This window comes from Rhea pennata, chromosome 1 (genome assembly GCF_028389875.1).
Source record: "Rhea pennata isolate bPtePen1 chromosome 1, bPtePen1.pri, whole genome shotgun sequence".
Lineage (NCBI taxonomy): Eukaryota > Metazoa > Chordata > Aves > Rheiformes > Rheidae > Rhea > Rhea pennata.
The window spans coordinates 13,806,224-14,369,506 of NC_084663.1; the positions used below are offsets into that span (position 1 = coordinate 13,806,224).

Consider the following 563,283-nt stretch of genomic DNA (forward strand, 5'->3'; position numbering starts at 1 on the left):
CTGCAAATTGTTTTTTCAGAGAGCTATGAAAAAGGCCAGTAAATCTGAAATAAGTCTGGAAAAAGAACTTCAGAGATATGCACCACTAAACTCGGTGCAGTCAGACTGTTAACTTGAAATATAAAAGTTTAAATATCAACATTAGCAATTTAGCTGCCTGAGTATTTGAGCAGGAATATCCAACCAGTGTCAGCCTACATTCCCAAACTCCTTCTGCTGCCTTCTCAGGTTATAAAAGCCCCAGCTTCCTCTTTGCCAGCTATCTGTCAACAGCCAGAGCTTTTCCCTTGATAACTTCTACAGCATGGTTATTTGTTTCACAAAAATCAATGCAAAATACAGATGCTGCACTCTCTTCAACCCTATGTGTAAGCATCAAAAAATAAATGTAATATAAATAACAATGAATACTTGTGATCATTTTATTTATATTTAATTAATGACAAGAACTCAATATTTAAATTTAAGTAAAGATGCTGCAGAATTTACAGGTTGTTACATTAAAATGCTCGAGGCCCTTACAGAATGTAAGCTGAACTTGTTGTGCCCCTCAGTAATTCCATTTATAATCTGTAATAACAGCCTCTAACAGTTGAATAAAATATATGGATGCAATTTTTAGGTAAGGCAAGCTTGGGAGAGCTACTAGCTTGAAGCTCAGGATAAGATTTGTTTTGCCTGAAGGCAGCTTCAGTCTGGACCTGCTCCTCTGCATCCAATGGAGAGAGAATAGCGGGTAACTATACATTTAGTATACTGCCCGTTGTGAAGAGTAGCATTAATAGCATTGTTGTGGGGGTGAAAATCTGTTTTCCTTCAACAGATTCTTAGGAAAAGATGCTCACAGCATTGTTACCTGAACAGCGTCTGAACAAAGAAAGAACCACGAATTACAGGATCGTGTGATGGGGCTCTCTTAGCTCCTTGATCAGGTGCTACTATTTTCAGAAACTGTCGTAACTTCAGTTTGCAGAAAACAATAAAAAGGACTGATTTCTAGCATCCTTGTTTTGTAGTGAGCCTGCTAAAAGCCAGGGAGAAACCTGTTTTGCTAATTCAGAGGAACTTTCCCATAGGAATTTCCCATTCAACTATTGCATCAGACTGAATCTTTCATTTAGCTCTTCCTTCATGAAAAAGTGTGTTGTTATGAATTATCCAAACGCCTTCCGTTTATCATTCTGGTACATTTTCAGAATTCAGGTAGGAAGTTCTTTGGTACTTAAGGGGAGAGGTCTCTCTCTCATTTCAGCTTGTAAATACCTATGAGAAAAAGAACGTGCGTGCAGACAGAACACTTGAATATTCTCTGAAGAAAGTCTTTAATCAGTAGCTTCAGAAGAGTGCTCTGTTAATGAGCAACCAAAATATTGTTATAAATTCAGGCAATAGTCTCTATGTTTAATTTAGACAGACTTCCTTACAGCTCAAGAGTACAAAAGACCAATGTCCATGGCCTACAGGCCCGTGCAGTTATTGCCCGGTGATGAACCATGGGAAAGAAAAGCTATCTGCAGTTTAATTAGCTGGAGGATAACCTATAGATAATAATGATAAAATAACCAACTAGATGCTAGTGACCAGCTGGCATAAAAGTTGTACAACATAATGTCCATAAAGTTTGATTTACATACTGCAAAGATAATGTGCTACGTATATTACGTACTACAAAATAAAACTATTTGCAAAAAAAAAAAAAAAAAAAAAAAAAAACTCTGCAAGAAAGTATCATTTCTTTAGCCTATGTTTTTAGGCTCTTTTGAATTTTGCTTGCTTGGCTAAGCTAAAGGCAATCCCTAGCAGCAGTATTTTGGCATACTCATTAAGTTCAATACTGTATCATCGCTTTAAAAGTATAGTGGATTGTAAATAAACAGTGAACATGATGACTCTACAAAAAGCAAACACAGCACTAAACAGTAGTTGAGCTGAAGGCAATTTCAATTGTTAATGCTTTTGCTGTGTGCTGTTTTCAGCACTTTTGAAGGTCTTTCTCCTGAGCAGTGCAGTTCTGATACTCAGCTGCTGTGGCCTGTTTTGGGGGTTGTATCGAACTTTTAATTCAAGACAGCTCTCCCAGACTATGTTTAAAGTAACCCAATCATGGTAGTGTGGCTTGCTGATGTTAACTTTATTTCTTAAGAAATATTTTATCTAGTTATATAATTAAAAATCATTGTGATGTGATCGTGCTTTGCTTTATCAAGACTGTCACTCTAGTTCAGAGCAGTTCTGGTTTCTAAGTATTGTGTTCAACCCCCATGTTTACACCAGGCTACATCTGCATCCGGTGTGTATATCAGTTTTCTGATTTATGTTCCTTTCACTGCTACTAAGTGGATTTTTTTATAAAGTGGAAATATTATTCTATAAGCAACCTGATAGATCTGTGGATGCTGGAACCAACTGAATCTTTTTTTTTCATATTGGGTATTTATACAGTTTCTCCCCAAAGCGGATTCTAAAAATGTGTGTGAACTTATACCACAGCCTCTTCCTCAACTGGGGGATTTATAGGAGGTCTCCACTTTGCTGGCCACTTATTTTCATGAAGCATAGGAATGGAAGTATCTTTGAGAACTGTGTCCAGTTCTGTTCTTATTGTACAGTAGTGTGAAAATATATTAGGAGGGGTAGTGTGAGCACAGAAACCTCATTTCCTCAGAAAATAAAATGAAATATTAAATCAGACTGTGTTTTCCTGCTGCTTTCGGTATAGTTTCTGACCAGTTTGAATGGCAACATCCGCTTAAAAATTGAAAGTGCCATTTGGTTCTTTTCCAGAGCTCTGTTTACCAGAGATGCTAATCCAAAATAGCTACTTAATGTAAAATTCAAAACACTTCTTACTTGGGGTGAAATCTGGAGTCTGGATTTAAAGGAACCAGACTGTCAAGCTGAAAACCTCACAACATCAACCTGCTTCATAAGGCTACATGGCATGATGAACTTGGCATGCAAGTGTTTAAGTACCATGCTGATGCATGTAGGATACATTTCCAGGATGGTGTTCAGACAGAGCTCCCCTCTGCTAACCCCAGCCCTTCTATTTCATTGTTGCTTAACGGTGGATGCATAAGATCTGCGGAAAGGGATCTCATTTTCTCCATCCGAATGCTGCAGATAATGCTGTTTACCTAAGCCAGAGGGATATTCTGAGTATTTGTTATATAATAGTGTATTTCTGAATAATCTTATTAAAAAAATTATTAAAACCAAAATAGTTCTTTACAGGAGTTTACTAAAAAATTTTTATGTTTAAATATTCAGATAAACTGTTAGTACACCAATATTTGCTTTATTTTATTGCATTTTTAGCTGAATAACATTTCTTGATTTAATCATCTAATGACCTGTGCTAGATGGTAAATTTCAGATTGCATTTGCATATGAGACACAGCTATTCTGTTAAGCAGGAGACATATTATGAAGATAATCAGTTTATCTTAAGCTGTAATTCTATGTCTAGCAAGGATTCAAATTTCTAGGATGGCTAATGGCTTAGTGAAGTCTGGTAAAATGCCTTTGAGATAAATCCCAGCATAATGAGATCAGTTAGATCTAACTGTAAAATGGAAGAGACACTTAATTTTAATTTCAAAATGCACAGCTTAGATGTGCCTTTTTATTTTACAAGTTGACAGAGCTATATTTAAAATAAAAAATATGCTGAAACTGGATTGATCTTTTGAATATGCATAAACTAAAAGGGGAGAAACTAAACTTTAAAAAGAAATGGAAAGAGAAGTAGTTAGCTTTATGTAAGGTTAGATTTGGGCTACATCAATTCCACAGAAACTAATTTGCCTCCAATGTAAATTATCTGGAGAACAGATGGGTCTACTCCGTAGGTACAAGATGCTTCTTATATATGAGTACTTATGTGTGAGTATTAAAATAAAATGGGCAGCAAAGTAACAATAGCAATTTGAGTCACAGGAATCTACAGCTACATACACAATCAAGGGGTCCCTGACGAACTAAATGCCAGACATCTTTTTTTTTTTTTTTTTTTTTTTTTGCATGTAGTTTCATTTTTTGACTAATGTACTAACAAGTTTCTACTTTCATTTTTAAATATATGCAGTTTTTCTGCTTTTTATCATTTTCATGCAGTTTTAGTCTTCGTGATAAAAACTGGGCAGGTCCCTCTGCAGGATTAAAGGTCCTGTTTAAGCACACAGCATATACAGTGGCAGTGCAGACTTTTCAGGACTGTCAGTACATTTTCATTCTGAATTGCTAGGGGAGTAAGAAAATGATTACATGCAAAAACATTTCAGAAAAAGTTAAGGAGTATATTTAAAATATGATTGTTTTTCTGAAGTTGCTCCATATTTTGGAGTCTGAGAAGATAAATAGGTAAATCGTTATGAATAGCTTTCTTAAGCTTTAGCTTCTGAGGCTTAATAACAACCGTCACTGTCATCACAGTCCTGGTAGTTTTCTAACCCAAAATTTACATGTGATTGGCAATGTTTAAGAGGGAAGGGAATACCACTTCTGACAGCTCTTCTGAAATAATTCTAACAGGATCTTAGCAGATAGGTCATACTGAGGCAGAAAGATTCTCTGTTCCCACCATTTTTGAGACTCAACATACAAGTAGAGCTCTAGGGAAGAGACAGAGTTACTGAGGGCACCTTTAGCACCAAGATCTTTCAGAAACTAGTTTTATATATTTAAAAAAAAAAGGGGGGGGGAGACAAAGCATTGGAAGCCTAGAAGACAGGCCCTGAAGGACCAGGGGAAAAGGTGGTACTAGATCCAGAGCCCAGGATCCAAGAGCATCTGCCTTCTGATCATCTCTCTAGAGCCCAGATTTTTCTGATTTTCTGGAACAGAGAAGCACAGCAGAAGTTTCATAACATACGTACTCAGTAGAATTACTGAAGCAGAAATTGTCAGATGTACTCTGCTGTGGTTTAAGACAGAGGTAGTTTCTGGGTCAGGAAACTAGTACCAAAACCTAGTATTCCTTTCCCCCCCCATCATATGCAGTACAGATTTTTACTTTCTTTTTTTTGAAATAGGACTTTGTTTCTTTATACTGTGTAGCATTTAACACTGGGGGACTTAACGCAAATATGTAATTTCATCTCTGTTACATTTTGAGGGAGTATCTGAATGGTTAGCGCAGTAAAAAAAAATAAAAATTTTAAACCAGAACTGAAACAATAGCACAAATTTCTGGGATGGCTCTGCTTACAGCAGTGCAGCGCCCTGAAGCAACTGGCACCGCCAGGGCACCGCCTGCTTGGGCCTTGCCTGCACCAACACCCAGCAGCCGTGAGCTCTGCCCGCAGCAGGTTACAAACTGAAGGGACGCCTAACCCTGCAGCTACGCAAACTGCTAACGATGGCTTATCGGGAGGCAACTCAACTTCCCTGGACCACGCTATCCCGTGGAATAGACTTAGAAAAGCAGGGAGGTGAGAACTTTGCCCCATTTTACAGTTCTTTGCAATTAATTACCTAGCCCTGGATTAGCATCCCACAGAAAATTCTGATTATGGAGGGAACGGCCCTCTTGCGAGGAAAAGCCCTCTTTGCGCTGCTCGCACAAGGGAAGACGCTGCCCCGGTGAGTGGCCAGGTGCCACCCCCTCCGCCGGGCCGGCACCCCGCAGGCCGCCGCGGCTCCACGCAGCCCGGCACCCGCGCGGGCAGAACCGCTCCGGGGCGCGGGGACCACCGCAGGCTGCGCCTTGGGGCCAGGCTGCGCCTACGGGCCAGGCTGCCATCGTCTCGGCGCCCTGACCGGGCGGCGCGCCGCAGGCCTCAGCGCAGCCGTGGCGCAGCTCGGCGGAGGGCGGGGGGGGCGGCCCCGCGCCTGCGCACCACTCGCCGGAAGTGCGCCGCAGCGCCGCCTCTCCGCTCACGAAGATGGCGGCGTCTACAGGTCGCATAGCCGCTCGGCGGCTTTTCTTGCCGTGGGCTAGCCGCCTCGTGCGGGAGCGCACCCCGGGGAGCCGGGTAGGTGGCAGAGGAGAGAAGCGGAAGGGCTTGGGGGGGGGGGGGGCCTGGCGGCCCCCCGGCTCCTTGTGCTGGTGCTCAGCCTGCCGGAATCGGTTGTGGGGGGTCGGTAATGGCGGCCGCACCGAGGTGCATGCCGGGATTTGTAGTCCTAGGGACGGCCGTTGGGTTGGGGTGGAGCTGGCTGCCGCGGTGCGCTCTGGGAGTTGTAGTCGCAGCGCGGCTGAGGGGAGCGCGAGCGTCCCCTCGGCGGACCCAGCGCTCCGGGGCCGCGGTGAGGGGCGAGCCTGGGTGTTGCAGGTCCCCCAGTGCCAAGAGGGGTCTGTGCGGGCCCTGTGAGGAGAGGCGTACGGAGCTGGCTTGTTCAGCCCGGACAAGGAGAGTCGAACGGAGAGCTTTGGACTAGGTATAAGGAAAAGGTTTTTTTCCCACGAGGCCAGTCAGGGAGGTTGTGCAGCCTCTCTCCGTTCCGGGAGGTTTTTGAAACCCAACTGGACAAAAACCTGAGAGCAACCTGGTCTGACCCTGTAGCTGCCCTGCTGTGAGCAGGAGGTTGTACTGGAGACCTCCCGAAGCCCTTTCCAACCTGAATTATTCTATGATTCTAAGATTTACCTGAGTTTGGAGAGACCTAGTTTATTGGGATTCAGCTGCAGTCTCCTACCTCTGAACCTTGGTGGATGAGAGGTGGATTGTCTACCTTAAGGTTCAGAACAGTCACAAAGTGAGGGGAATCTTTTAACATTTACATTTTAAAGAACCATTTTTTTTGGAATAGTTTATTGTTTGAAGTACTCATTTGGGATACATGTTTAAACGTATTGCTCATTTTCAACATTAACAAAAAAAAAATTTTTTTTTAATCTTCCTTTCTCTCCCACCCAATTTGATTAATAACTTGAACTTAGGGCTACAAAGATGATCAGAGGGCTGTAGCACCTGCCCTATGAGGAACGGCTGCGAGAGCTGGGCCTCTTCAGCCTGGGGGAGAGAAGACTGAGGGGGGATGTGATCAATGTGTATAAGTATCTGAAGGGAGGGTGTCAGGGGGACAGAGACAAACTCTCTTCAGTTGTCCCAGGTGACAGGACAAGAGGCAATGGGCAGAAATTGAAGCACAGGAAGTTCTGCCTGACCGTGAGGGGGAATTTCTTCCCTGTGAGAGTGACGGAGCACTGGCACAGGTTGCCCAGAGAGGTTGTGGAGTCTCTTTCTCTGGAGATCTTCAAGGCCCGCCTGGATGCAACCCTGTCTGCCATGCTCTAGGTGACCCTGCTGAGCAGGGAGGTTGGACTAGGTGATCTCCAGAGGTCCCTTCTAGCCTGACTGATTCTATGAACTGTCAGACGATTGCATAAAAGGTGGTGATTTCAACTCTGGCCCTGATTTGAACAAAGGGTGACTGCAGTTTGCAGTCCTCCTCATGTAGACCATTGAACTGTATCTAATTTTCCTTTGGATACCAGGTACCCAAAAGGATTTCAGATGCGAAGGGACATACTCAGTGTCCCGTAGGCTCTTACTGGCAGAAGTGCAGTGTGACTCTGGGATGGCTGGGTGGTAATAATTTTCAGTAAGAGTGCTTTGCCAGAGGGAAGCTGGCGCACTCTGCTCCTTTTTAATTCCCTTCATGCTTTTCCTCTGAGTGAGGTTAGTACAACCCTAATGTGAAGTAGTGGTGAATAGATCAGTGTTAACTTAAATATTTTCTTAACTTTTTTTCTTAAATGCATGCTTAAACATAAATAAGTACTGGATATTTTTTTTTCTTTTTTTTTTTAAGTTCAGGAATATACTTTCCAGAAGATTTTCCTACAATCTGAGCATAACAGATGCTTTTTCCTTACAGTGTGTACATATTGGAACAGGCAGGTTCAGAGCTTCCAAGGCAGCAACAAAAGTAGTCTTAAATGTTCCTGAAACTAGGGTGTCTCCTCTGGAAAATGGCTTGCAAGTAGCTTCTGAAGACTCTGGACTCTCAACATGCACAGTAGGTGTAACTTATAATGAGACCATTTTTCATAACCGTATTACTGTATTTTGTTTTCTTGTGGAATTAAGATGAATGCTTTCAGTTTTTGTTAAAGAGTTGCTCTTAAAAATTAAGCAGGGAAGTGGGAGTCTTAAGGCTTTTGTAAAGGATTTGTGATTAGATTTTTGTTAGTATTAGATTTTTTTTTCCGAAAACCTGTTTTTTTAAGGGAAAAGCCATTACAAAATAGGTCTTGAAAATCTAAGTGTAGTTCGTACAGAAAAAGGAGCAGAGCCACATTATCATATAGTAAGATTTTTTTTTTCTTCCATGAGGTTGGACTTTGGATTGATGCTGGAAGCAGGTATGAAAATGAGAAGAACAATGGAACTGCTCATTTTCTGGAGCATATGGCTTTCAAGGCAAGTATGAATACTAATTCTGCAAATTTTAAAGTGACTATCTGAGTTATTAGTCTTAAAAGATCAATGATAAGAACTTTATCAGAATCCTGTAGTAAGTTTTTTTCAAATCGAGAAAAAAGGAAATGGCTTAGATTTTGCCTCCAATCAGAGAGAGAAGATAAAGTCCTTGTCTTGCTCATACTCAACAGTGAATTAGTAGCAAAAGTCTAATTTTAAGGAACTTAAACTTGTTTTAATATTCTTAGAAAACACACAGTCCTTCTTTTGCCAGCTTTCTGTTTTCATTTGGGAGTGCAGCATGTTTTATATCTGACTTTCCCCTTTTGAGATATTAGTGTGCTGCTTTCTTTTTTTTCTAAAAGATTTTTCTGTTTTTTGTCCTTGGCCTTAACTTATATAGACAAAGTGTAGAAATAATGGAAGAGGGGTTCAAGGGTCTAGTTTGACTTCCTTATTGTTTTATTTCAGGGGACAAAAAAGAGATCTCAGTTAGACCTTGAACTAGAGATTGAGAACATGGGAGCTCACCTGAATGCCTATACATCCAGGGAACAAACAGTGTATTACGCAAAGGCTTTTTCCAAAGATTTACCAAAAGGTAACTGTTTTCATTCATCAGAAAAGCAGCAAAGAATGAAATGCTTACCAGGCTCCTGATGAGGTAATGCAGGCTAATGATGCTTTTTCAGTGTAACAGTCCTTTCCTTAAAGGAGGAGAAGTTTCTTCTTGAGCTTCATAGGAAATATCAGAATGCAAGTTTGGAAAGGAGCATGCCAGCAGTGAAGCTGATACCTGAAATGTCTTTGCTAGTTTTGCAAAATAAAATACCCTTTGGGCTTCTCCCTTCCTGAAGAGCAAGTCTCTTTTCCCTTCTGAAGAAAAACTTCAGTATTTTTAGCATCCTGCTAAGCAATTAAAAAAAAAAACTCAAAAAACCTTAATTTTGATTAGCTAATCTTGGGCCATCTGAACTTCAGGAGTGGGTTTTACTTTTGAATCAAATTTTTCTAGTAGTCTGAAAATAAACTTCACATTTCCATCTCTATTTTCAATTAGCTGTGGAAATTCTTGCTGATATAATTCAGAACAGTACCCTGGGAGAAGCAGAGATTGAGCGTGAGCGAGGAGTTATACTTCGAGAGATGCAGGAAGTTGAAACCAATTTACAGGAAGTTGTCTTTGATTACCTTCACGCTACAGCCTATCAGAAAACAGCCTTGGGACGAACAATTTTAGGACCCACTGAGAATATCAAGTATGTCCAAATGTGCCTACTTCTAATTGTGTGGTAACTTTGCATATTTGAAAGACCCTGAAAATGTAGGGGACAGCTTCAGTTCTTATTTTTTTCCTGGAAGGTAGTCAAAGTTGCATTGGCTATAACTGTAAGAATTTCCCAATTGCTTTAATTCCCCTTTATGCAGGCATCAAAGGGTATGTGAACTTCAGATATCTACTGCATATCTTCATTATTTGCCATATTTTCGTTTTGTTTTTTAATAATTTATCTGTCACAAAATTAGAAACACTTTTTTCCCCATCAGTCTGGTGTCAGTCACTACCATAAATACTGTTTACACTGCTCATTCAGCACTTGCTTATACCAGTGCGGACCAGGAGACTGTAAATGTGTTGTTTTAAAACTGTCATGAGATCAGCAGTAGATACTGTCTGTACCTGAGTGGAGTTGAACAGGGAGGACCCTTGTAATTCCCACTCCTTTGGGAGAAGCAAGAAGATCTTTGAAAGATCAAATGAATCAAGCACCTATTTGCTTTTTAGGAAGTCAGTCTTATTCTAGTTGCCTGCCTCCACGCACTGTGTGTTGGCAGAATTTAAAGTTATTCTAGTATTGGTCTGTGCATGAATCTCTTCTTCCTGTAATAAATTCTACTGACAGTGTAATGATGTTTTTGTTTTCCTGGACTATTTTCAGATCTATAAACCGTAATGACTTGGTGGAGTATATAACAACACATTATAAAGGACCCAGAATAATTCTGGCTGCTGCTGGAGGTTAGTATGAGACATTCACCCTGTGAAGCTATATTTAAAATCAAGGTCTTTTAGGTTTTCAGGAACAACAAGATGATTTGCCCATTGTTCAGTAGGTCCTGGAAGCACGTTGTTAGCCCAACACATTCTGTTTTTGTTTTCCTATCTTTTGAATTTCTGTTCCGTCTTTCCCTCGGTAGTATTTCAGAAACATTCTTAAGCTGATAACTAGGAGCGAGGGGGCCTCAGTCATTCTACCATGTGGGCAGGAGAAGAAGGGCCTAGAGTTCAGCACAAATAGGGGAGTAACAAAAGAAAGCACAGAGAAAGACAGGGGATAATACTGAGGCTTGAAATTGAGAGCAAAGAGCTTGATTTGCTGTAATACCAATAGAAGGCTATTGGAGAGAATTAAGGAAGGTGATCATGATGATCTTACTCAGCACAGTAATGGAAGTGAGGAATCTAGAAGTGTGTTTGACACGGGGAAATCATAAATTACTACTTAGTTGAGACTTTAAATTGCATAATAACCATTTACAGAATAATGTTAACATGTATGTGAAATGTCTTTGTTCAGGGGTCTCTCATGATGAGTTGCTTGATCTAGCAAAATCCCATTTTGGTAACTTACCCTCTGCTCCAGAAGGAGGACTGCCAGTCCTGCCACCCTGCAGCTTCACGGGGAGCGAGGTAAGCTCTTAGATGGCTCGGTGGGCTGGCCTTAGCATCCTCTGTGAGCATGACTGACACAGGCTGTCTGCTGAGGAGAGCTTCTCAACCTCGTACACAGCAGATTTAAAGGTTTTGAGCCTCCAATGAGGGCAGCTGGAACATTGCTTTCCAGAACAGTTTCTTCCAAACTTTCCTGGGCGAGCCTTACTGCCACCACTTTTTCAGCCTTGCCAGTTCCTGAAAAAAAAGCTCCCTTACTTCTGCTGCTACTTCCCCTTTTCTCTCTTGCCTATGTTAGTGCAGCATTTTCACTTGTTGGGAACTAGTATTTTAAAGGACGTGGCTGAGGACTGAGGTGTCTGCATTTCAGTTCCAGCTCTGTTCAGATTTTGAAAAGTCACTACCTTTCCTCATAAGACTCATGTTAAATAATACAGAATCAAGAATTAAAGCATATGAAGTATGTGCATGGTTTATGCCACGCATGTAATGGAAATATCTGTATCCTAACACTTAACTTTCCGTGTATATTGCTGCGTGCAGGTTGTACTACATTTACTTTCATGTACTCCCACAGATCCGTATAAGAGACGACAAGATGCCCTTGGCACACATTGCAATAGCTGTTGAAGCAGCTGGTTGGTCTCACCCAGATACAATCCCCCTTATGGTGGCAAATACTCTGATAGGTAACTGGGATCGTTCCTTTGGAGGAGGCGTGGTGAGTGACCCTGCACGCACCTTCCTGGTTTTAATAAGGCTGGCTGACTGGTGAGACTTGTCTGATTTGGGTACTGCCAGTGTGAACCCATTCAAACATCTGATGGTGCTACTGTTGCTACATGACTTTGTGGCCCTTTATTGGAGTGGGGGAAGGGAAACCAATCGGGAGTCTGGGAGAAGTTGTTGCCCAAGATCTAGGAAAATCTTAGCAAATAGTGGTGAAGCCTTTGAAATGTGGGTGAGTTGGGGTCAGCCAGCCCTGATGCCAAGTGGAATGTTTCATACCTATATGCCATGAGAACTTGGGGGTATCAATAACCATTCCCTTTCTTGAACCTGTGTAGCTTTACAGTTCTGTTTAAAGCCTGACGTAAAGAATCATAGTGTGAGATTACATACAAGGAAAGAAGCTGTCTCAGATGAGAGCTGATGCTTAACCTTGGAGCTTCCCCTGGAGTGTGTGATGCTACTGCCTGTTCTGTTACCATTGAAATGAAAACAGTGGGGTGTGGAGGAAACTAGTGGGCTTTCAAGAATCTTCATGAAATGCACTTTCTCTTGCCTCAACAGAATTTATCCAGTAAACTTGCTCAGATTGCCTGCCATGGTAACTTGTGTCATAGCTTCCAATCCTTCAACACCTGCTACACTGATACAGGGTTGTGGGGACTCTATATGGTTTGTGAGCCATCCACTATACAGGACATGGTGCACTTTGTTCAGAGAGAATGGTAAGTACACAACTGCTTCTCTGAAAACTTATTTTCAGTGGAGGAATTCTATTTAAAGATGGTAACTATTTAAAGAGAATACTCTTGCTTCTCTGTTTAGATCTGCCTGGAAAAAACATATGGATCAAGTTCTGAGCTTTGATACTGCAAAGCAGCCAGCAGCCAGTTTTTGGCAGTCTTATTTTAATGGAAGGTTTAGCTCTCCTCATGGAATAAATACTAACTACAGTTATTGAAATAGGGCTCCTCATATAAGAAAACATAGCAGTGACTTCTTTTGAGTTTCAAGTGAAGGAGTTATGGAAATACCTGTCAAACCTTTTAGCGTACAAAGTCAGTATATAGCATCCATGAACTGCATGTAAGACGATTGGAAGAGTACACATTCAGAGTAATGAATGTGTAGTTACCTTCAAATCCCATTACTAAAACCATTCTGTAGTTACTATCCCACATGACGTACGAGGTAGTCACCTGTTAATTAGAGAGCTCTAGTGAGAGTACATATCTTTAGCAGGAAATGATTTCATTTTCCTAAGCTGAAAAGATGTGCATAGGTACAGCTGTAATTTGATTGAATTGCAAATGTAATAAGAAAGAGATGGGAAATCCATACATTATCTAATGGGTATGGACTGAAAGTGAATGAAGTTGAAAGAAAACTTGAAAATGAGTTTCTTTAATCACTTAGATCATTTTTCTATACTATTATTGTGTAAAATCTCTGTAACCAACTTTTTGGGGAAAAAATGACATTGCTCTAGCTGTTTGCTTGCTAAAACTTAGGACTGGAGAAATTCTTGTGCATTCTTATTGCATTTTAATAATTAGAATGCATTAAAATATTTAATGTATCCCTCTGTCCTTCTAGTAATGGTTTCTCTCCTACAGTATGATGTAGTTGAGACAGTTCACGGTCTCACCAAGAGCCAGGCAGCAGCAGATGCCTCTGGGTTAATTATCTATAACTGTTTGCTTCCTATTTTACAACAGCCCTTATCAAGATAGTAAGTACAGACTGTACTTAAGCTGTATTTCATTTAAGATATTTTATCTAAGGAGGAAAAATTGGTTCTTTGGTTGAATTGGGGGATACTTCCAAATTCACTACTCTTGCACTTCTTCTTTAAATCCTATGGCTTGTTTCTATATCAAGTGCTATTTGCTGTCTGTAGGAAAGACATGCCTTGGTGGATGTATGCAGTTCTTTATCACAGGCAATCTTGTGTGCTACAGATTAGCACTATCTGCTGCCTTTGTGGATTTAAACTATTTTTCAGGATAAGACTTTGCACCAGCGTTACAGAAAATGAAGTAGCTCGAGCCAAAAATCTTCTAAAGACAAATATGCTGCTACAACTTGATGGTGAGACTTAACTGGAACTTTTTATTCTTACTGTAATTGTACGCTGATAACTGAAGCATTTTCCCCCTTTTAGGGTCTACACCAATCTGTGAAGACATTGGAAGACAGATGCTGTGTTATAAGCGCAGAATCCCAATTCCAGAACTTGAGGCAAGAATTGAAGTAAGTGGTGCTTTCGTTATGATTCTTAAGTTACACCCTTACTGTAGCAGTTAAATTTCTAATTGTTACAGGAAATGACAATACAGAGATTAGATTGTTTTCCAAGGAAAAGATTTCAACTGCTGTTGCCTGTACTTCTGGGTTATACAGAATTAAGATCGGTAGCTCTTAATACTTTTTCAGCCAGGATGGGTAACAAAGGTGTCTCTCCAACCCTTTTAGGCTATTGATGCCCAGACTCTTAGAGAAGTTTGCACAAAGTACATCTATGATAAGCACCCTGCAGTTGCTGCCATAGGTATGTTGTAATACAAGTTCCCCTACTCTCCCATAATGTCACACCATTCTGTGTAAGTTTAGCATGTGTCATGGCTGACTTTCTTTAACTTCCAGGTCCAATTGAACAACTTCCAGAATATAACAAAATCTGCAGTGGCATGTACTGGCTTCGTGTTTAGTGAATAAAAAGCATTTTCAGTATGCTTTTAAAACTCTTAAAGACAAACTCACTCTTGTTCAACAGTTTTTGACTTGGAGAAATCCATTTGAGAAGATTAAAACTCAAGCACGACACATATTCCTGTGCATCTGTATAATTAAGGAAAGAATGAAAGCATGTACAGTATTTGCATTTTTATTATAAAACAAAGATTGTCAGTAAAAGTCATTTCCTGACTTTAGTAGCATTCATCGCTTGTTCTTGAGCAGCTTTCTTTGCCTTGACCATTTCAACAAGTTCCTGGAGGATTTAGAAAACAAACCCCACTTATTTAATGTGTAACTAGTTAACTCTGCTCTATTTTGAATGCAGCCCTCTCCCCCCTGGACAGAGGGATGAACTTAGGCAGTTTAGTGTCTTACAGCTATTTCTCTTAGAAACACAAATAAATGAAAACTGACATCTTTTTGAGGGTAAATGCTTATTTTCATCCCCTGTAATATAACAAGAGGCTAGGACAGGACTTCAGCATCTAGAGAAGTTTACTACATCTAGCTACAAGAAGTTTACTATGAAACTGCAAGAAAGCTTTCAAGAGGCAGACTTGCCTACTAGCTCCCAGGTCCACTAATTTCACTGAGAATATATGAAAACTCTAAACTGCTCTTTTTTGTATTAAGTGTCATATCAAAAAAGTATTTTGCCAAAAGGCTCCACCTTACACCGGAGTTTGCTGTTCTTGGATGCTGTTTATGATAGGGACAGCAACACTTAAAAAGCAATGGACTCTGACAAAACCTGGCCTAATTACAATCCTAGAAGGAGGTTGGTGAAGAACTTTACCTTATATCGTTTCATACAGTCTTTTTTTGAACGGCCTGGAACAGCTGCTGCTATTTTCTCCCATCTTTCAGGAGTATTTACTGGATAAGTCTTCAGTGCTTGTTCTAAAAGCTTTTGTTCTTCTGTAGTCCAAGGAGATGAATCTAAAGGTGAACCTGTTTTTAAATGCAAAAATGACAGTAAGAAACAAGATATTTAATAAGGCAGTCCACGGTCATCTTAAAATATTGTAAAAATTACAGTTGTAGTGTAACACATCTTTAGGGTGCAGTTTTGTGATACTCCTCCCTGGTGACATAGCTCCCTCTGAGGAATGGAAGAGCTTGAGGAAGAAGTACCCCAGAAGTCTTACCTCCTGCCCCACCCAGAAAGTGTTCCAAACCATCAATAACTGCTTAATTAACCTTGGTTTGTACTGTGTGTGCCAAAAACATGCAGACAAATCCAATAGTTTGGATCTTTTAATACATAGGTAAGTTTGTAAGCTAGTAGTGTGCCTGTAAGAAAGTAACCCAAACTTGCTTAGACTCACACTATGACCAGGGGACAGAGCTCTGCAAGAAGAGCTCTATTTTCAGCCTTACCTTCAAACCGTTCCGAGGGGGCAGCACTGTCCATCTGAGGCACGACACCATGCTCTTTTTTGAATTTGTCAAATGCTTTCTTGTTTATATCATCTTTTTGATGAGGGTCTATAAGCAACAGATATTTAAGAGCATAATTATTGCAAAAACATTAAAGCCATATATAATAATAAATACAGTATGTAGCAGACTATCCTAAAATGGATATTCACACAAACAAAAACCACTCATCTTCATTTTAAAAGGTTAGTGAAGAGGATGGTAGATAAAATCTTTTAGGGCACAATACATTTTGCTAAGTGTGAGGCTCTCCAATCCCTATCCTTCTTTATATTGTTCAAAGGAATACTTTGTTCATGGCCTCTTGAGCCTGAACCTGCAACTTCAGTTGCAGTAAAGGTTGCCTTAAGTAAAGATTGCAGCACAAAACTCATGCATTATCCACAGTGGCAGAGGGGTAGTCAGGAACACCAGGAAAGTCTAGGTCTTCCTTGAGCAGCTGTGTGGTTTGGAATGGAGAAACCTCTTTGAAACTTTTTTCCCCTGTAGTAGAATGTTTTGATTTTTCTTGAGAACTTGCTTCAGAACCTATTCTCAGTATCCCCAGCTCTCTAGGCTCTATTTACTACAAAAGGAAGTAAGTCACGCTAATTTAGGAGTCCCACTCACTTTTTAAAAAGTATGTCTACAGAATCATCAGTTACATTTATTTTAGATGCTGTCTCCTTAGCAGAGAACTCTTCCAGAGCGAGACAAACCGGCCTATGGGTACAGAGGAGCCCAGGCAATTAATTTGGCCAATGCATTTATCTATGCAGTAGGATTAAAAGAATGCCTGATATTCACTCATCAGGTGGTTACTTACAGCATAGCTACTAATATTCCATGGCTGAAAAGACTGGGTCACAGAAATACTCATCTAAAGCCTCCACCTGAGCTACATTTGTTCTTGAGATGTATGGACTATCTTGGAAACAAACAAACAAACAAAAAAAGCAGCCATATAGAAGGATGCAGACCATCTTATTACAAAAATAAGATGATAAAGATACCGAGTTTTTGGAGGCTCTTTGCTTTATTGATGACATCTTTTGCTGTTCGTTTTATTCCAGTAGTAGAGTGCAAGTTCATATAATTGGCAATAACTTCCCACCTAAAACAAGAATAGAAAGGAGAAAAGAGCAATTACATAATAGGTGATCTTCCTTCAAGCTTCTGCACATAGGTGAACAAATTTATAACAATTCCTAAGTAAGTATAATCATACTTAAATATGTATACAACTCACATTTTGGTGATATTCAAAAGCTATGGACTTTAATATAATAACGAACTTTCACATTAATTCATTTACTTTCCAAAATAATTATGTCTGACATCCTTAAGAATTCAGTCAAATAAGTTGGGTGAGCCTCTTGGGTTCTGATACAGAAAAAGGAGGCAAAAGAATACAGATGCCTGAATACAAAATCTTCAAAACTCTGCTCAGCTGTTGCTTACCTTATCATAAGCACCTCTGACATGAAATACTGCTGCTGCACTGAAGGGGCTGAGCAGATGTTAACCCTGGCCACGGCCCCCAAAGGACTGCCCATTCATCAAGTAAAGGGGCTTCAACAGGAGCATGCTGGAACACCACTAGTCCCAGAATTGCTCCTAGTACACTTAGGAGGAGGAGGAGGAGGATTTGCATCTGCTCAGACAGCAGAATCTTACTTAAAGCTAGGTCCTAGATAAGTACCTGCAGTGTAGAAATAGGTACTGGTATCACCTCCATCATCTGTGAAGAGTATGATTTTTTTTAAAAAAATAAAAGGTTTTAGTACATTTAATAAAGGTTTTAAGTCTGTGAATCCTAAGTAGAAGGAGGCATTTTGCCATGAGAAGGAACAATATTCTACTCTGTCCTTAAATTTTATTAGTAAGCTGATCACACATGCTACTTGCTGTGAACTCTGGCTTTTCTCTTTTCCTTGACCCTCTCCTAAAGCTCATAGCTCTGAATGTTTTCCTCCTATCACACAGGAGGAAAACCAACCTCACATTTACCGTGGAGCTGGTGCAGAGATACAGAGTAGCTAATACACTGCATTCCTACCCAGCTGGATCACTCTCACTGTTCCAGCTGTGCTTTAAGGACTGGAGCCTACCGAGCAGACACACCCGTGCAGGCATGTGCCAAGGCACAATCTTGCTGATGGACTGAGGCTTGAACAAAGTTCAAGGTAGAAACAAGACCTAGGGCTAGGGCTATTGCTAGTCACAGGTAGTGCACACTACCAAGAGAAAACAAACCACAGGCTGCTCAACAGCCAAGACAAAGGAAATGTAGGGAGTCCTGCCAGTCCTACTTCAGAAGGCCTGAAAATAAGTGGTACTGTGCTTGTTATTTAATTAAAAATTCTTAGTAGGGCTTTTAATACTGAAAATGAGAAGTACCTTGAGTTAGTCCCTGCTGGGAAGAGGTTCACAGCCTTAATTAACAACTGTAAATCATCTTCTGGCCAGTTTTTGCTTCCCCCTCCACCACCACTGGTTGACTTTTCTGAACTCTTTGTTGCTTGGCGCGTACGAGCCTCTGCCTCTTCTTTCTCTCGCCTTATTTGTTCATTTATTTCTTCTATCTGAAGAATGGTAAACATGCATCATTTTTTAAATTTAACATTTACATAAATCCCTTGCTCTATGATTGCTATGAGCCTTGAATTTAGCTTTGTTTCTGCCCTGTATATTATACTTATGGAAAACGAGCCTACCTGCCCCAGTATTATTTTGCTCTATCACATGTATGGATTTGGACATCCCAAACTAGCAGCTACAGCAAAAATCCATCACAAATTCATTAGCAAATGAAAAGAACACTCCCAGGACTTAGGCAAAACTGCTGAATATAATGGGAATGTCTGTGCCACTATCTGACACTAAGGGACAGATCCACAAAAGGATTAGGAACCTGAAGCTACAGGTGGGCACAGTTAAACATCCATCCAAAACAATAACCCCCAAATCCTCCAACATAACTGCTACCTAGGCTTGGAGATGCCAAAAGTCTGCAGTTGCTATAGTTGCATGGAAAGTGAAAGCTGCAGCAAATTAGCTATATTGATCACAGATAAAAGTATTAACTACAACAAGTTATATTTTAGCTTCTAAGTACTTACTCAAGGTTTGGTGGCCATATGTAGCTTGTTAGCAAGCAATTCAGCAGAACTTAAGTTATCTATCGCATATCTTTGGGAACTGTAACCACATCTCGAGACTGTAATGGAGACATATCTTTAATGCAGCTTCTTCTGAGTATGCCCACTCACATTTTGGTGATATTCAAAAGCTATGGACTTAAGCCCATTGACAGTATGCACAAAGTAGGTTTCTTGCTATTATCTTAATCTGGCAAAGAGGAAATTATCTCATAGATGATGACGATGGTTACTGCAAAATGGAACAGCTCTAACAGAGAAAGAAAGTTGAGTGTCCAGTATTTGGAACACTCTCCTGGATACTGGGAGATTGGATTCAAGTCACCTGAAGAACAGGAGAGAGTTGAACCTTAAGTCTTCAGCTGAGTAAACCTGACCCTTGGACAAGCCACAGGCTGTAGCATTTAAGTCCTTTTGTGGATCCAGCCCTGGGTCACGGACACTAGATGGAGAATCTTTCTTGAGTAACAGGTTAAGACGGTTCTCCTTCCCTTCTACGTAACTGCTACCCATTGCTGGGGAAACCTTAATTCCTCTACTGTTTCTATACACTGCACAAGTAGTGGAAAAAAGCACAGACTTTCTTCAGCTGGTGCTTTTTTATTTTACCAGTCCTGACCTCCACTAGGTATGGAGCAGACAACAAGTCTGTCAGGGGACTCTGAATCTCAGGTCTTTATGTTTAATAGGCCGGGTTCCACAGCAACTGTGTTGTTTCTTGTATCTTGTTTAGATTCAGCCAGGTAAATTTTGCAAGTCTAATTATTCTATTATTTTGATCTGTCACTCAGCATAATTACCTGTTTTACTACAGCCGCCTTTCCTCCTTCCCTTGTTGTGGATGTAAGTGCTTCATTCAAGCATTGCAGACTAAAAACAAATTATTAAGTTACATTGGATAGCTAGTAGAAAGATGGATATCAAAATGAGCAGAAATCAGAGTCAGGAAGACTTACCTTGCTAGTTCAAGGCGATCACAAAGCTTTTCCACCTCCTCCATCATTTTAACACAATCTGCCTCATTATCAGAAAAGTAATTCCAGTTCTGGAAGCAGAAATACATGTTCTACCTTGAACTGTATTGTCCTGTATCTTCAGACAAAGGCTTCACACACAAGCATTCTTCAGACATTTGGACTTATTTGGCCAGTTTTGCTCATAACTCAAAACTATATGATAACTATGTTTTAGTATTTTGCTTTTTAGTAAACTCAATTTTCATACCCATCTCTGGCCATAAGAACAAGCATGTGATAGGGTCTGATCTAAGCAAGCATAACAACTTCACTAATGTAATCTGTATTTCAGTATAATAATATTTAAATACCTTGCATGTTGTTCTCAATTTTTGCCTTTCTTTCTTGATCGCTTTTTTCTGTATCTCTTTTTCTTTTTTTGCTACTAATGCTTGTTGCCTAACTTCTTCTTCTTCTTTTTCTTTCGCTAAACGTGCTGCTTCTAATTCTGCTTGTCTTTGCTGCAATCAAAGGAAAAGCAAAGGAATTTCACACTGTTATAGGTCATTCAATCATTCAATATTAATATGTGCAGTTTCCATTGTTTGGAATATATCAATAATTTAATGTTTGTTTTTTCAAGCATTTTGAGAGAGAGTAAAATATATACTAGTTGGCATTAATTCAAATGCCTCACTCACTATAAGGACTCTTAGTTTATTTTAAAGGAAGTCAGGATTTATAAAGACGTGAAACTATATGATATTTCCTATACCAGCCCCCAAAGTACTGCTTGGAAAAAAGCATTGGTTAAGCATTTCTGCTGCACCACTATTAGCATAATGCCTTGCAATTTTCCAGTTTTATCTAAGTTACTTTTTAGCACCTTATATTTTCGGTACTGTTTTTAGAGCCATCTTTTCTAAATTGTTCTTCTTATCAGGTATATTGTTACCTCAGAGTTTCACACTAATCAACCTATAAGGTTGCATACCTATAAGGAAAGCAGCTGTGTCCATTTTATGAAAGTGGAAACCAAGCCACAGATGTTAATGACTGCCTTTAAACCAGAGGATGTGTGTGCAACAACAAAACCTCAAATTTAGAAGTTTATTGTTTCAGATTTATGCTCTGTGTTTTCATCCTATTCTCAAAAGGCTCACTGGTACTCTTGCACTGCCTGTTGTACAGGGAACAGATTAAAGACAAAAGATCTGTAAACCCCAATGTAATTCTAACAGTAGTTTTCTGACACATCTAGAAACTGAAGCAGTGGATCAGGTGTGAATGAATTAGGTTTTTTCAATCCAAATTAACCAAGTTAACTTACTTTTTCTTTTGCTTCCTGTTCTTTACGTTTTGCTTCTACTTTTGCTTTCTTCTCTGCTTCTTTCTTTGCCTTTTCTTCTTCCTTAAATTTCTTTATCCTCGGATCACAGCTGTATGCGTTGTCTGGCAGAAGAAAGGCAGGCATCATGCAAGAACAGAAAAATAGAGATTTGTTAACTAATAGCAGAAATCTCCTATTTTTAAAGAGTAGTTTGTATGCTTACCAACAAGTGTCCTGATTCTGTTCATTTCTTCTTTTTTTCTCAATGCTCTGGCAGCTCTATTCTGCTTTTCAATCCACCTCCTTTCATCTCGACTAAAAAGGAAAAGCATAGTTCACCACTAATATCTTAGTGTCTGCAATGATCAGAAATTCGTCAAACATTTAAATAAAGTTTCTCCACACATATGCTTTTCTCTAAATACTTCAAAAATAGAATAATAGTAATTAAAAAAAAAAAAAGATAAAAAAAGTTCCAGGCCCCAACCTCATGTTCAAATGCTAGGTATTTGAACAAACAAACATTTCAAAACACTTGACAACACAACCAGCTCAACTGGCATTGCAGAGAAAGAGATCATGGACTTCCAAAATACAAACCACTTGCTGACCAACATCTAATCCACACAAAACAACAGAAATGCTGGTATACAGTTTTATTAAAGGACAGCCTATTATTTTAATTTTACGGAAAATAGGTCACATCAAATAAACCTGTATACACAGGATACGTTTAATGCTTTCCATGAAGTACCATGACACTCTGGTAAACTCATGACTCAATATAGCTCAGGTTAAAGAAATTAAAAATGGCTGACAATAATCTGAAAAATACTTGTCAGTGCTGTCATGAAAGACAAAAATGCTTAGGCTACAGATCCTTATCTATGCAGCCAAATATGGACCAATACTTGTAAGAAGAAAAACACCTGTAAGAGAATAGGGGACTTCTGTCCAGTAGTAGACTGAAGGATAAAAAAAGACAAGCAACATAACCTTTGAAAGAAGAGATGACAAGTATCTTAAATACCTAATAGAAGAGCAGGAAGCAGAAATGTAGTTGTATCTCTAATTATACCACTTGACTGAATATTTTTTTGGAAAGGACACTGAATGACAATAATAAAGACAAAAAGAACTATATAAATAACTAAGAGTCCTTCAATGAAAAGCCTTGAGCTTCATCTGTTCAATTTTTCAAAACTACAATTGATACAGAATTAACTGTACCTTCATAGAAGCTTTGTGAGAGAGAACACTCGGTACAAAGGGACTAAAAAACTCTAATAGCAGGATAAGGTATAAGAGGAACAAATGCCTAAGTAAAATCTAAAGAAAAAATCATAATGGAAATAGAGCAAAGATTTTAGGCACAAAGCAACTAATCGATCTAATGACAATTGATTTCTGTTCAAACCTGGATGCCTTTCTTGATAAAGAGGTTTCTGTAATGCAAGCTACTGGTCTGACTGAAAGGTAGTGCTGTGTGAAATACAGGGTAGACTAAGTGATCCAGTGCTTTATTCTAACTTGAACAGTCTGGGTTTATAACTATAGGAAGGATGAAAATGGAATGTAATTTGCAACTGCAACACGAACTAATTCAGCTACTCCACTACATCAAAAAATATGCAATATATACATCAAGCCATAAGAACTAGTCTCTCTACATTTTAGAAAGTATCACTTGTCTCAGCACAGTTTAATATGGAGTTGGGGAGAAAAATGATACCTACTTACTCATCAACTGGTCTAGCTCCAGGTTTAATTTGGAGCTTGCTGGAGCTGCAAGTCTGAACTGACATGAACACACAGGATGTGTGTTTATACTCATACAATCTTCTGGTAAAATGATTTCAAAGCACCTCAGAAACACTTCCGCGATGCAGGCAAGAATTACTCCAATTACACCGATTAAGAAACAGAAGCCCAGAGTCAGTCCAAGGTTATTCAAATCTGTGACTGACTTCTGGGCTGAGTGAGTGGAATTCTATTTCTTAGTTCAGTCTCTACCTTCCTTCCTTTGACTTAGAGTCTAATTGCAAGTTGAAAAAAAATCTTGCTATATTTGCTGCTATATTGACTGCTATGACAGTCTCCTGTCAAATTTCTTTTTACTTACGTACCATTCTGCCTTTTCTTTTTCCTCTTCATCTAAATAGGAAAATTCTCTCCAGGAATCGAAATTATACCTACAGTAAATGTAAAATTAGAAGTGAGGGGGAAAAAAAAGATGACAGCAAAACTATTACAACTACGGTATCTTTTAAAATATTAGTTTTTTTTGTAAGCAATTATACCATTAGTACCTAAACCAATTTCACTGTGTTAACTGAAAACGCAAAATGCTATTCAAAGTAACAACTCACATCTCTGACTGTGTAGGAAAGAGGGTATATTTTAGGATGGGATTAACCTCACCAGTTTTTAAGTGTCTCCAGAGCAGTTGTCTGAGTTCCCACTATAGGCAATTGAGATATAATGCTGTTTACAGAAAAATTCATTCCGTCTTACATAGACATCCATGTTTGGCAGATGAGTCAAACTCTAAACTCTGTTGACTTTACTTGACTAGACCTCCCTTTAAGAGGAGATTTTAAACACCTAGCAGAGATACAGACACCTCCACTGAAAACACAGGTCAGGTAAGATGAACCCTGCTCTTGTCTCTGAGCCAACTCAGTTCATAGCCGTTCTGGTCAGAGAATCATCGAAAGCTCCAACTGTAACTGAACTTACAATGTGGATGTATTAGCTAGGAGAAAACCAGCTCAGTTTGTGGAAAGCACCGAACAGCTGGGAGGTAATTTCATGGCACTGGCTCTGGTCTGTTCTGACCTAGCAACAGCCTACATACAGAAGGGTGTGGAAAAGCCTTTATATCACTCATCTTGAGTGGCTGTACTGTGAATAGAAACTGAGGTATCAGCTAACTTACCAGAATGAATAGAACGCATCTACCTCTTCAAATGAGGAGTTCAGGTCCCCAAGTTTAGGAACATTTTTCTTATTTGACCACCTGAAAATAAATTGATAAGTTCAAGAAATATTATATATAATATAAGCGTACTTCAAAACATGGTATGTGTTAAGTATAGAGTCAAAATACTGAAATAGAGGTTCCATCCCAGAAAGCATCTGGGCAGAGGAAGAAAACAGAAGCTCCCTCTAAATATTCTCCAGATTGTGCATTCATGGGGGAGCTCCCCCAAAAAAGTAAACTCCTCCTCAAGTTCAGTGAGCACACAAGGAGGGCCGATGGAACACAAGCTAGTAAACTAGTAACAGGGTGTCTGTTCTCCACATACACTCTGCTGGTAGAGGAGCTTGCAAAAAGTGGACAGAAGGAGTTCTGTAAATAACTCAGTTCTGTGGTAGGCTACATCTCCCACATATTCTGTGCATCCTGCCTCTATCTCATTTCTTTCCCCACAAAAAGGGAAATCTTCCGTAGGTCATAGGATTTATTATTTGATGATATGGCATCCCATTTCTAAGCAGAGAAGGGAACAACCCATCTGACAACCACAGATCTAGAAGATCCGAATCTCTGGAATATTTTCTAGAGATTCAATAGATCTACTTAAAATAAGCAAAAGATTGTTCAAAATGAGTTGTGAAGTGCATCACACAATAAAATATTTTTTTTCATACATGTAAAAACAAATAAACTTGGTTATGGACTAATATTTTGACAACCTTCATACAAAATTAATTAACAGGCATGAATCAAATGCAGAAAAAAAAACATAACACATCTTGAAAGAGAGAATCACCAAATACTCTGGTAGTTAAATTTTCTCCTCTTACCTAGCTAAATCATGACTATAACTACTGTCCTATCTTAATGTCTCATCCTTATGAGAAAATCATTAAAAAGGATTTTTTTATTCAGTAGCATATACACACTTGGTATAGTAAATAATTTTAAGATGAAACAATTTGTAATATGAAAAAGAAGCAACAGGGAGCTGAGAACAGACTTAGTCCTTTATTTCATGGGTCAAACTCAATGCCATCAATGTACCAGTTAAGATTACTTTAAAAGAAAATAATTGAGAATGTACTATTTTAGCTGTATTAAATTTCTGTCAAATTAATGCACTTTCCAGCATCCCTTAAAATCACACTTGTTACAAACTCAGTGCCAGAAGAGTTGGCAAATGCTGGTTCTCCAGCAACAGCAAAGGCAGTCTGACACAGCTTACCTGGCATTTCTTTCAAAAACTGGTGAAAAAACTTCAAAGAAGTTTTCTTTTGCTTCACTTTTGGAAGGTACAGAGTTATCAAAAGTAGGATCTATGCTGTTAAATGCTCGTCGTTTCACAGGATCAGATAGTATTTCATAAGCTGAAAAAAACCCATAAAACTTGAGACTAAAATGAGTCTTCCTAACAAGGTTGGAATGTTACAGACAAGGTCCTAAGTCTTGAAAAAGATGCTCTTGGATATGTGTTTGATTATCGTTCTGTATTCCTTTTTATTTAATTATTTTGATGATGTCTTAAATCACATTGCTATTAATTCCTGTTAAACTAAGTAGAAGAAAATACTTACGAAAAAATGACACATTTAACCATTAAATAAAACAAACTAGATAATACTTCAAAATACTTTTCTGTAGTAAATTTAGTTCAGTGTCTGGGAGTGTGGGCATGACATCTTCAGGCTTTTATCTTGCAACTAGACTTTTGCAGGTAAATTCACAAACCTGTTTATTAAGGCTTGCATTAATAGGACTTCAAGATTGGCAAGAACAGGAGCCATTCATTAGAATTTTTGCAGGGCATGACAAGATCGTACCAAGACTTTGAAACAGCATAAAACAACAAACTGCTATTAGCCAGAGCACACGAACTATCTCATCAAGCCTTCTTGCTCTTACAATTGTGCAGTTGGTGACACTGCACACTGTATTACTGAATCATAACCTAGAAATCATATGTTCAGTAGCTTGGTAAACTCATGGCTTTTTGCAAGGAAGTGTGAAATTACTGTGTCTGTCAGTTCTACAAATATCCACTATTTCTCAACAAGCGTGAAAATTGATCAAAGGAATGAAATTCATGCTGCTATCATTCATGGGCTTCTCTGGCTGCATCCATAGAGAGAGAATACTTGAAGGTCAGATTTAGAAAAACTGACCTCATTGCACATGTTAATTGAGAAAGGGAGGAAGGAATGCCCAATGAACTGCTGTGGGCCAATCTTCCTTCCCCTCTGCTTCACGGACTTCCTTCAGCTTCCCTCTGCCAGTGCTCTGAATGACACCAATTATCCTCTCCATTATAAGCTAGAAGCCTCATATACTCTGATGACATTTTTTTTGATGCAAGGAATTCTGTGCATATCCATGTTTCTTCTTCCACCTAAGAGATTTTGCTTGCATACAGACCTCCAGTTCCACTCCCACATATTTAGTTCCTCTTAGCACTGCATCTCCCATTCATTCCTTCATCAGTTCCATCTTTGGACCCCAACTACGTACACTTCTGCCTTTCCAAATTTCTTCTCTGTGTTCCATTGCCAAATACACTCTCCTATTCCACATTCCCCTTTCCTACCACTGCATTTCTTTCCTCCATGGTACTGCCTAGAAGTATCGCTCACCTTTTATGCTACTTTGTACTGTCCTCTCTATTTTTATATACTTCAACTGCACGCTTTGGGAAACATGTTTTGCTCTTTGCAGGTTGAACACATAGCATATACCTGAATTCAGCTACAGAGTATTCCAATTATAGATATTTACCAGCTTCCTTCAGGATCAAAACTATGGACAAATTTTTCTCTTGGCTAACTAGCCAGCAACAGGCAACAGCAATTCTGAAATTCTGTGTTGCCTTAATTTCCCTCTGAAGCAGGCTTTCCCAATGTTCTAATAATAGAGGTCAGTAGAACAGGTGGGAAACAAGTATCACCATTAATTTTCAGATATTAGAAATTTTCTCTTTCAAATTGAAACGAAGTCACAACTCCAGTAATATTTATGAACAGCAGCTCACAAAAAATCTGGTTTCAGTCAATTGTTGTTTGTTTCTTTTTTAAACATCTTACTATATCTCTAAGAAAAGGCTGCAAACATAACAGCTTAACATAATATCATCTAACATTTTAACTGGAATTATAAGAAGTTGTTCAGGGAAAAAAAGTTTAAAACATGCTGATGAATTGTAAGTTTCTTTTTCCCCTCCACAAGTCTTATTGATCCAAAAAAAGTGTTAAAGAAAAAAAAAAGGTGAACTCCACAGCAATTCTAGAGAGATAAGCTTGGTTACATCCAGAATACTTCCTAACATTTTGGAATTGGCCAGCAGTGGTGTTTCAGGCTATCATATTACAGACAAGAAAGGAAAAGCTATTCAATTGAGCTCACTCAGTCATCTGTAGGCCAAAGAGAGCAGCTAAAGAAACTGCTATCTTGGATAAAATCAACAGATGCTCTGTTGGCAGAAAAAGCACATTAGAATTCAGATTTTCCTATTGCTATTGGCTTCTTCCAGTAATTAGTTTATTTTATAGCTTATCAGTTTATTCCAGATATGTGGCTACCTCTAGTGGTTCATCTTTGCACATACTGCTACCAGTGTTCACATTAACTATTTTGTCTTACCACAAAGCAGCATGGCAAACCAACAGCTGCATTCTCATGCCATTTCTAACCCAATGAAAAATATAACAATGTGACCTCTGTTTACTGAAGCAGTAAACAGGGATGTACTGAAATGGAAAAGAGCTTCTTTGAAGAAGTGTTAATTACTACAAAGCTAGAAACAGCAAGAATGATATGCCTAATAAAGCACTATAAATATGTCTCATGTTAGCAAACAGATTGAAATAGCATCTAATAAGAAAAGTTCAATACTTACCCTTAGTTATGCAGGTAAAGTAATCATTATCACCTTCTCCTATCTGCTCCCCTGCAGCTTTTCGCTTGTCTGGATGATGTTTCAAAACCATGGATTTATCTAGCAAATAGAAATGTGACATTTATAAGTGTTCTATCACGAACACTTTTTAGATTTTAGGAAATTAATATAATCATTCAAATGGGTATTTCTCTAATTAGATGTTTTTCCCCATCAGGAAGGTAACAGAAATAAGTAATGAACCTGTGTATTCGATGTGTAATCACACTGAAAAAATAAAAACAACTAATTAATATAAATTTAGCTGTTACTTCTAATTAAAAGCAAAGTAGTTCAGCTAGAATGCATTTTATTTTATACCTTTACTTAAGTTCTGAACACAATCCAAGACAAAATTTTACAAGAAAACTACAGCAATGAGCCTGCAAGAGTTGTTGCACATTCCTTATGGGTCTTAAAATGGATAAAATTAAGCACACACAGAGGACTTTTTTGAGCTCAACTTAATACTCTGTGTAGGCCTTAATTCCTAAGTTATAATTAGCACATAAGTTCCTACCAATGCTATCTTAGCATTAAAACAATGAAACTAGATTTTAAACAGGCTTCTTTGCCAAAAGGTCTAGTGGCAGTACTCATGAAACATAAAATGTACCTCCTTGGCTGGCTATAAAATATCAGAATAGTTACAGCCACCTGCTTTTTGAAAAATCAGTATCCCTTGTTAAAAACAGGAACAGTACAGGATATACTAGTGAGAAAACTCACATCACTATACCAGCATGTACTAACTCAGTGCTGTTAGGATCCTAAAGACAGTCCTTTCTCTCTGTGCTAAGAGAGCACTAATCAACAGAAGACGTGCTGCTCTATGTTCATGATTAACACGCGATCGACAGGAGCACTACTAAAAACTCAAACACATGATCAAGTATCAGAGTTAACATAATTCACTGTGCATACACTGTAATAAAAGTTTGTAATTCACCAAGCATGCTCTAAATACGCTCCAAACACAAGGTAACACAGCTGCAGATGAAAGATGATTTTGTTTGTATGCTTTTAATGACCACACATAGCTGCTTGCCACAGTTTTGCTAGTAGATGATATGCTGGTACATTGCCATAACTCATTCAGTGGAGTCCAAAGGAACCTATCCTCCATCCGCTTGCATTTGGATGTAACTTGATCTACAGCTGTGGTTTCACCAGAGATGGTAGTTATACAGTTATACACACAACCATGTTCATAATCAATTCACAAAACCATCAGCTTATTTCATAAAGGTCACTGAATAGTCTTCAGAGTGCTTTTAAATCTTCCTCAGTTAAATACTTGCACTCCTCTTGCAAAGTTGACTCTTGGTCAGATTGCTTTCTAGAAAAGAATATATCTCTAAAGCCTGACACGTTGTTTTTTGATATGCAAACACCACAAAATGTCCCACATCATGACTGCCTTTGTGACTCATGCTTTGTGATTTAAGACACAGGTCCATTATATCATTAAGCAGCATACTGACACTTCCAAGCTTTATTCGCTTACTTATCTGAAATGCCAAGGAAACATAACCTCACAAGACTAAACAATTTTTAATGGCTTGATAACACCCCAGAAATCCAGCCACAGGAACCGAACACTTATCACCTGGCAAAATGACCAAAGCAGAGCAAAACCAAGCTTCTTAGTGATCTAAGTAGTAATACAGTATTCGATTTCATGAAAATCAAAGAGCTACTGCTCTATTCCTATGGAACACTCAGTCTACCAATCAAACTAATAAAAGTAATATACTTTTTAAACATTCTGTACTATTAACATGGCAATTAACCATGATAAGAGGGCTTCAAGGTAACTACCTGTTGAAACAAACAGGGCATGACTAGTTTTTTTCTCTGTCTCTCTCTCTGAGTCTGGCTGCAGACTCAAAAAGGCAAAAAGGTACAATCCTAGTCTCAAGGCTGTTGAGAAAGACACAAGAAAGCTTAGATGTGAACTCTGGAATTTTTCTGAATTAACTAGTTTTCGGTCTGTGAATTTTGGAACTCTGATGTGAATTTAAAAGTTTGGCAAGCAATACAAATCAAACAGTAGGCATTTTTAAGCCTGTGGGAATAGCACAATACTCATTCATGACACATATGTGTTTATATGTGAAATATAGCTCCGTACATCTAGGAGAAAGGTATGCTCATGAACGAAAGGTACTTACGAGCTGCTTTGATTTGTTTCTGAGTAGCCCTGTATCGTATATTTCCCAGCCCAAGAACAGCATAATGGTCTTGATTCTGAGGGAAAAAACCACACCTTTATTAAACACTGATAAACGTGATCTAACAGGCCATAACACAGGCAGAAAAACATTTCTGCCCTCCCCTGCCCACCAACATTTTAAAAATAAAAGGCAGAATTCTCTCTCTAAATAAATCTTAGAAAAGGCTACAGAAACAATTGTCTTAAATACCATAATTAGCGATTTTTTAATCAACAGGGTAAGTCACTGTTATAGAAATTCTAGTGGCTTAATTGAAACTAGATTAAAACACTGGATCCTGCAAAATTCAATTAAAAGAAAACTGAATTGCTTAATATTGAGAAAGTTGATGTAATTTCAGAATAAAAGAGGTGCTGGCAGGGGGTAGAGACACTTTTGCTGCTTACAGGAACCAATATGAAAAATAACAATTGAAGACTAGGATCTTACTCTGATGTGCACTTGAGTTTGTCCTCATCAGCTGATTATGCATGGAAAACACAAACCCAGCTGTAAAACTAGGGATGCAGAACAATTCAGATTTGGGGTGGGCAGGTCAAGGAAGGGGATTTTTAGCAGCTGGGAATGGCAGATAGCTTTGCCAGAATGTTTCCCACAAAAATAATCAATACTATCTGTATCATATGAATACCTTCCAGTCTTTTGGATCAAGTGTTTTTAACATAGGAAATTCTTCAAGCTGCAGTTCTTCATCCCCTGATTCTTCAGAAAGTTCTTTCTCATCTTCTAGCTCCTGGAAAGAGGCAGAAACATTTATGTTTCTCCTCTTAATAAACGCTTCAAACCATCTTCCCACAGGTTCCACTTGACAGAGCACTGATGCTATAAGCAAAAACATAAGAGCAACTTAACTTCACTTCTGTGGTTTACATTTTTCTTCCCAGTTGAAGCCCATAATCTCTAGTACACCATTCCAGAAAATTACAAATTGCTGTATCTTCTAATTTGCTTAAAAAAAACACCCCACATTATTATTTTAAAGATTGCAAAAATCAGACCACGTGTTTACAACATGGTTTCTTCCAAACATATTACTGTATTCTCAAATCTTGAAAAGGACTTTCAAGTTAAAACACGCACATTAAATTACACAAACACCTTCCTTCAGCTTTTGTAATACAAGAGATAAAAGTAGCAAAAACATTAAACTTGCATCGACTGTTACACTCAGGCTACATCTTTTACAAACCACTTCCTTTAACAACGAAGTTGGACTTGTTACTTAAACACTGGGTTTGAACAGGCAGCGAGGAAACACCTGAGCGAGACACGCGACGGGACTACGTAAGCGTAAATAAAGAGGAGAGTTCTGCAAGGCGGAGGAGGGAAGTCTAACTTCAGCGATGCTACAGCAGGCTCCTCGGGGTTTTTCTTGTTACTTTTTTGATCGCGTTAAGAAAAAGCCCCAGCGCTGCCAACAGCCGCGCGAGCACCTATGTTTCTGCAGGCGCAACCGCTGCCAAGCGAGCAGCCCGCGGCCCCGCCTCGGCCCCACCGCGCGCGCCAACAGCCCCGCCAACGGCCGCGCCTCGGCCCCGCCAACGGCCGCGCCGCGCGCGCCAGCGGCCCCGCCGCGCGCGCCAGCGGCCCCGCCTCGGCCCCGCCAACGGCCCCGCCGCGCGCGCCAGCGGCCGCGGGAGGGGGCCGGGAGGGAGCGCGGGCCGCGCGGCGCCTACCGGCGGACAGCGCTCTGGTGACCGCCGTGACCTGCCCCTCCGGCGCCCCCCGCAGCATGGCGGCGCGGCGGCGGCTCCGCGGGCGCGGCGCAGGGAAGCGCAGAGCTCTCGGCCCCGGCGCCGCTCCCCGCTCGTCTCGGCTCGCCGGTTGCCAGGAGCTGGCGCATGGAGGCGCTCGGCGAGCGCTTCCGGGTCGGCCGCCGCGCGCCGCGCGCAAAGCGGCCCGGCGGGGAACGCGGCCCGCCCCGAAGTGCCCGCGCGATTAGCGCCCCTGGCGCTGCGCTGACGCAGGAGCCGCCCTGTGTCCCGCCGGAGCCGCCAGCGCACGGCGCGGAAGCGCTAAGGTTATTCATGCTTTATTCGAGTCTGCGCCGCGCTTGTGCTGAGTGCGGAGCAGCCGCCTCCGGAAATCCCGCCTGAACCTTGGGCGAAGCCTTGGCAGCCATAAACCGCCGGGCAGCGGAGCCAGCGCCGAGGCGGCCGCGGTTCCGGGCGGGCGGAACCCCCGCGGCGGCGGCGGCGGTGCCGGGGGGAAGGAGATACCAGCAGCACGGCGCGCGGCGAGCAGCGCCCGGGCCGGGTGCACCCTCGAATCGCGTCCTCCGGGCGCGCGGGCCAGCCGGAAGGGACCCGGCGCTGCTGCGTAATGCTTCCGGGGTAGGGCGGGGCGGCGCGGCGCGGCGCAGGAGGGCCGCCGAGATGCCGGACTACCTGGGCGCCGACCAGAGGAAGACCAAGGAGGAGGAGAAGGAGGATAAACCCATCCGCGGTGAGAGGCGCGGCTGGGGGCCAGCTCCGGGCCCTCCGCCCTCCTCCTGCCCCCTCGGGGAGGGGGGTGTCCGCCGTTACCACGGCAACGGGGCGGCAGTTCACACCCCCCTCCCCCCCCGGCGCCATCGCGATCCGGGCGGGGGGTCGGTGCCCCGGGGAGCCCCCGGCGCGGCCCGGCGGCCATTTGGGCGCAAGAGGCCGCTCGCAGGCCAGGGGCGGCGGAGGAGAGAAACGGAGGAAGAACCGGGGGGGAGGGGGGAACGGAGAAAATCCGTTTTTAACCCCCCCAAACGGTGGTTCTGGCGCTCTCGGAGCGGCGTCCCGCCCGCGAGCGCTTGCACGGGGGGAGGCAGAGCTGTGACATGTGGCGCAGCGTTACCTTTATTTATGCGTTCATTTATTTATTAAAGATTCTAAGGAAAACTGAGGAAATGCCGGACCCTAAAGGCTGATTCTGGGGCTTTGGGATAAACTAGTAGATAGCACAATAAAGAATTGAACTGGGGAGCTAACTAATAAATATTGCATCGAGGGGAAATTTGTCAGTGCTCCTCAAGTTTTTTTGAAAGAGCCTCTGAAGATGTGGGCTGGAGAGCCACACAGTACAGTCTGGTTTGGCTGTTTTCAGGGCTTTTCAAAGCTCTTATAAAATTTTCTGAAAAGCCTAAGTTGCCATGGGTGAATGTCCTTTGTTGTTTAGGGATTAGTTAAAAAGTTGGGAGCACACTAAGGAAAAAAATTTTTTTTTGTTACATCTTTGGAGGAATCCTGCAGAGCTCAGTGCCAAATACTGTGCAGTGCTAGCACATTCCTAAGTAACTCAGTGGAAGTGGGATAGTTTGGTGGCGACTGTTGCAGTGATACCAGCATACTGAAAGCTAACTGTGAAAATTCCCTCTGGTACCTTGTATTGTTTGAATTTCATTTGCTGTTTTATTTTATATCAGTAAATGTTAACTAATACATCTAAAGGGGAAAACAATACTGTGTGTAATCAGTGATGGACTTTGAACTGTTCCCACTCAGGAAAGAGATCTTTAAAATACAACAACTCAGTGCTTAGTAGATGTGTCAATGGAGTGATACAATTAGGAAAAAAAAGAGGGAACAACATAAAAAAATCTTTTCGAAATAGTGTATAATACAATATCATACTCACATCTTCAACACTGCATTTTTTTTTTGCTCCCTTTGTCCTAAAAAGACACAGTAGAATTAGAAAAGATACAAAGTGGGAGTGCCATGGATGATTAAAATGAAAACCAGGACCCTGGAAAGGGGTGACTTTAGCAGATGGGAGAGGATCTGTTAAATTACAGGTTGTATGGAAGTAAATCTGGAACAAAGTTAAACAAAGTTGTATTTTTGTTAATCAAAAGAGTTCACTGGAGCAGTCCTGTGGAACTTTTATGGTAAAGCTTATGCGTTTAATAGCTGATGCTGCTTGTTGTAACACAAGAATTCCAAGGCCTGAATAATGTTTTCAAATTCCAGATTTAAGACACGTGAATCGAAGCACAATTAGTTAAACTGGGGGATTAGTTCCTGCATGTTGTGCCAAAGGTTGCCAAATGTTTACATGGATTCAAAAAGTTATCAGAAATATGCATGTTAACAAAATCTTTTAAGAGCTGATAATAGCAAATATCAGCCCTGCAGTGAGGGTGTGTGAATGGAGGTCACTGTGTATTTGTCACATTTGTAGCCATTTCTTGTTGGAGAAAGGATATTGGATCAAAAAACTGTTTCTCTCCTCTTTAATGACAATTATTATGTTTTGCATTTTACAATATTAAAACTTAGTGTTACGTAAATTACTGGTTCCAGGTTTTGTACACCTCCTTTAGTAGTTCCAGTAGCTTTTCAATATACAGAAGAGGGAGGTGTATGATTTATGGGACGGCTGCTGAAACCAGCTTGATTTGATTGCCACGCTCCATTCACGCTGGGCATTTTTGAAAGAGAAGAAAGTGTTGGAAATTATTTTGCTTGTAATTCATATTTTTTAAGCATCAAGAAACAGAAAGTTAAAAAAGTAAAGTTTTGACTTCCTCTTCAATTCCTTTTCTGTAGTCACAGATTGATAAGCTGTTTTGAGCAAAGTAAAATTTAAGTGGCTTGCTTGCTCTGAGCTCTGGGCAGTACATACCTTTGATCCGAAAGGAGTAGTTGGAGACCCTGTTTTGTTTTTCTTTAATGTCTATCTGATACTTTGGGGGTTTACTTTGATTTAGTGAAAAGACATAAAATAATCTCTTTAAAATGTTTATTTTCCTCTTTAGAGGCAAATTTGGTACTGCTGTTTCTATTTTTGAAATTGGACACTAAGTCTTTTCTGTCTTGTTTCAGCATTGGATGAAGGGGATATTGCCTTGCTGAAAACCTATGTGAGTACACAGACACATGTGAGGGTGTTAAAGAAAAAACATGAGACTCCCGTTACGAATTCAATGCAAATGTGGAGGGATATTTATTTGCCTTTCTGTCCTGCCAAAACCTTTTCTCTCTTTTCCTTCCTGCCAAAAATAAGTAAATCCAACCCCCAAACTTATTCCCCAAACCTAAAGATAATCCAGTAGTATTGATAGCCTAGAACCAGTGAAGTATTTTCTTATGTTTGTGTTGTATCTTGTAGCTGATTGCCATAGGTGTCTGCTGATCTTGTAATGTTCTTTCACTGACCAACTATTTTCCTTATTTTACCAGAAACAGTATGTTTAAGACCTGTCCGCCCTGTCAAATTTGCTTGTTATCAGTCATCAGGCTAAAAGCTGGTAGTGAGGGTACGCACATACTATCCCAGATAGTGTGGTCTTGGAAGGCCTGTTGCATGTTCAGTAAGGCTTAAAATGCAAGTGTCCTCTGTCCATGGAAGAGGTACTGTGGGTCTGTGAAAGACCTGTTCATAAAAATAAACCTTACAGTTTAGTCTGTTCCTGATTTGAATATGTTTGCCAGAAGTCTGAATTTTAATGACACTAAGACTCCTTTACAAAACTCTCAAAACTGTGGAAGGACTGAAATACATTTTGTGCCTACTGTGGCTTTCTTTGTTGCCAAATTGATGTGAAGGAGTTCTTAAAAGTGGAATACAGATCTTCTCTGCAAGACAAGATAGTAAAGCATTTTATCAGATGTGAGCCTGATTTTGTCAGGCTTCTGATTTAGCAGTTTGCCCAGTGATCTTCCTGCTATCTTCTGTGGATGGTGGGGAGGTTGGGCAAGATAGTTAAAACTGTCAAAGAAATAATTTTTCATTTTTGTGCTATTTAGATAATGCATACAGAACTTCTTTTATGTATAATTTTTAATCTATCTTTTTTAACTTTAGAAAATTTTTAAAAATGAAGTTGAACAGTTCTTTTAAAAGGAAAAACAAACCCTTGAAGCTTACATACAGGAAAATTTCCCCTCAGATGGTGGTCAGAATTGTGTAACAGTACTTTGTAACTCCGTATTTTTCATGAACGGATATGTTGTTGCTGGAGCTCATGCTGTCACTTTTGGCTGTGATCAATAGCTGTTAACAATCTATGGAACCTTTTGACACTAAGTGGCTATTGGCATTTTTTTCTGAACATAAAATAATTTGAGTTATGAAAGTACACAGTTGCTCTTCTTTTTCAGGGCCAGAGCACATATTCAAGGCAAATCAAGCAAGTAGAAGATGATATTCAACAGCTGCTTAAAAAAATCAATGAGCTTACAGGTACTCTTCTTTCTTAAGATAATTTTCAGTAAAATGTACGTCAAAACGAGTGTTTTAAGAAGCTGACTTTAGGCAACAATTACCTGAGTTTATTATTGTTATTTTTCCAAAAAAGGATACGTTTCTTTATTTGGTAATCATGAAACTTTTGTTTTGTAGGTCATGACCTTCTTTTTAAATAACAGAGCTAACTGATCTGTACATGTGATTAAGAAGTTTTGTGCTTTAACATATTTTTATTCAAAATGTTTATGTATTATGGTAGCATGTAACGAATGGCTCTTCCTGTCACTGTGTAACTTGTGATTTGCCTCCAGCTCCATTTGAACGGTAATTGAACTTCAGTAGACTCCAGAAAACCATCATCTAACTAGTGGTGCTGGTCCTTATATAAGGAAGAAGAGTGTATCAGAACACTTAGCATTTAAAATCGGTATGGAAGACTTGCCTATAAGACCAGAACTTCTTTTTGAAGTGAACCTCCTTTATTCTTTTTCATGTATCATGGAGATGGTACCTCTCATACCTGTGTCTTGGAAGATTTATGATGTTTCCAACTGTGTGAATTCCTTAGGTACCTTGCACTAATGCCTTTCCCTCAGTGAAAGCACTTGCAGAGTTTTACTCCTTTTCTAAAACTTTTAGAAACACGTTTATCCTTGAGGTATTTGTAAGATTTGGTTGGGATAGTCCACACCGCAAATTTTTATCAGGGGATGGATAGACTAGTGTCTGCGTGTTCAGGTGGACAGTCACTTAGACCTTTTTGCTTTAGAAAATCCGTCAGAGGTGTTCATATGTGTGAGTGTGTAAGATCTTAAAAAGCTTTCTGCAGGCTTATGTGTAAGGTCTTTGGTATGTGAAGGACTGCTGAAGTTAGCTGCTTCTCCCTTAGCTTGTCTGTGTTTTGTATAGGAATCAAGGAGTCAGACACTGGCCTGGCTCCCCCGGCCCTTTGGGATCTTGCTGCAGATAAGCAGACTCTCCAAAGTGAGCAGCCATTACAAGTTGCGAGGTAGGTGCACTATTTCCTTTTTTCAATGGAGCTGCTCAGCAATATGAATATGTGACTTATTTCTAGCCTTTTTCTTTTTTTTTTTTTAAGAAGGTTCAAGTCCTACCCATATTTAAAGTGCTGTTTACTGTTGTGTGTTGTGCTTGATCATGCATTACATATTTTATACTTGTACTTATTCCTGCAACAGTTTCACGATACTATAATAATAATAATAGAATCACAAGTACAATAACTATTTAAGTACATTTGGACAATATATAGAGTGTTTCTAACATCTTTTTCTGGAGGCTTATGCAAATAACAAGGCAGTTACCTTGTTTACTATGTGATGCTACTTGTATGTTCTGGGTTAGGTGTACAAAGATAATCAATGCAGACTCCGAGGATCCCAAATACATTATCAATGTCAAGCAGTTTGCTAAATTTGTGGTGGATCTCAGTGACCAGGTGGCACCTACTGACATAGAAGAAGGCATGAGAGTTGGGTAAGTAAAGTCTTTGTATTAGCTTCAGTCTCCAGTACAATTTCTCTCTTATTTGATTGATCAGTTTGACACGTCAACAACTGTTATCTGATATTTCTGTAGTAGTTGAAATTCCAACAATAATATCTTGCTGTTAGAAAACAACTCTCAGAAATCTGAAAGCTCTGCTAGAATGGTTTGATTTTGATGTCATTCTGATGAAAACAATGCATCGTGGACCTAAAGCTTGCAGTTCGGGCCCACAAGAGCTTCAGGGAACCTGAATGGCCTGGTTTCTCTTTGGCAGTCTGTCTGGACACAGGGTGTCTACGAAAAAGTTTGCTTAAGAGGTGAAGCCAGTCCTTTTGACTTTCTAGAGTCAATATTTTTTCCCGTTTGCTCTGTTTGATATTTGAAGTTTAATTTTCAAAACATTTTGGAATTAATATTTTTGGAAACCTTTTACTTTCCTGCAAAACAGGAATTCCAGTTTCTAGCCCATTCTGACTGTTGGCTTTTAGGGTTGGGCACCCTTGATGCCAGAGAAAATAACAGTTTAAGAATTCAGCTTCTTCAAATGTGAAGTTGTTTCTTCATGACAGTTAATTAACATGTATTAATATAATGCTGTTTATGTCTTCTAACCAGGGTGGATAGAAACAAGTATCAGATCCATATCCCCCTGCCTCCAAAGATTGATCCCACAGTCACCATGATGCAAGTGAGAACTGCCTTTACTTATTACGTTTTTCTACCTTGTAATTTTGATTACTTTGGCTGGATTTTGTTTTGGTGTATTGAAAGCCTGGAGAGAGAGGCAGCATCAGGTTGTTGAACTGATCTCTTATCTTTTTGTTACACAGGTAGAAGAGAAACCTGATGTCACTTACAGCGATGTTGGTGGTTGTAAAGAGCAGATTGAAAAGCTGAGAGAAGTGGTTGAAACTCCTCTGCTTCACGTAAGCAACCTCCAGATTGAAACTGTTCTTATTATAAGTATTTTGATCATCTTGTTATTGTCCCTTGTTTTTTCAAGTGCTAGTATAGCTGAATGCAAACAACTAAGTGAAAATGGGCTTAGTTTTAAAAAATGAATACCAGCCTTGCCTGGTATAAATTTCTTTTCATTGCTTTCTGTTTACCACCATTACAGCCTGAAAGATTTGTTAACCTTGGAATTGAGCCTCCCAAAGGAGTACTTTTGTTTGGGCCACCTGGAACAGGCAAAACACTTTGTGCTCGTGCTGTTGCTAACAGGACTGATGCTTGCTTCATCAGAGTAATTGGATCTGAATTGGTGCAGAAGTATGTGGGAGAGGTAAGAGCTGATACTCCATGGAAGGTGGGTTGAATTGCAGATTTCCCAGTGGTGGTGATCAGACACCATAATGGATGTGATGGATGAACGTACTTGCATGCTGGAGATGCAAGGCGGGTGGAGGAACTGTCAAACAAATCATTGCAGAATATGAATCAGACAATGAGTTATAAAACCTAAACTACGCTGTCAACAGTGAAATGGACCTTGCAGTACAGAATTTAATCTGTGATGTAGGAGGACACTAGGATTAGGATTCTGTTGTCAACTATGTCACTTATTTTTCAGTTGGCCCTGAGTAAATCATTTCATCCTATACCTCTCCTGAATTTAAATGTAGTAGTCTGTCTCTCCTTTGGAAATTGCTTTAGGATTTATGAATGTTTGGTAATACATACTTGTACAAATAAGAGTTTTGTCATTGGAAATTAGAATTGTTTGGAAGCACGAAAAGTTTGGTTTTGGTATCTTTCCTTGAATGGACCTTAACAAAATCTTGATGTTGCTTTCAGGGAGCGCGAATGGTTCGTGAACTCTTTGAAATGGCTAGAACTAAAAAAGCTTGTCTTATATTCTTTGATGAAATTGATGCCATTGGAGGTATGTTTATAGCATGCATAGCTCTAATCTTGTACGAAAATCAGCCAAATTGTCTTTTCACATTGTAATTCTGTATCTGGATTGCTGCATTTCAAGAATGTGCATGTAATTACCTAAATACTTAGTAAAACTACTAACAGCATGGACGCATCTACTGTTTGAGAAACTATTGAAGTGGTTTATATAGCTTGAAAATATTTAGCCCAGCTGAGAAGTCACTTCTGCATATTTGGAACACTCAGTTGATTTAAATTTTAGCTGAAAAATCTCTGTAAAGCGTTCCAAAAAAAAGTACTGTTATCTTAAACTTGCTTCAATTTATGGACTGCATACTTATTCTTTCATATTACCTGAAAATAAAATGAATTTATTTCTCCAAAGGAAGTACTTTAGCTCTTTGGGAGCAGAACTGTTTTCACACAAACAAATGGGGAACAATTTTGGTTGAGAGGAGGAAAAAAACAAAATACCAAAATAAATTTCAGCAGCTTGGTCAGTTGATAGAAAGGGAGATAGGCCCTTCAGTATTAAGGGTGAGGATACAGTGCTTACAACCAGAGAAAATACAAATCACTTTTTGGTTGAAATGTGTCATTTTCTGATAATCCTCTAACACCTTTTTTAAACTTGTCACAAATATTTGTTTGTAACTTAAGGTATCTTCCGTGTTATCTTCTATACAGCACCTGTGGTGACATCTCTGCCACGCTCTGAAGGTCTCCCTCTTATTTTGTAAAACACACATGTCTTCTCTTTGCAGGTGCTCGTTTTGATGATGGGGCTGGGGGTGACAATGAAGTGCAACGTACCATGCTGGAGCTGATCAACCAGTTGGATGGGTTTGATCCACGAGGCAACATTAAAGTGCTGATGGCAACAAACAGACCTGACACTCTGGATCCAGCACTGATGAGGCCCGGGAGGCTGGACAGGAAGATAGAGTTCAGCCTGCCTGACCTTGAGGTTGGAATGCTTTCTTCTCGTTGTTAAGTATATTCTGATATCGGAGTTTTAATTCACTCCAGACATTACTGTCTGGAACCAGTTTAGAATAATTAACAAATGTGGCACCATTGTGTTAACATACATGGAAATTTAGGGGGCTAAGGATATTTTGAACAGGTTTTCCCACACTGCATAGATTCCATCCCTGTTGGGGAAGCCATGGAAAATAGTATATTCACTGTATATTTCTGACTCAACAGATCAAGAATCCTTTAACCAGCTCCATGGTTTAGTTCTGAAGCTGGAATGTGGTTTGTTTAGTTTCTTTGAGAGAGATTTCTTGTGGTACTTCTACCATTTGAGCTCTCAGGTTTTTTCTTAATTTTGCTTCAGTGACACTAAGTTTTCCATTGCTCAAAGATTCTAGTCCAAACACAGGAAATGGTAGTTAGGCAACAGATAGAGTTTTACTTTCCATCTGCTTTTGCTCTGGATGTGGAGAACTGTACACTGTGAGCAGGTCAAATTATTTCCTCATCCACAGCGTGAACATTTCTATCTTCCAATCTTTTCCAGGGAAGAACTCATATATTCAAGATACATGCTCGTTCCATGAGTGTTGAAAGAGACATCAGATTTGAGCTGTTAGCTCGACTGTGTCCTAATAGTACAGGTAAGCTGATCTTTTAAAACAATTTTTGTGTTTCATTTCCACGTTTGGTCAGCGTTGAATTCATTCATCTCTTTCTTTGAAAGGAGCTGAGATTCGCAGCGTCTGCACAGAGGCAGGCATGTTTGCCATCCGAGCACGTCGAAAAATCGCAACGGAGAAAGACTTCTTAGAAGCTGTCAACAAAGTCATTAAATCGTATGCGAAATTCAGTGCTACCCCCCGCTACATGACCTACAACTAAAACCTTGGAAGGTTTTTCCTATTTCTGTTGTTACACTTTCTGTGAAACAAAAAGTCCACGTGTAGTAATTCATACCTGGTTTGTGGAAACTAGAAATAAATGGAATATTCCAAACAACAGGTGGGAGTTCATTATGAATGTGTTCTACACTAGTGGAGTGTTGCTACTCAAAAAAAAAAAAAAAATCTCAGTGAAAGGCCAATGCCACAACCAGTGAGATATTTTTAAACCAGATATCTGAGCACCATTGTTAACTGTGAAGTTTAGATTCCCATATACATCCCCAAAATTACCATGTATGCAGGGGAAGCACTGAAAAATCCCTGTGAGGACAGTGATTCTGGTGTGCTCAGAAATGCTTGCTAGATACTGAGCAGTGAGGTACAGGTGTAGCCTGAAAGAATTGTTAGAAACTGCACAGAAGAACTGAGGAGGAGACACTGATACCTCAGCGCAGGTGCTTAGTGGTCAGCCCAGCTTTTGTTGGGGTTCTTCTGTTTTTTATGAAGTTGGTCAAGAGGGAGCAAAAAGTGCATGTGATTTCATAGCTCTGAGGAATGAAGGATTCCTTCCTCCCATTCCTGCTGTAAAAAAATTTGAAGTTTGACATCAGTCTTAAATCCAGTAGTAAGCACTTTACTGTATCACATGGCTTGTCTAAGGTGCTGCTATGCACAGAGTATGATCCTGATAGTACCCTGATCATGGCTGGGCAAATAGCTGACAACATTAAAAGGCTGATAAATAAAAATGACATCTATGGTCATCTAGGCGTGTTTCAACAGCCTTTCATTTTGTCTTCAAGCGTTGCATCTAGCACTGTGGAAAAAAATGGATCTTTTAGCAGGTTACAACACAACTGATAACAGTTTATCAGGCTCAGATTGTCAGATATAACTTTTTTTTTTTTTTTTTTTTTAATGGGGAAGTGTGTATTATAGGGAAAGAGTTTGTGCTATACTCGACTCTAAGGTTTTTGGCTCTAAGGTGACAGTATCTTGATAAGCAAACTTGGGTAGTCTGGTGGTTTTGTCTATACCTGCTTGAAAAAACTCATCTCAACAGTTACATGTTATTTTGGAAAGAGCGTTTTGGAGAGGGGTGCAAGTTCGGGAGCAGGATGGAATGTTTTCATTTTGAGTCTGAGAGGGAAGAGAGTCAGAAAGAAACACTTGATTGAATATCTCTGTCCATTTCAAGAGCTGCACTTGGTAAATACGGTGTACTTTTTACTTAAGAAGGGGAAATGATGTATGAAAAAAGAGATGGGAACTTCCAGTGGATCCTGACGTATCACATAAAAAGGGAAAGGCGGGAAGGACTGCTATCCTGCGTATTAAGTGGTCTCTATATCGAACAAAAGCAAGGTCAGTCAGGGCCATCTGCTGGAGACAGGGCTTCAGCAGCGAGCGTGCAGAGGCACAGGGTAAGTATCTATGACTGCCCCAGGCAAGGGCTTTCAGCACCCCCTCTTCCCGCCCCCCATTTCAGCAGCTCCCCAGGAAGTGCAGATGTTGCTACTGAAATGCAAAAAGGAGCATTAATTGCATCCTTGTGGTGGCTGGCAGAGGAGAGGGATTCACAAAGGTAGGGGAACCAGGAGCAACAGGAACCTGAGCCACAGGAGAGCAAACTGAAGCGCAGTTACCCATCAGCATAGTCCATAGCAGTGTTTAACTAGAGCTGCTGTTACGAAGAACACAAGGAGAAGGATGCTAACACCAACACACGGCCCAGTTCCTCAGTTCTAAACTATGGGCCGTGTAGGCCTAAACTTGTAAAGAAGAAAACACTCTCCTATTGCATCTTTATCATGTTTGTTCCCTCCCCAAATCTTTTTCTGTGATTCCAGAAGCATACAGGAAATCTTCTCCAGTAGGGGACTGAGCTTTGGTTCAGCCGTTAGCCATGCCAGATCTCATCCAGAGACCCAGCTGTAGTGTTGTTTTAGCCCAGGTGCACACAGGCACACGCTTGTTCAGTTGGCGTTACATACACAAAGAGCCAGAAATTACAGCAGACTAGTTCTAAGGAAAAGCGTTAGTTACCTCAAGGGCTCCAGCTTGCTTAAGCACAATGCTAAGGCCATACTACGTCTACAGCTTACCCAGAAGTCACAGTTACAGAGCCAAAGGTGCACAATTAGCAGGAGGAGAGGAAGGAAAATGCACACCCCCCCTCTCCCCCCCCCCCCCCCCCCGCTAGTTACCTAATGAAGATCAGTCTTAGGGCAGTGCAGGCAGCTGAAGACACTGTTACAATGAGGGGGTATATGAGACTACCTACGAGGTGTTTTGTCACCTATGTCTTAGAGAAGGTTTTGTGTTTTAAGTGAGGCTGTTTTAGGTTGCCTTCTCAGGAGCACATATTTATTTATTTATTTATTTGCATGCCTGATTTGATGTCTGGAAGGTTGCACAGAGGTAGCCCCTTAAGAGCAGACACTTGCATCTCGGGACTTCAGCTGGTCCCACGTACAAGGTCTTGCCAAGACAAAGCGCAGAATATGGACAAGTCCTGATAAACACTTTATTTTAGAAGTTGACACAGTTTTGATGTGAACTGAAGAGACTATATAGTTAAAAACAAGCTGCAACAAGCTGAAAGTAGAAAAATATACTGTATGTAGATACAAAGGCTTGTTAAACTAGTTAACATTATAAAATGTACCAAAAGTTGCTTAAATAAACACAGACAATGTATTCATATAATGTAACTGCATTCAATCCATCCTTTGAACTCCAGCTAAGTGGTAACTTCTGATGCAGAATGCTTCCTATCCCTACTGGCAGGGGAGACTGAGGAAAGAAAACTTCTTCTCCTACTGCCCCCAGGTTTTGGGAAACATTGTGTGCCTGAAGCAAGCCCTGACTGCAACAGAATCGGAAGCAAAACCCAAGTATTAAGTTTGCATTCAGAGAAGAGGAAGTCGTTTGAATTCCCTTGTGCACAGGCCCTTTGATTTGAGAGCACAGAGTGACATGTCACTGACACACCACTTCCCCTGTGCTGTTGAAATAACCACACAGAAACACTTTCATGTTCCTACCTGCTCAGTTTCCTAATGACTTGCTAGGCAAAGACAGCAGTTGCAGATTTATTTCCTGTTTGAATTACTCTTCTGTTTCGGTTCTCACACTGGAAGTCAAGCAGTACCATAGCAGCTGCTTGTAAAGACAAAAACAAACTAAGGTTTCATTAAAAAAAAAAAAAAAAAGGCACTTTACATTTTTGAGTTCTACTGAAATCTATTTCACAAAGCACTTGAAAGCTGAGGCCGGAACAGTAGTGGTAGGAAGACAGCTCAGGCAATGGAAAAATACTATTTAAAAATATTTTTGGCCTATTGAGACTTCAGACTTTGCCTACCTGCTTATTCCAACTTAAAAAACTGCATATAGGGCATCATTTCTTAATTTATTAGACCCGATTCCTGCCTTAAACCAGTTTAAACCTTGAAGTCAAATTAATTCTAGCTTCAAATCAATTATATTATTTTCTAGAAAGTATAAGTAGATTTTGGCAGTGAAAGTACAATGTTGATAATGTAATAACTATAACAAACTACTGGATCCTAATTTGAAATTCACTTGGAATGCAAATTTTCAGGTAACGAGTAGATTAGTATTTTGAAAAACGTTAGAAACTTCAAAAAAAAAAAAAAAAAGTGTACCATTCAGGATTAAAAACAATAGCAGCTAATGCCACCAGTTTGAATTCATTAATTCAGCTGATATATTATTCTAACCTTTATATAAATCTGTTGTATGCAAATGTTGACATCAGGCTTTCAATATGATTTAAGAAAATTCTTTCAAGACACTGGTACAGTGCATTGCAATTGCAGAACAGTTATTTCCTGCAAGATCCCACTTTGTAGTGAGTTAAAGTGCCCATTTTCTCAACAGGAATAGGAATGTCACCTTGTCTATTCTCTACTTTGTGTTTCACTATTTTACCTGCAGCTAGTTAAGTGCAATCAGCTCAATGCAGTTATTCCCTCTGCCACAGACTGATTTGGACTGTAGCAGAACATACCACATCATCTTCAGTCTCACATAATTTTATGCTTGTTATGTTGCAAGGCTATACCCTGATTCAGCAAGGAAAAAAACTGAAGAGCATAAAGGCTTCCAACTCCTTGTCCACTATTCCTACTGTAAATAAGCCCCCAGCCTTAACCCACAGATGCAAATAGCCTTAGGCTCTCCTTAAACTGTGCAAAATTAAATATTGAAAGAGTCTCTATCAGCATAAATTATGACTTCCATTCTGCCAGATGCCACTCTTCAGAGGTCTCCGGCAGTCTGTGAAGCAGATGTGTCTTTCACATGACAAGCAAGGACAGCATCATGAATGCTGTGGAAAAATAAATCTCTTGTTGCACTGTTCTCAAAAAAATTCAGTCTTGTCAGCTCATTCATAACAGGGCCTGCAAAATAAAAACCAAAACATGGCATCAGTGCATAACCTGAAGTACAAAGACGGAAGATCAAGGTATCTGAGGAGGAAGACTTATTTTCCTAGCTTCAGGTTTTTCAATTCACAAGGAACAAGTTGAGACAAAAGATCCAAATTAAGTTGTCATTACTCAAAACATTTAAAGTATGAAGGGAATCATATGATACTTGCATTCAGGAAAGGTTGTTCTTTATCCAACCATAATACAGAAGCCTATCTTATCCAAGTTGGTACAATTCTGAATGTCAAAAACTAGAAACACTGCAGGCTTCTCTCCTCATGACATTATTACAACAATTTCAAAAGATTAAGCTAGGTGGGACATTTACAATTGGTCAGCTGAAATAAATGGGAACAGAATCTAGGTCTCACAGGACTCGTTATTTATTCTCACTAAAGTGAAGGCTCTAATAAACATGGCTTTGCTTTTCCTGAGTCTATTTTATGTGAAATGAGCACTGATACTACTGAAGTACCTGGCAGCAGAACATCCAGGGCCAGAGGGGAAGAGATAAAAACACCAGTTTCTCCCACAAAGCTCATAAAAAATCTGCACTCACCATTACAGCCAGCAATGTAGACACATACACCAACTTCTTTGTATTCTTTTATAATCTGCAATGGAGTTAAACTGAGGTTAAATACAGGTATATCACTGTACACATTATATTTCTGAAAAGCACAAGCTAGTTACTTGTGAGAGCTGCAATTGCCGCATTCCCCAATATTTAGCTGAAACTCACAAAGCTACAGAATTAAAGCTAATTATGTGAGACCCAGGGTCTCGCTGGGTTACACTTCATTTGTCATCTATATCCCATGTACCTCACTTACAGATTTTCTATTGTTTGGAGATGGAAGGAAAAAAGCCTACTTACTGATTTTAATGTTTTTGCTCCAACTGAATCCAGGAAGTTCACTGGAGTAAAATCCAGAATTAAAGAGTGGACATTTGTTTTTGGCTCCACGAAGTATTCCAGTTCATCAGGAGACCTGTCTTCTACACTATCATCTACAGATGTGAATTTTCCATTTACAGGTAACTCATCATCATTTGCTATCTCATGTTTTACACCCGCTTCCATATCATTAGTCTGGGAAAGAAGACAAACACAGCTTAATGACAGCCAATACTTCTTCATTGTTGAGCCTCTTCCTCCCCATACACATCTGTTCCTTCAGCCTCTAAAAGATGAAAAACTTTATTACAGAAACTGACTTTACACACACACACACACACACAGACAGACAGACAGAGACATTGATACCTGTTTATATACCTCTGCTCCATTTCCTTGCCTCACCCCTGCTCATCCTGTTGAGGTCTATCTATTTAAAAGAGCTAGCAATCAGTCTCCTAACTCGGACATTCGGTTGGTCTCCCAGGGTAATGAGCACACACCAGCAGCTCCTGTATTTGGGATGAATTTTAAATATGCACAAAAGCACAGTGCGTTTCAGGCTCTTCTCAATGCACCTATCTCACTTATCCATGCCAGAATCAGCAGTGTGGATGGTACCTTTTTATTACAGGAGCTGCTAATCTGAGTTAATTTTATTTATCTTATTGCTGTATGATTATGCCGAATGTGCTTGTACATTTGGCATAATAGGGGCCCTCCACCTTCTAGTGACACCATTGTTGGAGACAGCATGGAGTCTGGGAGGCTCTGCTCCCCAGTGTGGTGCCTGAATATAATCAAGGTTTAACACACTTATCCAGTCCAGCCCTTGTGGGTAAGCCTCTAATTTTAACATTAATCTCAGCAGCCTGTTCACACTGTACAATGTATGCTTTCTAAGCCTTTCTATCTAAGTAGCACTTTTTACCTTGTACAAACAAGAATGCTAACACAAGAAAGTGTATTAGGTGATAAAACAGAGGTAAATATTTACGGAAGAACTCACTAGCTTCAAGACAGCTTTCTTCTTGGATTCGTTTGCCTTCTTCATTGCCCTGGCATGCCTTTTCTGGGCTTTTTTCCTTGCTGCTAATATAACGCAAGGGTCCACTCCAGTCTGCCATGAAAAGACAAGCATAATCAGAAGAGATTCAGCTCGTTAGATGGCATTGCAGTATCAATTAGCACTAAATTGATCACTGTCATAAATTTAAGACACAAGCCTGCATTATTCAGCTTCCCTTGGTAGGAGTGAGGGTAGTGTAAAGTAAGAAGGAATTATCTTTACAAGCATTGTGTTAACAAGATGAGATGCATCACATTCCTTTCTTGAAATCAGAGGGTATCACGTTTCAACAGAGTGCTGATTCGAGTGCAGAGAGCAAAGGAGAGAAAAGTGCTTTGGGACACAAATTGCTAATACCTCTTCCTTTGTGAAGGTAAACACCACCCACCTGTTTCGTATAAGACTCATCAAGGGAGCTACAGAAAAATTTTTCAGAGTTAGTAAGGGTGCAATCGCTGCTGGGTCAATAGCTCCCAGTTCTAGGAGGCAGTTCTGTCCTAGCTAGTTCCGTTATCGTCATTCCCTCCCCATCAAATGTAGGCTGAGTTTTCATAGGAGGTAAAGTAGCCTCTATATGCAGGTTATTTGTTGCTCAGGAGAGGCATAAAATGCTCACAGTATTCCATGGTCTTATACTCCAGCAATGTTTATTCCCCAAAGGAAGCCTTTACTCCTAGACTTTTTGTTTTCAGTCCAACAATTATTTACTTTCTGAAAAAAATGTGTTGGACTAGCTTGTGCTGTGCCCACCACACTTAACTTTCACTTACGAGAAGTTACTATTAGCCTACATTCACTCCCACCATTCTATTGCTTGCTAAGCTGATTTTCAGTTGGCAGGAGGGTCACCTTCCAGCAGCTCACCGATTACCACAAGCTGAGAAACACTGTACCAGGGGCTAGGCTAATGGGGATGAAAGACGATGCACAGAAGGCTGAGCCTTGAGCGTGTTTCAGAAATCAGTTCAAGTTTTCCAGACACAAGACATAAGAAAAAATTGCTTTACTCACTTTTTTCTTCAGTGCACTCGCATATGACTCACTATTGGCAAAATAAAGAGATGTATTAGCTTGAAATATTTTTATTCCGGGATGTTCTTTAATCTAAGGAAAAGAACATTGCAGTGTGCACAGTTAAGTACTGCCCATTCTAGAAGAAAAGCAAATATTTATATCCCTGCCACCCACTTGATCACAGGACAAGGATACCTATAAGTACAAAGCCTAGCCTGAATGGCTATGAGCATGCAAAGAGGGCCAGCACTGTCATGAGCAAAGCTAATTAAAATATTAGAGCCTCCACCTTCCTAGAAAGGTAATCAAAATACTGCACATAATGTCATGTAATGTTTCTCCTTCTCTTTGTTGCAAAGAAATGTACAATCATGAAAAAATTAAATATCTGCAGCTCTTTAATGTTGTTATCTATAGCTGATACTAATGCAAATAAATCAAGCAGATCTAGAAATGCTCCTCTGAGCTTCCTTTCTTCCTACAGGATTAATGATCTTTCTCTCTCCCTCTCTATGTATGTATATAAATAGATATTTCCTAGAGTTTTCAGCTATCAAAAATGCACCTTTAGTTTCAGCCTTTAAGAAATATCTTTTAAAATAAGGCTTCACACAGGTCATATTAAAATCACTTCTTCCCTTTGCTTTAAATGAAGTAACCTTTAAACAGTCATTTGAACTCTGGCATTTTAAAGGAAAATGACCTGGCCTGTCGCAGAGATCTAGCCTGTTCTATGTGGCTAACACCACACTTACACAGGAGGAAGAAATGCTAACTACATTCACTACAGCAAAAGCAAAGACTCCTCTACTTTGCACGTGGCTATACACATATTTACCTATACTTCTGATTTTTATCATATTCAAAACAGAACTGTGGGTAAGAGAATGTTTTTGAATTCCAGCATCATCTTTTCACACACATTTAGGACTTGATCCTAAGCAGAGAGAGCAGCCTTCCCAGCGACTTCTCTGAGAAAACATGTCAAAGAACGCTGAAAAGTCCTGGTTGCTGCTTCTGAATAAATATAGCATGTTTATGTCCACTATACTGACAAAATCAACCGCCTTCACCAACTTTTGGTTGAACAAAATTGCATTTACAAGAATTGAAGTGCACAATAAACAGTCGGACTATTAAGCACACATGTTCAATGAGCAGGGAAAGGGAGGAGGCAGGGAGATGCTGTTTTGACCAGCTTGTGCAATTTTAAAGAATACATCAGTTTGGGTCCTGGGTTCCACGGATTTTACACAATACAGCTACACAGGAATTAATGAAGCTGGCCTTGTATGTGTTGGTATAGACAGCAGTTTTAGCAGTTCAGCTAGTTCAGTTTCCTACAAACCTTATCCTTTTGTACTGGCTAGTACAATGGAACTCGTTGAGCCTGACTGACTGCACGTGTAGTACAAAAACTAGTAGCAGAAATTATTGTGCTCAAAACGCTAAATTTATCTTTTTCCCCAAAGCGTAAGTTCAGCAAAGATGCATGCCAGGCAGACAGCACAGTATGACAGAGTTAAGCAGCAAATTATCCCAGTAATCTTACTTTGGTCCAATACATAAAACTGTTCAACGCAGGAGAAACACACTCCTACCTCTTCGTACTCTTCCACATCACAGTAAATGTCAGTGTCAGGAAGCTGACCAAGGATTCTGTACTGAGGGCTGGAGAGAAGTGGAAGCAAATATGTTTCAGTATTCGCGTTTCCAAGGTGGGGGAGTTCAATACATATTGAAAACTTATTTTAAACGGTCATTTTGCAGTGTCTGGCTGGTACAGGCTTATCTAAACATGGTCAAACGCAGCAGAACAGTTTATGGAGGAAACATAACAAAGGGAGCATTGGGGACTGCACAAGTTTGCTTCTGTCAATATGAAAATAATTGAGAAACTTAGCATTGTAATGTCATTTTTTTGAAAAGCATTAGCCAAGCCATGTAAAGTCACAGGGGAAATTCTCTTTAGTGTAAACCCATACAACTCCATTAACTTTTTGTAAATATGGTAGCTCATACCAGGAAAAAACATGTTACAATTTCTAAAAACTGTTCTGCTTTCAGGGCAAATGTGCCTGAGAAGATGAGCATTCCTAAGTCACAAGCAGTGTGACAGTGTAATACCAATATTATTTTGTTTGCAGGGACAGAATCACAGAGGGCTGGCATAAAAACACTTACTTATGCAGAGTTGAAATCTCAGAATTTAGTTTTAATTAAACGTATACAGAAACCAACATTTTTGTACATTTTCTACCTAGACACCCAAGGTTTTGAGCCTAGAAACCTTATGTCACAGGTGAAGTCCTACCCACGTATGCCTATTCCTGAGGCCTCTTTTACCTATAAGGAAAATATTCCATTCTAGACTTGGGAAGTTTCACAGTAAAAGCTTTGCCACTTTGAATGGGGGCCGAGGAGAAGTGGTTTGAAAAACCAGAAGGGCATGGAGACTTTTCTCATGAATTAAAACTTTCTTACATAAAACCTAACCGTTTAGCTATTTATACCATATGACAACTTGTACTTGACCAGGACAACGAGTGCGCACAGAATGTAACCATTTACTGAACCCAGCGTTCAAACATGTCTGAAGTTCTGACCCCTAGGCCTTAAAGAAAAAAAAGTAACAAGAATATTTCACAATATAAGAAACCAGAAATATTCTTTTTATTACAGAGATCGAAAGTTTGGTGCCCTCTCTAGAAATTCTGTTTTCATAAAAATTATGTTTGAACCTTGGATCACAGCCATACATCATGCCCTGCGTGACCTACCTGATGAAGCAGATTCTATACTGTACACAGTAGAAGTGGGTGGAAAGGTCTTCTGGCTATCTGTACCCTTTGAACAAACAAAACCACCCAGAAGACCAGCAAATACTGATTTTAAGAAAGAAGAAATCTGACCTTTGGGTTCTGTAAATAATGGTTATCATTGCAAACGTTACTGCAGTAAGTAAACCATAGTCTAGTCCCAGGAAAAGAGAAGCCACAAAAGCTACCACCCAGATGGCCTAAAAAATACAGGAAAAAAAAATAAAAAAAGAGAGAGAGAGAGAGAGAAGAGAAAAGCTCTGAATTATTATGATTATTATGAATCCTTTTCTGTTAACAACAAAAATAATAGCATGATTCAACCTGAAACATATGTGATCACTTTTAGGCTACAGTGTAATTCTTCTTCCTGAAAGCACACTGTAATTTTCTTCATCTCCAAGGAAGGCATAAATGCTCAAGACACACTAGCATATTATCTGACAAACTAACTGTCACATATTAATTAATGAATTTAAATTATCTTCTTCAAATGATACCATGTTACCATTGGACTCACAACAGCTTAGAATTTAAAGGAAAAAGGGAAAGGAAAAAGGGAAAGGAAAAAGGGAAAGGAAAAAGGGAAAGGAAAAAGGGAAAGGAAAAAGGGAAAGGAAAAAGGGAAAGGAAAAAGGGAAAGGAAAAAGGGAAAGGAAAAAGGGAAAGGAAAAAGGGAAAGGAAAAAGGGAAAGGAAAAAGGGAAAGGAAAAAGGGAAAGGAAAAAGGGAAAGGAAAAAGGGAAAGGAAAAAGGGAAAGGAAAAAGGGAAAGGAAAAAGGGAAAGGAAAAAGGGAAAGGAAAAAGGGAAAGGAAAAAGGGAAAGGAAAAAGGGAAAGGAAAAAGGGAAAGGAAAAAGGGAAAGGAAAAAGGGAAAGGAAAAAGGGAAAGGAAAAAGGGAAAGGAAAAAGGGAAAGGAAAAAGGGAAAGGAAAAAGGGAAAGGAAAAAGGGAAAGGAAAAAGGGAAAGGAAAAAGGGAAAGGAAAAAGGGAAAGGAAAAAGGGAAAGGAAAAAGGGAAAGGAAAAAGGGAAAGGAAAAAGGGAAAGGAAAAAGGGAAAGGAAAAAGGGAAAGGAAAAAGGGAAAGGAGAGAAAAAGAAAGAAAGAAAGAAAAAAAAAAAAAAAAAAAAAAAAAAAAAAAAGCAGTTCAGGGCTTTCCAGTAGCTCTCACATCCATTTTTTACTGAGAAGTAAGTTTGGCCATGTTGCAAGGACTGATATTTTGCAGTATGCATTGTGTATATAATACTGTGAAAACACGCAAAGAGAAGAACAGCTATAAGAACTCCAGAATGATCATCTTTGTCTCCCTGGAAGAGACAAACTGCTGCATGGAAAGGGAGTTAGGAAAAAGTCAGAAAGGCTTGGTATTGAAAAAGCTAAAACCTGAGGCTTCTGGTAAGGTCTGTGTGTCATGCTCCAGCTGCACCTCTGAGCCGGCAGGATTATCATCCAGTTCTCAAATCTCACTGAGCAGCTCATACAAGTAGGCCATTTGCTTCTGATCCTCTCAAGGATATAGCTGTCCAGTTGTCAGGAATCTTAGAAATCATCATAGGTATGCCAGGCGGCTGCAACCAACTCTTAAGGTTATGCATCTACTCCAGAGGGTCAAAGACTACCTGTAGGTACTTTGTGATCGCTGTCTTGTTTCCAGGTTCCCCCAGAAGCAAGCATGGCATTTTCAACAGCTGCTCTTACAACTCCCAAGTCTTCTTGGTTTGGGTCAGTAACAACTTAACATGTTGCCAGTTAATCCAGGAGGAGCTGCTACTAAAATGTTCCCTGTGATGTGCTCTTAGTTCTGGTCCACTCTCGCTATGCTTTTGTTTTGTTTTAAAAGATTACAAACACTCTCATGTACTTTTCCTTGTTACTGTGTATTTCAAATTCTTCTCAGACATTCCCACAGCCTTCAGTGAGCTTACTGTAACAACACTGCAGCAATACTGGTAGCAACACTACAGAAAAAGCCGTGCTTTTATTGCAATCAAACTACTTCTGAACTGTGTAAATATCAGTTTGTTATACAACAGTAACAGTCTTGGCTGCAACAGATCATTCTCCTGGCATACTTAAAGCTCCATGTCTTATGCCCATGTGCAAGGCAACAGCCAATCTTTATCCACTTGATAAGTTTCTACTTTGTTTTGGGAGATAACAGGGAAACATATTTATTGTAACAATATATATGCATTGAACCGTGCGCTACTCACCAGTTCAATCTTACTGATTCTCCAGAAGTGTGCGACATCTCCAAACTGTTTAAACATTCCTTTCAGGTTCACCATGACAATTGCAGCTAGCACAGTCTAGGAATATTGCACAAATGCTATTTTCAGAAGAAAACAAAACTACTGCCAAGAAAGAATTTCAAGGCCAACATAACCATATTTCTGTGCTTTGTACAACTGGTGGAATTCTACTAAACATATGTTCCATTTAAACAACAAGTTTTCAAGTAGTTCAGTAAAGATATGCTTCTACTCTAGCCACAGAACTGGCAAGCCAGAGTTAGTATAGCTTGATTTATTTTCTTTCTTGGCAAGAAGAAATCACATGCTCCTGAGCTCCAAGGTGCTGCAATTACACTGTCTGTAGTGCCTGCAGCAGCTAGACTATAATCTCAAATTCAAGTTCCTATACAACACACTGCAATGCTTCCTGCAATAGTCCTGTAGGCAGAACTCACATTACATCTCCTACCAAAAACCAGGAAGTGTGTATCATTTTATGTACAGGTCACCAGAAATAAGCCCTTTTTTTTTTTTTTAATATCATAATGTATTTATTCAAGTGAACACATTTTTATACAAATGTAAGTAAAATTACATAAGCAAGAACAACTCATTATGCTGAGCCATCACCCAGCCTCAACCTTTACCCAGCTGATCTACTGCTTTAACTTCTTAACCTCTTCCCAGAATTTCTATGCTGCAAACAAAGGCGCATTATTTAAAGAGATTGCTTATGTTCCAGAAATAGAATCCAGAATGGCCAATGTTAAAAACAAAAACCATTCTGGATCCTTCAAAATATTCATTAATTTCTAACTTAACTTAAGGCAAAAATGTAAACAAAATTTAAAGGTTTCCAGATTGAGGCCTACTATCTTTGCTTACTAATCACCCTGCAATCTCCATTTTAATCAATAGGAGATGGTTTTTGTTCACTGACATGCAATGCCTAGCAGGCAAAGTTCCCTTACCTGTGGAAGTGGTTCGAAGAGGTAGCCAATAGCCACAATTACCAACAGAACCATGATTGAAGAGAGTGCACCTGCAATCTGAATGAAAGAGGCAAGAAATGATGTCCAAGTAGTACCCCCAAAGGGCAGTACTGATTACTTAACCCCTACTGTGTGTTCAAGTGGCTTTTGATACCTCCCTCTCAATTTGTTCACTTTCACTGTCACGCAGCCTTCTATCCCGGCCCAATCTGGATTTGAAACATGGGAAACTAGTTACTTTTTCTGGCCTCAAACAGACAAACCTGGCAATCAAGCCTTAGCTTTGGAGCTGCAAATAGCAGACTTTGTTTGGCTCAAAATTTGAATTTACGTACCTGAGTTTTCCCACCAGTGCTTTCCTGAACAAGACTCCGAGACATTGAGCAAGTGACTGAAAAGCTTTGGAAGAAAGATCCCACAGAGTTGCATATTCCCAAGGCAATAAGTTCCTGTGTCAAACAATACAGCAAAACAAGAGGTAGTTTCACTTAACAACTGTATGAAGATGGAGCTATGCAAGCATAGTAAGAAGTGGGGGGGGGGGGGTTGTTTGTTTGTTTGGTTTTTTTACTTCCATCACTTTCTAGCAAGCTTATTGTAGCTTATATTTATGGTTCACATATACGCACAAGTTGTTGCATGCTAAAATCATCTATTAAATAAAGTATTTGATTAAATGTTGGAGATATTTGCCATCTTTAAAAGTTACATTACAAAGTCAGATTGAAAGCTAAACTGAATGACAGAATTGCTTGTTTTAAGGATTCCTTCAGCTCACAGTTAGCCTGAATTCTAATACTGAAATTACATGGAAAACTATTCTTACACAAATGCTGTTCTCTCCTTCGTACCTTATACTACCTATTTAGTACTAGTAAAACCAACAGTAGCTTTGCCTATGTTTCTTCGGGCAAGTGATCTGTTGCTGAACATAAAACAAAACCAACGTGTGTACATTGTTCCATTGGGGAGATTCACAAGAGAAATGCTATTGTGAGCCAGACCAGAGCTCCATCTACCCCAGTACTGTGTTTTTCACAATGGCCAAGAGTAGATGATTAAGAAATTATATGCTTGTGATGTAATGTAATTATTTCCTTTAATGGTATTTCCCCAGAACACTCTGCCCTGTCCTTTGTACCTGGGGGCATTTGAGTTGTAGGTATTTAACAGCTCTCCACGGGTTTTTCTTTTTGAGTCTGTTCAGTCCCTTTTTGATCCATTTAAACACTCAGCATGCATTATATTCTGTGACAATGCTAGTTTAATAGCTGGGTGAAATAGCATCTGGCACTTCCCAAAGAAATAGATATTTAACTGGAGTCAGTGACGATTACTTTAGCTAAAGTAAGTAGAGCTGTGTACACTAATGCTAACTGTGGATTTGTCCCCTGATCTCTTTGGGTGAGAGAAAACAATGAAGGATAAGATTCATCTGACCATTAGCAGAACATTAGAGGTAAAAGTCATTTAAACTCCATTTATGGTCAGAAGACGACAGCCACTTTGAAAAGAGGGAACAGTTCAACTACGGGATTATTATGCTAACAAAGACCAATTATTGCCCTAAAGGATGAGAAGCCACCTGTTTGCAACGTGTGGAAAGAAAAAGCAATGTCATTTTGACGGACTTCTGTTTAGACGGAGTAACACTGGAGATCTCAAGCATTTGTAAGGTATCACTTGAATTTCTAAACCAGAGATAATAATTCTCTGGTACATAAAATATTGTATTTATCATGTGGGAACTCTATGCTTTGCTTTATTACAAGAAGTAGAGAGGAAGTAGCTGACTAATGAGCAGCTACAAAGCACCAGGGATCAGTACACAACTTCACTGAAGACAATTGAAGACTGCTAAGAAACAGCAGTCCAGAAAATAACATTCATGCACATTTCCAACTTTAACAGAAACAAGTTTCTCAAACCAGAGAATTAGAAATGAATTTGGACAGCCTGAAGAATTTAAAATTCTGATCTCATTCCACAATGAAAGAAAAGCTCAATTTTGTCTAAAATCTCATCCTAGTTTAATGATGAAACAAAGGTGGTATTGAGAATTTAAAGAAACCCAACACAAATATTTTTACCTGATTCCCGTCAATGGTGTAACCATGTTTAAGTGCAAAGATCTTGGCCATTGACACAGCCATTGAAAATCCAACTATTGCTATTGCTACTGCATCCACAAATATTGTTGGAATGAGCTGAATCTCAGGAACTTTGGGTGCACGTAACCTTGGAAATAAAATTGTTATAATTTAATATAATAAAAGCTACATGATATACGAAAAAGATGTATTTTGAATAAGAATGTATCACTCCTACCCTTGAGGAATATCCCCAACAACATCCACTCCATATGAGTCAGTCAGATTCATTCCAGCTGAAACTGCTGTGCCAATAATTACCTGAAAATCCACACACACACTTGCAAACATCAGCTAGAAAGATACAAAGCCATCTGAAGCAATAACAACAGCTGAGTAGGGATAATACATATATGGGTTTGAATTTGTCAATCAGTTTAAGACTTCGTGGGGAGATAGAGAAATAGATAAAAAGGGGGAAGTTCCCAGATCTTCCCTCCACCACCTTCAATCCCCACTGCTTTTATGAAGTTATTTTGCAAACAGTGAAGTGGAACATGGTATAGTATCATCCGAATCACTCAAATCCCTTTGCTTGAGTCAAACTCAGAATACCGCGCACACAGTAGTATTCTAAAGGAAATAAAATAAAGGACAAGCCAATGAGGTCTGTACTGCCATATTTTCACGTGTATAACCTGCACACATTTGGTAAAGACAACTGATTCAGCAGCAGTGACAGTTACAGGCCTAAGAAGATCTCCTACTGCTGCCTTACTATCAAACAATGTCCTAGCAAATCACCACCATCATCTCTCAATAACACTCCTTTCTCTGTTCCTTCTACCTCCGTTGTACCCACGCCTTCAGTTGTTTCCCTTCCTCAGCTGATTTTGTGCAAACTGTTTGACAGCTCTAGCTATCTGAGAATGCCTTTTAAGTTCAAGTATTTTTAAAGGTAAGTTATCTGAAATACAGGCTTTGTGTGTACTAACACATTTTTACAACTGACTGCAGCACTGATTCTGTTTTCAAGGACTGCCCAAAAATACATGGATAAATGAGTCTCAGAAACAGAGAAAGGAAGGTAAAGAGAGTAATACCCCCTACCAGTTCCTCCTCCTATTTCCACCACTGCATTTCAAAAAGAAATTCAAGCCCTGTAGAACCTTAGAAACAGGCATCCATAGTATCTTTCTTGAGGAGAGAGATTCTGAACTCTTAGGACTCTAAGTAGAAAATGCCACTCAGGAATGTTTTGCAGAGACTCACTCAGGTGCCCAAGTTCCAGGATAGTGGGGTTTTTTTTTTTGACAAAAGTCTCCCTAGCCATTGCCACAGGGGATGGTGTCCAACAGAAGTTATTCTACAGCCTAATTAAACTTGACAGATCATTTCTACAGCTTCAGAATAGTTGCATAATTTAGCCACAGAACTTACATTGCTGCATTCCGTGCAGCTTCCTCTTAACATGACTTCTCAAAACCAAAGTATCATAAACAGAATGCATGTGCAGAAAATAAACATTCACAACTGATTTACCACAATGATCTCCATAGGAATAGGAACTGGGAGCTTCTTCTTAAACCGGAGATTGATTTCCTTGCCAATCAGCAACATAACAATGCATGTAAATCCAACAATCAGTGAAGCAATATTGGTTGTCGTGATTTCTGAAAGCAGAGCAGCTATGCTCTGTAACACAACAGAAATATCAGAATTATTCATTCATGAAGATCAAATTAATTTATTTTAAGAGCTCTTCCCTAGCTATTTGTCACAAAAGAACAAACTATGTACTGCTGTTTAGCTGAGATTTTATTCTGTGCTTACCACCATAGTGAATCAGTGCCTCACCAAAACCCCCACTGTCTCCATAAAACACAAAATTTAGGGTGTCTCAGCGATAGAGATGCCCTTACAGCCAATTATAAGATCAATCTTCCCAAAGTGTGACAAAAATTCAGAGAAAATTCTTTATTGTGTGGAAAAAAACGTAAACTAAACCATATCTTTTATCCTCAGCATTTTCACATGTTATTTCATACTGGCTGCTACCTCAAAGCAATAAATGCCAACCTCTTCTAATACTTTCAAATATTCTTTGGCAAATCACATCTATTTAGAGCTGCATTAATCATTCTAAAACAATAAAACTGCTGTAGTAACCTCATTGGTTTCATCAGCAATATGGTTAAGTAACTATGATCTTGCAACACTGCTAAACTGGCCAATATCCCACATAACTTTTAGTTGAAAAAAATCCATTAAAAAGGGTGTTAGGAAAGGAAGTTTGCTGGAACACACAGGTTGCCATAAAGTAAACAATTTCTCCTCCTCCCACAGCATTTCAAAAAAATGAAATAAATGACCTCTACAGAAGTCTTTGGAAGAAGATGTACACACTCTTCTTTAAACAGAAGGTAAACTACAGCAACCGTCAAAAGGATATTATCAAAGTCCTGGCACTACATCTTGCATATACACCTTCCACTGATGGTTACTAATTTTGGTTTCTGCATTAGTGAACTAAACAGCAAATTTCACCAGTGAAGACTTCCACAAGTCTTCATCACTGTCACTGAAATACTGAAGCTTCCTTACTGCTGAGCCATCAACCTACTCAAAAGCCTGGACAGGCATCAGAGATCCGCCCTACTCCTCCACTCAGGATTTTTTGCCTGTACGATCAGAGTATTGATTCTCTGAAAACAACTTGGGGCTTCCTAGACTCATAGGATCTTTTTCAAAGCCCAATTGTCAATTTTAAATTTATGTGAACATGAGGTTTTAGTTTTACTTAAGTTATACTGACCAAATCATAGTTTTTTACTGCATGGTCTCTCTCTTTTATCATTATGTATTAGAGAGAGAGTGAGTCAGAGATTAGGCTATGAGCTATGTCAAATACTGGATCACCATATGCTCCAAATGATCAATTTTAATGCTTAAGGTCTTTAATTAATAGTAAATGTTTTACATTGAAGGCCTTTCTTTCAAAACAGTTTATTTTCCACTACTCCAAAGAACAGATATATTTTGACAACACAGCACATTGGGTTCAGCCACACTACACCACAGATTACAAACCGGTAATGAAGAATAGATCCAGAAGAACTCTCTGTGAAATTTTTTAAAAAAGAAGAAGAAATGCACAGAGCGGCCAAGATTCTGAGAATAAACATTTTCTAGTTTTGTGAAACATGTCAGGTTTATAGGGTAATATATTTATTTTGGAGGATAGGTTCTTTAATCGCACATCACTTCTCCCAAAATACACAACAGATTCACTCCAATAGGCATCTGCTAATGTAACAAAATTATATCCAATAGAATCCAAAAATCTGCCCATCTCAGTCTGTGCTGATCTATCACCCACCAAAGCTGGACTTCAAGATGCTCTTACATACTTATGACACTCAAATATTTCACATCCAGTTTTGAATATTAAAGAGTTATTCTACTTAGTGTTAAGAATTTCTTTAAAAAGAAAAAGCCTTAAGTATCAGGGAATACTGGAAAACAGGGAATCGATATTTTTAATAAATACAGTAACTTACATATACAACTGAGAGGGGTCCACTGTATCGTTTAGTCTTCACTCCAAGTAGATACTTTAACTGAGAAGTAAAGACATGAACTGCTGCAGCAGTAGTAAATCCTCGTACCAGAGGCTCTGTTAGATATATTGCTACAAATCCAAACCGAAGAAGACCTAAACACAACTAATGAAGAAAAGAAACATGAACAATGTGACTCCCTGGTGCAGCCTGAATAGCAGCACTGTACAGAAGACAGACCACAGGATACTTTTCCTTAACCTTGATGCCCAAGCCAGCTTAGGCAAACCTTTCTATGGCCTGTTAAACTCAGCCTAAGGCCACAGTTCAGTGTTCAACCATCCATACCCCCAATCTTCCACGCCACTGGCTGGTGCAGCAGGAGATATGGGTAAAGACAAATGTTTGTATGCATTTATAGACAGCTTGGGGACCATCAGGTGAAGTTTTTCTGACAGGGGATAGGAAGACTGAAGGCAGAGGTCTCATATTTCCCAGCCAACCTGAGATGCCCAGATCCAAACTTGCCTCCTGTTTATCCATCCCTTGTTCTGGTATCTGTCTGGCATGAAGCAAAGTGTTTTCTACATTGTGTAGCACTGAAGCACAAATCTACTGACAAAGGAACCACCACAACTGAGCACCTCTCGCAATGGCAAGTCTGGTAGCAGCACCTGAACTTGCCATTACAGCAAACAGTAAGAATGTACCTGGATAATTCCTGAAAGAAGGGCGAGAGTCACAGCTACCTGTACCCTCTTGGCATCTCTAGAAGCAAGCAAATCTGTAACATTAGTAGAATTATAACCCACAGAAACCACTTCATCAGGCACTACTCTCACAGCAACTCCACCGACCATCATACTAATCACAGCAAAGGTGCCTGAAATAGAAAGAGAGGAAAATAATTGGTTAAAATTCCCTTTTTTTGGGGGGTGGGGGGAGGGGAGGATTTGTTTTCAGGAGTAGTTCTAGGCTTCCTTACTAAGATTTGCACAGATCTGTGGAATTAAACTGTTATAAAATTTTTTATCTAAATGTTGTATTTTTATTTCCACTATTTGCTCTAGTATTCAGTATGAACAAAACAAATGTTGAACAAGCACCTTTAGGGTGTCTAAGATCATTTTTTTCTATCTGAGTTTCTATTATGCAGAGTAAAGAATAACCCTGGTCAGACAGTTGTCTACAAGTTGAAATTACAGCTCAGGAGTTCACAACATACATTTTCACATCTAACCCAATATAAGCAGCTATTTTATTCCTTCCTAAGTAGGAGAGATAAATTAACAATAGAAATACTGCTAATTTTTGACACATTGATGTTTCTCTTATTCACTTAATTTGAATTTATTGAAAACAGCTACACTTTCTACATCTCCAATTCTATTTTTTACAGTTTTATTAAACTCACACACATACAGACACTTTCAGTCATCCATACAGATATACCTATTGATATGTGCCTGGACGTCCCAAAAAAAGTATAGAGAAAGACAGGATAAAACGAAGAATATAGGCCAAATACTGGAGGAACAGCTGCCAACAAAGCATAGGCTAAGCCTAGAAAACAGACATAAATACGTATATTAGGTAAACAACAGAAAGAGAAATCATTTGAAGAAAAAAAGATTTAAGCCTACTAAAACTGAATGTATCTAATATGAATACTAGTGACACATCACAGGTTAAAAAACATCTTGCAAGGAACATTCTTAAATATGTATATACACTGCAGGGCAGTGCTCATGAAACTGAGTAGTTTGATTCAGGAAACCAGAAGTCTGTGACTACAGACTTGCATGTGTATGTACATATGTGTACATGTAAACACATATGCTTTAATGTTCACTATGTGTGTGTGTACGCACATGCTCACAGTGTTGTCTTCGTGGCTGGTAGGTAACCTGCTAGCTGGTAACTTCTTAACAGCCAGCAAACTCCGTTGCTTTTGTTTTCCTTTGTCAGAAAGATTTATAACCATCCCCTCAGCAGAACGTGTCTGGTTTTTTTCCTCCTCCTTCACATATGATCTTCACAGTGATCTATGATGAATAAAGCATTTTCTTGCCCTCTCCCCTCACTCCAGAATGTGAGATGACATATGGTTTATGCTTATACAAAACAAGCTCCAAGATGTAAAATAAACAGGGAAGCATTGTTTATGTAAGGTGATGGAGCTAATATGGTCCATCACTCCTCACAATGTTCAGAGAATGAAGCCCTTTATTCTTTTATTCTTAAGGCATATCAAGTCTCACGCAGTCAATGTGGGATCCCTGAAATTTCCAGTTGCAGATGCAGCTAGCAAGCATGGGGATGAACTCATGGGAGACCAGCCTGGAGGTAAGCCTGGCAGGGACAATCCCCACAGTGCTCCTCCTGGAGCCGATCGAGCACATGCCTATCATGGGACAGGGCTCATAAGCAAACCGCGAGTGCCACATGACACAGTGCCTCACTATCCTGAGGAGGTCCAGCAAAATTGGTAGTTCTACCTGACTCATACTAAGGATTACACATCAGAACTGAACAAACGGGCCTCAGCCAAGGAGGAAAACACCATATTCTGGCTTGGTTTGATTGGACAGTTCACTTTGTGAGTGCAAACTGACAGATGAGACATGAGGAAGCTGGGTGCTCTTACCATACTCAGGAGGACTGGTCCCATTTGGGACTGAAAAGCTAGGCAGCCCAGCAAAAATTAAAAGAGGAGGCCCACAGTTCACTCACAAAGGAGAACTAGGTGATGCTTTATAACACTTCACCATATTAATTTATTTTTAAATGGAGAGATGAAGCTTTAGGTTACAACAAAATGACTAAACCAGAAAGGGATTTTCTGGGTCATCCCTTGTGCAGTTTAATAGTCCACAGGGTCTTGTTCATGCCCTAAACATCTGAGACCTAACCAAGAGCTCATATCCATAACAGAATTGGACTGATGATATCATTTATTCTGCTGCAGCAACAAGCTTTTCAGTAGATACTGCTGAAAGTCATCCCACGTATGTTCCCTGGTACAGGGGCCACTTCATGCTAAGAGCAGTAGCACAGCACCCTGTGTCATAACAGCTTGCCCTTTGATATGGTGCTGGAATTATCAGTAAAAATGACTAAAAGGGAAAACTAGTCTTTTCAGACAGGAATGTGGATCTATGCTGAATTTCTGATCTGAATATCCTTTTATTCCCTTTCCTTTTTATTTGTATTGGCAACTTTTTTTTAAGAGTTGTCAATGCCAGGAAAATAAAGATATTGACATAGCAAGAGTTCACTGCTCAAATTCTCTGGTCACCACAGTTCTGCTTGGAATGATTCCCAGGCTGCTTTGACCTTAGACTTGCCATTAGCACATCTATTTCAGGAAAAAAAACATAACAAAGCAAAAATCCCTGCTTTTCTTTTGTTAAAAAAAGGAAAAGATCAGGAGTAGTTCAAGTGCATGTCTGCAGTCTCCAAAGGAAAGAATAATGCTTAGTTTAAAAGGAGGTCACAAAATTAAGAATAAGGTTCGCTGCTGACCTCTTAAATTTTAGCACCCTTATCTGGTCACAAAGTTGTCATCACACAAACTGTGTTCCAACATACAACTGGTAATGCTTGTGCCTGAATACTTGACAGATTTTCCAAAAATTCCTCCAGTTAACCACCAATTTATCAGTTTAAGATAAATTGATGCTGTATCTGTGTAAGAAAAAATATCCTTAATTAAATTATTTAAAAGAAAAAAAAAAGCAGGAAGCTGCAAAAATAAAAGATGTTGGCACAGGCTAAGTTAGGGTATTCCATTACTTTAATAGGTTAATGCCTATTAAAACCTAGTTTTCTCAGATCTTTTAATTCCTTCTTTAGGCCTGCCTCAACCTGAAGAGGAATGTGTGAGATGGAAATATGATACAGGCCTAAACACAAGTAAATTCATGTACACTTAACTGCCTTGCACTTCGTATTACTGGAAAATCCAGAGGGCCCAAGGAAGAGGAGGATGCCACTGGACTGGACACTGTACAAATTCAAGAATTCTCTCCATTCTGAGATTTCCTGAGAAATCCACTGGGACTGTAGCAGCAGTTGCAGGGCTGCCATTCCCAAAGCAGTGGTGACACACCAGAAAACCGCTGCAGTAAGCATGCAGCGAATTTCTAACTCCACAGCAGCTGTGAAACAGCTGACAGTAAAGTCTTAGTTGAATAAAAGGTTCCACTGGTCCCGTCAACAAGAACCAAACAGCATAGTAAACACAGAACTCGCCCCTTCTTCAGAGCCTGGCTCCACTTAGGGTGAAACTTCCAAGTAATTTAATAGAAGTGACATAGATTTGCAGCGTTACTATAAAAGCTCCTCTTGACTTATTCCCATCATGTAAACTGTTGCCTGCTACTATGCTCAAACTGCTGACTTCTATCTCCTAAGAAAGTGCTCAGTTTCCGATTTCTTTCACATTCTTTTCTTGTTTAATTTAGCTGGGTTGCTTTGCAACACTTGCTTCCCTGATAGGACACCATCTTCCTGATGGAGTATGTCTACTATTAGATACTGGTATGCTCTGCAGGGAATTTTGTTGCAGCTTTCATAACGAAGAGATCATAAAACATTTGATTATATTCAGCAAAAGATTAAATGTGCATTTAAACTGAAAAGTTGTTCTGTCAGTGAAAACTGTGGGTATTGGTCAGAGGAGTAAGCTTCTTCCGTACTACTGACTTGCAGTTCCAAGGGAATCATCATGGGATGGTTTGCAGAATACAGTACTGAACTTCATGCACATGTCTGAAATGCACAGCCTGTTTTCGTGGACAGCTGTTCAGGAAGCTAAGCACTTCCATAAAAGCATACATGGGAAAAGCAGAAAAAAAAACCCAACGAAAACAAAAAAAAACCCAGTAAACCCATTAAACAAACCAAAAAATACTTACCTTGAGGAAGCTGCATAACCCCAGTGCTTATACCTGAGATAATATCTCCTAACAAATACTCCTTCAGGGGGTAGCGGGGAAGCCATTTTAAAATTGGTAAGAAACTGTAAAGATGAGACTTGGCTTTCTTAGAAGAACAACTAAAAGTAGAAAGCAGAAATAAAAAAGTTAGATACTTGCAGAAGACAAATGGTGAAAAGAAATCGTATCTTTAATCCCTGTCCAGGGAAAGAGCTCCATTAAAGGCATGCTCAGAACCCTGATTACAGTGATTTCTTGACTAAGCTTAGGCAAAAACAACCATGGTGCCAGTTAATTTAGTCTTTTATCACATGTTGGCTGCTGCTGACAAGTCTTATGGAACTGGAAAAGAAAATCACAGTCATATGATTGGATTTCAGTTGGAAGTTAAATTATTCAGATCCAGGCAGAACTAGGCAATCATATAATACTTTTTGTAGAGATCATTTCTATAGCAACAATCCTTTGAGGATAACTTGCTTTTTGATGGTGTTTTTCACTCACAGACTCATAGCACTTCACAATGCTTTTCACTACTTTTATTTACTTTATGTATGCTTTTAACTATTATTTTTTATTATAGTATTTTATAATATTTTTACCACTATTTTACTAATGCTTTTACGGTTGCTGATACTAATAGGCTAATTTTAACGCTGTTCAAGTACATAAACCTTTTTTACCCTGAAAAGAAAGGTACTAAAGTCAGCAACATTGATTCTTGTGTCTTGTAGTAGAGTTATTAACCTTTTGAAATCCTGGGTCATTACAAATGATTAGAGACAGGAAATAAAGTTCTATATCTATCCAGCACCATTCCATTGTTAAGAAAATTTAACTTTGAGTAAAAAATATAGCACTAGAGGCATACAAATCCTTCATTGTGTAGGGGAACTGCAAGAGAACTGCAAAGATTTGTTAACACGTTTCCAAGTTCTTACTGCACTAAAGGATACAGTGAAAAAATCTATTGGTCCATGTGAAAGAACCAGAGAGGCATCCATGCTTCTCCTCCTTGTGTAAATGGACTGAACTGCAGGAAGTCATAGGTCAGGAACATTTTGATTTATTTGGGATAGACACATTTTCTTGAGGCGAATTTAGGTGCCACTACCATTGGAACAGTCACTTCATTAACCCAAGCAAGTCTTCAAATGTCAAGTCATGTGAACTGAAATATTTAACAGATAAGCCGTCAGGCAGAAATTATTTGTTGTCTTGCATAGCAAGATTCAGACACCAAATTGAGTCAATTCTAGAAATGAAGCATTGAAAAATTTAAAGTTAATGAAGACTTAACTAGCAGAAGTTCCTCTTCATTCTCTTCTGGTTCCAAAGGCACGAGAGCGCTACACCGTTTAAAATGTTATATCCTGCCTAACCAGATGATATTTATATTCCAAGGTAATTTGTTAAAAGCAACAGAGTATCTCTGCGAAATTTTTATTAGACTAATAATTTAGATTTCTACACAGCAATCATATGTGAAGCACAAATTCGGCCATATATTTCTGCATAAAAAGGCCAGATACTTTTCTGGCTCTTGTATTTAAGGCTTATGAATTCATGTGTCAGCTGACTTGACTAATACTTTAGATTCCGATGCTGCTTATTTTTCCTTTTCATTTTGACAAAGGCAATCAAATTAATTTATCCAACATTGTGTACTATAGCACACAAAAACATGTAGAACTTTATCACAGTCTTGCTGAATAAACTATTTTTATCTTTTAGGTTACTTCAAAGGAATTACCAGCTATGCATATGAATCAATTAAGAATTACTTTGTCTGTTAAAACCATAGTAAAGATTAAAACACAAAACCCTACCGACAAGAACGTGCAATCCTCTCTCTAAAAGTCTGAGGTGTTCTTTCCCGTCTGTGCAGCTGTCCTTGCAGAAGCTCTTGGTTATATATTGGTCTCTCCACATGATACTTCTGGATTTGCTCAAGACATGCTTCATGCTCTTGAGCATGTTCCATAGTTGATCTCAGTGAGCAGGAACAAAGAAGGAAAAGTTCTATGATCTCCTTTGAAAAACCTGGTTGCATACAAAAGGTTTGATTATTGAATGATAGTTTTCGAACCTCCAGTTTGGCATTTCCTTTTAAAGAGCATATTTTGACAAACTGGATACAAGTATTGTGAATGCAATTTAAATGCACTGACTAGACAGCCTGTGTAACAGCAGTAAGTAAATAAGTCACACTCAAGATCTTTATTACGCAGGAGCCATTATTTTTATGCCTCTCTTATGTAAAGAAAGCTTTTGCTTCAATTGCTCTGTAAGTAATTACAGAAACACAAAATTGGAGGGTTATATTAATGATTATTTGCTGTCTCCCTCCTCAGTTTTTAAAACAAATTTCAGTATCTAAGGGAGATTACTTTATTGCTGAGTTACTTCCTGCTTACTTAAAACTGTCACATCCATCTCCAAAAGAGAGAACTCCTATTTTAACACTGAAAAAGCCACTTGTTCTTTCAGAAAGCCAGTTGCTTCCTACAAATGTCCACCTGCCTTCTCCTTGTGTTTCAGGAGGTTCTTTCACCAGACAGCAAGTGTCTTGAGGAGACAAACACCCTTACTTTCAAAGATTTATTCTACTAATGCTTGCACCATTTATTGCTATTCTCAGTCCTGAACCCACTAAAACGGGAGTCAGAAGATGCACAAAAAAGCCAGAGAAGTAGCAAGCCAGAAAGTATGTAAACATCCATTCATCTGATTCATCGCCATGAACATCTGACAGTCTTCAGGAGACACTCTGTTAATTCCTTGCTCTGTGTTGGCTACTTCTAGAAATATGGGGCAAGAAATGTAGCTCTGAGTAAAATGATAGGACTACTATATTACTAAGTAGAGATGCTGGCTAATACTACATCTGATTATAAGACAGTCAGCATAAAGTGATAAGGTGAAGCCTAACAAAAAGCAAACTTTGTAGCACTCTGGAAGGTCTGTCTGTCTGTCTGTCTCTCTCAACAAGCTTGGAATTAAATGATAAGGAGAAAATACATATATTTTAAACTGAATCTTACCACAGTTATTCTAACCTAGATCAAGTTACAGCTTGATCTATTGAAGTTATGGGAAATAGAGCCATAATTTTGAACCAGGCTCTTGAGCTCAAGTCCAGCAAGGCACTTAAGCATATGTTTGCCTTTAACCACGACAGCTGACCCAGAGGTGCTCAGTTTTTAGCTGTACATCAGTACTTTCCTAGAAAAGGGTAACTGCACAGAAATTAAACAAACTATCAGCTAAATGCTCAAGTAAAGCTTCCTGTGATTGGTTCAGAGGTCTGACTCAGCAAATACAACCTGCCCGGTATCAAAGTATTACCGCGTAACCCTTCAGTGTGGAAAAGGTGCTGGAATTTTCCACCCAGGGCTTACTGTTCTTTCCCTTTTATGAGAGATACGGCCTAGCATCTCTTCGGTTATCATTTTCTGACTATCTAGGCAAAATTTGGCTTACAAATTATGATATTTTTAACCAAATTATGTCTTTTCTTTATATCATATTCAAATTTACCACAGTTTTATCCCAAGAAACAAGGTCTCTACCAGGTCAAGAGTACTATCAGAGCTGTTACCTAGTTACATTACTTTTGTGCTCCTGAAACACATTTTCAGCTTCTTTTGCATTTTTCGATGGCTTCAGCTCACTGGGAAACCTGAATGATACTTGTGACACTATTGTTTAGCAAATAGTATCTCTTAGCATCACTATATTACACAGCTTTTTTTTCGACCTGCAGGTTTTGATTCAGTCAGCATTAGAGTAGGGTCATTCTAACAGCAGTTCCCATCTGACTAGCCCTCTGTTCTTTTCTCAACTCTGTATCACATAGATCTTATTTCGTATTTAGAGCAATGCCTTCCATATATCTGTATGTTTGATTTTTTATATCAGTGACTAGATAACTGCAAATACTCCTTCCTATTTTCTCTTACAGACAACGAGCTACTCCTGAATGCTAGTGTATTAACTCCTGGCCAGTGAGACCGAAGAGATAAACAGTAGACAAGTTTATCTTATAAGAACTATGAGCATGATTTAATGCCTACAGAAACCCTCTGTGGTTACACTATGAGTTTACACCAACATAACTGTTTATCTCAGTCTATTTAAACAGCAGAGATCATAGCATACATGTAGCTTCACAGAAAGAAACAAATTCAAAGTGATATTTTTAATCTAAAGGAGAAAGACAGAACCTCTATCAGTGGCAGAGCTGAAGCTAAGCGAATGAGAAGAATTCTTGCTCATTTAGAAACAATGAGAGAGATTATCCAGCTAAACAGTCTGCTAAGGTGAGAGATAGCTTCAAATCAAGACATGCTTCTGCTGGATCATGTTTTGCCTCAATACTCCTGTATTAAGCCAAGTCTTGAGTGCTGCAAGGCAGAGCAGGTCAAAACGAAGGATCTAATGGGAGCCCAGGCAGCTTTCTCCTTGACTCTACCATGCAGGGGAAGGGCTTGAACGGGAGTAGCTGGATCCAGCAGGTCAACAAATGGTTCTATGGCTGGCATCAACAATAGCGATTTGGCTTTTAAGACCATGGGATCGACTTTGAGGAATGAGCACTACTTGGAAGAGATTGGATTCACTTGATCAAGTGGGGCAAAAGCATCTTTTCCAATGGGCTGGCCAACCTGGTAAGGAGGGCTTTGTGTCATATTCAAAATCATCTAAGAAATGATGGGGAGGAGGGATGGTGACCAACAATCAAATGAGGAATGATGGACTGGGTTGGCAAGTAAAAGCTGCAGAGTCATGTGAATAAGAGAGACCACATGCTAAAAAATACAGGGCTGAAGAGCCTCCTCAAGTGTATGCACATAAATGAGCGCTTAAATGACAGTATCATAGGGAAAGCACTCATACCTTTTCTGACAAGTAAGCACAACTGGGTGTCTCTCTGAAGTGCCTGCACATTGATGCACACAGTGTGGGGAACAAACAGGAAGAACTAGAGGTCTGCATGCAGAGCTACGATCTCACTGGAATCACAGAGACATAGTGGGACAGCTCACACAACCAGAGTGCTGCAATGGATGGATGCAGGCTCTCTAGGAAGGACAGGTCAGGAAGGCGAAGAGGCCCTTTGTGAGGGCAACAGGAATGCATGGAGTTCCACCTAGGGATGGGTGAAGGGCCAACTAAGAGCTTGTGTGTTAGGATTAGAGGGGAGACCAGTGTTGCCAGAGGGCAACATTGTGATGGGTGCCTTCTATAGGCTACTTGATCAGGAAGTAGTATATAAAGCCTTCAGACAATAGTAAGAAGCCTCACATTCACAAGTCTTAGTCTTCATGGGTGACTGTATGCACCCTGGTCCACTAGATACTGGAGGGGCAACACAGCATGGCATAGGCATTCCAAACATCTCTGGAGTACACTAATGATAGCTTCCTGACACCAGTGGTGGAGAAGCCAATGAGATGAGATGCTCTGCTGGACATTATAGTCGCAGAAAAGGAAGAATTGGTCAGGGGTATGAAGGTTAGGGGCAGCTTTGGCTGCACTAACAATGAGATGGTGGAGTCAGGATCCTGAGAGGACAGAACACCACAAGTAGCAGGATAATAGCCCTAAACTTCATAAGATCAGACTTTGGCCTGTTTTGAGACCTGCTTAGCAGAAGCCCATTAGACATGGTCCTGAAGAGAAGATGAGTTCAGGAGAATTGTTTGATTTAAAGGATCACCTACTCCAAGCTCGAAAATGATTCATCCTGATGAGCAGAAAGTCAAACAAGAGTGGCAGGAAGTCTGCATGGATGAATAGAGAGCTCCTGACACATACAAGAAGTGGAAACAAGGACCTGGAAAGAACACAGAGACACAGTTCAAGTGTACAGGAACAAGGCCATGAAAGCCAAAGTCCATCTGGAATTGAATCTAGTGAGTGAAATGAAGAACAACAAGAAGGACTTCTACAGGTGTATGAGCAGCAAAAGACTACAGAAAACATGGGACCTCTGCTGAACGGGGCAGGGGGCCTGATGACAAAGTATATGGAAGGTATCCAATGCTTTATTTGATTCAGTCTTTACAGGCAAGACAGGCTTTCAGCAATCCTATGTCCCTGAGACCAGTGGGGAAGCCTGGAGCAAGAAAGACTTGCCCTCGGTGGAGAAGGATCAGGTTAGGGAACATTTAAACAAACTGGATGTACACTAGTCCATGGGCCCTGACAGGATGCACCCACAAGTGCTGTGGGAGCTAACCAAGGCCACTTGCAATTATCTTTGAAAGGTCATGGTGATCAGGAGAGTTCCTGAGGACTAGAAGAAATGTCATTCCTATCTTCAACATGGGCAAGAATGAAGAGCTAGGGAACTCCAGGCTGATCAGCCTAAACTCCGCTCCTGGGAAGGTGGTGGGGCAAACAGTTCAAACATATTAAGGGCTAGAAGGTGACTAGCAGTAGTCAATATGGATTTCTGGAGAAATTATGCCTGATCGACTTGATAGCCTCCCACAATGAGATGACTGGCTTGGTAGATGAAGGAAGAGACGTGGATACTCTTTATCTCTAATTTAGCAAGACTTTTGACACTGCCTGCCATAACACCCTTATAGACAAGCTCATGAAGTGCAAGCTAGCTAAGTGGACAGTGAGGTGGTCTGAAAACAAGCTGAAATGTCAGGCTTAAAGGGTTGTGATTAGCAGCTCAAAGTCCAGCTAGAGGCCAGTCACAGGTAGTGCGACCAAGGCTTGATATTGAGGCCAATGCTATTTAACATCTTCATTAACACCTAGATGATGGGACAGAGTGCACTCTCAGCAAGTTTGCATACGATACAAAACTAAAAGGAGTGGTTAATGCATCAGATGGCTGTGCTGCTGTTCAAAGGGACCTTGACAGGCTGGTGAAATGTGCAGAGAGGAACCTCATGGAGTTCAACATGTGGAAATACGAAGTCTGGCATTTGGAGAGGAATTATCCCATGCACCACTAGAGACTGGGGACAGACTGGCCAGAAAGCAGCTTTGCAGAGAAGGACCTGGGAGTCCAGGTGGACAATTTGAATATAGGCCAGTAATGTGACCTTGTGGCAAAGCAGGCCAACAGCATCTTGGGCTGCATTAGGCAGAATGTTGCCAGCAGGACAAAGGAGGCGATCCTTCCCCTCTATTCAGCATTGGTGAGGCCACATCTAGAATATTGGGTCTAGTTCTGGGCTCCCTAGTACAAGGAAAATATTGTCATTTTGTAGCAATTCCAGGGAAAGGCTAAAAAGATGATTAATGGACTGAAGCAGTTCTCATACAAAGAAAGGCTAGGAGAACTGGGACTATTCAGCCTGGAGAAGAGAAGGCTGAGAGGGGATCTTTTCAACAGGTATAAATGGATGGATGGGAGGAGGTTAAAAAAAAAAAAAAAAAAAAGAGGGATTCAGATTCTTCTCATTGGCACCTAGTGACAGGACAGGCAGCAATGGGCACAAACTCAAATGCAAGTAATTCCAAACATGCATCTGAGAGAGATTCTGAATCTACCAAACGACTGCAGTTGGATGTATCATTTGCTGGATTCTATGCCGTGCTACTAAGTCCATTTTAACAGCCCCCCAAAAATCACATACTCTGACGATCATTTTCAACACTAAGCAACGGATGATACAATGAAGTTGAAAGTCTAATATCACCCACCTCTTTTGCAAAAGTGAACACAGAACAAGGACAGAGAAGCTTGAGTTTACAACAGACAATATATGCCTTCACAGAGCATCAGATTAGCAGCATTTTGTGATGTTTGGTAGTGTCTCCAATTGTTTTCTGACAAATCATTATACTGCTACTTAGCAAAGATATTCTGCAAAGATGTCCAAGGCTTAGAAATTCAGCCCTGTCCATCACTCCCAATATGCTTAAGGAAGAGCAAAAGCAGCCTTTTTCATGTCTGTTTTCATTTCCATGAGAATTATTACCTCTGAAAACTCCCAGACCTGCCCAAAGCAAGAGAGAGGTGATTGTTGGGCATTTGTGGGTCTGAACTAACAGTGGAATACTGCTCTTGGACAACTTTTGAACTTAGCAGCAAGGATTAAAATGCCATTAACTTTATCAGCCAGATAAGAGTTGAGCTGAACTAGTTAAAAGCTGTATGCAAGTGTTGGTTCTTTATCTGACTGATAAAAGCCTGTTCTTAAGTCTTTACTGCTGTTATCAAATCGGAGGTGCTAAAAAGAAAAAAGAAAAAAAAAAAGAGAGAAGAAATATTACTTTACAACACCATCAGTAATAATTAAGTACTTTCTCTTCCCAATCTTAGACAATAAAGCAGGATTGTCAAGCCAATAATTCTTGTAGCTCACAATGATTTGGTCTGGTCTACATAAACAAAAATACAGCCATAAAATTTCTATGGACCATGACACAGACACTGTGAACATTCAAATATTGTAAGCTCTTTCTTCAGATTCAAAATATTACAGGCGATAAAAAATTATGGAGTCATGAGAAGGGTATTGTGTACTTTAGTAGGCTTATAACTACAAAATGGGGCAGTTTTGTTCCTCTGAACGGCACACCCAACCCAACTAGTAGGTAGATTCATTGACTTTCCTATCTTAGGAGAGCAGAAAACCTTTATTCTGGTGGCTAAGCAGAGCTGCTTGCTACTTTAAATACTGGAAGCTGTGGGTGAAAAGTACTCGTACCTTGTGTTATATTAGAAAAATATATTTGTGCTGGGGAAACCTATGAACTGCAAAGTTTATGAAACATTTTGTATCTAAGTTTACAAGTAAAGGTGACTGCCATCAGCAAAGGACTGTCACTCTGTAAAATATGCTCTCTCAAAAGGATATCAGAAAGTAGAGTTACTGTAAGATCCATTCCTGGTGTCCAGACAGGCCAGACACAGAAATCAAGGAAGTTTTAAGACCAGATTCTTTCATTTATTTCAGTTCTCTCTGGCCTTATTCCCCAGTACCATATGCCCTTCCATTTATCACCTTTGAGTGATCCTAAAACCAAGCTGGAATAGAAGGGTTGAAGTCTTTTTTTAAAGCACAAAGCAGGTGAAAATGATTGGGTGGGGTCATAAGGAATGAGATTGCTTAGTTTCCTTGGGTTGTGCTCATCTTCCCTTTTCCTTCTCTACTACTCCCACTAAATCTATAAATGAATAGTAGGTTTAGATCTATAGACCTTCATGTAAAGCTTCACAGTTCAGAAATAACTTATGAACCAAACAGGATTTTCCTTGAGTAGGTCCTAAGTAAAGAAATTAACTCCAGGAGACATTTTTGTGAACCTCTGAGGAGGGGAAAAAACAAACAAACAAACAAACAAACACACCTCCCCACTCCCACGACTTTGAATTCCCACTCAGCCTTTAGACAGGCAAAATTTCCATTCTAATGCACATATAAAGTGAGATTACTATACGAATTCATCTCTTATCTACCGGCAGGAGCATAATAACAATGTGTGAGGTACAGAGATACTTATCTTAGAAAACAGTAGCAAAATACAACTAAAAAAAGATCATGCAACAGATAAGGGTTATTTTATGCTTCAGGTGCTTGCAAAAAAATAAAATACTTTAGCCTCTAACCATTTACTCCATGAACTAACGAATTCATTATCTGTTATGAAATAGCAATCCTGTGTTTGTTTGCAACAAGGGAATGCTTCGGGAGCATATGATTATTGAGGTGTTTAATCTATTTCACACAAGTCAAACATCTGGAGCACTTTGAACAGCAAAACACTGGTCTTTCCTCCTGTCAGATAGATAAGAGATGGCCTCCGTTTCCAGTATACACATTTTCACAACCATGTGAACCTATGGAAACATGATCATTCATATACCTGCTTTTTATGGCTTTAGTGACCTTGGTTTTGAATTTGCCATTCCTATCCCTATCACAACATTTCTTTTCAACTCACAAAGCAGTAGCTAGAGATAACGCAATCAGATAAGATAACAGTATGGTACCACGGCTGATGAACCCTCAGTCATGCTCAGCTCGACTAATCAGGATGTAAAGCCTTTTATGCAACCAGGATGTAAAGCCCTTTATGTACCACATGGACAGAAAATCATTAGCCAGGTGCTCATTTCCCTAGAGGCAACCTACTCCCCAAAATTTGTTGAAAGCCGTCTTCATTGTAGACATCCAACTTCCAGAGCAGAGGAGAGAACATAAAATCAAGATCACCACATATGCAAGAAGCTAACCCATAATGATTTTTACAGTCCACGTGACCTCAGTGAACCAATGACCTCCAGCAGCTGGACATTTGTAGTGTTTGCGACTCAAAAGAGCTAAGCCTGCCTGGCACTCTTTGTCTATCTTTTCTTGCAAAACGAAACAAGCAGACACCAAATGAGTGTCTGACGGTGCAGAGAGACTTTAAAGACAGACATGATACACCTTATTTAGTAGTGAGGCCACATAAAGAGCCCCCCCTTCTATGCCACAGACTGTTTCCTCAACCCTGTTTACACACACCACAGCCTCTCAAGTGGCTGCATCAAGCTAAAAATAAACCTTGAAGAAAAAAAAAAAAAAAAAAAAAAAAAAACAGAAGGCTATTATTTATGAACAGAATCATTTCAGTGATCATGTTTATAGTGCAAACCTCTCAAGTCATAGGACAGCTGAGGGATAATGAACCACAGCACAGCCATGGGAAGAAATGACTTGGTGAGGGAGAGGGGAGAGGAGGGGGTTAGGCTGAGTCTCAAGTTTTTATTTCAGTTTCACTCCTGAAAACAAGGCATGGCTACGAAGAGGTTGGGAAATCTCTCCAAGAATCTTCTAGCAGGGTTTCTTCCCAGCAGTTTCAGAAAAGATTTGCTGCTTTGCAGAACAGGCTACAGCCACTGCTATGCCTGAAGAACTATCATTTCTGACCAAGCCAACAAAGAACTTCAGCACAGGGTACATATTCTTTACTAAAGTAGTAAGGATAACTATTTTATCCAAGCTATAACTTCCTGCTTTTTTGAGGCAGAGGTTCAACTTCCCTATCAAGGTGAGGATCTCCATTTGAAAGAAACTTAGTTTTTTGGCAGCTGTCACTCCTACCTTATGTTTTCTGAATATGCCTTCTGTATGCTAAGCATCAAACCAAAGCTTACACGAGCAGTGAGTGGGACTTGACTTGTTATTGGTCCTGCTCTCATTCATGCAACTGCTGTTCGGTTAAGATCATGTTATCCAAGCAATAGCGTCTTCCTGTCTCCTATGTGCTTAAGGGTGTTGTCTCATGTCCTGAAGCTGATTACCAGCCAGTGGGAACGTCCTTCCTCAGCACGCTCATGCCAGGCGTGCACACACAGGTCATGAGTGTGCAGCAAACTGCCTAGCTGCCTTTTTCTTGAAATTAACATTCACAGCAAGCAGAATGAAGACATAAAGAAGCTTCCGAGATAAGTGGGAAGCTGCACAGTCCCCTGCTTTGATTGCACACCTTACGACTTCACATTCTTACAGTTGATGATATAGCTCACACAAAAAAGCACTATGAGGGCTGACACTCCTTGTAAACTGAAACACCAGCTGTCACAGAGCAAGCAAGCACAGCAGCCCTTTGTCTGTTCCCAACCGCAAAAATAACCCTCTAACCTTTATTAGCTTATTACTTTTTTAAAATGGCACCATAATCTCAAACAGTGCTACTACATAACATAGACAATATACAGAAGCTGCTTTGGACTGGCTCTAAGTTAGCACTTCACACTGAACACTTTCATATGTTAAAGGTTCTTTGGTAAAGAGTAGAGAAATAATAAAACAATCTAACTGGCTCTTGCCCTGGCAATCATACTTCAATCTGAGCAGCCTATTGAAGCACAGGATTTTCAGATTTGACAGGTCAGATCTTCATAAATCAATAGCATATATTAGGTAGAACTGAAGATACGTATATTCACTCTACGAACAGCTGTAAGAGAATAGCAGTGATCACCATCCAAGCATGCAGAAAAGTCACTCATCTTTATGAATTCTGTGTATGTGATATTTTAATGGATACATTTTCAGCTGATGAGTGACTTTCTTGCATGATAAATGAGGGTGTGAATCCTGCTACATAAAAACAAGATGCCCCAAATTCAACTTTTGTAATTAACTAGCTAAATCATTAATTCGATCTGGCCCTATTATGCTGGACTCCAACAAGGATGAGAGACATTGCAATCTTTGATTTCTGTCCACATGTTTTAGTCATAAGATCTTTTCTGAGAAGTCCTCAAAAGCCTCAGTCCACCTCAGAACCCAATTTCAATGAAAAAAATGAACACAAACAATTTGACATTTGCCCAGTCCAGATGTCAGAATCATAGGTTTTAGACCAATAGATTAATAACTAACAATCAGCTTAAACAAAACACACACACACACAGAATCCAGTAAAATTGGACATACAAAATGATAGGCAACAGTCAAAGCAGAGCAGCAAAACTAGGAAACTTGACCCATCATCTGTGCAAAATTGGCAACAATTCTTTACTGAAGGCTGGAGGAAGACAGTTAGTCCAGTCCAGTTAGTGAAAATACAGATTCATTGTCAAAAAACTCTCCAGGTAATCATACTATTGTCTGTCACATGGAAGGTCTTGCCAGCTTGCTATTGCACAAAATGAAAGAAATAGTCAATGCAAGTCTTGGAGAACAGCAGTCTGAGTTGCTGCACAGGGTAATTCAAATATGTATTCTTATGATCACTAACAATACCTAGATCTTATTAATGTAATCAACTCCTGAAAATCACTTAATAGCCTGCACAAACTTACAGTCCTACCCCTCATAGCAGGGATCTCATGGAGATACTTGACATAACTACAGATAAACAGAGACATTGGTATTACATGGGCACATGTGAAATAGTTGGAAGACCTGGATTTTTCTGCTGATGAAACACTTCTGAAGAATAAAAAGCTATATACAACTTCTTAAAAATTGCAAGTAGCAGATCCTGCAGCGGTACTAAGAAACACTATCAAGACAGTTGACAATCTAGTTGGACAACAATTCTAGCTGGCTAACAGGAAATACACCAAGATAAGGAAAGTATTTATTTCAATTACGTTTAACTGGGATATCAGAAGATCATATTAAAAGAAAGCTTGACAATTTTTAGGTTCAGCATGGTCTTCTGGCTCTGAAAGTTATCAATCTACGAAACTATCATCAGATAAAAAAAAGAAACATGTGCTTTAGGAAAACAGTTCTTCTATGGAAAGATTCTATCAACAATATAATGTAAGAAAAGTTAGCAGTCAGCAGTTCATCTGTACTAGATTTGGAAGGAAGTGAATGCTGCATGATGGAGAGATGCCAGCAAAAAGACCTTTGTATAAAGCTATTCAGAGATAATTGACTCGTACGAAGCAATGCTGGCACCTGTGAAAACTACTGAACCTTGAGATGTTAAGTAAAGCAACTTGTTTCAGTGTTGGAGAGAAGATGGCTTAATTAGTAGACAGGAGTGAAAGACCCTGGCCTTTTCCCTGTACGCTACTGTTGGTGTATGAAGAATGAACACACAGCAGAAGTAACACAAGCTATTCCTAGGACTTTTGCATATTATGATTTAAATCAAATCCACATCTACTGTACATCCTCAAATACAGTGCCATCATTCCCTGAGATCAATTGTCCTTTCATTATTTAAATAAAGGTCAGCTCTGACTCTATCAGATGGGACAATAATTTGAGAAACTGTCTGGCTATCATTAAGAAGTTGTTAGGAAAATTACCATAGTAAATGCTTCAGTCACTGTACATTCACCTTGGGGACTAGAGGGCAGAGATACATCAAACCGTAATAGCTGCCAGAATAGCGCCAGACACAATTCAGGTCTAGTTATTTTCCCAAATTATTCTGTTGTGGTCCAATTCTGTCAGGTTTACAACACTGCATGTAGCTGCTGCTACAAAACTGGGGGTTATGAATCTTAGCTTGGTCATAACCAGCACAGTCAAAGTCAAAGCTGAGCAAACCAGCTTGGCTAGCATGGCTTGTGTAGGGGAGGGCTACAGCAGAGAAAACATGGAACAAAAAGGTATTAGAATGGAGGTTTATATTTTCCAGGGGAAAACTTCCTGGAAACAAAAAAGCAATGGGCTTTAGAATCAAGAATTGCTTTGTAACTACAGGATTGACTTAAGTAAAGGATCAGCCAAACCAAGGATCAGCCAAACCAAATGACTGAAAAGATACTGTGCTTCTCCAGGCAACCCATCAGCTACACAAAAGATTCAGTCACATTTAGAGGCTACAGCTCCAGTCCAAATAACAGTCTAAACAATGATATTGTATACTAAGACAGCAGTCTTAGTATACAACTAAGCAGATAAATGCATGCTTTTTTCATCCAGCTTTTCTTTTTCATATTATTAGCAAAAGAACAACGATGTTAAAACTTTGTGCTAGACTTATGCATCTGTGTTGCATGGTTTTAGTATCATGTTAAATAATAACCAAATTTCACATGCTTTTGGAATATTTATGCTCTAGAAACACTGCATCCCTGAGGACAGACTGTCCCACCTTTGAAGAGCAGTGTGCTAAAGATATGATTTGTACTGCAACAAAGGATGAGAAACTCCAAACTAATGGCAATATTTGACCCCTGCTTAGTGCCTTAGGTCTTAACATCTGTTGGCTGGAGCAGAAATAAGCTTGTTTTTTTTTTTTTTTTTTTGTATGCTCAGCCATCTTCACCATACTTAAGTGCAAGTATATTAGCCTTTAAGCAAACTGTTACCCTATACACAGGAACTTGTACCATGTAATCAAAAAATAAACACAGTTAACTCAGAACAGATTACTCAGGCAGAGGAAGTATGGCTTAATGATCAGAGTCCATGACTGGAAGCAGCATCAGACCTTTTCCTATTAGGCTTAGGACTTTTCCTCACTGAAGGATTGTTCCAGTTCCCCCTATAAAACTCATCTAAGTGTAGTGAAGCTTTTAACTCAAGATAACCAAGTTATAAAACATCAAGTGTATACCAGGTATACACTGTCCTAAGTGGATATGTTTTATCAGCTACCAACAGCTGCTCTGCATGGGCAAGTCCCAATTTCTAGTGCATTGCAAGACAATTCACAAAATAGTTGAGTTTGGAAATACTGCTAAATGCAGTATGGAATCAGAACGCTTGGGAGTGCATACCCCAAGTATTTCAAAATTTGATTACTACAACTTGAGGAAGGCCAGTATGAGTTGATGCTCATAGAGTTAATACAGGGCAAGTCATCAAAGCATGCTTGCTGTTTGAAGTTATACAGTTAATTACCTTAGTTTCTGCATGTCTACAGCAGCTAGTAAGATAGCAGATTACTTATGAAAATTCTGTAATATAAATTAAAACATCTGCTAAATCTGAATGTATTCTATTAAACATTTAGTATAAGGCATCTTTAAAGGCCTTCTGGCAATTTTATCTTTCTTGGTGAATATTCTAGCAAAAAAAGATCCAGTGGCTGAAACTGCTTTGTAAAGTCTTGAACCAACTCTGTGCAACTGATAATTACAAAGAATTATGAATGTATACACTCTGCCAAGTCATCATTTAACCGTAGCAGTAATTGCTCTGATCTTTTTTTATGACTAGGATGTCTATAACTGCCTGCTGCAATAGCCCTTTAAGTTATCTGCAGTTTTGAAGCATCCTGACAAACTTTCTATCATATGCCAATGTCAGATGCTTAAAAAGTTTTGCAATAGCAGTGTGGGCGCTTGTCGAGCAGATTTAAGAGTATTTACTTTTATGGTTAGCTTTTCCTAGTTCCTTTCACTGATCCCTTCTAAGGGGTTCAAAATGTTTCCACAATTTTTAGACCAGAAGTTGAAAAATACCGATGTGGGAATAACCATAACCCTATTCCCTACCAGGAAAAAATGGGAAAAAACCCCACAGTTTAGTGAAGCGTTTTGGGAAGGTTGTGAAGATCTCTGGGGTTGAAACCACCAACGAAAGGCAAAGCAGTTGTTTCTCGGCACTACGTTATTCTCGGGCAGTTTCTCAGCCCTGGACAGCCGGTTTGTGGCTTAGAGTCACTTGGCGACAGCCGCTAGATCAGGAAATGACTGGTCTCCCGCCGCGGGGACCCTCCGCTGCTTCCCCCTTTCGCTTTCCCCGACGAGCCTGCCGGGGAGCTTCGGGGGCTTCACGCTCACCGGCAGGCCGGGAGCCTGTCACGGCGCGCCGCAAGCGGCCCCCGCCCTGCCCGCTGCGGAAAACGCCTCTGCGACCCGCGCCCGCGGCCCCGCAGCGCCCGCGGCCCCGCAGCGCCCGCGGCCCCGCAGCGCCCGCGGCCCCGCAGCGCCCGCGGCCCCGCAGCGCCCGCGGCGGGAGGGACCCGCGGCGGCGGGCAGCGCTGCCCGGCGCCGCCGCCGCCCCTCGCCGGGACCCCCCGCGGCCACCCCGCGCGCGGCGCTCACCTCCGCCAGCCCGGCCGCGCTCCGCGCTGCGCTCCCGTCCGCCCGCCGCCTCCTTCCACCGCCCGCCTGGCCGCGCACCAGCCTCCCCTCCGCGCCCAAGGTGAGCGCCAGGGGCGCGGGCGGCGGGGCCGCGGCCCCCGCCCACCTCCCGCCGGCCGAGGGCGGCCGCGGCCGCGCCTGGGACTCGTAGTCCCCCCGCCCGGCCCCCGCCCGGCGCGCCGCGGGCGCGGCCTACAAGTCCCAGAATGCCGCGGGCCCGCCCGCGCCCGGCGCGCGATCGCGGGGCCGGCGCGCGCCCCCGCCCGCGCCCCGCGGGGCCGTTGCGGGGGGCCCCGGGCGGCGCCTAACGGCCGTGGCGCCTGCGCCGGCGGCAGCCGCGGAGGGGGGCGGGGGGCTGCGCAGGCCGGCGGCGGCGGCGGCGGGGGGAGGCCGTGGGTCCTTGGGGTGGGTGCCGAGAAGTCATCTTTAACTGGCTGCGGAAACCGCGTTTGCCTGCCCGGCTCCCTGGGAGAGGGAGCGGGTCGATAACCGGTGACTGACAGCGGGGACGGGACTCGGGGGGCTACAGAAGTGAGCCCCAAATGTCGGCCATTCCCCAGCCTCCGGCTCTTCCCCTGCTATCCGGACCCTCGCGTCAGGTCTCCTGCCACCTGCTGCAACCGGCTTTTTTCCCCCGCTCTGCTCTCAGTAGGTAAAATAGTTACTGCTCCGCCGTCGCCAGGCCGAAAGTGCGGGTGAAAGCTTGTGCCTCGGGTCCCTTGCAGGACCACGCGAGTGATTCGGTGTGCTCTCAGCTGGGAGAAAAGCGGCCAAGAGCTCCTGGACTCTGCAATTCCAATGAGGAAGCCTTAATGCTTGTTTTTATAGCCTAAAATCAATTTGAAAAAGCAGTCATCGATGCTTTGTCCTCTAACAAGTGTAGTACAGCAGACTTCATACACAGACGTGTTCCAGTTGTGTAAAGGTAAAAATACATCATATTGATTACACACTTCAAGACCTTTAGTTACACAAATGTTTGTTTCTGAGAGGAGTAAATTTTTGTCGCCTCTGCTGTTTGAGAACCACGCTTGTCCGGCTGGGCCTTGGAGTTCGGACCGTCAGTCGGACAAGTGACTGGACACAGTGTTTTATTTATTTAGGGATACTCTGGGGATGTAGGTATCAAATTCCGTGTGAATAAACTGGAATTAGTGATTAAATATTTTCATAGATCTTTCAGTCTTTGATTTGTAAATGTTTCCTAACCCAACTATAATTCTCACTTGTGCTCAGCAGAAAATATTTTTCCCGTCACTCAGAATATTTGAGATTTTGTTTTTCTGTCTAGCACTAGCAGGAAAAAGTATTTTGAAAGGTTATGAAAAAAATTGTCAAAAATATTGTCTCCACTTATTTTGAAAGCCTCAAAAAAGGGCATTTTGGCCCTTATTAGATTTTTTTTAAGGGTAATGTAATTAAAAATTAAGTGCATTCCAACTGAAATACAATACTTTAAATTTCAATATTGTCAAAATAGAAAATTTCAAAGTCAAAGCATTAAAAAGTTTCATTTTAAATCAGAGGTTCATTATAACCAGTATTCTTCACAATAGCTTGTAACTAAAAGAGCATTTTGAAGGAAATACCCATTTCAAATGAATAGATTAAATAGGCCACATATATCAGATTTCATGTGGAATGGTGCTGGATGCCACTTTCTTCTACCAAGCTAGATAACTGAAGATCCATTGAGAAAGACATCTCCTTTCAGTCAGTCTCTTCTGAAATCTTGTGTGATAGATCAGTTTATCCAGAAAGTATTTTTTTGACCTCGGGCATCCATACATTGTTCTAGAATGCAGGTGTAATTAGCTTATGCAGCTGTTGTGTCATCTTTGATGTACTGGAATTCTGAAATGCTTTATTACCAATTAAGCATATATTGCAGTAATTGCACACACACACACACAGATCTGTGTGTGCATGTCCCACACAAAGAGAAGGGAAAGGAGAAAGCTTAAAACATGACAAGGAATAGCAGTATAAGGATTTGTTGCTAGAAAATTCCACAAAGATAAATCATTTTGAATGCTACAGTAATACACACTGGGGATTATGTTAAACTAATTAAATACAATGGTTATATTTAAATATATGAGCTGGAGCTGGTTTTAATTTCTTGTGTACATTTTAGCATGATCCATTGAGAAGGTTAATAACTCATTTCATTACTTCTTTCCAGCATTGTTTAAAATGGTAAAACATACTTCAGCAGTTCAGCTCAGAGAAAAGGGCAGGGATTAATAAGTGTGGAACTGGAGGAAAAGAGAATTTTTAGTCAAAACAAAAAATGGGAGTGGAAGTTAATAGAGAATAAATAATGTGGACAAAGGGAGAGACTGAAAAACCACCCATGGAGGATAATTGTGGGAGATCAGTTAATGGCACACACACACCACTTGAGTTGTGTGATGACAAAGCGCTCAGTGTGAACTTCAGCAGCTCTTGCAGCTCGCAGGGGAACGGAGCAGCAGGAGCCATTGCTCTCCAGCCACGCAGGGAAAGCTGTGAGACACTGTCAGAGACCAGACTTGTTGCTCGCTAGGCTGGCTGGCCAGTCATCGGACCTTTCACCTGTGAGCTTTTTGCTACCTTTCTCTTTTCCTCTCTGCCCCAAGATAATCACTGATAATGAATAAATATATAGGAGTTAGCTGGGGGGGCTGGAGATTGTGGAGAGTTTGACAATTCTGATTCTCTCCTTTGGATGGACTTTCCTTATGGGACAGGTAGCAAAGCCACCAGTCCAGCCTTCCCAAAATAGCAAGCTGTGTCAGATGGGCTCATCCACTGGGTCACTCCCACCCTCACCCTCGCTGCATTCAAAATTCCTCTAATAATGTGATAGCTTTCTAAGGCAGAAGAAAAACCCTATATATATCTTTGTCCATGGAGTCTGATGGAAGTCCTAGGATAGGTCAAAAAGCTCAATTAATAAATTTGAGATGGACATTTAGTGTGAAGTAAAATGCATTTAGGCTGACAGGATTTTTCCTGCTGATTTCAGTGGCAGTTGACTAAGTTCCTGAAGTGCTCCTGTTAATTAGTTACTACCCATATCCTGTACAGATACATTACTCATGTCAAGCTTTATTGTTGTCTATGATATTGCTGTAAATATTTTTTAGTAGACGCCCAGCAGTTCCCTTCTCACCATGAGAAGTTCCTTAAAAATGTATATATTCATAGCCTTTAAAATGCCCCATAAGAAAGATGTGATTTTAAATGAACCAAGTTGAATGTCCATTGGATTATATGCTGTTGTGAATATAAACTAGCTGAACTGCTTTGCACATGCTGTTCTAGCACACCTTGAGCAATCTGCTGATCAGCAGAGAGCTAGTACATACGCATACAGTCAGTGTGTAGGGAAAGGGAGGCCTGGGAGCCGACAGCTCGTTGCTGTAGGATAAGAAATAGTATACTAGTGCAGAATAGGCCCCGCTGGACCTGTCGTTGTCTAATAGCTCCCAGAGTCCCACTTGGGCACAAAAGCAATCACAGAAGTAGTCTTGCCCTCTGAAAGAACTTCTTTGCCGCTAACTTTTTCACAGATCTTCCTTGATCAGCCCAGCTCAAAAGCACAAACCACATACTTTTTTTTCTAAAGCAGCATTAAAAACTTGTTTCCTTCCAAATGTGACAGAAATTCAAACTATAAACCCGGCAGTTACGAACCTCCTCCAGCACAGGAATGCTGTTTCTACTGGGCCCCTCCTTGTTGGGTGCAGGTTTAAACTATTCCCATCAGGCTCTACAGAAAATGATTATGATAATTAGGCACACACAGGCCTAAGACCTTAGGCTGACTGCCAGGTTTGTTTTTTTCAGGTCAACCAAGAAGAACATGAAGAATAAAAAAGCAGCAACCATAAATTAACAGTAACTAAGGAGAAGGCAAGGCAGCTCCATCTTCCACAAGCTGCTTGTATGACTTTGGCACCCTCATACCTCACAGACATTTCTTACAGGAGCAGATCCCTCACCCACAGAGCAGGTGCTCCATCTGCTCTCTCAGAGGAGATGTGCTGCTGTCCTCAACTGCCCTTGAAGACCTCTTTGAGGCTATGCTCAGATAAGCAAGCTCTTTTACTGGTCTAATTTGGTTTGAGGCTCCCTCAACAGCTCAGCACTAAGGTAGCTCCCCTGTATAGCTAGCTTGTTCATGTTTTTCCAGTGAAGAGTTGTGTTTAGCACAGCCTTGCTGCAGAGTGGACTTGTGTGTAGTTTGCCTGCTGCATGTCGCTGGCTGAGCACTTCTCTTTGGGTGCCTGCTGCTGGCACCAGGCTGCTCAGAGCAAGGACTCAAGGGCTGCTGCTGAGCTTTCTTCAGTGAGGCTTATAGAGCCTTGCAGCATAGATAATATCCAAAATCCATCTCCCACCGACAGAGGTGACACTGTAGCAGCATTCCTGTCCAGTGACATTTGCCTGAATGATTAGCAAGTAAATAAAACATAGTCTATAAAGCCAAGTTAATTTTTTCCTACAGCGGCTTTGGTCAAGTGACAACAGCTTGACAAGTGTGCTCATGTGCCAGACTGCTCCTTGGCACTTGAAGACATCAGAGGGAGTCTCAGGGCAGGCCTATGCAGCCACAAAGGTCTCTGGAGTGAGCTCACTGTTTCCCTCTGCTCCTCTGGCCCCCAAAGCAGCAACTAGTTTCAATTCCTTTCACAGCCTCCTGAGGACTGAGGTCTCTCTCTAGAAGAGTAGCACATAATTGCTGGCCTGGAGGAGTGGTGGGAGCCCCTGGCCTTCAGAAGCCGTGTTCCTGGGTGAAAAATGAAGCTGAATGAGGCTGGCAGAAAGCCCCAATGTGGGGCTCCAGCAGCAGGGCACTGCTCTGGAGGAGCCAACACCAGATTTGTATTCCCAGCTGTGAGGCTTGTTGGTGTTTCTGATCCTTGTTTATGGCTGTTCTTATATCTTTCCCCAAATCTTCTCTTTTTTAGACTAAACAAACCCACTCTCTCTACTTGGAAGGTCATATTTTAAGGGGCTTGTTTCTTCTGCTGTACTCTGTAATCTCTCCAATTTGTTTACATTTGTCTTTAAGTGAAGTGCTCAACTGCTGGTAACTGCAGTCTGCTCTACCAGCACTGACAGCTGTGCATGTATTTCCCATATTTTACCGTAGATACTTTTATTAAAATAACTCAAAATGACATTGTTTCTTTTCCCTAGCAGCTTAATGCCATTGATTCTCTTCCTGTAATAATTCTTGCTGATACCCAATTTGCTCTTTGACAATGTATTGTTCTTTATTGGTTTTACTGTGTTATTTCCACCCATTTCTCTAAATTGTCAAGTTCATGCAAAGTCTAATTCAGTTCTTCAAAGCATTTGTCATCTTCCGATTTCTTCCCATTAAGGTAACATTACCACCTTTGGATGAAGCAAGGTCAAGAGAAGAATATTCAGGCAAAATTATGAGAATGCAAATTTTACTTAGGATGTTCCTGGAACTCCAGCAGGTAAGAGTTTTGTCTTTCTGCCTTTATTTTTTTTATCTCTTTTATGGTCTCTACTGGAACATGGGTTAGTGAGCTGATAGGAAAAATGAAAAAGACCATAAGGCATAATAAAAGTATCAGTTTTCATAGCTATGCGTGCCAACATTTTATACCAGTAGATAAGCTTATTAGTACAGTTTATAACTATGTTGCTATTATATTCTCATTAATTATGTGCTGTGTCACCTTTGCTATTTTAACAGCTATTTAATGTCAACTGACTCATTGTTCTCAGTCATATGGGAGGAAAAATAAAGCAGTATATACAGAGTACACAGTATGCACATGCTACCTTGTGTGCTATGGAAATGGAAAAAAATATAAGCAAGAACTTCCTGGAATCTGGAAAGGGCAAAGAACAAAAACTTTGGAAACCACAAGTGGGATGATTTTCCAGAGAAAAGCTTATGCGCTTTACAAGTGAGCTCTGCTGAAATGCCTCAGTGGATCCCCCAGTAGTCATGATTACATATTCAAGAGAATTATCTACAGTTGTGAAAAACAGCTTCTCTGAATATACTAGTCTCTTATCTAGAATGTGATGAAGTCAGATTAATTGCCTCATCCTATGTATATTGAAGTCCTCAAAATAAATTATTTCCTTAGCAACACGGTAGCTGCCCACACACTTTGACATTGAAATATCAGCCATCTGTTGACATACTAGGCTAAAGAAAATGATTTTTTAGGAATGTTTATATCTTGCAATTTTGCTTGCTCAGTGAGGGAAACTATTATAATATTTTAAAATCTCCTGCCAAAATGTTACAGTATTATTTTTCTGTAATAACATCATTCATTTCTTCCCACTTTTTATCTGAATAGAGCATTTATCTTGTTCCAAGGATTGAAAGCACACATAGTATTCTCCAGAATACTATGTACAGTATACCCAGTACAACTGGGTTTGCAGCTGTGGGAAGCTGGACTGTTGCAGTAAGTTTCCAGTTTCTCCAAAGGTGTGTTTCGTAATTTTGACCAAGGCAATGTTTTGACCAGTTGATCACTGAATGACCTGTTTTTTTGTACTGCTCAGGTACCTTTGATCAAAAACCCCTGAAAACCTGAAAAAATTTGTAGATAACTGAGCATGGATTTATAACAAGCCTGTATTGGCTCAGGCCAGTTGCAGTCAGTGCCCAGATCTTGCTTTCTTGGGCATCTGCCCAAGATGTAAAAACACAGCAAGCATGCATGATACTTCTTTGTGATACCTTCTCAGTCTCACCACCCAACTATTACTGGTTCAGGGGTTTTCCTGAACATGTTGTGGTTTATCTGTTCAGCGACCCACAAAGATTTCTCTTCCAGGTACTTGTTCAATCTCGTCTTGCACCAACCAAGAGAAACTTTTTGCAACATCATTTAGCAAGGCCTGCCATGGATCTGGCACCCACTATGTGAAGAGTTAGCTTTTTTTTTTTTTTTTTTTGTGTGTGTTTTCAACCAGACTCCACATGTGCTGTACTGTAGTCCGCTGATTCTCGTAACAGACAGGTATCTGTTCTCAAATATTGACTTGTGTAGTATTCTTTGCCACTGAGAGGTATTATGCACATGCAAAGCTATGGATTGTAAACTAACACTACTATAGAGCTACGTAACATCTCTGTGTTGGGATATGCAGATAAAGCAAGTAAGAATGCATATTGGTCCATGGTCCGTTTTATTTCTTGCACCAATCCTGTTACACCTACATGTGGCACTGTGAAGATCTCTGGATTTGTGCTTGTAAGCACAAATGAGATTGTAAGCACACTGAGATTTTCAAAGTGCTATTGAGTATGACATACTAAATATTAAAAAAAAAAATCAATGTTTGCATTAGAATCTGTGTGTTTAGTAAAATAATTTGGTTTATGATTTCATTTAAAGCCTACATGGCTTGAAAAGTCTGACATCAGAATTGTTTCTTGACATTATCTTTATTGAAGCATGGATCTTTAGCTTGGTTCACCATAAAGTGAAGCATTTCATTTATGATAATAGACAGGTTAGGGCTATAGGGGCATTATAACGTTGCTGGTGTAGATACAACTTTATCAGAAGATACAAACATGACCCGCGATAGAAACAAACACCTAAGAGAACACAATGAAACATTCACTGTTTACAAATCACTTCATTACTACAGACACCAAATGGCAGTTACTGTAAGTAAATCAGTTGCAGAGAACTGACTACATTTAGACAAGGAAATGGGAACTTCTGTTTGGGGCTTCATCCACAACTGCTTAGTAGAAAAAAGTTTAATGTCAAGCATTCTTTTTGTCCACAAAACAATGCTAACCAACAGACATATCAAAGAATAAGACTGAAGGATATGTCTTTACAACTACTTTTGCAATTATCTTCTTGATTAGGTACTTTGATTTAATACACATTGTCAGAAGGTAAATAGCCCAAAAATCAGCAGCAAAATATTACAACAATAAAACAAGTAAATACAGTGCCAATGTGTCATGTTGTAGAAGAGAATACAAAGAGGACAAACAACGATAACTTAATCATATAAAATGACACAGAGCTGAAATACAGTGCACTTAAATATCTATGTGACAAATAATGTTAAATTCTGTACTTAGTATGTAGGTTTTTTAAACATAAAGTCTGAAAAGTCTTTGTGCTTAAACTTCTTTTCTTGTTAAAAAGAATTAGTTGCTTACTTCCAATACTGCCACTGTAACTGATATTACAACAGATCACAATTTTCACAGACACATCAACATTAAAACATTTACCTATGAGAAAATAAGTCACTTCTCATTAGTTCACAGTGCGAAAAAAGTAGTGTACACTCTGTCTTGAGAAAGGCTTTCAGTTATTCATCAAGCCAGTTGCAGAAAAGTCCTGATACCAAATGCAGTGCTAGATTTAAAGAATGGAAAGCAACACATCACATGTTGGGAAGAAAAAATAAATTTCTAGTTTCTTCATGGATATCGTCTAAGTGACCTTCGTCTTCTGTTGTAGAAATGCCTGAGCCCATGTTGCCGTGAAAAATTCATCATGTAATTTTGTTTGCGAGTGCTGTTAAAATTAAGGGGGAAAGGAGGAAGAGAAAAATGTCAAATTTTTAATACGTTCTTTAAATTCTTTCTGATCAGTGAGCTAGTGGGACAGATTCTTCTTATTCCTTGCATATTCTTTCAAGATTTGTGTAAAGCAGTGTAAAATGCACCTGCTATACAACAAGGTACAAGGCAATTGAGAGTCTGTTCCACTTTGCTTTTATTTACAATTCATTATCTTAGGGAAAAGTGAAGCGCTCTCAGCTAATTAAAACTTGTTCCGCCTAAGGCCAGATTCACTAAAGCTGTATGCACGCCATACCCTCTCAGTATAGGGCATTTCTGCACAGTGTATTAATACTCCAATTGTTCTTCTCTCTTAGAGCTTTATTTAGAGAACGGAAGAAAATCTTTAATCCATGATGTTCTAGTTTTACCATATAGGAAGTGAAGTATAACACTTCTATGCAGACTTAACATTTCCCTCCCCTGCCCCCCTCCAAATTTCAAAAAAGATCTAGGAAATAAACTGAACAGCGTTGTCAGTTCTGGCTGCAGCCCAGCTGAGGGAGCAGAGGAAACAGAAGGTCTATCCAACCTACCTGAAATTTCTACTTCTCCCATTGAGGGAAGAAAAAGCCAGGAGAGGGCAGCAATGTACAAGAGTGACGCCTAGAACCTAGGTACCTCAAACCTACCTAACTCCTAGATAGGGCCATGTCTCACCTTCAGTTTCCAAAGGGCAGAAACTTTGGAAATGAAGCTGTAACAGCTGTGTGGCTTCCTTGTGATTCTACTCATGGAACATACAAACTTGCATATAGCTTGGAGAGAACTGCATGTACAGCAAAACAGAGACTCTATATGTTATTGCCTGTGGCAGAGGACTGCTGAACAGCCAGAGCATTTCATCTAGCTGTAACTTTTCTTCGTCCCCTCCACCCTCAGCACATACACAGAAATACAGGTCCAAATAAATCTACAGCCAAACTACATTCAGAATTATATGAGAATACTTTGTATTACGTAGTTTTTTAAAAAGATGTCTCCTCTCAGACCTACTACTTACAGAGTGCTTGGCCAGCCATGTAAAGCAACTGAGACCTGGCTGTAAGAGACAGTCAGTGTTGTACACTGGGCTGTCAAGTCCCAGGATGTGGGAAAGAACTTTTGTTCAGAGCACTATTTTTAAAAAGAAAAAGGAAAGAGTATCACATGTTGCAAACAGACTCTAGAGTCACTTGAGAGCCCCTTTTTCCATATGGAGGAAATAGTATATTAGAATTCGTATATATGTAGCTGTAGAATGCAATTTCTCTCAGCAGAGTGGAGCAACATTGACCATGTAGACCCTGAAGACAGCTCCAACAGACATAAGAAGCTTCACCCAGGATGAGCTGCTGGTGACTCTGCTGCCTCATTTTCTTCCGGTTTCCAGGAGAAAGGAGCTATGAAGTCTCAGTGAGTCTGTACAGTCTCAGACTAATTTCTGCCTCCCTCTTCTAGTCTTTCCTACCCACTTTGGAGTATGGCCTTTCTAGCTTTGTCCTGCAGTGGGAAAAAGATGCTTGGCCCAAAGGTCTCTGCTCCAAAGGGATTGAATGTTACTAGGAGCCTCCAAACCAAGTAATCCACTGGATTTTAAACGTGATATGTGAAATACAGGCCAGTATTAGACATTACAGTCAACAAATCTTCCATTTGTAGAAGCAAGGCAGATTTTCATTTGTGATCTTTCTCTGTGAGTAAAAAGTGAATACTTATATAGTAATCAGTCATACTTTCCTCTCTGGTGCATAAGCTTATTTTTAGTGAATATGGCCCTTACGGAAAAGAAATAATTGCATGCTTTGCAAAATAAGTACGATCTCCCAGAAGCAATGATAGCTTTTGCTATATAACTTAATCTAAAGTTATGTATAACTTAATCTAAAGTTACTTTATATAATAATCAATGCTGTACAAAGTCTAAAGTTATGATAAGTTAATCTAAAAAATGTGTGTAACAAAATTATACCCTTTTTAACAGCTAACCTAGAACATAATTGTCTAGAATAGAATAAAAGCAGTTGTGTCAAAATCTAGGATATAAAATGCCAAGCAATTCCAAGCTGCTTCCCAGCTAGTTCTCCAAGGCTTTGCAAATTTCTTTACCTAATTTTACAGGCAACTAAGACTTATTTTCTTGCCACTGCAATATCTATACAGAATGAAATAATATCCATTTCTCAGTGACAATGAATGCACTTGGTGCAACATTTTGCACTCTTGCAGAAAGTTAGTGCTCTAGAGCATTTGGCAATTATGAGAGTGTTTAATATTCGAGCTTGACTTCTGACTTTCACTGGGATTCAGGACAGTCAGTGCTCAGACCAGAGCAAGCCACTGGAGGCAGCAGGTTAAGCAGCTGGCAAAGGCTACTGCTCCTAGCCGACCGGGAGTGCTGGGCATAGGGATACGTTTTAAATCCTGCTAAGGGCCTCACTGGCAGCTGGCAAATCACAATCCCCAACTCTCTGCAGAAGCAGCTGCCTTTGGTCCTGAGGCTGAGACTGCCTCGTCTTTAATTCGCCAGGCGCTGCAGCCACTGCCTGTGAAGAGGATACTTTGTCTCCTTGAACTCCCACCTCTCAGGAGAGTATCCTAACCATGAAGTGAGACAGGATGGAGCACCTCTCTGCCTGGAAAAGGCCACTCAGCAGCCAAAACACAAGAGATAGGACTGGAAGAAGAAAAAACAGCCTGCCTCTGAGTGGCCTTACTGTATGTACATGATTTTGAGTGCCCTCAGGGAATCAGCCTGGTGTTAACAGGAGCCACTTGAGATCAATCACAACTCTGATCTCCTGAGGGGAAGTACCGCTTCTTCCCTCATCTTTCCGGAAAAAGGCCTAACTAGCACTACCTTTGTGAATATCCATCCTTTTGAGATATGTGAGACCAAAGGGAGCATGCCAATGCTTTGGGCTGAAAAATTTGCCATTTCTGGAGCTGATTAAATTTAGGACTGAGCAAAGCTGTGAGATCCTTGGCTTGGGCAAAACTTTGGCCACTGGGGTGCACTCTGAGCTGTATTGCTTTGGTGCCTGGGGGCCTTCATGTTTCCCAGCGGCCTCCTTGCTGGTCTGATCTGCTCACTTTAGGAGATGATAGCTCAGCAGAGATAGTCAGGACAACCTATTTGGATACTGCTAGATAAACCTGGCCTATATTTCACTTTAAATGCCTAAGCATTTTGTATCTGGCCTTGAAGTTATGATGAAGACATTTAAAGCAAACAAACAAACAATAAGAAAAAGAAAGAAAAAGAAAGAAAATAAAACAGGAAGAAAGAAACAGTTCCCTAATATCTTAAAAGAAAGAAAGTGACTTACTTATTTTGCTACATATTCAATCTATTTTGGTATTTTATCAGATGGTCAGTTTGCTGAATGTTATAAGCAAAGGGAACAGACATATTTATTTCCTGTATTATGCTGAACACCACAGAAAGCAATGTGTGAGAAATAAGAGAAGTCTAAATTCCCAATAACCAAATGCTCTGTTTCTTACTTGCACTGACATAGTCTGAACTCATTCCCACCAAAGTCTGAGGTAGCTTTTCCACTGACTGGGATGGAAGTCACTTAAAAACTTCATGCCCATTGTAGAAAATGGCATCATTTCCACCTTGTTATAGTTAAATGTCTATACGCTATGAGGGTATAAGTTGGTATCCACAAAATGAGGCTAAGTATATATTTATTTTTCTAGAGTTAATTTTGCATATTGATAGGAGAAAAATACTTTATAATTGAGTCCAATAGTGCTTTTTAAGATGACAGTAAGAGTTATGTAATAAAGTTTGCAGGAGGAGCAGTTATACAATTCTTGCATTTGGTGGATTTAAAAATACTTTCAATACTATTAATAATGAATTGTGTTTGTATTTTTATAGCCTAATAAAAGGCTTTAGTTTGCTTTTTCTGTTATTTACTTGTTCAAAGTTCTTAAAATGTGCAGGGCAGCATCTAGCTGCATTAGGAATAAGGCTCCCTGTCCAGCCTCTGTAAGAGTGGATGTGGAGGGAACTCTTGTTTGGAGACATCACTGGAGACATCATCTTGGAGAAGTATGAAAAGGACTGTCGGCGTATACTGAGCCTTGTACTTTTTCACTGCACTCGCTAAACCTTTAGATGAAAAGTACAGATTCAAAATATCTCTGTATTGCTCATGAACAGCAAGATAAGCAATTATGAGGAGCAACTACTGCACAATCTAATCTACAGTTTTAAATGCCTTAATATAAATTAATAAATTAAAGACAATACTGCTCCAATTTACATAGCAAATCCTAAGTAACTTTCCAATGAAATCGTTGGAGTTATACTGTTTTAATACATACAATAAAGCAGTTAATGAGAAGGAATCACCCTGTATTTTTAGGCTTGAATAGAGCATTCTGATTATTGTATTATATGTTTCCTAAAGCACAGTTTGACTACACAGTCAGACTACTACAGTCTGCAATTTAAGAAATATAAAGATGGAACATAGCCAAATGGAATAAAAATTTCATGTAGAAAACCCAACATATTCTAATGTCATTGGCTATTTTCACATATTTGTTTTTAGCAATGAGAAAAAAATGGGACCAAAAATATTTGGATACCAAAACCAAACATGAACAAAGCCTTAGAAAACAGCAGAGGCACGCCTCTCAGGCCTGGGCTTGGGGTAAATTTTGTGGTCTATAAGGATAGTCCTCTAATTGGAAAAGTAACATAGTCTGAATTAAATCCTGTTTGCTCATATCAGTGCCAAACATTTTTTGACTCTGGTGAAATTAAGATTTGAACCCACAGCTCAGGTTAGCGGCATCTGTTAACTATGGCAGCACAAAGCAGCATGGTTACAAGAAACAAAATAACCACCTAGCAAATACGTGCTGTTGTTTTTAGGTCTAAAAGATCCTTACGACTTTGCTGTCATACATGTTCACTGGCATACACTGTGCGGCATTGGCTTCCACTCCTTGGTCGTTATTTACAGAAAAAAACGTGAAGTGCCTCTTGGAGCTGAGAGCAACATGCTGAGGCACCCTCTGCTCCCCAGTCCCATTGCGCTGCCACAAGCACTCATACTTGCTGGCAGGGGAGAAGCCTAAATGACATTCCCACCACTCCCCACTGCTGCACATGACCAGCAGCTGGACGAGGTGCTGGAGGTGCTGAACATGCTCTGCTGAGCTTAAATACCCCTGACGCTGCCTGAGGAAGAGCTGCAGGATCAAGGCCTTGCAGAGCACATCTCACAGAGTACAAGTGGTATTCCACAGACCCATCATGGACAAAACTTTGGGAAAGAACCGTATCTGTAACAGTAACATATATTTGTTATGGATTCAGGGAAAGCACTTACCTTACTCTAGTGTAAAACCAATGACAGCAAACAATGAAATACAACACAAGTTAGAAAATGCCTTTCAATGCATGCAGCACTGTGATTAGTCATAAAACCCTGATGAGGTTTAGAGGCAATATAGGACTTTTCATCTCTTTTGAAAATAAAAATTGAAAAAATTACTTCCTAATATTTCAAATCAATACTTATATTTTTATTTTCTATGAAATTCAGCATGCACTTTTTAGAAACATAATAGAAATGTTGTAAAAGCACAGACTGCATCATATTAAATTTGGCATAAATGTTGTGACTATTCAGATAATTACCTAATATTTGAACTCTTTTTCTTGTTTTTTATAAATATCTTGATACCCTTTAATTAAATGTATTTTTCAAATCATTGCTTTTTACTAGAAAAATGAAGCAGATGAAAATGCTTTTTCACATGAGCACTCTCTGTTAGAGCTAGAATATATAATTTGTATTTTAATGTTGCAAAATAGCATAAACATTCTTTGCACCAAATGCAACGTAAGTTTCTCAATAAATCATTTGTGCCAAAAATGTGAGACTATTTTGACAATGAAGAGCATGGAGTGATAGCTATGGAGGTATTAGTTCTTTTACCCAACAATTAACCATAAAAAATTCGTATGAGGGGAACCTTCTTGCATTCCTTGCACAAATCAAATTCCCATGGATTACACCACAAGTTTTGGGCTGCAAAGAAAGCAATATCAGACCCTTAGTTTTTAGTTTATTGTTGCCCTTTAGTTCTAAATGCCTTTGATTAGAGCTCAGTTTTTGGAGGTTACTAAGGGCCCACTTTATACACAAAGAGCAGGACTAAAGGCACATGCGAAAACCGTGCGTGATATTTGTGCAGCAGACAGGCTGAGTTGTACTCAGAAAAACAGTGTGCAAATGAAATGCAGAGTTGGAAGTGGGCTGTTCTTAGAGCATAAGTACACTGGCACAGAAAAGTACTCAAGATTTCTTAGGTCTGGGGTAAAATATTTCTTTATCCTAAGAAGAGCCACAGCCATGCAAGATGTGAGAGTTCTGCTCAAAGCTTTCTTTACAAATGAAGAGAATAAAAATGCTGCACTAACAAGGAATAATTGACTCTAGTTTAAAGGGACAGGACAACTTGATAACTAGCACCCTCTCCCCACCACGTGACAGAGATCAAGTATTCCTAAAATAAGGTGGTGAGTGGTTAGTTGGCAAGACTAATTCAGTGTAAAATTCCTATACTCATATACAATACCTATACTCAAAATAGGTTCAGTGTTTCACCTATTCAAAACATGCTCAGCTGAAGCACCATTTGCGGCTGCATTACAGCCTTAGCAATACTACTTTTTAATGAATGATTCAAATAATTCATTAGCAAATGGAATGACTCTAGATAATAAATGAGGCATCTGTCTGGCCTTTCTTATCAATGCCATGTATTTTGCATGTCCATATGATCTGCAAGTTAAAATAGGAAGGTTTTTTCCTCCAGCTAACTATCTGGGGACCAGAAAGGAAACAAAGGAGTTGCATTCAGAGAATGTGTTTGGTGGTTAGAGGATGACGTCCTTTGACTCAGAAATCAATTTGACTGAACACACTGTGATGACTCCGGCTATGAATCAGCTATAAGCTGTATCTGCACTGCAACTTGGCAGCTGGGCTCACGACAGAATAAATTTCAAGTGTTTGAACTGTCGAGAAGAATTGAGTTTTCTTGTATATTCTCAGATATTCACAGATTCATCCCTGAGAACGGGCAGTCTCTGACAGTCACAGGACCATCAGGAGGGCAGGGACCTCTGAGGAGCGGCAGGGAATAAAATCATGAAAATTCTTGGTAATGATGCATCTCTGCAGACAGCTGGCCCTGCAGGCAGGCGCCTTCCCAGCCTGCCTTCCTCTCCAGCTGCTGGCCCAGCACCTGAGTGTGCAGCCCTGCACCTCGGGGTATGAAGGCAACCCAGACAACAGAGGGTGCCCGGGGGATCTGGGAAAACTAGGCCCCTTTGTCAGCTCGGAGGATAGTGCAAAGAACAGGAGAGGGGTGTGGAAGCCAGGAGTTTCTCTACACCTGAACCCACACCTCCCTGGGTATGTCAGCTTACTCCTGCCACTAAAGCAACTCATCTGACTCTGAATTTGCCTCCCTTGGCCTCCCTGCCATAAGGAAAGGCAGCTGAAGGGTGATCAGACCACACTGATAGCGTACAAAAAGGCTGGCGTACAGAGCTTGACAGTTTGTACGGGGTATATATGGTGTCTGTGCACCCCTGCCTCTGTGCCTGAGAAAAGGACGTGAGAGCTTGCCTGCTGCAGCCACGTGGATACACAGATCACTTACAGACATGAAAATCTACGACTTCTGTGAGCAGGGCTTGAAATGGGGCAAGTGAGGATAATTTCGATGGTGCCCAGAGAGGTATTTGTCTATGTTCATTAGCTGGAGTCTCTTTTAAGTGTCTGAAGGAGTGTAAGGATTATAAAGGAGTTATGAAAGGACAGAGTGCAAACCACACTAGATGGGGACCACCAGCAGGTACTGATGCCAAGGGTGTTCTCAGCTTTCTGAGTCTAGGTAGGAGTGCTAGCAAGTATGACTTTCAGTTTGGGAGGTACAAATATTTCCCAGGCTATCTCTGCTTTGGAAGGATGAGCCAGGCAGAAGCCTACTGATTCTCCAATGGGTCCCTGTATAAATATTGGAAGCAGGTAATTACATCATCAACCAATTGCTTGGTTTTAGTTTCTCTCTGCAGCCATGCTGGAGCAAGCCCTGGGTAGCTATTGGCCACAAAACTCTTCTCTGGGAATGCTGGTGGATGGGATATGGCATGGTCAGAGTACCCACAGGGCAGTCCCTGCTTGGCCTCTTGCTAGAGAGCTAACCTGGCGAGTTGGCTTGTTCTTCCTGGGAGCAGGCAGGGTTTCTGTGCAGAGCGAAATAGCAGAGCTAAAAGAGATATTCCCACAGGAGACTTGGGTTCTATCTACAAAGAACAGCAGTGCTTCCTTTAAGAAAGCTTTACAAACACTTTCTCAAACTTTTAAAAGTTTTAAAATAGAACTTAAGAGCTCCACAGAATATTTTGATGAATTGGAAGCTGCAGCTAGATCTTAAAGAACAGAAGAAAGGTCAAAGCTGCCTATAAGGGCTGAGTGCGTGCTGGACGTGTAAACCAGATGTGCCACATTGTGTAATCCTGCTGCTCCAGAGGCAGCACATCTCACGTGCTGTAGGCAGCAGGGACTGAAATTCTTCACCTGACCTGCTGGTGGTATTCTGCCGTGGCACTGTATTTAACAGTATCTGTTAAGGGAGAAATCTGTCATGGTCTATCTTCCTTTGTGGGCTGTGCCTGGCGTCACACACAGGTTGGCCAACGGAGGATGCACATCCAGCACACGGAGCGCAGAGTGGAAACTCTGTTTCTAGCCTGACTTTTTGGCCAACATCCAGAAGACCCTCAAATCTCTTTAACAGGAGAAAAAGAAGAGGAGGAGGGAAGAGGCACTGTCTCTATATATGGTTCGTCTTCTAGGCAAAATATGATTGCTTGCTATGGCATTTCTATTGCTTTCTCCATTCTAATTTAAAATATCTCACATAACTGATATATCGCCACTCAGCTTGTATGTCTAGTCTACAGCTTGGTAGATCTCATTGTCAAAGAAGCTCTCCAAAATTCAGCTTAAGAATTCCTTTTTTCAAACTTCACCTTATTTCTATGTACATCCCCAATTCAATGCTCAGATTGGCAAGTAATATTATACTATTTTTTTCCAGCTACTTTTTCATTTTATTTCCTTTTTTATTTGCAAGGCAGAAAAAAATGAAAATATTTCAGAACTGCCTGTTCCCTTCTCTATGCTTCCTAAACACAGCGAACCTCCTGTAGGTTCACACTCTTTCATATCTTTATCTATGCATCACCTTACCGCCATTGATTAACTAAGCCAGGAATCTCATCCATCCCTCTGTTCCTTCAAGCTTTAAGCTTAATGTTATGGAAGCAGAGCCCAGCAAGGTGTGTAAAAGCAACACAACATGTACAGCTACCCAGGGTGGGACCAGTTTGGTTTGTGGTTGATATGAATGCCATGCAAGCTGGTGCTTCTTGGTGGAAAGAACAACAGGGCTAACTAGTGATCAAGTAATCCACTTTGCTGTTGTTACAAAACATTACTTGCAATGCCTCTGCTAATTCAGATTTTAAGACAGAAACCTCATGGTAACAATTACACAGTCTGGAGGTTATCCAAGCCTAATTTTGTCATTGCTGTTTTTTAAATTTTTCAATAAAAGGAATGTTTGAACCTATCTATGGAGCAGACACGCTTCTCTCTGCCAACCACTGTCAGCGATGAGCTCCCGCCCGTCAAGCCACTAGCATTTCACTTCTACTGGAACTAAATTGTTAGAGAAAAAGCAGGTCATCTCCTTGTGATGTAACACCAGAAAAACGGGTTAGCTGCGAGTGAAACCCATCTCAGGAATGGGAAAATCAAGAGGGTGAAGACACTTGGTAAAATCTTGACAAGGGGATGAATATAGAGCTTGGACCATAGGAACCTGATATAGTGAACCCTGTTTCTGAACAGTATCCGTCTTACTAAAAAAGGAAATGAATAAGGCATTAGTTGCTAATGCAGATTTTTCAGAGGCTGATTACATAACAACATTACCCTGCACAAAGAACAACACAGCGGAGTATTTTGTATCTTTGAAAGGATATAAACTAGCCTTATATGGCAGCATAGTGGTGAACACAAATATCCTTTCTTATGTCCCAGCACAAAATATTTCACAGTTGCTGCTGCAGGACTGGAGGAACACACCAATGCTTGGAGGTGACAGAGCCCCGCTTTCCCTCCTGCATTTCTCCACTCTGCACAACCCGTACCCCTGCTGGGCCACTGCATCTCACGACTGCCTTGACCATTGATGGTTGCAGTCAGGGCCGAGTATGAGCCAGCACTGGTTCTCAGAGGCTTCCCTGTGCCACAGCAGTTCTTACTGAGCTTAACCCTCGAGCCACGCTGAAGGAAGGTCAGTGCTTTCTGGGGTGGGGTGGGATGAGGTGAAGCTGATACTTACAGGACGACTTCTACGTGGTCCAAAGCCCACTGATCATGACCTGTTCCGCTGTGCCGGGGCTGCCACCAGCGCAGTAAGACTCCTTTCACTCGTGCCTCCCTGCAATCGCAAAGGCAAGAGCCTGTGAGAGCTCCTGGCTGTGAGCGGTTTGTGCCTCCCCATCTCCTCCCCAAACAGGAACTGAGAGCAAAGTCCAAGTATCATCTCTACACCACTAAACATTAATACACCATACACATGGAAGATTTAATGACAAAAAATACAGTTCAGGTGGGATTTTTAAAATATTTTTTCTCTCATATCTTTAAAACAAATATTTGATATTTCTTTCAATTATAGTGATGAACACTAGACTGATTTTTTTTAATCAGCCTTCCCCTTAAGCTTCCTTCTACTCTCTCTTCAACCTTCATTTTCCTGCACAGTGATGCCAGATAGACTCCTTCCTAGCAGAAATACATCTTGTGCATTCAGAGGTAATGAAATGAGACTGGGTACTCACAGGGGAACATTATAAGACACTCTTTGGGCTTGTATAAAGTCCTTTGGCTGATGCTGTGCAATTACTTGCCATGTAATTCCATTATTTACACTGTACTGGAGGAGCACTGCCTTGTCTACAGTGTTAGGATCACTCAGGTTGGTATTGCAACTGTCTGTTTGTGAAATACTTCCAATTTGCAAAACAAACATGATTTTGCTGTAAAACACAAAGAGAAAAGGTATTTTCAATATACAAAAAGTGGTCACACAGGAAAAATAGCATTTTCAGGTTTATTGTAGTCACCATTCTAAAATTGTGAGCATTCTCCAGAATCATTACTTTTAACAAGCAAATAAACTTTTCGCACGTTTCTAAAACACAGCCCTCCTTTTAAGGTTATAATTTACTTTGTATAACATATTCCATATATTTGGAGGCTATCAATACAATATTACATTGTTTCTGCACAAAGCTCAGATGAATAAACAATATAATAAGGAAACAAGTGTATAAAAAGCTTAAAAAGGGAGAAAGAAAGCCTAAATATAAAAAAGTACCTAAAAGATTCCTAATATTCTCCCTGGGTGTTCAAATAACAAATTAAGAGCCTAATTTATATCTGGCCCGTTTGCTGATCCATCCTGTTTCTAATCACAGTTTAGACAATTAGCTAGCTATGAATCCAGTCCAGTGAGCTGTCGCTCGGGTAAGAGCCAGCACGGGCTGCTCACGTTTGTTATTCCACAGCCAAAGGGACTCAATAGATGAAAATGATACTCCGGCTCGTTGGCAGCTGAATACAATTTTCTATAACAATGGAAGAAGAAAATGAGTCTGTAATTACTGACAGCATTGCTCCTCATGCATGACTGCTGTGGAGGCACGGAAACACGGGATTCGCCTTATCAGGCACTGGCCCAGGCAGTCTGGTGTCCAGGCTTTGCCAATGGCTTCAGCTTCAGCGCTGGCTTACAAGGCAGCGCTTTGTTGCACATGATGAAAACATCTGACCCTTTCATCTGACATTGCTTCCTCCTCACTCTCCAACTCCCAAATGAAAGCCATGAAACATTTTGCCAGCCCTAACATTTATCTGCCAGCCAAGCCCGACCACACGGTTCAGCAGGTCAGCCCATCCTCATCAATACTGGACCACACGACTTCACGTGCCTATAAAGTTTGTTTTCTCGTGAACTCCTAAAAGAGCATTTTAGGCGCAGAGTACTACCTTGCTCGAGTGAGATCCAGAGGCTTAGTCACAGCTTGCCGTATTTGACAACCATTAAAATACAGCGAGTCTCCATGGGCATAGGGTGCCAGCTGTCCACATCCATTCCCTATCACTCCCCCTTGAATGGTTTCCCAGTTTATTTCAGTGACTCTTTCAGATTCAAAATTATCTTTAATATAACTGGGGAGATCATGGCTAAAAACAGAGCAGTCGTCACCTAGAAATGACATAGTGAAGTTAAAAAACACGCAAAAAAAGAATAGAGAAAAATCAGAAACAGTTCATTGAAATTCCATTCAAGGTTGTGGCCCAATACACAGTGTGACTACAGGCTGGGTGTATTTTGGCAGAACCATGAATAATGTGCACGTAACTGTACAACATTCATTTCTGGAAAGTTGAGGCTTCAAGTCTGTTCTTATTTACAGCAGCGTAACTTCAAAAATTGCAATAGGATCTCTTCTCTTATACATCGGTGGAAATAAGAGAAACCTCAAATCACCACATGAATGGAAATACCTCTAAAACAGGGAAGGATTTGAACCTTGTAAAGTTATGAGACTGTCCTGGAAGACAGTAGACATTCCAGCTCCACTCCCCATAGAGCATCTATAACAGTGCAAGTCTGTGGAGTCTCCTTCTCTGGAGACAGTCAAAACCCACCTGGAAGCGATCCTGTCTAACACGCTCTAGGTGACCCTGCTTGAGCCTGGAGGTTGGACTAGATGATCTCCAGAGGTCCCTTCCAACCTCAACCATTCTGTGATTCTGTGATAATGTCATGGGGGCACCCAAGTACTGCTGGTCATGTGCCTAACGGACGGGGAGGATTCCAGCAGAATAGTCTGTCTTTATATTGTGCATTTATATTGTGCAGAACTGAATCCTTCATAAGTGACAATCTACAGTCTGGTCTCCACACACACATCAGCTGGAAGTGAAGTACCCTTGGAAGGAGGACAGGTGGGAAAGCCTTTTCTGGGTAAGCAGGTAGCCACAGTATGCCTTCAAGGAATACAGTGCCAAACAACAAAGAGTATTGATTCAATCCAGAAATAATAAAAGGAGGGAATATCTACTATTTGCAGTCCTTTCAAAATATGAATTTGTAATCTGTTACTTAAGTATTCCAGTGGTGAATTTAGACAGGCTCGATCACTCTTTATCTTTTTCTTTAGTTTTGAACTAGATTACAGAGTATCACATGTATAAAAAGGAACTGAAGAAATGAAACCTTGGTAGCCTTCATCACAAATGCAAACAGCTCCTGTTGTGCAATATCCGTGACCACTGCAGAGCTTCGGGCACGCTTCCCCGATGTACACGTGGTCAATTGCCCAGCTTTGCTGCTCTAGTTCTTCTCCTTTCTGAATCCACCTGAACTGGGTTGCACTTCAAATACAAAAATACAAACACCATATTGTGATATATCTAGCAATCAAACATGTCTCCACAGTGACATTGAAACACGCAGGCAGTAGATGACATGAAAAATGTTGTATGAAAGGGTGGTGCCTGTAATAACTGGAAACACCCAGGCCAAGTAGGTGGCATTAGGTCATTGGCAGCACCACTGCTATTAACAAAAAGCATCTTCAGAGTCATTAATTATGTATCAGATCTAAATCCAGCAATGAAGAAGCATTTTTTAATTCAGGAGTTGATCCAAACTAACTGTGCTAGTGAGACAGCTGACGTTGTTACAGGCCCGCAGTGAGCCGACCTTTCGGTAACCTACCTGGATGAGACATGATCAGGCAGCTGGATCGTTATTCTTTTCCACATAGAGCTATTGACAGAGTTATAGATGGTAGCTTCGTGGAACTGAAATGGGGAGCAGCCAATGCTATTAGATGAGGAAGGAAGACAGTGTGTCTGGACGAGCTGCCATGAATCTGTCCTGTAGGGAGCAAAGAAAATGTGTTTTTAGAAGAATCAGAAGAATAATGAAGCTGGCAATCTCTGAGGTCATGATATTGGTTATCTCACTAAGCAAACCCAATAGATTTGCAGCAATAGTTTCCATGCTTTGTTGCCACAAGAAGTGAGAGGTTAAGGCCCCTGTGCAGCTACGAAGACTTTCCAGCATCAGGCGTAAGCGTTCTGAATCGCATGCTGATGGCGCTTTGAGCAGAGTCGAGCCCAGTGCTCCTCTGAGCTGCTTCAATACAAGGACTTATTTAGCAGGCAGTTCCCTAGACCCTCTCTTGCAGTGCCCAAAAAAAGAATTTGGCAGAATTTGCTCCACCTTCACCCATAAGCATTTGAGCACAGACTATAGCTTCACTTTTGTGAACCACAATGCACTATCACACTACAGCACAGGAAACAGAGTCATTAGTTCGTTGCGAGTTAAAGAACAAATTAGTTACGCATCTTCCTCTTTACTGTGGCTTGATCTTAAATATACAGCCCTGTACCATACTAAACCAACAGTTCCTTATGACCATGGTTTTCTGTAAGCACATTTTTAACAGGAACATGCTCGCAAACTGCTGGTGCAGGTTCAAAGCTAAGACCCTTCCCACAGCTGGGATAAATTATGAAGAGACTTTACAGGCGTTATGTAGATAAATCCCAGTGCTTGCAAACTGGATTAGTTCAGATCCTGTTACAAGAGGACTATTGAAGTGATTGTTTTAATAAATAATAGCACTCTAGGTTGATTTGGGCCCATTCAGCTCTTGTTTACCTGGCGTCTTTAGTGTACTCCAGCATCACAGAATGGAGGTCACCACATGAAGTTGCCTCACAGCCAACCACAATCTGTAGCACAGATTAAAAAAAAAAAAGGCTGCTGTAACAAGTCAGGTAGACATTTAATGTGATATATAACGAAGTTGTGCTCTCCTTTTTTCCTTAAGGGGGATATAAAAGAGATTGCCAATATAGATCTTGGAAAAAAGTCTGGATGGAAAACAAAGAAGGTAATACTTTAGGTATTGCTTTTACTTAACTTTACTTTATTGTTACCGTTATTTTCAAACAGAAGCCAAATCCTAAGATCCTAAATATCAAATTAAATACCCAAACAAATGTTGTTTCTGAAACACTAGGATCTGGTAGCTCCTCAGCGTTTCAGAAAGTGAAGTACCTAACTAGGCATTAGTTACCCATGAAATTTAGAACCCATAATACTAAATGTGGGAGGGAACCTCAATTCAATCCAATTTAAAAACAGAATTGTTCTGAGTATTTGGAACAATAAACAGATCTGTGTCATGTTAAGAGTGGAAAGATTACAGCTAACGGCACAGTACTGAACAGCCAACAAACAGCTGCGTTTCAAGAGCTTCAAATGCAAACGGCAGCCATGCACTACAGCTCAGATCTTGGTTTAGAAATAAAATATTTTGTTGTGATTGGTGTGGAAAGAGGAGAAAGTCATGAGAAAAGCTTTGCAAAGAGAGCTTAGTAATATGAACCTCCCAATGTTTACGGGTTGTCATAAATATAAGAAAAAGGTGATTGGAGTAAAATAAGCAGGCTGGGGCATCTTAGTATGTAGTATTACAAGGCAGGTCAGACTCTTCTTTTATGTAGTTTCAGCAAAGAAGGTATGCTGTGCAGGTGGAGCAAGCAACGAATATGTTATACAGTTAATATAAAACAGCAAATGTTAAGAAAGGGTGAAAATATTGATTAATAGAAGATGGCAAATCCTGAACCTGCCTTGTTAGACAGAATAGCAAGAAACAAACATAAGAAGGAAACAGATGATTATTTTAATGACTTTGCTTACATATTAGTTCCTGTCTTATTTAAGACTATATGGTGCTTGGGGAAGGGCCCAGAACATTTCTGGACAACAACTGCATAGATATTCTGGCTAGTATTCAAACATCACTTCCTCCAAGCTCAAGAGCGGTGCATCCCTATGAGTAAGAAGTGCAGCAAAGGAGGCAGGAGACCTGCATGGGTGAGCAAGGAGTTCTTGGCCAAATTCAGAGAGAAGAAGAAAGTACACAGAATGTGGAAGAGGGGACAGGCTCCTTGGGAGAATTACAGGAATTTAGTCAGAGTATGTGGAGCTGCGTCGAGGAAGGCTAAGGTCCAGATGGAATTGAGTCTGGCAAGGGATGTTAAGGACAACAGGAAGGGCTTCTTCGAATACATCAGCATCAAGAGGAGGACTAGGGAAAATGTGGGCCTGCTACTGAATGGGGCGGGGGCCCTGGTGACAAGGGATACAGAGAAGGCAGAATTACTGAATGTCTTGTTTGCTTCAGTCTTCACTGCTAAGGGCAGCCCCCAGGAATCCTGCAGCCTGGACGTGAGGGAGAAAGTCTGGAGAAGGGAAGACTTTCCTTTGGTTGAGGAGGATAGGATTAGAGACCTTCTGGGCAGGCTAGACATCCACAAATCCATGGGCCCGGATGGGTTGCACCCACGGGTACTGAGGGAGCTGGCAGATGTTGCCAGGCCACTCTCTGTCATCTTTGAAAGGTCCTGGAGAACTGGAGAGGTGCCTGAGGACTGGAAGAAAGCCAGTGTCACTCCAGTCTTCAAAAAGGGCAAGGAGGAGGACCCAGGCAACTATAGGCCAGTCAGCCTCACCTCCATCCCTGGAAAGGTGATGAAACAGCTCATTCTGGATGTCATCTCCAGGCATATGGAGGAAAAGAAGGTGATCAGGAGTAGCCAGCATGGATTTACCAAGGGGAAATCCTGCTTAACCAATCTGATAGCCTTCTATGATGGAATGACTGGCTGGGTAGATGAGGGGAGAGCAGTGGACGTTGTGCACGTTTACTTCAACAAGGCTTTTGACACTATCTCCCATGGCATCCTCCTACATAAGCTCTGGAAGTGTGGGTTAGACAAGTGGACAGTGAGGTGGATTGAGAAGTGGCTGAAAGGCAGAGCTCAGAGGGTCGTCATCAGTGGCGTGGAGTCCAGTTGGAGGCCTGTGGCTAGTGGCGTCCCGCAGGGCTCAGTACTGGGTCCCATCCTGTTCAACTTCTTCATCAATGTCCTGGATGGAGTGGGGATGGAGTGCCCCCTCAGCAAGTTTGCAGATAATACCAAGCTGGGAGGAGTGACTGACACACCTGAGGGCTGTGCTGCCATTCAGAGACACCTGGACAGGCTGGAGAGTTGGGCAGAGAGGAATCTCATGAGGTTCAACAAGGGCAAGTGCAGAGTCCCCAGGGGAAAAATAACCCCAGGCACCAGAACAAGCTGGGGGCCGACCTTCTGGAGAGCAGCTCTGCAGAGAAGCACCTGGGAGTGCTGGTGGATGACAAGTTGACCATGAACCAGCAATGTGTCCTTGTGGCCAAGAAAGCCAATAGTCTCCTGGGGTGCATTAGGAAGAGTGTCGCCAGCAGGTCGAGGGAGGTGATCCTGCTCCTCTACTCAGCCCTGTGGAGGCCTCATCTCGAGTACTGTGTTCAGTTCTGGGCTCCCCAGTACAAGAGAGACATGGAGCTACTAGAGAGAGTCCAGCATAGGGCTACAAAGATGATCCGAGGGCTGGAGCACCTGCCCTATGAGGAACCTGCCCTACAAGAGCTGGGCCTCTCCAGCCTGGGGAAGAGAAGACTGAGGATGGATCTTTTCAATGTGTACAAGTACCTGAAGGGAGGGTGTCAAGGGGACAGGGACAAACTCCTTTCAGTTGTCCCGTGTGACAGGACAAGAGGCAATGGGCAGAAACTGAAGCACAGGAAGTTCCACCTGAACACGAGGGGGAATTTCTTCACTGTGAGAGTGACGGAGCACTGGCACAGGTTGCCCAGAGAGGTGATGGAGTCTCCTTCTCTGGAGATCTTCAAGGCCCGCCTGGATGCAACCCTGTCTACCATGCTCCAGGGGACCCTGCTGAGCAGGGAGGTTGGACTAGATGATCCCCAGAGGTCCCTTCCAACCTTACTGATTCTATGATTCTATATTTTGTTATGACCATTTACTGTATTCAGAGCTCCAGCTTAAAGGAAAATGCTGAGAAATTTTGATTATTTGGATCATTTTCCATGACAGAAGTAAGTTGAAGGGGTACTCTTCTGCTCTGCACACGTTTGTGTTTCCAGTAAGCCATCCCGCTCCACGCTGCTGCTACCTTGCTTGTTCATTAGGCTGGGGGAAATGGCGTGTAGGTGTTCCAGGCTGCAGACTGCATTCTCTTCATCTTGTCTGCATTTCCAAGGTCTGTGCAAGTCTCTCTCTCTCTCTCTCTCTCTCTCTCTCTCTTTCTTTCCTTATTTCTTTTTGCACTACTGCTGTGGTTCCTAGTGCCAGCTATTTTCACTTTAGGAAATAATTCCCACTGTATCTTATGATCCAGTTGCCAATAATTTCAGCAGACAGGGATCAGACTCCCAGTCCATCTCAGTAACCTCCAGAGCATACAGACAATCAACACAACTTGACATTTAACATTCATGCAATTTTTCTGATTCCTATTACCTACACTTTAGAATTTCCTTTAAAATCTAATAAAAAGGCATTATTATTTATTCATCCAATTGTGCATCCTAGCTGGAGCAGTGAGAATTTCTGGAGACAAATTAGATAATTTTTATTGCATACTTTACTTTGGAGAAAAAGAACATTTCTTACTTTAAACTGCATCATGTATCCTGGTTGTATAATTAGCTCCCTGGAGGACAGGATGTTGTGTGTTTTATCTTTTTTCTTATTTGGCCAGTAGAGATGAAATGATGGATTTCCACAGAAACCTGCAGTCCTGACTGCATTAGGGTAAAAACTCCAATTTTCTTCATGAGAGGTGCCTTCTATTAACATGAGTGAGATACAGTTACCGCATTGTCTCAGTAAATATCAAGGCTTAATAACGAACTCACAGAATCACTAGATATAGTACTTCAGAAATATAAACACTACATTTATGCTAACTATCATGACACAGAATAAATAAGTTACTAACAGACCTAACAAAAAATCAGCTCCAGATAGGTAATTTAGATTGTTTACACAACAATATTTAAAAAGATAACATTAAATAAAACTTTCGTATATAAATGATTTATATATTGTCCTTAAATGAAATGACTTGGACTAAAATAATATTTTCTACCTTTCATAAAGGTATGTATATACTGGTGTATACCAATATTTACATCTCTCTCTCCCCCCCGCCTCGTATTTGTGCACCCCGTTAGTAGCATGCAGAATAGTATATAAACTCAGTCTTAGTCTACGGTATAAAAGATTTGCACAGCTAAAAATAAGTGTTCTTGCAAGCTCATAGAGCTACATTAAATGAGATAATGGCAGACTACAGAGTAGTTGTCACAGCCTGTCTTACCATCATCAAATGTATCTACCAGCTGGCTGGGGTTGATCTCTGCTCCTCCGATCAGAACGTTGTCCAGTGCCCACTGCGCACGGTCGGGGCCGGAAACCACGATGCCATTGCTAATGGTAAAGGGCTGCCACCAGCGTAGGCGGGTTGTATTGGTCAGAGCGTCTTCGGGGAGGAGGATGTAATCATGCCTGACTGAAATGTATTTTTGGTAATCCATCTCATGAAGCAAAGTCCAAGATATTCCTAGAATGAAATGATTGAGGCTTAGCAATAAAAGCAAACGTACAGTAGAATCTTCTAAAAGATCAAAGGAAGACAACAGCAAAACAAAAATAATAGTTATGGTCTTTTGAAAGAAAAATCTTAACTTCCAAGGGTAGCAGGCAACTGCCTTGCAGAGTAATCTTGTAATCATATAAGGGGAACAAATTGACTGGAATCCACTGATTAATAAAATCTGGCAGGAGGATTAGGGAAAACTTCTGAGTAATAGATGAAAATTTTAGATGATGAAAAACTTTACAAAGACAAAAATGCCTTTGTAATTAAAAGTTATCATTTTTGATCCTCTCTGAAGCCTTCTCAGATGCTTACGGTGCATGAATAGTGCATGAATACACAACAAAGTTGTAGCTAAGTTGAAACTACAACAGGTACTTGCCTCCATCAACTGAATAATCTAGCAGCACTCCCTCCTTTCTGCAAGTTGGTCTGTGACATGTTGTCATGTTGTTTTCACTCCCAATTCTCCCCCAATACTGTAGAAATCTAAGGGTAAGCGCACTGATGGTTACTCACAAAAAACATCTGTTAAAGGTATGCACAAATCAACAAGTTTGCTTTCTATTGGCAGATACACTGAAAATGTTTAAAATGACAACACTTTCAAGCAAGTGACACTGATCTATGTACAGAGCTACGATTTCTAAAAACACTGCCTAATGATTCCTACAAAGCAGGCATATTTAAGAGTAAGCATGGGAATTTGGGTAATTAGTTTTCTGAGAGTGACTTCAAGCAAGGAAATGAGAGAATTAAATAAAATAATATTTTTTTCACTAGAACTCAAGGAAGGAAGGAAGGAAGGAAGGAAGTGTGAGAAAACAAGCAAAAAGTTTTGTGAAGATTTGCCTCCTCTGATGAAATGACAAAACACGTGGATGAGGAGAGAGAAGTGGTTGTTGTCTACTTTGATTCTAGCAAGACTTTCAACATGATCTCCTGCAGGGTCCTCGATTCCAAGTTGAGATATTACAGTTTATTTGGGTAGACTATTAGATTGATGGAAAACTATCAGTTTTTTGGGGCTTTAAGGTTTGTACTCTGCCTCTAGTTACTAATGGACATCCTCAAGAGTCTATCCTGGGACCTATCCTGTTAAATATCTTATATCAATAACCTGGAGGATGTGATAGCTGTCACCATCAAGTTTGTGGACAACACCAGATAGGAGTGTTGATATACTTGAGGTCAGAACTGCCATTTAGGAGGACCTAGAAGGGCTAGAGGAATAGGCCAACAGGGCTCCTCTGCCTCCAGGGAAAGATGCCTCACTTGCTCACCCCTGTGGTATGTCCTTAAACCTTCCTCTGTGCTCACTGTCCTGGCAGGAGAACTATCCTTTTTGTTAAGGGTATTTTTCTGTCACAGTAATGAGTTGAAGCAACTCTTGGAGGGACCTCACAGACTCCACAGCCAGGAAGAGGTAAGTGGCAAGTGGGGGGATCTGGGCTGGGTGCAAGTTGGTGCTAGTGTTACTGAACCATTACCTTACCTTAGCCTTGTCTGAGGATGCCCTTTGGGTCTAAGGCTGGTGGTGTAAATATCTCCCTGTGTCACCACCAGGGTATAGCCACCAAAAGCTATTAGATATTCAGTGAACCCCATGCTTTCCTGGTTTTCAGTGAAAAGAAGTTTCCTCGGCCATTCTGCAGTATTAAATACTTTCCAATCACTTCTCTAAAATCTTTATGAAAGCCTCCAATAAGGCATGTAAAGCACATAAATGCACTGAAAAACACCTATGGATTGCTGCAAACATCCTCCTTGCGAATGCCACACGAACCTTCTTGAACATGGTATCAGATTAAATCCAATCCTTTCATAATCCAACTTTACTAGAAACAGTCTGCATTTCTGATATAAATATTTTTGGTAACTTTGTCATCTTAGCTTTCTTGTTTATTGACATGATCCCCAAAGCCTGTTACTTTCCATCCTGAATAAGCAAAAGCAGACACATTCTGCCCCCAGGACTCACCAATTTCCTAGCCCCTGCCAAGATGGCATGAAGCTAAGGCAGACAGTGATGCAGTCTCCAGCCCTGCAGAAACCGTACTAAGATTCTGAACGCAAATTGCCTACCGAGACTGCAAACTCTTTGACTTCTATTCACCGAGCAGCACAAGGGATATGACATAAATAACAAATGATAACTGAGCTCTCAGAGTTGAGTTAAAAATCCCTTGCTCATGGAAACAATGAGTAAAATGTATCATTGCCATCTTTGGATATATCTCCATATCTTATGGAGATAACTCCGTATTTGTGGTGGCCCAGGATTTCTCTAAGCTGTATCATCTGCCGCTTTGTCAGAATTTCCCTGCTAAAATGAATGTGACCAGATAATGCATAGTAGTAACGTGACATACTTTGCACCCCGCAGGTCCAGATCTTGAGTGACAGCCTCCCTCACAGTTGCACCTCCAAAATACAAGGCTGTGTCTTCTGCTAGAATCCCACACTCAGTACAGGTACTTCCACCTTCTAAGGACATCCATAAATCTGGTTTAATTTCTTCATTGTCAAAGCGCTCTTTCAGGAAAGTCTGTAAAGCAGGTGTATAACATAAAGCACAATCACAAGTAATTCTGATCTTAAGTCTCTCTGATGATCACAGCTGGAACTGACCTTCTAAACATGCTTAAAGGGCACAATGAACACTGTAAAGATTTTTTTCCATTGTGACTGAAGGATTAGACATAATACCTTTCATCAGAGTTGCTCCTGAAATTAATATATTACATGTGAAAATACTTTAGGGCTAGATTTTAACATACTTGGGAGGTAATTCACCACACTAGAATTTGCATGCACAAATGAATGGGTCTAATTAACAACTGTGGTTATTTAAAACTCCATAACACCACACCATAACATATTTAATATGCATGGGAGATACCGCTATTCTGTATTTTCTCCCCAGAAAAATTTGTACTGCAATGAAATTTTAGGGTTATTGTAGTGAACACGCTTCTATGCAACAGTCTGCACAAATATTTGCAGTAAAAAACATCTAGAATATATCTCTGATTTCCACTTACCTCCAGCTGTGCAGGGTATGAAGGGAATCCTGGCATGAAGGAGAAAATAGTAAAATTCTCCTATACTTTAATAGAGCCAGGATTCTATCCCAAATGTTTTTAATGTGAGGAACACATTACTAATTAAAAATGGCAAACAGATAATGACATTTATTCATGTAATTAGTATCCCAAATGAAAAACAGAAGGTCTTAACAGTTAAATGACATGAAAACCGAAATGTTAAATAGTTATATTCTCTTAAGAGAGAATGCTGCTTAACTTATTGTTTCTGTGCAGCACGTACTTACTCTGTTCCCATCTGGTAATGAAAAGACGAAACAGCAAACCATGAATTTTTAAATAATTTGGAGTTCCTTACGTATTCTTTTCTACATATTTTAAATTTTCTAGATATTTTAAATTAGCAGCATTTAACTACATTTCACTCTCTTGTTGTATGATAACACTAGTAACAGCTAGGTGAATTAGTTTTATGTCAACTGAAGTTCAAGCCTTTTCTTGTGTTCCCTACTCTAATAAAGTCCTTCATGATAAAGATAAACTTGCTACAGATATTTATCAAATATGATCTTATGTGCAAGGGTGATCTTTTTCTAATGATAACCTAAGGATGAACAGGGAGCTTTATTAATGCAATATCTAAGAACAAGTGTGTCCATTGGCAAATGTCCTGAAGCTGCTGTGACAGGTTTGTTGAAAAATTGGTAAGAGGGCTGGGCAGTTCAGGTCTGAAAAGCTGTTTGTATATCCTCAGACTGTCACGAATCAGAGCTAAATTTCCAGCATGATCAGTTTTTCTCTGTTTCTCTCTTTCCCAGCAAAACATATGGCAAAGTTCACTCATTAAAAAATGCAGTAAAATTACCTTCAGTGTTTGGGTCAGGTAGCAGTTTGGACCCGAATACCCAGGATCACAGATGCATTGCTCTTTCAGGCAGTCTCCATGACCTCTACAGTTTTCTAAACAACCAGGGCCCAGATAGAAATTATCGATGGCCCACTGCATATCTGAGTATTTCTGGTAGAACCGAAACCTCACAGGGCTGTATATAAAGGAGGGAAGAAAAACAGATATATATAAAACAACTTTGCTCAAATGAGAAAAGGTAGATGAAACATGATATACTTATGAATGTGCTGTTATCCAGGCTTCTACAAATAGTATCTGGCAGCCTCTGTGGAAATTTCTTTTATGATATATCTATTTCTTCTTCTACATGCACGTACTACCTACAATACCTGGATGTATTCCAGCCACTGCTGAAGCTGGAATAAAGCTATTTTGGCTTTGGGAAGGTGAATTTCATTTTTGGTTACACTTTCCGAGCAGAATACTCAAAGAATATAATTAAGACATCTTCACTTGCAGAAAAAGACAAATGCTTTGCATATGGGCAGACCACTGCAGACAGTAAGGGTAATTTTTCACTCAGTGAGGTCGTAAATCTACTCTATAACTGAATACATCTGTCTGAACACATTAAAACGTGCCGTACAGAAGCAGACTGAAGAGAGGCCACGATAACTTTGCCATTTGTTGGGCCCAAGATTCACGATCATTCAATGCAAAACGACCGTGCAACCTACGTAACGAACATTAATGCTGCTGGTCTGCACTTGCCTTGAAAGAAAACGAGCAGGCAAACGTATATCTTGTTCTGCTTTTCAGGATGTGTTGAACTGAACCCAAGACAAAATGAGTAGCTAATTCATACTTACTTGCCCACAAGGTTTTCAGGCAGCGAGTAAGTTACTCTTTTCCATCCTTTTGTGGGGAAGAAGACAGATGGCTGTGAAACACTCCCAGAACATTTTGGATCAGCTGGTAAACACTGAGGTACTAAATAACTCCAGCTAACACCAAAATCAGTGGAATACTGCACATGGACCTGATTTTGTGCAAGTTTTTCTGACGTTTTACATCCAACAGAAATCTAATAGAGAAGAGAGCGTAAGTAAATTGAAATTGACTGTGGTGGTGATTAGAGCTTAAAAAATGTTGCAAGCTGAAAACTGACTTCAGATTTTTGTTCGGAATTATGTCAGTAACGGTGCTTGCATGGTACTGGGCAGCTGCAGGTCTCATCAGTATTCCAGGATCCAGCACAGGCACTGAATTCAAAGTTTCATTTTATCTAGTTACCTTATATTTTGGGATTTTTCAAGTTTTGTCACCTGTGCACCATACCCTAGTAGACCTGCACTGATGAAGTTATTCTTCCCTCCCATCACAACCCAAGGTCTGAATATCCCGGGGGAGAACGAATAATGAAGGCTGCTTGGCTCAGTTATGACCAGTGGACCTTCTTTATGGGAGAGATGTGCAAAGGGCTCTAGCACCTTCTGTATGTAGGTTAGTATGTAGGTTAGTTATTTCTTCAGCTTAGGTAAATTAGCTTCACCATACCCTAGTAGACCTGCACTGATGAAGTTATTCTTCCCTCCCATCACAACCCAAGGTCTGAATATCCCGGGGGAGAACGAATAATGAAGGCTGCTTGGCTCAGTTATGACCAGTGGACCTTCTTTATGGGAGAGATGTGCAAAGGGCTCTAGCACCTTCTGTATGTAGGTTAGTATGTAGGTTAGTTATTTCTTCAGCTTAGGTAAATGGGCATATGAAAGGTGTTTTTGTTGCAGGTTTGGTGTGAATGCATGCTGAGTTAAGAGCAAAGCTTGGCAAAAGCAGTATGCAAGGACACCAGCATCCATTACAGCCTGCTGGTGGGAGAAATGGTCATGGAGCAGCCTGCCCCTGAGCTCATGCACCACACAGGGATCTCTAATGAAATCTGGTCCCTCCAAGCATGGGGAAAAGTGAGTCATGTGCTACATTTGAGTGGCTTTCCCTTTACCAAACAGCTGTGACAAAATAGGCACCATATATGTGTAGTAAACCTCCTTATTACATGTTGGCCACACAGCTGTTGTGCTGAAGACGAGCACAGTGCCTGTGCACAACGGTCTGCAGTACCAAGGCTGACCAACCTGTGGTAGATGAGACAATAGAGGATGGACTAATAATAACACTTTTCCCTGCTGGGAGTGGCTTGCATGTTGGCTTATGCATCATCCTACCTCCCAAAAAATCTGCCTGAGTACTTGAAACAAAATGGGGCTTACAATAATTATGTAGCAGATTTTACCTTGAACTGCATAATCCAGCCATCTGTAGGAGTCAGGTCATGAGTGACTGCATAAACCTCTCTGCCATCGTGGCTCCCACAGATCATGACACCATCAGGAGAATCACAAAATCTCTCAATTGAGCAATCATCGTGGAATAACCAGTGTTCATTCACTTGAAAATAAATATGAATATCACTAACATACAGTGACAACATGAGATAAGGAACTCAGTCAGGGAGCTACTAAAGATTCATGACTCAGTTTCTCAGTCTACGTAACTATTATTTATTATTGCTCCAGAGAATGTCAGCATTCCGTCTTTCCCATATATATTTATTATATTTAGTGCTCAAAGTACCTCTTACTACTCTCTTACATAAAGATTATAGAATTACTTTTAATGCATAAGAAGTAAGAATCTGAGACTTATTCAGAACATAAGGTTTTGTTGCACTGGACATTATAGGAGAACTTTCTAATGGGTATTGCCCATGTGACTGTCCAAATAATACCTCAGCAACGTTATTTCATAAGCCTGCTAAACATGCAGACATACTTCCTCTTTTACAAAATCTAGCTATAAGATATAACTTAACTCCCTTAAAGAATGTTTAAAAAAGTTAGGAAATATAAAACAATTAATCAGATTAAGAAATCTGCTTGGCAGAGCATTTTTTCATTCTTTTCTCTTTCCTTGAAGAGAAATTTATCTTCTGAGTAAATTCACTCATTAAAAAAAAAAAGTTACATTATATGTTTTCTTTTTGTATTTTGTAAACTAAGAAAGAGCCCTTTCATGTTGTGCATGTCTATGGCATCTTTCCTACCGAGACAAAGACTCAGAGGCCTGGAAAGATTTAGAAATCGCTGCACTGACTTCTTGCTGTTTAACTCCAATCCACACAAAACTTTTACCTGTAGTTTTGTCTTCCATAAACATGTCAAAGGCGATCCTCCCGGTGGGCCCTGCATCGGCGGGCGAGCGCTCGTGCTGCGGTAGCGGGGCGCTGCTGAAGGTGTCGAGCATCACAGTCCTCTGATCGGCCGAGCCCGAGATCAGCACGTTGTCGATAGCCCAGTCGTTCTGGTCCAGACCGTCGTGCTTGGGCTGCCACCAGCGGAAGCGGGTCCCCACCGTCTTGGCGTCGTAGGGAAGGAGGATGTTCACAAAGCTGCAGCACAACGCGGGAATAAGACATGTGAAAGCCATAGCAGGAATACGCTTCTAAGCACTCTGTGCCAGGTGTTTTCACCAGTCCACTTCTGTTGTCTCCTGGAGCAAACCGAAGTCGGGAAAGCAGGGAGAGGGACTTCTAGCCTACCTTCCCCTATGGGAGATCACCAAAACAAAAACCTTCCTCATGAGCCCCAGCGTCACCCCAGCACAAGGCCTCAGAGAGAGGTGGGGAGGGTCAGCGGCCAGGCCAGGCAACGGGTTGAGTGACCTCATGGGCCCAACAATGCTTTAAGAGACCAAATCCAATGGTCCAGACTGGTATCTTGGATACCTGGATATCACCGGCAGCTTCTAGTGGTTTTAGATTGAGGCAGAGAACTGTAGGCTGCAATGTTTTTTTATTAGTAAGTGAAATTTTGAAGTAAAATTAAGACTGCTATTTTCATCCTGGAGCCATTCATCAGATGGCAATGCTCCAGTACAATTTTCTTATTTCCTTTACAACAGTAGATGAGAGTACCTGTAAATATTTTGTCTAATTAAAGTGTCAGTGATTTCTTGGTGTATTTGAATAAAGCACCAGACAGTGGGTTCCCTCTCAGCCCGGTTTTCTATAATTCTGTGAAGTTATCAGTGGGGATAGAGCCCGAGCATGATTTGGGTCTCACCAAAGTCTGAAAGCAGGGCATGAGTGCAGTGCAGACCTCTTGATGGGCATATGCAGAAATTCAGCTTCTCCTCTCTACACCAGCCATTTCCTAACTAGTTCAAGCAGGAACCATCTGCTCTTGTCAGTAAGAAACTAGACTGCAAATGAGGAGAATCTTAAGCCTTAAAGAATAGGATGGACATCTTTTTAGAGTAGCTATTCACTTATTTTCCCAGTAATATGCAATCATTTACAAATCTAACTGCCATGGACTCCTTATTACCCTTGTATTTCAGGCCTAAATATGATCATCAGGTGCTCAAGCACATGCACTGAAGGTATTCATAAATGCTTGTATGACTGGACAGGTCAAACTCTTAAAGATTTTTACATCCAAACCACAACATCAATAAATCAGACAGGTCCTTCTTGGACATTCAAGACCACTTCACCTTAGCACAGGGGTTTTTTTTTGCAGAAAAACACATCTACAAACCCAGGCTTGCTGAACTGATCATAGAAAATTTCCATTAAGAGGTTCCAGGTGATTCCACCATTCACAGAGTACTCCAGCAGGACACCTTGGTTCCGGTTATTGGGCGTTATCAGACATCCATACATGAAATAAAACTGGATGAATTCTGCAGTAGTGAGGTTCAAATCCACTGTAACTAACAGACGGCTGCAGCCCTTAAAAGTAATGAAAAAGTATGACGATGAGAACATGAAAAGTAAAAGATTACACAGTCACTATTAATATAAATTCATTTTGTACAACTTTCAAAAATAATTGGAGAATTCTACAAATTACAACAGAGATAAAGCCACAACAGAGCAATAAATGACTTGCACAGAGAACACAGTTTCAGTAACATTTCATCTTAAACATACCTGCTGAGTATTCACACACACACTTGTACTTACAACTTGATATATTCATTATTAGCTACATCTTTGTGATGAGTACAAGAGCAGCAAAAATCCTCACCTCCAGTCTAAAACATGAGGTTTTTGACATAGAGTTAACAAATCACTTATTAATTACACACTAGAAGTCTGAAATATGCAAACCATCAAATAGCAGAGCACGTCTATTATCTGTACATGCCCATAATCCCATATATACTTTGCACACTCTACTTAGTCTACTAGTTAGAGATGCTTACTAAGTGCTGTTGGAAGGATGGAGAGAGCTAATACTTCTGTTAGTTTATTTTAGAAAACATATTTCTGTTTGAACCTGATTATAAATATACAGGAAAGAAAGCTAAGACCATGAAGTTCACATATTTCTAAAACACTATTTTGTCCTTTTGTATAATACCTAGGTTACCCACAAGCAAACTGTAAGGCAAGAACTGTCTGAGTTACGTACCTATAGAGCAAAAATGAAATAAAACATGAAAACATGAAATTTTACTCCAAGGTTACTCTGAAAAAAGCCCAGTCATGGAGTATCTGAAGGACGAAGTTACACATGGACTTATTTTCTATGAGCAAGTACAAGTTATGCACATGGAAATATATAGTTATTAATATATCTCTGTGATCAGATAAGAAGCTGCACCAAACTCCGATGCTCCGTGGAATTTGTAAGTACTACGAAGAGCCTAATGATTAGTGCGTGGGACTGAACGTCTACGTACTCAGGCTGAGCTCTGCACACTATTGCTCATTTTCCAGGAAGCAACGTAAGCAGGAACATGGCTCTCTACTTTCCCGAGTGTTTCTGGCGGTCACTAATCTGTAGGACCTGTTAGACTTTGACCTCCAGCCAGGCAACAGATATCAGATTGTATATTTTTGTATTACACTCCTGTTTATTCCACTTTTTTTTTACTCCTTCCCGTTTACACCATGGAAAGGCACAAGCCAGCCTCAGTGCTGCACACTAACCCCACTGAAGTGAAGAGCCATCCCGGAGGCCACTGCTCCGCAGACCGTGCTCAGCTTCCCGCCGTTCACCGTCAGCCAGTTCTGGTTAGATGGCGACCGGTTGAAGTTATCTTTCAGCTGGGTTGGAAGGGGTGTCTCTGGCTCGTCGCAGTAAATCCCACCCCAGTGCTCATCGCACCTTTGGAGGAAAAAAAATATAAAGTGAATTCAGCTGGAAATGGCTCTACGCAGCAGTTTCATCAGTGCCGTGTTAGTCCATAGTAGGGTGCAAGCCTAAAGGCTGTCTCCGTTCGACAAGTGTGTGCACTAGCACGCGCTTGGCTTAGGGAGGTTTCAAACTTCTGCCACTTTTTCAAGATGTTGAACAAAAATAACATCAGGAAGGCTAGTATTATGTATGTGCTTTTCATTCAAGCTGATAATACAGAGTACACATCTAGCACAGAGTGCTATCAGTTAAATACATTGTACTTTGATAGGTAAACCTAAGAGAACATGCCAAGCCAAAGAAAGTCCTACTAGTGCTACATTTTCTGTCAAATTTAAGTAGATGGATATTTTTCTGTTGTTCCTTTTTACAATCCCCATTCTTTTTCTCCTGAAAAACCTTATAATGTCTCAAAGATTGGCTAGAAGCATGGAAATGTGTTCTGCTGCTATGCAAATTCCATCAGGGAGATTATCCCTGGGTGCTTCAGTGATTTAAGGACAGAGGACACTATAGTAATAGCTTGTTCTTCCACGGACTATATTTCAAACATAGTTGCAGTACAATTATATAACTATTCTCCCATTTCTCTTGCCATTGGTGGCTGGAAAAAAACAATACATCCATCTGGAAGATACTTTCCTGTTGCCAGAGATAAAAATTTACAAAGTCCTAACAGTTGTTTATTTAGCTCTGCAGGACTCCATGTTTGCTGTGGCACGGAAAGCTTGAAGATGGAGCCAGTCTGTATTCACAGGCAAATGCCACCACGGAGCAGAAGCATCAGGCCACCGATGGAACGAGCACCAGTCCTGGGGCAGAGCTGGCGTCCGTTCTTCCTCTTGGCAGACCCGTCCCACCAGCAGCCCAGCTGCTCTGCACCCCGTGCCAGGATGTGAGGCTGGCATGGAGCAAAACCCACTCCAGGACCACGGTCAGCTCCTCCTGGAGGGGCTCCAGGGCTGCACGGCCCTAGTGGCACATGCAGCCTCGAAGACGCCCTCCTTGCTGGTGCCGGGAAGGGAGCTGCACTGCAAAGGAGGCAGCGGCACAGCTCGTGCATTGCCCTGGGGAACGGGCTTGCGGCAGCCCATGTGGCAGGCAAAGGGGCAGCGAACTGGCAGGGAAAAGCAGAGCCCATGGCAAACAGCCCGCTCGCTTGCCCTTCCTCTTGACTTTTCCGTTCCCAAGTGGCCCCGATGCCCTGCAGTTTTAAAAGTGAAAGCCACCCTCCTTTTAAAAATTACCTCCCTTTCCTGCAGTTTCCTTAGAAACACTCACAGCTGAGGAGGAGGGAAACGTTACAGTGCTGCGTAGGACAGGGCAAAAACTGCACTTACACACAGTTGCCTTGCGTGCACTTGCCATGGCCGCTGCACATGTCTATACAGCCGTCCCCGATGTAGACGTTATCAATTGCCCATGTTTGCTGCTTATCGAAAGGAGCAGGCTGGTGCCAGCGGAAACGAGTTGCTTGAGACCTTTGGGAAAGAAAGGAAAATAGAAAGGTAATATTTCTAGCTAAGCTAATCTTTACTTTTGACTGAAAGAAAATTTCAGTCTTGAGGCTAGAGTGCTCCTGGAAGATTTATTTGACAACAGCACAACCCAAGACTGATTTGTGACAACCACAAAGCCCCCCACAAAAGCCAGGAAGAGTGTTCCTGGATGCCATGGTCCGCATTTTGCGAGCAGCAGGTATGGGCAGATGATCCTGCAGCTGGCCCTGCACGGAGTCCCCCCAGCTCTGCAGGGATCCAGGGCCTGTCCTGTCTGCCGCTGCGGCCCTCGGTGCTGCCACGGGGACATGCTCGACCTGTCCAGCTGTAGCAAAGCCAAACAGGTTTATGTGGTTTGACCAGCATGTGAATAGATGGAGGAGCCATCTGATTCCTGACATTTCTAAAGGAAAGAAAGGTCCTCTCCACGAGTCTTAGGATAACATGGCAGATGACAGAAGCACAGAATGAAAAAGAGCATGAAAAATGACATTCTAAAGTGATACTGGTCAACAAATAGCGAAGAGTGGTCCCCATGGCACTCTGGTTGTCTGTGGTCCAGTTGCCGTCTCTAGCACAGCAGAGGGAGGTTTAAGGCAGGATCTGTCTGTAGACAACCGGACCTTTATAGTGCGCTTCTCTCAGCCTTGAAGGGCAACGGGATGGATGGAAAGCAGGAAGCGGATCATGCAGACACATCGCAGGACAGAGTGTGGGTGCTCAGTGGTATGGTGAGAGCACGGGATGTGGGAAAGGGATCCCCTCGAGAGCAAGGCAAGTCGGTCGTGTTTGGTGTGGTGAAGAAGAAGGTGGGAAGAAGAAAGCTGTGTGGCCAAAGAAGCCAGGAATCTCTGACTAGAGCTGTAACTGCTTCCTGGCTGGGTCCCGGCACAATCCGAACCCAAAGGTTAGCTAGGAACTGGATCCCGGCTTTACAACGGCCCCATCCTCCCTATGGTGAGCTGAAGCAAAAGCCCGCACCAGAGGCAGCCCCGAATTCTCCGTATTTCACCTCAAGTCTGAGCTTTATTGCTTCCACCCCAAAACTGGCTTGGCTGGACTCCTTCTCTATGAAGTCTCCTCACCACTGCTAGGCAGTGTCGCTCTGCGCAGTGGGCTGCTTCCCAGGCGAGCCACTGCTGTTCCTAGCTGGCGAGAGCACCTCATACGGTGCTGGTGGGACCCGGCAATGTGTGACTCCGGCTTTGCAGCTTCCTCCCTCCCCGCCACTCAGAGCCTGGCTGGAAGCGTTAAGGAAGGGTCTATGATGTGATCCTAATTCCTTGCAGTAGGCTGTTTTCTTTCTTTTCTTTTTTTTTTTTTTTTTTGATTAAAGGTGAAATTTAACTCCTTATTCAAACACCTTGCTCTGATGCAGCTGTCTGTGTGAATTAAGCGTCTTAGCTCCCAAACCGGATGATGGAAATCTAGCCAAAACAGGCAGCGGACTCCAAATAGGTATGCAGCTCACTCAGCAGTATACATCTACATTTGAATAGCTGAGCTTCTATAACTGTTCAAAAACACCATGTAAAATTCAAGCTGGTCCATGTTTTGTCATACAGCACTAGATGGCAGCATCGAACTTTGCATAGTTGGTTTGTTTTGAAACTCAGGAAGAAATCATGATTATTTTAAGCTCCGAAACAAATTAACAGCAAAATCCCCCAAATTTATTCAGCATAAAACCAGAACTTTTATGATAAGGTCAATCTTATTCTGTGAAGCAGCACCTATATTGCACACTGGTGACTTAAGGTTTGGCACTCTACTGATAATTTATGGAGCTGATGCTTCTGGGAGAAGTTTTGTGTTTGGCTCTGCATTTCCAAGCCAGCTCTGAGACTAACATAAAACATAACTGTTCATTACCTCCTACATGCCACAGCTTATACAGCACTCTGGGGTACAGCTGTGCAAGTATGGGTGCTGGGCGCCAGGCAAAATTATTGACTAGGTAGCATACAGGTCCCTAAAATACACAGGTACGAGCAGGCAGAAACATACACCTGCTATTACACGGTTTGAAATAGTAAAACAGCATAAAATGTATGTAGATTAAAGTGCCTATTAGCAGCACTATTCCTTATTCTAAAGCTTATCTTCTCCCTTGCTTATGAGCTAATATTGTAATAACCTCTCTCATGCAATCCTTATCTTAACTCCTTTGAGATATGTGATGACATGGGCTGAGAATTGTAGTTATTGGATAGGATGGTAGAGCAATTTTTGCCTCAATTGGGGCATCAGACTTCTACCTTAGAAACAGAAGGTGTCAAAAAATTCAGTCTTTAAAGCACAGTTATTTATAAAACTGAATTAATCTCAGGCTGTAGGTTCCTTTCAGGTCCGAATTTAATTGGCTCGGAACACCAACCCAGTCTTGATTTAACCTTTTCAGCCTAGAAAGCCCTTCCTGAAGACAAATTTACAGACATTATACACGGACTGTTGGGGTAATGGATTTTGCAGACAATATATGGTGAAGCAGTACAAAAGGGTAACCAGAGAAGAAGAGATCAATGCTGACAAGTCCTAAAAAAGTACTATTACCTGACATAAAGCACTGCAGTGAAGATAGGGAAACAGTCTAGACGCCAAAGACAATTAGTAATAGAACACGGAATTTTCCACTACTAGTTCCCAAACTTACGGCAACTGCATCAGTGCTTGGTACATTTTTTTAAAAAGCAAAGGTCAATGCTTCCGAACTTTCATGTGCATTAGTTTACTGCTTTTGCAACAATCTTATCAAAGAGACAGGATATAGCTGTACTGTCACTACTCTTGTGCCTGCAGCGAATTCAGCATACGCTGAGTGGGGCTAGGCAAGAGGAGCAATGCTGTGGAGTGAAGCAGGCGGTGCTGAGGGCCTGACATCCAGGTTTGGACTAGCTGCAGAGCAGCCTTGCGGGCTGAACACCCATTTGTGGTAGGAGGGTCTCTTCCAGTTTTGTTTCACCCCAAAGGAATCTGTGTTCTCCAAGACCACCTCCTGATGCGGACGTAAGCGTAAGCTGGGACACCTGGGAGATTTGCTGCCAAAGCGGGTTTCTGATTCACACTGAACGCTAAGGTAGACATAGCCTTAAGAGTTACCATGCACACTCTGCCGAGCGCGGGCACCACCGGTGGTGTGGCTGGGACAGCAGGGATCTCAGATCCTCTCCTGTGCCAGTGCAGTAAACAGGGAGGGGATCACAGGGTCTGGTGCATGACTGCTGACTCTGTTGGGTTAGCTGTTTGTGTGCCTCCCAGCACTGCTCTGGCCTGAGGCACCAGCACTGTCCTGGACAACGCTTCAGCAGGCGCTAAGGTCAGTGCAAAGCAGCGGCTCTTTCTAGGAGGGAGCTTGCATGAGGCCACCCGGTTCTGGGGAGGAAGAGCATTTGCTCATTTGGATACAAGATCTGTTGTACCACTTGCCCTTAAAGACAAAGACTGGCCTAGCATGGACATAGTAAATGTGGTCAGAAACCCCCACCTGAGAAGCTGCTCGTGCATGGCACTATTGCATCTTTGCAGGCAAGCAAGTGCATGGTGTTACTGAAGGTTTTACATCAGCAAAGGTAACAGACTACACAGGGACCAGGCACGTTTGGTACCACTGCGAAACAGGTACATCAAGAAGGACATAGACTGCAATTTTGAATTACCAGCTATCACTACATGGATCATTTTGGACAAAATTTCAGGCAGTTTTCAGGGCATCATAGTGAAATGTTTCCCTGACAGTGCTACCACTAGCACTGTCAGTGCCGAACAGCTCCTTTCGCTGCGCAACACACTACTTCCCAACAACCACTGCAATTCTTCCTTCCTTCCCCCAAAACAAAAGAATGTACAAGAGGAAGAGGAGGTGAAAATGGGGCTTGTACAAAAACAATGACGAGAGTGTGAAAGTCGAGACAGACACAGAGGATACAAAGAATGTACAGAAAAACAAGAAGCCTAAAAAAGTTACTTTTAAAACACTAGTCCATAGCCAACAACAGCAAGAACAGGATGCAGGTGAGGATTCAGACAATAGAATTAGCCAATAACCACCAAAACAAACTGAATTTTGTGATGATGACAATAACATTTGATTCTTTAAAAAGTTCTTCCTGCCCCTGTCCCTCCCAGGAGACAACAGAGAAGGTCCTCCTTGCCTTGTAAGTGAACCACAAGACATCTCTTGACCTCTTTTACCCATGTAGAGGCTCACCAGAATATCCACTGTGCATTCCAGCATGTTCAAGTTACTGAAATTTAGCACCTCCTGAGACAAAAGATGCCTTGGAGGATGAGGAAGAGTTAAAGCAAGGGCCCATCTCACACACAGTGGCCAACAGAGCTGCAGAGCACAGGATTGTAATGGGGGCGCATGATTAGGAAACCTAAGGAAATCAGCGTGTTTATTCCTTCCAGAGAAGAAGCAAATTTTATTCCCATCTCAAACTGCACCTCTGTCACGGTCACACAAAAGAGATAATTGTAGGATACCCTAGAGAGGAAGGATGTACATCGTAATTGTTCTCTAGCTGCTTTTTCCAATTGTGGTGGTTTAAAATACAGTAAGTATAAAGGAATTTCCTATCTCTAGATAACAAGCAAACAAAAAAAGGAAATGCACATAGTAGTTCTGCAATCTTTAGGCAAAGCAGGAGGATAGGGGGTTCATTTATCCGTATGGTCACTGTATATATGGACTGAACAAAAAGAACAAAAATGGCAATGTTCATCTATTTTAACACTATGATATCAAACCTCAGTACATAGTTACGCATTTAGATTAATTCTGCAGAAATCCAGTGGGAGATACCTAGTATAGGGTGGTAGAGGCAAAGTAATCCTGGTCCATTTGTTGAAAGTGTCTGACACCAGAATCCTCTGGAGATGGTTCCTGCTGCACTCTACGTTAGTGGGAAGACAGTCTCTCAAAATCGGGTGCCAGGTCAGTCCAAGATCCACTGAATATTCCAGTTCAATAGCTAAGGGTGGAAAGACAACACGTTAGCTAATTTAGAGGCTTACATCCTTAGGTCCTCAGTAACCTGGTAAGCCTGTAGACCTTTAGTAACAAGTCTACGCTATTTTGACAAAATAACCACTTGAAACTTTTCAAACCATTGTGTCTAAAACGTGAAGATCCCCCCCCCCGCCAGTGGCAAGGTTACAAGACATGAAATGTTGCTGAGCAGGTGTAACTAAGGAGAAAGCTGCAGTACACCTATGTACCAGCCACCTAACTCAGAGGAGCTCCACCGAAGACAAGCAATGTCAGGTTGCTGTGATGAAGTCAGGCCAATTTTTGTAGCTGCAGCATGCAAGAAAGTGATGTGACAGCATCATGACCAGCAAATTCTGCATTTCTCAGGCTGAAGGATGAGTTCTGGCTCGATGTGACCTTTGTGTAAGTCAGAGTAACTCTCAAATTCAAATTTCTGGATTTGTAACAAGATCCAGAAGTCACTCTTCCACATCAATCGAGACCAGCTCAGTTTAGTATCCAGCATAAACAGTTTTAAACTGTGTTTGTCAGTGAGCTTGCTTTCACTCAAACATAATCTAGATATATTATACTAATGTATTCATTTCTCATCAGTTCCACTGTTTTGCTGTTCATGGCTTATAAATTTTTATTACGAAAATAAAGGGTAGTCAAGCTCACTAAATACTTCAGCTTAAACTTTTATGTAGCCATTAAAAAGCAAATAATAAAGGCGCAGAGCTGTAACTTTACATAAATGTCCCAGCTGCCAAGCGTTCTGGTGGTGTAAAAGATGGAGCATGGTTGCAGTGGCAGTAGTGGTAAAACTACTAGCTTTTTTGATTACTACAGGCCTGTTTCTTCTGTCCTCATGCACAGAGGATGACCATCAATCGGTCAGCCAGTCCTACTCGACTTGTCAGCCCAGAACACCGTGTTACATAAATACAGCACAAGTGGATGCAAACAAGGGTAAGTGGGTATTTAATGATAAATCTTGATCTCCAAAATGAAACGCTTTCCTCACCGTAACTGGAAGCATCATTAGTTAATGCTCTGTCTAATTTCATACAGAGTTAAGATAATGTTAAATGTAGTAGACGAAGAAACCAAATAGAAGGAACAGTTTCTTTGCTGGTATATAACTAAGCTGTCCAAACACTCTTAAACTTAACAGAGATGACCATAGGGATGTTGTAGTGGTTTTAAGACTAAAAGAAAAACAAAGTTCTTAAGCACATGAGTAAAATATCTCATTTACTTCCAGGTAAGTTACTTTAGAGACTTAGTGTAAAACTATTTTTCTATTTTTCTGTGGAATCCAGAGGAATAGTCCTCAACTCCATGAACGTGCACATGCTGCCTGCTCCGCCATATTACATTCCGCTGCTCCTAAAAATCTGTACCCCAAAACCGTAGGCTAAAAGAATGTAAGATGTACAAACAAGCATTCAAAAGCTAGGAATACCCATTTCTGAGTATTTTAAAATTCACATAATGATGGAATCTTTAGTTACATGATTTTCTTATTTTTTTCTGTATGATTGTTGGCATAATCCATGCTTTTTTTCTTATATATGTATTTGTGTGTGTATATATATATATATATGCGTGCGTGTGTGCATAGATATATGTACACACACACATTTATATGTGTATATATGAATATAGTTATTTTTTCATATGGATGATACAAATTTTTGTATTCGATCCTGACTTGTGTCAATGTATGCTGATATAAATGACTTCGTTATACATGTACAAGTGAGACCTGAACTGAGACATCATGAAAAATGCAAACTCACCAAACAAGAAATATGTGTTGCAAACACCCAACCACTTATTGTCAGAATTACATTACCATCTCAAGAAGAAGGATTAGGTTAATGTTATGTTATGCTAAACCGATTTGAGTAAGACAGCTGTTAGTCTTCTAAATGTGTTGGATAGCAACTTAAATGCCTGGAGGGAAGAACTTATTGAACACCTTAGTTTGTCCTAGGCTTCAGATACCAACAATAAATGCTGAAATTGCAATTCCTGTTAGAAACATGCAGATTTCCTTTGTTTCTCAGCTTTTTTGTTATGACGGATAATGGAATCAGAAAACAGGAGAACTTTCCTGTCCAAGAGAAGAACAGGAAGGGCATGATACACTAAGAAGTCATTACCATAACAGGACTCTGTGACAGAGCAGGATGCTGCAAAATCTATTTGCAAGAAAGAGTCTTCATTGACAACGATGTCAGTGGTGACAACGTAGCGGGTGCTAGCTTTCTCGATGAATACTAAAGCATCCCCGGTAGACCCACAGACGGGCATCTTTGTCCCACCAGGATGGAGCAGCCACTTTCTACTATCCAGTGTAGTGAAATCATCTTCTAATACTGTATTACCAGAGATGTTTCCTCCAATAAGAATCTGAAACGTTAAGAAAGGAACTGTTATTAAAAAAAAAAAAAAAAAAAAAAAGGTTCAGAGTCTTCACATACGTTCTAGAATCCTAGGGAGGAAAAGCTGTATTGACCTACATGTATATACTCTGCTTGCCCCAAATGAACAAATTTGCTTTGTAAAGAGTTCATGTTATGAGGAAAAGGAATAGTTTTTCCTATAAAGGGATCCTCAAGTGACTGGCTCAGCAGTAAAAATCTAAAGTTCAGGGAGCTGAACTTGGGTGAAGTAAAACTACTCAAAAGAAAAAATGTTGATAGGAGCAAAATGATTATATTGTTATTTTTCCCACTGACTGTTCAGTTGTACTCTAATGCACTACTATCAGAGAGCATCGGCATGATGATTTGTGTTATGCATTGACTTCAATTAACCAGCATTTTACTATTCAGCTGGAAGCAGGGTAGAAATAATTTTTATTTGTTATTCTGAATTCAGTTTTTGATTGTTCTGAAATAATTTAACTAGCTACATTCAATGAAGATACAGGAATGAAAGAATAAGGATTTTTTCAATTTTAAATGATGGGAAGGGGTTTAAAGCGATGGAAAGGAATATTTTGTAACCCTGTTATTAAACATGGCTGGGAGCTCAGTATCTGGGTATTTCCAAAGACTTGTACCAATTATTATAGAAAACATCCACAAATATTGAAGAAAATTGACCTTGGATCATCCAACAACACTACTTCGAATGCAATGACTTTAATGGAGTTTCTTCGGATTTATACCAATTCATAAAAAGTAATTTCTGGAATACTTATAGAAATAAAAAGCATTTTGGTTGGCCCAGTGAAATGACATACATCGACATCATGGGAAACATTAAGACTGAAGATATTCTAAAATTATATTAAAAAAACCTCTAGCAGATTACTTACCTGATCGATTACCCATGGACTGTAGAAATGCCCGTTCTCAGATGGCTGCCACCAGCGAAGTCGAGTGGAGCCGGAACGAGCCTTCAGGGGAATTTCTAGGGCAATGTATCGGCCCACGTTGCTCGAGTTGCTGAAGAGGAACTCCTGAAGAAGGCTCCAGGTGAGGCCACCGTTGAGTGAGTACTGTAAAAGCACCGGTTGGCTTCTAGGGTCTGGGACCCCCTTTCCGCATCCCAGTCTCATGAAGAACTGCACAAATCTGACAGTGGGAGCAATTATGGTAAAAAATTTTTTTTCTGGAACATACTAGATAATCAACCAAGGAGGCTTAAACTTCGTCCAAGTCAGTTTTGTTTCATTCGTTTACCCTGGGGGACATTATGCCAATATAATATTTGGATTACAGACTCGGTAGCTATATGAAGATTTGCCAGCTCAAGACTTCCTAATTTGAATATTCTTATTTCTGTCTATTGAGTAGCCCAGTGATTCCTTGGTATAAGGCTTAGCTTTCGGAGATCTTGTGATTTCCTTTCCAAAGCCTCCAGAACGTAAGTAAACAGCCAGGTGGGCTGGCTACAGCTCGTTCTGCCTGTGTGGAAGTCCGCCAGGTAAAAGGAGCTGAACAAAGCCCGTCATTCACTTTTTGAGCTTTTGTCTGTGTAGCAGATGCTGCTGCAAATATCAGAAACATAATCCTGCGTGAAATTCTTATCCTGTAGCCTGCGAACACAGATTTTGGTGGCAGAAAGGCAACAATGCCTTAGGTAGATCAGGATTTGCTATGAATTTACTGAAATGCTTCTATTTAAAATAAGCATCCACTGGCAGGATTTAGATAAAATCTGGACAGGTGAACAAAATACATTTCACTGTCAGGGATGATTTTGTCCGTTTGCCTGAATGGTCAAACGCGCTGGCTTCCCTGAAGCCAATACGAGAACACCAAGGGACACGAGCGGTTTCATCCTCTTTTTAACTAGCTGCTCCAAAGACGGACAACAGGCCTGGATTAAACTGGGAAATTCTTCCTGTTAGCTGCTGCTTATAAGCAGCACTCTGCTGTACACGGACTGGAGGGAAGTGCTCTTGTAATGGTATTTACCTACCTGACTCAGAGGGCTATTACAAATATTAATTCATGTTTGCACAGCTTTTGCACAGCCTTAACGTGTTGTATCTGTTCTAATTATTCTTGCATTAGTGCTGCCTGGCTCCCGGTTAAATGCAGCGCTGCGTCTCGAGTTTCGTGTCAGAGGCCTTACTCTGTTTTGATCTGCAGGCAGATCTGCTGGGAGTGGAGGCTGCAAGTGCTGCTGAGGAGACCCAGCTCCCGTACGACACCGTACCAGCAAGTCAATTAATTCCAGAGCTCGCTGCGACTCGTGGTTTCTGTTTGTGCTATATATAACTTCTTTCACTATAGATTATATCCAGCTCTGTGTCCCAGACATAATGTATTGCTTGTGCTATAAAGAAACACTGGGGACCCTCGTGGATCAACATATCAACTGTAATGGATTGGATTTACTGCTGGCAAGTCTTTGTTCCTCTGCAGATTCACTTTGACATTCACCATGCAATTTAAAGGAAATAAACCCAGGTGACCTTGTCTCTGCTGATCTGCTCTCTACAGATTGCTATTCTTTTATCTGAATTTTTTATTAATAAAGTAATAGTCCAGTCAGACATAGGTAACCTAAAAAGTTGTACAGATTAAAAAGTAATTTTAAGCTTCTCTTTTCCAACTCCACAGATATTTTTGGAAAGGTTCTACCTATTATGACATAGAAAATCAAAGTTTTTGTGTAGCTGCAGTAGCACCAGAAGATGAGGATATTCTTTTAGTAACTCAGAATTGAAAAGGGTTTGATCAACTGTGATACTTAAAATATACTGTCCCCACTGATATCTCACACTGTGTAGTTTCAACTCCCGGCACCTCCATAATACACTGGCCCTTATGTTAAATTCTTCAAAATATACACTTGAGGAGACAGGATACTGGATTAGAGAGTCCACTTAATTTAAATTCCCGATGTTTGCAGATCAAAGTATTGCAGGGGGTCTGCTGAGAAGAAGGGAGGCTTTTAATGTGATCACCGAGCCTAGTCCTCTTTAAAAGAGCTGTTAGAAACTCTGGTTCTCTTCACTTCTGGCATAAACTGATACTACTCCAGGTTCTTTGTGGAACTTCCCATGTCTGTGCCAAAGCCAAACCTGTGGTGGCTCTTTGTAGGTGGCCTACAGAATCAGCCTGGAAATTTAGAAAATCCCAGTGCAATTGCTTTGGGATGTTAAGAGAACAGCCACCAGCAATGAGTTTAGAGTCTACCTGGCTGTTTAGAAGAGAATATACAGTTATTTGGTGAACATTTTTCATAGCATATACATATGTTTTTCTTTTATTTGCACCGGAGTTGTTTAATGTCATGTAACACTCCAAGGTCAATATGTGCAAATCCAGCTACAGACTGTCATGGAGAAGAGATCAATGACAGTTCTTTGAACATGAGTGAGAAGGAAAATATGTCATTTAGTCTAATGGAGCTACTTACAAATCTCATATTTTTTAATAAATGATCTTTAAATTTCAAAACAGCCTAGGAAATCAAATTACTATAGAAGTATTGATGTTCATGCTGACCAAGTTCTGAAAAGTTTGCTTTGAGTAATCTCACAAATTCAGTACAGGGACCTCTAATATTACCCTTTACTGAAGGTTAGCTAATTGCTTATCTAAAAATGTAATAGTTAGAAATTAAGCATCTGTATTGGCTATGAGGCTCTGCAATGAAATCATTATTAAAGCTGTAATGCTAAAGAAGACGAGTCAAAAGGAGATGAAGTGTCTATGAAAGTGTTTCCCACAGAACGCTAGAGAGGAGTAGTGTGTTTGCAAGAGATCAGCAGGAAAGTCTTAGAGCAAATACAATCTCTCAGAAATAATAATGCAAGAATATAAGCTAAGCTACTGAGTAAATCAGAAAACATTGGCTGTTTGTTAGTTTGCACACAATTAGGATGTGGCTTAATTTGCCCTGGCATAACTTCTTTATGTGGCTTGTATAGCATTTCTCCCTCATCAAATATGTCCTCTGCAGGCCATAATAATACTGCGCAATCTCGAAGTACACTAAAAATATTTTTCAATAGCTATGCTCAGCATGGCTGGTGACAACTTGATGGGGATTTCTCAGTGAATTATTGGAAACAAATGTGCACAATAAGAAGAAATTAAGCTTCAGAAATTAAGGAATGATGAGATGATGAATGTAACAGTTACACTGGCAGCAGATACTCCTGCTTCAGCAATGACTCATAGTACAACAAACTGTAGGACAAATGGAGCGTGTGACAAACAACCAGTTTTCATGTTCTGCATTTAAGAAATAAAATACTTGCATAAACTACTCAATATATAGTGTTAGAGCCTGCAGCTCCTATTCCAGAATGATTAATTCAATTAAAGTTCAAGTTAAAATTAATTTAAAATGGTTACAGTGGTTAAAATGGAATACTTGCTAGACTAAGCACTGCAGGATACATCAGCTTGCCTTTGCAACTGAAATATCATGTATATATTATGATTCTTCAGTATATTATTCCTTCAGTGAAATCCTAAAAACATTTTAAAATTGTATTACCTTGCTTGTGACAAGTCTAGATCTCGAGTCATCAGCATACGTAAGCCTTCTTCGTTAAAGAAAAGGTTGTTTCCTCCAGAAAGGATACCACACTTCCTTGATGGCTTTCCCCCACTCACAAGCAGGAATCTGTCTGACTCTAGCTGACCTGAATACACAGTAAATACATATTTATGATTCATTCTGAAGCATTCCTATTGCATGAGTATTATTTTTAGAGGAAGAGAGTTAAATTAAACATTATATGCTGAATGAAGTGAATGAAGCATCCTTCTCTACAGAGAAACTTTGGGTGCCATGTGCTAGTATGTATGCAAAGCATGGACAAAATTCAAATGAACAGTAGCACTGCAAAGGGAGGATTTTGACTCATGGGTACTGCTTTACATGTTCTTCTTGCCACGCTTGTTGGCAGAGGAAATCTCAATGTGCTTTTCAAGGTGCAGGTAGGCATGCACTGGGGTTCGCCTGGGCACAACGAGGGGCTTTGAGCTCCCTCCTGGCACCACTTGCTTGGGGTCCCCACCTGCAGCACATGCTCTACAGAGGCCCTCACCGTTGACACAAGGTCCGTTCTGCAGACATATTGGCGATACTAAGACTACTTAGATGTCCTTTGCAGTGGGACACTCCACAACCTGGAGCCCTTTTTCATTTGTCTCACTTGTGTGCATTCTGTCTGTGCTAAAGTCAAAAACCCAAGCAGCATTCACTTCAGTAACAATACATCATTTTATGAGAATTAAACTGACATACCTTTAATTGGAAACTCTGTATGCTATCATTTTCTATTAAAATTATTTTCTACATGTAGATTTTCAGTGAAGATTTTGTACTTTAGCATTAACAATTTGGCAAAGAGTCAGATATTCCAAACTGACAATTCACAGCCACAAACCACGCTGGAGAATTATGTCTACCCAGCTTGATTCATATGAATACTCCCATAGCATAAATTAAATTCAGAAACATGAAGAAGGTGAGGAAGATTCACTCTTTGATCCCTTTAGCTCTACGTTCCACACTGATAGACAGAAATCAGAGTGAAAAGAGATACCTTCAAAATCATCCTTAAGAAAGTCAGAATTCTTTGTGCTTATTTTGCAGGTTGGCCCAGAATATCCAGGGTCACAGATGCACTTTGTCCCATTGATACAACTGCCATGGCCATTGCACATCTCCTCGCACTGGGGACCGATGTACACGTTGTCAATGGCCCAGGTCACTGGCTGGGATCCAGCAGGATAAAACCCTTGGTACCATCTGAACCTTGCCAACCTGAAAAAGGTGTAAAGTGTGTGTAATTTAAGTCTTAGTTTTGTATTTTTGAATTTGTGCAAAATATGTATAGGCATATGCTTTTCTATCTATATATATGTGTATATAGATACACACACACACACACACACACACACACACACACACAGTGTTCTTTTAGTTAGAACTGGCACGGTAATTAGTTTGATTCTAGAAATTAACTGCTATACCCAATTCAATCAAAATACTTGGAAGGTTGAAATGAGCAAAAATTGTCATTTGGAAGGATGTATGGGTATTTGAGGAAAAGGTAAAGGGTCAAATAATTCTTTTGGGGTAAAGCTGAAGGACAGATGAGTTTTTGCAAGATATGGTTAACTCTTCCATGCTTGAAATGTTAACTGTCATAAAACAGAATATTTGAGTTTAAAATTTAAAAAATTTCTTAAACTATTAAACATCCAGGCTTTCCAAACTTGATTTTCTTCTCTCATTTAGGTCTTTTCATACTTTCAGAACCACAAATTCGGTTACTTGTTTAGTGGAGGGGCCACTACACACACTAGACTCATAAACAGAGCCTCTGGTTGCAAACCCCATTTTCATTCATACATGCCACAGTGCAATCCTTAATGATGTGATCTTTTACATAAATTGAGTTGATACTGAAAGATAGGATTTTCCATGAAAAAGTAAATGGTACTCCTTATTACTTTGAAAAGTTAAGTATTATTATGCCTGCTAGCATGTACTATTTTTCTATGCTATATCTGCTATTATCCCACCTGGTTTGTACCACAAACTTTAAGTGTTTTGATTAATAGACTGCAGCAGTTAATTTCACAAAATCACAGAACTGTGCAGCTACAAGAGACCTTGAGAGTTTAGATAAGTCCATTTTCTTACACTAAAGTAGAAGCAAGTTAAGACTCCCTCACATTTTACTGCATCTTCTAATGAATCTCAAATTTCATGCAAGAATACCCTTGATAAAGTCAAATGACTAATACACTTATTGCATAGAGGGCATTCAAAGAACTTAACAGAGTCACTTTTCCATTATTTTACTATGCAATCCACTTTCACAAAAATGTCAGCATAAGATACAGATAAATAGTGAATTACCTGTGTTTATCCTAGAGAAGCAAGATTGTCACTTAAAAACTGTGTTTCAAAGCATAGACTGATAAGTAATTGGGATCAAACCCCACTTTCATTAGGAATACAGCAGTATATGATTAAGTAAGACATGTTTTGGGGAATCACCTGAACATGAGCTGCTGCTCAGGACAAGAAATACAGAAAATGGGCCATCTGGTTTGTCCCAGCATGGCAGTTCCTACAGGCTGCTCTTGCGCTGGCAGAACATTTTGGATGGGAACCAGAAAACAAACAAGCAAGCAAGCAACGAAGCATAAATAGGAGCAGGACACTTACCCACACAGATGCAGTTTTCCAAAGTGAATGACCTCCCTCCTCCAGCCTTGGGTAGTGCCTGCGTAGTAAGTGCTACTTGGGTGATGTTCAGTGGAGCATAAGGAGCTGAGGTGGCTGCTGCTACTGTAGCACAATGGGAGAAGTTGGTGCCAGGTTGCCCCCAGATCTCGTGAGAACTCCAGTTTTATTGGGTCGGTGGAGGAGCTATCGGTGGTGCATCCAATATTGATCTGAGGTCCAAGAGATAAAATGGAGATGACATACAGACAGATTGTGACATCTAATCACTATTAATCTCAGTCAGCCTCCCTCATCTGGTGCAGAGTTTATTTGGCCTAGGAAAATGATGATTTGGGAACTCATTCAACAGCTGGAATGATGAACTCAGGACGTGCAAAAGGGAGAGACCTCTTCTGTATTGCCCTACCTGCCCATGGTATGCGTCCATGTCCATATTGCAATCTGGCTGGTAATAAAATAAATGGAACATGAAATCCACAAACACTTCCACTCAGAGAAAAGCATGAACTTTATTAGACAAAATCCCAAGGGAGGAGAGCTGCTAATATGGCTGAAGTAATTGCATCAGCTTTGGTAGTCCTCTGGCAGTGATTGAACTAATTATAGCACCAGAAGAATGTACATTTTAAAATCCAGAAATATTAAAACCAAATGTGCAAACATAAACCTTTTGTTAAATTGTTCAGCTGCACTATGGTCCTCTTTTTTGTAACACTTCCAAAAAAAGCTTAATGACACAGGAATTACCCTTCACGGTATACACTGTATCACTTCAATATGCTCTTCAGCTTTCATACTCACTACCCTTTTTTGCTCATGTATTGCAGCAAAGCCTTAGGAGATAGATTTGAAAAGAGTAGCATGGCTGGATTTGATTTAGATTCTAGGTCACACCAAAAACATAGCTTGGTAGTGTCAAACTTCTCAAGGTGTTCTTACAAGTTCTTAATATAAAGAACAGTAGGAAATGTAGGAATCCTACATGATCCTACTGGTTCCAATTGATCCTGAAAAAGATTTAGTATCCTGAAGCTAGTACTCTGAAAAAATGAAAGTTTTGTACAGAACTTGGTACCTCTTAAGAAATCATTTTTGTGCCCCTAGTTTGCTTTCCTTTCAATGATTTTAAGATATTCTTTAGTTTCAAACTGCTTATATAAAAGAAGAAGAATTAGTTCTGTTACAGGATGAGTTTGGCATATAAAATACGATCATACAATAAATAAAAACTTGCACAGGGAATGCAAAGTATATACTAAAGCTATGAAATTTTGTATCTTACTTCTCTTTTTAGTGAAAAGTAAGTGTCTTTCTAACATATTGTTCTGTAATGAAAATCTAAATTTTCCCAAATCCAGTAGTATACAGAACTGTGCACGAATGCTGCAAATGTATCCTACATCAAACTTCCTTCATCACTCTTCACCGCACAGAAGAGTCATCAACCTACATTTGACTAGGAGGATTGTCTACTCATCTGGAAGCTTAGAGAGATGCTTGACCCAGTATAGCTTTTTACTCTAGAGACACAGAGAGAAACTCTACTGCATTATGCATAACATCTTCATTTATACTAATGCTCTCAAAAACGTGAGCTGAAGTAATTTAACTTCCTTCAAACAATGTTCTTACCACATGGAAGTATGGAAGTATGCATGTAGGTTTTATGAGGTTAAGGCTCTGAAGACTTATGAATATCTTAAAGTAACCTCAAACATTTTTGTTTTACAGGCTGTAATCTATATTTTAAAACAGAAAATGGTTTGCATTCAATAATTTATGAATTAGCTGCATGACAAACTGAAGTGTGCATGAGTACACAGCTAAACCTAATTTTCTTGGAAAATCCTAAATATCATTTCAGTAATTGTTTATAAACTAGTATCTTTTGCTGTTTAACACTACAGCATGCTACAGTTGTGATTAAAAGCAGACTGGCAATTGCAGCATGGCAATTTACATGAAAGATTCTTCTACAATATCTTAATGCCAATGTAATTACCTCTCTAAACTGATACATAGTAGGCTGAAATGGTTTTTCCCATCTGCAGTTACCCTAGGCTTCCTTGATGAATATTTGGGGAGGGGGGCTTCTCCAATGCATGATTTAGATTTAGGATAAACCAGAATCACAGTTTAGTTTAGACTATGTGTTGCCTTTGGGGATGCCAGCTTCCACTGAGAAGCAAAAAATATATACTCTTTATTGATGAGCTTCAAATAACTGCCTAAGATAGAGTGAATTCAGGCTGAAACAGGCAAAGAACAGCTTCCACTAGAGCCTCTATGAAAGGATAGGCAGCAGCAAAAGGAAAGCTCTCTGAGATAAGCATTACCACCACTGCAGTTAAACCAGCATGTAGGAAAAATTAATTTCTGATGTCGTAGTTGATACGTATGTTTCTGGGTCAGCTCATGGAAGTGTTGCAACACCTCTTCAGAGCAAGTTGTAATGTGGAGTCTAGACCTTCGTTATATTTTGGTGCTCATCATCTTATCTGCCAGCAGGGACCCTCCAACCTGTAGGACATGGGCTCTAAGGCTATCAGTGCAAGTATGAGTGCATGGAAAAAGTGGTAATTTAGAAAGAAAATAGACTTTGAGACAGAAGTTTCCCCTATCTATGTGATAAAACCCTCACCCACAAGAAGGAAAGTAATATCAAACAATTTCAGGGGAAATTTGGCAGACTTCTCTGCCTGACAGTTGTAACAGCCGGGCAAATACACCCAAGAACAGAACCCAAGGGAACAAAACTCTGTAAGCAAAAGGAAAGGTAACTTTGTGAGGGCAAGCACCTCAAACTGGATTATGGTGTTCTCATTTACACTCAGGTCCCGTGTTGTAATGGAATGTTCTCCAACTTCATTTGAAACAAATACCATAGCAGAATCTTCCTCCCTGTAAAAAAAAGTAAAAGGTATTTTAGACTCAGTTTTTTTCATAGTCACTTTTTTCTATCTATTGCTGAGAGATGCTTACGGTGCTCCCTTAGACGAATACGGGCAGTAAAGCCCAATGTTTCCACCAGGATAGAAAAACCAATTATCCTCTTTGGGACCAAAGTCAAACGTATCCAAAAGGATCATGGGATTCTTTAGGTTATTTCCATCAATTATGAAGTCATCAATAATCCAGATTTCTTCTTTTTTGCCTAGAAAGAAAAGGGCAACATTCCTATTACAGACTAGAATAATCCTGGAAAGCAGAACAGGAGCCAGTACATGCGGATGACACTGAGCAAGGAGTGCTAATGGGGTGGCCTCGCAGGTGATATTGGAATCGTTCCACGAAGAGTGTTCCCGTGCTGCTCCAAGACTGTGCAGCCTGACCCTACACAATTAACACTCATTCCTCCAAAATCTACAAAAGCCACAGCAGCTGAAGGGTGACAAACCTCTGTTGAGCAAGTCTCATTTAAATCGCGTTTACTTTGCAAACTCTAGTATCAATGTCTTCTTTAATTTAGAGTCATCTAAATGAGCTGCTGCTGTAATGTCCAAGTGGCCTAAATGGATTATTTCATTCTGTACCCTTTCCCTGGCACTCAGCAATCTGTGTGTGCTAGCTGGAAGCTCTCTGAGAAGGGAAGGGAGCGACCTCCTCTTAAATGGATTATGGAATTCAAATGCGTTGCGTAATGGCACAAGAACACTTTCAAATGGGAGAGGAAGGATTATCTTGCCAGATCTTTTGTGTAACATTTTTCTCACCTGCATGAAAGCCTTCACATTGATTAGAGAAGGCAAAAGATTTCTCTTAGATGAATTTCCTAGTTAAGGATAATGTGTACAAGGAAAGTTTAGTTAAATGTTTTAGGTAAGACTCATCAGAAGAATGAACTGGGAGAAGATTCTTAGGTCTGGATTTGAATTCACACTTATTATTACAGGAGAGCTCAGCATTTGCCTGAATTGGAGTAAGGGTTATCATATGACTATGTCTAAATTATCACTGGCATCTTTAGTGCTTTTAAAGTCAGCTCCTGCTGAGGATCATGCACAGAGTGAGAAGAGAAGAGATTTCTTCAGCTGGTAGCTGTTTTGTAATCAGGAGAAATAAGCTACATTCCTCTAGTGGATTTATCCATTCCTATACAATTTAAGCAAAAGGTTAACTGTTCAATGCATTCTTTCTAATTGGGGTTGTAATGCCTAGCTAATTCTGGGCAAGAAAGGCCCAATTCCTGTTTCCACTTGGGACATTTTTATATAATTGGAGCATTGTAATGGAGCCAGAGTGTAAATGACAAACAGGTCTGTTAAAAATAATGAGAAGAACTTGAGTAAAGTTAACCTTATGAGTGTTGCTTGGTCTCCCCATTCCTCCAGGGCCAATGAAGCTGCTAGTCCTCTGCACCCAGTCTAGGGGTAGGTTAAGCTACTTTTATTATATAACACATAGTAGTATTATAAGACATTTAAATATTATTTCGTGGTAATTTTAACTGAAGGATTTGAAATATGAGAAACAAGATTTAAGAGTCTTAATTCTTGTTGAGTCCAGCCCCTCATAAACACACAGCTATGCATGCGTGTGCCTGGAGACTCAGGGGGGTCGCTTCCTTACCGTTGTTGTAAGGTTGCCAGAGCCTGAAACGTGTCGCGTTGGCTTGGGCTGTGTGCGGCAGTGGAACATTAATAAAGAGAACATCCGTAGTCTGTGTGAAGTAAAACTCATCTATTAGGTGCCAAGTGATGCCACCACTGATGGAATATTGCAGCAGAATGGAGTGAGACCTCTCCGGGGTACCTAGAGCAGAGGGGATATGCATTTATGTTCATTATAATCTGTTTTTAGAAAGCATTATCTCTAAATGTTCCTTCAAGTGTAAATATAATTAGATTACTCAGACATCTATTACCAAACACGGCCTTGTTCTCATAACAACTTAAGCTGTTACATGTGTATTATGCATCTTGAGCTTTTCCTTGCATGTCTGCCTGAGAAATGCTAATGAATTAGGCAGTAAATTTACATTGCTGTTGATTATATGTTTGGTCACAGTTAGTTTATTTAGATGAGAAGCTACCTAAGTGTTATAATTTTTTAGATCAGAACAGATCAGCTCCTTGCACCATAGACATCTTCCAGTAATTCAATATTTATTTGTTTGTTGTTCCCAGGTACCAGATATTATCATCATTATCTGTAGCATCCACAGATAAAAACATAGTCCTTATCTTCACAAATTTATAGTCTATGGTTCTGACTACACTGATGAGAACATAGTCATGCCCAGAAATCATAGAATTAGCAGAAAGCTCAGATCTTTATTATTAAGTTTTAAGAAAAAAGAGCAGCAAAGTTTGGCTCTAAAAATCGGTGGCAGAACAGAGAGCAAAATCTACGCTTTCTGACTACCAGTTCCTCCTCCTTTTATTAACGGCTTTAAAAAGTCAGCAGAGGCTGTTCGCAGCCCTCGCTCGCCGCCGGCGCCCCTTCGCTGGGATCCCCCGGACGAACCCACGCTCCTGCCGCCTCGCAGCGCCAAGCGGGGACCAGCTCGGCGCCAGGGCAGCAGCCGGCAGCTCAGCCCCCGCCGCGGGGGCCGGCTGCTCAAGCGCCGCCTCGCCGGGCGGTGCGGGCCGAGAGCTTCTCCCCGTCCCGCTCTCGGACCGCGGGGCTTGCTCGAGGCAGGGCGCAGAGCCCGCGCGCTCCCGCCCGAGCTCGCCCGCCGCGCCGCGAGCTACGAGCTCCCTTCAGCTTGTGCGTGGCGATTAGCAGCAATCAACACGCCGCTTACGGCTGAGATACGTGCCAAACGGTATTAATCTGCGCTCAACATTAGTGAGCTTGTTGGGTCAAGGTGCCTGGATTCGGGCCGAGGACTCGCAAGCAATGCAGACTTAATCCGAAAAGATTTTGCCTGCAGTTTCACTGCTTCACTTCCTGTGAGTCAAGTATCAACATCCAGCCTTGAGCCGTTGCCTATTTCTGCTTTTTGGAACAATATTTTTGCTGGTAACAGTTTTAATATTGTAGCAATGATCATATTTAAAAATATTTTCAAGGGCTAGTTTTGCAAAAGAAGCCTTCACAAAAGATTTTACTTTTAAACATGGATTATTGCACATGTTATTGTCTTAGGACATGTCATATTTTTGGTTATTAATGTTTTCTCTCTTTTCCACAAAAATTTTGAACAATAGTAATAAATAGACAAATGTATGTGATTAAATGTCCATTAAATGGAATCAAACTGAATTCTCAAAGACCTACATTTTTAACTGCTCAGACAGATTTGTCTAAGATTTTTATTTAGGAAGAAAGATGGTTCAAAACTGTTTTCATCTTGTCCTTTGGCAAAGGAACAAGTAAGTTAGGGCCTAGTCCTGCAGAAGCTAAGAACATCTTTCATTTTCCATCAGATTTGCATGCAAACATGCCATTCCCATAGGGGTTTTGCATGCTGAGCATTCAGCCTTGAAGCCATAGTTTTATGAGAAACTCAAGGAAAAAGGTCTCAAACTACATGGAAGTGATTGAAGCATTTTACCAAGTTAGTGGTTCCCCACTGTGTAACTCCTCACAGATGAAAGTATTTGACAAGCCCAGAGAAGGCAGATGCTTGGAACCGGATAGGAGTGAATTGGTTGCTTGAGCATATTCATACTAGAGAAACTGCCTCGGGCTGGTTACACCAACTTGTAAATTTGGCTTGTAAATGTCGCCTAGTTTTCATACACAATTAATTAGAATTGCATAGTTTTTACTCATGTATACAGTACCTGCTAGGAAGTCAAACGGGAACAATATTTAATCCACTGGGCTGACATTTGCAAATTGCTTACCAGTCCCTTAAGCAATTTATCATTGGCACCATCTTTTGAGCTTAAAAAATTGATACATGCATGTCCCAACATACTGCAAAATCTCCAAAAATCTTGAGCTATCCTGTTTCTTTTGTGCTCAAAGAAAGGGCTAGTTTTGTTGTTTTAGAAACCACTTTTTTTCTTAGAAGCTGCATATATGGTTGATGACCTAGTCTGGTAGCAAGTTCTGTATACTAAACTGGCAATTGTGCACTAAAGTTGAAAATGTAAATCCATACTTTTCTCTGTGATGCTACCAAGTACAGCTAGAGACGTGATATGAAATCAACAGTGATCTTACCTTTGGCTATAAACTTAAACGAAAACTGGATGTACATGGTATTAGTGCAGTCCAGATCTCTCGAGACAAGCATTCTCAGTCCTTCCTGAAAACACAGAATATACAGTGCAAATCTCAGTTTCCCTTACTTGAGACATTCTGCAGCCTGCTATTGCCTGGACATTGTCTGTTAGCGACTGCTGGTCGCAGAAGAAGTCAGCTCTTGGTCCCACATTTTTTCCCAGACAGAAAATGGAGATAGTGAAACTTCTTGCAAAATGAGATGTAGTAACAGCAAATGCTCGATGTAGGTGTGAGATAACTGCCACAGGCCAGCTGCGTGACCATGTTCAGACAGTTGTACACCCATGCAGTTCATGCTGGGATGTGATCTGTAATCACAGCGGCTGACTTAGGAGGACATCAAGTCCAAGCCAGGACACTCATTTTTTCTGCAGAACATATAGTAATTAAGTGCCCTTATTTTGAGGCAAGAAGCCTCCTCTCCAGGCACCCTTTTCTGTATATGTTTTGTACAAATATCCTCTCCTCGGGCAACCTCTTGACTTAGCATCAGAGCAGTATAGAAAAGGAGCAGGCACAAAACCTCATAGTCAGTCTCAAGGCCCCGTCCACTTAAACAGAAGAGCTCGATGTTTTGCGGATCCTGGGGCCAGACCTGGTCCCAGTTCTGCAGAGGGCTGGCAGACGCAGCCTCACAGAGCTTCCCTCTTTCTCCAAACCCTTTCCCTGGGAGAACAACCTACAGGAACAACCAATCCATGCTGAAGACAATTCACATCCTCAGCTGTAATTTAAATTACCTAAGAGGATGCTCTGGAGCTGAAGTTTCACAAAGAAATATTTATATAGAAATAATTTCTATACTCAAAGTTACAATTACACTTTGTTTCAGAGGCAATGGATTCAGTATCAAATGAAAAACACTCATATGAGAACACAAAATTTGTGTGCTTACAGGAATAAAAGCTTTTCTTGGGGACAGGTATTTTCCTGTTTTGTAGAAGAAGTGAAAGGTTTGGAAAATATGGTCTTTTCTGGCCCTTTTAAACCTTTAATTTTTTAAAAAAATGTATAAAGAGCTAGAAAACTTTAAAAAGATAAAATTAAGTAAAACACATTCTAACTACATAAACATTAATTAAATAGACTACAGTGCTGTCTAATCTGTATCATTCAAAATATTCAAAAGCCAATCAGGGGATTTCAAGACACAAATGCCATTGATTGTAATGTGTACCATATTTCCAAATCAGTCACTTGGCCTCAAAAATCTCAAGCACAGAGTTTCATTCATTTCTTTTGATGGTTAAGGAGGAATTTATTAAACTTGACATCACAAATGAAATTAATAGCCAAAAATGAGACAAAAAACATTTGTTCATAAAAAAAAATGTGACGAACATGGTGCATATTTGGGGCAGGAAAACATAAGATGCCAAATTTTAGCCTAAAGCCTTTGAAATAAATGTATGAGGAAAACAATGAAAAATATAAAGTATATTTTTAACCCTGCTGGTTTTCATTCACTTTTTCAATATAAGTAGTTTCTGACCCCTTTAAAGATGAGAGCTGTTCCAGACTTGATGGTATCACCGTTCAGGTTTCCCCTCTCGGCGCCGTAGACCTCAGGCCAAAGGTCTGGATGCAAGTTACCATTGAAGTCATCCTTCAGGACAGAAGGGAGAGGAACGACAGGGACGCAGTACGGACCGCCAAAACCTCTGTCACACCTAGCAACAAATTGGCAGGAAAAGGTATTATCCACCTGCCCTAAATAAAAAACAACATCCTTTGTATTAGGAATGTAGAGCAGGTTCCTACTTACACACAGTGACCTGCATCACAGCTGCCGTGGCCTGAGCACATCCAGGGGCATCCAGTAGCCAGGACAACATTATCAATAGCCCAAGAATCAACGCCGGGAGCATAGTTGTATTGAATCCATCTGAACCGAGTTCTGGGAGAGCTAGAAAAGCAGAATGAATGTGTTTCAAGCTTCAAAATGTCTGCTCAACACAGCGCTTAATAACAACTTCCACAGGCTTCAGGAGAATGACAGTGTATTAACCAGCCTGACTCCTAAGCATGAGTCAGGTATGAAAAGGTGCTAGAATCACATGAAAATCATATTCCAGTTGAAATTGGAATGACTCCTCAAATTAGTTTTCAGACAAAGTTCAGCAGACTCTAAAGGAGATGCCTTGAATGAAAACCGAGAATGTCACCATTACTGCGACACTTACAGGTCAGCAAAGTGATTGAGCAAAAAGTTAGCTACATTAGCATTCAATAGCTCTACACATTGCTAGCAGGGTTAAAACAATATAGTTACTTTACTAAAGTAAGAAGCAATAGAAGTTCATTTGTGTTCAGTGTCATGTAAAGAAGAAACAACGTTAATATATGTTAATATATACATATAACAACATATTCATGAATATGTATGTACAAATATGCACGTGCATGCACAGTGCTGTAATTTCTGACTGCCTTGCTATGCTCAGATGGGGAAAGCATTTTGGAAAAAAAACATCTATCAAAATGCTATTGGTTAGAGCATCTTAGATTTCTTTCAGACAAGATATGTGCTGTGAAGCTGACCCTGGACCAACACAGCCAGAACTACCCACTGATTTCAACAGGACCAGGATGTCATTATTCTTGGGAAGAAGACTCTTGGGAAGCAGATGCATGATCTTGTGGAGTGAACTATGGGATTAGAAACTGAGATGTTAATCCTAGCCCTGGCTCATCTAGTATATGACCTTCCGTACCACCATATTTTCTAGGCGGTGAAATTTATAGCAATAATGTGTAGGATGCTTTGAAGATTACAGAACTATTCTGAGTAATGTTAAGAACTCTCATTGTCATTTGGTATTTCTGAACTTGAGTATGGTTTATCAGAGAGGTAGATGTCAGCATATCTGTCACATCCATTTAGAACAGTGTAATGTCATTAAGAAATACACCTAATTCTCCTCCCTGTGAGAAGACTGGAGGTGGCGCATCCAGTAAAGCTGAATGTCATGATTAAAAGGCCTAAATCTTTGATGACAAATAACATTAGACCTTATGTGCAAAGACAGAAAATACTTTCAAATGAAAGGATGGGTTGGTGCAATAATCCCTGCTTCTTATTGGGTAAATCTTAATAAAAGAATCTTAGAATCTCAGAAAAGCTTAGTTTAGCATTACAGCTCTTGCTGTGATAGAAATGTGGTACTTCCTTAAATTCCTGCATTCTATCTGATGAAATATTTTGCTGTGATATTTAAGAGTCTGGTGGCGTGACAACACACATTTAATAATTTAACAGACATGCAGAAAATTCCCAAGCTAGTGGATGTTTGTTCAAATTAGATCAGCAAAATCTATGTCATGTTAGATGGCCAGAAGAACACTGCTCACTTAGTTGCGGGTGGAAGGTAGACCGTAATTCTCTTCCAGTTTTGGAACCTTTCTGAAGTGTAGGTTGAGCTCTCAGTGTAGTGCTGACAGCCGATGGTTGGTGGGACACACTCCTCTGTCACCAAGTGCCAGTCTCTTCCATTATTTAAAGAATACTGCAGGTGGATGCTATGGGAATTGCTGAATGGCTTGCTGCAACCCATGCTCAGCTCAAATTGCAAAAAAGTGGAAGCTGATACATGGAAATCCCAAGTCTCAGCATAACGAGGTTTTCCTAAAAAAAGAAAGAACAAAAGAATGTATATATACCTTCTTCATATACTTTCACTACTATCATTCACATTCCTATTCGTAATCTGCATTTTTAGCTTCTTTTTCAACCTTTTCTTCCCTGCAGATTATTATGTACTTGAATGTTTGTATACTTCCCATCTTGTAAAAACGTATTCTAGCCACAGTTTATAAAACAGGCACATATGGATGTAGCAGTGTTTGGTGACACATACCAGTGTTTTCACTGAACATCAGAGCAGTATCCATAGACAGGCAGTCGATGTCTACTTGACCTCCTTGTATTCTGTACCAGCTTGCTTGTAAATCCACAGTTCCATCAAATTTCTCCTGGAAACCAGTCTGAGAACTGTCATTCATTCCTATAAGGACATCATCCAAAGCCCACTGGGCTGAATGCTTCCCTATAAACAGACGAACAGGCAGGTTAGTGGAGTCCCTGTCAGTTATTTGTTATGCCCACATCCTGCATCCAGCTCATGAGCAGTGTTCAGTCAGTCAGAATCGTTTTGTTAGATGTGACTAACACATTGCTCAAGGATTAACCTTGACTCTAGGGTATGTTTCTATTTCAGAGAAACACAGATATTTTCCTCTTCATTTCTCAAGCTTGAATGCCTTTGACATCATGCACTCTCTCTAATTTTGAACAAGACACTCCTTGAGCCCTTCGATTGGGAGGTTTCATTTTGTGGGTCGCAACTTTTGCATGATGCCACACAGCTAAATCGGAAAGGCCTCTGTCTAGCTCCTGAAGTTTTTTACTACGGAAGAGGATATCTCATGATGAAAATGCTGAAAGCTCTTGATTTAGATGATATTCATAGAAGCATTGTTCACCTTCTTCTTGGAAACTTCTCTCTTCTTGCTCTCCAGCCTACAATCCCCATCACCCCAATCCACCTTTCTACTGGCACCCTCGAAACATCATCTTACTTACTTACATCCACTGTCATTCCTTCACAAGAGAAGAATATACATTACAATGAAATGTGAGCTCACAGCTATGTGCCAGGGCTACACGCCATGACATGGGTCATGGGCTTTAAGGCCACTCTTCACTGAGTTATGATAAACAAAGGACCATCTCTGAAAGAACTAATTTCTTTTATGAGAAATGATTGTCACCTATTGGCACTGGTATAGAGAGAGTGGTATTTCAGCCTCCAGTCATAAACTCCATCTTCTTTACTGGGAACTTCAGGCCTGCCATCAGGTTGTCTCAGAGTGACTGGTCTCAGCAAGGATGGATGTCACCCAGGAGCCCCACAGCACAAGTGGCCACTGGCAGGACACAGGTAGGGAGCATCAGGACTGACACTGCACCACTGAGCAGTGCAAGCGATCATGGCAGAATGATGGTCTGTGATGTATCAGTTATTGTTCAGCATTTTTCCCAAATGAAGCAGCTTCTTAATTAAATCACCTCCCTCTTGCCTTGTCTACTTTCTTGCCTTGTGAGGACAATTAACTCTATCACATAAATCTTAAGCAAATGTACAAATTAAAAACAGCCATCAAAATGATAAATGATATCCAAGAAGCTACATACCCTGATTACCTGACTGTAAGCTGTATGTTTTTTCCCCAGAGAATTGCTGTAAAATGTACTTTGCTATATATTTGAGTATCACCTTCTATTTCCAGATGAAAAACAGGGATCTGGGAGCTTGCACAAAGGTTGGTTGCTTAATCAGGATAGTTTTAATAGTGGCAGTTTGCCCCCATGCAAGGTGGGCGCTCTCACAGCAGTTGTGGAAATCAGTCAGCACCAGGGTTTTGCTTTCAGCTAAGGATGTGGGAAATGAGCCCTGGCTGAATGGGCTTTGGCTGAGCTGCAGAGGGAGCAGGACTCGGTGACCCTGAGACAGGGGACAGTGGTCTTGCTTTGGAGTGTAGAGATATTAATAGAGGGAGATGTCAACCACTGGGTAGGCAGACTCAAGGCCAAATTACACCTCCTCTTCCAAAACAGACAAAAAATGAAATAAAATGTGTAGGCTACTTTGCATTCAAGGTCATTGCATACTTAGGTAAATCCAGTAATCTTCTGGAGTATTTTCTCTGTAGTCTTTTCCCACTTTCCCCTCTCTGTTTTCTCTTAGGGCTTTTGGTTTAAACCTAGCTCTGAAACAACTTTAGTCTGAAGCCCAATAAGCCATTTGGTGCAATAGACTGTGACTCAGCTAAGCTTAAATACTTTCAGAATTTACTTTCAAAAACCCTTTCAGAATGCAGACTGTTCATCAGAATCTATTTTGGTAAGTTAAGATTTCTGCAGAACATGTCCATAGGGAGAAGTGTTGCTTAATGAATTTTCAGGACTGCTTTGCTTACCATGCTGGGGTTGCCACCACCTGAAGGCAGTTGCGGGGGTTTTGGCCTCCCGAGGTAAGTCTATTGAAACAATCTGGGGTTCCAGGTAGGACATGAAATCCAGCTCCCGCAGCAAATGCCAGGTGATCCCGTTATCAGTTGTGTACTGAATGACAAGCCCTGTATGCAACATTAAGGAAGTTACTCAGACTGAGCAGAAAAATGGGGGCAACACTTCATCCCGTGTGCAGGAGCTGCCAGCCCCAGGCCACCACATGCCACCTCATGCAAGTGTCTCCTCTGCCCATCCAGCAGCTCCTGGTCCAGGAGCATTTTGGGGACAAAGAGTCCTGTTGGAAAGATGATACAACCTTACTGGCTGCCACAAGTTGTGCTGCCTATTCTCACCAAACTCAAAAGATCAAATCTTTTTTGGGGGTGGGGGGGAATGACAATCTCAGTGAAACTAATGATTGTGCCACAGAAACCATAGGAATAACATGACTTTCTTAATATAGCCAGTATTTAGTCCATGTCGGGAATCCTTATGGTTTGTGTGGGACACTAGGTTGTAATTCTGATAGCTGAGCTGCCAGTACGGTTAGTTCACAATGCTCATAATACCTGCACAAGCTCACAGCATTCTTAAAAAAAATCTTAATATTTAGATAATTTAAGATAACCCTTACATCTTACTTATAGCACTGCAAAACTGGACCAAAACAGAGTTAAGTCACTTATGAGCCCAGAGGACAAAAGAAACAGCACTCTTCCTGTATATTTCTTTTCTCAAATCTGTTTTAGATTGAAGTATTTTCCAAGCGAGTTGTTTTGCTTGTGACTTATTCTGTTGTACATGAGAGGAGAAGCAAATCCTCTGAGTAATCTCAGTTGAAAGATGGAGATAAGACTGCCATAAGTTAGCAAGCAGTCACTGATGCTAAATGATTTATACTGAGAGGAAAATGAGGTTTTGTCATCTACCAGACATCACTGATTTGTCTTCCTACAATTAAACTACTTTACCCAAGCAGAGAATCTTCTCCCCAAATTCTGCTGAGCATTCCCAGATCCCCAAACCATCCACTCTCATCTCCCCAAACCATAAACATGTGGATAAAATAAGAGGGGATATGGCTAGGAAATATTTTTTTAGGCTAAATATATTTACAGCTACAGCTTTATAACTTTGCACTTGAGGTAAATCTCACATGAGAATGGGGTGAAAGGGAGTCTTTCATTATGCAGTTGAAAAGATGAACAACTTTTCAGGCATACAAGCTCTCTTCAGGTTGGAAACAGAAGCAAACTTTATCCTGAACTTGAAGCCTTGTTTCAGACCAGAAGAACATCCTGTGTGTATGTGCCAATTTACTTGTTTTCCTATCAGTTAGTACAATTAACCTCTTTTTACAAATCCCGTCTTTCTTAGACTACCACAGCTCCAATAAGTTACTCTTATGGATAAAGCAGCAGCAGGCTTGGTGGAAATAAATATAAATACAAACTTGAAATTAGAGTAAATAGTTTTACTAGTTAACTTCTGCCATTCACTGTGAAAAGTGAAGAGCTAACTGATCTGTATGAAAAAAAAAACCCAATCTTTTTGATTTTGTAAAGCTGCTAGAAGGTAAATACACTGTAAGAGACTCAAAATGCAAAATGCTGATCATAATGAAAAGAGGCTTTACCTTCGTTCCTGGCTCTGGGTTTGTTGCAGGCATTCCCAATAGTCTTGCTTCCAATCTGTACATAAAACTGAACTAGCCTGCGAAAAAAATCAGGGTAGATGAGAAGAGTAATGAACTTTGGCTAGGACAAGATCCATCCAAAGCACCCTCCCCCTCCTGCCTGATGCAAGATTTTCAGCTCAGCCATCATTCCAGGCTCAGTGGTTAGATAGCTAACATTGTTTCTACTGAAATCCAGTATGGTCATGGTAAGCAGTGGAGGACTCAAGGTGTAAGAGTTGATGTGGCTCATTGATTCTGCGCCTCATACGTGAGTTGTTGGACGGAGCAGCAGTGTAACAGCCTGGTTCACACAAGGCACAAGAACTCCAGAGCAGGCAAATCTGCTCCTTACACCAGATCTTACCTTGACCGCTTACAACTGGAAATTGGTTTAGGCCTTAAAATGCCATGTTAAAGTTTTTATTCTAATTATTATATCCTCACTAAATCTCCACTCTCTTTCTGATCCTTAAATCCTTGGCATAAACAGCTTCCAGTGAAAATGATTTCCAAACTTACATTGGACATTTTGTGAATTAGTCCCTCTGATTTTGAATCTCTACATCTTAATTCCATTGAATGTTCTCATGTCATGACACAGGGAGAAGAAACTTCCCGATCTGCCTTCCTTGCAGTCTTCTCTGCAGGTTGTACTTTTATCACTTCCCTGCCTTCTCCTCCTCCTTTCTACATTAAACCATGCGAATTCTTTCATCTTTCTCTCTATATGAAATTTTTTCCATCTTCTTGATTTTTCCCATAGCCATTTTCTGACACTCCTCTAAAGCTGCAATATCCCTTCGAAGACAGCATCACTGATTTTATTGACAGAATTTTGGATAAGCCTGGAAACTCTTTATTCATCTAGACTTGAAGTAATCTCTACCCCATTCTTGTGCTCCCTAAAATCTTACCAATTTTTTCCCCTCCGACAGTCTATAGTCATGCCCTGGTACCATTGCTGAGCTGGTATTTTTAATTGTGACTCTATGGTGTAAGACTAGCTTATGTCTTCTCTTCAATTTGCATTATTTTGATAATGGCAGCAGTTAATTTTAATTGATGTCCTGCTGCTCACTCATCAAATTTCCTTATATGTCTCCAATATTCAGCTGAGGCGTACCTGATTATAACTAATGCAGGCAGCATCAAGATAACTGGGAATGCCATCACCCCTCATGATCCTCTCATAAGCTCAGTCATGATCCTCTTCTGCTTCTAAAAGCATCTTCTGTTGTCAAAATCTATGTCTCACATGTGAGATGCTTTGCATGTCCATAGGAACCAGGATGAGCTAGAATACGCTCATCAGTCTGATTCATAATAGAATCCCATAGCTCAAGAACAGCGACGGTCACAGCACACACTATTTAGCCAGGTAGGTCCTATTGCTTTATGCAGCCCTGTTGCCTGAGACAGCATTCAGGCAAGCACCAGGCAGCAGTCTCAGAGACTTACCGTTCTATGATGAAAGTCTGTTTTATGATTACCAAATGTAAAGATCAGTAAAAATATAACATCCCCCCCCAAATACCCCTTTCTGCAGAAGGGTGAATCAGCCCATCTGGTCTGTAAGAGTTTGACCCAAACCAGCTCTCTGAAATGGTTGTACAGTCATTAGCAACAGAGTCTGCAGCACAGATGGGAGCCAAGTCAGCTAACAAGCCAGATGTCATCACTGGGAAAAAAAATGTATGTATTCCACAGTTTCTATCTAGCTACCACAGCTGCCAGGTAGGTGCTGTGTGCAAGTGCGCTCACTAAACAGGTACTGAAGAGTGTCATAAGGGAAAAGTCATTCGAATGGGAGGCAGCAGCTAATCAGTAACCAAAAGACATCCAGGTATCATGCTGTCAGTCAGGAGGATGAAAATACTGCAGGAAAAATTGTGCCTTTGGCATACAGGTCCATGCAAGAGGGGAGGGATGGAGAGACTCCAGCGCGTTTCCGAACTGCAGGGCAGAAAATGGTCTGGGTGAAATGAATTTTGACACTCTTTTTACAGCTCTGTTAGCACTACCGGACAACCTGCTCATACCTACAAAAAAAAGTGTAATCGTTCCAACAGAGGAGTAAGGAGATGATAGGGAAAACAAAATTAAGACTCATGACAGCATTTAACATATTGTGCTAAACATAAGAGTGCATGTTTAAAATCATTAGCTTCAGGGAACAGACTTTAGTTTTAAATGCTTTTAGCATTAAACCTTGGTTTAGTAGTGCCCTGTGAGGTTGCATTCCTGATCAGCACCAAACTCCTCAAGCTGATAACTCCCAATCTCTTAGGAGTAGGGCTAGCTGGGAGCACAGGGCTTTGGTGTGCCCTGCTCCCTTGGAGAAAAGAAGGATGAGAAGGAGAAAGGTCTTTGTCCTTCTTACAAGAAAAGACAGGAATTTACTCTACATAAGAAAAGCTGTAAGCGAAGCAAGATGATACAGAATATGCACAGGTAGGTCTGCAGGAACTTGGAATGAAAATGAAACTTTAATGTCTTTTACAATATTTTTGATTTTTTTTTGCTATTCTATGCATGATTTAATGAAACAAGATCTTAAAAGGTCTGGGAAAATATTATTAACCTGAAAAATAAGAAGCTTAAAAAGCTACAGCAGGACTTTCAGGCTTTCTATTCACAGCCCTCAATCCATAGGTCTAATGGTATGTCTTTAAAAGCATATTTTGCTCCTGTTTACTCAGTCACCAAAAAAAGCCCAACCAAAAAACTCACACACAAATAAAAGACAGCTATGCAAGGGCTAAGGTGACCCCTAATAAGATAACCTAATTCTATGCAAAGTATTAGTAAATACACAAAATAATACGAAAAAGGGAAAAAGTGCTTCCCTCTAATCTCCTCTTTCAAGTGACATTGACTTTAGCTCCAAGAAAAGAAGAATTTTTTAGGCTGAGGTGTGATTTTTTTAAGGCTCGTTCTTTCAGTTAACCCCTCACGCTCTCACAAATTTAGTCTGCTCTTGCCTCTAAGAGAACATCCAACCAACATTACAGATATTCCCAAACATTGAAGTGGGATTCATAGGTTCTAAACAAAGCCCTTAAAAGCTGGATGTCTAAGTTGTACCTGGCCAACCTAGATTTCTTTTATAATTAATGAAAAAAATACAGTCTTCCAGGGTATGAGGCACTTGGCCTTTGCTAGACCCTATTTTAGGATGACTTGAATTACCCTTTGGAAGTAGCTATTTCTCTCATTTGAGTATAAAAGAAGCCTGGGGAAATTACCTTTCTCTAAGGGTCTACCTTCGGACAAGCTGCCTGATTTGGATCCCACCCGTGAGTATTGGTGGTACCACTGCACACTGGTAGCTGAAGAAACCAAAACATTAATGTTAATCCTGCTTGTGTGTTTGAGATGACTGGTGCATTTGTTCCATTTAGTAAACAACTCAGGGATGTGGCAGCAACTTCTAGTCATTCAAGGAACTTAACCTACTCGCTGTGATGCTTATTAAGAAATTTAATACTAGTTTATTTTGACAAATTGGTCAGTCTCAGCAGGAGAGCTGTCCATGCATTGAGCACATCTTCAGAAGAGGGATCTTGCTTTTACCAGAAGTGGTGGCTCTGGCCATTTAAATCATTGGGCAGTTTTGAGACACCATGTTCTCGTGCAAAATGGAAGTACTAAAAGATTAGAAAAGTCAAGAAAGAGCATTGCTCAGTATGCAAAAATTTAAAACTTCTCTTGGCTTCTTAAATGGCTCAAACTTCGTAAAAATGTAAAGCTTCCTTACACGTAATTACTATATAGTAATGTGGAAGCTAAAGAAAATCATTTTGTTCAAAAAAAGATTTATTCGGGAAAGAGGGAATAACTCACTAGCATCATTTGGACATAGGCTTCTTGAAGATGTGGTCACCTGTGATATTGTATTTCAAAGGATTAACAATGTGAGATTTAAAAGGACTACAGAACAGGAAAAAAAGTGCTCAGACCTTCCCAGAGTTCCAGTGCAAACATGTGCTTGTCAAAAGCATATTTGCCAAACAATGAATTAATTAAATTATTAAGTAATTATTATATAAATAATTCAAGTTATTTGTCAGAAGAGGATTTGTCAGAAGCATGGGATGCAGAGGAAAGGCAGCTGGAGCTGCGCTGTACTGGGGAGCAGTGAGGGGTCTCCGGAAGCCCACAGCACCTGTACTGCCCCAGGGAGCAATCTCTGAGCTGCAGAGGGCCAGCACTAATTCATGGCCACTGCCTGCTAAATGATCCCACAGATTAAATAATGCAGCAGATCACTCCATTACGTGCTCTTGAAGCAGTATTTGTCAGGAGAAATATCGTCTTATTAAAGCAGCTGATAAAACTGTAGAGTGGACAAGGTTTCAGACACTTGCTCCCTCCTGAGCCTGGACAAAGCAGCAACAAACTCCAGGCTAAAGAATGTTTCTAAATAATAGCTTTTGGTTTATCCTAAGTACATTAATCAATCAGACAGTTTGAGAGAAAAGGGATCTATAGCACCAGCGGGGCAGAATTCTGCAGGAGCAGGGAGAGAGGTGAAACCTTGTTAGCCTCTTGACTACACAGAAACTATCCAGAATCCACTTTTTTTTTACACTATTTACAAGCACACTAATTCACAACATCCAGCCAGTAAAGCGTGCCTCATTTGCTATGCTGTCAGGATATCTGGAATTCAACGCAGTGTGTGGACAGGGAGTTCTGTCCAGCTGAGGGCAGTCTTAGGGTTCCAAGGGTGGAGTTCCAAGACCATATCTTCTGCCTGTCCATCTGGAATACAAGGCTAAGCCGTCTTCCCAGAAAATGGTTCGTGTTTTCTATATTGCAATTCTGTATGAATTCCATTCTGTTTCTAACCTAAATTTTCCCACCCAAGAAAGGCAAGTATTGGGCCAAAATTAATGAAAAAGTAATTTCTCTGTCTTTGAGATGTATCTTACCGGTTGCAAGCACCAGAAAAATATTTCACACGTTCTCTTGTCTATACTTGTAATAGCAGAGAGGAGACAACGTTAATACATAGACTGTTCTGAGAAGCAGCATTCATAACTCATTCATAACTGACCTGATATTTGTGGTGTCCAGTGGAACGGTCCTTGCTTCCCTTTTGCCTGGTCCATTGAAGTACAGAGATTTTCCATCACTGAGCACTCCACAGCCTGTTCCAACCTGACCTCCTGTTATCTTGTACCAGAGAGGGCTTAGCTTCCTCTCAAACCTGTCGAACATCTCACTGTGATTAGGTACGCTAGACACACAGGTTCCATGTGATGCTTCAAGAGAAAAGAACATATAGGAGATGCTTTGTTGAAACCGCACTGAACAGCGTAGAGGTCAGATATAGTAAATCGGCAAATTGTTATGTTGCACCCATATATGAGAAAGTACCATGCTTTCCTGAGAAAATGCCTTGATGACAGGATTGCACCTTTCAAAATCCTCTTTATAAATCTTTGTAGGCAGAAAAAGCCTCCTTCCTCTAAATTCTAAAATGGCTTAATTTAATAGGTGAACAGCAGCTGTGTTTTATATTGATTTCTTATGTAAACAGAAAAATATTATCCTTTTATTTCATTTTAAAGAAATTGAACAAAAGATGTTAGCTTATTGCTTTGTTGGTACAGAGGGTTCAAAAGAGCAGAATATGCAACTGGTCGTGTCAATCATTGTTTTTTCATTGGGTTTTGGGTTTTTTTTTTTTTTGTTTCAGCATAAAACCACAAGTGAGCAGAATTTGCCACAGAAGGCCTGTCAGAACATATGTTCTTTGCTGGTCCCATGCCATCTGAAGGCCAGCGGACTGAAAAACACCAGGAATCCTTTTGAAGTTTGTCCAAAAGTTTTTAAGCAGGCTTTTCAGTTTATAATATTTTATTTCGTTTTCTCTTTTATTGCTGGTCCCTTCCCATCTGTACAGATGGTGATGTTCAAAGGTCTCAGTTGTCAGAAACATCACTGGTGTCTCATGTCTTAGACTGCTCTGTTTTGAACTCTTTTACTTAATTTTTTTTTTAACTTAACTCTTTTACTTAACAAAAGGAAAAGATTCTAGCTGGCAGCCCACAAAATTTATGTCATCATATATTTCTCTGGTATATTGGAGAAGAAATACAGGATGCCTGATTTACAGAAACAGCTCAGCCAAAGTCTACTGCAATCACAACTAGACAGGGTTGTCTTACCTGTATAGCCCAAGTCACAAAAACAGACTCCTGAGACACAGTCCCCGTGACCATTGCAGTAACTGGGGCAGGGCTCAGAAATGTAAACGCCGTCTAAGCCGAAAGGAGGCACGTTCTTGTGGGAGCTGCTCTCCTGGATCCACCGGAATCTGGTCTTGCTGCAGAGGAACGAGAGCGAGAGGCACCGTATGACCATTCAGTGTTCCAGGACCTGCTGCATACTTCATGTGCTCTTTGTTTAAGATTTAATGGAGCTTTTACTAAATAAGCCCTTTGCAAGCAAGATGCAAATGTATACCTGGAAAATATTTCTCACATCCCAAAGTTTATGCAACTTTGCATACAGATATTTTTTCCAGAATATTTTTGTGTATTTCTCTGGCCCATATCCACCAATGTGGTGCAAAGAACAGATTACATGGTTTCATCAGCAAAAGTGAAAGATTAGACATGACTGAAGATGCCTTTCACCGCTCAGGTCAACCTGAACTGCTCAAATTGCATTTTAAAATCTTAAAGCTCCATTCGTCACAGGACTTACAAAAAGAACACAGCAATGGCAGTGATGCGGTTTACTACAGGATCATATAATCTTGAGTAAAAAATCTTGAAGTAATTTGGATAGAGGAAAAATTATTCATGATCTACAATAAAGTGGTCTGCATAAAAAGTGAACAGAAGCACAAATGTTTTAGTTTTGAATGACAACACAAAATTCCTGAAAAACAGTGATCTTATCCTTAACTTCTACAGCTGAAACTGCTTCAGGGACTTCAGCGAGCGTATGCTAAGTCACATCAGCTGACTCACTGCGCAGGAAATTTTTTCAAGAAAAAGTATTTTGAATTTTAATTTTAAGCCTTCAACTTTTAGATAATCCATTTTATAGGCCCTCCAGAGGGATGAACTGATTTAAAATCTCATTACCAATCCAAAGGATTAACCCAAATCCTCCTTTCTACCCTGCCTATGGAGTAACAGAACCATTGCTTTTTCTGCTCTCCGCAGGGACTGGTTGGAGGCGACCATCCTGCAAGAGCTTTGCACCAGCTGATGGAGCAGGATGCTCCTTGGGAAACCCACGAACCGGGATTTCCAAAGTGACCCATAACCAGTTCAGCGTTCAACACGCCGGGAGCCTCGTTGGGCTTGCAGTGCTTGTGCTTTTAACGTATTAGCGTGCGCTCCTTACTCCCGGTCACGTTACGGAACGTAATGCCAAGCAGATTGCTGCCAGCGACCCCGCGCTGCTTGTTCTGGGTGAACCGGGTCGGCTGGCGGCAGCTCTGCGCAATTCGGCACCTGCTTTCACTGGTCGTCGCTCCGTGACACGGCCCCTTGCCCGGCAGCTCAAACACCCTGCTAGGGCTTCTCTCCCCAGCAGCAACTGCTTGTAGAATTAATCCTGTCGAAACGGCTTATTTGATTCAAGTGACTTATCGCTCCCTTGCTGTGTCTCTGACCTAACCGACGAGTGTAAAGAAAGGCAGCGCCATGATGAAGAGATTTATGTCAAATTAAAATGTTATAGGGCTTTTTTTATTTATTAAGTAAGTTCCTTGCTACTTTGTGATTTAATTTATGGGCACTTCTGACACCTTTAAAACAGAAAGCACTGCCCTGCCGTGGAGACCACAGTATTTTCCTTCTAGAGTCTGTGAATTTTTAACACCGGTTTTATTCGCAGCTTGCAACAGCTTCCTAACGTAGCCTCAAAGAACAGGCAGCGAATTCACGGTACCACCCCCATCGCTGGCCGCCAATCCACGGTACCTGGCCGCGAGCGATCTTGGGATGACGATGGTAACTCTTGTCCAGTCCTCGAAGTCGCCGGCGTAGTAGACGGTGGGCTCGCCCAGCTGCCGGGCGCTGCCCTCGCACGCCCGGCTCCCCGGCGACGCCGGGTAGCATCCCTCCCGGACCAGCGACCAGAAGAGGCCGGCGTCGTGCGAGTACTGCAGCAGCACCGGGGCCGAGCCGCTGAACTGGCTGGTGCAGCCGATGTTCAGCTGCGAGGAAGCAGAGCGGGAGACGTGAGCTGGAGCAGCCCGCCCCGCTGCCGGCTGCAAAGCACCGTTTCCCCTTGCCCGGCTCAGCCGCGAGCCCTGCTGGCAAGCTGGGACCTGGAGGCCAGGACACACCCAAGATGCTGCACAGTAAATACCCACTACATCTTCCCTAAGTTCACCAGCTTCACCGATAAAAGGCCTTACCTCCTTTCTCAAAAGTCCTGGTGCCAAAATAGCACCTGCTGGCCCCGGAGGGGTGGGAAGACCCGTGTCCTGGTGGCCCCAGCCTCCCGCAGACCCTCCCCGGGGCTCCCCCTCGCAGAGGGACGCGATCCCTGACCGCGCGCTGGCTGCGGCCGAGATCGCCTGCGAGCTGACGCTCGGAGCAGAGCCAACCTTCATGGCATTAAAAAAAAAAAAAAAGAATATTAAAATGACAGCATAACCAAGGCAGAAATCTGCTGCTGATTTGAAGTTTCCAGCTTCGGCTTTCAAACTACTGGAAAAACGTTAGCTTTTATGATTTTCTTGCAGAAATTCTATGTGAACTATGAAATGCAAAATATAAAACAAAATCATTCATGTAAAATGAAATAATTTTGATTTATCAGTGCAAAATTATTCTAGGCAGCTGCTTAAAAGCGAAATTTTACAAAGTCAGGAGAACATTCAACCATATGCTTAAAATTAAGGCATGTAAATAGGACCAAGACATTTAGATGCAGGCCATTTTGAAATCTTTCCTAAAGAGAGATGAGTATAAACACTTCTTAATTAAGGGCCAAAACAATAGATGCTATGAAGAAAGAGATCTCACTGTTTCATCTGATAATATTGTTCATGTTTGTTTATGTTACATTGCCAAAGGCTTCACAGATGGAAGGTGTATAAAATACTTCTAAGTATTTCCTTTTTAGACTAGACATTATTTTGGCATTGCTGTTGAAGAAAAAATGTACAGAATGAAGATTTAGTCACCAAAGTGGAGAAACTGGTCAAAAGGTAAATAGCATCTTTTTCAGGCTAAATGGTATTTACAAATTGAAGTATTTTTGGCTTTTGGACATTTAAAGATATAAAACTACAAAGAATACTGACTCAGGAACCGTTCTGCAGCCCTCAGGTTGCAGAGTGCTTTCTGAGCCTAACTATAGAGGAAATGAGATTATTTTACAAATCCCATTATTTCTAACTAACTTTTCCATTTATAGAACTGTGGGAATTCTAGTTGAAAAGCTGCCTGTAAACATCTGATCTCTTTAATAATTCTACTTGTAAATTATTCAGTGTCTGTATCCACCAATTATGTAAGGACCATGTATTTGTGGCCACCTCATTAAAATTGCATTGCAACCAACCTCCAGAATTCACCAATGGGATTTCATTATAAACTCAATAAAATTTTGATTAGGGTTCAGAAACAACTGCCTGTCAAAGCAAATATGTTTTCTTTGGAGCCTGTATTCTGATGTATTGTCAGACCACTGTGGTTTTTGTGAGCCCCTTAAAGAAGAGAATGCTAATTGGAGCCCATATTCATTGACACAATAAAAGTAAATTATTTGAAAAATCCCACACTGGAGTATAGAACAGCTTGTAAGTCCTTAAATAGTTTAAAACACAAAAAATGTCCGCAAACCACATTGAAGCTTTTGCAGTCATGGAGCCTCAAATGGGATAAATCCTTTTTCCCTCGACAGTGTAGTAGCATTTCCTGATACTGGCTAGAATATAATGACAGTCACTTCAAACCACTTCTGAAAGTCATTAAGGAACAGCAAGCCTTTAAAAATCCTCTAGAGAGGGAGAAAAAAGCCCTGGCTGTCCTGCGCCAAGGTTTTGGCTATCTTTTTAGAAAGCAGCATCATATTTCATAGTGTATGAATTCATACTTGTGCTCTGGAGGGTTTTTTCCACAGTGCTAGAATTCATTGCCTTGTTTGAACTGTGACCCCAGTGACATCCTGCGGCTATTGAATCAGTTGAATAAGGGCAATTTCACTGACCTGGAGGGATGTGTACTTAAGGAAGCCATACCTTAAACTGCAGGACATAGCCGGGTTTCAGAGTTAGATCTCGAGTCACTGCAAACCGGTCTCCGTCTGATTTACCAAAGAGCATGGCTGAGGGGGTGGCAGAGCAGAAACTTTCGTTTTTGGTCATCCCTTCATTGGCCAACATCAGCCACACGCTCAGCTGGTTCATAGGGTAATCAAATGCTGGCTTCTCATAAAAGTTCTGTTAGAAACAAAAAGGAACAAGCAACAAAACCAATACTATTACCTTGCAGTGTGACTTCGGACGTTTTGGAATTTATTCTATTCTAATTTTCAAATTTTGCAATTTGCATTTGTTGTAATTTTCCAAAAGCTGTAACCTTCAAAATTTCTGTCCTGATTTCTGAGGAGATGCGTGGTTACAATATCCAGTAAAATGATTAGGAGTCTGATGGTGTTAAGAGGAGCCTGAGGAGTACCATGTAGAGAGATACAGCTGCAAGAATTGTAGATGTTTCGTTAAATATACCCTATATACTCCAAGAAGGCTCAGGAAAGGATGGCTCCAGTTTTGTGCTGACTTCCACCAACTTCGCTTGCTTATTACCTGTGGTAAAGTTGGATTAACAACGGGGATGACGTGCTTCTGCTTCTCTGACAAAATGATGATGTCGTCGATGGCCCACTGATCATAGCCCTCTCCCGAAAACAGCGGCTGCCACCAGCGAAACCTCGTGCAAGGAGTCTTGGCCGCAGCCGGCAGCTCCAGATAGACAAACCTGAAGAACAAAAATCCAGCAGGACTTCAGAGAGCAGGGTTTGTAGAGAAATGTGGGAAATGCCACTGAACAGAGAGGTGAGCTGGGAAAGCTAATATCTGTCTTACATGTAGATCCTCTACATCTCTGGCAACCTATTTATAAGCAGCATATCAAGAAGCTTCCTTTCGCTTTGTCTTTCTTGCCCGTTGAGACTCTAAGGTCTTTAAGAAAACAGCTATTTTTTACTATGTATTGGTATATTGCCCAGCACAACAAGGAGCTGATTTTAATTCTTCAGCTTTGAATTAAGCTGCTCAGCTGATCCATGTTCATCAAGTCTTAATACTCTTTTGGTATCAGCAAATAATAATGAAATATGCTGGCAAATTCATTTCTCATCCTCCTCTGCTGGTTGGTCCAATTTGGAGACAAAAGCATCCTTCTATTACTGTGAGTAACTGCAGTAGTTTTTAGCAGGGTTTTCTGCTGTGGGTAAAAATATTTTAGCCACCCATATGGATCTTCATAAGAGAATTTTGGTGTTTTAGGATAGATTTTGCTTTATTTTCAACTTAGGAAACACTTTACAAAAATGATGTTAAATACAGGTTATAGTCTCAGTATAAATCATACTTAAGTTAAAAATGCAAAAATTAAAGTTATTTGTGCAGTCCTATTCCAGATACCCTAAATTTACGCATGTGTGTGTGTATATATATATATATATATATATATATATATATATACATACACACAAATTCTTTCATGTATTCTTTCTTTTATACCACATATTATTTTTATCATAGACCTGCTTCACATGCTGTTTCAGCAGGCAGAGCTGAAGGAACCTTTCAGGGCTGTAGGGAACTTTATTTGCCAGAGGAGTCCTGGATTTACATGTTCCAGAAACTTAAAAATAAAGAAGAGCCGGACCACATTTGGAGCAGCAATACAAAAACTAAGTATGTGTAGCTGCACTGATGACACAGTAAGTGTCATCAATAACAGTTACTCAAAGGGGAAAATGTTTTGGCTAAAAATAAAGTATTGGATGGTGCAGTGATGAAGATTTTAGTGGGTAGCTGGGGCACCCTCCTCTGTTGGATGTTTTCTGTGGTTTTGACAAAGTAACCTATTACACTTCAGAAGAGGCTAAACAAAGGTCAACAGGTTTAAAAATTTCAGGTGCCTAGATCACTTTCAGAAAAGGACAGGTGCTAAATTGCAGAAGTCCTTCTGAAAACATTGATCATTGAAATGCAAAATGAGGATATGTGGAGACAAAATTATTTAAATATTGTGAGAGACAAGCTATTGCAATAGAAAACATGCTAATGCCTACACAAACAGATGCAATTTAAGTTTGCACTGACAAGCTATCTTACAGCAACTTCTAAATGCTGAAGTTGATTTTTTTCTCAGTTTTCTTTAAAGTACTTTTTATTGTATGTGACACTAATACATGTTCATGTTTTCTGAAGCTAGAGTTAGGGGAAATAATAGATTTCTACACCTCTTCTAGATAAGTTCTGTATTTGCCTGCTAATGTTTTGCATATATTACCATTTTAGTCATGTTTCACATTGGCGCTAATTGGAAACTTGCTATTTCATTTCAGGTTTTTTTAAGACCCTCTTTTATCAAATTTTTCATTTCTAGTGATAGGAGTTTAAGGCGGCAGCCTAGAGGAGTTTCCACATAATGAGGGCTTTTAAACACTATAACTTGAAATGATTTTTCATGTTTTGACAAATGGAGAAATAGTATGTTAAAGAGCTCCTGCAGTACGGCTTGAATTTAGACCAAAATTGTACCTGGGTTTGCTGAAATCTGAGAAGTACATTTCTGCTAGGAGCTGCCAGTTGATACCGCCGTTGTTGCTGTACTGCAGCAGCACGCCTTCCTCCCTGCTGTCCGGTGCGTTGCAGGAGGAACTGTCCCCTCCGATCTGGATGTAAAACTGGACAAAATCCACCCAGGTAGTGTCCAAATCCCAGCTTACCAGCTGTCTTTTTCCAGCCTACGGTTCAAAGATTGGGGGAAAATGGTAGTAAATGTGACATCTTTACTGTGAATAGATGTAAAGTCAAACACAGATGAATATTGTACGGAAAACTGCGCAACAGGAAGGGCATTGGATTTTATGCTGACGTGACATTTTTCATCTTTAGGACAATGATTCTTCTTGGTTATTCTTTATGTTTTAATCTCTCAGGTGTCTACTTGCAAGCTCTTATCCTGCAAGCATTTTTATCACTACAGACATATTTCAACACATATTTACACATATTAGTAAGCTCTGAAAATCATTTCACCTTTTTCTTTTCCCTCCTCATTCCTTCAAATTGCCATGTACGTCCAGAAAAGCAGCCACAGAGCCTACCACTGTTGAATGTTTAGGTGTTCCTATCGCTTTCACGTGATAAAGCATACAGCGGGAACAAAACTCCTCTGAGATCTCAGTTCCCCAGTCAAATCTTACACTGCACAGGGTGGCCAGGTGCTCTGCCTTCACAGCTCTGCTCAGGCATTGCTTTTCAGGAAAGGGGTTTGTATTTAGTGTCTCAGAAGAGAAGAGCTTGAGCTTTATTCCCATTTTGTTTTGCAGTTACCTGGTAATCAAGCCTACCTCAGTTACAATCAGCTCCTTGCGTATTGTAGTATCTTCACATATTGTAACCTCAAATTAGCTTGAACTCAAGTTTTAGGCTCGTAGAGCCTCCAAAAATACACACACTCACTCAGACACACTTTTCTCTCCTTTTCACTTGCATCTTTTCCTAGTGTTGGCCCCTCAGCCCCAGAAACAGTCTGCTGGCGCAGATGGGAACTTCACCTCCAACTCGCAAGCTTTTCCTTTTTCCATTCACGGCACTCAAGGTGCCATTGCTATTTGATCCTCCCTACAATTACTTGGCATTCATTTCCCAAGTCGTTAACCCAATGTTATCTGAACAGAACAGTCTCTTTCCAGCTCCTCCCCACACTCGGGGATCAGCATATTTGATAGATTTGCTTCCAGTTGCCTCCTTACAAAAACAGTGTAGGAGAGATTTACTGCAGTGAAACAGCTCATCTCCTATACAGGAATAAAGGGAGGTGCATTTTCTCTTCACTTCTCACGTCACTATGATTTGTTCATACACAAAATGATGTTCTTCCCCCAATAAATATTGTAAGTCACTCAATTAAAACCTGTGGATTTGGTTTCAGGTTTACCCAAGCATATCTGAGAGAAAAAAAATAGCTTCATAAAATTCAGTGAACGACTTTCCCAAAGATACTTTTCATCTTAGCAGAGAGTAGCTCTGGGGCATCTATATTGTGGTTAATGAAGTCACTCTACGCATGCTACCAAAGGAAGACAGAGCGTATAGGAGACTTCTGGTGGCAGCTGGAATTGTCCCTTTGCGCCCAGCCACCGGAGGCCGAGCCGCGGGCTTGCAGCGCGGCGGGGCTAGCTGCCCGCTCCGCGTCGGGAAGCCCCACGCGGCAAGGCACGGCCCGAGGCGAGAGCAGGGCAGCGGGACCAACCCGACTTGGAGCAATGCTCCGAAAAGGACCCAGGCACGGAAGGGCACCGGGGAGGAGGGAAGGCAAGCTGCGGCTCAGCCCGTCACCCGAGCTCAGAAATACTCTCAAACACTGACTGATGCTCCCTTGCCATAAATAGCTACAGGTCAGGCGCAGGCAAACACGCGCAGCTGCAGAGAGAACACAGGGGCCCTAATTTCTGCATTCTTTAAAAACAGCTATAACTTGGCACTGCCTAAGTGAGGATCCCTAACAAAATGCAACAGAATTGATAACATTCCTACTATTTTTAATACCCTACAAAACCATGGGAATCCTGCCCATCTCCAAGCACAAAGAAGCATCAAAAAGAAAAACCTGGGCTAAGTTACAAAGGTGATGCTACATTTCAGGTAATATTTATGGTTTTCCCTCTTTTCTCATGCCTAGCCCACGATCCTCCTGACAAATTTCCAATATAGGCATCTAGTGGGACGTAGGTAGTAAGATTATAAGTACTAAACTGAGATTTAAAATGTCATCTGTTTTTTATAAGACAATATTTGAATTGAAGCCCTCATCCATTCACCACCACTGGCCCCTTCCCACCCAATTCAGAGTAAACTCGGAACAGATAAATGTCTATGCCCTACTTTTGCAGGACATTTTCTTGTCCTACTACTCAATAGCGTCACAGCCTGGTTCCATAGCTCTTTCGTAGGCTCTACCAAATATGCCACTTCACGCTACTAGCCTAATTCTGGAAGCTGAATGCTTATGCTTTTGAAACTCAGCTACTTTAAACCACCAGGGACACTTAAAACCTACAGAAAATCCTTTGACCCCGAAGAAACTCACCTGGGATGTAGTGATATTGATTCAGTCATGAATTATGCTGTTTCAGTTTATTATTTGGTTTATCTCTAGCTGAGTAAAATTCTCCTGGACCATGCCATGACAGCAAGACGGGCACAGTCTGCAGTGGAGCCCGGGTTTCCTGCGGCAGCCCCAAAAGGCCGGTGCTGGCCCAGGGCACTGTGTGGTGGCCCTGAAAAGTTCTGGTTAGTTTGCATTCATAGCTTCTTTTGGAGGAACTTGAAAGTCTCTTCATGAAATCAAACTCTACAGGCTAATAAAGATGCAAACACCCTTGCTGTCCAGCGGGCAGGGGTGTCCCGGCTCACTGAGGGCACCCAGCTTACTAGCTCGCAGTGGGTTGGCTCTGGTTGTAAAACTATGTGGCGCAGGTTTCCTACGACATCCCTACCCAAAATCTGCTCTGCTGGCAGAGGGGTTGACCAGGTTAAGCAGGAAAGGGCACCAGTTACATAAAACCTCAAAGGAATTGCAGGGGCTAATTCAAAGTCCTCTGTATGGCAAACACACCTACGGCTCGTTAAAATGAGTTGTAAAATGGAAGACAGAGGTTCAGCAGAACAAAGCCAACATTAATTCTGGAGGCAGAGATTGATCACGGCAGTAAACATTAGACATTCAAATAACAAGTAGCTATTTGAGCAAACACAAAGAAATAGAGCCTGTGTATATGAGCTCCTGAAACAAGGCACAAATGTTGTTGGCAACTATAAAAATAATTTTTATAACATCTATCACCATGGCCACTAGATACCTTGAAAAAGATCTGAACAGAAATTAAATAAGCCACCTTCAGCTGATGGCACACAGACTGCTACTACTCAAGAAATGAATGATAACCTAACCCTTAGAGATCAATAGCAAGAAGCCAAGAATTTCTAAATGAGATTTTCACTCCTCCTTAGCAGAAATAAGAAGAAAGATCATAGCAGGTTAATTCTAATTTAGCAAACTACTTTGAAAAGCTTGGCATAAAGAACTGAGCCAGAAGGAAGAACATCTATCAGAGAAGACAATTATATATATAAAAAATCCAATTATCACAATTAGCTAGTTATACTGATTGGTCTATTATGAAATTTTCAGCACAGAGCTGCATTTCCAGGGGAGCTGGATGTGAGACTATGTAGGAGTTCTGAAAATTATTTGATGGGTTAGATTTTTGTAATGAGGTAAACAACACACAATTACACAGCTTTGCATATTGGGTTGTTCTTCTGGGACTAATCGGGCTTTCATGACAGCAGTGGCAGTTTGATCAAACCCTTAAAAGAGAAACACATAGCTGCATTTACACTCTTCCTTTCAATTAAAAACAAACCCAAATCCCAGTACTAGACCTGAGGAACAACAATGAAAAATAAATCTGTGATTACAACCTGTAATCCTACATCTGGTCATAAAAATCTCTCTCTCTCTCGTATTTTTAGTTGTAGTTGTTATTAATTATCAGATTTGTCTATATCCTTTTCCTGCTCTATTATTTTTGCCTGCAAACCATCCAAGCCATGCAGCGGAGCATTCTCGTGCAGGCTAACCAGGCGCTTTCTAAGAAGGTCTGGAGGGGTTGCTTTTTCACCAGTTTGGGTCCTTTGGCCTCACAATAGCTGCTTGCCTCCTCTGAAAGCACGGCTTTTTCCGTGCCTGGCCAAGGATATCACAGAATAGAGACAAATGGGACTCGGGGGCTGCTAAGAAAGAACCCAGTATGAAAGCAGAAAACGCACAATTAAGACAGTATTAATGCGCACACTTCTCAGCGCACTGGCAATTTTCTGCCTTCCATTACAGCTGGTTTTTCTTGGAGACATACTGCACATGTCACTCCCCGTTTCTTTGGATCGCCTTGCTGGTTACCTGCAGAGAACAGCTGCGCGGTTTCTCGCACTTCCCACACTGTGTGCCGCTTTGTCTCAGGTCTTTTTCTAAAACACTCTGCACCTTCCTCTTTCTGCCATCTAACAACATCGTGTTCTCGGCCAGCGGGCCTGACGTGCCTCCCTCGCTTCTCCACCCCGCGCTGTAACGTACCTTGCTGAAGTAGAGCGAGGAGCCCGAGGAGATGACCCCGCAGCCCTCCTCCGCCTTTACGATCTCTCCCCCAATAACCTCCTGCCATTCCGTCTTCAGACTGCCGGGAGTCTCAAAATCGGACATGACCGTGGAGGGGAGGGGATTTTCAGGTTGGCATTCAGTACCCCGAAACCCTGCGTCGCACCTGGGGGGAAGCACAGACAGAACAAGCTTTTAAGGGTGATGTTCACAATTGACTGAGGTGGTGCAATGACCTTCTAAAATTGGATGTGAAATTGTAAATTGCTCTGAAATCGCAATTTTGGATCCTGGCAGGATCAGGTCAATCCTTCTTTCTTTTTTTTTCTTTTTTTTTTTTTTTTTTTTTTTTAATTAAGGATATCTGTATTGTTAATGGCCACATTTGTCTGATTCACTGTTAGACATTTGGATACGTAGCCTCAGGTCTGCATAGGTCCGAGCCCCTTTTGCTCTAATCGCAGGAATAGTACTCTGCACAAAAAAAGATTTCTGCACTCCTGCTCTCCTGTGAAGAGCAAGCCTGTGAGGCTGGAGCACAACAGTAACTAGTATGCAGTCATGAGCTTTTTATAGTATTTTTTACAGTGCAGATAAATTACTTTTTTCACATATGGACCACATATATTGAAAGAGAAATAACTGGAAATAAGCTATATTCTTTTTCCAAAAAATCTGCAATGTGTGGAGTTAGAGACTGCAGTCTGGCCCTCGGTACTGCACCCAGCAGCGGTGGTGGCTGTGAATGGCGCTGCGCTGGTCCCCGGGGTTCATTCGACACAGCGAAACACCTCCTCTGCGACGGGCACGCTGAGAGCCAGGGCACCCATGGCTGGCTGCCTGTCCGCCACCGGAAAGCTGTCCCACAGCCTGGATCTGCCAAGGTTGCGGGAGATGCGGAGCAACCAGCTTTCAATGGGGCTTGAATAGTTTAATCCCTACAATGGTTATTTTTTAAAAAAAATAATATCCAAAAATAAGAACAGCAAAAAAAATGTGTACAAAATAACAGCATACCTGAAGTGCCAGGAGACCAAAACCTCATTTTAAGAGGAGGTGGCCATTGTTTGGTACCTGCAAATGCCATGGTCGCACCAGCCGTGTCCGTTACACATGTTGGGGCACTGCTGTCCAATGTAGATGTTATCCAAAGCCCACTCATCCTGCACCGTGTAGTAGCACTGGCTCCAGCGGAAACGGGTGGCACTGGACCTTAAAAGCAATGACAATGTTTTAACTCATGATGCTTTATTGAACTATAGGGAAAGAGATAAAATGCAATTATAAAAAATAAAGCTGATATCACAATCGCAGCCCAGCCTGCAGAGATTAACACAATCAAAGACATGTTTTTGTAAATGAACTTTACAGATAATACCACTAATTGCACAGGGGGATTTAATGGACAATCCAGTCATTAATGACTTTTCTGAGGAATGCTGCAAAGGTGCTAGAGGGACTTTCTCCTTAATGGGCACATTATTTTAAAATAAACCAACCAGTGAGTATTATCCGATTTTTATTCAGCGCCGTTCTGTGAGAACAGCATGCAAAGCTAGAACTGAGCACCTGGAGTGCCTTTTGAGTTTACATGTTGCTCATAGTTAACCCTTTGTAAGTTGTCTAATAATTCTTTCTTCCGGTATTTATTGTAAAAATAAGTCTGTGAAATTAAGGTTCTTTAGTCCAAACATTTCTTTTCTTTGAATACTATTTCCATCCACCAGTAGTTGACTGTTTTTTACTGGGTACAAAATATTCTTTTTGACAAGATGATTCTAAGCTAGATTACGATCGCACCAATGGAATTTGAAAATCAGTTTTTCAAAAACACTCTATTTACGTAGCACCTATTTATTTCCATATTGTAAATAACCTGTCAACTACTCAGATAAAACCTGTAATGCCGGAGGGCTTATGGTGATTGGAACCAAGGAATCATTGGATTAGATTACTTGCCTAAATACAACTGAGTATTTTTAGATATTTTTAGCTAGATATTTTCAGTATTGTTTAAGCTGAAAAATCTTCCTGTAGTTTCTCCTCTCTAGTTAAATAGTTTCTTTCCAATAGCTTTATTTTTCTTTATTGCAGTGGGGCAGGTGACATTATTTGTTGACCAAGTGCTTGACGCCGGCCTGGGAGGAGATACTGTGTCCGCTGCTACGTGGACATTTTCCGTGCTGAGAGGCTCCCCGCCTAGCCAAACCTCAAAGACCGAGGCTCAGGAAGAAACAAAACTGTTCGAAGAGTGCTTTTCGTCTTGGAAGGAGCCCTTCCAACTTGCAGTGGAAATCTGAGCGGTTACAGGCATTCGGAAGAGGCAGGAGCAAGGGCTAAATTGTGGGGAGAGGGCCAAAGTTTGGGCCGAGGGCATATTCCCACCCAGATCCTGACCGGCGCCGCAGGTCCGTATTAATCTCATCCGTATTAATGCAGGGAGGAGGAGAGCTGCTGTCGACTGCCGGTTACCGTCTACAGCAAGTGGCGCAGGTCAGTATAGAAAATCGAAATCTTTCCCAGCTCGTTTCTGAGCCATATGGCTATAGTATGATGGCATGAGATATGATTTTGTAACTTGTCAATTAAAAAAAGAAAAAAAAGAAAGCTTGGGATTTTTTGTAGAATAAGAGCTGTTAAAATGAATATCCTAAAGGCTTCTGAGCCAACCACTCATGGGTATGGAAATGAAGGGAGGAATACAGGCGGCACGTACAGCAGTTCACCACCCGGTCACGTGGTGGAAGAACACGAAGATTTGCTTAGGACATGATTGGAGAAATTTTTAGAACTTCACTACTAGAATTTCTTTAAAAAAAGAAGCGAAGATGCCTAAGGGCTTGGTTTTTGACTGAAACGGCCGAGGTTAAGAGCGAGGGCGCTTCCGCGGACGCGCTCGCCTCGCCAGACACCTATTGCAATGGAAAGTGTAATATAGAAAAGTTAGGAAAACATCCTATTACAAGCACAACAAACCTCTCCAATTTTTCATATTTCTTTCCCATTTTTTCTTCCACATGGCTAAAATGCTACTGGCAGATGATCTGGCTTTCTGATGGCATTATATTTAAGTCAGGTTGATGTCAAATAAAAGTCACTGCTGTTGTGTCATTTTGCATAAGCAAAGGAAAATCAGATTGAGTCCCGGATGTATTGCAAGTGAAATGATCTTCTCCTTATTACAAATTTTTTCAGATATGTGATTTAAAATAAAAAAATCGTCTTCTCTCCTGATATTAAAAAACCTAAGGATCTAATGCAAATCTGTGGCTGATAAAATTATGTTTGCTACCTTCTGAGTTACTATAATTACATTTACTCAATTATGCTGAAACTCTCCTTCAGTCATTAGGTGTTGATTTGTTTATGAAGTCAGCGACTGACAGCTGCTTGTATCTCATTAAGGCCTGTTCATATGTAAATGTCTCCCATAAAACTGAAATTAATTTTCATCAGTGCTAGAAATGCGCAGTTCGTGTACAATAAAATTTCAGAGAGCAGGTGCATACATTTCATTTCTCCAGCAGAACTCGCGCTGTGACAGCAGATTTTCCAACGCAGCAAACCTCAGCTAACGGAGGGACCTTGCAGACTCGTGCTTGCCGGACGCAGAACAGCCACAGATGTATGTGCCGGCATAAAAAACCCAGCACGCTCGGAAAGTTTTACAACGGACGCAGGTTATAAACAATTTTCCAGGGGCGCAGTAACGCTACCCACGCGCCGAAGGTGCGAACTCTGCGGCAGCAGCTGTGCGTGCCAGCGGGACCTGCGTGCGGCGGGGGCAGAGCCAGCCCCGACGTGACGAGGGCGAGCGGGGCGGCGGACATCCCGGGGACACCGCTGCTCGCATTCCTGCAGCCGGGGCACCGCGGTCGGTCCCCGCTCTCCCCCGCAGAACGGGAGGTGCTTTGCCCAGCCACTGCCCGTCTTCGCCCTTGGCGCCCGGGGCAGTCGGGAGCGGGTGGGGAGGAAGGAGGAGAGGGCGCGGAGCGCGGCTTCCGTGGGAGAGCTGCCAAGCTGAGCGCTACAGCGCAGATTCGTCCACAGTCCACCGCAGGGGCTGCTCAGGACAGCCGAGCTGGTGGAGGAACTCAGCACGCTGCCTCCGCATGAGCAAACCCTGCCGGACGATAGAAACCTGCCGCTGGGCAGATCTGGGCAGATGCAACCTGTGTTAAAACCAAACAACGGACTGAGCTCTAGCTGGGCTCCTTGCTGATGGAGAGGAGAGTGGCTGAGGCCAGGCTGGAGCATCAGGTCAGGTTGGCGGAGAGCATGCAGTCAGCCCTACCTTCTCTCCCCACCACGACCAGCTCAGGTAGTCAGCCCTACCTTCTCTCCCCACCATGACCAACGTGCAGTCAGCCCTACCTTCTCTCCCCACCACGACCAGCTCAGGTGGTCAGCCCTACCTTCTCTCCCCACCATGACCAACGTGCAGTCAGCCCTACCTTCTCTCCCCACCATGACCAGCTCAGGTAGTCAGCCCTACCTTCTCTCCCCACCATGACCAACGTGCAGTCAGCCCTACCTTCTCTCCCCACCACGACCAGCTCAGGTAGTCAGCCCTACCTTCTCTCCCCACCATGACCAACGTGCAGTCAGCCCTACCTTCTCTCCCCACCACGACCAGCTCAGGTAGTCAGCCCTACCTTCTCTCCCCACCATGACCAACGTGCAGTCAGCCCTACCTTCTCTCCCCACCACGACCAGCTCAGGTAGTCAGCCCTACCTTCTCTCCCCACCATGACCAACGTGCAGTCAGCCCTACCTTCTCTCCCCACCACGACCAGCTCAGGTAGTCAGCCCTACCTTCTCTCCCCACCATGACCAACGTGCAGTTAGCCCTACCTTCTCTCCCCACCACGACCAGCTCAGGTAGTCAGCCCTACCTTCTCTCCCCACTATGACCAACGTGCAGTCAGCCCTACCTTCTCTTCTCACCACGACCAGCTCAGGTAGTCAGCTCTACCTTCTCTCCCCACCATGACCAACGTGCAGTCAGCCCTACCTTCTCTTCTCACCACGACCAGCTCAGGTAGTCAGCTCTACCTTCTCTCCCCACCATGACACAGTAGAGTAACACAGTCAGACTGAAAATATATTTTATGGACAGCTAAGTAATATTCAGAGGTAATTTGTACCTTAATTACAAACAAAATGCTGCTAACAGACAGCAATCCTTTCAGATAGAGGATGGCGTGAAATGTTTATGATTTGTGCACAAAAACAGCTATTGCTTTCGCTGGCACAAAACAGTAACCCAGCTGTTATTCCATCATAACTTTTCTCTACGGTCACCTAAATTAAAATGAAACTATCTGCTTCTGTCACCTCACATGTTGGGAAAAATTACAAGATTCTAAAGGAGAAAAAGGTCCACAACACTGGTATTAACATCAAGTATACTGTGTATAATAATGACTTCTAGTAGAATATATATCTTGCAAATTTAAAAATATCAACCTACTTTGGAATGCATCCTGCAAAATCCTGGACGCTTTTCGAACAGACGTGAGTCACAGATCTTATAGCTGACAGCACTCAACAGCATGCAAGACTTAGTACACTACAGTCTAACTACTGATCAACTATTCACACATTTAGCTGTGTCCTTTGGTATTATCTGACCTGATAATACGCCGAAGCAGTTCTATTTTTGTCCCTGATGTTTTGTCTGGAATATTGGCTCCACAGTACAAGTGGCGGCGGGGCAGCGAGCCTCGGAGGAAGGCATCGCCCTTGGGTGGGCGGTAGAAACAGGCTGGGTTTCGGCCACAGAGAGTGCGGAAAAATGGTAAAGCCCAGGGAAGCACAATGAGACGTTAGTGGGGGCACGTTTCCTTCCAAGTGCTGCGAGGCACTCGGGTTGGACGTAAGCAAGGTGCAATTCTAACCAGAGTAATTTAATTCTCAAACAAAGGAAGCAGTGAAGATTAGTGAGAATTAGGACAGCCTCTTATTTTTATGTTGTTGAAAAGTCATTAAAATAAATAATGGAAGAAACCATCTAGTTAAATAAAAACATTAAGGCAGGCAAAAAAAAATCAGATTACAAGCAAAAGAATAGGACTTTGTTTTGTTTTGTTTTTGTAAAAGAGAATGTTATTCTGGAAGATATTCTATAAAAACAAACAAGAGGTAAAAAATTCCCAGAAATGAATCATGAGTTAATGTTTATACAGTGCTTTGGTCTGCACGTGTAAACAAAAAGGAATTTGCAAAATAAAAATGAACAATTTGAGCAAACCCTCCTCCAATAAGCAGTTTACAGACAAATGTCTCTATTTTTGGAAAGACCAAAAATTTTCTAGAAGAGTCATGATATGCCTTAAAAATAATTCAAACAGTTTTGGGTGATTTCAGTAACATTTCACTCTCTAATTACGTGAGGAAAGCATTTTATGCTAAAACACCTGCAATTCAGTCAGCCCCAGTACTGCTCATCTCAGCATCCTCCGACTGGCTGAAATACAATCTACAGAGAGCTTGGTCTTTGTGACAGCAATGTAAAAGTAGGGGAACTATCTGCACCAAAAATAAAACAACAACAAAAATTGCTTACCAAGTCTTCTGTGGTAAAAGGACCGTGATTCTCCTCCACTGAGTAAATTCGCTGGAGTGATAAATACTTGCTGATGTGAACTCCTGACAGCTTGGCATACTTGGAAGACATTCCTTGAAGCAAAACAACCAGATTTAATGTTGAGGCAGAATTAGGAACAGAAGTGAGAGTTAAACATTCACTGAATCAAGAGCTTATCTGGGTCCATGTGTCAGAGAAGACCAAAAAACCAGAAAAATTATGGGATGATCCAGACAATTTTCCCAGAATACTAATGACACTACAACTTAGCACAGAAGACCACCTGACGCATTTAGAGAGGTCGGTTTAATGTTAGTGCGTAGTCATTTTTTGTCTTACTCCTTGAGGATGTCTAATTCATTTTTTTTGCTACCCCAGCACGCGGTGCTGACCAGGCAATACGCCTGCCGAGGTCTCCGTACCATCCATACCATCGCACCGTGGGCACCAGCCCGAGACGCGTCGCTGGGGACGCAGGCTGCCCCGCTCCCCACGTGTGCGATGGAGAGCGGTGGGGACCTCGGGGGGCCAAGGAAGAGCTCTGATTTAGGTAGGCCCTCACCTCCCGTGTCCTTCAGGGGCTCCGGCGTTCCCTCTGGAGGCCCTTATTTGCTCCCGACTATATTAATCTTGGCACCTAGGGCTGTGAATTTCCCCTTCCCACACCTACGATGCCTTTCTCTAATTACTCAGATTCCAAGAGGTGTGTGACCAAATTTTTTATTTTTTCTTCTCAGAATGTGTGATCATTATTATACCTTTTTTACAGCAAATACAAATGCAATTCATTATCACAGCTTCTTGCAGTTTTCCATGCCTGCACTTCCCTTGTTACTCTGCTTTTCTGAAGGATTTCATATATCTATTTATTGCTGGAACAGCATCCAAAACTTCATGCTTTGGTTTTGATGGATGTATTAGTAAAGTACTTGAATGTTGTTCCCAATCTGTAGGTCACTTCTCTAGCTCCCTATTTAGCTCCATTCTGCCACTCCCGCCATAGCATAACAGTTTTTTTGATCATTAATGCCTCTCCAAGCATCTTTTCTTTTCAGAGTTTACTCATCCCTGTGTGTCATGTCTGACGTAAGTGGGATCTTTGGGACTGCCACTCATCTGCGCATGTTCTCTGAACACTACGAAACTAATAATAAAGCAATGACATGCCACAGTAGTTAAAGCAATTAGGAATACTTATGTAGTTAAATATAAAGAAGGCAGAATATATTATTATTTTACAGAGAAATTTATTGTTCAAAAGTCCTAGAATATTAAATGAAGATCTGATAGCTTATTCTGTTTCTTTTTCCCAGTAGGCTTTCTAAAGGATTAGTTTCCTTTCCAGCAATTTTCAAACATTTTTGTTTGATTCATCTCCCATAAAAGATCTTATAAAACAGGATCTGATTAGTGAGTGTGAAGCAAATAAAACTTTCAAACATTTTAATTAATTAGTGTTTTGTATATTGGCCAGATTACTTCCTTGAAGCATACTACAAATAGCCTTCTCTATTACTCTTTTATCATGGCGACATGGGTGGTGTGAGAAAAATGATTCAGCTGCAAGCTCTTTCTGAATTCAGCTCCACTGGGACAGGAAAACAGCACTAAAATCTACAGGAAAGTGATCTCTTATTAATGGCAAGGACAAACTCCAAACACCTACCACTAAGAGCTATTCTTGGACAGCACAATGATGCCTGCTAACTAGAAAGACATGAACATCATTTAAAATATGGTATATGTAGTTCTCTCTGAACTCTGTTAAAGGTAAAAAAGCAATTACACGGAGCTGCAATGCTGAAAAAATCAGTTTTTGCCACTTTCCTATTGCTCTCACCAAAGCAAACATGACAAAACATAACATGGTAAAACATAACATGAACAGGAAAAGGCTTTCATTGCTCATAAAAGATGTTGGACTGGAGCCCTGGACATTCAAGTCCCTCTGTGTATCTGCAGAACAGGCACTGCAAAGGCACCGGGACGCGGCTCCCGGAGGGCCTCCGAACCTGCCGGGGAGGCAGCCGAGGGACGTGTTTCTTAGTTCACTCTCAAGCCACTGAGAATCCGGCTTGCCTTCTAAAATGGAAAATAAATGCAAATTATGCGAACAAGTGCAAATGATGGCCACATGGGCTGTTTGTGCTGAGACAGGGCTGGGCCACGGGGGGACATGGCGGAGAACGGTGCTATTCGCACTTCCAGAGAGGGTGGAAACGGTCGGTCGGTGGGTCGGTTGTTACTGCCCGGGACTGTGTGAGCTGGTGTGGGAGACGAAAAGCTCTGCATTACAGTCCCCCGAAGGAATGCGCTTTTCATTTACGAAATGACTGCGCACAAGGACAAAAAGAATTTCTATCCATTTAAATTCCAGGAAACTGTAGATGCATTTTACTTGGAAAAACAAAGCAATAGCACAGGAAAGGTCTCGGCCGTTATTCTGTAGCTTTGGCTAGTGCCCCAATTCTTTTCTAAGGCTTGGTCCATTCCTGTCACTGTTCTGTGCTTCAGAAAAAATCATTTACCTCAAAATATTATGGAAAACAATTTAAATCACTCTACATGTCATTTTGACTGGCTGCAACTGAGGATTTCTGCATAAAAAAGGGAGGGAGGAAAAGATCCTTGCCCATACAACGCCGCAAGTATATTTTAGGTGATCTTTGTATAAGCAGAGTTTATGGAAGACAACAGTCCCAGCCGGCCAGCCTCACCTCCTGAACAAGATGCCAGGTAAGGCCGTGGTTGGTGGAGTACTCCAGTTTCACCTGGTTGTCCATATGAGGGGTAAATTTCTGGCCGCAGCCCATCACCAAGTTGAACTGTATCATATACGAAGCTCCAATTTGCATAGACTGGGTTTCCACATAACGCATGCTAGAAGCTAATTTAGAATCACCTGTAAAACTGAGAGATGTAAGGAAAGAATCAGAATCCATTTCCAAAATAATTCAGAGGGGAACACTATGAATGTGTTAAATATAATGTTGCCTCTTTTTTGTTCTGTAGACTGGCACAGGATGAGATGACAAGCAGGACCTCCTTTCCATCGGTAGTTCCTCAAATTACCAGGAAGGCCTTGACGTATCCTAGACTGTGAAATTCTGAGTTATGCTATTGGTTATTATCATATGCACTTTGTCTTAAGGATGAAGTTAGGTCAGCAAAGGATAAGGTATGAAAAAAGCAACAAAAAGAAAGTTCTTTCCCCAGGAATGTCCATTGCCTAAAGTCATGTCGGAGTAACACCTATGATTTCATTCACACACTGGACAGTGAAGATGCTAAAATTAATTTAGTTAAAATACACTTATTACATAGCTTTCATTACATTGATTTTCAATGGGTTCCATATGCAAAGCATTCACTGACTTTGGACTGTGCTTTTCAGAGTTAGTATCTCCTACCCTCAGCTTTCTTCATGCGTTGTCCCATTACTTTAATGGAATTCTTGGTTAGAGAAGGCATGCAGGATGTACTGATCTAAGAGTTATAGCAGGTTATCTAGTGGATTGGGCCAAATAATTCTGTCAGTAGTGACTCTTGCAGGACAGCAAGCCTCATATATGAGACAAAGTATATAGGATACAATCATCACTATTCTGGTAATACAATCTAAAATTTGAAATTACAGGATTATTTCAATTTAAGTGAAATTATTTTTTTAATTTGCACTATTAAAAATGAAGAAAAGAATCAAATGTAAGAGAGGTTCATAATCATTTCAACTTCGAATCCAGCACAGTGTCCTTCTAAATAGAATGATTTTAAGACAGTTCAAGTAGAATGAAAACCCCTCCTTAGTTAGCATATGTTGTTAGTGTCTTCAGAAGAATCTTAGTCCTTTCAGCTTGAACATTTTACAAGACTGTGTTCTTAAATGTGAATAGGACAGGTATTGCAGCTTTTTAAAGAAAATCTCTACAAATCATCATGCAACTATAAAGGACTACATTAAGTAACAACAGTGATGAACACAACAATCTAAACAAGGGTTGTTCTTATGGCTGACTAAGTTACAACTCATCAACCTAGTTGAGAAATTCCTCACCTATCAAAACGTAGAGTAAAACATAATAGCTTTTCCCCCTGTAAAACTCAAGGTCAGAAGGAAGTCAGTATAAGGGCTAAGATTAGAAGTCAGAGCTACTTAGCACTCTGTTTTAATGTGAGTTCACTGACCCACACTGTTGTCTACAGTTTCCTTTCCTGGAGAGCAATTATGCTTTAAATGGCAGCCTTGTACCTTAAAGCTTTAGAAGAAATTACTGAAAGTTGACATGAGTTTTGTAATTATCAAATTTGCTGTTATTTGGAACAAGTTTAAGCTTCAGGCTCCTTTTCACTCTTTGACCTTGCTCTTCTGTGGTTTCATTTCCCAAAGCAAGATCCATCTAATGATGCCTTGTTGATCTACGTAGATCAACATCCATTAATTGACTGAGAACGTTCTCCAGGCCTTCACCGCTTGAGCGCTGTCAAGGTCTGGCCCAGAAAGCAGTAAGCTGCCCTCTTGAGATACTGTATCTCAGCTCTATGTTTGGTACCCAGTCAGTGTCATTAGGCTTTTTCTTCTCGATAGAATGGATTATTTTCAATTGAGCAGGGGATACACTTATCAACAGTCCAGCTGACAACCTGCAGTTTGTGGCTGCATTTTCAGATGCATTTAGAATGTGTCTCAGAAGAATTTGTTTGGGTAATGTCAGAATTTCTTTTTCTTCCAAACTTTATCTTATGCTTTTCAAAATGACAAATATCATCAATTTAAAATTTAAAGCTGACTTGGGCTGACGTGGTTTTAATTTCTATAATGCAACTTGAAAATAGATGACTGAAGTGGGAAATCAAAGTTTTACAGAAGCTATCTTGGGAAATCTGCCAGTACATCCATGCCTTTCAGTTAGGTAGCAAAAATTACATATATCAATTATTTGGATGATTTGACATTGCACACAGAAATCTGAGGACAACAGACCAGAGTTACTTAAAGTTCAACTGAACAGAATAAGAAAATTGAAACTAAATAGTCTGATTAGGCATCTGCTTAGAAGCTGTCTTCCCCAAAGGCATAAGTACACACACCTAATAAAAAGTGAATGTTTAGCACTCAGCCTAGGTGCAAAAAATTAAATTTTTCATGTTGTCTCTGTTTCCATAAAAGCTTCTCTCTATTCAGTAATAATCAGAAAAATAGTCTCATTCTCTGCTCTTTTTTTCATGGTAGCAGTCAAATAATGATTAAAACACTTTAAGTTTAGTATTCATTTTAATGTAATAACTCAGCCACTGGATAACGTTCAAAGTACATTAAGGAAGCATTTTTTTAAAATCAAAACAGCTCTTTAAAATGAATATTAAGAAAACATGAAAAGGGAAGCTAGTGAGGAGATGAAGAGGACAACCTGTGATGTTCCGTAAGAAGCAGGGGAGGAAATTATGGGGGGAATATTATGGGTTCACAAAGTCCTTCATCATCCACAGACTGCCTCCAGCTGAACAACGCTAGCATTAAAGGTGTGTGCGCCACCTTACCTGCCACTTCTTCATTTGCCAATTCTCCTGTGGATATGGTTAGGGCAAGGCTTTTCTGCTAGAATATCAAATGTTTTCTTTCTTTGTTCTAAGAAACACATAGCTGGAATACATACCCACATTGTACAGAAAGCAGACTAACGCTCCTGGTGTAATAATAATTAGCTAAAAAATCTTCAGAAATAAGAATACAGAGGATTTTTTTTTGTATAAATATTTAGTTGTGGGCTGATTTCTAGTGGGTATATAATGAGACCTGTGCAGGCAGGGGAGCACAATACCCACCGGTGCCTGCAGAACCATCACTCCACCTCTGAGCGCTGTGAACTAATTGGCACTTCTGGGAATGATATCACGGCAAATGTCAGCCAATCGTCCTTTCTCTAAACTGCTAGGGGATTCCCAGATTTACTACATTTTCAAGGCCAGTTCTTTCAGGAATACTGAAAAGCCACACAGATACAACCAATTTTGTAAAGCTTCACTGAATTTTCACGACAGGCAGAGTCCAAACACTCACACTGGTCCCATTTCTGCTTTCATCAAATGCAGGGGAAGCTTTTGTCTTTTTGCATCACATCATACCTTCTGCATTAGGTAACTCCTAATTGTAATGCTATACTTTAAATATATTGTTTACTTGAAAGAAACATTCTGCATATGGTGGAGTATTAAACAAACTAAAAGACAAAATATTCTATAAACATGGGTAAAATATCAAGCTGATGCAGTGCAATGGTATTAGATTGTCCCATACTGGTAGTTCATTATGAGCCAGCCTGTTCCAGGGACACTCTCATAATGACTCTCATAATGCAATAGTTAAATGCATCTCAGCAAGTGACTGTACAGATTCCAAAATACTCCAGATGTATTTGGGTTTAAACCTTGCCTGCATAAGAGCATTTTGGAGAGGTATTGACATACACCATAAAACACTTTGTGTCCTGGAGTCCCTTCAGTGTACAGACTACACTTGCTGTAAGCAAGTGTTAAGAACTAATGTCAAACCAAATATTGATGATTACCACCAAATCAAATGACTCTTCCAGTTACAGACCATGACAAAACAGTTGCAAATGCAACTTGCTTAGAACCTGTGTATATTAACAAAACCACTCTTTTCTAAATGCCATCAGATACTGAAATGAACAACCTTCCCCTCAACAAAAATAAAAAATCCCCTCCTCATTTTTCTCCAATTTTAAGCAGAAATACTTTAGGTTTACAGATTCTGAAGCTGAAATGAAGGCCTAATCAAAGGTCTCCTAGTGAAAATGAGCCTTGAGATGACACACTGTAAAATGACTTATAGGATATTTACTATAGTTCTACTAATGAAAAAGCAATTGTCAGAGTTTTCTCAAGAGGATGGTTTCAGTGCTACTGCAAACTCTGTTCGTAGAAAGTCATGAGTTAGAAAATGAGAACCAAATGGACTCACAGCTGGGAAAAGCCAACAATAATTAATTTAACTACCAGCCATTTGTACAGACTCTGTATAAGTTTAAAAATTTCCCTTGAGACAAACAAGGTCAGTGAAGGACAGAGTTCATGTCTTCCAGTGATAATGAAAAATACTTATACATAAATAGTAGGGAAGTATTGCAAAGGCTTTATTTCTTTATTTGACGCATGGGAAGATCAACATTTCCACTATGACAGAACACTACAAATCCCAGACTGTATGTGGAACAGAGAATTTAGCTTAGCATTTATTATTTTGATTCTGATTTAGAGTCATAGGAGGAAAAGAAAGAGGAACTTTAAATAACCTACCCCCCTATCATGATAAACTGGTCTTACAGGAACAGAGAGAAAATAATGTCATTAAAGGGCTTTCATTCCAACTCTTTGATTAAGAAAATGCAAACAGTTTGAGCCCTAACACATTGTTTCATTTTAATGAGCAGCGAGTACCTTCCCTGTCCTTATTAAAGTGGTTAATGGTGCTTCTACTGCCTCATTATCACCACGAGAACGCATTCGGTGTTGTTCCTACTGCTAAGCCAACGCCTTTTAGTTTGAGAGATGATCAGAAAGTCAAATTAGATTGCTCACTCATACTTGTTAATAAAACTCCTATGGTATTTTTCTGGATGCCCATAGGGATGTTACAATTACTTATATTTTCTTAAGGTTTCTTATAATCACTACAGTTGTACTTTCTCCAAATAAAAATATCCATGCTAATTAAACCCATAGTAGGTTTAAATGTTGATCAGAGTAAGATGAAACTACATTATCTGGATTTAATCAAAACACAGAAATTAAACTGAGGTTACCTTGTATTGAATCCAAACATTACATTCATGTACTACAAAATTTAATTTTTATGAAACAGCTTGGCAATTTACTAAAAGAGCTCATTTCTGCACAACGCTAACATATTTTTCTTTTTCATTTTTTTCTTTTTTTTTTTGTTGCCTTTAAAGGTACATGCTTATTGTTTTAGGGCAAGTGACATTTTCTTGCTTTCTGTTTGTAAATACACTGCACATTTTGGATATAACTGTGATGCATGTGGTAATGTTGATCACAGCACCAGGCAAAATAACTACAAATGGCTACTTACAGCATTCTGCCAACATTCTGCTGTCTTTCCTATTTTGAAGTGTAATATAATGTCCACACAAACGGACAGGAATGTTACTTATAAAATATTCAGAGTCTATACTTTACAGATCATTTCATAGCCTGTATTCCTGAATTAATCTAGCTGGATTTTAAGTGATAGTTACAGATTTTTTCCATATTATTTATATTGGGATCTCTTTAAATATTTTCTGGCGGAAGAAAAGCTACTTTCACAGTTCCCATCAAACATAAATCTCTGTGCAATGAGGTGTAAAAATTTACTCCTAATTGCAATTAGATCAGTGACTGTATTTTTGTTCCTAATGTGTGGATGAGACACAATTACTCTGAATAGCTGCCAGAAAGACTCATTTGCAGAAATCACTTAGTTCTTAGCAGGGTGAATAGACAAAGAAAACAGAAGTAGAATATAAATGAATAAACGTTCTCACCAAAGCGTCCAGTCATGACCACAGTAAGGCTGAACGTTTCCCAGGTAGAATCCCAGTGACTGCGTAACTTCAACTAAGTTGGTGAAGTCCAGGCTAATGCTATTGAAAAGCACAGAGGTCATGATGATTTCATCAATAGCCCATACGTCTTCACCCTGAGAAGAGTGATATGGTTGCCACCATCTGAACTGAATGCCAAATTGTCTTGCATCTTCAGGCAGCTCCACAGAAATTATTCTGGAAAATAAAACAAAATTATTATTGAAAGTCTTGCTGCATGTAATAATACCAGGAGGGCATATTTTACGGTTCTTTTTTCCTATTGACTCTAAAAATTATAGGTTAAATTCAGCCTCCAAATATCCTAGCTTCCACTGGCATAGCTTCTGCTGGTGACAGGGGCAGGAGAATCATTACAGTTCTCTTGGTAGAAAGAGAGGTTCCTCTCTTGGAAAAACAACCACGTGCAAAAGCCACAAAGGGTTTCCACAGATACTGCACATTTTGCTTTTACTGTGGATCTTTGCAGATTTTACAGTTGCTCTTCCTTGCCAGAAGAAATCTGAATGCCCTCTAGCTGAAACCCAGCCATAATCCAGTGGCTTCAACTTGCAAAGGGGAGAGCTATTAACACTGACTTACAAATTGCAGCTCCACTTTCTCAGACTCTGTGATTCCTCAGATCAGGATTTTGTCCTGATCTGAGGAAATGCAACTTCTTAATACCCGTGCTTGATTCAGTACAGCACCTATTTCTTGCCTATGTGTCTCTTGTCCTAGAAGAATCAACCCTTGTAAATTGTCCTATTCAAGTAGAAAAGGTTCATTTCGTCAGGTAGCGCAATTTTGTGTAATCTTTTATGGTGCACACTTTTTTTCAGTGGTTGCATAGAGATGCTACTGTAGGTAAATCTCAGGAGCTTATCCTGGTATGCAAGGTCACCTGATTTGTCATGGCAGCTATGTCAACAAACCTGTAATTGACAAACTGCAAATAAAATTAAGAGTAATATCTAATTTCCAGCAGCAATTATTGTACACAGCAGCAGGGAGCATGCATTAATTGCCACAGCAATGACACGTTCTTGAAAGCTCCATAAATCACCAGTACTGTGATGCCCTGTGCAACACACATGTGAAACAGGGTGGCAAAAGGGACATTTGTCTCCATTGGTGTGTAATTAGATGCTGGCAAAAGCGTTTTCACCAAACTCATCGTGTAGCTGATATTTTTTCTTTCTCTATTAGAGAAGTAAACAAACAAACAAAAACCGTCTTACATTTTGCACCAAGTATTTCCAGATTTAGTGCTTTCTAAGGTGTTTGTTTTGATGCTTTATTCCATGTGTATGAAACAGTCTTGTGCCTTTGGCTTTCATAGTGCCCAACCATCCCAACCATGCTCTTAAAAATGACTTGCTAACTATCCTTGTAAAGATGAAATTTATGATACAATGTGTAATGACACACTGATTTTAAAGAAGAATGTGTTAATCAATTAGCCACTTGACTAATCAAGTGGGAAGCACTCAGAAAGTCCTGACTGGCTACGAGAAGCTTTCTGCTGGTTAAGAGAGCAGCATCAAGGGACTGTCAAAGAAATGGGCTGCAACGTCCCAGTGGCAATGGATCAGTAGCGCAAACCCTCTGGATGACAGATATATTTCTTTTGCCACTCAAGTAAACTTCAGACCTTCAGACCCCTCAAAGGAAAAGACCCATCGCTCCCAGGCACACAACCACGAGGCTACTATTTCTTCCTACCAAGAGATGCCTAATTAGCGTCAAAGCTCCAACTTTGGGGGGTCAATTTTTAAAGGTGCAAATGACACTAAACTGCCGCCGATGCCAAAAGGAACCGATGCTTTGGTCTTTCATTGGTGTGAAACCGAGGAAAGCCGGTCTCCCGGCTGCCAGGAACGCTGTACGCAGCACACGACTTTTGCAGCCACCTGTGTGAGGTAATGCTCCTTTCTGGTCCTGGACACATTTCTCCCTTAGTGGCTAACTGCTCCTGTATCTTCCCTTTAACTCTTAACTCTGTCATAAGCTCACCCACATGGAGACTTATCCTCATTGACAAAAATTTACAGAAAATCCTAAGTTATAACACGTACCACTGGTACACAGATAGATTGTTAAAATGTTCAACACATTAAAATAAGCTTCTCATCCCAGGGGATCAAGCAAACACAATTTAAAAACGCTAGTGTAAACCACCGTGCACGGCACATATGTTAGCATGCAGAACCTGGCTACAACTACAGTTACAACAGCTTCTCTGTCTGGCTTTGATTTGTTGGAGATAGATGGAGGGGGAGGGAGATTCTTGCTAATGACTTTTCTGCTGCAGAGAAGAAAAGTGTTCTTACTAACATTACCAGCTACCATTAGATTTCTTAAAAACCAGCTGGGAGACCTTTGCTCTGATCTCGTTTTTTCAAGCTACGCGCATACCTAATATTGAAAAGCCACCGCTGTTTTGCTCAGAAGAAAAATGCAGCTGTCAAATGTTAGCAGATTAAATGCATCTTTTCAGCAGAACATTAAATGTGTAATTATTTTTTGTGTGACTGAAGATTAATTACATTTCTGGACACAGATTGATTGTCAAACTTTACAGCAGTCCATCTATGTTACCAAAAATACTGATATTTTTAGACAACATAATAAAAAAAGGTGAAGCTATCTTCATGTTCTTCATCATAATTATTGCCAGCATTACCTTCAGGTTTGTATGTCTGTCATTTTTCTATCTACCTGGAGCAGACTGTACATATCCCAGGGCAAAACCTTCCTAATCTGAGTATGTTACACTTACCTCTTTGCCCTGTCAGAACAACAGAAACTAAGTGTCTCATACTGAATCTCCAAAATCTAGCATCAATATAATTTACTACATTAATATCTTAAACTTCATTAAAATAAGTCACCAGAATGTGTATTTTCCTTTTTGTTATAAAAAATTAACAGTGCTATATATTAAAAACCTTTAGAGAAATATAATTCCTACAGCTATAATCTTGAATCTAAGAATTAGAAACAAGACAACATAAAATATCTATGTGACTCTAATAAAGGACATGAAAGGAAATTTTGAACAAGTTTTATGAATGTTTCAGGTCATAGGGTATTTCCTATGGTAACATTTAAAACTTCAGAAATTAAAGCCCACATACAGTCATTCCACTAAGATTCCACTAAGATAATAAATTTCTTATTGATTCTAGGAAATACATCAACTGATATGATTTTTTTTCCATTAGAATATTCTTAATCACCTTTTGTCCCACTGAGTTATTAACAAGAGGAGGAAATTTAATCTTTTTTTTTTTTTTTTTTTTTTTTTTTTTTTTTTGATACAGGCTGATCTGAGTTTGGTAAATGTAAATTATATGTAGCTACATCTAGCTGAAGTGAATGCACACCTGTCTGAAGTCCCATACCTGAGGTTTACTCAGGCCTTATCCTGCAGCTGGCTGGAGAGGAACAGCGCAGGACGCAGGGCAGCACCCCGCGGAGCAGGACTCAGGAGCAGACACACTGGCAGGGACCTGCAAAGTCAGCTTAGCTTTGCCCCTCATCCAGCCCCTCACGGAGCCCCTCCTTTCACCCAGATTTATTTATTGGCTTGGTTGCAGGGTCTCATGAAACTCTGCTTCCCGATTTGAATGAGACCACGCAGGGCCAGCCCGAACAGCTCCGGGCTTGCAGCGCACACACACTCACGGAGACTCTTGATTCCTTCTGCGTGTGCATGATTCAAGTCGGTAGACAGCTTCACAAATGCAACAATAAATGTATTCTTCCCTGCATATGTTAAATATGGATAAATATCTCTAAACTGGAGCCATATGCAGGTGCTGCCAAACATGATGAGCTCTTTGTTTGGCTTCCTCATGATTTGCAAAGCTCCCCAGGAACAGACGTTGGCAGGTCCTCCCAGATCACTGAATCCAACCCACACTCACAGGCACAAAGTCGTGTAATCCCTTTCATAAACACAGCAGGAGCAATTTCCCTGCAGACCTAGAGAAACCGTCATGGTCAGACTTCATTCTGCTGTGCCTGCAAACTCCTAATCCCAGGAGATGTGGTAGTAAAGGTATCTTTCGCTTCAAAGCTGCAAATAATTTATGTTAATTTTTTGCTACAAGTAGCTGCTTCCCTGGGAAGCGACGTGCCCCTATTTCCCACCAGTACATTTCTTCCTCTTCATCCCGCGCTGCCTCGGCTTGTTCTGCCACGTCGCCTGAGAGCTGGACCTCATTAAATCCACAAATTCCTTGCTACAGAAGCAGGCAAAAAAGGGGGAGTGATAGCTCCTGGTGTGCAACCCTCACCCGGCTCGCGCCCGCACCAGGTGCCCCCGCCTGGGCACGGACATCTCAGCGCAGAAGTATTTATTCTCAGCGCTGCCGCGACTCCCACGACCAGGATTAACTGCATACAGATAACACTCCTCGTAACACCCACGCACACACCTGGGCTCGTGGTAGTTCAGGTAAGAATAGTGCTCCAGCAGTTTCCAGGTAATGCCGTTGTCGTAGGAGTAGTGCAGTAACACTCCCTCGCCCGGCTGATCGGGTGCTTTGCAGGTGCTCAGTACCGACTTGCTTCCCAGGCGCAGTGTGAACTGGAGGAACCTGGACCAGAATTGCATTAATACTTGTAAGGTACCATTTACACAGTGGGTTTTTTTTAACTACCCAGGTTTGCTTTCTGATCTCCTCAATCCAGACAAATGTTGACAAATATCAGTTATGGGCTTTTGTATGTGCAATTTGCTTTTACTGTCAAGTAATGCAATGTGGCACATATTTTTTAAAAATGCCAATTTTACAGCATTTAATTATTTATTAGGCACTGAAGAGGAGGCAGAGATAGTGAATGGATCTAATCAGCTGCCACAAGCTGTCAAATGAACAGAACCTTATAAATAATTAATTAGCGCTTGGCTTTGACACTCAGGTTTGATATTAACATTTCATATTTTCCAACCTGGCTGTTCAATAACTTCCCCCCCAGTCTATTTTAGGCCCTGTTGTTTACAAAGCTGGGAAGAAAGGAAATGCTGCATGGGAATTAAATCACAATTAAAACATGGAATTGAGAGTTTTCTTTAAAAACTTCTCTTCCTGCTAAAATGATTGGCTTAAGAACACAGCGGTTTGTGGCCGAAAGGGCAGGGACTCCTATCGCAGCGCCGTTTCCCCGTTCCTTTACATCGTATCGCCACTCTTTCCTACTCACCTGGACTGGGAGCTGTCCAGAAAAGATGTGATGAGCTGGCGCCTCCCATCTTTGTTAAAAACCAAGGCCTTGCCGCTTGCTAGGACCCCGCAGCCAAAGCTGACCTCAGCACCGCGGATGGAGTAGAAATTGTGGTAGGAGGAGAGCCGGGAGCTGGCGAAGCTCTCCGAGATGAACATGGGGAAGGTCTGCGAAGCCGTCTCGCAGGCAGGCCCTGAGAAACCAGGATCACACCTGGCGGCAAGCAGAATGAAATAACATAGTTGGTGCCATCTTTTCCTTTTACCCGTCTTCTCCTGTGGCTGGTTGGCAGCCTAGAGGGATGGTTGGAATCTTTCATGATCTGAAGATGATACCTACAAAGCTCCTCTCAAATCTCAGAACCAAGAACCACTTTAAACTTTATTTAGGTATTTATTTAGTATTTTACAGCTAATACCATTCTTCTAGTCATAACATTTTTTTTTCAATCTAAAAAATCAAGATTATGCCTTAAAAATACCCAAACAGTATCTACATACGACATACCATACAGGAATTTTTTTTTAGTTTGTCTTTGGTACAAAAATATCATTGACATAATTTAGAGTTCTTCATATGTGAAGTGATTAATTTACTTTTATCTGTAGCATGTCAGATGTGATTACAGGAAACTGTAAAAGAACACAGTGCATGGTGGGTCAGACTTGGTTTAGAACCTGAAATTAGTTATATCAATACTTTGAAAGTGCTTACTGATCTGGAGTCAGTATCTTTATTTTTTAGCTGAAACAGTTTTAACAAGCCTAACTCTAAACCCTCTGCACCTTAGGTCTATTAGGCTATGGGATATTAGAACTATGAAAATAGAAATAAAATATTTCTGCAATTTAGTATAAATTTTTTTATAATAAAAAAGTGAACTAGCTCCAAATTTCCTGTAAAAGGGGTATAAAGCACGCATCGCTGACATTTCAATGTACTATGTAGCTCGTTTTAAGGTGAACTGGAAGTCAGATTCTCTCCTGAAAGAGAATTATAAGAGAATTATAGAATTTGCTGCTGTTTAAAAAGATTGATCTTTCTCACTTATCTATCATGTGAGTTTTAGGCATTCTAGGAGCTATGTTAGTTTTATATTTAATCATCTCCAAAGGCAAATACTGAAATGAAAACACTTCAACTTTCAGATCATCAAGCGAACTGTATGACAGAAATTGAATACAACTGTTGAGTTATAACTCTTACTTGCAGCCATTTCTGGTGCACTGTCCTCTCCCTGAGCAGAATTTGAGGCAAGATGGACCAATATAAACTGCAGAGAAAAGAAATTAGTTAAATAGAGGGTTATGTTACGTGATAAACTGAAGAGCAGCAATACAAGAAAGTAGATGGGCCTGATCGTACAGTTACTGCTTTTATCCTAACCCCCCTTGATGGCATAGGTTTACAAAGGATAAAATGCATTTGCTCGTATCTTTCTGTAGAATCCTTTGCTCTGTGTCAAGGATAGCCAGGGATAATTTATTATTCAATGGGTAATATCTATCTGGGGCTTGAGGCCCTGACGATGTTTTAATTAATGTACCTGATTTTTCTAATTTTTCTGTTTTTCTGATATTGTGAAAGAGAAGATTGGATGAGTTGCTTTGTACTGGCCATTTTCTTGCTTTCCCTTTTCTTCACCTTGTTTTGGGGATATTTTCACATTCCAATTGTATGTTCTTGATATAGGCATATATTCCAATTACATGTTCTTGCTTCTCTCACTGTAGTCAACATAAATTCATTGTTGGATTTTTTTGTTGGATTTACTGGAATCACAGTCCACCCTGATTTATTTTAGGGAAACATTAAACATCATGGATTTTCACTAATTCTTCAGATGAAATAAAAATTCAAATCATATGTGCTGAAAAATATTTTGTGCTTGTCTTACTCCTTTATTTCATTTCCTCCAATGATTCCTAATCTTTGTTGATATTTTGTGAAAAATATTAAGGCTGGAAAGATTAGCAAGCCTCAGCATAATCTGCACCTCATTGCACTATCATGAAGACAGGTATTTATCTTGCAGTCAGGAGCTGGGTTTCATGTAGGCTTGATGCTGAGAAACCAGCAGCGTTATCTGGACCTGGGTATAGTCCAAAGCAGTAACGTACTTGTGGACAATGTTCTTTTAACACCACATCCTGATAAGCATGGCTTCATCTTGGATAGTGTCGCCCTTTCAGCGACTGTTACTCGGAGTTACCCACTTGTGTTGTGGCTTTTGGATCATCATTCAAATACCAAACAACTTGAGACCATGTACGACCACCTGTACTTATCCCTGTCTCATAACGCTGCCCATCACAGCAGTGCGTCAGTACTCCTTGGCAGATGCCCTCCAAATCCGTTAGTTACTCCCTGTAACTAATTCCCCATCAGACTTCCTGTGATCTCCAGATTTTCTCACTTTTCAGAGTGCAAAAATTCTGTTCTGTCTGCTTGATTTATCTGCCTGTGCTGAGGTCTCTTTGAGGAGGTGGGAAAAGTAGAAGGGTTAACGATGTAATGATGTTGTTCACAATGAAAAAGCTTTACGGAGGTTGGCAGTTTTCCAGTGTTTCTGAAAGATGGCCAGATTCCAGATTTCACTTAGAGCTTAATTCACATTAGAAAACTGTTCTGAAGCTAGAAGTCAGAGTGCTGAACCCTTGAAATTCTTCTCTCTATTCAAAAATTTCAGTAGTTTGTTAATACTTGCAGGTCTTTTCCTATCACTGTTCCCATCACTTGCTCTTATTTCTGTAAACCTTTCCAACAGCTCTAATCTGCATTTCATTAGGTATCAACTCACCTTTGCAAATGATCACAGACATCAGTGTTTTGATGCCTTCTTATGTAGATATTCAAATATTTTTCCTTCATTTTACTTTCCTTTTGACCTCTGTCATCATCTCTAAAGACAAGGATTAGTACTGTATCCAGAATGTCTAGATGATACTGTACCCAATTAAGGTGAGCAAGGGAGCAATTTTCATTACTTTTTGTGAAAAACTTTAATTCGGGGCATTACATTATCCTGGCAGTTTCAAAGATTTTTTTTTCAAAACTAGGCATTAATCTACTTCTAAAATTTTGTGAAATGTATTTACCATTCCCAGGCTTCACATCAAACCTTATTAGGATTCTCTACCAAATTTCACAGGCAATTTCACATCACTATTAATCTTTATATTATGTATTTAATTGATTCATCTAGCAAAACAAATTCTAGGCATAGTTTACTTCGTTCCAAACACGTCACGCCAATTAGAGAGCTAAGAAATTTACACTTTCTCAAATCTAATACCCATAAGCATGATTTCAATCATGATTGAAGCATGATTTCTAATAAGCATGATTTCAATCATGCTTATTTCTGCATTTCATATAATGTATATCTTATATCTTGTTTTCCTAAAGTACTTTTTTGTATTTTAAAATACAAAATAGCCCAGTGTAGTACCTATTTATGTAATTAGGACTAAGCAGTCAAGAAGAAATGTTATAGTAGGCCCTTGCCTCCAGTATCTTTTTCTGGAAAGCATTCAATTAAAAAAAGTCAATAATTGAGACAGAAGATTTTCTTTTCAAATGACAGGATTCCCCTCCAGATTGAACACATACTTGTTAGCAAGTGTATAAAAAAAGAAAAGGAATAGAATAAACTGAAAATCTCGCTACCTGTGATTCTGGAAAGTATGCTTTTACTTGAAGCAGTGCATAAAAATTTACTCATATGATGTATTACAACCGTGGATAAGAATACTAACTATTATCGATTGCCCACATATTTCCAAGGATTGGTCCTGTCTGACTCCATCGAATCCTGGTGTCACTTGTTAATGCTGCATTGGGAAGGGGAACAGTTATTCGGCTCCACCTGAAATACATATAACATAAATTCTAACATTTTAAACTGATAGTTGTTAGAAAGCTGTATATTTTGCAGATGTGTTTACTTTTATAGAAAGACATTGTTAATCTAAAATTGTTTTAATTTTACAATTGTTAATTCTAAAATCTGCTCAAATGAATCACTGAAGTCACTACAGATTTAGAAAGCATAAATGAAAAATAAAGAATGTGGCTCTTGGTATTTTCATACAGTATGATATGAATGTTATTTACTGCATTATAAAACCCAGTCTTTCTCTTTCTGTATGAATGCATGAAGTCAACAAAGATCACAAGCTACTTTCCTACAGTGACTTCTCCATCACAATGAACATCTTTTAAATTGCATGTAGAATTAAACCTTTTGATATGACTGATCTCTGCTGGGTCGAAACCCCGGGGAATGAGAAGAGGGCCATAAAGGATTTGGCCTACTCTCCCTCTGGGCTGTCATTCTCATGTCCTCCAGACGCTGTACCTGTTACACACACCAGCGTTAATGGCTTCTATGAAAATGACACAGAAATGGGGGGGGTCACCAGATCATACCAGTGCTTCCACTACACTTTCTTCTCGTGGTCATACGCATGGCATGGTACTACTCTGAAGCGTCTATAGAAAGTGGGATACAGTGAGATATACAATCATAGGATTTGCTCTATGCAAGAAGTGTTCACAAGTTCATTTTGCACTTAATGGTACCAAAGATACTTAATAAAAGCAAGGATTACTATAAGAATGCAATCATAATAACAGTGTCCATCTGCTGAAATACAGAGGATGTCTTTCACTGTAACCCAAATATTGGGATTCCAGGTGAGTTAAGATGTCTGAGCATGTAAACAGGGTTTTGACTGATGGTTTTTCTAAGAAGAAAACTTTTATGGCTTTGACAGGGTATAACTTTTCTTTTAATTACTAGTATGTTGTCCTCAGGGCTTTTGTAATTTATGTCTAGAATTACAAAAATAATATTATACCACAGAAGCAGCCTCATATATTTTAAATTTCATTACTGGGCAGCCGGAGAGACCAGAACACTCCTTTTTTTGCTGTCCTTAGCTAGTCAAAAATGAAAGATTACAGGGGGGTGCACGCTTTGCTGCTTTCTTGTGTCACCTATAATTCACATCCTTTTCTAATCTTACATTTCAGTTATTTTTGCAGACAATACTCTCACCCGCTGTAATTTTCCGAGGCGTAGACTGTGCTGTGAGGAAGATGAGGTCCAGCACATAGCTCAGGCAAACACTCGCTATGAAGCAAGGACCAAGAACGACCATGATTTGTTGAAAATTCCAAGCTGACACTAGGGAAGGAAAGAAAGAAAGAAGGAAGGAAGAAAAAGGAAGGAAGGAAGACAGGAAGGAAGGGAGAGAAGGAGAAGGAGAAAGGAAAAGGAGAAGGAGAAGAAGAAGAAAGAAAGAGAAAGAAAAAGAGAAAAAGAGAAAAAAAGAAAAAGCAAAGGAAAAGGAAAAAGAAAAAGCAAAGGAAAAGAAAAAGAAAAAGAAAAAGAAAAGGAAATGAAAAAGGAAAAGGAAAAGGAAAAGGAAAAGGAAAAGGAAAAGGAAAAGGAAAAGGAAAAGGAAAGAAGAAGAAGAGAAAGGAAAAGGAACAGGAAAAGGAAAAGGGAAAGGAAAAGAAAGAGAAAGAGAAAGAAAGAGAAAGGAAAGGGGAGAAGAAAGAGAAAAAAGAAAAAGAAAAAGAAAGAGAAAAAGAAAGAGAAAGAAAGGAAAAAAGGAAAAAAAAGTGAGTATACTTGGCATAAATATGAATGTAGAAGTATCAATATAGAGAAACCCCCAATTCTACTATTGCTGATAATTGATGCAGAAACACGGAAGAGTTTGACTATTCTCAATAGTCCTTGAATAGAAAAGAACACAACATGAAACAAATCTGACTGATCAGATACTTAAAGGGGAACCTGTATCATACACTGAAGACTGACTGAACTTTCATTTCAGCCCTTGTTTGGCCACTAACTAGCTAGAGCTTTTATGCTGTGTTTAAATAAGCTGGTGTTACTCTTACTTCAGCTACAACTGTATTGAATTTTCCAGAATAATGAGGAAAAATTTGGGTTCACCAGAGCCAGACAGCGTAACGCAGGGACAGGACTCCTCTGCCAGCTATGGAGCGGTTTCTATCTGCAGCAGGGGCACCAGCTATTTATGCACCGGTTGTCTCTTCCCCTCCTTCGCTGACAAATACCAGCTTCCCCAGGCTCCGTAGTCACCTGCCTCCTGCAACCGTCATGCCTAATGCAGGTCAGCAAAGGACCATGGACCAGTGAGACCGGCCAGGCCCCACCGGGGACGGCAGGTGGTGGCGGGGGCCGCAGGAGGGGCACTGCCCGGAGAGCACCCAGCGCACCAGCGCGCGTAGGAGCCGGGGCGGCCGCCCGGCTGCCGAGCCCTAGCGCCCTGCCGAGGGGGCCTCCCCCCTCGAAAAGCCTGCAGCAGTTCATGGAGACCTTCACGGCTCAGAGGGACACAACCGTGCGAGAAGGCTCCAGACTGGCCAGGAAAGAGACATGCCTCCGCTGGTCACGTAGACCGGCAATAAACCAGACCATCCACATCCACATCCACAGAACAGTAGGAAATCTCTGAGACCATTCAACGAGTCTAGGGCAATGGATTATTAAAGCCGTACTCTCAAGAGTTCTTTGAAAAGTTCAGTTTTCAAGAAGCTATTACTAGAATTTTTCTCTCTGCATTTCACTGTAATTTATTTTAAAAATATCACGTTTACAATATATGGTTGAAAGGAAAACCTTAGCTGTCTTACATTCCAAAGATCATCAAAAAGTAATATAAGCAAGTGCTTAATTTATTAAGGATTCGGTATTATACTGCAATACTCTTGTAATGTAATTTCTTCCATATAATTAGTTTGCAATATTCTGTTTTATTTTAAGTAATATCAATGAAGCTTTATAAAAGTCCTAACTCATCACCTCAATGCTAAATTATTGGATTATAACTTTTCATTTTCACTGTAATTGGCTGAGAATATTACTTTATTAAGTGTATGATCCGTGTGCTATCATAAATGTGTACTAAAATTGTGTATAGAGGTTTTGACTAATTCATTTCAGTTTTAATCATACTGTTATCCTGAAGGGCTATATTTACTGAATATATTCTGTGCAATTCTCTTACATTTACAGTAACTAAAGCATTATGAATAATGCTATACACCAGGAGAGAGGAAGTGTTACAATATTTGTGAACTGCAGATAGGGTTTATGGGGAGCTAGTGATTCTTTTGTTATGAAGAAGCTCACTTCTGCTTCAAAAATAGTTTACGTGAAGGAAGAATATTAATCTTTCAAAATACACTAATTGCCATTAGTAATGGAATATTTAAGATAGAGATTTTATATATATAACATGTTGACTGGCTGAGTGTTTACATGCAATCTTTTCACTTTCTGTGCATAAAAAATGTAATTGTCTTCCCTTCATATCAAATATGAGTGTGATGCCTTGTTTTTTGCAGCCCCTTGAGTTCTGCTGCCCTACAAGTTACTAGGACTGTCATGCTAATGGAGCTCTTTGCAGACAGAAGAAGTTGCCTTGGATCATGGATATGATAAGAATTTACAGTCTGCTAGCTACTTTAAACCTGTGGCATGGCTCTTACTCCAGAAAAAAAAATATATATATAAAAAAAAAGAAAAGAAACATCAACAAGGATGGCAGAGAGAAACTCCTTTCTAGTGGCAGGTTCAATAACAAGGGGCAATGACCATAAAATTGTGGCTTGAAAGGTTTGGACTAGACATTATGAAATACTTTTTTACTCATTGTGTAGCACTAGCGTAGGTCACCCAGAGAGCAGTGCAATATCCTTCAGTGAAGATTTTCAAGTCATGGATAGACAAAGCCTTCATGACCTGACCTGTGCTGGTGATACTCCTACTTCTTGCAAAGGTCCCTTCCAACTACCACTTCTGCGATTCTGTGCAGAAGCAAATGACCCCCTTCTTTTCCATTCCCTGTTCCTTAACTCCATGGAAAAAAACACACTGAATCCCTTTGTAAAGGAAAGCCAGCGAAAGAATTCTGTGGCCGGTCAACAGGTAGTGAGGTCCTCCCACTGATCGTCTTCAGGATGAGGGCCATTTATCACCAATCTTGCAGGAACTACTTTTGCTTGTGGCATCAATAATCTCTGGGAGGTCAGCAGGTGAAGTTGCTACTGTTGCCTTTAATACCTTCACCCCTTCATCCGTATTAAGACGTAAATCTCAAATTCATTGGTAACTGGCACAGAAGTCCCTTCAAAATCACGGGCATATTTCAGAAAAATGCATGTTTCAACCTGGAAATCTGTTGAATACACTTCTTATTGCATGTGAGACACAGAAACCTGGGCATGTGAAGGTCAAGAGAAGAAACATTTGCTTTTGAGTAGCATGCATTTACAGTTATTAATTGGTTTTCTACTTTCCGAGAAAAAAAAAATCCAAACAATTAAATAGATGCTACAAAACAAAATATATCAGAAAGCTGATAATCAAAAGAGAAATCTATCCTGTTGTACCTGTTACCAGGCTGATAAGTTCCACAACCCAGATTGATGGAAAACTGGATCATGTGAGTCACAGTGGAAGGGAGCACTGGAAGGACATGGAAGTAATCCACAGCCCAGACATTCCTGTTATAGCCTTGATGACTTTTTTGTTTCAAACAAAACTTGGTTGCAGGAGTCTGCAGGTCCGGACTAATGACAACAGAAACCAAAGATGGAACCTTTAATAGAAATTAAATCAGTTAGGCTTAAATAAAACAAATAATAATAAAAAGTTATACAGAAAAGTACTATTTAAAATAGCACTTCAATTACATTGAATTAAACATGCCCGTTTTTCTCCTTGTATCATTTCTATTAACTTTTCTTTAATGATCTTTTTCCACAGAAGATCCAAAATAAAAACTTATTCATATTGCGTGCATAGCTATATACACTCTGGGCACCAGTGCTGATAATCACATTACTGGGATCAGTCTGAAGATGACGCTTGTTCTGAAGTCTTTCAGCGCACAGTAACAAAGCAATGTAACTACACATCCAGCCTAAATACGTGAGAATGGAATAACACTACGAGTTCACAGGCGTATCTGGGGAGGATGTTATGTTGCTGAAATAAATAAACTGCTTTACGAAGCTTAGCCTTTGTCCTAAAGCAACGTAATTGGACCCTTATTATGTTAAAAGAGGATGTCAGCTTTAAAACTGGTTGTTTTTAAAAAAACCCTCCACAATGAATTCAGTGTAATTTCAGATCCTATCTTTCCCTGAGTTACCCAATTAATTTTTTTACTATTTTACAATTACAGTTTCCTTAGTCTTAAAAAAAGTTCTACCCTGTCTTTCACACAGAACCAGGAGACGAGGGAAACCAACTACAATGAAACAATGCAAGTGACTCAACACAAATTCTGCCCAAAACTTACTGTAAACATTGGTTCTCTCAATGTTCAAATTACAGTGAAAATGTAGACGTTTATAGACATGTGGTTGAAATCAGCTGCATTTTTAACACCATATTTCCTACATATTGTATGAACATATTCAGCTTAATTTGCAGCACATGCATCCGTGCAAATTACATGCATTTTTGTGTATTGATTTTTGCCATCTTTTTGTGACGGCTCGGTAAGGGCACTGCACAGCTGTGTTACTTTGGTAGCAGGGTACATGTGATCTAAGTCATTCCTTGTCCTAGACTGAAAGGATCCTGACAGCGATTTGACTTTATTATTTTTCCTGCCTGGAAGTGGTGATGGGAAGTTGAACGTAGTTTGAAGGAGGCTGTGTTGAAAGCAGAAGGGAAGCTGCCTGCATGCGCTGTCCGTAACTGCTTTCTGTTGCTTACAGACTTTACGCCTGTATCATTGCAGACCCTCGCAAGGGGCACATGAGAGTATTTAAAAATGGAAATAAGAAGTGTAAACCATGCAGTTTTTCTCTTTGTATCTCAGGAAACTACCCAACTCCTTATCACGTCAGGGCATGTAGATCTGGCCATCGAACCGGAGGCTTTCTAGGGGGTCAGTGAATGGTATTGCACCAAGCACAACAAAGACACCCAGGCATTTCTGAGTAGCTTTCCTCCTCGCCACTTCCCCAGCATGACAGACCCTTCCAGGATGTAGTTCCTGAGTATAAAACTGTGGCTAGCAAGAAGGAGCCTAAACAGAGATGAGAGTAATTACTTGGGAGGAGATGTTGCCACTGAAGTTTCCAGCTGATGGCAAAAGGACGCACCATCCACTCTGTGGAACGAGTTCACATGCATAAGAAGGCATACAGAAATCCACCTAAGAAGGCTTACTGGCGTCATATTTGATAGGGATTAGCTGACTTTCATAATTTCTTTCAGAAATATCCTACCCTTAAACCTCTGCCTTCAACTCCGTAGATGATGCTGATGAACTGAGTATGTGAATGCTCCTCTCAATTTCTTAAATGCTGACAGGAGTTGTATAACCCTGGCAGGCCTCAGATGAAAGCATTTGGCTCTAGTATTCTCTGATAATTAATATTGTAAAGGACTTCTGGGAAATCCCATCGTTCTGGCACACAAAAAACAAGACCCTCAATTTCAAGGCCTGCTTCTGTTCTCTGAGTTCAACACCAAAGCTTTGCTGACTGTTAGATGTCTGCTACACCTAGGCCCCCCACTGACCTTTGAGCAGTGCGGCTCTCCATTAGGCAAGGCGAGCTGTGCTCCATTAGCAGGGCTCCTGCATGTTCCCATGCTTGGAGGTACTCTAGCAATCTGCCCGCTGCCTTCACGTCTGCCTGCTCTCCTGGCCCTAGCTGACATTGCAGGACTGCTCAGGGGTTGAGTAACCAGCCAGAACAGCAGAGTTGTGTTGCACCTTATCATTGCAAGGTCTAGACATGATTTAGGTGCTTGGGAAGCTCATGTTTGACCACCTGTGTAGAATTCAATATACAACATTGTCACGCTGGTTTAAAAATAGATTGCCACCTGGCTTTCCCAACCACCCACTTGTGTTTAAGACAGATTACCTTGTAAGCAGCATAGGTCAGGGTATCGAGAGCTATGTGTTCCTTCCTGCCTTCAATCTTGGCGTAAAGTATGACATCATTTTCATGGGAATCTCCAGAATCACAAGTTCCTCCTGTACAGCACACATTTGAAGGAGAAAAAAGTAATAATTGAAACTTTTGTTATTGGAAAGTAGAATCATATTACACTATCATAATTATGGACATAATTACAATCAGATGTTATTTAACTTAGGGTATGAAACAAAAGAACACAAGTCCTAAGGACACAGTGTATAAGAACTATTTGATCAGATAGGCCATGCCAGAGATCAAGGGCCTGACAATTTTGAAAGCCTCAAGTAACTCTCTTAATCAGGATATTAGAACAGTTTTAATAGAAAATACTGCGGCCAAAAAATCATACATCTATCTGTATGTTTTAAATCCTATTTACATGGAAATACTCTGCTCTTAAATATTTGAGTTCTCATGTGTTTGGACTAGATCAGTGATTTATTTAGTACTCACATCCACTCACATCTTATGTGAAGACCTGTAGAAACTTCTCAGTCTGATTCTTTGCAGCTGAGAACCTCCTCACAGTAGGATACTAGGGAAACTACTTTGCACCTTATCTGATGTGCTTTATCTTCTACTGTCTGCACCACCATCTCAGAAGGAATAGATGGAGTTTGCTCTATCACACAAAACTTGTGACATGGTCACCTCACTGGAAAGGGGCAGGATTTCAGATATCTTCATATCTGTAGAACCCAAAACACTTTTTAAGCTTATTTAGAAGAGGAAATGTGTTGGTACATTTGAGCATAAGCGCTGCTTAAAGTTACAAGATGGGACATCGTCACACTCTGTTGTTCTGGAAGAGGTTTTTAAAACAAAGTATCTGTAATTGAAACAGGAAGCTTGTCATTTTCCTGTACACTAATGGGATCACAGGTATTAAAAATTAAAAAAAAAGAAAAAAAAAAAAAAACAGGATGAGGAAGCTTCTTTGAACGGTCCATAAGGTAAAAAGGCTGCATATACGAAACATTTTCTCTGTTTTTTTGGCTGAAGATGGCCAGTTGCTAGATGGAATAGGCAAAATGTGATCTATAGAGCTAGGTAAGATGTTCATCTTTGATGTGAATTCTGACGTAATAAGGAATATCCATGTGTCTATTCAAAGTCTCTGTGCGCCTTAATGTTTAAACTAGTATTTATTTAATTTACAAGTAGGTACAGAATAGAATTTAAATGATATTCCACTATCCCCTGTGCCTGTATGCGCTGACAAGTTCTCCCCTAAGTTCATAAGGTTGAGAAAATTTCTTTCCTGTCTCTCTTGCAGGTGTTGTAATGCTTGGAAGATCTAGAAAAAAGCATCATCTTTTTCCTGTGCTTTACTGGTAATTCATGTAACACAGAGGAGATATGCGACAATTCAGGACAACAACATGAGGACTTCCACTCATTAAATACAGCTTTTTTTTTTTCTTGTTGATTCAGAAGGTTGCTTGTGGAGGTCACAAGTTTAGTCTCTGCTTCCTCCTTTATTATTCCATTATTCTCTACTTTTAAACAAAAGTCCCCACCACCTCTAAACATGGTGTTGAGAGAATAACCTTCTCATGCAATTTCCTTTTTGTGCAAAATAAAAGTTCTGGAAAAACACTATGCTCATACGAATTTTGGTTTGTTACAACACCTAATTAACATGCTTGCACTGACAGCAACTGTGGGGAGAGACAGTGGCAGGATAGCTTCTTTTCTGATTGCCTTCTTAGCCCTAGTAGATCACTGAGGCTGCACTTCATCCCAACAGGGAAGGTCCACACATGATCGTAGCACCACATTAGTGCTTCTCATGAGGAATGCCACACGTAGTCCCTGTCTTCATCAACATGCTGTAGCACATTTGAAATTTCCTTATACTACGGGAGAGCCAACCCGTGCAGTCACTGGAGTCTAGAGAGCTGTTCATGTGGTCTATTAGTGATGGCTCAAGTTGAGCTGAATAGCTTTTTCCAGGAACTGTAATGACCAGATCTCCTCTGACTCTAAGGAAAATTTAGACATTGACATTGAATAAAGACACCTTTATGTGTTTTAATCTGGACCTGAATGTATGTAACAGTCAAAAAAGGGCCAGATATAAATTCATGAAAGAAGAACTCACCAAGAGCTACTAAATCCAGAACACCCTATCTGGCTCAGAAAGGTTTTGACATGCAAGTCATTGGAAGGAGTTTGAATGCCCACCATGTTCTTGTTCTTGTGTGGGCATCCAGCAAGGCAGACTCTTAGTCTAACCTAAAGTGATCCATTTTACAGTCTTATGGGTATCGTAGCCATGAATCAAAGCTATCCTCTTTTGAGGAATATTTAAAATATTTATGCAGGCTCTGCAATTTAATTCTAATCTCAATCATTTCACATCTTCTGTTACATAAGGAGTACATACTCACCCATACTGAAATAAAATCTTAAGTTCCCATAACTTGTAGTGTCCATATATGGAGTGCATATTTTTCTTTCTCCGTCTCTGAGAAACACCATAGCTGAGCCAGATTCCAGTGTCCCACACTCAGTACTGATGATGGCTCCAAATACATCCCACCTGGAGGGGTCAACAGTGGGCAGTGAGGGTGCAGACATGTTACTGGTAAACTCGTAGAAAGGAGTTCCTTTCTACACATAGTTGCTGCTTCAGCTGAGGATATTAAAATGCAGCTTTTCACATATGATGCCTACAGCAACACTATTTGCATATTAAAAACTGTCTTTTCAACTCAAATAAAACAAATTATCATAAATATTTCAAATAAATGGGAAAACCCACAAATTTCTAAAAAGATGAGACTTTCAATTCTATTACCAAATATTTAATGATATGTTGCTCTATTATCTTCTTTATTTTCATGGCTTAAAAGTAAGATATAACTGCATTCTGTTTCATGTTGCACAATGTAAGGTTTATAGATCAGTGAAACTTGAAAAGGAACATGTCCACCATATCTGCTATGTAATTATTAAATTTGTAGGTAATAGCTGAAAATAACTTCTTTTAATCTTTCTGAGCATTTAGGATAATAGTTTTAAACTAACACATGAGCAGAGTATAAAAAGACTGCTGTGTTTCTGATATGTGATGATATGATCTTTCTCAGTTTTTCTGTACAACATTTTCTCATATTTTTTATTCAGTGATAATTAGAAGAGCTGTTGCCAAATTTTTCAATTAAATATTTTTTTACTGAAAATATGTTTTCATGATGAAAGTGTTGGTTTCTTCAAAACTCAATTAAAATATTTTGAAAGATTATGAACTGTTGAAAGCTTGTACATTATTTTGGTTTGATATATTATTTATTCTTGTTGAAATCTTAATTAATTCACAATAAACCATTTTAAAATTACAAGGATGATGAAGCAATGAAATTATTCAGAATCACTAAATTCTGATCATCAAATAATTTAACTAGCCATTGTGATTCAGGATGAATGAGAAAAATATATAAATTTTGAAATCTTTGTGAGATGACAAAGCCACTTCCTGTCCAGTCTTAGCAGAAATGATCTCTAGCAACAATTTGCTGTAAGAAAACTTCAAAAACCATTATGACAACAGCCTATTTATCAGTTTAATCATTTAAATTATTTCAAAATGCATGTATAGGATCTTCTCAAAGGCTGCCAGTCTTCCTATTGATCTAAATCATAGAAGCCAACTACGAATCTGTTTAAAAACTCTGCTTTAAAACTTTCAGTTGTTTACAAAGGAATTAGCAGATTAGCCTTACTGAAACACTTTTAGGCAACCAACACTGTTATGTTAATGGAAGCACACAGAACTGTATATGAACCACACTGATCTATTTGGTTGCAAAATTATGGTTAACCTGTGCTGTGATATACATAAACAAAAAAGTGCTGTGTTGCAAGGCTCTTCAGTTTAACATAACGCTAATTGTGAGCTATTTTAGTTGGGCAGACTTTCTAGAGGTAATGTGAAATATAATCAAAATACAATTTTGAAAATGAGTCTCTTGGAATTAAATAATTCTGCCTACTTTATTTTATACAATAAAACCTCACACTGGTCCATTGGTCCTTTTACATGCTCTGTGTAGCTCAGTTAAAACACTCTTTTTGCGTAGTGAAGGGCCCACACGACCCACACAACAACTTGGGGCCATGAGTGATGCAGACCACGGATGTTTCTTGGGATCATTCCCTTTTAGGGAATGCATTTTGACATAGCTTTTAATAACACAAGTAGACGATTGAATAAAACAGATATGCCTAGTGCAGTGGAAAGTTTACTAACCAGCCCCACCTTGTGAAAAAGCACCCACTTTTTTTCTTCTTGGAAGTGGCTACAAAATGTTTTACTTATTTCCTGTCTCTGGAGAGAATTTGATACCTTCATTCCTGCTTTATATGACTGAAATGGCCTGACAACGACAGAGTTCAGTGTCGTCTACGTCATGGGTTGGTTATTCAGACTGGGAAAGAGTTCACAGTGAGTATTTTTTCTGTAAGCCTAAAATAAATGAAGTGTTCAGAGGACACGTTAGAACGTGCCGTGAAAAGGTCTCTTTACCTTAGACACAACACAGGCAGCGCTGGAATCAGCTGTTAATGATACGAAGTATTTTGTAGGCTGAAACCAATGGTCGGTAGAGACTCACAGACTACCATGTTTTTCGTTGTTGGGTTTGTGTTTCACTGTGTATATGTGTTTCATTCTTGTTTTTCGTTGCCCTAGGGTTATGGCAACGGACAAATTTTTTATTTCTTAAAAATAAAAAAGAATTAAGACTACACTGAAGTTGTTGGCTATCTTCTTTTTGTCAGAATTTATACACTGAAGTATATAAAATAACAAAATATAAAGTCACACTTATCCACCAGGTCACTTTTTTTTTCCCCCCTACTTCAAAAGCTCAATTACGTTTTGGTAAAAGTGCTACGACTTCCAGCTTTGCTGCTCTAGGTGGTTTCCCTTACTTTCCGGACACTTGCAGCACCCTCGCAAGCTCAGCCGCTACAGGAGACCTTCGAAGCCCCGTGCAGGGTTTAAGGCACCCGCGCTCTCGCGTGGGAGCCAGGGTGACCTCGGCGCTGCCCGCTGCTCTCCGGTGCAGCGGCGCGGGGACGCCCGCCTGGCGCGCTCGCCGTGCCGGGCGCTCACAGGAGGCCGCCTCGCTCTCCTGCCTGCCCGTGCCTCGAAATCCTCCTCCTCCCGCAGCCCTTCCGGCTACCCCGCCGGCTGGAGCACACCTGCGCCGACGTGCCCCGGGCAGGGACCCAGAGGGAGGACGAGTTTCCCAGCGGATTTGATCTGACAGGGACAGGAGCTAGCAGCAGCCAGGTGCGACCGGGTGAAACCCAGAGCAACCTCGCGTTTCCGCGGTCCCACAGCACAGCTCGCAAGCAGGACTTTCTTCATTAACAGCTTTGCTGAGAAGGCAGTCTGGAGACAGACTGTTCCTCCGGGCCTTTCTTGACGTGTTCATTCCTAAAACCTGTAATTACCTGTTACTTCCTGCACTGCTGTTTTGTTCCCTCTAGCAATCTTCCGCAAACACACCGCAAAGACGAGCGCAGCTCTCAGTGAAGGCCGCTCCGGCTCGCCGGAGCACCGCGGCCGCACGCGCGCCGCCCCGCGCGGCGAGGAGGCGCTCACCCTTTAGGCTGGCTCTCAAACTCTTCTGCCCACTGCTCCTGGGCGTCCTCCGTGGAAAGGTCCACGTCTCGCGTCGTGGCAAAACTGAATTCGCTGCCAGCGGTGCCGTGGAAGTAGATGGAGTTTCCATCCGATTGGCAGCTATGCTAGGGATGAAAGGAGCACAAGGAGGGGATGTTAGAGCGGCTCGCGAGGGCAGCCGCCCTGCTCACGCACCATCAGGGCTGCGGCAGAGCCCTTACGCTATCCAGCAACTCACCAGCGCCTGAAACAAAATGAAGATAAAACACAGATCGTCTCCCTCGCTCTCTCTTGGACCGCACTCAGCTCTCACCGCCTCGGGTCTCGCGCCTGCGTCCCTACCAACGCGTTTCAGACCCTTGTAACACCGGGTTTGCTCGGAAAAAATACGTACCGTGTGGCCGAGCGGTAATTGCTTCTTAATGCATTACCAATTTGCCTGGCTTGGCAATAATCACAGCTGCATGTACAAGAAAAAGCTTTAGTGGAATATCAAATATTGCCACGGGTATTTTGTCAGCCTAAGTGGTTCATGCTGGGAAACACGCCGGCTCTCCGTGCCTGACTTTTTGCCAGCAGAGGTGTTTGCCTGAGGAGTTGTTACGTGCTGCCAGAGGGCAAACTCCTGGCCGGAGGTGTATGAGCGAAAAGGCTATTCGTTACACTTAATGCAAATAACACACTTCTGTCCTGTGCCTAATCCTTCTCAGGGTAAAAGCGAGCGGCTGAGCGGAGAAGCTCTCTTCGAGGAGCCTTATGCCATTGTTTGTATTGAAACAAATAGAGATAAAAGCAATAATTAGCTCCATGGCCACATTAAAAATGAGAACTGAAATAAGAAATGATTAATTACAGAGATTCCCCATTTTTACCTCAGTTCAGCATCTGAAAAAGACACACATTAACGCTAAATTGCGTTGACCTTTTCAGTTATCACCTATATAGTGTGCTCTTGTCTGTGCAAGCCTTCAAAACTTGCCAAGGGAAAGTATGATGGTCAGCTCAGCTGCATTTAAAAGGTCATGGTAGTGGCACATCAGTGAATAATTAAATTTTAAACAAAGGGAAAGGTGTGGCATGAAGTAAAAACTGTCCAATACATCTTTGTCTATGTGATTTTATGAACAATGTAAAAAATGACACATTTAGTCACATTCTACAGCTCTTCTTTCATTTATCACTGCAAAAAAAGGAATATCTGAAGTTGTTTGTTGATGATTTTCAAGTATGGTTGCCTCTAACTTAACAACTAAATTCACATTTAATAATATATGACTTCTTTTTTAGAAGTGTCAGTGGACATTATTATACAAAAATCTCAGTACTTGAAATCTGAGTTTAGTATATGGACTTTCTGGCATATAGTTGTACGGCAACAGCTATGTATTTATTATCACTGAATATCACTTAAATAAATACACTATAAAAATGTAAAAACTGCTTCAATTGCTCTTAAAATATTTTTCCTCTAAACAAAGGTCAAAGCAATAGTAAGATTTTGAAATGCTGACAAGTCACTGGTTATATTTATCACATAAATGATATGGATTTTGTCACAATTCTTCCTCTTCCAACTGCAGCTGCTAAAACTGAAATGGCAGAAAAATATAAACATATTTGGAATCTAGGAAAAACACTGAAACAGTTTTATATTTCACTTCTCTTTGAAGAATACTTTTGTACTATGCAGTTTTCTATAATTGAATGGGAAATGACTTTAGTTCACTGATTTAATAATTCTTCTTTCTCACATGTATTGATAGCATCAGGAATTTAAGAATAATTTCTTTATTTTGCTCCTTGCTTTTCAGACTGTTCCTCATTTGCTGAACAGAAAGGAAAAAGGCCTTTATCTGTCAATCAATCTGCCGCAAAATGCCTTTTATCCACAAGCAGTCAAAATAAGCAAATATAGTAAAAATAAATATTCAGGCTAAACTTCCGATAATTCGAGTTTTATATGTAAGCATTCATCTCCTAATAAACAAATAAATCTTAATGAGATATTTACTGCATACAAGCTTTGGCCACTCCTTTATAAACCTTACATATTTTTCAGGTACTAGCTTACACGTAAATACATACTTGATAGCTGTGCATGCCATTAGTAATTTCTTGCTTGAGGAAAGCCAGCTATTTAAATAAAAACAAAACAGATACACCCCCATTACCCCTTAACACTAGTATGCTCCTCTACTGCCTAGCAGAATATTTACTGAAATAAGTCTGTAGGAGTTTCCTTTAGGTTGTGAAGATAAATAAACAGGCAGTTTGGCAAAAGGACAAACACATAATTATTTACACGGTGGGGTACAATCAGCCTTTTATGAAGGCTCAGAAGGATACAGAAGGATCATTTACTTCATTAGTTCTATAAAACTATCTTTATGGTTTTACCTAAAGCTGCCCTGCCTTCATGAATATGCATTTCACACCTAATCTATGTATTAATGAACCGTACCGTTTGTGGCTCACTCAGATCAACCTCTGCTCACGCTCACTTTGAATCTCACGTAAAACAGCTCCACAGACGATGAAGTTCAAACAGGGGTTAACTGCTTTCGTAATTCTGATTACTGATAAAGGCAGTAATACACTCCGTTATCTTTAGAAAGAGTGAGAGACATGCTCAAAACACAGATACGGCTTTTTATGGAGTTCTGAGGAAGGGCCATCATATCCTTGTCCCTTTTTGCCCAGGTGCCATGATTTGGGACCTGACGAAAGCGCTCGCAGGAGCAGTGGTCAGGGATCGGTGGAGCTCAGCGAAGGGTGAGAGCTCCTCTGCTCACAGCATCAGCCTCCCCGCCCGGCCTCCGGCTCTCGCTGGGATGACCAGCTCCCCCTGGTTGAGACTTAGCTCCCCGTGTCCCCTTTTCTCCTATTTTTCAAGCCATCACCATCTGTGGCTACCCTCACTTCGCTTTTCCATCCCACATGCTGCAGAGTGGTGAAGAGCGACACAGAGCTCGGAGTCAGATCTTCCAGGGGCGAAGAAGGCTCTTCGAGGCCGTCCCTGGCCCGCATCACCCCGGCTATGTCATCAGCCCTCCTCAGCACCCAGAAAACTGCTGACTCTGTTGAATTATTTTGTGGTTTTGTAATAGGGCTTGAACAGATTAGGGAAAGAATTGAAACCATCAGACTCATTTTCTCTTGGGTTCAACCCAGGATGTGAATCCAAGCCTTTAGAAAGTAAATCTAAAGTATAATTTGCATACTATGCTGCCTCTTTCCCAAATTAAAGGCTTTATACTCGCAGTGGCAGTATTTAAGAACTGAATTTTGCAGTTTTTTGTCAGCAATAAAAAAGCTGAAATGAACAAGTTTTTTGAAACTAAGTAGATTAAATTTTCCCTAAGCTGTAAATACTGCAGGTATTTCTTATATAGACATAGTTATCACTTATCAATTTAAGATTCAGTTTGTTCTCTGCTTTGTTTTTATTTACACTCAAACTACTTATAAAATAAGAACAAATTAGGCTGCTGGGTAAAATCTTTGACTAAAAGCAGCATCATGTAGGATATTTCTCCTCGTTACCACAGAAGCTGCAGTTTCAAAAGCAGATTCAATTTTGTAAGCACGTGAAACACTTAGTTTGTCCTTCCACAAATTCCAGCACCAGAAAGTTAACTACTTCACGAGGTAATATTAATTTAGAGAATAAATCCTTTGACAACTCCAATAACCTTCATTAAACAAAGTTTTCCCTCAAATTATCTACACAATAGAAAGCGACACTTGCAGACACTTGAAGCAGACACTTCAAACCAGTAGCTGCTTCCTGTTGTTTCCAGTAGAGTGGGACTATGCAATAAAGCGGGAGCTTGCGCTAGATAGACTGTTGTGTTCCTAAAGAGACAACCCTTGCCTGTCGCCAAAAGGAGAGAAGCCAAGTTGTGTTCAGGGACTGTGGTCATCCCAAGGGAGGGGAAAAAAACCCCACATCAGTTAATTTAATCTGGCACAACCAATACTATTATTCACTAGCTGCAATTGTTAAGCTATTGCTTAGTATGAATAGGGCAAAATGAAAATTGGTTGGATGTATTCCCATATCTCAGCATGCTTGGAGTTGCTTTCAATTTAATCTTCACTGTGAATTTTAGGGTTTTTTAAAGTTTGTCTACTGAATAGTTATAATATCGCTGCTTCTCTCCCTACTTTCAAGGCCCTGTATGGCATATTATCATCTACCTCCACCATCTCGCACATGCACCATCACGTGGATTACTTTTCCTGCCTGTTGATGCTTGCTACTAGGTCTGCTGATGAGATGATCAAACTTGCATGCCCTTGCCCATTCTGCCCATCACATTTGGCAAATGCCCCAGAAGATACCGTCCTTTAAACACCTCCTTAACAATTTTCTTAACAAAGCTTGTCACTGACTAGACTGAAGAATCTGCTGCTTATCAGGATGAGCACTGTGGCCTCTTCCTTGCCCTGTTTCTTTTCACTCTCACATCTCTCTAGTACCAAACCTTGTTTCTTGTTTTATTAATGGATTCTAATTTACTGGAACACAGAATATCTTTTTGTTTTGTGCCTGAAGAGCAACACAGGTATATTCCTTGGTCAGGGCTCCTTGATTCTGCAGCAGTACTACTATGACTAAAAAGAAAAATCAGGCTGAAATTGCTGGTATGTCCTAGTTCAACATGGATTTGAGTTGTGAATTGTTTTGCTACAGGTAAATGGATCTATTAAACCAGCCTCTTGGACTGCAGCAGTTTTATTATGCTGTACCATGTTGTATCACATGGCAAAGCAGCATGGAACAGCCAAATCTTGAACAAACAAAACATTTTGCTTTCAGAGTGGATTCCACCATCAGTCTGTCTAGCAAATATTATTCCAGATTGTCAATGCACAAGGCATTCCTCTAAAATCAAACAAATTATCTATGTGTATTTCTAGTCTATGAGCACAGCTCTTAGCCAGTATGTCTTTATGAGAAGGCAAGTGTGATTAATTTGGGTGAACCTTCTGTTGTACAGTATGAGAGCAGTAGCTAACAATTTGAAGATATGTACCATCGGAGGGAGTACTGTATGATTTCAGAATTAACTGTGTTGGACTCACCCTTTCTGTCCTACTCTATTCTCCTTACAATTTACATCTTCTACAAACAGTTTTCACCTTCTTTTGGTAGGTTGTTTTAGGAAAAGCTTTGATCATCTGAAATTCAGAAAGGTTTCAATTAGGATTGCTCAAAACTATTGGGTTTCTGTTAGCAAAAGTAGAGAAACTGGATTTACTATTGACGAAGTCTATGCTTATGTAAATAGATAATAATGATGCTATTTTTCAATAGCTCTTAGATGGCTTAGGGGCCCTATTTTTAAGTGAGATCTGAGATCCTACATCATATAAACATAGCTGAAAAATCTCCATATTTTTATTGATTTTGCAGGACCACACCATGCAAGATACAGAAGATATTTGCTATGCTTCATGGCTGGGAGGGATCTCTGGGATCTCCAGTTCACCCTGCCACATTAAATAGTTCAAGCATCTACAACTAGACCTCAGTCAACAGCCAACCAACAGCCAGTGCCACAGTAGGAGCTACAGTCCCTGCCCTAAAGATTTTTAAAAACTCAAAGACAAAGATTGGCAACAGCAATAGAAGCGCTGAAGTTCATCAAAACAGGCTTCTGTCCTAGTTGTTTAAGTCAAGCTTGTGAATCAACAAATACCACTTGGCTTTACAAAGTGGAATTTCTTCACTTGGAGAGCAGACCAGAGCACAACTAAATGATACAACTGTGCCATTCAGAAAAGCATCAACAGGAAACATCAGTGTCAAATTCCTCAGTGGAACAGATTTTTGGCTGAAGTACTGAATATCATCTTCCCAAGGCTGATCCTTGCACTCTCGTGTAAATGCTGTTCACCTCTGTGTCTTTAAAGTATTCGGAGTCATCTTTACCACTATTTAATTAGGTTTCTATCAGAGATGAATAGTGATGCACCTCTTCATATTATGTCTCCTGGGCCTGATGGCCCTGATGATTCTTTCAGACAGTGGTAGCCCCAAAATTTATTTTTTGGTGACATTTCTTGCATTGGAATGAGTGTGCTGGGCATTTGGGCAGTGCCAGCTTGCAAAGGGCTAGTGGCAGATGGAAAGAAATGTGCCCAGTATGCCTTCACCTCTCCATGAGCAGAGCACCATCAATTTCCTCCATTAAGGAGTTGTCACGCAGCCCACCCAGCTGGAGGAACATCTCTGATAGCCAGACTGGCTGGCGTATGCTATTCAAAAACAAAGTGCACTTTAAAAGGAAACTAAAATATCATTTGTCGGCAAATTGAAAATGCATGGCTTTGACCGCAGCCAGTTTTTTAATGAGTGTAATATTTTAAGTGATTATTTTTGCCACTTCAGATTGCTCCTTAGAGAGGAGAGGTTTTTTTAATTAAAATCTAGGCAATGCAAACAGATGAGATATGAGAAGCAGAGGAAAAAGAACTACAATGAAGAAAATTAATTAAAGCAGCATTGTCAATGGAGCCATAAATTAGACATTGTGTCTTTCTGGGAGTGAGTTATGTAGTTTTCTGAAATTTTCAGATTTTGACATGTTAACAGGTAGAGTAATAGATATGGTATTGATAAAGTTGTAATTTGCATATAATTCCTTAGCTAGGAACAGTACGATTGACATAATTTAGAAGGGATTCTAAATATTAAATTCTGTGGATTTGGCCATTAAGATTTCTGGTCTGCATCCCTTCTTCAAAATCACAGTGTGATTAGACTAGTTTCCCATAATAAAAAAAGAATTTTCATCTTTCCCACATCGTATTTATTTAGACCATTTAATGTAGGTTACTGAAACTGCAGGCCAGGTGCAGAGAGAGTTGTAGTGCACCTTCCCTTTTCAAAACAATGGGATGAAACTTGCCTATAATGAAGTAAGAAGTGGTTTATAAAGTGTGTTTGCACTCATCATTCCTGATTATACGTTGTCATTCAAAGGCAGGGGTTCAAAACACTTTTCTTGTTTATGAGGCCCTGGGACATTTCCTGATGCTTGTATAACAGTACCGCTACATCAAAAATTCTGGCTATGACTAATTATCTTCACGAGTCAGTCAACTGGCACGCACTGAAATTTCAGGGACTATTGATGTTTCTGCTGTTCTGTACTGAGGATGATTCCAATCATCTCACCTGCTCTTCTGAAAATAATGACAGGATATTAACATCTCCTTAAAACTACAGATAGAAAAGAGTCAACCAAAGTAGAATTTCCTACTCATCTCATGAGCCAATTCATATTGCTTTTTTTTTCTTAATGTGCATCTCTCAGTCACCTACGAAGTCCAAATCCTTTACCATAAGCCAGGGAAGTCAGCTGTAAGAACACCCTGGGTGTTTTTACACTAGCACAGAGATAACCTTGGCTCCTTGCCACCCGTCACCACACTTCTGAGCCACGGGAAACTGGCATGGAGAAAGGGTCAGGCTAAAGCATCGCTGCAGTATAGCTATTCTCAGCTCTAAGAACAACTCAAAGCACCACAGTCAGGGAGCCAATGAGCCCTTAGGCATTGTATTTAACTATTAATATTTTAATTAAAAGTGTGAGTCTTAGCAACAACAAAACAATCCAAACAAGAGCAATTCAATGTCTCCTTTATGGGCACAGCTCAGAGAAGTCCAATATTATCACTAAAGGGAGCCTGTCGACAGGTTTTGTGCCCCCTCCCGCTCCCCTTTCTTCATCTCTCCTCTCACACTCCTCCTTCACCCACAGAGAGGCAGAAATGGCTCCACAACTGGGTGCAGTAGGAAGCCTGGTGTCCTGCTTGCCTCTTCCCAGGTGGATGTAGTGGACAGCAGCTCCTGCAAGTCAAATCAGGTGGCTGAAAGGCTGGTTGGCTCATAGACCACTACTAAAACTACCTTGATACATCTCACTCAAACAAAGACAAGATCGTTGTCAGAAGCATCTATATCTGCGTAACTTTGTCCAATGAAGGGTCGTAGCAATTTCAGTCTGCCATTTTCACTCTGGCATAGCTAAAGCATCAGCCTTCCTTCTGCAAACAAGTATATTCTATCTGATGCAGAAAACTGGTACCTCAGCCCTTTTTTTAACATGAATATAATACTCCAAAACGGAAAAACGGAAAAACTATGTTGTTCATTTCAGCATAAGCCATTCAAATTGATAAAAATATTTATGGGATATCAGGATGTTATTTTTGATAGAAGAATATCCGATGCCATTCCTATTAATTAACAGAGCATTCACAGAAGATTTGGAAACCTGCTCTGGAACTGGAGTTGTGAAACAACTTACTCAGCCTTTCTTTTTGCCAGTCTCCTAACTCATGTGCGTGTCTTCTCTGCTCAGGGATACACAACAACACATGTTCAGGAAGGACTCATAGATCGAGGATGTGCATGGCTCTAATGTTCTCAGGATGTGTTGAAAGGTCATGGAGTTTGACGAACGCATTTTCAATATATTTTTCTGAGTGGGAGTGTTCAATTCCCCTACTCTTATCTAGTTATCTCTTCTGCGAAGGTGGCATGCAATTTGGGGAAATTAAAATGAATTCAAAAGTGGTGACCTGCTATTTAACCACCATCAGTAGGTACAGCCTCATGGTACTAATGTACTGAAAGGCACGTAACACAGCTATTCCAAAGCTAACAAAACAGGGAGCATGCTGACTTGGAGACTATCTCAGAACAGACTTGAAATCCACTTTTAAAAATTAGTGAGTTTATAATGCTCCTCACATCTTTTACAACAGAGACTTATTTCATCAGGACATTGTTCTCAGTTTCGGCGGGGCTATGACTTTGGTATCATGTTAATTTTAATAACACTGATTACCAGTGGCTGCCTAGTGGTGATCGGCTATTTGCAACAAAATTTTCTTGAAATGGACTTAGCAACATTTACTAGACCACATGTGTCAAAGTGATGCAGCTTTGGAGGACCTTTCTGGCAATATTTGCTATAAAATGTACACATAATTTTTTCCCCTCCTGTACAGAATTTCCAGAAGAAGACAGTGAAGATATGGCTTCCTCTGCCATGCAAGCTCCTTTTACTATCCTTGTCAAGTCAGGATTGCATTTTGACTCAAAGGAAGAGGAGAGGGTGGGTGGAGAGTAGGAATGTCCAGAATCTCTCCCAAAGAATTAATTTGACAAGTAATAAACACTATCTCAGAAACACTGTACATATATCCCCACTCATGAGCTAGACCAACAAGCAATATCTCAACGATGGAAAGCCAGAGAGAGGAAGGCCAAAAGAGCTAATCAAACCGAGCATTGCACATCAATTTGCTGAGACTGTGTTTGCATATATAGTTCTGAAAGTGTCTAGTCTATATACTAGTTCTGCAGATCTTAATATCAAAGCATACTACAGTCATTGCGCTAATGGAGTGTGATCTAAAATCTACACATTATTTAACAGAAACAAAAATTGTAGCAAGCAGTCTGATGTTTATAATTGTCCAGACACAAACCAAAGAGGTTAGGGGAACTATGAAATGCTTTTGTCTTTCAGGTACAGTACGGTCAGATCTCAGACCATTTAAATAATGTAGTTTTAATTCATATTTGTATTCATACATGTAATTCATATTTTGGCTAATATGGAATTTTAATACACTTTTTGGACATAGAATGAGGATGGAGCATGACTTTATGTTTCTGAAACAGTGAGGCTTGCCCCACTGTTCATGTGTGCACATCACTCACTTGCCTGACCAGCAACCTTGTGAGCAATTATGCTGGTCACCAAGACAGTGAGCAGTCAGCCATAGGCTTCAAGAGACATTTCAAACAGTTGAGATCGCATAACGGAATCATTATTTTTTCCAATATATGAGCTGGACCAGTTCATTAGAAAAATGTTTTGACTGAGCAGTGTGTAAAGGACAGATTTATCACCATGAAAGCGTGGTGTGCTTAAATATTTCCTAAATGGAAGATACATAAGGATTTCTCACATTTGGCTGAGGTAGATACTCCAGATTAGTATGAATTAAATCAGCCCAGAAATCTCATTAAAGATCACAGTATTTATAGTTGGCTGTTGTCTTCTTTAAGTAATGTTTACATGGAAAAAGCAAGATTTTTCAGGATTAATTGGTGATGTGCTTACTAGTGAATAGAAGTGTTCAGGTATCATTCTCCAGTCAGCACAGAATGTCCCTTCCTCGACCATGTACCCAGGTGTCCAACTGTGTCCCTCCTGCCCTGTCTCTGGCCTGGGTGACCCTCAAAGCATGCACAAGTGTGTTGGCTGGGCCAGGCCAAACCGTGCCAGACTGCACACTCACACCTCAACAGCATGGACAGCTGGTGTGGTCCCTGAGTCCTGCTGACCAAGGGGACACACCAGAGGACCAGGTCTGGCAGGTAAGTCATGTCATTTGGATAACTGAACCGTAACTCTGCCAGTAGTCTGGAGGCGCCTTGTACAACAGCACGATGATTTCTGAGACGTCTATATACAGTTTTTGCCAATCTGGGAATACACAAATGAGTGAAAGGGATGAGAAACTGATACAATTTCTGTTTGCCTCCACAGAGAACGGGAAGTACTTTAGCACTGTGTTTGGTGGGAAGTGGTAGTATTTCAGGAAACGCCAGGGGCTGATGACACCTTCTCTCACCAGTTTCTTTCCTGATTCTTTTTTGCTATTGTGTCACGTAAGTGCTTAGCTGAGCAGCTAAACTGTTATCCTCATCCACCAAGCGCAGAGCTGCTGCAACTATTGTGTGAGACAGCAGTTCTATAACTTGACTCTTCTCAAAGCTGAGAAGTGTCACTGAGAAGTGTCACATCATAGCCAAATACATCGCAACCGTATTGTCTGTGATGATATATACCACTTTTTCCCAAATGTGGAAAAATTTCAGAGACAGATGGGTTGGCTTACGATCTACTTTTCATGTAATCAAAAGTACTACAGAGACCTGAATAGCAAGACTGCTGAGGTTGGTCCCCTTCCCCTTCATGTCTGTTGCTGCTTTTGAGCTTGTGCACCCAATCTTGGACTGGAGCAATCAGAAAAAAACTTGAAAATTTAGCAAATGTTGGATCTCAAAAGACAGTAATTTCTGGTAAAATATCAAGATATACAAAGTGCCCACTGAAAGATGAGATCACGCTTCTATTCTTTAGGAGTAGAGATCCAAGAAGCATTACTGAAGGAAGATTTCATCTTTTTCCCCAATTAGCTACCGAGTTTTGAGGCCCCAAAATGTTTAACAGCACTCAGACTATAGACCTGCTTCATACATTTCGGCATTCTCAATCACCAGTGCAACATCAAAACTACTCTTGGTTCCAAGGCTGTGCTCACACTCGGTGCTGTCACTGGAAATATTGAAACACAGTCAGGAATTTATCCTGTTCAACACCCTTCCACACAGTCCAGCATAGATAAATATGTTCCAGTAGATCCAATTAATCTCCTAAGGATTGTTTGGCCTTGCTAACAGCATCTTTCTTGTCTTTTACTGTCTTCTTTGGAACTGAATCACACAAATTCAGTGGCTTATCTCTCAGCTTGTTTCCTACCTCAGTAGCCAGGTCCAGCTGCGTCTGCAGCCAGGCATGTGCTTTCAAACTAGTAACAACCAGCTCCTGAGTGCAGCAAGAAATCTAATCAAATTCCAGGTCCAGGCTTAAGCAGACCAGTAACGGAGGAGAAACTGCTTCCCAAGCTGTGCACAGGCAAGCTCCCACAAGCGCTTATTGAAGAAGATGCCATCCAATTCCATCAAAGTGGAGTGAACAGACCAATGCATAATTATCGTTAATGCTGTCAACTCTGGTGACTGAATCCATCACAGAACCTAATCAGGCTCTATCTAAGTACTTCATGATAGTACTTTTCCTTGTTTCAGTTGCCTTTTTACTTTATCCTTTATTAATCTGAGTGGCCTTGCCAGCAGGACTGTTGAAATTTTTAAGTTTGCTATTTATTTTAGCCAACCTCAAGTACTACCACAGTAAGCTTTCTACAGAAAAATATAGATATAAAACAATAAAGACAAGAAATAAGGACTGTAGCTTTCTTTGCAACAATATGAGGACCCAATGTGACCATTGAAAGTTAGGAAAAGCACCAGATATAATAAATAATTCTTAAAGCCACTACCTCTAGAACTAACAGAAAAGGAACTAGAAGAATCAGATCTAAGGGCATAAGCAACAGCAACATGTATTTTAAACAGCTAACAAACCATACCGTAATGTCGACATCTACTAACACAATAGTTAGTAGTAGTAGTAGTAGTAGTAGTAGTTAACACAACAACAACTAAGGCAACAAAATGTTTTTCAGTGAGAATTCCCTTAAAATGTTTGTCATTGCTAGGGAAAGGGTGAGAGGGGCACCACTGTACCATCTGCTAAACTTGTAACACTGATGAGATAGACCAGAATGAGTAACATTGGCCTTGACAGCAAATGACACAGCAGAGTCCACCTGGGTATCCACCTGGGCAAACTCCATCTCACCAAAAGAGTGGTGTCAACCCTACTTGCCCACTGCAAGCAGGCCCATAACTGTGCATGCCTTGAACATAACGGCTGGGAGACAGCACAGGTCAAAAACAAGCCAAGTAGTGCGGCAGCAGATGAAGGTGTGCAAGGTAGTGACAGTAGATGAAGGTGTGCAAGGTAAAAGTCTACTGCTCATGTTCGCACCCTCGGTTGCTCCGTTGCTGCCCTAGGTATGGAGCCTCCCTTGAGAAAGTTCCACCATTTGAACAACAGCTGCTGGTGTAGTCCAGAAGTAAGAATAAAAAACACACAGGGGGATTTCTACTCCTTTTCAATCAGAAATAAATACATACTATTTCCTCTTCCTTCAGCACAAGTATTTATATCTCAGACTGCAAGTGCACTTCCACCTGGGAAATATGCAAGTATCAGTCATTCCACATAGTGAAAGGTGGTGAAATAGAAAGGATCGTTACAAAAAATAACCTCAGTAAAAAAGAGACATTTTTAAAAAGTCTTTCTGGTTTTTTTTGTGTGTTTTTCTTAATATTTCACTCTCTTAGTCCAGTGCAATTACCTATCTTTATAGCATAACTCTGGAAAGGAATTGATGCCCCACAGTTTCATGCAAACCAATCAAGACTGAGTTAAACAACAAATAACATCCAGAAATGTGACTGTTTGTTGACATTGTCAAGGAAGCTAGTAAGGAAAAACATTGAAGAAAGTCTGTAAAGAAGTTAATACAGGTTTCAAGAAAGAAGGCCAGCTTACCTAAAACACTTATTGACAGAGGACAGGAGGATGTGAATTGATACTTTGTGTGAATTGTACATTGCACAAACAGGCTTGAATGTCAGAGAAAGGTCTATCAGTTTGAAATGGAGTTTAGCATAGTGGAAGACTGAGTAGGGGAACTTATTTTGAAAAAAAATGTAGGTGACAGTCATAAAAGGTAACACAGCACAGCAGTGAAATTTGCTGATCCTGCAATAAAAGCCTAAGTAAAAAATTAGAATTACTATATAGAATTTCTGAACAAACTTCAGGACTATTTTGCAAAGTTTAGGTATGTGGGAACCAAAAGGACTTGCAAGGAAAAGAGAACTAGAATTAGGTTCAGTGTAAGCTATCCCTGTAGTAGTGTTTCTTCAGCATTATTTTGGAAGTCAATGCCTTTGATTACATTACAGAAATCTTATTTTAAGAGTTTCCCACAGTTTCTATTAATTGTTTCAACCTGAGAGCTTTAGCAAAATTGGTACTCCTGCGTAGACGTGCGACCAGTTGCTGCCTTCATTCTGCCTTTATATTGGCCAAGTTACCAAACTACTATGAAATGCTCTTAAAACAGAAGTGCCTGATGTGGTTCTGGCAATGGTGAGTTACACTTAAAATGTGGTGTAATATTGTCAGTGCAATGCACAAAGATTCTCAGATTTGTATTTATAAAACATGATATGTTTATAATGAACTGAGATTAGAGCTATGTTCAAGAGTTTAAACAAAGTATAAAAAGTTCTTGCTAAATTTTAAATAATGTTCCAACTCTGAAGAGCATAAAACTTTGTAAAAAATTTGTTCTTGGTGTTACACAGCTATGACTGCCTCTATATTGAATTCGTTGCAAATTTTGATGCAATTTATGGTTTTAGTTTTGACATAACATGAAATTCACATCAATAATCTGTTGAAATCGTATTTGGCAAAATTGCTCCTGAAAATTTGAGTTAAACAGGAGGAAAAAACTTGAAAATGAAATCTGAGTGCAGGAGTGCAGTGGTGAGAATCCAGAGATGCTAAAATTGTCCAAATAGCTACAGAGCCCAGCGAAGACCCCAGGCTAAGCCAGGCTGGTGTGACCAAGTGTCGGCCGGGAGCGGGCTGCTGCCAGTTTAACTGACCTCCGAAGCAGCGGCCAGCCTTGGGGGGAGGCTGGGGAGTCCGCGCTCTCCTCGACACAGGGCTGGGGCCCGAAGGGGGCTTCTGCTGTAAAGTGCTCAGTGGTCTCCCTGTGTGTCCCAGGTCCCCCATCCCTCAAGAAACCGTAGTTGTGTATGGACCCTAAGCTGGCAGAGTTTAGCCAGACAAAAGAGCGAGCTTTACCCGCGGGGATTTTAGATGCCGTTTTGTGCATGTTTCAGCAGGAGCAGGGGTTGTCAGGCTTTGTCAGCGCAGAAGTGCCAGCCGGGCTCATGGCGCATTTGTCCTTCCTTTACTTTGACGCTTCCACATGTGTGAACTGGATTTTATTTCAAGATGCAGAGATAAGACTAACGACACCGTAAACACGAAATGCCCATAGAGAATTATTTCATTAAACAAGCAGGGCATGATTTGATTCTAAAATCTCAAGTAGTGATTTTGTAATCACTATAAATTAGATTTTAGAATTAGAAAATCACTATATCTCTAGATAAATGAAAAAGAAGCTATTTTCTCATTGTAGCTTAAACAGTCTTAATGAAATAAAACAAATCAGTGCGTGGGTACTATGAGCAGATTGCAAAGAGTATTTATTTCTAAAAAGATTAATTTGAGGCCACTCAGATCAGATCATGTAGGAAAAAGTTGAGGCCATAACCAAAATCACGCTACCCTCAAGATTCAACATCTGTTTCCTCTGCAATTGCCAAAAACATTATCAGCATCATAAATGAACCCTGTCAACAAAACTGCCTTTTTGTGAATGAAAAATAGGCTGAAAACAGAAAATGATCTGCTATTTAAGTTCTAGCTGCTTGGAAACACAACAAGCTGGAGACTCCCTGATCTCTAGGTGTTGAACAACTTTGCATTTGAAGGAACTTTGGGCCCAGAGATCTTGCAAGACTCCTTAGAGTTTTTCCCAACGTATTATGATCTTGATAGAGCTCATATATTAAAGTAAGATTTTGTTGGAAAGGAAGCTTTTAGAGGAGCAGCCATTACTTTTATGTATGCTGCAATGGAGATGTGATATTCACAGTCAGTAAAAGTAGGAAGATAGAGATATTTGTGATGGTTTGTGATGAAAAAGGTAGTAGTAGCCAAATGAAACTGAGGCAAACAAATTTCAATACACCTAATGGAAATACTGGAATTTATTTCAAGAGTATTGTACTGTTTTGCTAAAAGGAAACAGTTTCCCAATTTCTGCTATATGATCTTTGACATAACAATAGTTATAAACTGTCATTTGATTTTCGTAATGACAGAAAAGTTGCATTGTTTTAGAGAACCTGAGGGACAGAGAAGAGGTCAAAAACACAGCGGAAAGAGTCCAATTCTACAAACAGATGGAGTGGCCTAAACACAGTTCTTTGTTAAGAGTTTGGCTAGGTGTTACTATCTTCTACATAAGAGAATGATAATAACAATAAAACATAGAAAAATCAAACTAACCTTAACTGTGGCCCCAGGAAAGAAAAGCCAGTTGCCAGTATCCACAGGATCAAGATTATCTTCTAACACAACCTTTCTATGAGCAGCATTTATGATCAGGATGTTGTCCAATGCCCAACAGGCTTCGTAGACGTCACCAGCAAGAACATAGTCCTGTTTCCATTGAAAATGGACGTTCTCTCCTTTAGCATCTTCAGGAAGGTACAAGATATGGATGATTGTGCTGACATTGGAAGGAGCGCTGAAAAACAACAGCATGGAATTAAATCAAGTCTCAGACCCTGCCAGGAACACTTTCTTCCCTCATTTAACACATTTACCAAGTGAGATGGAGTTATGCAGTTGATGTCCCTAGGTATTCTGGTGGATATTGGAAAATATATACTGTGCAGTATAGCCCCACTGTGCTAGGCAATGTTGATAGCCAGAACAGAAGCAACCCATGCCATGGAGAACTTGCCAGCTAAGGCAATAGGTGCAGATGGATGCAGATATTTGGAGAGCAGGAAGAAAAAGTCTGACAACTTCCATGCTTGATGCTGAACTTGACTCACTGTCATGTGTTTTCTAGATATGGCAAAAAAAGGGAGTATTAAGGAAGCATTTGATAAAAAAAAGGTCTTCCAAAATTTGATTTTTCCATGAGCTTTCACCAAAAGAAAGTCCTGACTTCTGGTACTTCACTGCCTCACAGATGATGATGGAGCAGAATGGCAGGAGGGAAAAGCTGGGAATTTTCTCTGACAAACTTCCCCTTCCAATGAAAGGTTAAATTCACCCGCAAGTGGAATGCTGCTTTGAGATGTGGTCCTCATTCTCCCTGAGGACTCTGTTCACATCCAGCACCAGCTTCCCCTCTCTCTCCCTTTGCTGCAGATCCAGAGCTGAAATCACACCACCCCACACCAACCATCCCACACAGACACCTTCCCTTCGTTGCACACTGACCGTTCTGTTGGCCTGTGCTAACTCACCCAGGTTCTTCCACCATCCACCATGGCTGCCTCTAACACAGTGAAAGCAGCTGAAGCACATTTAACTAAATACTGTAACTCGTAAGAGCCACGTAAGAAAATAATGTCCTTTCATAATTCATCTTCTTCTCTGCCTTGCATGACGTTGCTCTATTGACCTGTTTTCTACCGACAGCTGAAGCAGTCAGCGTTAAAGCAGCATGGATCGAGCTGTAAATGCATTAACTTTATAGCTTTTGGGTTTCCAAGGCTTGTGTTTGCACCATCACAACTGAGCTTCCTGGCTTGCAGAACTATGGCAGTGACTGAACTGATGCTATGGTCTGGGCTATCATTTTGCAGCAATGTGGCTGCTTGAACAGCTGCTTTGTGGTAGTGCCAGCGGCGTGGCTTCTTGCTCCTCTTGGTTGCTCTTTCTGTGAGGTAACGATCAGCACCGTTTGTTTAACTGACATTTTTCCTAATTTTTACCTTTGTCAGTGAAATCATAACCAGGCCCACAAGGAGTGGGAGGATGAGACACTGAAATCCAGAGGCTTGCAGCTAGAGTTTTGTCTACTTGTCAGAAATTTAGTAGTCCCTTACTCTGCGAATCATCTCAATGGACATAAACAGGCTCAAGTAATTTACCTGTGTAGAAAAGACATTAATAAGGCAATGCAACAAGGCAGACTGAACCACTCTGTGGACATTAAATACACACTGCAATTTTTCTTGCCTAGTTGTATAACTTTGTACATATGCCAATGCACAAAATAACTTTCTCCATATTATTTAACAAAATGTTTACTCTGCTCTTAGAAGAATCTGTTTCCAGAGCTGATTCTCTCTTTAAAGGTGTGCATATCGCAATAAAAGATTTTAAAATCTCCATTCATAATCCTTTGTCCTTTCATGTAAACCTGCTTGTTTAAAAAGCAAGACATATCTTACCATAATCTTATTATTATAAGAGTGTTAGGAGCCAAGTGTTCATATCAAATGGTAAAATATTTTTATTGAACATTTTATTCTATCAAAAGAGTAACCTGCAACATTATAAGTTATTTTTCTTGCTGAGATTGAAAGCAGTGTTAAAATGCAAAAGTAGTCACAGTTTTGGATTGAAATAGAGCAGTCACGAAGGGAGCACAATGAATCTATATTTCCTGGAGTTTGGTGGGGCAATAGAATGAAAAAAGAGTGTCTATGAATATGATAAAGTGCTTTACTTTGACTTAAATTTTATTCTTAAAGATTTCACTCTGTTCACTAACTTTTGATTTTAAAAATACTTTAACAGTTAAAAGTTCATTAAATGTTTGATCTGAAGTTCACTGTTATCCACTGGTTTCAATGAGTTTTGGAACAAGCTCTTGATGAGGACTAGGAATATAAACTGATTTGCCCAGCATCACATAAGCAGCTTGCAATACAATATGGAACAAGACCTGAACCTATGCATTATCAGAGTTGCAGTTTAATTCTAAAGTCATTTCCTTTCTTACCACCCACATAATCAATGGATTAGATTCTGATTTACCAAAACCAGTGGCAGCTTTGCAATTAGTTCTAGTGACCGTATTTTCACCTCCATTTTTTAAAGTGTCTAAATAAGTGGGAATTGTGAAGTTTACACTCAAAAAAAGTTCTAAACACAAGTTTTAAATAACACCTGCTGAGTCAGAATGCATGAAAACATTTAAAAAGCTGTAACAAACCTGATCTTCTCCAGCTGGGTCCAGTCAGCAGAACTGTTCTTACTGTAGGACACTGTGATGCTGGGATCTGAGTAACTAAAGCGACATGAACCTGATCCTGTGAAAAGCAATAAAATTAAAATAAAATTAGAATAAACATGAAGCCATAAATGATCCTCCAATAAGTTGTTACTGGAGGACATTGCTATGTCAACATCATCGCTTCTCCGTATTTTGAAGTTCTTTGATTGATGATGAAATTTCCTGTGATCTGTTGCTGAAAGTAAATACAAAATAATGTATGTTTTATGAGTCAGAAATAAAGCACAAATGATAAATCACAGCAGTGCTATGTAATCTCTGCAAAATTCCCAAGGGAAGCCAAGTAAATTACTTAACACTCCCCACTGCAGGAAAAAAAAAACACCATATAATGTTTAAACAAAACCTCCTTATTAGAGAGTAAACCACATGACATTATTTAAAGGGAAACAGCGAAAGACTGGTTTTATTATGTTGCTATATAGAAAAGAAAAATTCCAGAAATAAAAATACAGGGAGTCATAGGAAGACGTACACAGAATTACTGGAGCCAAGAGTAAATATGGTCTAGGAATTAAAAAGAATAAAGACGTTACAAAATCAGTTATTTCAAGGATAACCAAAGAGAATTAAATTAAAAAATAATTCCATATACTCACTAGAGCCTATAATTAATAATAAACATTTGATGCTGATCTGGGAATCTCAGAACGCTTTGCAGAAATGCACTAATTAAGCCTTATGGCACCCCTGCAAGGTAGGGTAATACATTTACTTTTGATTTATAAAGGCCGCCTCTGGGTGTTGTCACAAAAGATGAGCTTAACAATTAATAACGGGGACAGTCAGGGTAACAAAACCCGGGACTGAGGAATTCACCCTACGAAGCAGGATAAACAGCCCAGGAGGCGATCGGCTGCGGCTGCGGCACCAGCGGTAGCAGCAGCGGCAGCAGCAGCGGCAGCAGCAGCGGCAGCAGCGGCAGCGGTAGCAGCAGCGGCAGCAGCAGCAGCAGCAGCGGCAGCGGCACCAGCGGTAGCAGCAGCGGTAGCAGCAGCAGAGGCAGCGGCGGCAGCGGCAGCAGCTGCAGCACCAGCGGCAGCAGCAGCAGCAGCAGCGGTAGCAGCAGCAGAGGCAGCGGCAGCAGCAGCAGCGGCAGCGGCAGCGGCAGCAGCTGCAGCACCAGCGGCAGCAGCAGCTGCAGCACCAGCGGCAGCAGCAGCAGCAGCAGCAGCGGCAGCAGCAGCGGCGGCGGCTGCAGCACCAGCGGCAGCAGCAGCGGCAGCAGCAGCGGCAGCGGCAGCAGCGGCAGCGGCGGCGGCGGCAGCGGCAGCGGCAGCGGCGGCAGCGGCAGCGGCTGTGGCACCAGTGGCAGCAGCAGCGGCAGCAGCAGCGGCAGTGGCGGCAGCAGCAGCGGCAGCAGCAGCAGCGGCAGCAGCGGCGGCAGCAGCAGCAGCAGCAGCGGCGGCAGCGGCGGCAGCGGCACTGGCAGCAGCAGCAGCAGCAGCGGCAGCAGCGGCGGCAGCAGCGGCGGCAGTGGCAGCAGCAGCGGCAGCAGCGGTGGCAGCGGCACCGGCAGCGGCTGTGGCACCAGCGGCAGCAGCAGCGGCAGCAGCAGCAGCAGCAGCAGCGGCAGTGGCGGCAGCGGCAGCGGCAGCAGCAGCAGCGGCAGCGGCTGTGGCACCAGTGGCAGCAGCAGCGGCAGCAGCGGCAGCAGCAGCAGCGGCAGCAGCTGCGGCAGCGGCACCGGCAGCAGCGGCAGCAGCAGCAGCGGCAGCAGCAGCAGCAGCAGCGGCAGCAGCGGCAGCAGCGGCAGCAGCGGCGGCAGCGGCAGCAGCGGCAGCAGCAGCAGCAGCAGCAGCGGCAGCAGCGGCGGCAGCGGCAGCAGCAGCAGCAGCGGCAGCGGCAGCAGCGGCAGCAGCAGCAGCAGCGGCGGCAGCAGCGGCAGCAGCAGCAGTGGCAGCAGCAGCAGCAGCAGCAGTGGCGGCGGCAGCGGTGGCGGCAGCGGCAGCAGCAGCAGCAGCGGCAGCGGCAGCGGCAGCAGCAGCAGCGGTGGCAGCAGCAGCAGCAGCTCCCGCTGGCCGCTGCCGGCGCGGGGGGACGCCCGGGACAGGGCCGCTGCTCTGCGACACGCGTCCCACACCGCTGCGGGAGGGGAAAACCCCCAAGCGCGGGATGAACTCCGTCTCCTTCGAAATCACCGAGATCTCTAGTTTTGCCCGATGCCTCAGAGCGTCAGCACGAACCCGGGTAGCTGCGCACCCCTGCAGCGGTGCCGAGCGCCCTCGGCTACTCCGACGCGTATGTTTGCCGTAACGAGGCAGAGAGTAATTAGCACCACCAAGCCGGCCGGACCCTGAACGACCCGTCGTGCCCCCCAAACGACTGCCAAGCACCCGCCTGGTTACTGCCTACCCACAGCGCAGGGGTTTTCCTACCGCAGGAAGAGCCTTTACGTACAGTATTTACCCATCTGCTTTCCTGAGTGACACCCGTCGTCGGGTCCTACTTCTGTGGCATGTCTGAGTTCCAAACTTTAACCACACTCAGCTATTTCCCTCAGAATTACCCGACGAAGATAAAAGTTACTGCTCCAAAGAAATGGAAGTTCTGAGGGGGGCGTTGTAAGATAGATAGGTTATTCCACGTATGCTGTTGGAAAGAGAGCAGTGGAGACAGAACGAAAAGAGGGGAGTGAAGTGCTATTTTATCATTATTTTAATAAGCAAGACTGGTTGTATTAAGATCAAAATTACTTTGGGAAAGTCATCAAGGTCAGTGTAGGTAGCAGTTACTGGCCCTGAGGACCAATAATTGTGTTTTTATTCACGTTCAAACTCTTTCATGAACATTCTGAACTCAAAATCATTAAGACAGCAAGATTATTCATCATTTAAATATCTAATTCTCCAAAACCCTAGCTGACAATAAAAAAGAATGAAATTCATTCCTCTGGGGGGAAAAAAAAAACCAAACCATCAATGAGTATCAGATATTATTCATTGCCATTAAAACTATCTTTTTAAACATACAAATAGTAGACGGATCTGGTGCTTGCATCTTTTTCAGAACCAGCATTCATCCTAGCCTACATTAAGAGGTTCTTAGCAAGGTTTTAGCTGGGGATGCCCGGGTTAGAGCCGGCTGCGGGAACCCGAGGCGTGCCTGGTGGCGCCGGCGGGGAAGCCCGCGCCGGCCCGGCGCTGCCCCACGCGGAGCGTTTGCTCCTCAAGCCCCGCACGCCGCAGAGGCGCTGGTTGCTGGCCAAATCTCTCCTCCTAAGCGTTAGCATTTCACTTTCAATATTAAAGGCTTGCACGTGCAAATTACTATCTATTTGTGAAAAAAAGAAAAAGAGCAAAACAAGATTAACCCCTTTCTTCTTTTACTATAGGCAAACGCTTTCCTTGCATTTCGGAAACAAAGTGTTTTCTTCCTTATAATAATTCACTCCTTTTGATAGGCCTCCAGCTGAAATTCACAGATATCTAAAACTTGTGATAAAACCTGAAGTAGAGACAGCCTCCACAAGTGTATTTTAAAATGCTATATTTGAAGGTAATAAAAGCTCAGTAATTGTTGTCTGCTATCCAAAATATTTAAGATAATTTTACAGTAATCACTGTAGCAACTATGAATGGTAAAACATCTCCCATTATAAAAACCAACTATTTTCATACACTGAATATTCTAAAATACAACATTTTCTGGCCTACACCTTTCTGTGCTTGGATTTTGCCCAAAAGCAAATTTAGTAAAATGGAGGTTACTCAGCGTTGAATCCGGACACAAGCGCTAACAGGAGCTGGTTCTGGCTGGCGGGGCATGGGAGTAAGCAGCTCCAGACTGCTGCTTTATTTATTCTACCTGAATCAGACAGGGAAGCATAAAAAGGGAAACAACAATACGCTTCCCGCACTGCCTGGCTACCTGTCCGAAGGTCCCCATGTGAGCCCAGCCCACGGCGCAGCTCCGGGAATACCTCTTAGTGACTGAGCACGGTTTTCACCCGCAGGTGTCGGGATCCAAGAGGACACCGGCAGGGAAAATGAATTCAAGACTCAGGACGGCTTTGCCTCCGACTGCGTCAGATTTACAGAAGCCCGAGTTGGATGGCTGCTGCTCTGATTTCTTAGCAGCGTTGGTTGGAAGCTGCTGTTTAGCTGAGATAAAACTGGGTGCCATCTGCAAGGGAAGCAGTATTTCGCTCCGTATAGACTGTGATGTCCTCGGCCTCTTGACAACCTCTTGACAGTTCGTGCAAGTGGTTCAGTGGATAAGCAGAAGAGATATCTAATGCTGGGCTTTAAGGAGAATGAGTCTAATGTGGAACTGTGCCAGAAATAAATTTGCACAGAAAATTGCAGAACGGCTTGTATTGTGTTACCACTGCGGTCTGAAAAATAAAAGAGAGCTCAGAAGAATCCTGTTTATCTAATACTAGGAGATTGCTTTTATTCATTTTGCTAATGTGATGAATGATGATTAGTCTTTGCTAAGTATTATGATTTGCTGATGTCCCTCGAATTAAGCCAGACTGGATAGTATAAATTATTACTGGTCAAATTTGGCTGGTTTGTTAATAGTTTTGTCTTGCTTTCATTTCCAAGTTAATGAACCATGCAGTCTGGTATAATAAACTCTGGATGCTTATTTTTTCTAGGTATATGTTTATATTGGCTTCCGTTCAAGAACAGATGATCTCAACCTGGTTAAAAGACAGAACATTTTGCCCTGGATGTACTAGAAGCACTGGGACAAAAATGTGCAATTCACTGTTCATGTCATACTGTTCATGCTGAAAATTTCCTCGAGAAAAGGTGGTGACAATATTTTAATTTCTCCTTGAAGTCACAATTCTGAATTAAGTAACAAATGTGGTTTTTGATTTAACACATTCCAGATTTTTAGACTTGTTTGTAAAAAATGTTTCTTATAGAACAAGTTTGGAATACAAATAATCATTTTCAGTGTAAAAATCTTTAAATTAAAAAATATTTAAAGAGGAATTTAAAGAGTCTGTCATTGCTTTAAACTACCCTTTAACTTTTTTTCCTATAGGTAAAGGAAAAATTTGCACATCAATATAAAAATATTTTTAAACAGGAAAAGCTTGCTTGGCCCTCACAACTGGTAACATATAAAGCTTCAACAAACACCTTAAGCTTTTGCTTCTTGGAAAGCAATAGTTTTTTTGTTTGCAAGTATTTTCTTTTCTAAGTTCAATTGATCTGTTTAAAAGGTTTCAATTTCTGTGTATCTTTCTCCTAAAAAAAAATTATGAAATATCTCCCAGAAACACCAGGGGTGCAGATTTGACTATGTTCTATTTTGTAATTTTAGCCTACATTTTCATAGAAAAAAATGAAGTGCTTTTACTGCTGGCTTCTCCCCACCCTCTCACCCCGACACAGGAAGAGGAGTTTGACTATCTCGGCCCTGCGCATGTTCTGCTATAGCCTGAAACAAACACCCAGCACATCTCAGAAAATAAAAATGTCGGTGGTGTTTGTCCTTGGTAAGGCTCAGACATGCTCTAACTTTAGGGATAATCCTGAATTTTGAAATGCAAAGTCTTAACTGTTTGCTCTCAGCAGATTTTGGAGCGCAGCTGACTTTGGTTGCGCTGCAGCTTCAGACTGGAGCTCTGTTTCGGAAATACTGAGTTCCTGTATCTAAACTGAACGTTGACAAGCAGCAGAAAAGCCTTCCAGCATAAAACTGCGAAGGATTGGAAGAGTAATCAGTACATATATTTGATAAAAATTAATCAGAAGGACTTTATATCCCTGATATGATTCTTTATATCCTTGATATGATTATTATAAAAAAATCCTCCTTTTTTGCTGGCTGGAAGTCAGCTGGCGGCAGCGAAGGCCAGCCCTGGGCTGTGCAAGCCCAACTGTGGGCAGCTGCCGGTGGGAAGCGATGGCTTCTCCTTCTTCAGCGCGAGGGCGACCACACGGAGCCAGCCGTGTTCAGCTTTGGGCTCCCCAGCACCCGGATGACACCGAGGTGCTGCAGCGAGTCCGGTGGCCTCCAGGACCGCTGGAGGTACAAACAGAGACCGACCCAGCGGCTTTGCTCCACCTGGAGAGGATCTCCAGAGGATCTTCACCCTTAGAGAAGGCCAAAATGCAATGGGACGGGGCCCGAGCACCCCGACCCCTGCTGGATGGTGGCCCGGGGCTCAGCTGGGAAGGGGAGTGCTGGCCTGGACAACCTCTGGTGGGACAACCCACCTACATCGGTCCCCGATTTCAGCTAACTGCAAGGGCACTTTTGACGAGAAGTGGAGGCTGAGGAAATACTTATCCTGCTCAGCTTCCTTCTGGTCTATTTATATTTGAAGATATGATGTGCTTCCTGCCTTCATACAAATTTGTATTTGTACTTTTCTAACGAACAAGATTAGACCCCAATTTACACCGCCTCTTGTGCACAGAACATCAAGGAGAGAAAAATAATTGAGGCAGAAAGCTGTATTTTCCCTTATGCCAGTTTTCAGCGTATTCTGATGTAAACAGGCTCAGCTGTTTACGGCGTGTCTTTTCGAGATACAGCCAGCAGGTAGGTACTTGAGTGATGTGTCTGTTGCCAAATGAATAATTAAATGATGCTTCTAAATTTAACCATGTTCTTTAATGCACTAATATTGTTTCCAGTCCCTTGCTGAAGGCAAAGTGAGTAAACTCAACAGTTACCTACACACTTGTTAGGTAGGTAAATGACACCCACTCATCACGGTGATGGAAAAAAGAATATTATGAGCTCCTCAGAAATACTCCTACAGTGGTTCTTGAATGACTGACCAAGGAGTAAACATTTTCTACCTGTATGCCATTACTATATGCTTGAACACTATTGCCACTAAATGCTTAACATCGGTTCCTATATTTAGAGACCTTCTAAGTGAGAGGGTCCCTTTTCAGTGAAGCTAGGAAAACTTAAAATTGCACAGTCTTAAAGTAGTTGAGTCATTAATCAGCACAGTGACATGTACCCATGAGTAGTAAGAGGTCTTTCGTTTAACTCTAGGAGTCTGGGTCAGCTGTAAAGGCCAACAGTCAAGAAAAAGTGCACCATAAGAAAAGGGTATTAAATACTGCAGGAAGATAAATGACATTTTATTCAGACCCCTGTAGTTAGTCCAAATTAGAGAAGCTGTATAGAAAATGTACACTGGTCCCAGTAATTGCTATGTAAAATTGTTAATAACAAGCTCTTAGAAGAGTTTCCTTGTTTGTCTGCTTTAATGCAGTTCCCTGTCATCAAGAAAATCTGGGAAGTATTTTTTCTCAAGCCAAGTCTTAAGCTAACGTCTCTCTCTTTTCTGAAACCCTATAAAACAGATTGCCTGCCTTTAGCTTTGTATGTAGGTAGATAATTACCGGTTGGGTGAAAGCTTTCTTTTGCAATGCCTGATGGGCTTTCTCTATTTTTATCTGCTTTTGCTCTCACGGAAATCTCTCTCCCCACGGCTCCCCATCCCATTACAGAAAGACCCGGGCGCATTTTACTGCGTTGGGAGCTTCTCTTTTTACCCCGAGAGCTACAGATGCTTTGTTGTTTGAGTTAATTCAAAAATGGACAATTTTAATCATACAAAAGTGTTATCCTAATACAATGATATGAGCAGGATTAAGATGAAAGTCGGTCTGTAATCCAGCATTTATTATTTTCCGCACCCAATTCCATAATGGTCTGCATTCGGCCACAAGGAGGTGATTCGCCATCTGCCTTAAAACAGCATCCTGCCATTTGTCTCTCTTTATCTTTTCTGCTGCTCTCCATAGAGTAAATCCGTAACACTCGCAGTTTAATTCGTAACAGTGGCAGGGAAGCTCTGGCACAGGAGTAATAAAGACAGTATTTCATTGTAACCTTGGACTAGCCAAAACAACATAAATCATTTCACTACAAGGCCATTAAAATGTCTTTCAAATACAGTATTAACTTTAAACCCTGGCTTCCATCTGCGTATCTAGGCAGACTCTTCTTTATAACTCAGCAAAATCAGTAAACACCACCTAACATTTCTAGTCATGCTATGTGAAGTGTGTTAGATGATGTTACTTAATTTATAAACCTATACATCTATGCAAAGGACTTCTCTATAAAGAGGTGAAAAATAGTAGGTTTTGTGTTGGGCAATAGCAAAAGATATTTTGTGTGGAGAGTCAAAAAGAGTGGAAAAAAAATAGCATTGTTTTATCAGTTGAAAGTGAAAAATGAAGTAAGTAGAGGAAATGCGGGGTGGCAAATTACAACAATTTTTACATTTAATTTTATCAAATTCTCAAGTTCTTCTCAAATCCATAGGAAAGAAATTAGGACAAAACAAGTTCTTATGCACTCAGTACGCAGTGTTGGCTCGTAGTGGGATCTGGTTCAGGATATAACAATCAAGTTTTATTTCATAATCTTGATTTCTGACAGAGACCTTAACCCAAACTATGGTCATTAAATTAGCTAGTTTAAAAATGGATTTTATGCACTTTTGAAACTTAATTTAGACAGGGCTCTAAGATATTTTTATTAGTCTGCTTCACAGCAATGAATTTTTTTAAAACCACATGCTAGCCCAGAAGTGCTCCCACATCTGCCTGGTGCAAGATAATCTGTCTGCCCAGTGCCTGGCAAGGTGGAAGATCGTCCTGGAGATGGTAGCGGCCATCTCCCTTCGATCATTGTGTTCCTGAGGGGATTCTTGGCCTCTTTCTCTGTTCATATCACTATAAACCTGACTGTATGAATGTACCGTATAAGCACCACAAATCTGGTGTTTCCTGGGAGGCATCAGAGTAGGAGAAATCTGGGTGGCTGAAGGAAATCATCCATGCAGATGACTAAAGTGAAGGAGGTGGCTCATCATGCCCAGAACTTTTGGCACCACAGATTCTGCCACAGGGCTGTTTGCATCCAACTAGCAGGGAAGTGAGGGATTGAAAAGGTCAAGCTGCCTTCAGAAGGGGCCTATTTTTCATTTCATGATTTCTCTAGAGACATGTGAGCAAAATTTCATAGCAATTCTGAAGGAAATTGCTCATCTCTGTCCAGTTCTGCTGAGGGCAAGTCTAGTGCTACCTCATAAAATGGCCATGACAATATTTATCAGGCATTTGATATCTTCTGCTCACTGTAAAACCAACTAAACAAAATGCAAATTAAGTGTAAATGACTAATTATGGTTCCTGTGAGCCACACCAAGGGCCTAGTGAACTAAACATGTTTGGATGTCTGATTTTCAGTTGAATGGTCTCAATCTAAGCAGAGGGTAACTAGATGACATAAGAAGAGCAGTCAATATAACAACTGCCACCAGAACTGAAATCAACAAACGCGAGAAAAATACAAATGATAAATATCTTCAGACTGTTACACGGGGCCAAATGCCTTCGTTACTGTTCACGCTGCCGAGCCAAGCAGTGTAGGAACGTGTCGGGGCGGGAGGGGAAGGAGCCCCTTCCCGTGCGGATGCTCTGCCCAGCCCTCCAGATGCTGCTCTGGATGACAGGCTGGAGAGACTGCTATGTCCTCCAAAGAAGTACAGGGGGTTCAGCGAACTTGCAGCACCGTTTATGTAATGAGGTCGTTCTTGTTCATGGTGTTCTTTTATTTGCTGAGGTTATCAAGGGAGTAAATATATTTTCTGAAGCATAAAAGCCTGGCAGGTAAGAACTAATCCGAAGGGTGCATTTTGAGGCTCTGTTTAAAATAATAATAATAATAATAATAATAATAATAATAATAATAATAATAATAAAATCTAGGTAGTTTGAATATCTATCATGGCAAAAAAAGAAATAGGTCCACTATCAATTACGTTTTATAATTCAATTCTGTGAGACTCCCACTGGCAATAAAGTCAAATTGCCACTAAAAAAATGAAGAGAAAACCCCCTAAGCCTGAAAAGTTGCATTTTTTTGCTTAAATAATAATAATAAAGAAAAAATAATTAAGTAATTAAGCAATGAAGAATAACAGTGCTTTGTCTTCTGCAAACATCGTGGAGATCCTTAGCACATGGATTTGCTGAGAAAAACAGCTCTTGTCTTGACCCTAGAGACCTCAGTGGTTCAGAAAGAGGAATAGCGGCTCCTGGGTTAATGACCCACTAACCCGCTGTCTTAGGGCAAGGCCGGGCAGGACATGAGAAGCCTTTCAGAACCGTTATGTCAAGGACCTGCATCCAAAGCAATGACCTTTACTCATATGCTAATCAAAAGCAATCAATAGCACATTTAAAATCATTTCCCTCATTAAACTTGCCAAGAACCGTGAAACCAGCAAGCATTAAAAATTTGACTGTAAATGCCCTAAACCACTTGGGAGTTCTTGATATGTGTGTTGCATATGCACCTTTCCTCTTAGAAAAGAATGATACTATAAATATAAAAATCCTCACAGACAACACAATTACTCTTCAGTTAAGGACAGGCGATGCTCTGACAGATTTACAAAGCTCAAGAAATTCAAAGCGATAGCAGGGGTGATTACTCCACCAGAAAATAAAGTTGCAGGAGTAGGAAGTGTGTTGAGCAAGCCTGGAGAAACTACTAGTTTTGTTACCTGATTTTAGTGATGAGTTTTTCAGTGAAATATTTAAGTATTCAAGTAAAAGTAGAAAGTTTAACCTTGTATTTCCTTTGGGGGAACACAAACTAGGAAGAAAGGAGGTTCACTGATAAAAGAGCACCTGAGTAATTGTATCCGCACACTGAACTAGCAGGGATTCATCCTTACCAAAAAGTCCTGAATAGCTGAATATCAGTAATCACCTTTCTTCAAAAATATTTTAACCTTATTAAAATGAATAGACACACTTTTTTACCCTGCTACAGGGTTCCATTGGGAAGATATTAAGAGATCCTGATGTGCTGCAGGTACCAATAGTGGTTTTAATAAAACTTGTTTTATCCCTATGGAACCCTTAAGGTTTGATCCCTATTAAATATCATAATATACATTTGTAAATGTATTTTATATTCTATTTATATACTATATTTATAGAAATATTTAAAATACATTTTTTATCAGTAAATTTGGTTGTATCATGGATGTTTGGACAAAATATGTTGGAATAGTGGAAGGAGCAATAGCAACATACAATAGAGCAGTGACTGAACAACTTGAAAGAAGCTAATCCAGAAGCAGCAAGAGAAAGGAGCCATTCTGACTTTACGAGAAAGGTCCAAATGATTCTTACTACAGACCAGTGTGCAGATCTCAACTAGGTGACCTGACTTTTGGATAATACCAGCTGGGATTTTCCTGAGAGGACAAGCAGAGTCCATCTGGCAAAATCACACGGTACTGTGCTACATTAAACTTTACTACTAAAACCCCACACTGAAAAATGCATTTTCTAATGAAGATTGATGAGCTAGTTGCATGTTTTGCTTCTTTCCGGCTGTAGCAGGGATTAAATACTTGATCCAGGCAGCAAAAATATGCAAAGAAATTCCAGTCTCAAGATCACTGGTTGCTGAGCCACCGAAGATCACCTTTGCTGCTTAATCTTGCATCAAGTCATTCATAGTTGCAGTGAATAGTCCTCTCAGATAGCAGCACTTTGTTTGCCAGATCAGTAATATTCTCAGTGATTACCAGACCTTTGGAGACATAGTTTTATCATTCAATTAATTGCATTATATTATAGATATTCAAAACCTGCCTGGATGCAATCCTGTCTAACACGCTCTAGGTCACCCTGCTTGAGCTGAAAGGTTAGACTAGATGATCTCCAGAGGTCCCTTCCAACCTTATTGATCTTGTGATTCTGTGATTATCATTTTATTCTATGCATTTTATCATTTGATTAATTGCAAAGTTTCTCTGAATCATACCCAGTTTCTTGCAAGGTGTTTCATGTGTCATGGAGAGCCTACACTGCATTTTTTTCAAGTATCCTATGGTCTTGCTGCTTCAAATCAGAAGCACACCTAATAGGAGTTGACAAAGACTTTCTGTAAATCCATTGCTGCGTGCCAGGAATTCTGCCATAATCACTTCTCTGAGCTAACAGAAGGGAGGTTCAGTTATTTGTATCAGAAGTATTGCGCAAAACTGTTAACAGTCTGCTGCTAAGCAATTTTATTCTTAGGAGCTCATGCATTTTTTTTCCTTTGCTTTACCTCTATATTAGTTGACACATTTTGCATTTCATTTCAAACTCTCTTTTGAATTAAACTAAAGCCAATGTTACACACATGAAATAACCATAACTCAGCTAAAATCAATTAGGGAAACATAGTTTATAACCAGAATAAAAGGGAATAAAAAATTGCAAGTCACTTATTTGCCTAGAAAGATAGTTTTGAGGTTGACTGAAAGTAATGGCTAATAATTGATCTGAAGCAGACTGCGTTAGATTTGGAACACAGCTTCCCCAGAAGTCCCTTATCATGAGGGTAGGGATGATTTTCTGGATGGCAGCATCTTTATATCAAACTTGTTGTTTGATATAAAATAGTGTGTGTGGGGGGGTGTTTTTGCATTTTCAGATATGCCAGCAAACTGGGGGGAAAAAGTATTATTAACATGCTCTAATAATGACAGGATTTTTGTACCAGTAGCATGAAAACTAAAGGAGAAACAATTCTGAAGAAGAATCTTGCCTACAGGCATCTTATATTTATCCAGTACACAGTACTGTCAAAATCATGCGGTTCTCAGGGGAGTGTTCAACTGTTTTCATATACAAAGCTGAAGAACAGGAATTTTTCTTATCAAGTTATTCCAATTTAAACATACTGTTCAACAGCCAAAAGTGATCTAGACATACTAAGACACAAGGAGAGAGCTATGGAACAAGTTCTTCAGGGAAATGTAATACTTTAAATTGGGTTTTACATTATTTTCACATTGCTACATATGTAGCTCGAGGAGCACCTGCCCCGCCGGCCAGGGTGAGTGTTTGCACCCATCACAGCACCTTGGGCTTCAGCTTCATTTCTGACAGTGGAGGAGGGAGAAATGCAAGTAGGCTGCCAAGGCGAGTGGCCCTGCAGAGCATGCACAGCCCCGTCCAGCAGCCCCGGGAGCACATACTTTGGTGAGGACACCCGGGGACAGTGCCTCTCACAAAACTCATGCCTTGGCATCCCTCCCGTAAAGCCTTCCTCTCCTTCTGATGGGATTTATAGGGTCTCTTTCTTTGCTGGTTGAAGTCCGTCATTAATCTCTCCTTACTGTGAGTCACCTTCTATCACAGTGGCCTATGGGACGGGCAGATCATGCTCTGCAGAAGTTCAGGGATGTAGCTCGGGGGAAAAGCCAGAGCTTTGAGGTGAAAAATAGAGAATATTTTAGCTAATGAATCAGACTATATTTGTATGGCAGCTGAGTCCAGAGGCATCTGTGCAATATCCAGCAACCCCAAACTGTTGAATTAGATGTTCTGGCCTGAGAGAGCCCAAAGATATTGCTCTAAATATCTTGATTAACAGTCCTGTTGGATATTAAGGAAACTGCTAGACTTTGTCTTTCACATATCAGTGTTTAGTCTTAAAGAAATGTAGTCATGGATGATTAAGATAGCTGAAGTAATGGAAATTTTCTGCATGCTTGGGCAGACAGTGCATTAATGTAACCACCATCCAGTCCCAGATCAAAAGGCAACGCCACCGGCTGCACGTGGCTCACAGTGAAAGCAGCACGGCAGACAACTACTCTTACTCAGAAGGGCTGCTGCACATTAATGTTATCCTATGTGCTAAATAGGTCTTACTCATTATCTCTTCATCTAATTAAGCCTTCATCCTCAGTGCTTCTCCTTTCCAACCCTTTCGCCCTTCAAAGGGCAAGGCCACCAATGTACCAAGGGTGGTACATTAAGGAAGTTACTTAGTATATCACCTAATGAAAAATTCACTAGGATGTTATCCTTCCTGACCATATAGTTTAAAAGGATCTGGGATGTATGATGAAATCAAGACCATTTTATGCTTCATTTCCCAGTCCTCATCTGAGTATCTAGCTGCAAATACAAAATTCATTCCATTGACCATTAGGAATAACAGAAATCAAAGGATATGCACTTTAGTTGTGGCTAAAGCTAGGTCACAAATTTAATATAAAGGTACTCCCAAAAGAATATAGCTTAAGCTATTCCGAAATAGACAGAAAGTGATAAATAGTCTTCAGAAAAAAAAAAAAAAAAAAAAAAAAAAGAGCAGTCCTCATAGATGAATCTCTAAATAGGCTTATGATTAAACTTGACATTTGGGAATAAGTCAGAAACTGGCAAATATCTAGCTTAGATTTATGAATCTGAAGCCAAGTACTGCTGAGTTCAGCAGCAGTCTCCCCTGGCTCACTCAATTTTTTATCAGTCACAAAACTAATCTGCAGTGTACTTCAAGCCTAACCTAGGCACAGGGAAATGTGACACATTTTGAACTTCAGGCTGAAATTTGATTTACTCAGACATGCACCTACCCTTCTCCTGCTTTATCATACCAGGGTTTTTACTCATTCCTACTGGTAGAGAGTACAGTATTCTTACCATATAATCACGATAATCTTGACATATAGCATATTTTCTGCTCATCCTATTCTTTTTCTTAAACCTTCCCCAACTGGGAAGTACACAGGCCACCAGTGAAATTTTTAAGTAAGTCCTATAAACTTCTGGAAGTCTTCACCCTCCATCAGTGCAGCTGCAGTAGACACCAGCTGCAAACCTGTGACAGCTAACACCTACCTAACCAGCAATTCAAGCTACACTGCTATTAACAACTCTGGGTCACTATGAAAAAAGCCATATCAGATTTTTTGAAAATTTTTCTAAAAAGCAAAATTCCTTCTTCATCCCAAACTTGCAGCATTATAAGCCATGGATGCTTGGCCACTGCCCAGGTGGAATGGCAAAACAGAAGCACCAAGCTTTAGGAGAAGTGGGAAAGCTTCCGTGGGTGAGTGGCCAGTCCTAGCAGATCAAGTGAGCTGATTTGCTTTCACTGACTGCAGGAAAATGCAAAATATCACCAGGCTGTTTTTTGTTAAAGGTGCCAAATATTTACAGAGTCTTTCAGCTTAGGAATGGACACATTTTGCTGACTTTCTAGAAACACTGATTCAAAACAAAAAGACAGATACTGATCCTTAAAGCTAATTACAATGTAATCAATTGCAGTGTGACAAGTAATGATGATATCAAATAGAAAATCAAATGAGTAACTTAGGGTAAAAACAAATTTAACCGACATATTTCTGAGCCTTCTGGGATTCTGATTTTAGATCTATTAAAAAAGCAAGCTGTTAGAGGTTTGCCATTCTAACTGACAGCTCTCATTTCCAGCTGAGATTCCAGACTTTAATCACACCTCTGCTGAGATGCTTTGGGAGAATTACCTTTTTAAAAAATGAGAATATAATTTGGAAATCCATTTCTAGGAGTCCCTGGAGGAGGAAGGCCAAATTATTTGCTTGCTTTTTATTGAACTATTTGTAACATAATAGGATTTTTCCTACATATTTCTTATACTGAGATATGTTCTAAGAAATTGTTTTCCTAATTTGCTTCTCAGCCCAAGCCACAATTGCACTGAAAATCTGCAATAATTTATAGCAGATATTTTAAGTAATACAGCACAGATACTTGTTGTTAGTCATTTGAATCAAATAGCATTTAGTCTTGGTCTGCCTTAGCTATTCTGTTTGTACAGATGTGTTAAAAATAGTACTACCTAGCTGCAATTTGGAAGACACTGAGGTTTTAAAGTATTAAAAAAGAAAAATCCACTTCTGTTAATTCAACTTTTAGGAACAGTAATCACACTTAAAAGAAAGAGCAAGTCACCACAATGCTATCCATTAGGTTATAAAATAAGTGCAAAAAAAGAACCCCACTACTATAACTCCCATCATCAGACTATCCACTGAATTTGTTCCTTTCCAAAGTTTCAATTAACAGCTCTACATATCATCAAGAAGAATAAATGTGCTGCAGGTTTTAAAAGATTTCTTTAATCCCTCACATCACGTGGAACATTGACCAGAAAGGTAAGCTTAAAATTGAGGGTCATTTTCCATTGCAGCAACGACTTTTTATGCTTTTTCAGGTGTAAGGATGCGGTAAACTTACCAAGGGAAAACTGAAGGACAGATGCAGTAGTTGTGTTAAGGCCAGTGGTGGTCTGCAGGAAGAAAAGCAAACAACAGCGATACTGTGTTAGATCACCAAAACAATACATTTATTGCTTTTTTTGAAAACATATAATTTTCTTGGTCTCCAGTACATAAACCTATTAATTTCCAGTCCTTTCCAGTTGAGTGGTCATGGATATTTCTGTTCTGTCATTTTGATTATTGATATATCATCATATATCATAGATGGAAAATTTTTTCTTTCTCTATATTAATGTCTGCAAAATCAGCATTTATTTCATGTACTGTTCAGTGTTCTAAACACCGATTAATGTTTAGAAGATTAAGAAAAAAAAAAACCTATTGCCAGCTTCTTATAAATCTATATATAGAGATTACTTCTCACATAGAACAAGAACCAAAAATAACCATAAATAATAAAAATAATATTAGATTGACCTAAAATAATGAAATAAAAAATTACGAGAGAATAATAGAACCTAAATCTTTAACAGCAAAGCAAACAAAAACTTGATGATGCTGCATAACATATGCAATGAAATTTTGTACTTGTAGCTGTACGTTGTTGACGTCTATCAGGACCTAGGAACAGGAGCGAGCGCACAGAGCCACTCCTGGGGTGCAGCATGGTGCCTTCCTTTGATGCCTTTCTTTCACTCTTCTTCGCTAAAGAGGTAATATCCTACTAGCAATATTATTTCAAACTACTTTTCAATCCATCTTGAATGTTGGAGTTTATGATACTACTACATAACAAACGAGGCAGAAGCACTGCCTAATAACACTGCCCAATCTTTTCATTTTCTTGGAGGGCTGAAATACCATACAGCTGTTGGTGGAAGGAGCAAAGAGAGAAACAAAGGGGAGACTCAAAGTTTGGTTCATTTACATTAGTAAAAGAAGATCTGGAAAACACAAGGTTGCTGCTATAAGCATATTTTAGAGACTAGATCCAGGAAGGGAAAATATCTGAGATAAAAGACAATGGCAGCATTAGATCAAAAGAGAAAAGGAAAAAAAGCCAGACAGTAAGTTTACACTAGCATTAAAAAAGTCTTCTAATTAGAAGAAGAGTGACAGTAAGCATCCTAATGAAATTCATCTGATATTGCTGCCAGTGATGCCTGCAGCCTACACTTCAAGCCCATGGGGTTGTCCTCCTGAGTTAGACCCTGTACACCGAGAATTTACTGCATTTTGTGTGAGAGCAGCAGCGGACTCTCCCCTCAAACATGCTCCTGGGCTGGAAGTTTATGGTCTATATTTTGTAATGATGCAGGTACAATTACTGCATAGCTTCCCTGAGACACATGGAGAAAACACAGTTTCTTTGCTTATCAAGCATTCCTGATCGTTTAATCTCTTATCTATTATTTTCTTAAAAAAAAAGGTAGATAAACATGAGAAAATGGAGATAATTCTCCTTCATGTCTGAACTCCATCATTGCCCTGTGTGCTACTGCATGACAGAACAAAAACTAGTGCTAAATATGAGTGCTTTCTGACTTATTACGACAGTGACACAAGTGGTACCTCTCAGTTACCTGTATAGGCTTTTCTATCTTTGGAGACTTTCAGACGAATTTCCATATCTTTGCAAATGTATGTACAGAATGTATGTGCATAATGAAATGTATATTCTGAATAATAAACTCTTAGTCTTAGGGCACTGACATTAGCAGCCTCTCAGAAACAAACAGAGCATGGTAATACGATGTTGAAAATAGGCCAGTGTTGCTACTATAGTCATGGTTCCACCAATGACCTGGACTTGTGTCCACTTTTCACTTGCAAAGTAATTGATTCCTGTGTCAGAGAAGATCAGGAGCTGAGGAGGTAGCACTGTGGACCTCAGGAAGCTGCAGCCCAAGTTCCCGGAGGAGACTGGCGCTACCTGTGCCAGAAGCAACCCGGCGCTTCCCCAGCCCTAACCCTAACCCTAACCCTAACCCTAACCCTCACCTCAGCTCTGCCTCCACACCCTCCCATGTGCTAACACAAGCAGTTGTGTGGATGCATGTTACATCAGCCTGAAGGACTGCCTGGAGTTAAACTAATTGCCTTTTTCCTTTGCAAATGGGTTTTAGGCTGGATTACTTTTCTGGCGTGGCTGCCCATGTGCCCCCCTGGGGCTCCTATGGATACAGGCTCTTGAGGCTGGAACAAGAAACAGTGCAGAAGCAAGAGGACAGGATCTCTTCCAGCACCAGCATGTGTTGGTTTAAGGTATCTGTGAAATTATGCCTTTGCAAGAACCAACTGAGACCTGCAAATAGATCCCTGGGCATGTGCTGGTGGTTTTTATGCCCTGATACCATTGCTGTGGTATCAGAGCATCTTTCTGCAGACCTGCGAAGGGCAAAATTAACAGCAGTCAGGTCTCTGGTTTCTTTGCTCCACTGAGGGGAAGAAAGGTGTCCAGGAAACTGCTTGTTTGGGCAGCAGTTTTTGGTGTGTTTTGTTTGTTTTGTACATACATATTACATACAGAGTGGAACTTACAAACGTTAATGAATGTGATCTTTCTCAAAATGCACTGAAGATAATCTGATAACAAGACTACATGTGCCTTAGGAGGGCACATGCAAATTTAGGAGATTTATCACAGCTCTTAATGATCTGTGAATGAAGATAGATTCAGCAGGACAGATTCCAAAGGCTTCTCAATCATGTCAGACAACAGCTTTAAAAACTCTCTGAAAATCTGGCCTTATCTGCACATAATGGTTACTGAAAATATAGTTTTCCTCCCTTCAGAATATTCCTAATAGACACTTTTATTTCTTAAACAAAAATAGGGAAACTGCTTTTACATAACTCCTTTGAAAATACGTTCACTTCTCTATCTATGTCAATTCTGTCGGGATTGATTCAGTATTAGGTATCACATTTATCATGCCAAATAATAAAGTACATTCTGACTTGAGTTATGAGTAGCTATTATATTGGTTTACATGCAATTAATTATGTTATGCAAGTTCTAATTTAAAAATGAAACCCTTTATCAATGTTCAGTGGCTCATATCACCAAGAAATTAAATGTATCAGATATCTCAGAAGGGGTGTTCACAGAGAATTAAAAGAGACTGTGTTGCGATTTATCCATTTAACACCTTTGGTGGGGAAAAAATTCTAAGAACTTTCTGTAAAGCTCTGCAAAGGATTACTAAGTTCAAATACTGCAGATAGGGAAACCTACTTTTTCTAGGATGTTTAGGAGTTTTAAGTAGCTATTTTCCTCTGCTTGCAACACCTCTGAAGCTATAAATCTCTCCAGGATTTTTCCTGTGGTAAATTCTCACCAACAAACATAGATAGTTGGCATTGAAAACCCTCCGTCTGCAGTAGCAGACAGCTACTGGGAGTCAGAGAGGAGAGAGAGGTCAAGGAAGCAAACCAGTAGCTGCCACTGTTATCGATTTACTACATTTTGCAGATTTAACTCTTCTTGACTCAGTATTTTAAAGCAATAATAGAGCCACGGACAGGAACGGAGATTTCAAAGGTATTTCACACAGGGACAGAATGGAGCTCAAACAGCAGAGGTGACAGAATAAAAAGCCTAAAGACTGGAGAAGTGAAATAGGTTTTAAAATTTGTGACATGAAGAGATTTATTCTGCAATAGTTGAAACATGACTAGGAATCAGAAAGAAGCTAGATTTAGGAAAACTGGAATTTAAACCTATGTCTGTACTCAAAAATAAAAATAGGTCAGAGCTCTGGCTTGGACGCTGTCCTGTGATCGTCCATAATGTTAAACCATTAGCATGCTCCTTCGTAAGGATTTGGTTTTCCTGCAACACTGCCACAATATTTATAAACACTTTCATTATAAGGCTGCTAGCTGCTCATAAGCATGATGATTTGTAAGCTGATTATTTAATCACACCACTTTGGCATCAGAATAAATCTTTCCAAGTCCCTGATGCTATCGTAGTGCTATATTACCACACGGTAACATGACAACTACAGTCCAACCCTGGATTTTGAAGCCAATTTGCAATTACTGAGGATAGTCTAAATTACATATCAGCAGGGAGAAGACAGCTAATCAGTGACATTTTAAAACCTTCATATCTGGGACTTTGGATTTGCTATCTATTTACAATAGATGTTTTTTCAAGAAGTATTTCCTAGGCTCAATAACACAAGTGAAAAAGAGTAAAAAATTGAGGGAAATATCCAAGTTGTGTTGCCTCATTTTTGCAAGTAAATATAAATTTATAAATACAAAACAATACATCTTTTCTCAAGGCAGCTAATGAAGCAGAGCACATTCAAACAGGATTCAAAGCAGCAGAGAGGCCGTTCAGCATCACTACCAGGATTCCCCTGCTGGCATCGGCTGTAAGTGAAACCGCTGATGTTCTGTATCCATAAAACCTATGAATTAGTTTTAAATGTGTTTATAACTTCCAGTTCCACAGCAGCCATAACTACACTGTGTTGGTGGAATTTCACTTTCAATTAAGGGTGTAAAATTGATCCTGATAAAAGAACTTGCAGCGTCTGAAATGAAGAGAACATGCCAGGCCAAAACTTCTGTTTGACGTGGGCCCCTCTCCCATGCACCCTCTTTAAACAGCTCTAGAAACCTAATCAACCTCTCCCTCCACTCAGAAGACCTGAGAATACGAAAATTAATTTTGAATTACGCAGGCGTTGAGTTGGTCTTTCAATTTTTCGGTCCTTTCTCAACCCCCCGATCATTTTATTTATATCCTTGCAGCTCGCTGCCTAGGGCCAGCCGTGGGATGTGGCCATTGCTTATGTGTCTTTCAATTCATTCTCCACACCCAGATGATCCCGAGTTAATGCAAATTACACCATGTTGTTTCTTATGGTAATTTTACAACCAAACTACACCCAAATGAAATTAATATTGTCACCTTCATCATGATTTAATTTGTTACATACACTTTTCTGAGACTGGCAGGTGCTTGCTCCAGGCTGCATTTAAGTCTGTAAGATGCATTATTCACAAGTGATGTTTTACAACCAAATTAACATTTGTCAACAGCAACAACAAAAAACAGGACACAGCTAATTAAATAAGATGAGAAAAATGAACCTTGTTTTTATTTCATTGTCGGAAAGAAAAGGAGAATGATGCCAGTTGAAAAACACACTTCTGTTTCCTTGCCTTTCCTGTCTTTTGCAAACATTTTACATAATTTGTAGGCATGCTGGATCAAGAGCTTTTCCTTTTTCTACTGATAAACAGCATGCAAAACATTGTGATAATTTTAGGTTAACATCTATAGTTGAAAACACGGGAATGCTATTCTATGGCATTATTGCCTTGCTCAAGAGCTGCTCAGCTGAACACCAAACATTCAAAGCGCACTGACATCTCTGCAGCTGATGCAGTCTGAATTCAAAGTCTGCAGTCCCAGGTCCCATGCAGACAAGCCAATATTCACTTACCAATTCCCTTGGACCATATGGCTCACAGAAAGTGACGGCACTGCCGTGCATAATCACACCGCACTGCTCCCCAACCTCACAGTTGCTACATTCAGACCTGCGGGAAGAACAGAACAGATTCAAAATGGAAAATAGAAACTGCACATTGAGATGATATCAGGCTTGCAAACCGTAAAACAAGATTGTTAAATTTTGGTGCTCAGATGAACTGGACTGTTTTGCTATCACAGTGCAGCATGTAAAGGTCGGGCAACTGTATGTTTGACGCACCAGAGCTGCCTCCTGAGGAAGGACCTTGTGAATATTTTCTTGCTCACTGCTCACAGTCCCCCCACAGCGCTCAGAAGGAGTGTCCCTGGTTGCTGACTGCAAAACATCACACTAAGGGAAATCAGGTTGGACTCTTGTATATATTTATCCTACAGTTCTAAAAGTTTTACTACACATTTAATTTATCATATATAAAACCATTGTTGTAGAGTTACTTTACAAATAGCTCAAGAGAAGTGGCTAAGATCAGTCTGGGAGTACAAATAAATCAGTGTTGTTAAGTGACTTTATGATGACAGTTAAGATCACAGGTACAACAGGTAATTCAGAAGCATTCCAAGTTTGCAAAACTCCCTGAAACAACTGGGCACGAGCCCTCAGCATCATGGCCTGCTGTCAGCCATGTCATCGCCCCCAGCTTCCCAGAATCATTCCCAGCTCCTCTGAAACTTTGGCTCCACCATCATCCCTCAGCAATAGCAGAAACCTCATCCAGGCAAACGAGCAGAGCAAACTGAGCACACTGCTCAGGTTGGGACAGAAAACCATGAAGCTCCACGTCATCAGTAGATGGTGGCTCCTGAGAACCCCAGTGCCACACAGCCTGTCCTCTGCCCTCTATCACCCTCAGGTGCTGCTGGCAGGGGATGGAGCAGATCTGGCACAGGGCTAAGCCTCAGCACAGCTCCCCAGCTCCTCAGGACAACCCCAGCACCCTCCAGATGGGAGTAGGTGGAGACACTGCAGAAGGTTTTGAAACCTTGACCTCCTTGTGCCTGCGAGGCCATGGCAGTGAACAGGACAGGGAGGTGGCACCACAGCAGGCAGGACTTCTCCTGTCTAAGGTCTGCCTTCCAGGTGAGGAGACCTGTCTTCCTGGTGGGGTTTGGGTTCCTGCCCAGAGGAGATCCTCCTTGTGGGCTCATTCACTGGAGAGTCCACCCGAAACCGGGCACGAAGAGGGGCCCGGCACCGGCACTGTCCGCAGCTCACCACCCGCGGGGGCTCGCGGCAGAGGAGGCCTTGCGAAGGTGCTCCCGGGCTGGCGCGCGGCCGCCTCCTGAGCTCTCCCGGCTCCGCCACCACCGCGCGGGAAGCGAGTCCTGCGTGGCGGCGCGAAGGGCACGAGGGCGAGGGCTCCCTCGGTATTACGGGGAGCAACTCAGCTCTGGCAGCTCGTTTATGCAGTTACTAGGCAACTTCTCTCTTCAAAACAGAGGTGAAGAAAGGAAGGAAGAGTATTCAGAAGTCACACATATGTTAGACAGTAAGATGTTTCCCAGAGACAATTTTAAACACATTTCTTGCTGCTACTTTATGAATAACAGGCTATTTCTATTTGTCATATTCCATATTCCTGATAACAGAGTGTTGCTGCTCTTTCCAAATTGGAGGGGGAAAGATATGAAGAAAATCTCAGGAGTCGGCCGAGTGCTACGGGGCTAATTAATTACACCTCTCTCCCCGCCAGACACTTCTTAATTTGACACGCAGGACCTCACATGCAGCCTGGCTGCCGAACAGCAAGACGTCAGGGTCAGCGTAGCAGCTTTCCGTGCGAGCAGAAGACTGCAGAGAACCGCGGAGACGCTCCGAGCGCCCTGACGAGCGGCCCCAGCCTGGCCTCAGCCGCCGCGTCCTCGGCCGCCCAAACTGAGCTTTAGCGTCGAATGCAAGACGTTTGCTCCCGAAAGAGCCCCGCTGTGAGCAGCGCTGGACTCGCTCCAGCCCTTGTCATCGCTGGCTGATTTCTGCCTGGACTTTGATAGCGGGTATTTTTAGACTTGTAGGTGTAATGGACGTACCTCGGGCTTACGTAAGGGGTGTCCGGGCAGCGATTTCTTTGGCTTCACCCACTCGGAGCGCCTCACGCTTGGCCACCTTTTCCGACTTTTCACGCCGCCAAAACACACACCTAGAGCCCAGCGGCAGTTTAACAGTCTACGAAGGTTTGTGTGTTCTCTTTTCCTTCCACGGTTAATTTTCTGATGACTTATCTTGCAAGAAATCCCAAGAAGATAATGACATGTTGTCAACGTATGTGATAGACATATATGATAGTTCATCGGATCTGTCTTATAGACATCCCTGTACAAACGTCCTTCCTTTTTTCACCTCTTTTCCTAATTTATATCGCTTGTCTGTCTTCTCGTTAATACGTGTTGCGTTAAACCTCCGTGAGTCTTTTTGCAAGCTGCTCGGAGCAGCACTACTCCTCTCGCGAGCGCCCGAGAGCCCGCGGCCCGGCCGGCGCTGCCTTCGCAGGGGCCCGGGGGCCCGAGCGCGGGAGGGAGGGTGGCCGCCGCCAATCCCAGCAGCGGGTAGAAAACACGCTTAGGAGAACGTTTGAAGTGCGCATTTATCTACGTTGCGGTCTGCTTCCCGCCCGCCGGCCCCGGGAGGGTTTTCCAGGGCGGTAAACTGCGGCTGACCGTTTTGCAGAACGGGTTAACTCCGCGCAGAACACAATACCCTGCAGGTTCACGAGTGTTAAGCTGCGCTGAGTGATTGATGTTAGGTTTTCTGATGCATAGATGTGGTGAATAATTTATTACACTTGTTATTTTGGGGCTCTTCAGTTGGCCCTGGGTCAATTTAGCACGGGGCTGGCTTTCCTAAGGCTAAGTCCATTACAGAAGTCCAGGATGAATGCCTCTTTTCCACTTTCCAGACTGTGCCCTTATTTTGATTTATTCTTGAGGTTAATTTCAGTTCCACTTCCCCAAACAAAGTGAGAAGTTGTAAAGAATCCTAAAGCTCTTTTCTGTATGAACGTGTCACTAAACTCCTTCAGCAATTCACATGGATAGTATTTAGTATTTTGGTTGTACATAGAAAAATTAAACCCTGAAATAAGGTAAAAAGTAGTTGCTATTGACTTTACTGAGTTAGTACTCAAGTTATTTTTGTGAGCCACAGTTGGCCCACAATATCATTTTTCAATATAGGACAAGAAGAGAGTGCATGTGTGAACAAAAATATACTTTAAGAGAAAGCACAGAAGTGAAACTTGGTTTCATCTCTATCTGAATTTCACTTGATCCCTAAACTCTGACAGCTGAAGAACACAGGAACAGGAAGAAGAGCACTTGGGAATTTCACAGGATTCTGACAATGCAGAATGAGCATTACTTTCTTTACCTGCTCCTAAATTTGGGGGTTTTATGACTAAACATTTGCCTAAATTCTTGATATATGTAGAGAGACCAACAGAGCAGGAAAACTGCCTATTAATTGTATATGGGGAATACTTACACACTCTTAGGTGGACATGCTACATAATCCAAGACGTATTTTAATTTCGTATTTTGCATATTTCAAGGAATATAAAATGATTCTACTCTACATCTGCACCTGTTCTACTTCTGTAATGTGGCCTATGAACGTGAAGCGTTCTGGAAATCCAGGCATGCTCTTCTTCTAATTGGACGACTGTTGGTAATCCTGATTCAAACCTTTGCACTCTCTTTGAAATGAATTACTTGTGACAAGAAATTGCTCAGTAGCATGACCAGAGTGCATGAACAGCAAGATAATTGATCAGTTGTTCCTAGATCATCGCCATCATATGTGTTTAGAAACAATTCAATTTGCTCCTGTCCTGATGCAGACAGTGAAATTAATTCCCTTCCCATTCATACAGACAGAAGAGAGTATTAATTGCCCTAGTTAGGTTCAGCTTTTTACGTTCTTTTTCACCTGCTCAGTCTAAAGGCTTTACTTAGCATATTGGAATCACTTCAGCTTTCTCTTCGTGGCTGGTACTCGCTGCCCTGTTGACGTGTCATATTCATCTAGATGTCTCCTCCAAAGATCTGCCATCGTTCTCATCTCTGAGTTAGAGTCCCACCTCTGTCTGTTATTGCCCTGCACTTTGCTGAAGGGGAAACATCTGCTGTTTCCTCATCGCTATTTGTCATCTTGTTTCCCTCTACAGTACCTTAGTTTGCGGACGTTATATTGACTGATGTCTTTTGTGACGTCCAGACTATAAAGAAGATAAACATCTCAAGCTGCCAAGTGATTTTTAAACATAAATCTTTCTGAAGTTTAATTCTGCAGTTTTAGTGCAATTTGGAAAACCCTTTAGGACTTTTCTCTCCTTTCTCAAAGCTTTCATCCACCTCTGACACTGGAAATACCACTGTACCTCTTCATTTCTCATAGGCTATGAATAAGTGATGGAAACTATTTCTTACTGATTGGTTTTATATATTCAGCTTTTCTTTATGTCATCTTTGAAGAGTATTTCTTCTTTAAGTGATTGCTGTTTGGAGTGCTGATGGGCTTTGAGATGAAGCATGGTAGCAAGCTGGGAAGGAGAGCTGCTGGAGTTCAGCCAGCAAAATCTTCCCTTTTGAAATGTACTGAATCTAGTAGACTCTTGTCTACAGTCCTGCTCTTAAAAAGGAAGTGTGTTATACCGAAACATATACTGACATCAGCATCTCTTCTTTACTAACTTATGCATCTTTTTTCCCATTTTCTTCTGATATTAAATAATTTCTTGTAAGATTAAACATAATATTTTTCTGGATATGTACTTGTTTGGCCTGTTTTAGTTGTTATATAGCACCTTTTTAATACTCTTCTCTAGTAACTTTTTTGAGGCTACACGGAGGCAAGAGGATTACAAAACCAGGCACCCTGTGACCTCTTCCAAATACTACCCATATGTGGCCTTTCCTCATGCAGCCATTCCATGGTCTTTTCTCTCCCAAGGCACAGACTAAATGAGTTTCAGAGAAGTTGAACAAAACGAGAAAATTCCCCCTTCTCTACTGCTGGTACAAAGTAAGTGTTTGAACCTCAGAAAGCAAATAAAATTTCAAGAAGCTGGTCCTTCCCTAATGTGCAGTCCTGCCTTCAAAAAGAGTAGGAATAAGCCTTACCTCCCATAAAGGCTAAGAAAGCAGGGCTCTTCAATGCAAAGGCTCCCAGCATTTGTGAGACAAGTAGTGCATGATGCAGACGTCCTTTCCCTATAGAGGAAATCAGCAGTGGTGCTCGGCTTTCCGAACTAATACACCCCAGCCAGCTTTCAACATGTCTTATGGACCACCTAGCACCTGTATGGTGGATACCTGCTAATGTGCAATGGTGGATATTTGCTAATGTGCAGAGCATGTCTGATTTACAAAGAGGAGGGATCTTTGTAAAGAAAGTGGCAAATGAGAAGCAAGAAATGAGGAAATCTGTGCTTAGCTTTAGAAATAGTCACCTTCTTGCATGATTACACCCTGGAAGAAAAGAATATAAAAACCAGCACTACTTGAGAAAATCCTCATGGTGGCTGACTCCTGAGCAACTGAGATCAGTGGTAAGACAAGTTCCAGCTCCTGCATTCCCAGCACAAAAATCCTCCCTGCTCCTTCCTTCTCCTGGTGTCTCCTTTCCTGCTGAAGCCTTCTCTCCTCTCTTCCTTACCTATGTTAGCAATTCCTTTTTTTTTAAAATCTCTTTTACTAATTTGTTATTTAGATGAGGAACCCATACACAGCTCCTGTGATTTTTCTGTTTATAAGGGTGCCCAACGCAACCATTCCTTTCTCCTCAGCTTGCAGCACTCCTACTGTCCTCCTGCGAGCCCCTGACTAAACAGATGGTCGCTGGGATGTGTCTTCTAATGCATTTGAAAGAACAGAAATCAATAAAAAAACAGGCAGTCACTCTTGAAATCATATAGTGCCCTTGTGCAAAATAGTTATCTGATGTGAGGCTTCCCCCAGCGATGGAGTAACACATTCTGGCTCTGCTGGGACTCATAAAATTAGACACACACATAACCTATAAAATGCCCTGGTTGCACACTTGGACCGTACATCTCTGGCATTAGCTGCTCATGCCAAAAAGGGGATCAGGAGGAGTGGGACAATATCGATCACATAGAAGCCAGCATTGTTATATAGGATTTGGGAAGAATAGGCCACAAGAAAATACAGATACCCCTCTTTTCATCTTTACACAAATAATGGCTTCAGAAATTATTAGAGTGGCTTAGTTGAACTGGCCCCTAGTGAGTAGCCACCACTGGAGCGTCTGCACACGAGGCAGCTGCTGCCACACTCCGAGCAAAGCAAATCAGGGAAAGAACAGGGCTGGAAATCCTGCTCTAGCAGTTACAGCAATTGTTTGTGATAAAGGCAGGATCTTAGCAGCTGCCAAGGGGAAAAATGCAATTTTAGGGTGGATGGCGTAAACTCTTAATAATCCCTGATTTTACTCCCACTAGACAATCAAATGAGAATGAGCTCGCTGCCACTAAGCGGGTCTTCACTGAAGAGATCCTTTATGCAGAAAAGCTCCTGACACCTTATTATAGTTTTCTTTTATTTGTGCTCCACTTCTATTTAGCACTGCTGAAAGTATTGGTTTTCTGGTGTTATTACAGGACTGTCTCAGGACTGCAATGAATTTTAGGACTCTACTCCAGCAGAACGTGTTGCCCTGGCACACGCTTCCCTGTGCACTGACCCACCGATCAAGGTGGGTCAAGGTTATTCTAGGAGGACCAAATCTCAGGAACAAAGGGAATAGGAGACTGGTGGCTTTTTTAGCCTGAAATTTCTCTGCTGAGGCTTCTAAAAAAGCAATGATGAATTTAAAGATAAGAGAGCAATGGATAAATAAATTATGGAGGCTCCCAACAGACAGGCCCTCTGTGAGTTATGAGACATCTGCAGGGAAATAATGCCTCCTCTCATTTCTTTCCACTCAAGTCCATTTAACACACTGCTGCTAAAGCTATCTACCTTGGCAGCTATTCTGTAGCCCATTAAGAGGCCTTGATCTATTCATTCCCATAAAGAAAGAGGTTTTTTTTATTAGAGTATTCCAGGTCCTTAATGCATCTGTCCAGAAAAACATTTAAAGAGATCTTACAAAAGGAATAAAAAGAGGAAAATAGTAGTCACATATTAAAAAGTATCATCATAAGTATGTGTGAAAGAAAAAATGTCCCCAAAATTCCATAAACAGCAATCTTTTTACATGAGATGTTTTGCTTATGGTGAAACTGTGAAAGAACTGTCCAGAAGGAAAACTGCCTGGCCTTAGTAAGAAGGAAAACGAAGTCAGATTTCACAGAACATAAATATTCTTAATAAACAAATGCAAGTAGAACAAATGTAATTGCTGAGCAACAAATTAAAAGCTGTGGAATAGCTTGTCAAAAATTTAACTAGATGAGATCAAAATATTTCTGTGACTTGTAGGAAGTAAATCAGTAAAATGAGATATATTTATGAAAAGGGATAGGAAAGAGTAAAGAAGTCAGTAATGATCCCATACAAAAAAAAAAAAAAAAAAAAAAAAAAAGAAAAGAAAAAAGGAAAAAGAAACTCCAGCTTTGAACAACTTCATATGAAGACTGATCAATGTGCTTGTGTATAGAATGGTTAGTAGACATATTCACTATGCAGAATAGTATCACTTTTTTACTGTGCAAGGTCTGTAACTTCCTCCTTTGCTAAAGATATACATTATGCTGTTCTGTCACTGTGATAGTTTGTTTGAAAATCATTGGCTAAGCAATAATAACGACCTGTACTTTCTATTTCAAACATTGATTTTGACAGTATGCCTGACCTCTAATCAGGAATCCTGTTGAATGAAATAACCTAGGAATTAGGAGATGCTGTATAGAGCTTGGCAGGGAGCACTCTTCCTCTCCAATACAATAAAAGGCTTTTGAAAATGTTTGCCTTCACATCAAAAAAGGAAAAAATAAAAGAAAGAAAAGAAAACCAATCTTAAACATATTCAGCAACTGAAAATTAGATAGAGGTATTTAATTCTAGTGGAATTTTTATTTTGGACAATTTGAAAACATTTGATTTCAATTTAAATTGAGATTTTACTACAGTTTTTCCATAAATACATGCTATATGAGCAAGAAATGAAAAAAAATCATTGAAAATATAAAGTTTGATTCTTGAAATTCATTCAAATGAACCATTTCCATGAAAACGTTTGTTTTCAAGAAATCAACATTTGCATACAGAAATGTTCACTGAGTTTTATTCCTTCATTCTATTGGTGGATTAATTCAAAACTTTAAAGTCAGTGAGAATTTGCCACTTACTTCAATGGCCTTAAAATTTCTCTTAGCCATTAGTCATTTAGCCATTAATCAATCAATTAATTTAACTAGTGTATTTAGGTCCCAGTAGAGCAAAGACACACTTAAGGATACCTCAAAGTGAGCTGACGTATCTATGCTTTAGTATCATACAAATGCTCATTACAGTAAGGAAAATGTTTTATATAAAAGGAAGCAGTAGTGGGAAACTTACCACATATTAGGATTCAACTCTTGCTGGTGATAAGAGTCAAAGTCATCTCGTAAAATAACGCTGTCACTGTGCATTTCAGCTGAAAGGAAGAGAAAGTGCGGTTTGAAAAACCCTGGTATAATCATCCGGTGTGCCTCCTAGCTCTGACAACATGCTGCCTCACCTAGAGCTAAAGTAATGTAACGTTAAAGGAAAAAATCAGCTTTAAATATGCTAGTGCCTAAAGTAGGGTTTTCTCATTTAAAAATTTTTTCACTTACTCTGGCTCACAGTAGCACATAGAATTAAGGAATCTCCTATCTATTGGCAAAGTGTAATAACTATTAAAAGATGCAATCATTGAATATACATGAATGTCCGAAGACCTTTTGCTCCAAATCGCTAGCTGTTCCGAATGTTCAGAAAAATGCCTCTAACTCCAGGATTTAGCCAGGCTGGCACAAGGAGGGGTGAGACGCCCCAATGGGTATATTACATTTCTGATAGTCAGGGGCTCGATTTTGATAACTCTTAGGCAAAAATCCTTGAGTTCATTAGAATTTCTCAGCTGTTCTCAGTGGAATTGGGAGCAAAAGGCAGGTCAGTTATGGAATATGAAGTAAGTGTGAGCAATGTTATGTAATTTTTTTCTAACCATTAGTCTTGAAGCCTTGGATTCTAGCTTTCCCTCTAACTTCGTTATATCATTTACATACGGCAAAAAAAGAAAAAAGAATAGACCCAGTACTGGAGCTGTACTACGCAGCCCCTTCACAGCTCTGTGAATCCTCCCATTACGCGGACTAGACGGCTGTCGCCTGCTCTGCGGGTAGAGCCAGGGCCCCGAGGCGGCCGGCTCCGGCTGCCCACGCGCTCTCCCGCGCGCCCGGTCGTGGTTCAAACACGGCCTCTAACGCCGGGGAGAAAAGCTCCGCGGCACGATCTGCTCACACTGCGAGGCCTCAAAGCCAACAAAGGGCAACGAAAATCACACTGAAAAAGCAACTAATCGGAATTAAATGTAATTCAATTCACGCTGTAGGAGTCTCTTATTTATTTGAATTCCCAAGAGCCAGTTTCATACGACCTTACAGATTTTTTTTTGCTATAATAAAGTTAGTGCCATGGAGTTTCAGTAACAATAATGTCAGATCACCTACCCAGGTGAGGATGTAACGGAGCCTCTGTCGGAGCTACGGAGAACAGAAAGACACAACACGTGAATATCCTCAGTGATAATATCGGCTTAATTACAGCACTGCAGAAATCGGTTCGGCATAAAACAGACTGTAACAGTGTATACTCTATTAAGTCAACTATTCAGACATTTTAGTTACGAAAAATGTGGCACACATTAAAAATCATAAAAACGTGATAGAAAAGAAAAAGAAAAATATTCTCGAATTAAAATAAATCAATAATAAATGAATGCCAGAAAAAGCAAAGTAAGAAAGAACGCTTGTAGTCTAGAATTATGAGATATTATTAGAAATAATTTAATGAGTAAGATTCAACAGATTAAAGATTGATTAAGAGAATGGGAATTAGCCTGAACAAAAGAAACATCCACAGGAGGCAAAAATGCCACACTTGGACCATTTATACTTCACTGGATTATCAGTTGTATTGCTGGGAAGAAAAACCCTAGTCTCCCTAGGGCGATAGGTAAGGGATTGACTCAACACACCACTGAATCAGATGCTTCTTTTTGAGCACATTTTTACATGCACTGCTGAATCGATGTCTTTTCCTTCCAAGAAACAGTAGCATGTTGTAAAGACATGAACAAATGACAAACTTTATTAAGTAGTCTTTTACTAACACTTTGTAACGGGTATTTTTGTGGACACTACACAAATGTAAACAGGAATATCTTTAAGGGATGGCACATGGAGGGAGTTATGGGGGAGGCGGCTACACAGTGTGCTAGACACTCCATGGGAACTACTATATCCGTATCCTTACCCGATGTTAACCCAAAGTAATTTACACCTTTAACCCAAAGTAATTTACACCTTTTTCATAGGGGCAAATAGGATGCATATAAGCAGGTCCTAGGCAGCAGTGAACTTGTCTGCAAGTAGCTGTAGCTCCAGTTCTATTTTGTACTTTGATAAAAAGAACGCAAAATAAAGAGTAAAAAAATTTTTGAAGTCAGAATTGGATGATTCTTTGTCTCTTGTTGGGCACTGGCCTAAATTTGTATCAGGACTCCTGATACAGCATATTGCAAAAATTACTGAAGTAGTTTCTTTTAATAATTACTCATTTTTTAACGAAGTAATTTCTGTCATAACATTTGACAAATTAAAAACAGATTAAAAATAAATGTAAAAATGAATGCAACAACCTGTGTAGAGTCTGCACAGGTAATCATTAGAATACTGAGTCCAATACAAATCTCAAAAATTTTATTTTTCTCTTCCTGCTTTCTCCTTGAATGCTCAGTTTGCATGGAGGCATGAACTTTTCTCATGAAATTGCAACATCTCATGTCAATTTGGTGATTGTAAAGACTGAGCAAGGAACACTTGAGGTATGTGCAAATCAGAAAAGGATGGCCAGCAGTCTGGCTTTAGCCTAGAGAAATGCCTGTGGTTTACCTGACCTACAGTTTAGAAGACTGTCAGCTTTTACACTAATAACCTTATGCACATACAGACAGCCTTGAAAACAATCTCATGAGCCAATGACCACTGCAAACTTTACAGCAGCACAGAACGCTGCCATTCTTAGGAGTTCGACAGGGAAAAGATCCTTTTCCTTATGCATCTACCTTGCCTCGTTTTTATATAGGAAACGTATCCATGTAAAGATCTGATCATTCCTTAAAGGCAGCAGCCATCCTATCTTTTCCAGTAAATATGCCAACAACGTGCTCTAACAACAGCCAAAACATCTCATCACTACTTTTCAAAGCTGGAACTATAAGGCTCCAATTGCAAGATGAAGCTTGCCACTTCCTCCAGAATAACACCGAGCTGCAGTGGTTGATCCTGCGCAGGAAGAGACTGCATTCGTCCCTCACAGCCCAGGCCTCGTTTTTCTGCGTGGAAGCATCCATACATTTATCTACAAGATTTAAAACCCCTTTGCATACAAGAAATGGATTAACCTGGATTAAGTGAATCATTTCCCAGATGGAGCAATGCAGCTGTTCTGGATTTTGCCTGTGTGGTAGTAGAGGAAAAGTAGTACATTATGGCATGGGATTTGAAATACTCTTGATGTTAGAAGTGGTTAGGCTTAAAATAAGACCGCTGTCTCTGGTGCTCTAGCTGTCTTACCCTTTTCATTAATTCCAGATCATCATTAAGCAAAGATTAAGTGATTTGTGAGGACCGATATGGTTAACAGTGGCTCTGTTAGTGCTCATGTCCAAGGAGGATGGTGCCACCAGGCCAGGTCACCACCAGAATCATTAGCTGCCTGAGCAAATTTCATTAGCCTTCAAGAGTAATTCAATTGAAATAGATCTTACTCCCCACCGAGAGATCCTCTGACCTCAAAATGAAAAGGAAAGACTAGATTTTCCTTCATTTTTGGCTGCTTGGCATTACTTTTTTGGAAAAGGCTTACTGTGGAAGGCAGTCCAGCCTGAGATACACTGAACATTAATGACACTTTCTGAAATTATTTTGCAAAACTTCAGCATTCAACCAAAATTCACAAGGATAGCTCTAACCTGACGTCTTTCAACTTGCAAATTCCTTTGACTTCAGCAGTGCTGTTTGAAATATAGCTAGCTACTATATGATTAAAGAATATAAAATTGGGACACTAGTATTTTTAATGAAATGGCTCTTCAGTTATATGTACGGTGTACTGCAAAACAAAATTTGTGACATGACACATTGCTTGCCAATAAATTGAAATAAAGGAAATTATTCATAGACAAAGCAGTACTACTAATCATTCATTTAGGAACCTAAAGCCAGAATTAGGCAAGCACTTAATGCTGACAAAAGGTCGTTCTTACAAATATGGGTTTATGTGGAGAAGGAATACATTTTCTAAATATCTACACTACCTGAGAAACCAAGCATTTTTGCCTCAGGAATTCCTCCATCTAATTTGTAATTCAAATTCCACAGCTGATTATGACAAAAGACTGTGAAGTTACCATTTAATGAATGATGAACCTAGACTTTGATCTCCCTAGGAATAATTTTTTTATTACATTTAATATTTTATTGTAACACAGCCCAATGTTGACCTTCAAGTATTTTAGTTAAGTTTCCCCAAATATTATAAATATTGAGAATCGTACAAAATTAATTGTAGTAGGTTTAAAATTTTCAGATGTACCTTTTTATCAATTCAAAGGACCACCTATTTCTAACCGATATAGATTGTACAGAAGGCCATACAAAGTGACTGGAAGTCTAACTGAGCTTTCTTGCATAACATGACAAAACTAGCAAAATAGGATACGCTACTAAAACATTTACAATTTTTTAAAAGATTATACAACTCTTGAGGCAGAGAGGGGGAAAAGGTTATCTTAATATGTGTTTTAAAAATGATTCACTTTCTTAGAGGCTTCTTAGACATATTTGGATGGTTTCAAATCTAGAATAGATATGGCATGGGTCATAATTCATATTAGCTCGAATGAGAACATTCCTTTTCAAAGAAGTAGAATAAATGAATTTGTTATTTGATTTTTAACTAGAACCACGGGTATATACAGAACTTAACAACAGATGAATTGTACTAAGCAAATAATAAAAATTGAGCTCAACAGAGTTCACAATTTAAGAGGCATGAGCAAATACAACAAGAGAAAATGTAAGGAAATGTAGGATATTTGCCTTGCAAGGACTAGCAAGGCTATCCCTTTGGTAAGGGAAAGCACAGGAAAAAAGCATACAGTACAAAGTGATTCAGAGAGAGAAAGGACACAGTCAAACTGGAAGCGTGAGAAACTTGAAGAAAGCAATGGGGAATTCAAAAGTCAATGGGATCATTGTGGGTCTCTGTGTCAATATGATGAGACAGAGTGAAGGCATCTTTTGGAGTAAAAGGTTAAAATTTTCTGTGGATGATGTAATTTTAATGGAAATTAAGAACTGCTAAAATAATAGAAATGTATGGCCTGTTTTGGATAAACAAGACAGGAGGGAAATAGGAGAGAGGTGGGAAAGGAGTGCCCATTTGTGGTAGAAGATCTAGGATATGAGGAGGGAAGTGAGATTTGGTGATGGTCCAGGCATCAATGGAAAGTTAAGAATCAAAACTGTAAAACATAGTGATAGCTAACAGGTAAGCAGAAAGAGTCTCCAACCAGAAATTAAAGTTAACATAGTGCAAATTAAATATATGCTCCACCAGCATTGGTTTATACTACTGACATCCATATGCCATAGGTCTGAGTGTTTAAGCCTGTGTACAGGGCTAGGTAGGGAATATCGCATTAGAGAACATTCCCAAAACTCACTGGAAAAATAAACAAACTTTTTTTCAAAGCCCTTGCAGCTAGCAGTCTTGGACTTTTGAAAAATATATAAAGGAAAAGTGAACTACAGAAAAACAAGGACTTGCTTGTTTTGTACAGAAAAACAAACACTGAGCTCAGAGTTCAACAGCCAGCAGTCATTAGCTGTTGCTCATCAATTCACTGCAAAGGAAATGTGGAGAGACGTGTATTATATTTTGCCGATTATGAAAAAGTCCAATCTCCTTTCCATTAGCAGCCAAAGAGGAAAAAGAAAATTAATGCTTTTATTTAGCCCGCTGCCAATACTTTCTCCCTACTTGTAAGCAAAGTTGCTGTTGAAACACAGAAGCTGAGCATCCGTCTGGAGAGTCAGTGTGCTGCCCGAGGGCTGCATTGGTCTCCCTGGCACACGAGCCAAGGAACAATACGTCAGCTCCGAACTCAAGTCGTCTCTTCTGGAAAATACTGCTTTGGTCAAGCCTTAGAGCCTGCAATCTGTTTTCTGATTGTTTTTCAAGATGTTTTTAAATCCATATTTACAAGGTACAAAACATGCCTAAAAGGTCCTCCATTAATATTCAGGTACAAGCTATCAAACACAAGAGAATTTGGGCTGATTCCCAGGACAGACGTTCATACAGAAGCCTCTGTCAGACCACAGAATGGTTTCTTAAGGAAGGAATCTCAGTCCTGTAACTTGTGGCATTAAATACTAGATCGTATAAAATTCTAGAAATTTTGCTGAAAGGAATGATTTTGCACTAGTAGGGAACAAGATTCTTCATGTTCTCTGTCTCTGTTTTGTGCTTCTGATTCTCCTCTGGTCATTCAGAACTAAATTACACGCTCACAGATCTTCCTGGTAAGGTCCTTAGTCCAAAGAAGGCCCCTGCTGGCACCACCTTGCATAGTGTAGAAGGGAGATGGTCTCCTTATCCCCTTTAAAACCACTTGGTGCATGTTTGCAGGCTTGTTTGTGTGATGTGAGGGCCAGCTGCATCCACCTCCATGTCATGAGCTATTTCTCCCAACAACATTGGAGTTTTCATACACGCCTAAACTCTTTTGAGTTCAATAATGCTATGCAACCGGATTTGATGTTTTGCCAACTCCATTTTAATTCTACTGGTGTTTGTTAATGTATGTTTTTGCTCTACCTGAGCCAAGAATAAATATGAATCAATCTGTACAGTAAAAAGTTGATCTTATTTCCCATTTATTTTGCCACTAAATCAACGAATTAAAGATATTATTAATTAAAGATATTATTAAAGATAAGAATAGCGGCAATCATTAATATCAGTATTCACCCCTACATGTATATACAAGCCATCTACCTTTTCTGTCTGTTTTTGTTTTCTTGCATATTTTTGCTGGATTAACTTCATTTTTTTGTCTTTTATTTCTCACACCTCCATTCTTCCTCAAGCCCAGTAAAATTCTTACAAACTTTAAAGCTTACATCAGTTAGCAAATATCTATCTGGCTTCCTAAAATATTTATTACATGTTGAAACCCAGAGTTTTTCAAGCAATTATCTTACTTTTTTTGGTAGATTTTCCCTATGGCACCATTTCTCATTCCCTTTACATTATCCATGAAGCTGTTTTTTTGGCGTGGTCATCCCTTAATGCTGACCTGTATCTTTCTCTAATTCTCTTCAGAATAAGAACTATACTTTCCTTTCACTGCACAAAGCCCTTTAACTCTATTTGGATTTACCAATACATGTTTGAGGCAGGACAGCCACTAATGATCATAATTTCTGAGACTGATTGCTACTTTCATGTCTTCATGTATATCCTTTGTACTATTAATACAAATTCTGGTATCATCTCCAGTGAACTTAATTATTAAAAATATGCGCTGTAGTAAATCTGTAAAGTTGCCCTGTGTTTTTATTTTCTTTACTTAATATGTCCCATTACTCAATACAACCTTCTAGTATAGTAATGTTTAGGGACAGAAGCAGACCATAAAAGCCCATTTATGTCAATCTACCTTGCTGATTTGCATATATAAATCTTAATAAATTGCTTCTGCATAAATGCACCAATTGTTTCTAAAAGAACTCTTTGTTTACAGTAATAGCATTGCTGAAACTGTGATGGTCTTCATGGGATAAAGGAAGTGAAGTTTGCTTCAGAGAAAGTATCTTTTATTTGAAGAAGAAAATCAATCGTAATAGTACAAGAACTGTAAGAGCATGGGCAGTGAGTGCAAGGCAACGTGCAGTGGTGTGTTTGACCAGCTGAGTTAAAAAAAAAAAAAAAAAAAAAAAAAGGTTTCTGAGATAAGAACTGAAGCAGAGAGAGGCTTTGGTGAGGACAGAGACAAAATTAAACTGCAAAAAGCCAAAGCGATATTTGGCTTCTAGCCCCGAAACTGAAAATGTAGGTTCCACCAAAGCAAAGTGTTTTATAAAAACCTGTGAAAAGGACAAGAGGAAGCTCTGAGAAGCCTGCACATCAGTATTTCAGGCAAATCTGATGAATCATTACACGGCTGTCATCTGGTGCTCATAAAACTACCTCTGAATGATCCTTGACTAAGTCAAATCTGATGTTTGCAGAGTTATGACAATGTTGTCAAATATCCTGGAGAATTTTGGAGAGAGGTGGGCTGTAGATATTAACATGGTTACTAAAGTGACTGTGCATATATAGCAAGAAGATTGCTGGGAAAGTCACAAGAAATACAGAAGCTGTGAGGATGGCAGAGACTAACACAACGGGATGAAGCTGGAGGCACCTTCAGGGGTGTGGTGCGGGATGTGGCCATCAGTGGCCAGGTGGGAGAGGACACAAAGGGACTTTCACACTGAGAAGCCAGCACAAGCACAAAGATGGCACAGCCTTACATCTTTCATTCTTCACACGCAACCAATACACAAATCCCATGTTCTTTATGTCCTTCGGTCCCAGTAGTTACTGTTCCAATCAGTGCAAGTAATGGTTAAATTTAGGGCTAGTTTTTGTTCCAAAATTGGTGAACAAACAGTTCTCTAATAGTTTCAGCTTGTTTGCCCTTAGCTTTCCCCGTGTTATCACTGCCAGCTCTCTGACTCTCTGCCAATATCTCTTTCTACTCTTTCTCTTTTCCTTACCTATTCTCTCTATGAGAATATGTGTCTCACCATAGACTATGCCTCTGGCTGTGGTATTCTCATTCTCAGGTTGAGCTTTGGAGAATTTCTTTTTATGAGGCTTTTCACCCTTTTATGCTAATGATTCTATTGATATTTCCACTCTTGATTTGCGTCCATGCAGCATCTAGTCTTTGTGAGAGACACCATCAAACCTAGCATACTCCCAACGGTGGTGGTGTCAGCATTTCTGTTCCCACATCCCCCTATACTATGTCACAGAAATACTACTCTTCCATACTCACATTATGGGGGTCATACACATTTTTCTCATCTCTTGCTCTGAACACCAAGTACATTCTCATAATTTCTCCATTTCTTTCTTTCCAGAAAATAAAAACTCTGATAGTTCAATCACGTCCTGTTTAGATCACTACAACACTCCTTTCTCAATGCCAGCACCTGCTTTGCACTTTTCTAATTTGTTCAAAATGTAGCTAATTCTAACTTCATAGCTTGTTAGCTGACAACATCAGTCACCTCTCTGAATCCACTTTTACTTTCCATTTAAATAGTAAAATACTGAGTAGTGAAATACTGAAACTGAAAATTGAAATATTTTGTCCTCACCTTCACAGAAGTATTATTCACACCTCATGCTTCAGTATATGCTCTTGACATAATGTTGAAAGGCTTTTTATTACAAAAATCTTTGCACACATATTCTCGAATAGGAAAAGATCTATAGCTCTAATGCCCAAAGGGACATACTTTGAAGGATTTTTTTCTTTTTTGGGAATATGACAACACATTTCTTACTTTGAAATTTCTTATTTTAGATTGATTTGGCCCATGTTTCACTACCTATTTTCATATGGAAATAGTGTCACTGGAGTTTTGCAGAGAAAGCTAGATCAGCGTAGAAATTCCTTTCTTTCCCATACCATAAATGATTAATACCTTCTCTCATTCCACTGTTTTAGTGAAGTAGGTTTATAGTGTACTGTTTGTAGACAATAGCTCACACGGTAAGATTTTTTTAGGTCATTCCTCAAAAGGATATATATGATAAACTGTAGGAATAATTAGATTTTTAAAGTTTGTATAATTCAAATATTCTTGCTTAGCTATAAAAATGATCAAATGTTGTATCTGGCTGGCAACTGATGATCTACTTTTGCAAAATGGGAAAGCAGGTTCTCCACAAAGACACTAGAGAGATGGATGGTTTGCTGTAGACGTATTGGGTACTTTGCTTATAGTTAATACAGTGATAGTTATCACTTGTGCTTCCAGCAAAAGCAGATATTAGTTGCTACAGGCTGATTTCAGACAGGAGTGTAATGCAATAGGATTTATTTTAACTTTTGTATATTCCCCAATGTTTAGCAGGAAGACATAGCTTGCGGTTGCCTGGTTCACTAACAGGAGGTGTGAAAGCAAAGAAAGTATCAGTTTAGATAAAGCAAAGATCTTGACCCTGTTTATCTACAAAACAGCTTCTTGTGATGAGTAACACTGACATGTAAGCACAACGGAAAACAATATTCGCAAGGTATTTTTAAAATAACAATATCTCTTACCTCCCTGTTCACACAATTGTTGTGCTAAGGCATCCTTGAATATAACTTGGCCCCTATGAGTAGCTGTAGCCCTGTGAACATAAGAAAGACAACAACAAATAATGTAGCATTCTTATTTATATATGCATATGTATATCTATATGCATGACTAATCAGCTCAGAAGTCCCATTCTCCTTACTTCCTATGCTCCTACGCTCCTCTTCCCTTTTTTTTTTTTTTTTTTTTAATTCGTAGGATAACTGTTGTAGCTGTCTGCCAAAAAAAATGATGACCTGCTTTTGCAAAATGGGAAATCAGGTTCTCCGCTCATATGGATTTCTTTGTTATAAAGACCACAAGGATTTTTTCTGCCCATAGTAAAAGTTTCTAAATCAAAATTGCTAATTTGTAGTAAAGGCATTACGATTCAATGAATGGCACAAGATTTTCATTATCACATTAGTAAGAGTAGCTACATCACAAAACTAAGCATATCACTTTGCCTGAGAAGGGGTAACTGTGTCAGAGAAGAGCAGAAGAAATATTCACAGAGATGCTTCCTTTGTAAAATCAATAGTCCCATGATCCAATAGGCCTCAGTGAAAGTACTACTTTTGAAGAGGTGTCCAGAAATCCTCCCATGAAACAAAAAGCGAAACAAATATACCCTTATTGCCTGAGCTGTTTGTCAAGCCAAGTCCTTAAAAACCTCCAAAGAAGGAAAATCTACAACATTTCTAGGTAGGCTGGATCGAGTTTTACTGTGAGTGCAGCTGTTTCTTCTTTTTATTCCCTCATTGTCCAGGGGAAAAATATTGAATTGCTGTCTCTCCTTTTTTTTTTTTTTTTCTTCTTTTTTTTTCTTTTTTCATTTGGGAAATCATCATCATGCTCTTTCCTTCATCTTTTTTTCTACAACAAACAAGCCCAGTACCTGCACAGTGTTCTGCCTTCCAACCGTACATTTTCTGAACAACATACTGTTTTCTTGCTTTCCTCTGATCTCTATCAATTTGATTCTGTTTTTGATAAAGTGATATGCCTATAACTGCTCATAGAGTTTCTATCCTTTAGGCCTCACCAATATTGCCTAAAGAATGATTATTTCCCACTAATGACCCACATCTAACAGACCATCTAACATACCACACAGAAAGTTTATCAATTTCCTTTGTCGTAATCCGCTAGAGATCCAAAGTATTTTCAGATCCTCTTCTCTCAGTGTTACCATGCTAATGATGCTACTTATTTCTGGTTTCTGATTGTTCATTTTCTCTCCCCCTTCTAAATGTACTTTTAACTTAAATTTTATCCTGTTGATTTCAAAACCTTTCAGCATTTGTCAGCATTGCCTTTCAATTCTGATTTCTTTCAAAGAAACAACATAGCAGTCTAGAATCATACACAGTCTTCATATGTTCTGTATTCTTTCTCTGAATCAATAATGAAAATAATTGGCTCAAGATAGATCCATATGAACTCTTTGAACTCTCAGTTCAACAGTAAAACATTCAAAGTAACTTTATGAATATGATTCTTCAGCCAGCTCTGTACCCTCTCTAATGGACCACATGTAGCTTGCTTATGAAAATGTCAGGAAGGACCATAAAGGAATGTCCATAAAGTAAAGTCAAGACGTCTCCTTTCTTGCTTGTCCAGTAGGCCACTTACTGTGACAAAGAAGGAGAACAAGAGGAATATGTATAAAATTGTTTTACAGATACAATGGATTCTCAAGGTAAAATGCATCCACAAACTTCTAGAGTTCAAACAGAAGTGAATGAAAACTTCTTCCATTCACTTTGGGATCGAACTTGCTTCCTGTTCAATTAAAGAAGCTCTATTTACATCAGGTGCAGCTGCACATGTGTGTCCATAAGTGCCTTACATATTAGCTGGATTAATGGAAAATACCTGTTTATATTGGTGATATTTGGGATTTCATATTCATTTTCGCAATACTATGGCTGCATGAAGTTCTCAGGACACCCCTTTCCCCTGCTTATGGGAAGGAGAGCAGTGCCACCCTTTCAGGCTACTTAGCCTTTCGGATGCATTCAGCCTAGCAGGGTCAACAGCAACGTGGCCTTAGGCAGAAAACATCTTCCCATTAGCCAGAGAGTATAATCAAGTTTTGAGGCTTTGTGATGAGCAACATGTCTTTGGCAGAGTGGATCCCACAATGCTGGGATCACTTTACCAGCATGAGACTTTGGTTGCCATCCCTGCCAGGTGCATCAGTCCTTGACCAACTGCAAAGGATTACAAAGGAAGAAAGATTTGCCCTGGCTGAATTATCAACAGACAGTTTTCACAAATGTAACTTTAAAAAATGGTGGAATAATTAAAACAAACTCTGGAGGTCTCATCTTCCTGTCTCGGGGACAATGACTGCAAGCTGTCACCACACTTTCCAAGGCAAAAATAATGCAAAAATAAGCCCTAATAAAGTGTATGTGGAAACTATTTTAGGATTTCAAATACCTGTATAAAATATGGCAAAATTTCATGCAGCAGTTCTGCATTAGTGTTTCTTCATCGGCTATTGTGACCCAGCACCATACTGAGTACAAAATAAAATAAGAATAAAAAAATAAAATAAAAACAAACACATTACTTCAGCACATAAAGACACACAAGAAAGCTAAGAACTGTAAATCTCATTTAAAACATAGCCTAAAGTATAGAAAGCTTTCAATAAAGCTAAAGCACCACCATGCTTTGGGAAATCACATTTAACAATAAATCTTACGTTCTGCTCTAGTGAATACATAAGACAGTATGATCACTATGTACATTTCTACATGTCCCCACTCAGCTGTAAGCAGACACACAAGTCAGAATGAGACCAAACAAGTAATCTGTAAATTGAACATACACGCAGGCTTCTTGAAGAGGTCCTGATATGGTGAGTTTTGCTACCAGACGAAATGGCAGGACATCCTACAGGCAACCTTAGGTGGGAACCAGCATGAACAGGTATGTTGGGCAAATACGTTTCACTGTGGATAAGTTCTGACCAAAAAACCTGACTACCATTGCTCCTTGGCACATACAAGAAAATGCCACAACCAAGGCACAGCAGATAGTTTCCATGACAGTTATATTATTCTCCCCGTCGAGCAGAGTGGAAGAAGGCCCTTTGCAGACATTGAAAAAAGAAAATTTATACTAGCAACGCAATGAGACTTCAGAGAAGCTCTTTATGCAATAGCCCAAGATATAAGTGAGGATATATGCAACAATGACAGCAACCACAAAATTTCTTTATGGAACAGATAAGAACAAAAATTCAAAACATTGATCATATGCAAACAGGCACTTGAGGTACGCGCCTGAATGCAAGCAGATACCAAATAATACCAGAGTACTGTTTACTGGAGCTCTGCACACATGTGAGAAGATGCTACAGAACCATCACAGAAATGGTAGCAATGATGTGCTGGAAGCTGCTGGAGGACAACGGCAAATGTGAGGGTAGGCTACGAGAAAGAGGCCTTTCAGGTACATTCATGGTTAAAAAGAAGCTTAATACTGCAAAGGAAGAAAATATCTCCTGTTCTTTGACTCCTACTCTGCATGAGGAATCAGAACTTCTCAAATATTTTTTGGAGGAATGCCCTTTCCCATTATCTTTTTATTTCTAAGAGGAAAACTCACAAGACAAGAAGACGAGTGTTAGCTGATTGTTTGGGCAATAGGTAGTAAAAGAACTGTAAAGGAGTCCTTGGGGACAGAGTCTGCAGTCGGTAGAGCAACCTGCATCTTTCTGTCCATACTGTCCCTTACTTGATAGCGATGACTATGAGCCGATTATTCCTACTCCAGGATGACTCCAGTAGGAATCATCTGTGCCTTAGGGAAGACCAGTGCTGCGTGTTAAGGGCACTGCTTCCTAGAACATATGCTCACATTACCGTTAGTTTTGCAATGGGTATATGCACCAGTGCTGCCCCTACCTGTGCAGCTTCACAGAATTATTAATGTTACTGCTTCTGTCAGTTTTTCAGTGTTATCTACTTGCTTTTCTCTGTATTTATGCTTTATTCATGGAGCAAATGGCAATAATGCAGTGCAATTATGTATGAAATAGGCTGCTTTTAGAAAAAAGTGCAAAATATACTTTTTCTTTCTTTATTTTTTTTTTATTGGTGATATTCCTATCTGATGGGTGAGATGAATAGAACAGGATCATGAATTTGGATTTTTCTCTTTTAAGGATAATGTATTATATCCATAAAAGCCTAGTATCGACACTCAAGTCTAAAAACTACATGATATTTATTTCAATTATAATATAAATAACATTGGCAATGTCTGAACATGACTTTTAGCAAAATAATAGAGAAGGATAACTGTTCAACTATTAATTATGATGTTCTGTTTTCTTGATATGCATATCCATTAAGTGATTTCTGTGTTGTTTTAAAAAAGTTTCTATGTAGTCTTTGCTTAGGTGAAGATACTTACTAACTGGAAATTGGTGTTCCTGCACACCAGTCTAGTCCTATTTTGTCATCGTATCCTGTTTATTTCCAGCTAAAGGGCAAGTGACTAATCAGAAATAACCTGCCAGCCAGTCAAGAAGGCAGGATGCATGCTCCATACATGCCCAGGGATAATTCTAGGCATGAATCTTTCCAAAGGGATGATAAATAAAAGAAAAACAGGAGGAAACAGGAACATCCTCACATGATAAGTGAGAGCTTTGAAAGAAACTTAGAGGTAATAAGGTTCCCCTTTATGTTAACCTCACACATCCGTTAGCCTTGACGTACCTGTCTGCTTGGATCTATGTAAGAGAAAGAGAAAAACGTGTTTTCAAAATAAGTAAGAGTAGAACAAACTGCTGACAGAGGAAAGAGGTCTGAATATATCTGGTGTCAATCACAGTCAATTCAAAGCATTATAGACTAAAATGCCATTATTTGATTACAAATATTCTATCATAAATAAATTGCTTCTTAAACTGGAATTATTTGAGCTGAAATCAGGCACCAATAAAGATTTTTAGATCTTTTGTCACTGAAAAGGAAAAACAAAATGCAACTTCTTGATTCTCTACTTGAACCGTATGTCTAGGTAATGCCACCTGTGAAAGAGGACTTGAAATGTCACCCTGCCCAAGGGCTCGCAGCTTATTACAGCCTGGAGCTCACTCCTCACTCTGCTACTTACAGGGTTGCTGAGCATCTGCCCCTTTCCCGGGTGGGAAAGACACTGTTATGAATTCATTTGGGAGGGATGCGGGAAGAGCCAGGTTTCCTACAGTAACACACCCCTCTCATGATACCACCACCTAGTTTTTCAACACGACCATGGGAAACAAGGTCATTCTTTAATCCTCACTAGTACAGTTTAACTGGGTGCCAGCTGCTAGCAGCAGCATTGGCTACAGAGGTTTATGACTGCTTCCACTGTGGGAAATCCAGAAAAACATCCAGAAAGCACTTAGCCAAGATTTTACTCCTAAACACCAGAGCCACAGCGCTGCCCTACCAAATCAGATATGATCCACTGACAACATGGACTGTGCTTCCTTCTTGACACACTGGGGGAGATGGTCTATGCTGCGGGTCTGAAGAGTCTGTGTTAGGATGGAAAATAAGGAAATACATGGAGAACAGTCATTGACACGATTTTATGTTGAAGCAGCCTTCATTTTACAGTATATTTGGATGTTTTGCTAACATTTTTTTTTTCTACAGGCTGCATTTTAAAGTGAGCATTTTGGCCAAGAAGAGAATGACAGATGAAGAGGGTACGTGGGACTGAACCATGCAGAGGCTCAGCGTGTGCTGCCTGCGCTCTGGCAGCTCTCTGTGCCTGCGAGGCAGCAAGACAGCAGCAGGGAGAGAGGAAAGCAGGCACAGGAACAGCCAGAGTAAATATTTGCCCTCTTGAGCTAGCTAAAAAACAAGAAGTTAGTTGGTTTTTAATGCATTATTATAATTGTGTAAGTATCTCTGCTTGAAGCATTGACCTATTTTAACTATTCTGTTTAAAAAAACTCATCCCCCTAAATTACAGCTTAATTAGGAGGTCTTCAAATAAAATAAGCTCAAAAGCAAGGCAACGAATAGACCTGCTGGAGGCACACAGGGCAAGTGTGTCCAAACTTTCCTGGTGGGAGTGTGAAACACATTTTTCAAAGTGCACTGCGAAGGTAGTTTAGTGGTCATTTACTGTGCACGGCAGGATGTGATGCCAAGGTGGTGTGCATTTCAGCCTGCATCTCTTACCATGGCTGAAACTGCTGGTGACAACTTCTTCAACGGCAGCCAAGACTGACAGACTAAACACACTACCCCAGCTGGTGCAGACATTGGGGTGAGCAGGGCAGAGCACTCATGGGCTATTGATCCAGACACCTTTCACACTGGAAGGCCTTCAATTGTTGGTTAAATCACAAAATCTCAGAACAGTTGAGGTAGAGAGGGACCTTTAGGGATCATCCAGTTCCCCTGCCAAAGCAGGGCCACCTACAGCATGTTGCCCAGGACCCTGTCCAGAAAGCTTTTGAATATCTCCAAGGAAGGAGACTCCACAACCTCTGTGGGCAACTTGTTCCTGTGCTCTGTCACCCTCACAGTGACGAAGTTTATCCTCATGTTCAGATGGAACTGCCTATGTTTCAGTTTTTGCCCATTTCCTCTTGTCCTCTGAGAAGAGTCTTGCCCCGTCATGTTTACACTGTCCCATTGGATATTTAAATGCATTGATAGGATCTCCCTTCAGTCTTCTCTTCCACAGGCTGAACAGTGCCAGCTCTCAGCCTGTCCTCATATGAGAGATGCTCCAGTCCCTCCATCATTTTGGCACCCCTTTGCTGGATTGCTTCAGTAAGTCCATGTCTCTCTTGTAGTGAAGAGGCCAGTATTGGACCCAGCACTCCAGATACGACCTCATCAGTGCTCAGCAGAGCAGAAGGATCCCCTCCCTGACCTGCTGGCAGTGCTCTGCCCGATGCAGCCCCGGAAGCTGTTGGCCTCCTTTGCCACAAGGGCACATTGCTGGCTCATGGCCAGCATGTCTACCAGGACCCCCAGGCCCTTCTCAGCAAAGCTACTTTCCAGCAGGTCAGCCCCCAATCTGTACTGCTGCATGGTAATATTTCTAAGTTGTTTCATTTCATTTCTACTTGGCATTAACACCAATGAATGAGAATTGAGTGTTTTAAAACACACATTTTTGAACTTGCTTTTGCCTCCCGGTCTCCAACTGCTTCTTTCACAATGTACTAAAAATCATCTGTCCTGACCATACTAAGCAGATACTGCCAGGGAAATTTGGCAAGTAAAGTGCAATTATTTAAAGACATTTGCTCAGGGGACTGAAATTACCATGCTTTGCCTAAAAGCCTGGATCAGAAGTGAAAAGACTACTGAGAGAAGGGATTGAAATGGTCAGAAAAAGATAGGATATGCATGAAAGGCCAAATAGTGATCAGTTCATTTGCAGCAGCTATCTTGGACTGAAGTTTGTGGGCCACATCCCTAAATTATGCTTATAACTTCATGTGGGCTTAAGACTGCTCTGCATTCTTGTAGAGTAAATATGAGAGGAACAAGAGCTACTTCACTTTATCTCTTGTCTCTGAATTTTTCTCTGGAGACTACCCACATGGGAAAACAGGCTAGAAAATGAACCTAAGGATGGTGAGAATATTTTTGTTAAAATACTGAAAATAAATAATGAAGTGTAAGAGAGAGAAAATGCAGAATAAATTTCAAAGACCTCCTTATCAAGATTCAATAAATGTCAAGGAAAGAAATCAAAAGTCTGCTTTTGAGAATATCGTTGATATTAAAGTGACATTTAAAACTACATATGTGCATTTATGTGTATGGAAGAGCATGCGTACCCATATTGACCAGCTTGAGCTGAGACTATATTGGCATTAATGAAGCGTGCATCAAAACACTGACACGGCTGGCAGAATCTTTCCCTAGTTGGGATGAAAAACACCGTGGGCAGAGAGACGAGCTATTTCCCCCTCACAGACACTATGCACGCACTCGGAAAAGCTAGTTGTAACTCCTTCTGCATTACCAGGCTCAACTCAAGTAGAGCTTGCCTTGCAGAGCTCTCGTTCAGTGCGCCCCATGCAAAACATGCATTTTTAAAGCCTCCACTTTAAGCACGTTTCAGATGAGGCACTTGTAAAGGGTGCAGTGGTCCATGGGCTCCTGCGTGCGTTGCCCTGATGCGGATACGCTGCTGTACATACACATGCTCCAGTGCACACTTACAAGAGATGCAGAGAACTGGGCTCTTTCCCTAAATAGGTTCTGCACGTTTTTTGTAATGTGGCTGCGCTACCATGTGCACATGTGTAAAACGTCTTCTGTCAGTCAAATACTGATCACAATGTTTATATAATTAACCATTCATTTTAGTCCACTTTTACTTTCTTGTGATTAAATTACTACTATGATTTCATATTTAATCTCCTCTAGTGCTGTTGGAAGAGTTGCTTTGTCAGTAAGCTGAGTTAGCCACCCTCCACCTTGAGAGAGGAGTTTTGAGCTAACTGTAAAAAAATTTCCATTTCATTCATTAAGGTGAGGGATTTTTTTTGTTGCTGTCTTTGGGGTTTTCCAAAAAAAATATTGTCTGTTTGAGAGAGAATATGATGATTCTTCAAAAATAAATTTGGGTAAACATGAAGGGAGGAACATGGCTCAGTTAAATGGTAACATCAGCTCAAGATCAAGCGGATTTAAGATTTTACAATTTAACATATAAACATGTGCTAGGCTGTGTACACATGGCAAGGGCTTTTCCAGTTAGGGACTGATTTACGTACACGTTTAAAAGTACTCTCTTTACCAGAGTTTTGAATAAAACAAAGATTCTCAAGTAGGAAAATAAATGAGATGAACATATAATTATAGACTGTATTGAGAACAGATTTAAGGCTATGGCACTGAAAGCAGAAGGGTGCACAAGCAGCCTGAATCCTTACGCTTTATAATTCATGAGAACTTTCCTTTGTTATCTTTAAAAAAAATGCAAGACTTTTTCTTGGTTACTGTTTACTCAGGGTACTTTAAGGTGTGACTACGAAAGAGGGATACAACTGAACAGTAACTATACATTGTGAAAGAGAAAAAAGGGAATTAACATTTTAAACTGTATATAAGCATTTTCATCTTCCTTTTCCCCATATCTCAAATTATAAAAAGATTTTTTTTTCACTTTTATCTAGTTTTATGTGAATGGAATGATTCGAAGCTCTTGTTGACTGAGAGCAGTTTATAACAATACTTGCTTCCCAACTACAGGAAATCCAACATTTTCATTAGTATTTTGCACTGTGTGATTATAAAGGAAAGCAAATTCTGTTTTTTCTACATTAAAAAAAAAAAAAAGCTTATTGCAGTGGCATCTGCCAAGCAGTCAGTTCACATAAATAATAGAACAAGCTTCCATTGTCTCTCCACCGACACAATGCCAACCACTAGCTCCACTTTTTTCACCTTTTCCAGTATTCAGGAGGAGATGCAATCCTTTTCTTAGGTTTTGCAGTCTAATCATCCTGTGAGTTCCTCTTGAACCACTGACTGTATGGATTTTAGATGTTTAATGCATTGAATATTTATAAATATTTAAAATCTGTATTTTACCCTAGCCTAAGGAATATATCACATCTTTTGGTATAAAAAATCTGGTTTGGTATAAAAAACTAGTTTTACAAATTTTGCTTGTGTGGTTTTCCAAAGCCTGTATTTAGTGAAGATACCATCCAATCATGTACTTCAAAAACAAAAACAATCTTTGTCTCTTCCTGAATCACAGGAAGAAATATTACAGTTTACTATGGATTTTCAGTCCCTGATATCTCTAAAGGAACATACCAGTATTAAGCAAACGCACTTAGGACATACAGCTATTTTCTATACACTTCTACAGTGAGTACAATTCATTGCTTAAGACGGAGTACTAATCATGCGGTAAAGTCTGCTAAACTGGCAAGTTTGATGACACTGATCATCTGAAATGAGTTTAGTCAAGCAACAGTCAGAGGTCGGGGCTAGAGCACTTGCCCTGTGAGGGGAGGCTGAGGGACTGGGGCTCATCCAGCTTATGGAATAGATGGCTTCAGGGGACCTGACAGCAGCCCCAGTACCTACAAGGAGGTTTTCGAGGAGACAGAGCCAGGCTCTGAGCCATGGTACAGGTGGGAGGACACGGCAGAATGGTGCGTAAGTTGAAATGAGAGGTTCAGGTGGGGTATAAGGATAAACTTTGCCCTATGAGGCCAGTCAGGCAGCGCAACAAGGAGTTTGTGCAGCCTCTTTCCATCCCGGGAGGTTTTCAAGACCCAGCTGGACAAAGGTCTGACCAACCTGGTCTGACCTCAGAGCTGGCCCTGCTATGAGCATGATGTTGGACTAGAGGCCTCCTGAGGTCCCTTCCCACTTCCCAATTATCTAAATTGTGTCCAACCTACTTCTACAGGGTTGTTAACACCTCAGCCAGGGAGTTAAATAAAAACAAATTAAAAAAAAAAACTACATCCTCGCATAGGTCCTGTCTTCCAGCTCTGCCTTCCCACCCGAATTACCCTGTGATCCTGTGATTCTAAGGTTTTAGATGTCATGCAAAAGAAAGAAAATGAAAGAAAGCCTTGCATCAAATCAGGTTCAGCAGCAGCTGCTCGAAGAACCACTTCTCATAGCACAAAAAATCAATTGCTCCATTGCATCCAACACTTTGTCATTTAGACTATGATACTGATTCTGTCCATATATGAGCTTATGGCTCTGTATCTCAGAATATCCACCGTAAGTGGAAACGATTTGGTACAGTTCTACAAAATTTAGAATTTGTGAATAGTTTATGTTAGTTTTTTTGTGATGTGACATGGTCTTACAAAAAAGCGGTCAAGAAACAAAAAAGCTGTCATGAAACAACATTCAGACAATATGTTACTAGAGAATAATTATAAATGCTTAAAATCTGAAAGCGTAAAATCTGAAACAGCGTGTAAGAACCTATGGTGAAAATAAGTTTGTTTTTAAAAGATTCTAAATAATGGAAGCAGAGATGATTTTAAAGCTGCCTTTTCAGTTCACTGCTTCTGTGCCATGTGTATTGCTATCCACTTCACGGTTATGGTTTGAGCAGCCTCTGTTCCCAGCTGAGCTGCCCTCAGTGCCCAAAGGACTTTACTAGCAGCTGCAGATGAGTTGGACCATGTAAGAATCTGGAACCTCATCCCCTGTATTCGCTTTGCAATGCCCACAAAGAAATCCTTAAATAGCCAAATGAAGCAGATTTCTTAACAAAACACTCAATTCAACTTTAATTACAGAGATGCAATTGGTGCATCCATAATGTGCAAAGCAGTTTACAAGGGAAGGATAAAACCTGCCTTTTTAGCCTAAAGTTAGAAAATATTCCAGTAAAAATCAAACTGTCCATACTGTGTGGCTGCAGAAGGCTGCACCGCAATGCACATAGAGCAGGTCTCTATTTTCTAAGGCTTCACTGAACACTGAAATATTACCTTCCTTGTATAATGTTTCTTTGTATTCTTCCCATAGTCCTAAATGTTTTCAGAGGACTGAAAAGCAAATGAAGTCTGCAAGCCTTTCACAGATTGATAAAAATAAATTTAAGGAAGTACCTGCTACAATTGTTACTGGAGAAGCGTTATTCTCCCCTTTCCAAGAGGAAATTACAGATCCTGCTTGCCTCCAGCACACTGGGAATATGGTGAACCTTCTGACAAACACAGAGGGTTACTAATCATACAAAGGACGGTTATTTCTCCTCCATGGTTTTTAAATTTCATCTAGATTTATGTATTGGAAGAAAACATATATCCCTTAAGACCATACCAGTTTACAAGTAGAAATAGGCAGGTGAAATATTGCCTTAGGAGAATAATTAATTCCACCAGCCATTGAAAAAATGACAAATTTGTTAAGTATCACAGAACTCCAGCCAAAAAAAGCAGGTGGAACGACATCAGGAATACGGCACTAACTGCAGACATTGTGGTGAGGAGGTCTGGCATCAACAAAAGGAGCCGAATGTCCTGGGAAGGGGGCTAGAAGGTATCCTGGGAACACCACTCCTGGGAGTACTGTGGGCGCTACGGGACATAATGCCCAAAGATGCAGCAAACCAGGCTTCACGAATTGCACTGCTCATGGAATATCTTGTTGCTTCTTCAAGAAAAATGTCTGTTTGAGAGACGTCCATTTAGGTAGTGCCTTAAGGTTCAGACTGAGAGACATGTGCCAGTTGTAATTATCTAAGTTGCGTCCAACCTACTTCTGCAGGCTTGTTAACACCTCAGCCAGGGAGTTAAATAAAAACAAATTTAAAAGAAAAATCTACTCTCTACATCCTCACGTGGGTCCGGTCTTCCAGCCCTGCCTTCCAACCCAACAAATTTTGGTGGCTTTGGGGGCTGAACAATCATCTTGTAATTCCCAGCAGCAGTGCCCCATTATCCCCTGATGCCTGGCTCCACTTCTCCAGCTGCCAGGAGCTCCGTCCCCTGAAAGATGGCACTTGTGGCAAGGTGCCTTCCTTCCACCCCCTTCCTCGGCTCCAAAATGGGAGAGTTCAGCTGCTTCTGAGCCAGGGCAAAATTTTTTATTCCTCCATCCAGGAGACTGCAGCTTGGCCACACAGGTTCATTTTCACTTTCCAGATAGGATCAGAGGATTTTAGGAAAATGAAGGTTGGAAGAGAGCTCAGGTCTCTTGTCCAACCTCCTCCTCAAAGCAGGGTCAGTTATGCTAACAAACACATACAGACCTCTATGCCATTCGTCACATTGCCGAACAGCATGTCCAGATGCACAATTCTGGTGTCTGGGAATGTTTTTATGTGATAAAAACACTAACAAAGATATTAAGATAATTTTAAACAAAAACTGCTATGTGAACTTTACCTTGAATCGGTCAGTCACTCAACACAGGCATAAATAGTCCCAATTTACAACTCATTCGGACAGCAACCTCCCAAATTGTATGCTATTCCAACAGTAATGAGTTTGAACCCATGTTCCTCCGGAGGGAACAGTTCATGATGTATCTCACTGAGAAATAAATCGCTTATTAAGCTACACTGACATAATACCTCCTTTTGACACTGTGTTGATAATAATTCTTTAAGCCTATTATTAAAAACCCCCCACCAAACTCTAAAAGCCTTTCCTTTAATGTAAAGTACTAATAAAGAGATTTATAACCACAGACTTGAAAGAAATCCAAGGAAATGAATACGTTAATGTAAGTACTTCCAGGATAGATGGTTGGTCTCAGCTCTTTATTACTGACTCATTTTTCCTTTGAGCATAGATTTGTTTTCAGCAGCCTTTGGCAGAATGAGCACACCATGACTGAATCTTTATAGGACAATATCTTGTTGATATTATGGGAGTCTATAGCACAGTCCCAGCACTGGATTGCCTATTACTCCGATTAACAAAAAATGGCAGTATTAGGTAAAATGCAATCCCGTCTTCCACTCTTCCCTTATTTCCTAATGACAGATTCCAATCAAACGGAATGCATTGGGAATTCAGTTCAGTAATGCTGTGAGGAAGGTGAACTTCTCAAATAAAAACAAATAATTATGGCTCCGTTAAATGAAATATTGCTTGGGGTCTTAAATTACCGTGTCTGGAATCCCAAATACCAATCATTACAAATGAAGGCATTCACTGGAGACATGCACATCTGGTACTGTATATAACAGAAAGGTACTGGAAATTAGAGAAATTCATGTGTAATTTGTTTATCTAAGAGGTTTAATTTAAGTTTCATCAATGAAACAGCAAACCTGAGGGAACACATGATAAAATAAGCCTTTTCTCAAAACTGACATTCTAACGAACTTTTCAGTATGTTACTTTTTATTTAAGAAGTTTTTATAAAATTACTCTAAATAAGAAAAAAAAAAGTTTTGTTTCCTTTTGCAATTGAACTAAGGAACTTGAACTTAGGTAGTAAATTCACCACTGGATTTAGTAGAAAAAGCCCCCAAGCCCTGTGTCATCAGGTAAGACACATGTCCCCTAAGTTGCTCAAGGCAATTTCAGAGGAGTGTCTCAGGATAAGATAGACAGAGATTTTCTAATACTGTGGTGCTTCTGAGCAGTCCCTTTCCAGATACATCATAAGTGCTGGAAGCAGTATTGTCTGCCCCTTGAGATAAATCTTCCTGTGCAGTATTAAGCGAACAAGACCAGACATCTGAGCATCATCATTATGAGCAGATTGAGCACAGACAATAGATTTAGGTAAAATGTCTAAGGCATTGCAACTATTTCCCATTTCGAACAGGAATTCCTCATTTTGAGCGTTCACAGAACACCCTCTGTAAAGAAAATCACATGTCTGCACAAAGAATGGCTGAAATCCTGAAAAAATACAAAGACCAAACAACATATCATAAGCCATGGTACCTTGCCCCTGCGGATGAAATGATTGCGCCTGTAAGCCAAAGATCTGAAGCAAGATCCATCAAACAGATGGAAAGAGCAACAGTAAACTGTTAATTGGTGAAGGCATATGGATGACAGAGACACAATTATCAATTTTGAAGAAAATAAGCCATATCTGAGAACAGCATCTAAAAACAATGCTGTAAAAATAGCAGCCCTAACTATACAGTGCCACGTGTTTGGCAGATCCTGGAGGGAACACACAGAATTCATTCATTGGCAAAGATTAACTCTGTCATGTTATTCGAGTAGAAAGATTGTGAAGAACAATGTATTGCCAACTACAGATAAAATACTTTAACATACAGCTGTTGATCTATGCCTTTTAGCTTCTAGGTCCATCTAACTATGGGGCTCTTTCTATCAAAACAGCTTATAATATGTTTAGATTCCTTGCATGACATTCCTCCCATTTCCTTCTTTTTGTTTTATTGACTTTAGGCCAATATCTTGTATTTAAATTGAAGACCAATGTTATAATACTAATAATACTGGGTGGAAGTATTTGTCACATATACCTTTTAACTTCAGAATTGCAAATGAGGTATATTTATTTCTATTTGACAATATGTATTGCACCTAAACATTCAACTAGCTGTATTATTGACACATTATTGATACAAAATGGTAAGAAAAATTGTCTGAGTTCCTAAACAAAGAAAAATAGAAACAATCATAAATATCTTTAGATTCATTTAGTCAAAGAGAAAATGAATCTTATCCAAGATTCTATTCAGAAATTGTTTCATCTATGCTCTTACAAAAATTTCCATGTTGTCTTGTTGTAGGGAAATACCTTCCTTTTTTGCAGCTGTCAGAACTGTTGTGCAAAATTGCTCTTCTGTATTTTAAGAACTGATATTTGGTCTTTGAAAAGGTTTTCCAATGTGAACAGCAAAAAGAATTTTGATTTTGTAGTTTTAGAAAGCATAATTGAAGCTGTTCCTTTTCCAGACTACTTCATACAGCTCATTATGCATAAAAAAATGTTAAATTTCAGAACAGATTTGTTTTTCAAGCACTGAGAATTATTCTCTAGAGCATAAAAAAAGGTACTGCTGGACTGTATTTTAGAAGAATTGCACCTATATACTTTAATACGCTATTTTTAAACATGGTTCATGCTTGGAAAAATATTCACAAGAACTAACTTTTGAAATTAGCATGAGAATAAAAAAATCCTATTTTAAATTTTTGGGAACATACTTTTTAAAAAGGTCCTCTTAAAGTCTTGCATTCCTGGTGTTAGGAACCTGTGGCTGCATTCCTGATGACAAGTGCGCTGCAACCTACTGCGCTGTGATTTTAAAGCTAGTTTTATTGAATACTGGTTTAAATTAATCCATTTTACCGTGCGCTGGTATGCAGTGGAGCGTGCACACCGACAGCTCCTGCATCTCAGGTAAGGAGAGGTCACTTCTAAGCCACAGAAACTTAAGCACTTGCAGCCATGCTAGCATCGTCCCACATCTCGACCTCTCCAGTTCTGCTAAAAGGTATATCTGAATAAACAGATTCACGCACGTAGCATCGGGGCGACGAGAGTAACTAAAGAACGGCGTTTCGCAGGAGCGCTGGGTAGGCGAGCGGGACTGGCTGACCGCACTTTGGAGCGGTGGCGAAGCCCCGCTCCCGCTCTCTCAAGTTCCTCCTGGCTGGCTGGTGAAACATGTGCCCTGGCTGGAGCTCCTCGCCAAGCTTGAGGTGCCCCGACTTCCTTTCCCTGTCATCCCATCATATACAATAATCCTCTCCAGTGTTTCCTTCAGCAGGGCTTTCTGTATCCAAACCCTCAGAGTTAAATGTATTTAAGACCCCCTAAGCTTCTGTCAAGCCTCATGTAGAGAGAGAAGGGATGGAAATATAATCACTCCAGCTATACGTCTTAGTCCGCCCCCTCCCCAAATTAAATGCCATTTCCCCCGATGTTTTCCTCTTCCTGTTTTTACGGTGCAGGAACCCTTTGATGATGGCAATCTTTACTTCGAGGCTGTCTGAAAATCGGTCCGTGCCCAGGGCTGAATCTGTTCTCCCTTGTCATGCCCAGCATTTTCCCATTTTAAAACCTAATCTTTCTAATCAAATGACATACGAAATTATGAAGAAAAATTACTCCAGCTTTTGTTATTTTAGAAGTAATGAAAGGCGAAATTCTGAGCTTGCAATCAGTTACTAAGTTATTAACCTCTGCTCTCGAAGGAATTTTGTGGTTTTGAATACACTGCTGTCATCAGGTAGCAAATGACTGCCCCTTACTGCCGGCCCTTACACCCTGCCTGAGCATGGCACCGCTGATGGCAGTTTTCCTTGTGAAACTGAAGAAAAGCTGCCTTAGGCTTACTTTTTACAAAGGAGACCTTGCTTTTATGCCTCTGAGATACTGCTTGGTACCTCAGTTACGGTGCTCCTTGGATGTGAAGTCTGATGCCCCGGAGCATCTCCGCAGAGAGCCCACAGGGCAGTGTGAAGTGCCTGCTCACCTTTCCTGTGTGCAGAACGGGCCTTGCAGCTATTTTTTGGGCCACTCAGGTAGTTTTCCCATAAAGGGAGCTGTGGGGGCCCCAGTGCTCAGAGGCCGCTCCTCGGGGTAGTTGTCTTGGCCTGGGTACACAGCCCTGGCATCCTGCACACCAGCCAGCGCTCGCCCTGGCAGGGGTCTGAAAAAGCCACCAGTTTCCCCATCTGCAAGTTTTCAGCTTCATCTCTGTAAGTATTTGTCACCAAAAAAAAAAAAAATCAAAAAAAAAAAAAAAATTAGAAACCAGTCTGGTACAGCTTATGTGACGGCTGCTTGCAGAGGCGAAAGGGATGCTGGTCATATGCCATAAGGAAGACTTGGAAACCTGATCTCCTATGAGATCAAGGGACCCCTCACTGTCCAGAGGTCCAGAGATTTTCACATTATAGTCCTTTTGAATAGTCTGATTTGCAGGTAAAAAGATGATATGAAGCTAGAAAATTCTTTTCCAACATATTGTTATGTGAAAATGAAAAAAAAAATGCTTCAAACTTTGTATACTTATTGTTTATCACATTTAAATAGATTTTTCAATTGTAATTTTTTTCCTCATTCTAACACAACTGCTCTTCTAATCCCAAAGATAGGTCAAATATTGCCAGTTAAACGAACATCAGGTCCTTTGTGGACCTAGCCTTCTAGCTGGACCTGTAAAGAGAACAGAAATGCCATTTTATGAGGCACATTAAGACCCTGAAACGTGCTTCCTTTGGCCCTCAGAATGAAATCCAGACAATCCAAAATTTACATCGAAAGAAAGAGGATATTACTTAGAGGAGAGAAAATATTTTGTTTAAAATTTTGCACCTTTTATCACAATATAAGACATATTTTGCAATAATTTTTAAAAGGAAGGTGAAGAAGAAGGAAAAACCTCCCGTGCTCGTTTTGGCAGAGTTCCCACGGACGTCATGCTTCCGCTTGCCATTTGCGGTCCGGTTGCCGGGAGCAGAACTGCCGAGCGAACCCCACGGGCGACAGCCCCAGCGTCGCCGGGAGCAGAGGGCGGTGGGGCAGCTGCGGCCACTGCAACGCCACGCGGAGAGCAGGCAGCTCCGATACGGAAAACGGGGGATAAAACTCTTTTCCCAGTCGATCCATGCTTATTCCAAGTATATAAGCTGCACACGGAAGGGTAGGGCAGGAAAGTGGCAGCATACGGAGTCTGAGCTCTGATTTTTCTCCCTGCCCAGCGATACAAGTTGTTTTCCTCTCTTTGTTTTATGGGACCTTCTTTTTATGGAGAACAAGCTTAGTAAAGTTTAAAATGGTGAACAAAAAATATCCGTCATTTATTTTCTAGTTTTGATTTAGATGTAAACATTAACATACACTCATAAATGTAACTCCTGGTAGTCATAAATTAAAAATAGGCGATGGACATTTTGGTACCTCCAAGAAATGTCAAAGAGAACATGCATGAAATGAATAAACTTACAGCAAATGGCAACCCTGGGGTCATCCATAAATCTTGTATACTTACTACTTCCAAAAAACTACATCAAGAGCACAACGATTTTTCAAATTTACCATTACATGTGACTCATGCAGTTAAGATTTTATATATACTTTGAGAAATATTGAGATTAAAGCATGTTTTCAAGTCAAATCTGTTTCTAACTTTAGGCTTCGTAAAAAAAATTACAAAATGTAAAGTGGGCAGAAATATTTCCATAAGATTAATGAGAAAATAGATACTAGATAAACATTCCTGTAGGGTTTTCAAAGCATTGGATTTCTGTGTACTAACTGAAGAGGAATTTAAAGAGATGTAAAGTAAATAAAGACTAAAATGAAGAGAGGGTTTATTTACATTTCTGCATGGAGAGAAATGAAAATAACAGTAATAAATACAGGAAAGTGTATTAGGTTTTTTAAAATTTAATTTAAGTAAGCAGCAGTAGGATTTGTTGCGTAGAATAGGTAAGAGTTGTCTTTAAATTTATAGATTTCCTTAAGAATCATTTTAAGTATAGTTATGTAAATATATTCCTTTTTGTCTTGTGGTAAAAATAATGATACCATTTGTACTCAAATAAATAAAGCCACAGATGTTATTCACTTGACAAACTGCACTGCATTGCCATATATTATTCTCATACAGAACATAAGGGCATATCGACAGCGTCGGAATGCAATCAGAAGAGGTATTGTAAAGTATATTTTTGACACTTTCTAGCCCCACCTACACCTAAATGAGACTGGTGCCTCTTATGAATTAAACATAATTCTTGATTTATGTTCCGTTACCCTTATATCAAAAACCAGAGTTCCAGAGCAATGTCACTGTGAATTCATTTAATGATATTGATGATGCACCTAAGACAGAGAATACAAAGTAACAAGCAGTGCAGAGCATGGCTTTATAAATCATTTGTACAAAGCACTAGGTAATAAATAACAAGCCATTAATTTACTCTAAATTATGCTAAACTACTTAAACTGCTTGTGCACCAAACTACAAATACCTGTCATTTCTTTTAAAAGTGTACAACATTTGAGAAATAAATTTTATCAAATCAAATTGTACATATCAGACTTCAGTTTAATAGGTTTCGGATTAGACCTTATTTCTTTAAAACAAGAAGCAAATTGCAAAGAAAATATTGCAGGTATGTCATCCTTGACATTGCGCACACTCCAACAACATAACACGTCCAACCATTTCTGTCACCTGAGCGCCTGAGTTACCCGCTAGGTTCTATGAATAAGGGAGTTAACTGAAGAGGCATCTATCCAAACAGCTAACAGTGCTAATTTAGCACTTCTGTTAACCAACCAGGTCCTGATATCTCACTCGTCTTCAGTTATCAGCACTGCATCTCACAAGCAGATCATGCGTCTTGTGTGTAATTTGGTGCTTGTACTTATCTCAGTGAGACTGAGGGGAGTACGGTAATAAGCAGTGTAATTTAAAATAGCAGAATCTGGTCTAACAGAGATAGGGAAACATTTTCCTGTATGAAAATTAAAATTAGAGAGCAATGAGTGCATAACTTACACCTGTTTCTGAGAGCCTAATTTCTAGTATACGGGGGAGCTTAGTTTCACATGTTGTCTTTTCCATAATCACTTAGCACTGGTTATACGTCTTTCTACCTGTGCCTGAGAAACAGTAATACCATCTTCAGTTATACCATATCAACTATACATTTCTGGACGCTTTAGAGAGCCAATTTCATAACCTATGCAGTTTGAGCTAGGAACTATACAGCTGGATTTTGTGACCTTATTGTGTAGGCAGGGAAAGGAATCATAGGAGATACAACCAAACCAGAAGGCAGGTTGTTTCCCCAGAAACTGTGACGTACTCCTGGCATTTGACCACAGCAGGGAAGCTCCCCACGTGATGTTGTGCCCAAGCATCTGTCTCTCCCTCCCTGTTGCACGGGCTAATGGCTGTGGGGGACACAATCAAGAGAAGTAATTGTGCTCAAAAGAGCAAGATGAGAAGCCTAAGGAATTTGGTTAACGTACCACGCAGCTGACCATCCTGGCTGATGCCCAAATACGACTCTTCTATGATCTTTGCCCGGCTAGTCAAAAAAGGGAAAAAATAGCAGCCTGACGACCTGTTACTCCGTTCAGGGTTGCTGTCTTGGCCTTTTGTGAGTCTATGAACGTGAAGTACAAATTGGAAGGTACAAACACTCAGTGAGGAAGCCGAGGGCTAGGGCTGAGTGCACAGCCACCGTCCCCATTCCATATACATTATGATAAATCACAACCACCTTTTATTTTAGTTGCCAAAGGTTGCCACAAAAGGGCACAAAAAAGATTCCATATTCATCTATATTTGCTACTAGAAAAAACAGGACAATCTCAAGTATGTACACACCATGATTTAGATTAGCTATTGCTGTTCAGGAAAATTACCTCAGAGTCACTGTTTTCCAATATATCAACCTGATGCTCAACAGTGCTATAAAAGGAAATAAAATTCCTTGAGTTATTAGAACAGGATCTGTTTCAGGCCCTGGTTTGGGCTTTCCTGACCCTGTTTCAGCTCTTTCACCACTGTCCCTCTCCCCAATAAACTGATGATCTCCTATTACTATGTTATATTGTAATCCATTTGTTTGTTAGCGGAGATCTGAGGACTCACCCAGCCATATAAAACTAAGCAAAACTGTACTAGAAGAAAAATGAGGCTGTTATTCAATGTTTTTTGTTTTTGTTTTTCCAAAATTTCTGTAGGCAGGCTTCTCACTTCCCACAAAACTCTTCCAAACCCTGGCTTAACCTATATCCCCATGGACTTCACTGTCTCACCACAAGCTCACTCCTTCTTTCATTTCCCAGGCTGTTTTTTCTGTTCCCATCCAATTTTGTATTTCCCTAAATAATCCTAAGGTTTGCCAATGTGAAATACAATGAACATCTCTTTCTAAGTCTGGAATTATATCTCCCATTTTAACTTTTCCTCTGAAAAGAAACCACTTAGTCTAACATTGTTGTAATTATGTTTTTAGAATAAAAATGTAATTACACTTTACATATACGAACACCAGTGCTAACATTCAGCTTCATCCACCCATAACTGCATCAGTCTCTGTGAGGCCAAAGATTATGGTACTCGCTGTAGGTCTTCCCCTTGCTTTTTTCTTCAGTAATCTCCAGCAGCCCTTTACATACAAAGAACTGCATAGTGCTTTGGATCTTTAATTTGTTTCAGTAGCTGCATGAGCAGAGTGAGGTCAGTATAGTGCCCTCAGCACTGCTAGTGGCAAACCACTGGTGTTACGTACACCAAGTCCAAGATTGCCACAGCCCAGGCTTTCTCACATAAAAATCCTGATTCTGACCCAGGTATCCAGGCTCAGCATATGTTATTCCGTATGTAAAAGAAATGTTCCCAAAGAAACTAGCAGCAAAACCTAATCTGAAATATGCAGGCACTAGATGATACAGGAGAAGCATCAGGTGTTCAGTTTGCAGAGACCTGGTTCAGTTGTGAAGTTTGTCAAAATGGAGCTTTACAAGATCGAGATAAGCACAGACTTAGGCGAACAATGACAGTCCAAGTCATTGCTGTTTTTCTAGCTATTATCTCACATTTTCTGATTCTAACAAAGCCCTGAAATACAGTGTTACTAACAGCAAAAGTTATGCTTTTCCTGTTTTGCCTTAGTGGACCAGTAATGACTCTGTAGCTGAAGACAGCTATTCTTAGTTTGATGCTATTTTGGTAACACTACTGCTGATTTAACTTCATCCATACAAATTCTCTGAATGTGTAACCTCACATATGTACAGCAGGCAGTAAACTTTCAGCTGGTGAATTCTCTCTAGTGTGCTGCCCAACTGTGGTTAAAAGTGCTTTCAGTCTTTGGCAAGTGCTTAGTAAATCTGCAGGAATGCACAAGCATGAAAGGTATTATTACATTGCTATTTGTTATGCTAATTTTTAAGGGTCTGTCAGAATTTCATTATAAACCATATTTTCAAGCGGTTCATAAATCAACCATGAAATGTATTCTGGGCTCAAACTTCCCACACAGACAGTAAGTCCTAATGACATTTTTATAATTCCATTTTAAAATAAAAACCAAGGTTTATTAAAATTCTGTTTATCAAATTTTCAAGTAAAATCTGAAAAATTAAAAGTATTAGGAAAGCACTGGTAGGAAGAGCAATGCAAAGCTTCCAGAGCTGTCATATGCTGAATTTCACCACCTGCCTGACGGTTTTGTTACTGTATCTGAAAATCTAATGAAGTTCATGAAAACTACAAAAACTTGGCCTGTCATGTTTCTGTGGAAGTTTGCAATCTTCCCTTTCCCTCGGTCACTGGATGTTCAGTGCTCCTGAACCTACCAGCTACACACCAAAATATGCACAGCCAAGAGCCCCACATGCACACCAGAGCCCTTGGAGGCTGGGGGCATGCACAGCTCCAGGGCAGGCTCTAAGTGAAAGGCCATCAGGAGGCCTCCACTGCTCTTTGGAGGCCTCAGCCTCCCTCCCTTTCTGTTCAGCTGGGAATTCACATTACAAGTCAGATTCCGCACCAGAAAAGCCAGGGGTGGGACAAAACCCCAGCTCTGAAACCAATCTTAATTGCCTGTAAGAGGGTTGGAGATCAAAAGCCATGAGCCCTGACTGCTCAGCTGGCAGGGACCTCACGGTGTCCCTGGGCAGAGGAGGCTCAGGAGGCTTCTCCTACCTTTCCTCACCCTACAGACCAAATGTGGAGGGGGCTTGGAAAGTTTCTTCATCTGTACTGGAGGGTGTTTGATAATAACACATATCTCTCAACTACATTTATTGACAAATGCAATAGGCAAGGTGATACCCAATTACACAAAATCTATCAGGCTACAAAAACTGCTGTTTTTGCAGGAGTTTCTTTTTCTTTCTTCTCTTAGCCCATTGGGATTTGTAAATATTCCAGAAGTCTGAACCAAGTTACAACAATAATCTAAGCTACTGGTTAGATCCTTGCTAGGTTATAAATAAACCATGGAAATATCCTTACAAATGTGTATGTAAGCATTCCTGACATGTCCTAAATGGTAACAAGAGTGAGAGCTATTTGCAATTTTGATTTCATTCAGCTAAAATATACTAACAATTTCTAGCCATAAAGTGCCTTCCTGAAATGCTTATGGTTTTTGCATCACAACAAAGCATTAAAAGATCAGTCCTTAAGAGCTTAACACTGAAAAAGGCCAAGTGCAAGCTATATGCATTGAAACTACTAAGTTTTATATCAATCTACTTATCTACCATATCAGTGGGGCAGTCTAATGCATGGAGTCCTAGAGTCTTAGTGCCTGTAGGTTATGCCATATGGCACTGGAGAGTTAGATTTTTTTTTTGACTTGAATATCACAATGACCATCTCTTTAAAGGCACAAATAAATGTACTAATAGATACAGAACTGTATTCATTTTCTGAAAGTACTCAAAAAAGATTATACACATTTCTAAAGTATGACTCATTTGTGGGGACCAGAGTGGTCTACTAAGCTCATGAAATTTTTCACCTTTGACAGATACGTCACTACTAAAGAAGAGCTACCAATGAGAAGAAGACAGAAGTAAGAAAAGGGAACCAAGGATTTTCTGTGCATTATCAGAAAAAAAAAAAAAAAAAAAGAGGAAATGATGTTAAAGAAAACATCACAGAATCTTTGCAGAAAGAAATTTGTGAGCGCAAATTTCATATATTCTAATAAAATGTACCGAAATCCTCGCAAGGGCTGGAAAAACAGACTGTATCTGTACTTTATTTCAGAACAAAGGCAGTGTCATCTTTGACATCAGAAGAATCTTTTTCTTCCTGTAAAAATAATGTGGACATTCCTCTTCTTTCAACATGGACAACTGCTACAGAGCTGAACAATCGATTCCCAGGCAAGAGGCACTTTATGTGGCGTTGCCAGGAGGACGAGGGATTAGGTCGCTGTTTCCTCCCTTACACTGGCAACCTGAATCGCTGGTCTGTGCCGACGGAGGAGCGCAGGAGTCCCCACAGCACAGCTGCTGCCTCCTGTTTAGATGGGCAGAGAGGTGAAGGAGTCCAACTCTGTCCCGCAAGGTAATGACAGTCACAGCCACGTTAAGCTACTGGGAGAGGGACGTGAGTCAAAAAATCCTATTCCAGTTTGCTTCTCTGCAAATCAGAAGCAGGCAGCACAACTGCTTGCTACTCTAGGGGGCTTTTAGGCAACTTTCTTTTCCAAGACATGCCTTCTGTCAGCTGGAAGTTTGGCTGAATTAACCCAGTAGCTGGATTCTCTGCAACCTCGGGGCAAGAGTGACAGAAGAGTGCCTTTCTGTTGGCTGAATTTCTGGCATTCATGGAACTGCTAAAAAAACTCCTTACATGTGCTGCACATACTGCATCTAGTAACCGTACCGGCAAAGGTTGTAGGCTGTACCCATGCCCTCACACAGATTTCATAGTCTAGTCCTTCACAACTCCTTCAAATCAAAGTTGCAGTACAGAGTAGAAAGCTGAACTTCTCTCCTACTTTGCGTTAGTTGATAATGCAAAGAACGAGTAACACGGAGAAAGATCTTTATGATCCCTTTACTTATATGACTCCAGGAATCTTATTTGGTTAACAAAGAAACAAAAAAATCCCAAAGCAAGTTAAAGACTCCGTGGAGTAAGACTCCTCTACCTCCCTACTACTGGGAGACACAGCACGATGGTCTGAAGCAATGTTGTTTACTAATTTTAAGTAACAATGGAAATTCAGCCTTTTGGAACCTGTTTGTGCTAAGGTCACGCCAAAATAGGCTTGTTAAAATAAAAAAGACAACAATTTTCAATAGATAATTGGAATGATGACCTAATTACCCATGCTATTTAAAACATAGTGTTTTGGCTAAAAATATCTATGCAACCTACTCAACAGTACCAACACTGGGAGCTAAGGGACTTTAGGGCACTTCACCCAAAGGGAAGGTCAGCTTTCCCTGGCAAGCAGGAAAATACCCAAACAGATTTTGTGACTGCTGGCAAGGCAGACTGAGCAGGATACAAAAAAATCATTCATCAAGCACACAGACCACAGAATTTCCAGTTACCCAGGCGTTTCCACATCCACCCTCATAGCACAGAAGGGAAGATGACTATTTCAGGCAGCAACACCTGCGCAGGTGTACAGGGCCCTGTGTAAGTGTACGGGGCCTATCTAAGTGTATATGGCCCTTCTCCTTTGTGCACAGGCAGAGGTAAGGTGGCTCCAACACCCCCATTTTTCACTCTTCACATGCTCGTTGAATAATGGCAAACAACAAAAGTACGAATGTCTCCCTCCACTTTGTCTCTTGCAGAGTCTTGAAATTTTTTACCTGGAATGTTTTCTAAGGGCTAAAAAATGTCTTGCCTGGCATCTCCTCCTTGTAGTCATTCAGGGATGCAGTTTCCAAGGTGAATAGTTTGCCCTTACAGACATCACAGTTGAAATTTAGGATGATTTCAGTGTGACACAGAGCCTACCTGAGGCCTACATTGGGATTTGGTGGTCTGTAGGGCATGAGTCCAAGAGAGCAACCCAGAGAGCCCGGTTCCAGCTGCATTGGAGGTGCCTAACCTTCCCTAGCTGAAATATTCCTAGCCTAACCTTTCCTTTCCTTTCCACATTCCGGCACATGCAGTTTCCATGGTATGATGAAGGCAGAGAGATCTCTCCATCCCCCAGAATGGACACCTGTGTCTCATTAGAGCTGCTGACCAGGCATGCCCCTACACATTTACCTCACCGATGTCCTCACATCCAGCCTAAAGCATCGTCACTTCAGGAAAACATGCCTTTTAGTGACCCCTTCATCCACCTTTTCAGTGATGGTGCAAAAGGTAAAGCACTCAGCCAGGAAACAGCGTAGAGCGACACAACTCCTACCTTGACCCAAGAGTGGGAGGCCACAGAGCAGTGCTCTCCCCACTCACGTATAAGCTAATAGAGTAGTAATATCACTTCCATTAAAGCCTGGCCACCGGGCAGCTGTGAATGCCGGAACAGGCAGTCGAAAAAATCAAAGAGGAAAAGTCGAGCAGATAGTTTACATGCGGTTACAAGCTTAGGCTACACAACAGCAGAGATTCAGCTTAGAGCAGGTACTCCCCCAGCACCCATAACAGTGCTGGAAACCGTAAGGAACAAACAGGTATGACTTACTGGGCAAGTTCAGTTCCACCAGGAATTTGTCCTAGGGCTGGAAGCAGCATTATTAGCTGAAGTCCTCCATTATCCAAGGTATGAAATCTCCTTATTACCTCCGATAATGAAGTGTTGACTATGCCCAGTAACACCCTCTTTAGACTTGTTTTTGCTTTAGTAAAGACAGTTACTGCAAAATTAGCACACTGCAAAACCACTAATGTTAGCTGATCTTATTTATAAAGGGTGAGCATCGCATTCACTATATTATTTTAAGAGAATGTTCCTTTTTAGTAATTGTACAGGAACAAAGTGACAGTAGTCCTAAATGCCAGGAGATATAGCCCCCTGGCTTTAAAATTTAACATGCACTTTCAGTGGTGATTTTTTAAATTTTAGTATTTCTGGAGATGTCATTTTTCTTTTTAATTTTGGCCGCCTTACACATTTTAGGGAAGCTTCCCAGTACTTCACATGCTGTCACAGCATCTTCAAGCCATTTTTAAAGCTCTTCCATCATATTTTGTGAAAGAAAAAACTTTTAGCTCATCATCTCAACAGCTGCTAATGAAGATCTCTAGGCTTTTTTTAATTGATAGGGAGAGAACGACATATATTTTAATTAGACATTAAGCAGTGCTAAATCAAAATGGTGAGTTACACAGAATTTCTATAGAAGCATACAGCACATCCACTTTAATATCAAGAGAGTTAATTGTGATCAATGATATTACAGTGAATAGCAAATAAATTCTTAATGAAACTTTACATGTTACAAAAATAAGAGCTACCAAGAATCCTCTGTGATGTACTTTTCACATTAAATCTTCAGTAACCACTATGTTGAAAAATGTAAAAGGAAAACATGAGTATTTTAAAGACTATTTTACAGATCAAGCCATTCACAATGTATAACAGGATTAGGAAAAGAAGGATAAGGGGTTTTTTAACATTCATTTTTCCTTTTGCAGGTAGAAATTTATTTTAACAGGTGTTAGATCAATTAAAAACTTATCATCATAGGATTTAGGGGAGTTTTTTAGCAGTTGAATACAAGAGTTTATAGGTGTCCTTCTCTCACTTTTACAATCTCTTTTGTTTGACTCGTAGGTTTTAATGTGCATCGTAACACCTCTCATCCAGCAGTAAGAAATTCTCTGGGGATCACTTGCAGAAAATAGGACATTGAGTCCATAATTAAAGTAATCTCTTCCCAGGCAGATGCTTCAGTTGGCTCTGTTATCACATATTACAAAAGGCATCTTGAGGCCTATAAAATGTGCAGCAAATGGCTTTGGAGATGAGAAATAGCAATTTTTCATCTAATTTTGATCCATAGACATGTAAGTACTGTATTGCCACTTTTTGGTATGAAGCCAAATAACTATTGTGGTTGTTGAAATAAGCTTGGCAGTAACCAAAATTAAAGAGTACTCCAGCTTTTATCCTCAGTCAGGAAAGCCTTTCTGTAACCATTTTTGCACTTAGCAAATAAGCATGCCATCTCAAATATGCGAGTTAATGCCTACATCTGGATTTAGAAGAAAGGCTTTACACAGCTTAACTCACCATACATATTCCATCTACATTTGCTTGTTAAAACCATAGTTCAAATTACGGTCCTAACGTCTTCACTGCTTTGCCAAACAGTCTATGATATTAATTGGAAGCATTTCTCCTGTTTATCCTTTGTATTTTAGGACATTCAGGACTTTACTCTTTGAATGTGTAAGTAGGTTTTGTCAAGTAATTTGTTCATGTCAGTTATAATCCTTTGCATAAACACTAATGCCGATAGGAGCTTAAAACACATTTTTGGTTCCTGATTACAACTGATGTGTCATATGTAGGCAAAATATGACCCCAAACTATGCGCATGAAAAGAAAGAGAAAAAGATTGACTCTCTTTTGTCATTCATTTCTTCAAACTTCCTGTTTTAAAGTCTTCCCTACTTGGCTAAAGAAGACTCATTACATTACAGTGGTATTGCATCAGTAAAATACTTTTTATGAGAACTGCCATTAAGCATCAACAATAACCACAAAATGACATTTAATATACTTCAATTCTTTCTCCTTAGAATAAAGGTTATTATTATTTGAACTAGTGTCGCATCTCCAAGCCCTCTCCGAGGTGGTACCTCTTCTGTAGCACAAGAGAAGGGAACATGCCTGGGAGCTGCTATAATGATGACCTCACCATTACGACATCATTACGACATCCACCAGCATGACATCACGCTGACATCGTTACCCCATCGCTTTGACGGCAGGTGCCATCCTGGTTACTTGCCTGAGGCCTTTGCTCCCACGACTGCAGGTCCAGGACCCGCTGAGGCAGCGGGGCAATCGCGAGGCAGCCCGTGTACAAAAGTGATGTGGGGCAAAATTTCTTCCCACGGTGCTGTCCCTACCCTGGACAGCTTACGCTCCCGCGCTGTGTTACAGCCACAGCCTAAGTAATGATACCTAACAAGATGGAAGTAATGTAAGGCTTCAGTACTACCATATTGGCCATTTAACAGGGCTATTAAGGCAGCTATGCCAACTTGAGATGCACGATTTATTAATTTTGAATGTTAATACTGTATCTCTCTCTCTCTCTGAGATTATCTGTTTTTATTCCACATTGAACCGAAATTTCCAAGGTGTAGTTGTTCAGACTAGCAATGGGCAGCTGATAAAATCCGATGGCTCTCTCATCACACAGACCTACCCCAGGGCTAAAATGCTGGCTACTGCCCAGAAGAACCACGCTGCCACGGTGGGGAGGGAAGGAGGCCACCTGGGGCTGACTGTGAGCATCTAAGGTGCTGATAAGGGTGCCAGTTATCAAGGGGGTTTTAAAAGGGCCAGGCCAAAAGAGAGGAGAAGACACAGGTGTGTCACACTGGATTCAGGAGCAAGAGACTTCCGTTTTCTTCTAGCGGACAAATCATGCAGGGAAGTGGAGGAAAAGGCAGAGACTGGCCAGTAAAAGATTCTGTTTTAAACACCTCCAATGTCAACAATGGAAGAAAAATGAAGCAATAGATTTACTATTTAATTTACACCTATCTATTTTCTTTTTTTACGTGCCAAATAATGATTGTGTTAGAAACCTTTGCAGGTCTTGGAGTTCTTCTCTTGACCTCAGTGAGTTTTGGCTCCAGAGGACAGAGTTCATGATCATGTACAGACCACAAGCTGCTTACAAGCAATGTTTGCAAAGCAGCATCCTGAATGGTGTTGAGAGAATAAATCATCACTTTTGTGTACTGTAAAAATCAGACCAGGACAGATACTATCAATATATTCCTAGGATGATGTTATCACATTCCATCCTGGTGACATTTTCTGTACACTGTAGATAATGACTTATGTAGATTATTTATAATATTTTATAATTTAGTTTATAACATTGTACATATATTATTTTATAAAATTTTATGATCTATAATTATATATACAGATAGAGATATATTTCATTCCTTATCCATAGATAAGAATTATTTGAATAATAATCATATATTTGAGTTTCTTAAACTGAGATGGGAGGGATACACCTTAGTTCTAGGTACAGTTCAAAGAAACAACTATGGAAGACAAATTAGGGTACCATTTGTCTGAATTTATAGTCATTCTGAATACTCAAATCCAAAGTTTCCCAGCAGCAACAGCTGATTTAATTTTTGTAATACCTTCAAGTCCAAGATTTCTTTCTTTTTTGTTTTTAAATTTTTGATAGAACTAGATGGGAGGAGAATGTTTGAGAAACGGGGAGAAAAGATAATTTTTCTTGTCTTATTAGATGATAGTTAGGTCCCCTCCAACTTTTCATATTTTATGCACGTATATGAAGTCTTGCTGAATATTATAATTATAATACCTCTACATAGTACTTTGTAGACTACTCTGTCTTCATCCAAAGAAGCTAGAAACAACAAGTAAGTCAAGCTTGTGTAATTTGCTGAGTACATAAATGAAGAAAAATTTCAAACAAGCAAAGTGAAGACATGAATTTAAAAAATACAGAAAGTGCTGTCTGTGCCTTTGATGAAAGCACGACTATGCACGAGTGCCCTGCTGGCTCAAGGCCAGTGCTCAGCATCTTGCAGTACTGAGCTCTTTATGATGTTCTCTCGTAATAGTCCCTTGCAAGAAGTCAAGTGCTTCCCAAAGAAGTATCCAGACAATACACTTATCTCAAACTCATTCATGCACTGGACATTTGTTGTATTATCCACTTGAGAGACGGCATTAAAATGATCGGACTCACAACCAGGGGCACATTCCCAAGCTACAAAGGGCTCCCGAGCAGACACAACGTCCCGGCTGTATGGGCTCTTCTGCATATAAGTGTCTTCTGCCTCTCTCTGTAGTAAGGTTTTGTGCCTTGTATATTCACCTTTACAGAACGGTTCCCTGTATGTTTATAACCCACTTCGTATAACTGACATTTCTGAAATATTTCACGAAATCTGTTTTGTGCCTCTTTCATAAAACATACTTCTCTAGAACCTCATTTTAAAAGCTTTGTTAGCAATCAGTTATTAGCAGGCAAAAGATATTTCATCTAATTCCTTCTATTACCCAGGAACACCTGCTCTTGAAGGCAAACTACTGAAGTGTAGCAGCTTTTATATTCTAGTCATGTTTTCAAAATTAAACCTTCTTGGGAAAAGTGGAAGACAAAACACTTCTCTGAATGGAACAAAGATTTATGTTCTTGATGAACTAAAATGTGCTCTGAAAACAAACCCTGAGGTTAAATTTCAGAAAAAGCAAAACAAAATTCAAGAGAGAACTCTAAACATGTTTACTGATAACTGTATTTTGAATTGTGAATTGATGGTCTCATGCAAAATAATGGAAACATTGCTCAGAAAGGGAGAAAGAAGTAAAATCTAATCTTTGCTTCTAGAATTGCCAAAATGAACATTTGTAAGAAGGGAAGTAATTCTCACAGTGATTGTTTTATTATTTAGATAATACCAGTAGAAAATGACTGAATTTCATTTTCGTTCATGCAGGAGGTGCCTGAGTCCCATATGGAACCATGCCAAATCTTAACAGAATAGCCAAAGGCTATATTGAACTGCCTTCTGCGATCGCACATTACAAGTATGTGATATATTAAATTTGTATCATACAAAGAAAAAAAACCCATCCTAATACTGAATCATCTTGCAGTTTCTATTCTGGTGTTACACAATGTTGATGAAAGCAGCATTTTATGCTTTTTTCTCATCTTTTGAATTGAGTCCAGCTAACCTTCCAATAGAATTTTCATGTGCTTTTCTTTTTTTAATAAATGTTCACGTACCCATTCTTCCTGACTTTGTCGATTCTGCTTTTCTTGAACCTACACAGCATGAAGAGCCTAAAATAGTAAATGGGCACTTCTCTTCAAGCTCAGAGAAAAAGTTAAACACTGAACATCCCTCTCATTAAACTGGTCTTTTAGTAGGATTATCAAACATCTAATATCCTCTTGACTCTTAGACAATAGGCTTTACCTCCGAGGAAAAAGAAAAAAAAAAATACAAGATTTTATGACCTTTGCAAAGTTTCCTTTTTAATTAATACTCGTTAGCAGCCTGCTCATCAGAAATTCTTGACATGGACAAAGATACTGGACAGTTGGAAGACGATAGGAGTGAAGAATTCATTGTTCATCATGTGGCACTAGGCCCTCGTATGTAGGTAGCTGAGTTTTTTGGGTGAAATTCTGATCCAGATTAAAAAGCTTAAAACAGGGGCCTCTATAAAGGTCTATAGCCAGGTAGCTAATGATCCACTGTAGTCAGTGGAAGTGTAGGGCTTGATTCAACTGTCCGAATGTAAGCATCTAAAATAATCTGAGATGCCCTAAGGAAACCAGCAGACCTACAGAGCTCTTCTAGACCTGCAGGTATCTCCCTGTAAATGCAGAGCTGAAGCCAGGCCTTAGATGTCGAACTTAGACGTCTAACTTAGATGTCTAAGTTTCTATAACTAGATTCCACTCCCATTAACTATCATGGGAGTTTCAGATACATCGCTTACACGTAGATGCCTACCTGGAGACATCTACACACCCTAGTCCCAAACAAACCGACAGAACATCCCTTTCAGGAGTGGAAGATCGGGCATAATCAGCTTTCTTCCTCCCTTCCTGTTTTCTATCTTGCTCTAAATGCTCCCAGGCCCCGAATAATTCCCCATCACAGTATCATTGGTGCTAGAACATCTATTGGCATTTGCTAACAAAATTTCCTAAAATATTTAGAAGTTTTCATTGGTAACCTTTATTTGTTTTATCATCACATAATATAGACAAAACTAAGACAAAACTAACAGACGAGCTAAATCTAATTCTGCACAATCAGCTGAGTCTAAGTTGAGCCACAATGATTCCACGGATGGTGTTTGCATTTCATTGGAAAATTAACAAACACAGAAGATGAAGGAGGTAATTTGGGCACCATATCAAAATGCAACATGAGCAGAGCCAAGATCTGAATCAAATATTGGCTTGTGATCTTCAGAGTGTTACACATAATGCTGATTGACGGTATAACAATGCCGCTACACAGGGAAGTGGAAAACCTAGTGAAGGAGCAATTTTTCTTGTTTTGTATCAGACTCATCATAGTTCCACCAAACTGGGATTCCAGAAGGAACAATTACTGATGATTTATTTTCACGAAGCAAGTTATAAACTACACTGAAAAAACAAAATAACTGGGACAGTGAGCTAATGTCAGATCTGCTCTGACTCTAAGCAAAGATTGTCTCCAACTTGGTGTCTGTTCAGCACTTGTCTCAAGTAGGGTCAACACCGATACCAAAAACAAGTGGTAATAAATATCCTGCATCACTCTTACCTTGCAATAAACACTAAGAAAAAAAGGTATCACCTAACTGAAGCACTGCCCTACTGCTTCACTGAATTCCTGAATTCAGGCTATCTTTACCTTAAGTTTCTGAATGTGCATTACGATATAATCTTTAACTACAGGATTGCAAATCATAGTGAAAATTAAGATGCTACAAACAATATTGTATTTCATTGTACATATCTGGTTCATCATAAGAGCATAAGCAAAAAAAAAGATAATATAATTTAGAGCTGAGTGATTATATATAAATACATACAAAGAACCTAAGGGATCTTAGTTCTGATATTTGTTATTTTGTTTACCTTACAGTTTCAATATTCTAAAAATATTTAATATTTTAATATTTGCTATTAAATTATTGGTGTATAAACATAATCACTTATTCACTTTTGAAGATATTTTTCTGTATTTCTTTCATTTACCTTTTCTTTTTTTTTTTAAATGAAGAAAAGAGTAAACAGATTGTCTCAAATGACAGCTTAGCTCAGTGGTTTGCCAGGGGTATGTGGCTCCTTCAAAGAATATGTTCCTTTTCTACCCCGGTTAGAGGACTAATATAGCAGAGCGTGCAATCTTCCTGGATGTTTGTTCAATATTTCCGTAATTCTCATCATGGGTTTTCTATAAACGTTTTAAGTAGGCAACCAAGCCTTTAAATCACAGTCTTTATGTTCTGTAGTGTTTGTACAGCATGATATTTCAAGTTTATATATTAACACAGTTGCCAACTTCTAGAAATGGTCTTAAACACATTGGCATGAAAAGACCAGTTCTGGAACACGGCACTTGAAATTTCCCAGAAAGGAGTTGTATCGTTACATGACTATGGGAAAAGAGATACCCACTCTGAAAAACACATCTGATTTCTTGAAGGTTTCTTCAAAATTTCTTTCAACAGCTCATCTGTCTGCCTCAGCATTCAGTCTCAAACTCTTTTGCAGGAGCTGTGCTGGGCCCCCGTCGTCGCTGCTTCAGGAGGCGACACGACGGTACGACCGCGCTCCAACCTCTACCTTCACGTGGAGCAAAACCACAGCTGCTCCTGCTCCCTGTTAGCTGTGCAGCTTGCCTCTGCAAACGCGTTTACCAGGCTAAATAGGTCAGACAGTGCACAACTGGGGCATTTTAGTACTTCACAAAGCTTCACAATTTACAGAGCTTTAAGATGAGTTGTGATGGTTCATAACTCTTAGCTGGGGTATTACACACACTGCATACAGACTCGGAAAGACAGCTCTATAGAAGTCCAGTTCAGTTCAGGCTACCATGGACCTGGCTTAGAAGCTTTGGTAGCTTTTAAGTGATGTTTTAGTGATCATAAAATTTCTAAAACGTTACATTGTGCAGAATTAAAATCTTGCAAATTGATAAAACTATCTTGAAAATTGTCCATGGAGTGGATATTCAATATAATGTATTATATCTATTACCTCCAGTAATAGATGTTGTTTTGAATATCTGTACAGACACAATCAGAATTATAGGATACTTCAATGACTAGTAAAAATAGCTATATAAGAAAAAATAATTTTCCAAAGTAATTTCTATAAGAAATTAAAATTTCTTCTATCTAATACAGCAGCTGGAACAGTAGCCATAAACCACGCTAATGGTTCAACCACAATATGCTTTTGCAATGTAGGTCAGCTTTATCACTTTTGCAGACCAGTAGGTTAAGCCATCTACAAAACAACAGGCTTAACAACCTAAGATCTAATGTTACGTATCACCCTGCTTAACAGCCATTATCATCCCCAGTGACGGGCTGGGCTTTAACTAGGTTAGTGTGAGCTTAGAGCAGAAATTATGAACAGTGAATTATGGATTATGAAGTTAATGTTTTGCAAATTTCCACACATTCAGTAAAATGATTTGTCAGCATAAAGAAGGACCTGCTTTTTTTGTGGTAAATAGCACTTGCAGATGCTGGCAATTTGCTTGGGAGCTCTTGGTGCTCAAAACCAGTATAAAACAGTCCTAAATTACTGCTAAGAAAACTATTCTGTAATAAATAATGCATTTTATCTTTTACTTTCTCAGCTTGTCTTGTATCTATGGTGAAAAAAGACTAAAGGATTACACTGAGACATACCATGGTTATCTGTCTGTTATTCTCTTGAAAGATATTTTATAAAAGATCTTCTAAATATTTATTATTTATTAGTTATAGAAGGAACTTGGATAAAAAAAGAGACTAAGCAACAATTTGCATATGGCCCATGTGAAGAAAGGTCATTGCCTGGTCTGGCATAGAAGCTCCAGCACTTTTTCCGATGAAGCCCAGGCTGCGTGCTACGCCTTTCCCAGGGAAACTGCGGAGAGGGATTGCAGAGTGAAGCGCAGGGGATAAGAAACCAGAGTGCTGAGCTAGCGAGTTGTGGCATGAAGTGTGAACACCAGTTTCCCACGTCCCTGCACCTCCCTTCCCCACCTCCCTCCCAGGAGCCCTGAGCACGGGGCAGGACCCTGCCCCCCGTCCCTTCTCCTGTCCGTCCCTGCCGCCTGCCCCAGTCCCCTCCCAGAGGATGAAAGCTCATCTAACCCTCCTTGTCCTCTGCACCAGCGATGCTTGGGGTGTCCACCGCTGCCTATCTTAGCAAGTTACACGTGGCCAGGAGCTGTCCTGGGCGCTGACACCAGCTGCGTTGAATTACCCATGTCCCTGCCAGTGAACGGTCCTCCCCACTGGCCAGGGCTGCTCGCAAAGCGCTCCCTGCGAACAGCCGGGGAACATCCAGCTCCTCCATAGTCGTGCCTGGGAAGGGCCTAGAGAGCTGCTAGCTGGAAAGAGCCAAATTTATGCCAGCATAGTTTCTGGAAATTTATTGGCATACACAGTCATGCTCCAGGACCCAGGACCGTTCCTGGGAACACTCCGGGTTACTGGTACAGCAGCCTTTCTCCCCCTGGCCACAGATCTTTATGAAACGTACTATCCTGATATCCCAACATCTTTGCCACGTTTGGTCGGCTACACAGGAGCACAAGAGTGGTTGTGGAGGACTGACCAACAACGTGCTCACATCAACGCTGCTCCTTAGGGGCTCCGCGCCTTGCAGGACTGAGCATGCCGAAGAGCGTGGATGAAGTTCAAGGGAATTTTGCCCATGACAGCTATAGACTCATGACTTTCCTATGAAAATCGTGCTTTTCTTTCACACTGGTACTGCAAAGTGTAAACTTCAATTTCTATTGAGTTACTTGGGGTTATCAGAGATTGAAGCAATAGCCAAACCTGTTTTAATAACTAAATGTAACCTTGCAATTCACAGTCCCAAGCCTTTATGTTTAGGCATGTTAGCAATAAATATCCTCCTGATAGACTTAATTGGTTGGGATTAAGGTGTGATAATCTCTGTTGCAAATGGAAAAGGCTCAATAATATAATAAATAATATTTCAATACATTATTTAGAAAAATGAAAATAGCAAAATATTCCAGCTCTACACTTTTATCACTGAAACTCAACCCTGGCATGTAAGATGGCCATCTACATTAAAATAAATATACTACAATAATTTCACTGTCATTAATTTAAGCATGAATGACCCTAACCTGAGCTTTCAACATTTCTTTTTTCTTGCATATTTGTAGTTTGTACTCCCAATTGAAGCCAATAGTGCAGTTAATAAAAGTTGTGCAACATCCTGTTGGAGATTCATCTGGTGACTTTTGTCAAGTTGCTTGCTCAGAAACGTCCAGGGAAAAGTGTCAACATTTCAAAAATCCCACCTCCAATGCTGGCCCTAATTAATAACCTTATTATCTGTCCCTAAAGAGGTCAAAGACTAATGAGCTGATCTGAATCGCAGATGTATTGGCAACAGCATAGGAAGTTTTCACCTTTGCTGCACTGTTGACAGAGCCTGTGAATTACCATTCAAATATTTTAGTACATATTAAATGTATTAAAAATTGTATTGCTATTTGCACATATTTTTAATTCATATTAAATCTAAAATAGTTGAGCAGTTAAAGTCAGGGTCAAGCATTAAAAAATCATTTTTATGTTAACTACTTGCTGTAGAGGAGCAAAAGGAGGTGAACAAGGCAGAGCCAACTCTCTGAAAGCCTCAAAGTGAAAGAATTGTGTAAGGCATGCAGATTAACACTACACAAAAAAATAAATAGCTTTGTTCAACTTGTGATTTAGTAGGCATGGGAAACAGTAGTTGAGGCAAGAAAGCACAGGCAGCTGAATTAAAAATGGGAAGTAGTTGAGGCAACAAAGCACAGGCAGCTGAATTAAAAATGGGAAGGAGGATTAATGCTAAAATGTTTTTCTCCTCCCTTCAATTCCTGCTTCAACTGATGACCACATTTCCCCGGAAGTCTTGGAGTCAGGTATAATCCTAGAGCAAACCCGACCTCAGGGGTGCTCAGCCCATCCGTTCTTGCCTGCAGTTGTCCTACATGACACCAGACTGATCTAAGCTGCATCATTTTGCTCTCCCTTCAAAGACAAACCGGTATCACCCACGGAGCCCACTCATACCACGCGGCGAGGCGCTCTGCCAAGCCACGGGGACCGCTGGGCTGGGCCCCCGGGTGCTCCCGCGCTCGCCCGTGCCCTCGGCGCAGGGCTCAGGGCGCTCAACCCTTCCAGCTCCAGCAGTAGCAAGGAAAGACGCTTTTGGTGGCTCTGCACCCAGACTACTGACGTGCTTACGTTTACAGCCACGCTGCAAATCACGTAGTCAGGTGTAAATTCAGGTTTCAGATGTATAGTTCTGTAGACTGCAATCCAGCTAAAAACTTTACCGACGGTGCAATAAGCACTGTGTGCGACGAGGCGGTAATTACACGTTATTGCTGATACAAACAAGGAATTAAAGGCTGGATTTCTAAAACTGCTCAGTGCTGACCTAATTCTGTTTCCGCTGAAGCCAGTGATGAATCTTCCATTGATTTCAGTGGAAGCAGAGATAGGCAAGCACTCAGTGCTGTACAAAATATCTCGCTAATTTTACTTAAATGTGAATATGCAGTAACAGTGCTTCAGCTCTCCTTGAATGGGAACAAGCAGAATATGGACAAAAAATTGGCTAGACGGAAACGAATAACTGTTTAAAAAATACCTTCAACATTTGCAATGAAAGGTTGGATTTTATATAAATATGTTCACAGTCACTATGCAAGATGGGACCAACAATTATTTCTTCAGTACAGGGGTAAAACAAACACCTGAGAAAGAGGGAGCGAGTATGAAGAGAAGACACAGGTCTCATTCTCATTTGCCATTTTTCTCAGTTCAAGGTACAAAACCTATCTTCTACAACTTGATCAACTAAGGAAATCGGAGAGGAATTGAAGGAAGTATAAAATTCACAGATTTTTTAGAGAAAAAATGTAGTTGACTGATTTCATTGGGATATATACAAGTATTTTATGAGGCTAATCTTTCTGACATAGACGTTAAGTAAAACAGTAAAAAAGTTCCCTCAGCACTGGCTTTTGTCAGATAGTGAATGGGAATCTTAAATACTATAAACACCTTCTCTGGGTACATTGTAGAAGTCAATGAGGAACCAATACGTTCTCAAAAGTCTGTTACCACTCAGAACCAATTTTTCTTCAGTTTCCATTTGAGATTTAAGATGAAAAAGAGGGCTGGAAATGAAAATGTCTTGACACTTTTGTCTCAATAATGCGTAGGGATGGAACAGGAAACAACATGGATTAGATACAAAAGGGAGATATTAAAGACAGAGATCAACTTATGAGTAGTTATTACATTCACCATCCGCAATTTAGGTTCTCAAACAAGTCAGTCACCTACTTTTTCCTTTTTGCAATATATTAAACAATACAACAACTTTATTATTATATAATTATTTATTATTATATTTATTACGTGGGACGCTGTTACCTGCAGTCTCCCAGTATGGATAGAAAGGAAATAACACTCACTCAGAGCAGGATTTGTTTTGACAAACTGAACAGTAACAGAAAGACATCAAAAGTCTCACACTCTAAAACGTTGCTATTATTCATCTATCTATGGAGCAATTTGAATTCTATTGTATGAATGAGTTGAGCCTGAAATATTTTCTATTTTCAGTTCTGCTCTAGATCTATTTTCTCTCTCACACCTTATTTACCAAAATTTCAGAAAAAATGTTTAGAAAACATTTTAAAGTAAAAAATAGTAACAGTATAAAGTATCAAATACAGTATGGCTAATAATTCATGTTAGCTATACTATTTTGTTGGCATTTAATATATGAATTATCAAATAATACATAGAGCTTTAAAACAAGTCACTGGAAAAACTCACCTGTAATAAGAATATCGTCTGTTTTTTCAGATAATAAGCTAGCTGCATTAAGCAGAAGTTAAAATTGCTACTTGAGTTTGACAGATTTCTTGCATTTTATGTCGAGGTTTACAATCTAAGTAACATCAAAAGAACCTGTGTGGTTCTATCTCATACTGAATGCAAAAGATAAAAAAGAAGCAATGCAAATGTGATACACATGCAAAGAATCAATAATATGATTAATAACTAAGAAGAATCAATATATACTCAAATGCTAGGCTTTCAAATCCTGATGCACTCATACATTATGTTTCTGATGGTACGCTATACTCTAAAATATTATCTCGTTTTTACATATTTTAAGCAAAATGCCCTAATACACACAGAAACTCATCATCCAGGAAGAACACAAGACTCTTGTTCTTGTTAAAGCCTACATTTGCAGGATTGACTCCTTGATCCAGATATAAGGTCACAGTGCAAGCAGATCATTTTGTTATTTCCAGAGTGGTTATTTTCCCGAGCCCCTGACCGACGCAGGCCCCTACTCATTGTGTATACGTACATGAAGTTCACACAGCCCGTCCCCGCAGGTGGAGCGATCCAGACAAAACTGAGGTTGGTAGTCGGGAGATGGCTCACGTGTGACGCAACCACACTGCACATGAACTGATTTCCAAACTGGTGGTCAGACATAATTCCTATGAGAAAGACACAGGGAAGATAAACAGTAACACGTTAATGGCTCATTGCAAGGTTCCAGCAGGCAGAGTAAGATCCTTAACATGTATTTAATCACGACAACATAGAATGAAAAAGAAAAAAAAGAGTATGTCATCATGTAATTAGAATAAATGCCAGTGAAAACACTGGAGCCAGCCTTTGCTTGAGCCAAGGCTGACTTTGGCTCAACAAATTTACTATCAGTATTTTTCATGAAACTAATACCGAAGGAATTATTTGCATTTTTAAAAGATGAACCTGGACTGCAGCTGCTGTATAACCATGTTTTTCCATTAACTGGTTTGTAAACATTGCAGATCTAAAATAAAGTAAAAGTAAAAGAAAAAGCACTATGCTTCAATAAGCAAAATAAAGCTTACGGAGAAGATATTATCTTTTATTAGACAGACACATCTACTTGGAAAAAAGCAGATGACCGTTGGATTCATGAACCCTTCTTCTGATCTAAAATAAAAGCAGCAGCTTTCAACCAGTTTTACCAATATATATATTTCCTCAAATTTTTTTGAAACAGTCTTTAATACATGGGTAAATATGGATGTCTTCTACTAATCACTCTCTCTGGAATATACTGTAGTTCATCATTAGATAAAAGAACCATAGCTTTTAAACAAAGCAACAACATCAGATGGCAACGTTCACCCCTCCCAGAGCTCCTCTGCAGTTTCCTACAAGTAAGTACAAATGTTTAATAACTTTAGGATTGAATCTTACTCAGGTTAATTATTACACATTTAATCTTAGCACATTAAACTATACCCTTTGAAACAATTTTTTTTAATGTACCTATCAGAAGGAAATGCTATGTACCCAATTACTTCAAATAGTGAACCCTTCAGTTCAGAAAACATTTACATAGTCTAAAAACATTGCTAGTATTATTAAAAAGAAGAAGGTATGGTAGCAGGTACCTACATGGTGAAAAAGGTCCCTGTTGATTGTTATGTGATTGTATTTCAGAAAGTTTATGTTGGTTGGTATTTCTTGTATTTATTTATTTCAGTTCAAGTAAAAATAGATAACTAAAACTTGTATCTACCTCTCAGAACATTGAACACTGTTTTTAATGGCAATTCTTCTGAAATGCAAAGGCAGCACTTTTTCTTAAACCTTCACTGATCCAAAGGTGGAAAGAATTTACAAGCAAGAGATTTTCACCAAGGAGGTGGACGAATCTCTTCTAACATAAACATGCTGCTCCACCTCGTGCCTCTCCAGGGACTGCAGTGCCACCAATGCTGTTCAGAGAGGGGGCTTCCTTGCAATCAAATCATTTCACATGTTATAGATCAAAATAGATCAACATTTGAAATTCCACTCATGTTCTAGTGAGAATCACAGAATACAGCTCAGGGTTAGATATATTATTTACCCTCAGGGCTATTAAATTCTAAACCAGCTTCAATTTTTGTTGACAAATGGAGCCACAGTGAATCCTGTCCCAGAGGTGACAGGAGGGAGTGGGTGATGGCAATGATGCCTGTATCTTTTACAAATGATCATAACCTTCTAACTCAGGATTTTCAATTAGTTCACCACTGAAGCATACAAATGAGCTTTTCTAACTTTCACAACGGTAAATATACTAGTGATCCTACAGCCTGTTGGGATGGGATGGCCATGGAGAAGAGGCGCAGGCTCCTCTGAAGCATAGCAGTAGGGGAATTGAGGGATATGGTATTTTACTGACTCGTCCTGTTTATTGCAAGTCATTAGACGCATGTGAGATTTGGTTACCTCCTGGCAGCCTCACTACTATTGATGATTTCTTCTCTTGCCTGGCGTGGCAGGAGGGATGGCACTAACACCCTCAAGGCAAGCTGCTTGACTGGTCCTGAGGCTCTCTGCCCTCTTCTCTTTGCTGAGATCTACCCTGCTGCCTTATGTGGAGACAGATGTGTCCAAACGTATGCCCAGAGAGCACCAGTCGGTCACAGGGTCAGTGGTAATCAGACAACTACTTTGCTTTTGTTGAGAGTGAAAGACGGTAACGTTGCTTTTTTCCTAGTGTTGTGGGTCTTGCCCTTCTCTCTTTGAAGTCTGTGCCAAAACCAGTTACTTCAGTGATGTGGGACTGGGTCTTTGGGACCAATACAGACCACTAGCTCACATCCATCTTCATCCCTGGCTATATAATGTGAAGCAGAGCCAGCTACAGACTTCAGTAGGTTAATTAAACGACAGGGACTCTCAGGGGAGAACCAGGAACAGCCCTTCAGTTTGAAGGAATCCCACCTTCTCCAGAGGCACACAAACGCAGAGCAGGGAAAAGGCCACCCCAGCCACACCGTGCAGCAGGGGACAGGGGCACCAGCTTGGGAAATGTGACCACTTCCCTCTCAGCAGCAACTTGTGAGTTAATGAATTCCCTAGGTTTCAGGCAGTAGGCTGCAAAAATGTGTCTAATACATCAAACACGTATAACATCTGTGGAGAATTTCTTTTTCTTTTGATTCACAGTTTAAAAAAAGAACAACTTTACAGTGACTAGAATAAAATCTTAACAATGAAAAACAACTCATTCAATTTTTCACAGAAGTAGTCAATGACTTGCACAGAGAATATTCAGAATTCTGATTTTATCCATTCATTATCATTTTTACATTAAAAGCTATCAGTCCTCATCGGCAGGACCTTTACTGGATACATCAACTCTATTTTGGAGTTCATTGTCATCAAATTATTTTAAGAAAATGAAATACTGAAATATAAGTGAATTACACAGTTATATTAGAAAAAAACTAATATCCAAAACTAAGAAAAAAATTTATGTTGAAAAGGGGAACATAAAAATCACACAGATGCCAAAAATGGAGAAACGCAACTGCAGCTAAGAACTACTGAAAATAAAATATGTTTTCTCCACCTCTTGTTTCTACTCTGTTTATACTCCCCTGCTATAGTAAGCATCAGTTTCCTTCTCCTCCATTCCCCACTCCTGCCATGCAAGCTGCCTCATAGACAGAACATTTGCATTACAAAAATAAAAAACTAAGGCAAATATGAAACAAGCTGCTGCTGCAAAAAACTAAACTGAATACAAAACGACCCTGATTACATACAGAACAGAAATGTGTCTTGTAGGTACCTCAGACAACTTCTGCTACAGAGCATGTCTAATTTTCAGGTGTGTGGCTCAGGTCCACGTTGGTCTAATGGTATCTCCTGCCATGTCTTATTGTTCAGCACAATTATACACATTCAAGTTATTATTTAAAAAGGTAACAATCTTAAGGTAGTATTTTAAGATCTGTCGGTATAAAATTGTACAACCTCTTTTGCAAATAATCAAGTGTTTCCTGGGCATTTATTTAATGTATAAATGTTCAAAGGCTTGTGACAATTGCTATTCACAGCTCTAAAATGTGCTATGTGCAAAGAAGTCCTTAGCATCCCTCTGAACTCCTCTTCTTTTGTTTTTTACAACGTGCACTCATCATCCTGAGGTGTTTCAGACACCTGCACATATTAGCTTCTCCATCCCCTAAAATTTCTCTGCCTTTAGGAGTCCCAGTATAATCATTCAAACCCCAGACATGCTTTGTACCTGCAAACAGCTCTGCAGGGAGAGGAACTAGATGTACTCAGCCCCCCTCAAGATTTTGCTCTGAAGCTGTTTTTATTGTGGAAAGTTCCATAACTATAAAAAATATGCTTAGTCCTAGTCAGTGCACTATTTATAGTCACCAAATCAAAGAATTGCTATGTTAATAGTTAGATTAAATACAGGAACTCCAGGAATGGTCTAATGGTACAGATAATGGATATATGAATCCATTTCTACCTTCCAAGGCAGAGAAAAGTAGATATGTAGTAGTCTTGAGTTGCACATGTGAATGCTGCTTATTTAGAAAACAGGATCCTAACAAGAACCTGAGAAAAGCAGCTCATTTGCCTGTCAAGATCCTTGGCAAACCCTTCATCAATGCAAAATCTCAGTAGGTAGGTAACCTACTATTTGTTATTTATTATACGAGCTGAGTATGACAGCAAAGGAAAGGATTAAATACAGCTGTAAAATGAGCAAACACATTTTCTTTCTGCTGCCTCTAAAGTGATTGTCCGCTCTGTGTTTCCATTTTCAATGATATCAATAAGAGTGACAAAAAAAAATGCTAAACATGAAATATTGATGAAATACCAAGAAAACAAAGCTGTAAAGGCCAAATCATTCCTAACCAGTAAACAGCAAATTTACTCAGAAACATACACCTTCAAATTAGATTTTATTTTATGTAAAAATGAAGTACCTAGTGCCAGCAGAAGCTTGTTCCCTCAGGAAACCGAGCTGGGGGCCTGCATGGCCCACACGGGCTCCAGCTTCTCGGAAGGGTCATCCACAAACCTGCGGGATGAGCACAGTCCTGCCTAGGGGCACCTGGCAGGCAGCAAAGGAAGCAGCGTCGAGCCAGAACATCCCATGCTGCGGCCAGCGCAGTTGAATCAGAGCCTCGCTTCTCCTGAGCAACATCAGGAAACCTTTTCTGGGAACTCTCCTCATGCAGGAGAGTTCACTTTTTTCAAAATAGAGAGATGCTGGTAGCCATATTTTTAGTAATAATTTTTTAAATATATTTTTATATAATTTTAGAGCTCTCACTAGGGCAGAGATCTTGTACCCGCCGTCCATTCTCCCCAGAAGCATTTCTTCTCTACAAAACTGAAGATTAATCTTATAGACAGGTGCCCTCACTCTCACGTGAGGACGCGGGAGATCTGGGACAAGCCAAGCGGCTAAGGACAAGGAGCCTCTCTTGTGAGTAAAGCCCTCGGAAAGGAAGGGCTGGGGCAGGTCTCCAGCACCCCTGCAGAATCGGGGTCCTCCTGGAGATAAAGGGAAAGCTGCTTGCCTCTCTGCACCATTTGGGCTGCAATAGAGATTGCACCAGAGTCAGGCAGGTCCCGACCAGAACTCACAGAAATCCAAGTGTAGGCCCTAGGGAAAATTTTAGGCTAAAATCTATTCACTGAATGTATATAGGTGCCGAGTGCACTTAAGAGCTGTTGGAGCTGCAGCTTGCAGACCCCATTTCCAGAGCGAGGCACCTACCTTTGTCTGTTTGGATGTTTAAAGGACCTTTGCCTGTAAACACATGTAAAAAATTGAATATGTGTTTTCCCTGAACGCTATAGTGAGTGAAGAATGGTTTCTTTTGGGTTGCTAGAAGAATATTGCAGAAATATCCTTAAATTATCAGCCTCTTAACGCCTCTGAAATGCAAGTCTTAAAATTCTGAAGAGAAGTAGTGGTAGCAAAGAAACAAGAGTTTCTTCCTGACTTTTTAATACAAATAAATGTTTAAGAAAAACATCAGTAATCTGCCTTATTTCTTTACTAGGAGTAAAGACATATCTGGAGTTGGCTGCCATCCTATTTTCGTTTCTAAAACATGAATACAAATATACAATTATAAGCTTATTTTTAATCTGTACTCAAGCTAGTAGCCAGTTAGACTCATTTCTAGTCCCTTTCAAAGCAAAGAAAAGTTGCAGAATCTAGCCCTAAGTGAATTGCACTCACCTAGCTAAAATATGCTGTTGCTGATTGATTTTTCTGGATGATTACATTCTGCTTCCCAGGAAAAACACACATCTAGTCTGACAGAATACAACAGACTGCTAAAGCACTTGCCGGCCCTTGTGATCAATTAAAGGTCAGGATGGCTTGATAAATTATTAAATATTATGAAGAAAGAAAAGACCAGCAATTCTGTCAGATACGTTTTTCCACCCAGAAATAAATCACCTTTATTTTTCTTGAAGCCATGTGATTGTTTCACTACTGTTATTACTCCTTCATCATTAAATATTAGATCACAGAATAGATCCTTTCAGCATACACAGTGTTGGGGAGATACCATCTACAGGCCAACAGGAACAGGAGAAAAAAACCAAATAAGCATGTAACAACTTAATGAAGTCTATCACTAGGAACCTTAACTCCTTTTGTGGTCAGGAGCCACCTAAAGCTTGACCACAGCAATTTGACCTCCGTGGGGCTATAACTGTGCTCAAGGAACTCAGACTTGGGACAGGAAGTATTTGTTTAACAACCTTTTGCTCCATACATAAAATTTGAATGTGTTTTCTTCATAGTTACGGAAACAACAATCTATTGCAACTTCCTGTTTGAATTACATTCAAGTTTGGGATACAAGTAGGATGCAGACTGGATTAGGATGTTTAGATGCTAACAAGAGCAGAGCTTTATGTCCACATTTTTTAATTACTTACTGAAGTGAGCAGTTCATTAGAAATAGAGATTTGCAAGGATGAACCCTTAATGTGTAGACTCATAAAATTTATTCTGAAACAGAGAACATTTTTTGCTTAATCTCTCCTTTAATGTTCTACTTTTAAGGGATTGTCAATCAAAACTTTTGAGTAGCCCTTTGTTAGAACCCACTTAGGGGTATAACTTCATCTCAGGGATTTATGAGTGCCAGTCTCATTAAACCTTACGGGAGTTACACATATGGAAATTCTGGTGCACGGGGAGGAGAATATCCCCTTTCATTTGCATAATTCCCCAGGACACTGAATGAGCCCCTTGTGTAACCTGTGATATGCCTCTGTGGAGTGGGGGTTGAGAGAGCCTGATCTCCAGTGCGCTGGCGGTTTGAGGGTGTTCACTGTCAGGAAGGATGAGAGGACAATTTACAGCCGAAGTCTAAGTGCTCCATTGAGAACAACATGGTGCTAAATGCTCTAATGCAAGAAGGTTTAGCAACAGTAAACAGGGACCAGCAGTAATACAAATAGAAAATGCTAATGACCTACTGCACTGCTGAAATACAGAAGAAAAGTCTCCTTTTAAAGGCTTGAGCCAAAAACAAAATGTATTTTAAATGTTCCCTAACAGCCTCAGCACATGTTTTATAATAGCAACTTTTATATCTTTCTTTATAGCAACCTGTAAGGCTGATACCTTCATTCTGTACTAGCTTTTCCATAGGTCTAATTTAGCAATGTATTCCAGTTTACCTCTCTCTCAGGAAAGCAGTTATCCTTGGTTTGCATTCACTTATTCTTTTCTTCATTATCATATTTGGTTCATGAGTCTCTCTCATCCATATGAGCAATTCTGGTATGACTCCCTGAAAATACTGCATCATTCCAAATCCTTTTATTTTGTAAACTTTAGTGTGTCTCCCAGCAGTCAAACATCAGATTTGATAGGTTTTGTATCAGTGACAAATGTGACAAAGGACCACTGTGCTGCAGTGTCGGGCATCTGCTCCCACCAGATTCGTTCTCAGGGTGAGCAGTAACCACATTCTTCTCCTTGCAGCAGGGACAATTCACGCAGGCAGCACGTGAGCCAGTGGAATTGCCCTGAACTTACTTTGGCAGAAGTGAAACTCCAAACTGGCAGATTTACCTGAGAAAACCACACTGACCACTCACTCGGATCCGTGAATGAGCCAAACCTTTCTGCTCACTGACGTTAAGTGACAACACATAAAACATTGCTGTGCAACAAATAGAAAACAACTGCATATCTCAATAAAAATGTAACCTTTATTTACAGCACAGACGCATTCTGGCTGGGTCTTTAACGTACCCTTTCCAAAGTAGCTTCAAAAAATATATATATATACCAGCCCCCCAGCTTCTAGCTGTGCTCTGCTGAGTGCTTTGCACACTAACAATACAAGTTCCCTGGTTGTGCTGTCTTTGGTGACACTTCCTAATAATCCTGTTTGATTTGTGTATGTTTTAGTATGATTAATTCGGGTAATGGCTTCAAGGTTTTACCTACCAGGCCCTAAGCCTCTTTTTAATTTATTTTAAATTAATTTAATAGTTTCTGGCAGCAGTTCCCCTTGTAACACGTTTCCTCTATGTCATCCTTTGCCCTGAGACATATTTTGCACTTGCCTTCATTACTGGCTTAATCATTTAAGGATGGACTTGGTACGAGGCATCTCCTTCACACTTGCACTGCCTCTAATTATGTTTTATACCTCTGTTATTGCCATAATCAGTGAACTTGCATGTTTTAAAATTAATAGTTTCCTTCAAAACAAATTATGTCCAGTCAAATCAATCAATAAGGATATCGGTATAATGGCACCAGAGGGAATTCCACGGAAATCTTTTTCCAGCTGGAGAATTTACCATTTACAAACATTTATTACTTCTTGTTCTGGAGAGTTTCTGTTCAGCAAGTTATTCTATCCTATTCCACAATTCTTATCTCAAACAATCTGAAAGTCAACTCAAAAGTATGCACAACGTACAATAACTACTGTGTGTACTTCACCAGCCAAGGCTACAGCACCTTCACAGAATGCTCCAAAGCTCCTTACATGAACTTTTTTCACTTAAATCACTACTAGCTGTTTCTAATTAAAGGTGTTCCTTGTCTCCAGCTGTGTCTCACAGCACACACACTATAAAAAGTTGGAAAATTCTGATTAGCAGATATGCTTAATTAAACCAGTGCTGTTGGCTGACAAGATATAGTTTGGGACTCATCCTGCAACTTAGTAAAGTTTATTCAGAGAAGTAGTCCTAGATATGCTCCAGATTTTCTCTCTCTCTGCTCTCCTGAAGCCTCAGGGTACAGCAGCCTCAGCAGCTGATCCCTGGTTTGGGTCAGCTATGTAAGGTCTCCCTTTGCCCTGTCTCACCTGGTGGGACACCAAAATGACTTGCAGTATGGCCATTCCCAGAGCCTTTGGGAGATTTGGTGGGCAGGAGCATCTCATAAAAACATCCATTAACTTGAGTTACTAACATTTCTACACGGAAAGGAGCTCTGGATCTGATGGGGACCCAATTATGGCAACAACAGAATATGGTTTTGTTTACTTTCATACATTTAAACATGGCCAACTGCTACAACATGCTCAATTTGTAAATACTATTTGCAGTTTCTGTAACACTCTGTTCAGAAGCACAGGATTTTGCATGGTGTAGGATGAGGCGATAAACACATTTTGTTCAGTAGTCTACTTCAGTCATGCTGCAACACTGGTTTCCCTTTGTAAAAGCTGCGGAAATAGTTACAAGTTAGTGGGCACCATGGTCAGAAGTGATGCACCACATTGGCAGCCTGTGTAAAGAGATAAAGCTAACTGAGAAACTACCGGCGAGGAGAGAAGTGGGAGAGGAAATGGGGTTTTGTGGATTGAATGGAGGAATTTCAGCTGAAATTATCAGTCCACAGAAGCTTTTTTTTGAAACTATGCTAAGATTCAACACTGCTTATTTAAAAAAACAATATCACAAGCCAGTTCACATTAATCAGTGGAAGAGAGCACAGTTCTTTACACTGCATATACATTCCACAGATATTCTGATGTACTACATCAAAAACTTAATTTTGCCTCCTCTGTAACTGCAGATCTATTACATTCACAGTGTTTAAAAATGCAGTAAAGGATCATTTCTTTTCTATATTCTTCACAGTTTGCTGCTGCAAAAACCAAAACAACCTCCCTTAAGTCTGCAACTTTGAGAAGAGGGTTATGAGGGGCTTGCTGGAGCGTGTGGTCACCCAGCAACGCGCTCTGGGGTGGAGGGACTGCGGGAGAGCTCCGGCAGCTTGCACGCCTTCAAGCAGCAAGCGGGCTGTCCTCTCCAAGCTGGTGATATTCCAGGATGGAAAGCCAGGCAGTGAGTTTAGTCTGATCTACTGCCACTCTGCATGCAAAACACCTGAAAGCGGCAGAGCGATGCTTTTCGTGCCTTGGATAGGCCCAGAAAGGGAGAGCTGTGATGCACCCCAGCACAGCGTCAGTGGTCGGAGCAGCCACGGGAACGCAGCCACGGCAGCACTGGCTGGATCTACCCTAGGATGATAAGTGCAGGATGGGGCATGCTGAGCCCAGTGACTTGTTTTTGCCTGGGCTGTGCATTGTGCTTTAAGCACCCACACTCCGTTAAGGAGAACGATCTTGGGTGTGCTCTGCACCTACCTAGAAGTGGTGACCGAGGGTTGGCCATGGGCTAAAGCACAAGCATGCCTTAGACGCACACTCAAAGGTGTGTCCGTGTGTAAACAGCATGGATGGGAGGCAGGTGAGAGGCCTGAGGCAACAGCAAGCATGGCTTTGAGAGCGGGCTGAGACTCGTGCTGAGCTGCCAGGGCAGCAGTGACCCGCTGCAGGACACGGCAGGGCTGCAATACCGAGTGCTGGCTACGCACAGGATCCCCTTTCTGTCACCCGTGGAGGTATGCCACCGCAAACAGGCTCTATCAGCTCCATTTTTCGCCAAGGCAGAGGTGGCAGTTTTGATACTCAGCTGGAACGAAGTTGAATTCTGAAGTCTAAGAATCAAAATGTTTTCCTACTACATATTTCTCACACTTTCTTTCATCACCAAAGCAGAAGTACCAGCTACGATTTGCTGACATCTGTAGTATTTTTACCAGTGAAAAAAAATCCCCTTATCTAAGAACACCCAGACAGTTCCTTTAACTCTTTATGCATCTTTAATTTCTTTTTCTATGATGACTGCAAGACAAAACAGATTACTGGAAGGCAATTCCTGCAAAACCTGGCAGCTATTGTTCTTTTTCCCTTGTGAATCGCCAATAATCTATTTAGCTGCCTATTGTATTTTAAAACTGGACTGATCACACTCGGTAACTTTATGCTAGATCTGTCTCACTAATCAACCATGCACTGTGATGTTGAGAGCATTTAATTAAGTAGGTTACTGAAGAGGAGCAGTATGCCCATGAGCTTGAGTATCTGCCCACTGCAAGCAGAATGTTACCCGTTAAGAAGAAAACTCCTCAGAAGGCAATTAGCAGGCTAACAAGAACAGCAGCAAAACTTTTAGGAGACAAATCTAAACACAAAAGTTCACACACCAAACCAGGCAAGAATAATCATAGCCAGCAAGCGTAGAGGGAGAGCAAATGAGTACTCATTCACTTCCATATTACTATTTTTAACTCTAGCGAGAAAAAATCACATATCTATCTGGTGCAATACTCCTCAGCCATATGGTATGTATTAAGACATACTACAGACAGAAGATTGTAATGCTGCACTTTTGTTTCTATCTGACAACTCATACTGTCAGTTAGGAGTAGCAAGAAAGCAGAGAAGTAATTCTGCATTTCACTCCTCTGCCTGAAACCTTCTTCTTCTAGACAGAATATTATCAATCCCAAATATGCAAGAGCAATTCCAGCTCAGATGTAAGAAAGGCAAATGAAAGCAAGCTGCCCAGAACAGCAATCTTCTTGTAAACTGCCACTCGATGTAAACAGATTTTGTGGAAAGACTGTTGTTATTGAAGTCTTTGTCCTCAAAAGAGCACTTTATGACTAACTCTTAGAAGCTAATCTTGAGTCATTTCATGTCAAAATAGGATCTTAAAATACTATCCTCAAAGCGCTCTGACTGGGCTGCTGCTTGGCTCACTTGGTTGCAGGTGTATCGCACGTGTGGGGCAGCATGGGCGAGGGCTGGCACGGGGCTGCCCGGCCGGGGGGCCGCGGGAATCGCTCCCGCTGGCGTGCCAACACCACGCCAGCGTGGCGATGGGTTATTTTGTGAGCTGCTGTCGGCTGCACGGGCAGCCACGTGCACATGGGGCTGCCCAGTGCCAATGGCAAATCTGCCCTGGGCTGCTGGGGAACCAACGCGGACCCCGAAGAACCTCCTCATTAGAGTCATCCACCACAGCCCAACAGCTCCCTTGACCAACAGAAAGCCTCTTTTCTGCTCAGATTTCCATTCCATCAGTCCTAGTTTGCTCTGAGACTGCAGGTTAGCTATGGCTTACTGCTGATAAGGAAGCTGGGTTACCAGTACAACCATTGCACATTCCTAAGCAGAATGTAAGTCAAGATATATTTCAAAATTAGTTACAAAGCACTGAAGGAAAGAAATTTTGAACCAAAAACTATATTCACCTCTGAAGATTGGGCAATGTGCATGTGATAGCAGCTAATCCAGCCCTGCATGTGGAAGCTAGGTCTGCTACACAAATAACGACAAAGAAGGGTGCAGGGGGCCTCAGCTACGTATTCTCCAAACCAACTCATAGCTTTGCTGGAAAGAAGAAAGCTTTAGCCAATGGTATGGCAACAAGAGGACTAAACAAGAACGTCATCATCTCTAAAAGGTCTGAGTTGCATTTCAAGACACATGGCAGAAGCAGGAGAACTTTGGGGCTCAGAGCTATGTCTGTGTGACATCCGGGGGCTTTGGTGGGAGCAAAGCAACCTAAATGCTTCTGCTTTTGTGGGTCTTCGAACCAGACGATTGAGTTTAAACTTAAAGCTTAATTCAGGTCCATGAATGAATGCTAAGCTGAAAACTTGCTTCTTCAAACAAACAAACCCAGCTGTGACTATAGGAGGATAAATGGTGGAAGATTTTATTGTAGTTTTAAAAAGGGTTTAAAAAATACAGTAAGTCATAGTAACAAACACACAAGGGACTTATACTAGGGAGCAGCAATGCTATTAGCATATAAAGTGAAGGCTAAAAATACGAAGATCAAAACATGGTTGTGCTTTTTGACCTGCTAATCTACCCTTACCAAGAAAAATATGCCAAGGAGCTGCAATCCTATGGTGAAGTTCCTCCCTTTATTATTCTTCTGCACTATAACAAAATCAATAGGAAAGGATGTAACAAAAGGAAAAATTGACTCTAAATCTCTAGGTCTCTTGTTCACATTTTTTTTGTTGTTGTTGTTGTTCAAGGCAGATTAGCAGTTCAGAAAATGAGGAGTCCTTTTAATTTACATTAATCTCAGCCCTGCCGTGTATGCTAATTAAGATGTTTTCTCACTAGGACTTCCAGATACTTTGTAGTTGTAATGCTTTCTCATGCTGCAGTATCAGTGTTCACAAGTGCTAGCCCTTCTTCAGACAAACATGTTGGTCCCTATTCTAATACACAGATTTTTGTGTGGTGAACAGTGGCTGTGGAAAGTAACAATGAATTTATGAACGGAATTAGTTCTTTTCCATCATACTCACCAATGATAGCAAGACTAAAATTATATAATCAAGAAGCTATTTTTGGTAAATAATATACTTGCTAAATCTGAACAGACTAGGGAGTTAACAACCAATGTGCCAGCGCAGCCAACATGCCAGACGGTTTTGACTAGAAAAACTTGGGGACACTTGAAACCTGCTAATAGAGTAAGTAACACTATTCTCGTATGGTGGGATGGCCAGCCATCACTGAAGAAGATCATACCGAATATACTGTGCTGCTTGGGTAGATACAATTCTGATTTCATATGAGTGAATCCCAATCTAGGCAGGACTCCTCTGGAGTGAGGCTTCAGCAAGCAGCCCGGGGCCCTCCTGAGAAAGCTGCTCAGTGTCTACAAGCAAGCAAAGACTCAGAGGACCCAGGGATGTCCCACGTGTCCTACTTCCCAGAGGTGCCTACCCAAGAGAGAAAATGCAGGTACCCACCTTGGAGTACCAAAGACTGGCCGACCTGGACGTTCACTAGTGAGATGCTCCAAATCCCTGCACAGGCTGCCAAGCGCGTCTGACTCAGTTCTCCAGTGAGTGCCTAACACATGCTGAAGGGTATTTCACAGCTTTGTTTTGGGGCTGTTTGTATAAAATACTTCAAAACAGTCACAGAGACTGGGAGCAGAGGGTGAGAATGGCTTTCCACACGGCGCGTGAGACAAAGCGATTCACTTGCTTCACCAACTAATTTCTAACTACTCATTCAAAGTAGAGCAATCTGCTAAAGAAGCAGCATTCTATGCTTTTTCTCACTATCTAGGATATTCTCGACCAATGAAGTTTGAATATCTTCAAATGGAGGAAAAAAAAGAACTTAATCTCCCATACTCTTGGTGTCCAGTTTAGTCACTGAGACCTTGTCTGGGAAGGGGATAGAGAATTTAGCAAGACAGTGAGTCTAGCAACGGATGAAGCTGCCTTTCTTTCAGCTGGAAGAAGGGTAATACTTCTTGGGCTGAACAAAACTTATAAAGTTTAAAAAAAAAACATAAAATACAAGTTCAGTACAAAAACACATTTTTCAAAAAAAATTTAAATTTGGTAAGGAACTCTGAAACTAAAATCATTATTCATACATCCCTATTAATTATGGCAATGATTTCAGAAAAGCCAGAAAAAAATAAGAAAGTAGCAATGATTGCAAAGGTTGTACCGATATACACTAACCACAGAAAACTAATCATGTAGTTTTGCAAAGTTTACTAAAAATGGCACTTTGTAACTTATATCCTAGATTATAAAAGCGTAGGGATTTTTTCTCATTCACCCATTCACATGAAGGTAGGTGGTCTATGACTTTGAGATTGCATAAAATCAACATTAAATGTAATGTTCAGCTCTTTATGTCTCCCAATGATTCTATGCTGTAACATTTTCAAAGTGGAACATTTCTGATTAATAATTGGGCTGTAATGAATTTGATACAGTCCACTTCTAGAGCACTGTCTAGTCTTTATTTTGCAGTTTATCTCAGCCAATCACCATACTCTGCTCTGAAATCATTGCCAAATTTAGTTTTGTTTCTATTTTTCCTATAAATATTTTGAAATAGCACCAATGCACAACTAGAACTGCAGGTTGCACTGGCAATATGGCAGAGCTCAAAGGCTGCCAGTACTTTGCATACAGATGTATACTGGGTATTTTTAGAGATACATGCAGGTCATTATCACTTACACAGCACTGTGCGATGTAATACAGAGTACAGATAGCTCTTTGCAGTTTACATCTAAGATCAAAATGTCATAGTCATAGAGAAAGAATAGTTGCATACAGAACCATGCAATATATTTTCTAACTTTTGAATGTATCTGTTCTAGTCGATCTCTCTTAAATGATGAACTTTCTGAGATTTTTAAAACAGTAAACAAAGAAATAAAGCATCTTATCACGTGCAAACACAGAGACCCCACACACTGTATGAACCAAACCCAGATCTGTCAAATCCGTATCAGCAACTTCCCCCCATTTATTTGAATTAAAATGACTATCCTACTATTAAGTTTGGCTATGTTGAAAACATTCCTCTGAATATTTAGGCTCACATGGGCATCTCCAAATCACCTTTCAGCTACCTCAATCAGCTACTGATAAGAATATATGAAGTTGTAAAAAATTCTTAAAAACTGGTTAAATACTTGAGCAGTAAGCCCCTGATAACTTCTGTGGGAATGATTCAGACCACTTCAAGCTAAACATTAGATGCTTAATGAACCAGCCCTCATACAATAAATGCTTATGTTCCTTTTATAAACATTATAGGTGCCTGTGATGGGCTCTGCAAAAGCCTATCTGTAACTTGTGTCCAATCCAATTGCACGAAAATTTTAATCATTGTTTAACAATCAAGATTATAGAGCACATAAAATTAATGTATGCAGTGAAAAGAGGTTCTGATTCCTCATAGCTAACCCCACAGTACAAGTATTTTCTTTTTGCCACTTTTTTTTTCACATTTTGTTTGCACTTACTATCAAAAAAAGATTCTTGTTACGGAGTAAATGAGGCAATATAAATTCCCAGTCTGCATATTTACCACACATGAGGTATTCAAAGACTTTAAATCTTTCCATAACTAGTCCTCCTGTGGGTTGTTTTAAGACACTCATACTCTTAGGGAAAGATATTTCATTAATTTAATTTACTTTTTGAAGCATGAAAATGTTTGAGTTATTGAAAGACTGGGGAAGAACATGAGGACAGTGAAAAGAAGTGGAGCTGAAGAGGCATCACAAAAAGTCACGGAGAAGTAGGGAGGGCAGGTTACAGCTGGGGCCCTGCGTGGGCCACTTGGAAATTCTGAAGGTAGTTGGTGTCAGGGAAGGACTGGCAGCTATTGCAATTAAATGTCCTCTGACCAAGTCCCACGAGAAGCAGGCTGAGACACTGCTGGCAGTTAGCAAAGGCTGGTCTATGCCTGGTGAGTAACCACTCCACAGGTCTTGTGAGGCAACTGCAACGAGCCACGAGCACTGCGGTCAACTACAGGTTTCATAACAAATAATGGGAATGACAATGACTGAGACTGCCAAGACAGAAACAACTTACTGCACTTCCCCAGGAAACTTGGATCAAAATGAATCCCGTGAATCAGTGAAGCCAATAAATTTCTTTTTCAGCTTCCTTAGATTTCACTGAAAATAATCTTTAAATCATCAAAGATTTTTTGTCCCAGTGATATAATGAATGTAATACCATTCCTACTTTTTTTTTCACCAAAAGTTTACAAATTATAGTATATTACTAGGAAAGCTGAAAAAAACTTCAACATTCCTCACAAATTGGTTATGCAAATCTTTGTTGCTGAGGTGGATCTTTTTAATCTTAGGCAATATTCATTAAAAAATACAAGATCATGCATGCATGCATGCTCAGCTGTATTCAAACCTGAACCTGAAATGTCTTGGAGCATCTGGACAAGAAAACCAGTTAAATAAGTACAGCTCTACAAGTACAGTAGTGGTATGTGTGTGTGCTTCTTATCAGTACAGGACTTCTTACACGGAAAAAGAATAAACTGGGGCAGTATAAGATATTTTTTCCTGTTAGAAGTAGACTGTTGCTACAGGACATACAGGTTTGATCATAGCTTCCTTCCTTGACTACTGTTGTTAACAATAGTAAAAAATTTTGTCTATAAAAAGTCTTGATATTCAACCAAACATAGAAAACTTGATTTTAGAAAATCTTACTCTGAGAATTGTGTCCAGTTCAGCTTTTCTCAAGCAAAGTCTTTCTCTGGTCACATGATCTAAGCAGGAATAGCAAAACCTCTGTTTTGAGGCTTACATTTTGTCCAAAGAGCTTTGCTGAGCTATGATGTGGTGACACTGTTCTTCCCTATTACTGCTCCCAGAAAGAATATACAATTCTTCACTCCTTCCTGAAGGATCACCAATGGATTCTGTGGCATCAAATTTCAAAATGCAGTTATGCCACTTATTCCAGCACGTTCCTGGAATTCCTATATTGACACTAAACTGAAGGCAGAGACATGAGCATTCATGTATTTTGTCCAAGCTATTTGTATTAACTCCCTAAAACCCAGTATTTGAATTCTTTGACTAAATTTTCACAGGAAGAAGCATATACACTTTTTGACTTGTACAGCTTGGTCTCTGTTAATTCCTCTGTTCTTCTATTCTCTCTCTCTCTACTTCTCCTTTCTCTTTGCTTCAGCAAACCTCCTTTTCACCACCTTTCCACCCTCCAACACTACTGGCTTCGCGCACTCTGTAGACCTGGAACACCCCCATCCTGATTTGCTCCACAACCCCTCCCTTCAACCCATTTCCTCAAATATCTCTCAAATTACAATCCTTACTAGAGACTTTCAAAACAGAGTTGTCCCCTCCTTCCTTCTTGAGAAGAAGTGGATCCAGGAGAATGTCAGAGAAGCAGAGAACTAATTCCATATCGAATAACCGTTGTGAAATCCAGTGTGTGCTCACCCATGGCTTCTCTCTATGCTGCACAGACATTTGGCTGAGAATGAAATCTGTGGACTTCCACTTCGGTTCATAACAATTCCTGATTCCCTTTACTTCATAAAATACCATTATTTGAAGGGCCTTAATGTTTTCACTCTCATATACATATAACTGGTTATGATGCAATTAAACTTTGATAAAATTTTTAATGGGATCTCCGAGGAATACAGTACTTGACTAAAAGAGGCATTTTTCTGCATGTATTTATCGAGTGAATTCTTGTTGACCTGCCTATATTTCATATAATAACCACTCTTTCCCATTGTTAATTAGCAGAGCAGAAAATGATAGAATCCGCTTTCACTGAGATAACGCTTTCTGTCTGGCATATTGCAAAACTTCTGATTTTAGTTTTTACCTTCTGTTCAAACAGTTTCTGAAGATCACTTTTAGCCTCTTCTGAGACATCTTATTTAAAAGCACAATGATCTTATTTTGAGAAATAGCCCAATTTGATATCAAAGCATACTTTTATGGCATTATGCACTTGAGTTACTTAAACCAGTTGCAACACATGAATCATCATTAAACAGTACTAATAGTATCACTAGTAGTATTTTCAGCAACCTGGAAGCAGATCTGAAATCACCACCCACCAGCAACATTTTCTGGATGATACAAACACTGGCCAAGGGGTACCAAAACCTGAGGTCAGGACAGTCATATGGAATATAATCTGGCAAACAGTGTGTGAATCCTTGATTAACAGTCCACCTTAAAAACAGAGCAAAACAAAACAAAACAAATCCCTACAAATCTGTAGGAACAAGGAATTGAGAGATATAAGAATTCTGTTGCTAGTGTTCACATTTTTGGAGAAAGTGGAAAATTGGTACAGACTGGAGAAAAGCTAATATATCTTCTACCTTTCACTTAGAGATGAAAAAGATTCTAAAAAACTAAGGTGCTCAATCTCTATAATTTATTTTTCAAAATTTATAAGTGACTTGATTTCAGGAGAGAGAACGAAAACTTCTGTAATAAAGGATCTCCAGATAAGGCATGGTAAGAACCAGTCCCTGGAAGCTGAACCAGCCACACTAAAATTATAAATTATGCTCCTTTTTTAAACAGAGCACGTGATTTACCACTGAAAGAAGTATATAAAGAGGATTTGTAGAAAGTGTAAGTTCAGGTGCTATAGGTAGTAGCAATGATAGTTTCAGCTATAAGCTGGAAACGACAAGGGAAGAGAAAGCCCAATGTGCATCAGTCAATCACAGCACGACAAAGAGCTACCAATGTGGCGAAAAAAGCAAACACTGTCTTAGAATGTATCAGCTGAATTATTTCTAGAAAAGATGGGAGGAGTATTAAGGATACAGTACTGGTAAAGCATTGCTAAGACATCACTTCAATTATGGTGTGTAATTATGAATGCTTGTGTTCAAAAAAGATTAACTTAGGCTGGAGCAGCTGCAGAGAAGGACTACAAGGATGATGAGAAGAATGTAAAATATGTCATAAAAGATGACAGAAAAAGCTTGTCTTGTTTAGAAAGAGGATGACTGCTATTCCTAAATATAACAGGATTGTATAGGAGCTGTTTAAGCTAAAGGACAATCATGGTCCTTTATATAAGAAAAAAGGTATAAGAAAAAAGGGTATAAACTGGACATGAATAAATTTGCTGTAAATTAGATCCTTTCTAATCAGAAGGCAAACAAGTCTTTGAAACAAAATTTTGATAGGAATTTCAGAGATAAAGACACTAACCAGCCTGAAGGCAGAGCTTGTATCTACAGATATTCAAGCTTTAGCACCACTGCCGTGGTCCCTGCAACACCAGGGGACCGGAGCCCACGGGGAAGGTCCCCTCCTGGGGGCAGTCCCCCACGCCGCGGGGGTCAGGCCTCCAAGGGGCACCGACTGCCTTCTCCCGCCTCGCGGGCAGGCTCCCGCGCGTCTCGGTCTCGGCTGCCCGCCGCTGCCCGCTCGTCCCGCCGCCCGCTCTTCCCAGACCCGCCGGACCGCGATATCTCACCCGGCGCGGAGACCTGACGGGTCTCCAGTCCAGTCGCCCCAAACTGCTCGGCCTGCTGAAACACGGATCAAACTCAAACTGCGATTGAGCCCTGAAATCATTCGTTTGTTTGCTTCAAAGTAAAGCTCAAATTCCAGAAAACCCTGAACAGAAAACGGCAGGGTTAGCTCATACGCAAATGGGCACTATTTAGAGCAGGCTGCCAAAAATAAGAATTACCTGGAAACCAAAAGAATATTTGTTATTTTTCTTGTACTTCATGGGAATATGAACCATTGCTTCAGCCACAAAAAAACAAGTTAGCATTTATTAATAATATTTCAGCTAAATGTCTGACTTGATTAAATAAATGACGCTACAGGTACCTTTCTTGTTGCACAGAAAATGGTGATGCAGTGCTTTACTTCAGTAGCAACACAGTTGCAGTGTGCCACACATTTTCTTCCCAAAACCTTTTTAAAAAAGTCATTTCATTACATTGGCTTCCTGAAATGCCCGAGATTTATTATTTGTTCTCAGGGGAAAAAAAAGAAAAAAAAATCTCCTTATGAAGACCCTGAGCTATTTTCCCATAATTAGAAAAATCTCTAAACTACTTGCAACTCTCTATGCCATCCATTTTTGCTTTTTTGAATGTCATTGCTCTTCTAATTAGATAGATAGTTTCTCAGTTTGTTATTCTGAAAACTATAACAGATCTTAAAAAAAAAAAAAAATCCCTGAAGGAACAAACTGCCAATAACATGGACTAGGATTTAATGTTAGTGTAATGTTAGTGTTTAATGCAAGTTCTGCGTTTAGAATTATTATCAAATATTTGCAAAACACAGTAGCTATTCTTACTTTTGTTCATGTGGCTTATGGAATGCATAAAACTGTGCTTATGATTATTTCTTCTGAAAATATTCAGTTGATAGTATCCTATTTTTATCAGTTCAGAGATTATGTTTTATCTGGTACAACTACTTGCATTCAAGAGGCTTTATTTTGTGACAAAAAAAGTAGAGCAAATAGTGCACATTTTTTTTACTAGCCAAACAAGAAGTACATTTTTTGTCAATTAAAACAGACAACAAAAATAAAGCAGAACCTTTTGTTACCTGTGTTAGACTCATTTATGAAAGAGAGCATTAGTTGAATGAGTTTTTAATGGATATTTTGGTACATTGGTGGAGCTTTTTAAATAACAAATATTTTTCTTTTAAAGCTATTTGTATTTCATTTCATTCATTAATATGAATATGAAGGATTTAATAAGCACAAAAGGCTTAAAATAAAGAGCGTCACAAAATCACAATAGGTAGGACTCAAGAACCTGGACCTTGCTTTATAACTGATCAGAAGATGCCTCAGCTGGAAACTGCAAATGAGTTCACTTCAAAATTAAATGCTTTTTGAGTTGCTCACTAGGGACTGGAATTCAGCCTTTAAATACACATGGGAAACCATCAAATGTGAGTCAATAAAACAGCACATGAAAAGCCACTTGTACCGGTGAGACTCTTCGACATCAGCTTTTGAGAAAGCACTTCAGAGGGTTTGCAATAGCGTGAATACCACAGCCAATACAAAAGCAGTTTCTGTTAGTTGTAAAAAGAAGTAAACCTCCTTTTCCTTATCATGTACCAGCAAGGTAATATTAAATAGAATTTCACTTAGGAAATTTATTTACTTATTAAAAAAAAAAAAAAGTAACTACTTGTAATTTTTAAGCTATGTTTAAAGAAAACTGCAGCTGCACTTCAGCTGTTTTTGACACTGAGCTATGAAGCTGTTCATTACCAAAACCTGAGAGCGCTCGGACAAGTCTCTGAACAAGAACAGCCAGGGTGGGATTCAGCTCCAGCCTGAGATTATCTAGACGCACCTGCACGTGAGGGAGGCATCACAGCTCCATGACAGCCGGTGGGAGACGAGTCAGCCCAGCCTGCGCAGCCGGGGGGTAAGCTGACCAAACGTACCTGTCTGAGTCAGGGCACCAAGTAATTCCCTAAACTGCATGGACTGTAGCAACCATACAATGATGTCTGAGGCCACCTCAGATGTTCAAGACATCCAGTGGTGGAAGGATAGGACACACGACCTTCTGGAGTCTCACATCTTCCATTGGCAGTCGCTGGAGGCTGGTCTATACCTAAGCTGAGAAGTGTGAATACAAATTCTACCCAACCTGGCATCTTTAAATCTTTTTGTAGTGACTTTTTTGCTTTGGAGTATAACAAGGCAGGATTCACCTTCTTAAGGACAGTGAAAGAAGGGAAGAGATGTGGCATTCATATGAGTCTGAAAATTTTCTTTGGCAATAGTTCGTCTCAGATGACAGAATTCAAGATTTCCTTTCCAAATTTAAAAATCTGTGCTTGAATGACTTCTTTACGTTCAAGTAAATTTCTTTAAGTTGAAGCTACACCAAAATTTCCAAAGTCATAATTCATAATTGTACAATATCGGTCTCCATATCTTACTAACAAATGTTGAGGTTATAAAGCTCAATCACATGAAAAATCAATAAAGAGGAAAATCTGCCAGCTGAATTTAGGTCATCTTTGGGGGAAAGTATGGGAAAAGGTCTTACTGGGGAGATAGACTTTTGTTATCATTTTATGTACAGGACAAACAACATAGTTCATTTCTTCTGGCTGGTTTGTACATTTATACTTTAGATACTGACTGAAATAAATTTGCCAGAAAGGAGGTCCTCTTTCACAGGTCTGTGTTAAATTTTTAACATACTCATAGCCTACTTGAAGGAGAGTTTTTTTCCCTCCAGACTACTGTCTCCTTCTGACAAATTTTAAGCATCTCTTAATATGATAGTTAAGATCTTAAAGTTAATTTTCTGAGGATCACACCAATCATTTTATTTTCTGAAACATCAAATGCTTATATTATTAAATTGAAAACTGATGTAATATAATGTTCTATTTTATGAAGTCCATCAATTTTTATGAGCTAATTTGTTCCATCCCTATGAGTTCACTGAACCTAGCTATCATTTTTGCATCCTGAGTTCACTGAACCTAGCTATCATTTTTTCCATGTATTGTGATTATAACTTCTCACCTCACCTATCTATGTAACTGCAAATTTAAGAAGCTTCAGAAACTATCCAGCATAATCATTTTGCTTCCCTAGTTAATCAGCTCACTAAGACGCTTCTCTATTTGCTGTTGTTAAGAACAGTCTGCATCTTGTGCATCTTCTATCCTCCCTGCCAAGTGCATCTACACCTCCCTTTAGATTAGCTTTTTTCCACAAAATTTTCTCACAGCTAGCCTAAGAATGAATAATATAAATGATACCATATTATAATGCTCTATGGATTTCCTGACAGTGTTTGCATTCCCTATGCTTTATGTGTTTCTTACATTGTTCTGCTGCCAGTGATGAAGTAGCTGTGACAAAACACTTGTAGGGATTTCTGGTCCCTTTTTTTATTTTTTATTTTTTTGGCCACTTCTTGCATTTGCCAGTAGGACACAGTAATAAAGGCAGTTTACGCTCACCTAACTTTGGATCTCTAGAGTCCATAGCTGAGCTAGTCACCTTAGTTCCTACTAAAATCGGTAGCAAGAAATACGCAGTTTTGGAGAACAAGTCATCTGCCTACTTTAGATGGCTCTTTCAGGGTTAAGATGAACTATGTCCCAGAAGAGCCTGTTTCTCTCCCCAGAGTAGACAGGAAGCCCAGGGTGACTTGCTCAGCTTCTTGCCATAACCCTGGTGTCATAACTACGACAGCTGTCTTTCAAATTTCCTCTGGATAAATAGCAGCTAGTGTCAGAACATCAGCTCCTCAAAAGTGCTTGGCGTTTCAGTGTCAGTCCTTGGAAAACTGGGCACGTGGAGGCACTTTTGCTCTATTAGCACGACAGCTTCCAGACAGTCACCCAAGTCTCCACATTACACATAGCAAGAAATGAAGTACTTAATAAAGAGGTCCTCAGAAACTAGCTGAGGAATCCAACTGGGTGTGAAATATGGAAGAAAACACTAAAAATTTGTTTGTTTAAAAATGTAAAAGACAGAATAACTGAATTCTCTAGAAATATTTCTCATGATAAAAGCCATAACAGTTCTTGAATCTTGTATAATACAGCACAGACCACTCAGAGTATATCAGCAGAGAGCAAATGAACAGTAGTCCCACACTAGCAAAAAGCATTTTTGATCATCACACTTGCATGATATTTGATAAGTAGAATTATTAAATGAAAATCTGAATTTCATATTCAAGCTAAATTTTCAGCCACACTTCAGTTAGATGCTATTGTACACCTTTTGATAGTCTTGGGCTAAAAACAGCTAAAGCAGTTTTCCTCTTGTAGTACATTCTGGTTTATTCTGGCTTAACTCTGACACAATATTACTGAAGGTATTTTAAAGAGTTTATTATATCTTTGTCCTTCTTAAAGAGAGGTTATCAAAAAACTGCCTGTACAAGTGAGTTATGACTACTGGCTGGTCATTAGTGCCTGTGATATTACTTCTTACATGTTCAGTGATAAATTTAGGTAGCTGACAAGGAGAAATCGCAATCAAGACCAGTATTATGAAATCTAAAGATAGTAAGGTTTCATTTATAGAGCAAGTAAGTTCAGTGTATAAATGCCGAGCAAGCAGGTAGAATAATTTCAACAAATTTACTATTCATATCAAAATTAAAAATTAACCTTTCTAAAAATTAAGACTTACAGAATAAAATTGTTTTTCAAGAATTGTTAACCTAGACTTCATTAACACTCGTATGTTCTTCCTAGCAGCTAGTACTGTCAGTAGTTATTGATTCAGCTTTCTAGTAGTTACATCATCTTTGCAGCATGTCAGAGGACGTCCAGGTGACCATGATGCCGTGTGACAGGAGTATGACTGTCAAGTCACAATACATTTGTGTCGGTTCTTTACTCAGAACAGACACACCACAAATCTCAGAACGTTACAAGAGCAAAATATTGACTTCATTATTAAGCCGCTATGTAAAATGTTTCAGCACTTCCTGTAATGCTGCCAAAGTAGCATGGTTGTAGGAAATGTCATTATATTTTTCACTATTTGCCATAAGTGTTACTATTAATGGTTTACAATTACAGCAAATTCTTGACACGAAAGCACTAAAAATTTAACTTTATATACAAGAACTATGTATTGATTACCAGCCAAATGGAGCTTTAAGCAGCAGTTTGGTAGATATTCTGTCATTAAAACAGCTATGAGGAAACATCTAAAAATTATTTAAATAAAACTATTGAAACTACAATTCAGCTATGGCACTTTGACCAATGCCGTGTCTTCCCAAAACACCATGAGGTCTTTCAACATTCAGATACATAATTTGATGTTATCTGAAAAATCATTCTCACTAACACAACAGTGAAGCATTTTACTTCCCAGCAATGAGATTTGATAATGTACTGCCTGTACCACCCGGATTCCTCCTGAAGGTTTATTTCCTTCAAGCATTCAGCCAGCTCATGCTTAGGTTTATGAAAAGATGTGCTTGGTTAAAAACTGACTTTGATTTTAATAATTACATTGTTTTTCATAAGGGTGGAAATGAGAGAAGGATTATAGTACATTGAAATTTGTTAAATGAACCATCAATTCCTATTTTACCTGTATTTTAATATCTTGAAATTATAGCTTTAAATTATATGGAATGTTTTCTTTCTGTGGACAAAACTCACTATCCACATGAACAAGAGTCCAGTAGTTCAAAAATAAATAAAATCAGAAAGATAAACTAATAAAAACACAAATACAAATATATTTAATTTAAAAAATTTAAAAATCATCATTCTTTCTCCTCTTTCAAGAACTTGATAAAGTAAGGTGCGAGGACATACTTGGATTGATATCACACCCCACAATAACCAATTTTATTTAGTAATAAAATCCAATTTAGCAGAAACAAGGAGCAGGCCTATTCCAAAGAGTAAAGACTTCATCTGATGCATTTTTTCTTCAGTCTTAGCCTGGAAATGTTGTAGCAAGGTGGACTGGATTGCACCCACGTTAGGACTAAAAAATTGCTGACTTGAGGACATCACCCTAGAGGGGCGATGCTCACATACAAACAAATGCTTTCTAGTAATTTCATAATTCTCACCCATCTGCATAACCTCAAATTTTGTAGCCCCAGGCACCGAGTGTATTTAGGAAAGACCTGTCTTTGGTGTGGCACAAACTGTGACTGTGACCGTGTGCCCATGCAGAGCTGTAAACCCTCCTTCTCTCTGACTACGAATACTAACAAATTGGCAGATATGGGGGAAAGCAGTCTGATCTCAACGTTTGTTTGTCGTTACATGCCAGAAATTAGTTTACAAACTTGCCTTCAAAATTACAATAATAACCGTTTCCCAATATCATTTCAAATTTGCAAGAGGCTTCAATGCATCTTAATTGATGAAGTCCAAGAGCCCAGTAATTTCAGCTTGAATATGTGATCGCGTTCTGCTAAACACAAAATGCCGAGAAAATAATAGGCCTGGCAAAACGGGAAGGTTATGAAAGGGGGCTCCGACTGACTGCAGCAACACGTGACAGTCCGTCATCGGGAACCGGGTGCGGGACGAGAACCAACGTGGGCAGGCACACTGGTGGCATGAGGTTCATGCAGCTGTGGGCACGTTTGCTTAATTCTTGAGGCGTACCCACACACAACACAATTTTAAGATGGCCCTAAAATTCTAGATAACAGCCTTTTCTCCCCACTTTACCAAGATACTTCTCTGTTACTAAGACCCACCACGCTATTTCAGCTTCAGCCTATCAGTCCATCTGAACGTGGCTCTCAAAGACATCTTTCAGAGGGGAATGTATTTTGTTATTGTTGCTGCAATCAACGAAGGCTTAATTTGATTTTCCTTGACTTTTATGCACTGCTATCCATAGTGCAACAAGTCATGAACAGCTTAAGATTGAGGTTTATTGTGTCGGTGTGTCTGTGTAGAATAATAAAGAACAAAGTCCTCTCTTCAGGGATCACAATCTAATTGGCAAACAAACGTTAGAGTGAGAAAATAAAATAATGATAATAAAAGAATTGAGTCATACACTGACATTTCTCTAATCACTGCCAAATAGGAGTGATTCACCTATAAACATAGTAAAGGTGGATTTTAAAGCAAGACTACAATGAAAACAAGCAGCTCAGCAAACTTCCACAAATTTCCCCAAGCACAGACAGCATCATGGAGAATTAGCTGAAACGCTAGATCACTCTCCGCAATTTCTGGCTATTCCCTTAGATGTGTCCTGGGGCAGAAGCGTAGGCAGTTCAAGGCCTCCTCAGATCCTACGAGTGTTTTAACTGCCAACTTCTATGCAAAAAATGGGCTGACCAATTCCAAGTCTGACTCATCCATTTCCTTTTCCCCTCACTGCCTTTTTTCCTGCTTTTTTACCAAAAGCTTGATATCTAGGGGCTGATCCGTGCAAGTGCAGAGCTCTTTCAACCATCACTGTATCCAAAAAGCAGATCGTAGCCAGCTTAAAGTGAATACCAAACTCACAGCACATTTTCAACCTTAATCACTGTTTTAAATTAAGTGCTGGTAAAAATGAAGATAATGGCACAACCTCCCATGCAGCCTGTTTCTTACAAAAATAAAAATTTGGGATGTGCTGACTTACAGTATTCAGAGTGCAGTGATGAAACATGGTACTAGAAACTTGGACAAAAAAAGGAATGTGAATGATTTTATATAGATATATATATTTAATATATTATAGAAATTTACTATTTTAATATTTTATTATATAAATTTGTGTTCCATTTATATGTATTTTTATATATATATCATTTAAATATGATATCGATGTGTATTTTATATATAAAAATATCTGTTATTTTAAACTATTTAAATGATCTACAATGTTGCACACTTAGAAGAGGGTTACTTACTACTTCTGATAGCTGATTTATAAAAATCACCAAGCTGTCACAATGAAGATTTTAATTTCTTTATCTTTATATCAATATATCTTTAATGAATTCCATACCTTATTGGAAACAAAATCTTCTCAGGGATATGAAACAGTCAAAAAACAAAACAGTCGCATTAAAATTCAACGATGCTCACCATACCATTTCCTGGTCATCCCAACGGATAAAAACAGATGTATATAAGAACTAGAAAGAGTATCACTACTGAATAAATGCACTTACTAAATTGGACCAGAGTTGGCCCCAACACATCAATTAGCACTCTGTTTTTAGGTATATAAAGCTGCCTCTAAAGGCATTTTCTTGTTTAGAAGCTCTGGGGCCCCTTCACCAGCCCTGCCGCGCTCTGAGATACTCTCCCTTGGCCCCGCTGCGGTGACCAGCTATCACTCCGTGTGCAAAGCACCGAGCGTTGCCGGTGGTGCGCACCACTCCCACTAAGCACAGCTAACCAACACGCACGCACAACGTCACATGTGCCACGCCGTTCACTCTCCTTTTCACCCTTGACCATGCTGGTTCCTACTAGGAGCTTTTAATGCTTTATAAAAATAATTAAAAAATACCTACAGAGTAACCGGTGGCTTCTCATGAGGAACGGCCGCGAGAGCTGGGCCTGGTTAGCCCGGAGAAGAGAAGACTGAGGGGGGATCTGATCAATGTGTACAAGTACCTGAAGGGAGGGTGTCAAGGGGATGGGGACAAACTCTTTTTGGTTGTCCTGTGTGACAGGACAAGAGGCAGCAGGCACAAACCTAACCACAGGAGGAAGCTGCACCTGACCGTGAGGGGGAATTTCTTCCCTGTGAGAGTGACGGAGCACTGGCACCGGTTGCCCAGAGAGGTGGTGGAGTCTCCTTCTCTGGAGAGCTTCAAGGCCCGCCTGGATGCAACCCTGTCTAACGTGCTCTAGTGACCCTGCTGAGCGGGGAGGTTGGGAAGGGACTGCTGATCTCCAGAGGTCCCTTCCAACCTCAACCATTCTGTGATTCTGTGATTCTCAGAACAGCAGGCAAAACTGGGTGTTGACTTGCAGAAACAGGCGAAGGTTTTTAAGGTATGATTCAGCCAAAGTGGCCCCTTACTAGGCCAATATAAGTATTTTCCACACCAGCTCTCTCTAGCAAGCCGGTTCCTCCACGCTCCGGGTATTGCTCTCCACCCCAGACATCTATATTTGGGGAATTTTTCTTTCTTAGTAAGTGAAATATTTAAGGACACAGTCCTTCTTTCCTCAGTGGGTGAGCATGGGCAATTACCACCTCTGCCACGATACAGAAAACACACTGAGCTAATAAAGTTGAGATCCTTTCTGTAACCATACATGACAGTCAAGCACTTCAGGCAGAAAGGGTCAACTTCTGGCCACAAGTACATTTAAATGGCAATCAAATCTTATGACTAACAGACTTTGAAACTTTTATGGTCATTACAATTTTGCTACAGACTATTTATAGTCTAAAAACTAAACTCGTGTAAACTTTCTTGACCAATATCAGCGTGTCACCACTTCACCATTTAACTGACTGCTAAAAAATTCTCCAAGATATGACTGCTTTACAGATATTTTATCTTCCTGTTAATTAGTAATTATATATTGGCAGGAAAAACAGTGTTTCCTTCCAATTATTCCAGAACTCAGTGATTATTTAAGCTTTGCTAATTAACAGCGGAGGGCCGGTACCTCTTCTGGGCAAATTGTATTTGATAATCCCTATTAAAATATACATGTCAGGAGCTGACTTGTAACAAACAACACAAAAAAGTGGCAGTTCAAAGGGTATTAGATACAGCACAAGGCAAACAGGGGCCTATTAAAACTTGCCCAACTGTTCTGAGGAGGATGCCGAGGGTCATTTCTTCCTCGTTTACCATCTGTTTGGTTTCTGACAAATATCTGCGGTGTGAAGGGAGGGTCCCACAACCCATTTGGCTTGGGTCACGGAGCAAACCAGGGCTCTGCAGCAATCTCAGTTAGTCACAAAACTGCACTTCACGAGCAGTATTGTACACACAGTTGAATTTTTTTTTCCCTAAGAGCTGGCATTTAGAGATCATTCCTTAGTTTTTAAAGCTGTGATCAAATATGGAGGGGCAAAGACTGAGCAGCAGGGAGCAATTTCACAGGCTGGCCTGCAAAGCACAACCCAACAGTTGGCTTTTTATCCAGTTTCCTTACGCTGTTGGCGGAGGAAGGATGCTTTCCTTCATCTGTCAACATCCCGAAGCAAAACATTGCCCCAGAACCATCGGGGTTGGCATACAAACGGACGCCAACCCCACGCCGGTGAAGCTCGGTGGGTTGGGACATCGAGGCCCTGTGTCCCACCACCTCCCCCTGCCAAACTCATGCGGCTCCGGGCCGGAACAGGTCCCACCTGTAAAGATGACGCCGAGGATTTCTCCCTTTTGGCCTGGTCTGCACACGAGTGCACGGTCGAAGTACCAAGCCTAGGGTTACGCAAACCTGCCTTAACCATTTAGAGGGAAAAGAATATAGGACAAAACATAATGCTGAGAAATTACTTCTGATGATTGTTCCTCCCACGCTTTCTTCTAGCAAATTTATCACTTACCATATTTTAAGGAATATTTGTAACTATTCTAATTTAAAAGAAAACCTGAGACTCAGTGTGTTATCTACAGTAGCTATGAGGACCTTCATAGTGTGGAAGTAAAGAGCTGTAGGAGAAAAGACTGCAAAATGATCTTTTCAAAGATTACTTTTCATACTCTTTTTTACTGTTTTCTAGCATATGTGATTCCCCTGTTCAGATATTAAAATGTTTCCAGGTTAACTCTCAGTGGTTCTTATAAAGTAGCCTAACGAATTAAACAAAACCCAAAATTCACCAGCAGTTTATGACCTTGCTGCAGAAAGGAGACATCTGTTTTAAAAGACAATAAATTGCAAGTTTTATAAACCTTTACAGAAAATAAACCAAAAGATTTTCTGTTACTGAATTTGGCCTGTGGCAACAGTTTCCAGTGTAATGAGAGCTTTGAATCCTCTTCCCATACAGTAAGCAATCGAGCCCATGTACTTTTAAAGGGAACTTTTAATTTTAGGTTAAAAGGTTAATGTATATACAAATATAATAACTAACCTAAAATAACTTGTTTATTCTGGACTTATTAAAATGTAAACATGCTAGTAATTAACAGCAGTTTTAAATAAAATGAGAGGTATTTTTCCTGAAGTATAAAGGCCTACAGTTTTCACCACAGTTCGCAACAAGAAAGAAACCAACTAGACCAAACTCAAAATTTAAGCAACTAGCCATACGTGCATGGCATGAAAATCTCCGAGAGGGCCAGGAAGCATTGGAAGAGGGCGAACGAGAAGGGGTTTGGTGTGACCAGCAGCCCGAAGGCAGCCTTGGCCGCGCACATGGGAAGGAAAGGGCAAAGCTGCAGGAGATGCAACCTCAGACCCACGCTAGATCCGTGGGCAAATAAGAGTAGAAACAATAATAGAAAGATGCAATTTAGCGTATCTGTCGTATCAAGGGATCTTACTGAAAAAAGGAACACTATGGAGAAAAGCTAGATTTCAGGTTCATTTCCATGACTCGGAGCTCAGGCTCACAGCTTGGCTAGTGAGGTTTCAAACACACATTTACGTACTTTCCTAGTTCTAATTTTAGCTTTACGTTATTAGTGCTGCTGTTTTCTAAACCCAAACAAAGGTTCAGCTTAGGACAAAAAATGAACACTGAAGACTATTATTAAGTTTTCTCCAAAAAAGCTTACTCATTTCTCCCTAACGCCATTAGGAGTTAAAAGGCCTCCCAAATAAATATTTCATCAAGTTTCACGTTAGTATAATTCCACTGAGGAAACCACAAGCACTTTATTTATTTAGCTATGCAACAACAATAAAAAACCCTAAGAAAACATAACCCCAAGAATTACATTTGTTAGCATTAATGTATTTTATCTTCTTCCTTTAAAGGTTCTTGAAGTCGTTCACCAACTAAGATAACTGACCACGACTGTGCCTCCACCAAGTGGCTTCCTAAATTTGGTAATTAAAAGATAATTGTAGCCACAGTATAGTAACTTATGGCACAAAAGGCAGATTTGTGCATGTCGGGAAAACTTCATAGACTCAGGGCAGACTGGAAGATTATGATAATCCGGCGTGACCTCCTGCGTAACACAGACAAGAGCATTTCAACGGTAATGGTTGCAAGGGAAAAAAAATCCATTCTTCCCTGCTCTGTAAGCGACTGCTATCAACCCAGTTTCAGAACAGTCCTATCTCCAGATTTTTAAAGGGCCAGCTTTGGCCCCCCGTCTACTCTATGACAAGCCACTTAAGTCTTCAAATGGAGATCTCTGAATCTTATATAGAGCAAAACGTTTTTAAAAAGTTTATTTCCAGTGAGCTAAACCCAAGTTGAACACCATGCTTAATGGAAAGGAGTAGTTGCTTCCTTGCTAACTAGAAACGATGATACAACAAATGGATCAAGGCTTACTTGGGAAAGTGCTTTGTCTTTTCTTCAGAAAACAAAGCAATGGCATAGCCACCTATTAATATATTAAACAGTGTATTAAATATTGTGAAGACTACTCTTTCTTCTGGAGGCTGTAGATTTTTAAACATTGCTAATTTTAAAACTGTAAAATTGCTTTAAGAGCAGATCATCCACATGCTAAATGCTTGTTTGGAAGAGGTCAGCCTTCTCATCTCTCACTGCACGGAGGAGAAAGAACAAGTTTATGTACTTCCAGTCCTGGGAGCCTTCAATACTTCATAGATTGAACATTCACATAACCTTAAATCTGCAAGCTGTTGCCATTTTTAATTCAGTATTTGCTTTTTACTGTGAGTATAAACTCTTTAAAATCACTCTGATGGTTTTCTTCAATACATATACACAAGTTTAGGAGTTAGCAAAGGCAAACAGCAAAGTGAAATTTTTGTCTAAAATACTGCCTAACAGTTATAACTCAACTGACTCTACGGTTTGCCTGCATAAAGATCAGGGAAAATCTGTTTCCATCCATGACCTTTCTTCTGAAATGGATAAAGGAATATCCATAATTGAACAGTAGACCTCCCTCGGGCATTGTGTTTCAGAATTCATATTGACAAGCAAAATGAAGTAGTTCTAACTATGCATGACTGCTTTTGCATATCTTCAGCTTTAATACTTTTCCAGCCTGTAGGCTTGGATTTTCTTTTGGTCCACAGAATGCACATTTAACCAGTCTAGTTGTTAATTATCTTACCAACAACTGAATGGTTAAAATAGCACAAAAAGTTGACAAATTAGAAAAGACCATGCCTTTTTTTCTTTCAGTATCTGGCACACTGAGATACCCACTATAGCAATCCCTTTCTATAAACAAAGATAGAAATTTAGGAAAAAATATATATATATATATTTGTAAATGCACAAAACTATTTAGGTTCTTACATATTTAACTTAATTTTCATTCTTAAATTATTTAGATGTGATTAAACATGATGTATACCTTGCTTGGTGAGTTTTCAGTAAAGGATCAAGATCTCCATAATGACAAGACACAAACACCTATTTTACTGCAAGAAAAGTTGGTGAGAAAGTTGACCATCCTAGCAGGTTGAGAAATAAGTGCTCTCTTTCACTCTTACTCTATCAGACCCTGCTCATCTTGTAATGAACACTATGGGGAAGGGGAAACAGTAGTACTCCTTCTTCTGGAAGAATATTTATTTAACTGAATTAAATATGTAAGTTATTAATTAATTATTAAACATGTAATGTTTAAACCTGCAAGTGTGCCACAGTGGGTATCAGAGACATAACTTTGTATTCATTTCTGTAAATTTATTTTACAGAAATCCAAACCTGGATTGTTTGCTAAGGGCCACTTGGAGTTCCTCCAAAGTAACTGATACTACCAAGATATCATCCAGATAAGTAGGAGACTGCAGGCAGTAGTTAGATGAACAGAAATCTTGATCAAATTTTGAGAGCTGCAGGTAAAATTTTGGAAGTAGAAAATGAAAATATGCAAACTGAATTGATCAGTAATGGGCTTCTTCCTTCACTAGATGATATCTTTGTGATACTAATTCACTTATTCTCTTTTCTTTTTTTTAGATTTTCTTTATAAGAACATAAAGAACATTACAAATAATGAACTGCAAAACTTAAGTGGTAAATTACACAAATTTAGGAGAGATTTTCCAAAAGTGATTTTTCTTAGCACAACTGGTCTAGTTTCTGTCATTAAATGTAACAGTAGAAAGTGAAGTATATGTTGAATTTGCAAAAACTATCTTAACCTTTTTACTAAAATCCTGTTTTTCCCTATGTGGAAAATAATTGGCTATATCAAATGCATTAACCAGCATTTTGGTTCTAATTAAAAAACTACTGCTAAGTGGCTTGGGAAAGCAGGTTTATATTGAGCTCAAAGGAATCAGTCTTTCAGTCTAAGAGCAGATAAATGCTTTGAACTTAATGCTTCAGTTTGTACTGAAAATTGTACCATCTGGAAAGGGCTATTTTGATTAGTTCCTTTGCTGAGACTTCTCTCTCTCTCTCTAAATTCATATAATTCAGTACATTCGTACCAGGGCTGACCAAAGGAGGAGAAAGTAGAGGGGAAAATAAACTGTCCAAAACCCACCACTGCCCTATCTCACTGACTCCCACTAACTTTCAAGTATTGTTGACTAACCAGTCTAAATTAACTTGTTTGGGTTCCTGTGTTCTTATTAGAACAAATATTTATTACCCTGGGTTCCAGAATTCCATGTAGGATCAAATATATACTATATTGGACTTACCAAAACCAAAAGCACTGGAACCGCCAACACTCTGGGAAGCCTGAACACTGGTAGAGGTGTAGAGTCCAGTCACCAGTAAACCATCAAAGAAAGTGCTTGTTGATATAGTCACTGAAACGAGAGAAATAAAATTTGTAAGTAGTATTTAAGATTCTGTATAATTCTGTAATCACTCTTACCCTTGAATTAGGTCCCAGCTATGCATTCAATACAGCAAATTTACCTGATTTCCCCCAGTACTTATGACACTTCAATGCCTTTAGCTTAGTTTTCCCATGTAATTTTCCCAAACATGGCGTTCAGTGTTCAAGCTGCGTGTGCCATTTCTGTATGCATTTTTACAGCTTCCTCAGAGTTTACTTAAAGAAAATTGACTGTTTTAGAGATAAACAACTGGCTTTTATTGGTGTCTGAGTCAGATTCTATTCCTAAATGAATCTTAAGTCATGTACTAGTACTCATCTGCAGCAGGAACCAGACACAAATTGAGCATTACAACATTTCAACAAAACTGAAATGTCCATCTCTGGGAGGCTTCCTTTGCTAGCAGCACAAAACTCTGCTATACCACAAAATAGACGCTCAGTGAGCTTGTAAAAGGCAGCATTGGACGTATGGCTCCTAAGTAATTGTCAGGACATTAGAATATAGTACACGCAATGAAATAACCAGGATTACAGTACTGTTCTGTCCAAATTTAAATAAACGTTTAATCCTATAAAATATGTAATTTAACACTCTAAGTTGTATGTCAACCTGAGTCATTACAGATCACATGCACTGAAATAACTCCCAAATGTATTTTTAATAGATTCTTAAATATTATCAGTATAGTTATCATCCAAATAACACTTATGGGTAACACCGGAATAGAGGTATTCTTTACTAAAACTGATAATGCTTGCAACTTTTTTTGTAAACACCAATACTCACATTTTTATTTGGTAACTTTCAAATATTATCACTGTATGCGTATAATCAGGTTCAGTAGTCCCATCTTGGACAGACCTGAATTATTAAGCCGTAGGTTTTTCCCGTGCTATAAATGCAATATCCTATATGCTCAGATTGACTACACTGATCTCATAGCAACGTTTCTTGTTTCTCTTGTTCATATTTATGTTTTTTATATTCCCTCTAACACTAGATTGTGTACCTCTGAATTGAAAATCATAGCTAGGAAATTTTACAAAAAGATTCATTAGATAACTTTACAACAAGGTAAATTTTCTTCTCCTTCTCCCCTCATATTTTTCTGTCTATTATCCTTTTCTACATTGCTTTATTGTAAATCCTTACTCATATTTATTTAAATAAAGGCAAGCTGTGTTGCAGCAGAGAGATTCATGCAACGAGATCTCCGTGTAGAAGAGCCTATGACTTCTAGCCTTGTACACTGAAGATCTTCCCATCAACAGTTTAGCTGCTTGTGCTTTCATACTTTATCCTTTTCTTCCCTCTTAACACACAGGGATCAGTGCTCGGCAGCGATTACTGCCTCCCCTTATGCCACCCTCCACTTCCTCATACTGCTCAGACATCACGAGCTAGTGATGGTCCTGAAGCAAAGGACTGCTAGATCCTAGCACAGGTTCCTGCGGTTATATGTACAGCAGTGAAAAAAAATCCCTTCTTAATCCCCAGCCATTCTGTAGTTACTGGGATACATATTGCTTCAAGCTTAATATCAATTACATACAGAATATGTAAAACATTGAAGGGCTTATTTTGTTTTCCACAGAGGAACAATATTTACTATGTTTAATTCATCCTTCAATTGTCTATGTCCAATCATTTTCCTTTCTTTTTTATTCAATAGTTGATGGAATAATTCCTGAACCCAGCTTCTGTGCTTGCAAAACTCCAAATTTTGCTGTTTTACAACAGACACTTTCCCTGAATGCAGACAGTAGCTTTAGAGCCATATGCTCAGTTTTTAAGAAGTGGCCACTTCTGATATGTTAAAAGAACAGCAAAAGATACGAGATTTTCAGAAAGTAAAATAAGTATTATGGAGGAAAAAAGAAAAATCAAGCAAGCAAACAATGAATTCTTCCTGCGTGTGATGAAGCGGTGAATAATGCAGCACCTTTTATTCCCTCTGTGCTTCTAAACTGACAAAAGGCAAAACATATGTTGAAAAATATGTCTGTGCGTTATTTTTGAAGACCTGGGAAAAGCAGCCAGTGGCAAGCATTGATAGAAGGGCACTGGGCCAGTGCTTTGCTGCCATTTTGTTTCCCTGTGGGGAAGCATCTTATTCCTCATTGAGTAGCATATAATGCAAAATCCTACTGTGAACAGGTGACCAGTCTCTCTCTGGGGGAGGAGTGATATTTTACAATGCCTGTATTTGATTTTGGACATACTTGTATGATTGTCAACCACCATTTCACATGAGCATGTAATAGGTCAATTTTTATTGTTGAAAAATTTCCAACACAGTATGGCTCCCTCATTAAGCCTCTGGGAAACCGCACAGCGCCTCTAGCACATTTTTTAAAACAGAGCACTAGGCTGTTATTATACATATGTCATACATTTCAGAATAATTTCATAGTTCTTCAAGAGGAAAAAAATTAACCCTGACATTCTCAGTGATGATTTTTTACTCTAACCAACGGTGAAATACATCAAATTCATATGAAAAAAAAAATCCAGCATGTCAAATGTTAATGATCAAGCACAGGAAAGCTAGTGTACTGGCCAGCAACAGGATCATGATTTGATGTTGGGACTAGCGCTTGCAATCAAGGGCTCTTAAATTCCTGTCCCCCAGTCAGCATTAAGACTCTTCCAAGATCCCATTGCTTCTGCCTTTATGATGGCTCAGTCCATATGCAGCTGTTGCCAATTCAGGAGTGATGCCAAGACCCATGAGCACCTTGGAAACATCTGGAGGTGCACAGCTGGCACTTGGGCAAGGGCCCACCGGCGTGCCTCATGCCACCCTGCCCCAGCACCTTTCCTTGGCAGAGCAACTTGGGCAAGTGGCAAAGCGTGGGGCTGCCTCAGGGACCAGCTGGCAACTAGAGGGGACATCAGGCACTGCCACCTCAGGTGCACAGGGAGATCAGTCTTCTTGCATGGCATCTGGCAGGGAGAGGAAGGACAGGGAGCTCACGAGAGAGCTGATGGGAGCTGGGAGTCCACAGAGCAGATGTGCTGTGGAGGCCCTCGGCTGCCTTGAAATCACCTAGTGATAGACCGAGGCCATCCTCCTGAGAAATGCAGGAAGATTGTGCTAGGAACAACATACCCAGGGGGCTGACTGTGCAATAACACCCCGCAAACACTGTAGGTGAGGCTGATAACTGCTATTTTAAAAGCTGCCCAACATTTCCTATTATAAGGCTCTATTTTCAGTTCCTGAGATGTTTGCCAATTTTTATCCTGTTGGGTTTTCTCTATTTTTTATGGTAACTGCCTGCTTCAGACTGCTTTAATTCCTGGAGGGAGAAGGACTTTCAGTCAAAATAGTTCATTCATTTCTGAGATGAGGTTAGAGGAAAACACTGTGTTGCCCTGCTTGAAAAATTCCAGTGTCCTTTGCTTTCAAAAGCTCTTTCACTTTGAAGCAGGGAACTGAAATTTCCAAAGGGTATGCCTTGGCGTGAGAGTTCTCCTCCAAATTTGGACAAATTGTATACACATGGGAAAAAAAAAAAAAAATCAGAGTTCACACATGCTCAGTAGACGCATTTTTAGCAGCTAAATATTTCTGGAGATTCTGTCCTCATTTAACATGCTCAGAGTTCTGAGTGCTGACTAACAGTGCTTATTGGAAAATTTTCTGTGAAATACATTTCAGTCTAAATATACTACTTTGTTGAAGCAGAAGTGCTTCGTAGTGATATCAGTTCCAATGATGCTTTAATGTGGGAAGTTTCTCAGTGTTTTAAACCAGAAAGTTATGTCTGCTGATTGGAAAGAAAGGGGAGGAGAAAGGGATCCAAATCAAAAGTCTAAGTCTTCCGATGAGAAAATATCAATTCAACATAATCTCACCTCACAAAAAGCTCAAAAACTTGCAAAATGTCACAAAACTGAAGCTACCCCCCAAATCTGATTAGACACCATTCCCATTAACTTGAACATAGGAGTCAAAAATAGCTCAGAGGGTAGGCAGAAAGCAAGTGAGCTGGGATGGGGAGTTTGGTGACACTGAAACCAGTACAGGCAAGGTGGCAAGAGAGATATTGTGGAGAAGAGGAACTAGGAAGTGAGGGGAGGAGATGACAGTGGATGGGCAGAGGAGCAGAGAGAAGACAAGGGAAAGGAGAAGAGAAAGGATCTGCAACTGTGGCCTGGGAAGACTGGAGAAGTTCAGTAAAAGGGACTCATACAGGGATGGCAGGAGAGATCAGACATAAGCGAGAGGAGGTAGTGTGTGCCCAGTTAAAACTCCCTACATGGGAGGAGAAGAAACCAGAGAATATAGGAAAGGGAGATGCTGGGATTAGAAAGCAAGACAGGTTAAATAAAAAGATGTGAAGCTGAGTGAGAGATGGTCACCAGCACTGTCTGTGCTGGAGTACAACCTCTGCAGCCAGCCTAGGGTGCAGTTTCCAGATCTCACTCATCCTCTGCTCTCAAAAAACACCTGTAAAACGCAACAGCAAAGTGCAGGTCACCTTCCTATGGTTGTCTACACTGAGAATGACAACCCACTATGTTATCTGTTACTCCATGTGTGAATCAAGTGAACAATGCTTATCTGATGGACATAAAACTTTCCTATCCATCAGTCATGTGGACACGAATTCATAGGTTAGGTGGTAACTTCAGTTTGTTTTTCAAAAGCCTAGAAAATGCCTACCTGGAAAAAACATTATGTCAGAAACTGGGAAATATCACAGTAATTGTCACTCTACCCTACCCTTCTTTCTATAGGATGGTGTCAAAATGTGGCCACACAACTTCTTTGGGCACCCATAGTGCATTTCTGAGACCCACAACGCCTCCAGTTCAATCTCCTGCAAAACAAGACTTAACACCCAGCCCCTACACACTGCACTTCTAAGCACTTTATAAAGATCAGCTAAATGAACACATGCGTTGGCCTGATCCTGCCAGCCCTGTGTCTCTGAGGAGCTGTAGGGTACTATCTCATTAAGAACTGATGAGATGTGGCAGCTTCTCTCTGGAGATCCCTTGCACTTCCCATGACAGTTTTCTGCGAGAGACCTGGATTTGGTGCCTCCTTTGGGACAAGAAGCAGCAAAGCCTCCAGCAATGCTGGGAGCTGTTATATCTCAAGACGGAAGCAGGTCAGGAGGAAGTAGGGTGGCAAAAATGTTGATTGAAGTCATACCATACATGGAAGTACCAGCATAAGAGGAGAAACAAATCGGGTTTTGAATTTTGAATTGCAGTTATTTTCATGTTTTTCTAAGAACCTCTTCCTGTGCATAGGAATTTCATTTTCACTGTGTTTTCAGTGATTTTACACTTACTGTATACTGTTTATATACTATATATAACACACAGCATTATGGAAATTTATTAATCTGTGCAAGTAATTTATCTTACATTCTCCTCAAGGATAGCTTTAATCTTCTAAAACGCAGATGCATTTTGACTAATATTCAAAATACAGTCTTAACTGCAACTAAACTGCAAAGGCAAGACAGAAGAAGGGGATCATCTCAGGAGCTATGTAGCACTACCAGGATTTAGCTGATCTTTAGCATCAGTTGAATGTCACCAAGAGGAGTGATATATACCAAATTTCTACAAAATTTGCAGCTGCTCTTGATGATAGATACTAGAGGGTTACTTTACTCGACGGCAAAGAAAAGGACAAGATGTAGAAATACAGATAAGATACTAGAAACACCATGAGTGGAGATTTAACAGGGTTGGAGAGAGAATTAAGGCAAGAATCCTTGAAGCCCTGTATACTGTATATACAAGCCACATAGCCTTAGTGGAAAACTGTACATCTCTATACCGTGAAGAAAACATAAAATAAGTTTGGTATGAGAAATAGGATCACTGGAGACATCAGATATACAAACATAGGACTTTTCTGCATTAAAGCAAGGGCAGGGAGCTTTTAGATTCCTTGAAGGTCAAAGCCAGTTCCTTGTAATACTGTAGTATCACTGCACACCTGGGCCACAGTAGGAAATTTTCTTTTTAGACAATAAATTGCTTATATTGAAATTATTTTTTTGTTTGACTTCTCAAAAAATGTATCAGTCTCTAAGTACTGGAAGTCAGGTGTACAAGGGCACCGTTCAGAGAGACTTCTGCTCATTTCTTTTTGTAGTTGCCTGTGAAAGTTGTGTCACTGAGAAGGGAGACTGACATCAAACACAGGAAAGGCTGTCAATACCGTCCCAAGTTCAGAGCCAAGCTGAACTTTACACTAAAACCATTAGCAGTGGGAATGAAATCTTAAAGCGGTGTGTTTGGGATCACCCTGGCTCACAGACTTGCATACAAATGCTGTCTCACTTGTATGGCTCATAAGATCAGAAAGGGTAACTGAGTCATGAATGAGTTTGTGGATCCACTTAGGAGACCAGCACCGAAACGTTCCATCCTCTGATTATAATTTTCTGCCCCATTGGCAAATACTGAGTCTGGTTAAGCTGTACCCACAACGCTCTGGTAGGCACTGGACACACAACGTACCCAGACGATTACAACAGGCACACCAAAATGAATGGACCTTCTCTAGTTACCACTCCTAAACAAAAGCTCTCTAACAACTGGCTGCAGTCATGGCTAATGTCACTCTTGTTACTTACAGTTTAAAAATGCATGGTATATACTGGATTAATGTCTGCTCAGTGCTGCATACCTCCCATGCAGCTACGAACACCACCAGCTTGTTGCAGTGGAGACAGCTGCACCACACCACCAGGACAGATGAATGGTCACCTAGCTGTAGTGTTCCCTAAGGGGATTTCTGTACTCCTTATCTGTAGTTCCACCAAGTCAAGAAGAGTTTGTGCAAAAGACCAATTGACACAAGGAAGATGTCTTCCCCAGTTGGTCTTGTCTTGTAGTCAATGGTACCTGAATGTTACCATCACGCAATACTTGACCACAGGCCCAAGTGTAAACCCATCCCCATTGCGCAGTGCAGCCTTACAAGGTACAGCTAATACTGAGCCAAATCTTTAAAATATCAGCCTACACTCTGAAATGTCAACTACATATGAAATTACTAGGAAGGAGAGAGTAAGCTCTGATACTTTATTTAAAGTGTGGCATGCTGCTTAGATATCAGAGTACAAGCAATCAAAAAACACTCAAGTAGAGTTTTAGAGGTGCTTATTCAAAATAATATGCTGGTAAATGTATTTGCTTTCAAAATAAACCCAAACTCAGGAACTCATAATTATGCAGCAACTTCAAGTGCGAACACCAGAAAGCTCTCCAGGACAGCATGAACCACAGGTCTGTCCCTCATCCAGCATAAACAAAAGCAAAGAAACTTGGGATTATTACTCATGTTGGTTTTGTTTTTCTCCAGATAGGTGGGAGAAAACAAAAAGAAAGAGATTTCAGAATAGTTAAAAACACAAACACAGAACAGAGACAGCAGTCTTGCAACTGAAGATGTTCTCGTTGTAGGTAACAGCTTTCTAAAGCCTATATCAAAGCACTACATTCACAAGAGAACAGTAAATAACTTCTTAAAGCTGGACTGATGGCATATTGCATAGCATCATTTCTAACTTGTGAAGACTTCATCAATAATGTCAATCATCAATAACTCTTGGGAGGAAGGGATTAAAATCCATAAAAGGTTTATTAACCTTGCTCTTAGATAGCTTAAAGTTAGACCTGATATGGCTCTGCATTACATTATCAGCTTCAATGGTTCTGCCCCATCACACCTCTTTGTCTCTACAGCTTTTCAACTCCTTTCCAAAACTGATAATGAGCAACAGAGTACTGAAAAACGATTGCAGATGTGTGGCAAGATGTCAGTACCATGATATATAGAAACATCATTTGTCAATGATGCAAAAAGAGTAGCCTATCAGTCTTATGAAAAAACTATTTGCAGAGACACTACTCATTACAACACCTTTTTGAAAGTTCCTAACAAGGAAGTGATAATGAGATCAGCAGCAACATAAGTAGAGTTTATTCTTATATTCTTAAACTACTAAGGACTGGTCATATTTATTAAGAGGACTCAGATGCTTCCAAGCCAGCACCTCACTGGACAGTAAGAATCTAAAGGCTAGACCTGTGAACTGGATTGAGCACCTAAAACAAGCATAGAAGCCCAAAACTGAACCAAAGAGCCTGAGTTCTCGTGCATCGAAATCCTCAAATTAAATTTTTGTCACAATGAGAACTTAAAATATCTCTTTCTGACAGCTCCACAGTCACTGGGAATTTGGCTATGCTGAGCAGTGAGGTGCTTAATTCCAGACGGCATCAATAAACACATTGTACAGCCTGGTTTGGTAGGTCCTGTTAGAGACCCAACAGAGGAGGTGCAAAACCAGCTGCTGCCAAAGCAGCCTTCTTTTTAACCAACAGATAAGTAATTAAAGCTCTCATCTAGGTAAGAAGATCTGGACCTAAATTTCCCAAGTGAGTATCTTAAATTGTTTTAAACCTCAGCATTTATGTCGCTCAGCCAATGTCCCTCAGATGCAGGCGTTTCATTTCACATGGAAAAATTGAATGTTAGCTGGCACAGAGAGAGGTTTGTTCTCTATTCCCATGGTCAGGGCAGCTGTCTTGCAAGAAGGAGGCTGAGATTTCAGTCAGTGGCCCAGTGAATATGTGCTACTACTATATAAAGCCCCTGAGAACATCATATCTATTTATGACACCCCATTTGGTCTGTAAATCTCACCCTAATGTGGATGCCTAAAACAGGCTAGATGAATCACACTTTAGAAATGCCTGTTTTTCTCCACTGACTTTAAAGGGAGCCAAGACTATAAAGCTCAGCAATAGATATCAACACTGAAGATGTCTAAAGTGAGATGAATCCCACCCTAAGAGCCACATACACAGAGAAATTTAATTATCCAACTTCTATTTAGATGTCCACTATTACTGACATCAGTGGGAGTTTAGGAGCCTAAGTAGCAGCCAAGCATCCCACTACTTTTGCAGAGCTCACTCAAGGACATGAGAGACAATGACCGTCTTTATCTCCTTTCCTGTGCTTTGCCAAATATATCATCAATGATTAGCAACTTAGCAAGTGCTGCTGTAGTACTGAGAAGCTCCAAAGGGTATCAGCCAATGTTTGTAACTCTGCTTAATAACTCATGGAGCTCTGAACAGCATAGATGAGATTAAATAAAGAGTAAAAACAGTGCTCTAGATAAATAATAAAATCTATTTCACAAAAATGTGCATCAAAAATGTCTCTAAAACCAGTATCTAGCAGAAGTTGGTCAGTGAGAAATCTCATTGGTGTGCTGGGGTCCACAAAGAGCTGAGATCTGTTTTTCAGAAGTTATAGTCCCTTCAGAGGATCCACAAAGTAAACAATAGCTGTACTTCAAAGCTATTAAGGTCACCATAAGAAATATAAAGAATTAGGCTTGAAGTTTCCTAAGTTTGTATTCCTGTGATCTTAATGTGTTTGTACCTAAACATCTACAATTTCTCACTCGAAATTCAACTATTGAATTACATTCATATTATAGCCAAAACAACAACAATCATCTAAATACTACTAGCTATAAGGATTAATGAGGTTGGCTATTTATAGTTTTAATTTATGAAACACAAAAACTGTCATATTATTTGTTAAAAAAGCACCTCCATGCAACAAAGCATTGTTAATCTAAGAGTTAGCAGAATAACATAATAGCTGGCAGCATAAGCTTTAACAGTACATATAATGTTTAGACTCAGATAATTGAGAAACTTTTTGTCAAGCCAAATGCATTAGATCTCTTACCCGAAGGCCCCAGGAGCCAGCAGAAAAGCCGTTTTCAACTCCAAGCACTGCAGAACGTGGCACATGGTGGCTTTTGAAAAAATCAGCACCGTCTTGGCTACCTGTACGAGCCTGCCCCGTGCAAGCCACGACACTACTGAACCGCGGCTTCCCTTCAATTCTGAAAACTGTATTTTTTTTTTTTAAGTCACATTTCATTTTAAAAACATTCTCTTGTCCTGAAGCCTTTCCAAGTTTCAACCTAAAACTAGTTTTGCCGTGGGCCTGCAGGAGCAGGAGGATGTTTCCTCACCAACGCTGCGATGGACACTCAGCAATGTCCACAACGGAACAACAGGCTCCCCATGTCGCAGAGGGCACATTTCGTCTAGGCATAAAACAAATATCCTAATCAACACTAATCTGCTGGCAATGGTAACACCTTGTGCATAACAAATACTTAATCTATCCTTGAATAATTCTGTGGTCTTATCTGGCTACCACTGATCTCCTGTTAAGTTTTGAATTCAAATTTCATCATGATTGTATGAAATATGCCAGCACAAGATTTTTCATGAAAATAGATTAAATGGTATTATGAATTTTTATTACTCTATTACTCTTTATTGTGACATTTCTATTACTCCAAGCCCAAGAATACTGACCTCTGTTTTTAAGCCTAACCTTATTTTTCATGCTTTTCGAGTTTATGCGAGGTTGCCTGTTTGATACCCATACATGAAAATTTCATATTGTTGGCTGTGATCTCCATGAATTATTTAGAAAGTTTGAATAAGACTGCAGCACTCAGATTTTCAGAAGAATTTGGAAAATCCCTTTATTCTGCAATCCTTGAAAGACAAACACCTACTCACTAAAAAACTAACAAGGGCATTAAAAAAATAAAATGAAGGGTTACTTAGAGCAACTACACTTATCTGCTGGGAATTTATTATAACTCAGTGATATCTAAATGCTTGCAAGAACTTTTGTCTTAATTTTAGCTAAAGATGCAAGCCAACTAAAACTGGGCTGTTAAACCTGTTTATCTCATACTAAAAGAATATAAATTCTCTTATAGAGGCATGAATTATGATAAGCAAATACAAAGAAGTGTGTGAGTTCTAGTGACACTGGAGAATAAGGAAACCTTTTCAAATTAAAATAAGCACGTGAGGATTCTTCCCTAACTACTAACCTGTGATACAAAATACAGCCCTAAATAAACATAAGATAAAAGCTCTATCTTTCCCTAGACATCCTGAAAGAAATTCTCTGTAGCCAAATTATTATTCTTTTAGAGTTAAAAAAAAATAATAATAAAACAAGTCAGTTTCTTCCTCTCTGTAAGTCCTTCAATTTGGCCTAGAAGCATATCAGGACCTTAAATATGGCCCACTTAAGACCTACTTTTCACTCTGAAAGCGCATAAATAATATTTATCCAAGTCATAATGCATTAAAAATTATTTTGGTGTATTACAAAATTTAGTATTATTTTCTTGTATTGGTGCAAATGCAACAGTGATTGCAAATGCTTCGCACAATGCAAATGCAACACAAAACTGTATTGACTAGTTTCAAATGTTTTTACACTTAATTTCCTGAAAGCGTTCTACAAAGAAGTCCTGAATTGCCAGAACTTCGTTGGTTGGTCTGAAATACAAGATACAGAATGGTGATTGGCACTCTGAGGAAAACGCAGGGAAGTAGCAAATACAACATAGACCATATGGCAAACTCATGCCCTAGCAGACTGGCAGGTAGAGGCCAGGCAGGAAGCCCCACAGTACCTCAAACAGCATGATCTGCTTGTGTTTAGGCAACTGAATCGTACCCACTGAGCCACCCAAGGGCCTGTTTCAGCCTGGATGTTCTAACGCCGACCAGCTGTAGATGCTCTGGGACAAATGCAAGAAACACATGGAGCCCAAGTCCCACATCCTCTCACAATACTCGTCCTTAGGTATGGTCAGCTGTGACATTTAACCGTCATCAGTGAACCACTGAACTCCATTTAAATGACTGTATGTATACTTTCAGAGCTTCAAGTAGCAAGGAGTTCCATGGGTTAAATTACACATTGTGTGAAGATGTTTTCACTTTATTTTTTTAAATACTTGGTTCTATAAATTCTTACATTTTCAGTGAAAGTGTTTCTGCTTTCTCAATAGCACTCAACATTCATAAAAATCTTGCATATCTCCCTCAGTGATGTCTTTTCCAAGTTGAGGAATCTTACTTCATTTTTGCATTACATTGGGAGGTACTCCCCATCTCTCATCATCTAGTGAGATATCTTCATCTGTGATTTTTCCAAGCTGAGACAACCAAATCTGCCGCTAACACTAGAGACTGTGGCATATCAGTGTATTGAAATGATGCTGTCTGTTTTTCTCTTTGTTCCTCTCCTCTATAATTCCTAAGGTTCAGTTTGAGCTTTCTTGGGCACTGCTGCTCAGCACTGAGGTGATCCGTGTTGAGATCCATTCTCAACATCCTGATGAACATATTCAGGGTTGCATCCCCTTCTCCCCTCTCATTTTAACTGTAACACAATTAATCTTATATTTGACTGCCTCGAATAGTGTGGTATATAGTGTTGTTACCTTGCTATTAAATCCCCCTACCACGATCACTTTAACGAAGGCTAAGATCAGACACCAAGTCATAGAAATGACAGTCCCTTCCCATCAGCCTCCTTCATCACTCCCCTCAGCAGATGCCTTGTGTGAAATAATTCAAGTGAAGTTGGCACACTCTTATAGCTTAGATCACGAACAAGAGTAAAACTCAAACCAAGTTTCTGACCCCATTTATCTTTAGTTTATTTGCGTTCATCTTCCTTACGAAGACAGAGCTTTGCAGGATTATGAATGAACTACAGTAAAAGGAGACCATAAATAAGCTGGTGCTGCAGCTGAGGAGCCAGACTAAGATTGCTCTCCGCTAAGGCAATGACAGTGACGGTCACCCAGAACGTGGCATGACAGATCTGGCAGCAGAGCATGGCGGAGAAATTGTGTATCCAGGGCCCTGCGCCCCTCCACAGACTAGCAGCAACAGCAGCAGGCAAGGCTGCCGCCGCGCACGGGGTCGTTTTGCAGCTTCCACTTCTGAACACTTCACAACAGCGCTCTGGTGACAAGGTGTGCAGCAAGCTGGGTGTAAGTACAGCTGCACTTCAGATGCAGATTTTTTTTTTTTTTTTAAAAAAGGGACTAGGGATGCTCTTGGCTGAACAGATGTGTGCGGAAAGCAGTCCTCCTCACCCGAGCTGCTCCTCCCAGCATCCCTTGTCACTCAACAGGTGACTAAGGCAGGGATTTACTCAGTAAAGCCAGCAATGCCTACACTGCAGCGTGCCCAGTCCCGAGCAGACCCCAGCACGGGGTCAGCAGCTCCAGGAGGGTTTGCTGCAGCTCCCTGGGAAGCACACAAGGGCAAAAGTAAAGAAAAAGAGTACAGCAATGTAAAGACTGAAAGGCACTAAGTGTTGCTGGGAACCATGAGCAGGAAGGACCAAAATACCTGAAGCTGATTATTATGGGAGCAAGGCAGAAGGGTTGAAGGGAGGAGTGATTTAATTTTGTATTTATGTATTTATGTATTTAATTTTGTATTTATGATTTATGATTTATGCAACAAAAATAATTCTGCTCAAGCAGTGACCTGTTCAGTGGGTGCACAGTGCTACTAGGGAAGGAGGAAATAGTGCTAGACAGCCCCCACATCCATCTATAAGATGGTGCCATGCTACAAAATAGCCTAGAGATTGATTGACATCTTAAAGTAGACAGGATGGAACAAGTGGGGATCCATATGGGAAGAATAAATAGTAGTGTTTATACAAAATATTCAGTAGTGTTTATACTGAAGTTTGCCATATGAATGACGACTGAATGGTAACAAACGTTAATATAATCTGTGGACCACATAAAGCACAAATATTGCCAGGTCTAATGAAGGTACAAATACGTATTTCTGAGGATTCAAATCAGAGCAAAACAGAAGAAACGTCTAAAATATATTTTCATTAGTCTCTTGACATTTAAAAACATATTTATTGAAAACTGGGTCAAAGTAGTGAAAATAACGTGCTTAAGAAATGAAATTTCTAAAATAAGAGCAATATTAAAGCTCAGTGGCATCTGTTTCTCTTATCTTTGTGGATATACGGCTAAATGGGTCAGAGGCAGAGACGATCACAGTAAGCGTATGTATTGTGTTATCCTTACAGTACAATTCCTTACAGTGTGGTATGTAAAGGTTAGGTATGCCAAGTGATTGATAGCTACCTCAGAAAAGATGTGATTGTAGGTATGTCATTTTGCAGTAGATAGTTTGTTCTTTGTATGAGGTTTGTTATAATGGTCAACTATTGAGCCAGAAAAACTGAGGGTTAGACCAGCAGGGCTGGTGCAGGCTATGATTAAGAAACATTTGGCAGAGCTTGTTGGGAGAGAGACTCCACAAAGTCGCCTTCTCTGTGCTCTGCTTGGGCCAGGGACTGGATGTGAAGATAAAAGAGGTCCTTTCTAGCCCCGTGCTTCTACGTGCTTTATAACAGATGCTTTGCCACCTTTAAATTCTTACAAAAGGCCGAGCTCAGCATTTTGAAAAACACAATCAAGCAGCACACACACAGCAAAAATAGACTACAGCACTATGACTTCTGTTGGATGAATTGGTCATTATCATTTAGTTGCTTCTTAAATATTTTACATACACAGCTAATTCCCAAGTGGCCACTTTCTCTTCTGTAAAAATACTGAGCAGAATGATCTTGTCCCTGTTGTGCTCATCTATCCCAGATAATAAGAGTACAAATTCCCCAAGCAATTAACAGTCTTTTAGCAAATCAGTTCATGTCCAAGCTGAAATTTCTTCTTCATGTATTGCAGCAAGACAGATAAGTATTCACAGCCACGTCCCTACGATGACTCGTATCTTGTTAGACCAGAAACACACACTGGCTCAGTAGAAAAAGATAGCTCAGCCACCTGGCCAGGTTTTCAGCAAGCCCACAGCTCCCATTTGTGTGCCCTGGTGTCCCCCATGGTCTTCCCTGTCCCACAGGAGATAACCACTAAGAAGCACCTAAGAACTGGCAGCGTTCAGCACGTCACTACAGGATGGCAGCACAAGGGCTAGAATGGCAAGCGGTAGCCCTGCCACTTCCACACAGCCTTGACAGTTTCCACGCAGGAAGTTACGAAGTGATCTCATGCCATAGCGATGGTGCTCAAACTAGGCATGCGTTAGGCACAGGCGTGAGCAAGTTAAGTGAAATAGAGCTACAGCAGACGTGTTTTGGAAAGATGTGTATAAAACTCGTAGTCATTGGCAGCAGAGGACTGGAAGATGCCTGCTGCAGATGCGCCAAACGGGGAGGATATCACATAGCATCCTCTGATGCTACATCGACCAGCGCTTAGCTGAGGCTTCCATTGCCTCACGCAAAGTTTCCATTGCTTCACTCAAAGCTTCAAAAAGCTCAAAAAGCACAACAGAAAGCATGGGAAAGTCAGCTACCTGGCAGACTAAGATGTATGATTGCCAGAGCTGCTCTCCTAGAGAGGAGATGGTTAGTAACGGGAAGGACTATTTTGCCAGAATAGCCTGTACCTGTCTCCTCAACAAAAAGTCCAGCTAGCCAAAGGCCATGATGGCTTTTCCTGGCACAACTCCACTAGTTCTGAAGAGCTTGTTAATCTTTCTAGCCCGAGTATTTTACTGACAAATTGAAGGAAGGAAGGAATAAAACAAGCCTATAATGTACAAAACAGACCAAGCTGCCCCCCCCACACCCTCTAAAGTGGCAAAGTGAATCAGGTTTATTTGATGCAAATACCACCAATTGGACAAATGCAATACAGCACGAGGAATGCGGCTTAAACTCATGGCCCCTAACCAGTCATTCTTTCTCCCATTTAGTGGCATCTCTTTATATCACTGAGTAAACTGGGTTATCAAATAAGCTCCCAGAGGCACTAACCACCCCAACAAGGCTGTTAACACAAACATACGAGCTGCTGCACATCTTGGCTAAATATTGATGTTCTTTTTTGGTGCAAAATAAAGGCAATTCAATCACTATCGTGCTAGATTCCCCTCAAGGATTATGAAGGTCAAGGTGGTAGAGTGACCAACACATCCCGACGGATCCAAAACCCCAGTGTCCCTTCCACAGAGCAATGAGGAGGGTGAAATATCCCAGCGTGTCATCACTAGCAGATGCTCATTTTTGAAAGCAAATTCTGAGCAACTGGTGAGAGGAGAAGTGTGCCTGAATGCGAGAGAGGAACATCTATCTTTTTACCCAGTTCTGACTCACCAAACAAGACCACTGTCAAATTCTATTACCTTGAGTTAAATCAGAGAAACTTTTTACTTATGTGAAGAGAATTCTTTGGTTTTACTACAGATGTTTGAGGTCAGACCCTTGGAGAACTCAAAAAAATTTGGGGGGGGTAAGGGGGGAGGGAAAAATAGTCAACAGAAGCCTCTTTGGACATTTTCAATGTGAGCCTTTACTCAATAATGAAAATAGATGATTGACCAGACATCATTAAAGGTAGTCATGCCAGTTGATATCTGGTAAAGAGTTATCGGTAAAGGAATTATATATAATTGTTATGAAAACCTGGAAAATTATATTCAGCCTTTTTCCTGCTTCTGTCTTTGAAATTCTGTTGTTACTTCAAAGAGTGACTCTGACATCTGCCTAATCCACTCAGTTTTGCACAAGGAAGAGGAGAATCAAACTATGATAAGCAGAGGTTGGTCTGTGTATCAGTTGGGATGAGCTGTATGCTATATTTGCAAAATTTGTGGTAGTTTTTTTTTTTTTAAAAAAAAAGTGCACTGAAATAATTTAAGTTGTTTTAAGAATCTATTACTTTATGACATTAATTCAAATTAAGCAGAAGTAAATGCAATTTCTCCTACCCCAAAATCCCAAGAAAACTGGACTTGGCACTTATGCTAAATAAGCATAAAAATAGCAATAATTTGTGCAATGCTAATATTTCAACATTTATCTTAGATATGAAAATTGAAATTGAGGAGTTTAAAAAAGATTGGTATACTTATAAATTCATAACTTATTAAACATTCTTATTATGCATTTTTTCAATGTAAATGAAATACTTTGATCTTCCTAAAGTATCATTTCAGATGACTGAACTGAACATTTCCGTTTCTTCCGTGAACTGAGCCAAAAAGTTTAGTTTTTATTAACATCTACACTCCACTGCATTTTCCACACACTTTGAATTGGGTGTCCCACTCTCTGTTGCTACGCTGAATGTTGATTTATCCAGTACACCAAAAGAGAGAGCCAATAAGATCCTAACCACAGTCTTTTTGAAACTATATTCCAAAACAAGAAGATACATTTGGGTTTTTTTTTTGATCAGTTCAAGAGTAAATTGTAGGAAGCAAGTTTTTTAAAAGAACCATTTTTCCCCTCAAATGAAGCTCATCCTTTCAAAAATTTTATTATTCAGCTCTCCAAATGGGGGGAAAAAAGAAAAAAAAAAAAAAAGGAAAAAAGGAAAAAAGAAGGTTGTTTCCTAAGGAAAATATTCAGGTCTGTAAGAATGGCATTTTCTATTACAAAGCTTTCCTAGACAGATCTAGCAGCATTATACAGGCAGTAAGTTCTACTAGAATGGCTTTTGTCCCATTTCTTAGAGGGAAGAGATACTCTCAGTACAGGCAAAGTGTACAGGAATACTTCAGGTCAAATAAAAAAATAAAACCCCCTCTTTATGAAAATTTTTTTTCTTTTTCCCCTGGATATATTTTTCCCAGTTGTCAACACTGAAATAAACATGACTAAACGCAGTTTTCCTGTGAGCTCACATGCAAAAGCGGCTTGGGTAACATATTCATTTTGCTGTTTATATTATCCTTTTGCAAAGGAAAGAGTAAGTCGAAATGAAAGCTGAACCTCTGAGCCAGCCAGCATATTGCTGCGCGACTTATCGCAGAGTTCAAGATACAGCCACCCTCCAAAGCGCATGGCAAAAGATGAGATTATATGAATTGCACCCATTTTAAGATTTCCACTTTCTCACCCAAGGACAACTTCTAAGGGCTTGAACCGTGCCCCTCAACCCTGCCACGAGATGGAGAGCACACAACCTCCCTCCTTCATGTTCCCATACAACTCCGACAGCAAGGAGAAATACATGCCACAGAGTCCAAAGTGCGCCTAACTGCCCCAGAAAGCGAGGTAGAAAAAAGAAAATCCTACGGACTGAGTTCAAGCAAGACATCACCGAACTGATAATCATGGATGTAAAAAAGACTATCAGCCTGTAGCATTCTTGTGCTCATTCCCATCTGTTTAACTTGGAGTTTGCTTTTTGCAGGCAACCAGAATTACATGTTATGTTGAGAGAGGCTCTCTTGAAAAAAGAAAAAACACTGCATCAAAGCAAGACGACTTCTACCTTGGACTCGACTAAATTGATCGGCTATAGCCTGTTATTACACTCTCAGGGTCTGCAGGCAGCTGGGCCTCATTACAGCCAGCAGAGCTTTAGCCATTAACTTCAGAGCAACCAGGACAAAGCACTCCATGCAACGAAGATAATTTAAAGCATGTTAAAGCAAGGAAATGAAACGGTATATAGTGTTGCTGACGCCACATGCTAAGCGTGCTTCCTTCGAGCGCCGGGAGAGCGTACGTCCTCTGGGACAGGCTCTCCTACACCATCCTGGTTCTCCCTCTCGCCCAGGGGTGCAGAGCCCAGCAGGACCTCGCGGGGCTGCTGCAAAACAAGCAGCAAAGTCGTAAGGCCCGTTGCTCCCTCCTTGTAGCAGTGCCAGCTAAAGAAACACATTCCTAGGCAGAACGTTGGTGCACGCAGCAGCTTTACGGGAGAAGAGAAAGAACTATAGGCATAAGTTTTTTTTTTTTTTTTTTTAATTTTATATATAATTTGTTCGTTGTGAAATAACACAGCTCCATGCTAATCTTTGGGAGTTTAACCTCAGCCTAATTCCAAGGCTGGCTTAGTTCAGCTCCTCCCTCAAGATATTTCTGTATTTCTAAGGAACTGCATAACAGTAAGTCATAGAAAGACAAAATTGTAACTTTTATCCTACTGAGTTTGTGCAATTTTTAACTTGACGAAGTTTTTAATGAAAGGGATACCTAAAAAGGATTTTAACAGCTCCTCTCAGTTAGCCTGTAAATGATTAATTCTGAGGAAGGTTTTATGAAACAATGACCAATAACAGCAGAAGGACCAGACATTAATATTAACCTGTAATAAAAGGAATGATGTTTAAACCATTCCTAGAAATAAAAGATGAGTACCTGGTGCTACAGTGCTGATAGAAGCACATAGCTTAAATTATATCCAATCAGGCAAAATACAGCTATTAAACATTTATGAGCAGCTCTGATATATTCTGAATTAATCAGCTGCTGCACATTTAAATGTTTTAATATTTAATGCTGCTACCTCAATAGTCCTTAGAAATATTAAACTTCCACACATTCTTTATAAAATAGTAGCAAGAGCTTTTGCCACACGCATCTGAATTGCAGTTGTAGGTTTCGTGCTGGGCTGTATTTTGCAGAAAACCACAATTACAATGTACTGAGCTGCAACTGAAATTCTCAACATTTTCATCACAGATGAAACAAGAAAAAGGACAGTGATAATGAAAATAACAATATTAAGCCAAGGGTAAGTACATGTGGAATCTGATTAAGTCTCCTAGGCACGATGGATTACTCATGAAGGCTTGATACTAATATCATACTTCCATGAAATCTCTTGGATGAGCGTAAATGGCATGCTAATGGCATTTTAGATATTGTAGCGTATTAATGTTAGTGTGTTAGTATACTAAATCTTCTCCACACACCAGCTGCAGAAAGCAAAAGAAAAAAAACCCAAAAAACAAAAAACAAAAAAAACCCAGAAACACACACACAAAAAAACACTCTCCAGAAATAATTCCCTCACTGTAAAGAGCAGACACTTCTGAAATGTATCTTTATCTGGCAATACTGATAATTTTAAATGCAAATGATAAATCATAGTCACTTATCTTGTTTTCTTTTAAAAATATTGCTTATTTTCTTTTAAAAATACTGATGTTGAAAACATAGACATTGAAACCTCCTTTAGAAGGAATTGAGATATGCTTGTTTTGATTTTTTTTTTTTGCTGAGATGGTATTCTCACCGAATAAAGTAAAAATTTCTGGAGAAATTCTTAGATTAAAAAAGAGAGAGAGAGAGAGAAGAAAAAAAAGAAAAAAAGCTTTGCAGAAGTCTGGTGGAAACTGTAGGAGGACACTGTCAACATATACCTATTTTCAAATGGCTCAGACTCTGGCAATTCAGAGTTGGGGTTACGCAGATGTGTGAACTCCTGCATGTTCCTTTGCCCCTTGTTTATCAGTCTAAATTCAATCCACAGCTATTGTTCTGGGGTTTTTTGCCTGCATTTTCATTATGAACTCCAACACTGAAGCTACTGTTCCATAAACCTAACACTGGTGAGTAGAAAAAGAACCATAGGTATCAGAAATACTGTATCATTCAAGCACTTAGCATACATAAAACACCAACATATGTATGTGATTAGCAAAGGTACAGCCTACCCCCATTTCAGCTATCCTTGCCAAAAGTAAACCTACCCCAAAAGGAAAAAAAGAGAAATGGAAGAATATCTCAAATATTAATTCTCCACTTATTTCTGAGAAAAAATACGCATTGTCCTTTAACAGTATTCCGCTCTGGGAGCCAAACCTCCCACAAACGCTCTCCGAAGCGCAGCCACGCAGGAGCGCCGGCAGGTACCGCCCGAAGCTCCCCTCGGGGCTCGGGCAGCGCCGGGGCGGCGACGCGGCCTGCGCCGGGGCGCCGGCGCGCCGTTTCCTTGGGGGCCGCGGCTTGGCGGTGCCCAGGCACCCAGCGGTGAGGGCAAAGGGGGGAGCGGTGGGCGTTAGCCGTAGGTTAACAGAGAGGCTCCGCTTCGCTCCCTGCCCCACTTTGTGCTCGTCATATAGACCAGAGTCGAAATAAAAGCTCTCTGCGAAGCCTGGACCTCGCACGGGCCAAGTACGCGTTCCTGCGGAAGCCCGTGTCACCGTAGGCGGCTGTATTAGCAACTCCCGCGTTCACGTCTGCGAAGCTCTTCCCGCAGGGGCAGCCGTCCGCCCCTGGGGACGGAGCAGCGCTCAGCGGCACGGCCTCCTGGGCGGCCAGCAGCGGGCCGCGTGCGAACGCTTTAGGAGCGGGTAGCGCCACACGCGCAGCGCGCTTCAGGAGCGGACGGCGCGCGCAAGCAGGGCTGCGGGCGATGCCCGGGGTGCGCTCTGCGGGGTAGAAAGGTTCCTTCGCAGGAGGCCCCACAGAGCAGCAACCACGTATTTCAAACGCTCTGTATCCCATAGTCTGACTCTGATGAATAACACAGGATTTTACATTTTTTAAAAAACACGAGATGACCAAAATGAGCCTGGTGGTTACCGAGGGTGCAATGGCTGCGTTTAATAACCGAAAGAACTGGCAGAACTCCCTGCTGGCTGGAAGTCGCTTTGCAGATTAACAACTCCCAGCAAGGGGTCACGTGTCATCCTAGCTTGCGCCAAGCCCAAAGGAGCTCCTCACGCGGCCGGCCTCCACTCGGAAAATTGCCTCCCCCAAGCCTGAGCCTGGGCCGCGTGCTCCAGCCCTCCAAAGCCACGCAGGACCACAACCCGGGCAGCCTGTGCAAGGCCACGTCCGCAGCGGGAGAAGCAAGAGTTGTGCCTTGTGCTTCTGAAGGTAGGGAAGGAAAGAGCTGCTGACAGTCTTCTTCCAGCTAGCAGCGATTTTGACATTCCTGTGAGCAGCAATCCTCTTCCACCCCATGCTGAGACTGGCACCAACACAGGCCACGAGGAAAAGCGCTTGCAAGTAATATTTCACACTGACTAAACTGAAGCACCACAGCGATGCCGAGCTGCCTGCTCTGTTCTAAGGACATACTGGTTTTAAGTACTTGCTATGTAGTTACATATGTATATTTGATATCTGCTACTTAAAAATGTCAGCAAGACTTTTCAGCAAACCTCTGGATAAAGAATGTGAAAGAAGTAACCTTTTTACTAGTAGACTACCATCCAGACAGGCTTGGTGGTAGATATCAGAATTAGACACAGATTTATGATACCTGATCTCAAAACTCTCACTCAGGCAGCTGAAGGTACATTTGTATTGACCACGCCAGCGAGCTGCTTCTGAATTTGCAAACAAGGAAAAAAAAAGAAAGAAAAAAATATCTTAAACAGAAATGAACAAAAACAACCAAACAAAAACCACACACAGTTAATTGCCAAGATTATTAGATTTGAAAGTTTTGCAGTTTCCCTCTTCTCTGTACCCCCCTCCCCCCACCAAGTGATTATAGTACAACGCTCTGATCCGCTTGATCTAAAAATCAAGTTTACTTGCAACAAAGCGCTGCCTGGAATGCATATTGTATTTCAAAGCTTAACTCCTCCCACGCAGCACCAAGAACTGAAAGCCCCAAACACCCAAAACTCTTGCACACAAGAACTTGACTCCTAGAAACAAGCCTCTGTTAGTTTTAGGACATTGTTTTCTCTGTTCAGTTATCAACAAAAACCAGAGCAATAAGCCCATCCTCTACTGAGAAACTTACAAGAAACAGTTAAGTTCCTTCCAAGAGTGGTCTTTGATTTCCAAAGATGAACATCATTGGCCAAAAGAAGGCATAAACACATGGAATAGTATTGCTGGCAGTTGCTCTGCAAAGGTTAGTGTTTCTATGAAGAATAGATAGGAAAGTACAAAGAAGTTAAGAGAAAATGCATTAAAAATCCCCAACAAGCCAAGTTTGAACAAGTGCTCTGAGCAGAGCAAAAACATGCCAAATATATGAGAAAAGTAAGTGAAAAAACCCCAAACACTCAAAACTTCCACTACCTCCAGAAGTTATGGTGCTAGAAAAAAAAAGTTCCAATAGTGAAAAAAAAAAAATCACTGCATCTGATTCGTATTTATCTTACAGACAATGATATTCATATCTGTATGCAGTACAGGGCCCAAATAAAACCCTCAGAGGATACCAGTGACACTTCATCAAGAGGTCCTGAAGAAACTTCTACTCTCAAAGCATTTAGGAGCAAAAAGTAAATTATTAAGGGGCAAAATTTGTATCTATAGAGCTGAACTTGGACTTGCAGACCTATAGCAAGGAAAGGAAGTTTTTCAACATGTGCTGCAATGAAAAAAGAGCACATGCTGGCTCCAACATATCTGCTGTTCTAACAGATACAGTAAGAAGACTGGAAAATCCAGAAGTGAACTCCTAACTGACTGCTGATGCTGTTGACTGTGTTGTGGAGATATTCATCTCCTTGAAAAGTAGGAGAATTGGATTTGATCGGGACTGATAGGAACTGGAGAAAGTTTCAAGGAGTTAAGACAGTGCATGACCCAATAATCTGTGCAGACATAATAATGGAGAAAAAAAGACCCTAATAAGGTGATAAAAGCCAAACACACTAAAAATGAAGTCTGTGGAGATGTAGCTTTGTAAGACCCACAAGCCGTTGTGAGCAAGGGCCCCTTGCCTTCATAGGCAGAAGCACTAACACAGCAAGGAATGGTTAAACCCTGTTTTAAGGCAAAGGCGCTTATGGGAATTTTAGCTGCTAAAATTTCTGTTCACTCAGGAGAATAGCCCCTCCATTTGCAAATTGTTATTGAAAAGCCACGGATAGTAAAGATGGCAACTGTGTTTGTAAGGGTAAAACAGAGGATTTAGAAAATGCTAGCGTGGAAAAGCTGTAAGGACAAAAGAGTGCAAGAGGGTCTCAGGGGACTCTAGGAGGCTGGCCCCAGCACTGTAGTTTTATATTTAAGCAAGGAACAGCAGAAACTCTTTATCAGTGCTCAGGATTTACTCAGAAGCTATATTGCAAGTGATGATGCCACATTGATAAACTATAGAAAATAAAAAGGCAGGAGAAACAGTTTTATCAAATGTGGATAGCTAAATGATATCTTAATAATAAAATAGCTAAATGATATTTTAAAGGCATCTTACCTCTGAAGAGGACTAGATACTCTGGAGGTTACAGCAGGCTGAGACTGCTTTCCTAGAGCTGACCTAAAGGACAGTTACTGGCAAGCAGAAGCAGTTTCAAGAGTCAGTGACCCCCCTCTTCAGCAATTTGCACTAATGGACCTTGATTTGCACCTGCCATGCATGAGGGGGTGTTGCAAGAAGCCCTTCTTAGCCAGCTTGCTATACCTATACGATATCCTAAGGCAGAGATTGGCAAACACTGCCAAACCTTCAAGCATCGGCACACCACTCCTGTTAAAGGAAACCTTTAAAAAGCGTGATCAGAAAGGTAAGGTTATTGGAAAGTTATACACAAACCCAATTAGGCATTTAAAATGAAACTGTCTTCTCAGCTAAAGCTAGAACATGGCATAGGTCCTGCTGGGGGTCAAGGGAATAACAGCACTGGCAGAATTGTAAAGCATACTGGAAAGGCAGGTGCTGCTGTTCATTGTTATGCTAAAAAACTCCTAACAATCTTCTTTAGCCTTTGCAGCTGTCTTTCCTTTACCAATGTATAGCAATTATCCATCTGATTAGCAAATGCAACCACCTGCAGCTAACTCCTCTACCAGTTTAGCTACTTCTAAGGAAGCAAAGCCTTTAAAAATCAGAGGAGTCAATGTTTGTTATAATACTGTTAAAACCAAGTTACATTTTGAAAGTTTCACCTATATATTGACTGAAAGACTGTCTCAAATGGCTGTAGAATTACTTGTGTGTTTACTTAAGTGCTGGAGAAATGGTTTTCCAAAACTTATAAAAGTATCATAAAGATGTCTTCAGCAAATCTTAAAATATCAGGTAGCTCAATCAATATTCTATAAAGAACAATAATATTTTATTATTGAATATATCCATCACATTACAGGATATATCATATAGTCATTTTATATAGCCAAGTTCTTGTTCTCTTTCACTCTCTCTTTCTGTTTTTTTTATGATAATCTTTCTTCTTACGTGAAAAAAAAATGTTCCTCTGCAGTATTCTTCACCCAGTCCCATACAACTCCACTCAGCCACTTGCCCAGGGCTGTTTGACAGCTGAGTAAAATATTATTAGTTTTTTCATTAACATAAGTCATCATGATAAAGGACAAGGAGAGTAGATTTTGTATCTGAACTGGTAGATTTTCATGGCATTTTGATAGCATGACCTTGCTCTTCCATTTACTCTCCCCAGAATACAGAATATTTAGCTATATTGGCAAATTACATTAAGGTCCACCTGTGAAATGCACAACTATAGAAGTTACAGTTTTGGACACAGATTTTCATTAACCTTCTTAATGTGCCTCTTAATGTGTTCAACAGCCTCAAAGTAATTTGTAGATTACAAGTTCTTCCCCGGTCTTTCCTCGTGCTATCTTAACTTTCTGTATATCCTATCAGAACATATTTATGTTTGAAATCTGCTACTTTGTTTACCTACCCACATCTTGTAGCTTCCTTTTAAATCTGACCATCTCTTTTTCAACTCTTACTATGCTTCTTTTAAGAGAAGGCAATCAAGAAGAGAAGAATCTCTATTTTATGAGCCTGGTTTCTGTGCAGAAATGAGCATAACAATACTGCAAGTGTGCTTATCCCACACTTCTCTCACCGTTGAACCCTTTAGCTTATTTTAACTAAATATGGCAAAAAGGTAAACATCTAAAAAAATATTATGCTTCCATAAATTCTCCAAAAAAATCACTGTCATGAGCAAGGAGCCCAGGCGTACTCATTCCCCATGGAAGGGAAGGCTGTTGCACCAATGTTAGTAGACACCGGAGAATCCACATGGGCACGAGGCACTGTGTGCGCTCCAGCTGCAGGAAAAGCATCGTTCACAGCTTGTGCCTTATTAGACAAGAAATAATCCCAGCCGGAGGCGCAAAGCCGCGGGGAACCGGGCTTCATAAGTTCTGCTCAATGAATTACTTGGAGAGGGGAGTTATTCGCAGTTTTTTACAGTTTTTCTTACATCTAGCAATGGACATCCTTTTATTTTAATCAACAGCCTTTTTTTGTTGTTTTGTTTGAAATATATCCTGCCTCAGAAATGGAGTTAGGTAGTTTCCTTTCTCTGCCATGTCTCGCATCATGGTAAGACACATCCATCAGCCAACAGAAAGCATCAATGTATTACTCCAGTTCAGTGTGTGCAGGGCAGGCCACTGACTAAAATTTTAAAGGAGAATAATTCACAAGTGATCATTTTGGATGCCTCAGCATTTGAAGATTTAACAAGATTTGATCACAGCCTATTTTGGAAAGTGAAGGTATCTCACTATAAGAATCCAAAAATTGAGACAGCTAATAGAACAAATTATTTTTATCAAGAGATACCTACTCAAGAACTCACTATCCAACATAGGTATGATTACCAGACCAGAAACTATCAAGGCAAACATGCAATATTCTGGAAAAGTAATAATAATACTGCCATTAGACCCAGAAGAAATATAGTTTTTTTGTTATTCACATGCAAAATGACATTCAAATTGCTGGGGGAAAAAAATTGTGCTCTATTCTGCAAAGTTTCCCCTCTCCAAAAGGCAAAAATATATTATTAAGGCATTGTACATAATAAAAACCACTGCATCTTTAAGAAAATAGGGATGGGAGCGAAAGGAAAGGGAAGTAAGGGAAAACACCTTGCATTCCAGGAGAGCCTGCAGCCTCATGGAAACAAGCAGGTTAGGCCCAGGCAAGCCTCAGCTACAGACTTAGACTGCTCCGGAATAGAAAATTTACACTCATGTAAAAGCAAATAGTCTTCTAATTTTGGTTACATTTTAAAACAACAGTAGCCTTTAAAGATGTTTTATGAGGAATTCACATATTATCAGTTTGCTTTTTTTCCTCAGATGGGAGAAAGAACTGCAGTAGGGAGCTCCCTAAGGAGAAAATTAAGATAAAAAAACACAAAACAAAACACACACTTCCCTTTGGGGGAAAAAAAAAGGTTTCTGCCTCTATTTTGAAATAGAGAAAACAAAACTATGGGGGGACTTCCAAATTTGCACTTCCTGCACTGTACCAGACACGGCTGGTACTGCACCCGCTGGCAGGAAGCCAGGATCACCTAGCATTCCTCCGTTTGCAAGAAATCCTTCCTCCTCCGTTTGCTATTCAGGGAAGAGGAAGCATTCCCCGGCACGATGGCAGAAGATTTCCACATTGAGATTCTTTGCTGTTCCCTCATTCCCTAAGTGCTAGGTCATGTCACATCAGTATAAAATCTCCATCCTACGTGGCAGATTAGGAGGTGTGTCTCAATTGCGGTGCAGATCAGAAGACGAGCACAGAGACCTGCAAAGTCAAATTTTCTCTGGATGTATTTAAATTACTCTTTATATCCTGGTTCTGCCACAGAAAATAAAGCTCCTGGGTGCAGGAGCTGGCACAGTATCAAACTTTGCTATGTTGGATTTCTCTCACTGTCCATGGTCTTTTTGCTTCATTTCTTTAACCTTTAAATGGTGCTACACCATGCATTTTTTTCATTTCAGCTTTGTAACAAAAATCTCAGCTGACGTCTGCTGTCATACTTTTGTTCCATTTGACACTGCAATGTCTCTGAAGCATCTGAATTTCAACGTGCTGCACCTCTTTCTAGTGTAAACCTGACATGGTAAAATAAAGACTCCATAGACTTGTAATAACGTAATTATGAAATCACTCAGACATAGCAAAACGTCGCTGAGGTGAATGGAGAATTCCTCTCTTTACAGAAAGTTATAGAAGCTGACTTCAAGCATAATTAATTTGCATTTGCAAATTAATAGTCTGAAAATAAATTTGCAAACTAAAACACAACGGTTCTATAGAAGTGGTTCGATACAAGAAGACGAGAGGTCTGTTATGAAGACTTTCCCAGCACGTGTTGTACAGAAAGGCGTGAGAATCAGAGACTACACACTGTAAGGAGTTGGCTGACCTCAGGGGTGTAAGCTCTTGAGGGTCTGTCTAGAAACATTTAAGATTTGAATGTTCACAGATTTTGAGCACCAAGAGTTCCATTAACTTCATCTGCACTTTTGTGTACTAAAAGCCTTTGACTACATCATCAGTCTGTAAAATGAGCATTTAAAATATGAGACAGTGCAGGTCACTGTGCACCTTACAAGCTGAGCAAGAGAGCACGTCTGCTAAGCAAAAGAGGCTGTTCTGGTGTTTTGCAGGTAAGCTTTGTGCCTGCCAAGTAACGCTTTTCAAATTGGACTGTATGTCTTGTGGAGCGGGGATAGTATCTTCTTTCTGTGCTTGTACGTTAACAAACCTGATTTATGCATTTTGCCACTAAAACAATAAAAATTATGCAGACTTTCTGTATATATTTCCAATTACCATTTATTTTTCTATTGTTGCATTTCTCTAGCAATCTATTTTTATTTAAAATAATCTGACCAGGGTCTTGGAAACTGAGAACAATCAATGTGGGAACATAGAAGGAATTTAAGCAACAATCTTAAGCAAGTATAAAACACAATTAGATTAATATGTATACAGAAATCCTCCACAAAGAAGATCTCTACCTCTCCAACCCAACCAAAAATCTGAATGGTAACTTTTAGTACATGTCAACACTAAACACCTACATACAATCATCTTTTGTTTGCTCCTTCTAGTAATTCAAGGCTTCCTGAAGTCTGAAATACCAGTTTAAGGATAGGACCCAAGTAGATGCCTTCCCGTTCGCTATTGCCCGCTGCAGCCTGCAGTGGGCACGTACCTGCAGGCTGCCGATTTGAGCTCTTCTGCTCACGCCAAGTGTTTTTATAATCTTTGTCATTTTATATTTTTCCCTCTCTAACATTTGAAAAACACCTTTGAAGTTTAATAGGCAACAGTTGCTCAGATATAATAATGTATGTGTTAATTTTAGCAATATTCTCTGTTTAATGCAAGACTAGTCAATGCAAATTTTAACATTCAGAAGGTAATTATAATGTAAACAAATGTACATTTATACCCTTAAATTAGCTTGTAAATATACTATGGACAAATACATACTTAGTGATCCAGTAAAAACTCATCACAAAAACACTGTAATACTTCTTTTTTTAAATTATTTTTTAAATTCAGTGGATTTTTATTCCTATGTGTCAGCCTTATTGACTCAAGTTGCTCCAGTGAAATCCAGAGGGTTACCTATGTAAGTAATTATCACAGACTCAACCTGGAAGTCTGCAAAGAAACGGGAACTTCACAAAGAACTAAGTTCTGGAGAGGGAATTTGTGGGATTTGTTTAGTTGGGGTTTTTTGTGTGTTTTTCTTCAAAGGAAAGCAAGGGGCAGGTAAGTAGTTTCATATCTTCTTGACCCCTTTTTGCAGTTGTCCTCTCCCAGAGTTGAACGTAACCCTCCCTCCCACGTTCTCTCCCCGAGCGACGCGTGGTTGGGGCTCACGCGAGGAAGAGCGGGCGGCAGCCACGGGGCGCCGCGGCAGCTCGCCACCTCCAGCAGCAGCTCCAGCGGGCGCGCAGGTGTGTTAAAAACCCTTGGCTGGCTGCTGACCCCGTTTGCTACGAAATGCGTTCTGAAGACAGTTTTAAACACTTAAAGCTGTAATTTGAAATGTATCTCGTCTTCACAAGCAGTCCGCGTTGAGAATAAGTTGATGTGTCATTTGGAGGCTTGCATCAACCATTTTTTGGATGATTGGTTTCAAATCCTCTAATCAGCTTACAGTCCAAATAATTGAGCCGTGTGTTGGGGAAGGTCCTCTGAGGCTGGAGTGAAGACACGCTCCCCCCAGGCCCCGGAGTGAAATTAGAGCTGTCATTTCCAGCCTCCGGTCTGAAGCAGGCTCCTGGGCTGTCTGCAGCTCCCAGTGACAGGCAGCCAGAAGCTGATTAATTTGCCAAGGAGTATCCTGACCCCCAACCCGCTACTGCACGCAGGGCTAATGGAAGCACAGGTCGCATTCATTCTTCTACGAAATATTGATTTAATATGCATGCAGATGTGAAGCTAGATTTAAATATATGTTTATTCTATTTTACCGAAAATTAAAACAGCAGCTAAACTACTCTTAGCAGATGCTGTTTGAAACGAGACACACTGTGATCCTCCCAAAGGGTACCTAACGCAGAAGTGACATAAATAGTGATGAAAATATACTTCAGTGTGGGTTAGAGTAACTTGCAGTGGGCTTTGAAATAAAACAAACCCAGGTTTGTCAGAAGGGCTCACTCGGTGCGGTGGTTTCCTCCCATGCCATCCTTGCTTTGAGGGAACAGGCTTTTGCGTGCCAGCAGGGACCCATCTCCATCACGCGGCTGACACCGCCAGCACTCCCCTCCAGCCCCCACTGGGACAGAGGCACTGCGGGGGGATGAAGTGACCAGTCTGCACCAGGGAAAAGGCACTGTTAAAGATTGCCCGTTCCCCTTGAGCTCACACCTCCACTTTCTATATTGTCCAAGGTAGTTTTCCCCTCCATCCTCCTTTCACACACCCCCCCTCCAAAAACTAAAGAAGGGGGAAAGAGTTAGGAACTCTTTTCCCCTCTTTTCTTGCAAACTTGATGCACATGTTTTGTCTCTTCCCTTTATTATCTTCTCTATATTGTCTTCCCTTATTTCCTAGTTATCCATAATATTGGGACAGCAAATGTAAAGCAAGGATTGCTTTCAAAGTCCTTGTGTCCCCTAATACCTCCTCTGGCTTTAGACTTACTTTTTTTCTGTTCACAACCTACTGAACATATGGTGGGAAGTGTGCAGCATGCTGGGAGTTTCACCTGGAGCCAATGCACGATGTATCTGCCATGTAAATAACAGACCTGGTGTCAGCCAATTAATCACACACCAGTCGTTAGCAGAGGGCAGCCTGGCTGCAAGAAAAGAAATTGGTTAAGTGGTGCCTTGATCGGCATTCGACTTGAAAGTATTAAATATTGCCTAAGCAAGAGTGCTGTCACTGCCTTTGCCTAGAAACAGCGTCCACTTGCGCTCATAAAGACTCGGTTGAAGGCCAGATTCTCCGCTCACCAGGACCACTTCGATAACATTTCACACTGGAGTTGCAATTCCATTTCCAGTGGCAGAAAATGTGACCCAAATGCAAATGTGATATAAAAACTAAATAGCATTAAAATCAAAGCAATCCCATGATGAGATATAAAATTTAAATATTGTCATTCCAGGAAAAGTATTTCTTCTTGTAAAACTAAGTCAAATAAATTACTTTGCAGATATGCTTTGTTCGTTTAGGCTTATCAGCAAGACAAAGTACTTTGTTTACTTGATTCCCTTTATTTAACTCAAGGGATTCATAAGCATATCATCAATTATAATCACAAACAAATCATTTTGTGTAAAAAAATGTACTCTATACCTCAATAGAGCTTTTCTAATTTGAAGATCTCAGGGGCCTTTATGTCCTACTACATCAAAAATCCTCATAATACACCTAGAAGAAAAATGAAAATACAGAGATAAATCACCTAGTATTTAAATGTGCTAACCAAGGTGGAGCACACCACAAAATTTAGGATGCAATACAAAGAAGTTTATTTCCATTTTTCTAATGAAAATAAAAATTCGTCAAAAGGCACAGAAATAGCTTAAGGTTCTCCTCCATCCTATTGCGCTGCGCCTCGAGTGCCGTCTCTGCCGTGGCCCCGAGGTCTGTCTCTGGCTGCAGCACGCACCATGAGGCTCTTAGCTGCTCGCAGCTCCTCTTGCGCCCACCTGCAAATCTGCCTGAGTAGCTCTCTGGCATGTTTCTGTTCTTACCTTCTTTCTACTTCTTCTGAGACTGTTCTGCCCCTCTCATGATGATTATTTCATGACCATCCTCCCTCTACGGTCTCCAGAATCTACCTCATACAGAAAATCCCTCTTTAATTAGGGAGCTGAAGAAAACCTTCAGGGACTAGATCAGCTTCAGGCTTAAGAAACACTGACTTTTTGATGGCCACCAGACCATCGGCAGATGAGAATCAGCTCTGTCCCAAATGACAACTTGTTGTCACAGATAGACCTAGAAATGTAAAACCTGTCCCCAGGGACACTTCACCACAAGCCATGCTCCAACTGCTCCGTAGACAACCTGCTCTTTCCATCAGCCCTGTTGGAAAATGCCCAATTTGTCCACTAACCTCTCCCCTGCCCTCGCTCCCTGACCATGTCCCCTTCAGTGCCATCGCTGCTTTCCCTCTTTGGGCAGTACTGGCCTCCTCATCACACCCGCTGCTAGAGATGTGAAAGCTTTCTCAGTGGCTTCTTCTGTTTTCAGCTTTTACGTAAAAACAACTCAATGCTTTTTCTTATAAATTTGATTCTCCCTTTGGTGCTCTATTTTGATTTTGCAACTTACTTAATATACTTAACAAATCTTTCAGATATATTTTTAAATATTTTTGTGAATAAAATATATAATGAAGTTTGTTTTCCTCTGGATCAGTGCATCATTGCTAAAATCTCTAGTGTCAGTAAGGTATGGATCCTTATTGGCGCATTTCCTGGGACTAGAGTGTTTGCAAGGTCCTGTGTGAGTTTTCTTGCAACTAATAAATAACTGAGCTCATACAGCAGTCTTTAATTGCAGTGGAGGCATTAATCTGGGTCTTTTCCCTCTGCTAGCTACTGATTTCCATGGAGCTTGTAGAGAGACCTCTATAGCTATGTAAGTTTGAAGTTAGTCAATAGAGGGGACACAGACAGTGTAATGAGAAAGCCTTATAAAACAGCATGTCCACGAAAACTTGCTTCAGGGAGAAATATGTTTATTTCCAAGCATGAGCATACAGAAAAGGCAACGGCATCACAGCAATGTGAAGAACATCACTGATTAGGTGTATTGGGCTACAGTGTCTTGCTACGCCAGTGAAAATAGTACTAAAGAAACTAAGAAACACAAGAAAGCAGGAGAAGCAATAAACACACAGAGGAACACTTCAGCATGGTGAGCATTGCTGTGGAAGGGACCTAATCACAGCAGTAAAGGTAAGGTTAAGTATCTACCATGCCAACTGTGGCAGATGTGTAAAAGTTACCAAGGTTAATGTTTTTAAGATTTAAGAGGGCACTGGTTGGAAGAGTGTGAACTGGGTAATGCAGAAAGCAAAAATAAGCCAGGGAAGTGCAGGTAGCAAAAATAGGCCAGGGAAGTGCAGGTTATTCGTCTTGCCCAAAGCAGAGCCCTGGGGTTTTGCCCTCCCTCTGTCCTCACCATGCTTGGGCACCCAGGAGGGCTGTGAGGGGGTCCTGGACTTGCTCTCCTGATTGCAGGTGTTTAATTTCCACTCACACAGTGCTTTGGCACCTGCATGACAGCTTGCATCATTGGCCTGATGGCAGATTGGCTCTAGGGGAGGTAACCTCGTGCCCAAGCCACACAGGGAATGGGAGCTACGGAGTAATACTAGCTCCCGCTGTAGATTTGCCTCTGGCCAGGCCAACTATTTCAAATTAAAGACCTCAACAGATTCAACAAGGGGCTCTTCTCTCTGGGTAGGACTTGAGCAGGGAGCAACACTTGAGCTGGAAACAAAGACGAGCCCTGAGGTAGAATATCTTATAATACTTCTACAATAATTTATAATCATAATGCTTCATAGATGAAGTAAGTAAAACCATGTTGTGATTAAGATGCAGAATATCTAATTTGAGAGGTACATAAAAAGAAATCAAGGAGTGCTATCTATCACGAAGATAACTGTAAAAGGATCAAGGCTTCCCCCATACTCGCCGTAAATCTTTCACTGAGAAGAACTAATAGGCTATAAAGAATATGAATTTCAAAAAAATAAAATGAGAAAGGAGACATGTTAAACACTACCTAACAAGCTTCATGACATGAGCACAAAAGTCTTAAATTCAATGTCATAAATTCAATACCATCAAAAGATTCAGCTACTATGTTCTTATTAGGGATGGTACTGCTAGTCAAGCACAATATTATAAGACACCAAAATCTTTAGCATGTGTTAAATATTTTAAATTCATTGATCTGATTCGTGGAAATATCACAAAAGTATCACCAACCACTCTTTCCCTTCTGTCGTGTTATTTCATATATATGCCACTTTTTCTGTAATTAATAAAGATAGCCCAAACATCTACAGAAAATGGATGCCCTTGTGGACATGATTGTATGCAATTATTACATCTATTCTATTCAACACACCCAAATATACAAAAATGAATACCTGTGTATGTTTAAATTATAACTTTAGATTAGGCTTAAAGCACTCCACATACTCCCAGAGGTAGTGTGCACAGATTATTCCTCACAGGCATTTTCACAGGGAAAATACCTTGTTCAGAAGTATTGAATATTCTGATACTGACATATCTTAAAACCTCTCTTTTTAGTTTTACATTTGGGGCACATAAACCTTTATTTTCTCTTTAAATGTACTAATCTTCTTAACGGTATAATCAAGCCTCTAATATATAATATTATCAGTTTATATTTAGAAGGAATAACCGTCACTTTAGTGGTGATGGACATATCTCTCCATTCATCTGACTGAATTACCCTGGATAAATCCCTTTTCCCAATTCATTTCTGCAGAGACAGCAAGCGGCTTTATTTTATTTAAAAGCAAATCATACAGTTGCAGTTAATATGTAAAAATCCTCCTTTAGTTTCAAGAAATGCTTCTTTCTTCCTCCATATCTCAAAGGAAAAATGTTCCAGTTTGTAGATTTTTAAATAACACAGGATTTTGCAAGCTACAAATTCAACCAAAAGGTATTTCCTCACTGAACAAGCGACAAATGCTAAAATTATGTTTGCATCTTTCAATAGTTTTGTATTCTTGGAAAGAAAAAAGGGAACCTAAGCATTTGGGTACATTTAAATAAGTTATATTTGAGTATATCTCAGGATTCTTTCTTTATGTAGAATTAGGATTCTTGGGATTCCCAGTAATTCTTAATCCTCCCAGAATATATTAACAGCTACGTACCACATAAAAGGTGCCTCCCCCAATACAAAAACTGAGCCAGAACTAAGCCACAGAAATGTGGTCTTCCTCTGAGATATTAAAGGGGGGTTTTCAAGACACGAGACAGTTAGGCTTTCTTTTGGCATATGATAGGAATTAGGTTAGGCCCTGCCTAACCTAACAAAAAAATAAGTAAGTATAATAAATACCTAGGATCCTGAGGTATATATTAGGATCTCTGCCACCCTACTTGCATATACTGCATTGTTGCATGTCCTCTGATTCTGAAGAGCACATTAAATCATTAGTCCCCCAACATGTGCGGCTATTTATCCCAGCAGTGATCTGATTGCCTGCAATAGAAGAACTCAAGAAGCAACAAAATATCCAAATATGTAATAAAGGGTATCATGTAATACGCTCTTAAACGTATAATTAAAAGAAAAGTCGAGCAGCTAATTAGCCTGTTATTACACTTTTATTGTACTTAAACACTTCAGAATTATTCAAGAGAAATGGAAAAATTCTGATTTGGTATAATCATTCATTCCTCGTATGCCCACATTGTAAATACCTATACAAGGTTCCAGCAAATAAAACCTAAAACAAAAAAGGGCAGTATATTCTGGTCTAGCTAATCACACAAGCATCAGTCTCTCTTTATACTAAAGCACAGTATTCTTGACACAAAAAAGAGCACAAAGAAGATGATTCCCCTCTAATTCAAATTCATTACAACCACTTTGCATACTAAACATAATAAACATATGTTAAACTCAGCAGAATAGATGGCATTGAACTGGCGCACAGCTGGAATGTAATCCAGATCATTTGACCGGGGCATTTTTTCCTACGGATACATCTGTCTTGTAGTTTTAGGGGAGAATTAGTACATGAAGTTGTCAATCCAGATGTATTTTCTGAGCAATGAGTTCAGCTCTTTTAAAAAAGAGAGAAAAGGGAAAGAATTTAATAAGCTAAAAATCTCTATGTCATGCATCACTAAAGTATATGCCCAATTCCTCTTTCCTCAAAATCATCTGTAAGTGGCACACCTACATTACCAAAGTCCTCTTTGTCTGTAGAGAAACAATGACATCTCAGGATTAAAGTACCCTATATTTTTTCTGAGATTTGCTCTAGAAATATTTCATGGCCCAAGATTGCTCTTCCTAATAATCTATACTTCTAAATTCTTTCCCTTACCCAATTTCCCTTACTAGGCTTCTTAGGACAGAATCCATTAATTTTACACCTTACTTAATAGATTTAGCTGAAAATTTGAAACAACTTAAATTTACAACATCAGAGTCAAACTGGCTTGCCTGGAATGGTGTAAATCCAGAGTCGCTCTCCTAAAACCAGTATGATTACTTGAGATTTGCAGTAATCTAGACTTTGGCCAAAGGATGTTTTCACTATGCATTTAGCTATGTATATGACAACATTCACTATGTATTTCCCCAAAGGCATCGGGAGTAAAGTCTCTGTCCCATTTCCAGGGGGTAACTATAGGGAAGTCAAAACCTTCAACAGAGAGTATCAAGGCTGGTGACAGTGGAGGCAGTGAAGTAAAATCAAAGACTAGACAAGAAAGAGTGAAAATGCTACGGTGCACTCAGAGTCCTCCGAGATGCTGAGTGCTCCCCTTGTGCTTGAGCATCTGCTGCGTCCCCATCTTTCCGCACCTGAACGCTGGGGTCAGACATACCCCGAAGCAGCACTGCCCATAGCGGAGAAGGCACAAAACCATCATCTGGAGACTCAGCTTGAGGAACAGATTAGTAAAATTTACAAGCAGCGAGTAGAGTTAAAGCTTGTCACGCTGCCCACAGATCTCTTCTCGCAACTCATTAGGAGACGCAGCAAGGAGCTGCGAGCTGTGCGCAGGCGACTGGCATCGATCCCCTTCCGCGGGGCCGCAGCCCTCGGCTGTCGCGGAGCGTTAGGAGCAGGGGTGCACCGAGGCGTCAAACAGCGGGGAAGGGCTGTGTTTGTCACGGGTCTGGCCAGTCTAGCGTCTTCATGTACCACGCTTAACAATATCCAAATGAGTCCCCAATACAGCAAAAACCTAAGTATTCTGGGAAAAAAAAAACCATGTAAACCAAAAAAAAGAGTCCCTTCGATCTCTGACTGTTTGCCCGTAGGGGATTCGTGATAACTGCAGTTAGCGCAGGCTTCGCAACGCAGGAATCAGAGGTCAATAGTCACGGTGCAAGTCACTAAAGAGATGTAAGTACTCAGAAGTTTTTCTAGCATGCAAATAATGTTGAATCCGAAGAAATGCTGTACTGCAATTCAGTTTACAAGGTGCTTTTTCAAAAGGAAATGGCAGAATTTTCTCTCTTCAGTAATCTCACTATTTGGAAAAGAGGATCTGGGGAGAGTTGGAGATTGGAGTCTCGGGCAGGGTCCCAAAAGAAGAGTAGCCAGTGTGTAACACGCCACCACCTCTGCTCAAAGATATTTTAAAGCGTAGGAAAACAATTTGTATTAAGGAAACAGCCAGATGACACAGCACTGGCTTCTCCCTGTGACGAATGGCATGAAAGCTCCCGAACATCTGCTGCCACTTGATGAAACAAAACTTACATCTCTCTGAGTAAAATGGTCCACAGATGCTTTGTGGAGTCATTTGGCTGCCTGAGGACAAGCAGGGGCCAGACCCACACCTTTTCCTCCCCTCGGGTTGAGGCAAATCCTGCAAACACCACAGCTCTAAGTTCTGTAATTTTCACTCAGTATCAGCTACACTTAGAAGGAAAAGCATGGCAATGAGGAACAAAAGGGATCATTTCCCTTGAAGAAATAAACTTGCATCTTCGGTTGCCAATTCCCGTATCTGCTCTGAACATTACATTTCTCTCAGAGGTGAGCACTTCTGTAGATATTATGACTTGGAAAAAAATAATAATTTTAGAGACATGAAACGCTATTTATCTAGTTAAATAGATTTCTGTTCTATATATGCACTACAACAATCTTTCAAGTATTCGGTATTTTAAAGTTTGGAAGTAAAAGTATCCTTTAAATGTGGACATCCACAAAGAGCTAAGTGATAACATCTCCTCTAACCCTTTTTATTTAATGCAACACCAACCCAGGGAAAAAATTTCTCCTGGAAAAAAAAGAAAAAAGAAACTGAATAATGACTAGATGAAGGAAAATTTGGTCAATGTATAAAGAAGCCACTAGCAATTTACAGGTATCCTTTTAAAAAAATGAGAGTTTGTCTTCTTAGAAGTGTCAATATTCCTACAAACTGTACTTTAAAGAATAATAATTTTTATGTAATTTATTTTGGAAACAAATTCTAGGAGAGTTGTGATGGTTACTGCTTTGAATAAGATCTGTTCAGTGGCCGGAAATTAAATGGTCAACTTGTCAGACATAGAACTGTTCAATTTTTGGTTCAGTGACCAAAATGAAAAGAAAAAGAAAGAAAAAGAGATCAGCTTGGGTTGACATAAAAGGAAAAGTACTGAGGGGTTTAGCACAAAAAAATAAATTAAAATATCAGCTAGGTCAATATGAAAATCTTCAATGAACCTAAAAAAATTAGATAAAGAATTTTGTTCAACCAGAAAGGTCTCATTTCATTTTCTGATTATGCAGTTAACTTCTTTTTTTTCTTTTTCACAGTCAGTTTCACATTTAAGATACTTTTCCAAAACAAAAACCAAAACAGTTTGTTTTGAAAATGTCAAAACAAAGTATTTCAAATGTTTCACTTCCCCACCTGTTTTCCTTTAAAATATTTACGAAATTCTACTCAAATACATTTTAGATTTTATCCTTCTCAAAACCGTATTTTAAACAAATTTATTATTCATTACAAACACAGTAGTTCTAGCTGAATCAATTATAAAATCGTGCGTCTCATGCAAGAAGATGGCCAACTTGAAAACCCATCTGACTGCGTATCAGTCATCAGCAAATCAACTACAATAATTGGAAAGCATTAAAATATTTGCCAGTGTTTTTTGATCTTCAGACTAACCAGAATGAGGTTCCAAGGCTACAGTCTTTTGGGGCCAGAGTCAGAACGACTGCTCTACAAAAATATTTAACATTGGCGTTCAGCCAGAGATTTCTCCTTTCAAACATACTAGGAGCTTTATAGCACAAAGTACTGACTCTTTAATTTGGGTATCTGGCATCCCCACAAACAAGCCCGCTTGCTGCAATTCAAGGCTGTGCAGCACTTCATTAAACCAGGATCTTTGTCTCGGACAGCTGTGGTGTTTGGTTTCTTTCTGGAGCTCTTGATATCGGTAGTCACCTCAGCCAAGTGTCCAGATGAATGTGGCTAACTCTGGAAGGAGGTTGTTTTTTCTAGCAGTGTATTTTCCCTGTGAGATAGGAACATTGTAGGTTATTCTGGCCTGGAAACTGCAGCTTCTTTAGCCAGAAAGATAAACATTATCTCTATTTCTTGTTCTTTGCTATCTATTGTATTGTCTGAGGGAGCAGTGGGAAAAGTGGAAGGCAAACGGAGGAGAGCTTGCCAAGCCTGACGTGATGAACGATTCCTCACATCCCAGGGCCTGACACACGGAGAGGCCGCAGAGGGCTGTGCTGCTGTTCTCGGATGTTAAAAAGGCTGGATCACCTCCTCATTGCTTTCATTTATAATACAGAAAGATCCCTCTGGGTGCAAGACCTAAGCTGGGGCAGACTCTGCTCTGCTGTGTCCACATTTCCCTTCACCCTGCTCTTGATGGGCAATGTACACAGGAAAATTGATTTTCAGTTGGTGTTGGGTTGGCTGTAACCAGAACATTTATCTCTCTCTCTCAGCCATAGAAAGGAGAATATTCCTAGGTTTCTCAAAGTCACTGTCTTCGGGCCAGCTGGTGTTGTACCTTCTCCCCTTTTCTGTGTTTCTTCCTCCCTGCTTGCTATGGATATGCAGCACATGGACAGGCCACAAACTCTCACTGTTTCCCCATACATTCCCAAGGCGAGTCCTACATAAACTACCCTGGGTAACCAACAACTAAATCCCTTCAAGTTCAACTAGGGCAGGCCAAGAGCTGACTGGTGTGATGTGGCAGGGTGAGGAGGAGATAATAGCATTTGCTCCCAGAAGCACACCTGTGTGCAAGATGAGCTTTCTTGATAGATTTTGCAGTACAAACTGGGGTTTTACTTCTTTGCCAAGTTTTGATCATCTTATTGCACTCTTGAAAATGACATCGGAGGGGATGGAAAGAAGTAAATGGTGAGGCCCCTTCTGCTGTGTGTTCTTTACCAGCTGGACCTCTCTGCATATCGCCACTCGACGGCCAGGCGCCGAAGGGGGAAGAAGGAAAGGGTGCCAACGTCTGACCACCTGCAGCTGCAAGGAACAGCAAACCAGACAGTAGGAGCCACAAACCCGACAGCAGCCGTCAGAGCTGGGGTTGGCAGACAGACCTTCTTCTCATCTTTCAGCTGTGTCGGGTAATATCCATTTATTTACAAAACCATCCTTCCAGTAGACATGAGGAGGAATAAATAACTTTAGATAATCTGAGACAATCACAGCTTTCCTGAGCACGGTTTGAGAGGTCTTAGCATTTCATCTCAGTCTGTTTTATAATTTGATCCCCTCAGTCTGATTTGGATGGGTCTGCCTCCTGTGAGAAATGAGAGTCTACTATTTATGCACGTGTATGAGTACCTGTCATTCATGGAAATCAGCACAGATCTTCAGCGTGATCTTTTATTATTAATCTACTAACCTTGACTGAAGACAAGGAAGGGCATGGGGCACTGGCAGTTTTCCTGTGTGCCATATCTTGCAAAACTATGGAGAGAAACTGGTAACAACCATGTGTGTTTGCATGTCCTAAAGCTTCCACTTCAGAGGGAGCAACGGCAATTGGTTTACATGTGGTTCACAAGTATTTCAAACACTGAGTGACTCCCCTAAGCTCAAAAGATTGAGCTTTTAATAAGACTTTTAATCTGCCAAATCTAAATCAAATCTAACGTGAGCATCCAGATCAAATATCTGAACTGCCCCCTGCAACCTCTTACCTTGACTAGGAAACAAAAGCTGGAAGCCTCAGAGGATCCCAACCACATCCCTCCCGAATGCTCTGAATATCAGCGCTGTCCCCTTGGCTCTGCGATTCCTGTCCCAGAGACGCCAGGAAGGCTTCACCTCTACTACGAGCTGATGCCAACAGAGGCCAGATGGCGATTTGCGTCGCCCCTTGAGGCCTACACTTGCGAGATCCACAGGGATCCCCAGGAAGCCCAGCTGTACAGGTGGCCACGGAGAAGAGCCGAGCCTCAGCAGCTCAAGCCCCGGCATTGCCATCGCGGCACCCATGCTGTGCCCCCAGCCCTCCATCTGCACGTGAGGTGGACGGGGAGGAGGGGACGGGGCTGCACGCAGCCGGGCCGCAGCGGCCGGCGGGGGCTTGAGGCATGCAGCTGCCCCCGGCCATCTGACGTCCTCTCCAGCTGGCCTCCATCCCTGCAGCAACGAGGCCAGCACAGCGCCTCCCGTCTGGGGCCCCGGCCAAGGCAGCCCGGCCAGGCAGGTCTCTGGAATAGTTTAACTGACTTCAACCACTGAGGAGATTCCTGTGAAACTCTTGTGACCAAGACTAATGTCAAAGTGTTTAGATGCAAACAGGGAACGTGCTCCTCTCTTCCATTCCCAGGTCCCCCCTAGGACGGAAAAACGGCAATAGGGATCTTAAAAAGATCTCAGGAAAACAACCTCTGCTTTAAAACAAAAGCCATTGCAAAAGTGTCTTAATTCCTCACTTGCTTTCCTCCAACTTTCACGGACCACTTATGGCCAGTCCTTCCAGACACCTCCTGATTTTTGACTGAGATGCTAATGCTAACACCATTGCCTACAACTTCTGGTGAAGCAACAGTACAAGGCAGTAGTCAGAACCATCCTGACTTCCAGGAAAGACCAAAGATGGAAGGAGAGATGTCAAGGGGCTGCAGTCTCAAAAAGATTGTACTCTTCCAGTACACAAGCTACCTGCTCTTCTTTGCAAGCTATATGCAAATGCTACATGAGCCACACAGTCTCCCAAAACAGAAAATGGTATTTGCCACAGCAGGACGAAAATAAAAAATAACTACACCAGACAGGGTTCAGACCTCACACAGGTACTGCTGCAGCCAGTGAGAAGGGTAAGGAGCCCACAGACTCCTCTGGCTAAAGATATTCAGTAGAGTGCAGCTACCCAAGAAACAAACGTACAAACAAACCAAAGTTTTTTTAAAAAAATTCCATGACATTGCTACTCCCTTTAGGAAACGAGTAAAAAAACCATTACCAGTGGAAGGCACCTGAGCTCTGCAGTAGGGAGTTTGGTGGAAGAACTGAGAGTCCAGAACAGGGCAGATCTTTGCCTCTGCAATTCCAGCTTTAGTCAGCACTACACAGTCCCTACAAGGTGGTAAGACTTTCATTTTCCAGGATTGTCCTAAGGGAGGGGTGAGCAGAGGACAACCAAAGGCTTAATAAGAAGGAATCGCCTAAGAAACTGGGAAGGTCTTTTTCACAAGCAGTCCATTCTCGGGCTGTGACGGATGTTGAAAGTTGCATTGTAAGAGCTGGTCCTATGTTTGTCCCCACAGCCAGTCACAACTGGAAAAAATGTTTGAATTACACAAATATTCCAGACACACATCTACACTCTCTGCACCTTTTATGAGTGATGAAAAAGCAGGAAATGTTAACACAAAGAAAGGAAGCATGTTAAAAAGACTGAAACTTTCATCAGGGGCTATTGAAATTCTCATAACAAGGACGGGTATGAAAGGTTGCTTATTCTCAGAGGTAAGACAGTGTTGTTTCCCAACCCTCTTTTTGTGAAAAACAGCCATGACAAGCCTGAATTGTAGCTGTAGGGCATGAGAGAAACACAGCAAATAAAGATTACATCTGAAGATGCCTCAGGTGTATCATGATGTCTATTATCAGAGTTAATTGTACTCCAGTAAGTCAATATGCAAATACTGTAATATTGCACTATAATACAATATTTCAAAAGCAGTGGCCTTAAAAAATACAGACCAAAGAACAATAAAGAAAATTGCAAGGCGTTCTGGCAGTCTCTGGCCCTGTGCTACCTGATAAATCAACCTGGTTTCAGTGGAATAGTCAATGCAAGAAACATTAGAGAAATGTATTACATTCCACCAAAACACAGAAACCTACTTATAAACCATTTACAGGTCATCCTAGGCCCTAAAGCACAAAGTTTATATCTTGTTAGACAAATACATTTATATCTAATTTCAGCTATTAGTTATTTACAAGAAAAAATAACTGTTCTTTAATTCTACTTAAAGGCTGTTATCATGGACAGGTCCTAACAATGAATTCCACAGATAAATTGTATATAGTCAAAAAATGTCCTTTAATCAATTTGGAAACTAGAAAATATATGTAATAACCCCACTGAAACAGCACTTTTTCATCCTTTCACTATTCATAGGTTTCTTTTCTTTGGTGACTTCAATTCAGCATGGCATTTTACGGGACAGGTCCATGCACCCGCGCACGTTGTGGCCTGGCGCCTCGGACTATGAACTCATTGAGACAGATCTCTCTTTTTTTTTTTTTAACATAGGCAGACGCGCACAGTGTATTCTGCCGCGTGCAAACTAATAATACCAACAGTACTGTTCCTGGCTTACAATTAGATGTCACCTGAGGAATATGGATCATGCTGGCACACTATGCTGATTTTTATTTCTGTTATGTGGGGCAATCCCTAACCTCTTGCGCAGGGGAAAGAAGCCCCCAGTGTGGAGAGAAAGGATTTAACCAGAGTTTACATCCCTTTTCCAAATGTGCAAGGATGACTCATTTAGGCCTTTGTGGACCTTCTCCCTCCTTTCAAAAATCCCCCATCTAACCAGATCTGTGGTCATGCCATCTGTTGACTGCACATTTGGACCATGAATTAGAAAAATGGCAGCTGAACCCCTTAAAAAGCAATGTTTTCCCTGCTGAAACAGTTTTAAGAGGCTGAGAGGTGTGATCTCATCTGCCTTCTTCTTTTAGGGTTGGTGCTCTTCATCAGTTCTGGTCAAGATCTTAAAAGCAGAACTTTTTAAATTTGCACATACACACCACACAACGTCTGGAGCCAGACAAGAGCTTCAGAAAGTGTAAATAGTCTGGTGGCCAATGTCAAAATTAAAAAAAAATACAATCACTCAAAAACACCCTAAATCCATATAAAACCCCTTACAGGCACAAACCTGAAAGAAGAGAGAGTATGTTACAACATGTTTGATGGCTCATGCTTGACAAATTCAAACTATAGAACATACAAAGAACAGGGCGAAATATTCAGAAATCAGTTGTGCATTTCCAAACATAACTTTGTGCACAAAAGCCAGGGTGCAGTTAGTGGGCTGTAGCGGATGAGATCTTGTTCTGCTGGCCCCAGAAGCATTTTCTTACGTGCTATGAAAGCCTTACAGAGCCTTAGGTTACTGTGACGGAGAGCCGGGCAGAGCAGGGCAGAGGTCGATCTGAGGACCAAGAACCTTCCCGCTCTGAACACCCGGCTCTCCACTGATGCCTGTTGCCAGATCCGTGCTTTTAACCTAGGTTTCTTCTAAAAGTTACAAAATGATCCCTGGAGCTAACTGGACACCCATGAGCAAAAATTTCCACACACTTCTGTAGTTTAAAATAAAAATGATGGAAGTCTCCAGTCTTTCAAGGATCAGAGAATAGTGTATGTAAATGAAATTGAAGTTTTTGAGTGAATAAGATTCAAAAAGCTGACAAAATTTTCAAGCTGATGATGGAAAACAGGGGGCCAAATCTGTTCTTTTACCAAAGTGCCATCATTAGTATTGCATCCTGGGCAGACTTTACTTTTCCCTGTTTTCAGTAAACATGCTGCACATCTCAATAACTGACAGGAAAAAACAGTGGTCGTAACACAGGTTCTGCAACGCTTTTATAATCTCATTTTTCACATCGCAAGTAGCATCTCTTTTTACTCTCCAATTATTTTCTCTCTTCCTCTCTCTCACTCAGGATCCCAATATATCATTTTTATTCCTTAATAATCTCACCAGTAAGAATTTACTATAAAAGTATCCACCAGATCAACCAGATAACAAAAATATGAGTAATCTTCAAGAAAACTAAGTCACCATCTGTATTCTTCAAATACAGTGGCTAAGTAGCAAAGGTGGAATTGGCCAGACTTTAAACAACTTTTTATCAGCGCTGAAAGAGTGCATAACTGCCACTTAAAATAGTTTTAAACTTTTTTTTTGCAACCTATCAAAGCAATGGTTCCAGACAATATACAGCATATCTAAGAATAGTAGCGGTCATTGATGGAAACTGATAATGTTTGGAGAGTGAAGGTTAATCAGTTCTGGAAAAAAAGGAACAATGGAGAGTGAAATAGAAACTCAAGTCTCGTTAAAGAAAACTATTTTAAGAGTAGAATTACGAGTTTTAACATCAATCATGGGAAACCAGTTCAAAATTGTTCCTAAAAGATCTAAATATGAAACTCTGGGTTTGCAGAGTTTGCAGTGACAGACAGATTTTCTTTGAGGGATAAGAAAAAAATATAGTATAAAGGTAATCTGCCTTTTTTAAACATGAAAAAATGCTCACTTTTCAATGCCTTTAATTGTAGAAATCCACGAATCAACGTTCAGTGAAGTTTACCTTTTTGGTGCATATTTTCTTTATGCATTTCCAGCGTGCTTATCTGCCTCTAAATCACAGCACACGCTCGTAGCACCGAAGGCAAATTGACATGAAGACCACAGACTGGGGAATAAATCTCCAAAGAACTTGCATACAGATTTCAATTTATAATTATTTTCTTTTTTTCTTTTCTTTTTTCTTTTTTTCCCTGAAGCAATGATATTCTGCTTTGCCGATTACGCTGGAAGGCCCAGCAGCACAACGAAGCAGGATCACCGCTATTTAGCAGCAAAGCTAAGAGCAAGCCAACTGGCCCCTGCTGCAGCCCAGCTCTTAAAACATCCTGCAGCCACTTGGCTTCGAGGAAACGGAGCAGGTGCCTACATTAAACAAGTGTACACTCTGTCAGTTCGGATTTGAGCAAGGGCGCAAGTGCTTTGCCAATTCAAGGGCTTAATTAAATTTGAAATAAGCTAATTCAAGGAATACAAGTCTGCCAAAGGTAATAAAAGTGTTTACCAATTTATCCAGTCAGTACTGCACATAAAAGAACATATTTATACGCAGCGTAGGTCTGCTCCTATTCAATCAGTGAATGCGGTTTTAAATATTTACTGATTGTGGGAATAGGGCCAAACGTGAAGTATTTGTAAGGGTTCAGGGGGAAGTGCGAGATCCCAAATACCCACTTTGGCTAGGCAAGGTGGGGGAGGTTGCTGCCCTCGTTCCCTCGTGCGCTCCGGAGGCACGGACGGACGGACGGACAGATGGCACGGGGCTCCCCGGGGCTCCCCAGCGCCTCCCCTGCGCCGGGGCTGCATGCGGCCGGGGGCCTGGGCACCACGTCCCCAGCTCCACAGCGGCCTAACTTCTGCCCAGAGACGCCAAAGAAATGCGGGAATCGATTAACAACACGTTGTTAGTTGATTTTTTTTGGCAGAATTTCGTCTCTTCCAGCCCTCGGCATACGGTTTCCTCAAATTCCCTCGTCTGTGGCGCTCCGGGACAGCGCTGGGCGCTGCACGGGCAGCGCGGGCCGAGAGGTGGGACGTCACCCGAGCCGCGCCGCGTCCGCCCGGCACGCGAATTCGCTGCGTACGTGTGTAAACCTCCCCTTGGGACGCACTTCCACACCGCCCCTCGCGACGCTGCCTTCGCCCCCCGCCAGGGCAGCCTCCGCCGCGGGGGTTTTAAGCTGTAACCGCTGAGCGAGCACAGACCTCTCAGCGACACTGAACTACACTGCACAAAACCCAAAACTGCGTCAAGCCATACCCTCAGACGACGTGATTTGTTTTCCTTGCGCTGTACTCGGCAATGACACCTGCTGTACTCCAAGAGATCCAGGTATGCCGACACCTTTTACTGGAGAACAAACCAGTTTGCAGGCTCTGCCCAGGTACTCTCTCGTGTGTTCATAAGCACAGACCGACCCTGAGAGTGCGCCCGGGTCGCGCATCCTTCCTTAGTGCGGCAGCTCTGACACCTGCCTTGAAAAACCCTTTGGATAAAGTCACGGGGGCAGATTTCAGCCTCTAGCATTAATTAAAACGAAGCAGCAGCAGCACGAATGCCGTTTGCTTTTAGACCGTGCGGCAAAGTTACAAGGCGAAACTCAGACAAGCAGGGAGATTAAAAGCGTAACCAGGGAAGATGCAGCCGTCGGGAGGTCGCAAGCGCCCCCGGGAGCGCCGGGCCGGCCGCCCACCTCACACCGCGGCAAACATCAGGGTTAGCGGGATGCCAAAGGCGGTTACGCTCAGGTAGCGGCGTCCCCTCGCCTCCACCCATGCGGCGCCCTGCAGCGGCGCCTCCGCCTTTCGGGGGTCTCACGGCGAGCGGGTCCAGAAAAGGAGGCGCAGAGACGCGTTCAGCGCCTCTGGCAGAAGGTAGCCCACACCGGGCTCTTTCAGGGGCAAAACAGCGATGGAAAATCCGCCCTTGCCTACCTGGAAGATTTTTACACTCATGCAGGGCTTGTGTCACTGGCTGATGTTTTAAAATTCAGACCCCTTTAAAAGCCCTCAGCACTGGGCCAGCCGCGGAGGCGGGAGGCAGCGCAGCCTCCCCGGAGGGGCGACGCGTCCGCAGCGAGCCGCGGGCACACCGCTCCAGCCCCGCTCGCCGCCGCAGCCAGCTGCTGCCCCCGCGTTACAAGTGCCGGCTTCGGGCTGCGAAGGGGCCGGCTTTGTCACCTATATGCATCGGGAAGCATGTTTTAAAAAAAGATTCCGGCATGTAAAATTGTGTGAGATGGAAATTCTAGCTTCTTTTTTTTTCCTCTGTAGATTTATTGCTCAGCATTTTGAATGCAATTGGACTGATCTGAGTAGGTATTATAGGCTGGAAGATAAGGGATGATCTGAGTAGGTATTATAGGCTGGAAGATAAGGGACTGTAGAGAATAAAATTAAACATTTATATATGAGGTTTGTTAAAAAGGACACCAATGCTTTAAAAACAAAGTTGCACGGGAATTTGATAAGAATCACACTGATCGAGGCGTGCATATACAGACAAAAACTTCAGTACCTCCTTAGAGAGCTTGTGAAAATAAATCTTTGATGTGTTCGGTTTTTCTATCTTTAAGTAAAAAAACAAAGTCAATCAGAATATTCATATTATTCCATAATTCTATGTTTTGCATAAAACTTGAACGTTGAGCTAAAATACATCAAAGTCAGAAGTTTAACTCCACCTGCAGCCAGGGACCATTACACAGTATCTTTTTCTGAGCAAGGTGTTTTAAATAAACGTTTACGTTTAATTTTCCCAACCTTCCGGCGTGCATCGCGGGCGCAGCAGTTACTGCGCCGCACCCCGAGCCCGCCAAGGGGCACGGAGCGAGGGCAGGCGGCGTAGCGAACACACCTCGAAGCCCCCTCCCGCGGCTACGAATTAAAAATACTCCACACGGGGAAGTTTTCAAACGCGAGCAAGTCGCGCGAAGGCGAAGGCTGCTGCGAGCGCCCGGCCGCCGCCGCAGCCCGAGGCGGCCGCGGAGGCTGCGCGCACCGTCCGCCCCGCGCACCTGCCGCTGCGGGGCTCAGGCTGCGGCTAACTTCGCTCGCTGCTTAAGGCGGAGCCGGGAGCCCGCAGGCAGCCGCCGCCGCACCGCCCCGGGGGCGAGCGGCGGCTTTGCCCGTCGAGGGGCCGCCGCGAGCCGGGGCCGCGCAGGGGCCGCGCAGGGCCGCGCAGGGGCCGCGCAGGGGCCGCGCAGGGTACCTACCGTGGTACTCGTGTCCCGGCACGTAGGCGGCGGGGCTGCCGGCGATGTGGAGGGCGATGAGCACCTCGCCCTGCTCGCCGTCGCCCTCCAGCTCGCCGTGGTGGGTGCAGAGGAAGAAGAAGGGCGAGAAGCGGGCGCGGGGGGCGGCCGCCCGGCCCGCCGCCAGCAGAGCCCCCAGGGCGGCCAGCAGGCAGGGCCAGCCCCCGGGGGGGCCCCGCCGCCGCTGCCGCCGCTGCCGCCGCTCCATGCTGCTGCCGCCGGCGCCGCCGGGGCATCCAGCGCACGGCGCGGCCACGGCCGCCCGCGCCCGCCCGCCGCCGCGCCGGGACGGGGCGGACCGGACGGGACGGGACGGGACGGGGCGGACGGGGCGCTGCGGGGCGGCGCGGCGCGGAGCCGCGGGAAGTTTGGGGGCGCGGAGCGCGGCGCGGGCACGGGCGGCCCTTGCGCGCCCGCCGAAGGCTGCGCTCGCCGCCGCCCCGCGCGGCTCCGCCGTCCCCGCCTGCCGCTGCCGGGGTGCGGGGCACGGAGCTGGGAGTGCGAGGGCTGGGAATAATTTATTTCCCCCGGTGTCTGGGTGGGAGGGAGGGGAAGGTCCCTCCTCCTCCTCCTCCTCCTTCTCTTCTCCTCCTCCTCCTCTGCTCCCGCTCCGCCCGCTCCTCGGTCCGTGTGCGCCTGTGTGCGGGTGCGCGGGTGAAGGGGAGACGGACGGGGAGTCAGGCGCAGCCCGGCCGCCGGCTCTTTGTCTGCCTCTGGGCGCCTGCCCCTACCCCTGCCCTTGCCCTTGCCCCTGCCCATACCCCTGCCCCTCCCCTGCTCCTGCCTCTGCTTCTCCCCCTGCCCCTAACCCTGGCCCTCCCTCTGTCCCTGCTTCTGCCCCTGCCCCTGCCCATACCTCTACCCCTGCTCCTGCCCCTGCCCCTGCCTCTGCTTCTTCCCCTGCCCCTGCCCCAGCCCCTTGGTCCATGTCCCTCTGCCCCATCTCCGTCCCTTTGCACCTGCCTTGTCCCTCTGCCACTGCCCTTTTGCCCCATGCCGCTGCCCCACTCCCTGTCCCCTGCCCCTGCACCAGCCGCCCACCCCCTCTCTGCCCCTGTGCGCCAGCCCTGCTCCTGCTGCACCTGCACCCGCTGCAGGGGAAAGGGGAGGTTTTTGCTTTCGCCTTCCTCACCCGCAGAGGTGTCCAGGGGCTCGAATGGGGCGGGCGGCAGCGTGGGCCCCCAGGCCGCCCGGCCGGTGGAGGAGCACCCTGGTGGGGACTGCCAGGCCAGTGAGCCGCCCGACGCCGAGCACCAGCAACTGGAATAGTTCATAAAAACACGTGTTTTTAGTAGAGCAGCGCTGGCAGGCGGAGCAGAGCGCCAGGCGGCGGGAACCAAGCGTGCCTCCCGCCGCGGCGCACCGCACAGCGCTGGGGTCCCGCCGGTGCCCCGCCGCAGCCTGGGGCACCGCGGGCGCCCCATGTCCTTGGACAGCCGAGCGGTACTGCCGTGCAAACCTGCCCGGGGCTGCCCCCGGAGCGGCTTCGAGCACTGCCGAGAGGCGCCCGGCTCCGAGTTGGCCTTCCGAGCTCGACTGCTTCTTGTTCAGCTTCGGCTACATGCTTGGTTGGTTATTTTTTTTTCTTTCATGGGCTTTCTTTTGTTGATTTTAGGGTTTTTTTTACACCTGTGCCTCCTCCATAAATTTCAATGCTTGTAAAAGCAATGCGCTACCGATAGGGTTTGCTAGAGCCAGGGGGGCCAGTGCTGGGCACGACGTGGGCCCCGAGGATGCAGCTTGCCACCAATGTGCTCCTCTTATTTTTCTGTAGGGAAACTCTCTAAAAAAGCCTGGGAGTGTGGAGGTAGCTAATCGGCCAGGGGGTTGGGGGCTCCATCTAATTCTCGCTGAAGTCCCTGTGATTTGGATAGGGCCGGAGAAGATGCATTTTGAGCGTTTTTCTTTGTTTCCTGCTGCTTAGCAGCCAGAGTAGCCAAGGCCACCAGTGCAGCCGGCCCACCCCGGTCCTCTGGAAGCTGGTATATCACTTACCAAAAAAGCAAAGTTAAGCAAAGGAATGCAAAATAAGAAACGTCCCCACTCAGCCCTGGGCTTCTCCTTGGTCGCCGCCTCCCTCCGCTTCGTTCTCTTACTCCTCTCTCTTTCTCGCGCCTCTCCGTCGCGAGCGCTCCCCTCACCCCGGCTCCCTCTGCGAGCCCTGCCCTGCTCCCATCTTCTTAACACAGCAACCCACGGGGAGCAAACTGGGATGGGAAGCGAGCAGAGACCGTTCCCTGCAATTGAAAATGCAGCGGGTGGCATGTAGGAGGCAGAGAGCCACCCCCGGCACTTCCCATGACAGAAAATAAGGAAACTGCCTCGACCTTCTCACAGCTTTTGTACGTAACCCGGTGAAAACTACAGGGCTTGGAGCACCAGGTTGCAAGTCCCATTTGCTCATCGTGCTGTAGCATGTAACACCCCAAAGCAGGCCTGTAAGTGGGTCACTTTGGGCATTCTTACACGAATAAAGACTATAAGATGGACTTTTCAAAGTGAGCTCTTTCCGCCCAATATTTAATTTTCTTCTCGTCCACGGTCTCTCCAAACAGAAGGCATCAAAGCTCTTCAGCAGCAGGCTGGACGGCTCTTCCCAGCGCCCCAGGCACATAGGGCCAATTCATCGTCCTGCACAGGGGAAAAAACGGGGCGGCTGACATACTAAAATAAGACAAAACATTGTCTCTTTTGGCTATAAAGTTTCATTAAAAGCTGAAGTAGCTGCTTCCTAAACGCCAGACAGGAAAGTTAAAAGTCATTAGTAGCTACTTGATCTCGCCCCTTCTTGCAAAACAGACTCGTCTGCCCCTGAATTCGCGTTTTCTTCCCGTGCTCGTGCGGGCGCCGGCTCTGGCGCGCTGGGCGCTCCTTGGCCAAGCCAAGGGAGCCTCTTGGATGAATTCCCTTTTTGTCAACGTTGCTTGTCACAGCCATATAAAAACGCAGTCTTGCCCTGCCAGTTTCATGAACTTTGCTCTTAAGTAGAGCCCAAGTCATTTCTAAACAAAGGCCTAAATGTGAAATTATGGGCAACGTCCATGCCTATGTTGTTACGAGATTTTAATTTTTCTGCAGTAGGAACAATAGCAGCTGTTTGGCTGCTTTATTTTCCAGTGGTGTGGTCCAATATGCAGCTTCTCTAAACTAGCATCTCATGATTTCATCTGAAAAGAGAGTATTTAGCTGTACATATTTTTTCTCTCTGGTATTGCATTTCATTCAAAATGGCTTTAAACTTGTATTTCTTTATTGCTTATTAACAGTAATGAGGTATGAATATGAAAGAGAATATTAAAAAGGGTTTTTTTTAAAAAGGCATTTTTTTCCAACCACTGTTGATGCTATCAAATAAGTGATCCTAAACCATTGCATTTATTGTTGCTCTTATAGCTATCAGAAAGAATGTAAGATTATAAAAACCTTCAAATTAGGGAACAGTATTAACAACTTTCTGTTGTCTGGTTTAATTCCAGAACGTAAGGGTATAGGACACTTTCAAAGTGCAAAAACTGTTCATGTTTCAGTATCTTATGTATTTTGTTTATTTCTATGAAATTACTTCAAATCTGCTACGGCAGTTACAACCAAAAACTAAGGTCATGCTTAGATGACAAGGTACTGGGAGCGGTTTTGATCTTAACATTCTTCCGAATATCTATTATACTTAAAGACAAAAATTGCTGAGGACAGATACAGATACACAGCAGTTTTTAAAAGTCTTCATTATATATATTCCCAATTTGGATGTTATTACTTTTCATGTGTGACATGATTTGGGTGCAACACAGGCATAGGAATATACTTTTTTCTGTTCCTGATCCATTGTGCTGCTGTGTTTGATTCACAGTGCGCAGAGTGTGCCTAAGCATATTTAAGTAAATTCAGCTTGAGTCTCGCTGTTTAAAAATCTAAAGATGATTTTGTTTTGGAGATCAGATTTTCAATGTACATTAAATAAACATATTTTATATAAAGAAGCATCTCCTTCAACAAATATTCATGCCCATTACTATTGTTTCCTACTATATATTTGCAGCTCTGGATTTCTGTGGAGAAATGCTGGCTGCATACATGTGTAATAGCCACATGCTGAAGTTTCCAAGGCTCTCATTAACTTGCAAATATTTATTGTGGGTAGCCTTTATCTGAAGAATTTTTTAAATGTCAGTGGCCACAAAAGAAGCCCTTAGTCCATTTTACAACTTAATTTATCTCTCCACTTCACTATTCTAACTTGACTCACCCCAAGGACCCAAGGTACACACAGCTAACAGGCGATGACAATTTTAGCTGTTTACTTTTTGAAGGAAAGCAGAATGTAAATCCTGAGGAAGTCCATAAAAGATATTCCCGCTGTTCTCTTTAATGATTGCCCAACTCGTGGAGACCTGAGAGCAGCCAGTGCTGTGGGTTTTGAAGATTTTCTCTTATCATCTGTGCATTCAAAACCTACCTAAAATATACAAGCCACACGATTAAATGTCAGTGAACCTGCGCATGGGGAGCCCGGATTCGACACTGGTGTCTACGGCAGGCACGAGCTCGCTGCAAGGATGTGCTGTGCTTGCGCAGTGTCCGTCAGAAAAACTTTCCAGGCTACGGGTACGAATGCAGCCCAAGCCAAAATCAGTCAGCGCTAAAGCCTTTTAAGACGACTGTCTGCAAACCCCGAGGATGGGGAGGAGGGGCAGCGCCCCGCCGGGGCTCCTCGGTGCAGACGGGGGCGAGCGCGGGGCGCAGACCGCGCTCGCCCCGGCCCGCCGGCCCGAAGCCGCCCCGCTCTGACCTAGAGGCGGGCCCGAGCCGCGCCGTCGGTGTCAGACCCAGGACCTTGTGTGAGACCCGGTCACGGGGGGCCAGCGAACGCTTAAATCAGGTTTTTCAGCATGTCAGCACAGCAGCCGGTGCGGGGGGGTCGCAGCACCAGGGGTTATGGTGTGGGTCGCCCCCAGTGATGGAGCTGCTACGTTTGTGCGCTGAACGCAAGCTCCTTTTTTGGCCCAAAAGCATCTTTTAAAGTATGACCTGTAAGCCTGGTGGTGCTTTTTAGTGCAAGCGGCCCCTCAGCTGTGGCCAGGCGGCAGCAGTTGCCTGGACGCGGAGCGGCAGCGACGCGTGGGGCGAGGAGGCCACAGCCGAGACCCAACACCCGCGAGTCCCCGCCTGAGGATAACACCGCACGGCCGTAACGGCGCATGTGAGGGGAAAGGGCTGAAGTGGCGGTGAGAAAACAGGAACAGAAAACAACCTGGTGGCAACTCCTTTCCAAGTCTGTCTGGTTTTCCTCGCACTGCCCGCGTACTGAAAAGGCTTGCACCCCTGCGACTGTGCAGGCTGGACTACTTCTATTTAATTTCAGCTGCTTGTCAATTGCCAAATTATGTGTTTTTCAGAGCAAAGCCATATCCAAGAAAAATGGCAGACTCATAAAATAGGGACTAGCACGCAGGGACCACGTGAACTCAAGAAGGGTGTAGGGAATGGTATCGTCACTTCAGTTTTGACCCCCAAAATGACTTTTTCAACCAAAATAAGACTGCTTGGAAAATCAGATTCAAAGGTTAATTAAAAAAATCTTAATTAGTATCAGTAGCAAAGTATTAGGATAAGCTAGAATATTATACAATAAGCAGATATTTTTCATTATTCCAAATCCTCCACTAGAAGTCTAAAATTCATCACTTACAAATCAAATATTCCTTCCAGCTCCCTTTAAGAAGGTCACTAAGAAATTGCTCATAGTGATTGTCAGCGAGAATCTCTTGTACAATACAAAGTACAAACAAGACCTCAGGATCATATTCCTGGTGAAGAATAACGGTTATACTGTTAAGAAGTGATCTGATTTGAGGGAGAAAACTTCTGGGCTCCCAACTCTGCCACCAACTTCTCTTAGGGAAATGAGACCCACTGTGTCTCAGGGTCGTCTGTTTTAACAGGAGATGGTATCAGCCCACCCAGGATGAGTGGCAAGCGAAGGGCTTGGGTGTGCTAGGTAAGATAGATGCTGATGCCAATGATACTAAGCTTCCTTTACACTAACAGTATTAAAGGCCTTAGCAAAACAACAATTCTGCTTCATCAATTTTGAAGGCAAAATTGCTACTGACATCATCCAACCATCCAGTAACATGGGTCATACGACTACAACAGGGAAGTTTTCATCCAATTCGGAGTTTTCTGTCTGAGCTACAACCTAATTTTGCAAGGGCTTAAAGATCTCTTTATTCAGAAAATTGAGGTAATGGTTACTTTCTTTAACTATTTGACCTATGTCGGATATTTTAATTTTTAATGTAATTATCTTCTCCTTGGCCAAGTTGGACTTTGCACCACCTGCACTAGATTCAAGGAGCAAGTCGTGGCAGACATAATCTCCCTGTGCAGGCGTATCAGCTCTGAAGAAATCTCCTCTTATTCATCTCCTCAGTAAGCCGAGCATACCGACCTCTGCAAGCCTCAGGGTGTCCCCTAGCAGCCCTCCCCGCAGTTGTGGTCCCTCTTGAGAAGCTTTTCTGGAGGAGGGGTGCCCCTGGGGAGCAGAGTCCTCCTGCTGCAGGTGCTGCCTGATGCACATAGCATGAAGGGACCTCGTGCCCACAAAACCAGACTCGGGGCTGCCATGGAGGGAGTGCACGTGTCAGTGAAACTGGCTCTTAAAACAGATTGCTGGTCATTATGCGCTAACTCTTAACAGGTTTAGAGATTTCTGCTGGGTGTTCATAGAGTCTGAACACATACCAGGGTGTCCCTGCAGATCCCTGCCCTCCCTTCACATTTGCCAGTCTGGGCATTTAGTTCATTTTCTTAAAATTCTGCCAAAACTCCCCAGAATGCGGCGCTCTGACGTAGGGCACCTCCAGCCCTGGCCTGCCACTCGACTGCATGTCCCCATGGAGGAGTTTCTGCTAGCCAGTGTGCTGCTCCTGCATTGCTTTTTTTCATTATACCTCTTTCTGCAATAAATACACTAAACTCTCTCCGGGAGGCCCTGGAGCATCTGGTTCCACTTACACGCAGTATGTACCCGAGCGCTACCTTCGAACACCCATCCCCACTGTTTTTCCCCCCAAAAAACACAGTATGAGGCACCCAGCTGGCTCTGCGCTGTCGTGGTCCCTGGTGCGGGGAGCGGGCCCTTGCCGGGCTCTGCTCCGGGGCGCGGGTCAGCGCAGAGCCCCGGCTCTGCTCACGCCGGCGCAGCCGCGGCGCTGCAGAGCGCCCGCTCTCCCTGCGAGGCTCCTCGCGGCCGTCAGGGCTCCACAGGGCTCTGGGAGCCGCGTTTCCTCCGCTTGAGCCCGCGTGACCCTGCTGTGGCCGCCGTACGCACGGTCCTTCCCTTGCTGCCTGGAAGCAATTCGCCGGACTTCAGGCTTTCTTCCTCCCCAAAATCCTTCCTGTAAAGATGCATGCTGCAAATGTACGTGCCACGGGCTCCTGTCGCTAACTCGGGAGGCGGCTGATGTCTCCAAGGTGACCTGTGGAGACCAGAGGTCTCAGCTGAGTAATGCAAATATCTCTAATGCAAACGCTGCCGGTCTCAGGTGAGCCCGAGCACAGCACCTTGTCACTCTCACTCTGTGGCCACAACACATCTTTATCAGCCGTCGCGGGGGCTCTGGGCACGGCTCCTGGCAACACTATCTTGCTCATGTCTTGGCCTTCCCCTTGCTCCGCCTTCCAACAAGATAACAGGAAAAGCTTTATCTTCGTTTCTCTCCCTTAGCTTTACACACGGATTTAAGTCTTCATTGCAGTGCTGGAAATCCTGGGTTTCCAGGCGGGAGCGTTGCTTCCACCCCGGTGTGACAGTGTGGCCAGGAGAGTGGCTTTCCCACTGCTCCCCTTGGGCGGCATCTCTGCTCGGCTCCCGGGAGCTGCTCCGTCTTTTCCTCTCACCCTCCTCCTCGCTTTGGGCCTTAATGAACCGACTGCCCCAGCCCCAGGCTTTGCCCTGTGTTGGGCAGCAGAGCAAAACAGATCCAGTCTGCGGATTCCTAACTGGCTCTTTACTTAAAAATAAATATTACAGAGGTACCACAACTCTCGGTGTCTTCCAGCCTCATGCAAACCCAGGAGTCATTGGTGCCCTTGCCAAACTCCTCCCATGGAGGTCAGCACTTCTCTCCAAGCCCCCCAAAGCTCACCACAGCCATAGTCAGCTACTGACCCATGATTAATATCAAGCATGAGGCCACTGATGCTCTGTTTTCTACTGCAGGGTCATAGGGAGAAATAGGAGGAGGTGGAAGTCCAGCCTATAGCTGCCTTTGCCTTTGCCCTGACATGACACATCTGCTCTCCTCCTTCAGCTGAACACCTACCTACCACCTCATCCTTTCAAGAGATCTGGGGGAAATGGACCGGAATATTTCCTCCACGTGGCCCTGAAGGACTGCGAGCCCGTCAGCAGTCTGGCTCAAAATCAAAGGATGTTTGTCAAATGTTCGAAGAGCCTTGAATGGAAGAAGATATAGAAATGCAAAGCATGGTATTCTTTTGCTTTGGCAAATGGCCTAGAAAAGTAACAAAAAGAGACAGAAATGCCAAAAAGCAAACCACCTACTGTTGTCTCCTGGAGATAAAGCAGAACATTGTTCCAAGAAGCAGAGCACTGCTGTCATTTCTGGTGGAAGTTGAGATAGTGTCATTGAATCCTGGGGAGGGGCAGGAGGAGACAGAAAAATGAACAGCTTAAATAAACCTCTAAAAAAGAAGTCAAGGTAATGCATTTAAATATATTTGGCACAGAACAAAATAACATGTGATATTGCATATTTAGAAAAATCGTTGCTGCAGGAAGTTAATGCAGATTCAGACACTTGTGACATTCACTGGGTTACAGCAGTTTGTTGCGGATTATTATTGCTCCCAGATCTGAGGAAAGATCTTCTGGACATGAGTCATAAGGACCCTGCCTGTCTGTGTTATTATGTCCCATGGTACCCTATTGTCTATTATATTTTCTTCTCCCACATAAAAAATGTTGTATACGATTTCCAGCACTCAACACAGGCAACAAGGGCAGAACCATGAGGACTGCGCTCCTCATGCTGTTTGTGCTTAACCAGTTTTTGCCATTTTAATTCTTCGGAGCATAATAGAAGCTTTTAAGCAAAATGCCTCTGATTTAGGATTAGTTTGTGTTTACTGAAGTCAAGTCCCATCGCTGATGAAATTAACATCACGCTAAGACAGATCTGACCTCTTACTCAGATAATAGCAAGGGCAGAATATTCAGTGGCTCCCTCTTTTGAAGATCATTGGCTAATAAAACATAATCTTGGGGCAAGAAGTGTAAAAAATGCCTCTGGGCATTAAACATTAAGCTTAAGCAAATCTCGCTGTAGCAGCATAAGCGGCTGCTGTCTGAACCCCTCCGCTCTCTGCTGCTAGCGTAGGTTCGAGTTCAGAAGCAGAAGCAATTCAGTGCACGCATCTTTGCTGCTCCACCCTGGCACGTCAGCTTGGATGGGGCAAATATTTCCTTTTTCTGCCACCATGAGAGCAGCAGCAACTTCTGGCAGCTGGGTGGGAGGCAGCTACATCTCAAACTGCTGTCGCTGTTTGCTTTGCTGCCCACCAGCCTAAGCCCTGAGGAGCTGGCGTCCCACCTGCAGTCACAGCCAGCTCTGGAAATTTAGCAGTTCACCTTTCTCATATTCTTTGGGGATAAAACAAAGAAAGTAACAAATGTAATACTACAGCAATGTGTCAAGGAAACTATATTTTAGAAATCACATGTGCAATAACTCACTGGTCAATAATATGAAATATTGGATGGTATCTTTACTCACTGCAGTCAGTTAGGTTAAATTTCCTTGACGGCTGCTTCCCAGCCAGAATCACCGCTTTATTTCTTCACGTTCCCATGCACTTTGCCCGCTGAGAGGGTGTTACCTAGCCAGCGCGCAGCAGAGTACGCCGGCTCCCGGGTGGCAGAAGAATGCTGTATTTCATTTTTGCCTGGCGTTATAGTGACACACATAAAGAAACCACTGATGAATTGTATTTTTCCTGCAGGCTGCTAGGTACGTGAAGGATCAAAATAAAAGTATATTTTCTTAACTCCAAGAGCTTAAGGAAGGTAGCAAATAATGGCAGTGCTATGGCTGTGGGTAGATTCTGTTCCCAGGGGCAAAGCACTCTGCAACTGCAGTTAATATTATTCATATTTTGTACAAGGGGAAACTTAGAATCTAGCCAGTAGATAATATTTTTCCTTCCATGCGCTCAATGTATCGGCATAACAGCTATTTCAATAACACTACGTGTGGCGCAGCTCTGCGTCGTGCACTCGGATGTGGCACTCCAGAGGTGTTTTCCGGGGTGGGCAGGGAGGGTATTGAGGTGGTGGCGGCTGTGAGCACAGTTTCTGGGCTTGGGCCTGGGACTAGAGACACTCGCAGCAGCGCACTTGCCCACTGGCGTGACTAATTTTGCTGCACCAGTAAGGCCTCAAGCCCGTGTAAGCCGGGATTACACACCAAGGAGCAGGAGCGGGCACCTGGGGCCGCGACGGGAGCCGGCGCCACGGCTTTCGCTCCCGCTTTGTGTCGGCCCGGATCTCTGCAGGCGAAGGCGAGGGAAGGCACGAGCGGTAACACGCACCCAGCTCCGGGGCTCCGGCAGACTCGAAGGGCGCCACGTGCCGGGCGCTGCTGATCGGCCCCGGGGGGCCGGAGGCTGTGGGAGAAATTGGAGATGCCTATTGTGTTCTTTGCCCGAACTTGCGTTTTTGCCACTCCGATTAAACTGCACTGCAGCTTATTAACAATTCAGGTGTTGTCTGTATTTTAAGAGAAGGAAACGTTAGATGACAGACTATTTAACAAGTTCATTCTGAGCACAAAATGTGTTTAAGGCAGGAAGAAATATTACTTCATGCAAAACTTGGGTTTGTGTAATTGCAGGCCTGACTGCTTCAGAGATGAAAAGTCTCTTTCCTAATTCAAGGCAAATGTAGCAGAAATAATGCTTAGGAAAGAGGTGCAGGCAGGTACACACCGGGGAGTACAATTTTAATATCCTGAGGACAAGCTTTTTTGCATCTTTGTCCGACCCTGCATTAACACACGCGGTTACGTTTCATCCGCCACAGTTATCTTTGTCTATTTGGCTTTTTCCCTTCTGCAGTTTGTTGGCTCCGGCTCACGTTAACGTTCGCGGCTGAGGCTCTCGGTCTCCTTTGTATCTCTTTGGAGGCTCCGCGTGGACCGTGCGGACGCCCTAACTCTCGGCGGGCAAAGCCTCGGCTCACCGCGCGCCCGCGGGCAGGGGCAGGCTCTGCTCGCGGCACCGGCTCGCCCTGTCTGCCCGCAAAAGTGACGTTTTACTGGCGTGTTCAGTCAAGAAGACCCCACGCGACTGCCGACGAGCTCTGCCGACGCGGACTGGGCGCCCGATGGTGCGGCACGTCTAACCGCTCCTCTGGCTGCTCCTCTCCACGAGCCCTGGGGGAAAGTTCTGGAGAAGTTGGAAACCAGCTGAGTAGCTGTAATATTCCTTGTTGGAGTTACTAGATTTCATGCTGTTTATTAAGTCTCACGTACCTCCTGATCCGCTGTTTTGTAAATTTAGCTCTCCCCAGCTTCGGCTGATGTGTGGATGCAGACACCCTTGGATGCTATTTATGCCACAAGTGAGAAACGACTCGATAATTTATGGGTTGTAAACCCAAAGTTGTACAGGTTTTTACCTCAGGGAAAGAATAAATACATGTCTCATTTCAACACATTTTAGACAACATGCCCCTTTCTAATGGCTTCCTTTGATTTTACTCTGAAGTATGTAGACACTTCCTCCCAGGATTTTCATATGGGAGCTTCATGCTGTTCTGTCAGGTTGCATATTTTCCCCCTGAATTTCTTAGAGAAGATCTCGCTTATTTGAATTACAAAGATGTTAACATTGTGTAGTCACTGTGAATAAGAGGAGTTTGGGCAAAGAGTTTATTTTGATTAAGAAATGAAAGAGTTGGATAATAATTATTGCATCAAGAATGGGAAACTTACGGATTTTTGAAGTGAATTATAGCATATTTATTTTGATATATGGAAATTACAGTATATTTTAACTTTAAAAAAAGAATTTGCATATACAATTGTTAAGCCTAATTGAGGTTATATGCATGCTATTTGCACACTGAGAGAAGAATATAACTACAGAGGATATACATTGGTTTATTGTGTGACGAATTTTTAGGCAATCCCATTTGACATTAGAGTTCAAGGATAGAAAAGATTTATTGATCCGTAAGTTAAATAGTGACCCTGGTTTCACCCTTTGTTAGTACTTTGCAGGTTGCATTTAATATATATACATGTATATATATATACACACATATATATATATAGTAATGAATCCTTAGGCTCAGACAAATGTAAATCCTTCCTTCTATAGGTCACAAAGAAGCAAAAGACTGAAAGAGATACTTAGTTTCACCAGCTTTTAATTTTGAGGATATTTTCATTTCTAGCATGTAGGTTAGTGTCAGTTTTGTAGGATTCCCCCATCTTATCTCTCCTGATAACACCATTTATTTTGATCTATAATGACCTCCCAGCCAATATTTGTAAACAGTGACTGAAGTCATGAGTCAATATCCCCTAAACATACAGTATGTCAAACGGCACAAACAAGTTCCTTTGTGTCAGTGGGCTCAGCTTCGCATCAGGAAGAGAATTATTAATCCCGGGGTAAACAGAACTTTGATCCCCTGTGTATTTTTAAATGATTGGCAAGTGCAGATTTTACAAAAATGTCATTCTGAAAAGCCACTCTCCACAGGAATTCATTGTGTCAACACCGAAGGTGTCCGGTGCAAGGTTTAGAAAAGCAAACCAGCCCGTAGTAAAGGCGTGGGCACAGGGTGCTGCCCGAGGAGCTGAGGCTCCCTGGTTTTTAAAGACTCCTTTGATTGCCAGGCAAGAGGAATGTGACACGTTCATTTCCCATAGGAGAAAGAAATTCATGGTAGCACATCAGTGCTACGGATTAGCAAGAACAGGTAACTGTGGTCAAGGGAAAATGCGAATACGTCAAAACGGTAAGAATAGGTACTGCCTCCAGCTAAGCACGCAGCAGGACCTCCCTCTCCTCCCACCCCCATTTAAAAAATATTCTTTCTAGTTTCATCTCTCACTTCAGTCATGGGAAAACTGTCTAATTGATTGGACTTTGGCGTAAGTATCTTTCCTCTGCAGTTTCCTCTACGTTCAGCTTTGTATTGGTTAAGCACTGTCCTTCCTCCTTGGCCAGCATCCCTTTCCCGTGTGATGAAGGTGCTCTAATGTCCAGTAAAAAAGGTGGCCACCTACAAGGTAGATGCTAACATTTCCCTTAGGTGCTGATCCCCAAAACAGCCCATGGCCAGCATCAGGTGCTGGGATCCTTGTAGAGAGCTGTGAAACATTAGCTACCTCAGGAGGAGAGCCCCCCCCAAAATGTGCATCAAGTGCCCAGCTGCCTTGAGCTAGCCCATAAATAACCTACACAAACTCCCTTTGGAGTTTGGTCACCCCATCCAGAATGTTTTGAAGATAGGCTGTGCCATTAACTGGTGAGCATTATGTACTGTTGTATCTTGATAGTCAGTAGGCAATTCTTCTAGGTTACTAAGAAAGGGCTGAAGCAAGTGGGTATTAATACTCCTAGAGGTATGGATGGACAGATTAAAGAGGAGCAGAACTGGTATTTTCATTCTTATGTCTGTTTGGCTGTACTGTATTAGCACGTGCTCAGAGACCAGAAAGGCAAATGGCCAATCTAAGCCAGATAAATAAAACGAACGTGGTTGCAATTTCAGTGCATGTAGTCTAAATGGGGATGGCACAGTTTGTTCACTGAAAGATGTGCGTTAAGAAATTCTTTACATTTTAGAAATAATTTCTGATGATGTGCTGGAATAAAATTATATTCCCCACTGATAAAATTTTGTGCAAGAATATAATTATTTTGTGTATGTAAGATGTACCGCACAGTGGCATGTCTTAAGACTGTGTACATTTAAAGCCCTAAATATTTCATACTAGTTGCAAAATAACATAATGCAAACAAAAAGTATGCCATATTTTGAAAAGTTAGGGCAGGTGTGGTGGTGATGAAAACTCATTTATTTATTTGATGGTATCAGTGAGGCATTGCTTGTCCACCTTTCTTGAGATCTAGCAGGTAAACCTTGACAGATTTCACTGCTACTTTTTGCCACCAATCCCACAGGTGAAGTGATTCACGTATCTATGAAACAGCACTGCTCTGCTCTTCTCTTTCTGGAAGACCTGAAAGAAGAGCGCCATGGCTCTGTACATGTTCCTGAGAAAGGGAGATCACCCAGATCCATGCCCAGGTACAACTGGTACCTTGAAATAATAACAGGGCCCCTAAATTAAGGCAAACGTCCTCTTATTTACAGTGATAAAAAAATGAAGATGGGTAACTCAGAGAAAAATGCCAGTGAAACCTCAGCATGCCACCTAGGTTGCTTTCTAATAGCTTCTGTCTGTCACTCCTGGCAAATGGGTATCTGCAGCAGCGTTGTTTGTTGTTGATGGCTGATAACGGGATTACTGCTCCTGCATTCAAACACACTGCTTTCCAAATAGCATCATTTTGAGCTCAAGAAAAGACATTATTATCACAACCTGGCTTTGTGTGCTGCCGGTTATCTATGCAGGACTCGGTGCAGAGCTCTGAGACTTTATAGGATATTATCCAGTTGTATGAAATTCATGCTGCTGCAGCTATAAATCAAGAGAACCCTTCATACGGTGGCTGGCTCTCCTTGAAATAGTCTCTCTTCTACTCTCTGTTTGCCAGAAGGTTGCAGAGTGATTTAAAATATATATATATATATGTATGTTTCCAACAAATTGAAAGTCCTGAAATGAGCAGGTTTAGTATCACTAATGTTCACTAGCTATGTCCTAAGTATGGTTCTGTTTCCTACAGCATAAGCTTCCCCACAACTCCTTGATTAAAGGATCCCTCCTCTGCAAGAATACAGGGATAATTAATTTTAAACAGTTTTTCCTAAATGACATTTCCATCTATTGACACTGGCTAAAAGCGTACAAGCTGAGGCACTGGCCAACAGCAATGAGCATCTAGATATGAAGAAATATTAGCAGTTCCATGTATTTACAATGCAGTTTGGGGGGCAGCTGATTTAATATACTGGCTTGTGACCACCAATGTGTACCCCTTCCCATCCCCCCTCTCCTCTTCTCCTGCTCCACTGCCCTCCTCCCATCCTCAGAGGCAGATCTCACCCTCTGCTCCTTTGGTCTGCCCTGGTGCTCATCAAACCCTCTTGCTTCCAGGAGTTGCACGTGACAAAAATCCATCCATTTTTTGGCTGATTTAATTTTCAGTTCTTTTTGAGGGGGGAAGAAGAAGGAGTGAGACCAGTTCTGGAGCTGGCACAAAGCAAAAGGAGAAAGCACACTTTAAGATTATTTATTTATTTATTTATTTACTTACTTACTTACTTACTTACTTACTTACTTACTTATTTTTAGGTGGGGCTTCATGGAAGCTTGGACATGCTCAGCTGGGCTTCACTCTCCAGACTTGTAAAAGCCATTGAGCACCAGAAGTGTTGGCTTGGTAGGTGCCCAAGAGAACTATTACTGCCCTAGTGATATTATCGCACTGAAAATTTATCCATGAGGCTTCAGTCTGAAACTGTCTCTGGAGCTTCTTCACTGGTAAGAACAAAAATTGCATTTTGTTGGGCACAAGGAAATTGGCTTACCCTTGATGGAGACAAGGTAGCTGGAAGAGGAACACCACTTCTAAAACACAGAGCTGTTACATTTAGCTGTTACTGCCGAATGTAATGGCAACTGAATACCAAAGCTGGAAAGCAGAGTTCTTTGCTCAGCCAGTCTGAGTTTCCAGTCTGCTCCAGTCAGAGGCCACAGCTGGCACCATCTCCCTTGGGCTGCTGATTATGAACATTTGAACAAGTATCTTATCTCCTTTTGCTGACAGGAGGCCGTATTATCCACAGCCTGGACTGAACCAGGGCATGCAGAGGAGATTGGGGTTGAACATTAATATGTATTTATATAAACTTATCCCTACTTAAGCTGTGAAAAAGGTCAATTCCATTTCTAGGGATCAAGCGGCAGAGGTGGGATCTTCTAACGTTAGCTTTAAGAGTACTTAGGACAGGAGTCAGATAGAGACCTTCCATAGACTCTAATATGCTTTGGATCTGCCCCTCAAATGCTGTTAAACTTCGTTTTAAAAAACTTATGAGAAATAAAAGCTAAAATTTTAGCAACATTGAATTAATTATTATGATGGCCAACTGTGCTGTGATTTCAGGAAGACAGGCTAAGCCAGCAATTTCTTCTAGAGACTTTTCACCTGTGCTGTTGTTTCATTTCTTCACAAATAAATGGTGTTAAATTAGTGTAAGAGGCAAACTTTTGCACCTCACTGAGCCATTATATTTCACCTATATCTTTAAAAATAGACCTGGAAAGGGAAATGGTAGATTATAAGCAAGCAGTGGACTTAAAACTTTGCAGCCTTGTGTGTACTTCTCTGAGATTCTCAGTTAACAAAAGGGAAAGAGAGCTACTGGATACACTACAGAGAATAATCTTATGGGCCTTGTAAGTAAAAAAAAAAAAATCAGACAGTTTGTGAGAAATAAAACAATGCTCAGACTGACACCATTTATCATTTAGGATTCATTCCATACACACAGAGAGAAGGAAGAAGTTCTGCAGCATCTAAAACATTAAAGACGTCACTTTATTGTCTTTTGGAAAATTATGGATGCCTCTGAATGTGTACATAAAAATAATCATTTAATACCACAGTTCCGTCAGTTACAAGTAAAGCCTTTAAAATGCCCACTGACTATAAAGGCTTATAATATTTCAGTGGGTTATTGCCTCTGAGAGGTATTGCCATTTCATTATACATTTTTTGATTGTTCAGAAGCTTACCATGCTGAAGATGTGCTTTCTCCTTTCGGAAATGATGCCTGATACTTGAGTGAGGGAGTGAACGTACGGTGGATGCTGCTCATGAATAAAAGATGTTTGTTTCTAAGCAATCTAGAGTATTCCTCTCTTAGGGGATTAATGGTATTCATCAGAAATTCTTAAAGAATAATTTTTAAAGTGTCTATTAAAAAAAAATACAGGAGGAGGAATCTGATTGTGCAACTGATAGTGTGCATGCTTTAGCAGAGCAGAAGGCAAGGAGGGACCTGGAGAAGGGTGTTCAGCCTCACCACCAGTCACAGGTGAGCACATGGCCATCAGCTCCTCATTGTTCCTTGCCCTGGGGAGAGGTCTGTTCCGTAAACTAGTAACTATATTAGAGTTAGCACCGGAGTGCTAACATAACTTACGCTAGATTCAAAATCAGGCCCAGGTCTTGTCTCTGAGGAATATCACATCCAATGAGAATAGTAGCTCATTACAGAAAGGCAATAGGTGTAAAAGCACACAGAAACTAGTCCTTGAAGCTTTACTTAAAATACTCTCTTCTTCAAGCAGAAGGATTATAGCATGATTCTGACATTTTAGGAGAGTGAGAATTGCCAAACACGGCAACGTTTGAATTTTTCTTTTACCTTAAGTACCACAGTGCTCACTTAAGGCTTATCCAATAGCCCTCTTCCCTAAATGTTCCTTCTAAAATAAATCTGCATAACAAAATATTCACCTCCTGGTTTTACTCACTTCCACTTGTCTTCAAAACCAGCCAGCGACTATTTGGGACTTTTTGAAGGGGTGACCCTTTGAATTAGAGAGGGATGCTCCTCACATGCTCTTTCAGAGACCTCCCTCAAGTCCTTTAACATGTTCTGGTTGCTGCTTGGCTTCCAGATACAATCTCAGACTTAATCTTAGATGCAAAATGCCTTACCATTAGGGTAAATTGGGCCCTGTGAGCCAGACACCATGAGAACTGTCCTAGAGATTTATCAGGATTTGTGCAGCATCAAAGTAATAAACGTGTGAAAATTCTCTGCTGAAGTGTAACTCTCTCCGACTGGCACTCGCACAGTATTTCTGCATGCATCTGCAATACGAGCAACATTCAGTCAGGACACTGAGAGGATGGGAGCATGCTGCACATGCTGTCATAGGCAGCTGCTGGGAATATAGCTATTGACTTGAATTGCCTAAAATAACCCAGTTACTAACTGGAGAGTCGGGAACCTCTGCTGAGCACTCTGACCACATCACTCATTCGGGATGCAGAGCTCTAGGAAGAGGACTAAAAGTTGAAGTCCTGCTCATGGAGAACCGCCACACTGCTCAGGCCCAGAAACAGATGTACTAAATTAATCTAGTTTCCTCACAATAGCAACAATCTTTTTAAGCTTGCAAATGTTTCAAAAGACTTTATGAGATACTGTATACTTCCATTGCCTGTCTGCTGATGTGCCTGCATTTGACTTACGGGGAAGCTAGAGCTATCTCTATATCCCTTTTCTCTACAGCAGCACAGCTTATACTCACTTGCTTTGACCCTGGGTGTGCAAAATCTTCTGTAAATCCCATACTACCTGCATTTCTCCAGACTTTATCAAAGGAGATTGGAGTGTGGAAAAGAGTGTTTCGTATTAATTTTATGGAGGGATGCTCCTAACAAACTCCAATTTAGGAGAGCATGCAGTATCATCTTTGAGTCTGCCATCAAGTACTAGAAAGCAATGGGAGGCTATAAGCCTAGCCAAAAACCTCATCTACCTCTTACTCCAAGCCCTGGTTGCACAACCTGGCACAAACAGTCAAAATGTTCCTCCTTCACTGAGAGTCTCTGTAAATTATCTATTAGGAGCTGCTCTGTACATGGCAAAAAGAAAGGGAAGACCACTGTGTGCCCACGAGAGTTTTAAAGATGTTCACCAGACATCACTTCATCCTGTAGTCCCTATAACACAGTCCTTTCTTCTAAGCTCTTGAAAATATTTCTATCCTTTTTTTTTTAACATGGCTGCAAATGACCAAATTTTGTTTGTGAATATTGTCACAAAGTCTGCTATTGTACAACCCACTGCTGAAAATATATGAGAAAAAATGAAAAATACCCCTTTTTAAAAAACACTGTCGTTCTGCCTGCAGGATGAGCAAACAGCAGATTGCAATTATAGTTTAAGCATCTATTCATTTTATTGCAGAAAAAGCATCAACATGTGTGCTGTATTTTTTGGTTTCTGAACAGTCAAGTAAATGTACATAAAATTGAGAGATGAAATATAATACGAGAAATGAAGACATTTTGATTTATGCATGAAATTGAAATAGATATGCAAATTATTGGTAGTTTATATAGAATAAAGTTTTACTACACATGATTTTATGTGCTGGTACAGAGAAACTCTAATTCCATTAAGGAACATCCAGACTATCTATAATGAGAGCTTTTAGAATAAGAAAGCTTTTAAGGTTTGAGACAATAAATTTTTAAAACATTTAAAATATGGAGATTAAAAAAAAAAAAAAAAGACCATTGGAGCGTACATAGTGCCTAAATGAAATCATCCCATTTGTGCTTAAGAAATTAAGTATTCAAGAAACTCTTCATTTTCCCTAGGAATACTTTGCTTTAAATTCCATATTTTCCTTTGCCACATTTTTCACTTAAAAGCCTGCACAAGCTTTTGTACTGTTGCCAGGCTTATTTTTTTGTTTATATACTGGTTCTTGCCATGGAGATATGTCTCTGACATGAAGGCATCCAGTATAGGAAATGACATGCAATGCCTTATTCTTCTAGTTTAATTAATGCTCTGACAACTTGGCAATAAGGCTACAGTGAAGAAAAGGTCTCTGCAGGGAACTGCTGGTTTTGAGCAATAAGAAAGCTGTCAAAATTTTACTATATATCTATAGTAACATATCGAACATCCAAAGATTTCTGGAAGGCATCTGTAGAAAAGAATTTAAAAGAAAAAAGGTTAGCATAAAAATGATGTTCCTTAACCTACTAAAAATAAAATAAAAAGAATTACTTTCTTGGCAGCCAAAGTGGGAACTCTTAAAGCAGTCTACATTGACTTACTCATTTCATGCAAAAAGAAACTCCAGTTTTATATTAGCGAGGACTGTTCAACAGAAAACAGGAAAAGGATTACCCCAGTCCTTATTGGAGCTGATTTTCTTCTGTAATTTAAACAAGCTGAATGATTAGTAGATTTGATCTATGTTGTGATCCATCTACCTATCCCAGATCCCAGTAACTGAATTTGCCAGCCCAGGTCTCCTGTTGTACAGATTTCTTGTCCTCCTTAATTGAAAAGCACAACAGCAGCATCTCAGCACAAAACCAGGAAAAGGTTTTCTCTTCCTCTCTTCTGAATGATTTGGTATTTTGGATAGTATCAAAGATGATACTCTCAGAGGAGATTTCAACAGCTCTGAAAGAAACCTGCAGCTAGACTTCAGCTCATCCCAAATTGATGGTGATCCACGCCTGACATGAGAAAATCATTTTACACTCATGACCTTATTATACTGTCTCCATCCTGTCTTTCCCAGGAAGGGGTATAGAGAAGGAAGTAACAGACCAAACACAGCATCACTTGGCTTCCTCCAATATTTTCATCTTTTTAGTTGTGAACATGAACAGAATTAATGCTGACTTTTCTGATGAATGAGCTACTCTTTAGCTACTGATAGAAAACCGCTACCCATACTAAAAAAAATCATGAAGTTGTGCCATACTAGCAAAACATAAACCTGCTATATTTATATACTTTTCTGAATCAGGACTTTTGGGTCTTTCAGTGTGAAGGCTCCTAAATAATCGTAAAGATTACAGTTATAGACTACTCATACAGATCAATTTGATTTGCACTCTACTCCTCTCCTTCCCCATTTTTATTTTGGTGAAAAGATCAATTTATTTCTCCAACTAATTCCAAATGAATCAGATGAATCAGCTTCAGTCTCTTCAGGGGTCTGATCTTCAAAACAAGAAGATACTTGGGATAAATGAAAAGGCTACCACCAAGAGTATTTACTCTGGATGAAAAATAACTGTACATAAGAATACCTCAATATACAGGCAACAGCTGACTTGTTACTCAGTGTTATAGCTGGCATGATTATCAGTGCCTATAATTATCCGACTTTTTAATGATAAAAATACCTAACTTAGCCACTCAGAATTTTGCCAGAGATTAACAGTTTCAGCTCATTTTTCCCATTACGAGTGTATTTTCCTTTGTATAGTTTCTATTTTGAGGGTAAAGGAATTTTAGCAATATTCAGTTAATCATGAGAGAGAAAAATAAGGCCAATTTTCTCTTTTGATGCTAAAACAAAAAACATTGTGACTATTTCAATAAGAAGTTTTGTTACTTCTGTGCTATGGAGGAAGAATCGAGATTAGATAAGGAGGAGAAAAAGGAAAAGTGGAACCAAGTCTACAGCCACCTTAGATACACAGTCAATCTAATTAAAAAAGAAAAAAAAAAACAGTCTACATTATTCTAAATGCAAAGGTGGTAGCAGAGGTATTGCAGAGGATAAAATTTTGCAGAAAATATGTAACTTATTTGCACAAACATCATATTTCTTGTTCCTATAATCAAAAAAACCTCACTCCTGAAATTAGATGAGATCATTTTAAGGCTTCTAAGGCATTATAAAACAGCATGCCCAGGATACATATAAGTTTATCTTTAAGGGTAGCTCCAAATACGTTCTATCTTGCCTGAAATGGACAGTGACATTGAAGAAGCTATTTAAGGTCACTGCACATGGCCCAAAATAAAGCTAAGTCAAGTGAAAGAGCCCATGTTGACAGAAGAGGAAGTTCCCCTCCCCAGGACTGAAGTAGCCATAGGTTTACATTGGCTGGAGAAGCTCATCTTTGTACTCATCTTTGGCTGTTACTCTTCTCTTAAATTTCCAAATCTCAACATTACAGCGCTCTCAGAAATCTTAGCAGGTGTTTCAGACATTGGCTGTTTCTAAAGATTTGTATCCTTATGTAATAATCAAAAATTGCATTGAAAATGTTGCTATGGGATGAGTTTTCATATATGAATTTTGGAATTTAGAAACCACTGTAACTTCATGTGAACAACATCATTTGCTCCCCTTGTAGATATTCACTTTATTCATACTCTTTTCTTTTTCCAGGGTCATTGCTGAACTTCCTTCAGCCTGTGAGATGAAACAAGCTGCTTTCAGTAAGATTCCCTTATCTGTTGTTGAAGTTTGACAACAAAGTTGATCTGGGATACCTCGTAAGGTGGTGCACAGGGCATAATTTTCAACATCCTATGCCACAGTGTGCTTTCTTCTCCATACAAACAACTGGGACAGGTGGGAATTTTCAGTGCATCAGAAGGCACTGGAGTAGGAGGAAAACAGGGACGATGACTGTACTGATGGGGGGGGGCCACAGGAGAGGAGCAGCACATCAAAACCATGATAAACACTATAAAAACTATTAATGAGAAGCATTGAAAACAGGATGAATATCATCAAGGCTTTTGACACCAGAATAGTAAACAACCTTCTTCCCCATCACCTTCTCTTGGGGACTTTCTTCTTTGTAGAAACATGCTCTGTCATCTGCTAAGGATGGCTTAACGAGAGAGGCTGTGTTTGCTATTCTTTTTTCCAACTATGCTCTAACTCCCAGGATTTAAGGAGATATAGATAAATGGGGAAGTCCTCAATAGTATTATTATTAGAATTATGTGAAGATGAAAGAAGTACTCAGCTGCTGAACTACCACTGCCCTCTTCTGCTTCCTTCTTTCAGATGCATTCAGAAGCTTTATTCTCTGGCAAATCTCTATTTCCTAACCTTTCCTCTTGCTCCTATTGTACTCCATCCACCTTCCTCTGAACTCGGCAAAACAGACAAAACAAGGAGCAGCACACACTTCTCTCAGCAAGAATCAAACACAATAAGGAGAGTACCTGCATATTAAAAATCCTTTCCCTAAATTCAGTATATGTCAGGCAAACAAAACATACGTAGTGAATGAATTTAGGCAGAACTGAACCTTTGTTGTGCTATGCTGTGAAAAAATCACATTTACTACATTGGGTCTATTATTGCCCTTGCCATTTCATTAGCATTTGATCAAAATCCAACAATTCTTGAAAAACAAACACCAAGAACAAGACGATTGGAAATACAGCATTCATGGTCCAATATATTTAACTAAGATTTGGAAAAGAGCATTGATGGCACCGACCACCTGCCCTCAGGTATCCAATGGACCAACCACCTGGAAGTATGTAACAAACTCCAAAAAAGTGCTGGCAGGGCAAAAGATATGTATGTTGCAATAGAATACGTTAGTAACACACACCTGTGCAAAGGTGGGTGACACCTGTCTCATATCCAGAGCATGCTTCTTGGCTTTTAATCTCTTGGAAGACCTTCTCCAAGCAGCAATAGCTAGAACCTAGTCATGGTTGCAGATCAGTTCTTTGCAAGAGCCATTTCAAAAAAATTGCAGAATTACAGTGGGAGGGTGCAAGAAGAAGAAGGTAATATAGAACTGTCTGTGGATTTCTGGATACTTCAAAACATCAGAAGCGGCCACACAGCAAATTTCCACAGTTTATCTCAAAGAAAATTCCAGCCCCTTTCCATGCTAGTCATCCAGTTGTACCCTACTGTTCTTTCCCAAATGGGATCTGTGAACATTTATTTTTCTTTCAGTGCTTTGTTGCTGGATGGAGATTACTCCCTTGCAAGGGTCATATGACTTTTTTTTTTTAATTGCAATACTAATGGCAATAAATTGTAATCAAATGAAGTACTTTTCTGTTCAAAATTCAATTTTTGAAACGAATGAGGAGTTAATCATACTTTCTGCCACTTCAGAATGTCAATTTTTTGTTCTGCTCTTCCCCTGGTTTCTCAGCTTTAAGAAAGCATCTCCCATGCTTAGTTCTAGGAAAAAATTCACTGACAGAGTGGCAGGCATTGTAAGTATAGCACACTACACCAACACTTCAAACATCAGATCTACCTACAGTACTTTGTACATCATGTTCTCAGACGACATGTGGTAAGAGATCCAGTAAAAGCTGGTATTTCTTACCCCGGGACCACTTTGCCTGTAGATAGTGATGTCACTTGTCATTAAAACAGCACAAAACCACCAATGTTCACAGGCTACTAAAGAATCTTGGTCCTGCTTTAATACCATACTTTAAAGCTTCTTGGTATTAGTAGCCTACATATTAAAAAGCAAATGGCTATTCAATTAGATGACTTGTACATTGCTAATTATCAGCAATATAGTATTTTCCAACTTTTTGTTCCCATCTAGACACTGCCATCAAATTATTATTTTCTAAAGACATATTCCCACATACAGTTTTCAGAATATCTTCATGATAAGGGTTGTACTTCTGTGATTTGAACTCTGCTGGCATACACAAACTATTTCTGTACTGTTTTCACATTTAATTTGCTGCAATGTTTTTGATTGAAAAACAAAAAGTAAAGCTGAACATACTCCACGTCTACTTCTATCCTAGCATTGCACACAATTTGTATGCATCTGCCTGTTCAGAGTTAACGACACATCACAGGAAAGTTGAGATAAAAAACTCTCAGTTTCTGCTATTAATCATCTATCCATCAAATGTTCTAGCACAGCCACTCAAACAACTGAGAACACATAAAATTTGGTACTGCATATGATTAGACTTGCTAATCAAACCATATCTTTATCTCAGTGCATATTTACTACCAATGATATAGATCTTTTGTAAATTATGCTATTGTATTGTTGAAAAAAATGGGTTAGTTGCTTCAGGTAGCATTTACTCTTGGATAGAGAAAATCTGTTCCAAAACCATCTGAGCAGACTAAAACATGTAGTATGCCTAACTCCAGGCAATTCTTAAGAACCCGCTGTTTCTCACTTTTCTTTGCTATCTGTGCCAGATCAAGTGCCAAGGGAATATCTAATCCTGGGATACTGAACTGCACATATTTTGCTCACAGGTCACAGATATGATTTCTCCTACATTCCTGCTGGGAATCCTATACTACCATCATCCTGGCATGGCCTTTTGTTCCAGTTACGGAGGAGGTGGACAGCACACCTGAACAGTCTTGGCAAAACTAGCTGGTGGACACTGGAAAAATTAGCCAATGGTAAAAACTGATGCATTCTCACAGGTGTATAAAAGCACTAGAACTTGCAGGAAATTGCAACAGCAGGGGGATTATTATGGCAGAAGTAGCAGGTTCTGGGAGAACTAGAGCAACACAAATCACTATTGAAAAAGAATGCACACAAGTTAATGCACTCTTGCAAGCCTTTTTTTTAAAAAAAAAAATCTCCAGGCTACATATATGAAAATACAGCTGCTGATGAATTCAGGACAACAAGGGCACTTACCTGCAACTGTTTGATACCTGTATTTATTTTTCCATCTGATTCTTCTAAGAACAAGCCCCAGCTCCTGTGAGTTTGGATCAGTTGAAGACAGAAGCTATAAGTTTATAGAATTTCTACAGTCTTATGTTTTTTGGTTGACAAATTATAAATTCATTTAAGTACATACATCCTGCTAAACAAAGTATGTGAGGTCTTTTGATTTCTTTAACAACTGTTCTGCTCTGCATCTCACAGTTCTTAAAATCACCTGTAGAGTGGGTGAACTCCTGGCTCTAGGGAGGCTCAGAGAGGCTAGACTTCACCTATGGAAGTGGAGTCTCCAAATGCAATATTGCTAGGGTTGCTAGAGTATATATTGAGTCACTTGACAGTAATTTATAAATTCATTGACATGGATAGATAGAAATATTTCTGGTTTGTCAGAACAAATCCTACTATTCATCATCAGCATAGTTATAACCTACATCAGTCATCCACACTTCAGCTATCTTGTTCATTCTCATATTCCGCTGATTCAGCTTTAAATTTTATATCACTGATAGATATCTTTCAAAAAGGGCACAAAAGTGTATTCAATGTAAGAACACTGTTTCTGTCTAATGGCTCTTCAGTAACTACTCATTCTTCAACTAACCTCATTTCAGTCAAATTACCTACAATCCACAAAAATTTGTACCCTTCTTCCAATCTGCACAAGAAATGATCACCAGGCTAGTGTGAAAAAAAAGCAAAAAAAATATCAGCAGCATTTTAAGTTTTCTCAGTGCTTAATTTCTAAGACCCTTATTTCATGTCTGCTATATTTTGCTCCCCAAGTTTGGGACTCGGTAGTTTTGAGGGAGATGATCTGCTATATGGAAGTAACAGAACTACTGAAAAAGCTGGAGAACCAAGTGAGCGTATTTAACATTGTGCAAAAAGGATGTTTTCCCAACTGCAACCTGAAACAGAACTTACATGAAATATTGACCTGCAAAGGCATATATTGAGTATCAGCTCTGAAACATGGCACATTTAGCCTTTTCCATGTATACTGTCTGTCTAGCAGTTACAGACACTTAAGTCTTGAATTGGTTCTGGTCTTAATCCTTTTAAGAAAAGCTACAGAATCACAGAATCAGTAAGGTTGGAAGGGACCTCTGGAAATCATCTAGTCCAACCTCCCTGCTCAAGCAGGGTCACCTAGAGCATGATAGACAGGGTTGCATCCAGGCAGGCTATGAATATCTCCAGAGAGGGAGACTCCACAACCTCTCTGGGCAACCTGTGCCAGTGCTCTGTCACTCTCACAGGGAAGAAATTCCCCCTCACGTTCAGGCAGAACTTCCTGTGCTTCCATTTCTGCCCATTGCCTCTTGTCCTGTCACACGGGACAACTGAAAGGAGTTTGTCCCCGTCCCCTTGACACCCTCCCTTCAGGTACTTATACACATTGATAAGATCCCCCCTCAGTCTTCTCTTCCCCAGGCTGAACAGGCCCAGCTCTCGCAGCCGTTCCTCCTAGGGCAGGTGCTCCAGCCCTACACTGGACTCTCTCCAGTAGCTCCAGGTCTCTCTTGTCCTGGGGAGCCTAGAACTGGACACAGGACTCAAGAAGAGGCCTCACCAGAGCTGAGTAGAGGGGCAGGATCACCTCCCTCGAGCTGCTGGCAACACTCTTCCTAATGCACCCCAGCACTCCCAGGTCCTTCTCTGCAGAGCTGCTCTCCAGCAGGTCAGCCCCCAGCTTGTACTGGTGCCTAGGGTTATTTTTCCCCAGGTGCAGGACCCTGCACTTGCCCTTGTTGAACCTCAGGAGGTTCCTCTCCGTGCAGCTCTCCAGCCTGTCCAGGTCTCTCTGTATGGCAGTACAGCCCTCAGGTGTGTCAGCCACTTCTCCCAGCTTGGTATCATCAACAAACTTGCAGAGGAGGCACTCCGTCCCCTCATCCAGGTCATCCATATGTATGGGCTCATTTCAAATAACAACTAAATTTCAACATTAAAATAAGAGGTACTGTATTTCATTAGGTACAGCTAAAAGCAAGTATGAGTGCTTATGTATCTATATTGTTGATAAAAGATGACTCTGAAAATAATTCAACCATACACACTATTGTATTAGCAAAAGATCATTATACTTGGTCTTTCTTTTTCTGTTTGTAACTGTTGTTCCTTATCTTATCTCTCTTCAACCCACATCACAAACAGCTTAAAAAAATAAATAAATAAAACACTTCCAAAATGGTTGTGTACTAAGCAACCTGGCAAAAATTTTATTTATTTCTTTCCAGTTCAAGATTAGATACAAACATAGGCTGATAATGTATCTCTAACACGACCTGATTTTATTGTGCATCAATAAACTTATGCAAGGCTACCAGTAAACCTGTATTTTGTATTTGCCTTCTATTCTGCCGATATGCATATCTGGACCTTATTTTTCAGAATTTCTCCTATTTTTATGTAGGTTAAATGACAGTGGTATACTATTTGTAATTTGCTGTTGGTAGTAAAGCTTTACAAAGAAATGCTTCTTGCAGTGTGCTTGGTAGGTACTGAGGTTTTCAAACATCCTGACTACCACTGAGAGGAAGCTTCACAAGCTGGCATTGTCCCTCCCCAGCAGTACAGCGCTGCCTCACTTTGTTGATAGCTGCAGACAAGGTCAGCGTCAGTTTCTGAAATTTTATCACCCAGGACTTGTAGGACTTAACAAATTAGTATCAAGCCCACCATGCTTCATAAAGCAACTGCTAGCCCAGATTAGTATTAGCAAATTAGTATCAAGCCCATCAGGCTTCATAATAGCAACTTCTGGCCCTATAACTTCAGGTATTACATAAAGCTATGATGTACTGCTGTTGATTTGCACTGCACAATGGGACTAGTTCACGTCTGGAAAAAAAGCTCAAACTTTCCTGCTTCTCCAATTTTCAGCCCTAGCTAGTCATGCTGGAGATGCACAATAGCTGAGCTCAGCCCTTCGCTAGCTCCAACAGAGGATGCAGCTATAAAGTTCAGTGCAAACCACAGTTCATCTTACAATTATTTTTATTAGAAAACAAAGACAGGCAATAAACATTCTGAAGCAGGTGAAGTATTTGCATCCAAGTACTTTAGCAAGTGTGACAAATGTTGCCACCTCATGGACAGGTGCAGGGTTTGATTCAACTCAGCGGTAGGAAGGGAAAAGGATTCCGGAGATGACTCATTCCTGCCTTTCACATTCTCCTGAGGGGGAAAAGGACAGCATGGCCAGAAAGTGGCTTTTGTTGCTTTGACTCACCTGGAATTCATATATTTGGGTCCAAATCCAGACTCAGAAGCCCAGCCACAAATTCATGACTAAAGAAAAAAGCTACACATATTCTAGGGTATTTGACCATTTTCATTACCTGAGATAGAGGGGTATTTTTCCTCTTTAAAAAAAAAAAAAAAAAAAAAAAAAAAAAAAAAAAAAAAAAAGCAGAATAGTCAACATAGCAGGTCATCTACTGTCAGACAGTCAAAGGTCAGCACTTAGGAGCAGAGCCTTCAGTTTTCAAGAAGAAGACAATCCTTCAGATTTACGAAGAACAGGACTCCACATTCTAATTAAAATAGTCCTTAACTGGGCAGTAGTGGCAGTTTGGAAAACTCTACTTGTAAACTAGACACAATTTATAATTTGAGTATATTTTCCACATGGATCAAGTTCATAGCCTGATATTCAATTTCAAATTAGAGTTCATGTTTTCCTCTTAACTCTGTGCTGCAAAGATTTATGGTATGACAATACATTGATTATTCACTATTCTGTCTCTTCTAGGGCACTGCTGTAGAGACACTCCATCATCCGTTGAATTTCTACCTGCCTGATAGAAAGGTAGCTGTGCTGTCCTTCCCTACAGACTAGATACTGTTATAAAAACACACAACAGTGTTCAATCAAAACACTGTAATTTGCACACAATAAAACCAGATGAGCTTAAAAGGATTATCAAGTCTTAAAATAAAAACAGAACCTTTAAAATTTGACATCAGGTTAGAATTGTAGGAGTTGATAATTTTTTAAATGAAAAATCTTGCTAAAAATAGATTCACAGCTAGCATTTATGAATGGTCTGAAATGAGCTAGTATGATGATAAACTGGGGAGTTTCCTAGCATTGCGATCTCCCTGTAACAGTGTAACAGTCTGCCTACATATGACTGAAGAGAAAGGAGGATACAAGATTGATTTTAAATATGTTCTTATGTTTATTGTATTTTGTTACTCCACTCTCCTAAAATGGTGGCCTCGGGAAAAGCTGCTTTGGCAGGCAATCGCAAAGATTCCTGTGGAGAGGAAGTGAAAAGACTGGGCATACAAACAAGGGCTGCTGCCATGTTCAAAGCACTGGGGAGAGTTCATAGAGCAAAATGCAGTCCTAAGTAAATGGGTTTCAGGCAATTTCAGTGTTAAGATAACATCATTAAGAGTAGAACAGATTGTGCTCAAACCCTGCTGTTTATAATTAACACATTGCTTCCAAATACTCCAGGGTCCCTGGTAAATAGTCCTCCGCTCAGATCCACCTAGACCAATCAGAGTATTTTCATCAGATTCCATGCTGGGCCAGCACCTGTTTGGACAAATCCAAAAGAGCCAAAATACTCTTCTCTCTGGCTAGCTAAGTAGAGAGATGAACACAGCTTGCCTTAGTCATTGTCACAGTGTCCATATGGCTGTGAAGCTTGTTTTCACAAGAAATCGTACAAGTACTTTATTATGTCGAAGTTCACGGTCCTAGAAGCAAAAACACAGTGTATCAGAACAATCATCTTAACAGTGCTAAGACTTATAACTTGTTTGGAGACAACACACGTGGGAGACTCTGCACAATCAAAGTCAAGCAATACTTTCCCCCCTCCAAATGCAAATGAACATGAAAGACTATTTCTAATGCTATTTATAGTATCTATCTTTTCAGTATTTAAACTTTGTAAGATTTTTTTAAAATTAATATAAGAAGCTTTCTAGAAAAAAGTGAAAGATTCCCAATCATTAAGAAGTAAAATAAATAAATAAATAAATAAATAAAAATAAATAAATAAAAGTTGATATGAGTATATCTTTGGTAAACATTATACTCTAGTTAAAGATGCAAAGCAGCAATCTTTTATGCTACTGAATGTTTTGTTCATTTTCCAAACCACCTGTTTTAGCATGTAATGCCTAACTCCTTCATCTGTACTCATTTGCAGTCTGTGTTCTTTCAGTCTTGACAGTAGTTGACCCATGTTCATAGCTAAACTTGAAAAAAACAAGAATGCCACTCAATAGGATAGAAGATTTTAATGTATACTTTTGTACTTTGATGGGAGGCAGAATGAAATAGCAGTAGAATAAAACATATAATTATTTTTTTTGTCTCCAAATTCATTCTGCTGTACAATCTAACATTCAGACTTTAGGGTTTACTGTTTGAATAAATAACACAAATTACCGCATATAATGACAAGTATAAAATTAAGTTTTTTTTTTTTTTTTTAAGTATTCAATGATGCAAAAAATAACTTCTCACAATGCTAAGTGAGATTGACTGACTGAATGTCTTATTTGTTAGACTGCAATCATTTAATATTCTCTGTTCATGCATCAATTTGTAACCCACTTTTTAAAAAGTTTCTGTAAAACACCAAACTAGGCAGAGAAAAAGTTCAGAAATTCCTGAGATATACAGCAAGAGATATTGCATTACAGTCTACTTAATAATACAGTGGCAAAGTTAAAAGAAATTAACTGCCATTGTTAGAAGTATATTATGTTGTGTCACTCACTAACAAGTGCTTTAGTTATAAGGCTTTCTGCAGAAACAACATCATGTTCTCTAAAAATTTTGACCTTATCAACTAAATGAAACAATTACTGTGTCATAACAACTAGGATCATTACAGGTTATATTACAAGATCCATCCCATTCAACAAGAATCAAGGGATTGCTACTTCAGAAAATTGTTGAGTTTAAATCTGAAATTCTTTAAATGGAAATTTAAAGTTTCTAGCAAAGAAATATCTAACCTTATTTTCCGCCAAAAGCGTGAATAGTATGTCATAAAAAGCATGGGAATACTTCTGCAGAGACTGACTATATGCAATAAAACAGACCTAAACGTGAAGTTCTGTGGTATTAAATAGACTGACTTTGTATGGGCAGACTAAAACATCCCAGGAAGAGACAAGAGCATATTACATTTTTCCACAAAACAAATACAGTTTTTGCTTTAAAAAATGCACATTTCATTTTTGCTTAAAAAAAGGAAAATTAAATACAAGCTGAACATCTTGAATAGGATGCTGTGAAGAAGAGGGAAGAGAGTACACTTTTCTGTCCTGTTCTTTGCACATTTCAGCTTATCATTAGGAACTATGCTAGGCAGCAAAGTGAGACGGTTACGAAAATGAGGTATCTTAGGATTTCAGTGACTAAATTTTAGCACTAGTACAATAATGGAGAAGAAGAAAATCAGGAGAAGGTCTGCTTAATTTAGATGCATTTTGGTTGAAATGGTGAGGTAAATCTTTTTCGTCTGCAACAAATATTCCTTTTCCACATCTGGGTAAAAACTACAGGCAGCTGCAACATTATAGCACAGCTAAAAAATGACACTTCTTAAAGTATGAAAGATCACAAATTCACCCTTTAGCTGGCCCCATCTACCAAGAGAAAACCCATGTATGGGTTTATGAAATCTTGTGTCTTATCTATCGATTGTCCTTCCTTAAGTTTCAACAAAGAAAAGAAACTAAATAAAGTTTTCTTGGAAAAGAAACTGAATTAAAAAAGCATAACAAAAGAATAAAGCAAGAAAATAGGAGAACAAGAGGAAAAAAGAAAAGAACCACAGGCCAACTTTAAAATCTGTCAAGTCACTCAATTATTCTATCCCTACAGCACATAAGCACTTCCAAACTATTTGGAAAAAACAGAATCATTTCCTCATTTCCTTCTTCACAACATACAGAAAAATACCATAGACATGATGAACATATACATATACATACATATATATACATACATATATATATATATATATATATATGACCTAATGGAAGGCAAGCCCAAGCATTACACTGTGCATTCAGTTTTGAAGTGACCGTGTCTGACAACCGCGCTTTCTGGTAAGCATGACCTGCATAGCACAAGATTTGGTCCTCTGTTCTGGCTGCCTCTAGCTTTGGGCAGCTTTCCTGGAGTCAGTGAAACTTCTAGGAGTATTAGAGTTGCAGGGGGAGGGATGTCATTTCAAGTATCTTGCAATTTAAGGACAGACCCTCCCAATCAGTACAGAGTTTATGAACTGGTCTCTGTATTCACAATAAGATAGCAGAGGCAAAAGCATGGGGATGTCTGAACACACAGTGGTCAATGTTGCGAAGCAGATAGCCCTCTGTGTCTGGTACCAGCGAGAGCCTTTTCAGGGCACCATTCATATGTGACTTTATTGCTGGGAGGCTTTGCAATATAGTTTAAAAAGCAGGTTGTTACAGAGAAGGGATGGCCTTTTAAGTGTTTCTCCTTCTTTTAGCAACACGTCATTTCTGGTGTCTGCTCTGGCTACATACTCTTTTACCGTGAGAAAATTTCCTAAACAAACTTTATTTTGTTTCGCTGAAACTAATTCATCTGTTTATGTTGCTTCAGGGGGAATTGTAACATCAGCAAAATATCAGCCTCCTATTCTAATAGGAGCCACCTACTACTAACAGGCAGGCTGCTGCAACAGGCATGGGATGTTGCTGTTTTCGCTTCATATGAATGAGACAAGAGTCTGATTGTTGCCTGTTGTCGAGGTATTACATGTATTTCTGCCTGTATTTCATAATCATCTCTCCTGATGGGTCTGTAACTCTTCTCAGACTCTAAAACCAAAGGCTCTTAATGAACTAAATGAATTTTGGGGATATCTACAGTAACTTATTGGATTAACTTTTTATAAACTACAGATCACACAAGAACAACTATATGGAAGAATTTTTATAACCTATATAGTTTTTATATTGTATTTACAACAAACACTGTTTAGTTGTACTGTTTAGTTGAAATATCAGTTCAGATTAAGACAATATAATATGCCTTTTGGTAATGAAAATGACTGACATTTAGAAGCAGTATTTTCACATTAAGTCCTTGACCTTCATTAAGTACAAAGAGATTATGGAATTGTATCACATTAAAATAGTTCTTTGGCCTAGCCATGTCACTAAGATAAGCTCCATTTTATTTTGGAAAAAAAAAATCTCTCAATAATCCACTAAATTCATTCACTAAATAGGAGGCTGGTATTTTGCTGATGTTACAATCCCCCTGAAGCAACATAAAGAGATGAATTAGTTTCAGTGAAACAAAATAAAGTTTGTTCAGGAAATTTTCTCTTGCTTAAGAGTTTCAATCATTATCTGAATCTGATTATGTATTATTCCTTTATTCTTTTCCTTTCTTTTCTTAAGTCCTCAGAGGATAATATTTGCATTTGCTTATGATTTATACCCAGATCTTGCAGACTTCTGGCAAACTATCCACATTGTAATCTGAGAGAACTGTATCAATTTCCTACCCATTCCAAAAAGAGGAAAAAACCTTATGGGTAAGGACAATCCAATGAAATTATCAATTAACAAGTATTTCTTGATCTCAGACAATGCTTGGACACAATTATGTGATGAACTACTAACAACAAGTAGAAATTTAGACTGTTAATGGACTGCTACTGAAAGTCTTGGGGGTTTTGTTTTATATTTGAAACTAATAAAATTAATAAAAGAGACTGCATTTCAATATTTCTATTTCCAAGTATTTTTTCTATTGCTCTTCTAGGTAAGTCCAACCCAGTGTTTAGGACTTCCCTATACTGTAACTTGGACTTAGGTCTTACTAAGTATAACTTAAAGGGTTGTTGCTTGGAAACCTAATCTATTTTCAGGTTACTTTGGAAAAGTGCTAACAAATGAGCTAGCCTCAGTATCTCACACAGCAAGTGACCTTCCCTGGAAATTTTGTAAAACTCTCTATGATATAAAAATAAAATTTATAGCTATAAAGTTTGAGCTGCTTCTGCCAAACAAAGCTCTTCCCCTAAAAAAATAATTTTGTAAGTAATAGAAAGGAAATAAAACCTAAACACGTATGAGGAATATTCACAACATTTAATTAGCAATATACTAAAGCACAATGAATTATAGCCAGATAACCATATCAAAGTAAATTCAAGAGCAGACAGAAAAGGTTTGTTCACTACATTTCGAAGTCAAAATAACCTAATTAAAAGACAAATACTTATGACACTATATTACCACATAAGTATGATTTATAGGTAAATTAGGTAAACAGAAAAAAATTTTCAAAGTCTTAGCACTTCATATTGTCTACAGATAGTTACCCAAACATTAATATCAAGGACACAAACTTTCACTATCACATTTCTATATGAAGAATAAAATTTAGGGTGTTAGAGTTGGAAGGGATCTCCTGAGGTCTCTGAACTCACAGGCAACCATATCATATATAAACCCTTTCATAGACTGATGAAATGAAATTTGATCAAAATCTGTCTGAACTTGGCAATGGGCTACACATTTTCATTCCTCACTCCTTCATGATAGCAGTTTCATTACAGCACACACCACCTCATTAAAACAAGTACAAAAAAGAGTAAGGGTAGTTCCATGTTTCTAAATCATTAGAACAGAGATGGAAGAACTCCACAAACAGTTTGTATGATATAAAACACTTGAATGTCTTTGTCCTGATTCCTCAAAAGTTATTTCTTTAGTTTATCTTGCCATTTGAAAACTTGTAAGCTCTTGAAGACAAGGATTCTTCTATTTGTTTGTACAGATAACAATGCAATGAAGACCTGTTTTGGAAAGATCTCATCGAACTACTGAAATATACAAAAATAGGCAATGCATTTTTTTTCAGTAGCCTTTTCTCCATTCTTAGAAACTATCTATTGATTCCTGTTGTGGCCTGTAGAGAGTTAGTAAAAAGACAAGTAAATACTGCTTTTGCAATCTCATTCCAGTCAGCACATAAAACACTAAACAGTGTCTAACAGGCTTACCTTGCAACAGCTCTGATGAAGTCCAAAGATACGGTGCATTTGTATCTGGGTCCATCAAGCTGGTCATTATGGCCAACCAAGGATAACAGTTGGAGTGTCACAAGTGAGGTGATCTATGAACAAGAGACATGAGTAACATTAGACAAATTTGCAGATTGCAAATCTGATTAGCAATAGTCAATTACTTTTTTTTTTCTCACTTGTCATCAACATAACTTTCCCAAATTACCATATGGCCATATTCCTTTGGAAAAACATTCATACTTTCTCCCTGATTTTCATGCAGTTCTGCAGCAAGCAGAACCAGAAATATATGTATTTATACCATTACATTTGTAGCACAGGTGGTGACACACACAGGCTTTATCCTTTACTCTTTCTATCAAGGGTTATCATGGAGTTCTAATCAGAGAAAGGCTATCGGGGGAGAATAGCATGAGTTGGACATTTTCCGTATCTCTGCTTGACAGCTAGGACAGAGTTTCAGTCTCTTTCCTTTAAATCTGAAGACCTCTTCTTGAATTCTTCCGTTCAAAGTCAGATACTCTTGTGCCAATTCATATGCATTTTGAGCAGATGAATAGAATCACTCTACTCAGCTAAAGAAACTTTAGAGGTTGGAAGGTTGGACAGCAAAAGACCTGAAGATTTTTTGCCTAAAAAGAGCAAAGTCTGAAAGGAGAAAAATTTGTCCACATACACATGTAGTGTCTTGACAGAGCCATTTTACCAGTACAGCAACATACAAGTGTATTTTTCACACCTTCTTTCCATTAAACGATGACTGTGGTATCACCAAAGCAGTCACGGGATGTCCGCATTAAATGCGAGCAGTCTGTCCTCTCTCAGTTAGAAAAAATATCTAATTCTATCTAATCTAAGTAGATTCTTCTGTCTCCCTACTGCCACTCAGCCCCAGGGGAAGGAAAGACAGAAAAGTGGAGGAGAAGAGACATTTTCCCTTGCCTGTGCTATAGCTGCTGACAAGTCAGCGTAACAAGGTTACATTCCATAAAGCACTGATTTTATAAAGCATCTTGCCACAGTTCTACTTTCAAAAAACAGCCAGTTATGACCTAGCTCTGTATAATGATATCTTTACAGAAAGAAATAGAAATATAGATCAGGAAAGACAGCATAAATTCAGACCTTCAAGAATGTGTGTTACTATAAAGCAGCAGCAAGCTCTTATCGGTATTAAAAAAAACCAAATAGACGTATCTCAGTGATAATTGTATTCTTTTGCTGAAAGTGAACTTCACTCATACCTTGCAGGAGGTAAGAATACTTAAAGTGTTCTCTTAGTAGACATACTATAAAAAGACACCTACCTATGGAACAAAAAAGTTATGATTACCAGTAATGGGGCAATTTTTAAAAAAGCCTGTGTTTAACTTTTTTTGTATGGCACTAGACAACAAAAGCTTGGATGTCATCATTCTGCAAAGTGTGTGGAGTTTGGTTACTGGAATACTGGTCTACCTGTGCTGACAAAGATAAACACTGTGTAAATAATTCTGGTCTGTAAATTACATTAAAAGTAGCAGATGATTTACAGATTTTTAGCATTGAGAGCTTTTAAGAGAACTAAACTCAGCATATGGTAAGTTATTTAAAATCCAGTTCAGGAATCACTCTGAACAATCATCACTGACTTGAAACCATTCTCAAATTTGCTAGGTGTTTGGTATTTTTTTCTTAGTACTTACAAGGTACTAATTTTCCACATTCTTCATTCAATGAATGTCTTCAATCAATGAAGACAAATAATGCTGGTATCTGTTATTACAACTTCTATTGTACATCCCAGTGCACTATTATTGGTTAATCATTTCTGCAATATATGCTTGCAGCTGGCCTTACATTCAGAAATCACCAGTGAAAGCAGGTTATGTCCCACAGAAGGAATTGCATGAGGCTCATAAAAGCTTCCAATGAGCACACCAAAAGCCAAGATAGCTTGGAGCCAGACCCATCTAAATTTTATGTGGGATGCAAAAGTGACCTTGCTGCTACACTACCAATGTTCCAGCTTTCCTTTAACAAAAAATAGTAACTATTTGTATCCAGTTCTCACTAAATGCCGTAAAGGAAACATAAGGTCAGCAGTGTAAAATTGCTTAGTAAAAGCTGACTCTACAAATCTGAAATACTGTCAGACTAGATACTACGTGTCATTAATGTTTTAGGATCAATATGTTACAAAACATATGAAGGTTTTGATCATCAGTTAAACAGTTATTTACTTAGCAAACTTTTTTTTTTTTGTTTTATTTATTTAGCTTAATAAAAATGTCATTGCAGCTAAATGAGTGCTTAAACAGTGAACGCTGGTACTAAGATTGCTTAAGAAAGCAGTAGAATGGCCATTTTCCATTCATGCAAGTTAAGAACTGGTTTTAACTCCAAAGAGCCCCAAAAGACAAAGAGAAAGAACACATATCTAAGGGGAGTAAATAGTGATCAGCTCCACCACGGACAATGTGTGTGTTAGCTGCTAAAGCACAGCTTACACATTAGATGGTAAAACACCTAACCTGTGAGTCTTTGGAGAGGAATTCAAAACCTAGTTACAGGCATCTGTCCTATAGTTGGAGAAAGGCACGGATCTCAGAACAGCAAATCCAAAATCCTGCAGCAGACATCAGTCTAGAGCTTCACTTGCATTATTTTTTCACCAGGTTCAGGAAGACTCAAAACCAGCAAGCAAGTTCTGTCATTTCCAAGCAATGAGTTCTTGCTTTTTTCTACTTCATATACACACAGCAGGACTCTTGCTGAGGCGTCAGTCAGAGGATTGGGTGACATTTTTTTTGCAGTAAGTTGATTTGTCAAAAGAAAACATTCAGTTTCCACAGATCTGGAATTATTAACAAGTTCCCGAAATATTTTGTGCTGAATCTATCTTCTTAGACTAGATTCATAAGTAGTAGTAGTTGTCTCATCCTTCAGCATAATAACCAAATGGTTAAAAAGCTTTGTAGGACATAGATGGTTCGATTCCTTCTGCACACAAAAGATCAAGCTGAGGAAGGACAGATAGGAAGAAAAAAGCTGTGGGAAATTTGCCTACTGGAGCTGATCTATTTTGTATAAAATTGCAGTCATATAACAGTCTCTCTCTGTGTCTAAGTTAGGGCACTCATCTGGCAAGCAGGATACAGTAGAATGAACTAGGTTTTGGGTATCTATTTGTAAGCAAAATAAGTTCCCACTATCATTTTCATGTTCTGCTAATTCTTAAGGTCCAAGTGTTACTCATAATTTAAGCATTCAAAATTTTACTACTTCAGTTGTTCAGGTAGTGTCTTGGGAGATCTTGGGAGGTGATGTCATCCTAACTGACGATATCTCAAAAGTTTGAATCATATTTGTGAAAATACAAATGCAACATCAAACCAACTGCACTTAGCAAAAAAAGTAGTTTTAAAAAAAATTTTTTTTAATACCATGGACTACAGTGGCTATATTTCAATGTCACAAAAACTTGAAAAAATATTTGGCAAGAACAGACTAGAAACTAGCCAGAAAAACTGTGTGGGTGACATAAAAAAAGCATATTTACTAAGAATTTTTGAAGAAATTACAAGTAATATTCTACTATTCATGAAATAAAAATTAATGTGGGAATAATTTAATCTTAGTTAAAGAAAAAAAGGGCCAGAACATCAGCAACTGTTAATGATAAGCAAATGGAATTTTCTGCAGGAATATTGAGAGTCTGAAGAAAAACTATTGATCTGAAAGACACGAAGAAACAGGGGTCATTGATACGTTTAAAAAAATCAACCAGGACTGAGCTTTCTTTGAAATATATTTGAGTGAGAAAGCTACTGCTAAAAGCAAGGTGCAAACAATCATAAAAGTGTGGCTGACAGCAGCAGTCAGGAGGAAAGGACCTTTCAGACAGCTCCCAAAGACTTGCTGGTCAATGACCGACATTTAATCCTTTGGAAAAAGAAAACAAAGTAACCCACAAGCCATCCTCGAAGGCTGCGTTTTTCCTATCAGACTGAGCTAACAGATGGGCCTAGCGTCATTCCCCAAAGGGGGACAAAGGCCGGCTTTGTGGGCACGCTGGCTGCGGGGACAGCGCGGAGGTCCAGAAGCGGGAGCTGCCCCTGCACCAAGCCGGGCTCTCGGCAGCCGTGCCGTGACGGGTCCGCAAACATTTTCAGAGGTCTGCAGCACCAGTAGAAGTCAGACCAGAGATGATGAGAAACACATTTAGTTTGGGCAAGCAATGATTGACTATCACAGGCAAAAAATTTGCACAAATTATGAAGGAAAGGGGCCGCATGCACCTTTGAAGAATGCGCCCCATACACAAATCCATCAAATAAAACTAAAAGGAGAAATTATGCTGGCTGTTAGAAAAAAACCATCTTTTTCCTCAGAAATGTGTTGCAAATCTCAGTGGGCATTTTAAACTGGACTAGACAAAATACAAGTAAAAGACAGTGGCAGGAACAATCTCGAGGCAGTAGAGATGCACTAAGTGGTTTGTGCGATATCTTCCCATCTCCGCAGTCTATAATTTTCAACTATCTTGCCCAAAAGGTAATGTTAACTATAGATTACTTTCAATCCCTACTTGAACCTGTTTCATGATTCTGAACCTCAAACATAAGAGAATACTACGAACTTCCATTATTTCAGTTATAGTATACTCAAATAATGCTCCTATATTTTTTCATAGTCATATTAAAATTTTTATGTGCGCTAGTGTTTTGCAGCACTATCACACAGTTCTTTTAAAGCAAAAATGCAACCCACTGCACTTGTTCAAAACCCACTGCTGCTGGTAGTTAAATTCATACAGATGTTAAAAATCACTGCTATGCAACCAAAAACAGTTTGAAAACCAGGTGCCATTTAGAAAATACATTTCAGTCAAAATGACTGAAGTACTAGTCTCCTGGAGTTAAATTCAATTACTATAGCACAAATTATGTCAGGATAAAAAACTGCTCAAAATTATTTCAGTCAGAATTTAATCTGGATATGCTCAGTATGTCAATCTTGTTACAAAAGCTCACAAATAGAAAGCTTACCATAAAATATTACAATTATATATATTTAAACCAGCAGTTGATCAAAATAGCTTTAAAAATCTTAGGAAAACATTAACATTTTTCTGTATACTTACATTGAGCAATTGATTTTTGATTTTGAATTATGTTCTGTGTAAGGTTTTTCATACATGCAGACAACTGTATCTGATAATGTTCTAATATTTTATCAGATCTTAATGTTGATATCAGATCATTGCAGGATCCTCTTTTCTGAAAGATTTGGTCAAATTTTCCATCTGCTAGTTATACTCCAATATTTCTAAGTATACCACACTCTTCCTGCCATATTCCACATCCCTCCAAACTGCTTGTATCCTTCAAGAGGGCAGTTAAAGCAATCTCTAGTATATGCTTCAGCTATCATTTTCTGAGCTTAAATTCAGCTCTTTTTTAAATCATCTTCTGAATGCAATCAAAACGTTTTTGACATTCACACAGCTACAAACAGAAAAAGGTATTACAGACACTATCCTACTGGTGCTACATAGTCAAATTCTCTTCCCCTTACTTCACTAAAACATAAATAGGTTGCTATACAGGATGCTTCAGTGCACGGCAAATGCACTTGCCAAGTCCTGCGCTAGGTACCCTTCGTGAACCAGTCTGCCTTACAAGTCTTTTTCTCCACAAATATTTGCATTTGGCGGTTTTCCGTTCCCTCTATTAGTTATTTTTGCATCTCTCTCCTGTAACATTACTTTGTTATTTTATACTGACTCTCCAGGATCTTGTGCATTATCCTTTATCTGTAGTAACATATGCCATACTTTACAATTTTAAATTAATTTCTGAATTCTCATCAAAGCTTCAATACATCTTTTCTAGATGATTTCTTCAGATTAGGTCAAACATTTGGCACCATTTGCAGTTACAGTTACTAAGACACCAACATTTAAAAGATAAAGCTAATGACACTAAATTATCAATACTTATCCAAGCTAAACTGAACAAACTTTCAAGTCACATATGTGTTGACAAGTTCCAGATGTGACACTCTATATTCACTATATGTTTCATAACAACAATAACACAACTGATACAGTGTATCTGATCAGGCTTTTCTTTTTATCCTTTATTTTCCTTTTTTTTTTTTTTGTTATCTATTTAAGGATTTTAAAATGTTTGTTCCATCATGTTATTAGGTATGTTTAGCTGTTACTAGGAAGCATGTCTTGACAATTTGGCAGGGAAGGAGATTTGCATTCCATTTTTCTTCAATAACTATGACGCAACATCCCCATAATCCTACTTCAGGTCTCGAGTAAAGAATTTCCTAGATCAAGACCATTCCATGTTACTGAAACCATCATGTAATACCGTCTTTTTCAGGAATGTACTTAATTCTATCCCAAGTGCAATGACTGCCATGAAGACTCTTCCAGAATCTTACTGATACATGAATAGGAAATTTGCTTCAACTTCCTTATTAATTTTAGTCATGACTAATTTAAAACAACACTTTTTTAAAAAATCAAATCTTTTTTTATTTGTTATTCTGCATCTCTGTCTTCACTGTCTTCTCTGACTTTACTTCACCCACTATAAACCCAGACGGTATTTCACAGATTCAAACAAGTGACACCTCTGACTTTTTCAGAGCTTCATCACATTAGTGGCTCAGCTAGTCATTAAGACAGCCAAAGCTTTCTCCTTTTGCTCATGTTTCGAAAGGGTAATACTTCTGTTTTTAGAATAAACAATTATTCACCGTAAGCATATGACCTTGAATTTCATACTGTTAAGTCCATTCCATTTGCATCATATTCACCACCTTTAAAGTCATTCTTACACATCTTCAGAGCAGAAGAACATTAACCCAAAGCATACAACATTGAGTTTTATACTACTAAATTATTTCTATTTCTACTTTTAGATCATAAATTTACTTCTTGTATGGTACTTTCCCATTGTATAATCAGTGTTTACAACCTTTCTCTCATTCTACTCACTCTTGGTGCTCCATTTACTACATAACATTTGGAAAAATGTTGCCAATTTCATAGACTTGAATCTTGCTTTTTGCCTTTACCCCTCCCTCCCTGTTGCAAACCATCCTACCCTCTAATGTCCCTAAGACCACAGAACACCTTTCTGCATATTAGAGACTCCCTACATCCAGTACTTCTTTCTGCAGCTGGCTTCCCAGCTGTTTTTTCTCTTCAATCTCAAGTGAAGCAAGTATATATTAAGAGAGACACGGAGCTACTGGAGAGAGTCCAGCGTAGGGCTACAAAGATGATCAGAGGGCTGGAGCACCTGCCCTAGGAGGAACGGCTGCGAGAGCTGGGCCTCTTCAGCCTGGGGAAGAGAAGACTGAGGGGGGATCTTATCAATGTCTACAAGTACCTGAAGGGAGGGTGTCAAGGGGACGAGGACAAACTCTTTTCAGTTGTCCCTTCTGATAGGACAAAAGGCAATGGGCAGAAATTGAAGCACAGGAAGTTCCGCCTGACCGTGAGGGGGAATTTCTTCACTGTGAGAGTGACGGAGCACTGGGACAGGTTGCCCAGAGAGGGTGTGGAGTCTCCTTCTCTGGAGATCTTCAAGGCCCGCCTGGATGCAACCCTGTCTACCATGCTCTAGGTAACCCTGCTGAGCAGGGAGGTTGGACTAGATGATCTCCAGAGGTCCCTTCCAACTTTACTGATTCTATGATTCTACAATTTTCTTTCCCTGAGTAGACACTTCCTCACCTTGCCCTGATATTCATACTCTTTTTAGAATCAGCTCTCTCCAATTAATCTGGCTTCTCGATCTTCTTGTTCAGTGACTACCTGCAAATCTCAAGTCTTTTATGGAGCATCCTTTTATCTCTTCTTTGTAATATTCTCTCGTATACTTTCCCATCATCTTTAGTCTCCACATTTTTTCTTCCACAGACTAACATTTTCAAATAATTCTCTTCAGGATTTTTCACTGAGAAAAAGCCCCTTCTTCCTCTTAGCACATTTACTTTAGCATTAACTCAATTTGCACACGGAGAAGAAGGAATCTAAAAAGCAATTCACAACGCTCTGTCTCAGTCTGTTCATCAATTAAAAGAAGGATAAAATCTACAGAGTGATGCCAGGATAAACCAGTATTTCTGAGTCAGTTCCTTCACTCTGAGGATCAATTAAAGTACTTTTAGATCTATCCTAAAAGGCATGCTAGAAATTTGTTTAACGTGGTAATTTGTGAGAGGATCAAATTATTCCCGTACTTGAGGGTATATTTAAAAATCTTGTCAGAAATTTGTAAGACTTCTGGAACTGCTCATGGGGGAGTTTATTTTGATTCTCCAAAACATACAAAACCAAGGATCCCGTGTACTTGTAATCTGTTGCAGGTGCTTGAATCTTAGTTGTTTTGTAATTACCTGGGAAAGGCATTCCTAAGTACAAGGAGCACAGATATGAATTGTAGACAGATATTTCACTAGTGATCCCCTTTTGTTACATAGTTTAAAACCAGAACAAACAAAGATGGTAACAGATGGTCAAAGAAACACTTACGGAATGATGTTTACAGTTATATCGATTCCTTAAGTCAGGTAGTTTCAGAAAGCAGATACTAGACAAAAGCTGGCTATTTTTCAAGACATAGGCAGTACCTGCCAAAAGTAGAATTCTTCTTCCAAAAGATACATTTCTGCATCAGAGCCAAAAAATGTAACACAAAGATTGTTTAAAGGAATTGAATCTTTATATGAAAAGAACAGGTATTATGCAATGGACCATGCATATAACCTTACACATCCCAAAGTCTACAAAAATCTTCACCTGTGTAACATTTCTGTCCCACAATGGCAGTATTCCTAGATATTACAAGGGAAATACAAATCAAATAGAAAAAGTAACCTTAAATATGCTATCAAGTATATATTGAACCTTAACTATAGGACTTGATACTCACATCTGCACAAGGCCTCTCTATTTTTAATGTCGTATCAGTAAAACATAAAACTATAAATAATGATCTAATCTAAGTTACTATTCTCCTATTGCTATATAAATTTTTTTTTGTTTGTAAATATAATTTTGCATTCACAAATAACTAAAGCAATTAGGATTTCTAACCTGTCCTGAGGACAAAAATTTGCATTGTGTATATGTCATGAACAAAATTCATGAAATTGAAGGGCACTTCTCAGAATCAGATGTTTGGGAGTATCTTCTGAGATCAAGTTACCTTTCTTTCCAATAAGGAAAAATATTTTCAATATATGTGTTAACTGCAGTCTACTTTTGGATGATTATGACAATTAAGTGTTGAAAGACTATTGATCCAAAGCTTGTATAAGGAAACAAGACATTAAGAATTTTTAATTAAAACAATGATCCCATGAGGATTTGACCTAAATATTTTCTAAATATAAAAAACAGACATGCTATCCACAAGGCTAGACAAATGATAAATACATGGTAGTCTGATGTGGGAGTTGGCTCTGAAAAATGACTATTAAATCAAATCAAATATGCACAAGTAAAAATATTTTTCCTTGAGTGTTCTTCATCTTAAAATCCTCTGCAATTTAAGACAGATTCTTTCTAGCATATGGTCCATCACTAATAAAATTTCCATAGCAGGCAAGATGCACTGAAATGTAACATGCAAAAACTCATCATCTTTAAAGATTAACAATAGTAACATGCTGCAACTACACTTTTCAAGAAAAGCACTGCTAAAGACAGAAATCAACCCTACAGTTTTTGTGATTAGATAAAAATGTGCACACTTCAGTGGTTCTGCAGTAAGAATAAACAGTAACAGACATAAAAATAGAAACTACTCAAATCACTGAAGTACATCAATACTATCACACAAAACAAATATCCCTCTTGACCCAGTATGCTGCCTCTTCAGAAGGTCTGCAAGGGACATGTAGGAAAGAGTATAATAAAAGTATAGAGAAATCCTTTCCCTGGTATAACTCCTAGCTTCTAGTAATCTGCATTTGAGAGGTCTAACTATAGATATGAAATTGTTCACACATACACAGGATCTGACCTGCTGAAATATGACAGTTCAAGTTGCTTTCATTTTGTAAAAATGGAGCTAAAAAAGACTGTTGAACTCTGAACTTAATGCACTGATCAACATATTTTAAGAAGTTTATTATGAGGTTGCATGCAAATACTAAGAAATTAGAAATGATGGTACTGTCTAGCTCAGAGCAAGATCTGCATAAGCAGTACTGAGTCACACTAGGTTTTATGCCCTCAAACAAGGAAGATGTAAAATAACTCTCCTGATTTAAGAGAGATACTTTCATATAAGTAAGAGCCTACTTAAAATTCAATTTCATATCTGACATCACATCCTGGCCCGACAAAAAGTTAAAAATTGAGCTCTTACACAAAAGCAATTCAGAGTAACATTTATTCTGCTGTTCAATATCTTTACTTAAAAAACCTAGACATATAAAGCTTATACTCTGGTATCTTTGTTCACAAGTAGCCCTAAGCAGAAAAGACAAAATCCAAGGAGGAACACAAGTCCAGTTTCCAGTTCAGCAAGGTACTAGAGCATCATCATGCAGCACAAAAGAAGAGAGGACACTACAAGGTCACTCTTCTAAGTGGCTGGGAAGGGGCAGATCTGGAATCCCCCTTCCCAGAATGTCCACCAAAACAGCAGCACTAGTACATCAAAGAGAATATTCTGCTCCAGATCAGTACATCTGTTACATTTTAGTCCTGCCAGGAGCAAGAGAAAGAACACGATGAAGATTGTGACTCAGGAAGCCGGTTCACCTCTCTAGCTGCTTGATGAACAATGAAACCATGAATGCTTCCTTACTGTAAAATAGCACAAAACTGATGGTTCTAACCCACAGTATGAAATTTCATTTTTATTAAAAAAAAACAAACCTGCAACCATAATTTAAGTATTTAGATATACAACAGAGATTATAAATATCTAGCACAGACTTGCATAAGTCATTCTACAAAAAGTAAAGCTCTCAGTCACCCATGCATAAGTCATGAAATATTAAAAATTTAAATTCAATGACCTGTTAAATATGCTACATGCAATTGCAAAAGATATCTACAAATATTCTTAAATCTCTTAAACAGGTGATTCTGGAAAGTAGCCATAACTACCAGTTTTCCACCTTTTCTTCAGTTACACTTGGTTTTATCAGATAAAGAGCATGAAACATCATCTGTCAGCATGAAACATCATCTGTCAGCAATTAATTGGGGGGGGGGGGGAAATCAACTCATCCTGCTCTTCAAACAGAACACTGTTTTCATATTCAGTTTCTGTCACCACCTAACACAACTGTGAAATTCTGCTAGTTATGCCACATATCACTTAGCTTTCCTAACCTAGAAAAAAAAATGCAGCTTCAAACATTAAGTGTTTGGGCTCCCCAGAACAAGACAGAGATGGAGCTACTGGAGAATTCCAGCATAAGGCTAGAAAGATGATTAGGGGACCAGAGCATCTTCCCTACGAGGAAAGGATGCGAGAGCTGGGCCTGTTCAGCCTGGAGAAGAGAAGACAGAGAGGATCTGATCAATATATACAATACCTTAAGGGAGGGTGTCAAGAGGATGGGGCCAGACTCTTTCCAGTAGTGCCATGCAACAGGACTAGTGGCAATGGGCACAAACTGAATCACAGGAAAGCCCCATCTGAATATGAGGAAAAACTTCTTTCCCATGAGAGTGATGGAGCACTGGCACAGGCTGCCCAGAGAGGTTGTGCAGTCTCCTTCTCTGGAGATCTTCAAAACCCACCTGGACACGATCCTGTGCAACGTGCTCTAGGTGACCCTGCTTGAGCAGGGAGGTTGGAGTAGATGATCTCTAGAGGTCCCTTCCAATTTCAACCCTTCTGTGATTCTACATATACTTCGAGTAAGAAAGTTAGCAATTAAACAAGATAACAGATGAACTAGTGAACAAGTGTGCTACTATACTGGTCAGTAACTGACTAATGGGTCAATGAATTTAACTGCATTGTACCTGAAGGGTAACATGCAGGAAGGATACACTCAAGTTTGAACAGGGGACAGAAAAACTTTATATCATAATTTATTACACTGTAAGCAATCTATTTTGATTGTTTAGTTCTTTGCAACAGTGAATGTATCAAAAATATATTCCTTTCAAATACCTGCAAATTTAAGGCCTTGTTTATTAGCACTGTATTGCTTTGGAACAGTACGTAGCTAATTAGTATTTGTCGTGCTTATATAGCATTCACTAATGAGAATATTTGGATGGATAGAAACATAGACACTCTCCGTCATCCCCTCCTCATTCTTAAAATCATCTTGCTATATATACACAAATTAAAAAGTGTGAAGTTAAAAAACATAGTTAATGTGGCTTCTAACTCATCATGAGCACTTTATGCAGCAACAAAGAAATAAAACAAGAGTAAAATATTAATGTGCTGCACAAGGCAATTTCCAAAGATAATCCAGAATGGATTAAAAAGCATAGAAGAATAAAAACAAGGTGTCATATTTTAATTTCTGTGGAATGCAACACAATCAAGAAATGCAACTGTTAGGTTTTCACAGTAACCTATTTGTTTTGTAGTTGATGGTTGTGATATCCAGTATATTTTTGGAATAATCATTGTAGAGTATTCAGAGTTTTTGCAATAACCAGTAAATATATATCTGAATTTCTGAAGGTTTACTAAGCTGATCACCAAACTCTGAAAAAGTTTTTAAAGAAACAAGCAAAAAGATGCAAAAAGGAAGGAAAAATTCAAGCAATCAATAAAGTATATTTTGATTGTATGGATGAGAGATAGCCACCCCGATTCTAATACAGCTACTCTCTGCCACAGTGAGAAAACTCAGGAACAAAATGAAACTGAAGAAACAGAGAAGAAGCAGTCAGTATCTGGCAAAGACACTGTTAGGGCCTGATGGAAAGCTACTTGTCATTCCAATTGAATGTGCTATATCCTGAACACTTCTCCATCTCCTTGGAGGCCTTTCACACAAGCTTTCCAGAAGATAGTCTTGGGAGTTGCTTATCCATTATGTAATCTCCTTAGTAAGCAGAAACAGAACTGTTCAAGTACAATTTAACCTATCCATACCAGGATCCCAGTCAATCAATAAATGTTAAAAAGACTGCATCAAAGAACCAACTGCCCAAGAAGTATTGGTATGGATGTCTGCTGTTCCTTACTAAGAGAAGCTCAAGAAGCAGGAAAAAAAACCCTACAGGGTATTCTCTGGTTAAAACCACTTAACCTGGAGGCCCTTCCTCCCTGCCGCTGAAGATTCAGACTTGCTTTGCAAGCAGTTCTTAAGACATCTCAGTACCAGAAGATACATTAGGGACCAAACAAAGGCAAGGCCATTATTGCCAAGAGCTGGCTCTTGGATTAGGACATCCATATTCTTTGAGGCATCCTTTGAGGTGCCTGGCAGTCTGTACTCTCCTAAGGCTATATTCAATTTTACTACCAGAAGTAATATTTTGTCTGAAAAATATCAGTGCAGATCTCCAATTTAACCAAAATGAAACCCTGTAAACTATCTCTGTCCTCAGATACCTGCAGAACCACTGCATATCACAACTTAAATGATTTTATTTGGAGAGTACACGAGACTTTTTCACTTCAAGAATAATTTTAAGACACCAACCTCTGGAACTGCATTTCTAAGACACAATCTTGCACTACGAAAAAATAAATTAACAGAATAGAGGTTCATACAAAGAAGACACTTCTATCCTAGAAACTGTTCTCAGTTTATTTCATAATAGAGAAACTGTGCAATATGAATGCTACTATGGTAACAACTCACTTTATCGAGCAAGAAAGAAAGTAATTATCCCAAACCTGCATATCATGCAAATACATGCAGTAAATTTAGTGCTGCCCTTTTCCTTCATGTGCTTTTTTTTTCCTCTTGCAAAAAGAAATAGATTTTGAATTTATACATTATAGCAAGCCAGGCACCATTTTGCTTTCCCCCCTCCCACTTCTTTGTATTTTTTACACCTCTTGAGTGCATGATGTAAAGGACTCAGTTACTTACAAAAAGAAAAAGGGATTAATGAATCAGAAATGCTCTTCCCCCTCCTAAGTACAGAAGACTCCTATGTAAATGGTTCGCACATTAAAAAAAAAAAAAAAAAAAAAAAATCAAGCCCTTAGGCAAGAATAGCACATGCTTAGTATTCACTCAGTATACTTAAACAAAAACCCTTACATTTACAGTAAATCAAAAGTTATTCATTTCCAAATATAAATTAAACTTTATTTTACCTTTCTGTCCAAATATTTTTGTGATGTTATGTTTGTGAACATATTGTTATACTTTATATACAAGGGACCATACTATTTTCAGAAGAACTGCATGGGATTTAGCCATACAAATCCAATTAATGTCAATAGAAGTTTTATGGCTAAATCCCTGTGCTCAGCTTTGAAATTCTGGAAGCTGTGGGGGAGGTTTTAGGAATAGCGAATACGTATTATGCAAAACTCAGTTTTCTCAAAGAGAGATAAAATAGCATGAAGGTACCTACAGATGTCAACAAACATATTTATGTGACTCTCCCATGAAAACCATATTCCTAGCTAAGCATGCAAGAATATCTACAAAATTCTATTTTACAAAAAATCATCAATATTATTCTGTAGCTCAAGTGAAAAAACTAATCATGTTTGTATTGGTTGGATAAATTATTCTTATTTTATCTCCTGTTTTAATCTTTTTGCTTCATTTGCAATGGATCTGCCTGCCTAATAAAAAAAGTTCAAGAATAAATTTAATTCTGTGTTCAGTTAGAGGACAACCAAGAGGATGTGTTTGGGATATATAAAATTCATGTTTTCAACAGCTACTTTAAAGAAGTGAGTTAGAAGTGTGCTTTAAAAAGCTCTCATTTATTTGCCAGAGACTTTCCTCACTTTTTTGGTTCATTTAAAATCCAAAATAACTTAAGAGCAGAAAAAAAAAACCTACTCTCATTTGATTTTAGCAAAAAAGAATACAGCTAATTTTCGCTTTTTTTGGGGAGACTTCTTTTACTACAAGCAACTTGCATCCACGCTCATCCACACCTTTAATACAGGCTGTGTAAAATTCTTATTTCAACTTACTGTCTTCATGGAATTGGAACTCTCCAAACAAACAAAAAACTATACATTGTAATGCTCTGTACTTCATAAATACATACACACACATGCATTGTTAAATATATATAATGCCTTCCTATGAATTTCTCAGAGAAAATGAAAGTATTCTAATAGTTGAACTAGTTAAAATAAATTCCATGTTAAAAAGTTATTCATAGTTGCAGATGAATCCTTTTTCTCTTTTCCCAAAACCCTCAACAATCAATATCTGATATTCACTTAATAAATACGGCAACCAGCTGCTTTTTATTTTAAGATATATTATTGTGTAAAAGCAAAAACATCAGGTAAGTATGTTTTGCATATGACAGTTTAACAACTCCCAAGAGTATTATAACTGCAGAAGAGATGTAAATAGATTATTATTATTATACAATAATTTCTTTTTGCATTTGCCAGTAATTTTGTATGGATGCTTTTTTTTCTAGCTCAAGAGCAATTTACTAAGGCAGTGGCAACTTCCTTTTTTTTTTTTTTTTTTTTTAAGTAGGAGTATACAAAAAAAAAGTTTTATGGAAAGGTTTAGCATCAGGCTAGCTAAAAGCTGCATTTCAAGTTTGTTAAATGGTTTTAATTAATCTGAAACAAGTACTGTGTTCTCAAAGAGAAAAATTACTTCTGCACATCTTTCCTGAAACAAATAAAACTGGTACTTCACAATAAATGAACCACTGCCACTAGAAGCAAAAACAGTGCTACCTAATTAAAACACAACATTTTTTCTGCAGTAGTAAGTTCTGCAAGTATTATTATTTGCCTAAAGATAAGTTTATAAAGGCATTATCTTGTTATAACCAACATGCAGCAATACACAACAGCTACTGGGACGGTATCTGAATTGGCAGCCTCTCTGGTCAGTAGCTCTCCACAAAGCATCCTTTGAATTTTGCATTCTTTATATAGTGTTACAGTTTCTGGGCTACAGAATTTCAGTGTATTAAAAGCGTCAGCAAGCGGAAACTGCAATAATTTGAACAAAATCATGTAAGAAATTTTTGTGTGAAGAAAAGACTTACATCCATAAATCATGCCAAATGCAATAATCTCCAACACCCTTCTTTCCATGTCTTCAACAGCTGTACTGATTCTGTGATAGCCCCTGCTGTTTCTCCCACCTCTTGCAGCACCTTCCAGTTTCTCATTACATGCTTTTGAAGGCCATACATGTCCTGCTCCCCCAGCTATGTGGGGAGATGCTGCTGCATCCTGGTGGTGACCCTAGGCATTGCCAACTGGCCAGCACCAGCCAAACAGAAATATAACCTGTGCCTCAACAGAAGGTATTAATGTGGGCACCAATCTCCGTATCTTTGAAACCTCTGCCTTTCTGTCAATTTTGGCCAGAACTGAGTAAGCTAAAACACATGAAGATGTAGAAAGGGTGCAAAAATTGAGACACAATGAGGCCATAAACAATACTCAAGGAACTAACTAACCATCTGAAAAGAAGATATTATGAATATAAGATACATGCTAACAATAAACACACTTAAACATAGTAAGGCCTGAAAAAAAGCCTGATCAAAATTTCCTCAACAGCTTATACAGTACTTGAATGCTCCAAACACTTGGGAGTGGAGGAATGCCTAGCGGCTCAGTAATTAACCACTGACACATTTGTGAAGTCCTTTTCCCTTGTTTCAGAATTCTCTGTATTAAAAAAAAATCTAGAAAACTGAAACAGGTTTGAGATTCCTAAGGAGCCTCCTTCAACCAAACAAATTCTGTAAAAGTAGCAGGCTGCTGAAGGAACCAAGGAGATGAAATGCAATCAACAGCTCTTAACTACATGCAAGATCCTCTGCTTCACAAACTGGTGGTTACTCATTCAGAAATGTAATTTCCATTTAGGTGACTAATGAAATAATACTTCACCATAAGATTTTTCAGAGGACAAGCTATAATCATTATCCAGGTTTGGGGTTTAATGTTTAGTCTCTAACTGGATATTCTTTTCCTGGTCTTGCACTTCTGCCCGTGCAGAATCCATGTTTCTCCCCACTTTCTGACTGGCTTATCTGCAACCATAGTTGGGTTGCAATTTCCAATGACAGAATGCAGCCTTTGGAAAATGGCACAATTAATTTAACTAGAAAGCAAACTGCAAGCAGAGAGAAATGGATTAAAAAGCAACAAAAGTCTACATACGTATGGTCTTATCTAAGACCTGCCTTGTTAACATTCCCCTTTTTGCAGACATGGGGCGAAGCGCTGCGCAGCGCCCAGTAGCAAAGAGGCCCCAACACCACAACCTGATGGCCTGCCCTCCTTCCCCAGCTCCAGCACAAGCCCAAGCCCAAGCCCAAGCCCAGGCTCCATCAGGTATTGTTCCTCCCCTCACAAAGCAGCACAAAGAAAGCCACTGCCAGGTTCCCAGCAAGCCTGGAGAGGTGCTGCTGGATTTAACCCTTCGGGCTCCGCAGCTGCATTACATCCTCTGATGTGAGAGGCGCGTACAATGCTGGTAGTTCCCACATTCCCCATAACTGCTAAATGCTTTCTTGGAAAATTTCACAGAAGATATTGGCACATCTCTACCTCACTTTGACAGTAGGGAAATGGTGCTATGAAGTAGGAGAGATTCATTTTCTTCAGTGAGACCAGGTGTCATGATTCTCCTGTTATGACATACTGGCAGGAATACAGGTGTAATATGTTATTATTCACTACTCCTTTCTCATTTTTCTTCCAGCAAATACTAAATAGATGTACTCAACTTCCAAAATTCATACCCTGGGTTCTCTATATCAAGGGATTCCAATGATGTAGTGGATTGAGACAAAAATGCAGGTATGACTAAAAATGTACCTTTTACTGCTGTAATTGTATGAACATTAGTCACAATAAAGATACTTCTCATTCCAAGCACAAGAAATGTAGCAATAAAAGGTAAGAGTAGAGGACATGCTTAAGGCCATTCAGGCTATCAGAGCTGCAACTTAGCATTTAGATCTGACATAGAAGGAGCTGAGAAAAAGAAAAAAAAATTCTCAAGTACTAATGAAAGTGATTGCAAATTCTTATTTGGTCAAGAGGTTAGACTTATATACAAAAGAAAAACAAGGGCAATTTACATTGGGTCATGCAAATTCCTAATATATCCAAATATTCAAGAAACATAAATGAAGCTATCACTAATCTAAACAAAGTCAGTTACTCAATAAATGTTTAGTCCAGATATTAGGATTTATCATAGCTTTACTTTCATCTGTAGCAGTCTGTCATCTTAACTTCAATATGGAATAATATCACCTCAGAAAAAGCAAGCATATTTCAATAGAACAATTTAAATGGCTTTCCAGATGAATACCGAAATGCTTCCTTGCCGCAAAGTTTATTTTTTCTATGTATTATTGCTTAATATCATATCCTCTTTCCTTAAACAACTTCTACTGTATGTTCCTGCAGTGATCAAAGCCAGCAAAGTCTGCTGACCTACCAGTCATTTATAAAGTTGATCAAGTTGATGACTATCATTTTACATAATATATTCAACTCTGATTACACAGTAAAACCAGTCTCCTAAAGATAAAGAAAAAAAGAAAAGGTTTACAAAGCACTACAAAATAATTAACACAAATAACTGCATACCTACCTAGAAGCTGGAAAATGTCATTTTCCTGCTGTCTCCATTCAAGACCAATGTGCAATCTGACACAAGATGCCTGTACTCTATGAGTGACTTCAACTGCATAGTGCCCCTGTATTAAGCATGTCTCGTGTGTCTGTGTGAGCGTGTGTCGGGTGAATTCAGGACTAATAAAATACTTCAGAACAGTGCTAGTTTACTCTAAAATTGCTGCAAAACAATACACAGACTAAAAAAGCCTCCAGAAGATGAAAAATACATAGACAAATGTTTATGCCCCTTGTTTCCAAATTCCTGTCTCTTCCTATTTAAAAAAGTATTACTATTTAACATCTAAATGAAATGCATTGTCTTGCTATCTAAGCAAATCAAGTTAAAAGAACTATGAAAATGACACTGACTGGCAACCACATGACGACATACTTGGCACATATCACGTCTGCGAATAATTTTTTATTTTCCTCATTCATGCAGATTTAATAATTTTTCCAGAAGAATGTAGTATTTATTAGCATGACATTTCCAAATTCAACTTGCAAGAAGAGTTATATAACCAGCTTTTAACTATTTGGTTCATAAAATAAGAGTTAATTTTAAATAAATTCCTAGTTTTCAGTATTTTTTGTTCAAACAAATATGACCTCAAGCAAGTCTATTATGTGTTGCAATAAATACCTTATATGGATAGCATTTTATAGATTATACAGATAAGAGTATTGTTCCTCCCACAAGGCAAAGGGATTTAAATCATGAAATATTCAGGATGATTACTGCATCAAAGGCAAGAGCTAATGCAGAATTGAAGTAAGAATCAAAGTTAAAGCCTATTCTAAAGAGAATTCACAGAAATTATGTTTCATTAGTGTACCATGAGGCTTATTTTGCCAGTTTATATCATACCAGACCACAGAAATCAGAGATGGGAAATAACCTGTTTAGTCAGCTTCTCTCTCCTCCCTCCAACACAGAATTCTTTCCGCAGTTTATTTAAATGGCTCAAGCAAGAGGACATACCACTAAAGCTTCACAGGAGACTACAGAATACTTCAACATGCCCAACAGAAAGCTTCTCCTCGCCCCCAATAGTATTCCCTCATAGGACTTCATTAATCCTACTTAGACCTCTTTGGACTTTTCTAAATGAATCCTTTTTGGTACTTGAAGGCTATAAATACTTCTAGACATTTTCACCACCTCTTAGGAGCTATTTAGCCAAATTAGCGTAGCGATCATCTCTCTTCATTCAAGCATCACTGAACCCACAGGTAGCTACAAGTAATAATTACATGTGTTCGTTTCCTTTAATCTTCCTTCACAAGTCATTCCCCTCTACCCTTGAATTTTTGCTGCTCTTCATGCTTACACTTTCTTTTCAGCATTACTACTCTCTAATTATTTTCTTTTTTCTGAACAGCTTTGTTTCAAGTTGTTTTCCATTATGCATGTTAGCTTGAATTTAACAGTTCATCCTGATTTTTTTCATTGGTGTATGTATTTTTTCTTTTAATAAAGCACCAGGCTTAACCTTATCTCTTCCATTCATGTCAACCACAATCACAGAAAAAATAAAATCACCTGCAAAAGACTAGCAGTTTAGTTTCCTGAAAATATTGTAAATACCTTATGGAGTCATATTATTTTTATTGCTTTTCCTTTTTCTTTTCTTTTCTTTTTTTTTAATCTTTAGCCCTGCTTTTTCAGGTTTTCGGCACCATCAATTTTGGGTAATCAGTCTGAAACACCTTTGGTTTTCAGAGAATAGATAACTAACCTTTTCCTTTACATTTGTCTTTTTATCTGCATGACACTTTCACCAAAAATGATTACTTAGATAAAGACTTCAAGCAGTATCTTTCAACCCCTATCATACTTGCTTTCTAGAGGTCTGTCGTCTTCCTTCACAGCCGCCCCAAAACGTTGAGTTAACCCCAATGCCTGAGCACAATGCGTGTACAAAGGCCTCATCTGAGCTCAACTGAAACAGTTTCACTCTCAATGGACAGTACTCGGGCTCATGGAAGTAAATCTCAGATGCTGAGTAGAACTCTAAAAATAGGCTGTTTTGGTGTAGACGACAAGAATAAGATATTAGTTTAGATATTAGATACTAGTTAAAAAGTGTAAAACAAATCATAAAAGTGTTTAAAGGAGTATCTTTTAGGCTAAGAAGATATATGTTAACTTTCCACCTGCACCTCTCTTTCTTAGTCGTTAAGATGTAGTCTGGTTCTGGTCATGGCCACAGAGAAAACATGCTCAATTAAGCAGTCAAATAGCAGTCCACAGGCTAAATCTAGCCTCTGAAATCCCTACAAGGTTAAAAATAGCAGGCTCCCAATGCATTTTGCTCCATCTAGGAGGGAAGGAGAAAGCAGGCCAAGTACGCACTGACTGACAGACCAGCCAACCATCCAAACGCTCCAGGCAATCATCCTGTGCCTCCAGACAGCCATCCTCCACCCTTTGCTACAGCTGATTTCCTTATGTTTTATGATACAGGTTGGTAGTTTAACAGAAACTTAAGTAGCTTAGCTACTTTAAAAGCTTGTTTGTAAAAGGTAAGCGTCCAGGATTATATTAAATGGCATACTTCTGTCACTGTTAAATAATGGATAGTCAGGGGAAAAAAAGGAAGAAAAACAATTAAAAGAAAAGCCATAAAAGTTGAATTACACAGAAGACACTTCAGGATACAATTAAAAAACAATAAAAAAAGATCATACTGCTGATGTTGCTGCTATATCTGTTCAGTGAATCAGAAAAGATTACTTCAGTCTCCCAGTCTTCTGGACCATCAGTCTAGCATCTTTTACAAGCATTACAGTCACACAAATTATTAAAAAGCTTTTCCCTACACCATCAGTGCTACATATCCATTAGAGGCTACTCCAGGCTAGAAAATATCTGTTGCAAATAGTCTTCCTGGGCCATATGCTAGTAATAAATAAGAAAGGCTGGAAAATATCATTTTGTATCAACAATCTTCAGTTTTCTTCTCATGTCTCTGTGCTAATCTCTTAAATCAATCTGCTTACTTTCAGCACCAACTATAGCAATTTTCTTAGAACTACATTACTCTGACTTTACTTTTCATATTTCTTGCCCAGATATCTAGAATAAAAAAATGCCCTATTGTCCTTTTTATGTAGGTCACAGATGGTCTGAGATATATCAAGCACTCCTGGCTTATTAAACTAGATCAACTTGGGTCTATGTCTTCTGCCTTTTAATAGATACTCCAGCTACCATCCTTCCTGTTCTTTCAAACTCCCTAAAATTTAACAGGATTTGAATTCAGAACCTTTTAAAGATACAGATACTCCATCTGTATATTCTATTTCTTATATTGGAATGCTTTAATATGTTCACAAAACAATGATGAATGTCCTACAGTTGATTTGTATTATAATTCATGAAGCACGTATGAAAGGTTAGCAGGTAGAAAAAACAAATTACATGTGTTAAAAACATGCACACTGAAAGATACCTTCCAGTGTTTAACGTGAATTGTCATAATAATGTAGCATCATGTCTCAATAAAAATGGAGATAAATTATAATCTTACTCAGAAAAAATTACTACTTAGAAAACATGAGCTATTATTTTGAAGATTAAATAATATATATATTATAGTAATATATAGTAAAATATATATACTATATATATAAAATATATATAGTAATATATATATTTTTAAAAACTTTCTTTACATGGATAACAGCATGGTAACAGATGAACATCTGAATGAAGTTAAAAGTTGCTCCATCACATGTTAATGAAACATATTTCCAGCTGACAACTGCATTCTGCTCATCTGAAATAGATCTGCCTTCAAGTATTTCAGTTTTAATTTTGGTTGATAAGCTATGTACTCTGAATAAGCTAGGTTTTACCTCCAAAACACTTTTTGAACTTTAAATAACTTAGTACTCTTAATTTTTGTAATTGTTCTGCGAGTTCCACTTACAGAAGTTACACCTAGTCTCTTCACATTTCAAAGCAAAGGCATCAGATCCTACCTTTCTTGTCATACATAGCCTTCTCACGTGAAATAAGATCACTCTCAGAAAATGCCTTCCAAGAGACACTGAGTTGTTCTATAGTTGCTGTTATTGAAATCTGGTTGAAAGACAAATGGTTCACATTACAGTTTCAAGGACATAAAATGACAGATCATCCTCACAGAATTCTGTGAAGTTTCTACCACGAAAAACTGGTCACCAGAACAACATCATTTCAGCACTTGTTCTCTGAAATAAATCAAAAGCAGCCTTGCAAAAAGGGAAGGGAAGGCTTACACTAGCTTGCCAGCCTTGCAATGCAATCATGGAGTATGCCTTTCCCAAGTACACTACACAGCCTGACTGGTCAGCTTATCTCATGAAGAGAAAGGAGTGGTAAGATGTATAAATCAAGCACTTCTGCTGCTCTGCAACAGTTTTGGCAAGGAATATGACATCTGAAGAGAGATATTTGAAGGTTCTTTTTTTATTGCAGTCTACAATGTAAATATTTGCATCTGAGACTAGACGCCTTGACTCCATTTCTAGCTGATGGAGTAAAATGGGTACTTTCACGACACCGTAACTTAACTTAGACGCAAAAAGTTGTCATAAAAAGGGTGGTTTTAGATGCTTGTGTCAATATCGGTACACATGGGATGATGTTCTCTGCATGCCTATTTCTCTAACTAGAAAAGGATACTAAATGACTAGCTCAGATCATGCATTTTATCATGCAGATACACTTTTATCATGCATTTAAATATGGTAACATTAATCTTATTCAGTATAACTGCATCTTTTTTGTCCTCAGCCCTCCTTCATTTCATGTTAGAAATTAAATCAAAAGATAGTGAGGACAGAGACTTTGTGCAGCGCCTAATATACCTTGGGATATTCACTACCATTTTCAGCCCTTAAAATAATAATTATTTCACATTAAACCTGTTGATTAGCCAAATTGCTGGAAATTTTACTAAAATCTGTTTTTTTGAATCAGGGCTTTTCCTAGTCTGAGCTAGGCTAGAATTTCTTTTGGCTTCCTATTTGGTCACTCTTCTATATTTTAAATAATTGCAGTAATTGCAATGTTTACTAAGAATATAAACTTTTCCTAAATGAGATTTACTCATACCATGCTGTCAAAACTTCCACACTGCCCTCCCCTAAATATTTGCCAATTTTCCTTTCCATAGACGGAGAACAGATATTATTTCAATTGTTACTAATCCTCATCTATCAAAAGGCATTCCTTTGTCAACAAGCTTCACATTTTGAAATTCTGCCTTTCAAATTAACTGTAATGCAGCTGCTTCTTTTGTCCAAGATGCTGTGGCAAGCCCTGCTATTCCCTGTCAACTGAATAGAAAGCTGCAGAGGGCCTTGGGTGAGGAGGGATGTCAAGCAGAAAGTCAATGGCTAAAACTGACTGCAGTTGCCAGAGCAGAAACACTAGAAATATTCACTGAAGTGATTCAATATATTCTTAAACATTCTGTTTTGCTACCTTGTGCACTAATTCTGCATGCATACACAGCCTTGGTACATTCTGACCCTATCAAAAACTGCAAGAGGTCTCCTGATATGCATACAATGCTCCAAATTTATTTTGCATGTAACACAATGAAGGCACCTCTATCCAAATGACAGATGGGACTTAAGCATGTGAAGAGAACTTAATCAAGGTAGGGAGATGTAATAACGCAATAGGCAAGGAGAGAAGGACAAGAACCACATCAGAACTAGCCTAAGGAGCATATCAGTAAAACAAACATAAATTATAGCCAGCTGGTGATATTGAACCTTTTTCAGGGCATAACAAAGTGGTAATTTTATTACTATGTGCAGGGGAGAGACAGACCCTTTTCAGTAGGAAAAGCTGCAAAATGAAGACCTCAAGAGGATATTGGTGTTCTTACAACAAGGATATTGGTGTTGCTTCAACTCTGCTGAAGTAAATACCATGGAGAGAGCAAGCTACTTAGGCTAAAAGACAATGACAGCACTAAGATGTAAGATCAGTCTTCAGTAATTTTAAATTAGTTCTAGTCACCAGGGGAGTGAGAAAACTGGGACACTCAATATAATTTCTTTACTATAGAGCCTAGTCCTAGTCTTGAAACAGGATTTTGTTGAACCAGGCTCTATACAAATACACAACAAAGAGGTGGCTCATTCTTCCAAATAATTTGAAGTCCAAATTGTAAAAGAAACCAACATACTGATTTTTAAGAAAGGGACTGATAAAATTTATGAACAGGGGTTAACAACGCCATTCATGATGATCTGAGCGCTCAACAGGTCATATCATAGTCTAATCATATCTCTCATATCTTTCTAGTCTTATCATAAGAATTTGCAAGAGAACTAACAAACCTTACTGTAACTCTCCAATCTACTTGATCCAAGGGCAAGTATCAATTATGTCTCCCAATGCTGTGTACAAACCTATTTCTATGAATAGCTGATGATACTGGAACAGATTATGTGCATACACTAAATGGTTAAAGGAAAATGATTAAAAAACTTATCATATACAGGCTGTTTTTAGATATATACGTTATTAAGAGAGGTTGTGCAGTACTTGCTTAATTAATCTTTGCTGTCTTAACAGATGAACCAGATGTACTATTATGTTCTTTGTTCTTCTCTAAAGAGGGGATGAGCCGATTATTTAGCTCCAAACAATAGAAGTTCATGTACCACAGTGAAGATTTTTTTTAATCTGGTAGGCAATCACTAACAAGCTTCAGCTGCAACTGCTTGATGTAAACACAGCATGAACTTGCTCCTGGAGAATTAAATGACGACATTCCTTCTATTAAGTACATGAAACCAATTTCTAAATAAGCATGTAGAAAGAGGGATGGAAAGGACAGAGTTTTGGAGGAGGAAAACTGTTTCGCCTTTCATACAGCATCATACTTTGTTCTTTTATAGACTGACACATTTTCATAGATAAGTTAAAATTTGCAAGGGTTCAAATACCATTTACAAATAGTATACTGAGAGAACAGAAGTTAAAGAAATGTCAGTTAATGCAACAAATTCCCTATGTTATACACCATACAATCTCAGAGGTTTGGGTACACCATACAATCTCAGAGGTTTGGGAACATAAAGAAATACATAATGTTACATTCATAATTTTTTTTGTGACCATTTCACAGGTTCACAGAGCATACAATACACTTCATTACTACTCTAGCAACCTAGTATAGCTACCTCAAAATCACATTTTCTTATTAGATTATATTTGAAAAGATCAAATTTATCGTACACCTATTAAAAAAATCACTGTATAGCTAAATGATGGTTTATAGAAACCAGCAAATTCTTAGAAATATGCTACTAAAATTAAATAGCAAGGTTTGAAATGAGTCAATTTTCATAATTTAATAATTTGTAAATTTGTTCTGTCAAACTTAACTCTACCTTCCTTGAACTGAATCACCCCTGAAGAAGTTCTCTCTCTCTCTTTCAATACTCTTTCTCTTGTCATAACCAAAATTTCTTCCATAAAACTCACTTCCAAAAGTTCACAATAATTTGTCCTTTTAAATGTATTAGGTTATTTTGAAGGCATCAATAAAGTGTCAAGGTGGGTACTATTACCAGCAACTCTTTGGAGAAATAAGATAAAGTTTTTCAACCTGAAATTACTGAAAAAAAGAATTTAAATAAAATAGATAAAGAGAAATCAAATATTTTTACATTAAGAAAACAGTCCAAGAAATTGTAAAATCACATTAACAATATACTCAAAAACAATCAAACAAAATGAAATTAGGTCAAACAACAATGTAGCTGAAACAAAAATATTTTTTCCTCACTTTTTTTTTTTGTTATCTATTAAAACTATAAGGGATCTAGCATATCAGTCTGCCTCTTCACAATTTTAATTACGAAGTACGAATTAAACTAAGAACTAAGAATAGAGTTATTTTTCACAGCCATGCTGAGACTTAAAAATCATAGTCAGCTATTTGGTTAAAAGTAATGCTTGCTCCTTTTCTTTCAGATAACAGCAGGCTCTCTCAAGCTGCCACAGTCAGTACTAAAGTGCTAACCTATGTTACCATGCTGTGTGTCACATTAAGCTCCTATTTCAGCTTGTGAATTTCTGACAGATTAGTCCAATGAGCAATAACAGAAAACGAGAAGAAGGGGGAAAAAAGTTTCTTCTTATATTGGTGACCTTTCTCTTATCATCTTCCCAAACATACTGAAATCAACAGATTACTGACGAACAGATTGCTACCCCTTTTCAATCAATAGATCGATCAAGCAAAATAAAGCACATCTTACGCATGTACATCTGCAGAAGAATACACACAATATGGTCACATTCAACAGTACTAATATTAATTTGTAGCTGTATAAATCTACCAACAGCTAAGAAAGCTGCTCTAATTACCTAAAAGGTCTCTTTAGTACGGTAATCATGAAGTCACTGGATCAAAATGCTACATTACAACCCTGTTTGGCCAGGGACTGCAGGCTGTGTTCCAATTACTAACGACTTTTTATGTATATGATATTATTTATATAAGGCTACTGATATACTGTGCTGGCAAGATGCATCTGTGTACCTTCAAATGCACTGAAAGAGGCAGGAAAGTTTATCTTGATCAGTAATGAAAATCAGATAATCCCAGAATCTGTGGTTTATATCTCATCACTCTGACCACACAGAGGTTATAAAGCAAATGTTTTTTGACTGACTAGGCAGAAGGGTCCATCATAAAACTAACAGCTTTCATAAAGCCCAAGAAAAAGCTCTTTAGACCTTTTCTATGTAGGGATTTTTCTTTTTTCTGGTAAGAGTAGATGCTCTTTCTTTCTTGAAATTATAGCAGGTAGGACTACTTGGGGGAAGACAATTCTCATGGCCGGATTGCATTACGCAGTGTATTTTTATTTATTTTCCGCTGAAACAAGAGAACAGTAAATGCAACCAATCATCTGTAGATCAAGTTAATGGGGCAGAGACAGAGGCTGATGACATAGTCTATTGTAATTTAAGTCTAGAACTTGAGAAATGATAAAAATAGAGAAATACAGGACAGCATGTTTGTTTATACACCAGAAACAAAATTAAAAAGCTACCTATATGATTAATCAACTCCAAAAGCCACTTTAACAATCATCTCACTTCTCAATGTTCACTACTTAATTTTCTATGTTAATTCCACTTTTTAACAACATATAAAATAATTTATATTGCAAATATAGCCACATACTTGTATTTATGTAACTGTTAGAATTACTACCTTATTTTGAGGTACTGCTGTTCAGTACTATCTAAAAAGAAGTAATAAAGCACTATGAAGCAATCTCCAAATTCAGACACATGATATACTGTAATTATGCCTTGAATCAGCTTGCAATACCATCTTTGAGATTAAAAACCTTTTTGAAAAAGATACCCAACAACAAAAAAATGAAATGTCACCACATTAACTTATATCACAAAGTTCTGAACGCTAAGCTTAAGTGAGAACAGGAAAGAAAGATTTTCCGCCATGAAAGAAGTCCCAAACATGTACTTAACTAGATCGTTTATTACAAATTTTCCAATTTAAAATCTTTTAATTTCTTAAAAATCTTATCACTAATTCTAGCTAGTTGTCAAGAGAAAGGACAAGTACAATGCTTCTGGACTTTCACAGTAAAGAACAGGCAAAAAAAAACAGTTTAGAAGAAGAAAAAGGAGAATCAATAACTTCAATTATTCAATATTTTGCTGGTTTTGAGAAAGACTCACAACAAAAGCAATCTATTTATGGACATATGACCATTACAAAAGCATGTCTCATATTTTTAACACTCTCCAAAACAAAAACAGTTCCCATCTCTCTCTGTTCTGCTCCACAATAAGGCCTCTTTGAGAATATCTTAGCACAACATACATTTTTAAACAGACTTTTTTTTCCTCTGGAAACATACATACCTGCTCTAACTTTTTAATAGAAACTTTTCTGTATTAGTGGTAAACACTCTAGTCAAGCCAGAAGTAAAATATTCATTAAACAGTCCCCACAACAGCAAGAGAGCTTGCACACACTACACCAATGGCTGATCTAGCGAAAAAATAGTTCTCATTCTGCCAAGACTTGTTGAGTATAGAATGGAAAATTCAGTATTTTCAAACACTACCATAGTCTGAGCTTACAGAAGCAATCACAGTCTTCTCACTTGAAACGATTTTTACATTGACATTACTCCCGTTTATCAGAACTGATGTATCAAGGGGATCTAACATAACGCATTAATAGAGTTAGCATTATAGTTGTGATACTCAATGTCCCAGAAAGCCTACGCCATAATAAAAGTAATCTATTTATCAAAGAAGTAGATAACAAAACCAGATTTCTTTCCAACTTTTCAACAACTTCACCATAGTTTAGAGTTACGAAAAAAGCAAGTTTATATATCAAATGCAAGAATATCAAATTCTCCTCTGTGAAAAGTAAGATATATAGTATTCTTTGAAGATACAAGAGGAAGTAATATTGCAGGTAAATTGCCACATACAGTTTAAGCTTATATAAATAATATTAGTTATTCCTTCATCCATTCCACGTGACAAGGCAAGAAAGCAAGGAAAAAAGAAAACAAACCTGTCACATTTCTATGTACCAGGAAAAGGCTTTTTCTTTCTTTTTGTTTTTGAATGAAATTATATTCCCTCTCTCTCCTTCCAGCTGAGAGGATACTATATGCATCAGTGGTTTTGTGCATTTTTAACAGAGCTATATCATACTGGCAGTTAACATATTACTCAAATGTTATAGCTGTACATTTACTCTAACTTAAGATAAAAAGTTGAAGCTCTGTGGAAGGGCGCTGGTTGTTTTGCCATATTAGAAAACTTATTTTTTTTACTCTTACTCTAAATTCTTACACATTGATAACTAATCTAATCTTAGAAATTTGTGGTACTCCTACAGAAATTCAGATGCTTTTCTTAGATCTAGTATCAAACAGAACAAAAATGTCAACTAATTGAAATGCAGGTTATTATATATATGCTTTGTGTGTCACATTACACCCACAGAAATAGATGGCCTATGTAAAAATCTCATTTTCCAAATGAGCTATAATCAGAAATAAGTTCTAAGTATACAATCATCTGAACGTTACTCTCTGAACGCAACCAAATTGGGTAACAGTAAAAGCACACTTGATTCCGGATGTAAATGCTGACCTTTTTTTTTTTTTTTTTTTAATGATCTAACAGTCTAACTTAATGCATTAAAGTGAAAATGCAAATAGAACTTAATTATTATAAATTATCCAGTAATTTTCAGCTATCAGTATAATCCGAGGTAAGTTATCACAGACCTCTGCAAAGGTGTCTTTCCAAACAACCTGGGATGTATTACCACGCAAGACAAAGGCATTAACTCCATTTTAGCTGATAAAGGTAACACTATAGCTCAAGTGTAACTAGATTCAGGCAACTCTCCTTATGAAAAACATACTTCACAAGAAAGCAGAAGCGCAATAAAAGATCTAAAAAAACATTATTCATGAGAAATGGTTAGAAGAACTGAATATCAAGAAGCAATCAGAAAAACATGTTGGTAGAGGAAATTCTGTTGGCTAATTTTGTCTTGTAAATTATAATCTTAGAACAGTAACAAAAATATCTTCCTACTTACTGGATGCAATATTAAATCAACAATCCTTGTCTACTTCAATGTAAAATGAGCTGATTTAATTTAAATCACTGCTGATAGCTCTTGCATCCTATTTAAGACAGTTTTATAAAGAGAATAAAATTGCATTTCTCTTTAAATGCAAGAAGTCTAAAATGAAATTTTACCCTTCTATAAACTGAATGGATTCTCAGAGCCTTTGACATACACACCTGCAGTAGTAATGCATTGTTTCTTTCTATTCCTCCATTCTGTAGTAATTGCACTTGGACACAATGTAATTTTGCTATTCTGTGCAGTGGGTCCATGTGGATACACAAATTACACTCCCTGTGTTCCCGAAGTCTGCTAAAGTGAGCTGCTAGGAAGCATTAACTTGGGTACATTGGAAAGGAAACCCCCTGACTTGTTTGCTGTAGAATGTAGACTGCATACCAGAGTTACACCGGTTACATTTTAGCATGCTTTGAAAGTATATTTTCTTCTTTCTTCCATGTTAAAAATAACGCTTTATCTTTTAAAATGAATTGGCCACATGCTCAAATTAACCATACAAGCAACAAGAAAAACATAAACAAGTCCTGTGTGAGTTCTGTCCCAGGCAACACACCACGTGGTGGTAGTCTCATTTGCAATCTGTTAAATTATTACAAAAAAGTGCATCTGAAGAGATATGTTTAAAGATTTTGTCCTCTAAAATGGTTACAGAAGTTAAAAAATGCTTCAACTTCCATTATCTCTTGGTATAAAAAAATCCAACCAAACAAAAACAAGCAAATTCAAATTCAGTCACAGGGAGCAGTAATCCACAAGTGTGCTAGAAATAATACCTGATCAATTAAAACTAACAAGAAAATCAATGAATTTTCTAGAAAAGAAAGAGTACTAAAAACTTCTCAACTGAATATAGACAAAAGTCTATATTCACATATATACTGACCCCCATAGTCTACAAAAGGAAAAAGAAGTTTGATTTCCTCTCATTTTCCCTCCACAGAGGTGGCAAAATTTTACTTAAAAGTGTAACACAAAACCCAGAAGCCTCAACTTTCAAAGCAATTTGCATTTGGAGAAGTGCAGTTTGCATAAGGTTTTCTTTTGGTGCTACTACTCTGTACTAATTAGTAAGGAAAGACAAAATGAATGAGACAAATTCATCACTGATGTAAACCAATTCATTCACATGAATTTACAGCAGGAAAAACTTAGTCTTGTATCAACTGCAAAGATCAGACTTCTGAAAGGAATACACTCACTTTTTATTTGAATAAAATATAAGACCATTTTAAAGACTAATTATCATTAGAAGGCAAACATTAGATCAAGATTCAAGTTTATGTTGAAATTCTGTAAAATGAAGTATTTTTAATAAATCCTAGCATTAATTGAATATTAACATTTTGCTACTTACTACTGCAAAAATTCTTTCTTCAAAAGCTAATAAGCAGAATTTGTGTGGATAGAAATTACTCATGTAAATATCAAGAAATTAACAATATGACAGATTTAATAGTTCTTCAATCTTTACTGAGATTGTTAATCAGCTTTGAAGCTGAAGTGGGCTATTTTCTGGGAGTACATGGGGAGAATGAACACAGTATTTGGCTCGTACAGCTTCTGAGTCTACAAATGAAAGAGTATATAAAATGACTGTTGAATCAGTTGAATCAGATTGTTGAATCACAAAATGATTATTGAAGCAGCTGAATCAGTGGAAATCATCAGCTGAACTAGTCAGGAAGTCAAATATTTGATTTAAAACATTTCAAAGAGAGCACAATATAGTTTCAAGAATAATTTCCACGATGCCCATATAAACAAGAAAATAAAATCTTGTGGTATCTAACAGAAAAATGTATAGATATTGTAATACTGCTCCTAAGTATTTACTTAATTTGAAAAAATGAATAACTAATATCACAATCAGTGGAATATAAAATGCGTTGTACTATTCCAGAAAATTTTTTAAAAATGCAATTAAACAGTAATCCTAGCTTCAACACTATTTCTGAAATCTACTTTAAATTCTATTATTTTTCATGTTATATTACATTAGACAGTTCAAGAGTTAAAGTTTAATGCAAAATTATTTTCAGAATTGGAGAAAGAAATCAAAGTAAAAAGTCATCATTTACAATATTTTATTTTGGTATTAACAGATTTATCTTAATTTCTTTGTGGTAACTTATGTTAGGTTTAATATAGCCTTTTTATTGTATCCTTACAGATTAATCTGGATATATTCAGAAGAAAAAAAACCAATCACAGATATTATTTGATAATACTGCCATCTAGTGTACACTCTAAAATAGCAGAAATACTTGAAATTTTCATTCTGCAGTTTAATCTACAAGTGGGAATTACACACCATGTAATTGTACACAAAACTGTATGACTTCAGTGCTACCTAACCATGCATTGGAATAATTACACTTGTTCTCTCATTTGGATATAAAAGTTAGCATGTTAAGTAGGCAGACATATTAATTTTGAAAAAATAGAGTAAAACTATGTTATATCACCATATAATGGTTAAAGCTTTAAATGAATCAAAAAGTTTTTGAAAATGACTGCAAGTCAAAATCAAGAGAATTTACAGCTAATATCCTATTCATAAATTTTACTATTTAATGCTGCCCACTCTTGACACTATCATTCACTTTCACATTACTTGAGTAAACCATTGATCCAAACTTTGGTTTGTGCCTTGAAACTTCCAATAGTTTCAGGCACAGCTCTAAATTTCAGAGTTGCAGATTAACAGGCAATCTTCTTGCTTCCTGACTGTACTCTCATCTTACGCCTGAAGAATTGCATTCTTTCAATCTTTGAATTGAAACTGTTACGTTTAAGAATCTCAGTGAGAGCTGGCTTCAAACACTTAAAAAGAAAGGCTTAACACAAAAAGTATCTATGTGGTGGATTACCAGTAGAACTGGAGCAAATGAAATCAATTTCAATATTACTTGGATCGAATCTTTCGACATGTCTCACAGGACTGTTTCACAACACTCCTTTCCATTTCTTACCAGATTAAACCTAGCTCTGCTCCTCTGATACAAGTTCTACTCATGGAACAAGTAAATCTCTTTTTGCGTTAGAATTCTCTCTGAGCCTCTGCTTCAACATTTTGCATCTAAGTCAGAAAACCACTGCCTACTACAAAGAGCACAAAAACAGCACTCTGTAAGGAAAGGGATGTAACTAGCATCTTGACTGATAGATCTGATTGATAGACTTCACAGCACTATTGTAGCAATACGGTGAATTAAAAGATCATATAACATTCATGCAGAAGTAATTAGCTCAGGCTGCCTCTGATGCTAACCAGATTAGTCAATCTTTTAACTAAAGGAGGTTGAAAGAAAACACTAATTGAAGGTAGGCTATCCAACAGCTGTCTACTGCATCTGTAAAGAAACTGAGTCCCCACCACTATTAACAACAAAGATATTCATATATCACTCATTAAACAGAGAGCCACAATTCTTTAGGTCCTGTATTTTCCAATTATAAGGTGTGTATATCTGTGATGCATTGCTCTGCAAATACAGAAGATGAATTCTGCAAACTTAAACGTTTGTGAAGGTTGTGATGAATGATTAAAGCGTTAGCAATACTGTTGAGGGTTGTACGTTGAGGTGTGTCAACCTTCAGCATGTTTTTCCAGAACTTTATGTGAACACAGGAAGCAAATCTATTTAAATCTTGGTTGAATTTCAGATCTAACAAGGAGAAGTAGAAAATATTTCCATAAACAGAAGTTAAGTGCAACTGGAGAGCAAGATAGAAACAGAGATCCTTAAAAGCAGACATGAAAGATCTAAGAGTAAAGCTGACAATAGGCAAGTACATTTACTTATCCAGAATACGTATTTATACTTGAGAAGCCCAGAATTCTAGAAAAAACTTCGGATTTAGTTAATTTAACTCAACACCATAGTTATGCTGCCATCTAGTGAAATGTGATACTCAAATTCCTCTGCAGTACCCTTAGAGCAGGTGCAAATGAAAAATACTACTCCTAAGATGGGTATATCACAGGAAATACCTTTCACCTGTAACAGCTAACTCCTCCCTAGACAAGGCGCCTAGTTTTGTCCACTGGACTATGAATACTTAAACACTTAAATCTGAAATGCAAATACGCTAACAGACTTCAGTCAGAAACTAAGAGCTAATCAACATGCATTGCATTCCAGGACCAGGAAAAATATGAGCTATTAGAAAGTTTCGGACCATTACACAGATACAATCCTGAATTCACAGTTAGTAATACAGAGGAACATTACCCTGAGCCTTAGACTTAAATTCCTGACATGGAATTTATTTTCTCATTACATTTTAATAGAACGATGACTTACCAAAATAACGTAATACATTTTCAGGAATTCTGGACAGTAAAAAGGATCACAGAAACTTAAGTACACACTTACCTGGGAAAATATATTTGCAGTTGGAGCAACTCTGTTGTCCACAATACTATATAGTATTGCTAACAATCTGTCCAGGGGGAATGGCTTTGGCCCAAGGAGATGATTGCTGGTCTGCAACAGAAACAGAGATTCAATAGATTTTTCTAGAGTACCACAAGATGCTCTGCTTACAGTGTTTTAGTCTCCAGGGAGGCTTTACAATTCACAATATTCCTTCTTAACGCCTATTTACATATCATAGAAAACACTGAATAGATGCTCATTGATCAATATAATGATATAGATATACAGTTTTAACACAGCAAGACTCCAACCTGCACAATGCATAATAAATAAGAATATTTTGAGCTATAATAGAGAACCTGGAGCCAAGTTTTCTATTTGCCATAGGATTTACAGATGTGTTTGTTCTATGAATTATCTTGCCCAGTCTAAGGATTGAAGAGGAAAGACTGTATTTTATGGCATTCTCAAGGTTTCTTTACAGTTTATCAATGGTAAGACAGGTCAGACATCTTAAAAAGCACTCAGAACTGCTAGTTAGAGAAGATATAAAGGTCTGGATTTATTCTGTCTATAGTCTGTCTATAATCCACAAACACCTACAAAAAGGTACATAGAATGGTAGCTTTTACAAATCTGTAAAACCATCAAGTATTTTTGAAGTACTTTCTTGTATGTTTGGCTTACTGAACACAAATGTGTCATTAGCACGTACATTCTGAAAAGACATATTAAGAGAAGATTCCACTAGAAGACGACTACTAGTAGACTCTTCCTCTCATATACACAATATTAGTTTCTCTATGTTCTTGTTATACAAAGTTCTTATAAATTCAATTTTAGAAAACAGAGAGCCATACATAAGAAAAAATAAAATGATTTAAGATTAATCTAATATGAGCCAAATCATAACAGCATGTGCTTGGTGCTTTACTATTCATTTTAACAGTATTTCTCAAAAAGGAATTGAGAAATATTGGTTAAATGACTTGCTAGAAGAAGCATCATATGCAGATTCAAAACAAGAGTTCCTGGTCTCAAATACCATACTAATCTACTCCAGTTCACAATCTTACATTATAGAACATGACAAGAATAACTTGGTAGATTGGGTCATTTTCAGTGCAGCACAGGACACCTAATTTTCCATTGTCAAATCTGTATCTACTTTCCATGGATTTGAATAAATTCAGTATCATATCTTCTACTTTAACACCTTCAAAAAAAAAAAAAAAAAAAAAAAACTCACAATACAATGCTCACAAGAGAGCACTGTAATTGTTTGCCCTATGCTGCATCTAAAGCCTTCAGGTTCTCCTGGGGAGCAGGATTAGCTGTGGAGTCAGGAAATACACCAGCTCCTCTGAGTACTATGCTGAAATCATTGGTAAAAGTTGTACTCAAAAACAATTGCCAAAAGACTACAGTTATTTACATTTTTTTTTAAATTAGGAACCTATCCAAGAATCTGTAATGCTCCCTAGATACCTAAATTAATGGATTAAGAATCAGTGTAAGTACAACACTGCTATTGATGGCAAATATGTGCACGGAAATTTGGAAGAAAACCCTCATGCTTGTCAAAACAGAGGTTAAAGCTAACACTGCAGTAACCTGATTTACCAAAAACAACACTAAGCAAAAAATTCTCTAATGTCTGTTGAAAATGTAAGGACACAGACACGCCATTCTGCTGCCATAGATTTTAGCATAAATATTTCCTGATTTTAAAGTTTGCTTTAAAAAGAATCAATGACTGAGTAAATGCGTAAAGAATCAACTACAATTTCTTACAGAAATGTTTTACTAAATTCTGAATAGTTAGAATAATTTATTTAAAATTCATAAATTTACACTGAGGAAAAGAAAAGAACATCAAAAAGTCTTAAAAATTACTTTTCTTATTTCCATTTCTATTCTCCATGGGATACTTCTGTTGTTCTATCCCAAAAGACTAGGCAGCAGTTTATGAAAAAGAGTATAAAAAAAAAAATTCTTCTCCAGTTTCACTCTATTCTTATTAGACTACTGAAGATTCATAAAAGTTTACATGAATTGCCTAAGTAAGCCTCCGCTGCTGCTGGGGCCTCAGAGAACAAACAAGCTTTTTGAAAACACAGGTGCAGACTATCAAAAAAATCTCTCACAAAGAATAATGATAAGCCACATATATAAATACATAAAAAACAAGTTTTCACATACCAGCTTTTGAATAGTTCCTGCAATAACACACAGAACCGTTCTCAGAAGCTTTATTTTTTTTGCACGGCCAACTGCCACCGGATGTGCATAAACATGAAAGCTCACAGCTACTAAATTTGTATACCTAAGCATTGTCTAGATAAGCCGCTGTCACACCTATTTCAATTATGCTCAGAAAAATAAGGCCTCACAACAAAATAGAGGACAAAACATTTTTAAAAAGTTATGTAAACATATACCTTTCCCATCCTTCTTAGATTTCTGGATTTTAGTAAGACAGATTTTTAACATTTCACTGTGACAGCACTCTTTGCAGCACCTTCCCAGGGCACCAGTAGCCCTAGCCAGCCCCAGGAGCCCCATGTCCCCAAGCAGAGCACCATGCAAGCCCCACCCCAGGGGCACCTGCTCAGCTCTGCCCCAGGGCACCATCAGAAGTCCCTTGATGGACCTGCGCCTGGCCTGCTGCCTTGCCTTGCCCAGCCTGCTGCAGCCAGCTTGACAACTTGCTTGGCTGCACCCCATCGCTGCAGGCTCCTGCCACAGCCACCCTTGGCTCCTGGCTCGCCTTCGCATAGAGAGCTGCCCCGCACTTGCTACACTCTGGTGTGCACTGACATTAAACGTTGTATTCATTTGCTGCCAATGTTCAGATTCTTCATCCATTCCTCTTTCCTCGTAAGCTTCTAAACTGACTTTATTTTTTCACTTTGCTATATGGACAGCAAGGGTAGGAGTCACCTTGCTGATTAAGACACCTACATTTGTCTCCTTCTATACTCGATATCCTGTCATTGTAGTCAAAGGAACCCTAGAGCAGATGGCCAGCATCTACACGTATGTTCAGTAAACCAGCCTCTAGGGCATCCTTGCTACAGCTCCTCCAAGTAGCACGTGAAGCTTCACCATTTCACGTCCTTGCAGAAACCAACATTTAACTGCCTTATCTGCAAACTGAGAAGGACCACTGAGATAAGGAAAGGAAACAAAGCACCCGTCATATGTGGATAGGCTGAGAGCTGGGGTTGTTCAGCTTGGAGAAGGCTCAGGATCTTGTCAACATGTATAAACACCTCAAGGGAGGAGTACAGTTGACAGAGCCAAACTCTTCTCAGTGGTGTCCAGTGACAGGACAAGAGGCAATGAGCACAAGTTGAAATACAAGCAATTACATTTAAACATCACAGCTCTGTAGAAGCTATATTTGTGCTCTATTTCGTACTGCTGCAATTCTGCCTGCCTTGTCACTACAGACATGATCATGGAGTTTTGTCTGTCCCTAATTGCTGTCTCTGGCCCTGATGCTGCTGCACTGTACCCTGGCTCCTCAGTGGCGAGGTTGGTGCTGCTGCCTGCTCACCTTCCTTTGCGCAGTGGCCGGCCCTCGCGGCTCCTGGGCACCGAGCTGAGAGGGATGATGCCTCCATCTCTTGGCTGTGCTCCTGTACACAGAGCTATATGCCAGCTTCAGACTAAAACTGCATTATCAGAATACAGCATGTTTACTGAACTTCGTGTTTACGGAGCTTTCCTGTTGTTTATCCTTCTTCACATCATATACATTTTTCTTCACATCTCAACTGACGCTGATGGATATTGCGGCCTTACAGACTATATTATATGTAGTAATATTGAATTTAACAGAAATGTAAGTTCCTGATTTGCGAATGTTAAGTATTTTCTAAGTAATATTTTTTTTAAAAAGGAGAAATATAGTTCATAGAGTGAACCATAGTTCACCGGTTAATAATAGCCTTTGATCTCTGCAGGCAGCAGGACTGCAGAGAGAAGTTAGGACTACAGAGATTTATTTATGACACAGACTGTAGAAGTTCTAGTGTTAGAATTACTTGTTCCCTTTTAAGTCTGCATTTCATTCTCTCTACGTTGACATTCAACTTTCTTTTTTTATAGCGTACATTGATTTATTCTTACCAGCAGCACAGACAAAATTAAAGAAGAATTTCAAGAAACACAACTACTCATTTCTTCAGCAAAACAAAAAGCCATCTCCATCTCCAATACATGTTTTAGCTTTTAAAATCCAGGAGGTGTCTCCAAAGCTACCTCTTGGTTAACAAACAAAGCATCGTGAAAAAATATTGGAAATAAGTAGTCAAAACATTACTGAAACCTTATTTACAGATGAACCTAATCCACTTCAGCACAAGACCCTCAGTCAGAATGCAAGCATGGTATAAGCTATGAATTGCACTTCTGATTCTAAACATGCCAGGTCTGTGAAGCATATTATATTTCCTATCCAAAAAAAAAAAGTGAATAAATATACAATAGTTGAAATGTGTCCACTCTAAGTAGCTAGCAAGCAGAGTCAGCATGTAGTAATCCCTGAAGTTACATTTAGGATACTGTTATTTCACAAGTTGCTTGTTCTTACTACTATCAGTTCCCTGCTTTGGCAAAAAATTGTTTTGGATTTTTAGATTACTTGCTAGAAATAGTTCTTGGGGAAAAGCCAGAAGAGTTAAATAACACTGAAGTGCTTCTTCCAGGAGTTACATTTATCAGAATTCTTAAGGAGAAATGAACTCCCATAAGAACGGGAATAGTTTAGAAATATTTCCAAACCGACAACGGTAAAAGAATGAGGTCTGTAAGAATCTCTCGCAGGGAGCTAAAGCAGAGTAACACTGAAAAATAGTTTTATAAAATCCAAGGGACCCCTCATTTCACTTCAAAATAAAGAAAATTATCTTCCACATTTAGTTCAACAAGACTTTTCACCAGTAGCCACTGCTTGTGCCCTTTATCTATCAGAGTGTCAGAGTCCTGTGTTCCCACTGTTCAACTGGTCTAAGTCTTTTAACAGTCCCACAACTGTGAGCCATGTATTCACATTATCAAATTTCTTAAGCAAGAACAAAAATCAAAGGTGTTCTTTAAGAGTAAAAGCTTAACCCAAACTTAATCACCTGCACAAAAGTGAGCAAGTTCTTAATCTGAATTGGCTCAATTTTTAATTTTTTTTGTCATAGTGTTAAAGATGGAACTGTATCTCTCACTTTTTTGAGTAGAAAGCATTTCTGAACTTAACTGGTTGTTACACAAATGAAGCATCTTAAGTTGTAAACTAGAAATTCTAATACAACCCTACATTTGAACTGAGACAGATACACCAGACAGTCTTTCCCCACTCTATTCCCCACCCCCCCCCAAAAAAAAAAAAAAAAAAAAAACACCACCAACAAACATGATCTACTAGGGGACTGACATCAGAGAAAGCATAACCCTGCAAAAGTAGCTCAAAACACTCGTGATGATGTTTGCCCACTACACTGGCAAAACATTGTTCCAGAACAACCACACAAAGATACCCAGCAAATTCTGCTGTTATCAGCAACATGACAGTTAAGGGAATGATAAAGGCATTTTCTTTCTCTTGAGGAATTCAAGTAGATTTATTTTTTCTGATAAGGAAGTATTAGGCTCTGGACTGAACAAAGAGTTAAGAATCAAGAAACAGGTTTTTAGCCTGGCTGTGCCTCAACTTTGAAGGTAGAAATTATTACATCTAATGTTAGCTTCCTGCCAAGTAAGTATATACAACCAAACTAGTCTTCTAAGTTCCCATTGCAGTCAGTGGAAATCTGATCAATACAGCTGACGGTGCAATTCTTCTGACTAAACAGAGAGTCTACTTAGGATGAGATGGATCACACTCTACGCTCCAATGCCTGCAACGACTTTCTCTGCACTGTCTGTAAAAGCTGACTAGCTGACTAGAAAATGAGTCTTAACTTGTAACATTACATATGTCATCTTTTATCCCAGTATTTCAATTTCCTTCATTATACAATTGTAGTACCACAATCTACAAGTCTACTTCTCTGTGACTAGATTTTTTTTTTGAAAATAAATCAATAGGTTATAAATGTTAAATTAAAAAAAAAATACGTTATAAACATACATAATACATGTACTTGCTCTTCCTAGTGTATCAAGCCTCTGTCAGTACAAACTGGTGCAGCTCCACTGAAATCAGTGGTGTTTAGCCATTTCCATGAAAAGTTTAGTTAGTCTGGTGGAACAGCAACATTTTTGGTCACTTTATACATAAACAATAGATAGAAGTGCAGAGTTTCCAATCATCATCACATAAGTTTAAGCTCTTATATTTTCACTGCAACACTAAGAACTAAAGTGACTTGATTCTCACAACTGTTAATTACCTATTACTCTAATATCCCTACAAGAAATTCTGAGATCTGGCTCTTCCATGTATGATGCAGTTTGATTAGCTCTATTGCAAATTTAGTCATACACAGAAATATGGCTTTAGAAGTCAAATTAATGATGTTAAATTCTAATTAAATAAAATGTGTACATCATACAGAAATTATCATCAAATAAAACAAGTGCACTGGTAATGATTACTTCACCAAATACTGTTCCTTCTACAGCCAAGAACATATGAGGTAAAGCAACACACTAAATCAGTGTAAGAGCAGAAGAAAAATCTTTGTTCTTGACCTCAGAATAGAAAGGTAAAATATATACCTTCTCATGTTTCTTCATAAAGTTAGTCTTCTTAATTTTCCCATGATGCTGTAAACAAGAAAGACAAAAGCAAATATGATACGCAAAATTCATTTTATAGTGATGACAGAATCAAAAAAGTCAAGAGAACTCTGAATTACATCTTACGCAACTTATGGTAGTACACTGTTCTGGTTCTGCTTCTTTCTTGCACCTCCATTATTTATCTCTGACCTTAGCAGCAACCCTTCCTACAAGAAACCCTAAAATCACATTTGCCTTACTCCTTGCTTCGTTGTGTCCAAACTGTACAAAACCAAAAAGTCACTCTAATATTGTTTTGTGAAAACACACACATTTATTTTCTGATCCAATCAGAGACTGTTTAGAAGAGACAGTAAGATTTTTTTTAATACTAACTTTCTATATGCCTCCACCTTCCTCCCATCCTGCATCGATTTCATGAAAAAGACAGATGCTTTATTTCTTCCTCTTTCCAAAAATGTTTAAGTGATGGCCACTTGATTTTTAAAATGTATCCATTTGAATGAGCATTTATCTTGATGGTATGTAAGTTGACAGAACAATAGCCAGGAAGTAAATCAATTCAATACAAAGATATTTAAAGGTGCAGAAATTGAAGGACAAACAGAAAGCAGGAGTGGGGAGGGAAGAGCATCTTTTATAAAGGATTAGCTCTTAGATCTCACAGAATATATATAGTAAACTAGATGTCATAAATGAGGAAGGAGAGGAAGAAAAAGAGATGAAGGATGACAGCAAAAAAAACCAAATAAATGTAAGAAATATTTAGCATGCTTAATGAATCAAGGGAAAATAATCGCCAGTGATGGAATTCAATTTTCATTCTAATGTTTTAAATCTTGTACTTCGTGTTTGCGGACTTCAATGCTCAGCTATGTCAAGATCACAGTAACTAGCTTTTTTCAACTGACTTCTGAAGAGTGTAATATTGTATAGAGTGGTAAGTTTCCCTTAAATAATCCACCAAACTAAAAAATGTATAGTTCATTCAGTTAAAACATGTCACACACACACTTAGAGAAATAATCTCTTTCTGGTGACTTTGAAAAGAGTACTGCTGGGATAATAGAGATCAGCTGGAAGTGATCAACCCTGAGGCTATGGGGCATGATAATGATGGATCACAACAAACTGTTCTTGCACTTTAAAGATTATACTAGGATCTCCATATGGAAGAACAAAAAACTTGTTCCAAAGCAAACGAGTAGGTACACTATTTCTGTGCAAGTACAAAGAAACACCTGAAATTCAGACCTATTTTTCAGTTTTTAGTGCTCTCTATTAAAACATAGAAAATAGACACTTTACATATATTGTTCTCTTTTGTCTAAAACTACTTTTACAAAACTGCTTCCTATTTTTCACTTAAATTGCCACAAAGCTTTTTAGTTTTCATATAACTAATAACATCACTGTAGATTATTATTTTATTGCTCTATGAGGTTGTTAGCATTTCAGGCTGTTAGAGCCTGTAACTCTATCTGAAGTTGTAGGGTAACGCAACACCTATACTAGCAATGCAGATTAGTAGCTCAAATGGTGTTCCTCTGTTTCCTTCCCTTTTGCTATCTGGAAATCCTTAGTTAATTACTCAGAAAAAGCAAGCAAGCAAGCAAACAAACAAACACTAATCTACTTTGAATCTCATTACAACCCCGACAAAAGTAAATTATATTTTTATAGCCCACATGACACATACAAACACTGAACTTGAATTTTCTCCAGAAGTGTTGATCTTGTCAGGCTTTGAGAACCAGCTATTTTTGAACTTTGCCATAGCATGAAATGAAGTGCTAATTGCTCTCAAACGAGCCCCCTGGCAGGAATGACAACTTCTCCTCTTTTACCAGTTCTTGGGAAAATATTAAAATTTATTTATTGAAATGCCTACACAGTCCCTTGCTTCAAACACTTTAGAAGTTCATGTTGCAATCACTTCTAAAGGTTTTGTAAGGCTCATAAGCAAGAGGTGGAAAATAACTTTAGAGATACTTCAATAAAGTAGACAGAGAAAAAGAAAATTAAGGTTGTTCAATGAACACAAGCCAAAAGCTTGACAGTTTTTGGTAACATGCTTTACTGACTTGATTCTTGTAGGCTTCCCTGTTTCTCCGAGTTCCAAGATTGATTTTGCTCATATTTTTCCTTATTCTTTTTTCAACAAGTGAAACTCTTTACAAAGAAATTGCTTTTGCCAAGTAAAAAAAACAAAGGTTGTCCATAAATAAAACTTGTCAATCTGCACTTATTACAAATAATCCTCTGATCTTCTAAAGAAAGGACTAGAGAGAGAGGCTCATTGTAGGATCATATCAGAAACATAAAATTCACCCTTAGAACTAATAATGTACTAGTATACTTTTAATGGGAACTGTAGTAAACTTCTCAAAACATGTATATACAACTTTTTCTTCAAGAGGGAACTTCTTCAATAAGCATATTCTTACAAACCTCTCACCTTTTCTTGTTCATATTTTTTTTCCAGTTGTTCAGTCATCTGCGATGAATACCATATACTTCCACACACACACACACACACACATTAATACACACCGTTATAACATTTAATACCTTGAAGTTAGTAAAATGTTTAGAAAATATGACTGCCCAATCACTTTTCCAAAAACTGTCTTCCTGCCTGTATTTTGACAGATTAAGACCTTAAAAACAATGCAGTGAGGCAAACTTGTAGGTGCAAACAAATCCTTGGTAAGGTCTGGAAGACAGGCTACAAACAACAGCACCACAGCACTTACTTGCAGCATGACCAAGACATAGTCCAAAGGAAAAGTAAAACAAACAAACAAACAAAAAACCTCCCCAACCTGTACTTGGCAAGAACTCAGAAAAAAAGAGGCTTGGTTCACAGTCTGCTACAGAGAATGAATATATTAAATATAAAATATGCATTACCTTCACTTCAGCATAACAAGTGCCTGCTAATGGAACTACATCTTCTGAAAAAGTAATTGTTTGCAGGTTTTTGTTTCAAAAGCTTAAAACTATAAATAAAGTGTTACGCCATTTTACTTGATGAAAGGCGAATAAACTGTAGTGTTTTGCACTTTCCTCTCAAATCTAAATATGGTTTACACCCAAGAACATTGCAGACACTTGACTAAAGTTCAGGAAAGAGTTGTATCAACTCACAAATGCAAGGCACAATCCTTGTGTTATATCAGTATTATGCATGACTTGGACTGAAGAACAAGTAGGTTTTATTACACATCAATAATGACTAACTGATCATTACCAATCATAATATGTGATCCACAGATAAACTTACGATCAAATCAAATGAACTACACATACACATAATAGTTCATTTTGAAATCTATTTTAAGAGTTTTAAATTGGGAAAAGTGGTATGCAGGAATACAGCGTATAGCACTAAGAAAAAAAAAGCCGTTACCTTAAGAAAGAACCTCTTATCTGTCCTAACAGGATTGTAGGAAGCAAGGTAAGCAGCTATCAGAAGGAATTTAGAGTAGTAAGGAAGTTCCACATGTGCATGTGCAGAAAGTCCTGTAAAATAAAGAAACAGTTTAAGTCCTGAAACCCACTCTAAACCTCCACAGAGTTCAAAATTAGACTTCTCTGCATTCTGTTTCACTACCACAGTCTATTTGTTTTTTTCCTTCTCTCTTGCTGTATTCCTATAATTCATGTATAGCTACTTACTACAATCCTGTTAGCACAGAAATAAAATCAGTAAAGGGACAAGGAATGATGGCATGTAGCTGTGACTTCAAAACAGAATTAGTGCTCTAAGGTCCTTCTAGACTTTTCTCAGAAGCTCTATTTTTTATTAACAGTGGTTTGTAATTCACTAAGCTGTGATCTCCCTAATTAATATTTGCAGCACTTTCATTTAAGGTAATTTGGATGGCAAACAGCATAGATCAAGAGATATATTTAAATACCACTGCAAAGTGTTTCTCCAAGACCCGACCTACAGGCTACTCTAGACCACGCCGGACAGTTCAACATATGAATCAGGCTACTATAGAGCAGAAAGAACCACTGCTGCAGTATTTCTGAACAGCAGTTCAGCATCTCACCATTTTTAAAGACTCTTATTTCCTAAAGAAATGTTTTCAAAACATTAAACTCAGTCCAGTTAATCTCATCTGCTACACATGCAGTCCATAATTAAATTGTCACATATTACAAGCATACAGGAAGTATAGTCTGAGTATCTTCCTTCCCTCTTTTCACTTTTAATCTGTGACTTTTCCTTTTACATTTGCCCCACTTTGATCACTGTAGTTGCTTATTTTGCTCAACTTAAGCATAACATTAGGATAATCAAGCCACTTTATTTCATCAGTTGTATAACTAGAGAGACCCCAAAAGGGTCTCTTTTGTGACTTCTCTTACAAGTTTTCACTTGAATTGTTTCTTGTTCTGTGAAGTACCAGCACTTCTATGCTTTAATTCACAAACATTAAAGATCAAGGCATTAAATGTTTAAAAGCAAAAATTAGAGCCCTCAGTGTGAGGGGAAACATCCTAGATGACAGTTACTGATAATTTCCTTTCAGGTAGTCACAAAAGAACAGCAGCTTTCATTTACAATCAAGAGGATGTTTGGAACTGCATGTTAATTACAAACTGCAATACCAAATTAAAGAAACTTTTACCCATAGATAATCTAGCTTAGTACAAAAATGTCTGTTTCTCCTCCATTTTTTTGATCTGCCAATATTAGCATTATGCACTGAATGCTTTTTAAGCATAATACTATTGTAAAATGCTAGCAAGACAATTTTTCCTACTTCATATACCTAAAAATCCTGGAAAACATTTTGAAAAAAATCTCTTTTGGGAGTTGTCAGCTGTGAAAGTATTTCATGGCCATCTGGGCAGGGAGGGAGAGAATTTATTAAAAACACTTTGAATCAAACATCTTTGGTCAACAACGTAGAAGAAACACTGATTATAAAGCAAATATAGGATGCAAAGTCTAATGACTGCAATTATCTTAACAGACAGTTTTAAAAAGTGGCTTTAAGAAGGAATTATTTATAGGATAAATGAAGGATAGATAATAAAGAAAAAGTGTCCCAAATTAAAATCTGATCAATAAGCCATCACTGACTGACATCACTAAGAAAATATTTCAGTAATCCTTCCTAAACTGTAAATGAAAGCTAATAGAGACAGCCCTGTGTAAAGTGTAAAATCCACAAAGCTGTACTGCTTCAAGGAAGGCACAGAAAGGTAAGTCTTGCAATTTGGACATTTCCCTTCACCAAGAAACAAGGACATATGACACCGATATTATTATTTAGGAACGCACTAAGCCAGCATGCTGCCTTAGACAACTCTAAACATTCCTCAGCTATTTTTACATGAGAATATTTATTTTATGGAAACCTGATTTTGCCCACTTTGGACTGTAGGAGACAACTCCCATGAAATATGCTACAGGAAAAGATGCTAGAAGCCCTTCAGAGAAGGCCTTTTCAAAAAAATCTAATTTCCCTAGACTGAAATTGAATACTAATAGGCAGTTCATATTAATTTCATTCACATATTATCAGATAACAGCAACCAAATCAATCTGAAAAATATGTATTTTACATTAGAAGCCCACAGAGAGCTACTACATCTGATACCTTTCAACTGCCCAGGTTCTCCATCATCATGCTGCAAGCGCTCCCACTGTGAGCTAAAAGACAGATAATGCAAGTATTTATACAAAGTATATGCTATTCCTAGATGAAATTCTCTTTTATTAAGAACCACTCATTTAGTATGTTTATTTTAACTTCATGACACAGTGTACATTGCAGTTACTAAGATAATAATTAAAAATATTTAGTCTTATATTGCAAATAACATCTGCATTTTCTTGACACTTAAGCGTATTTGAAGAAAATACAGCAAATACTTTTATTTATATATCTTAACATAGTACTGAGTATAAACTAATTATCAAATAGTAAACTCTTTCCATCCAACCCTCACCAGTAAGCAAGTACCAATAGTGTTTTAAGTTGCAAGAACAACACAGAATTAGATAACAAGGACATTGATAGCTTTAATTTTTGCTAGCCTAATAACTGTATTTATCCTACTGATAACAGTATTATAATTATGTCATAACGTACTTTTGAAACCTAGGTAAAAAACAAAGAAATACTCACTCCTCACTGAAAACTTCTAGAGACACAAAATAAACATTTTGCCAGTGGAAACAATTAATTGCTAGTAGTTTGGTGCTTCCCTAAACAGCTGCAAAAATTGCACTTTGAAGCTTCCAACGACATTGTTAGAAATGTCATGATTTTATTTCACCCATTCATATAGCACCTGGGGTTGGAGAGGGAACCCAATTTTGTTAAAGTGTCACTGATTTACAGAGATCTTCATGCATAGTGTCTCCAATAAAACCCTGTCTCTGATCTGCTTTTCATGTATTACATTTTTATCAGCCTTGACCCATAAAACTTATGAAAACAGTTTAATGAGAGCTGATGTAGATCCAATGAATGAGCAACCAAATTATCAATGAACAAAGTTTTTTCCAATGTCTTTCTTACAAGCAGAAAAAAGTTTTATTTTCATCTCCATTTTAGCAGCAGAAGAGTTGATAAAGTTCTATTGCCACATTTTACAGCTTGAAGTGGTTATAGTTACCTGGCCAGAAAAATTGATACAGTTGTTTTAATTCCTCAAGTATTTACAAATATAGACATAAAACCTACAATTATGATGCAGAAAACTCAAATTTATAATCAAAGAAAACACCAAAGAGGGAAAACTAGTTATTTTGTAACAATTCAAGTTGTTTTATAACATACTGTTATATTACACCCTAATTAGAGGAGGCAATTATAGAATATAAAAAGTTAGGAAGATCCTGAGTAGACTGTGTAATGATGATCAATACTTACTATAAATACGTGCTTAAAGCAAACAGAAGAATACCTCATTATACAGTGAAGGCTAACTCACTGGAGGGAAATCAATTGTCTTTTTCAAAGAATGATCACTTTTCCAAGAAATTTAGCAAAGACTTTTACTACACTCCCAGCTTCAGTCACCAGAATATTCTATAATTTAAATGACATTTGAAGGGAAGAAATTATTATGTTTGTATCAAGATAGAGAAACTGAGCAATAATGGATTATTTCTACTTACATGGTGTAATATCAGAATCACAAATCTTAAAAAATGGAAAAGAAATTAAGCCTGAGTCTGTTGTTAGCATTAAAAAAATAAACAGTATAATCCTTTTTCTAGCACCCTGGCAAGATAAAAAAAAATACACAAAGAATCTAAAATTATTCCAATACGAAACTCAGGCCATTAGCAAAGCACCAACTCTTAATGCTGTCAAAAATGATAATTCCATATAAGGAAAATTTTACCCATGAACAATTAAACAAGGGTCAGATAAAGCACAGTAAATGAACAAACTCAGCTCCAGCAAACAAAGCTAAGGAACACAAATATTCAATGTGTGTAGTGTTTTTATAGAATTTGGAGGCTGGCATGCATCTACAGTACAGTGAAGGATCTGCTGAGTCAACTTTGTGTGTTTTCATCATATATTTTGATGCTAGATTCCCACACTTAACAGTTCCACACATGACAAAACTTATCTGTCTGCTTGGCCATTACTGAAGAAAAGACTACAATCTTCTTTTGCTGCTTTACTTATCAAATAAACTTATGTGCCTCAAATATAGCTTTGCTTATAATTTTGCTTCCTAAGGAACCCTATTTGTACCATTTTATGGCAAGAAAGAAATCTATGTTTAAAAGCAAAAAACAATCTGTCTAGCAAAAAAAGAAACATTACCCATGAAACTTGCTTAAGATTTTAAGAAAGAAAAAGAAAAAGAAAAAAAGAAGAGGGGGCGGAAGGGGAGGATTACCTGGATATTTCCCGGAGATAAACAGTCTGCATTGCCTTCTTCAAATGAGGTTCAATATTTTTCCAGAGTTTTCGAGTGTCACGTTCATTTGCTGCACCAAGTCAGAATCAATTCTATTAAATGTTTAATTTATGGAACACTAAAACTCTATCTCCAGCATCTGAACAATCACAAGCAAGAAATAATCAGCTGAACACCCTGACTCTGAAATGTATTATAATGAGGTACCGCTATTTGCATGAACACACTACCATGCAAGAATGTTTCTCTGTGTTTATTCTGAGACATTCCAGCGCAGCTTAGCAAAACCTCTGCCCTTGTTTTCTCCTCTTAGCTACACAGAAAAATGCCTTCCTTCGCTACTTCACAGAAGCACCAGTGGTTGAATGAAGAGAAAGCTTTACAAGGGAGAAGTTCTCACAGTATTTCCTTCTTATTTCCATAAAACACTATCAAGAAAGGTATTCATCTGCTTTTGCCGCAAATGCTGCCTGCTGGCTGAAACTGGCAAAAGCTATGCTGTTGTGATCAGAGAAATGAACATCATGAAGATCAAAGCAAAATCCTCCTCAAAACTAATGGGAGGGCACCTGCTCAAATTAAGGACAGATACTTGCCTTCTCCTCTGACCACCGGTTCACAGTATTTAGAGAAATTGAGTGCTGCCTATAGAAAGTAAAAAGGAAAATGTATTAAAAAGGTACTATACATCTGATCTAGCTACAGAAACTAACACGTAGCACAACTCTTCAGTTTGTAAAACCAATGAATTATTTTTCAGTAGATAATCATATTGCTTTGCTTCCGGATATTATACTATGAAACATCACATCATTTCTATGGATGCAAATCAAACAGAAGTAATCTATCATTAGATTATGTGGCTTTCGTCTCAGGAAAATTTGTTTACTGTACTCAAAGGTTGTAATTTTAAAAAATTAGCATAACAATTAAACATCATGAATGGAATAAATATTTTCAGCATATTTTTTACAACCTTCATCCATTTTCAGACAAAACTTTCCATTCTAGAAGCAGTTCAGTGCGTTCAAAAGTAAGCAACACATAATTACACACACACAGACTGAAATAATGATGATGATAAAAAAAATATATATACATACAGTCCTAACACAGTCTACATTTGAACAAACTCCTGTTGTCTCAAATAAAAATGTGGAATTATTGGTGAGGTCATAAATCTAATTCAGACTTTTTTCCAAAATGAATAAACCAACAGAGCCAATAGTACACAGAACTGTAAAATAACAGCCTTCACAGTTTACTCTCCTTTTGTCCAGTATACTACACCTTATAACTCTCTGTGCTAGTATACAGCACTTAAGACAGTAACTTCCACATACAAATTTAATATAATTTCAAAATGTATTATAATAATCATGCACAATAACATAAACAGTTGGAGTTTACAGCAGGCACTACAGAGTTGTTCAGAGCTTAGATATTTGTATTTGTCTGTCACTACCTTATGCAGAAAAGGCTTCTCATGCACAAAAACAATTTAGAGTCCAATTATGTAAATCTTCTCATACTTCAAACTTTAAAATTACAGCAAGTTCTCTTTTCAAGACAAAGTTCCTTGTACACAGTAAGTACATTTATTTAAATACTACTCTGAATGAGCTAATAATTGGTATTGTTATTAAGCTTTTCTTATGCAAAATTAGCCATCAGGTAAAAACGATTAGACTTTTTTACCGTTACTTTGTTGGGTATTATACTCGTCAGTTGAAATATGTTGGGTTTTTTTTTTCGAAAAACATTCTATGTATTTTTGTTTCCTCAGAAATGACCATATTGAAGGAACATTTGCCTTACCTATTTTATTCTTAATTCTAACAGAAGGACCATGAAAGTGTTTCTGTGAGTCCTCATTTCTCTAGATCTTTGAACCAAATTAATATACCATGTTTCTTCAAAACTGTGCAACAGATCTCTTTATAGCAGCTTGGGTACTATAGTCCTCTATAGGTCACAAATCAAGGGAAACATTTTACACAAATAATACAGAAAAATGTTTCAAATCTTAAATTTCCTGAAAAAGTTGAAGTTTAAAGAATGTTAGGTAAAGTAACAAGTCAAATGTGATAAACATGGGGAACAGTAGAAGTAAGTCCAGGATAGCAAGAAGGTACCACCAAAAGCAAATTCACGTAATACCCGACCACATCTGAAAAAGAACTACAAAAACAGAGAAATACAGTGAATCTTACTATTATTTTTAAGAGTAAAATGGTAGCTTGTACTTCCTATGACTGAACTGCAAACAAAGTATCACTAACCACTTCCAGAATGGAACTGTTATTCAAAAACAGTTGCAGCAAAATTTCTACTGTATTTATCAGCAGAATATCACTAAGCATTAAGCTTGTATCAGACATATCTTGTTATCCCAATAAGTGAAAACACAAAGCCTGGTCCTCGCAGTCATAGAATCGGTAAGGTTGGAAGGGACCTCTGGAGATCATCTAGTCCAACCTCCCTGCTCAAGCAGGGACACCTAGAGCGTGGTAGACAGGGTTGCATCCAGGCGGGCCTTGAAGATCTCCAGAGAAGGAGACTCCACCACCTCTCTGGGCAACCTGTGCCAGTGCCCTGTTGCTCTCACAGTGAAGAAATTCCGCCACCCCACTTTCAGGCGGAACTTCCTGTGCTTCAATTTCTGCCCATTGCCTCTTGTCCTGTCACATAGGACAACTGAAAAGAGTTTGTCCCCGTCCCCTTGACACCCTCCCTTCAGGTACTTATACACATTGATCAGATCCCCCCTCAGTCTTCTCTTCCCCAGGCTGAAGAGGCCCAGCTCTCACAGCCGTTCCTCATAGGGCAAGTGCTCCAGCCCTCTGATCATCTTTGTAGCCCTACGCTGGACTCTCTTGGACTAGGGAGCCCAGAACTGGACACAGGACTCGAGATGAGGCCTCCCCAGGGCAGGATCACCCACCTCGACCTGCTGGCAACACTCTTCCTAATGCAGCCCAGGAGACCATTGGCCTTCTTGGCCACAAGGGCACATTGCTGGCTCATGGTCAACTTGTCATCCACCAGCACTCCCAGGTCTTTCTCTGCAGAGCTGCTCTCCAGAAGGTCAGCCCCCAGCTTGGACTGGTGCCTAGGGTTATTCCTCCCCAGGTGCAGGACTCTGCTCTTCCGCTTGTTGAACCTCAGGAGGTTCCCCTCTGCCCAACTCTCCAGCCTGTCCAGGTCTCTCTGTATGGCAGCACAGCCCTCTGGTGTGTCAGGCACTCCTCCCAGCTTGGTATCATCGACAAACTTACTGAGGAGGCACTCTGTCTCCTCATCCAGGTCGTTGATGAAAAAGTTGAACAAGACGGGACCCAGTTCTGAGCCCTGGGGGACACCACTAGCCACAGGCCTCCAACTAGACTCCACACCACTGATGACGACCCTCTGAGCTCTGCCTTTCAGCCACTTCTCAATCCACCTCACTGTCCACTTGTCTAACCCACACTTCCTGAGCTTATCTAGGAGGATGTTATGGGAGACAGTGTCAAAAGCCTTGCTGAAGTCAAGGAACACAACGTCCACTGCTCTTCCCTCATCTACCCAGCCAGTCATTCCATCATAGAAGGCTATCAGACTGGTTAAACAGGATTTCCCCTAGGTGAATCCATGCTGGCTACTCCTGATCACCTTCTTTTCCTCCATATGCCTGGAGATGACATCCAGAATGAGCTGTTCCATCACCTTTCCAGGGATGGAGGTGAGGCTGACCAGCCTATAGTTGCCTGGGTCCTCCTTCTTGCCCTTTTTGAAGACTGGAGTGACACTGGCTTTTTTCCAGTCCTCAGGCACCTCTCCAGTTCTCCACGAGAGAACTTGAGATGTCACCCTCAGCTCAAGCCATTTCACAAAATCAGAAAATCCCAAATAGAAGTTCTAGGCAGTGAACCACATGCAGACTGACACATCGTCAGTACCGCGTTGCTGCCTCTGACTGGAACAGTACACTCAGCATGGGACATCAGAACAACTGCAACTTTTGTTAAGGATTTTTAGGGAAACTACTCAACACAAATTCTCTTTGTACATATTAAACAACAAATCTAGGTTTTTCAGAGTTTTGTATTCAGGAAAAAAAAAACAAACACAAAAAATCAAAAAATCCTCGTAAAACCTAAAAGAACTCACCAGATGCTGAAGTTCTTTGAGGTCTCTGCAGACCATGTAGAATACACCAAGCAGAATGTTAATGTATGCAGCATAGAAATCTGCCGAATATTCTGGGGGATGATTGTGAGACAGAATCTTCTGCAGGTGTCCTGTTTAGATATAATTAAGTTTTGCTTATTTATGGCTAACTTAACAAACTGACTGAATTTTACAAGTTAAATGAAAAGCAAACTATAAACCTCACTGAAAACAAACAAACCCAAAAACTCTCTTAAAAGAACCAACAAATATAATAGAACAAAAATGGTATTTTGGGATGCTACGGCAAGGAGAAAGCTTTTCATAGTTTGTATGAACATAGACTTATCTTCCAGCAGCTATTATACATTCCAGATTCTGTAAAATGCACAGTGGTTAATATGAGAACGCATTTGAGTTGTGTTTTACAGAGTGTAAATATTATTCAATCCCCTAAAAGATTAAAAAATTACATTACCTATGCTGTAATCTGGAAAATATAAAGTGAATGGCTCAAAGCATCCAGTACTTGGACGGAATAGCTCCCATACTATTTCACTGAGCAAGACAACTGTCACATTTCTGTCAGTCTACAAGGAGAAAGGGGAGGAAAAAAAAAAAAAAGAGAGAGAGAGGGAGAGAGAGAGAGGTGACCTTACAATATTAAAATACTAAGGAGAAGAAAGATTATTGTGATTTTTCTTCAAAAAATCATCAAATTTAGAGTTTAATACAAATTATTAGCATAGTAATAAGGCTTCAGCTAGCCTAATCAAGAAGCTCATACATTTGTAATTTTCATAGTTATCTGAAGTTTCTCTGCACCTCTTGCCATTTCACTGACATTTAATCTACTTGGGGTGATAAGGCTCTGCTACTAGACAATACCAAGTGTCTTCCATCCTTGCACCCTAAATTAAGACAGCATTTTGCTTTGGTAATTAAACCCAAATTTGCAGCAGAGCACTTGGGATGTGTTAAAAAGCCAACGGAAACTAGTATATTCTGAAACAAAGCTACCTACTGCTTTATTTTACAGGTCAGTTGGGCTTCAAAAAAAAAAAAAAAAAGAAAGAAAGAAACACACACAGACTCAAAAATATTAATTGTGTACTTTTACCAACTGTTTTGCTATTTACCTAACAGTGGCTACGCATAGAAACATATTCATTTTTTATAAGTTATTAACAATAACCTACTGGCCCTGAGTTTGTTGATATAAGTTTTTTAAGATGAAACTAACTAACCTGGGAAGCTGATGCTTGATTCTTCTTTTTCTGCAAGATTTTTGCAAGTGTACTAAAAATTCAGCATTAAAAAAAAAGACGCTTTCAAACATGGTTCTTCAAGAAAGAAATTTCAGAATTATTGAAGCAATTCATACGAAAAAACAGGAAATAACCTGACAGAACAAGTTTTTCAAAATATCAAAGTAATACAAAATTTTAAAATTCAAAACAAAAATATAAAGTATAACACAAACTCAAAAGAATGAGCTAAGAAAGAGAAAGTAACCACTTCAATTGCAGCGTATCTATAAAAACAAACAGCCATGAATTTTCATGAGGTAAATGGGCCACTTTAAAAAGGAGATAAATTTCCTTCTCAGTGAGTGTGAACAGCAGATTTTAGAAAACTGCCTTTCTTTCCATATTACACAGCTCCTATGTAGGTTTCAGTAAGTTCTGAGAATGCCAAAGTCTACAGTTTAAATTCCTAGACAGTGTCTACAGAAAATGCCAGAAAGGATGCTCTTAAAACATTTACCTATGTATGACAGTATTTCTAATATTAGGTGTGAACCACCTCAACAGAGAAAAAAAAAATGTTACTTCTCTTTATGTGAAATTCAGGAAAAAAAAACTTTGATCTGGCCACTGGTTGAGTTCTTCTCAAAACAGCACTGCTCATATTCTTTACTGTTTTTCCTTCTCTGCTTTTAGGCAACTTCATTTTGTCAGGAGAACCTTTTTCTGTAAGTTTTTTTCAATTGTGTAGGAAGCTTCCTACAATTTTAGATGAGAAAACTACTAAGTTCAATTCAGCTCGATTCCCGATAAATCTTCCAATAGCCTGACTACTTTCTGCCATAGTCCTCACAGAAACCAAGCGTTCTACAACCCATTTTCAGAGATAATCATCCAGTAACGAAGTTTTCTCTTCCGAGCATGAAAAAAAAAAGATGCACTAGGTGTTTCTCTACAACCTCCATTTCTCTGCAACTTCCCCTGCACAACGTTTTACAACACTTCAGTCCAGAATCCACCTCTTTTGTACCTGGACTCTCAGTAGTTAGAGGTGAATCTTGAACTTGAGGGTGCTTTAGGGTATGTAAGTCTTAGCCTCTGCTTTTTTAGTCCCTGAACAGCAATCATAATCCTAAGCTTTCTGCCTTTAGTCTCTAGTAGATAGGTTGCTTCTGGCTGAGGGGTTCCAACCCACAGAACACGGGCAGAACAGATAATAAGGGCAGAAAACACATCACTTGCCAGGACTAAAAACACAGCTATGAATCTGTCTTCATTCAGTAAACAGCAGAATCAGTGAAACTAATGGTGAAACCAATGTCACCAGAAAACTAAGAGTATCATTCAGAAGTCTTGAGATAACAAGTATAATTTCCTCTATTTAGGTGTTCGGGTATTTCAAAGTACCATTATCTCCTGGTTTTGTTTTCAACTCACTTTCAAAGAATGCAGCGTATTTTGTTTTTCCAAAGTATGTTTGGAAAGACATGGTTGAGACTCCAAAGCAAGGGGAAAAATTAGTGGTTTACCCCAATGGTAAACACTTCTATTGTGATTGCAATACAATGTGCAAAAACTGTCTGCCATCATAAAGAGCTGTGCAGGTTCAGCCGCAACCAAACAGCTAGCGGCACAGTGACTGTCAGGAAGGCCATCACGCAGCGTTCTGAAGTTCCACATGGGACAAACTGGAGGAAAACAAATGTCTCCTGAATTGCAAATTCATGCTACCAATGCTGAACTCATTGAATTTGTAGCTCTCTGAATGAGCAGCTGATGCAGAAGTAGACTTTAAGACTCCCACACAAACAGCTGACAGACTCTAAAAAGGCTTCTCCTTCCTTCTCCCCCCCCTTTTTTTTATGTCAAGCCAAGAGGAGTTCTGTTTAAGCTTCTCATTATAGATTAGAGTCCTCCTGAGACTTATCTTTGAGGAGTTTTTAGCAATTAGAATAAAATTTTAATGAAGAACAGAAAAATTTCATATTCTCCTTAAAATCAAAAATATTCTATAAAATACAGCTATGTATCTGAAACACCCTGAAAAGAATCTAGGAAAGAGCAGATATTGTAAAATAAGATTATTATTAAATGAAATTTGTTTAAAATTGAGAGAGCGTTAGAACCGTCTGCCAAAGTTTAAATTCTGGTTTGGCTTCTGGTTTTGTATCACTGTCCTTAAAGTTGATCATTCTGCAGAAAAAGGGGAGGGGAGGAGGGAAGAAAAAAAAAGACACTCCACAATTATTCTCCTCTAAAGAAATACTTTTCATAACCAGTGACCCTAGATGGACAGATACAGTTTGTTAGGTTACTTTTAATGTGTAGGAAAAATACGTTAATTTTTTCCAGGTACTTACCAGTTCCTGAAGCCTAAGAAATGCCGGCAGGATGTTTGCCTCCATTTCCCTTAGCTGCTCTGCTCTATCCAGTACCTTTTAGCAAAAACAAAACAAAACAAAAATCTCACTATATAAACAAAAAAAACCCCTTCACTATATAGACAAAAAACCCCTTCATTATATAGACAATGTTAGTCTGCATTCTCACATGCACTGTACAATTGTTAGAGCAGTAAAAGACCCACCTTTTTCCACTATGAAATTATTTTTCAGAAATAAATGTGAGCCGCTACTTAATATTTTCCATTTTTCCAGCTGTCATCTGGGATTCATAGAGCTGAAATTTGTTTTGAGAGAAACTTTTCTTGCTACAGCCTAGAACTTTAGAAAATTCTTCGTATTCTATGTAAACCCTATGTAGTAGTAACAGATACGCAGCATATCTACAGTTTAAACAGGAACCACTTTTTCTAAATAACTAACATACTTCTGAGCACACAGGAAATAGAGGAAGCATTGCTCAACTGAAAACACTAACAGTTATCCTTCAGCAAAAATTTTATTCCCAGTACTCTTAAAATCTTAAGGGGAATGAAAAAAAGAGAATAGAAACATATTTCTGTTTTATTTACCACTCAATATAAAACTGAGTTTTGAAACTCATTACTTCTTCTGGATTATTGCTGTCGAAAGAGATGCTATACATCCTTAGGAAATTACATTTTATATTTCCACATCAAAATATTAAGACATCTATCATTTCTGTTGCCTATGCTAAAAGAATCTTATGTGGAAAACCAACTAATATAAAAGGTATCTGAAATCATACAGTACAGAACGAAATGTGATACAATAGTATCTCTGTAATCAAAGCTCACATTTCCTGGGACTTCCTTTAATAGTACAATAAAATAGGTACGATTTTATATTAACACTTGTATTCGGTTCACATGATAACTGACTTCATAGATGAAGACAACTAAGTTACTGACTAGCTTTAATCAAAATCCACTGCAAATAGTTTACACATTTTTTACTAATAAAATACTGGTTATTAGACCCAGTAATATTCAACTACTGAACATCAAGTTTTTAGTTCTTGACTTAAGTGAATCTTGTTTCTCAGTTAAGTGGGAAACAAAATAAGGGTGTATAACAGACTGAGATGGTGGCTTGTGGAATACTGCAAGCAGTTGACAGAAAGAGTCTACCGAATGGCCTAAAAATGCACATCTGCCTTATTTTTCAGTTTTACTAAAGATTTCTTATGCTACAGTTGTTTTAAAGAGCTTTACATTTTACAACTGAACTGCTAAGTTACATTAAAAACAGCAGCATGTTACTTACGCAAAGTGGTAAATAGTCTAAATGTAAGAATGAATCCAAGCTGCATCTGGTCCAATTTTTCAGGTAGTTAGAATGAATAAATTCATTTTTCACAAGTAATCACAAGCATTCAATACCCATGCTTGGTTCAAGAGAAACACTTAGAATCCTTTGCTTGAGAGCAAACATTTATCTTGATTTACTCTGAATTAACTGGGCTGAAATATAACATTATTTGATACCAAAATGAAATAGAATAAATTAAGTTTGCCAGTTTGTTACTAGCATGCAGTTTGTTCATCAGTCTCAATTTAAATAACTCCATAATAAATCCAGATGACACAGGTTAACATACACAACCTGATTTCCCCTACTCCTGTCTGTTCCCATGCAGAACAAAAGTGAAAAGCTAATTTAATATTTAGTTCTTCTAATTTAGCAACTACTTACCTGATACAATTGAACCTTTCTAAGTATTTCATGCCTTGTTTTCTATAATTAGCGTTCAAGAACTTTCTAGTTTTCTGAGTGATACTAATTTTAGTGTAACATATAAGTCATTCTTTTCTGAAGTAGAACATTTCTTTAAAAAAATTCAGATATTAATCTGAATGTAAAACTTCATTATATGAAGTATTTTATGAAATTCCTTACCACTTATTTTAATGATAAATATCATTCTTCTGGAATTGTTGAAAGATACCAGTATCACTTTCATAACTGTAAATTAAAATGAAACATCTATGAATAACTTCTTATATCCTGTATCGCTGCTTTTTTTCCTCATTTAAATCTTAAGAAGTCAGATTTATTAACTTTAAAAGCTGTAAGAAATTATGAGATTACTACTCTTTCTACTAAACATAATATGAAGTTACTTTACCCAGTAGTTAAGTATTTTAAATGAATATAAAATATATTTAACTATAACCAGTGAAACAGAATGAAGAATTTTCAGCATAATTATGAACTTCTTATTCAACTACAAAAAAGCAAAGCAATACGCTCAATTGCTGTGATAAATATAGTAAGTGATTACTCAGCGTCATTAAGCTTTCAATCTTGAATCATTTTCAATTTTAGTCAAATAATCAATTTGATCTCTTTTAACAAATCCTCAATTCTTAATGCTAGATGGAAAATCAGTTCACATTTCTTGTTGGTCCATTTTCAGATATGCAGTTACATATCATTATTACTACAGAGGTCAAGTTTTTCAGCAAAACTAATAGATTTTATTTAACCAAGTGAAAGAGATAGAAAAAAAGAAAGTTTTGAGGAGTCATTCTTTCATATCTCTTATTTGCCTGAAATTTGTTTCTGTCTTTATCCGTTCGTGCAATAAAAGCTATCACAACAGTAATTCTGTGTACAACAGTGAAAATTCTGACTCCTTGATATATTATCACAGAAGCAAAAATACTAATATTATAATACTATACTGATTCAATTACTCAATTTGGATATTTTTTCTGTGGATTGCCTCTTTCTTCCAATTTAGTACATCAACAAATTATTTCTTTTCATCGCCCTCTTTCCTTCCCATCTCAGTTTAAAAATCTCTTCTTATTGCTGAAGGCTACAAGTGTAGTTGGAGACATAAGACTTCAACACCACTGAAAACTATGAATTTTAATTCCTTAATATGACTTCTAACTTCTATCTATTCTACTTAACCTATTCTTGTCACTTGTCTGCTACACACTTCACTTCCTCCTTCGTTCCCGTTTTCTCGTTTTTGAATTTTCTTCACGAAAAAAAGCAGATGAGCATGACTTATTATCTAATTATAAACTATCTATTAGCTATCTATTAGTTGTGGTAGTTATCTAGATTTTGTGTATAAGAAGTTCTATAAACAGGAAGAATATAGAACCACATCTAAATCTAGTAAACCAACTGAAAGGATCTAATTAACACCAACTGCTTCTGAAAAAAATCCAGAGAAACACTTTATGAAAACTGATAAATAATGTATACATTTCACATATAAAATATTGATAACAATTACTCCCACTCTCTTAAGCAGAATGAAACTGGAACAAAAAAAATAAATTACTTACAATGTATAATGTTTGATCCTGGAGATCTTGACTAGTAACGGCTTGTTTAAACAGACGTACAAAGTCATTGAAAGTATCACAAAGCACATGAGAAGCATGTTTTGTGTCGGAAGAACAGTTTGACAACTGGAAGAGAATTTCTTCTAAAAGAAGTCTTGAAGTAAAGTATTCCACACAGTTCACAAACACATGAGGAAGCTGAAGAGGAGAAGAAACAAGATAAAACCTAATTTGGCTCTTTCAGTATAAATACTCCAAAATCAAAAGCTCAGTTTTTGCTTCCAGATGACGCACTGCAAGAAAACCACATCCCATTAGCAGAACATAGAGCATATACTGAAATTTTGCCAAAAGAGAATGATTATTTATGTATCTAGTCAAAATATTACATAACACAAAGCTCAAGAGAACAGATCTGACAAATCCTAAAATAAAACACAAAGTATATTTTGTGATCATGTTTCAAAATTTCTCTTTTGAGAGCAATACAAAGAAACAAAAGCATGTTGATCAAAAAAAATCTAGGCAATTTCAACATATTACAGTTTCCTAACATAATCCATTATAAATTATAATATCTGTATAACAAGGAATTCTTAAACTTCCACTAGAAAGAAAGTAATCTAGCAGTGCAACTAAAAAACTCTGCAAAATAACTCTGAATGCTTTTGGCATTCATTGCATACAAACGGTCCCAAAATAAAGCGTAGGCACCTACAGCAGAAGCATATAATCAGCCTGCTTGCACAAAGCAGTTTTAGAAACCAAGATATTTTCAGAGCAAAGGGCATATGAAAAGACAGAGTATAAGATAAAAGTGTATTTTATTGATTGCCAGCAGTAAGTACCAACTTTTTAATGCTGAAAAGCTGAATTCTTTGGTCTATAAAAAGAAAACACCAAAGACTACAACATAGTACCAGTATTAAAATCTGCATACAGCTAAAAAGGTAATTTTCTAGCAGCTATATTTTTAAAAAATAGATTATTTGCATAACTCCACACTCTTTGATAAAGCATATGTTCTTTCTCACACTTAATGTTAAAACCTCTGGAAAGTATTGATCACTGGGATACATGTACATTACTTGCAAAATTAAACTCCAGTACATAAAAAGTCTAAGTGTTTGTTTCATTCCAGTCTTTCTACTTAAAATACAATACATGACATATGATTCAGCAGATGTGGGAAAGTGCGAGCACATACTAGCAATTCACTCAAACAACATATACTAAGAAGCATCCTTTTGAACACTATTTAAAAGTGGGGACTGCAACTACAAAAGCACCTATAGAGGGTCCTGCACCTCCATTAGAGAAAGAAAATTAGGTGCTTCAAAGCAAATTACAACAGTCAGCCCATTAAGTAGGAGCCACCTGGCAATAACAAGCTCTAGAGAAAATTGCTGCTTAAATCCTATTCCTTTCTGGGGCTTCGATGCATCTTTGAATGTTTTACAGCTGGGTTGCATTACATTACAAACATAGGCTAGTGTGTGAAAAAGGAACATGACTATCATCCCCTCTTCCTTCTGCAGAATTTTTAATGAAAGGGACAAAATCACCATGTTTTGCATAAAAACCAGTCCTGCAGATCTGTGAGTGTCCCCCCAAAAAGCCTAAAGCATCAGGGCTATCAGAACATACCAGTGGAAGCTTGTGAGGTCAAATGTGATTTCGGCATGAGATAGACACCTATCACCGGATTTAGGTCCCTGAATTTCTTGACTAACAAGAGCATGGGCACTGATGGGTTTAGATGGAAATTTCTATGATTCTTCTTCAACTTCAGAGGAATTTAAACCCTGCTTCATGAAAATTAAAACAAAGAGTAAAACTAGTAAGAACAAAGCAAGAATCTAGGACTTAAAAGTCCTCTGCCAACACTGGAAGGGACTTAAGGCTGTACTTCCCTACAAAATTCTTCAAGAAACTTTTTTTCTTTTTTTAATGTGTTGTGACATGCCACTGGAGGGGCATTCAGGACTCTTGGATTCCAGTGTTGGCTGTACTGAATTTGAGAGACCATCATTTGTCAAATGTGAGAATTTATTAGAGCTAAGAGGTTATAACAAAACTAACAATATAGCAAAGCTAGAAATAAAACAAACCTGAAAATATATATACATATCAGAGCTCTACAGTTCAGTCACGGGTGCATGATACAACAACTGCTCTTGTTCCTTATGGACCACCCTTCCAGGATAGTTTTCCCCTGTTTCTCCTCACCATGCTGTTGACATTAGGGGAATCCTTGCTGGTAAGTGGATTCACAGGTCTGCAGACCAGCTGACCATGGGTCCAAGTTCACACCAAACATATGTGGCTTACTCTCTTTTTACCCAATCAGAGCAATGCCAGCCCACAGCTACACCAAAGCTGCGTGGCTCTAGTCAATGCCAGGGTGCACACCAGCAGGTGACCTCATGCTCAGCCCACACACTGCTCAGTCGGTAACAAAGTGCCCTTAGCAGGTTACTGGGAAGGGAATAGCTCCAAAGCACCAAGATGTCTGTGGTGTGGGTTTGTGGTGTCACTTCTCCTTTGTCTGGACTTGTCAATCATAGAGTTGTTAGTGGGTGTGCCCCCAGGCTACAGCAACCCCACAGTGTGCTGGCTCCAGCCCAGGGTGCACCTGGGGTACCTTAACTCTTGGGGAGCACCCCAGAGCAAACCCTCTTCTGCGTGGTGCCCGTCAATCATGCATTCAGCCACAGCAAAACTCTATTTCTAGGTATTTCAGATCCTCAAAAACAAGACTGCATGTGACCTTTAAAGAGCAAGTTCTCTGCCAATGGTCCTGAAAATAAAATAAGAGTGTTCCTCACAGAATTCTTACTTTCGGTAATAACTCCAGTATTAATCATCAAGAATATAACTCATCTCCCAATGGACAGCATTAAAGAATTCTTTTTTCCACTAAAGTGTTCAAGAGTTCTGTAGTCCTAGTTGCTAGAAATATCACATCCAAAACTCAAAATTGCCCAAGGAACTCTCAGTAGTTTCCAATTCACATGTTCCAAGAGCATCTGCCTTCTCAGTCCTGCCTGACCTACTTCTTTCCTACTCCTAAACCATCTTCTAAAAGCAGGAACCAAGAAGGAAGTTTATTATGTTAGTTGGTGAAGCTGAAGAAGAATATACAATGTTAGAGGGGATGATTGTACAGGAAGAAGCAGCAACAGTACTGGCTTGGGAGAACAAGATCCATCCCATCAGCAAAAGATCTGGCAATGCCAAGCTTTGTGAAAAAAAAACACACCTAAGAATGCATCTTTCCTATCCTATCAAGGGTTAAATTCTAAAAATGTAGTCTTCATCACATATATATAAAAAATATCATTTTAATTTCAGACAAGTCAAAACAAAGGCTTTTGTTAAAAAAAAACATCATGTACCAGGCCTTTGATTACATTACTAATACATAAAAATCTGTAAGTGTATAACTTTTAGCTAAAAAAGTATGAAGAAAACCAGTAGCAACATTAGTAAAACAAAACCTACTGGACTGACAAAGGTAAGCTAGCTTTGCTCTCAAACTGTTTCAAATTTTAGCTTTTACAAGTTGTCTTGTCTTAGGTTGCTTGTATTATATTTCAACACACACACACACACACACGCACATTCTTGTTACCTGGATGTAACAAGTTTGCAAAATAAACTGTTGGTCTACTGGAAAGTTAAAAATCTATATTAATATCCAACACATAAGGCTGTATGTTTGCCTTATATATTCAAATACTACATATTCACCACCTTCCACTTTCAAGTAAGTCACTGAAAGCAAATACACCACTTAAATTTAAGGTTTGACCAGTTATAGTTTACATCAATTATATTGTAAAATTATTGGTAATCTAGTAAGAAACTTGCAATATACTTTATATTCCTCCTATTAAGTTAACATTTAAAAGTTAAATTCAAGGGTGATGCATTTAATACATTTAATTAGGTCTTCTGTTAAAAGATTTTAGTTTGAAAGATGTGCATATATATTTATCTTCTAGATTGCCTACATGGCATAAGTCAATTTAAAATCAAGACGATTTTAATTAGAAAACAGGAATCCTTGACACACATATTCCTTTGCATTTGTATTCTACTTATTTTTAAAAATTGCTGATTCCCATTAGTTGATATAGCTCACTTTTTGGTAACCATGTAGCTTTAACACTATCTACAAATATTTATTCAAGCTATTGAACAGTTCAAAAATTCTGAAAAACAATGGCACCCTGCGTCCTTTTTCTTTTTACTTGTTTTAACACCAAGCTGTATTTGAGGATGTAGAATAAATTAAAACATAAAATTCTTATTGTCAAAAAGATTCTGAAAATATAATTCAGAGGAGGTTTATAATTTTTTCTTTTTTCAAAGCAAAAGAGAGATTTCCTGCTTTTACAAGGGAACTGACTTGAAGTAACCCAATATGCAGAAATCAAGACAACTTTCTCCCTCAGTCTGCAGAAGAAACTATCAGTATCAGAAAGAACCAGTTGCCTGGTATTCAGACAGTGATTTTCACTATTTGATAAACTCAATTTTCTTTTAATTTCAGCAAACATGCAAAATTGTTTGTTTGAGTACTTTTAATGATCATAGTAGAGTTCAAGCTTTTAAGCTGACATTTAGATAAATTCATACATCCAATGTAACATAATTCAGTTTGTTAACACAAAACAAGTAAAATAAAAATTCCACTACTGCAAAGTCATTTCACTGTTACTCTTTTCTCTCACAGCTTCTCCTGCACTTGGCTACTACCCCTCATTAGGCTAAGAACAGCTTAGTGTGTCAACTGTCTGTTACTCTGTAGACAACATTTCCAAATGAGTTCCTTGAATGATACTGGGACTACCAGGTATCACCAGAATTACAGGTGTGAAACTTGCATGGGTATTTTTTTACATACAGGTAAAATAAGCTTAAAGGAGAATTATAAGATTCAAAAAAGGTATACTGTAAGTGACTCAAGATCAAATTGGAATCATCATACAAGTACTCACTTTTCACTGGAAGCTCTTTCAGATTAACTCCTTCTCAGAGAGCAGAATCAAAGTTGGCATTTTTTAGCTTTCTTAGAAAAGTCATTATGATATATATTGAATTTTAATGTGTTGTTAAAGAATATTGAACTGAGGCTGTCTATCACTTAGCATCACTCACTTAGCTTTAGTAGCTAAGTTTGCTGAAGCCTCAGGCCACAAGCTGTGAACTTTCCACCTAGTTAAGTAAAAGAAGGTCCCAAATCTGGTTCAAGCTGGAAAGATAAGGAAGTCTAACTGTCCAACAAGGGAAGCTGCAGAGATAAGAAAGAAATTTCTTTAAGGCCTGCCTAGAAGCAATGAAAGGACCCAATGAAACATGAGAAGACTCCAGACCTAAATTTTACAATTGGTCCAAACCATAGTGCGAGAGGCAGGGAAATTTAGATTGTAAGGGTATAATTGCCAGGAATTTCTTTGTTTGGGGTCCCTCTTCAGAGGCAGCCAGCTCGAGCTGTAATTTCTGTACATGGACCATTAAAACTAATTTCACCCTAATTTCAGTTTGAACTTCTGTCTTAGCGGGAACCTAGGGTTGGATCCCAATATGATGGCCGACAAGCCTAATTTTCCATAACGTGTATTATTTCATACCACTCTAAGTGTACCAGTTAGGATAAAGTCTGATGTAAATGGAACAGATTTTAAATTGAAAAGGCAGAGATGGCAGGGGAAACAAATTATTTTTAGGAAGTAGAAGCCAGTTTACGGGCTATATTTTATTACCTTTTGCTTCCAAATAAATGCTAAATTCCCTATCCAGTGTAAACATTCTTACCTGTAACGTGTTTAGAAGAGTTTGCATCACATAGGTCTTTCCACTAGATGTATGTCCATAGATAAAGATGGATGGAAAAGTAAACTGTTGACGCTATGGAAAAAAAAAATTGTTGTTGCTCTTTTAATACTTCTCCTTTTTTACTTAACAGATAGGAGATTTGCCAATCAAGTTTTCCTCCAAAAACAACATTAACTTTTAAATTGAGGCATTAAGTATAAAATATGTCAATTAAGATGCAACATAAAACTTGATCACATTGATTCTGTAATCATCAAAACACTAAGAGAGTAAGTCCCAAGAATCAAGCTTTGCATAAAGCTACTAGTGAAACTTCTACAACAGTAAGATAAAATTTTCATGTTAAAAAAAAGTGGGGGGGGGGGGAGAAGGAAAAAAAAAGTGGGCTCTTAATTCGAACTAATTAACTAACTGAAACAATATCCTAGCAAGGACAAGTTTGTATGCTTTAAACCTCCCTAACTTCTGCAAATACTACAAACTGTTCTTCTCTTCATTAGCATCAACTAGAATAAAATTAAATGATTTGGTGAAAACAGAGATGGAAAACAAGTTTACTCTTCACCAATAAGGCAACATTGTATACAATAATTCTATTTGTTAATGGTACTGATACTGTATATTTCATGTCATTTTTTTACAAGAAAAGGAGCTTAAAATTAGAAGTTGATCAGGTTGAACCATTTATTATATTTTCCCTTTATGTCATTCTGACTGTGCATTTGCTTTTCCGTTGTTTGTTTTTTCTAAGAATCTTGAACACTGACTTAAAAAACTAGCGTAAAAATAACTCAGCAAACACTGCTCTTGAAAAACAATGATATTCAATTCATCCAAGATGAGTGCACTCTCTAGTGAGAAATATGAAGACATCCTACTCTGCATATTTAGCAAGAATTTAAGTATCTGCATTTTATTTTTTTAAAAGAAGGCTTATTACAAGGCTTATTTATTACACCTCTAATAAATACATCAAACTGCAGCATTAAAGTTTTACATAATATTACCTACGACTAAATGCAGAGACAGAAACAAACACAAATTTCTATTTTGTTAATTGAACGTACATCAATGTTACAACTGCTTTTACGTTTGCACATAAAAACCTCCATCACTTTTTACCATAGCTTTGCCAAGCAGTAACAGAATCAATTAACAAGTCAGCTATTTCAAATAAATATCTCATGGCCAGCAATAGAATTTCTTAGAGTCACGACAATTTCACATATTTACAACTGGGCATGCAGATACTAGATTGACAAGTAAAAAACACAATTTCTACATTGCCACCAAAAAAAAATACCCCCAACAACTTTAGATGGGAGAAAGACAGCCTTTACAGCCAGGTACTACCACTAAGAAGCTAAGAATTACTGGCAAAGACAGAGCAAGATCGTAATGAAACAATTCTTCAAAGCCAGCACGGCGCAAGCAGCTGTAGATCTGTCTGGTTCCTTCCAGCTGCTAAACAGCTTTCAACCTACCAGCCAAACACTGATGTTAAAGACGGAGAACACAAAAATAAAGAGGTAGACAAAATATGTTCATGACATCATAAAAAGTTCCTTAGTTTTTCCTGAAATAACTTCTGTTTTTTACTCAAATATGCAATATAGAAAGCAGTACCTCTCCAAATATTGACAGCAACATGGACACTTGGGATTCACGACAAGGCACTAAACTTTCCAAGCGAAGCAGTGTATCTGCCGGATACGCTGGATGTTCTAGATTAGGCATTTTGATTGATGCTCCTGTAGTTAGTCACCTAAACATGCGTGTCACTTTTGAGGTACAGGGAAAAAAACAAAATGACCTGGAAAATAAAATATTTTAATTGACATTTACTGTTATATACATAAGAGAAGAAAACAAACAAGAATTGACATAAAATCTAAACTGACATTCTAGCTACGGTTGACAGTAAAATTATGCCAGATTTAGAGGTTTCATCAAATTGGACTTTATCACGCAACGCATTATATAGACGTTTTCATACAAGGCACAATCCAGAAACCCAAATAAAAAGGGAAAGGCATACAGCATATGAATAAATGAATATAACAAAGAATTGTCACAGTTCAGTTAACTGGAGAAATACATATTTTGTTCTGTTTATATACATATTTAAAAGCAGCAAGAGAATAAAATGAGGAAAGAAGATTAGTCACAGATCATCACCTCCCTGGACAGCCAATAAGTTAGGATTTACAAATAACAGAGAAGAGGTAGGACATAAGGAAAGATGAGGATGACAAAATAATAGCTCTTCAGATGTAAACAGGAAAGCTTATCCAAGCATAAAAGCATCACAGGCATGTAAAGAAAATCCTGCTGATGGTAAAGTCTGGAAAAATTGCCCCAAAACAGCTTGAGATCAATTATTAGACCAGCTAAGTAAAAAAATAGCATTTATCACAGTCTACCTTTTATTCAGGGATTACTCATGCAAGACTGAAAGTTTTCTGAGCACTGGAAAGGCTGAATTTTAGTAACAGAACATGAAACACTGGTCAAAGACAGTGGTTTTAGGACCTATAGGCAAAGCACTAGAAAGATGGTACATTTGTCTGCATTGATAAGGACAGCATATAGAGAGAACTGAAGGAACCTTAAGAGCTGCTGTCTGACTTTGTCAAATGTAAGACAATCTGACATCCGCAAAGAAAATTTGGAAGTTTTGCTAGCACAATAAAGTATAACATCTTATAAACAGACAGATGTCTCTGTAAGTTATCAAGGGGGGTATATAAGGCACTCCACAAGCATTTAAATATATGCATTTACAACCAAATGTGATACACCGGGCGTAAGCAGAATGCCACATGAGAAATTATTAGTTAAGCTAGAGATCAGAGATAGTATGGGAAACAGAAAACTTTCTGAAGAAGAGAGCAATACTGGGTTACACTAAACTAATCCCCAAGAATTTGTTCTGGGACAACTCACTATTAAGTATTTCCATACACACTTCTGGTGGAAGATTTTTTTTCTTTTATTTTTACACCTTGCCTTCAGTGTTTCCTGAAGTAAAAATAGGGGTTCTGTAATCATTAATACAAAAACAAGTGGAATTAATAAGGAAAAAAAGGATAATCCTAAAAACACAACTAATGGCAATTATATCTACTCAAATTATACCTATTCATATGTATCATATCATACAGAACAAGAACTACAGTTAGGTATTGCAAATTTTTAAGTCTGAAACAACTTGAAAGACGGGACAAGACAATCACAGTAAGTATGAGAAACTGAAGAAATGCAGCTATCAGAAAGACAAATCCACAAACATATATATCAGGAAAATTATTCCCTGCAAAGACAGGGGTACATTTGGTCATTTTATCAGTGCAGCAAAATTAGCTTTGAACAGGCCTGTCCACAGTATCCATACAAATCATGACTCAATAAGGGAGGGGACAGAACATTTAATAGTTTGATTAAGATTGCTCTCTGTAAAAGTAGGAACAGATAACATGGAGGGAAAGACAAAATTAAGGCCATAATCTCCAAACCTTCTTGTTGGGAGACCAACAAGGGGTAGGAGAAGAGCTTCAGAAACAGCTAAAAGAGTTGTGTGGATGTGGGAATAAGGATAGCTCTCTTGGCTCCCTGACTGCATTCTCTAGAGCTTGACTCTGTTCCCTAAAAACATGTCTAATTCCATTTGAGGTACTTTAACTTTCCTTATCCTGCCTCCTAACGTCACTACAGAAAAGCACAACTCTGTAATCACACTGCCTCTGCCAGGCCCCTAAAGATGTTTCTCAACTGCGCTGCTACATCTCAACTGACACTGAACACATTTAAGCCACTGAATGAAAACCCGCAACTCTACATAGGCATCTCACTCTTCCACAGGGTCCCCTTCCAGTGTTCACATGAGGAAGGGTGTTTGTTTAGAGAAAAACATGCAAGAACCTATTCACTCAGGTTAAAGGCAGTGCTGCCACCAATGGCCTAGCATAAGCCGACACTTGAACTCAGGAGCCACAGGACAGAGGCTTTGCATGTGCACGCCAACCAGGCCAGCACAGACTGAAAGCACTTATTTTCCAGCTGAATCCTGCAAAGGTTACAAAAAGCATAACTGAAACACAGGTTGGATACCATGGCTGGATTTGATGATTTAAGAGGATTTCTCAGTTCCCTGCTCCTAAAGCACGCACAGCCTGGCAGGTCTTTTTACATTCGCTCGGCAACTAAAGTTCAGAGAGCAGAGGGGAGACCCGCGCGGTTCTGGTTCTGCCAGGCGTTACAGAGACCCTGGCCAGCCGGAGAGCCCGCCGGAGCAGGGGCAGGCCCGCAGCGGGGCCCCTGCCCGGGTCCGGACGCGCCGCCACGGCGGCAGCACGCGGAGCGACGGGCACCTGGGCCCGGGGTGGGGGGGGGAGCCCTGCCCGGTGCACGGCCGCGCGGCCCGCGCTCGCCCGCCCCGGGACGCGCCTGCTCCCACCACCCCCCCGCTGCACTCCGTCCTATCGGCCCGCCGCCTCCCCCGGCCGGCCCCGCGCCCGGCTCCCCACACCCACGCTGTCCGCGCGCCGGCTCCCGCTAACGGCTCCCGCGCGTGCGCACAACACGCCCGGCGCCCCGCCTTCCCCGCCAGTGCGCAGGGGGCCCGGAGCGCGCGCATGCGCCGTGACGGAGTTGACGCTGGTGGCTGTAGTGTCTCCCCGGCTGAGCGGAAAAGGGCGGGAAAGGGCTGGGCGGGCGCTGAGGGGGGCGCGGGCCCGGCCGTGTCTTGTCGCATGGGTGACGAGGGATACCTCTCCCTGGAAAGAGGTGGCTTTGGAGACCTGTGGTAAAAGCCGGGAGAGGATGGCATTACGGTTAATTTAGGGAGCCTCGTGTCACTGGGGTGGACAGCTGTGTCGAGGGACACAGATCTGGGAGGTAAAATCAGAAAAAAAAAACTGTCGTGGGTGTATGTATAATGCTTGTGGAAATTGTTGGGCTAACAATTGCCTAATTAAGTAGGCAACTCCATTTCAAGTATAAAGATTAATACATGGTATCTCCATGAGCTTGTGGGATAGAAATGAAGGTGAGTTTCAGGTTATGGTGCGTCGGTGGGAAATGGGACTGAAGCTTCAACAGCACCTGCTGCTATGGCATCGGTGTCACAGGTTGGGCTGCAGGTCTGTCTGGTCTTCGGTTAAATAGAGAAAACACTGAGGGAAATTTGGCATGAAATTCTGAATGTAACAGGTATGTAAATATAGAACACAGCCTGAAGGAGTGCATTTCTTCTCAAATCAAGTCTTGCAAACAGCAAGAGCTCTCTGAAAACGCACAGAAATATGTTTAAGTTATAGTTAGATTTATACTACATGCAAATGTTGCAGTTGTAATAAAGGTATGAATGTAACACCTGCATGCTGGGTTATGAAAATTAAAGTGATACTCTGAGGTTTCTTAATTTTAACCAGGTAAAATGGTAAACAAAGTTTTATAAATCATACTATATTGGTTTTTTATTTGATAGGTTTTCATATTAATATATATAGTATATATAAACAAAATAAAATGAAATAATAAAAATAATAAATATGCACATATATAATATGTGCATGCATAGTCATAATAGCTTGAACTGAATAGAATTTCACATCTGTAGATACATAGTGCAAAGTAATGCACCAAAAACATCCATAATAGAAAAAGGAAAGAAAAGAAGAAAAAAATATGGCTGTTCCATATTTATGTATACAAATTTGTGTACAATTTCTGTTTTTAAAATGGTCTGTTATTTGTCACAGTTTTGCTGAAGCATAATTATTTTCAATTATTTTCAATGTTACTCTATTTGCATATATACAAGCAGAATCTGTAGTAATTCAGTCTGCTTGTTAAACATGCTTGTTAAAAAATCTTAATTTGTAATAATAGGAATGTTTTAGAGAACAATAACAAGGCATGTATTTCCCAACAAAGTGAAATATTTTTTTCTGGCTCTTGAAACAATGGAATCTGTAGGGTCAGATTGATCTGTGTGTAGATATGTCATGTTTTATAAAAAAAATCAAATGCCCTGCAAAAATCTCAGAAAATCCACATTTGTATAGCCTATATAAGAGTTAAAATGAAATACTTTGGAAACAGTTTTTAGTGGTGTCCAAAATTTGCATCTTTCACTCAGGAAATACCGAGCAAATCTGCAATTTGGCTTTGAGTTCAACAAGAATGCTAAAATGAGGTATCAATCTTTAAACATGACAATGTGGCTATCTACTGATTCCCTAGGGGCACTGGTAGTTTAGACTGTAGTCCATCCCACAGTCACTTCAGCCAGACATAAATCCAGATTGCCTCACAGAGAAGAGTCTCACGTTCCCTGTTCCACCCCCATTTTCACTCTTTGCAGCCTTAGCATGTGAAACTGAACCAAACAAAAAAAAATTACTTTAAGATTACAGTCTCACTTCTGAAAAACCTTCTTGCTACAGAATGGGGCCACTAGTAGTGTCTCATTTAGCTTTTAGTCTGGAATTCAAACAAAATAACCAGTAATAATGCTAATTATTAAGCCAATGTGCATCATGAGATAAAAAATGAAAAAAATGTACCTGTATAGCACTAATAATTTAAAATGATTAAGAATGTTTCTACTGATTGAAATTACAAGACTATAATACTAAATGTTTTTGCATGACTGACCTGAAAAAATAATACAGAATCCTGAGATCTTACCCTTGCAGATGAAAAACTTACAGAAGACTGCAGAACTTCTGGCAAGTTTCTCAGACCTATCAGTGTCCATAGATTCATGCAGAAAATTTCTTTTTCTTAGGAAAACTGTTTAAATTTAGCAAGCATATTTTTTCTTTTTCATTCAGAAGGTTAAAACTCTTAAATAGCAGTTACTAGATCAGATTCATGCCTGAACATCTTGCTGGTAATATCAAGCATAATAATTTTGTTCCAGCATACAATTTTCATCGACAGCATTTCTTATTGATGTTGCCAGTGAATAAACATTTCTACACAGCTTGAAATGTTTTCTTAATTTATACCAAACTCTCACATATCTTTTTATCTTCTCATTCTGACTATGGACTGCTTGCATACAAAATATATTCAAAATGAGGAAGTAAACAGAGCAAACAAGTTTGAAACTTGCATGAAATAGAGCGTAAAAGAATCTTTTCTCATTGTGATCATTGTCAGATATTTTACATTAATAATTTTTGTCTCTCAAGATCTGTTTCTCAGTATAAGTAATAATTAATTTTCATTTAGGCGTTCTTATGCATGGCTCCAGTTCAGCAAAAATATTTAAGTTTAGAATTAATTTCATTCAGAGCACTGGGATTCCTCATTTCTGGCATTCCTCATTCCTTGAAGTTAGGAATATGTGCTTGAGTGAATTAAAAGATTAAGTAAGTTCTACATGTATATAGAACTATATTTTTGAACTAAATATAGAACTATGTGTATAGAACATATAATTCTGTAGAACAGAACATATTCTATATGTTTTCCGTAGACCTATGGAAATAGAACTATGTTTATAGAATATGTGCACAATTTCATCTTGATTCCTCGCAGTCTTTCAAAGATACATTTTACCAGGGATGTCATTGTGCATGATGCTGTTTAGAGTGAATATGGATTATTACTTAACAGTTTATTGCTATTCCAAAAAGTCAATTCAAACTGACACAGGCTGAAAAGGGCTCCTACAAAGAGCAGGAAAATAAGAAATTGTTGCCCTGGAAAGATGTTCTTTTGCCAACATAGCTGAGGTGATTTAAGAAATTACTCCAACCACATGTTCCCTACTTTGGTGGATGTTGCAGCCCCCTCAGCAGAGTCAGTGGAAAGAACGGTGTCGTCCATCTCAACACTATCCATCCATTTAACTTAAATTTCCAAACAGAGATTATTTAAAATAAACTACATGATTTTTTTCCTCCTTTTTTCTTTTGGACTGGATGAAGACATCTCAGATGGTTCATTCTGCACGCTGTGGACAAGTGACTAACCTTAAATAACGAAAAGGGAAAGACAGCTGCAATAACTTCTAAAATGATTTCAGCTTAATCTCTTAGAGGCTATTTCATACATCCTAAAAGAGGGGGGGGATTTGATCCTTGAAGAAGAGTAGATACCTAACAGGGCAAAAAACTGCTTGAAGTAATGGACAATGTTGTTAAGAGAACAAGTACATATGTAGGGTCAGATATAAATATAGACTAGAAATTAGAAAATGGTTTCTAGCCACTAAAAGTAAGAAATTCTCAAACAACTTTAGCAATATCAGGAACAAGAAAAACTAACACAGAGGCAGGCTGAGCTCTTTAGGAAAAGGATTATGAGTTTAGTTGCCTGTTGAGGAGAAGGTAGGGTTCAGTGACAGAAGAGTTCGCTTCATTCATATGAACAAACTGCCACAGATTGAAAGAGATGTTGGTTGGTTGCTATCAGAATTGTTAGATGTCTTGTTAAATATGAAAGAGACTTTGAAGAGATATTCTTCAGTGTTTTGAACAACATAAGAGTGAACTTTTAAGTACAATGCTGCAATAAGGAGGATCACAAACTTAAGTAAAACACATTAGTAAAAGCAAACTCCTTTATTTTTAGCCAGATGGAAACCTGCTACTCCACTTGGTATAGTTCTGCAAATTGATTAATTAAGAAATAAATAGTTGAAAGATATAAATATGTTGGCCCAGATAACTTTGGTCTGACTGAAGTATATCTACCCCACTTCAGGCCATTCTGGAGAAAATAGCTCTATGCATCCATGGTATGAAGATGTTCCTATGAACCAGTCTGGATACATTTTAAATGCCCACCAGAAGCCTAGAAATTATTACTTAATGTAAAATGAAATCAAACAGAGGTAGAGATATATATGCAGGAGTCACATCTCACTTTTAACTACAAAAAGTTACTAGTTGTCTTAGGGCATCAACTGATTCACAAACAAGGAAGATCGGGGGTTGCTAGGCCTTTCAGCCTGTTCGTCATGGAATATTCAAACCAAAGGACTTTGAGTTACAGCAGGAGAAATGATCCCTAGGGACGATTCTCTAAGGTGTGGATTGCAAGAATGCAATATTTTCCCTTTTCATCTTTTCCTGTCTCATCTAGGCCCTGCGTCTCTGTGCCAGAGGGTAATGGTGACATGGTGCTGCTCATGGCCAACAGAGCTTCTCATGTCCTGGTGCTTAGCAGTAGAATTAGAAGCTGATGATTTGATCCATAATTTCTCATTAAGTTTGCTAAAGATAGACAAAGCTGAATATATGACAATCTACTCATTAGTGATTATAATCACCAACAGTAGATTTTCAAGCAATTAGTAGTAATTAAGCTTTCATTTATAACTCATTAATATGAAAAACAGTAATTCTGTGGATGAAATACTCCCATAGTATATAATGGAGAGGATTTTGCAAGTAGAAACATATGAACCATCTAGCGTTTCAGATCCCCGAACAGATTTGATAAATATATCATAGCCAAATACTCCTACAGTTTCAGCTGGCTATTCAGACAGAAATCTGTTCTATAGTGTCATTGCACTTTACTTAGACTTCAAGCCCTAAGGGGAACAATCTGTAAAAAGAAAAAGAGGGAAAATAAGCATCTTCCATCAAACTGACAATAGAGTCAATTTATACTGGAGATATTTTAATTTTTATTTACATTGCCATATATTGTAGGCACTGTTTAATGATTGTTTATTTTCCAATTTATTCTGGGGGGAAATGATGTCTCAGCACCAACCTCGTCAATTAAATTAGTGAATTAATATGTTTAAGAAGGTACACAGTTGTATATAAATGTACATACTTCTAGCAGCAAACATTTTACCAAGAGCATATCATTTTTGCATATGAAACTGGTGAGTTTTCGTAGCTTGCATTTTACTCTTGGTAAATCAGGAGGGCCAAAGGAGGAGGATACTGCCATGCATTTAACCAAAAATTTTATTTATCATTGCATACTTAGGTTCAGAAGGATATTGAAGTGATACTATTTCTAGCAGAAGTCAGTTCTACCTGAAAATTCTTGTAAGTAGGTATTGTAAGTAATGTGAGTATTTTCTGCTGGAATCAAACTGAAAATTAAATTGCTTATGTACCTCTGTTTCTTGTGCCTACAGAAGCCTATATAGGATCAGGATTGGGTGGAATTTCGAAGTAGTGCTACTTACTTTTTACGTAGAACAGCGGTAGAGGGAAAACACTGAAAACAGTTAGTCACCCTTAGCTGAAAAGACCTTTGCTCTTCTATTTCTGCACTTCACTTGCTGTTTGGCTAACTGAGTATAGTATCCATAGTTCATGCATGGAAATATTATGTGTGTCTCATTTGTAACCTGTGGAGATGAAAGTCTTCCCCAGTTCTGTTTTGCTAGAATTTTCATTTCAGAGTTTCAAAACATTAAGCATACTTTTGCACATTAATGAGCCATAAATTAAAAGGATTTTCTATTTCATGACATTATTGGTGATGTCTTAACGTTTTTTGCTCCTTAAAATTTTATAGTATGCAACTACCCAGGGAAAATCACTGTGCCAGGATCTGTACTAGAGCACTCAGCAACATGCCCATCATTGATTGGGAGGTAAACATACACTATTCAACAGTCACAAATAGGCAATATAATATTTATAGAAGTTTATTGAAAATAAACAGCCATTAGGAGAGCAGTCCTACCATTAGCTTTAATGAGTGAAAGCCTGCAGCAAGTTTTTGCTCTCTCTTAGGCACCAGACAATCCTTACAGGAGGGAAACATTAGGAATGTCCTAGCTACAGGAAAAATTCCACTTTGAGTTTGTACCTTGTCATTCATCAGAGAAGCCACACAGCAAAACCACATCCAAGCAGGTTTCCCTGCTTGGAGATAGTCCCACTGCTAATAACAGCAATTGTTTTTGCTCTGTGGCAGAACATAGGCTACTAACGAGTCACCAGGCCTGTCTAGTAAACATATAGCTCACTGGTGGGGTTTTTAAAGTTCCCGCTGTTAAATGCAGCACATCTGCTAGGCTTCTAGCAGATGTTCTGTAAGGGTAGCCAATATGGTTCAATGTATGTTCTCATCTTAATCTAGCAGAGAATATATTGACAAGTACCACATCATAATAAAGGGAAATCATCCATTCACAATTGATTAAATTTCTCACATTCTTTTAGTGTCTAAAGTTGCTAGAAATGTGATGTGTGATTGAAGTCTGATGTGCAAGATATAACCATCTATATGGGATGAGGCAAGCATCAATGCAATGCAACTCAGCTCCCAGCACTAGAGAGTCTGTGTTACTGGTCTGCTGCTGGCAGATGTGCCTTCTGGGAACATATTTTAAAGGAAGTGGCACAGTGCTGCTCTTTTACAGACAGCTAGCTGGGTCAGAGTGGAAGAGAGGCAGAATTGCTGTTGTGCAAATAGACACAAAGCTGGTGCTGTGGTGAGTGGAAGTTAACAAAACAAGTCTCATTCGCTGCATTTGATTCACAATGCCTTGAATGTTACAAAGAATTGCAGAGAATCACAGAATCACAGGATCACAGAATGGTTGAGGTTAGAAGGGACTGCTGAAGATCATCTAGTCCAACCCCCCTGCTCAAGCAGGGTCATGCTCTAGCATGTTAAATAGGATCGTGGCCACGCAGGTTTGGAATATCTCCAAAGAAGGAGACTTGACAATCTGTCTGGACAACCTGTGCCAGTGCTCTGTCATTCTCACAGAAAAGTCAACCTCACCTCCATCCCTGGAAAGGTGATGGAACAGCTCATTCTGGATGTCATCTCCAGACATATGGAGGAAAAGAAGGTGATCAGGAGTAGCCAGCATGGACTCACCTAGGGGAAATCCTGCTTAACCAGTCTGATGATAGCCTTCTATGATGGAATGACTGGCTGGGTAGATGAGGGAAGAGCAGTGGATGTTGTGTACCTTGACTTCAGCAAGGCTTTTGACACTGTCTCCCATAACATCCTCCTAGAGAAGCTCAGGAAGTGTGGGTTAGATGAGTGGACAGTGAGGTGGATTGAGAAGTGGCTGAAAGGCAGAGCTCAAAGCGTTGTCATCAGTGGCGTGGAGTCCAGTTGGAGGCCTGTGGCTAGTGGAGTTCCCCAGGGCTCAGTACTGGTTCCCACCCTGTTCAACTTTTTCATCAACGACCTGGATGAGGGGACAGAGTGCCTCCTCAGCAAGTCTGTCGATGATACCAAGCTGGGAGGAGTGGCTGACACACCAGAGGGCTGTGCTGTCATTCAGAGAAAACTGGACAAGCTGGAGAGCTGGGCAGAGAGGAACCTCCTGAGGTTCAACAAGGGCAAGAGCAGAGTCCTGCACCTGGGGAGGAATAACCCTAGGCACCAGTCCAAGCTGGGGGCTGACCTTCTGGAGAGCAGTTCTGCAGAGAAAGACCTGGGAGTGCTGGTGGATGACAAGTTGACCATGAGCCAACAATGTGCCCTTGTGGCCAAGAAGGCCAATGGTCTCCTGGGCTGCATCAGGAAGAGTGTTGCCAGCACGTGGAGGGAGGCGATCCTGTCCCTCTACTCAGCCCTGGAGAGGCCTCATCTCGAGTATTGCGTCCAGTTCTGGGCTCCCCAGTCCAAGAGAGACCTGGAGCTACTGGAGAGAGTCCAGTGTAGGGCTACAAAGATGATCAGAGGGCTGGAGCACCTGCCCTATGAGGAACAGCTGTGAGAGCTGGGCCTCTTCAGCCTGGAGAAGAGAAGACTGAGGGGGGATCTGATCAATGTGTACAAGTACCTGAAGGGAGGGTGTCAAGGGGACGGGGACAAACTCTTTTCAGTTGTCCTGTGTGACAGGACAAGAGGCAATGGGCAGAAATTGAAGCACAGGAAGTTCCGCCTGAATGTGGGGGGGAATTTCTTCACTGTGAGAGTGATGGAGCCCTGGCACAGGTTGCCCAGAGAGGTTGTGGAGTCTCCTTCTCTGGAGATCTTCAAGGCCCGCCTGGATGCAACCCTGTCTACCATGCTCTAGGTGACCCTGCTTGAGCAGGGGGGTTGGACTGGATGATCTCCAGAGGTCCCTTCCAACCTTACTGATTCTGTGATTCTATGATTCCACAACTGGTATAAAGTATATGCCAATTCTGGAAGCAAAAAGCTATTGGAATTTTGGGATGTTTAAGTGAGAGCAGCTTCAGGTTTACTTTAATTTACACTGGGATCAAGAAAGCTTCTGCATAACTCCGAAGTTGAGGGAATGTGGTTAAAGTAGATTCAGTTATCAGATTACTGAAGGAGTTATGGAGCCTGTAACAAAGTGTCTATTTTGCATTCCTTATGTTGGTATACTGGTTAAAATTCCATGATTCAGTCAATGTATCTGTGCAGCCCTTACCTAGCCCCAGCACAACTAAATATATCCCCAGACTAGAGCACTAAGAACCAGATGTCATAGTTTTGGCTTCAGATGACCTATGAGAAGTGTGGGTTACAGATTTTGCATATCTGAAATGCATACAGAGTAACATTAATCAGTAGCTAGTCTCCAAAGTTAGATCTACATGTTTAGCTTTGGTTAATCCCCTGTTAGTCAAGGTGTCTTTGTCTGCTGCCAGTGCACATAATAGCTTTTTCTTTTTGTAAACCACATCTTAAAAGTGAGAATAGTAATTCTAAGTAAAGCATTTTTAACAGACATTTTTTATTCAGAAATATCAGTGCCCCATTCTAATATTCTGTACTACCACGAGCATTAGCTGGAAGAATTGTTCCTTGTAACATAAAAACATGTATGCACACACACATTCATGCATACATATATGCATACATATAGTATAATTATGAGTAACAAAGTAAGCATCTTTAACATCTGAGACAGTGCTACATTGAGTTAAATGGCAGTGGGGTAGCACAAAGGAGGACTCAAGAGTGTGAGTCTGACACCTGGCATGGGAGCCCTGACAGCCTTGCAAGTCTATGCAAGTGTGGAGAGCCGCCTATCCCTGTGTACCAAACTCTGAGGAGTGGCTGACACACCAGAGGGCTGTGCTGCCATTTAGAGAGACCTGGACAGGCTGGAGAGCTGGGTGGAGAGGAACCTCAAGAAGTTCAACAAAGGCAAGAACAGGGTCCTGCGCCTAGGGAGGAATAACCCCATGCACCAGTACAGCTGCTGTTGGAAAGCAGCTCAGTGGAGGACCTGGGAGTTCTGGTGGACAACAAGTTAACCATAAGTCAGCAATGTGCCCTTGTGGCCAAGAAGGTCAATGGTCTCCTGGGGTGCATTAGGAAGACTGTTGCCAGCAGGTCAAGGGAAGAGATCCTGCCCCTCTACTCAGCCCTGAGGAGGCCTCATCTGGAGTACTGTGTCCAGTTCTGGGCTCCCCAGTACTCTCGTGGAGCTACTGGAGAGAGTCCAGCATAGAACTATAAAGATGATCAGAGGACCGGAGCATCTGCCCTAGGAGGAAAGGCTGTGAGAGCTGGGCCTGTTCAGCCTGGAGAAGAGAAGACTGAGGGGGGATCTTATCAATGTCTACAAATACCTCAAGGGAGGGTGTCATAGAATCATAGAGTCATAGAATCATAGAATCAGTAAGGATGGAAGGGACCTCTGGAGATCATCCAGTCCAACCTCCCTGCTTAAGCAGGGACACATAGAGCGTGGTAGACAGGGTTGCATCCAGGCGGGCCTTGAAGATCTCCAGAGAAAGAGACTCCACCACCTCTCTGGGCAACCTGTGCCATTGCCCTGTTGCTCTCACAGTGAAGAAATTCCCCCTCACATTCAGGCGGAACTTCCTGTGCTTCAATTTCTGCCCATTGCCTCTTGTCCTGTCACACAGGACAACTGAAAAGAGTTTGTCCCCGTCCCCTTGACACCCTCCCTTCAGGTACTTGTACACATTGATCAGATCCCCCCTCAGTCTTCTCTTCTCCAGGCTGAAGAGGCCCAGCTCTCACAGCTGTTCCTCATAGGGCAGGTGCTCCAGCCCTCTGATCATCTTTGTAGCCCTACACTGGACTCTCTCCAGTAGCTCCATGTTTCTTGGATTGGGGAGCCCAGAACTGGACACAGTACTCGAGATGAGGCCTCTCCAGGGCTGAGTAGAGGGGCAGGATCACCTCCCTGCTGGCAACAGTCTATGCTGAGACTTCATTTCAGTAGGCCACTTCTACATACTTGTTCTTAGACATAGAAACCTAGAAGTGCTTGTTTCTACCATGATATAGTCTACAATGTGGGATTAAAATTCCTAAGAGTATAATCTGTTGAGAAAGTTTTCCTTTCCTAAACTGTGCATATAACTGGTAAAACATTAATTCTGAGCCAATTTTCTTTCAGATGGTGCTGGTATTTTTTTAAAAAGCAATTGAGTCAGTTGCTGTTTCATAGTCACAGCAATGCCATGCTCAACTTCATTCCAGTTTGGGGGAGTTTTTGCTAGTTTCCAGTAAGTTATGAGAGTCAGCTCCCAATGCATTTTGTCAATGTAGAATCGAAATTTTATTTGATCTTTAAATGGAAAAATCAACTAAACATCTAGGCTGCAGGAGGAAGCAGCACCTGAATTACCACATCTGTGGACAAAAACTTAATATCAGAATTTTAATCTATAAAAGTAAAAAAGCAGCTAGATTTTGCCCTGGGTAGATAGGATTTCTTACTAGTCTCAGTAAGCAGTCTGTCTACCTCTCAGCTTGATCTTTCTCTTCAGTTTATTTCCCATGGACATACAGTTTATGACTACCTCTCAGCAAAATAAATTTTGTGTTTAAATAAGTGCAAGGGAGAAAAAATGTTATACTAACAATTTTTAATAATTCTAATTAATTATTGATTAGTGCTAATGACAGTAGGCAAAATTGATTTGCTGTTTGTACTGAACAGAAATAATTACTTGCAAAATGAAAGTGATTAACCATTAAGACTAATACCAATAATGTAAAAATCTCTCTTTTTCTGATTTACTACATTAATAAAAAGGTCTCTATTTGGTATGATAAATCAAACAAAGGATTGCAAGATACGTTTAAGCAGTGGCTCATTCATTGCATTAATCTCTAGTACATTGTGGTTTGATGTAGCTACAGTAAATAATACGAGATTTGAAGAAAAAACTGTACAAACCTTGGTAGACACTGATTTTTTCTTCCTTACAGTACCCTTTGGGTAGCAAGAGATGACCACTCACATCTATATAAAGACTGACCTCTTTCTCCCTCCTTTCTTTCTGCTACTTTGTCAGTGTTTATAACAAATGTTATAAATACTCAGAGCATTCTAGCATTCAACCTATGTAACCTATATTCATTTTTTATCTTTGTCTTTGAGAATTTCTCCCCCTTAGAAATGTTTTCTCTTTTTTTCATTAGCCTGTTCCCACATTCACGTAAAGCTGGTGCTTGTGACAGGTAAGCAGTATTTTTGCTTGCTGTTCTTTTAGGAATTACTCAGTTAAAACCGAGTAATTAAAGTGAGTTTGGAAACCACTTGCAGTATTTCACTGATGTCCTATTCTGAGCATCTCATTCCATCTTCATGCTTCCCTTTTATATTCCCCATTCTAGGTCCAATGATTGTTTGTCCCTTTATTTACAGCCTTATGCTAGGATTTCACAATCAACAGACTAGCTTTGATGACTCTCTCCACCTTTCTCCATAATCTTTGATACTGCCATTTCCTTCCAAGGTATGATCACATACTTCATAATTATCACCTACATATTCTGTTCCTACATGTATGCATGAGTTTGCAGTCTAAAAGACCGGAGATGGATAGACTGGAGGTTGGCCTGCAGAATCAAGCATGATCATAAAATAGCAGAAGCCTGACAGCTGTCTTTTAATTTTCTTTTCCTTGATAGATATCATGGCAAAAGACAGTGTTTAAAAGAGATTAGAAAGAGATAGCTCTGCCAGTATTTAACCGTATGCTCACAAGTATAATAACCTGTTTAAGGGTGAGGATATTGATTAAAAGTGTAGTGCTGGCTGTTACCAAGGGCCAATCAGAGATGGGGTCTGCATTTCCTGTTAAAAGTGAGAAGATATGTATGGTGATGGGATATATGTGCAAAAATCATTTGCTGAACATGGACATAATTTTGAAGTAAAGAGATCTAACATGATGCTTGGATTACAAGTGACCAGTGGAATGGAGATGCTGCCCATAGACATTTGAAAAGGAGAGAGAGAGATGGGATCCAAGAAGATTAAAAGAACTTTAGTTAAGACTTTTAGCTCTGTGTGACATTTAGCAAGAGAAAGAAGCTGTGATTTTTAATTTCTAGCAAAAGAGGACTGGTTTCAAGAGAGGTATATTAGTGAGTTAGAGATGGGAGCTGAATTTGTTTTTAGTAAAGACGAGTAACAGAATGGAACAAATGTTAGTCTCCTATCTCAGAAAATGCTCATCTTCCAACCCACTTGCCTCTCTACCTACTTTTACTTATTTTTTTCTGGGTGACTGCAAATTGCATATTCAGTGAGAGCTCCTCTCCTCCAGGTCTATCACCAGCCCCTCTGTCTATCACCTGCCATTCACCTGGACCTGGAATTCCTTCAGTGGAGAGCTTTGTCTCCTGCTTAGAACAGGACCTTGACTGATACCGAGATTATGATTACCTCTGTCAATACTTACAGTTCTCATCCCATCTATCTGAGTCTTGTGACGATTTAGTCTTATGGCAGTTCTCTAACTCAGAAAGTGTCTTGTCAGCCCATTTTTATTTTCAGGAAGCATTACTACCACTTACAGATGGAAGAATGGCACTGAATGTTCCTTTGTTGTCAAAGGGAAGAAACAAAAGTCAAGTCTTTCACCAAAAGCTTTACTGGAAATTTGGGAACATAATGGGCTACAGTTGATACAATCCTAAATAACCTGACCTAAACAATTTCATTTCTGCTTATCTACATAACTTACTCACAGATGTTATTCTGATATCTTTTTATGACTTCTTAAAGATTTAAAAGTCTGTTGATTCTTCATCATGAAGAATTCTCTCAACAATGTTTAAACAACAATTTTGATTTGTGGACATTTCAACAGATGAATTTAAGAATACAGTACCTTTTCTCAGTGAAACTGATGAAGCTGCCAAAACCTGCCTTTGTCTCAATATGTATTCTGCTGATACCTCGGCTTTATTTATTTGTATCAAGACACAATGAATGTTCTGAGTCATTCTGAAAAGATCAAAGGAAAAACTGCAACACCCACATAAATTATTTATGAATCAAGTCACGATATTGAATCTATTTTGATCAAAATACTGCAATGGTTCAAAAGGGAACTGCTGATCTCTATTCTAACCCAGCATAATTCTGAAACTGATATGTCAGAGCTGTTCATTTTTAAGTTGTCAGCAGTTACCAAGAATGCCATGGCAAATAAAACCAAGCTGCATCAGTGTTTCTTGAATCTAAGCATGAAAAATATGCCCAAGACTGCAGACTTCACATATGTCCTTTTTGGTTGTCACACATCCACAGAATACTCCGAAAGGTCACATGCTTGCTTGGTATGTTTATGTTACTTCCAGTGGAAGTTAGTAATTGGAGATATTTTACCACTTTCCCCTTCCCCTTTGACCTACAAAAGATATACAGCAGTATTGGACATCTGATGGTCTGTTAAGCCTGCTACATGTATTTTAATGCACAAATTGTTGGCTGAGTTAGGAATGGAACAACACCACCAAGGAAAACAGCATGTATGACAGGCATGGGTTATGAAGGACATCTGAGGTACTCTAGGGAGTACGGGGAGTAACGGGGAGTAAGGGGATATTTTGAGACAGAAAGTGGTAGCTCTCTCACCGTGAATGCCAGTCAGAGAGCAGTGTGACAGGGCTATGATGGAGAGTCCTGGAGACTTGAGCATCAAATGAGGTCTAGGACTATGCAGTAATTGCTGTCATAGGTTTAGACATGTAGCCCCTGGCACACCCTTGGGGAGTGTGTGTGTCTTCCTTCTCCTGGCTTGGGAGATGAAAAGCATTGCTAATTTTGTGGTCCCAGTTGTCAATCAAATAAAACATAATCTATCCCTAAATGAACAGGCTGGCTCCATTGCAGAAGTATGTTATATTTAATATCTGTTGTTTAGCAAATGGCATTTCTATAGCTGCCCAGACAGACATTACAACTGTAAAGATAGGAAGTACAAAGGATATTGTTTTAAGTACAAGATAAAAGTAATAGAGATTGTGTTAGGGAGAGCAGGTTTGAACAATGAATGTAAATGTTTCTTGTACTGGCAGCAATACCTTAAACATGAGCCCAACACAGATTACTCCTTTTAAGTATCATTAAGTATGGTTGTCAGTGTCAACTAATAATAATAATAATAATGAGATAATCAGAAAAAGTCAGCTGCACCTAAGACAGCCCTTCTAAGACGTGGTTTGAAAGGTGAGTTTCAAATCCTTCCACCTCACCTATCAGGAATTTCAGTTCACAGAGGTGAAACAACACACAGGAGGTATTACAGCATGTTGAAAAGCATCACAAGACACAGCTGTTGGATGTTTCACATGCTGGTTGAACCATAGCTGTACCTAATATTCCTATATATAATATTACCTATCCCTAAGAGTGTTCCTTTACCTTTGAGACCCTTAGGTTGCATAAACATGATTAGCCTCATAATTAGCTTCAGAAGTTACATACCTTTACATCTAGTAAAACAGCTTGTAACACTCTCTTTAACAAAAATACCTCCCAGAAAAAAGGACACTTGCCCTAGAGCAACAGAGCAGCAAATAATCCAGCAAAACACTTACTATGTTATGAAGTATGTTAGTTTTCTTCTGTAATTCAGGATGAAAGAATAACAGGTAAGAATGGACTAAATCTTAACAACATTTCTGTGACTTCTGAGGCAAGCATGAACAAAAGGTGTGATATCCCATATGTTTCTGTAATTGAAGATATAACTCATTTTGGTGACAACTTAGACAGTGTCAGTGAAATAGCCTTGACCTAGAAAACATTAATTCCAGAATGGTCAGACAGGAGGTGCAAGTGTGATTCAGATAGATTCAATGAGAGAGATCTCATTAGCTTTCATGGAAGAAAGCTTTAATATATCATATTTTTGAAAGGGCAAAGTAGTGGGGTAGGAACTGTCTTTGTCTCACTCTTGTGCCATGCTTCAAGTAGCCACTGACTTGAGTTCCTAAGCCCAACAGTAGTACAAAGAACGGGCCCAGATTCTCAGATATGAAAAGTGGCTGCTCTTCTGAGCTTATGAGCACTGCTGCATCTCAGACTCAGCAAGGATAAAACCCTCAGGGCAAAAGTTAATTACTGAAGTGTTTATACATCGTCTAGTGTTAGAAAACACACTTTCTGAGCTTCCTAAAACAGATCTTCCATGTTATCTCACTTTTAGGCTGACATGACATCAGATACCCTCTCACTATTTAACTAAACCTTTATTTTTTCAAATTTTTTCAATTTTTCCTATTTTTTTCAGCTTATGAACAAGTCCAGCTCATCCATCTGAGGAACAAATTAAAAAGCTGTAGCTTAATAAAATGTTACTTTTTTTTTGATGAATTCTTTTAAAGTTAAGGGACCTATTTCAAGACATTTAATTAATTATTTTGACAATTTGATGTGACTAATTTACATTAGCACATGGCAGGATTTATATAAGTGTATTTACAAGTGTAATGATAACAAAGTCATATACCACCGAGACTTGATCACATGGTCAATCATATGATTTTGGATTTATTAGTTTTACAAGGTTTCTTTTTCTGCATCTGATTACATTTGTTTATACAGGACCTTTGATCTCAAGCATTGTTTTTGCACAACAGCAAAAGCAAATTCTCTGATTTTTATAGTCACTTCCTTTGGTGCCATGAGAATCAGCAACAAAAAATTTCCACTAAGTATACAATTTTCTCAAGTAAATTATCTCAGTTAAAAGAATGTTAATAGTCTATCATGCAATTTATTTGCAATTTTACTCACTTCTCTCCATTTATGGTCCTTCACAATCTCTGGTCCTTCACTGGCATTACAATCATCATGATATTCTACCAGAGGATGTGGACTGTCTATACAGAGCTGAAGCTTAAATCTTGACCTTGTAATAAAATATTTATGTTTTGTTATGAAAAAAGTACACTGTGGCAATTTGCTAATCTGGTAAATCAGGGATGTTGTTGTATTACATTGCTTGAAGGAAGGAAGAAAACTCAGTTGTACTAAATTACTGTTTTCTTAGGTATCACCAAATGACCAGCCCTGAGGCCTGTGCTAAACTGAAAATTGATAAAAATTGATTGTTAGTGCTTTTTTTGTGACATCCCAGAAGAACTGAATTTTCAGGAACATCTCAACACTCAAGTTTTGAAGAACCAGGTCCCTTAAATATTTTACACTGGGAACTCTGAAATGTAAGTATCCAAAAAATCAACTCACATTACTGGGTCATACATGCAAAACATGCATTATGGTTTTATCTTTTCTGAACTTACTGAGTTTAACACAACATTTTAAAATATTTGAAAGCCATGGTTGACATATTTTACCTAGCAGTATAGCTTCTTTTGTTTTTTGGGTTTTTTTTTAAGGTATGCTTTATGTATTACTTAAATTGCAGAAATGTATGCAGAGGCTTTTCATCTTGCAATGGGTACCTGAAGAGACCTCCTGAGAAGCAATGAGATGCAGACAGCTCTCTTAATATATCAGTCAGAGAATTTTCTAGTGGCCTTTTTTCTTTTTGTCTTTCATTTTGAAAGCTGATTTTAAAACAAAGACTCATATTTCACAGTGTCGAGAAATCTATATTAAGTACAGAGCATACAGTTAGTTGTAAATAAACATTTCAGAACCCTGCACAGATTAGATGCTTGCAGCCACATAATAGTTCCTTTTTTCCTCATCTTCCTCTACTGCAGCAAATGCGTTGAAAGTAGCTTGTGAGTCCAGAGACTGCTTTTTTTTTGCCCTTCCTGCCTGAAAACATGATGCTGTTAAAGGAAGGGGAAGTTCCTGCTCCTGTTGCAGGACCCCATAGACCTAGACTGGTACTGCAGGAGTGAATGTGAAGCTGCAGAGGCTCCTGGCTGCACGGCCTGCTGCAGACCATGCCTTCTACAGAGGAGCAGCCTCAGAGAAACTAAGCCTTCTAGTGTCCTTCACTGTCTCAGCACAAATAGCACCAGCTTTAAAAGTGCATTTGACTCCATGACTCAGAGATAAATCAAGAAGTAAGAAACCATGGGGCTTAACCCTTAGCACAGATTGCAAAGGCTATCCCACACTCTGCATACAAAATTATTGATAGAAGATGAACAGATGCTGCAAGAAAGCCTCCTTGGAACATCTGGCAGGATTATAAATAGCTGCAAATTCCCAGAAGATGGAAGAAGGTTAAAAAGAAATCTGCCTGCTGCTGCTTGTCAAAATATACAGCAGTATGAATCAGGAGGAAGGAGTGAAATCATTAGTGAGGGGCTGGCCAAGGTGAAGACCATTTCTTAGAAACTGAGTGAATACATCTGAAATGCCACAAGAGCTGAGGAAGCAGTAAGGGACAGAACAGAAATAATTAGAGAATCTGCATGTCTAGGGTAAAGATAAGTCCCCTGCTATCAACCTCTTACTTCAGTGCTGTATAGTGCCTACAAGTAGCCAAAAATTTTTAAGTGGCAAATGAAAACAGGGTTATTCAAAACAGGTTTGAAGAGCATCATGATACCTCTGTGCAGCACTCTCAGCTGCACTCCATTTCAGGACCTACAGATATGCATTACACAGGAAACACTAGTCATAGAACAGGAAAATAAGACAGATCTTACTAAGTACCTAACCTGTTTTATCATTTTCCTCTCACAGACAGTGTTGGTTTGTCCTTACCTTGCTTTGTTACCTCAGATTCTTAAAAGCTCTTTGGAAAACAACACATACTAACCCAATAAGAAGAATTTGCAGCTGTGTGGGATAGTCATTCCATCTGTCCTAACTCCCAACACAAGGAAATTGTATATGCAGCTGCAGCTCAAAAAAGGCAAAGGACCATTGTTCAGCTTTTGTTTGGGTGGTTTCCTAAATAATGTTGATTTTTTCCACATACCTAGGATTTCATTCAAGAAAGTATCTTGCTTCCTACTTCATCTGTAAAACAAAATTCAGAGATATGCTGCTTTGGTATTAAATTAGTTTGGGAGCTCCCATTGTTATCCCCAAGCCATGTTTCACCTCAAGAGCATTCTTATATTGAAGTAGAAATATATTTGCAAGCTAGTTTTTAATACTATGATATTTCACTTGAGTTGCATTTATGCAGGGAAAGGAAAGAACCTCTTCAAAGCTTTTATTGTATCACTTACATTGCAATCAGATTCTTGATAGCCCACTTAGCAACTGTTTGACATTTCAAGGCTTGCACTGTAGTCACCATTAACAAACCTAGATGTGACAGGAGGCAACATGCTGCAACATTTAATGATGACCAAAGCCGTACCCATGCCCAGCTCTGAAGCATTTAGCTAAGCTGTCTCATTCAAAGAGAGTTCACAACAAACAGGCCAGAAGAAAACTGATTCAGCCAGAATTGCTCCAGCGTCTCTGATGCAGCTCATCTTTCTACAAACTGCAGCATACTGCAGGCTTTCACTGGTCCTACTCTGCTGATGGATTTAGAGACAGCCGTACCTAAAGGGGCTGGCCCTCTGTTGGCAACAGCTCCAGCTGAGCACGGAGTATAACAGTCTCCTGTATTACTGAATTCTGTTCATCCTATTCAAGGGGATTTAAAGCTCTTACTTGTTCCTTTCCCCTTGCCCTAAGCTTCATCCTAGGAAAGCTGGCTACAGACAAGCAAACTAGGAAGTATTTGCTTCATTTTTCAGTAAATGACTATTCTACTGGAATGAACTAGATCTATTCACATACTTAATGCAAGACACATGCTAAAGTGCCACTAGGATGTCTAAATCTTTGCAGAATTGAGCATCTGCGTTGTAACAATCCTTCACTTGAAAAAACAGTCAGCCTGAACTGATATACATCACCCACAGTGGTTTCCAATGTATTGTCAAACCACTGTGTGTTTCTTACACATTTGATTTAATTACTTCATGTGATAGCCTTCTGAAAAAAAAATCAGCTTTTTAAATGTGTTGTATCTGTTGCTAAATCCCGTAGTAATGAAGCCAGCATGAAGCATGTGTGTCCTAATGAAGACTAGTGTTCGTGCTTCCATCATATCACGTAGACTGCAACTAAACAAGACATTCCTGCAAGGAAAGGGCTCTGATAGAAACTCATAAAAGTTCCTGTTGTGTAAAAATAGGAGCCTTAAATCTGAGTTTCAGCCTATTTTCCTTACAAAAGAAGGTCTTTATTAGAAATAGAATGAACATTTGTGGGGAGATTGGATTCAGGGGCAGGCAGACAAACATGGTCTCTTTAACTTAACAGAATGTCTTTTTGAATGATTGAGTTTACCAGAGCTTGTATTACTCTGCCCATTAAGTGTTAAAACTGTTTTTAACAAGAATTAAGTGTTCTCTCTATTTGTTGTAGAGCGTATTCTGCAAGAAACTAAAAACATTTACTAGCATCAGCTCCGTCTCCTCATGCTCCACTCACCCAAGAACTTGCATTGGACTCCCTATCTTGTCCTCCAGGCCGGAGACTATTTGGATCGCCTGCCTTCCACCAGTTTTGCCCCCTTTTACAATGGCCTCAGAAGAAGAGGGAACTATTTCAGAAGAGATTGCTTTGGCATTAATATAAGCAGGATCTTTGAAAATTGATGTACCATCTGGGTGTAGTTTATGTCATTAAAAAGCGTGTACTATCTGCTAAAATCCCGTGACACTGGGTTTACTCATCTATCCATGTATATGTGGATTGGGCAAACCTGAGAAAACAGTGATTAACAATGCAGAGCTCCACTTCAGAATATTATTCTATTCCAGTTTTCTCCATCTTTGGTGTTTCTCTGCCACACAGGCATTCCCTAAGGTACAAGTTTTGTGGTCATTTTATGTCCATACCTACTATGCACATACCTAGTCCTGTCTCTAGAGAAATGTGCAAAGTACTGAGCATCAAACACAACTAAAATGAGCTGAAGTGAGAATGGTAAAAGGCAAGTCCAACCATTCTAGTTTAATTACATGCCATGTCTCTTTCAGCAGTTTATATGCCTGTTTCCTAGGATATGTGGGCGTATCTTTTACCAGGACTAATAAAGGGAAACAGTTTCTGCATATGCATCTTTGAGCATACCTGGAAGCAGAGTTTTTGAAGTCTGTCTTAAGAACAGGCATTTATTAAAATAATATAAATACTTACCAACTTCCCTTACTACCTGTGGACACCAGCTACAGTAGTTTAATAATCCCCTTCTCACTTTGCTGCAAGTCTGACATGATGCCTGACAGTGGGCCCTGGCCCTTGGGGATCCTTAGCCTGGCTGCAATATATCCCTGATTTCCTACAGCTTCCTCGGGTCCTACAGCTAATGGGCAAGCTGTAATGTAAATCCCACCATGCAGCAATTCAACTAGGTTTCTGTATATGACAGCATGAAATGTCTGCTAAGTAATTTCTCCCAAGTCTTGTTCCATACTCTCAAATGGATGAAGTTCCCCTAAAGCTGCTAAAACAGCTGAAAGAAGTCAGGATTTTTCCCATAAAACTGAGCATGTTAAGTCAATAGCAGTGTAATTTTGCCTCACTAAAAACATACTATCCAAGGGAAATGTAAGTAAAATAATTAAAATATTTTGTACTTCTGGATATCCTTTCCAACTATGGACCAAATGTATGCTGTAGACTAGTCTTGTTACAAGTTTATAATTTCTTAATCTGAGTCTTAGATAAGGCACAAAGAAGCAGCACAAGTAACCAGACGGTCTCCACCAGAGGCAGGAACTGAGTGCTCCCATGCTGCCTTGCCCAGAGGCCATCATTCCCACTTTAGCGAGAGAGGAGTTAACAAGAAAATAGCTAAGACGCGCAGTGGCCTGCATGATCAAAACAAAGCTAATGGCAAGCGACAACCTGCTCTCCCGAAACTCCAGCTGCAGAATCCCTATGGCAACTTATCCAAAATGAAACTGTCTTCACCCACGCATTCTCTGCAGTTGCTGGAAGCTCTCTGTGAGTGCCCAAAAACGCAAGTAAACCTGACAGCAGATACTCTTTCTTGTCACCACAGGGATCAGGTATATATCTGCAGCAATTTTTTACAGGTACCATCTTCTACAGATCATCTGAGTAACAGAAACCAGGGCCAACTTTCATTCTACTCCCGGACAAAAAATCCTTACAAAAAATATAACACTCAGCAGCATATAATTTACCATTCTCTGCAACAGCCACAAAACAGCAATAATCAGTTCTTGTGAATATATGTTAGCATCATAGGCAGAGTAAAAAACACAGGGAGCATGAACAGCGACTGAAACAGGTGAATATAGTGAGGTATCATGGTAACTTTTAAGTCCTCCTTAAAGCAAGCCCCATATTGCAATTTAAAAAGAGCACATGATACGGTTTTTCACTTCTCTTGACACCGATATATCATCAAATACTACTGGAGGGGCCTGAACCTATTTAGATTTTTAAAAATCTCCAAAAAAGTGAAAAATCTTCAGAAATTTTCAAATAACCTTTAAGCAATTCAAGTTCCCTATTAGTAGCAGTGATGTTATTTGACTGTTTGCTACCCATAGACATATTCTGGGGCATTTTGTATTTCTCTGTGAATAAAGTTCATCTGAGCACAAGGAATTAATATTTACATGAGTCTGCTTTCCCCATTCTCTTAACTCCTGATAATATTTCAGTTCCTGCAACAAGGAATAGCATCTTTTTCTTACTTCAGTCTGTTTTAAGCTAAACCCAAAAACTCTAACCAAGCTTCTCCGAATTTAATTTTAGAACCAAGGGAATTTCCAAATTTCTCTGAATCAGCACAAACTCCAGCCAAGTACACTGCAGCTCAGGAGCTCCAGCTGAAAATACTTATAGATCTGGGAAGTCAAGCCAACTTTTCTGTGTGTTCGCACAGAGCATTAGAAGTGCTATTCTTTTTTCAAGGTTTTGGGTTAATTGAACACTCAGGACCTAACTGAGTCTTAGCACATACTAAGAAAAGTACTTCTTGTTGCTTTCCCGCACCATGGCATTAGGAAAGCAATATTTTTAGCTGGAGATGACACTGGACTGGGCATGCTGATAGGGCACTAGATCAGTTTGCAGGCTGCTGGTCCCTAATCTCCAAAAGGACAATAGAGTGCCATACCTAAGCATATTCACTAAAGCTTCATTTTAATTAAGAGTTTTGAGGAGAAGAGTTCTGGGCTTCCCAGTTCAAGAGAGACATGGAGCTACTGGAGAGAGTCCAGTGTAGGGCTACAAAGATGATCCGAGGGCTGGAGCACCTCCCCTATGAGGAACGTCTGCGAGAGCTGGGCCTCTTCAGCCTGGGGAAGAGAAGCCTGAGGGGGGATCTGATCAATATGTATAAGTACCTGAAGGGAGGGTGTCAAGGGGACGGGGACAAACTCTTCAGTTGTCCCATGTGACAGGACAAGAGGCAGTGGGCAAAAACTGAAACAACAGGAAGTTCCGCCTGAACATGAGGGGGAATTTCTTCATTGTGAGCATGACGGAGGTTGCCCAGAGAGGTGGTGGAGTCTCCTTCTCTGGAGATCTTCAAGGCCCGCCTGGATGCAGCCCTGTCTACCATGCTCTAGGTGACCCTGCTTGAGCAGGGGGGTTGGACTAGATGATCTCCAGAGGTCCCTTCCATCCTTACTGATTCTATGATTCTACGAAATTTCAGGATATTTTCTATGTACTTCAGATATTTTTAACATGTATTTGCTGTTTCTCTGCAGGTTAGAAATCCGCATTACTCACGGGTCATGAGCAATGGAGCTGTGATCCAAATAAAGGTGAGACTGTGCAGCTGTAGGACAGAAGACAGGCACGTGCAGTTAAGCTGTCCAAATTTCTGTGCAGCAAGTCTGACGTATCAGGTATGCACCCAACCCACTGGGTATGTACTGCCTAAATGGCCAGATATACAGCAGCCATTTATCCCTAAAACTCAACAAGAATAGTGCATTAGGCGTTATTAATGGAGGAGGCTTTTGATCGCTACTGCTGCACATTTAATAATTTAAAGCTGGAAGGTATATTGCAGCTACAAGGATCTACTCATCATTTACTATTTAACCATGAAGAATCTAGAACATTTCTAAGGGCTTGGTCATTGCCTTACATTTATTTTTTATATTAGAAGGTTTGGAGATTTTTTGCCAAAGAAGTAACTGTAATCCTACGTGCAGGTGTATTTTGTAGCCGTGAGTCAAAAAACCTACTTTTATGTATTTCTATATGCAGATGCCACATGTACTGTTTTGTCTTCATCTACAGAAAAGAACAGAACAAAGTAATTCTTATCTCATCAATAATCCCATATTTTTAATGTAGATTCCAAGTATGGTTCAGTTACAGAACAAAAGGATCAGAAATGCCTCTGAACAAAGATACTGATGTGGGAAAAGACTGACTTTGTTTCCCTGAAATCTCGAGAGAGAAATACTAGTATGTAAAATGCCTCATATGATTCTCTAACCACAAGTGCAAGGAAGGGCTGTTGGCAAGTGAAAGTGTTGAAGTACTATGAAGACTTGAATAACATTCATCATAGGGGCTTTAGAGCTCTGCAGTCAGCTGGCCAAGGACTTGTGCTTCAGCAGTCTGATTCATTTGTGCACCTGATGCAACAGCATTTTAATCTAGACCTGTTTATCTAGAAACTCTGGAACCAAATGCATTTTTAGCCTTACCTTAACTTGCCATTGAAGGATATGTAAGAAACACAGTACTTTCCCTATTTTGTTCAGTAGACTGAACTTCTGGTAAAAGTCATCACATCTATGTCTGCATATTTAAAAAGTTCTTAATAGCTCAGATTCATATTGACCTTTGGTTCACACTCAGACAGCAAGGTCAGCAGCCAGGAAACAAAAAACAGCCGTGTATTCTCGATATCAAAGAACTAGGACCTTCAGAATCCTCCCCCCTGCCCCCAGCCCCCATCTTTGATAGTATGACAGAATTGAAAGTGTGAAAGATTCCCTGTAGCCCCAACTCAGGTATTCGGAACTAGCAGTTTTGTTTTTACTACCTATAGAAGGAAAAAAAAAGTCTTTCATTCTTCTTTCATTGTTTCTTAAATGCTAAGACCTGCAGCTGAATGAATCTACTTAGTTTTGATAATACTGAGAAGTTCAGACTCCACTGTTTGAGACTTAAGAAGCCCTCCCTTGGGTTCAACAGACTTTAATGTAAAATGCCCAAAGAAGGATTGTTTAAATAACAGTAGTGTCTGTGGTGGTTTAAGGATTTAAGCAAGGTGGGACTTTGAGAGAGATGCAGTATGTTATTAGACCAGCAGAAAGTTGCATAAAAGGGATGTGCTTTCAATCTTACCTAAAGAGCTTTTGTGCTGAAAGCTCTTCTGTTTCCAGCTGTATTAGCTATCAGAATATTACTTCTTCATACAAGCCTTGTCTCTAGAGTTAAGAAATACCATCTTTCCCTGCCTGTTCTGATGTTGTATTGCTATCAAGTTGTAAGTTGATTTGCTTCTGAAAACCTTTCTTGCTGCCTGATTGTCTTGGAAAGCTTTAAACAATGATACATTTTTCCATACTCAGGTTGCTTCCCTCTAGATATATACTACTTAAAGGACCCAGGAGTACCCCAGGAGTAGAGCAATTTGTCCTTCTGTCGCCAACTGGGTGAAAAAAGATACTTTTATTCTTCCTCTCAGGGTGACCAAAGGCCTCATCGAAGGGGCACCACGAATTATCAGGTAGGATATGAACCCAAAGGACAAAAAATCAGGTTCTGTTCCTCATCAAAACTCACCAGTTTTGCCACTTGAGTAAGCATGTGAATTTTAGAGGCCGTGCTGAGCTGGGTCCAGGCAGAAGCTGTGCGCCCACGGTTAGCAGAAGGTTCACCCCTGAGCACGTTCTCCCTATGCAGGGAGAGCTAGGTTTGCTCAGGTTCAGTGTTGTGCTAACGTGGCTCAGATTTGACTTTCAATACCAGACTGAAATAAGTCTGCATCTGCCTGTAAAAGATGACATAAAGAGTTGCCAGTTAAGATGGTGTTTCCAGATGTCCTCTCACATATCTGCTCGATCATTTTAGATTTTAAGGTGATAGGAACAGGAATTGTTGCAACTGATGTCTCATTATAGCATCTTGCAGTTAAACTATGATCTTTTTAAGGCATTCCTATGGAAAGTATTAATAAATAAGCATATTTATTGTTAAGCACATTACCTAATACTGAAAAAAAAACCCTACTGTTGTCAGACTTGTAGGATGCAAGTGCTCCAGAAACTTTCATTAGCATTCTTTGCCAGATAAATTTGGAAACGTAGCAGTACATGCTAAATGATGAAAAGATGTTCAGGTGTCTTTCTCTGGGAAATGACTTCTCTTCCCTGGTGAGTCTCTGTGATTACTCAGAAACTGTGCATAATCTGAGACAGTGATGCCTGTCTCTTCTCCTGAATGATTAGGAATCTTTGCTGTCAGAAAATATTTAGAGTATAGTTTATCTTCTATTCCTTTCAGTTCTTGAAGCAGTTACATCCGTAAGATTGGGACTTGGATGACACTTAAATCGACTGGAGTGATTTTTTTTTAATGGACACAGTTTTATCACTAGACACCTACTACAGATGCATATTGAGAGTATGTGGGCATCTATCCTGCCAGAATTGTTATTTCCCTGATTTCTTTAAAACTGTCTCTGTATGAGGAGCATGGTGTTGCCTTACCGAAGTTAGGACAGGTGAAGCCTTGTAACTTTCTACTTTTGGAAAGACGTTAAGAAAATGACACATTTATTTTAGGGTACACATCAGCTTCTCATTGCTCTCTGCTCTTTGTTCTGATTTCTGTATGTGACCAAGGAATATCAGTGCTCTGGGAGGTGACAGCGCTGGGTTGTCTCCAGCCCTGCAGAATATGCACCCGTGAAGTGAGACAGACTTTCTCGTTTGGTGATAGGTGTGGCCGGACTGGGCAACTGTGTGTGTATTTAATTATGTCATCTATGTTTATCTGCCATATCATCTCCAAACTGTACACCGTCACAAGTTTGCAATGCAATTCCCCTCAGTGCAAAGAGGAAGGCTATTTTATAAGCTAAATCATTGCATTTAGCAAAAATGTAAATATGCTACTAAAAGTCAAATGAAAATAATTCAAAACATTTCACTTCCCTCTTACATCCTCAGGGGAGAGAACAAGAGTCACTAAAACTGTAGCAGAGAAGAAAGAGGATATCTGGCAAGCAGGCCAAACTAGTTAGAATAAGATATTTACTGAAAAATAACCAGAAGGAATTTAGAGAATTGAGGATACAAGGGGGAAGTGTAAGACACTGAGACAATACATCAAGAGGAGACTGCTGAATGATTAAGTCTCCTATAAAACAGACCATACCATTTTATTCATGTTAGACTTAAATCTGTTTCGCGATAACGTATCTTACAGTAGGCAAAAAACACCCTAGTCTGCCTTACACAGGGAAATAAAATCACTTTTCTTGTAACACAAATTAGAATAGAGATTTATGCCAGTTCTGGAAAGAACAGATTGAGACTGATAGCTAGAATGGAGAGGCTGAATGATTTTGTAAGGAGGATGCTAGGATGGAGAAAGTGCTCCTGCCTCTGCTCAGTTGCTTATAGAACGCTGGCCTGGATTTTTATTATTTGAATTAGCTTTAGGAATCCCTAGCCAAATTCCTAATTTTTAGCAACCAGCTTATGAAAGCAGTGCCACCATTGGTTTGTTTTGTTTTCAGTACATTTAAGTGTATTAACTACTTTTCTTATCTCAGATAGTTGAAGTAATTTTGCACTTTTTTGCTTCTAATCTTATGATCTCTTATACAAGCAAGAATACCAACTTCCACTCTGGCCATGACATGGAATCAAATGACTTGTAAATACAATTAATAATCATCTACAGCAAATCAGTTTGCGACAACTGCAGCAAAAAAGTCAGTAATTATCTCTCTAGAAGTAGGAGATAGTCATTTGCTAGGCCTTAAGAATCATCTTAAGGTAACTTTAAAGAATAATAAAGCTGTAGCCCGAGTTTTAAGGCAATATATGGTATTCAGCTCTCTCATTCTTCCAGTACACCAGTATCTTTCACCTTCTCTCATTCCCCTTTCCAAAGGCATCTGAAAAGATTAGTTGTGTTTCTACAGAGTCTGAAGGGGAACATTTTTCTGAAATATTAAACAGCTTGTTCATCAGCAAGACTCTGTGCTCATGTTTTAAGACACAGTCCTAGTCCATACTGAACTATTCTCAGGATTTCCTGATGTTTCTCTAATATCAACAGTTCAAACTTTCAGTCTTGGCACTTTTAAGAGGGCTAGACATATGCCTGCTTAGGAATATGGGTGAATATGCAAAAATACTTTCACCACAAATAGAAAAAATAAAGAAGTAATTCAGGAAAAATAAATGCAATTTAGGAAGAAATAGCTTAGCTTCCATGTCATCAATTATGTTGTACTGAAGCAGAAGGGGGTTGTTCCTCTGGAGTGCATAGGTAACTTTCCATTTGCTTCAATATTTATAGCTATTCTTATAGGGTTTGGGGAAAGGGGGATATGGAGGTCTTTCTGATAAAAAGGTGTTTCATGAATGGCAAGATATGAACAACTACACCGAGCAAGTTATTCACTGATTTTCATAGGGTTTCAAGCTCTACTGTATTTGGCTGAATACATTCAATTTTGGCTATTTCAGCAGCTAAATAGCACAGGCCTGTGTCATTACTTGTAAACATTAGGTACAAAGGGCACAAATGAAGGATCTATGGGCAAACCAGGCAGCACTCTATAGAAGCAATTAACTGCTGATAGAAGTGGGGAGGAAAGGAGAATAATTTTGACCTTTCTCTTTTAAATTTGTCTTTGAGAGTTATCTTTTGATAACTTTTGGGCTTAGACATAAGATCTGAGAGAAGCTATTCCTGATATGTTAAAGTGGCAAAACAATAACAACAAACAACAAAACAAAACAAAACAAAACAAAGCTAGAAAGTTAGAGCAAGCTAAGACTTCAGGTATTTTGAAACACATGAAGTAGCTACTACATGCAAGGAGCTTATGCATATCATGCAGATAGGGACTGTGATTTTCCAGCCACCTCCCTAGGTGGTGCCTAGCAGCCTTCTTTCCTGTTCCTTGCTGTCACAGGGCTGTGGGGACAGGCTGCAGAAAGAAGCCCGGAGGAAACCCTGCAGGACCATAGCACGAACCATTCCTCAACACTGACTGAAATGTCTCTGCTCCCTGCTGTCAACTCTTTGCTCCAAACCTTCTCTTACCTCAATAACCAGAGTCTAGGTCTGTCATACAGTACAAGCCACACCACTAGTCTGAGTTACTTAGAAGGCAGCTCAATAATCAGCACTCAGCTACAAGAGTAATAGGGACAGTATCAGTGCTGCTGGGGCCAGGCAGATTCAGTAGGTCTCCACCTCTTCCTCGTAATCTTTTTCGCTCACATCGATAACACCTCCTCCGTCCCAACGGGTTTGTAAATAGATCAGTTCCCTCCAGATTGTTGCCTCACAAGTTGCTGCCTGCTGCAGCTTACAAGAGCCTTACTGAGCCCACTAGATTTTCTTCCTGGTCCTCAGTCAACTCACCCTCTCCCACACCACCGAGAGCTCCTGATGGGCTTACTCCTCTTTCAGCCCAGAGGTCCCCCATCCCAGTAGGTTTTTGCTTACCTTTTCTTTCTCCAGCTATGTTCCTTTCCAATTGCTTCCTAACCACCACCTTTCCTTGCCACAGGAGACTAACAAATTCCACTGCATCCTTATGATCCCCTGCCTACCCCACAGCTCACTGCTGCGCCAACACTTTTGCTTATATGAAGCCCTCTGCTCCAGGACTTGTGCAGTTGGTCAGTTCAATCTGTGATCCTTTGACCATCTGCAACCAGCACAGGAGTCAAGAAGCAGGCAGGACACTACGATGTATTTCGCTGTAGAGGGAGAGTGTCCTTTATCTAGGTCTAACAGCAAATGGTGCATCTGTAAAGCAGCTGCTCCAGTCCTTACAGATATAACTTAAGCTGCTAGAGTGTGCCCAACACAAGAGTCTACAGGCAGTTGACATGTTCTACCACATCGCATAACCTCCTTCCGTAACCCAATACGTAAAATCTGGGTGCTGAAACTGAAGTAACTTGAACAAACTGATGCTCTTACATTATTCATTCTATTTCTCTGTTTTACTTCTCCCATGACTTGTGTCAGCTTTGTCTATTTATGTTTTATATTCTTCTAAGCAGGAACGGTCCACTACACATTTATACTGTCCTTAGCACAGAGGGGTTAGCCTGTAGGTATGACTGTAATAATACTAATTAGGACCTTGCTGAACAATGAGGAACATGCTACAAGACAGCAAAGGGAACCACTATAACATTAAACATACTCTATACTAGTAGTAGTAGGACTTTGAACTTGACACGAAATTTCACCAGAAGCCAGCTCAGAAACTTTAAAATGGAAATATTATGTTGAAACAACTGAGTGCCCAAAATACTGTGAGCTGCTGCATTTTGTATAAGCTGCATTCTGGAGATAACACGGTCGGTAACTCCTGCAAACAAAGAATTGCAATAATCCAGCTTTGAAAAGTCAAACCAATTCAAAATCCTCCTCTCTTAAGAAGAGTCTCAGCCTGGTGATATTTCATAGGCAGTACAATCATGGTCTGGTAATACAATGCATATGTATCTATTGATCTGTCTTATAACAATATGAAAGCTTAATTCTTCAAGATGGATTTAAAAGTGCAAGCTGAGGTGAACACCAGAATGGCAGTCATGTTCAGCAAATAATTTAGCCTTATTCAACTCTTTGTGATTGCTAATATCCTAGGACTGACTTTTTTCTCCTATGTCTTCTTACAGTTTGTCCTAATACAATTGGTGGTGACTCCCTTAACCTGTCGTGGTTTCTCCATTATTTGTTTCTTTTCTGTCATTGTTCTCTTTTAACATAGGAAGCTCAAACATGCCATACACAGCCACTGGAATCACTATCAGCCAAGATATCAGTTATGATTATAAAACAGATCTAAACAGAAACTGGTAGGGCACCTAAAGCTGTAATCAATAAATAAGAGACATGGAGCTACTGGAGAGAGTCCCGCATAGGGGTACAAAGATGATCAGAGCATCTACCCTAGGAGGAAAGGCTGTGAGAGCTGGGTCTGTTTAGCTTGGAGAAGAGAAGACTGGGAGGAGATCTTATACAAATACCTTATCGGGGGTAGGGGTCAAGGGGAGAGGGCCAGACTCTTTCAGTGGTGCCAAACAATGGAACAAGAGGCAATGGGCACAAACTAAAATACAGGAAGTTCCACCTGGATATAAGGAAGAACCTCTTTCCTGTGAGAATGACAGAGCACTGGCACAGGTTGCCCAGATATGTTGTGGAGTCTCCTTCTCTGGAGATATCAAAAACCTGCCAGGACACAATCCTATTTAACATGCTCTAGGTGGCCCTGCTAGAGCAGGGGGATTGGACTAGATGATCTCCAGAGGTCCCTTCCAACCGCAACCATTCTGTGATTCTGTGTGATTCTATGAAGGCAGATTTAATCAACACTATTAAATGATGCCAACATTGTTGAAAATGTAATATTCTTACTCACTGCTCTTTTCCTCCATTTACATGTTAGTAGAATTATAATAGTGAACACAGAATAAGACAGGGCATAGCAAAGGAGAGGGGAGTCTTAGAGGACAGAGAACTCTCTTTCTTTCTATGTAAAACTGGAGCCCCAGATCTTCCCAGTCAGCCATACTACCTCCCACCAGAGCCCCTGTCCACCTTCTCTGTGAGCTTTCTTCTCTCCATAGTGCTTTCTTTCATTCAGAAAATCTTACCTCTGTAGGGTAAGGCAACATATATTCAGCCTGTAGAAACAGAAGAAAGCCAGAACTGGTTGTGGTTAACAGAGCAATGTACAGCAAGGGCAAAGAGGCACCCACCACCGTTGCTCTAATCAGCATTTCAAATACATCACATTCCTGAAATTAATTTACAACTGAATAGCAGTCCTTTTTCAAGCACCTTGATACAAACCATTCATCGGAATTAGAGATTGCTTTAGTTGATGGTAACTTTCCCAGTCATAATGGTTATTTCATGGTTATTAAGTTTCAAATTCGATGACTTAGATTCATAAACTCCATCTTTGCCCATTTCTACAGCTCAGTGAGGTAACGTATCATGCCACACAGTGTAGCTGTTCAGTTTGGCTCCTCCTTCCTTCCCCTCTCAGCTCATTCAAATGAAGGTCATTCCAGTCTTCAAGCCAGTTTTATCAGCCCTATTATAGCAGCAGAGAGCTCAGAGAGGGCTAATTTAGGTTCATCAGTAGAAAATACTTGAGGAAAACTGTCCCTTATTCCTAAATCATCACCAGGAGAGGGCAGGCACAGAACTGTTCTCTTGGAATTGCCCTGGAAATGTGTGTTCGTTCACAGGCAGAGGAGCATTAATCTCAGTGAATTACTGTGAGTCAGCACATGCTGCTGCCATGTTTGGTCTGTTATGGGCTGGCTCTATATCTGCTCAGAGCTCTTGCAAGTGGCTCTACCAAATAATCATCCAAGCCTCCCGGTCAGCATCTGAGGTTCTGGGCATTGACAGGTGCTCTTCTGGATCTCTAGTTTGGTCTGAGCCCTACAATCTTCCAGCTAATCACCTGGCAAGAAAGTACTGCAGATTGGGTAAAGGGACACTGCCACTTCAGCCTTTGCAGTTTCTGAGAGTGATGAACCTGTGCACAAGCCCTGAGATGCACTGCTTATCCTTTCTGTGAGCCTAAGGAAAAACCATGTCCTGTGGGAACAGGAACAGACCCATAAGCAAAAGAGCATCGGAGTCCATGGTCCTCCATTACCTTCTAAAAGACTCTTAAGTGAGAGTCATTTAGTGAAGTGCCAGTCATCTTTTCTGGCTAAGGAACTGTTTGCAATGTAATAAACCAATCTTCTATGGACAACTTCAAATGTGTGTTCTGCACACAGGATTACATAGAGTTCACAGTTTGATACAGACATACACCCCTCTATCACACCCACTGGAGGCAATCCAAAGTAATCGCAAAGCTGTCAGCATACACCGTTAAAGTAGGCGATAAATAGTGAGGGACCTTTATGAGTTTAGGAGGCTGTCTGTGGTGTTACAGGGGAAACTCACATCCTTCCTCTAAGGAAAATAATCTCAAAATAGATTTGCTTAGCACTGATGAGAATATACTGTTATTCAATTGCATGTCATTTCCATGTTTGCAAAAAAAAAGACATGCAGTCTCATTAATCCCTGTTAACACTTTTAATATTCTCAATCCCAGGGAGTGACAAAGGGAATACAGGAAAGACTGGCTACAGACAAGTTATTTCCTCTGAAATCATGCTCACCCATCTGTCAGGAATTCCTGAAACAACTGCAATAAATCCTGAATTTTTAATGTGGTTCAGAAGTTCAGAGACAGAAAAATCAGTACTCAGACAGTTGGGATTGCAGTAGTTACCTACAATGTCAGTTACACGTGTTTCTATAAAAGGAAATCAAACAGGAAACTACATTTAAGAAGAGTGATCAAAAATTGTCAGAATACAAAGAATGACTGCTGGAAAGCAGAGAAGGATAGGTCAGGAGAAATGGGTATGAAAGGGCCAGGAGTGAGAAACGAGCTCTTTGCCTGATCCCTCGTTGTTCTATGTTATCGCAGAATGTAAAGGTCTATATATGCCTATGCAGTAGCTGTAAAGTAGCAGTACTTACACACTCCATAATGCTCAAAATACCAGATAGCATGCATCCTTACAAAATCCTTAGTTGTAAATACAGTGAATGAGACGTGATTCCAGACTAGCTACAGATTGTTTTTCCAAGCCTTTCTGTCCACGGATCACCATTTGGGAACCAATGGTATAGGCTGAAATTTCCCGTATAGTTCCCTTGCCCAAGGAGGGAAGGCACATGACATGCAAGAGGAAGAATTACTGCCTGCACTGCACATCTGTTTCTCAGCTGGTGCTACTGAAGCTGTAGCCACTGAAGCTACAATGTTGAACCTCAAAGTTATGTCAACATGGGAGAACATATGCAAGGAAAAATAGGCAAAATTTACATACACGTGGAACCTGACATCAACACATATTCAGAGAGATGCAGCTCGGTCAGAGACTTCAGGAGCTGCAGTAGGATACATCGTGCATGCTCAAGGCAAGAGTCAGGATGAAGGGAGAAGCTAAAAGGAAGCATGAAGCTCAGCTGGAGCTGAGGAGAACAGCAGAAGAGGTGGTTCAAAAACTGCAGTGAAGGAAGATTGTTCTTTATGGTTATATCTAAATAGGATCTTTAGGTTTTGGACTGGTGCTCAGACTTGGCAAGCCACTCTTTCAGATCGACACATCACATGCTTCTCTGTCCTGTGAGCTCAGCCACAGTGGACCTGAATACATCATGTCTCACCCACTTCATCTGCAACATGTAATGCCCTGTGACTTCTTGTAAATCCAGTCTGCGTTTCTTTGCTTTGCACCTCCTTTGACCCTGGCATTTGCACTGTATCACCAGAATGCCTGTTTCTTCTAATGTTAGGGAGAAGGGCATGACCACAAGTGGGAAGCTGAAGTCCATATTAGCCATAAGCGTACAGGCAGAAACATTGCAAGCTGAAGCCCTAACTCAAATACTGCTCTACAATTGACTTGGGAGATTTTGCAGTGATTCAGCAAGAAGAAGCCTATAGTATTCCTCACATTGCTATGGACAGATTGATACATGGCTGCAGTCTGGTAGACAACTAGAACTACTTCTCAGGTATTAATAGGAGCTACATAGGGCTTGTGCTTTAGACCTATAGTTTTAGTAAATGAACACCTCTTCCCAGCTGCCCTAGATGGGCAAATTTGTTGTCAGAAGCTTTTCATCCAAATCCTCAGTTCCTGCGGAGTGGCCACAGACATTGTGTTCTCCATTTAGCTACAGAATGGGACTCCTTTCATGATCACCTGGATACTAGCATCCTGCAATCAATATCCATCCCCACTTTGCAAAAGTCTTCATAATTTCTGCAGGAAAACTGTCCTACCAGAATGGACAAGACAGTGAGGTCTATCTTCCAATCCAAGATGGTCTGGCAGTCCTACAGACAGCAAGATCTGAAGGGAAGGTGGTCTGAAAGCCGAGAAACAAGAGATAGTATGTATTGTCAGCAGGTGATATAAAGGTATTCTCCTAGGAAGTTTGCCAGTGCAGCCAATAACAGCCTACCATGAGAAGAGGGGAATCTAGAGTGGGATTCGTATGCGTATAGGCAGGTCTGATCATCTCGGCTCCCACTACAGCCAGTTGCAGTTTAGTCAGTGCAGTCAGTGGCAATTAAAGTATAGGGGCAATTAATCTGATAGGAAACAAGCTTCTGCTTATGGTATTGTCTTCACTGACTAAGCTTTTGTTAGGTATAAAGAGATTCTTGGGTCATTCACTCAGATGGAGATGCCTACAGTCTGGTCACCTACATTTAGTCAGAGGAATATCCCTAAAACAAAGAAAAATAAGGAAAAGCAGAAGATTATGACCACTATACCACAGTATCTCGGGAAATAAATATAAATGTTTTCTTGGCTCAGTGCAAGTCAAATACTTTATTTTAGCGTTCTAGAAATAAATGTTTTCTGCCATCTTACCAAAAGCAGCAGCATCAGTTAGTGCTGAAAAGTTCTGAGAGAGAACTCTACATTAGCATCTGATAGGCTCCATTTTCAATTTACTGTGCTTGCTTGTTTATTTGAGACTTAGAGTGCAAAGCTCGCATAGGTAGATAGGTTGGGACTTCCGGTGATCTCAGAGGTCTCCAGTAGGGTTAGGTATGTTGAGCTGGTCTTCAGATATTCTGCTTGATGGCAGAAACTTCAGGCTAACGATCTGTTCCTCTGCGTTGGCCAGCACAGACTTTTCTTTCCACGTGTGTGCATTGACCGGCTGTTCTGTTTAGGTATGTTTGAGCTTGTCTTAGCTGACTCCATAATTTTGCATCTTTGTAAAATTCTTAATATTGACTAAAACTCAGGCCTTAAGGGCTTCAGGGATCTCTGTGAACATTCTACATTAAGCACACTGCACTAAAAGGTTTCTCAGGAATGATATGCTCTCTTTCAGTATAGCAGTTTGGTATTCGAGAGGACAGGAATATGCAAAACCATGAGACCTACTAAGAGATCTCTGAAGGACAGGGGAAAACAGCTTCAGGTGTTCAAATGCTGGTAACATCTGTGCTACTCAAAGATCCGAGCTCAGCCATTTTTTTTATTCACATAACAGAATTTCTGCCAGTGAAATCAATTGTTTTTCTTTAGACTTGAGCTAGAATGGCAGCAAACAGCTTACAGTTTTTAAAGATGGTCAGGAAGCTTGAACTTGTGTGAGTCCCAGCTAACAGCATAAGGATATGTGGCTAACCACTATTCAGAACAGACACAAAAGCCAGACAATGATCAGAGGAATGACAGCAGGAGATCCAGACAGCCCAGTCCTTGGGGATCAGCCCTTCTAAGCCCATCACAGGTGAAGCAAACATCTCTGTGGCAGAACTCACTAAACCTTTCCAGAGAAGACACCCTCCATGGTGCTGGGTGAACTGAGGGGGACTGCAGCTAAAGGGGTATAGGACTTATTATGAGATGTCAGTGTCCACCAGATTTGGTGATCCTTCACAAATGCAGCAACATAAACATATCTCCTTGTGAGCTTCAACGGGGAGAGGTCATCCTTGGAGGACACACTTGCCTATTTGGCTGCCAAAGATCAGTCGTAGTTTGGCTAGGTGAGCCTGAAGCTGGTGTGGAAGAGCTTGACAAGTAAAATCCGTACAAAACCTAGGAGAGATGGGAATACTCTGTATTCAAAATTTTGTACCTTGAGTACATGATCAAGGTACCACATACTTGGTACCTTGATGTCACTTAGCAAAATAATTAGATAGTTTCACCACAAATGTGGATCATCTAAAGAGTCAAAGAGGGAAAAAAAGAGTAAGAGGTACTGCCCCACTGAACTATGCTGTGGAAGAGTGCAACCAGGTATGTCTACCAGCTTGCTCTGAGTGGCTTCTGCGCTGCTGTATATGCCATGCACATAGAGGCCTGTCACAGGAGGCTCTCTCCACTGTATCTGGACACACTGCCAAACAGCAACCCCTCCACACAGCTCATTTATCTGCACACAAATTAATGCTTGCACTTTAACCACAGATAGCTCACATCCACCACAGTGAGGATAGTACCTTCGGCATCAGTAGCACACAAAAGACAGAGGCAACTATCACAGCCTTTTATACCAAGTAAAACTGAAATGAAGAGAAATACAGAATTAGTAGGTGCTAATATAGAGATGACTTAACTGCAACCTTGTTTTTGATTCTTACATATGCAGAAATCAATGAAAATATATTATGCGTGTATAAAATTTTATGCTCATATTAAATTGCTATACAGAACTAGAATGGTGCAGATGGTGTACAACTTCCAGAGGAGCGACACTCAAGGAACTATTACATTCTAAGAACAAAATAACAATTCTTCTGCTTCCTTTAAATGCTATGGATTTTGGTAGGAGCAGGAGTCAATTTATCTATAAAACAAAAATTACCAGCCCTCTCATAAACATTGACTAGATTCAGAGAGAAGTCCCCTTCATGCTTCAAATGCCCACTTTCTGTGAGAGGAGCTAGCACTGAGAGCTGTTCAGGAAGCTGTTTAGTACTCACAATCCCTGCAAGCCAGAGTGGCAGCTTTTCTTCCTTTGAAATATCTGGTAGGATAGCTTGTTATGTTTGCTGGGTGATCTTGAGAAGGGGGAACAGAGATCCAGGAGGAGAAGCAAAGCTAGAATGTGGAGGGTCAGAGTTGATGGGAAAGGGATGGCTGGAAGGCTTGACCTATGCTTAGCTGAGGGCAGAATTCGGCGTAGCTGGGAGCAGTTGCGCAAAGGTGTCAGTATCCCTGAAACCATTTGCCCTTGAGTCACTTTCTTGGCAGCCTAGCATGCTTCTTTTTCTTTATCTGTTTGTAAGAACACAAGAGGTGGACTTAAAAAACTGCAACCACTCCCAACCAGGTTGGTCTTTCTTGTATTTATATAAAAAAATGTTGCAAAACACTACTCTAATACATGAATAAATGTCCATAGGGTTTACTTATGCTATTTTGATGGCTTCCAACAGCTGTGAAGATGTCCTGTGTGTGTTTCCCAAGAAAGTTTATTGAAGTGCTTATATACATAGAGCTCATAGCAAAGCACGTGCGGAGCACTAACTATGCAACCGATTTGCCAGATATAGCAAACCGCTGGATCATTGTGATACATCTCTGCTGGTCTGGAGCCCCAGAAGGTGAGAGAGTCACTGCTGTCACCATGAGTGAGTAAGGAAAAAGTATCCTTGAGCTGCTCAATGGAAGATAGAGGGAGGTGGTGGCAAGAGCTTAGACAATCTGCAGACAGCTTTGAGACAATGGTCAGAGCTAAATAAGGAAGAGACAGCTTTGTGGCTGGAGCCACAGAGAGAAGCAGCTAGGAAAGGTAGACTGAGGGAGATGGTCTTATTCAGCCTTAGAGTAGTAATTACTTAATCTGCCATAAAGAGTAGCACTTCTCTTAGGTGTGGAAAAGAGACCTGCCTAGGTGATCTTTGAGTCTGCCAAGCCCATGTGTGGGATCCAGCAGAAGAGGGACCTGAGTAGGCAAACTGTTGGCTGCAAGCATCCGGCAAAGGGAGATTCAGTGTAGACTTGAGCTCTTGGATACGGGATTAACCAAGTATTATTACTGTATTAAGTTAGCTTTGTAAAATTTCTACTATGTTCCCCCTCTCTTGAAGTTCGTATTTGTTTAAAATGACTCTCGTCCCTCTGTGAATGGGTAATAAAGCTCATTGTGAGCCCTCAGATAGTGTAAACCAATTCCTGGCATTTCCAGATGGAGGCTTGAATTGGAATTACTTATATTCTTTTGAGAAAGAACCCTGAAATGATGAAACTCAGCTAACACAACCCCTTTTACAGCCAAATGCAGCTGGCAAAATGGTTTTGTCTCTAAAAATACTGTAAGTTTTTGCCCTTTGCCAAGCATTTGCAGTATTTTGCTGACATACATAATACCTTTCTTTTCCTAACTAAGGCCTTTGAAAATACAAAAAAAAAAAAAAAATCAAACACACACAGAATCTTAGAATCACAGGATAGTTGACCTTTGAAGGGGCTCTGGAGATTGTCTAGTCCAGCCCCCTGCTCAAAGCAGAGTCAATTAGAGTAGTTGCTCAGGACCTTGTCCAACTGAGTTTTGAACATCTCCAAGGATGGAGACTACTAGTGTTTGACCACCCTCATAGAAAAGAAGCATTTTCTTATACTTAAAAGAAATTTCCTGAAAATCATGAGAGTCTGAATCAGAAGATGAATGTGCTTTGTGGCTTTATGGCTCTGGCTCCACTGTTCAAGTTGAGATTATAAAATGTTCTTGACATCTACTAAGGGGTATATTCATTCAGAGCACTACAGAGTGCTATCTCATGACAACTCATGTTCATGTCTGTCCTTGAAGTGTAACAATTTGGATATTTGATCAGTTTTCCTTGTGCAGCACCACAAATTCATACAATTAGATGTAGGGAAATAGTAAAAGAGACATTTCTAATCATATTATTTCCCACTGGTAAAATCAAAAGTCAGACACTTTTAGATGGTTCTTGACACAAACCTGGTGAAAGTCTTTTTTTAAAGACAGACTACAATTGACGTCAATGATACAGTGATTCTTGGCAGCAGCAGGAAACATTCAAATTGGTAAAAATAACCTTTTTTTTCCCTTTTAAGACTACTGCTAACAGATATTTAGTCTGCTTTGGCTTTCCCTCAAAGTCTTCACAAATGTATCAAGCTGTTTTACCTGCAGGAAACAGAAAGATTGTTATTAGCTTTTTGTATTTTTGAAATTGTAGGTACTCGAATACCATAGTGACAAGGTCCATGAGGTGGGTGCAGGTTGCTTTGTTGTGAATTGCTTGCACACACCCAAGGCAGGCAGAGCCCTTGTGGAAGAGGGATGCCCAAGTCCTCCTTGCCTCTCAAGTGGCCCAGGTATCTTCAGATCTGACTGGGCAGCATTGCTTAGAGCCGAGGATCTACAACATAACCTTGCCACAGAGGGTTGCCTTGGCAAAAGATGCAGCTGAGCTAGGTACATTGATTTTGGCCCAGTTCACGAAAACAACTGAGAAAAAAGTGCATCCTTTTTTTAGCACCATTTGTATTCCCAATGCATCACCACAAATGGTGCCATCTACCTTCTGTTTCTGTGATGTGATGAGGTCCTGGTGGGGGTGCCCCAGCAGGCGCTTGGTTTTGAAACAGCTGAATTTGCTTCCAAGTTGGCTGAGTCAACCCTCAAGTGACTGATGAGGGAAGACTCAGCCTTGCCAAGAACATCAGCTTTATTACTTGGGTTGTTTTGTTAACTTGCAGGCATGAAAACATCAAGTAACTTTGCTGGCCCTCCTGAGGCACAACTTGCTGTCTCATATCCAAATTAGCATTCCTTTCATTTTGAAAATTCTTCTAATTTCACACTTGGTTTCAAAACCATATCTCTTCACCATACTATCAGTAGCAGCCCAATCTGATTGATTTTGTATTTATGTTCTACAGTAGAAATAATAAATGTCTGCAATAACTTCATGAAGGCCTGGGATAGGCTGTGGACTCATCTTTCATCTCCTCACAGTTCCTCAAAGTTCATCCCATCTGAAGCATTATATGACCTTCTTTACAGCTTCTGCCCTCTACTCTTTTCCACTAATTTTCCTGCCTACTTTTTGCCCACATGCAGGAATCTTTTGTTAGTGACCACGCACTGTTCTGGCTTGAGCACTGCAGTAATGTCACTCTGGAGGAAGTCCTTTCCCGAATCTGTTTTGCCTCCTTACCAGCCAGCATGGTAGTTCTGAGAAGATGCCAACACTTTTGTTATCTACATGTGCTATATTTGAGCTAAAAATTCCAGCTGAGCAGAGTCAACATTTGTGTTTTTCTACAACTGCCATATTCATTCTAGCTGGATGTAAGTGGATCACCATCAGTGTATACTCTGAGTAGATTTGCACATTGTCTTCCAACTTCTTATGTCCAATTTTATTACTAATAGAGTAGAATTATCAATGTAGTTAATGACTCATATCTCATTGCTCCCAGCACCATAATAATCTCATACACTCTCATGGCTCCCTTCAATATGAATATATGGGCGCTATTTTGCACTTTAAAAAGGATATCCTTTTAAAAGCCTTCCCTGTATTTCCAGATCTCTTATTAATGAACAGTGAAGGAAGATGGGAAAGGAGGAAAAAGAATATAGGAGAAACAGATGGGGTAATAAGGAAGAAAAGACACAGAGTCAGTTTGCTAATTTTGGAGAGGAATGAATTCAGGCGTTGAAGGAAAAAATAATGAAGAAATGGAGGTCAAGAAGAGAAAAAGGCAGTGGTAGAAGTGAGCATAGAGTTTTGTGGAACAAAAGATAAATTAGAGACCCTGATACACCTTCCTTTTGGAGAAAGATATGCCCCAGGAAAGAGAGAACAATACAGCTCACAAAAAGTATGAAAGAGGGAGCCACAGATGTCGGTGGGGAAAAAAACAGGGGTATCATCCATATCTGAGAAGAGATGTAGTTCATATTAAAGTGGAGAGAGGTGTAGATTTTCTGTAACCTAAACATTTTTAGAAACACTATGGCAGAAAAGGGAAAAACTCCAGAAGAGAAGCAAAAGGAGAAGTGTTGACCCGCTTGTCTTCAATAATACATCTCCCAGTTCATTGCTTATAGATAGATTATTCATCTGCCTTGGGAAACGGAGCATTAAGTATTTCAAATGAATTTTTGACCTAGAATCTATGCCCGTTGTTTTTGAATGACAGGATTTGCATTGGATATCTTGTAGCTCAGTTGTCTGGCCCCATGTCCTTTCTGCTCTGTGCCTCTCTGCTAATCTCTGCACTGCGGAGCTCCCTCTGCCCTCTCACCTCCAAAGGTAAGCTTAGTCTAATGCTGAGGAAGAACATTTTAGGATTCACGTCTGGGTCAGTTAAAGCCAGGAGCTGGTTAGTGAAATGAGCAGGTGTGCAGACAGCTTTCCTAATCCAATTGTATTGCTGACGTACTCAGAAGTAATCCGTCCGCAGTCCCACTTCCCTTGATAAGGGCTATAGCAGTCTAACTTGCTGAGATGAGTGTGTATAGGGAACCCCCAGGGATAAAAAACTTCCTGTGAATCCCCTCTAGCTCTCATTCACATGAGTTAGGACATGTATGTCTCCTTAATTCAGAAATTCTGACATTAAAATTGCCATGTCACATGATTCTCTAACAAATATGTATCTTGTGTACAAAGAGGCATTTGCACGCAAAATAAAAATCAGGGTCTGCAGTAGTAGAATGCAAAATGAGATGTCCTCATTTTGTATTGAATGCTGAGTCAATAACATATTGGCTGCTCAGAGGGAGCTCCTTGCTGCAGTTCTGGCTGCAACGTACAATACATAAGTCTGCCACCAGCAGCTCAAATACAGCTTGTGGTCACTTGTTTCAGTGCTTGGAATAGGGTTCTGATGTAGCTGGGTGCAGTCCTCTTCAGTAGAAAAGATGGAAGGCTATTGCCGAAGGTGAGTCCTTCAGCTACCAGAGGACAGACAGGCTGAACTGGGCAGTTAGACTGAGTGAATATCACCAAGGATTTCTGGCACCAAGAGGCCTTTTGCATTGGGAGTGGGTGCTCTTGGCAGATAGAGGGATTGCAACTGGAATATGAACTTTGTGTATGCATGTGAACATGTAGGTACAGCTGCTGCGGTCTGCCCATTGCCCTGCCTCCAAGGCATCAAGGCAAGAGTGACCCGTTCACCTGCTTTTACATGTTCTCCGCAGCTGCCAAACCCAGACGGAAGCAGGGAGCAACAGTGGCTGATCTGTGGGAACACGCTCTCTGAGGAAGCCCACCCTCCTAGTGAGCTCTAGTTACCCTCTGTCCTAACTAAAGTATCCTACAGCTCTAAGACAGGAAAGGAAGCCTCCCTGCATCCTCCCAGCTTCCTGATGTACCACCATGTCCCTGATCCATCTTATTCAGGGTACAAGAACTTTGCTGTGAGGCTTTTCTCAGGCTGGTGTGAGGGCATCTCCACCTGCTGGGGGCCTTCCCAGCACTGTGTCACGCTCCAGGGTGAAATGCATCATTTGGCACTGCTTATTGAGTAATATGATTTTCATCTCGCTCTGAATTCTGTACCAGTGTCTCTAGCGCCATCCCCAACTGTCTGCTTTTGCCTGTCAGGAAATTTTGTTATTCTCTGGAAGTGGCTATTTCATGCAGCGGAGGTTTAATCCTCCATCTCATTTGCCTTAGTATGATACAAAGTGGCTGCAGTAGATCAGAAAAAATAGTCTGAGTCTTAAAGACTATTTCTTGTCTCCCTCCACTTGGACAGATTGCTTATCATAGTACCTATTATCACCTCCATTTCTCATTACTCGTTGCTAACACTAGCCAATTTGAAATCTGCAGATCGGTCTGTTCCCTGCTTTATACTAAACTTGCTGCAAACAGAACTATGTTCATTTCCTTGCATTCAGCATCCAGAAGGGGAACACTAGGTTTGGCAAGAGAAATCCCCACAGTTCCATCCTTGTCTCACCTATCACCTTTCTGAGCCATGTCTTCCCATTTTGGAGTCTCCCTTACCCCACAACTGGCCTTTACATGGCCGTTGGCCGTGTGCACTGTGAACATGGCCATTGCTCCATTTTGCACAGTTCTCTACTAATCTGCTTCAGAATAAACCACTTCTGCCAGTTCCCAGTGCCTTTGCCGAGCTGTGCGTGACTATCTGCTCTCACTTTCCACCTGGATTACTGCAACTGCTCTTGGTATAGTCTCAGATTTATATTCCTCCATCAGCCTCTCTCTTGAAAGACCTCTCTCGCCTTCCTATCAGCTACAAAACTCCTCTAATAGTCCCAAAGTCCCTTAATGGGTCTAATGGATCCTCTCTGTACATATTGCTTCATTTACTCCCCTTGGCCCCTCTGTTCTTGCTCTCCTTAGACCTCATGCCTACCAAAGCCTAAATCTCGGACCTTCATTTCCATTATAGGGTTCAGTGCTACTGTCAAACTGGCTGCAAACATGATTATGCATGCTCTTGTACCCTACCTTATTAAAACATCATCCCTTTTAAAATTACAGCTCAAAAGTGTTCCAGTCTATTTTGCTTATCGGCTTGCAGGCTGTGCCCTGCTCTGTGCCTACAGTTACCAAAGTACTCCCTGGTTTATGGCCCCTCATCTCCTCTGATTTTATATTGCTACATTTTACAGTGTTTTCCCTTGCTGCAATTATTGTGCTTCCTAAGGTTTTGTATGCATGATGCCTTATAAAAATAAATTGAACCTTTGCTCTATTTACTGTTTTCTAGCCACAGGGGAAAGTAATTCATTTGTCTGAGGAAAGGGGCGTAGTAAAAGCACCAGCATGAGGACAAAACTCAAGCCTAAAACATATTACACTTTGATGAAAAGCAGAGAGATCAAAACATTTCTTCAAGCACTTTTCCAGACATATGGAGATTAAAGTTAGAAATAAAATTGTTTGTATATATTTCCGTTTAGCTTGTGTCACTTATATCAAAGACAGTCATTTTGCAAAAATTTCCAGGTAATAAATCTAAAATAAAATTTTGGAGAAGCCAGTGAATCTTTGCCTATTTTTAAAAGATATTTTAAACTGGATAACATCCCACAGACAGGCATGAGCTTTCTCTGTATGGATATTTATTATGGCTTCACTTGCCTCATATATCTTTTAATAAAAATATTAAAATGTCAGCTAGATTTGTTGCATCTCCAGTAATAAGTAATTCTGCATTCTTCCCTTAAAAACTAGTTTTGAAACTTCCCAAAGCAATTATTCCTCAGTGACTCACAACAAACAATGTCTTAGAGAAGAAGTACCTAAGGGGACTATTTGCTTTTCTCTCGTGAACCAGAACAAAAGCAATGGCACACACATTTTATTATGTCCCAACTCTAAGCCCTCTATGTCTCAGGATCAAGAAACTCTGCATTTACAGAGGTGACTCCAAAACCTCTAAAAAGAAGCATTTGAAGGGACAGTTATGTAAATGTGCAAGAGTATATGAAGGTAGTTAATACCAAAAACTACACAAAATTTTACTCTGAATCCTATAGTGCTTTATTTCTTGAAAAATAATTTATTTGTGGTATTTTTCTACATCAGTTCGTCATAACGTAATCTTCTAGGATGTCTTACACTGTTACTGCTCTCCTCTCTCACAGCTGTAATTATGCATGGCTTCCCTTGAAATTTATATTAATTATGGATGATTGGAAGATTACTTGATTTTTTCTTCTTTCCATAGTCCAGCTTTTGTATATGCTATAGCATACCAAAACCAAACTAAGTTTCAAGATAGAAAAATGCTGAGCTCTGCAACAAAGAGAATTTCTGCAGTTCCCATTGAATTAAAAGGAAGATTGAGTTGTATTCATTATGAACAGGAATAATTCCTTGTATTATTTATGCTATTCAATAGAATTTAGTTCTGGATTTCCTTCAGCTTCCTCTAGACCTGCAGAGTTTGGAAATTACATGGGGAGAAGTGTTCAGAAGGCGCTGGCTGTGTTCAACCCAGAAAGGGTGAGGTGCCACCACCAATTTGGGTCTTCATGTTCATTTGAAGCTTTGGGTGCTCAGGAGGCAAAGTCTCCTCCTCCTCCTCACACCTTTTACCCTTTCCCTTGTGGGACACTGGCTGCTCTGGCCTGAGTCACGGAGCAGATGTGGCATTCCCCAACCCCATTTTCTTTCACGTAAAGGCCCCCGACTTCCTTGCCCACCTTTCTCAGCACAATAGATTGGTGGCTCCTATTAAAGTGCTTAAAGCTACTTAGCCAATAAAAGGCACCAACTTTTAAGCTCTTGTCATTAGGCTTCTGCCTGAAAAATAATGGAAAAATCCATGGGTTTGCTCTTCTTTTATGCCCTTCTTAGGGCGACTCTAGTGGCTCGCACGGGGCCTCTTCTGCAGCTTCTGCGTCGCTAACCTGCAGGCACTGAGACCACTTTTAAGGAACTTTCTTAGCCTGGAGTGTAACTGTGACAGCTACAGGAAGAACAGGGAATTTGAGTGTAACAGACCAACATTATTAAATGCATTTTACTTCTAATTACAAACTTTCCTAAATCCACATGAAATATAGGAGATGGTTTACTACTGGAAGATATTTTTGCTCTCAGATCTTCTTTATAAAGGTAAACAAAGGTTGCTATTTGACTTTTGGGGCTCATAAGAACATTGCTGCAATTAGCTGGAAAATTGCTATCTAGATTTTTACTCAGAACCCTGAATATGCAAATTTTACTGGAAGTACAAAAAGCTCCTATTGGTATTAGTTAAACTGGTGCAAAACACTACAAAAATCTGAACCATCGAAATCAGAGTTTAGACTCTTTTAATGGCCAGGGAATAGATCAAAGAATTTGAATTGCTTACATGATTTCATTTTTTATTTTCTGGACTTCATTATCTATTTTCTACAACATAGAAATCTCATTCTGAGAGATAAACACAAAAATCTGGTTTTATTGCTCATGTCTATAAAGGTTAATTCCCCAGTGACTTCAAAAGGAACTGCACATAGCTCACCAAAGTCTGAATTTGGTCCATATAATATAAAATGAAATATGCTTATGGAAAACAAAATCATATAAAAGTCTTAAAGGATTAACTCTCACAGTTATGGAATCAACAACAGAAGCAAAAACTGAACAGGAGAACTTCAAACTGTGCTACCAAAAGATTTCACTGATTTATAAGAAGTGTGTGTAAAGTAATTTATTTCTTTATGCAGGCTGTTTCTTTACCTAAACCTTCCCAGTCTTAAGTGCTAAGCCTGCTGTAAATAACACAAGTGAGGGTGCACAGATAATATTAAGAACTGCTGCAGAAATGGAAGAGATTTTCCTCTGAAGAGACTTCAAGTTTTCCCTGTAATTTTTGGTAATATTCTTTTTACGGAATTATTTTCCATAACTTCAAAGTTAATACCAAAAAGAACTGAGGACAGCAAAAGCTTTTTAAAGAACAAAGTGGGAAAACATACTTTACATCCACCTGCAAATTGAGGCAGACAACAGAGGGAATAACCTTGAAGATCCATTTACACGCCTGTGTTACACATATGTGTAGCCCTCTCTTTGGCCCCGTGCTCCGTATTGAATCATCCACCTGGCTTCAAAGAATGAATACTGTGAGAAATAAGTATAGAGAAGAGGGGAAGAAAGGGAACTCTCCTGAAATCTTACTTAGGTGGATATTTCTGAAGAAGTCAGGGAGCAGATTCTCTTCCTTGCTGAATCAGCGCATTTGTGACAGTTAGGTGCTAATTAGGAATTCAAGACTGGCTCAAATCCTGTGCCTGCCAATTCCTCTCCTCTTGAATAAATTATGGTAGGGTATTTTAAATCAAGGCAAAACCAGAGCGGATCAACCCACAGAATCAGAAAGCTGACAGTGCCCTGTATATCAATGCATGGCTCTGGTCTCAGTTAAGAATATTTTGAAAAAAAATCACATATGAGTGGCATCACAAAGCATACGACTGGCTTACTAGAATGCTGGATTTACAAAATTAGGACAAGATCATGATCAGCTGCTGCAAGTGAAGAGTAGATCACAAGAAACTTTCTTTTTTTCATCATCTCTTGCCCAGAGATGCATTCAGCTTCAGCCCTTTGCCTCTGCCAGATATGATTCCCGCTCCAGGATGCTTCCTTTGGGCCCTTGCACCAAAACATCAATGGATCTGCTTTATAGCACAGCCTTCTGTTAGATTTCCACCTCTGCAGCATTATTTCTTCCTTCCAGCATGCAAGACATTTGTTTTATATACTTATTAAGCATCAAATGAGTACAAGGTATACCCATTATTTTTGTTGTGACCTTCTAATTCTCTTACTGATGCTGTGCAAACCATGAGCAGCTCTAGACCAGATCCTACCAAATATTGTTTCTAGTTCTGCTAACTTTGGTCCTAAATCTTCAGTAGCTGCTGGTCCTGCAGCTCTTGTACTCCTGGCTACAGATACATGTGCCATATTTGGTTCTAGCTAGCCTTTGCATCAGGAGTTTGACAGTGAAATGATCTATGTGTCTTTGCTCACTAATGCATCCAATATCTCCAGCAATATGGGGGAGGCAGAAATTTGGAGTTCCAAAATGCAAATTAAAAGTGCCAAATATGAAAGTTTTTTCTCTTGTGACAGTATCTGGGGAGGTGCTGGCATACACGTTTGGAGTAGTGATGTTGCATATCATGTGCTATGTGCCAGTCCTATTTCGACCGTTGATAAAACACGAAAAACTGCAAAACAGAAAAGCGTCATGTTTCTCTATTAAAAAGTAGGTCACAGATGTTCCTGTGTGGCTTGGGAAAATGTTATCAGCTATGAACTTTTTATGTGATTTGGCCATTTTGAGGTGATATTCAGCGAAGATGGTGACAAGAGGTATAGAATATAACATAGGAATAGTTTCCTTTATGATTGGCAGAAGCAAGTGCATATGAAAAATACATGGAAATATTTCACAGAGAAATTTCACTAGTAAGAGATTCATCAACAATAATAGTTTACAGTTGCATTCATTTAGTGTTTTTTATTTGGTATCTTGGAGCACTTTTCAAAAGTGAATCAACAGGCAAAGAAGGTGAGCTGCTGCACACAAAGTTGTACGAGGTCATTCAATTAGTTAGTGACAAAACAGGAAGAGACTCCCAGCCCGATTCCTGGGATGCGTTCCAGACCTTTTAGATTCATCAGGATAAGTAGTGCAGGATCAATTAATAATACCATTCATTTTCAGATGGATCCCTGCCTATTTTGAGGAGACAAAATGGCCAGTCCTAGCTTTTTTCATAAACTGAATAGTTACTATTCGGAAGACCAGACAACCAATTCTCCTTTGTTTGGATTTGGTGATGCTACAATTGAGACACTGACAATCCTCTCCCATAACTCATTTTGCGCACTACCCTTTGTAACAGTGAGTTCCCTGTTTCACCCCTATTTAAAAACACTTTTAACACCAGGCTGTTGTAAACACTACCTATCTTGACTTTATTGGTCTAGTTCATAACTTGAAAAAACTTCCTGTATGTCTCCTTGAAGACTCTTTAATAAAAATAAACACAACTCCTTTAACTTTTCTTTATAGCTTGTTTTGCAGAGCTAGTACGACCTTTGCTGACCTAGCCTGTACCCTCTCCAGGGTAATAACCTATCGATGTGTGCAGTGACTGATGTGGAGCTCAGTCTTGGAGTACTTGAAATAGTGCTTGACAAGTGTCTTACGCAGAAAGAGCATCCCCTTTTTGCAGTTTGTCTTTTGTCAATACAGCATATAGACTTACTTCTTCTGAGATATTTGTTGGCATGAGAATTCCAATTACTGGTTTCGTACAAACTCCCAGATCCTTTACCTGATTACAGTCTTGTTTGATTGTCCCATTTAACCTCTCTTTCTTGGGCTGTTTCCTTGATCCTGGACTAATTATATAACAGAATTCTATACTGAATTTCCTTTACCATCTGCTGGTCTAATCAGCCTAATGATCCATGTCCTCTGGAAGCAGATTGCATTATTCCTCATTATTTGCTTTGCTTCTGACTTTACCATCATTTGCTCTGTAGATGGAAAACTTGGCTCCAGTTCTTGGCTAAAGTCGAGGGCAGTGACAGCACAACTTTAAGCAGATGTTAGGTAAGGTTAAATCTGGAAGTATTAGTATAATCTCCCAGCATAATTCAGAGTAGATGAAAAACTACCTGGTATGAGACCAGGAACCATTAATCCCCATGGCTACAACTACTTAAATCAATGGCATTCAGCAAAATCGTGGGGACTGACATTTCTTAGTTATGCTCTAAATGATGCCAGAGAGGAGACTAGTGCAAAAGCCCCTTTACTGCCTATTCATTACCAAAGATTTCTCCTATCAATACTGACTTAATGGAAGTTTTGTACTATCATCATTATTCAAAGCAGCTGAAGCACTGTTAAGATCAAGCCTTGTTTTTCAATATTTTCTTTGATTGATTTTGCTTTAAAATGGTTAAGTGTATGAATCAGGGGCCCTAAATCTGACTCAGAGCTACTCCAACTATAATACCTGTGAAGCACTAAATAATTGCTGAGTATCAGAACATCACTTTTTTATTATTTTAAATATGTACATCTCCACATTGAACAGAAATAAACTGGAGTTTCACCATAGCTGCAGTTTAAGCTTAGATTCTACTATCTAACACAGCTATTCAACTTCAATATTGCTTCTTCTGAGTCACTTCCAGTGAACACATTGACCATCAGACTCCTGACAGAATGAGAAAAGCTATTGAATAGATTTTTTTTTTACAACCTGAACACTCCTCTGCACAGTTATAGGAGACCCTGAAAGTACTCCTAACATATCTTTTGCACAAAAGTCTACAATAATGAAATTTTGCAGGTTCCTTTGGTGTTATGTCACTAGAATGAATTTCTTTAGGACACGGTTTTCATGTATCTTATAAAATAGGTATTTGCTTAGGTTTCTCCTGCAGCAATGAACATTAAGGGCTCGATATTCTGTTTCCTACAAGTAGGTTGGTAATGCCAGTTGAAGTGTCCTGGGACATCTGAAACACAATGCTTGAGTACAAACAGTACTCAAGACCTATGGGAGACCCCTTCTGAAATGGCAGCTGGAGATGAAGCAGTATTCTCCACAATATGTGTGCCACAACTTTGTATGGGCAATGAACTGAGCCCCTGAATAAATTGTCAATGTGTGGACTAAAGCTTCTCTACCTTTATGTGGAGATACTGTGCCAAGAGTATCTGTGGTGGTAAAATCCCCTAAAACTGATGAGCAGCATCCAAGAAGGGCAAAGTGATGTGGAGAAGGCATTCTGGCAAATTGGTCATCTCTGCAATTATGTCAGGTGTTATCTTAAAGCTAGTGAAATTTCACAGACTGTGAGACTATCCAAGACATTTAACAATTCATACTTTTTATCAGCTGTGATTGATGAGATATTTTAAAAGGAAGAAAATATTTTCTTTGCATGCCCAACTATCTGGGAGGGGAAATCTATGCTCCAAAGAGCCTCTGCAGAGAAAACGTACTGTGGTCCCAGGCGCACCTTACAGTGTTTGTCCTCTCACAGAGAAGAAGAGCTAATCAAAGCTGTGACATGGTTAAGTTCCTCTAAATTAGAAGATAAGAAGGAAAAGGAAGTGAAGTCCCCAGGAAATTACTTGGTACTTCATTTGCACTCAAGTTGCAACCCGACAATGTCGCTATCTGGAGAGGAACAGAAACATGAGAGAGAGAGAGAGAGAGAAAGGGAGAGGGGGTGTTGATTTTTTAAGATAACATTGAAGCAGCAGAGTACTTTTGATTTGCTTCCTTGGTTTCTGTGCCTCAGAGAAATCCAGAGTGACAAGGACAAAGTTAGTTTTATAGTTTGTTGTTTCTTTTCCAGAACTTGGTTTGTAATCAGGAATTTAATCTTTTGGTTTTTCATTTAGTGTGTTTCACAAACAGACTTGCTGAGCTTCTGAAGTTCAGGTGAATCTGGCAAATCTGGAGTGCCTGGATTTCTTCAAAGTGATGAACTTACGGAGAGCAAGGCATGTGGACACCTTAGCGGGGCTGGAATTTGAGGAAATAGATGCTTTGCTTGCATTTGGGAAAGTTTTGGAAAGGGGCTTGCAGTGAGGAGAGCACTGTCCCTCGCAGGGAGTCCCCAAAGAGGAGAGACCCACAGCATCGTGTCACCTCAGCTGTCAAAGCTTATTCCAGATGGTTGAGCTGGGGGTGGAAGAGGGCAATATGGAATTTTGTGTTGTGATTCTGTTGTGAGAATTGAAAAACAGTGATAAAGAGAGGCAATGAAGCTGGAAGTACTTTCCCATTTATTTTCCTTTTTTTCTCTTTTCTTACTTTTCTGAGTTCAGTTTATTTTGTTAAAGAAAGAACAGAACTGAGCTTCAGAAACCACCCCCAAAAGAATGAAGACTTTTTCATTCTTTCCCTTTGGAATATTTTATGAAGATTGGAAAGAGTCAATTTTATGTGGTTGTTGGAGTGCTATCCCGTACTTTTTAAAGAACAAACTGAAATGAACTTTATGTAATATAGAATATGTGTGTGTAGAATATGCACAAAGTACCATGATACTTGACTCTTGAGGATTTATTTAATACAAATAAATATAATAATATTATTTGAAATGCCTAACCCCATATAAGTGTGCATTAAATATTAAAATGTTTTTGGAAGTGGCTGCATTCTTTGGGAGAGATTATATGAATCCCAAGCCAGGTTTTTCTACATCATAAGACTGGGTGGGAGTTGCCTGATCTGCATCATACGGATCATAAGACTTCCTTAAACTAACTGCAGTTGAGAGAATGTTTTTAGAAAGACTGCTATCCCTAACTTACAAGGTTCCTGGGATGTGATAATCACCACAGGACCTCTCAAATTGTGCCACTGCAGATAATTTTTATGAGTCCATTTCTAGATAGAATTTATCTGGCTTCAACTTCTAGCCAGTGAATCATCATCTGGTTTTATCTAATAGCAACACGACGTCTATTACCAAAATTCTGTTCTGAGTATATGTATGGAGTGATTGAGCCTTATCTTTGTTAATCAGACAGACTTGGACCTTTCGTGATAAAGCATGTCTTCTCCTTTCACTGCTGTTACGATCTTTTTTATTTGTGAGACTACATTTGAAATTTTGTCATTTATGGGAGGAACATGCCACCCATTTAATTATTATCTTTGGTGTTAAGGTATATGACAAGAGTATGTAAGGAGACAAGAGTAGGTAAGGAGACAAATGCTCAGATGGGTTAGACCTATGATGGCTGAAACCACTCAAAAACGAAGCCCATTCAAAAATAGCATTAAAATCAAAGCCCTTGTTGATAGGTTTCCTATGCAGACAGATGAAATGTTTGGAGGCTGATTCAGCCTGTGAAATTGCATATGCTGGATACTTTCAACAGTATGTAAGAAATTTGTAAGATGTTATAGTGATATCGTATCATGCTGAGATTGTGGAAAACAGGTAGGGGGAGTGTGCAAGTCCTTTAGCAAGGAGATTTAGTTCTGCTTGTAGCCCTGGCCAGGGCTACAAATCTGTACAGATGCCAGCTGCATCTGTACCTCCTTAAATTGTGGAGAGATACATTTTACCAAGATGCAAGGTTAGAAAAAAACTGGGGACAGTACCATGAAAATTTCTACCCACTTCTGTAGACAGCAGAAGTTTGCTACTTGTTGCACTCTTTTACTTAAATTGTGTTTCGTTCTCATATACTTGAAGATGGTATCTCTGGAGGGCTGCACTGAATGCTGGACTGTATCCTGGCATGCACATCTAACTGAGCTGGTGTCCATGTGAGCTGAGAAGGACCCTTTCATCCAGCAATGGGATGCTGTGCTGCAGCTCCTCTCCCTCCTCTGCCACAGGGGTGACAGCCCACAGGAAGGTATGAACAACCCCAGGCTCAGCTGGCTGCTCACCTGCACTCTCACAGACCAATGGTGCTCGCAGATGTTTAAAGGAGGCATCTAGACACTGACTCAGTGAGAAACAGAAATAATCAAGTTCCCATGCAGGACTCCTGAAAAATAGGTGAAATTCAGCCAGTAATGCACATTTGAGGTGGCTGTGGAGAGGGAACTGGTCTCCTGCCTAAGAACTGCTCCTTCTTTTTGAATTGAAGAGTCTTTTAAAACTCCCAGCTGAGTTTGATCAAACATTTCAAAGCATAGGCAGTCACTGCAAATTTGCTGGAGTGGTACCTGAACAGCACTAAAAATATACTCATCCACAAAGTCATTTGGGGGTTTGTTCTTTCCAATCAGAAATAAAAGCATATTTAAAAAAAAGAGAGAGAAAAAAACTCTTATGCGTAGGATGTGGGGCTTGCTTTCCTCCTGACAGCATTAAACAAAAGATTACTTGTGTGACTTTGTTGAAACTATCTGACCCAAAAATCAGCTTTAGGTGCAAGGTTTAGCCTGAGAATTTGAACCCTCAAAATCTCATTGTAAAAGACTAACACTGAAGAAGGAAAACAGAGAGGGGAATGCAATGGCTCTTTCAGTCTATATTTGCTATGGATTTACTTCTGATTCTAGCAAATATTACTGTGCTTCACTTTCATGTGACACGTAGAAACTAAGTCTCCCTCTTTTTTGATTTCTTTTCTAAGTATATGTTTAAACAGTTGCAACAAGCATTTTCTTTTCTTTCAGAATCTTACAGACTTTTTTTTTTTTTTAGGATTTACCTTGTGTTGGTATGTATATGTATTAAAAATTTATTAAAAACCCTGAAACAATTCTGCTTTAACATTCACACTGCACAAAACACAGTAGTTACAAAAGGTTTGATAACCTTCTCACACAAGATGAAATATTTAGACATCACATTGCTCAGGAAACAAGGACATACTTCAAACCCAGAAAAGAGGATCTATCCAGTGCATTCCTGTGGGAGGCATTTAGATCTCTGCTTGAGGGCCAAATAATATCGTATACTGTTCATGTAAAAGATGAGGAACCAGCAGCTGACAAAAGAGCTTTAGGGAAGTATCTCTCCAGGAAGATTTTTATGTGAACTTCCCTGCTCTGCTCCTCTGTACAATTAAAAAAAAAGGGGGGGGGGGGATAAAACTTTGCTCAGCTAAATTTTTCTCTGATTTAGTCATTTGTCTATCCCAAGGGCCAGCTCAGCAGATCTGTGTGCTCCTAGGACACAGGTTCTGTGCTGGCATCGTTAAACCTAGTAAACACCTTCCTTTATCCAGTCCTTTGTCTGTCCTGTCCACTTAAGCTGGGGTCCTGCAGGTGACAACCCGTGAGCTGCTGAGCCCCGAGGTCCCCATGCTCTGTTGGAGCATGAGCCACCTGTGAGTGCGCTGTGAGCATTAAGTGAAGGTAAATAACCCACATGTGACACAGCAGGAATTCTCTCTCTTATGGGCCATACATAGAAAATTTAGCATGGTGAAGACCTGGTATCAGCTGAGATTTCTGCTTTCTCCTGAAGTGCAAATGTTAGGTAAATCGTAACACAATGAGTGTCAACTGTGGTCTGCAGACAGCTGCTGGACCATGGTTTCTGAGGTGTCCGCAAGAACCGGCAGAGAAAAGTGACTCTATTGTCAGCCTCTCAAAACTTGCAATATGAGCTCTGTCCCTCCCCTAGGAAATTGCTATGAATCTGCAAGCTGGGAAGGGTTGGGGCTCTGTGCATGGTGCTTTCTGGAGCACAAGGGTTGTGCTAGTGCTGCTCGGAGGAGAAAACCCTTTGATGACTGTGCTTCGTGCTGCCATATCCATCTGCACAGGCAGCACTCCCAGCAGTAAGGACTCCCAAGCCCTCGGCTCGCCAAGAGCCGGAGGAAAAGTGTATTAGAGAGAAAAGAGAATCAACTAGCTCCCCAGAAGGCAAACAAAATGTGACACACAGTTATTGAATAGGAAGGCTAGAGGTGCAGCTTGTTCCTTCCCCTGCGTTCCTGCGCTCCAGCTTCTGCGTAACATGAGAAGCCTGCAGCTGCCCTGTGCTCCCCAGCTTGCTGGCTGCTGTTTCCCAGGATGGTGCCTGTGGCACTGATGGGTTGCCTAGAGGCAGCCCAGGTGCTTGTCAAGCAGAGGCAGAAGGTAGGAGGGAAGTTGTCACAGCGCTTGCTGAGACCAGCTCGAGCCAGAGGCAAGGAGACCCCTTTGCGAGGGAAACAGTTTTGTTGAGCATTCAGGTGCGTGGGAGTTTGGTAGCAGGAAAAGTGTATGGAGTAGAAAGTGCAGCCCTGCAAAAGAGGAAAAATATCCTAGAATAAGGAAAAGCATATGTGTAATTAGAGAGGTAGCGCAGATAAGGACACTAACCTGAGAAAAAAAAAGGAGAGCAGGCTCTGTTTTTCCCAATGGCACGTGGAGGGAGAGCAGAGGTGCACAGCAAAGGTGGGGGGGGGGACAGCTGGGCCAACATGGACATGCCTACAACTACAAAACGTTCACAACTGCTTTGGAAGGTGACTGCATCTTAGGAGCTGCAGACCCTGGACAGCTTGCCTGCAGCAAAGGCCAGCTCAGATGATCAGCCCAGAGGGCAAACTGCTGCTGCCGGGGACATTAATCAGGCCCATGCGCAGGGAATGGGCTGAGGGAGCTGCAGAGCTCAGTGCTTCTACTGTTTCAACCCATTCAGGGGTGCCACTATGTATTAGATGAACATCTTCATCCAATTTAAGCAATTTTATTTTTTCAGAACTGTCTCATAAGAAAGGAAGGCACATCATACTCGAAATTTTTATGTAGCTGATGCAGTTTGCAAAGGATTTGTAACTTAACATGTTAGTAAACAACCCTTTTTGTAATCATACAGAAGTGGACAACTAGTTACTTTTAAATCTTTGGAAATAAGATCAGGATCTCAGACACTGTAATGTCTCCTCAGTTAATTTTAACAGCAATGTAATAATCTTATAATAGTGTAGAATGTACAGCAAAAGAGTAAAAAAGTTATGAGCAGTTTTCTCTTAGAAATGCAATTGTGCTGAACGATTTTGGAAGACTATATTACTTTCAGCTACATTTGAAAGAAAATATATTGCACGTTTCCTATTATTCTTATTTCGTTTTTGCAAAAATGAGGTGGTTCAATAAGATCGTATCAGCCTGTATGAACTGAACTATTCTGTGATTTCAAAATTTTCAAATCTGTTACAACTGAGCACAGAAATAAGTCCTCCTGTCAACATAGACCATGGTGGGGAAGCAAACTCTGTGCATGCACGATGTAACCAAAAGACCAGTTACAGAACATGGTAAGGCCGGAAGACCATTCTGCGGGACTTCACATTTCCTTTTCCCTTGTCATGCCTCCAGCATCCCTGGGACACGACTGAGGGAGGCCATATCCAAGAGAGCTCTGTACAAAAGAAGCTGTCTACAAATAATTGGAAGTGATTTTGTAGTGAGGTCTTTAATTCCAAGTCTGTCTGCTTCATAGAAGAGTCAGGATTTAATTATACTTTTTGCAAAGCCTTCCCAGCAGTCTTGAGGTTGCTCAGCATATATTGAAAGCATCACACTTGTTAATTGTGTGAAAGCACACTGGTGCTTTCACATTGGTGTGAAAACATCACTAATGTTAATTTTTCTATATAGATCTTGGACAAATGGAAATGCTGTTCAGAACTGCTGTTCCATTTTTTAATCAAGGTAAATGGATGAACAGCTAGTTGTAGGTCAGACAATGTTACAGTGATTCCTAGCAAAATAATGAAAAGAATCATAGAATGGTAAGGTTGGAAGGGACCTCTGGAGATCATCTAGTCCAACCCTCAGCATAGCCCCTGTGGGGATTGAATCCACGACCTTGGCATTAGCAGCACCATGCTCAAACCTAACCCCAAAAATGGGTCTTTATCAGATTAGTGTGTCACAGTGGGAATTTTATATAACATTTAACCTCCTATTGTGTATCATTTAGATTTAAAATATCAGTGTTGCAAGTACTGAGTGAATTAAAAAGTAGCTGATATGTTTCATGGGTTTTCCTTAAAGAGAATGATTAATGGAAAAGAGCATTTCTGAAAAGCTTTGTAGTGATGAGTTCCTGGCCCAGTACTGTTCAATATTTTTATTTTCTAACATTAAATAGGAACTGACTGATAAAGTTTGCAAAAAATCCACACGCTAGCAGAATGGTAAACTATGATGAGTACTTACCTGCACAGTGTGATCCAGGACCACTTTATAAACTGAACACATACTGCAGACAAAAATATAATCCTACTGCAGTCAATGACAAGACTCTCACTGACTTTGACAGAGACAGGGTTTTACATGACTTGTTCTCACAGAGTCAGGCAAAGGTAATATATCTGTAACACTCAATGCATCCTGGCTGTTAAGACTAGGGCACTGCATTAGGAAAAACAGGAATGAAAATATTAATGGGTCATGATAGATCAGTCAGCTGAAGATAAGCACTCACGGTAACACTGCCACTGCAAGGCTGGATCTGCAAGCAAGAAAATTTTAGCCTCTCTGAAAATGTAATTCTTTGCCTGAGCAGGTCAGATAACACCTGCTGTGTTAACAAATAACTGAGCGATCCTTGGCCAGATGTTTAATTTTTTCTGTCATTCATTCCATATTTCCTAATTAATATTGCCATGGGCCAGCTTAAATGTTTCTTCTGTCCCAAAAGTCAAAAGATTATTGATACCTAGGCAAAGGCTCAGAAATGAGACAGAGCAGTAATCCAAAATCTGGGAGCTGCACGTTACAGCGATTAGGGAGCTCTGGCTGCTTGGCTTTTCGCAAGAGTAAGAAGTAACTTGATCAAAGTCTTTAGGTGCATAGCTGGGAAGCAGATAATGTCTGATGCATTACAGTTCTTTTATCTATTAGACAAAGGTATAACAAAATCCGATATCTGGAAGCTGAATCTAGGCAAATAAAGCAGTGAATGAAATGAATTGCTGAAACTGTTGCCATTATAGGATTTTCTAAATCTAGGTTGAGGTCTTGTCACAGACTGTTACTGCCCTCAGCTCTGAGGCCCTCAGACCAGGCACAGCAAGGAATACTGTGAAGGAAATTACCATCATGTTTTTCACTCATGATTGTTTTCATTTATGATTTACAGCATTTGAAACAGACAAAGTCTGCAGGAGCCCAGGCTGCCAGCCCTCCCCATGTGCTCGGCCTCGGTTTTGCCTTGGGACAACGGCAGGGACAGAGGTTCCCAAGAGCTGCGGGCTGAGATCAAGCACCAGCTCTGGCGTCCGCCCGCAGTGCACGTAGAGATGCCCACGTGCCCCTGCTGTTGCAAACCACGCTGCTCACCAGCAAAAGGTGGCCAGATGCTGGTGGCTCTCAACCACTGTGTCCCAGCTTCTGCATCCCTGCCAACTGGCGAGGAGTTAGCCCAGCGTGGAGGGTGAAGTAGGCACTCCGGACCTCGGTAACTCCTGGAATTTGTACTTCGACACACTGAGCCCTCAACCTTTTTTTAAAAAAACGACGTTTTTTTCATCGTTTTGACGTTTTTTTAAGTATGCGCCCTGGAGACTGAACACGAGTGTTTTGTGTGGATGTTGGAAGGTCTGGGTGCATTGTTACAACCTGTGTTTTGCGAGTCTATCATCATATTCGTTTCTCAGGAAAAGACATTATGAACACATGTTCAACTCACACATTTCGCATTTTGAAAATAGTTCCAGAAAGGAAAAAAAAAATGAAATGTTCTGTTTCAACATTTTCAAAATAAAATAGCCTTGTTTTTGTTACACAATAGTGCTTCATTTTAAAATTGATCTAAGTTTAGCATTAATAAATGAAAATAAAAATGTGAAAAGGTAACAATGTATCTGATTGGATATAATTTTCCCCTAATTTATTTTCAGTTTGGCCATCAAACAGAAAAATCAATTATTCTCATGGCTCTATTCACTATAAATAAGTGTCTCTCTTCTAGCATACCACTTTCCACAGTTTTCTCTCCTTTACAGAAACTGTTAATTTTTGCCAAATATTGTAACTTATGTTTTTTCCCAGATGATACCTCCTCCTTATACTTTCATTCACATAAATTCTATGTATATTTTTTCCACTGCTAGTGGTGATTGTAAGTAGTTAGCTTCATCTGCAAGTTTCATTTCATGATGCTTATTGCCTCTTTCGGATAACGAAGCTATTAAATAAAATTGTATCTAACAAGGATCCACTGCATCTGTGACTACATGTTGCTCCAACATGGTAAAATACTGTTTTTTGATCATTATTATTATCTTTAAAAAGCTTTTGAGTACACATGGTAATGACTCAATCCAAGCCACTTAGAATATTTTGGACAAGATACTGCAAAGCACAATATCACATTCTTTAATGAAATCAGAATGCTATCTCCCTTCCCTCATATTACCTTTTAACTGGAAAAAAAGTACGTTTGGCAAAACTTACTCTGTGTAAGCTCCTATTGTTTATTGCTTATTGGTTTCATTAGCCTCTTTATTTTACTGACTATCTGCATATATTTCCACCACTATTTTGTGTTCTTATTTTACTCAAAGAGTGGATAATACTGCCAATTTCCTGCTGTGAAAATCTTCATACTTTTTCTTTCAAAGCTGTTACAATGTTGGCTGCACTCAGCAGCTCTTTACCTCAGTGCCACCATTAAGATGAAAAATTAAAGACATTTTTGAGCCAAAGATCATTTCAGTAATACATGTGAAATAAATATTTATTCAAATGACAGTCTGAAGCTAAAAACAAGGAGACACTCCGTAAGTCTGTTATCAGTAGGAGAAAGACCAAGGGACTTCAGAAAGTGTTACTTTACTTCTTGGTGGAAAGGGAAAAATTATAACAGATGACACCATGACTGAAATTTGTAATGGCTTTCTTGCTTCAGCACGAATGTCAAATTTGATCACACAGCACCATTAGCATCATTGTAAAGAGGTAAATATCCAGATGTGGAATAAGGAAAAGGTTAGAGACCACTTAGACGTGTTTTACAATCAGCTGAGTCCACAAAAAATTACTGAGAGAACTGTAAGTTGTTCAGAAAACAAGCTAAGGCAATATCTTTGTATCCATGGGATGAGAGAAGTTTTAGAAGATTAGAAAGATTAGAAAAAGACAAACACCATGTCTATGTTTAGAAAAAGGGTGATGGAGGAGTATGAGCAAGGAGAATAGTATTGAAGGAGTTATAGATCAGTCTGCCAGACTTTAATTCCCAAGAACATATGGGAATAATCTTTTTTACGAATACATGAAAGATAAAATAGGGATAAGTAACAGCTAACATGGGTTTATCAAGGAATGATCTTGTAAAATTTAGTTTCTTCTATTACAGGATAACAGTCCTTGTCGATAAAGAAATAGATGTCCTGTATCTTGATTCTTCTCAGATTTGTAATACTCTCGCATGTAGCATTTTCATACTCTGCTGAGAAAATGGGATTTAGGTGAAGCTGCTGGTAGGTGAATGAAAAGATTCTGTCATAAGCTACATTCTGATTGCAGTAATATTACCTTGCTAAGGGCTAGGTGGGTACTTCAGTCCAGGAATGTGGAATTTTTGCAAGCTTCCTTAATGTTACATTTAGCATCATATAGACTTTATTCAAATGGTAGGAAAACCGTGGCCACCTACATGATGCTTGGGGTTGTGGAAGGAAAAGCTAGAATGTGTCTTGTGGGCAGAAGAGCTTACATTCTTATCTTAAATGAGGCTGGGCAGAGAAATGTAAGTCCTTCTCCATGTGAATTCCAGTCTAGGAGATATATCTTAACTAAACTTCTATTATAGGAAAGACATACCTGGACATAGCCTTAATCGTACATCTATCTTTGAAGATGTACAATATATAGCCTGCAGCATGATATTTCACAATGCCTTTAGGACTGAGTCTACTGACCCTCTGGCAAGCAGCTGCCTTAGCAAGACAGGCAAAATTTCCATCATTTCAGGAGTCTCTGACAACCGTCTAAACAGCACAAGACAGCCAGCCATCCCAGCACATCACTGTCTGGGTTGATTAGCAGCATGGACAAGCTGGCTATATCAGCAAGGCAGAGCCTTGCGCCGTAGGGTTGTGGCAGGGGCTGAGCTGACAGATTCAGAGATGCTTGAGCTAGTGGGGCACTACCTGGTGCCACACAGGGCACCCCTGCTGTCAGAAGATTGCTTAGCAGGCTCAGAGAGGAAGCATTTCTTGGTGGGCAGGGATGGGAAAGGTTAGATCCCAAGCTCCTGAGTGGCCCATAAAATGTTTTGTTTTAGCTAGTGTGATTCAGAGTAGTTCTCCAGTTCCTCTACAGTTGTAAGAAGGAAGCTGAAGGAGGTCTTAGCTGACCTGTGTGTCAAAGAGATCTCAAGATCTCCTGGATCCAGGATCAAGAGATCTTGGATCTCAATGACTATTTATGGTCCCCCTTTCTCCATATTTACTTCATCATCCTAGTTTGTACTTCCATCTGTTTTTCCCTGCAGCAGCTGCTGTTCATCCTGCTTTTTCACAGCAGTCTTGAACTGAATCTCTTCTGGGTCCTGAAGTCCAATCCTCTTTTGTCACAGGGAATCCTCTTATACAAACCTTTTCTCACTTCTCTTTCCTTTGAAAGGAGGTGGGAGCTTTTTATCCTTTCAATCTCCACTTCCACGTGCAGTGCAGGTTATTTCTCACATCCTTTCCCCTTTGCTTCAGGTGTTGCTCCCTGCCTGACAACCGCTCTCCTACCAGCCCCCCTCTCTGTCAGTCAGAGTGGACTTCTTCCTTCTGCAGCTCACTCCTTGATTAGGGGCAGACTTTGGGGTATGTGGCTTTTTCCCTGTGATTGCACTCCACTGCACTTTTAGGGCAGACCTACACTGGGCCATTTCTGACTGGCACAGTGACAACAACAGCCGTTTGCCTGCTGCAGGCAGCAGGGATCCTCGCCATGGCTTTGCAGCATCCCCCACAGTTATAAACACTGCAGAAATAGAAAGAAATGCCATTTCTGACTCCCTGAGAAAGGACGTTTTACCAGTGCAGCCTAGCCCCCAGGAGAAGGAAGCCAAAATGTGCAGAAACTATAATAAAAAAGACATAATGTAAAAGTTAATGCTTTTTGATGGACAGCAAGAGCTCATCAGTGGCGAAGCTCTGGGTTGCCATGGCAATGGGCGGCAGGCGCTGGGACCACTCTTTCACACCCATAGTGTTCCTGGTGTTCCTGGTGTTTGTAGTGTTCACCGCAGAGTTTATTGCTCTCGGGTTTAAAGGGAAACACTGCTGGTTTTTGTAAACAGCCTGCTGTCACTTGCAGCCAAGTCTCTGCACCACAGACAAGGGGGGCAAGGAGAAAAAAAAATGACGCGGATGGACTGGCATATGTTTTTAGATGCTGGTGTCCACTTACGCTGTATTGAGTCCAAAATACGCTTTGGCTATCTCAGCCATTAATGAAGTGACACAGCAGTTCCTGCCTGGTGTCTCACATCCTCCCAGCTCCAGCTCAGCCTGAGCCTTGCTTGGCACAGGCAGGGGGTGAGGAGAGCCGAGACTTTCTGTTTTTTCAGCTTTGGATGCCCTGTACTTCCTTGCACGAAGCCTGACACAAGCAGGAGCAGCCTCAGGGCTCACACTCCTCTTCCTCAACCACAAGGCTTAGTCTATCAGAATTACCCCAGTCCAAATTAGATGTGTTCATTAATCATCTGTCTATTCTTTGGACATAACACCACACCAGCTGTGTTAATGAGAAGTACAAGTTCTGAATAAAATATAAACAGGTATTTGTTTTAATGGTTATAGGTAGCTATTTAAATGGGATCAGACTGCAATTACAAGATGCAAGTGGATGTTGCCTAGAAGAGCATGACAGTCACAGAAGAATATCACAGAAACCTGGAGGAAAGATCCTGCCAAGAGAGGCAGTTCTGATCCCCTGATGTACAGCTGCAGGTATGAAAAGCTACCTGGCAGGGCAGGTAGACCTGACTGTGAAGTGAAAAAAGAGACTGTAAGGCAGAGTTTTTCTACTGTTTTTTTAAGAGATCCAGAGTGGGGGAACTGCTTGGAAGGAGGCGGGTCAGCAGCAGAGTCATGAGTCTGAGCGGGGCTGTCTCCCTCCCAGGTAAGGGTGCATGTGGCTGTGCCTGTGCACATTTCACATGCCTAACATGGTTTTCCTCAGTTTCTGCAACTGTTATCCTAAGAGGTCAAGCCCACCAAAGCTAGATCATTTATTGTCAGAGACTTATATTGCTTTTTTTTTTTTTTATTAACACATAACTTCCTACTACCCCCATTCCCTCCTCACAGGGTTCTTCCTTTCCTGTATGTGCCCTCTGGTTCTCTTACCAACCCTTCTCCAACCAGCCATACACTTCCTCTCCCTATTATCTTGCTTTCACCAAATGTGAATATCAAAAAGAATCCAAGATCTGCATCACTTCCCGAACTGCCCATTGCTTCCCACGCTTCCTAAACATTGCTCAAGGCCCATTAGCTGCCTTCATGTGTTGTTCTTACCCTCAGTACACTAAGGTTTGCCCAGTACAACACGCACCCTTTCTCCTAAGTGCTCCAAACAGACAATACATTAAAGCAGCTCTCCACCATGGCAAATGATTGACTAGTTCCAAAGAGAAATGCTGCAACTAGTTTATCAGAAATATTAACCAGCAGCATCTTTTATTTTGTACTTTGTGGGATGATTTATACATACACAAAATGAGCATATCATGGCTAGATAAAATGATGAAAGAGTATGGCCTCAAGCCAATCTGGGTCACAGACTACACTTACAAAAATTATATTCTCTTTAAAGTTGCCAATTTTATAGCCACACATGCACATGAAAACATTTTAAAAATGATATTATAGTTATAAAATAAGATACTCAATAGGATGTGCCAAAATAAGAGCTGTGTATGCAACTTGATTTACATCTCCTTTTCCTATAATGCATGATTACATACTAATCTGTCAATAGGATCCTGCCTTACTAGGTGTCTGAGACAGTGTCTGTTGTAGGGAAAAATCAGGATGATGAGAATCCTACTTCATCTGTTGGAAAAGTTAGAGGTTGTATGCTTTTGGTGAAAACCTTGGTTTAAGTAGTTTAAGACTCAAGAGTTTTTTAGATGAAATTAGATGGCAGCCGCAAGGCCACGACCCAGTTAATTCCCTGGGTCAAAAAAGAGTGAAAGTAGGACAGGGTCATAGGAAAGAAAGGATGATCTGAGGATTAAGATGATGAATGCTGTCCTAAAGAGCTGGGGACTCTCTCTGCTTCTGCCACAAAATGTTTGTGGGATGCCAGGCCAGATGCATAAAGCATTTTATAGATGAGCAGCAACTCAGTATTGCTCCCACCGAGTGAGCCCTAATCTGCAGAGTTACCGCAACCAAAATACTTGGGAGCTCTGCTTTGAAAAATGAGGTACCTTTTTTTTCCTCTCTAACTATTCTACCCAGATTGCCTGTAAAATTAATATACCATCCTTCTAGCACACAGAGACATGATATTTTCTAAGACTGTAATGCACTCAAATAATTGTGGTAAAAATCACAAAGCAGACTCTGTGATGATTCCTAAGTGTGTCTTTAGCGCAAAGCAAGCCTAGGCTGCACATTGAGCAACCAGAGGAAAAAAAATGAGGGTACAGCTTGTCTTTGTAGCATCTGCCAGTCTTGCGAAACAAATGAGCAAGGACACTTATGGAAAAGAAAGGTAAATGACCATGTAATTAAAGAATATATCATAATAAACAAGTACAGAGGGTATGATTTAGGTTATGGTTATCCAACCACACAGATAATCCAGGCTTTTTCCAACTTCTGATTTCGAACCTTAGTCAAGCTCTTCTTTATTTCCATTTATGTTCCCAGTTGTCATTTATAAAAAAAATACTTACGGTATTTCTTCATGTGACAGAATATTGATACCACTGGGTTAATTACATTGGAAGGAACTTTCAAGTTCTGAGAGTGGAGTAATTTGGAGTGAATCAAGTATCTGAAAAGATGCCTCCATACATCTAGTGCCACTTTACTATTTTAGATGCACTAAAGTTTATCCATGAAGGACTAGTGGTTATCATTTAGGATCTATGTGAAATCTGTACCCTTTTGGAGAAGGAGCTGGAAGCCAGAGAGGACATCCTAGGACATCTAAAGTGGCCACTGCCTGGACACAAGCAATTACCTCTCCTTTCCTACACTCTTTTACTCAGCTTATCAACACAATCCTGATTTTTTTCCTCTGCTTCAGAGCTATCCCTTTCTTACCCAGACTGGCTCCCATGTTTCCCTCCCTACCCCAGTCCGGCTCTCTTCCCCTGAGCTTCTCCTCCAATTTGCGTCCCCATGTTCCCTTGGGTCATTCTTTTTGCAGAGCACCTATCCTCACCTCTTCTGGCTCCTTCCTAGGTCCATCTCTCTTTCTCCTGCCATTTAGACTACAGGGTCCATCTTTCTCATGTGGACATTTACAGCTCAACCATCCCCACACTGCTTACTTGGTCCAAATCCCCCTTTATTTCTGAGCATTCAGAACTTCTGGTCCAAATTGCACTCCAACCTCCATCCCTAAATTGTTTGTTCCAGCCTTCTTCAGCCTTCTAGGTCTCGCTCTTACCTTTTTCACCTTCATACTCAATGGCTCTTTAGAGCACAGGAAAGGCACATCCTGCACTGAGCCCTGAGGCCCAGCTAACCTCAGCCTGGAGAAAATGAGAACAAGCATGAAAGGGAATGACCACCATTCCTCCTGCAGCTGGAGAGATTTCGATTATCCTGTGAAGGTGGCATACGAGCAGTCTGTTCACAGAGGAGGAGGAGAAAGATGAGGCTAGTCTTAGGGAATTTTAGCTGTAGCTTTCATTCTCGGATCCACTTTGCAATGCAGGTTTGCTATTTGGGGCCCACATAGCTCATGCTGCCAGTTTCAGAGAAAGGCAATGTGCTGCATGCCATGTATGCCACTACACCAGACTCCGGAGGAGAATGCCTTAGAGTATGTAGCAGTAACATTCTTATTGATGCTGCTCTCCAGAGGCTCCCATCCTTCAGTAACAGTTTTTAAAACTCTGCCTCTGTCTGTAACTGGAGCACAGAGGCCTCAAAATGTTTTGGCAGACCTTAACCTCTTCCTTGCCCCCTCCCCCCCAGTCCATCCATTCTGGAAAGCTAGAGATGGGTTGGTGTGTTTATTCCATTGGGCTGAGTTTGTTTAATGCCAGTCATACAGCAAACCCCTTCTCCTGGTCTTGTGCACGGTGGCACAACCAAAGCCTAAGCCTCCAACTTTCCCACAAGAAGCAATGGAGGACAAGGAGCACAAGGAACAAATCCTTTCTCCTGTCTAGGTGTGTTGCCAGCAGAAGAATGTCAATGAGACTTCTGAGAAAGGGTCCCCAAATTAGGGAACCAGCTCTCTGCTGCTGTGAGGACAGTTCTGAGGTTTAAAAAACAGCACATATTTCTCTAATCAACCAATACTTTTGCTAGTTCTAAGTCTCTGAGAAATCAAACTTTGTCTTAAGCTGGTAAAAAAAAAAAATGACAGAAATCAATTTCCACAAAGTATCTTCTCCCAGGCTTTGATCAGCACTAATATTTAATTTAGTGTGGCCCTCTACTGGCATCAACCAGAACATTTCCTACAGACAGGAAGAAATCTGGACTAGAAGAGAACAGCGTTATCTCCTTCGCTCTCAGAAACTTCCTTACTCATTCCTTTGCTCTCTGGCTTTAAGCAATCCCAGGAGAGAACAATCTTCAAAGAGCTAAATATATGTACCATCAATTATTATTATTATTAACTCAGGCTCAATGCATAAGTTAGGGACTGCAAATCCAAGTGTCAGTGACATATGAATGATTATTACCAGATGCTAATTGCTCATTAATATATGCTAATTACTGCTGCATGCCAAAACGTTCAATGTGATGTGTGCCAGACCAGTCACTTGACTAGTGTTGAGCTGCTTTTCTTCACTGGTGTCACCTCCTGCTTCTTCACTAACCCACTTCAGCATAAGCGTTTTCAGCACTGTTTTAGGGCAATTTTTTGCAACCATACCTCGTTCTCATAACCATGGTCTCCTCCAGGAAACCACTGCTGCCATCTCTTTTTATAAAACTTAGATGAGAATAAGCCCCAAATGTTTACCTACATTTCCCAGCCCAAGACAAGATTAACCGTTTTGAGCTTTGTCTTACCCTGACGGAGGTTTGATTTAGACAGGAGACAAGTGTCTCCTGGCTCCACCTGTACTGCAGCTGCTGGCCACCTTACCGCAGTGAATTTAGAAGCCCACAGCTGAACGTACACTGATATTTTGTAAAGGAACAGCTAACACAGGTTTTAAAAACAGGTTTTAAACTTTTAAGCCTTTTGCCTTAGTACGCCTGCTAGGACAACGAGCAACGCTGGAAGTAGCTTAACGGACCCTGGCCACCTACGGTGATCCCGCCAGCGCTGTGAGAGGCAGGGCTGTGCTCAGTGCTGGGCTAAGGGAGCGGGAAGGCACCCGTGAACCTGATGGGGCACAAACCACACAGCTAGTGGGGGGAGGCGCGGCCACCCCGGGGCCGGCCAGGCCACCGCAGCGGCAGCGCCTGGGGGCGGCGAGGGCCCGAGCTCCGCGGGGAAGCGCGGTGCTGCACCTCCGAGCCCCGCGCAGGGCCCCGGCGCTCCAGCAGAGGAGCGGACACCAGCCCAGGAGCTGGGTGCGGACACGGACCCGGGGCGAGGGGCAGCCGGCGGCCCCGGGCCCGGCCCCGGCGGCCCGCGGCGGCCCGCGGCGGCCGGCGGCCCCTTCCCGCCCTCCGCCGCTCTGCCCGTGCGCCCCGCGGGCCCGCGGCGCGCGCTGTGGCGGCTGGCGGCGGCGGTTGGCGGTGAC

General features: G+C 40.1%; 6 protein-coding genes and 1 long non-coding RNA gene across 12 annotated transcripts; 3 read left to right on the forward strand and 4 right to left on the reverse strand.

Moving 5' to 3' along the window:
• Nucleotides 1–5,869: 5,869 nt before the first annotated feature.
• PMPCB (peptidase, mitochondrial processing subunit beta) lies at nucleotides 5,870–14,930 on the forward strand. The gene is made up of 13 exons (XM_062581864.1): nucleotides 5,870–5,975; nucleotides 7,825–7,965; nucleotides 8,283–8,369; nucleotides 8,841–8,970; nucleotides 9,430–9,628; nucleotides 10,310–10,389; nucleotides 10,949–11,061; nucleotides 11,621–11,764; nucleotides 12,337–12,497; nucleotides 13,778–13,863; nucleotides 13,937–14,025; nucleotides 14,248–14,323; nucleotides 14,419–14,930. The coding sequence occupies exons 1-13, from the start codon at nucleotides 5,886–5,888 to the stop codon at nucleotides 14,481–14,483; spliced, it is 1,461 nt and encodes a 486-aa protein (XP_062437848.1). The 5' UTR covers nucleotides 5,870–5,885; the 3' UTR covers nucleotides 14,484–14,930.
• DNAJC2 (DnaJ heat shock protein family (Hsp40) member C2) lies at nucleotides 14,644–32,734 on the reverse strand. 3 transcript variants are annotated; one of them, XM_062581853.1, is made up of 17 exons: nucleotides 32,621–32,734; nucleotides 31,154–31,344; nucleotides 30,460–30,535; nucleotides 28,247–28,345; nucleotides 25,586–25,727; nucleotides 24,316–24,396; nucleotides 23,504–23,569; nucleotides 21,601–21,692; nucleotides 21,378–21,499; nucleotides 20,419–20,568; nucleotides 20,048–20,136; nucleotides 19,892–19,961; nucleotides 18,331–18,515; nucleotides 16,944–17,044; nucleotides 15,892–15,999; nucleotides 15,308–15,462; nucleotides 14,644–14,764 (listed from the first exon to the last, which is right to left on the reverse strand). In XM_062581853.1, exons 2-17 carry the CDS (start codon nucleotides 31,184–31,186, stop codon nucleotides 14,690–14,692), a joined length of 1,644 nt encoding a protein of 547 aa, XP_062437837.1. In that variant the 5' UTR covers nucleotides 31,187–31,344; nucleotides 32,621–32,734; the 3' UTR covers nucleotides 14,644–14,689. The 3 variants fall into 3 exon arrangements, with proteins under 3 accessions (XP_062437837.1, XP_062437828.1, XP_062437817.1); XM_062581844.1 differs by lacking the exon at nucleotides 32,621–32,734 and adding an exon at nucleotides 32,199–32,367 and having other exon boundaries at nucleotides 31,154–31,255; XM_062581833.1 differs by lacking the exon at nucleotides 32,621–32,734 and adding an exon at nucleotides 32,199–32,367.
• Nucleotides 32,735–32,841: 107 nt separating this feature from the next.
• PSMC2 (proteasome 26S subunit, ATPase 2) lies at nucleotides 32,842–42,054 on the forward strand. The gene is made up of 12 exons (XM_062581876.1): nucleotides 32,842–32,967; nucleotides 35,319–35,356; nucleotides 36,597–36,678; nucleotides 37,594–37,693; nucleotides 38,050–38,181; nucleotides 38,809–38,881; nucleotides 39,024–39,119; nucleotides 39,314–39,478; nucleotides 39,991–40,078; nucleotides 40,839–41,041; nucleotides 41,600–41,696; nucleotides 41,780–42,054. Exons 1-12 carry the CDS (start codon nucleotides 32,898–32,900, stop codon nucleotides 41,935–41,937), a joined length of 1,302 nt encoding a protein of 433 aa, XP_062437860.1. The 5' UTR covers nucleotides 32,842–32,897; the 3' UTR covers nucleotides 41,938–42,054.
• A 2,398-nt stretch (nucleotides 42,055–44,452) lies between these two features.
• Nucleotides 44,453–82,575, reverse strand: SLC26A5 (solute carrier family 26 member 5). 3 transcript variants are annotated; one of them, XM_062581804.1, is made up of 19 exons: nucleotides 82,452–82,575; nucleotides 67,846–68,059; nucleotides 65,996–66,135; nucleotides 62,529–62,639; nucleotides 61,787–61,959; nucleotides 61,077–61,241; nucleotides 59,059–59,211; nucleotides 57,755–57,837; nucleotides 57,517–57,664; nucleotides 55,762–55,875; nucleotides 55,406–55,483; nucleotides 54,414–54,509; nucleotides 52,293–52,399; nucleotides 50,982–51,051; nucleotides 49,378–49,470; nucleotides 48,307–48,417; nucleotides 47,277–47,492; nucleotides 46,959–47,013; nucleotides 44,453–46,369 (listed from the first exon to the last, which is right to left on the reverse strand). In XM_062581804.1, exons 2-19 carry the CDS (start codon nucleotides 67,998–68,000, stop codon nucleotides 46,227–46,229), a joined length of 2,211 nt encoding a protein of 736 aa, XP_062437788.1. In that variant the 5' UTR covers nucleotides 68,001–68,059; nucleotides 82,452–82,575; the 3' UTR covers nucleotides 44,453–46,226. The 3 variants fall into 3 exon arrangements, with proteins under 3 accessions (XP_062437788.1, XP_062437798.1, XP_062437805.1); XM_062581814.1 differs by lacking the exons at nucleotides 65,996–66,135; nucleotides 67,846–68,059; nucleotides 82,452–82,575 and adding an exon at nucleotides 62,948–63,318; XM_062581821.1 differs by lacking the exons at nucleotides 44,453–46,369; nucleotides 46,959–47,013; nucleotides 47,277–47,492 and adding an exon at nucleotides 48,755–48,782 and having other exon boundaries at nucleotides 48,371–48,417.
• Nucleotides 82,576–82,887: 312 nt separating this feature from the next.
• On the forward strand, nucleotides 82,888–89,656 carry LOC134143672 (uncharacterized). Of its 2 annotated transcripts, XR_009959159.1 has the most exons (4): nucleotides 82,888–83,138; nucleotides 83,216–83,415; nucleotides 87,869–87,970; nucleotides 89,321–89,656. It is a non-coding gene; the product is annotated as an uncharacterized LOC134143672 (long non-coding RNA). The 2 variants fall into 2 exon arrangements; XR_009959155.1 differs by having other exon boundaries at nucleotides 82,888–83,415.
• Nucleotides 89,657–89,915: 259 nt separating this feature from the next.
• RELN (reelin) lies at nucleotides 89,916–388,797 on the reverse strand (the record flags this gene model as incomplete). Its single annotated transcript, XM_062580854.1, has 64 exons — nucleotides 89,916–91,039; nucleotides 101,524–101,622; nucleotides 102,026–102,223; nucleotides 103,236–103,455; nucleotides 104,473–104,630; nucleotides 104,977–105,138; nucleotides 105,931–106,004; nucleotides 109,800–109,975; nucleotides 110,509–110,751; nucleotides 111,170–111,276; nucleotides 113,160–113,335; nucleotides 114,700–114,877; nucleotides 115,554–115,768; nucleotides 116,981–117,135; nucleotides 117,879–118,135; nucleotides 119,286–119,479; nucleotides 120,686–120,863; nucleotides 122,234–122,374; nucleotides 127,197–127,365; nucleotides 129,536–129,785; nucleotides 130,699–130,957; nucleotides 134,346–134,493; nucleotides 135,403–135,623; nucleotides 137,040–137,269; nucleotides 139,859–139,961; nucleotides 140,043–140,214; nucleotides 141,630–141,812; nucleotides 144,177–144,261; nucleotides 145,732–145,909; nucleotides 146,005–146,145; nucleotides 147,591–147,864; nucleotides 148,097–148,285; nucleotides 150,219–150,377; nucleotides 151,889–151,965; nucleotides 156,990–157,197; nucleotides 158,107–158,264; nucleotides 159,880–160,115; nucleotides 162,153–162,353; nucleotides 162,720–162,891; nucleotides 164,688–164,893; nucleotides 169,294–169,480; nucleotides 170,389–170,526; nucleotides 175,883–175,995; nucleotides 178,621–178,813; nucleotides 184,471–184,707; nucleotides 188,955–189,116; nucleotides 189,724–189,957; nucleotides 190,951–191,017; nucleotides 193,503–193,612; nucleotides 194,807–194,935; nucleotides 198,181–198,389; nucleotides 200,680–200,792; nucleotides 203,130–203,281; nucleotides 206,354–206,499; nucleotides 222,265–222,505; nucleotides 224,939–225,035; nucleotides 241,051–241,102; nucleotides 246,503–246,599; nucleotides 255,067–255,145; nucleotides 256,206–256,238; nucleotides 265,154–265,224; nucleotides 305,429–305,564; nucleotides 339,793–339,903; nucleotides 388,569–388,797. Coding segments are annotated over 64 exons (10,383 nt in total), but the record flags the coding sequence as incomplete, so codon positions are not given.
• A 29,217-nt stretch (nucleotides 388,798–418,014) lies between these two features.
• On the reverse strand, nucleotides 418,015–495,155 carry ORC5 (origin recognition complex subunit 5). The gene is made up of 16 exons (XM_062598723.1): nucleotides 495,085–495,155; nucleotides 493,499–493,593; nucleotides 492,179–492,365; nucleotides 490,532–490,624; nucleotides 484,709–484,906; nucleotides 481,338–481,412; nucleotides 478,209–478,320; nucleotides 477,731–477,861; nucleotides 474,175–474,223; nucleotides 473,558–473,648; nucleotides 471,289–471,341; nucleotides 469,080–469,192; nucleotides 465,644–465,691; nucleotides 458,921–459,031; nucleotides 424,049–424,161; nucleotides 418,015–418,730 (listed from the first exon to the last, which is right to left on the reverse strand). The coding sequence occupies exons 3-16, from the start codon at nucleotides 492,287–492,289 to the stop codon at nucleotides 418,685–418,687; spliced, it is 1,344 nt and encodes a 447-aa protein (XP_062454707.1). The 5' UTR covers nucleotides 492,290–492,365; nucleotides 493,499–493,593; nucleotides 495,085–495,155; the 3' UTR covers nucleotides 418,015–418,684.
• Nucleotides 495,156–563,283: the final 68,128 nt, after the last annotated feature.

Bases quoted from the DNA above. Each gene is read 5' to 3' on its own strand.
- PSMC2 (XM_062581876.1), top strand. From the start codon at position 32,898: ATGCCGGACTACCTGGGCGCCGACCAGAGGAAGACCAAGGAGGAGGAG. The intron at 35,357-36,596 runs GTGAGTACACAG...CTTCTTTTTCAG, and splicing joins TTGCCTTGCTGAAAACCTAT to GGCCAGAGCACATATTCAAG. The intron at 39,120-39,313 runs GTAAGCAACCTC...CCACCATTACAG, and splicing joins TTGAAACTCCTCTGCTTCAC to CCTGAAAGATTTGTTAACCT.
- DNAJC2 (XM_062581833.1), bottom strand. From the start codon at position 32,256: ATGCTGCGGGGGGCGCCGGAGGGGCAGGTCACGGCGGTCACCAGAGCG. The intron at 31,345-32,198 runs GTAGGCGCCGCG...TTTTGCTTATAG, and splicing joins CACCAGAGCGCTGTCCGCCG to CATCAGTGCTCTGTCAAGTG. The intron at 20,569-21,377 runs GTAAGTTAACTT...CTTTGATTGCAG, and splicing joins AACAGGAAGCAAAAGAAAAA to CAAAGACAAGCAGAATTAGA.
- ORC5 (XM_062598723.1), bottom strand. From the start codon at position 492,289: ATGCCTAATCTAGAACATCCAGCGTATCCGGCAGATACACTGCTTCGC. The intron at 478,321-481,337 runs GTAAGTACCTGG...TTCTCCTTGTAG, and splicing joins TTCTTAGGCTTCAGGAACTG to ACTGACAGAAATGTGACAGT. The intron at 424,162-458,920 runs GTAAGTGTGTAC...TCTTGTTCATAG, and splicing joins CTGCAAATATATTTTCCCAG to ATCACCTCACTTGTGACACT.
- PMPCB (XM_062581864.1), top strand. From the start codon at position 5,886: ATGGCGGCGTCTACAGGTCGCATAGCCGCTCGGCGGCTTTTCTTGCCG. The intron at 12,498-13,777 runs GTAAGTACACAA...ACTATTTTTCAG, and splicing joins CACTTTGTTCAGAGAGAATG to GATAAGACTTTGCACCAGCG. The intron at 14,026-14,247 runs GTAAGTGGTGCT...CAACCCTTTTAG, and splicing joins AACTTGAGGCAAGAATTGAA to GCTATTGATGCCCAGACTCT.
- SLC26A5 (XM_062581804.1), bottom strand. From the start codon at position 68,000: ATGGAACATGCTCAAGAGCATGAAGCATGTCTTGAGCAAATCCAGAAG. The intron at 59,212-61,076 runs GTAAGTTACTGT...GTTGTGTTACAG, and splicing joins GACCCCTCTCAGTTGTATAT to AGCATAGCTGCTCTGCTTTC. The intron at 57,838-59,058 runs GTAAATCAGTTG...GTGGATTTTCAG, and splicing joins TTCCTATGGAGATCATTGTG to GTAATTATTGGCACAGCAGT.